General features: G+C 39.5%; 4 protein-coding genes across 10 annotated transcripts; all 4 read right to left on the minus strand.

Moving 5' to 3' along the window:
* Positions 1-7,255: 7,255 nt before the first annotated feature.
* Positions 7,256-35,415, minus strand: AASS (aminoadipate-semialdehyde synthase; the record flags this gene model as incomplete). The annotated part of the gene is made up of 23 exons (XM_084276988.1): positions 7,256-7,497; positions 9,021-9,197; positions 9,525-9,613; positions 9,805-9,920; positions 11,459-11,554; positions 13,715-13,882; positions 15,725-15,865; positions 16,294-16,402; positions 17,742-17,852; positions 18,752-18,881; positions 23,691-23,812; positions 27,646-27,713; positions 27,807-27,866; positions 28,393-28,504; positions 28,643-28,765; positions 30,480-30,628; positions 30,800-30,927; positions 31,020-31,098; positions 32,090-32,236; positions 32,350-32,417; positions 33,130-33,214; positions 33,848-34,024; positions 35,104-35,415. 23 exons carry the CDS (start codon positions 35,413-35,415, stop codon positions 7,379-7,381), a joined length of 2,886 nt encoding a protein of 961 aa, XP_084133114.1. The 3' UTR covers positions 7,256-7,378.
* A 31,824-nt stretch (positions 35,416-67,239) lies between these two features.
* Positions 67,240-69,711, minus strand: FEZF1 (FEZ family zinc finger 1; the record flags this gene model as incomplete). The annotated part of the gene is made up of 4 exons (XM_084271167.1): positions 67,240-67,544; positions 68,150-68,282; positions 68,589-68,723; positions 68,914-69,711. 4 exons carry the CDS (start codon positions 69,709-69,711, stop codon positions 67,240-67,242), a joined length of 1,371 nt encoding a protein of 456 aa, XP_084127293.1.
* A 9,972-nt stretch (positions 69,712-79,683) lies between these two features.
* CADPS2 (calcium dependent secretion activator 2) lies at positions 79,684-387,848 on the minus strand (the record flags this gene model as incomplete). 6 transcript variants are annotated; one of them, XM_084274515.1, is made up of 30 exons in its annotated part: positions 79,684-79,854; positions 83,445-83,549; positions 101,768-101,875; positions 111,395-111,427; positions 111,548-111,631; positions 115,034-115,108; positions 118,325-118,339; positions 119,345-119,492; positions 122,314-122,469; positions 131,173-131,292; positions 131,422-131,563; positions 139,309-139,465; positions 142,962-143,065; positions 154,685-154,705; positions 157,265-157,388; positions 158,122-158,185; positions 165,293-165,394; positions 176,730-176,917; positions 180,487-180,623; positions 189,690-189,893; positions 191,032-191,140; positions 195,938-196,004; positions 226,400-226,539; positions 235,101-235,212; positions 252,594-252,715; positions 256,781-257,017; positions 260,774-260,854; positions 284,148-284,480; positions 321,197-321,310; positions 387,525-387,848. In XM_084274515.1, the coding sequence occupies 30 exons, from the start codon at positions 387,846-387,848 to the stop codon at positions 79,684-79,686; spliced, it is 3,897 nt and encodes a 1,298-aa protein (XP_084130641.1). The 6 variants fall into 6 exon arrangements, with proteins under 6 accessions (XP_084130641.1, XP_084130642.1, XP_084130644.1 ...); XM_084274516.1 differs by lacking the exon at positions 154,685-154,705; XM_084274518.1 differs by lacking the exon at positions 131,173-131,292.
* An 82,259-nt stretch (positions 387,849-470,107) lies between these two features.
* Positions 470,108-495,187, minus strand: SLC13A1 (solute carrier family 13 member 1; the record flags this gene model as incomplete). Of its 2 annotated transcripts, none has more annotated exons than XM_084266932.1 (15): positions 470,108-470,251; positions 470,340-470,477; positions 471,431-471,592; positions 472,552-472,661; positions 473,506-473,609; positions 479,374-479,475; positions 479,565-479,663; positions 481,499-481,618; positions 485,365-485,525; positions 485,947-486,013; positions 486,103-486,160; positions 486,746-486,933; positions 492,250-492,386; positions 493,063-493,191; positions 495,089-495,187. In XM_084266932.1, the coding sequence occupies 15 exons, from the start codon at positions 495,185-495,187 to the stop codon at positions 470,108-470,110; spliced, it is 1,818 nt and encodes a 605-aa protein (XP_084123058.1). The 2 variants fall into 2 exon arrangements, with proteins under 2 accessions (XP_084123058.1, XP_084123059.1); XM_084266933.1 differs by having other exon boundaries at positions 485,365-485,528.
* Positions 495,188-518,345: the final 23,158 nt, after the last annotated feature.

The following is a 518,345-nucleotide window of genomic DNA, read 5'->3' on the forward strand; positions in this document are numbered from 1 at the left end:
TATGTTTTTTCAGTATTAGTTTTTGATTTATCTGGCTTTACTTTTAACTTAAAGATTTATCATGTTTATAGATGTTAGAGGATTCTCAATTACAGACATGTCATGGGTTTAGTATTTGATTTACTTGCTGTATTTATAACAATTTACATTTGCTAGAAATATAACTTTTAATATAGTAGAATGTAAATAAAATACTGTTCTCCATAACATTCAACATTTTAAGACTTCAATTAGATATTTAGAATAGTAATCTGATACTTACTGTAAATACTGCTACTTCTGTAGTGATTCCATGGACCAAATTTATATTTATAATTGTAGATTTTTATATTTTACTACAGAGTCAGTTTTCTAGTTCCGTGTAATTGCCTTGTTAAAATGATGTAGTCCAGTATGTTTTTATTTTAACAAAGTCTTCTGATATATAATTGTGCATCTTTAAGCAATTAACCTTCATATAGCTGCATGTGATTTTAACTTTTTGTGGGAAATAATAGAAATCATTTGTTTTGAAACGAGAAGTTTTTATGAGAATAACACCTGTACTTGGCATTGTTAAATTGTTTTTACCTATGGCGTTGAAAAAATAAATATAAATATTCCAGTCTGTGCTTAGCAGTCAACCACACACACTTAGCAGCCTCCACTGTCACACAGGAGAGCTTTTACTTACAAGAATAAGGGCTGAAGGCACCAAATGATGGAATAGCTGGCAGACTTTTTCTTGTCCTCTTGTCCTCTTAAAAGAAAAAAAATCCCATAGACAAAATAACCAGAACAATGTGATGTACAGTTTCTTTGTCTTTAGATGTTAATGCACTTTAGTTCACTTTTATACTTGCCCACTTCCCTTTATAACCACAGTAATGAAGTCCCAGGCATTACAGAGCGGCTGGGCTCGGGGCCCCAGGGGTCTCCTGGTCCCTGTCCACCAGAGCCAAATACAAGGTAATTAATTCCCCTGTCTCAGCCCAATTCCCATTTGCCCAGCTGGGGATGACACAGGGCATGTATTCCACACAAGGAGATAACACACCACATGTATGCTAGAGAGAGCGTGGTGGAAACAGGACAGAAACAGGACTGGGATTTAAGATGAAGGCAGGACAGAGGGCAGGGTTCAGGCAATGGGCACGGACAGGCAAGGGTACTGCGCAGGTGGCTCAGCCCCAGGCCAGGGGTGCAGCCACGTGCCTGCAGATATGGGCACTTGCTTCTCTGCTTCACAGCCGTAGCTCACTGGCTCAATGCCTGAGGGAACCTGCTCTTCTGAGCCAAGACATCTTTACTTGGGTTTTACACCTTTTCTTTTCCCATGGTCCTTGTCAGACCCGCATATTCCCAGGAAGTCTGGGAAGAACAGGACTGAGATACAGCTTCTAAGTGCAAGAGAACTTACTATGGATCCCTAGCCAAGTCAAAAACCTTTGAAAAACAGGATCTTGATATTATTATATTATTACATTTGTGTTATTTTGGGGGTGAAAAGAGTTACAAAAGTACACAACGGGCGATATATGTATCCCAAGCAATACACAGTTTTATAATGCTGTTGAACAACACATCTGCTCTCTTCACAGCTTTCCAGCAGAAAGTTGGTGCACACAGAGGTGTGTAACAATGAGGAAGGGAGTATCTTTGAGGAAGATGGTCTGGAGGGTGGGAGGGGTGGGGGTTGTGTTACACTTCCTCTAAAGCTCTGGGGTGAATGGACACCCTCCACTTGCACACCCAGGCTAACATGGACAACGATATTATCTAATTCCCCCCCTCTCATTCCAAAAATATAGACACAGTTTTGCCTTTCTTAATCTCTAGGGGTGCCCGTAGGAGAGAGGTTAATTGTGATCTTATGGCCATTTGCAAACCATATTCCATAATCTTCTTAGCTTGCACTCCCGCTCTTCACCACATTTGCACACAACGTTAGACACTGTAACGCTCATGTGCCACCCTTCCAGCCTTTTCTTCAGGAAAACTAGCACGTAGCCTCACATAGCTTCATGCTTTTTGTTTTGACAGCTTCTATTCATGTATTTACAGTTTCATACAGTTATATATACAAAGGTTTTGGGGGGCCAATTAATTCTACTATGCTTTTCAAGATTCTATGGACCAAAAGCAAAAAAGGGAATCCTCCTTTCTAAAAATCCCGTCTTGATATAACAGTTCCCTTCAACCTAAATGTTTTGCAGACATTTTAAAATGATAATCCAAGGAATCAGCTGGCGTCCAAGGTTTCTTCCAGAGTTGTTTGTAATCACATTCATCATCTTAGCATGCTGACAAGTTATTTAAAACATAAGTGCTTAGGATAATCTCTTTACTCACACATATTGGTTCTGATCTAGAAAAAAATAAGAATCATAAAAAAAAATCTTCTATAATCTTCAACTGTGATGGATTACAGATTTTAATAAATGCGTGTCAGTTCCCCTCTCAGACAAAGGCCATATTCTAATTAATTTTTTTCTTGTAATCCAAGCTACAGACTCAAAAGACGTACAGCCTGCCTTTTCAAACTGGGTCAAGTGTGGAAAAGATGTATCTCCTGCAAGGAGTAGGATATTAATAAACAATTTCAGCCCAAGATTTTTATTTTTTGTTAACAAAGCTTCAAGTCACGTGTGCCAAAGAAAACTTAATTAGTGAGCTTCCTCCCAAGAAATCATATGGGAGGAGAGAGTTTAAAAAAAAACAACTTATGTAATTTACTCAAATCCCCAGCTTTTTAGTAATTTTGGTGGTGTGATTTAATACCTGTGGAAAACCTTTACAAAAGTCAGCAATAAATACTAAAGCAATAAAGAAGTCACACAAACTCATAGCTATCAGCACAGCAGCACATTAGTTCGAGACCTTGACATGGACTTTGAAAACCAGTTGACTAAACTGGCCAGCAATGATTTATCTCAATGTCATACCTGGCGTGGTATAAAGGCCTCAGGCATTATTTTGGATGGGCTGACATTCTCTGCGGTAAATCTCACTTCAAGATGAGTTCAGCAAAATTAAACTGATTTCTCTAATTGTTCTGAAGCATAAGAAGAGCAGGGCTGGGAGGGGGTGGGGGGAGAGGAGCTGTGTTGTTTTGTTGGGATTAAAGCAGAAGCCTGACTACCCCCACAAATCTGAGGCACTCTAGATTACAAACTTGGTTTTCACTGCTTCCCTGCAGCAAGGGAAAGGTCTCACCACCCATTTCCCATGCTTTGCTGGATTGGGGGCTATACTTTCAGAGGCGCAAGAGGGAAAAGAAGTTATAGAATCACAGCATGGTTTGGGTTGCAAGATTCTCAAAGATCATCTAGTTCCAGTCCCCTGCCATGGGCAGGCACCCTCCCCTAGACCAGGTTTCACAAAACCCCATCCAACCTGGCCTTGAACACTGCCAGGGTGGGGGCAGCCACAGCTTATCTGGGCAACCTGTGCCAGGGCCTCACCACCCTCATAGTAAAGAATTTCTTCCTAAAGTCTACTCTAAACCTGCCCTTGCGGCTTGTAGCTATTACCTCTTGTCCCATCACTGCACTCCCTGGTGAACTCCAGAGACTTCTCTTCTCCAGGCTGAACAAGCCCAACTCAGCCCCTTGATCGTCTTTGTGTCCCTCCTCTGGACTCGCTCCAACAGTACCAGGTCTTTCCTGTACTGGGGACCCCAGAGCTGGATGCAGCACTCCAGGTGGGGTCTCACGAGAGCAGAGTAGAGGGGCAGCATCACCTCCCTTGACCTGCTGGCCACGCTGTTCTTGATGCAGCCCAGGACACAGTTGGCCTTCTGAGCTGTCCGCGCATGCTGCCGGCTCATGTTGAGCTTGTCATTGATCAGCACCCCTAGATCCTTCTCCTCAGGGCTGCTCCCAATCCATTCTCTGCCCAGCCTGTGGTTGTATCTCAGGTCATTTGGCAGCATTTCCCCCGATTCCCCTCTGATTTAAACTGCATTCTTTTCTTTGTAGAACCATGAAAGTTGGGGGAAAAAATAAGGTGGCTCTAGCTTACTGAACTCATTCCCCTGTTTCAACAGTCACATCCAGTGATCCTGTAATTAGTGTATTCAGGATGGTCTGATTTGGTCTGGATAAATTCTGCTGGACTTTCAAAGCTAAATTTCGTTTTTCTCTCCCTCCTTGTTACGTTTTCCAGCCTAATCAAAACCACTTTACCCCAGATTTTTTTCCCCTTAAACAGCCATTGTGCTATGAGCACGTGCCCTTGTCTGGCAGTCACACTTTTGTGCTCCATTCCTGAAAAGGGATATCGTTCTCACCTACAGTAATATCCAGGGCAAAGTGAGTGTGAAACACTGAGGCAAAGAAAGGAGTCTGAGGGTGATGGGGCTTGGTTACCTCCATCTCAGAAAGAAACTGGGATCTTCTCTGTCATGGAGACCTGGCACTGGAATAAATTGCAAAATGGAAAAAGACACACAGTGGCCAACAACCTGTTCCTTGTGGCCTGTTGTGAACAAACAGTTTAACAGCCTTTCTGCCCAGGCAGTGAGAGCAGACACCAAACCATGTATTCAGGTGAGTGAGACCCTCCAGCTGAGACAGGCAGTGAAACACCAAGCTTTCACTTCTTCCTGGGGCACAGGAAGACATTATACAACTACTCTTCTGTAGCTCTCCCCTTAATTAGTTGTCCTTCTGCCCAAGCAAAAAAAAAACTGCATCTCTTAAGATTGTAGTTGAAATCTAAGATTATATGTGTATATGTGTGTATTATATATATGTATATAAATACATACATGGGTGTTAGATGCCAATGCTTATACAATCCTTGAAGAGCCATCTCTTGTGAGTCTAGCAAAAAAAGCATTCAAAGGTATTTCATGTAGATAGAGCAGTCCATATGTATATGCCCCTTCAATATAATCACCTATGTAAAAATACAAATCCCATTCATATTTCATCTCATCAGACTGTAAAGATGGCACGACAATGAAACACAGGTTTTCAGATTTATTTTTCAATATAGGATACAATTACCTTTCCATTAATATGCAAAAAGAACCGAGATGTCTAATCTTTGTACAAAAGCTGAGCCATAAATTCGCTGAAATCTAAACTTAGAAACCAAAAGCAGCATTGCACTGGGAAACAGAAATATATTCTGATACAAAATGTTTCAAAAATAGCAGAAGTGTTTCTTGATAAAAACCACTCTGTAGTGCTCATTCTTTTTGTGCTTCAAAGAGATTACATACTTTTTAAAAATTCCAATTTTCTTTGCATACTGCGCTTCCTAAGCAGAAAAGCAAGCAAGGTGCATGCATATACACAGAATCACAACCCCACAGCTGTGCATTTGTGGGATAAAGGAGGGAACAGAGCATTCTGGAGTGAAATCCTGGTTTCACCAAGCACCCAACTGGAAGGGACCAGCAGACATAAACCTAATTTTAACCCTTAGTTGCTGGCCTTTAATCTACAGAAGGAGGGCAGCAGAGAGCAGATCATCCATTGCTCTCTCATCCCTTACCCAGCTGCATGCACCAGACCAGCAGCCTGTAAGATCCATAGGAAACAACGCAATTTATTGGAGCCAGGATTTCATCCGATACTCAGAACATGGCACTGTAACAGAATTCAAATTTGACAGTAAAAAAATCATTCAAGTGGTTCAGTATAAAAAGCCCTCCCCCTTTGACAGTAATACATTGCCCTTTATTCTTCCTTCTCCCTTTGTCTCCTTTCACCCTCCTCTTCATTGCAGCTGCTATTTGATTATATATGCACAAAGAAAATCCAAATCCTGAGCAGCAGGACTTAGAGATCAAAACTTCAGCTATCATTGCATCTGTTTTTCCTGCTGGGCAAAGTAACACCTGGAATTCCAGCTCCTCAGGACCATGGTAATAGCACTGTGCTTCTCAAGAGGTAAAAGGCTGTGCGTTTATCAGCAAAGTGCACTTGTGAGCAAAGTCAAGAGCAGAAAGCTTACAGCATCCAGCATTTGAGCTTTACAAAAGGGGAACTCCAGACAGTTGCACAGGTACCAGTGCAAATGCTATCTGCCCACAGCATTGAATCTCACAGGCCTAACTGGTGAAGTCTAAGCCATGCTTGCATTGCAAGGTGGTGTAGAAATCCCTGAGCAAAAGCCACAGAAGTAGCAATGAACTGGAAGGAAACAACTGCTGTTTTGCCAGAGAAAAGCTGCACTCAGGCTAAAGTTCAGTTCTGGGCTGATATGTCTAAAACGCTGCTAGAGCCAGGCTGGTACATCTGTGCAGCACAGCACTGGGCATCAAATGAGCTGGTACCCTGGCAAACTCTCTGCAGTCTAAAGTGGCACTGTACTGAGCAGTATGGATAGGCTACCAAATGAATGCTTCAAAAGCATGACAGCAAAAGGACAGAAGTTGGCTCAAAAAGTAGTGATTTAACCCTCTGGGCCTGCTGCATTTCAAAGCTGCTTATTCCCTTTGTAACAGTACTTAACCTGGATGAGGCACACAGTGTAAGTGGAAAGAGTAAACGACATTTGGAGGGGCTTCTAAGCACATTAGCTCTGTTGTATTTCAGAATGCCCTTCCAAGCTGCAGAGCTAAATGCTGATGTGATCTTTTTGCAGCACAGGGCTACACTATCACCAGGTACTTCAATGTGTCAAAACAGCTTCCACTCTGGAACAAGAAAGGGTACGGTAGGGTAGGGTATAGTACTGTGGGAAGGCTTGCTTTAAACTTCCTCCCTCCTCCAACTAATTTAAGTTTACCTTCATAAGAGAAGGATATTAAAAATATTAAGATACAGATTTCAGGTATTTAACAATTGAACATTTTCAAGATTTAACAGGATCTTGTTTGTTAGTAGTACAGAATTTCTAAACTATCCATTGCATATTTTATCGTGAAAACATTCACAAATACTGTTAAAAGGGACAATGAGACTTAAAATTGAAGTATCATTTTCATCTCTGTTATTCTGATAAATTATTTTACTACATGAATAATCAAGCTTAATCAATGGAATTCTTTAACCAGATTTTTCCAGCATGAAAGGAACCCAGTAATAGATTCTTATTTCAGCTTAAATTTGTCTAATACCCTTATACACGTAGAAGACAAACTCTACTAATCAAAAAAACACAAATGAAATCCCTTCCCAAGATATTTTAGGAAAGATAGAAGCAAAGATCTGATTGATGCTGAAACATGTACATGAAAGCATAACTGTTTTCAGAGGAAAATACCACAATCCATGCATCAGGGTATCTACAGTTTCCACATCAAAGTCAGGCAACTGGTTTTAAGGGAGGCATCATTTCTGTGTGAAAAGGCAGGTTTCTGCTTCAGCTGGTTCCAATTGAGATTCTTGAAGCAGGGGGGCACCAAACAAAGCCAAAACCTGATTCAATCCACTGCTTCCAGTTACTGTTTGATAACGCTGTGAGTACTGTACACAATGCCTTCTGCCCGAACACGCTCAAGTATTGGTCCGTATACATTCCTTGTCAATGGTATAACCATACCTTTGGCATCTATTTCACCTGAAATAAAGGTAAGGGGGAAGAAAAGGGGGGTTACTGAGTTTACCCAGCTTTGGCAGCAAGGCAGCCTCTGTGAGGAGAGGTCAGGGCTGCCCTGTGCCAGACACAGTCGGTTTGAGCCAGCTCCAACCCACCCATCGCAGGGCACAGCTCAGTCCCTCAGCCACCATGGTGGTGCCTTGGGGAAAACAAAGTTAAGAAAGGGAAAAATGCTGCACAGTGGTGAGGAGTGAAGAGAAAAGTGTGAGAAACAGCCCTGGGACACCAAGGTGAAAGAGGAGGAGGAGGAGGGGAGGAGGTGCTCCAGGCTCCAGAGCAGAGATTCCTCTGTAGCCCATGGAGAGACTGTGGTGGAGCAGGGGAAAAGCATAAGGAGGAAGGAGCAGGAGAGAGAAGCTGTTCTGGACTGACCACAGCCCCCATTCCCCATCCGCATGCACTGTTCAGGGCAGAGAGAAAGAAGCTAAGGAGTCAGGAATGGAGCCTGGGAAAAAGAGGTGGGGATGACAGTGTTGTTTTGTATTTGTTTCTTACTGTTCACGCTTATTTTTAATTGGCAATAACAAGTTTCCTCATGCTGAGCCTGTTCTGCCTGTGACAGTAACTGGTGAGTGAGCTCCCTGTCTTTATTTTATCCCCATCAGGCTGACAAGGGGGAGAGAGCAGCCAGCCAAAGTTAACCCACTGCAAGTAAAAATACCAATCTGCAATAATATAAATCTTAAATTGTATATTTGTACATATATATGTACATTTATTAACCTTGGCATTATGTCCTTATACAGCAGCAGTACTGTATCAAAGAGCAGGAGAAAAAGGTTTGAAATAGTATCGTGCACAGCTCGAATTTCATTCATAGAGCTGGGAATCTGGGATTAGGGGAAAAGCATCTGAACTTCAAAAGTTTGGATTTTGTTTTTTTAAATTTAAACAAAAAAAAAAGATAAAAAGCCCCAACAACCCAAACCTAACATTTTCACTCGCTTCAGTTAGCCTGAAGAATGAAGATTAAGAGCAAGCAAGGAGAAAATCACACAATTTCCTTTAACATGGTGATTACTAGGCAAAGTCTGCCTGTTATATACACAATGTGATCAGGTAATATGCCCCAAGCCTCAAATTTGATCAATCTGGAAAGCAGCAGAAGTCACTAGTTTGTACAGCACAGGTATATTTTAGCCTGGTTCACTGTGGCATAATCCACTGTAATTTACCATATCAAAGGTCCCCTCTACACCAGTGAAGATTTATGATTAAATTACTAAAAATCTCTATAGATTAAGAAGTTAAGCAGAGTCTCTGACACATCCATACATGCAGATTAAAAATTCCTGTAAAGATGATACGAAAAGCTTGATTAACTTAAAAACAAAACAAAACACATACACAAACAAAACCACAAAAAAAAAACCCATCAAAATAAAAAAATATATACACTTCAGAAACACTACACATCTGCTTTTCATAAGCAGGAAGGTCCAGAACAATGAAATACTGTTGCTCAAGCCTGAACAGTCACCTACCATCTAGAACCATCTTCGCAGCAATAGCTGTGGGGTATCCTACTGTTTTAGCCATCGCAGAATATCCGTTGTTATCACCATACACAACCAGATCAATAAATTTGTCTTCCAAATGGCCAGAAGGATGCCTGAGGCCTATTTCATTTCTCATAACGATCATATCTCGCTCTCCAGTGCCTAGGAGAAAAGCACCCAAACTGTTCAGTACTTGTGTTTCAATCAGAGCAAGACGAAGCTCCTGACGAGCCAGGCACTATGCACACACAGCACATACATCAGAGAAGTGACCGAAGAGAGGGACTGTTAGGGAGGACAGAATATTAAGATGAAACTGAAAATGTAACAGGGAAAGAACAGGATGAAGTGGGGGAGTAGACAACATCACAGGCTATTGAAAAACTCAGCATGAAGGTTTTTAAATGAAGGTGAAAAAACTAATCTAAACAAGGCTAAGAGATACTGACTTCTTCCACTCAAAGCCAGGCAAAAGAATTTATCACATACCAAAGGGCAACTTCATCTCCATGTGCTTTGCAAGAGCACCCACGATGGAGTCTGCTGCTGGAACTGGCTCATCTCCCAGTAAACCTAGCCTGGCAGAAGAAATGAGAGATTTGTACCAGTGCTTATCAGCAGCTCAGTTGTTCTCTAATGTCCAGCTTGTTCAGCATACCAGTAAAAGTTTAACAGTCACAACATGGACCAAAACACACAGAACTGCAAACCCATTTCTGGGTTTGGTTTGGTTGGTTTTAAACCTTTAAGAATCACTGGAACATTTTACCATTCCACTGCCTCCAGCTGACTTTTGTCCTTTTCCAGTTTGCTGAATACAGCTTCTCTAAGAACATGATACTCAGCAGGCGGTTTAACTCCGACCAGTTTGCACATGAGCTCCTTCTGTATTGAAAGAAAAGAAAAACGGTTCCTGAAGGCCTTATATCTGTTCCCACTCCTTTTCAGTCAAGGTTTTGAGCACCCACTGCTCCATTAAACCAGGTTAATTGCCAGGACTCTGGAGAAGACAGGTTATGTGTACAGGGAATGTAAAATAGTTTGAGATTTTTAATTGCAATAAGATAATACACAGAGTCACAGACAAGATATGAAGTAAGCAAGAAATGCAGAGTGTGTTTAGAAGCTCAGGTCAGCACCCATCTCTTCTGCTTCCCAGGCAGAGTAGATAAAGGGAAAGCACTGAGATGTAACAACATTGCTGAGACAAGTTTTGCAGTGAGACTAATGAGTTTATAGTCATCTTCACAGATTACACAACATTGTATATTTATTCATCGAGGCTAGAAGGACTGGAAATTCTAGCCATAACTGCAAAGAAAACTTGAAGGCATCAACCCTAAAAGAGGACAAAAATCCTCTTGAAAAAATAAAAGTAATTCCCATATGGGAGCCAAAAACCTGCTGGAGTTTAAGATGAGCAGTTCTGTATGTTAGTCAAAGACAAGCAAGACTGGGCCTCTTCACCTTGTGCTCCCTTGGTTTTGAGAACACTCAAGACATTCTTAACTTGAAATAGTGGCATCATCAGAAGAATACTGTGCTCTCCTCAGACCATCACACAGCATAAGCCTGGTGTCTTTTTCCAGACTAATGCTGATAAAAGCACAAGGAAGGAAATGGGAGACAAATCTGAATTTGGTTCCTGTGAGTAATAAACAAAGCTAATATCTCAGGGCGTTGCAAAATGGAAGAATAATTTCTCACAAGACAGACAGATCAGACAAGTAACAAGCTGTTTATCAGTTCAGCTCTCTTTACACCATGCCAAAATATGAAATTTCCTGCTTTGCCTACAGAGCAAGCAAAAGGTTGACTGTCAAATGAAACAGCAGCACATCATATGAGCCATACTTTGGTTGAGATTAAGATGAAGTGAGGCATCAGTAAGCAAGACAGAAAAGCAGCATTAACAGAAGACCAAAAAAATGGTTGTTCAGAGTTTTAACAGGAAAAAAAACCCAATTTTCATACATGATCTCTTACTTTCTGATGGCCTAGAAATACTTTCACACTGAAGATCATGAGCCAGTACCAAGATAGACACTACAAACTCACAGCACTGATGGCCGGATTCTGACTAACAGAAAATTTAAGACAATTCATTAAAATATTCTATGGGACCTCTGAAGGTCATCTAGCCCAACACCTAATTGAAACAGGAGTACCACCAGCACTCAAGCCAGCCATGGCTTTGTCTAGCTAAGTCCTGAAAGTCTCCAGTGTCAGAGACTCCAGAGTCTCTCTGGGGAACCTGTTCCAGAACTGTATTTCATGCTTGCTGAAGAAAACCTGATTTCCAGGAAGAAAAAGCAGAATAGACCAGGATGCAATGTAAGATTCCTATTGCTAAGCACACCCAAGCCAATGAGATGAGAAAAATAAAACAGAGGAAAGAAGGCAAAGTAATCAGAGTAACTCACCCAGGTTAGAGGTGGTGTGGTTGAGCTTAGCAAAGGATAAGGATCTGGGTTAATTAATCCTAGTTTTACAAAGCCTCCCATAGTTTTGGAGTATCCCTGAAATAAAAGAACAAGGTTACAAATAGTAATCACTTGAAACCAAGGTCAGCATTCCTTCTTGGTTTGAATGTAGCGGTGGACACAACCATGGCAGTGTTAACCATTATTCCCTTGGGAAGACAGCCACACTAACACAATGCCAGTGGGGTTACCGCTACAGAGCAGTACCTTCCCCAGCCCCCATCTACCCTTCCCTCTACTTTTTCAATACCCTCTTTAATGATTTATTTTGCCATCAATACTCCCCTTGGTTCATGAGATAAAAGGGCTAAGCTGGCCAGCACTAGTTCAAACTCCACCACGTCATTACGGATGGGGTAAACACACTACTGAAGTCAGAGCGCCCAACACTAAACACATCTCACCCCAGTTTTACACCAGGGTGATTGCATGGACATCAGAGAAACGACTTTAAAGGTAAGAATCCCGTGTGTTTGTACCTTTCCTTCAGAAATATCAGACAGACAGCCAGGACCACAGTGGAACCGTATTTGAAAGGAACTGCAAAGGCTGCAGTAGGCTGCCAAATAAAAGAAGTGTCAACTGGCTTCTGCTCATTTACGTTTGTATCCCATTAACATTCCCAATACAGCTCCTGAGTATCTGAAAAGACTTCCATGAAAGTGACTAGAAACACTAAAAAACCAGTACAGTGGAAATAAAGCCCTCTGAAAGAGGGATGATTATAATCAGGAGCCACCTCCACCAGCACTAAGTTATCAGCTCAGGTGGCCTTGCATTGAGATCCCTCAGTGACACCTCTTTTTAAACCGACTCCATTAGCTACCTGAAGCTGATCTCTGAGGAGACTGCTTTCTGCTCTGCAGCACAACAGCGTGCGTGAAGGGCCAACAGCAGCTTCTGCCCTGCTCGGCACTATGTGCCAGCACGTAGGTACCGCGCAGGCAGAGGTACGGCAAGCTCTTCCATGCAACCCTACTGACCCCACCCCACCCCAAAGGGATGGACCCACTTTGGGAGGTAAGAAAGCAGTACTAACCACCGAAATACCGTTCCTGCAGCACACCAGTAACAGCTCTCCCTGTCACCTGGATGTTTTTGCTTTTCCCTGTGCTAACACTTACACAAAGAAAGTTTTACCAGGCCCCAAAAGGAAGGGTAGGTACTGCCATACAAAGACTTCATGATGAGGTAGATGCCTTCCACCTATTGTTAGCTTCTGAACTAGAGATCGTATCTATGGCAGTTTGAAACTCTTACCCCTCCCCATTGGCCTTCCACTTTCTCTTCCTAAGCAAGCCTCCCTTCCAGCAATACAGAAAAAATCCTGTTGCATTGCCACAGAGGAATTAAGAGGGCAAGGACATGCACGTCCCTCAAGCCATGTACAAAATAACAATAACCTGAACCTTGACATAAACCTTAACTCAATAGACATATCACAGCATCCATAAAAGCTTTTTCAAACTTTCAATATAGTTTTGGGTCTATTCCTTCTTAATGTATATTGACCAACAACATAATAAAAAAGAAATCTGAAAGAAAAAATAAAGTGGTTTGATTCTGCTTTAACTAACAAATGAAAGGAAGTATATATTGGTTAGAAGGAAAACACATTTCTCTTAATATTTTACTTAACTGACCAAAATGTTACCACTGCTCAAATTCAAGATTTCCAGTTAATGAAAAATTTTCTCAGCTTGATGGAAATTCGTAATTTTTGTAAGATTTTTACATTACGTTTTTCACAGGAGTGCAAACAACAAACTCTAAATTCAAGTGTAAGAGAATAGATCAATTCTGAGGAAATATGTAACAGCAACACACATCACACAAACCAGCCAGACTTAATTCCTTTTTTAAATCTTCTATTGATTTGACACCAAATACAGAGCCAGAGGAAAAAAGAAACACAGATCCAGACTACACAAGCCAAGTGACCAGCTGCCTAAAACAAGTAAAACTGTATTTCTGGTTTGCAGAAAACACCTGTTAAACAAACCATTTAAAGCTACATTTAAAAAAAAAAGAAGAAAGAAGTGCTTTCAGTTACCTGTCAACTGGGGTAGTGGAGAGCTCATAAATACATAGCAAGTGTGGAGCTAGAAAAGGCTCTTTTAAGTGCACAGTTTTTCTTGAAATGACAACATTCATCTCTTGAGGAAAACAATAACGATAATAACAATAACAACTTACTTTGTATCTTAAGGTGCCTCTCAGCAAAGTGTGAGCTGTCTGAATACCATAGGGCTCAGCGTATTTGGTACTGTCTCTGTTAGGAAAACCTTCGAGATTTAATCCTGGGAAAAAATCCATCGGAGTAACAGAATCAAGTAACGCTCCTCCAGCTGGAATATTGATAATCTAAATGTTGTGAAAGAACAGCAATATTATTTAATTGCAGTGTTATTTAATTTATTTTACAACAGTAAAGATGAAATATGCTCACAAGAGGAACAAGTTGCTTAGTGTTTCTGGGGGAAAGAAAGGCCTGCTGTAAATAAAGCAGTTGCACAAGCCATTTAAGCACATCCTGTGATGGAGGAGCGTGCACTATGGCAGCCATTACTGATCAAAGGGCTAAGACAAGCCACATCCTTCTTGCACACACTGATAATTCCTGCTGCACTCACATTCAAGTGGCAGGTTCCCATTTCACTCCCAAATTAGTCTAATTTGGAGAGCCTCCCTAAACTACAGCAGTGTGAAGGGAGATTCTGCCTAAAGGGTCCCTGCTTTTGGGTCACATCTTTTATTCTCTTTTATGGGGGAGAAGAAGGTAAATGTAAAGAAATGGATGGGGTTTTGTTGGGGTCTTTTTAAAGATTAAAATAAATCAGGTGGTATCACACTGATAGAAAATTGCTGCCCATGTATACCTTCACTTGCAGCTACAAAGCAGAGAGAACACACCACTGAAGGAAAAGAAAATAAGGTTGACTAGCTCTATTATCATTCCCAACCAAGGCCTTGAACCCTGCTTCAAGCAGCTGATGCACATATCTGCTGTGCAGCATCAATACAAACTCGTTTTGTGACTTCTGAGCAAAGGGGCAAGGTTTCTTTCGAGAAGAAAGACTGAAGCAATGCCAAAAGATCTCACTGTGTTTGTCAGGCAAGACACTAATGTGGAAGAATCCTGCACAACAGTCAAAGACAGGTAAGGATTTAGTGGCAAGGAGGAAAAATGGCACAGTTTACAGACAAGCCCGCATAGCGCTCTCATAATGAATCATTCATATGCATGATCTAATTTTTCCTAGCAATGGGTGAACCAGGTCAAAATTAAATAAGAAGCACTTTCACATTCTCCAAGAGATCCTTTCATCTGAAACTTGATGTCCTCTGATGCTTTTTAAAAAATGATCCAATGTGCAGTCCCTGAATTTCTCCTTTCTTAGTGCAGTAAGAACACTAGAGCACCAAAATGTCACCATGAAACATCTCAAAAGGTTTCTCAGTTTTGCAGATCAAAAAGTTTAGATAATTAGCTAAACTTTACAGTGCTTATACAAGGAAGTCTCCTTGACATTTGAAGAGCCCCTGCTCAGTAACTACTCTGAGCAAGTGGGAATGATCAAACAGACAGGACTGGAAAGCAGAAATGTGATAATGGCTTGCAATAGCTTTCCACAAATCAGTTACCATCTTCCCATAAAACAGATGCAGTGACATTTGCCAGGTTAACTCTAACTCCTGCACATACAACAAAACAGAGCTTATATAAAACACATCAGAAAGCACTGTATACTTTCACAAAGCCCACTCAGGGGGTTATTGGTATCACAGATTGCATCAAAAGAAATCAAGAGTGCCGCTATACACTGTGCAAGTACAGTGGTTTACAAATGACACAAACATGACTGGACAGCAAGGGAAGCAGAAGGATGCACTCTGACCTTTATTTCACAGAGTCCAGGACAGGGCAATTAAGCAACGAAAGCAACACACAATAGGGCTGGAAGCTGAACCCAGCAGACCAGCCTCAATCCAGTGCTCCAGTCAGTACACCATGCTGCTTTTGCCATCAGTTTCCATATGGTAAAAATTAAACTGGCAGCAGCCAGGCACCATCACTCTCCAAATACAGGATTAAGTGATACAGGCTTGAAAGTCAGCACAGCACCACACAGATCCCAAGTCCCTCCTTAGCCCAATACCACCTTCTTCGTCTGTCTTTAAATGGAAACATTAGGATTACTTCACCTCTCCTTTTTTTAAATACGTAGCAGACTGAACAGTATTCAGCAACACTCCTTGTGGGCTCCAGCTGAACTTGTATCTCAGGGGATTGTCAGAGTGCTCTGGAGCTGGCAGACCACCGCAGAAAGAAGTGTAGGAGATGACCTGTCAGATTTATCCACAGAAAAGAACCGATGAAGAGAAGATGGATCAGGGTGCAAACAGTACAGAGCTTCCCTACAGAAACCCCATTAGTTCTTAAACTTTCTGTTGACGCTATCCCCAAATATGCCAAATCAGAAGAACAACAGTGGGCAGGGAAAACCAGAAGAATTTTCACTGAGCAACACTGTCAAGCTCTCACAGGCAGGCACTGCCTGCAAAGGAGAGGAAAACAAACCATATGCTGGGGCAAAGCCATCTTAGCCGATTGCCTTACCAACTGGATCGGTTGGTACCGAATTCCAAGCATCAGAAAAAGGTGTGCTGAGTCTGTTACACATCCGTGACATGCCCAAAAAACTGGGTGGTGTTAAAGGAACAACTTTACTAATAAAATCTCAGCAGACTTGTGCACTCCCTGCCAACCTTACCGTAGCACCGACTTCTTTTGCCTTGTCAATACATTCCATCGCCAACATATGGTCAAGCCCAGGATCCAAACCCATTTCGCTGATAACTGTAATACCAGCAGCTTCTACACTAAAAATAACAGAAATGCAGAGCTGTCAGGATATTTACTGTAACTGCCCTTTTGTTCAGGGAATCTGTCCAGCAAAGGCCCCATGAACTTTGCCCAACATAGTAAATTCTGGGACTTGTCTGCAGCTTGTGGAAAACAACAGAAGCAGATGTTAAAACCTGAACAGTGACAGTTGCCTACGAGTCATTCTAGCCTTGGTTTCTATTACTTTGCTGCAACAACTAGAGGTTGGTGGTAAAAGAAATTCCTATCAGCTACTCCGTATCCCACATTCTCCTTGACAGTGCTATAATGCAGGAAGGTAGCAATGCAGAGGACAGCACAGAGCTAATCATAATTGCCCTAAACAGCTTGTTTTAGATTTGTTTAAAATTGTGAGGGAGTGAGATTGAAAAGCCTAGTTTCCCAAATTACAAGCATTGGGCTTTCTTTTTTTAATAGTTGCATATGCTCCCAAAGCAGCTCACTTGTCACCACAAACTGAGGTGACTGATTTTACTTTCAAAATCATTTTGTGTTTTGATAAATAAGAAGTGACTTCTTTTTTTTTTCTTTTTTGAGAGCGTGATATATCTTGGTATCACAGCAAGAAGGGAAGTAGAAGCCCCTAAACCTCCCCCATTGTCTGCAACACTGGTTCTCTACCTGCCTAGCTTTGTTTTATCTTTTGTAGAGACATGGCATGTACTACTAGTCTCACCTCACTCACTTGAATTCACTCAGCTTCCAGTGCCATGACTGACAGGAGTACCTACATGAAGCTCTAGGCTCAAAACAATTTCCAATCATATAGTAAGTAGGACAACTGCAACATTAGAATAGTTAGAACTGTCACTGATCTGAGACTAATGTAGTGGCCAATCCAAAAGAAGGTGGCATGAAGGAAGGTATCACTGTAGATACAATAAGCCAAGAATGAGGTTTTTTGTAAGAGAATGCAAAGGATGATAAACATGTTTGCTGTCACTGGTAGGACAGGGCAGCCCAGCTGCCAAGGTTGAGAATCAGCCCAGCTCAAACACCCCAACAGGTTTCAGGGAAGAGGGGAAGACACATTAATATGGAATAAGATGAAGCACGCAGAAAGGTATGTTCCAGTGTTCAGAGTGCTAGTCTGCCCAGACTGGGGTACACAATCTTATCTCCACTCTGCCACAGCCTCCACATGCAACTCTGGGGAAAGGTACTTAGTCCTCTGTCATGGAAAGGGAAGGAGAACAAATGGAGAAAAGGGTAATAAATCCACAGTAAGCATTGTGGGTGTAACAGGCTGAAAAATATTCAAAAATTGTACTAAAGAAAGAAGCAACTCCAAAGAGATGCTACTCTCACACCTACCTCTCCTGGAGTTCTTTCATAGCTGGTGTTAAGTAGCTGGCTGTTACCAAGTTCACTTTGTGGTCGATACATTTCTTAGCAACCAAAGGATGTGCTGAATAAGGCAGCAAACTACAAATGAAGGAGATTTATGCAACATCAAAATCCAACTAGTTACTTATGCTGTCACTGGAAAGACACTCACAAATGGTTTTTATATGCCCACAAAAGAGCTCAAGTAAATGCAATAGTCATACGTGCCTTGCCCTGAGCAGTTTCATACCGACATAAGTGAAATGCTACCCTATCAGAAGAGCATTGTTGTACACACTCAGAACAGGGCGCAGGACAATAGGGGAGTCATTCTTTAGACAGCATCTTTTGTCACACTTCTCTTTGTAAAAAACAAACCAGTGACCTCTTTTTCAAGGCCACCTTCTAAACAGGCATGCTGGAGGTTTAGAAGACGCAAAACTGTAAGCCCATGCTTGAGAAAGCTTGCATTACAATGATCTTGCTCAAGTACTTTGTGAAAAGCATGCTTTACTTGGAAAGGAAACAAAATTCATGACATCTGTGGCAAAAGGGCCACAATGGCAAGGACTATGAAGTCATTTCCTCCCCCTGTTTCAATACCTGGAAAGAAATCTTTCTTAATGGGATATTCAGGAGAAACAACCAAGATGTCAGAATTTTGCCTCCCCTTGCAAACATGCAAATTTGATCCCAGGAATATATACACTGGTGGATGCAACTGAACCCTCACACTAAGCAGGCTGTCCACATAATCAGTGAACACTTCGAAAGAGATGCTGCAGTCAAAGCACCTTTGAAAGTCCAGATGCCCCACAATGTGAGAAAGCAGTGGCCAGTTACAACTATTGGCATACACAAATATGACCCCCGTTCTTGGGCATTAAAAAAAAAACCCAAACAAAACCTATCGATATTTTTATATGGGTCAGTAAACTAGGAGAAAGAAGCAGCATGACTTAGGGTTGAGACTATCACGTTTTACCCCGAATTCTGACCTGATCACAAGGTCATGCTTCTTCACCAAAGAGGACAGCTTCTCCTCATGCTTCACGACATCCATATGAACTGAAGTAACGTTGCTGTACTTTTTCGTCAGCTGTTCAAGTTGTTCCTTCATGACAGATGCTGTTTTAAAAGTAAAGCACATCAACTGTTACACAAAGACGAAGGTAAATCCTAAGCACTCACATGTATAATTGTGCTTTGCACACATCTCCTTCTTCCCAAAGAGAAACAGTTGCATGGATGTTTTCCTTCACTAACAGTTGAAGAGAAACTAGGCATAAAGCACCTTACTTCCCCTAAAGTAGTCAATTTTATTATCAATTGCCAGTGCAAAGCCATAGTAGCTATAACTCAAGAACTTACTCTCAGAAGTAAAGCACCGCTAGCTGCTAAACTGTGTAATGACAACAGACTTTTGAAACCAGTTAGCAACTTGGAGGGTGTACATAAAATTAACAAAAGTTGTGCTGTGGTTTTCCTATCACCAGACTAAGTCTACACAAATTATTTATACAAAAATAGAAGTCATCTCCCTTCTTTTCCACTCTATGAAGAAGAAGGTCTAGAACATGAGATAAAGGACTGGTAAAGTTATTTTTGTGCACCCCAGAACCCACTGACCTGCTTGCATCACATGCACATGTCCTGCCAGCATGGTCTTCTACAGCAGCACTGTCTACACATGCCAGGTAACTGAGCACCCATGTGGTGGGAAAACAGATAAACAGAAAAAAGCATATATTCACACCTGAGTGTGTTTTAGAGAGAGTGTAAAAAAAGGTCTGCTGAATGGATGCATCTTTTATGCAGAGATGTGTCACAAAAGTGTCATTAACTAGTTACAAAAACCCAACACTTTTATTATAGGTTAGGTACGGTTGTGCTCTCATGCCTTTAACTATGACCCCTCATAAGAACCTGTGTCAAAGTATAGTCTAGGTTTTAAAAAAACATACATGCTGGACGTTCAGTCTTTTGTATCTTGGATGAACACCTGCCACTCTTTGGTCAGTGTCAAAATGTACTGACAAGGGCATTACAAGTTTTCAAAGAATACATGACCAAACCACTGATGAAAGGATAAAAGCAGACTCTTTTGGAATCCTTAGAAATGTGCTGCTGTCTTGGATCTAGAAGCAGATCAATCAAAGAAGGTGTTTCAGGGTGAAGAATGCAAATAACAGTCACACAACATGGTATGTTTGGACTCAAGAAACATTTCAGAGAAAGATCATAAGAAAGCAGCAAAAGCTGTAGTAAACACTTCTACTGATAGAGGAGAGGGTGGCTTATCTGAACTAGAAGAATAATCCTACCGTATGAGGTCTGGGGATAATAAAATAAAGATGACAAGCAACAAAATATAACAGCAAAAATAACAGCAGCTGCACTATGTCCAGTCAAAAGTACCACTAGCCTGTTGAGGCAGACCAGCTTAGGGTTTCTTTGGAGATAGACTATTAGTGGAAAAACTGTTAGGGGTAGGGAGTCAAATGGATCAAACAAATTAAAAAGTTTTAAAATGAAAGAAAGAGAACCAAAGCTAGAATAACAGGTAGGAACTCAATGACATCCCACATGAAAATCTGAAACCAAGCAGCAATTTTCCTTTTTTATTTGAATCAGAGAATCACAGAATCATGGAATCTTTAAAGTTGGAAAAGATCTCTAAGATCATCAAGTCCAACTGTCAACCCAACATCACCATGTCTACTCAACCATGGCTCCAAAGTGCCATGTCTACGTGGTTTTTTAACACCTCCAGAAATGGTGACTCAACCCCCTCTCTGGGAAGCCTGTTTCAATGCCTGACCAATCTTTTGATGAAGAAATTTGTCCCAATATTCTATCTAAACCTCCCCTGGTGCAACTTGAAGCCATTTCCTCTTGTCCTATCATTTGTTACTTGGGAGAAGAGACCAACACCCACTTGGCTACAACCTCCTTTCAGATAGCTGTAGAGAGCAATAAGGTCTCCCCTCAGCCACCTTTTCTCCAGGCTAAACAACCCCAGTTCTTTCAGCTGCTCCTCATAAGACTTGTGCTCCAGGCCCTTTATTAGCTTTGTTGCCCTTCTCTGGACACACTCCAGCACCTCAATGTCCTTCTTATAGTGAAGGGCCCAAAACTGAACACAGCATTGAGGTGTGGCCTCACCAGAGCCAAGTACAGGGACATGTTCACTCCCCTACTCCTACTGGCCACGGTACTCTTGATACAAACCAGGATGCTATTGGTGGACAATCACGCAATAGACTTGATCATCATGCTTTGATCTGGAGAGGACATCATCCCTTGGGTCTATCATCCCTAACTTAAATGAGTGATCCAGTGGCCTGCATGGCAGAACAAGGTGTAGGAGAAAAATAGAAAGCCCACAACTCACATCATGGTCCTAAATACATTGGCATTCATGAGCTCATCAATTTGCTGGAGAAGTACTGCACAACCAGGGGGAAAAAAAATACTAAGTGCCTATCCCAATAAGGGCCTTTCCTTGCAGGTTTATGACCTCATATGAAGCAGAATAATTCAACAGCACTGAGACAGGCAGAGGTTTTGCTCTTGCTTTGACTTTCACATGAAAAGACAGAAAAGGCATGCCTGGTGCTTCCCTATTCAATGAAATACTGTGTTGCACTGACTCAAGGGAAGAGAGCAATGGAAAAAACGTATGCCTGGTGTGTTTTAAAAGTAAACCAGTTTTGCATATATTTTCTCCTGGTTTAGAAACAGTTACTTCTCCAACCTGGCCAAATAAATACAGAGGCTACATGTTCAATCAGGTTTTAATGGTGGTAGCTGTTTCGGCAAAAGCACAGACTACTTCACTGAAAAGCAAGAAGCTGACTAGAAGTCCAGGAGAGGAAAAAGTCCAAATAGGAAAAATTGGGGTTTTTCTCTTTTTCAGGCTGTGCTTAGTTTAAGTGAGACAGGAAGACTTTAACTATTTTTAAGGCCTTGATGAACATGCATGTTCAATACAGCTAATTAACAGTTTTAGTAGACAAACACATGCCCAGAAACCGGGTAGCCGAAACCAGGACCCTACCACATCCCTCATTCCACACAGGCATACATTAATAGATAAATCTGGTTGAAAATGAGATCTTTCAAAACTCTGTTTCAGTACATTTTAACAGAATTCCTACTTCTAGCCATGAACAGCTTAACGCTTAGAAGAAATCCAATTCACATCCTTCACCATTTTTAACACAATAAAGACAAAAACATTAAGCTTTACTTAGGCCAAATATGACCAGATTCAATCTGACTAGTTTCAATATTTACATATGGCTTAGTCCTACTAGTCCTGCGTATGTTAATATTTCCACTGAAAGGGAGAAATTGAGTCTCTGCCTGCCTCCACTTGTTCCTTCTTAATAGCTTGCTGCTGTCAGCAGCTGCCATTATATTGAAAGCAAAACTGAAAAAGAGATCCAGGTTCAAGCAACCGGTACTTGGCACATCTGACCGAAAGTGAATTGATTTCCTGTCCTGGATCACATTGCTGCCAGCGCAAGGACGGCAATGGGAACACAGCCAGGAGAAAGGAGTGGGCAAAGAAGGCAGCAGGTGGGCACAGGCTTACACAGAATTAAAAGCATCTGTGCCTCTAACTTAGGGCCTTATCTCCTTATGGCCTTTCCCAAGTCAGTGGGACTTGCCAGAGGGTGATTCTCTGTACGCTACTAATCAACTTGTGCTGAGAGAAAAGTGCTAGGCAAAAATCATCAACAAATTCAAACAAACAAAAATAAAGCTGAACCCATGAATGTTTCCAAATTAAGACTGTCATCATTTGGATTTGAAGCCGTGCAGCCTAATAGCAGGGAACCAAATGTGGCACTGTGATGTGCATTTTATGCTTTCTTCACCTACCAGCATGTAGCCAAATATTAGAAAAGTAACACCTTTGTGTCTCTTTCCTTCTGAGTATTTTTTCATATGTGCTGTAGAAGCTGCGTGTTTTTAAGCTACCCAGAGAAGAGGTACCTCCTGCCTCTGCACACGGCTTGGCACAACAGATCTTCCAGTTCACCTGCTTTCCCTTACTGCCACTGTACTGCAGGGACTAGATGCAGCTTCCATACTGATGAGGGGATGGACACTCCTCACTGCATTAGGCATCAACAAGGGTGAAGGCATCAACAGGAGTTCCCCTCTTCCTAGTGAATCTTTTCCCAGGGGTTAAAAGTACTATGGTTATCCCCACAAAGGGTAGCAAAAGCAGCTAAGTATGGAAGTAGCATGAAAGGTAAAAAAAAAAAACCCAACAAAGCAACAACAGCAAATATCAACAGTTCTAAAGGAAACCATCTCCCGGCAAAGTATCTTTCAAGCAATGCAGCCTGGGTCTTAAACATGAGAAAACAGAATCAGGGTAAAAACAGCATCAAAGACATAAAAAGGTGGTTTTCAGATACTCAGCCTGAAACATGTTACAGATAAAACCAAAAGCAGGCATATAGGGCTGATGGAAAGGTCAGGGTCCAAAGGTTTACCACCACAGTAGTGGTTATAACAACAGCTGAGGCTTCTACTCATACAGATGTCTATAAAGACAATTTCATCTTCTTGTTGTGTGAGTCTGCAACATAGCCAAGCACCAACAAAAGCAACTGACAAACTACAAAACCAATCTCAAGCCCAAAGCAAGTTCAGAAGGAAAAACACTTCTAATCTCCCTGTAGGTTACACATGCAAACAGTAAACTTTGCATGTGGCTATGTCGTTTTCAAATCAGTGATATAAACTTAAAATGCTCAGAAAGCTACAAAGGCTTTTCTGCTGTGGATAACAGCAAAGATTTTCTTTATTCATTCTGAGAACCAGATCAGTTTATTACTTGGGAGAAAGGTTCTGCCACACAAACAGGTTTAAATAAAATGTAATTTTTCAGTGAAAAACAAGCAAAATCTTACATACCAACTGTGATGTCAACACTGGAATCTCTAGTGAGATATTCAAGTACAGGGCCAGAAACATAGCCAGATCCGAGCAATAAAACCCTCTTCTTGTTACCCATCTTCAGCGACTGAGCGTATTCCCTAGGAGGTGTTACAGGCAAAATGAAAAATCACACAGGAGAAGGAAACTCTAAACTGCTAAAGCTAACAGAATAAGTATGTTTTAGCAAGCCTACAAACCACGAGCTCTATTCAGACCAAGAGTCAAGTTCCCGGCTATCTAACCCAAGACTGGGCAATCACCACCTAGCACTGCTTCCATTCTTCTGCTCTGTAACTTCTTTCCTCTAATACAAACGTGACCAAACCCACTGACATGCCCACTCCTTCTCCAGTTGCTTCAGGCTGTTCAAGAATTCTTTTCCTCAGTTGTCATCGTATTTTTCCCAATGGCCAAATAACTGTAACCTGATCATTTAAGGACTGCCAAGCTGTCTATGTCACTTTTAGCTGTCAGAAGGGGATTACAGGCTCTGCCTTGCTCCTTCTGCATCACAGGTAACTGTTAAAGTACACAAAACCATGCTGGTGGAAGTGTATTTGTTGTCAGTTACACTAGGTTCAAATTAGTCTATCATAGGAACACGATAGACAACAAAAATCAAATAAAAGTTAATGTCAAATTACAATTCAACCAAGCTTCCACTACTCCCCTAAATGAATTTCAGAAGTAGCTTTCCTGACAGCTTTCATTATAAAATGTATTTGCATCAGGTCTTCCATTTCTTTTTGCCAACCAGAACAAGGTAGTTCAGTAGTTGTTTAAATATGCTCCCATAAACATGTAAATTAGAGTAGGAAAACAAACTTTTATTTTTATAATTATTTTCCCTTTTAGCTTAAATTTTCATTAAGTTGTAAAATTAGGATTGTAAACCATTTGTCTAAACTATCATCACTATGCAGATAAAAAATGTTCAGAAAATGAAAAAAAAAATCTTAAAGCCCTTTTTATTGTTGAAGAAAAGGAAACTGTCCATTGCTGTATTGTTTAACCTGATTAATGGAGACTGAGGTTTGGCTTTTCTTATCCCATATCCTGAAAATAAATTCCAGTAACTATGTTGGGCCTTCAGAGATACTGACTTACAGGAAACTTAGTAAGTGTTCAAGCAAGTTCCTCAATTTCCCCTTATTTACTTTGAGTTTACACGGGTGTATAATACATTGTGGATTATGCCACAGAAAGAATACTGACCTCTAGCTGACAAGCTCACATCCCCTTTGTTTAAAGCTGTTGGCCTTGGAAGAAGACTAACCATAAGCCTACTTAATCATGTTTGGTTCAGACCTCTTTGGGGCATCAAATTTATCCATAAGTCAACTTCCAGTTGTGGTTTTTCAGTTCAAAAACGGCCATAACAATGAAGGATAGTGTTGCAGCCTGCCAGAGCAACACCCAGTAGCACAACACGGGCAGTCTTGTATGACCTGAAGTACCCGACTACATACATTTGGGGGAACAATGTCTCAGACAACTGTGTTGAAAGACTATCTTGAGTGAAAAGAGTTAAATCAATATGAATTACATCTGTATCATCTGTCTGAAGCATATTCCAGCCTACTGTGTCTGAGTATCTCCAAAATTCCAGATGTTCCATCCTCCCTTTCTCCAGTTTCAGGCTTAATTACTTTTTTTAAAAAAAATAATTCTTCTCAATTCATTAAATCTGAATGAGATGTACCAGTGTATCACCTCTCTATCTAAATTATTACTATAGATTATTGTAAATTTTAACCTTCATGTAAGTTTTTGCAGATTTGATTTTTTTTTAAAAAAAGTTAAATCATTATTTAATCTACGCACAGAAAGCCTCCTATACTCATCATATCCCTTCTCAAGACAAATCCAAGGAGCTTCCTCCTACTGCTATCAATTCTAACAGAACATCTTCTAGACCTACACACTCATGGGCAAGGGAAGAAAGAATTCTGCTCCACCCTTCATTTATAGGGAGCAACCCTGGTATGCAGGAGCTTGGAGCAACAGTGTTGGCAAAGGGGAGACTTCCTAGGGGAAAAAGAAGCTGGATGTTGCAATCAAACTTCTTATATAAAACTTTTCCAGTGTCACACTTGGAACACAGCTTGTCTTGCTCTAGGCACAAACATGAGCTGCCAAATGACCTATCAAAAGCAGGGATCAGATCTACAGAGTCCCAGAAAAGAACATTTCAGATTATGCCTGTCTCTACATACAAGTTTAAATAACTCAGTTATGTTAATCTATGAACAAATGACAGCAGTACTTAGGAGTCCACATTGCTAAGGGGAGATGCACTGCAGCTGTGGATGAGGCTGCAAGCTATGAGGGAGCAGTGGATGAGGTATGAAGCAAGTAAAGGTGAAAAGATAGGGGTAAATTCAGTAAATCCAACTGCTCTTGCAATCTGATGGCACCCAAGAGAGTTCAGCTCACGTAGTCTTGTGGGCTCCCATCTCTCAATCGCGGCATAGTCTGGCTTGCCTATAGTTTGAAATGGCCATGTACATCCACAGGGCAGAAACAACTAGTCTAACTAGAGCCCTCAGAAACTAAACTAGACACAGCACAATACTTTCTCATGGTAATAACACAAGCCACATCTTTCCTACATGCTCGAAAGAAGAGCCCACCTCTAGCTAAACCATCATCCTCTGAGCAGTAAAATCCCCACCTTCATTTGCATTATCTCCAAGGTTTGCAAAGTAAAGGAGGGCACTGTTAGCAGGTCTTGCTGTTCTGACAGCTAAGTGAGCAACACAAACCAACAACTGAACATCACAGGCAACACAGGGGTCTGCAGAAATATCACGAATCTACCCACAAATGAAGTCTCCAGATTCTCAGGGTACTTCACACAAGACCATGCAAACAATTACAGAGAAAGCAAAAAACCCCACATGTCATCATGCTATGTGAGGAATATCTGTTATCAAGACAGGCTTTTCAGGTCATCTCCCTAACTGCACACAACAAAAACCCCTGTGAGCTGAAGCCTCTGAGAAGCAAACGGCATGTTACTTTGGGTGGGAAATGCACCTGTAGTTCCTCATGCACAAGTTCATAACCTGAACTCCTAAAGTTCCCAAAGGAAACTGGAGAAGTTTGGCATGCAAAAGTCATCACACTGAGATTTAGTGCACTGCACATGCAATCCTTGTAGTCAGACCAATTTCAAGTTTTATATGATGCACAGTGCAGTTGGCACTGACCATAAACATGAAGCCAGAGGTACCTACTTAATGTCAAATTAACAATTTTTATAGGCATTTGTTAATAATAGGGAGCAAGGGGAAGGGAAAAGATTCCCAGGTTATTCACACTTTTGTTAACTTAATCCACTTCTTTCCTGTTACCACTGGCTGGTAACTACTGAGACGGGGTAGGGATGAAGCGGTAGCTGAAGCTGTAGCTACAGGAGTGTAATGAGAAGTCTGAGAGTGTCACAGAGGCTCCTGAATACATCCAGTCACAGAACAATGCTATACAGCACAGCACTTGAGCCATACTAAAGTAGACTCAAGGTATACTAGAGAGCTTTTTCTTTTCAGCCACTGCTTTCAAAGGACTGCATGTTATACCCATTTTAAAAGGGCAAGGAGTAACAGAATTATACTGGCATGTGACTGTTTCTGCCTCTGGTAAAACAGTCTTTATAACATCTGAAAGAGAAAAATGAGCACTTTCTCAACCTCAGTATAAGTTACCAACAACACACGTTAATGATTTAGGCAAAGTGAGTGAGAGAAGAAGGAAATCATCAAGCAGTAAGACATTAGGACACAGTGCAATATAACAGTATCCCACCAAAACACAAGCATACATAAATGCAAAAGGGGAGATAGAATGCAGGCAGGTCATCTCATTGTTTTGTCTTGGTTTGTTTTTTTTAAATCCTCAATCAAACAAACTTTAAGAACCTATACATTACCTGCTCTCCCTCAGTTTCTGGATATATTCATACTTAGCTGTCAGTGAGCCATTGGATGCAATCACTGCCTAGAAATACATGAAACATATTTTAAGAGGTTTTTGTACCTGTACTTTCTAAAGCAGAGGAAGACAAGCAGACCACCAATTTGCAAAACTTACATCTCGAACAACAGAGGAGTAATTCTGTTTTTCAAGAGGTTCTGAGCCTTCTGACAACAGCTGTGGAGATAAGTTATTTGAAATCAAGTAATTTCGTTTCCCGTAATTGTTTTCAGAGTAAAACATCAAGATTTTAGAACATTAAATGCATGCAACAATATCAGTATCTTGTAGATCTGAAATTCTTCTGACCCTAATGATGCCATTTGAATTCTATGAAAACACAAGAGCTCAAACATCAGTCTGATTTTGAGTGCCCCAAGAAAATCAGATTTAGATACCTACTGCAGGGTCCAGGAGCAGTGAACTACCTGCCAGAGCCAGATTCCTACCTATAGAAAGTGTTCTTCACAAATCCCTAAGACATCCAGGTTACTAATGTCTCACACACATGTTGCTTTTTCAAAGTATTGCCTCAAGACTAAGAAAGCCTTTTTTTTGTTGTTTGTTTTTAATTTTGAAGTACAAAGTCAGTTATGTTCTACAGCAGATTCCTTTTGAATGTATACAGGAGACCAGAAAAGCAACAAACAAGCAGACCAAAATCCCAGCCTTTTACCTTCCTGTTGGACACATAAGACCTTACCATCTCTTCAATATATGGGAAAAGCATATCGCCAAAATACTCTGTTGCTTCTATAGGAAGCTGTGCTGGCAGATTGTCAATGGAACACATCAGAATCCCAGAGCCTTCAACACTGCAAAAGACAATGTAGCTCTTCTAAACTACTTCTCCTTGATACCTGAAAGGTGCCACCTTTCAGAAGTGTTTTAAATGAGAGGTTTTTTCAGTACAAATTGCAAAGGAAGGAAAGAAAAATTAAAGGCTCTCCCACCTGTCATGAATAATATGCTGGTCAGCATCATACATACAGAATGGACTGTCGATTGTTGTACATTCTGTCATAAATTCTATAGATCCTCCAGTGTCTGCTGAAATGTCACATATCGCCAGAAGTCTGAAGTGATTAAATAAAAAAGGAATAGAGCATTACCCAAATTGCTAAGGAACACAGGTATAAGAGATCACAAGTCAAAAGGAAATGAAAGAAACAGTAGAAGATCTACCCGACTTGTAGCTTCGTTCAAGTTAACCAATTTAGAAGTCAACATAAACAATGACCTCCAGAAACATCATGGAAATCTGGCTCTATTGTACTCCTAAGATTTCCACTCATCTCAACAGGATCTATATTTCATGCATAACTTCTCAAAAACCATGAGAATCATAGAATCACAGACTCATGTAATAGTCTGGGTTGGAAAAGGTCTTTAAGATTATCAAGTCCGACCATCAACCTAGCACTGCCAAGTCCAATCACTAAACCACGTCCCTAAGCACCACATCTACACATTCTACATACCTCCAGGGATGGTGACTCAACCACTTCCCTGGGCAGCCTGTTCCAATGATTGACAACCTTTCAGTGAAGAAATTTTTCCTAATACCCAATCTAAACCTCCCGGCACAACTTGAGGCCACTTCCGCATGTCCTGTCACTTGTTACTTGGGAGAAGAGACCAACATCCACCTGGCTACAAGCTCCTTTCAGGTAGTTGTAGAGAGCAATAAGGTCTCCCCTCAGCCTCCTTTACTCCAAGCTAAACAACCCCAGTTCTCTCAGCTGCTGCTCATAAGACTTGTGCTCCAGACCTTTAACCAAGTTTGTTGCCCTATTCTGGACATACTCCAGCACCTCAATGTCCTTCTTGTAGTGAGGGGCCCAAAACTGAACACAGGACTCAAGTTGCAGCCTCACCAGAGCTGAGTACAGGGACATGATCACTTCCCTAGTCCTGCTGGACACACCATTTCTGATACAAGCCAGGATGCTGTGGCCTTCTTGGCCACCTGGGCACACTGCTGGCTCATATTCAGCCAGTTGTTGACAAAAACTACCAGGTGCTTTTCTGTTAGGCAACTTTCCAGCCACTCTTCCCCAAGCCTGTGTCATCATGTGGGGTTGTTGTGACCCAAGTGCAAGATCCAACACTTAAATTCTCTATTTGTCAAGTGAGACAGACAAGGTGTCAAGAGTGGGAAGAGAAGAGATGGAGACCTCCTTCCTCACCAGGATACACTGCCATATCCTTCCCAAATCCATCCCCACACTAGTCTCACAGAGAACTATTATACAGGACTGTTAGAGAAAGGGAAGCTCTTATCCTCACTGAAAGGAGACTAACCCTGTATTTGCAACCCACATTCCACCCTTGAAGCTGTTGAGGGTTGTGGAGCATTCCCACTACCTGCTGCAGAAATCAGAGGAGGTAAGGAACAGTTGCTCCACTTGGACAAGCCAAATGACAGGGTAAGAAGAACTTAACCAACAAATTCTGCTCAGGCATAGAAACTTCTAGCAATAATGGTTCAGTAGGCATATTTCCCAGATGTCACGCTGTTTGTATTGGATTCTGCACAAGGATCAATGACAGAACTACCTTTGCAGAAAGACAGATGATACCTGTCAATCATTTGTACTATAATGTTTTCAAGAACTCCAAACTGTGAAAACAAGACTGCAAAGCATAGAAGAAAAAAAATAAAAGCAGAATCAATGGGGAATTTTGCAACATGCAAGAGGAACAACGTAGATCTGTGGTGAAACTGCCTGACATTATCATTTAATGATGGTGCTGCAGAATTGTCACGAGTGAACTGAGGTGTCTTACTTGTGTGGTAACTCAGGACAGCCCTCCGTTGCACCAGTAGCAGATCTAACTGGCACCAGCAGCTTCTGAGCATCCTGTCGACTTAACAAGCGAGGAGTATGTTGTTCCCAGTATATGCCATTAATTAAACAGGTTGTGTAGGGTGCAATCTGCAAAGAAAGTTACAGACGCCGAATGTTCTCATCTAGCACTTTAAGAAGTTGAAAGGACCCGATCTAGTGTTTTAAATGAATGCCCTCTGAATAGATGGGTATGCAAGGTGCAGTAACTGCCAACACTCTGTGGAGAACCCTTCATAAAAGAAGAGAAGAGATGCTCACATCAGTGTTAAAGCGAGAAGTGTAGAGTTCTGGATGTTTATCATAGTCCACTGGATCATACAGTCCATCACGTTTCCTTATAAGATGATGGTGCCGACTTAACACTGTCCCATAGACTTTTCTGAGGTCTGAGGTTTAAAAAAAAATTAATTATATTTTAAAAGTTATGCTTGGACAAAAGGGTTCTAGTGTTTTTAGTCACTTTCTTGTCACAGCATACCTCCAGATCTTGAAACTTCCTTTAGCTCATGTGGTTCCACAAACTCACATGGAAGAGCATTGAACATTTCTTGGGCACCCTGTAAACCAGGAAGCAGGATTCAGAAAGAGCAGAGAATGAAGGTAGTGTGACACTGCTCATTTGGGGTGTGAAAACAAACACAAAACCACCGTACACAATTTGACAGACCTGCCATAGAGTATCTTCAGAGATGTACAAAGTGTTTCACACACATCCCCACTTGTGCAGAACAGAACTACCTCGTCTCTAAGCACAAAGAAGTTACATCATTCCCCATTACAGCCTTATGCCTGACCCATAATCCAACATCTGGGTTATATTTCTAAAAACAGAGCCAGGAGGCCTCAACTCAGCCACAATAGATGGTTTTGCTGCCATTCTGAGGAGTAGTTTCTTTTTAGGGAAGACCCCTGAAGCCACTCTCACCAACCAAGCTTTTCTAAAGGCAGAGAACTTCAAGAAGACTTCTCAATGAGTTGTGATCACAGAGCAAAAGGCTTTCAGACATAACATCCTTTCATTCAGAAAACACACATTTACATAGGCAGTAATTTCACTTTGTAGTTGGAGACTAGTTAAGTGATCTTTGTTGCCAAAACCAGGGGCTAGTCTTTTCCCTATGTCATAGAAAACAGCTCTGAACTCCAGCACTTGTAAGCCAAGTTTATGCTATAAAAACAGATACAAAATCTCAGCAAGTATTACAAAAATCATTTTATTTCCATACTTTAATGGGTGACTCAACATACCTTGTGAGCTTAGAGTCAACAGAGAAAGGGAGACAAAAAATCATGCAGGTGGAAAGGAGAGAGGAGCAGTAAGACTGAACCTGCTTTTCATGGTAAGCAGTTACCACGGTCAGCCTTGTCAGGCATGATGTCATCCTAAAGGCATTAGTTTAGGGTACTTAAAAATTTTTACTGGCAAAGGAAAACCTGCTAACCAAACAAAATAAATCTATTTTAACCCATTTAACCTGACATGTATCAAATGCCAAGAAGTTCTATTAAAAATAATACAGCAATTGATCTTGAAGACAGAATTCTTACCTTAGAAACATTACCAGTGCCTGTAAACACAAACGTTAAAGGCCCAACTGACTTTGGCATCAATCCCAGTGAAATTTCATACCCGGCATCCCGTACTGCCTGCACAGCCTGACTGCTATTCCTGTAGTTATGGGCCATCCCAATGTGCTGAAATCAAAGGCACAGAACCATCAGGGTATTTTCCATATTCAAACCCAGGCAATTAGCAGATGCTCAAATGTCATTTTGCTGAAGGCAAATCCATACACATATATTCTTACCATGAAGGGAGTGTGATGTCCCAGGGCTAAAAATCGTAATCCCAACCCATGCAGAATGTTGATCATTCCTATTGTTCAAGCAAATAAAATCAGACTATCAGTGTTAATTATGAATAAGCACAGTTGGAAACTGCAGAGACCAACTGAAGTCTAAAAATCACCCTCAATATTTTGGCCTGTGTTTTAATCTTAATATTTTACTTCTCCAGAAAGTCTACATAAAACCTGGGATGGATAAATTCAATAGCAAGCCACGATCTTAGGCCTCCTCTTATGCATTTCAGCACTATCTAATATTTGGATATCCTATCACGAGATGCATCCACATCACCCAATTCCAAAGAAGGAGATAGTAAGAATCTCTTGAAGACAGAGTTGATGTTCAGTAGAAGGGAATGAGAACCATGCCTCACAAAAAATCAGGTAAATGCAGTGACAAACAGATGTTCAAACTTGCAGGACTGACAGCAGCCATTTCTTTCAAAAGCCTTTTCAGTTGAGTACTTGATATTTAGTCTGCCTCAGATTAGTTTGATAGACCAACAGGATTTCAAGACAACATAAAACAGCAGATTTGCCAGGAATCCACAGGATGATTTGACACATAATCTCATCAAAAGTAGGGAGCACAAAACAGAGTGGAAAGAAGCTCTTAAAAGCAAGAGTTAAATATGCAGTTAAAAAATGTATTGCAAGCTTCAGCTTTCAGGAAACGCAGACAACCAGAAGGATTACAAGAAGTTATTTGTTGCAAGCCTGCCTTCACTTCATGAACTATACCTGCTACACCAGCCCACTTTCCAAAGGCCACAACTCGCATTCCTTTATGATCAACCATTTTTTCATAGTCAAACAGTCGAATTTCCTGAAAATACATAGCAAATTGAGTATTAAAATTTTAAGTGAATGCAGCCAGTGGTACACTGCTGTCCTAGGAACTACCTTTTCACATGCCTTTGTCATCCTTTCTGATAGAGGCTGATGGGCATATTAAGAGAAAGGCAACAAATTCCTAACAAGATTTAAGCACAGAACTGAAAACCTAAATGTTGCACTGAATTCCTGCTTAAAGAGCCTCTGCGCTGCCTGTGCACTCTTGGCACAGAGCTCCCCAACAGGCCACTGCAGCTGCCACAGACCCACTGACATCCTCTGCCAAGAGGCTTCTCTTTTCGGAGCAAACTGGCTGCCTCCCTCTAAAGTGACTGCTACACACTCCGCCTTAACTTACCAACGAGCTCACACACTGTGAACCTCTCTTGAGCACACCACGCTCACAACTCATCTCTCTTACATGGTATCACTGATAATAAGATCCTCTAAGCAAGAAATGCTCAGTTCCAGGAAAGGATACTGAAAACTGCCCTCGTTAACGACCTACAAATTAGCATGCTGGAAGTAACCACACTACGCAGCAAGCTTCCGATCACACTTCAGCATCAAGTTCAGTTTCCACACCATGCTAACAGCCAGTTGTCTTCACTATGACACAATTTACCTGTCTCAGAATCTCATCCAAAAGGGGCATGTTTGCCTCTTGGGCTTTAATAGTGTGAGAGAAGAAGGCATAGTTCTTTTTAGGTATTAACTTGTCCTCTGGAGGTCTCTTCACGCCCACTATCAGAGAAGCTTCGGAAATATCTTCTTGAATAATGCCCCCTGCTTTGACGTAATCCTATGAAAGAATAAAATCAAAGTAAATTTTTCTGTTTACTTTCATGTTCTGATCCCAACACATAGGCAGCTAGAAGAGAGGTCAAATGGATAATCCTATTATGAATGCACCACAACTTACTGCATGTGACACATTCATAAACTTCCTTATCAAAAGGGCGAATGACGACCTGAATTTCCAAGCTAATGTTAATATCCTATTATACAAGGCCAAAACATAATTATGCATTAGTAAAATTCTTCATCTTAAATTCACAAAAAAAGATATTTTACTACATGTAAAGTATCTTATAGTATTGCAATAATAAGCAGCCCTTTGTGGTGTGCTGAAATATCTGGAAATAAGATAAATTAACCTGAAGACTGATGACATGTGGGTTTATAAGTTTATGTAAGACTAAATCCAAGCTGAAGAGCAACGAAGATTTATTTTTTGTTTTCCCTTATCTCAAAGAGATACTAAAATTCCGGCTCTCAGTAGTATAATTGTGTACCTAATGCAATATGTGCTTTGATGAAAACCAGCACTGTTCCTTAATTAAAAGGTGATATGTGCAAGCGATCACTAATTCCCTACATTTTCATCTCTTGGCTCAGGTACCTTAGAGCAGTGTGTTACTGCTGCTGCAAGAATTGTAAAAGCTCTCTGTCCTGAAGCTATCAGCATTAAAGAAAAAATAAAAATCTCTCCTCAGGAATGAGATTCATCAGATCGGTTCTTCCTCTTTTTTCTTTAAATATATTTAATTTAGAGTGTTGCCTCCATATAAACAGAAGACATAAAACAAAAAAAAACGTTAAAGGAATTCCCAAGTTTCTACTCCAAGAGCACCTAGAATGTTTTCAGAGACAGACGAAAGGGGGAAAAACAACCAATCTAAACATCTCACCAGTGTGCCAACATTACATTAAAAGGTTGAAGAAAATAATCCTTTTTCTCCCCATTAGGACACAATAACTCCTTATTTAACAACCAAATGAGTAATAATTTTTCTTATGCATGTGCTTTGAATACTATTTTTCCTGTGCTATCGTTACTAACTGAACTATGGCCTTACCTAACTCAAAATGGGCTCCTACCTTTTCATGGATGGCTCTCCGGTTTGACGGCTGCACCAAGACCTTGTATCCCATCTGTGTCAATTCCTTAACATGCTTTGGTGCTAGAGGTGCTCTTCTTTCCCAGGCGTTAACATCTTCTCTCCTGATTGCCAGCACAGACTTACGATGATGCCAACGCTTCGCGTGACGGAACGCACACCTACCATGTGTGTGACTAAAGGCTCGCAGCATGGTAAAGCCTGATGGCAGCAAAGACAGAGGGGTAGAATAATACAGGTATACATGCGCTCCAAACACTGCTTGTGCAAAGGTTCTGGTCTCCTTTAACATCTGCTGTAAAACACAAACCACCCTACTTTTGTGAGACATTGATTTTCTTTCCGTGCACAATTTGTTGCCTCTCAGTTCAGCGGGGGCGTCGTTACGGAAACAAATTGTACTGCTGTACAGGAAGGCTTTCAGTGTACCAAGTTCTTTAACTAAAAAGCTTAAAAAGAATGCTGGAAAAGTTATAGATACCAATTAAATTCATTTTCCAGAATAAATATGCAAAGACCAAGCACTTATTAAAGCTTGCACCAAGAACAGTAAAGAGTAACAAACATACAGAAAGCAAGTAGGACACAGGCTGTAATGCAAGCAGTTGATTAAAAGAGAGAGCACAGTAATGGAACCATAGAATCACAGAATGCTTTGGGCTGGAAAGGACCTCAAAGCCTAGTTCCAACCCCCTGCCACGGGCAGGGACATCCTCCACTAGACCAGGTTGCCCAAAGCCCTGGCCTTGAACACTGTCAGGGAGGGAATAAGACCAGTGCTAAATATTTTTACATAAATAATTCTTACACAAGCTGAATACAGAAGATACAGACAAGACCTTAACTACTGCTCAGTAATGAGCACGTGGCCAGGAGCAACAGGTTTTCTTCTTAACCAAAATTTTAGGCAAAGTGAAAAACCTGCATTTGGGCAGATTCCTACTGCAGAGGATTATCCCTTTGTTTTATCTCTCCTCCTCTTCACTCCCAGTGAAGCCCTGCCATAATGGCAAGGGTTCTGTACAGGTCCAGCACCAAATGCCTAAGAGTCTAAGGACTTTGGCTATTTATGCAATTAAAAGATAAAGATCTCAAAAAAAAGAAGTTTCAAAGATGTGAAATTCCTTTCTGAAACAATTTTAACTGGTAATTACATGAATCTCTGTATGCAAATCACTTGGAAAATCCTGATTGTCCTCATGCTCGATCCTGTAAAACCTCTAAAGCCTTGTTGGAGCCTATTTAGCTCCAAGGGTTGCTTAAACAGAAAAACCAGCACGGTTCTCTCTGTTAGTTCCAAGCGATGTTTTCCTGCCATAGTTAAATCTGCCCACCAGCAGGACTGACGGTAGAGAAGTTGGAGCTATTTTATGACACTGCTCTTCAGCATGCTGGATGGATCCTCAGTGAGCATGTGGGTACCTCTCAAAAGCAGAGAAGTCTTGTCACACAGCGTCACTGTTGCTGAATCTAACATACAGCGGGGAGTGCAGCTCCCACGGAGGAATCAGCATGCTGTACATACACCTCACACCCAAGCCTGCAGGGAAGCAAACTTCCCTCACACAGAGGACTCCCACAAGAAGAAAAATGCCCTTTCCAAGACTAAGCGGGCTGCCTCACTCTCAGGGTGTGCAGGCGAGAGGGAACCGGGGCAGCAAGCAAGCAAACAGTCCCCATGACCTGACCTCTGGCAGGCCAGTTCATCGGCACGCCTCCTTGTGTGCTCAGGCTTAGCCGCAGAGATACCGATACCCCGCTGTAAAGGGGAAAGTAACTGCAGAACACCAAGCCTGCAGAGCCCTCGCTGTCCTCCCCAGCAAGCCGGCCGGGCGAGGGAGCGGAGCGGCACGGGTTCCCCACGCTGAAGGGGGGGGGGGGCTGTTCCACGCAACTTCGCCGAGCCTAAGGCAGCGCTGAGCAGCACAGCAAAGGCAGAGCCGCCTAACAGCACCGCGCCTGGCTGCCTGGACACGACCCAGCTTCGGGAGGGAGCCGCAGACACGCTTCGGGAGACCTGTGCTTCCGCTCGGTACTTGAGACCCTCGCTAAACCAAAGCGCCCGGCACGCTTCGCCCCCACCCCTTTCCGTGCCGCTGCGGCGACGGGTCTCACGGGACCCCGCCGGGCGGGGAGGGGCGGCGCGCAGGAGGCAAAAAGGAAATCCCCGCTGGGAGAGGCAAGGAGGCTGCGGGCAGCCAGCCGGGCAGGGGGAGAAGCGCGCTGGGCGGGCGGGCGGCACCGGCCGCGGCTGGCCGGGCCGGAGCGGCCGCCCCGCCCGCAGCGCTGCCCCCCCCCCCGCCCCCCCGAGGGCATCAGACCGCGCTTGCTGACCAGGGGAACGCCGGGCTCGGCCGCAGGGGACGTCGCATGCCCCAGAGGGGCGGCGGGTAGCGCCGTACCTACCTCAGGGCGAGCGGGGCAGCGGGGGAGGTTCGGCCGCACGGCCCGCTCCCTCCTCCGGCTACCGTCCAGCTCACCGCCGACGCCCAAGACGGCAGCCAACCGCGAGGCGCCCTCCGGGTACACCCTTCGCTGTCCGCCAATGGGGAAGGGCTTTGGCCGTGGCGTCACGGCGGCCTCCAGCACGCCCCTTCAACGCCCCCGGTTCCTGGAAGGCCCAGAGCCCCCCCCAACATCCACCCCGGCGCCGGACGGGCGCTCGGCGGCGGCCAGGGCAGGTGGGGACGGGGAGCGCCGCGGCCTGCGGAGCCCCTTACGCCGCCGCGGGCCCCACACGAGAGCCTGCAGGCTGCCCGCACCGCCACAACGATCACCCCAGCGCCCCCGCGAGCACAAGCGTCCGGGCCTCGCACCGCGGCCTGCCCCCTCCTCCCCCGCCGTGCCCGAGGGGAGGCCGGGCACAGGCCGCACCTGAGCCTCGCAGCCCTGCCCTCCCCACGGCCTTCTGCCCGGACCATTTGCCCGCTACGCGTGGGCTGAGATTATTTATGTGCGTTCGGGCACGTTGTTCCTTTGAAGTGCCCTCAGCACGGTTTGGGAAGTGGTAACGGTGCTTCTGCGTGACATACAGAAGTGGTGCTGGACTTGCCGTGCATGCCCTTGCCGATTTTCCGCTGGAACTTGGTCCTGGAATTGTGTCCTTTATGATGTGCCTCAGGTGCAAAGTTGGCTTATCACAAATTATAATGGGAAGGTGGAGTCACAAATAATGGGAATTATGAGATGGAAGAAACCAAAGCAAAACCAGTGATGTATTGGGGTTGTGGGGTGGAGAAGAGGTTTCTTGTCAGAGAAGAGCAGGTTGCACGCTGTCAAAAACACACCCCAGCAAGTGTCCAAGAAGAAGATGTAGTTGCATTACCCATCTCTGTTAGCAGACATGAGGACATTGCTACAGAGCGTAAGAACATGAGGCATCGTGACTGCACTCAGCAAAAGCCACAAGGACTAAAGGGTCTGAGAATTCGTCCACATCCCACTTTGCCACAGCAACGACTCGCTGTGAGGAGGGACAAGTTGCAGCCATGGCACAGTCTGCTCCACCTGTACTAGCCACTGCTACACTCTTGCTTGGGGTCAGGGGAGAAATCCACACCTCTCAGACAACCTACAGAGATCAGCTTGGACAAGAAGCTAAGGCTCCAAAACCAGCTGCTACATATGGCATTTGAAAACATATTAATCAGTTTCACCAGAATATCAAGGACCCAGCAGAATTGGGATAGATTTTTTTTGTCAAGCAGTAAGAGACATTAAGAGTCTTATGAGAGACAATGAGCCTTTTGCTTGGCCCCAAAGACTAGGAAATATTGCTATTGCACAAGGGCATTGTCTGTATGCCCCTGCTGTCTGCTTTCCATTTTTTGGGCTGTGTGTATAAAACACCAAAAAAAAAAAATCCAGTACTGATGGTCCTTCATAATATTGTGTCATTTTGTCATATCAGTTACTTCATATTGTAAACTAGTAGAAAGTACATGGCCAAACTCATCATTATACTCCAGCATAGACTGATGAAATGAATGGAAGTATTTTAGGAGCTGCTTTGTTTGTTGACTGAATTGGGAACCAAACCATGATGAATTTCTTGCAGAAAGTAGACCTCAGCAAATCTACTTGAAGGTGATTTTTTTATTGTTATTTTTTATGGGGTATTTTTTTGGAAGTTCTTTCTTTAAGAGGTAATTGCAAGACTGTCTAAAATAATTTCTTCCTGTTTTAGTGTCTAGCTGTGTCTCAATCCTCTTCTGACTTCTAGCAGGTAGGAATCTGAACCCAGAGAAGTGAAGGAAGAAGACAGATGCTCTGTCTTGCGCTGGAGCTCCCAGGTCTGAGCTGGAAGGTCAGTCTTTGTGCTACATGGAAATGCTTGGAGAAAGGTATTTACAGAACCTGAACGGGTGCCACTCTAGCAACTCAGCAGAGCTTGCCAGGAGAAAGAAGGCACTGTGCCTGAACCTCACACTTCCCAGAAAGGAGCTGACTTCTTTTTGCCAAGTGCTGTCAGCTGTGAACTCTCCCCAGGCATTTGGCACCTTTGCCATGCCACGTCTGCTTTTCCAATGGGAATGTTTCCCTTGTCCCGCCTGCTCTGGATTGGGCACCAGCCAGACGCTTAGAGCACTCTACCAGAAAGCTGAGGGCTGTTTTCAAAGTTGCAGTTTCACTCAAAACATTGACTGAAAAGCATGTGCCTGTAGCATAAGCACTGGGAAATTGGGGTTTCTAAGGTGAGCTGCTTGCAGCTTTTTACATTGGAAGGTACTATGTGTAAATGACTACTCACAACTGAAGGGTCTTACAGCTGAGTCACCACTGAAGCCCTAACTACTGCAATGGTAATGAAAAACTTATTACAAGTTCCCATGGTACTTTGGGGAGGCCACGGTGTGATCTAGACACCTACTGGATTGCCTCCTGTAGATGAGAAGGGTAGGCTGATTCCTAGCTTGAGTGTTGCTTGGATATACACAGGAATGAAGATCCAGTCAGCTCAACAGACAGAGCTGGATTTTAAAAAAACAGTCGCTAAAACCTTTAACACCAAAAACTTTCACTTTCAAAACATTTCTGTTTGTAAGAACTTTTGAGATTCTTTCATGTGTAAATAAAAGAGACTTCACTTTTAGCTAAAAATCTGTATACGCCACTTCACTTGGGGTCAAAGCATTCTTTGTATAGTTTGACATTGTTAGGGTGTGTACATCTTAGTTTACTGATCCTTTAAGAATGTTCTTCTGGGGAAAAAAAATTCCAGGATGGGCCAAAAGAGTCAGCAAACCAATGATCCACCCATCCATATTCACAGAGATACACTTGGTGACGCTGTCTGTATCCAGCAGTAGAACTTTAAGTACAAGCAGCAGGAGCAGAACAAATAAGGACATGAATGAGATACTCCACCAAAATGCCTATTGGAGGATTGATTTTTGCTACAGATTTGCCATGTCTCTGAAGAGAGATTGAGATTTTCATCAGCACTGTTTAAGTCTCTTCCTGCATCTAAAACAGGCCGGGTGAAATGCACTCCAAAAGTGATATTGTGCTCCACAGAGAAAAAGGCAGCCTTAAGTAGCCAGCATGGCCTCACGCTGTGACAGTGGAAAGCCAGGGAAGACGTATCCCAGCCCCACTGTACTGTGTGCCAGATAGGGAAGGCAGAACTGCTTGAAAAGAATAAAACAAATCTCGGATTCAGGTTTTACAAAATGTGCTAATATGGAACTGGAGCTGTTTTCTGTTATAAATGCCTCCTGGTTTGGGTGGACTGTGATTCCATCTGTCTGACAATCCCTAATTATAAGGTCTAATTCTTACCCAGCTGGAACGCTTTTTACTCAGCACTGTGGGGGGAGTGCAGACTTCCATTACGGTAACAATAAACTCCCAGAGCACCTAGAGAGAGGTGGACTTCATAGATTTTATTTTTAGAATATCAAGGATAAATCTTGAATCTGTTGAAGTCAATGAAAAACTCACACCAACTTCTACTGGGCTAGGATTCCTCCCTAGGTCTGAAATAAACAGGGGAATTGGCGTCCTGAAGAGATTTTTGCAGACTGTGTGTCTACCTGTCAAACTCTCTCTCGTTTTAATTCTGATTTTATACTGCAGAGATCAAGAAGTTCCAAGAAGCTTTCAGGCTTTCAGTCAGAATGAGGCTATTGAAAAACATGACCTTTTATTCAAAAGCCACTACCTGCAGTGGCTGTTGACTGCCACTGTGAATACTGACCTCACAGCAGAGTACTAGACATCACTGAACAGCACAGTGTTGTGTTCTCTACAATCATGTAGAGAATATATTTACATTCCTATTGCCCAGTAGGGGAAATTGCCATCTCGCAGGGCGTACAGCACCCCCAAAGAAAGACCTTCTGCTTTCAGTTACACCTAAGGCATAGGGTATATCCACTCACATTTGTACACACTGGAATTCACAGCAGCATCATATATAACCGTGTTCTCTGTAAAACTCAGCAGTTTTTCATTTGCAGTGTGTATTTAGACTGCTGCATTAAATTGAGATGCCCTATTAAGTCATCCTCATTATTCCTAAGACCCCAGGTAAGTATTTTTAAATTGCTGTGCAAATAAACCTAAGCACAGAAAATTGCAGCCTATGATATCAAATTAGTGAACTGACTCATTAGAAGACAGACAAGCACTAGGTTCATTGCAAGAAACCGCAGCAGCTCAGCTGAAATAATCTGTCTGAAATATACTTCCATAAGAATCTTCGTTGAGGCTATTAATTAAACTTACCGATGCTCACGCTAGTAGGGCTTTCAAGTCAATAACAATCTACCACTAAGTATGGATCCATAGTGTGAATAAAATCAAAACCAGGGCCTTCTTTTGAGAGAATCAGGGTTTAGTGCTTAAAGAGTCCATTAAAGCAATTATGCCATAGCTGCATTAAAAGTGCAACCTTGCTTCTGAGGCTCGTTCAGCAAATAATGGTTGTCCCTGCCTTATCTCCTCCAACAGCAGTTTGTTTCTGTCTGAGAGTGCTGACCTCCTCCTGAAAAAAATCACAAAACCCAACAGCTTTTTGCAATTATTTACAGCTTTCCAGTTTGGCACCACCAATGCCTTCATCAATATGCAGTAGAAGAATGTGTATTATTTGTATTTAAAAGCTGGGAAAACCAGCACAAAAATTATGGTTCAGCCCATGATTCACAATCAGTTTTGTGTTGGAACAGAAGTTCAGGACTTCTTGACTATCTTGATTCTTTGTGGACCTTTGAAATCAGAGATTGATTTCAACAAAGCCATGAAAATAGGAAGAGGTATGTAACATGTAGAGTGGCATGGTCTAGACCAGCACAACTACCTCTCCAGCTGTGGAGTAAAACAGAACTCATCAGGTAAATAAATAAATAAGAAGTTTTTTTAAAAATTCGTGGGTTTTTTTTCTGCTTTTATGAAGTTACTTTTCATTCTTCAGTACTACGCAGCAGACAAACAACTGAAGGTGTGTGCAGGCACAGGAACAAAGTGGGGCAGAGATGGGAGGAGGGAAAGAAGATTTCTGCTTAAGCATGACTGCTGAGGAAAAAAAAAAGTGTATTAGACTATTGCCTCAGTATTCTGGGGTTTGGCGTACGTGTTGTAGCAAGTCCTGAAGCTGTAACCAAAGTTTTACTCATGAATAAAAACCAGCTGTCCCAAACTAGGTCCCAAATGTGCTCCTGCATTTAATCAGGGTGACACCAGATTTTCTTATATTCTGATCAAACTTCTTCTTTGAGACCAGGAGCAGTTAAAATTGAACTTACTGAGATTACCCATTACATATAATTGGCCTACCTTCGTCTCTTCAAGGGAAGAGGCCACTTCCCCTCTGTTTTGGAGTCGCAGCCTCGCAGTAATAGAAGCCCAACTCCATTTTGGCCCATACAAGGACATTTATTTATAGCTGTTTAAAGTCAAAATTGATTCTCTAAATGTAACTTGCAGTTTATTCATGCCAAGGGGAAGCACAGACAGGTTACAAATATCCACATCTAATTTTTTTTCCAAAGTTCTACTAACCTCAGTGCAGGCACCTGCTTACATCTCTAGCAGGGAGACCAAACCTCTGATGATCTTCTTCTGGTCAAAATGTCACCTCTTGTATCTGAAGCCTGGAGAGGTAAACAGTGGGTTTATGTCCTTTTGATCTTCAACTCTGTCAGTGTGAAGGAGGAATGAGAAAAACATACTTGCTAAGCAGGCTGTATCTTATTTGCCATTTCACAATTAATAGTTCTATTATTAGTGCTTCTTTTCGAAGTGAGACCTTTGCTGTCTTTCTTTCCTTAGAGGTCCCTAACAGTTCTGGTAACTCATTACAATCCACTTGAATCAAACTACTATGAGGAAGAAAATCTGACAGGCCTAAAAGTAATGAAGTATCATCCTCATTCCTACTTCTCCCTTCTGATCATGAAAAGAACCAAATGAGTAAAGGAAGAGCAGAGAGTTTTAATCCTTCTGTCATGGGCAGAGCATGATTGCAGTACCTTTACTGGATTCGCCTTTATGATAGAATTATGGAGGACAAAATTCCACTCTAGCATCTTTATAACTACTTCCCTCTTCTCCACCAGCTCAAAAATCATTAAAGCTTTTGAACACATTTCTGGAGTGAGACACATGCTTCTTCTACTACTGGGTGAAAATACATTCATGTATGCCATGGCAAATACCCCTTCTGAGACAGAGGAGCTACTCTGACTCAGATTCAACTTCTCAGATCCAACTTACTTGAATCCACGAGATGAAACCAGGAATTCAGAAAGTCCTTCACATGAATGGAATTCTGCTTGAAGCCTACCTGCAAGTCCGTCTCGGCACCCTTAAAACATCAGGTGTAGAAAGATGCATGTGTTTTGCCCAGCTGCAGTCTGTCAGTGTCTCATCTGTTCTAGCAGTGGCAAAACATTGCAACCCCACCTTTCCTCTGCACCACTGCCCTCACCTTGAAGACACCTGGTGTGGCATTGCCCTTCACAGCAAGGTGTATTGCAGCTGGCTCCTCTTTCTTGAGTGCTGGGAATTGGCCCTGTTTCCATTGTTATACCTATAAAGCTAAAGCCTTACCCAGACAGGTAGATAATGAAAGTGTCTACATCCAGCATGACCAAAATTGCCTTATCTAGAGTTGGTGTTTCTGCTTTTAGAAAAAAGCTAGTGGATGGAGATTTGAGTCATATGTACATCCTGGACTGGAAGGTGATCCTCAAGAAACTATTTCTCTGCCCTTGCCTTGTTTGAGAATCACATTTGCAGATCAGCAGCATGAAGACAATCAAAAGCGTTTGCCTGGTGCTTGTGTCTGATTAAGTAGGGTGCTCTCTCTCTCTCCATCCTTCCCCCATCACATAGTACCAACCATACTGCGTTTTCATTTACCTTCTATCCTTTGGTCTTCGTTTTCATTTTGTTGGTTAGTTCCAGTCATCAAGCTGCTTCTCTCTCAGTTTTAGCCGCTTGGAACTGCAGCTTTTCTGACTGAAGCAAAAGGTGTTTCTGCCAGATTGGGGCAAACTCTCAGAGGTAAGGACAATTAATATTTTCCACCAGCTTTCGACTACATTTTCAAGATTTTCCTCCTTTGATACTTTCGTGCCCACACACTCCCTCTGAAGCTCACAGCTCAGGGAACAGGTTTGGCTTTCCAATTAATAGCTCTTCCATTATTGCCCAAAGATTCTTTGTGTTTTTTCCTGTTGAGATCTTATCCCTGGAATTGTTTTGTTTCCTTCTTGCTCTTCCATACTGTCTGTATACTGCATTTATCAGAGTGGCATTTTTCAAGCTGAGCTAAATACCAACTTAAATTAATAAATAAATCATACAAATCTCATCTTCTTTCTTCACAATTTGAACTTTCCACCCCAAAATTTGTCAGCTGATGAAGCCTGGACTGAAATCTTTTTTCCCTTGTTCTTCTCCAAAATATGAAGTGTTCTTACATGATTGTTAACTATAACTGTGGAACATTAGGATAAGAGCCTGAATAGTCTTGTAAGTGGGACAAAGCCTGCTCTGCCTTCCCATCCATGTAGCTATGGAGAGTCCTTTTGCTCCACCATCTGGAAGAGTGCAGTGCAGATGAAAAAAAGCTCTGCACAGGGGGAATAGGAAGGCCACAAACCTTTCTATTCCTATTTTTTAGTCAGGACCTAGACTAAAAAAATCTAATGCCCTGAAGATTTTCCCATCTTTTCAATTCACCTGTTTTACTATAGGAATTTTATGACCTGGTTCCTTTTCTCTTCCAGCTGATTCCACCTGCCCAGGAATCTGCCCAGGTGCCTGGAACATGAAAAGCTTCTTTTGTGCTGCCCTTTTAAAAATACTTTTGTACCACATAAACACATTATCTTTCTATGTGATTTCCAATATTTAGGTTTTAACTCTCATGTTTAAAAACACTGCAGGAAAAAAAGATAGACACATCACATGAGTCTGTGTGAGCACATTTATATGCACATGCACAAACATATTCGCACTCTGTGTCTTCATCTTCTTCAGGAAAGCATTTAAAATACATCTAGTGCACACATTTGGAGAATGAAAAACGTGCTGAAAACTAGTCTGCCACATAAATTGTTCAGTAAGAGCGAAAGGATTAAAAGCTTCATATTGTGTTTATGAAATCAAATCTTTGTGTCTCTGCTCCATGCATTCCATATTGTAATATAATGAATAGTTCCATAGCAACAAAAGTCTACCACTAAACCATTACCTTGATTTCAGTTCTTGAACAGAAAGAACACACAAAACCAGAAATACCAGCCCTAAACTTGAGATAATAGCGATGATTTAAATAGGCTGGTTCAGAGTATCTCTTTAATCAGAAAATTAAAATATTTATCATTTTAATGATAATTCTCCATTGAGAAGGACATTAGAATAAGTCAAATACGGCTGTCTTTAGGTTGACAAATATTGTTTACACAATTATAAAGTCTTTGAGCCATGTCAGTAATTTTTAGTGATCAGGGTTTTGCTTTAACATTGATGTACAATTCCCATTGCTAACAAATTACTGACACTGTTCAGCAAAATACAAGAAAGGGTCCACCTATTAGGGAGATCAAGATTGAGAACAGCAGCATGTAGCAACTGACTTCAAAGCAAATGTTTCTGCTACTATAAGAAATTCCACTAATCTATCAATATCAAGGCACAGAATGCAACTAGTTTGTTAGTGACCAATAACAAACTAAGAAAAATTCTCATGTTATTCAAAGTGATTACAGAACCATTTTCTCTCTCTCAAATATTAGCAACCAAACCACATTTCCAAAAAATCAAATAAGGAACTCCACGTTCCTTTTAACCAGAGTACTCGATTCTTCTGATCAGAGGTCTTACAGCTGATGTATTATGTTCCATATTAGTTTCCATGTGCGTGAAAACCAGCTACACGCTTTCCTCACAGCAACATCGCTGGAAATTTCAAGAGACAAGACACTGAAAGAAAAGTTGATATGTGATAATTGCATAGTTAAATATATTTCATATGAGATCCTTGAAGCATTTGGCCATGTCCTATCTGCTCTTTTTCCTAAATGCCCACATAGTTTGTCTCTCTTCCATATACAACACTCAAAAATGCCTAAATACATTAGTGTGTCAAGTACAGTTGTACTATTCCCTTGACATCCAAGGGGCCCAATTCTTGGTTATTTTTATATCCTTTTAACAGCTTTGCAATGTAGTGGGCTTCAAAAACCCTTCAAATGCATACAGACAGCCCCTCCAAGAATAACTTTTATTTAAATAGTTTCTTTTTCTGTTTCAGTATGGGCCTCCAGAGCATCTCTCTTCCCAGAGCGCTGTGCCGGGAGACAGAGCAGGAGGTGGTAGGTGGCACAGGAGCGTGCCAGGAGTGTATTTGGTGCTTGGTGATCTAGAACAACATTCTGGGTTCCAGGCTTCATGCAGAGCACTTTATACATTTGCAGCACCTTTAACAGTCCCTGAGGAATCAAAATAAATGCAGCAGACAAACCTCAGGGTGACAAAAGCATCAATGGCACTTTATTCACAGGTTGGACCCTTTCACAATGTACCTGAGAGGATGAAAACATGGTAACGACACGCTAGAGTTTGTCATACCTTCCCAGCTATTTTTCAGAGCAGGGTATAATACAATATTTTGGTCTAAATGCAACTGAATGTTATAATGTTTCAGGGGAGTAGTTTGCCAGAGATGCCAAACCATGGAGACGATTTTTTTTATAGATGCATGCATAAGTGTGTATATAGTGTGTGTGCATGTGTGTGTGTATGTACAGAGAGATGATCTTCTGAATTTAATTACAAAAATGCAGTCTAACAGTTTTGCTTTCCTAGAAGAAAAATGTCATAGTTGATCATAGAATCATTTATGTTGGAAAAGACCCTTAAGGTCATCGAGTCCAACCATTTCAATATGTTATATTTGATATGTAACAACTGATGGCAAGAGTGATCTCCTGAATATAAGAAGCAACATACTTTGGTGTAATACCTAGTTGGGAATTTAAGAAAAAAAAACCAAAAAGTGCCCAAAATGAATTTTTTTTCTCCACGATTTCACTCAACAAGAATTCAGAGGTTTTGATCATTCAGTTCAAACCAAAGAATCCTGGTTCAGCAAAAATGAAACTTCTTGTATTTTGAAAGATTATTAAGATTCCAAAATAAAATTACTTCTGTTTATAAATGAATGGTTTTTAAACAATAAATACTTAAATGTTTGTTTTCGGAACATTTGGGATAGCCATGGACAAACGCGGTAAAAATATCACAAAGTCACAAGTTCTTTAGGTTAATCCAGGTGTCTTGATGTCGAAAAAGAAGCTTCCAAAGGGCAGGAAATGTATTTTTGAAGTGGCACAGGTGTCTGAAACCTACGACCATGCTGTCTGCAGAGCTGAAGTTTATCCCATGCAATTCCTCCCTAGCGTAAAGCCGAGGGATTTGACCGGCATTCAGCGAATGAGCAGCTTAGGAAGCGTCAAGCATTACCCATCTCCAAGTGATGTTCCTCTCTGCCAGTTCCAGTATGAGACCAGGATAAGTCCAACACAGAGGTGTAGCACTGCAAGGCTTCTCATAGGGCTGCAAAGGGACTTGTGAGTTTCCCTCCTGGCAGATGATCCATGGGTTTGTTGGGGTTGGTTTTTTTTTTTTTAAAGTGTTTGCCATGAGAAATTTGGAAATGTGAAGGAATGTGGCTTTTAATCCCTGCACGCTGGAACAAATTCAGCACACAGCATCGGGTGCTCTGCGGAAGAGCTCCCTCAGAGGCACCGCTGTGCTCTGGGACGGGGATCTGGCAGCAGGCAACGCTCCTGCCGGGAGCGCGCTGCCGCGCCGACAGCGGGGGTATCGCAAAACCGGAGTCCTGAGCGACAGCCAGAAATGTGACTTGTCAGAAAACACGGGCTTTTTGCCGTGTGTGAGAGGAGAGGGCGTTAGTTCCTACAGCAGAGGAACAGGTGGGGTTTCTTGCCGAATTGAGACCGGGATATAATGTGTGCGCTGAGGGAAAAAACATTTCCACTGCAAGAGTTTGAAGCGCTGCCATACCTAATGAAACCCAGGCACTGCCACTTCGCCAGCTCTTCTCAGCAATACAGGATATTTCCACTTGATGGCACCAAATTTTTCTTTTTTTAAACCTCAACTCAAAACAATTCTCTAACAAAAGAGGTGCTGAATTCGAGGAGATAATCAGGAAAAAAAAAAAACAACCCTTTCCTTTTTTTTTTTTCCTGAGCACATTTCTTTTCTTAAAATATCTGTAGTTGTTTATAAGGAATATGGTGAATTTGTTGTGGTGGCTTTGTCTCTTCTATTTGACCATGACCACGTAGTCATTCAAACTGCCTATTTTTTTCCCCTGCTTAAAGAGTTTCTCCTTTCAGTGAAGTAAAGGTTGTGCTATCATATTGTTATACCAGCCTGTTCCTGAATGTGGATGAATCATGCAATTTAAGATAGAGTTTAGTTCTAGCCCCATCCTTGAAAATCATCATGCATTTGCTTGTGTTAAAAATGGAAGGAACCCATACAAATCATAGCAAAATAACGGGCAAGTTTTAAGGGCTGAGTATCGATTTTGATTCTTACCCTAAATTACTGAATAGTAATTACCCAGTAGCCTTAACTGCTTCAAAAATAACTTTTAGACCTCCCTTGTCTGATCTGTTTGTGTACTAAAAGTGTAAACAAGCGAAACTGTAGTTTAAGTAGTTGTCCAGTTCTTGGAGATTTCACAAGCTCTAGACAATGGTCAGCATCATGTACAATGTACCAGATAATAATAGATTATGTACTAGATAACATTAGATTACAGTAAATATCCATTTACTGTTTCTCATCTCCTCTTTCAAGAATAAGCCTGATAAGACAGGGCAGTCCTGCATCTGTACAGTACCTGCATGGGGGAGGGAGAGTGATGTACTTCATGACTAAGCCTCACAGGCACCACAGTGACACAAATGATGTGCAGAACCATCTGTTGAGGTTCTACAACTGCAAACTAGCATTTTGGCCACACACAGTGAGATCTGTCACATCTCTGCCTACAAAACAGAAAATGCAGTGCGGCCTTGGGGTTTGGAAGCTTGAAGGGGTAGTCTTGGGCAGGGAGAGGATTGGGAAGCAGGGACAGATTAGTCTTGTGTATATTCTTAGGCAAAATTAGGGTACCAGTTAAGGGTTTTCAAGGTAGAAGGTCTTCTGCCACAGACTGTGTTTTTGTCTGGGCCTTTTAAGAGTAGACTCTGCAACGCATATTCTGTACAGTGCAGCATCTGTGCACTAGACAAGCACTCGGGGTGTGCTGTGTTCCTTGTGCAGGTGCAAAGCAACTGCTCAGTATGTGCAAAGCAGGGCTGACACTGACACTCTACAGACACATCACATTTATTGTGTGTCCACAACTGAGCTTCTCTGTACATGCACATGCACCATCACTTAGATGTTCAGATATGCAGCATGATTTGAGCTACAGTCATGGCCCTGACCAGACTGCTAGGTGTCAAAAAGTCTCACTCAACTTAGAGGAAAGATGTCTTCTTTAGAAAAGTCTAGATATACATTGCTTTCATCCACAAAAAACTCCCTTTATGCCGCCTGCTGTCTTTTCTTGCCTTTGAGATCCAAAATTCACAGTTGAGGGCTGAGTCCACATCTAAAGGACTCCTGTGATCTGTAAATTTTAAAGGATTATCCAATGCAACCTGCTCATTTACCTCCAGTTCACAAATCCATGGTCGGACTGCTTTCCTATCTTCCCTAGAAGTACCTTTCAAGTCTAATTTCTGCAAGATTTTCTCTCTCCTCTATAAGAAAGTGACCAACTTACCAAGTCCTGGTTCCCACCAGGAAGATTTTCATGCAATGTTAGCTCCATATGAGACCTACCCTCGAGTTCACACCTCTGACTTTGTGAACATTTCAAGGAACTGGGCTTCTTGGATCAGGAACTGAACCCACTCACTGAGATCAGTGTCTCTCATAAGCTGGCTTTCGTCCTTTCCTCTTTAGAAGAAAGAGGAAGAAAGTCCAGTCTTACAAATGTGTAAGGACAGTATTCTTCATTGATATCCAGTTATTGTTTTAAACAACTCATCTTTTATCATTTCTGTCTAATAATATCACCCGTTACAACTAACTACCAAAAAGAGAAGCTTTTCATTTGACTTTATGCTCTTCAGTCACTTCTTCCCTGCACGTTGCTGTCATTCAATTACTACATGACATTTATGGTGTTTCATTTTCTGTCAGAAGCTGAGGTGAGGAAATCCAAGAGCCTGTGAAAAGAGCATGAGCCTCCTTTCTGGCTCTGGAAAACACAAAGAGCAATCATTACTAGCCAGAGCTTTATTAGAGATGAAAAAAGCAGCTGAGAGCAATATTTGTCTTTTCCTCACACAGAGGAAGAAAACTCCTGGCATCGTAGCATCTTCCCAAACCACCAGCTAGAGTCCAGCCCAAAGCTGCTTCTGCGGGAGCAGAGACCCTGCCAAGGCACATCACCCCAGCACACACTCCACTGCTGCCATTCTGCTGAACTACGTGGGGTTTAATTAACAGATGTACTTCCCCTAGGACAGAGGTCTGACAGCCAAACTCATTTTTCATGAGTGAGTTAATCTCACTTAAATCCTTAATTTTCCCTGTTTAATACAGGTTGGTCATGTTAGTGTTAACTCACAATAAATCCAGAATTTACTAATGCCACACACCAACCCCCCCCCCCCCCAAAACCCACTTTAAATTGTGCTTTCCCCTCCCATATTCCAACAACTACTTTTGCCTGAATAGTATCCTGACTACATATTCCTGATTTAGTTCTCCTGTTTTCAAAATAATTTACTGCAGTTCTACACAAACTCTGTATCCTCTCATTTTTGTTATTGAAAATAAATTAAAATTAGGAATAGAGTCATGAAACAAAAAGGAAACATGCATAAGATGCAGGCCAATGGCACAGAATTCTGCAGGCATCCTACCCACCTACTTTTGCCTCTGTTCTTTTCTGACACATGGTCTTTGTGTTTATGGTTGATACCATGAAGTATTTAGGAAATTACTGTCTCTGCATTTGAATTCTGTATTATTATGAGTGTAAAATACTGCTTTGCTCACTTTCTGTTGAAGGGTATTTCTGACATCGTTTTTTGCAGCCATGCTTAAGTTTAGGTGCCACATGATAGTCTAAGTTTTCAGAGACATGAGATCTGGGCCATTTTACATCCATTTAAATTATCCTAAAAGACCTCAGGCATGATGACCCGGGGCCCCAACATGTTTTACCTTTCCCAGATGAGAAGCCAGCTGACTCTTTCCAAAGCAGGTGTAGAAGATGCCCAACACGTGGGCAGTAGGGATAAACTAGGACTTGGGGTTCCAGGAGGCATTTAAGCCCTGAGGTAACATGACAGGCATGAGCCAGGGTGCAAGACCAGAATTTCAAAATGCTGTTTATTCACAGGCCTTTCAGTGCATCCATTTACAGTTCACCACTGTCGTAAGCAGTCTCCCCAAGACGGTACAGTATCAGCAGAAAAAAAACTTGACTGACCATGGCTGTTGTGCAGACTAATACCAGAAATGTGTTCTGCAAGGGCTTTAGAAAACAGAAGCCGCTGAAGAGAGCTGAACTAAGTGGAAGGAGTTAATGGTGTTAATCTGTGCAGGATCTGAAGCAGCTAAGTGGTCTGCAATCCAGGAAGCTGCTCATTTCCGAATAGTGTTGGGCAAAAAGACAGAGATATCTGCAGAGCAAGGGTCTCAAGTGGCAGGCTCGCTGAAGCAGAGAGGGAAAAAAAATCAGATAGGTTGTTTATGCCATTTGAATCTTATTGTTTTGTCAAGAAAAAAGACCCTTCATACAAAGAAGTGTTTTCTATGAAAGAAATCAGGAACCCACAGAGGCAGCTGGTGAGTGGGTAACCCAGTTATACCTATTAAGACAAGATAGGTATTTCACTGATAAATGTGACATGCCGATGATAAAGATCACAAGAGGATGACACTCAAAAGAAATACAAAAGAAATAACTACCACAGGACAACTTCATATTAGAAAAATGAATTATTAGAAAGCCAGAACAAGCTATTCAGGAGAGCAGAGAGAAATATTCACTAGCACCAGTGACATCCATATCGTAAACCAGAAAGGTAGTACCAGCAAATAATTACACTCACACACAATGCAGTAGTATGGCACCAGACACTCCAGCTTAGAAACAGAAGCATTAGGAACAGCAAAGACGTTGCAGGTTTTTAGCAGAAGTAGATTATATCGTGCAGGGGGAAAGGAATGACTATCATTAAGGAAGGAATGTACAAAGCAACATAAAGCAAAGCAGTTTTCATTAGTATCCTTTACAGATGAACAGAAGAAACTGGTCATACATGGCACACAACTGAAGAACATCTCTAAAAATGTAGTGCAGCAGCAGTGAATCTACCTTCCTTTTGGCTGCTGTACAAACTGGGGACTTCACTGTGGCAAAGCTTATGCAAATAGGTCAAATAAAAAAAAAAAAAGAAAGGTGGCATTTAAAATGGATGTTGAAATACAAATAAGCTGCATGTCTTGAGAAAGAAGATAGACCAAGTTTAGCCCATACCACTAAACTATTATCTTTTGGGAAGTCTGATTAACAGGATATGCAACACAGAAGGAGCAGAAGAAAAACACCAAGAACACCACCAAAGAAAACGCATCAGTCTGTTTTTTGATGTAGGAAGATATGCCTGCAACTGGCACATGAAGGCTGAAACATTTGCTGAAACTTCTAATGATGAAGGATATCTCACAGCTGAGGAAATGAAAAAAGAGGGTATTGTTATTATGAAGAAGAACTAGTCATGGCATTTTCTGGATGCCATCTATTTTCTGAAGAATGCACAGTATGTAGGTGGAATTAGGTAACTGGTGCACGTGGCCATGTGCGTACCAGGAAGGCACAGGGAGGCATTACTCAGCTGACTCAGCATTGCATGCTTATGCTTATAGGCATACACCTCAAGCTGATTACCATTACCATTACTCCTATGCCCAATGAAAAAGAGAAGAAAATGTACATTGAAAGCACAGTTCATACCACCAGTTTCATAGAAGATGAGTTGTGCTCTAGAAATGCTTGTTTTTCTCCAGTGACTCTAAGGGAAGTCAGGCCAGGTGGATCATTGGTAGATACTTAGGCTGTGAACACCTTCTGTTGGGGGTGGTTAATGTCAAGCAAAGCACAAAAAGGAATGCTTTCCAATGATTCTCTGCATCTGTTGGACAGAACTACTGAAGAAAAAAACCAATGCATGCATCTTGAAGTTGTGCTTGTAACACTTGTTTAGTTCGAGTATTTCTAAGTCATTTTCTTCTGCTGTGAACAGTTTGACCCAGGACAATATGTTAAGTCAGGCTTATAACTTTTTATAGAATCAGTAACACTAAATACTGAAAAGTGGAAACGTTGTGAGCTGAGAAAAATACATGTAACAACCTTCTAGGTGCTGCTTCGGGCCTGTGTCATCACACCAGGCAGCACCAAAAACATGTTCCCGTGTCTGAATGGATGGTATGGTTGAAGAAGCCCTGGCAGCTTCTTAAATCTTCTTAAAGTCCTCCCTTCTGCACTTCCCAGAAAATGAGGGAGCAGACTGCTCGCTTGGACATGCTCTATATGCCCAGCACAGTTGGGTTTTTGGTTGGGTTTTTTTTTCCTGTAGGTGTGCAATCAATACAGACCTTCCATGGAAACACCACCCAAATTGCATAAGCACAAGCATATACAACAGCTGCCTCTGTATTAGTAAATCAAACATGCACTAGGCTGTTTTGCAGGCACTGAATCTAGATGGCACAAAATCAACCTATATCTATATTATTCAAGTTTCTTACCCACCCCCCACCCCCCACCCCCCACCCCCCAAAAAAAAAAATAATAGAGGGGCTGCATCCAACCTGCCCAGTGGGAATGGCCTCTGGCCACTACTAATCCCTTAACCATGCCTAGGAGTTGTTTTGGCTGGCCCACACTAAAGCATGCTAATGACCAAACTGTACTGATTTGATAGTATGGACAACTGAGAGTCAGTGCCCAAGAGAGGTCCCCAGCTCTATTTGTTCAGCTATTTTGGAATTAGCCAACACAACCTGGCACTTGGTTGTATGTCAGGATCTGAACAGAGTTTTCCTTTTGCTAAAGCAGAGTCTAAGTCTCCACAATGACGGTGATTCTGAACGGTTTCCATTCTGACGCTGTGCTGGAAAAGAGGACTTCTTGCATGCCATGTGCTCATGTGCAGGGGTCCCCGACAGGACTGGCAATTTGTGCTGGGATGGTAAGTAAAACACAAATACCTACTCTCTACAGGAATTCATCAAGCCCCAGACACAAAATAGGAATATTGTTACAGGTTTGAATACATATTCATAATGGGGGTTTTCTCCTCTGTGTGTGTGTGAAAAGAAGAAAGCAGGGTGGGGAGAAAGAATTAACTATTTATGCAAAGGGAAATTCTAGGAAAAAAAACAAGTTTCTAACCTTAGGTTTCCACAGAAACCTCCCACTGAATTTACAGTTTGCTTTCAATTACCAGCCACATAAAACAATTGCTTAAATCTCTGCGCTTCACAGCTGAATCATCAAGTAAAGATTTAGTTCAAATGGATTTCACAGAGATGACAGAATCTGTCAGTGACTTTAACAATGAAGATTTTCTCCTATGTCTGGTTTTACATGCCAAGTTTCTTTGTGCTTAGCCACAGTCTTAGACATGATCAGTGTAATTCCAGTGCAGAAGCCTAACTCAGACTGTTTGTTCAGAGCAGGGAGGGATCTGTTACGTATTACAGAGTTTTATAGCCAGAACAGGTGCTCTAGTCACCCACCTCATCATCATGAGGAGCATGGTCCTCTTAATTAAAAGAGTGTATCATTCAAGGATATCTTGTTATGACCCACTTTTGTCTTTAATATGGACAAATGTAAAATGATGGCATTAGTGGTCAGATGGGGATTTAAAAAAAAACCCACAGTGTTGAATTCCATCTGTCTTCCTTGACAACACGTTCCTTCACTCGTGTGGTGAAGGTCCAGAACAGAAGGAGCCAATAACAAAATACATTCTCAGTTCATAGACATTGAACCCTTGCATCTTTCCTCGTGGAAAAGACCATGAAAATCTTCCAGCTTGGGAAAACAAAGAAACAAAACAAATAGATATGACACTCCCTCACAAGGATCCCATGAGAGCTCAGTCTTGACTGTGCCCACCAAAAAGCCTGAATACCGAGGGATTTGTCTTCAAAGAAGACCTGAGTTAGATCCCTAAGCCATTGAGTCACATTTGAGAACTACTCTATTACTGGATATACAATATATCACAAGAAAATTAACAATCTCTTCATGGTGTTAATAGCTAATGAACTATAAAAAGCAACACAAAGTTGTTTTGGTGGGGGTTTTGTTGCAATTCAAACAACTGTTGCACTTTGCAGCAGTGTCCCACTGTGAGTATAAGGCTGATCGCATGGTATACATCTGCAATGGAATGACACCACCCAGATATCTATTGAAGACATCAGACTACTAACTCAAAAAGTGCAGGATTACCTATAAATATTTATTCAGCAGCACATTTTGAAATGGACTACAGCATGGTTAAATTTTGTGGGTGAAAAATATTGTGTGCCTTACTTTACCCACCATTGTTGATGCCCAAACATTTTTACAGATATAAACAGAATCTTTAGATGTATCTCAGGACACACTTCCATCTTCTTCTCTTTCTATCTTCACAATGCTTATATCTGGAATTTAAGATAATGCCTATACAAAGCAATTGCATATCAAAGGGTATGTTTGTATTACCATCTTTCAAATACCTGTATCTCACACTTGTTCTACAGAATTTGGTGGCAAAATCTAAGTTCTAAGAAGCTTCTGTCTAAGCTCTTTATTATATTAAAAAGTAAACAATACTTGAGAAGTGGATTAAAAAAATCTGTCTAAATTGTAAATATTTTCTTCTGCTCATACAGAAAAAATCATTTTTATGAGAAAACAGAATACTATAGCATATCACTGGATTTTTAAGAGCAGTAACAGAGTAAAACTGTCAACATCAAAATACTTGACAACATCAAAATCAATTATGATATGGTGTTCATGACAGTGAGGAAAACCCCATGGAAATGGAAAATTACTATTACAAACTAAGGTACCATGAATCATATTTTTTTTTTTTAGATTTTTGATAACAGGGGAAAATTACCTACCAAAAATTGACTTATCTGACCAGGTGAACAAAGAGAAGAGTGGTTCTTTTCCCATTCACTTAAACAGGATTTGAATTACACACTCAGTAAAAAAAAAAAAAAAAAAAAAAAAAAAAAAAACCAAAAACAAACCAACAAACACAAAAAACCCTTGCCCAAACACCAGAGATCCTCAGTGCATTTTTACATTAGCTTTTCAGTATCACAGCCTTGCAGAAGCCCCAGTGCTCAAGATCAAGGGTCTCCACACTGTAGTTCTTCATTGCCAATGAATCCCACACCCTACAAGTACAGCTGCCACATTGAGGAGATGTCAAATGACTTACCATGAGTTCATGCTGACACTTGGACTGCTGGTTAATTCAGGTCCCCATCAGGGGGAAGAGGCAAGGAAGCAGCAGTGGGTCTGCAGCCATTGCCACTAGCGTGCCTAGGTCTCAACTTCACATCTGATCCGGCCTCAGCAATCTTAAGACCACTGGGAGATTCCTCACAGCACTTCCTCTCCTATTGGCTTCCCAGATATAAGGTATGATGGCTCTCAAACATTTGAAGAGGTTAAGAGGTATCCAAGTGTCAAGAAGGTTGTCTGCACTTGTTGCAAATGTTTTACAGATAAAGCAAGAAGCATTCCCTTTTTATGTGACTTCATACAACCCAAAGTGTTATACGTAAGTGGGAAACAGGGAAGGTTTGTACAGTCAAATTTGCTTATGCCAACCTTTGCTAGGTAAATACACTCATGCTCCAGGAATATAATTTTCAAATGTTGTTTTTGTTGAAAAGGTATGGGTATCCAAAAGAAAGTCCCTCCAACAAAGAGCCTTTCACAAAAGCAAAAGGAAAGGTTTCCTGCATATCCCAAATAGTTGCAAATTTTTAACAATTCAATAAATTAAAAATAATTTTGAGATATTTCTTCAAGAGCCAGAAGATGTCTGCTAGGAGTTTAATTTTTTTTTCACAGAATCACGGAACATTAGGAGTTGGAAGGGACCTTGAGAGATCATCTGGTCCAACCCCCTGCCAAAACAGTATCGCCTAGACTAAATCACACAGGAATGCATCCAGGCAGGTCTTGAATGTCTCCAGAGAAGGAGACTCCACAACTTTTCTGCTTTTTGCTGAAGAATCCAGAACCTTTCTGTCCCCTTAGCAGTACTAGCTACTAGAAATGGGAACTGTTTTGACAATACCTGCACCAGTTACTGCCAGTCTGCCCAAGCACTTCACTAGGCTGTAAACTGATCAGTTGAATACAAACACAACCAGGGGCCCCAGAGTTGTTCCAGCTTGCACTGATACGAGTCTAATGTTTCTTAAAAGTTAATAGGTGTCAGAATTCAGCTCATCCAACAAGAAAAAGTCCTTAATCTGCACAACACAAGATGGACCATACCCAAACCCAAGGGAAAGCTGAAAACAAGCAAGCCACACAATATCATACATGAGAGCATTTTTCATATCTCTTCTTTAAACTGAGATGCTGCGTTGCCAGGCATGCAAGACATAAAGCAGCCAGTGATTGCAGTATGCACTTGAGTGGCAGAAGGGCTGGGATTTCATCCCTGCTTCCAAGACTGCTTGAAAACACCGTGTGTGTTCCAGGGCATCTAGCTAGAACAGCAGATCTGTTCCCTCTGAAAGGCTGCAGTGAAGGCATTACCTGACATGGGAGGGACTGAATCTCTTCTTCATACAGCTAGAGGAACCTATGTCTCTCCATTGATGGCTGTCCTGGTTTCAGCTGTGATAGAGTTAAATTTTCCTCCTAGCAGCTAGAATAGTGCTGTGCTTTACACTTAGGATGAGAATCGTGTTGATAACACATCAATGTTTTAGTTGCTGCCAAGCAGTCAAAGACTTTTCAGCTTCTCATACTGCCCTGCCAATGGTAAGGTGAGGTGGGGATGCAAGAAGCTGTGAGGGGACACAGACAGACATCCAACTTAGACTAGCCAAAGGGAAATTCCATACCATACGGTGTCATGCTCCCTATATAACTAGGGAAGTAAGACAGGAGGAAGTGAGGCCTAGGAACTAGCTGAACATCAGCTTTGGGTGGTGAGCAATAGAGCTGCACATCACTTTTTTTTGTATACTCTAATATTATTACTATTATTATCATTATCCTCGTTTTCTGTCCTATTAAACTGTCTTTACCTCAACCCATAAATTTTACCTTTTTCTTTTCGATTGTCACCCTGACCCCACTCTAGGGGGAGAGAGGAAATGGCAGTGTGGTTGTTTTAGCTGCCTGCCAGGTTAAACCATGACAATGGTGTAGAAAATACATTTGTGTTCATTTGCTTCCTGTTGAGATGCCCAAAATTTTGGTGCAAGCATTGCCCAAGGTAAACAGGCTGGTTTGACTCATGGCTTGAACAAGAATGAACTTTGCTAAAAAGACAAGAAAAATCTGGAAAATGAATGATTCATAACTAATTAATCCATGTGGTGTTAGGCAACCCCCTGATTAAAAACGGGGGGTGGGGGACAACACTGTATCTAAACCTTGGATGAGACTGTGAGACACTTTACAAGTTGGTGCTTCACACTCATTAAGAAATTAAACCAAAAAAAAAAGCCAGGCTAAGATCTCTGTAAGAGAAGCAGATGGCTCATGCAAAGAGCATGACCAACAAAACTGGCTGGGAATGCAAGAATGCCAGTTAGCAAATAATCTCTTCATTCAGAATCTGTCTTCCTTGTGCACTAGGGTGAAACCAAGGTCTTTCAGAAGTATTGCAACCCCACCCTGAGTAACCAACAGTCCTTTTCTGATGCTCACACAATGAAATCTGCAGAAATCTGGAAGGGCAAACAGCCTGGGAACTGGGGAATGCTCCTGAGATGCCTGATGTGCATTTAAATGATTGCTCTCTGCTTAGGAGTTGCTTAAGCATATTAAAGTAATTTTTAATTAATCCACATTTTACAAGGAGTTCTCTTGTAAAATATTGGTACTGAGCACCTGCAGTTGGACCGATCCCATGCTGCACATCTGGGACCCAAGTCCAATCTCCAAGTCTTTCACTGATCCTACCACTGTTTGTCATTTATGCAAAGAGAAGCAGTCCAAGGAGAGCAGGGAAAAAACAAATGATAAGAGATCTGGAGCACCTCACCTATGAAGACAGGCTGAGAGAGTTGGGCTTGTTCAGCCTGGAGAAGGAAAGGCTGCAAGGAGACTTTATAGTGGCCTTCCAGTACCTGAAGGGGACCAACAGGAAAGTGAGGGAAAGACTGTAAGGGCATGTAGAGATAGGATGTAAGGCAATGGTTATAAGCTTGATGAGGGTAGGTTTAGATTAGTCATAAGGAATAAGTTCATCACTATGGGGGTGGTGAGACACTGGAACAGGTTGCCCAGAGACACAGTGGAGGCCCCATCCCTGGAGGTGTTTAAGGTCAGGCTTGACGAAGCTCTGAGCAACCTGATGTAGTTAAGGGTGTCCCTGCTTTCTGCAGAGAAGGTGAACTAGGTGACCTTTAAAGGTCCCTTCCAACCTAATGCATTCTATGATTCTATGAAAATAGACACACTGATTCCTTAGCATGGGACAGACACTACTGAAGTTCTCGGAAGCATACTGAAGCAGAAGAGGCGTTTGAATGTGAGTGTGACCTCCTCAGGCAAGAACCCAAGCCAGCAGTCTCTTCCGTATCCTTAAGCTGGTTGTCTCTGGTTTCAAGTTAATTCCTCCCAATACAACAAGTTTTTATGCTAATCTGCCTGTAGACTTCTACAGAGAGTTATACATGCTGATTTGTCAAGGAAATGTCTACCAAAATTTCCGGAAAAAAATTCTTACAAAGCAGGACCCACTATGTAGTTAATAGTAGAGAGGGATGTAAGTTAAGTGTAGTAAATGCAACTGAGCTGTGATGTACTTCCTTGCTTGTATAAATTAAAGTAGCCCTTTGCCCACTGTAACTTTCACTACAAGTCAGTTTGGTGTGCAATAACATTCATCACCAGGGAGGATTTAGAACAAATTTGGACTCCTTACTCAAGAAATACTTTGTGAATTGTTGAGGACTCAGCTGCCTTTCTTGTGGCAGACGCATTTTGGGGTAACTCAGTCTTTGCTGTTGTTATAATCCTTATGTAATTTAATATTTTCACCAAAAAAAAACAAACCATGTAACTGTACACTGCATTTCTAAAGGTATGTGAGAAGAACATACTTAGAGAACCAGGTACGTTCACAAGAACAGAAGAAACACTGTTTGTAGGTAAGGGTGTCTCTGCCTCTTAGGACTAGCAAATCAGAACAGTCTATGACTTTATTATGTGAAATCATAATAATTACAGGCTGTCCATAAAAGTAATTATGAATTTGTTTTGGTCTTTACCTTACTGTTCTAGCCAGTTATACCGTAACTCTTCAAACTGGATGTTCCCATAAATTGAAAATTGTCATCTGAATTAATTTCTCTCTACCTCTTGCATTTCCCACGTTCACAGGATGCAAAAAGCTTTACTGGACATAAGCAAGTGTTGACCCTTGCTGTCACCTTTTACTTCGGGTGAAGTAGCCCAAAGTGTTTTTCAAAATATATTCATATTTGTGATATGTAGATTAATGTATTTATTGGCAAACATAAAAGATAAAAAGATTATGGGATTCTTGCATTCCTCATAATAATTTTTTATTGTTTAGGAGCTAACACATTGTTCCTTTAAAATTTAATAGGATAAAAAATAAGACAGCTGTTTCTTTTCTTTATTTTCTGACAAACAAAGCATTTCTAGTTAAAGCTAAACAATTAGTTTTCTGAATGTACTGTGATTCAGATTTTGTTTACCTTCATCAGCAGAGATTACTTTTCCAAATTCTTCCTCGTTCAGAAAAAAGAGAATTAATCTGAAAGTATTTATCATCCAAGAGTTCTTCATTATTGTTATTTAGAAAGAAAGTTCTCCTTAAAGATTATTCCTTTTAAATCTGTATTAGGTGAGGACTTTATATGGAGGTATAAATTCTTCAGATGTTTCATGACAATATCAAAAGGTTAACAAGTGGTTTAGAAATATTTTGAAAAGGTTTATTTTGTGTTATCAGTTGGTTTTAATCCCTCTAGACTAAACCAGATTTCTCTTACATGCTGTGTCAGCCTGCTACGGAATCTTAGTCCCATCCCTGACAATAAATGTTTAATCTACCTGTGCATGAGCAGATAAACTGCTCATGTTTATGTTTGCGAAGTAGCACTCTTGTTTTCCACTCAAAATAAACTTTTTCATAAACTTAATCAGAAAAAAAAAGAAAAGAAAAAAAAATCCTAACAGAAAACAAGCTTCCTCTATGTGTTTTATTCGATTGGCAAGTGAAGATGATTTTTTAGAAATCACATAACAATTAATCATGGTGAAAAATCAGCCATCCCAAAGGCAGAAAGGGAGAAGTTTTTATGTTTCCACAGGAATGGTTATTGGATTTAATACAGTGCCTAATGAAATAGGCAAGAATTTGATTACAACAGAGTGACTGAACAGTGGAGCCATTAAATAACTTCCATGAAAGCTTCAAAGGAGGATCAAAGATAGACATAGCTCATGCTTCTTAATACCACCAGAAGTTTTAAACCGAGAAGTTCTGTGTTGTTTCAAGAGTCACAGATTACTGAGGCACAGTGACAACTTTCTGCAAACCCACGGGACCAGCGGTGAGTCCACCCAGCTGTTGCAGGGGGGCACAGTGTGCTGTGCAGCCCCGAAGGGGACATCCAAAAGTTACCCAGCCTGCAACCTCAGACCGGGAGGAGAAGCGGGACCCAGCATGGAACAGAGATGGAGCTACCACTGCTCTTACAGGAGCTAAAACTACCACTGCTTTTATGGGAGAGGTGGAAGTTATTACTGAATTGTTACTATTGCAGTTGCCACAAGACAATTCTCTCTCTGTAAGGACAGTACCTGAGCAAACCAGCAGGCAAACAGACAGTGGGTGGAAAGATTTACACACCTACAGAGTTATAATTGTTTGATATTAGCATGTCAAAATGCCAGGTGCAAATTAGGTCCCTGTTTTCTTTGTCAAGTACCGAAGAACAAAATGGTGACTGTCCCATTCTAAGTATGGCACGAGGTGCAGAGTGGGAGCTTTGTAATTTCTAGTTTTTAAGTGCTGTCTAATTAAACTGTTCTGATTCTAAGCTGTGACTTATGTCTTCATTTGTGTTGGCACCAGATGAATTTGTGACACTTTGTTTAGTCTCATTATTTTCCCCACTGTGGCAATAAAGAAGAAGGGGGAGGAAAAAGAAAAAAAAAGAGAAAAAGAAAAGGGGAAAATAAAAACCAAAATTCTCTTTTGACTGAACATTGTCTAATATCCTTTTTGGGTGTCTTGAGATGTGTTGGATTTCTATTTAACTACCTGTGAAGGGGAACATGGCGTTGGATAGCTATTGGAAAGTTTTGTGCTTAGATTGCATTTTGACATGCATGGAGTTTTCAAAAGAAAAGAAAAAGGAACGGAATAGGAAAGAAAAGAGCCACAGTGGTAGTAAAGCAAGGTCAATACCATTTCAACTTCAGAAGGAACTTTGTATCTGATGCTTTGAGAAGATCCTGCTGTTGCTGTTATTTTATTTCTACAGCAATGTATGCCAGCGTTGGTAATTCTGATGGCTCTTCGAGACACACGGTACTTTCAGCATTGACACATGTCAATGTAACTATAGAATCAGACAAGAGAAATCTGTGGTGGGACTAGAAGTGCCCTCCATTACAAGGGCTCTCTGGTCCCACCGGCACCAGACTTGTCTCCCTTGTATTCAGTACTAAAGTGAAGCTGTTGTGATTGACGGGGGGAGAGCTACAGTGTTGTCAGGATGTTAATGCTCAGCTCTACAACTGTCCTAGCAGATCTGGGCACACCAACACTCTTCTCCTTCCAGAGTCCATGAAGGACTGATCAAATGAGGCTGTCCAGTTGTCATACATGACATACATGAGAATGTGTACATTAGAGCAATGATGCTGAATGGCAAGCAGGAAACAGAACACAGAACCTTTCCTTTACGTACATTACTCCATTTCTCCTATCAATTCCTAATTAAAAAAAAAAAAAAAGAAAAAGAGAGAAAGAAAAAAGATAAAAACTATTAATCTTGTCTGGGGTAAGGAGAGCTATTAACAACTCTAAGCTTAGATGTATATGAAATAATGGCTTTTGTCTCTCATGATGATTTCACCAGCTTTGAATTGCCTCTGACCATTAGCTAGAAATTCACTTAACCTGAGATTAATCTTGAAAGACAGGAAATGAAAGGTAATGCTGCACAGGCCTTCCGAGACATGTATTAATCCCAGCCTTTGACACAAACATGGTTTTATATAGCAAAATAGCAAATGAGCTATGCTTATCTCCCTGTGAAGTCCCACATCTGTAGTGTTTACCTCAAGAAATCTAGGAAGGAGAAACACTTATCCATGCCCATCACTGACTTTCTCTACTTCACCTTGGAATTAAACTAGAGTGCCTCATTTCCACTCCATTTCACAGTGCGGTCACTCGTGCACACGAGTTCCTAGGCAAAACAGCGTTTTTCATCAGGAAGACACAGAAGAACCCAGATTACACAGCAACTGTGCAGATCTTTTACAGGAGGGAAGGCAAAATACAGACTACAGTTTATAAACCCACAAATGGCCTATGGTCAAGCAACGCTGGAAATTCTCTCTCCCTCTCTAACCATGCAGAAGGAGGGGAAGCCTGAGCCCTCATTTTTCCCAGTCTGGAGAAACCAGATGGAGCTAAGAATCACCACGCACCAGAGCCCACTGTCTTCAGGCCTCACGTAGATGCTTGGTTTAAGACTGATGTTACATATTTATGACAAGGTGGCCAGGTTAGATTCTCCTTCCATTTCATCATGTATTTACATTCATACCTTTTTGTCATGATATGAAATACTTCTGTGACAGTTCACAGGATACCTGCAGTGCTTGTGCAAGTTTTAAACTGGTTGAAAGAGTTGCAAAATGAAGATACTCCGCACCTTGCCAAAACAGTTTCAGTGTCTTGTGCCGTCACACTTGCTGAGCAGCAAGAACAGTGAGTTGGACTTCTGCTTTGATTTAATGCACTCAAGCAGAGGCTCACAGAAACAGCACACCCACGTTAAGTTCAGTGGGATCTTTGGGACATCTCATCACCTTTCGTTACATGTTGCAAAAGTTTGCCTTTGACAAGCAAGGAATGAGGAGGAATAGCGATGCACTGCAGCCGCTTGCTTTGGGGGGCACTTAATCACTACTGAAGACCGAATGACCCTCTCCTGCCTTCGGGAGTCGGGCAGAGCTGGAGGACAAGTGACCACAGGGACGGATCCTCAGGGGAAACCTAGCCTCCTCCCTCCGGCCCCCGTCTCCTCTCTGTCCATTCCAGCCCACCTCCCAGTTCACCCGGGGTCAGGGTCACTTCAGCTGGTCGCTCACGTCCCGCATCCAGCCACCTCCGCCACCCACGCCAGCCCCTGCCGCCGCAAATCAGCGTGGAAAAGCGGGGAGCAACTCCCCGTTTCCCCGAGGCGTCTGAAGGGGAGACCCGCTCCGCGGGAGGCCCCCACGTTGCTGCAAATACAGCGTGTGGCAGTGGGGTGCACTGAAGTCCGTCGGCCCAAACCACAAAGCCGCGCTCCGGGATGCTCTAACCCGGGAGGGAAACGGCGCGTCCCCTCGGATCCCCCAGGCTCCTTGAGGGGCTGAGCCCTGCCGGGGGAGGGGGGCTGCGGGGGCCAGGCCGAGCTGTGGATCCGACCTGTTGCTTTGCTTTTTACAAGTACAGCCGTCCGTCCGTTCAGGGGATTACTGAAGTAATCCGAGATGCGTGAAAGGAGAAAGACTCGCTTCCCCTTCCCGGCCACCTTCAGAGGTGCGCGGTGGGACAAGCGCCGCCGGCCTAAACTTTAAGGCTGGACCGGCTGGTTACAAACAACCCTGAGAGGGGCGGCCCGAGGAGGGGGGGTGGGCGAGAACGCCTCCTGCAAAAGGTTACCCCTCTCTCGGACGTAAGGCTTGAGGGAGGATAGTACCAGCCGCGCCTTTTTCCTTCCCGTACAACCAAAACCCAGGGAGAGGGCTCCAGGTGCCCCACAAACTCGGCAAGAGCAGTGATGCCCCGCGGGACCACATCGCCCGTTTGTGAGGGCTCCGCTCCGGACCGGTGCTGCAGACGTGACTGCCAGGTCGCCCGAGAGCGGGACAACCCCCCAACCCCACGCTTCTCCCCGGACCCCCTTTGGCGTAGCCGTCCTCGGGTCTTGCCGCGGAGAAGCACGGCCCGTTCCCCCCGCCCGCCCCCGCCCCCGGAAAAGACCCCCGAGGTTGCTGGAGGTGAGCGGGTACACCCGTTCTTCCCGGGGGAGGGCAGCACCCGTTTTTTTCATGCCTGTTCCCGTTACCCCGGAGGGGTTTACAAACCCAGCCGCCCCCCCACCTCCCACCGCTCCTCAGGCGCCCACCGACGAGCGAACTCCACTTTCAAGGCTCGGCTTGGCAGAGTCTGCTGAGCAGTTAATAACATAACAACCCGGCTTTGATCAATCCGAACTAATTACCCCTCTTAATTAAAGTCTTTAGCGGTCGCTTCAGTGTTTTGGCAAGGAAGCGGGAGAGGTTTGCCGTTAGGCAACGCCAGCGCCGAGCTCCCCGCCCGCCCGGCCGAGCCGCAGCCCCCGCCGCCTCAGTCACTCCTGTTCAAATATTTATTTCCACCAGGCAGGTCAACGTAATTCTTTTTTTTTTTTCTCTTTTTTTTTGGCTTTTTTTTTTGTTTGTTTTCCACGTGCAAGAATCAACCCGAAAACCAAATCCGTACATAGCGAACCAGCTCTGTCCATATAGATACGATATTTAGGGGTGAGGGGGAGAGAGGAAGAAGAGGAAACCAAGAAGGGGAAGGGGGGGTGGGGGGGGTGGGGGAGGATAACCAGCAGGCAGCGGAGGCAGGGCAGGATCAACACAATGGAAATATATATACATTGAAATAATTAAAGTGGTGCAGCGTTCCCGGCTCGGGTAATACAGATCCCAAATAAATACAGCAGAAATTGTCTTGTCGCTTTTTTTTTTCTTTTCTTTTTTAAACCATCTGAGATGCAACGACAACAACAACAACAACAAAAAAATAAAGTCTTTATAAAACAAACGAAAAAAAAATTGGGGATTTAAAAAAAAAAAAAAAGAAAGAAACAGAGATGAGAGGAAACCATCAGTCCCATAAACGTTAGTGGCGATATAGAGCATAATACACAAAACCGCTTTAACAGGTGCATGCAAAGAGGCGGGCGGGCGGCGGCGGGAGCTCTCACCGGCGGAGCGGCGTTCCCCGCTGGAGGCCGCCCCTCACGGCTGGAGCGGCGGCGGGCCCTGCAGCAGCGGCCCGGGCGGGGGCGGCTGGTCGGGCCCCCCCAGCTCGGCTGGGGGCCGGGGTAGTCCCAGGGCGCTGTCGTGCAGCTTGCGGACGTGTTTCTTGAGGTCAAAGTTCCTGCAGAAGCCTTTGCCGCAGGTGGGGCAGGTGAAGGGCTTCTTGTCGTTGTGGGTGTGCATGTGGAAGGTCAGGTTGTACACCTGGTGGAAAGCCTTGTTGCAGATATTGCACTTGAACTGCTTCTCCCCGCTGTGAGTCAGCTTGTGGTTTTTGTAATTGCCTGGGAACGAGACAAGAAAGGCAGAAGGGACCCGGGGCTGAGAATTGGACGCTGCAAAGAGGAGGAGAAGGAAAAAAAAAAAAACACAAAACCAAAACCCAAACCCCTCAAACCTTGTCCCATCCCCAGACCTCGGCTCTAGGCATAAGTGACCACCGATCTCCTAGCAAACACCCTCCTTCCCCCCATCCTCCCCGCGGTTGTTCCTCTGACAGACGTGAAAGGAATTATCGAATAAACCAAAATCACATCGGTTGCAGAAACGAAACCCCCGGGTTTAGCCTTCCTGGAGCCACGGGGAGAAAAGCTACCCGAACTCCTGCACTCAGAGTGGGGGAAAGGCGGCGAGTTCGTTTGCTGAACTGCGCAGTCAGCTGCGCGTTGTGGTGCGCGAAACGCTCCCCCGAAAACGAAAAGCACTGCCCCATGCCATGGGCCGGGGCTAGCGACACTTAAAATCAACCTAAATCCCTAATAACAGTCACTGAAATAAAAAAAAATAACTCTCTCCCCGTCGCAAATTGACCCGACACTTGACCTCGCCTGGGACTTGGGAGCGGAGTGGAGGGGGCGCGGGCAAGGGAGAGGGTGCTGGAGACGGGTACCTTTCTGGTGAAATCCTTTGCCACAAAATTCACAGACAAAAGGTTTGTAGCCGGCGTGTATTCGCGTGTGAGTGTTCAGGGTCGAGCTCCGGTTAAAGGCTTTGCCGCACTGGTTGCACTTGTGTGGCTTTTCCTGGGGGGGAACAAACGCCAAGTCACGGTTTGATGGTCGGTTTGCAGGGTTTCTGTGTGAGCAGCTCCCAGTTTCGGGCACCCCGCCGTGCCCTCACCACACTTAGGGCAAACGAAATCCCCAGCGGCTCTGGCTCAGCCGGCCCCCCCTCTAACTTCCCCCCCCTTCTTTTCCTTTCCCCCCTTCCCGCACCGCGTCGCTGCCTCGGAGCGGCCGGACAACGCCGGGCTCCCTAAAAACCGTGAGCGAAAGGGTCCCGGGACGGGATGGATGGATGGATGGACGGACCGACTGCGGGAAGCTCACCTGGGTGTGGATAATCTTGTGCCGGCAGAGCGTGCTCGCCTGTCTGAAGCCCTTCCCGCAAACTTTGCAAACAAAGGGTCTGGCCCCCGTGTGCACCGGCATATGGCGAGTTAAGTTATAATGTGCATTAAATACCTTGAGAGTGAAATCAGACACAAAAAAAATAAAAATTAAAAAAATTGCGATTAGAAGGCGAGGGGAAGCCGTCGTTAAAAAAAAAAAAAATAACGCAAGCAAGCGACCGACAACCCGGCGGACAGACGGACCCGGGGGGTAGGAGGCTGGGGAAGCAGGGGGAAGGGAGGCGGACTGCGGCTCTACTTGCCTTTCCACAAACTTCACACGTGAAAACTTTGGGCTTGCTGCTCGGGGAGCCGCGGCTGAACTCCGAGGTCTTGTAGGCGATTTTTTCCGAGAGGATCTGAGCGCTTTCTTTCATGTAATGCTGCAGCTGAGCCTGCGATAAGTCCTTGAAGGCTACCCCCGCCGGGTACTTGTCCACGGTCGGCAGCACCAGCTTGTTCCGCTCCGCCAGGTAAGCCTTGGGCTGCGGGTGCAAGGGAGAGCTGAGGAAATAAGAAGCCACCGGGTGGATGTTGACACTGGAGGACGGGTGACAAGGGCTGTCGCCTCGGTTGAAATAGCACAGGGCTCCCATGGCGTGGAAGGAGGAGTGATTGACCACTCGGGGTCTTACCAGTTTGTACTGCTGCAAGGGCAGGGCATCGCGGGGGAAATCTCCTTTCAAGCTCAGGGCACAGTTCAAGAGATCGCCGCAGCTAAAGGAGGGCGAGGAAGAGGAGTCTAAATGAGCCTTCCTGGGTTCCGCTCCGGCCACCGCCGCTTTGGGCAGGGGGTCGTACGCCACCGGGACAAAGGGGATCATGCAGGGAATGGAGGAGTTGAGGTGCAGCGGGTGCTTGGGGTCGCCTTTGGCCACGGAGCCGTGGAGGAGCTGCGGGACGGGGATGGAGCGGGGCTCTGGCGTCCGCGCCATGATGCGCTCAATGGAGAAGGCGAGGGGCTTGGGCGTGCTGATCATGTTGCTCCTGGCAGACAGGCTTTCTCTGGCCGGAGGAGTCGCTAGGATTTTGGTCGCCGTGTGGTGGCCACTATTGTCCATGGCTGGATTGCATTTGTTCGCCCGGTTTGAGCCGCTTTGGTAGACGCCTCTTTTTTTTTTTTTTTTTTTTTTTTCCTCCTCTCCTCTCTTTTTCTCCTCTCCCCTCTCTCTCTTTTTCACTCTCTCTGCCCCTTTTCTTGTCACTGATCTGCAAGGAGGGAGACCAGCATCGCCGCCGCCACCATCACCACAGCCTCCGCCGGCGGAACCAGCCTTCTCAGTCCAGTGGACTCATGCCAGCCCATCACAGTTTACTTTGGCGCACCAATGACTCGGGACAATCGCTACTTATTTCTATCAATAGAAAGTGTTGTGTCAATAACGCAGCCAAGATCTCGCCAATCGTTAACTTCCAAGAGGAGAAGGTAAACTAGATAATTGCTCAATTCGCTTCCAACAGTCAACAGGAAAAGTTTTTTCCCCCCCAGTAAGCGGCTACTTTTCATTGGCGCCGGCGCCTCCCCCGCCCAGGGAAGGAGGCGTCTCTCCCTCCTTTCTTGCTTGTCTCCCCTCTGCCTCCCTCCCTCCCTCTCTCTCTCTTTTTTATTATTATCATTTGCAATCTGCTTAACCAGGCTTTAGAGGCCAAGCAAATCCGAGATCAATTTTCTTGTTTGGCTTTAAGTGACATCATCTAAAATCATTGTCCAAGTGCTAAATAGGGATGTGAAACCCAATTCAAGGGCAAGCGCCAGGGTATTTGTCAAACGAGGTGTTGCAGAAGAAGCGGCTGGAGGGGAAGATGTTTGTTTCCTTGCCACTTTCCAGCCCGAGCTCTCTTTGTGCGTGGGGGGTGTGTGTGTGTGTGTGTGTGTGTCTGAGGGAGGGAGATGGCTGCTCTGCTCCTGGGACTGCTCCTGGTCTGCTCACTGCTTTAAAGAACAAGGTCAGGTGGCGGTGAGCTTTTGGAAAACGCAGTAAACAATTGAGCGGGGAACTTGCGACAAGCAGCCGGCGAGAGCAACTCATGGGGATGCAGGAACCACCCGGGCCAAATTCAACGAGTGCTCGTGAGCAGAAGGATGAATCAGAACCTGGGGCTGGGGAAGAGAAGGAAAAGGAGGTAGGAAGAGGGAGTGCCTTTTAAATCTGAAGATGTATATAAATATATTTATAAAGTAACTTGGATTTGCACTACTTGTAGCATCTCTGTCCAAAATAATACATGCATAACACTCACTGAAAACTCAGGATCGATACAGATACGCAAAGAAATATACAGTGTGTACACGCTGCTTATAGGTATATATGCACCTAAACAAATGGGGTCCCCACATATTTTAAGTGAAGCTCGGCGGCCCTGTTCCGGAGAGGTAGCTCCAACACCCCGGGTGTTTGTACTTATAGTGAAGTGTGGTCTCAGGGAGAGGGGACAGCGGTGAGTAGAGGGCTTTCTGTGTTCACCCTGTCCCACTACACAACAGTTCAGTATCAGAACAAGCTCCTGCTCCTCCCGATGGCCTGTGCTTCGCTTGCTTGGTGTCTGAGAGCCCGTTATGGAAACTCCTAGAAGCAGCCAAGGGTCCCTAATCCAGCCCCCTCCCTCGGCCCCCTCCGGAGCGGGAGGCTCGCGGGGCAGAACCCAGACGCTTCCCTCGGCGGAGGGGCCCACAGGGCGGCCTAGACTCCCGTGGCCCAGCAATGCCCTTCTTCGGGGCCGGGGGAGGGAAGAAGTAAGTCCCGGGTCTTGCTAGTGGAGAGAAGCCTCCGAAGAGGCACGGAGGCCCGGCCCCCGCTGCTAGGGTGCCAACTGGGGAGCCTGCAAAAGGCTGTGTCTCCCCCTCCCCACCCTTCTGGCCCAGGACAACTCGCTTGCTGAGAAGCGGGAGCTGGGAGGAAGGGCTGGGGCCCCGGGGGGCGAAGCATGGAGGGAAACATACTTGCCCTTTGCGTTGCGAGTGGGCCGATGCCGCCCCGGCTCACCGCGGCCCTATTTGAGGGAGAAAGGCAGCGGCTGTTGCACGGCGGTACCTTAGCAGCCGGGAGCTGCCGTGAGAGCGCCGGGAAGCTGCGGGGGACGGAGGAAGAGGTGACCCGCGTCCCCGGGACAGGCCTCCGACGACGGACCGTGGCGCAGGCATCCCTCACTGCGTAAGACTCGCCCCGCACACCCGGCGACCTCCATGTCAGTCCCGTCCCCTCGGCGTCTCGGAGCGCAGGCAAGCGAGGGGAGCTGGGGCTGACCCCGGGGGCGTGCCGGGGTGGGCACAGCCATGCGAACAAGCGTGGGGTGGAGAAGGGCCCGAGCTGCGCCGTGCCGTGCGGGGACCCCGGCTGCGATGCTCCGCTCCAGCCCCAGCCCCAGCCCCGCTCCCGGCTTTCCCTCGGCCGGGGTGGAAAGGCCGCCGGTTTAGGCGCATCTGCCGCCGCCCGCCCTCCCCGGCAGATGGGTCGCGGCGTTGAGACCGTAATTGCTGCCTCGGATCGGGTTGCCGCAGCCGCCCGCCTCTTACCTGCTGCTTCCCGCACCGGCACCGCCAGTCCCGGCTCGGCCGGTGTCACCGACCCAGGGGGACGCGCAGGGTCCCGGAGGAGGGGGGGGAGGGGCGGGAAGCCGTGCCCCCCCCCCCCACCTCCCATCGCCATGCGGGGCAGTCGCCCCGAGCCGCCCGCTTCTCCGGGGTGTCGGTGTCTCTCGCTTATTTTGTGTCTGCCAGAGGAGAGTTTCCTCCTTCAGAGCAATTTACATTTAATTCAATCTAGGCAAATTTCCTCTTGATTGGTGCTGAAGAAGGGAATTATTGTTGAGTGGGTTTTAGAGGCTTCAAATCCCATATACTTAATATGTTAACAGCTTGCTCTTAACTGGTCTTTTTGGGATTGACTTTTTGACATGTGTTTGAAAGTAAAATATGTAGTGTCATTTGAGCAGGGTAAATATCCCAAAGCAGCAATTACAGCCTTGCCACTGCAATTATACTGGCCTCCTCGGTGCCGAGATACACTCCTGGAGAAGCGGGAGCTTTATTATTCGTTACTTCTTTACGGATATGCCCCCCTTTCTTTCCCTACCTCACCCGAAAACTTATGTTCGTGTCTCATTATTAAATAGCGATCTAAAATCCGTATTTTAAATTATATTATAATTTTTTTTGGGGGGGGGGGAGGGGGAGAAAAGTAATTCTGTTCGGTTTCAGAGATGGAGCCTTGCTAGTGCTGGAGCTGCCCGCAATACAGACTGACTAAACATCCATGTTGACATATAATTTTAAAAATATTGTCAGTCTTGTTCCCAGCTTTGTCTTGCGCTCTGATCGCATCTTTTTAACGATGTTACGTATCCGCCGAGCTGCAGGCATCCTGCAGCCGTGCCGGTCGGTGCAGGGAGGTTTGTTTTTTTTTTTCTCCCGAGGCAGAAAGATCTATAGTCACCGAGGGTGGGGAAAAGTAACCTCTTGGCCGGTTTCTTTTTTGCAGGGGAGCACCGCGGGCTGCAGGTTGGATCGCCCTCCCCGGGTCCGGACCGTTCTCCAGGCTGGCGGCACGTACCGAGTCCCGGGAGAAGGGGCCGGCGGGGGAAGGAGCGGGCCAGTCGGCCTCTCAGAGTTACAAACCGTCGGAGGAATTAAGGACAAAAGTTTTGCCTGGAGTTGATTTCGTGTTCTGCCCGGGAAAGCTGCTGTTCTCTTTTTCCCCGTAATCGGTTTTGTGTTTCATTCGCTCCTAAGCTATGTTCTTGATATTGCTCACTTGCATTATTATCATAACGTATCTCCACATGCACTCAAAAATCCGAGTCACCGGCGAATTCATCTCGTCGTCAGGATTACTCCAATCCGATCCCAGGGGCGATTAGCGGGAGGTAAAATACCGCCTAAAGCCTAATCTTTAATTTCTTCCTCCTTAATAAAATGAATAATTCCATTGCGTTTTTAAGTAAAAAATGAATTGAAAAGGATAATAACTCCGCTAACCTTCTGTTGCGGGTATTAATCTGTTCCTGGGAGTGTTTTACCGCGGCCCTCCCGCCCGGGCAGGAGGCAGCCAGCTCCCTCCGTGCGCCCGGAGCATCCCGCTCGGGGCCGGGGAGGTTAGCACACCGGCCGGCCGGGCTCCGGGCGGTCTGTCTGAGCCAGCTCAGCCTGGAGGGACCCGGGAGTTTAGGGAAAATACCGACGGCGCCTGGACGGAGCCTGACTACTGCTGTTGTTACTCTGGTAATAGCCACCATCGATAGTGCCATCATCCAGCGTCGCTGCCAAAAGCTGGGGTTTGCCCCCGCTAACCATGGGCCCCCCGCCGTCCCCTCCCGCGCCGCCCGGCTTTGTGAAGAGGCGATTTGACCCCTCGGACACGGGACGAGAGCTCTCTCGGCGCCGGGGAGCGCCTTTTCTCCCCGCAGCCCGCCGCGTTCACCGCGGCTTGTTAAGACTCGGGATTAGCCCCCGGGTGCCGGGCTCGGTGTGCATTCCCTCTCGGGGATTGCTAGTTTCTCGCCTTTAAAACGGAACTCTAACGGGAGTATTAAAGCAGGGGGGCGGGAAGCGGACCCTGGGATTACCAAGGTGGTGGGGCAAGCCGCGGGGGAGATCCAGCACCGCTGTCCTTTCCGGTGGGGACCCGCCGCTGCCCGCCCGGCCCCGGCCCTGGCGGGGCGAGGCGAAGGCGGCAACCGAGCCCGGGCGCAGCGGGCAGCAGCCTCGGGCTCTGCTGCTTCAGGAGCGCGGGCAGAGGCGCCTGGGCTTTGCGGGGTTGTTTTCGGTGTTTTTAACACTCGGGCGTTTTCTCCACTGGCGTTTTCTCTGGGGGAAAAAATGTACATATATATATGTGTGTGTGTGTATGTACCTTCTGAGATAACGTATAGTCTCCTCATACAGCGAGCGTTAGCATCCCTCTATATCAGTTCCGCCGCAAGCAAAAGAATAAAGTATTGCTATTTTTAACCGAATCCGACACAAAAGAAAACCAGTTGACACTGACCCGCCAAACACAAATGTTCCCGGAGGTAAAACAAAGTTTGACAGTACAGTACGCCTCGTACAGACCCCTCTAAACCGAAAACCAAACGGGTGCAAATTAAGCCTTTTCACGTATAAAGCCTTTAATCACATATAATCGAAATTACAAGTGACCCTCTAAAGCAAGCGCTCCCGGCCCTCCCGTAATTCATGCAAGCGATTTGTCTAAGTGTGCCAGCTACGAACGTGAACTGCAGCAATCACGTCTAATCTAATCAGTCCGCCTGTGAGGGGACCCAGCGGTGTCATCAGCTCCAAAGGGCCCTTGGTGAAAGTGGCTGGGAGGGGCCAGCGGCAGCTGGAGCCATGAATGACACTTTCTCATTTGTTCCTTTCCCAGTTCAACAAATGTTTAGCCCCGTTGCTGCTAAATGAACGCCTTGCGCTCTTTGGCTCGGGGAAGCTATTTATTTTTTAAGATTCCTGAATAGGATCAGGAGCAATTAACTTATTTTTGTTTCTATTTTCTCCCAGTGTACTGGGAGCTAACCTGGAGCAAAGCAAAGAGCTGGTCGGCTGCGTGGGCGCCTGTGTGTGTGTGTGTGCTGCATTCCCGGCACCGGGCTACGCCGTGCTCGCCTTGACGGCGGGGACAAGGTGTCCGCCACCAACAGGCTGCCGGGCGCGGAGCCGGGACAAAACCCCGCTCGCTCTCCGGTGTGCTGCTGCCGAGAGCGGGGGGAGACGCCAAGTATAAACACGAAAATAAGAACAAAAGCAAGGAGCCGTGCCGCTGATAGCCGGCACCCGGAGACGGCGTCCCGCCGCCCCCAGCTGCTCGCCCGACACCCCTATCTACCGGGGCACGGACACGGGGGACGACAGCAGTCCTCGGCGTCGGGGGTGGGGGGGGACGGACGGACGGACGAACGACACACGACAGTATTCCCTCTAAGGCCAAAAACTTAAACTTTGGTCCCTTTTTTGTTTATTTGTTTGGGGAGGAAGTGGGGTTTTTTGGGTTTGTTTTTGTTTTGGGGTTTGTTTTGGTTTGATTCTTTTTTTGGGATTTTTTTTGTTTTTATTTTTTGGTGTTTGGGGTTTTTTTGGTCGCTGTTGGAACAAAACTCTCCTGTGCCGAAGGGAACCCGGCCGGGCCGGGGGCTACGCTGTGCATTCCGGGCCGCCCGAGGTGTCTATGCCGGTCCCACGGGAGTCCCAGGTTCTGCCCCTTCCCAAACCAGCTCCTTCCCTGCGAGAGGATTCTGCTATGACCGCGTCTTTTACGCGCTCGTTTGCTGTTAGTCAAACTTCTGATTAAAAAACCCTTTCGGAAGACACGTAACAGGTAGTCTCCGCGCTGGCAGGTTCACCAGCAGCCCATCTCACAGCCTGACCCCCTTCCTACCGCGTCCCTCGTGGACCCCCACTTGCTACCCACGTGGAGGTGCCACGACCACCCTCCGTGCTGAGGGCTTGCTGTGTCCTAGGAAGAGTTCTGCCGCCCCTGCGCCCTCCCCCGCCTGGAAACACCCTGGGCCTGACCCGAGATTCCTCCGGGACCCCAGGAAGCGTTGAGTGGGTGCCGTGTCCCCCAGGGCCAAGGAGGGAAGCTTCTCCTTTGAGAGCCTTTGGTGACCACTTGGACACTAGGAGCCGCCTCCCCTCTCCCCCATCCCATCCCATCCCCTCGGTATAGCGCTCCCTCCAAAACTGCGCCGGCTCCTCCGACGGAGCCTTTCCGCTCTCTGTTCGGGGCCGGATGTAAAGCGTGGCTCTGCAAACACGAGTGGGACCGGCCGTGGCGTGGCCGTGGCGGGCAGCGGCAGCCGCAGGGCCGTGCAGCGGGGAGCTGCGGGGTCCTGCAGCGGCCGGGACGGAGGCTGAGCTCGGCTGGAGGTAGGGGCCCCCAAACCTGCCCTGCTGCCGTGGCTGTTTCCCCGGCCTCTGCCTCTTGCCTTGCCAAATACCTCCTTGGCCGAGTTGAGGGCGGTGGGGGCGAGGGATGGCCGAGGGGGGCGAGCTCTTGTCCCCAGGGGCTCCCGCCCCGGCCACGAACATCGCCCGCAGCGCGGGGCGCGCACCCGGCCGTGACTTTTCTTGGTTCGGCTCCAACAGCCCCTTTTACGCCAGAGGTGCAGGGGGAGCGAATTAAACGAGACCCCTCCTGCCCCCCTTGCTAAAAGGGCTCCTTGCGCTCCGCGCCCGCTTGGGAAAAGCGGAGGCGGCGGTGTGGACGGGGGGGAGCGGCTGGGGCAGTGCCCCCCGAGCAGCCCTGGGTCAGGGCGGCGGGGGGAGCCGCCGGCCGCCTCTCCCCACCGCGTACAGCGAGAGGTGATGCTCGCCTCTCCCGGGAGGGCACACACCCCCCAGGAGTGTGCTGAGGTTTTAAACACGTAAATTAAAATGTAAAGGCGGACCTTGCTTCCTTGCCAGCGGGGTTTTGCGGCGGCTGCTGTCGGCGGTCGTGCCCGGCTCTGAAGCTGTCGCACAGATACTCACTGGCCTTCTTAAGACCGGCGTTTTGTTCACCGTTTCACAAATTTAGTTGCTAATAAAATATGTGAATTAATAAGAAACGGAATGACCTTTGGAGCACTGTCATTTCTGTACCTGCCTTCCTGTGATGTCTGCTCTGCCGCCTTTCTAATAATAACTTGCCACGTACTTTGTGCCTGAGTTAATTTCTCTGGAATCGCAAACATCTTGTAACTTCTTCATGGCTACATTGTCTTTGCAGCGGGTTTTTATTATTTCCTTAGGCACCCCCATCTTGCTGACAGGCATGTCTTGCAAGGACTGCCTGCAGATGAAATTGTATAGCGAAGTGCTCGACATATGGGGTGTACCTGTATCATGCTTCATGAAACGTGAGTAACTCAGACTCACTTCAAGCCACAAAAATTAATGGGTTTTCTTTTTCTTTTCTTTGAATTATGTCAGGGTATAGGAAGGTTGACTGTTCCCTAAGGGATGGTGCTGGTCCCACCATACCCAGCCAGGGAGCAGGGCAAGCTGGGGCAGGCAGAGAGGTGGTGGCAACCCAGAGTCCAGATCACTGACACACTTGTGATGATCAGAAAGGTCTGAAGTCAATCTGTGGGTCTGGATCAACGGGGCCCATGGACAAGCAAAGGAGCAGGGATGTGTGTGTGTGTGAGAGAGATGGGAAAGGGACACGTGATTCTTTCACTGCTATCAAAACTGAAATGAGCAAAGCCATGTAGGAGCTTGGGAATGATGGAAAATACTGGTGTGGGTCCCTGTGCTCCCTCGAGCCCAGCAGAGCTGGTAACATGAACACAAAATGACGGAGGGGAGCGTGCTGTGCTGTGTGCATCCTGCCCACCCCTCCAGCCACCCTGCCCCACAGCACCTGCCCTCCATCCTGCTATTCCCCCAAACACATCCTGGACTATGGCTTCACGCATCCTGGGGTTAGAGGTGCCCACACTCCTGCCCTCCCAGTCTTCCTGGGCAGTTCTGGGCACACTCTCATTTGGGGCATGAAGAGCTGAGAGGAATGGTTTTCCTCACCAGCTCCTCCCATTTCTTCCTTGTTGCTTAATTCACCAGGAGGCTGGTTTGCCAGAGGAAGAAGTTGCCACTTTGGGTTTCTCCCTAGACAGGTAGGAAGAATCATAACTTGCTCTTCCCTGCTTGTACTGAAAAACCCTGCCCTCAGTTCCTGCAGCCCCACATGCTTGTGACAGATCCCTAAGTCCTACAGTCTCTTCTCGCAGGGAAACTTCATGCCAGTCTTGTAAACCCTCCACAGTCCATCGGTGAAGCCCTTCAGGTATGACACTATGCCTCAATGAGGGCCTCAGCGACCTTCCTTACTTCTTTGGATATCAACTACTGCTTTCTTTCAGATTTTGTCTACACAAACCCAGGAATTAGTCATGTTCCTGGAAATAACAACCAAACAACAAAAAAATCCCCAAACCAACAGCCAAAAAACTGCATTTCTCGTAAGTTGTGGGAGTTTTGGCTAATGAAAATTTGAATTCTTTCCAGCTTATGCTGAAGACATAGAAAAACAGGCAGTGGGCACCGGCTGTTCCTCTGTAAGTGAGGGGATTTTGTTCGCTTTTTGTGTTTATCAAGGCATCGTGTCCTTGGATGTTTGTTTACTATATGTACCTGCTTTATAAAATAAATACTTGTTCTATAAATCACTTCATAAACTCAATATAATAATCTTTCAAAAATTTGTTCTCATGAGGAATCGTACGACAGTTCAAATGGTTTGAAATATTGAAAACATCTTTTAATTGTAGAATTCTATACAAACCTGGGGAGATACAGAAGTGGTCACGACAAAATGTGTTCTTATTGCCTGAAATTTTTCACAGAAATAGAAACATTGATGGCAAGCTTACTGACATCCAACATGATGAAATACCTTTAAACTTGCAAAATGAGTAGACACAACAACAGTCCTAAGCAGTTTGTATGTGTTTGACTGTCCTTGAAGTCCTACTACTTATATACCAACCTCAAAATACAGAGAACCAAGATTAAAATTTTGAATGCACATCACATAATAATGTAAAATTAAAGCACAAAAAAGGGTAAACAAAGTGTAATCCTGAAAATACACTATTTTTTTTTGTTTTTTTACCTAGGGCACTGACTTATTCCAAGAATGATTTCCTGTATAGTTGGGTTGTAAGTGAAACACACACTTTGTTTTCTGCACAGGACATCAATATCTGATGGAGATACAAGAACAAACAGTAATGAACAGAAGGGAAAGAAACATAATCACAAGTGGAACTCAAACTCCATGCCAGTGGTCTCGCAGCCCTAAGCAAAGCTATACATTAAAATATTCTACAACCATTGTTCTCAAAAAGTCCTTGGCACTTTTCCTCAGATAATCTTAACTTTCATTAAAAAAAAAAAAGAAAAGTAATGGAGCAAATAACACTTTTGCACCTATATCATAAGGCAAAACTATGAATGCATCTACAAGGACAAATTACCAAAAAAAACCCCAAGCCAAAGATAACCCCCCCACCTTCTGACCATCACTCCCAAACTCCAAACGCTTAGTGAAACCGATTCATCCTTCCTCCTCATCACTGTCTTTCATGGTAATGCCCTGAAGTCCTCCTGCATCCGTGACGGAGACCGTGGCCTCCTCTACGGTCAGACGGCTGTGAACGGTATCGTAGGTTTTACTGTTCAGCGTTCCCTCCAGCACGCCTTGCAACCTGAAGTCTCGGTAGGTTTTCTGTGGCAAAAATAAAACATCCTGAATTGGACTCGAGCAAGTCTGAGCAGTCTTCCACTATACACTGGCCATTTCTAGCTGGCCAGCAGAACAGATTTGTTCCTCCTGCAGTTAGGGACCTGTCACTTAGAGTTTGCTAAAGATTTTACACTCAGTTTCTGAGCTGCATGAGGTTTCTATAAACTCTGGAGTCTGCAAGCCACACTTTGATGGTCATTCTTTTAAGAGACTGTGTTTTGTATCACGTTTCTCTAACTGTATGCTGATTTCTTCCATTTGTCTCATTTATTCAGTAGGAAACCAATGAAATATTTTTCTAATTGCATATTGAGATGTGAATTTGGCTACAGGTAATTTCCCAGAAAATGTAAATCATAAAATTATGGAGTTGTTAAGGTTGGAAAAAGACCTTTAAGATCATCAAGTCCAACCATTAACCTAGCACTGCCAAGTCCAACCACTAAGCCATGTCCCTAAGGGCCACATCTACATGACTTTTAAATACCTCCAGGGATGGTGACTCAACACACTTCCCTGGGCAGCCTGTTCCACTGCTTGAAATCCCTTTCAGTGAAAATTTTCTTCTAATATCCAAATGTTTGACTCTTTCCCCATAATGTTATTTTACTTGCATTTATCTTTACATTAATGTGCCAAATGTGGAAAAATAGATTTAGATTATGATCTATATTCTATAATGTAAACATTTACCAGGTGAACTACTTCAGTCAGTTACTGCACAATCCACATTCTAAGTCACATACATTTCGACTCACGTTTCCATTTTTATTTCTTTTCCCCACTTCAGAAAGCTTTGTTTCCCTGGTATCCAGTCCTCCTATGAACCAGCAGACATGAGTTTCTTCTTTGACTTTTTTGACAAGTAAGAATTCTGAGAGGAATTGTTTTATTCATTGATGCTATGTTCAAGTAAGCATATCATGTACTCTACCTTCTTTATTTTTAACTTGCAATGTATTTGAGATAATCTTTCCTGAAGTTAGCCTAAAAATCTTAAGAAGGATGAATTGATCTAGTTAGTTTCTAAATTTTGTGTATACTATGGGAAAAAATAAACAAACCCAAACCCGAAAATAATTAAGGTCTATTGGGCCCATTCTTCTATCGGAGGAGACCATGCACAATCCTTAGAGAAAGAAAAAAGAGCTGATCTTGTTTCACTCAATACTTCAGAGAACTGCAAAAGACACCTCTCAAAATGGGTAACATTCAGCTGGGAGAATTTTTCCTGCCACAATCTCTGATTATTATTTAAACCTTGTCTGAATCACTGCAACTGAGATTTATTTGACTTTCATAGGTCAACTTCAGAGTCAATGGATGCAGCTTATGTTTTGCTCACACACTCCTGCAAGTACCCTGCCTGGTCTTTTTCAAGTGTCACCATTGCATTCCCTTTTTATAACACTGTGCATTCAATTTCCTTTTATGCTGTTAACAGGTCCTACAGCAATTTCTTTCAGTTTTGCATTGTATTCCTCCCATTTTCAGACCAGCACTCTGGGGTTCAGTCATTGCTCTTCTCTTGACATACTTTTGCAGGATAATAATGTTCACTTCCAAGCTTAATTTTTCATTTCTTCCTAACTTTCCTCTTGGTCCTTGACCCTTCTTTAGTCGTGTACCTCTGTACATGTCTCAGACATCTAACGGTACCTTTATGCCATCAACCTTCAGTCTTGCCTTTAATGGGAACAAGTAATTTTTCCTTCTTCTGGTCATTCTCAAGAATGCCACTACCTTTGCTGCATCCAAACATGAAAGAATCATGTATTTCTTACTCATCCGATGTTCCTTAAAAATGCCCTCCATCTTCTTTTTAGGAATATTTGCAAGAATGACAGGGACAACACAGCTTCACAGTTTTTCTGAAAGCAAAGAGAGAAGTTCTTCCATTCACTCTAGAGTTTGGAGGACTTGTGCCTCCCCACGTCCTTCTTCCTAGCTGGACTGTGGCAGTGAAAGCTTCTTATGATACTCTACCTGAATTGTTCTTTCTTATTTCCCAGCTGTCTCCGTTGGATGAGTTCCTGTTTTTCCAGTTCTGCCATCTTCACCCATCAAAACACAGCTGGACAAGGTTTTCTGTCTTACAGTACCGTAAGCAGTACCTCTACGATTGGCATTATCATCTTCAGTCTTCTGTGTCCACAGAGGGTGCCATGGAATAACACACTCAGAACTTAGGTGCAAAACAAACTGGGTGCACAGGCACAGAGATGCTGTCGCCATGACCAGCATGTTCCCACCACCACTGGGAACCTACTTCATTTGAACAAGACTAACCAGTGTGCCAGGCCACAAGAGGAAGGCTGCTGCTCATGCACCTGAACCTCAGTTTTATAAGCTCCTCTTCCTTTAATTTCCTGGGTGATATTTAGTTGGTATCATTCAGTCTGCCCATTCTAAGATCTCACTGGGCACAGCTTTTAGATCCTGCAACACTTCCCCCTGATGACAATTACCTTCACTAGAGAAGAGCTTTAAACCTTTCACAAGAGTCATTCATTTCAACCACAAGTAGCAAGCTGCTTCTACCATTTTGGCAGATAATATAAAGATGAGCCAGATTCTGTTTCCAGAGAAATCAGTTAAGGTCAAAAAAATCCAAGTTAAGCTTGGGCGGTTCAGGGAGCCAGGATGACATTGTTATTCTGATTGTTTTCTTGCATCACTCTTTTTTACCTTTTAACTACTGAATTATGAAAGTTGCAGTTGCAATTCTACCATCCATGAGTTAAAATGCCTCCGACTTTACAGGATCGCATGAACTTAATGAGAAAATAATTAGAAGAAATCAAGGTCACCACTGACAACAGGTGCTTCTTGTTCCCCATTTATACAGATAACAACAAGACAGAATTAAAAGGAATAAAATCTGAAATGGCTTTCTGTCTCTTGCCTTAGGGTATTGACTGGGGTCTGAAAGGGAGCTAGGAGGGAATTTTCTGTTATGGTGGGTTAACCCGTAATTGCCTACTGCAAGGTATTTTACACTTCGCTCGGAAGGATTTGACATTAGCCAGTGTAAATGGCTGATGGCTGGACCAGAGGGTTTTCCTATTGATATTTATTCCAGAGTATGAAAGATTAGAAAATGTTATCTAGTATATTGAATATTGTTTTCCAATTGAATCTGATAAGCGTATAGATTTAAGAAAGGCAAAATAGTTACTTTTTAGGAGAAAAATGGGTAAAGAATGCTATTGTAATTATTAAGGTAAAAAAAACAACCGAACAAAAAATCAGTAAAATGACAAATGATAATATATTAGGAATACCGTACAACATTGCTGTATGGGTAGCAGGAATCTGTTAAAATTCCTTAGAACAATTATAATTGTCACTGGGTTCAGGATTGGTGACAACTACCAGTGCACATATAGTTAGCATTAGAGGTTTTATTAAATTGTTTTTCTTCTCAAATTTGCAACTACTGTGGAACAAAGAAACCCCAACCCAGAAGTATATAAGCTGGTAACTTTATTTGACATTTTTTAACTTTGAGGGAATTATCCACCACTTTTCTCTCTTTACTATGCAGTCCAACTCATACACATTTTATTTACCTTCACTATCTTGATGAGAGTCTTCAGCTGGTAGATGTGAAGCTGAAGGTCTAATCTATCAGCCAGCCACAGGCATATGACTTTCATGGAGCTGCTATACCATTGCTGAAAAGAAGGATAAAAAAACCAAAAAAAACCCAAACCAAAGCAAAACAAAACAAAACAAAAAACCCACAACCCACCAGACAACCCTGAAGTATTCGTTTAACAGATTTGGTAATGAGAGGTAATGAAACACTTTGAAATGATCACAGATCAGCACTTGAAGTCAACAATGATATAATTTCCTGTTAAGAGAATTGCATGGGTCAGTAGAAAATCAAATAACTTGACCCAGGCTGTTCTTTACATGAATTAGCAACTTCCATTTTATCTTTCAGTTACAAGATTTTCAAGCAAAACAGCGTTACAATCTCTGCTACCTGTCAGTAAGAATGGGTATTAAATACGCAATTACATGAGAGAATTGACAGCTAAAACAGCAAGGGAAAAAAAACCAGACATAGTTTATCTTGAGAGAGACTTTGCAATACCTATATTTTCCAATCCAAACGGGAAAACAGCATCAAACATAGAATGTCTTGCTTTTTTCTTTTAAATCACTTCTTTATTAAGTAAAAAAAAAATATTGAGAAATCCATGGAGACTGTATTTAAATATGATCAACGCCACTCAGCCCCTCCCAAAATAAACTGGATAAGGCTTTGTTTTATGTTAATTGCTAATTATAATTACAGCCTACCTTATTTCCTTTTTGTGTCTTAGGCATGGGTATGTTTTCATTCAAAGCTGCACAAATGGATGGGGTAAGAATAAGCTCTCTGCTGTTGGTGTCTATGTTACCGTAAAAAAATGCTCAGATCCAAGTAGCTACTATAATGGTTCTTTCACGTTAACTGGATTAAAAGAGATTTTGCTAAACATAGTTGTAGCAGTTTTCCTCCCCCTCCTGTAAAATACCATTCAGATGTCATTTAGTCAAACTGTAAAAAGGAAGGGCGTTGGTTTTTTGGTTTTATTTTTTTTTTCCATTTTAGCAGTGTGAGATTAAAAGAGTTTGTCTCAGAGCTGTGACAAGTCTCTTTCCCCACAGGGAAGAAGCTTAAATTCTTTTCTAATGTAATTTCCTGTGTCTTTACAGAATACACAGCTATGCAGAGAGGAAACATTGCACATATTTGCAAATGCAGCATCTTAGGTAAGGTAAGCTACCCGACGTAAATCAAAGGAAGGATCTAATGTGTCCCCTGACCAATCTCTACTGTAACAAATAAAAAATGCATATATTTTTTAAAAAAATGAAGATAAGTTGCTGGCTGCTGGATGTAACAAAAGAAAAAATAGAATTCTTTAATCAAAATATAAGCTATCTGGCAAAAGCTTTAAATAGGTAATCATAGGTAAAGACTTCTTCCTTACAGGTAAGAGCCTCATTTCATTGTAACTATCAGTTTTAAGGTAAGTTTTAAATAAGGAAAAAGAATTTTCATATAATAATGAGTCGCGTTTATTTTGCTTGATGTATTAAAATGAATTTTAATTAGAAATCATTTGAAATAAATAACTTTTGCATTTTTTTAGAGTTTCTCCTATTAATTTACTGTTTTGCAGAAGTAAACAAATGCACGACTCAAAATGCAGAAAGGTGCAGGTTTCATGTAAGTAGTTTGATTTATACAACAAAATGTGGGACTGACTTAGCATCTATAAAATACTGTTTTCTTAATAACTGTGTGACATTTATATTTACATACTATTTACATTATTTCACCTGATTGATTGATTTCCTTTACAAGTGCCTGTAAAATATTTTTAATGTGACAGAGTTGTTACTAAGTGCCAGCTGAAAACTATATGGCCAGTGTTGTGTGTATACAGATGCTTAGAAAATAAAATACAGTCAGCTTTATTCACTTGGGGAACTCCTTCAATTTAATAAACACAAAAAAATCGTACGCCAAGCATTCTACCCAGAGTATCTATTGTTACTTGCAACACGATGAGCCCAGTTATGTTACCACTCAGACCCTACAGTTGTTAATCCTGAACATAATCATGGTAGAGAGAATGATTTTAGTAGTGGAATTTTCTCCAAACTGTTATTCTTCCATAAAAATATAAAATAAAATCCAATAACACATCCAGGATGTATTTGGTTTGTATCAAGCAGAAAGTAGAAGGGGCTCAAACTTGCTCCCGCAAGCACATTACAGGCAGGATCGGAACTTCTGCCATCGGTTTCCCCGTCTAACATCACTGAATGGTTCAGGATCACTGAGAAGAGACCTAGTCCCAGTTTTCTGGTAAGATATGTATTTTGAACCCCAGACAGACAACATAATTAAGATGGATGCAGTAAAAATTAAGACTCTTCATACATATCTGTGATACACTTGCTTGCACTCTGAAAACAGAGGTAAGATATTGGAGGCAATTAATTTTGCTAGTCAAATTTGTGAATGAAAACAATGTAATATGTTTTCCTGACTAGTTTTAATATGTTAAACTTTCAGTAGAAATGCTAAGTTGGTGATTGTGAAATGCTACCTATGGTAATCACTCCTCTGTCCACAGATTCTGCTCAGAAAAAATACGACTGCTGCCATATTAGAAGAAAGATGTATTCTTACTTTGGATTGTCACGGTATTTTTAATAACAATCACAACCAGTGCATGTTTACAGTCCTCCCAGAGGTACCTGTGGGTAGCATTCCTATCTACTGTTGGCCTTCTACCCACTAGTGTTGAGCACTCAGTGTAGGCTGATGGTGCATAAATACAAATTTTCATATGAAGAAAAGTAAGTATTTCCCTATCCTTTCTTTTGGAGCCTGTTAAAATGCACAGCACTGCAAATGCCTCTCAGAGGTGGGATCTAAGGCCACACATTTTGACAGCCACGAGCATGTTAGAGGCAGGGATGCATCTACTGTGTCTTATGGGAATCTACTGCAAATTCACAAGCTTCATCAATTAGGTAATGGTTTTGAGATCACACAGGTTTATATTATTATTATTATTATTATTATTATTATTATTATTATTATTATTATTATTATTATTATTATTATTATTATTATTACTTCTAACTGGTTTTAAGAAAAAGTCACTTCCCATTACTAACAATAGCACTGAAAGGACAATTCGACTGTCACAGATGTCAATGATACAGTATTAGTGCCATATTCTTTGCTGTTGTTCATGCAAGAATAAAGCAGTAAGTGTTTATTATATATTTTTTTCAGACCAGCGCATAACAGCAGCCAACCACTTTAACAAAAATATGTTTGCCTCCCTGTTTCCCCCCCGCTCTTCTTATTCATAGCTCATCCAGCTCCTGTAAGGGCATGCATTACTCACTTCATTCTCCCGAGATACCTCTTTTAAAGTAAAAAATAAGAGAAAAGGAAAGGCTAGGGTTGACTCTGTGAGACCCCTGTATTTATTCACACTTATTGTGCATGACTGTAGACTGGTAAATCATATTAGCAGCCCGTCTCCCCATCAAGCTGCTACTTGCTTTCCAGCCCTGGGAAGGTTCAACAAATCAACAGGAGCACGGAAAACAGAACATCAGTCTAATCTAGTGTTTAAGGTGAAGTTTTCAAACCCAATCTAAGAAGATCTTTAGAGCAAGCAACAAGCTGAAGGGCTCAGAAGGTGGTATTGACAATGAAAGAGTGTTGAAATATTGAGAAGCGCAGCACTTGTGCATTTTTAATAACAAGAGGGTCAACAAGGACACAGCTCCCTCAGTGCCAATAGTTGCCACACCAGGGCTATAAACGCTCTCAGTTCATCAGATTTCTTAAACAGTTCATCAGCTTTCTTAAACACCCTAAACCCCCTCAGCGGACCTTTAGTCTTAAATTAACAAACCAAAGCAATGAAAGAGGGTGCAGCTTGAATGGCCAGCATTGATCCCCAACGGGGCTCGGCGCGGCTACAGGCACTGAAAAACTCGCTCCATTGTCGGGAGGAATTGACAAACCTCCTCGCCTAAATAGTCCAGCTGAGGCGGGCTGGAGGCACGCAGCTGTAAAGGGCTCCCCTCGCCCCGCTCCCAGCGCTCACAATGCGCCAGGCATGAGCTCTTTGTCAGGCCCAGACTCTGCAATTTTCTAACAAGGATTAAAGTTGTTTCTCGGCAGGGCCAGTGAAAAGCGATTTAGCAACATACCGTGCTTTCTTCAGGCAAGTTAAAGAGAAGTAGTTAAGGAATTTCATTATTCTGTTGACCGGTGGAAATACAAAACAAATATATTAAATATTCACCATCTTTCTGGGTGCCTGAGCTATAGCGTTTGCGGAACGGCTCAATTAAATATAACACTTATTGGCTTAAAGCAAGCACTTCAGGTTTATTTTTGAAGTTTTTATAAAAAGGTGCAGCTGTTTGCCACCTGGAAGGAGGCTCAATACATACTAGCACACAATGCTTTAGTCCTCCTAGGGCTGGTATCCCTAACGCCTGAGACATAAGACCCCGTCGAGTTTCTATATCTTGCCTGCTCTTGATAAATGCTTTTTTCTGCTGAATATGGCAGGGGGATTGGCTTCGAGGAACCGCGTTTTGTCTTCCTACAGAAGCCTTTATCGTGCCACTGATTAGGAACTGAGTTGCTCAGATGACAACGGGATGCTTCTAATTCCTCCAGCTCTACTTTTCCTACCGGGAACAATATCAAAAAAGTATTCGTTGCACTGAAGAGACTGTACATCAAAGGTACCCTAGGCTAAAGTGTGTAAGAAGTGCTATAGGCATGTAAAATGCTGAGTGCCAAAATGCCACGTTTTTATCAAAAGGCAATGCTGTTACTCTGTGCCAGGTTTTTGGTAGCTAGCGTTGGGAGAGGGCCATGGAACTTTTGGGACATTAAAAAAAATAAAGGTTAAATGATGAAAGAATAAATAAGCTATTGCTTAAAAGGCAAACAACAAAGGTTAGAAATAAACTCCCAATTTAAGTTTCCCAATTTGTTTCCCTCTTTGGAACATAATAATAATCATACTGACCTCCTTTCTTGAATGCTAATTAGGGGACCAAGTGTTAATTGTAGCGTCTTTGAAAATACCTTGAGGTCTAGAAGTTGTAGTTGTATTTTTGAGTTTGGGTGTAGACATCATTCACCTAAATGAAGATTTCTACCTGAGCAGAGAAGCGTTCATAGACTCTTCCAAAGGCTGGAAAGCCTTGGTAACTCTTAAAAAAACAAACACCTGGGGAGGGATTTCTCAATCTGTGGGCCACCATGATACATCAGAAGGCCACCTGCGTCTTGTAAATACACATAGGAACAGCAAAATAAGAAATCAAGTCAAAAAAGTAATTAACATTCAAAAATATGTGTTTTTTTTAGGAATTAAAATTTTTTTCAGACTAAAAGCAACAATGAAGTAACTTTGCATAATATGGAGAAACCTCAGAGAAAAAAGTTCTCACACAAGAGCTTTCCCATCTGATGTGGCTTCATGATGTCAAACACTGCCCTTCTGTGACAGGTCATCCAATCCCATAAGAACGTGGTTTCTCATTATGCATAGCCTCACAGTGCCAAAGTATAAAATGTTGAGCTAGGTTTGACTCTTGAGCACTCAAATTTACAGTGCAATTCCTGAAAAAAAAATTTTACCAAAACCCTGAGTTTTGCTTTTGTGGGAAGTCCATGCAAAGATGATTTGTGTGTGTGCGTGTGAACATTATTCTTCTGAATCAACAGAGAAATTTTTGTTCTTGAGATGTGCTTCTACAGTAGAGACAGTACGATTCGTTTGGCAGAAATGGTCAGTTAGCTGGCCTCTGACTGTAGAAACAGAAATTATACCATCTCCAGATACAACAGCATTTTCAAGTACACTTGCAGCCTGTCTAGTCTTACAGCTGCCCTAACGCTTCTGCTGTTTGTTTTCTGGCAATATAGCAATCTTTCTGTTTAGGACATCAAAGAAGTTTGTATTGTTTTGCCGAAACATGAACATTTTTTCTGCCTTTTGACTCAAGTACTGCTATGACTGGAGGAAAAAAAGGGGCATAAATTCAGTGAAATTTCATGAATTTCAATGAAACAGCTGACGTCACGACTATGCCGTGAGTTAGAGTTGTATCTTCAGTTTATGTGCGCTGATGGAGCACTAATTCGTGTCCTGTATATTTGCTCTACCAGGACAGATGACTTTTACTGTTGCTTAAAACACATAAAATACAACCAATACAAATATTCAGACTGAAAGGGCAGTTTAATGCTCTTTAGCTTTCAGCCAGTGACAGTAATAATAATAATCCTTTTAATATGCGGACATCAGACCTGGAAGGCTGAGGGGAGTGGCTTACTTTTGCATTTTCTTAAACATTCATAAAATCCAAGGATAATACTATTGGTTTTGGAGGTCAGTGTGATGCCACTACATTTACTCCTTTCCTTTTTTTTTTTTTTCTTCCTAGGAATTTCCATTTAAAAATAATTGAAAGAAATTAAGATTAAATTAAGCATGAATGGAAAATCCATGGAGTTAGCCTTTTTGGAACCATGGAGTTCGTGGGCAGTACAAATGAATGAAGACTTTTCCCTACAACAAAAATCAGATGTTTAAAAGCCCTTGAGCTGGAAAATGCAAATTATTAAATGTCATATGAAAAACCTGTCTCCACTCCCCATTTCACTGCAGTTCTTTCTCACATTTTCATTCAAAGACCTGTCCAAAAGCCCTCATTGCTCTACCACGCATTTCTGCTGTGATGTTCTCAAGTCCCATGTTCCCTCATGTGATCCTACTTTGCACTGAGCCCCTGGCATGCACCTCTTGCACCCCACCAGTATCTTAGACTTCTAATTCTTAGTTCCACATATCAAGGAATCTTCCTGAAATGTCTCAGGCTTTCTTCCAGCTTCCACGTTTTGCTTCCTCTTCTAGGCTGGGTATGTTAAGCCAAGTTTTCAATTTTGTTTTGGGAATGTGGAAGGATTTTCATAGTCTAAATTACAGCTACATGTACCAGGAAAGGAGAAGTGAGAAAGAAACCACTTACTACTGTCTCCTGCAACACTCAGTTCTTGTGATAAAGGGATCAGGACCAAGATTTCTTTAGCTTGGTCTTTTCAAGTTACAAACTCTGGATACAAAACACATTTTCAAACAAATTTTTTTTTTTGATATGTGTGGTTGTAGGAGATTTATTAACTTCTCTCTTGCACCCCTGCTTGGCCAAGAAAGAAAGGTTTTCTTCCTTGCACTAGGACTTTTTCTTTCCTTCTGCCTTTTTTGTGCCATCACTCCAATGAACCTCTCATGGAGCTCAAAAAACATTTTGGTTTTCTTATGAATGACTAATTGACAAAACAAACACTTTAGTCTCTAGTCAGTCTCTTCCTTATTTGAATGAAGGATTCCCACTGTGGCTCCCAAAGCAATTGGGAGAAAAGGTAAAGAAGCTCAACAGGAAAAGGAACCCAAACCTTGACAGAAAGACCTCATTGAGTGGGATTCACGCTGACAAACAAGTGAACAGTTAGTGGATGAGATATTTTGATGATATAAGGAAACAAATTAGGCAGGCTAGCTTTCAGAAATCAGTAATGAGAACAAAATAAAGCATGGGGCTCATTTAAAAGCATATTAAGCATCTTTGAACCTTCTGGGCAAAAAAGGATATTGTTCTGAAATAAAAAAGAACATCTAACACGAGAAGCTTATCTTATAGGAGGAAAGTAACTTTTTCATATTTTAGGCTTAAATTTAGAAGCTGGCTAGTTGCTACAGAACTGCTGTCAATTCACAAATAAATATACACTTTTAATACAAAATACAGAGCACTCATCTCTCCCTGCATTGTACATTTGTTGCTAAACAGCAATTTACAATATTTATGCTACTTTAGAATGTTTGTGACCTTCATTTTTTTCCCTGGCTTCTTCACACATGGCAGATTCACTGGGAAACGGGAAGTTTGCAAAATTAGACACACATAACTTCCTTCCCTATCTGGACATATGTAACATTGCTGTTCTGATTTAAAACACTAGGTACTAACATAATGCTCATGACCGCAAGAGACTAACAGCACAAACAGCTTCCCTACTCCGCTCTGGATACGCAGTGCTTCTGTGAACAGTACTTCCATAGGTTATTCTGGTGCTACAACTCTCTAGAGCAAACACTGTCAGACTCGCGACACTGCGTGTTGCGTTGCGATTTGGGTATATCTGCAAACATCCTCGGAGGCACAGAGTAGGGAACATCACTTGAGTGACCCTGAAATGAAAGCCAGCTTGGATCTTCAAAATAAACAGATGAACGTAATGTGGAATGACCAAGTTGCTGCTGGTTGCAACACTAGCCTCTTGCTACCGGGCTTGAGTTTTACAAGCCCTGTGAATAAGCTTAGCGGTGCTAATGCTGAGCAGTCTTCCCAAGTGCATGCCTAACATTAGTAAGGTTACAAGTCCGGGTTCACTCTGCCTGTAAGGCATGAAAGTGAGATACCTACTTCTGCTTTTGCCCAATCATCCCGGGGCACTCCCCGGAGTGAGTCATCTGCAAAGGATGGGTGATTTCAGGGAGGTGGCAGAGTCCTCCTGTGAGCTGTATCTCTCCCTTAAAGTGAGTATATTCTTAATCTCTGTACCACCTATCAAAAGTGAGGTGGCCCAAAGTTGGATCAAGGTCTGTGTTGTGACTTTCACACTCATATTAGTAGCTCTTATCCTGGACTCCTCTATTTAGAGTCCTTGCACCGTGCGGAATGAAGTCAAGTATATATTTTAGAGTATTTAAACCATCTTGGGCTCCTCTGGGTGAATGGTTTCAGGCAGTTCACTTCTTTCCACCTCAGCAATCTTGACTTATCATCCGTTTACTCTGTATGTTATTGCAGTGGCATATGATAGGGTTGCATGCAGCTGTGAAGTTGATAGGGAGTTGCACAGCGGTGTAGCCACTCCTCTCCTACGTCGCATTGACTGGGCACCACACTGAGCTGTGCTAATGTGGAGCAGAGGTCCAGCCTCCTGCCTCCCTCTTGCTTCCCTCCTCCCCTCATCTCTTTGGAGAGAGTGTTCTTGGGCTGGGCAGGTGCCTGGTTTGCTCCTGTCCATCTCTGACCCTATCGCCCCAGTGCACCCTTTCAGATTTTACAGCTGCTTTGCCTTTCTTTTTTCTTTTTTTTTTTTTTTTTCGTTTGAGCTGATTTTTCTATTCATTATTTGTAATGTTTTTCTTGCACATTGCAAACACTTTTAGTACAGAATGATACACAGGATAGCCAATACACTGTAAATTAAGAAAATATATGATGAAACACTCAAAAATGATTTAAAGGAAATCATCTCCATGTAGGTGAACAATTTTGGACATTTAAATGAGCACTAAAGCTTCAGTTCTCCGTGATCCAACAGGTTAAGCAGCTGTTTCCACCGGTGAATCACTGACTTTATCAGAGCACTCTGCAGCATCCTCACCTGGTACTATTTTGATTTACAACATAGCAACCTCTTCCTGTTACTCCAGACTCATTATAGTAAAACTAGATTATTCTTATGCTTGCTGGCACGGTTTTTCTTGTAATATGATCAACAATGTGGTTGTGTGTCTATTTGCGAACACGTACGCAGAGGTTCTCTTGATTTTCTTTTCCAAGCTAAGCTTGACTCAAATGAAATACAAGTATAAATATCAAACCTGCAAGTAAGGTTTGAGAAACCACAAGGTTCTCCTGCTGTTTATACGTGTGTGAATTACAGTACATCAAGAAATCAATATTCCCTAGATGGTGCTTGTGCCTGGCACTTCATGGTGAACAAACATTAGATAAGACAATATAAATGGTACAATCCTTATTGATTTCTCTTGACTGCGTAGAATGTGAAAGCTGCAGCCACAGTTAACACTTACTGACAGACTCATCTAAAGTTTCAGTGCTATTTTATATTTTTATAGTTGTCCACGCTCAATTGATTCCATTAAGTTGCTAGACACATTTCAAGCCAACCAGATAAGAAAAAAAATTCAGTGCCTGGAATGAGATGCTGCTACTTTGTGCCTAGCAGGATAAAAAGGTTAAAGGACTAAATTGTGCCTGGATGTTGGAAGGAGTTCTCTTTTATTTGACAGAATTTGTTATTGTTTTTAGTGAATGGATACTGTGAGTGATGGATAGATGCATTTAAGTAAGTTAAATAAATGAACGAACAGTATAGACCAGAAACGTCTATGGGGAAACTGTACTGGAAGCTCCCAGTGTTTTAGCCCCTCCCCAAACAAACAAGCAAAAACCCCTTGTAGTTCCACCTCAGTTGATAAAATTCTCTCAGGGAAAAAAAAAAATAATCAGATTTGCTTTAAAATCTTGAGGGTTTTTTTTTCCCATTTGTTTTCCTCTCTTGACTAACGATGCCCATTTTATATTGTATTTTTATATTGATTTTCACATTGTCTTTTCCTTACCCCCACCCCCAAAAATAAGAGGAAAAAAAAAGTGATCTCACACAAGTCAGGGAAATTAGGAGGTAGGACAGCACAAGATATTCTGAATATCAGGATATGAGATTTAGTGTGCTGAAAAATAGTTCTTTTTTTTCCTTTTATACCCAAAGCACTCTTTTAGCAAGATTATCAGAATATCTATTTCATAGTTTCTTACTCTCCCACTGGGAAGATTTAAATAATATGATTGAATTAGTGTGAAAAAGGTGGCAGACATCCACTCCATGAATATTAAATGCAGACTGGACTGTGAGATACATAATGTCCTGAGAACCCCCTTTTTATATCTTTTGGGGCTGTTTGATACCCAGGAAGATGGAAATTCAGACATTAAAAATGGCATAAAAAATGAAGAGATGGGGAAATGTATCATATCAAAAATATATCAAAAGCAGCCACTGTGTTCTGGTTTCCTCTAGAGAAAACACTCTCAGCTACAGTGTAAAACAGCTTATGCAAGTGCTGAATATTCTGATCCTGAAGCAGAAAACTCTGAAGCACAGGTTTGGCTTTGAGTGTGTTGGGGCCCTATTGATTTCAGCAGTACTGGGCTTTGCTGGATTCATAGCAGCATAACCAGCACCCTCCAAGAGTGGGCACTTCTTTTCTCAGTATATTCCAGGGGAAAAAAAAAAAATCAACTATAAACTTATAGACTGTATGAAATCAGATGTGAGTTACGTTTTTCAACTTTCAAATGAACTGTCGTTCTTTTATAGAAAAAATGAGGTAAATCTACTTGAAAACATCAGGAATTTAGTGAACTTTGAAAAAAACTTTCAACAGTAAATGTGCAGGGTGTTACTTCCATCCTGCAGAAGAGTATCATATATTTGTGTGTGTTAATATAATTCACTTTTTTCAGTCCACATTTGGTGACACTGCCTATAGTTTTCTCTAAAATTCTTTCTTTTTTTATCAGAAAAGAGAGGACAAACTGTTTGAAAATGACAAGAACGTCTTTGGATGAAGAGAAAACTATAGTCTGGGTCTCATATCAAGAGCTTTCTATTTTCCCTATAAAATATTAGACATAATTAAAGGTGAGTTAAGACTTTGGTGAAAATCTAAAGAGCATCGGCAAATCTGAGCACTGCTCAGCTTTTCAATTGCTTTTCTCCTTCTCAGTTCTTTTAAATGGTTTTCTATGGCAGGAACATTTTTCTTAATTAGTCACAGCTAATTAGTGTTCTGGCATAGACAAGTAATCAGAAATGTCAGAGCTGCAAGGCTACATCTCCCTAATCCTTTGATAATAATTTAGCCTCCTGGGAGGGCCTCAAGCTGCGGTAAGTAGTGGCTGACAATAAGGCAAAATTAGGTGGGCAGCAGACCATTAGGATAGAAAAATAAAAAGCACTACCAAATCCTGCTGAGCACCATCAGGCAACTAACTACACTGCCAGATGAGGTGCCTGTTTAAGCCTGTGTTGTTAATTAGCTGATTCTACCAGACCTGCCACATATGTCCAGGTGCATCATGCAAAGATGTGTATTTCTGGGTTTGCGCCAAAGGACAATTTTGCACTGTGATCAAATTTCAAGAATCTGAGAAAGAAGCCCACATATTTCTTGAAGATTATTCTGAGTTATCAAAGAAATAAGAAGATCAACAAGCTACAATCCATTTTTTGTTGAGTCTCTTTCAAGTAATTAGGCACGGTCCTCTCATGTTTCTCAGAGGTTAATACAAACACAGCTTTTGATTCAAATGTGGCCTTTAACCAGTCCTACCTAGTCTCAACTTGCTGAAGTTGCCTTGGCATATAATCTAGATCAAAAAGTAGACCTTTTGTCAAATCACTTGCACACTGGCAAACAATTGCTTAACAATGAAAGCGAAGATTACTTATTAAAAGTAACATGACAGGAAGCAATTTGAGAATGAGAAAAAAAGTCACAATTCAGGGTTTCTAAAAAATGTCACTGAATACTAAACACTATGGCAACGGTGCTTTTGAGGTAGTGATGGACAGCACAAGTTGTTGGTACTATGGAAAACTCCCATTTGAAATATCTGTTCCACTTAGCTGTGTAACATCAGATGAAGATTAACTCACTTGCTAGGGAGAAGCATTTGCACATTTTTAACACTTTTTTTTTGTAAAAGGTCAGAAAACTTACAGAAATGATGCAGCTGATTAAAGAGACCATTACTTGTACATATAACGGTAAACATAAAGGAATCAGGTGAGGACTTCATTCATGCATCCATTTAGGCAGAGAGATGAAGTACATGACATAGCAATCTTTGGAGAACAATTACTACCTCAGATAACCTCAAGTACATCATTGAACTTAAACGGTCCACCCCTGCTACTAATGGAAAAGTAAAGTAATGGTTGAGATACAGGGACACTATTAGCATGTAATTCATGTTCCAGGCAATGTAGAAGCATTTTTTTCTGACAGAAAAAGAATATGACATTACTCTAGGAACTTCTGAAATACAAAAGCCAAGTGCAGCTGTGTAAGTCTGTCACACTTCCACATTTACAACGCTCATAAAGATGTTCGGTCTTTCTGCACTCCAAATAAAGTCCCACGAGTTCCCTGCCATTACATTGCTTGTTGAATCTACCTGTGCGAGGCTACAACCAGAGGATGTTCACTTATGCATGCAGTGAAGTCAAGAGGACTGTACTCAGCCACACCATGCCAGTTTAAGACCCGTAAGACACGGACGATCAGGGCCAAAGTCAACATCTGCTGACAGGTGTAGGAGAAAACAAAGGGACCAGTTTGCCAACGCCTACCATTACAGGATGGACTCTGACTAATATATGTGTATATGGTACACTTGTGCACAGATTCCCTAGAAATTAGTGCCTAAAAAAATATAGGAAGGTCTATCAGTGGTAAAACACTGATTTCTTAGAGCTGTTCTCTTAAACTATTCTTTATTTCTCAAAGCAGCAATCAATTATTGCATAAAAAATTCATTGCAATCATACATCTATTGACATCACAAGATTTTCACACACAGATCCAACACAAATATAACCTATAAGATAATGGTCTTAATGGCAAATAAACTAAGAGAAGTTTTGAAGGGAAAATGTACGGACATGGATATTTTTCTGCATTCAGGCAAGCACATCCACATTTTCTGTGCAATTAACAGGTACAAGAAAGTGAGAATCCACTCAGGTGGCACTCAGGAACTTTATATTACTGTAGAAAGTAAATATTGCCTTGATGCTTTATGCAGTGTTTCATGGAAAATTACCTATCTTTTTAAATGTGGGGTTTGTTAGCAAAATCCAATTTTGTTTTAAAGGAAAAAGGTTTTAATTTCTAAGTCTAATTTAATTTAGAATGCTCAGGTGTAGGAAAACTTATTAGTCCCATCTTAAACATTTAGCTAGACATGTGATTCTAAGTCTAGTCAGTGATGATAACCTGGCACGTTTCTGGATACAATGCTGCTTTTATTGAGGTTAATGGTAAACCTCCCATTGATTTTGACAGCGTAGAACCAGACCCATGGGAATTTCATAGTTGGATATTTTTTACATCTGTTAATTTTGTGATCACAGCACTGATCTTTGATAGGTTGCAGAAATGTTCTCAATCATGCATCAAGCAGATTATAAATAAGAGGGGCCTTAATAATAGTTTGTAATATTTTAGATTTATTCCAGGTTTGTGTAATTATTTTTGAATACTCCATTTTCCCACTGACCAACTGCTATTTTTACAGCTTTTTCTGAAAATGGGTATTTTTCTAACACTGGTTAAAAAAATTAAAGCACAACTTTGCTTCTAAAATACTTTACTAAACATTATTTTGAAAACAGATACTAGTTTAAGTGATTAAAGCTTAAAAAAGTTTCAGTGGGTGATGCTTTTAGTCATAATTAGAAATTGTAATCAGTAAATAAACACTGTAGTGCCTGTTTTCGTGATTGACCTGTTACACATTGAATCTACCTGAGCCACTGCAGCATTAATGGCAGAAAGCTTGCTTTATTTGAGTTCCTTAGATAAACTTGTCCCAGCGTAACTTCATGGTCTTAGTTTACTTCAGTGGAGTATGGGACTGGAAGGAATCACATGGACTGTCCACTGAATTAAGCCTACAGGAATCATGAACACGTTATCACACATTTAGCCATAAGTTACTGCAGACCAGCTGCATGTACAACACATTACAAAACCCTTCTAGTGCTCTGCAGCGTTAAAAACAAACAAATAAGTGAACAGTCAGAGTAGCTGTGGATGCCCCCTACCTGGCAGTGTTCAAGGCCTGGTTGGATTGGGCTTTGGGCAACCTGGTCTAGGGGAGGGTGTCCCTGCCCATGGCAGGGGGTTGGTTCTATAAATTCACTGAGGTCTTGTGACAGGAAGGAATTTGATAGTTAAAATTCCCAGACGGTCTTAAGAAGACAACCATGTCCCACACCACAAAGGCAGACAAAAGACCTAAGTGTCTCTGACAAATTGACCAAGCAAAAGACTCTATGACTCCAAATCTGGTGGTTAAGTTCAAGCGCAAGAACATGGCACACTGACCTTGTAGAGACGAGTGCTACCAGGAGCACCAAGCCATATTGTTCTGCATGCTGTCTATACCCCTTCCAAATCAGGTGAAGAATGAAAGGCACCCAGAAACCAAGTTATTCAGTGAAAATGAAGCTAACCCCCACCCCTTGGTTCTGCTGCACGAACAGCAGACGCACTGAAAAACAGAATGATTTAAACGGCTTAAAGAAGGTGCAGAAAAACTTAGCATCCCAGTCAAAGTCCCCTGGAGATCTGTGCCTCTCTCATATGTAATATCTTAACATTAAATTCCATTCTCCTGACTTTTCGCATTTTGTATAGCACGGTAGTGCTTTTTCAGGCTCACCAAGCAGCATAAAAAAATGCACACTTTTCTTTTTTTGTCTTCTCCCTAGTATAGGACTTGTCACATAGAAAATTTTCGAACTTTGTATTTGTGACTCAATGGCATACATTTCTCCTTGTATCAATACCATTCTAAAATTTAAATTATTCTCTTAGATGTGTAAGTTACTTCATATGATAGACATCCTGTTCTCTTGGTCACTGTAATAGCTGTCAATTTATAGCAGCTCTGAATCGAGTCAGTGAAATCTATGCATTAATAGAATCATGGAACCACAGAATATTCTGAGCTGGAAGGGACCCATAAGGATCATCAAGTCCAACTCCTGGCTCCACACAGGGCCAGCCAAGTCAGATAGTTTGTAGGTTCACATTTTTTGTGTTAAAATAGTATCTAAAAGGCCTGATCCTGTCTATATTTATAACTACCCTTCTAGAATACAGAACAGTCTGGGTTTTCTTGTTATTCTGGATGGGGTGTTTCTGGCTGAAACAGAGACATACAATTTTCTTATTTCATTTGGCTGATGGTTTCATATCTGATCTGTCAAAACCAGTAAAATGGCTTGAAGTATATTAACTTTAAAATTAACATATTTTACTCCTTCTATTGAAATACAACTCAATAGAATTGAATTTAGAAACAGTATCTAGGTTTTTTTTATATCACTAATTAAAAAAAGCCTTCCAAAAATCATGGGCAAAGTCTTGCTCAGTTATACTGGTCTAAACCTGATTTAATCTTGGGAAAGGTGAGTTAGCACAGTGGGATGTTTTTGTTTTAAACTTCTGCAAGCTCTGGTCTTACATACTTGTTAGTGCATTTATCTGATTCTGTCCAATTGGTTATATCTCCTTGTGTGATGCTATGTAGAAACGTGATACCACCATATAGGAAGAAAAATAAAGATAGAAATAGATATTTGATACACAGAATACTTATCATGTATATCATTTCTCTTTCCTTACAGCTACAAGCATTGGCCATGACAGCATGCAATGCACACCACTGAGTTAAAGGGGACAGGAACGGGTTTGCATCATCTCAAAGGCTAGCACTATATCATGGCTTGCATCCACACAGGAGATGTCTTCTCGTGCTGAAAAGCTTGATTGCTGAAATCAAACTTGGAGGAGGTCTGTGACCCACGCTAACCTTATTGCACTGAGGGTCTGTCCTTGGGTTAGTGCTAGTTGGCCTAACCCGAAATCACACCAGGAACCATGCTGATGACTTAACAGTGCGGATGATCACTGCTAGTTCTCAGGCCTGTGCCCTGGCCCTGGCCAGTTTACTGCTATGGGCATAGCCTGAGACTTGGTCCAACCCCACTACATCAACAAAGTCAATGTGGTCTCTCCAGTGAGAGTTAGACTTGGCCTTAGGCATGTAATTTTATTAACAATCAGAAAATTACAACATAAGCAAAAATAACCCCAAAGAAAAACAAAAAATAGAAACTTGAAAATGAAACATATGCTTGCAGATTCAGTGCAAAAGCAAACTGAAGCAGAAGTTGCTAATATGGTTTTAGTACTTTGAGAAGGTGCCAGCTGGATGGATGATAATTTTTCTACCCCTGCAGGGCATCAAAGCTTTTATAAAATCATTCTTTTCACACATATTAGCACTTAGCTTATTAAAACAGATGATACTTTTTTTTGTAAAGCTGCCTGGGAGTGTCTGGAAATATAAAATCTGAGAGATAAGTCTCATTTTGACCACCCAGTCTAACAAACAACAAACACTGACATGACATACCATGGCTGAGAGTCTATGTTATGGGACCTTCTGTGACTACCACAACTGTAGTGTCACAGTAAAGGCTGTGAATTGCTGTTATGAAAACATTTGCTGTAACTTGCATAATTAAATGAAACTGCCAGCAAAGCTTTCTAAAATACTTAGGAGATGACACACAAATAAATACATTTCAAAGTCTGTATTATGTTCCAGAATTTGTTTTGCAATGAATTACATTGCACAGTGCCAGAGATGACTTCTTTCCCCGTTCAAATTCCTACATAATTATAAGTGACTGACATCACTGTCCTGTAAATTGATCCAAGCTTATACCGAAATGTTTTATTTTAGACATATGTTACATGTGTAGTGCTTTGACTTTATACAGGAAGCATAACTTCAGCTGGCTACAGCTTCTCCTTTAGACCACTTGGAAAGGGACATACTAGACATAAATTAATTAATGGTCAGAACTTGAATGAGTAGAAATATGCCCAAGTGGCCTTATTAGAAAGCCTTGTACAAGGAAAATATTGATAGAGTAGGTGATCACTTCTAACAAAAAGAGGAGGAATGAGTGGCAGGAGGCTGCAGAAGCCAGTAGCAAAGCTGAGGGAAATTACTATGAAGATACTGGATGACCAGCAATGAGGGGGCCTTGGGAATGAGGAATGGAATTTCTCTGAACTTGCGGAAACAGATTCAGAATTTTGAAAATGAGCTTGACAATTCAATAAATGTTTGATCTACTTTAAGAAATTCTAAGTCCTAAATTAAAAATCCATAAAATAAAATTCTAAAAGTCATTCCATGAAAGTACCAGTCAAACCCACAGATGTACCTGGCATAACCGTCCTCTTTCTGTATGTGAGCAGGCAGTGATATGTAGAAGTCCTTGATTCGGGGAAATTAGGTCCACAAAACACAGTGATCCAATTCTCTCCATTAACACATTCAAAACCAAAAGATGGAATAAAATTGGCCTACTCACAGTGGAAAAATGACTATTTCAAATAATAATCTTCTACCGATTTTATTTATACCTTCTAGCCCTTAAAATTTTCATGCAGAAAATGTTTAAAGAAAGGCCACTCTTGACAGATGAAGAGGACAAATGAAAAGCAAAAGCAAAAAATGATCAACAAGGAAGAACATCTGAGTGGCTTGCTGAATATATATCATCAAAATACAGCTTATCCCTTCTGATGTAGTAGTGATAGCAGCAAGCTTTGCAAGGGTAGTTACTTACATCAAATAACTTCTCTATGTACATTTCCTCATTGACCTTTTCTCGAAGTATATCCTGGTTTTGTCGAACAAACATAATATAGGTATCTGCTAGATCCATCCCTGGTTTCTGTGGAGACATAAAGTAAGGGGAGAAAAGTAGTGGGAAGGGGAAGAGAGAGACCATTTGACAACTGACACATAAAAAACTATATTTAATTGTAATGAAAACGGAAATCATGTTACAATGCTTCTAGACGCACAAACCGTATTTACTAAATCTGATGTGAATTCTGGCTTATTTACCCAGGAGGGTTCACTATTAACAGAGTTCTAAATGTTACAACTTATGAATGCTTTAAGGCATAAATATATGTTGCTGTATGTAACTGAATGTTCTTGGCTCCAGTAACATAGGTGGCAAAATTGGACATTTTCCTCCCTGTCACTAGTGAGGCTCCCATAGCTACTCTACCCTCAAGGTCCAGATCCTCCTATCACATTCAGAAAACATTTACAAAAATCATCCTTTTCCTTTTGCATTGCCTCGGATTTGTTGTGATTTGCTTCCAATGCACAGGGGAATTTTGTGTTGGAGGTTAGCTTCCGCTGATTCCCATTCAAACTAAGTTGAAGCATTTCCCTGGGAGCAACAGCGTAAGAAGGTCGGTATCTGTAGACCTATAGCTCTGTTTTTCTGAAACTGTTGCACTGGAATAATGAGCTCAGGGAAGAAGCAAGGGTTCAAATGTTTCCCTTCCTGTACCAATGGACGTCCTGTATGAACAGCAGAGTAGGCATCATTTCCACAGCACACTCCCAAACGTGGGATGGGCTAGGATACGTCACGTGTGTGTGTGACGTGGTTTCTGAAACCACTCTCTCCTGCCCAGCTGGGACTTCTGGACCTCTGTATCCACAAAATGTTGTTCTGCACTAAAGCCCCCAAGAGTCATCAGTGTTCCCTTTTCTGGCAGTGTATGCAGAGTAAGTTCACTGCTCTCTAACAGAACCAAGAATGAACACTCTGGAAAGTCTATTGTAAATGCCCTCTGTGTGATCAAGTCTGTAAAAGTATCACTTTCTCCCAAACAATATATTTTTTAAAAAGTTCATAGCATGCAAAAGAGGGCTAAGTTTTAGAAACACTTTACAGTAAGCTTCTGCAGGAGGGTGTTTATGAAGGACCCAGATTTGGCTAAAACTGACTCTGCAGAATAATTAAGAGCTCTGGGGAAGCAGGATAAAAGCAGCTATGCTCATTCCCTGAATTCCCAGGCATAAGTCATCTCTGTTTCTCAGAAGCAGCTATTGTGTGAAAACAGCACACCCACAAAGCTGTAAAATATTTGGCATATTTTGAAGGCCTATATGTGTTGAAATATTTACATATATTTTTATATTAAGGCTTCCCTTCTACTTTACAAGCAGATAACACCTGATTTTTCTCATTCCTTATTACCGTGTATGTAATGTATGATCATGTATATAGGCAGGTCTGAGTGCAAGAGGGAAGGGAAGATGCTACATACCCAAACTAATGGCTCTCCAGAAATTGCCACTGCAGTAATTAGATGAGAGCATTCACCCCTCAAAACTTCAGTGAGTGAAACCTCTGATCATGAATTTCATCCCTTTTTTTCCTGAATCTACCATGGACACACAGGAATATGATCCAAAGTAAGCAGATTTTCCTTTTCGTTTATACACATGCCATCGATAGCAGTTTCATTTCTTAAAAGTAATGGTTAAGTGTGGAATGATGGTCTGGTTTAACACTCCTAGCATCTCAAAACTCACACTGAAAAACTGAAATGTCTCCTGTGTACTCAGACTGGTCATCCCAGAGGCAATGAAATCACATTTCAAAAGCTTATCACATACATAAGTGTCTATATGAAACTCTTAAAAGGAAAGTAGGACCATTTGTCTTTGCATCTGAGTTACACACCTGGATCCTAGGCATAGCAATAAAAATGTAAGACTAAATCAGATAAACCAGTTTTCTATTGGAAAACCTGGTTCATGGAAATCGATACATTTCCTTCATTAAACTGCATCTTTGTTAAAATACGACAGAAATGTTTTTGAATTAAACTAAATCACAAAGTGAAAGGAGATTTCAAATGGAAAGCTCCATATCTTACCTTAGCATAGTAATTTGTGATGGTATAGAAGAATACGTACAATGAGTGTTGCAACCTTATGTATGTTTTAAAACTTGAGAGGCAAATTATAGGAATTGGGTTAGGTTTAACTTGGAGGGATAACGGGAAAATATTTTGAAATCTCCAGGCATGGGTGAAGGAGATAATCAAACAAATGAAAGGCTGATTATAGTTCTTGGAGATATATATTCAAATGTATAAACGAATCTTGCACTGAATGCTAAACCCTAATGATTCTCTGATTCATGCAATTTGTTCTTTTACTAAGTTCAATAAAAAAATGTTCATCTTGCAGACAGTCAAAGCTAGAAAAATAACATTTCCCATCAGCATGAAATCTCCCCTCATCTTTGAGATGTTTACCTAGTCTTGAAGCTGTGACATATGGGAATTTCACACCTAGTGAATATATTTTCATGTAGCTTGTGGCACAGGAGTGTAATCATTAAAAGAATATACACAAGTAAGAGTAACTGCAACAGCTGGTGACATTTACCAATTAGAATTACAGTTCTTTAAAACACTTCATCCTTCTTTAATGTGTGCAGGATAATTATCTTTGAAATTGCTGTGGAAAAAAAAATTAATTTTCCTTTTAAACAGTGTCTGCCTACAGTAGAAATATGTCTAGGTAAGGAAGATTAACAATACTTTGCTATTATGACTCTCTTAGAACCTCACCAAAATCTTTGCGAGTTAACCATCTTTGCTCATGGTGAGCAAAACACACATTAAACATTGAATTTACCAACAGTGTATCATTTTTTTCATTATCTCGCCATATTGCATACACTGAATTTGTTTTCTCTAAACATGTGAAAGAAGAAAAGAAAATTATTATAAGCATCAAAAGAGGCTTAGCACTATATTTCATGATTTAACTTTTTAAAATAGGGAATAGACGTATTAGATGGGAACTTCTGATTCCATGATCCTCTACTGATCTACTATGGACTGTTAAGCTTCAGAAAAGACCCACAGATTAGTGTAGAACAAAAATCCCAAACTATAATCAAGCAATTGGATGTACCTTAAAAGGCAAACACACAGAAACTGAGATATATTTTAAGTAACTGTCTCTTTGTGCATTTCATTTCTAATAGCAGACAAACTTGAGCAACTCTAACCACTTCTGTACCCACAATCAAAATTTCTGCTCCTCTGAATCTCTGACAAAACATCTACTGAAGTTAATGGGAGAGAATTATTTGCACATCTTTGGGAGAAGAATTCAACCTGGTATACTTATCAGGATAAGAGTAAAAATGGTTTTCTGTTTGAAAACTTCCCCAAGAAAAAAAGTGGGTTTTTATGATAGATAAAAAGTTATTGTAGGTTTGTTTTATTCAGAACAGCAGACAAGATGTTTTGCCTATCTGAAAATGAAAGAGAACCAAACAAAGAGATGAATGGAGAAACTGGAAACACAAAGACATCAAATAAAATACCAGGAAATGAAGAGTTGTAAATAGGGTTACTTTGTCGCTGGTTACACAAGTAACTGAATACACTGGCGAGTGAAAGAGTTTAAACAAGGGTGTAGGCTTCAGCACATTCTTTTTTAGGGTTAATCACTAGTTAACCTGGCAAGATGAACATGCTGTTTGGGAGAAAAAAAAAAAAAGAAAAAAAAAGAAAAAAGAAAAAAAAAAAATCCTTGTTAATTATATACTGCAAGTGCTCTTACTTCCTGCTGCTGCAGCTAATCCCACAGGTGCAGGTTGTCTCTTTTACTATTCACTGGTAGGTGGGTCCAGATCGACAGGCACTTTTTCATAGCAACAAATTCAGATAAAGAAGAAACAGCTTAACTTTCCCCCTTTTAAACAGGAAAACTCTACCCTGGTGTCTATTTAACAAATTTTAAAATACGTCATTCCAGTTTCTAAGATGATGCAGAAACCACATTGACATACGTTGCTCCCACTGGCAAAGTTTTCCTGCAGGACTCAGTCAAAAGTCACACCATATTGCCTTGATTTTCAGGCACTCAAATATTTGCTGTGAAAGGTTTACAATAAGGTTAATAGTGCCACTAATGTTGCCCTTTCCCCCGAGGAGAGATACACCTAAGTTTCTGCACAGCTTTTTACATTATTTTTGCACAAATATCAATAAGCTGTGTACATTTGTAAATACATGAGTTATTTTTATACTTACTTTGGGGTTTGTCACAGAACATTTCTTAGCATGAGAAAGTATTAAACTGACACACATTCCTGATATTGCCTTGAAGAAAGTATTTAGATTTACTGAGTTGCTATCCCATCATAGCATTCGTGTTTCAGAGAACAGACATTAGAGACTCACTATATATAATAACAAACTTCAGCCCATTTTGTGTTTGCTCTTCTCTCTACCCTCTTCCCCTCCCCTGCATCCTGGAGGGAGACGTTTTAACTACAGCTTGGATATAACAATGAAATGAAAAGGAGTGATGAGCTGGAGGGGGCTTTTGTGAGAAGCAGGAGCTCCTTATTCAGTGTCCAGCACCAAATGAAAGAGCACATTGGAAAATTTCACTGCCTGAAATGTCTCCTCTAAATACTGCAAGGCTCATCGCTTGGGCTTTGGAACGACAGAATTAAAAGATCATTAAAATATTTTTGGAATAGAAACTGCTAGTGCTCACTACAAGATCCTCACTTCCTTAATTTCATATAAATCAGAAATAAATAAGCCAGACAGAAAGATGCATCATTTGTATAATCAGTTTATTATAATGGTAATCTTTTATTCTACCTGGTTATGGAAAATAGCATTTTGCTTAAATGAAAATCAACAATGCATTTTCCCTGCCTCTGTTTCTTCTTGTAGAAGAAAAAAACAACCCTGGCAAAAGCTCAATGTGTATTTTGCGAATTGTCATGCAGAACTTAAGCTGTCATTCTGCAAGCATTTACACAAACACTTTTTTAATATACGTGTAGTTTCACTGCATTCATGTTTGCAACACATGCGTGCAGGTGTCTGCATCAGGATCTGGATTCTGTAGTGAAAAACGTCCTCAAAATGCTACTGTTCCTATGACAAAGCCAGGTATTGAAATATTATTCCCTCCCCCCCCAAATAACCATGCTCTAGTATGTTAACTTTCCTACTCACTAGCTGCTATCCTTCTGATTTCTATTTAAGAAGTACGTCAAAAATACTGCTGACTTAAAACAGATGATATGGGGCTTTCCCTCCAATTTTGCAATAGCTTGTTTTTATGGACCTGAAACAGAAGGGCTGGTTCCCAGGTTTGGGTATACAAAAGAGAAGGAGAGGGATGGCAGGAGGAACCCTGAGGATGACAACAATGAATGTTCTGTGCTCTTCATTTTAACCAGAGGTCTCCAAGTAAATCTTGCTTGAAAGTGAAGGGCACAGTATCACCACACCTGAAAAAACACTGATTTCACAGAAAAAGGAATTTGTTTCTTAAAAAAAGTTAAACAAGGCCATGCAGTACAAGTGTGATGTTTGGAAATGGAGGTACCTGGAAGGTCTCAACATATATGCGCCCGGTTGGAAGCAGAGCTCCTACTTTGGAATGACGGGACTCCGTAAGTCAAATGCTGGCACATGTGTGAGGCCCCTTTCCATACCTTTGATCCCCACATAAAGACAAGAGTGGAGCAAGAGGCCTGGTATTGTGTGAGCAGCACACTGCTGTCAGCCCTGGGTCCTTCATGTGGCCTCTCTGCGCTTGGTATGACAGGTGGCCTACATGACGTCAGGGAGGATTAGGTTCCTTCTGTGCCCTCTACATGACTGGCATAGATTACTGCCTCCTACAAAGGGATTTCAGCATACCTTTCTGAACAAAAAGCAGTATATAAATATGCATGTAACTGGATGCTCAGTTTGTATGAGTAATTGCTCTGGTTATATTTGCAAATGAGGCAAATGTGTGTAGAAATGACCAGCTAGAGACACAATTATTTGTGTGCAAAACTGACTTACATGATGAGAAACTGAACACAAATTATCTACATGATTGAGGAATAATAATAATTTGAGATTAACAATATAACATTTTTATTGCCCCCAATTCTAATGCATTCTTTCCCCATTGTCACTAATTAACTGGCTTTGTGAAGAGAATGTTGAGAATGTTACAAAAAAGAGGAAAAAAAAAAGTAGACAGGTTGACTTCCACATCTCTTAAGGACTGCTGGGCTTTAAGAGAAACTAATGGAGAGTTCTAGAGAATATGAGAAAGTTTGTGGTTTTTTTTTTTTAAAAAAACCCCCCACATTCTAAATCATGTCCTGCATTCAAAACATCGCATTAACAAGAGACCAGATCGCATCCTTGCTATACTGCCAATATTTGTAACGTTTGTGTTATTTACCTCTGAAAATTTGGTTTCTTTCACTTCAGCACATGGTGCAGTGTGACAATTACCAACAAAAAAAGAGTAATAGCAACTAGATTTTTTCATTATTCTAGGCAATCATAAGCCTTCCTTGTTGTCACTCTTCATAGTCCGGGTTATTTTGTGCTGTTCCTAGTATTTCTGTTGGTGTTTTGATTACCAAAACATACAGTGTCCATATAGACCTACATGTGATTGCTGGGGAAAGCAATGAGAGCTCCTTGTGACTGTGTACGTCCCACTGCCTAAAGGGCATTCTGAAAAACGGAGTTTTATGTGGAATGTTCTATAAACAGGTTTAAACAAAAAAGAAACTTTATTTTGTATTGAGTTTTTCATAACTCTCTGGCAAGATTAAAGAATGGAAGGGTAGACAGCAACATTTTTAGAAACATACCTGCCAGATGAACTGCAAGTCTGTGCCTACATTTCCCACCCTGGCTCTGAGAAGTTGGGGGATGTTTACTGGTGAGCGTGCATCTTCATGCCCAACTATTTAGTATCTACATCCCCTCTCAATATAAAAAGAATTAACCTTTTCCTCAAAATGACCATGAATCATCCAAGAATGTCCCCCTTCTTCTTGAATCCTTCATTATTTTTATTTACCTTTTAACTTTTCTATCCCCTTTACCTCTCACCCTCACACTACAACACGCTGCTCAGTACTACCTTCATTTTCTTCTAACATATCTTTTGTCTAGTTAGTTTGCTTTTACTTCACTATAAACCAGCATATTTGTCTCTCTTTGTCAAATATTGAACCTGGATCAAAAGCTCTGTTGAGTTCACACAATGAAAAAACACCAAATGCCTTTTGCCCCACCACCTTCTCCCATGGATCCACCAAGTGATCAACTCCAAGGACAGTGCTAAGGTGACCCAGTAAGATTCTTGAGTAGAGGTAGGGCATGAGGGCAGACTGTGGTCACTGAACACAGATTAATTTTGAATATATTTGCAACTATATAAAAAGAAAGGTCCTACAGTTGTCACCATTAAGTCATTTCAGTATATACAGCTATATGGTAGGGAGGGACAAGATGAAACTTTAAACAGTACCAGTTCAAAAGACAACTACGAGGCATTTAATTAGCTTCAGTGCAGGCTTGCTAGGTTACCATCACACCATCAAGAACTCAGCGTAAATTCCTCACCCTGTGCCTCCCACCTCTCCACTTCTCACTTCAGTTGTGAGCCCAGGAGATGACCTTGGAACATGATGACTTACAGCCTTCTTTTGCAGTTGGAATTTGTAACTCACACAAGTGGTAATTTTAGACCCTATTCTACTGGACACACTCTCAGTTGTGACAGTAACAACTCTTGGCCTAAACTGTATCTTCACAACAAGGGGAAGAATGTGGAGAAGCAAAACCAAACCCCAGGTGATGAAATTTCTTCAACCCAGGAAAAAAATCCTCTACAATTTGGAAGATGTTTACTTGGTCAGATCCACACTCTCCTTAAAGTACAACTTACACCTGTATTTACAACTGTAGTAGTTACTCTAGCACAGCTCAAATCTTGGGCTGTGGGGGAAGAGATTGCTGAAAAGCACAGAGGGTGTAAAAATGCAAAGATCCTCGTAGCCCATCTGTAATCTGTCTGCCTCTTCAGACCAAACAACACCACTCAGTGAAAGTGAAAAAGGCAAAGGGCTCCAGGAACACCTCTCCTCTCTACCTTCCTTTCTCAGCGGAGCAGTCCATCCCTGGGTGACCTGACTCACAATATTCTCCTGAGCTTGGGGCAAAGGTATTTTTCAGTCTCATCTTTATCACTAACTTCAACATAAACACATCCAGAGTAATGGTAAAAGATTTTGACATCTCCTTCTCATAGATATTCTATGTCATTTGGAGAGCTTGTCATGTTATCTAACAGAAGTCAATGAATTTCTAGTTTGTTCAGTAAGTTTCTCCTTAGGCTTTTGAGCCTTAAGTGCCTTGCCAAGGACCTTTTGGGACAGCTCCACAGCACAATATATTAACAAAAGCTATTCTAAATTAACTGGATTTGATATGAGGTCATACCTTTGAATTCAAGATTGGGCCTACTTCTCTTCTTTTTTTATAAAACACAAGAGCATTTATACAAATCAAGAAAAAGAAGGTCCACACATAACTAAATAAGAAAAAATTCTTAAACATCATCCAAACAAAAATGTTACAATTTGTTCTCTTATGAATAGAGCAAACATAAAGACAGCAAAATAACAATTTCCAAAAGCAGAGATTTTTCTTATTATTAAGCATGCATGGACTTTTAGAAAATATGGAATAATATAAGCTTGAAAGTATTATATTTTAAAGTATAGAACTGCTGAAAGGATTTCTAGAGCCATACAGCCTAACATGTCTGGTATTCTTCTATATTTGCTATTTTATTTCGTGGAAGGTCATCAACGTGGAAATTTTATCAATTTTTTTGCTACACTTAAAAATAAAGTGATCTTACAATCAGAAAAAGGGAAAAAACACATACTTGCTTGACAACAAAGGATTTTTGTAGCCAGTGATAATCATATTATTTGATAATTTCTTCCTTGCTTTTAAAAAGATAGTCTATCATGATACTCTAATAAAAATACTCTAATACCTGAGTATTGATTTTTATGTGTAAAAGAGCTCCAGCAGGCACCCCCTTCAGATTTTATTTATACCACACAAACATTGCACAAGCAATGTTAAATCAAGTAGAGATCTAGCAAGGGATTAAATAAGCAAGATTGGTCCTGAAGTAAGAAATAAAAAAAAAAGATACTAAAGTATGATGCTTTTACTTGTTGCTTACCCTATACTCTTGAACAATTTATCCAAATGATAGAAACACCCCTATGAAAGAGTATCTAAGTTACAATCCTTGCTCTTCCACAACTGAAAAAGTGCATTGAGAATAACCTTTCTAAGCTTTGCTCTGAGACTTACTCATTGCTTGAGGGAAATGAAATGCCCTCTAAGAGTTGTAGTGTCTGTTTAAATACTCTGTGTAAAGCTATAATGAATCTCTGTAGGACAGCAAAATGTCAGCAATAAAAAATTGTGAGCTAACAAACCCCCTATTTTTTGAATGATTATGAACAGTGGAAAAGATAAATTAAAAGGGTTGTACTTACGGGAACATCAACATATTTTGCAGCTGCTTTCACCTTTAGAAAATCAAAAATAAAACAACACATGGTAAGCGCTTATTACTGCAGATTTTGCACCATTTTGGAATTATGCACAGAAAGAGGAAGAACAGAACTATTGTGAATCCAAAAACTTACAGTGAATGACACTAATGATGAGAAGAAAGTGCCTTCATCGTATCTCGACAATTTTGACAGCACACCTTCTAACACAGAAACAACCTGGAGGAAATAGCACAGAGGAAAAACTAAATGCACAATAGGAAAAGGAAATAAAATATTTTGATTGAGAACATGAGTTTTTCTTCCTCAGATTGTTATTTTTCAGTAGGGCAATGCAAACTCTAAATCACTTCCTCCATTTCACAACGTGCTGAAATCAAGGACATCTTTCTTTTCTCAGCTTCACCTAACGACTTAACTGATGGAAATCCAGTCGAACCCTACAGAAACCCAAACCCAACTCCAAAATTCTCCTGATGAGGGCCTGCTACCCAACACAACTTTGCTGTCTCACGTGATTAAATACAGGAGTATGTGTACCCAGCATGTATTTTGGGTAGAAACTGTGTTATTTTCTAGGACCACTGTTTCTAACATCACAAGAGGATGGAGCACAATTGTTAAAGCTGATTATCTTGGTATCATGTTCCTCTTATGTTTACTACTGAATAGAAACCCAGCCTTGATTTCACCCAACAGGTTAAGAGCAGGAGTGTTTTCTGTCAGGTCATCTTCAGGAACCGCATGTGCTGTTGAGCTGCTACTATGTGGCCAAGAAGGGGCAAGAAACTATAGCCCCCGAGTCTCATCCAGCATGCTTCCTCTCCCCCACACTTTCACCTGCAGTTCTCTGAGTAGCGTAACTCAGCAAGTGGCATGAAAAGGTGTTTCTGCCAAAATTTATTTCTCACAACAAAATAATCCTAATAATTACCTTAATTATAGCCTTTATGTTTAAACACCCTCAAATTAGCCTTAAAGCAAACACATCCCCTTCTCATGTCCCTCGGTGATGTTATGTTGCTCCAGTCATTCATGGTATATTACATAAAATATCTGCCAGCAGCTATATTCATGTGCATTTATTTTACACGTATGAATTGCTTTCCAGTTTATATAAAGATTGTTTTAAAAGTCATCCCTTGCTCCCAACACAGTCATTCCCACAACCACGAGTATCATTTTATGAGTGTGAGGACAGAACAAAATTCCATCTGGCATGCTGTTAATGGGCACTGTAACAGTGTCACAACAGTGTCACCTCCAGAGGAACTGAGATCATCACTTTACAATAAGCCCTGCTCTTAACAGTTCAAGGAGCAGGAGCAAGTGCAAACTTACATTTGTCATTTATCAATCTAACCTGTCATATTTACAGTGATTAATTAAGGCACCAGTACGTAGGTGCTGATCAAGGAATAGAACCACATCACAAGCTACTGTAGAGAATAGCAGTTGTGTCTGCACCCTGTGCACAGGATAATTACAGTTCCTTTATTAGACCAAATACCAGCTTTCAGCTTTGCCGTTGTATGCTTGTGAGAAGCTGCTGTTCATACTTTAACTCATTTTATCCGACTGGCAAGGATTCTTTCTGCAGAGGGGTGTTCAATCTTACTGTGCAAAGATCTGCACAGTAAGAAGGGGCTGATCTCACAGACAACATGGTGTCCAGGGTGCCAACAAATGGTTCCAACACAAGTGGGATGTGAAAAGAGCAGAGAAAAAGACACTGCAGTGTCAAGGATGCCCAGCTAAATGAAAGGTTTAGTTATGAAGCTGGAAACTTGTTTCTTGAGATCTCAGTGTGGACATGCAAAGCTCTACCAGCATTTCTGCATGTACCTCACATTCTCTGAACTGGTTACTCTGAGACACACTGTGCTTTGTTTCACTGCTTTCTGCTGTTCCTGTGGTTTGTTAAATGCTTTAGCTTGGTAAGTCTTGCATACAAAATGCACAGTATAGTCTTTACTGAGTCAAGTCTCGCTGAAGTGAAAGTACTCTTTTCGCTTTCACAGACTACTTGCAACTAAAAACAACGACTGAAATACTTATTTCATGGGAACTCAAAGGAAACAATATAGAGGCAAAGGCTGCAAAATAAGGAAAATATTTTAGATGAAGAAAAAAAAAAAGAATTACACACATGGCTATCACACACATTGATGTGCATCTTTCGTGGCCAAAACCAAGAGTGAAACATCAGCCTTCCTCTGTACCCTTAGAGGCTTTCTGCTCTAAAACAGAAGCAATCAGGATGTCACTGGCATTTTCATCTCAGGTGAGGAGACATTGGTTAAGATTTTAATGACCAGTCCGTGACCCAGAATATTTGGTACCTGTTCCAAGATTTCAATCTCTGGTAATAGTATATATGATAACTAATGATGCAAATCTGTCTTTCTTGACTGCAGTTGTCTCTAGAATTTCTTGTACATACACCCAGGAAGAATATGACTATTCTCTTTCTTCTTCTATAATCTCATATATAAGGGAAAAAAAAAAAGAATCATAAGGTTTAACTTGTAATAGCAAGATTTGCTCTAATTAAATTCTTTCTTCCTCTTCAACAGCAGTATTGGTTGTGGTTAGATCAAAACTTTAGAGAAAAAATATTGTCGGTTCTACACATTTTTCAGTAACTGGACACTTCTACAACAATTCAACAAAGCCTTCCTCTTCAGCTCCTGTGGAAGCATGGTGGGTGTCAATCTAAAAGGAGGTTCCTGCTCCCCCCACCCCGTGCCAGTCAGCTGTGACAAGTGAAACCAAAGGCATGATGAAAATATGACCAGACTTTTTTTTTGTTTTTGGTCACTAACTCACAAATTGTAAGAGCATGGCTTATTTCTCCTGCTTTGAAAAACCAGATACTTTTGGGTAGTTTGCATTGCACAGAAATCACAGCTACTTGTAACATCTTTCTTCTGTGTCATTATTTGTTGTGTCTTTCAAACTATTAGTGTCTCAAAGCTTTTCCTTTATATCAAACACTAAGATTTTTACTGGAGCAGAAGTGCTACAGTAAAACAAGACATTGTTTTTTTCTTCACTTATTCTCTAAGTCCCTATATCACATTGAAATCTATTTTTTAAAAGAATACAACCTCCTACAAGTTCAATTTCAGAAAATAACAACTTATAAAATATTTTTAAATTAAATGGTTTGTGCAACAAAATCTCATAAAAAAGTTTTACCAATACTCTGGATGTTGTCTGTCTCTACAAAATTTAAGTACTATTTAATGATAGGAAGAAAGTTTTCATGTGAAAAATTAAACAAAAAATAAAACATGCTATTACTTAAGATAACACAGACATAATCAATTCCTATTGGTTCTACTAGCTGCTAGCAGTTTTTGTATATATAACAGAAATACAAAAGAGAAACATATCGATTAGCAGGTTGCACATAATTTGTTTACACTATGGGTTATAAAATTCAATTTTGTAAATGCAGTATTATTTGTAGGAGCACTATTTACAAATCACGTTGCTGTCCCCTCCACACTCACTGCATATAGAAAAAACTGTGTGGTATTTAAAGACACTTCAGAAGTTCAGTAATTGGAGAAATACTTTCTGCTTTATTATAAATTAAATTGTAGATAGTTTTACCTTTGAAACAAGAAGTGAAATAATTTCTTTAACAGTTTCTTCAATCAAGTCATCTATTTTTGAATGGTATTGTTGCTGTATTTCAAAAGATAAAGAAGCATTAGCATGCATACGAACACACACTTTTGTCATAAGTCATAAACGGTACAAAGCTGATAACCCTGCCAGATCAGATTTACTTAAAATTATCATTTTGAACATCAGAAGAACAAACCCTTGAAAACGATCCACCCAATCAACACTTTCTTACATTCTGTGTTGAAAATTTTCCCATGTACACTGTTGAGTTAAGCAGCTAATGGGGTTATTATTTAGATGAATTGAGTTCTTATTCTTATTCAGGCGAAGGAATGTGAAGGATACTTTTTGTCTTCTCCTATATAATTAAGGTGGCCATGTATTTTTTTTCTAAAGAGTTGGTTTAGCTGGAGAAGCAAAAAGACTAGAATAAGATTTAATTAATACAGCATTTCATGTCTGACAACTCTCATTCATAAGTTATTTTAAATGTCCTCTAGAAATAAAATGGGCTCCAATTGTTCATCCTAAAAGAGCCTTTCTGCTAGCACAGTTAGCTGCAGTTTATACAAATCTTACAATATGCTCAAGCAAGGGCAAAATTAAAATTTCATCAACAAAGCAGAATAGATGGTAACAAATTAATAGGCCATAAAAGGCATAATAAAACAGGCTTATTTCTCCATAGCCTTTCTCTTTTGCTTTTGCATAAAGAAGGTGCCTTTAAGTAAATGCTTTAAAAGTAAATCTGGAAGACTTTTTAGATAATACTACAGAGTATTATCTAAAAATTTCCCTCCAGAAATTAACAGGAACTAGGGATCCCATTCTGTCAAGGAGGCACATCAATTTAAACACTAATTCTTCCTTTAGAAACATTTATCTGACAGCAAAGATTGTCCCCAATAGCCACTTCACTGAAAATGTGACTTGTAAAGACTAACCCTATCTTCATAGTTCAAGGCTACTTGGAACAGCTAACAGCATAATGCTCAGCATAAAAGTACTGAGGTCAGTATAAACATTAGCCTAACTTAGCAGCTGCCTGCTGAATAGTTTTCAGAGTTCTAAGTTTTTAAAGGCTATTTTACATCTGTCTCAGAGTTGCCACACAAACCAAAACATTAAATCTGATCTGCTCGCTATATTTAGGAATGATTTTCTAAACAGTGCAGCTACTGAACCCGTGATTAAATTAAGAGAATAAAGCTATGAGAAGTGTTTTCCCACCCATATGTATGTGCTACAGGTACTGCCTTCAAGTGGGTTAATTTTTGGTTTTAATTTCTTTTCAAGTTTAAAAACACTTTGAAAATTTCAGTACACATCTAAGACAAGCAGCAGCAAACAATTTGGAAGAGTGAATAAAACTATTAGAAATACATCGAAGAACTTTCTGCAATTCTAGATATATTTTAACCACATTGATGTTTTGATCAAGATAATATTCTCTTCATTTCCTAAAGACTTAAATTACCCCAAACTGTCTGTGACATCTGTTGCTTACACAGTCTTCATAAGTCAATGGTTTCTCACTCTCTGAAAACAGTAATTACTCTCCCACAGATGCATGTCAAAACTATCCATAATCCTATGATGCACAAAAAAATCACAGTTGTCCCTCCCTGCAACTTCACCTCCACAGCACATTATATTAACGGCTCTATTTATATTCTAAGATCAGTTTCTGTATTTTTTTTTCTTATGTTGTATCCCCCCCCCAAGGGAAATACAATTTTGTAGGAATGGAGTATAATCAGTAACTTCACTGTGTAACCAAGAAAAACAAGAACTAAATCAAATTATTAAAAAAATAAAACAAGCTTCCAAAATTATGAATCTTACTTTTTTAAGAAAAAAATTTTGAATTTTAAAGCTGATTTTTTCCGAAATTTATTTTGCAAAATACGAGATCACAGTTTTTTTAACCCACTCCCTCCCAACACCAAATTCCACTAAGACAACCAACCCTAAAACCAAAACTTTGTATCCTCATGGATAACAAAAATGTTAACTCAGGCTTTATGGAAAGCTTTTCTTGACTGACAAGAAAAGCAAAGTTTGAGACTGAAAAATGAAGAGGTAGGAGGATGAGGGGAAGAAAGGTAATCTGGAAAAGGATTCAAGGCCAAGTGGCTAAGTAGGAGTAACTGGAAAAGCCAGAGCTGCTGTAGAGGAGCCAGAGATGCAAATGTTGATGTTATGAGATGCCTGCTTTGGCAGATGGGCAGATTCCAGAAGTATCTCACCCAACAAATTTTGAAGCATTTCTAACAACCATGACATCAGCTACAAGTAACTGGAAACCCTGTTTTTTCTTAAACTTCCAAAAAAGCCTTGGGAATGGAAGAAACTGATAGAAAAAGAATTCAAAGTTCATGATAAAGAAGGAAGTTTCCATGTAATCTGATCATTTCTGGTATGTGAAGAATTTGAGATTCCTTTGGTATATTACATGAATTGGGGTGAAGATTAATTTGGGGACTTTGAAAAAAGTATATATTTCATCATAGGTATGCTAAATTGTCAAATTCTTGCATGGAAAAGAAGCACTGGAATAATTTGGGGTCATGGTCAGACCTAGTAGGGAACAAGGATTACATTTCTGTTTTGGTGGTGTGAAGAGTGCCTGATGGAGCTTGAAACTCTAGAAAATAGGAAGATTTCAGAAGATAATCTGATGAGGGTCTGCAGTCCAAAATGTAACTGCAAATGCTGACTTTGGCTCAGAGGGAACTGGTTAACAGTGCTGGATGCAGCATCCAGAGCAGGTGAGAGGAATGATGCGACTGTGGAGAATGAAGCCACACTATCTGTCTGCAGGTCTTCATGGAGGTGCTGGTATTGCCTGTCCCCAGAGAAAGGTGTGCATGTGTGTATTTGCATGTTACCACTTGGACACTAAGTCAAAGTTGAAATGGCAGCGTTGGCCTCGGGCAAAGAGGTATTAGTTGTGTTTTACATCTGATGAACCTGAAACAAATTGTTTTTTGCTCTTTTGCCTCATTGAGAGGTGACAGAATGCAAAACTTTGTGGCTCTGGATCTGAAAAGCAGAAGAGCGAAGAATTCATCTGGGAACACCTTAGAGGATGAACAAGCAAAGAACTAAGAAACTGATGACCAGTCTGTAGCAAGGTCAGGCTGTAAAGGAATTTCCAGGGCTAGGATAACAAATTAACATGAAAAGCAGTCTTATATTTTAAAACAAAAAGTGGCTGTCAATAATCAAAGAAAAAAATGCAGGTTAAAAAAACAACGAAAAGACACTTACCCATTGACTAGCAAACTGGTTCATGTCATGGAAAACCAAAAGGAAAAATAAAGATGACAGGGTAGAACAGGAAAATGATGAATGTCTCATTGGATTGGGAAAAAAAAAAGACAATTACATTGAATATGCTAACTTCACAAGATGAGTCGATAACATGAAAAACACACTGCAGAAATGAAAAAATCAACAGGAACAATATGACCAAATGATACAAGCGTGAAACTGCCCAAAGCAGTTTTACATGCCAAAACAAACAAACAGAAAAAAAACCCAACATTTTTACCCTCTCTCCAAAATCAAATCAAACAAAATTACACTGCTAATGCATCAGCACAGCAAGAAAAGTTTTAATTTTATTCTGGTGGTCTCACCAGTCTACCTAGTATGCCCTTTCACTTCACATTCCTGCTGAGAGCCACAAGATGGGAAGGACAGTAGGCCTTTAGTCCTTTAGAAGTCTAAATATTCTTCAAAAGCACATCAGTGCTCCATTGTAGAGTATCAACACTCCTGGTAGCAGACTCCTGCCAAAACGGTCCCTGTCTTTGGAGACCAAATAAAAAGTGCCATTAAATTACCTGATTTTTTTCTTCCCTCTATTTTCAGCATACATGCAGGCATGAATGCTGGATATATGAGCCATTTAAAAACCAAACAAACCTTACTCATTTAAAACCTGGCTGTGAAGGACAATGTTTTGGTTCTATTTTACTATTACAAAGGAAGTGGGCTGCTTATGTACTGCATCCCACGAGAAATTCCCGGCGGGGCTGTGAGTCAAGACATCCTCTGAATGTTCAACAGACTCACAGGTCAAAACAAATAAATTACAGAAGCACTCTGTATCTTCTCTGGTGGAAGATGAGGGGATGTGTCTTGCATGATGCTTCTAGGGAGCAGTCTATGCACGCTCCTGCACAAATAGAGCTAGTTTGAAATGAATCTACTGAAGACTTTATGCAGTGTGAGAGCTTTCAGACTGACCAAACAGAGCGGTTAAACACGCACATTTCTACTTACCTCTTGTCCCCCATCCAGTATGCAGAGTTTAGCTGTCTGTTTTTTGGCATCAACTAGGACATTAAACATTGTACAGAGAGAAAAAGGTATCCGCAAGTCCGTCGATTTGTTTGTCTTTTGCAGCTTGAGTTCAAACGCAATTCTTGTTCTGTTTATTAAAACACAATTCATACTGTGAGCCTCTGATAAATCTGCACAACCAGGACACACATCCATAAACCTTACTAAAGATCTTGCCAATGCACATGCCCCTGAGAACATCTAAGAAATAAAATTCTGTTGGTGCAAAATATCCATCCATTCAATAAACAATTGCACTGATGGTAATCTCAAGGTTCTGCACTGCTTCAGCTAATTTAGTTGAATAATAAAAGTATTATCTTCTTGCCTACTAGGTAACAATATGCTTCCTTGTAAGATGACTAAGAATAATTCAAAGCAATGAAAATACCCCACATTTTACAGCTGCTCTTCTATGTTAAAATGTAGTTTATCACACCAAATGCTTGTTTCTAAGAAATACAATTTAAAAAATCCTTGTCTATTTTTAATAGAAAAGAGAATTTCATTGAGGCAAATGAGTTTATTATTAAGCAAATATTAATATTTATATTGAAAAGTAAGATGCACCAGGACACACATAATACAAGACACCAATTTTCTTCTCACAGTGGTTTAAATAAGAAGCAATGACACTTAAATAAATTACAATAGATCAGAACATGTAAAGACAAAGTTTTATTTCCACCCTTATTTTTAAATGGGGGTACCACAAACTGACACAGTATGTTAAGAGGATGGGAACAGAAGCATCCTATTGCAATTTTAAAAAGTCTTATAGATCATATAGTTCCATCATAATTTCTGAGTTGCTGCTGTCTAAAACAAGCCACCCCATGGATATAATCTGTTTACTGTCTGGTGTATGGTACCTTTTAAAGCACTAAACCATATTTAGTGTATTAATACTAGTATGTTATGTATTATGTCTAAAATAATAATATATTTTATGTCATGACATTAGAATAATTCTTTATTATTAATTAAATTTTAATTTATGGCCACCAGAATCTTATTCTCTAAAAAGTAGGCAGTGATGGTACTGCAGACCAAAAACCGATCATAGGGAATTATTTTTATAATGTCTCTGTTAAAAATTCTGTTCTCAGCTTCTGGTTTTTAACCTGGCAGTGAGCCATTTTTGACCTATTTTGTATGTGACATTAAAAGCCACAAAGTCAAATTTGTATGGTACAAAGTTTTAGATAATGACAAGATGTGGCATTAGATTTATTGTCTAGGAGAAATCCAAACATTTTTATTAACACAATTGCCATTCTCACATTAATCTGTAATAATACTTTTAAAATACATGATTTTGAAAAAATTAATTTTCTAATAAATTATTTTAACTAGTGCTAATCCTATACATCTTTGAAACTTAGTCCTCTTCATAGAAGTCCCAATGTAAAATTTGTTCATTTTTTCCCAGACTTGTAGTCAATATAAATGCTAAGTAACTCCATCTCAGTGTTACTCCTTCTATGTTTCTTAAGACTAAGATTACACTGATAGTCTTCCAGTCCTCTGAGATGTCACCAATTTTCTAAGATTTGTTAGATATTTGTGACTGAGCTCTGATGCCAAATTTGTTAGAACAGATACATGTAGCCTACATGACTTCGATTTTAATAGATGTCTCCTTTGCTACAGAGATTAAACTTTTATTCCATTCACTGTATCACCCCCTTTCAAAAATAAAATAGAAATGTTTGTGAAATGCTTCTTCTGTACTGTTTTTACCATCACTATAGCTCTAGTAATAAGCTAAGCCTGAGGTTCTCCTTGTTCCTACTATGTTTAAGAGAAAATAATAAAATACCATGTTATCAGCTAAAACAACCACCCAGCTGTTAAACCACTCCCCCACCTCTGTGGGATGGGGGAGACAATTGGAAATACATAAAGGTAAATTCATGGGTTGAGCTCAAGACAGTTTAATAGGCCAGGAAAGGAAAATAAAAATATACAAAGTGATGCACAGCACAATTGCTCCCCACCTGAAATCAATGCTCAGCTAGTTCTTGAGCTTAACTGCCTCACCCTTAATTGTATATGAAACATAACATCATATGGTATAGGATATCCCTTTGGGCAGTTTGTACCACCTGTCTTGGCTGTGTCACAGCCAAGTGTTCCCAGCTTCTAGGGTCATCCATACCTTCTTGTTAGCAGGTCAGTATGAGAAGTTGAAAAGTCTATGACTGCTTGGCAACAACTAAAATATCAATGTGTTATCAACATGATTCTCATTCTAAGTGTAAACAAAAGCACCACAGCAGCTGCTAGGGAGAAATTTTATCTCTATCCCAGATGAAACCAGGACATGAAAAGTTCTGTTTCTTTAGTCTTTCTTATCAATGTTATATAATTTATGATTGATGCTACTAAATTGTCCACAAACTTTATTTATTTTTCCCTATTCTTATATTAAAAAAAATCATTTTATGTTCCCAGACTAAGCTTTCTCTATATGTGGAAACATGGTTTCTGAATCACCTAACAGGAGATCCCTGTAAGTTTTCTAGACATACAGACATTTCTTCTAAACTCAATTATTATATTGAAGGCTATGGCAGAGATCTTTTTAGATCACCCATGCCGAATTTAAAACAAAAAATAAAATCCAAAATTATAATATACACCTCAAGAAAAGAAGTACACTACATTTTCTATCATTTCCAGAAGTTATCAATATAAAATGTCAATATAAATTCTCCTTGGCATTTCCTAGATGTTGCCAAATTGCTGATTGCCAGATGATGGGCAATACACACAAGTCAACTTTTTAGTCACCCTGATTTCTGTGACAGGATTTTGGTACAGATATACCTCTTCAAGCCAGTACAGCTTTTCCTATGCTAATTTGCAAATCTCTCCCAATTTTCAATTGATCATTTCAACTGTACCTTTTAACGCAGGCTTCTATCATGTCAGTGGCCATGAGTTTAAGTCTCTGCTCTAAATGGTGGGCAAATTCAGGTTCTGGCCAGTGAAGATCAAAAACGAACATCTGTAGAGCATCCAGTTTCCAGAAAAGATCTTCTGATGTAGCTGAGCCATTGCTATAAGAAACAAAACAAAACAAAGTCCCCAAGAAATAGGAGATAAATGTATGGGTATCTGTCACAGTTGCCACAGTATTAGCTAAGGTAATAAGACCTCCTTATCACACCATCTTCCTCCTTCACTTCACTGCATCTCACAGCACAGTTGCTCTTATTTCAAGAATGTGAAAATGGTCATGGAAAGTTGACAATTAGCCCCACTAGGGTGAAAAAAGGAAAGTTTCCTCATCTGTTAGCTGAGAAACATGACAGGCCAGGTAGGGTAGATGGGATGATCAGGAACATGGAAAATGAAGTAGCCCAAATTTCAACTCGAAACAGTAAAAATAAAGGGTGCAGGAATTACTAATTAGGAAGGACCTTTTCAAAAAAGTGAAGACTTTGCACATATGTTTTCTTGTATTCATAACTCTGGTAGATAAGCCTGCCAAAGAAATGAGGGTGCTAGTAGTAATATTATAAAAGAGATAGCCAGAGAAATAGCCCACTGATAAATGCTCATTAATTTTAACTGAGGGAATAACATCAGATCCCAGTGGTACAAAAAGAGAACAGAGGCTATTTGAAGAGATTTGTGCACAAACAAAACCAGGGATTAATATGGCTCTATGTCATATCAGGCTGTCCAGGTAGTTTTAAAGTTCTTCCGCCCTGAACTGAGGTAGTGGATTCCCCGTCCCTGGAGGTGTTCAAGGTTGGATGGGGCCCTGGGCAGCCTTGTGTAGATCCAGGCCTGGAGGTTGGTGTCCCTGCCTGTGGCAGGGGGGTTGGAGCTCTGACTCTTGGGGACCCTTCCAACCGAGACCATTCTATGATTCTATGATTCTATGATTGCTAAATTTAAAGACTTGCTTTAAGATTGATTGTGATAAGAGATAACTTAAGGCTAGTCTTAGCAGTAGCTACAGTTACACTTCCACTGTCATAGTGAATAAATTACCTTTTCATGATGCACTATATTGCAATGCCTGGCCTATTGTTTAAGGACAGTTATAGTACGCAGCATGGCATTTCAGACAGTTAGTGACACAAGCAGCCAAAACTCAGTGCCAATTCAGTTTAAATACATCGCTACTGCCATTTTCTTTCTTCTGTCTCATGACAAAAGAACATAATTATCAAAGCGCTAACGGATCCCAGCTCTCATGGGTGGAGTCAGTGAGTGCTGAGTGTGCTCTGAACAGGGTCAGGTTAAGAAACAAATGATAAACAGAAGGGGTCTCTAATATGTGACCACCCAAGGCACCCCTCAGGCCATAGCACCACTATTGGTTCACACCAGTTGAGCTGAGCCAGTGGGTGAAGTAAAGCAAAGTGCAGCTCATGTTCAGGGCTCTGAGAAGGCAGCCCAGATGCAGCAGGAGCAATGCCTTGGTCTCACAGCCCCCTTGCACCTCTGCCTTAACGTTACCACAACTTCAGAGCCATCGCTATCTTCTGCAATGCCATCTCAGTGCCCAAAGGGGCTGCCAGGCCAGGCAAAGGGCTGGGCAAAGGGTGACAAGCTGAGAAACAGGGGCACCTGCCTAAGGAAAAGGCTGAGTGATAGTCCTTGACTTCGGCTTTGGTTTTAAATAGCCCAAGTTTTGGTACCTTCACTATGCAGAGCATCATATTCCACAGTTTTGAACAGGCTTTTTTTGATATCATGCATATTTCCCCCACTTATTTTAAACAGCAATTGTTAGTTTTACATTGTGTTGTGCTCCTGAATGAAAACAGCAGAAACAGAAAAAAGGCCCATGTTAAGGTTACAACTTCCATAGGGACGTTACCTGGTCAGGTCAGACCCCAATAGGGAGCACTTTTGTACATTGCTAAGTTTAATTAAGAAATAGAAATAACAAACTTCTCAGAACGTTTATAATTCTGTTGGACAGTTTCTTAAGTCACGTAATAATCAGATATTGAAGATTTCATTATATCTGCTGTGTGCACTGGCAGTGAGTGAAGTTGCAGATGCTACATTATACACATTATTTGATTCAAAAATAGCTGTTATTTTTGAGACGGCTGGGATAAAAGAAGACAAAATATAGAGGGACAGAAATAGGGACCATCTCAGTATATATTTTACATTTGGTAAGAACACATGTTTTCTAGAAAACAAGCCATATTTTCTCAGGAAACAGAACTACCATTTTTCATCATCAAATCATACAATTAAATCAATTTTTATTCTTCCATAGTTTTTATTTTTTTTTCACCTAATGGAATTCCAAATGAAATTCTTTAGCACTCAGGAGGACTAACGTGCTTTCAATAACATCAATGTATTCTTATGCACGTTCACTCCCTGGTAGCCACTTAATTTGGCTTCATTAGACTACCAAATAAAGTTTCACAATTATGATAAATGTAATAATAGACACAGGTTCATGAAACAATAATTCATGCTCTGAGAAACACTAATTCATTCATTCTCTTTTCATATAATTTTGAGCTTCCATTCTTTGATTTTTTATTCAGCGTTGTCCAATGACATTCAAATTTGACTGACATATTATACTAATAAGATGGGGAAGGAAAGTAAAGCGCTACGACAGAGAACCTATGTGTTCCTGGTTCACACATTCAGACACAAACATCTAATTTGTTTGCCAAATGCTGAAGAAAACTGTGATTTCAACCACCTTGTTATTGCTACTTGTACCAGATATTTGTTTCAAAGCGATTTTAGGATTTTTCCTGTTCCTTGTTCAATAAAAGCATTAGAAATAGTACTAATTGTCAGCAGGTACCCCAATTCCCTGAAATGGTTAGACAGTCTACAGATTTGCTTTCCTACTAGGAGCTGGTTATGTCACTTTGGGGTTTAACACTCTGTAAAGTGTAACATGAAGAAGAGCCAAACTCAGTTTTTACCTCCTCCTGGCAGCAGGAAGGAATTCCTGTATTTGAATCAAACCACCAAAGCTTTTGAATCTACATCTATAATTACAGAACCAAATTTTGGGTCAAGGGACAGGACAGATTCTTGGTGTTTGAAAAGTGGTAAAGGTACTTCAATCTAATGAATGGAATAATATTGCTCTACCAAGAAAATGAACTGGTACTCTTTCTTTAAAAATTCTATTCAATATAGTTATCTATATTTTTTTAAATTAAGCCCAAACTCCTTGTTTTGCTGGGCAAAACTCAAGCTTCCAGCATTATTTCTTTGTGCAAAAGACATTATATAGCTGTTGACTCTTTTTAATAAGTCATGGCAGAAAGAAGTTTCTAAGGGTTAAAAGGTGCAAGTATCATACCCATCCTAATTATTTTTCTAATGGCAATTTCACTTTGTATTTGGACACACTTTGACAGAGATCCATTTTAACATAAATGTCTTTATGCCTCACATCATACAGAAGTCCAAGACATAATCTTTCTCCAAGACCCTGCATAATATTAAACTTAGGAGCTGCATACAGCCTCCTAAGTAATTCACTTATCCACTGACAGCTGAGAGAGGCAGCTTCCCACTAGGTTTGCCAGCTACCTAAGCAGTAACAATTAGTCAAGCCGTCCACTAATAAAGCACACTGGCTGCAAGATCAGCACACACACAACTCCAGATAGATGTAGAATGTTTTATTTCTTGCATTGATGTGAAACTCCATAGGGTAGCTTGGGATATGAAAATATGGGAGAAATGTTACATATCTAAAGACATTATCAACCAACCACATAAGATTCAAAACCAACTGTCTTCCATTCTTGTAGACTTTACCACTGGCAATTATAGCGATTTTATAAATTACTGCAATTATCTTATTATTATTATGGAGTTATCACCCACTACCCTTTCACGAGGACTGTTTAGAAAACAGGGCACTGGCTCTATGCCCTGTGCCAGCCCCAGCTCTATTTCTTTCATGCTGCCTCCAGATGTACATTCAGAACTCAGAAAGTCAACTAAGAATTATTTCTTCAACAGAAAATTATTTTCAATACATTACAGTAAATGGCTCTTAGCTGCATCAATTCTCCACCAGCAGATGAGGGGGAAGGATGGAGCAGAACTTAGACAAGTAGCTCTTAGGGTACTGCTGTTATTTTTACTTAGTTCAAGAGCGAGGCAACCTGAGAATCAAGTAACCACATCATGTTTTTGAGTCTTCTTTCTTCCTGCATGCTAGAATTTTTGGAAGGAAACAAATTTGGTCCACAATAGGCATTTATCTTCCAGAAAGTTCAATAGAAACTAGCTATGCTCAGAACTCCTTACTCCACAGGAAGCGATGGGCTAAATTTCACTATTCCATCAGTCCTATGGCTGCACTTTTAAATGCCCATCCTTAAAAATGCAGACCATGGCCTCCTACCACTTTACTGGAGGCAACCATTATGCCAGGAAGGTATGACATGCACAAACACACAGAGAGGTCCAGCACAAGAACTTGGACATATCTGGACCAGATCCCTTCATATCACAGTCAAAGTACCATCACTGCTCTACACAGTCTCTCTGGTCATTCACTATAACTCAGCCATAGCAGGAAACATATAGCTGACACATATCCTTTGATGTTGCCTGTTCTGCTTGGAAGACAGCACTATTCTATGGCAAGTGCATAGAATATGTTTTCCCAGCCTTAAGTTTTGTTGGAGCTGGTTTTCTGGACCAGCACCAGATAGCAGACAACTTCAGGTCTGTATTTAAAATAATTTTGGTCAGTAAATCTATGTCATGTCTGCACTGAAAATAATATTATACAATTTAAATGTTCAACAATTAACCTATAAATCTCACTTAAAAGCCATATACAGAAGAGGCAGATAAATTAAATTTAAAAAATGCAATTTAAAGTACATTTGAATTAATAAGTAAGGACCCCCTCCCCTCATTCGGGCTGATTAGAAGCTTGTACAGAACACTCAAACTCTTTTGCTCTTTAAGGATGTTGTCTTCAGCCAAATGGAACAGTAATCCACAGTGCTTTGCTAGTCTAGCCAAGGTGTCCTCTGAGTTGTCCTCTCCTGAGACCAATCAAGAAAAACAGACTACTACTCATAACACTTCCCCCTTTTCATATCTCACTCTCCAATGCCCAATACTAAAATGTTAAGCCAAAACAACTGAAAATGAGATGATCTTCCTAAGTGCTGTTATAAGCAGCATACATTTACTGCTGCAAAAACATGTGATCAAGTGAAAAAAAATTTATCTCCGATAAATTAAAAAATACAATTTTTTGTTGCAGTGTTCAAAAGAATTACAGTAACTTTGAAGTGAAAGAGGGGAAAATCTATTTTCATCACTAAGGCACATAAAGAAATGTCTAACTGAATATATTTTTACCTCTTTCTCTTCAGCAAAAGCTTTTATGTGGGTACACAACAGCTCTGTTGAATTGAGCAGACTTAAACATGAACGTAAGAGCATGAACATTAGTAAACTTTGGTGAATACGAAATCTCTTCCATTTGCATAAAAATTAGACACAGGACTTGGCATGCCCAGTAAATATTTAACTATAACTCAGTTGGTTCACATACTGTTTTTTCTTATTCTTTTTGCCTGTAGATTCTTCATTGTGTAATTCAAATTAATAATGGCCAAAACCATCAATCACAAAAAGAGAAAACCAGCACATCTTTGTGATATATGTAGTCATTTTCTTGCCAAAGCATCAGCTGTGCAGCCAGGAGGAAAAACAGTGAACTAGGAGAGAAAGACCTGGGACATTCGGTGGAGTGAAGGAGTCACCTGTGATGACAGCAGGTCCTGGCCTCCTGCATTGAAGTGCCTCTGCTGACTCTATGTACCATACAGTATGCCACACCATAGTCCGTTTAACGTGGGTATTCATCACATTGAAAGGTAAAGCCAATAGAAAACACTGGCTTTTGCTTAATAGGTATCAGACTCTAGGTGTTTGGTTCTCCCCATTGGAGAATGTAACAAGAAAGAGGAAGCTCTACTCTTCCTGAAAAAGATGGGATGGTAAAAGTGGGGGAAATAAAACCCTCCTCCTTTCTTTCATGTAACAGTGTCCAGTTCTGGGCTCCCTGGTATAAAAAAGACAGGGATGACCTGGAAAGAGTCCAGCAGAGGGCTACGAAGATGATTAAGGGCCTGGAGCATCTCCCCTATGAGGAAAGGCTGAGTGAGCTGGGACTTTTCAGCCTAGAGAAAAGAAGACTAAGGGGGGGACCTTATTAATGTTTATAAATACATTTAGTATGGGATGCAGGGGGAAATGGCTCTCCCCTTTTCAGTGGTCTGTGGAGACAGGACAAGGGGCAATGGCTGCAAGTTGGAGCACAGGAAGTTCCGCACCAACAGGTGGAAGAACTTTTACACAGTGAGGGTGACAGAGCCCTGGAATAGGCTGCCCAGGGAGGTGGTGGAGTCTCCATCTCTGGAGATTCAAGACCTGTTTGGGCACCTATCTGTGCCATAGGAGCTAGGGAGCCTGCTTTGGCAGGCTGGTTGGACCCAATGATCTCTCAAGGTCCCTTCCAACCCCTATGATTCTGTGATTCTGTGAACCATCTCTAATGCCGAAAGCAGAGACACTGTAACCTGTAGGAAAGTGGAAACTCATTAGCTTGGGAGATAGAATAACTGGCTTGTGGTGTCTTCAATCTTATTTTTTTTGATTAAAATACAATACCTGACCATTTTGAGAAGTTACTTGACTCCTCAGTCGGATGTAGGTAGGCTGATCCTTAAAACACTAGCTGTATTCCACAGCATTAAAAAGGTAACATAATCCTACCTGTAATCTTGAATGTTAATTTATACACATTTTATAAAATGCAACTTCAAAGGTCTACAGGTGCCTACAATGGAGCCAGTACTTTGCAAGAGCTCTCCTTGAACGCTATGTGGGGCGGCTGAAAGGCAACAATGACCTTACAATGGCTACACTGCAGTGGGGACACTGTTTGTCCCTACTTCTCTTGAGAAGCAGTAGAGCAAAAGCTACTGCTGGTAAGTGCTTAGAGCACAAGTCAACTTCAGTGTTAACTGAACCCCTTGAAAATCTCACTAATTAGTTTAGGAAGTTATGTATACTGGACATACACACCATGAACCTTAATACCAGATGACATGCAAGGGGCATGATCCGATTTCTTAATTTCACTATATTCATATATTTTTTTCACCACACAGTCTAGGAATTCATTTGTACACTAAACCTTTCATTTAGAATAGATCTACCACTGTAATTCTCCAACCAGAATCCATATTTATTATATATTAACTATATATTATATATTCAAAACACATGAATTTCAATACATGCAAGTAATTTTTACTGGATGGGCTGCTAGAATCCAGACTGCAAGAAGACTACACCTGAGATTATAGCAACTCTTAACTCTGAAAGATATTCTTTAAAAAAAAATAAAAAAGGTAACCTTTGAAAGCATGGGAATAACAGAAAGGAATTTGAGACCAATTAGTTTGTATTCAAAGCTGAAATGACTTGCCTAAGCACATTGGGAGAAACCTAGCATTACTATAGTTAATACAAAAGGTACCAAAGTCAAGGATTAAGAAAAAAATTATCAACTTTCAGTGAAACTAGAAGCAGAACCACAGTTATAATACTTAACAGAGACGTGCTATGAGTCTGGCAGAGCACAAACTATCAACTCCTTTTTTACAAGGAGTCACATGGAAAAGATGAAGCTTAATGGTTATTCCTGGGGAGCTTCTGACTGGACCCAAGAGGAAAATGTTTCACAATGAGAATAATTTCCCCAGGGAAGTGGTGGCTTTCCCAATGTTGGACATTTTGAAGTTTCATCTGGACAGGCTGCAGGGCCATCTTGCCTAAACTGTGCTTTTGCCAGGAAAGGTTGGACTAGATGATCCTTGAGGTCCCTTCCAACCTAGTAATTCTATGATTCTATGATACTGTCAACTGTTGCAGTAACGGATCCAAGTGCTTGTTAAGAGTGTTTAACCTTGTCATAAACCTTGAGAAGACAATACTTGGCTTGAAATCATATTATCAAGCTTTGCATCTTGAATGTATGGTTTTTGAAGTCTTTCACATTTATCCTTTCCTAAAAATAAGGTTTTTCTTGAACCTTTCTCTAATATACATAAATGTGTCCTCACACAGAAATCTGGCCTGTAACTATGGGAATATTCCCACAGAAAAGGGTGTGTTTCCTCTTTTTTTTTTTTTTTTAAGGAAAAGAACACTGAAGTGTTGGTGAGAAATAATTAATAAAAACCCCCAAACCCAACATATTTTTTCAAACAAAGCAACAGATGTACTTCTATTAACCTTTTACTGTACCATGGTACTGTACCTGTACCATGGGTATTTAATCTAAAAACATTTACTGTCAATGGATTTCAGAACCAATATACAAGGAGTTAACCAAACCCATACAAAAATATGATGGGCTGCCTCACTTTACAAACCCAAAATCTAAAAGCAATTATCCAGAGGGTTCCTCACTGCTTATTAAACCAGAAGAGTCATTAGGCTATGTAAGGTATTAAACATTCATACTATGACAGACCTTTGCCAAGATGAGTTTGTAAGTTATTAGGTTTAAGACTACTACATTTTAATGCACTAGAAAGCATAATTCACTAACAGTCCATGCTTGGCTTACTCCCAAACCCCAATATTTTCCAGCTAAGGGATCATAAACACCATGCAATCCAAATACAGCTGCACAGAACACTAGCAAGGCCATGCAGAGCTGACATACAGTCAGAAGGTTATTGAAGAATACACACGTGGAGTCATACAAAGAAGTCATCCAGGTTGGTGTAGTAAAGCTAGGTATTTGTGGAAGATTAAGAGGCAAACTTGGAACTTTTGGAAGAGCTACATTAGGAAGACTGTTGGTGATGCTCCTGTGAAGAAATAAACAATGTAGGAATACAATAAAAACCAGAATATTTATAGGACAACAGGGGAGAACACCTGATTAGACAGAAAGCTACAAGCAGGTGCTTCATTCAGATCTTGTAGAAAGCACTTACTTGACAGGTTGCCATGACTCTTGTTCAAGCCCTCTGTGAATGGACTGGGCAATTGATGATTCCATGAGATCGATGTAGCGGATGACCATGGGAACAAAAATTTCTTGCAAGTGCTTGTGAAAATTTCCATTGCACAAAAATGCTTTAAAAACAAACAAAACATAAATAAAAATGTCAGGCCTTTCCCTACTTTATTTTCCTATAGGAAAAAGTATCTCTTAAAACGTTTTGTTATACAGAAGCATTTTAAGAATGAGATACAGCTTGTGTATAAAATAGAGTTCATAAAAGATAAATTTAGTGCTCTGTGAGGACACCACAGTACATTGTAATGAAAACTAGGTGCATACTGAAGTTCTTTGATGAAGCAGAACACTTTGGCATCTTAATAATATCGTTTGCTGAATCTAAGCCTTAGTATTTTTGTTCAATGCTTGGACAGAATGAAAAACCCAAACCAAAGAAATTGTACGTGAATGTTACTCAATTATTTTTATTCTCCTTATGCTAAGAACAAAGGTTATGGTAAAACATTCCAGCCTCACTAGGCTATGTACAAAAATACAGAGGCATACAGCATTTCTTCCAGATTGTTTCATAGAAAAAGGCAATACTCAACATATGAATGTTTGGGAAAATAAAAACAGTTTACCCATCTGCTCTGTGTCCTCTGAAGCTGGCAGAGTCCTGAATCACTGCCTCTTGCATAGCAAACATGTCTTGGTATGCCTGCACATGCCTGTACACAAAACTTTTGAAGGCCAGAGCTCACCACCAGAATCCTGGCTTTTCCCATCCTGACGTGTGCACAAATCTCATCAAGAACTCCACAAACAAAAGCACCTCCCAGCCAGCCTGTGTTCATGTGAAACTCGGCCTCAGTAGCCCAGTTTGCCTCTTTTCCACCCTCTCAGCTGTCTAGCAAGATTTTAAAGAACACTAACTCTGCATTTCCCTTCTGAAGTTTGCTAATTCTCCGGTGTGATTACCTCCAACTTTACAGCAATTTTAAATAGTTTTACAAATATTTAAAGGAAGTTCTGAAAACTAGTTGCCTAAAGCACTTAGGAAAGCTGACATGTAACACACCTAGAGGTGTTCTCTTGCTTTTCAAAAGAAATGGAGTTGACTATAAGCATGAACCATAATACTGTAGAAAAGTAAGGTAGCCATAAGCATTAGAAAATCACCTGCTTCACAGATGCATGAAAAACTGTACTTACGATGCAAATTGAAGATGGATAAAACCTGCAAATTAATTTACCACCACCACTGCTTGTCCCTGTACTCCCTGAAATGTTTCCTTAGCAAATCCTAATTCTTAGTACACTAACGCCCTGTCCCACCAAAGGAGTACATCAATTTCATGTTTTGGATGTGTCCATGTCCAGCACTATTATTAGGACCTATAAGAATATTCCTATGCATGCATGGAAATCATACAGTCAAGCTGAGCCATAGAGAGAATTTTTTATGATTTTGGTGCCCCTCCTTTTCTCCCACTCATATTCTGTTGTTTTAAATTCTCTTGTGGATTTCCCTTCCTATCTATCTCTACATTTTATTTGTATGGGTACCACTAACACATTTTGAAGAGGCCTCCTACACTTCTTAAGAAGAAAAGGCTGAATCACGGGGCTCAAAATCCTAGAAGCCATCTCATAAATTTACAATCTCTCTTGTTCTGCTATTGGTACAAGCCGATATATAACACATATAAAATAATTTATGTAACTTCCAGAAAGTCCTTTGCATTCCATACCTGAATGATGTCTTCCACAAAGTGAACCTGTGAGAGGTGGAGATTATGGGGAAAATGTGTCATCAAGTTTCAGTTCCCTATCGCTACTTTGCAAGGATGTGACTTTGTTCCTGAATGTCTGGACACTAATTTTATTTTTTTTCTTGAATATAATGATCTGAAATCAAGAAATATTTTCTTGAAAACATCCTTGTAGAGTAACAGGAAAATATGTATAAATCGTTTTTACTTAAGGAGACAACATCAGTGCAATCAGCTTTCTCTGCTTTTGTTCACCTGCCTCTCACTAAGAATTTGGAAACCTTTAGCTAATTTCAACCACATTACATAGAGGGGTAGAGGTATCAGATATATGAAGTTTCATAGAAACAGGCAGCTAGGTAGCAGGCAGAGATTATTAGGCTTTCCACTGAGAAAAAGGCAGCGGCAGAGGCTCAACTCTTATTAAACACTTGAGAATCCACCCTTGAGAGCACCTATGAGTCCATTACAAACATGCTCCATTATTTACACTGCTCATAAAGCTACTTGTTAACTAGCTAGTTCTGGCATAATTATTTGTATATCAGACACTCAAAACAGTGCTCTTTTTTCTATATTTATTTATCTTAAAATTACAGCATCTGTGACCAGCAATAATAACAACTGAGAAGGATTTGGATATTGACATAAAGGTTTCACAGTAAACAGCTGATGAATGTTGCCTTTGAGAAACAAACGGTGGTTGGTATCAAGCTACACATTAGGCTGACTTTTCAAGGTAACTTTGAGCTTAAAATCAACAACACGAATACAACTGTGTCAATTAAGTCAATATTGCTGCCTCATGGTCAGTCAGTGCAGGACTGGCATTAATCTGGCAATCACAGTTACTGGAAGGGTTGGGCTTGTAGTTTACTGTTTTCTCAGCACACCGCAGAAATGCTCCTCTACAAACCCTACTCTGGGAATTGCAGTAATAAAGCCTCATGGGGAGGAGGGAGACTCTTGTTATTCTAAAGTCAGAATGAAATTTAAAGAAGTCACAGGCAATAAAAGCTGTTCAACTTAAAAAGCCAAATAATTTTCTTAACATCCTGACATGAGTCTTTGCAGGGAAGCAAAACTTTCCAAAATCATGCCAAGACTCTTAATGTGACTCCACCTCCACAGACATCCCTCTGTATGTGGGCACACACAGGAGAGTGCTGTCTCGGATCCACCACTCCATGAACACTATGCTTTCCCAGTGCTGAGGACATGGCAGCTCTGATTTACCCATCTGGAGATCTCTGTCAAGGATTACTGCAGGGCAGGGAAAGAACTCAGAGCACAGGGGTAAGTGATATAGCTGAGTATCATCAGCAGGCTCATGGCACTCTACCCCAGGATTACGACTGATCTTGCCAAAAGGTACCACCTGTGCATCAAAGCAGATGGGAAACAAGAGATCCTTGAGGAAATGCTACACTTCAAACCCCTCAATTACCACTTGTCTCAAAACTATGTAGCTTAATTCTCTATTGTCTTCTCAATATAAACATGGGGTATACCCTCTTCATATGAGCCATCTCATATTCACACAAACAACAACAAAACAAAAGCCTATAGCAAGGCAAGCTAATGCACACACAATATTAATGGAAAACAGATTACAGGAACAGAAAAGCAACCCCAAATGAAAAATTATTAAAATAGTGAAGTCAAAGCTGAAAGTTATTAAATTTTTACTTATTAGGCAGCTGCAATATATTAAAAGATGACAAGAAAAGGCCAGAGATGAAAAGTACATATAATATTGCAGGACTGGAATGAGGTTTCTCCTCTAATTGTAGGGAAAGAATCTACTCTGCTTGTGTACAACAGAAGCTGTGGGGCTTGTTTAGCTTTTACTTATGAAGGCACAGCTTTGGAGTTACCCTGAAGTCAGCATGTTACACTGTTCTCAAGGGCTTCTGCAGAATTGAAGGAAAGGAAGAATGACAGAGGTTAACACAAGCCTCTTTTCCACTGACAAAACATTGTCAGACATTCTGTTAATTATCCTGGTCTCCATAGAATTCTTAGGAAGGGACTATTTGGGTTTTCCGGCATATTTTTAAACCCTAAATAAACCCAGTAAATTTCAGGAAGGAAATCTCCTTCGGGTTCCATATTCTATTTGTAGCAGTTGAAAATAATCCAATAACCTGTAAAAAGAAAGTTTGTATTTCCATTCATTGTCTGTTTGTCTTACATTCTGCTTGCACAGAGCATTTATTAATCAGTTACTTAAACTGCGGTGAAAATTCCAAGCTTACATATGAACAGTTGTTTATTTTTTACACACAAGACATACTTTAAAAGTGAATTTGAGAGATATGCTATATGGAAACAAGCTAAACATTTATTTAATTTTTGTAAGCCAGAGTGACACAGAAAGCTTATTGCACAATATTTTCTTATGCCTAAATCTCCTGTTCAGTCAAAAAGGTTATTGGATATTCTGGTAAGAAGCAATGCAGCTGGAGTTAGCTCTCAAGTATCAGCATCCAAAACATGTAGCTCTCATCTGATCCCAAAGCAGCTTGTAATAGGACTGAGCAAAAGTCTTAAGTCCCCGATGTAAAATAAGTTTCCCCCTACAATTAATGAAAATTGTCAGGTTTGATGAGAGATATTTGTGTGGTTTTAGTTTTTCCTGATTACCTTAAATGCCAATTGTTTTCTATCTCCACCCCATAGATTAAGATAGAGGCTATGACATCATACATAAATTCTAGTACATAAGCGGTACACAGGCTGAGACAGAGCAGGAAGATGATTTTGTCATTGGTGTGGTTGCTACTTTGCTACTAGAAATAAGCAGTAGTGGAAAAAAAGTATGAGAGATTTCTTGTTTGAAATCAACAGCCATGATATTTGCAATAGCTTTCAAGAGGCTCACTCAACATGCTGGTTTTTCTAAATCACCTTCATCAGACTGCCTACAAGTGTACCCATGGCTGAGTTAGGGCAGGTGTGCAGGCCTCTCACTGAGTGATACTTACTGCAAAATGAAGATTATCAGTTAACTTTACAATACTCCTTGTTTTGACTGATTCATGCCACTGTAGTAATATAATAATGCAGAGCAACAGCACAGTACATAGTGCCAGTAAGTGACACTAGGAAAGAAAACATGACACGGGAAGTAGAAGAATATTGACTATACAATTGAAAAACACCTAAAATAAGCCAAGTATACAGATATATGCTACTAAAAGATATCTCTGAGACCATGTAGAAGAAAGAGGAATGAATACACATCTGTCTTGGGGGACTAAAAACCTGATTAATCTAAATAATTAAACTACTACAGAAAGTAAATTGCCCTCTAGGGCAGTCCCCTTCATAACATAGTCTACAGGTTCTATGAACAAGAAAGTAACATGATCATTACAGAAAACAAGACACAATCCTGGGACAGCCATACCCTTCTTCCCTCTAGGAAGATCTGATTCTGGAAAAAAATAATTTCACCCTCAGAGAAAGACAGAACCCGAGGGAACAGTATGAAGCTGTGACATGGGTGGTTTAGGCTGGATATCAAGAAGAGGTTCTTTACTGACAGAGTGGTCAGACACTGGAACAGGCTCCCCAGGGCGGTGGTGACAGCCCTGAGCTTGGTTGAATTCCAGAAGTGTCTGGACGATGCGCTCAGTCCCACGCTCTGACTTGTCTGGCCCTGTGTGGACCCAGGAGTTGGACTCTACGATCCTTATGGGTCCCTTCCAACCCAGGATATTCTATGATTATATATTGGGTACTGTGATTGCTGTTCAGTCTGTGATGCTTTACACAGTCAGGCATAAGTGTGTATGAACATTAAAAACATTGGAGATTATTAAAATGTATACTGTAGAAGCAGCTACAGTATTTTTTTCAAATCATTACATTTTGAAAAACCACAACAAATTTATCTACAATCCATGACTCATCTCCATGGTGAATTAATTTTTTAAAATAACTTTCTGTGATTTGTTAGGTCTTGTCACAAAAGCTGTAAGGTTTTATAGGAAGATCACACTCCTCCATCCATTTTTAAAGTACTTTTTCAGTTAGACTTAACAAGAAAGCAATCACTGATGAATTCACTGAAGAACTCTTTAATTGTTGTAGAATAAGGTCAGAAACAAAATGGAAAAACCTTAAAGTGACTCAAATTGGAGTAATAGAAAAGTTATAAGCTGCATTGGAAAATGTTTTCTTTTCATTGTTAAATGAATATTGGCTTTGAACTATTTGACTTGAAACTTGTACAATGTTTTGTATACTATGTAAAATAACACAGTTGATATTTGAATAGCAAAGAATATGCATTTGCATTATCTCAGAGTCTTTCTAATACTATATTTTAGTGACATAGTTATAAAAATAGTCTTAGATCTAAGTTTTCTTTAATGCTGTAAATGTTAGATTGTTTCTTTATTGTTAGAAGTTTGCTCATGTCAGGTTTACATGAAAACTGACTCCTGTATTGAAGACTTAGAGCTCATTTAAAGCTCTTGAGATAGAATAACACGCAGGTGTCACTCCTCCAAATTTCACTGAAGATTACCCTAATATGCAATATGGTGACCTAACAGTTCTTCATTTGAAAGAAATCTGAAAAGTAATCTCTGATATAGCCAGAGAGTGAGAATAACCCAGTGGGATTTCCACCTCTTCATTTCCTAATGAGTTTTTTGATAATGAGAGGTGACTTTGCCAGTCACTGTGGGCTCTATTATGGCTAATTTACTCCACTTCACTCTCCTTGTTAATTATTAACACTAGCCTTTTTATCCTCATGAGACCACATTCCAGTTTTTCCCTTTTTAGATTTTTTTTTCTAAATCTATCTTTATGAAGGTGATAGTTTTCAGGAAAAGGTTGTCACTTAGGGTAAAGCCAGAATTATTTATTTCATTTTGGAAGACTGTAAAATTGATTATATAAGCATGGGGAGCTCTTTCTAATGGCTTTAATGCACTTGCAAGGTGAAAAGGCTGTTAATTAAAGAATAAGCACTGTGGTATGTTCCACTTGGGAATCAGTTCTTGGAAGAATGGTCACTTGCCACTTGCTAACATATCCACCGATTACAAGGTGACTAATTTCCACGCTTGCTTTCCAATAGTTCTGGGGGGAAAAAAAAATGTATAATTCTCCAGATGGCTTTCACTTGCCAGAAACTGTCATTTACTATATCTATTACCATTAGGGAATTACTGAAATTGGTATACAGGTGTGACATTTCATACTGCAATCGTTTTGTATCCTGCAGTTAAGGTTTTACAATCATTTTAATAATTGCTTTGAAACGAAAGTTTTCATAAGATGCCTTTCCTAAGGCTGTTTTAATCATTTAGCATTATTATCCATTTAATCTTTTAAGGAAAGAACTAGCAATCTCTTTGCACACAAGGACAACCATTGTTTGTTTCTATTACTTCTCTTGGGTTGGAAGCAAAGTGCAAAGGAGCACAAATCACACAATAACATAGTTAAAACTGGTGCCACAAATTTTTTCTAATAGGATTGCTATAAAATGCCTCCACAGCTTTCAGAAACCAAACAATTGTTTTAAGTGCATGTAACATCACAACTAGTGTTGTGCTTCCTAAACTGAAAATGTGCAATGGTAGGAAAGACACCTGAGTAAAGGCTTCAGATTTTTAATCTGGATTTTAGATCATCAGAACCTTGTTTAAAGTCATGCACAATCCACCTTGCAGGAGCAAAGTGAAAATAACACTCTGACTTGTGTGTATTTTACTCCATTCAAGCCTCCAATACCTTTCTAAACATCACTAGTCTGAAAGTAGTTTATAAGAAGGCTTAGAAGGAAATACTAACTACAATTTCATTTAAGTAGTATAGACTAAATATGAAATATCAAATACATATTATGCTGCTTCTACATCATTGATTTAAACCTGAGCAATGTGTGAATACTGTATGGTTACTGAAATGGTGGAAGGATAGAGAGAAACTGCTAAGCTTCCAAGAAATAGAGCACCAGGATATATATCATAAACATAGGCACTGTAATTTTTATTTTGAGAATTATATTATTTAGAAAGAAATTTCTAAGGTGTGGACACAGTAAATAATCTTATGCACACAAGAAGTAAAAAACTTACTGTCATTTCTGAGGGCGTTATTCAGCAGCTGGAAAAGTGGGAAGCTATCCCAGGAGTCTTGGGGCTGTGCCTCGAGAGCTGAATCCATGTCAACAGAATAGAGAGACAGAAACTTCTCTGCATGCTCAGCCAGTAACTCCGGCCACCAAGCGAACGCCTGCAAACATGGCAAAACAGAATTACTAAACACGAGTCATAAAGCAAAGAGATGTGTTGTATCTCTTGCAAAATACATTTGGGTATGTCACTTGATGTCCTATCTCATTTGGGGAGGATGAACAGGCCAAGTGAAAAATGTGAAAAATATTTAATAAAAACTTGCATCCAAAATGTAGGAAATCAAATAGATTATGCTGGGGAAGGTGATAGAATCAGGGGAAAAAATGTAGCGCACACACACACACACAAAAGGAGCATAAATTCCTGCAACTCTTTTTGCCAGAAGGAAAAAAAAAAAGAGTAAAGGCCTCATCCTTGAAAATTTATTATATACACTTTTAAAAATTTCATCAATTCTGAAGCTATAAGTAATCAGATTAATTTATTTTTCAAAGAAATTCTTGTGAGTACAATTTGCAGGTATTTCTTAATCAGAAGGGATGGTTTTAGTGGGAAATTTTCCTCCTTGAATTCTAAGAGATTTTTAAAAATAGATACAGAACAGTTTTTAATTTCTATTTCTGCTTTAAAGATGTTGCTTCTGAGAAAGGCATCCAGTTTTCCTTCCACAGATGTCCTAAACACATGTTTAAAAATTCATTCTCTATCCAATTCAGTAACTAAACAGCATGTTGGAACACACTGTTTTCTTTGGTAAAAATTAGATCCTTAGGTAATCCTTGCTTAAAAGAAGAGATCTGTGAAAATAGTGTTTCAGCAAGTAAAGCCAGCTCCCCATCAGTGACTACTTCACATATAACTTTTGTACCTTTTTAGTGTCACTTAATTCTAGGTCTGGATTGAAGTATAGGTCTAGTATTGAAGCTAAGTCTTAGATCAGAGGGAGCTATATGATCCTGGAGGTAAGGATGAAGGTGAAGTGTGATGATGAAATAGGATCATTACCACACACTGCTGAGAGTGTTTTGCTCAGAGTTAACAAAAATAACAGACATTGAGAAATTCTTATACATATACATACTAGAGAAGAAAATGCTTTCAAGCTTAAGCCCCTCATTCTGAGTATTTGATTTTGAATATTTTTGAGTTACCCATATGTAGCTTGATCTGTACAAGTGAGGAGTTCCCACAACTTTGAATAAAGTCATAGAAATGTATTTCTGAAATGCATGCCTTCGGTATGTAGAACTATGTACCTGAAAGGCATCAAATAAGACAGCTTCTGAAAGGTTGTGTACAGATATCCTTTTTAGCATTCTGGACTTTTTGATAATGGCCTCTAATTCCTTTTGACATGTGGCAAATGGAGAAAAGATGAATTGGCAAGAGACTTTAAAGAAATCCTGAGTATCCTCTGCAATTACTGGCAAGTACTTTCTGTGTTGCTGTGTCAGAACTGAAGGATGCTGATGGGCACCACAGATATGGTTTCAAAAATTGTGGCAAGAATTTGAAATGGAGTCTTTCCTCAAACTGGAAGAAGTTTCTCATTATCATATCCTATTCAAATGGTAGCTTATTAAAGGAACAGACTCCTTACCATAGAAAACTCAAACCAAGCAAAACCAAGAACGGAAAGCCAGCACATTTTATTTCCATCCTCCTCCCCTTTGCAAATGACACTTTGAACCCAGACAGAAATTCTTCTGACCCTCTCAAGAACTACCCATCATTGCTTAGGCAGCAAGGAAGAAGAACAGAAAAACAAATACTGTAATTATGCTAGTTGTTTGGTCACTATAGATAATATGAAAACCAGCTAAAAGGCATTAGCAATTGGTGACACACATGTTAAGAGACCAAAAACATTGACTGCATTAAAGGAAGATGGAAATTCTTAGAGTCTAGATAAACACAAAAATGTGGCAATACAACACCAAAAGTCATCAGAACAATTTGTGCTTCACATTCAATGCATAGTTCCATGCTATAAATGTTGAAAATGAATGCTTAGTTCATCAGGAATCACATACCTCTCTTCCCTTTGAGAATCCCAGAAATTTGCAAGTGTTATGAATTAAAAAAAAAATAAATCTAGTATTAAAAAATGCAGTGTATTATTTTAGACATTACTGATTCTTTTCATCAACTGCACCATCAAACACTGAACATTTACTTAACATTATGATGTGAAGTCACCATACTTAATCCTCAGTTTTGAATAGGGAATGTATAATTTTGTGAACTTGTCAGACATATTTTAATATTGAAATTCTGCATGCTATAGAAATTACAGTAAAACTGAACGTCACATGAACTAAGGCGAAAATAATCTTAAAATTATCTTTATTCTTTTCAAGCCTTCTTAAATTAGACTGAAAACTTTTGCTGAATGGATTTTTCTGAAGGCACATACAATATATATACCCTTCTGAAAAATAACACATCACTGACTGCAAATAAGTAGTACAGAAAGTACATCTCTGCGCAGAGATGTTTAATCATACACGCATTATTTGATCTGTTCCTTATGTGTTCATTTTCACAGAAGTCTAATATTCTTACAACAGTACAGGTCCTCAAAAGACAAAGACAAGAATATATACGTTTTATTAAGTAATCATTACAGAGTAACACAGTGGCAACAGTAATGTAGAACAGGACCTCCAGGGAATTATTTTCAAATCATCGAAACAGCTGTTTCTTCAGTATAAGATAAAACATCTATAACAAGTTCACACATGACAGATGTAAGCTAAAAACTAGATTCCATAGTGTGATATAAAACCAGATGTTTTGAATGACCATATTTATAGCCATATATACTAAATCATGTTCATCCCTTTGCATATTTTCCCCAAAAATATTTATTGAGTTTTTTAAGAACATTTTAAAAACAATTTCCTGAACTGTAGTAAACTGTATTTATTAATTAAATATTAATAATATATACAATTGTGTGTACCTGGTCAAGTTTATTTTTGTCATTCCTTAATATAAAAAGTGATGTAATTCTAAATATTCTAAATATTATGGTTTCTGTATCATGAAGGAAAAGACTTGAGACTAAGAAACATGAAATTGGTGTATTTTATTTATTCTACCTCATAACACCATTTTAAAAAGCGCAAGTTTAAATGAAGCACTTTTCCAATCAACGGAAGATTAATGTGAATGTGATTATTATGCCCATTGTTATTTTTACATTAAAATCAAAATACAGCATAATGAAAACTATCGTTCAGTCATATTTTCTTTCTCTTTTCAATGAGGTGAAAAGTTGGAAGGAACAACTACATAAGGAATGTTTTCCATACCATTTCACCACCTCCAGCACAAAGATGCTTTCTGTGTTTTATGCTCTTTAATTTTCATTTCTAAACCTACGGTTCATTCAAGCGAATTCAAGTAGAGTTTTATTTCACTTCACTTTTCATAAGCTTCAAGTCTCTTATTCCTCTGTAAATGTGAACTGCCTTAAACATATGTCAGAAAGTAAAGCTGAAATGTTTCTTGACAGAATTGCTTCACATCAGGGGGGGAAAAATCTAGGAACAAACTATTCTCTACAGCAAATGCAGTTATGGCCTCACCTCTGAATGATGTTCTTCGTTTTGCTGCAATACTTCGATACAGAGTTCTGCAAGGTGAAGAACCTCTTCCAGTTTTCTAGCAGGTGTTGCTTGGTTCATGGTCTCTATATGAATATAAAATGCAAACCAAAATTGCTTTAGTTACAAATATGACTCAACAGTAAGGGAAAACAATGTCAGAGAGGAATGGGAGTGGTGTTAAGTTACGATTTTCTGAAGTATAAGCAATTTCACCTGTTAAGGACAATTATTTAATACACATAAATGCAGCTGAATGCCCAGCTCACTAAAAAGGGAAAATATTTAATTCATGAAAGAATCACTGATAATTATAAACATTACCTGATTTAATATGCGGGAACTAACAGGTGCATTAATGTATTAGATGCTCAACTTCTGCAACAAGCAAGTTCTAATTCTCTTCAAGGTCAAACATACAAAGACAGCAGACAGCAGAGACCTTTTTTGTTATTGTACCTCAACACAATGCTGTTCTCGCTCGATGACTCATTACTGTCATCAGCAAGATTCGTGCTTTTTGCAGCATTTAAAAATTTCAAATGTTTCATCCAAATAAGACACCATGATTTAGGCATATTTAAAATAAGAAAAGTAAAAGCCACAATAATTATTCAAATAAATAATTTATAATCACTAGATATTCAAATAACTTTTTTCTACCTGCTGTTCAGCATTAAGAGTGAATCTGTATTCTTTTCAGTATCATAGTGAAAAGTAGCACTATGAAATAAAGATGTAACAGAGCTGACATGAACCTACTAAAAACTCTGCATAAAAGAAAGCATGGACAACTTGAAAAGTTACAAATGACATGAGGATCACTCATTTTGCAGAGCAGGCTTCAAAAAGAATGCAAACAAGGAAGATAAACCAAATGTAACTAAAATACTTACAGGGCAATTAAGCTCTGTATAGTTTTCAATTAAAAAAACCCCAAACATAGGACTAGATCCCAGGGCGAGTCATGGGAGGTAAGGGAAGAGACCAATTGAAATTTTTTACAATCATATTTTAATCAGTGAAAGTAATTTGTCCAACTATATATTTTGTATTGTTAGGATTAAGTTCAGTATAAGCTACCTGAGCTTGTTTACTTAATAAAGCTCTTGTCCCTAAGCTTAAACCATGGGATGGAAATGATGTTGTACAATACAACATATAAAGTATGGTCACATTATCCAGGTTTAATGTGAGGGCCTCAGTAATCTTATTTTCTCATTTTCTGGGCATGTTCATGGATCACATGAATAACAGATCACATGAATACAGACCTCCATATGCAAAAAATTCTGCTGACATTTATTTCCCAATTTAGGCATTTATCGTGCCATAGAACATCAGCAGATTAATTAAAAATCTTAGATAGTCATGGCATCAGTAAGAAAATCAAACTGCATGCACTAAATATTTTTAACACTTAACACTTCTGGCAAGTCAAAACAACTTTTCAGATATCTGTAAGGCAGGTGACCTTGTCCAGTTCTTCAGCACTAATGCACTGCAGCACAGTACCTTGATGAAACATATAGCTTGAAAGCAATTTTTGAAGAAACACAGGATCAGAATCTCTGGCAAACATCTAGTTATAGATGACTACAAAACCTCATTGTTTTCATGCAAAAACCAAAGCAGAGAAATTAGTTCCTGAAACATCTAATTCTAATTTTTTTCCCAAATATTAAAAGAGACCAAATAAACGTGTTGAAATAGTATGATTTCCAAACCCACAATCTAACCCAATAAAGGGTTACTGTATGAACACGGACTAAGCACAAACCACATATTAGGATGCAAAATAACATTCACTATGTCAAGATGATGATTATTAATACTATACTGGATTTGCAATTTTCATACTATAGGACAATTATATGAATACACCCACAACTTTATTAATGTATTATGCCAAATGAGATTAGACCAGACCCTATTATTTAGGTCTAGTATAAAGACTAGTATTGGATTCAGACTTAAACTGTGGTTTCTATGCTTATCCTGGACTGAAACTGTTGTTTCCTCTGGTTGTCAGCATCCTCCCCTCCCTGAAGACACAGCAAGTACTACTCATGCAGCTGATACATCACTATCAGTATCACTGATGTTAATGAGTCTGAGGAAGGAACCAGTGATATTAATGTGGACTATGACTGGCACATCTGATTTCAGCATAAACAACTCATTTTATTCCAAGTTCAGCCTGATCTTCATAGACCTCACCACAGCCAAGTAAACAAAATAATTGCATTCATAATTGCATTCATTCCTAATGAAACTAAATAAGCTGTAAACTATTCAAAAATTATATCCTAAAAGGGCTCCTCTAAATTAGGAAGAAAGCAATTCCAATAATTATATTGAATCTGATGTTGTATTTTTGCATTGGAGTAAGTTCACTTACTCCACACCTGGAATAAGCTCGACATAAAAATGGCTATTGAAGAGACATTGTTATCAGCAGCGAGAGTAGCAGAAAGACCACAGATTTACTAGCTAACTGTGAGATTATCCTGAACCACAACTGTGATGAGATCATGACGAACAGAAACATGGTCTCAGGGCGCCTTAATTCCATTGCGCATGGCACTGAAGAAATGCTGTTCTGGCCATCTGTGTTGAAGTGATGAATTTTGATCAGACATGGCACTGAAAGGATAAGAATTCTGAATTTCAATCAGAAATGGCATTGAATGGAGATTCAGGGGCAGGATTGTGTGTGTTTGCTTGGAAGGCATAATAAGCCAAATAAAATGAGGGATGAAAGAGGGGTTCAGAGGTGTTCCTGCACAGGGAAGGTGGGAACACTTTGGAAGGAGAAGATCTACTCACGATCAGGGGTGATGTTGGGATAAAAATAAATCAGTCATGATCAAACTAAAGAATCATAGAATCAAAGGGGTTGAAAGAGACCTCAAGAGATCATCGTGTCCAACCCCCCTAAATGATAAACTATTTAAGCCAGAACTTGCATGGATTTCTGTAATTATGGGACTAACTCTCAGGATTTTAATTTTTTCTTTAATAGGATTGGTGTATTTAGGAGGAAAAACAGGGTGGAAACTAAATTTCCTTCCGAGGTGACTATGCCAAGTTTCTGAATGACTAAAAATGTGGGACAGATCAAGTTTAATGAATTCCAGTTTCAAGTTTGCATGAAATTCCCCATGCTATTTAACAGTTTACTCCAAAACCTGTTTATTACTTTCTAAAGATTGGCAAATTACTTTTGATGCTTCATACAGTTTTTGACAGTATCTTAACTATATTTCTTTCCTATAAGATTTATTGATAAGAGGTGGTAGAGAATTGCACTCACTCTCCATCCTTGGACAAATCTCTCTAATCTTGTTGTTATTTACTTATTCACAGGATAAAACAATACATGCAATTTCATTTGGTTCATATATGCTTCCCTACACTCACTTAGGCTTTGTCTAAAGCTTCCTTTTTCATCTGAGTTACCACATGAGCAACATTTTTTCCCCTGTAACTTAAGGACCTTCCCAAAAATCTAGTGAATATGTATAAACAAAAGACCATGATGTAATTTGAGATAAAAAGAACTATTACCTTTTTCTTTTTTTTTTTTTTTAATTCAAATAAGCCATATATTTGAAATATGAGTACCAATAAACTGTGATCTGGAAGTTTTAGAGCCTCGAAAACATCTGAAAAAATATTGTCCTTGTCTTTATAAGTGTAAAAAAATTACAGGAATGGAAATCAGTGCTGTCAGTTTTCATTAAATTCATGTCTTTCTCTCCACAATTACTAAGGGTTGTTAAGATGTGTTTACACTGCTCAAACTAACAAGTTGCAGCAGGAGTTGAGTCAGTAAATATGCTTCTTGACATCTTTTAGAAAATAAACAGAAAAAGCCATCAATCATCTGTTTTCAGCTTCACATTCTGCCGAAATGAAAAAGCAAGCCAGGCTTTGCAAATAATGGATGCTTTCTCAAGTACACATTATCAGTGAGTCACTCAGGTACCAAGAAAATATTGTTAAACGAGCTAAGTTAACTGACTAAAATGCCACTGAAATGAAAAGGTGACTGCTTCAGGGACTGATAAAGCCTATGGTCACATGAGACTATCAGATCATCCAGTCTGACTTCCTTCATCACACAGTCTGAGGACTTCTCCCCATTCCTACCTTCTTGAGCTGGCAAGGATGTCTAAAACCTAAACCCAGTATGTCTGAAATCTAACTTAAGCCTGATTGCCAGAAGAGAGTTTGTCCTTGAGGACAAATGTACAATCACCTTTCTTTTTTTCCCCAGCATGTAAGCTGTTAAACATGTGTGTTTCATTTCTTACTGGCATTTGCTGAGCACAGGAATCTGCTGATTAAAGATGTGATTCTCCTCCTTCGGTAAGAGTCCAATGCAGCTAGGAGGTACCTGTCTTTGGCCTGTCAGTCTCCTCCTGTGGCACACCATATAACCCTTAATGGTTTCCCAGTCCTGTATTTCATCCTTCCTCCCTTTCTTCCAACAAGCGTATCCAGACCAAGACACTAAAGAGAGTCCAGGCCAGAGTGTCTCCCACAGACCAATGGAAGGGATACTGGAGATGATTCAATGAAATGAAGGCATCAGAGGCATCAGAGACAAGGCAAGTATCCTGAGACCCCAAGTTGCAGCCTAGGTGGGCTTACAGGTACCTTCACACCCAGAAAGCTAGATAGGACTAGCTGTGGTGATGTTGCAGTTTAGGATTTGGTCCAGTTTATTTTATACCAAACTGCAACAGAACATCCAGTTTGTATTTTGATCCTTTATGTAAGACAACTGGCATTTGCTTTAATTTTCTTTGCCACTGTTGCTCTGGTTTCTGGCAGCACTTGGCTGTTGTGCTACTTAACATGAACGTTACCAGCACTCAAGCCTGGAGAAAGCGCAAGATGGGTACTAATGGAGGTGTCTGACCATCAAGTAATTGATTCTTTGCATGTGCCAGACTGAGACCCATGGGAGGGCTGACTGCTGGCTGACAGGATCCTTCTGGGATGCACTGCACCCACAGCAGTGCACTGCCTGAGCAAGTTTTGGAGTTTCTGAAGGCACAGTGCCTGTTTGGATATTGTGCAGAGGGACACAAACCTTAGGTGCTTCTCTCCAAATTCAACTGTAACGCAGGGTCTAAACCCCTTTATTCTCTATCTGCTCTCTTGCCAAGAAACTCCACTGATTCACTCCAAATACGGGCCTGGTTACAGACCCATATTGGTGCAGAGGGGATGACAAGGAAGCCCTGCAGTATAACAGGCCATAATGTAGTCTGAGAATATAGATATATCATAATACAAGCTGTATAGATCCAACTCTGATCCAGTATGGCCTATTAATTCTTCTTAACACGGGAAACCAGCAAAATTGCTTTGAGTTGTGTATCAAAAGCAGTACAAACATGAATAAACTGGGGCTAATGATGTTACTAGACCTGAACTGACTCTGTAGAGTTAATCCACAACTGGGATAATCCACTCAGAGGTAATTTTGATTTGACTGTGATGGATTTTCTTGCAAATTCTCGAAGTATTAATTCTGCGCAAATAAGTAAGGAACAGACATCTGGGAGGACATCCTCTATTTTTCTGATTAAAAAAATATTATAGACATATAAATAATGGACATTACTTTTAATTAGGAAGTTGAAAACAGTCTTTCCATAATGCAATAGGACTTTATATTCTTGGGAAGAAAAACAAATTAAAATAAGTTATCATTGTCACCTATGTACAGAGGGATTATAAGATTTGTAGAATGTTAAGAGTTCACGTCTCATAGTTTATAGCTTAGTATTTTATAAAGTGGATCACACTACAATGTTTTCAGTTTTTTTTAAATCATAGTTTTCAATAGAATTACCTTCAAGGGACAATCACAGTTTGTGGGGGTGTTTTAATTTTGTTTCTGTTGGGGATTTTTTTCCTTCAAAATCTTGGGTCTTAGAAAAAAATTGAAAACAACAAATTGAAAACAGCAAAAATGGAAACAACAAATCTGAAAAGTTAAAAGAATAAAAAAGGCAGAGATGAAAAAAAAGTTCATTTTTTCATTGCTGATCAAAGGCATTTAATTTATGATTCTTTGTATTCTGGTTTTGGCAACACAGATACAAGAAATTAGTATTTGCTTCCTTTTCCTCACCTCTACTTTCTCTTTAGAAGGGGAAAGAACTAGTGTTCTCAGCACTTACTGTTCCTGTGGAATAACACTCAACAAACATGAGGTAACAAACATGGCAAACTGAAGGGCTCCATGAATGAAGAGGCCTGCAAAACTGACATACTGGACTGACAGAAAACTGGCATTTGAAAGTGCAGGCTTCAGAAAAAAATATGGAGAGATGACTGAGGACATCAAACAAACAAAAAATAACAACACAGATTTGCAAAGGTAGGATGCACTACGTTTGTGCAGTAGCTTTTCTTAATAGGATATTTTCCTATAAAAGAAATTCAGTAGATCTCATCTATTCTGACTTTAATAAAGCATTTGATACTGGGCCTCATGGGAAAACTACCAGTTAAGCTTAAGAAAATAAGGATTAAAAAAGAAACTGCATTGGATAAAGTGCCTCTGAGATATGGTTTAGCATAGGACAGGAATGATTGGACTTGATGATCTTAAAGGTCTTTTCCAACCTTGTGATTCTGAACCTGCCTCAAGAGAAAGGTAATAGGCAGTGTTGAAAAAGAGCAAATAAAGTTTTCTTGAAAAATTCCTTGAAGATCTATGTTTGGGTTAAGCTTCCTTAATATTTTCAACAATGACTTAAGAATAAATATTAGGAGTGCACCGATAACAATGTTGTAAAACACTGGCAATAGACAGCAGGGTCAAAATGCAGTAACAAGAACTGGATAATTCCAAAGAATGGGGACAAGAAACAAAATGTAATATTTTAAGAAGGACAGCAATACATTTTGACACATGAACAACAATAAACATTTGCTATAAATTGTGCAGTTGTCAGCTGGAAATGCTCAAAACTCTGAATACTGTGTTGAGTTACCTTTTCATAACATGGCTGTGTACCACAAGCATGATAAAGACGTCATTTATGTATATAAAGATGTCTTGATTTCCTTGAATATATTAGATTAAATGTTTCAGGTGTAACAGCAGTACCAGTACTGTACATGGCGTCTCATGGGCATGACATTGCACAGTTCTTGTCACTAGTGTTCAGGAAGGTGGAATGAAAACTTTAATAAAGAACATCTCCTAAGATGATGAAGAAGATGAGGAGGCTAAAACTCTGAGACAAGTTGATGAAAGCCTAGGTTGCAGGAGTATAAAACAGTTATCTAAAAATGCATCATAGGGCAAGGAGGAATTGGAGATTCTCCATAATTGGAGATTATGAAATTAGGCACACAGGACAAGATTAGCATGCTAAAAACTAGGAACTAATTTGACTGTAAGGTGATTCCTACACCTACAGAGCAAACAGGACTTGAAACGGCCTTCACATGGGTGAAGCAGGGGTAGAAAAGGGGAAGAGCAGTGACTCAGCCCAGCTATTAAAAGGGGATGTGGGCATGCTTACAAAGGAGTATCAGGATGTGGACCTAACAGTCCAGGGGCTCTTTGTCGGACTTCTGCTCCAAAATTGAAATCAGGGATATTTGTCAATGTTCTCTTATTTCCATTTAGTTGAACAACAGAGACCGAGAAGATGCTATGCTGCTGTGCGACTCATTCGGTTTTGTTTGTTCAGTGAAATGAACATGCATGGAGAGCTTTAATCAAGTCCTCTCCAGGTACAATGACTCTCTCCACTTGCCTTCTCAATTTCAATATGTTTGTAGTGTTCTTCTTTTTAAGTCAGATAGATCCTTCTGAGCCTTGAGGGCATTTACATACTACCAATCCTTTAGAAAATTGCATGTAATGAGTATGTTAACGATCCATGTCCTTTAAAAAACAGCAAACTGTTGAGTTGCTCCTGACCTTCTATTGTATGGAGTTAACAGTTATCCAGCCTTTGGCAGCCAGTCTGATAGAAAGAAATATTGGGATGACTGTGATTTGTCTTTGAGCAATTGCATGCTACACTGTAACTATTTGCTTTGATTTTAATTGAATTTATTCTCATTCCTTTCATTAAAACTGTGTGGCAGATGAAGCCAAACATTCAGTTACTACAGACTTAAAAACAATGAGTTAAAAGGCAACTACCTAATAATTCAAATCTTTACAATTTGTTTATTGCCTCAGAAATGATTATCTACAGACAATGACAGTTACTGCCCTGTTCGCTTCACATCCATTTACCACTTTAATCCCTAACCCAGTCCATTTATTTCTCCACAGTAAGGTAATGCCCTTGTGCTGAAAAATGTATTTACATATAAGTTTCTATCGCTCCTCTGAGGCAATGACAGCAACACTAGCAGAGTCCATTACACCTCAACCATTCAGATTTCAAATAAATTTGAATGGGGAAACCCATGCAATTATCGAGAAGAAATAAAAAACCCTAAAAATTACTCTCTGCATGTATTAATCATAGAATGGATCTCTGTAAATAACAAATATTAATTCCATATGAGGAAGGCCATCTTTTTTGAAGGTCAGAAAACAGGTGAGGGCAGCATGGAAATTTCTGTAAGTTGTTCACTGGAAGCTACACAAAATGCATCTGAAGAATGCTATTTGTCTCTGGTCTCAACATCTAGCAGGTCCAGTTATGTTCAACATTATCTACAGGAAGCGTTAAGTCAAATACTGAGTAAAACAGGAAAATATGCCATACACAAAATGTGGTAAAAAGCACTTTCAGGTAGCAAAGTCTCAAAGGTAACATGTGCTGAAATGAAAAGGGTTTATAGTTAAAAAGAGATTTGCACATATTGATGCTGTGATCATCTCCTTGACAAATTATAAGCCCCTGCTGCAAACTAGAAGGGCATTATATGAGAGTTCTCAGACATAGTTTGAAATTGTAATAGTAGGTTTGCTGCTGTTCTCCTCATAATGGCAATTATACTGACTGAACAGATTAGCCACTCCATGAGAATTTCAGCTGTGCATGTCATAAGGAATGACACGCTGAACCCTGTATAATTGTCATCGCAAATCTAATTTTTATTGAAAAAAGCTGTTCTATATTCATAATAGTATGACGAGGATGACATGGGAGTGCTAAATAAAATGTCATCCTGACTGCAAACAGATCCTGTTGATGCAAGTGCTGCTTATACCACTGCATCTGCCATTAAGAAAGTAACCACCATCTCTTCTGGGAAAGCATTCAGTCTTGTTCAAGTGAGACTGTGAAAATGAGAGCACTTGGGGAATAGACCCGGGAACCTGGCAACCACACTGCTGAAAAAGGATTCTCGCAACAAAAAGAATTTGCATGTTCACCTCTGTATTACCTAACAAGGACACTCCTGCAATTCAAGAATATACAGTATCTAGTGCACAAGTTAAAGGGTAAATAATAGTTACCAAGAAATAGTTTTCCCTTATTTTCCATGACAATGGTGTTAGGGCTAAACATACTGTACATCAAGTTCATGATGAAATCTGTAGGAGTTTAGGTAATGACACCAGTTTGAGCAGGATTTGGCCCTGTTAGCTGGGCTAAAATACCAATTTTATTGGGATTCCTTTCAGCTGCTTCATCTTTCTGCATGGGAGAAATGGGTTCAATGGAACACAAAATTCTGGTGCAACACAGGCAATTTATCCCTTTCAATAAAAGTAATTTTTCTGAGTTGTCTGATTAATTTTCAGCTGCATTCTTAGTAGCAGAATTTAATTAAGCAATTATAAACACAGCCTGTAAACCTTTAGCTTCACCTAAATCACACAGTGAATTTCCATTTACTCACTGTATGCGTTAGGCTTTCCTCTCATCCATCCTCTAACATAGTTATTTGTCGGGTCACTTAAGGGACAGCTTTGCTATCCTATCTTAAGAACATAGCAATAGTTTCTTTCAAAGCGTGGATAAATCTAATCTAAAATGACTGAGATCCAGTACAGACTTCCCTCCCGTGCTTGTAACTGTATGTCATCTGTGCTTAATGGTCTGTATTTCTGACATAACGAGCCTGAGAAAAAACTAAGAATAGCCAAGTGTGTGTGGTACAACGAAGGTTTTCGCTTGAGGTGATGCACGTTATATAAAAGTGCACAGCTGAGGTTTTAGAGTGCAAAGGCCAAAAGACACAGATTCTAAAACTTTCTCATTTCACAGATTAATTTCACCATTTTTCTAAATACCGAACTTGAAGAGATATTTTCTTCATTAACTACAGGAGTAAATATATTAAATGGAATATTTGTGCTATTGAGGCTTTAGGTATCTTACCTAATAGGGGAACTTTCTTAGGGCGCATTTGTATTTGATGGCCTGAGATAGGTCCTTTCGCAGGGAAATTGTTGAAGGAGCCTTCAAGCACTTTGAATCACCTGCTTAATGAACCTCTCCCCATTGATCAGGGGAGGTTGGGAGATTACCTGATCAAAATGAGCTTGTATGAGCTCATTCTAACAGACTGTGGCATGAATGTCCATATGACCACTGCTTCATCTGCTCTCTTTTTTAACATTTCCAAATGGAGCCCTTCTATTTGGAAAGCACTTCTGTTTGGGCACAAAAGCTTTCAAGTGAAAACTGGTGGAAGTTTTGGGAACCAATGGTATTATTTGAATCTTCAGTTATGAACAGCAAAAAAACCAGTTTTTATAATTAGAATTTTTTTTCTTGTTTACTGGTTAAAGAAGCTGCTCCTCCAAAAATGAACTGTCATTCACCCTTGGACTTCATTGGCACCTCATTAACACGTAGCTCTATTTTGAACTACTTTCATGCAACCTTTAAAATCATCATCCCAGTCTATCTTTCCAGATGGAAAATTATTTCATCCTGTGAAAGCTACCAACTCAATTCCCCTTTTTGTAACTTTGGCTGGTATCTGTGGAAACCCCACAGAGCCTCATGATCAGCCTTCTACTGGGTCTGAGTGTACGTCTTCAAAAAGGGTAAGACAAAACAGTGCATGCATCTATTGAAAACTATTTACATGCACAATCCCTCATAATTCCATGCAACTGATACTACTCAGCCACAAATACTACTTCAGCTATGCTCTTTTTATGATCACTCTGTTAAAAATTTGGATCTCACTCAAAAAACCTCTCTGTGCTATTGGAGAACATACAACAAACTTTCATGAAATTAGGAACACAAAAGAACATCCTCTCAGCCTTCAGCTGTGACTAGAAAAATAAACATTGATTAATCAAAGTAATATCAGAGAAATGTAAAACCAGCTTTATGAAATTAGTTCTCTTATCAAGATCTTCATCAAGAAATACAGTCCTGTTAAAAAAATGGATGCCACTTTTGCTTGTGACCATGAAATTATATTTCTCTAAATACACAGATTTTAAATTTAACAGCCAAACTTCTCTGCATCACTCAGCTACACCTCTTTTGTATAAAACACAATTGCATCAAATTAAAAAATATAAATATCTAAATTGCTTATGAATATGCACATCATAGCTAAGTCAATGTAAATTAAAAATACATGTACTATACTACATAAAAATAATTTTAATGTGCACACATGTTCTGGTCAATATCTTGATATTGTTGAAATCAATAAAAATAACAAAACAGACACAACACACTAAATCTATAATACATGCAGACATGCACACAAATAGTAATCACCTGAGTCCTTTTCCGTTGTTGCTAAATATAAAAAAATCAAACAAACAAAAAGACAGAAGAAAACATCATTACAGAAATATAACTATTTTAACTTCATTAGAGTAGAATAAATACAAAATTCAGACATAAAATCTTCATGAAATCTTGAGTATATCAATAAGAGTCCTGACAGTCATCTTACCCAAGTGATGGGTTTTGTCAGCTGAGGAAGAAATGGTGTATGCATTTAGGTATGCATATTTTTATTTACTAGTTCTATATAGTCTCTATTTCAGGCTGATTGTGGCTATATTTGCATCCATATTGTGCCTGGGAATTTAGAAACATAAATAACAGTAAAAGAATATAAGAATTTGAAAACCTAAGAATATTATTATTAGAGCCCTCTTTGTGTCTCTACTTTTTAGGTAATTCCTACTGGTCTATAGCTGATATTATCAAGCAATAATTGCATTTTGACTGACTGATACGATATTGTTCATAAGAAATATTCAAACAATAGGAAAACCCCCCCCAATAATGTATCACAGATACGTACAGCATTTGAGGATATCAGCAATGTTATAAAGATAATGATTATATGCTTTTTATATGCAATTTGAGGTGTAAACAATTAATGCGAACACTGACATGCATTACTTTCAAAAGAAGAATGTAATTTCAGTGCATGGATACAACAATGCTCCCATAAATCTAAAGAAGCAGAATGAAACCTATTGTTGAAAACTTTTATAGTATTACATTTATATTGGAAAAAATGTAGGATACTTTTAATGACCTGAGTATAGAAAGAGACAAATACTGGTCTCATTGCTACTGAAAACCAATGTGTTTTAATCTTCTGATGTAATGATGCTGGAGCCCTTCACTTTCAAATAGTACTCTACTTTATTCTCAGAAAAGTACTCAACCTATTTCTCGTTCAGGTACTAGAGTTTTATATGCAATTATCCATTGTGCTTTGGATTTACAATTACATGAGTGTAAAACTATTTACAGATATGTGGTTGAGTTTCAACCAAAAGACAATAAATACAAAAAGAAATTTGCAAGACAAGATATGCCATGGGATGGAATTTTGCTAACTCACAGTGGTACTGTCACAATTCTCCTGGACATAGCTAAAAATCCTGGGCAAAGATGTATTTTCTTTGCTGTAAAACATTTCCAATCCACTATAGTGTCAGTAAGTTTAGATATCTTTTGCATGATTTTGTCATCTTTTAAAAAGGTTTCTATTTTTGCGGTCATTATTTCAACAGGTTTGCTAAAAAAAAAACAACCCTGAAATGCTGAGCATTAAAAAATCCGCTATATGAATAGAGAAAGATAGAAACTAAGGAAATTTATATTTTCGCTTTTTCATTTTCCAGAGTAGATTTAATATTCATTTCTCTTTCTTTAACACACCGTGATATCATAATTAATTATGATAAACTGGTTACTAAGATGGTTTCATGTTGTTACTCCCATGATATAATACTGGTTGCTATAGTGATGAGATGGGTTTTTTGTTAATCACTTGTGAGATTGGTTAACTCATGTTTTTCAGAGAATTTGAGCAGAAATGGCAAAAGGAAAAAAGTTGGCTTTATAATACTATTAAACATATGAGGCTTCTTCATTTTCCTGCTATGATAGCTATTGTTTCTAGTGCATTGGCAGAAATACCATGTCGTGAAAATAAATAATATGCATAAAAATTGGGTTTTTTAAAAGCAGAATTCATCCTTCATATATTTTCCTGCTAATTGACTCCACTTCCAATGAGACAGTTGTCTAGATACGAACACACACACACACCATTTGTACTCCTAAATACATCTGCACAGGTCTATCTCAAGCTTTCTGCACTTTATGGAGAGTAACAGATGAGTCTTGACAAGACTACTGACTATTATGACTTCCTTTTTGTTCTACACAAGGTTTACAAATACTGACACTGTGTGTGTTAGCCAATTTTATTTTTTTTTTAGCAAAATCTTCATTAATGTCATGGAGTACATTCTAGAACATATGTAAATTCCAGAAAACTGCTGATCACCATTAGATCTAGTATTTTGTCCCATTCAGGAAATCAGGATGTAATTAAGGTTTTAATGATCCGATTATTATTCTACATCTGACAACATGACAGCAAAAATAAATAAGACTTATCTACCTGTCTGCCTTATAACTACATCAGAAAAGCATCTGTAACCAGAGTTTCAAGTTTCAAGGTACTGGTACTGCTGATAAGGAAAGAATTTCCTGTGGGTAGTTTAATTACTAGAAATAGTTAGAAAAATAAAAAATAACCCATAAACAGCCTTTTAGATTCATGGAGAACTCAAAAGTAAGAACAAAGGGCAACTTAAATTAAGAAGTCCTAGTCTTCCATTCAAACAGGGTCCCAGGAGGCATATTAAAGCACTGAATAGGAAAAAGCTCCTTAGTTCACCAGCTGAGATTTTAATGAGACATTTCCCCTTGCTGTGGAAGGGGTTTGCTCGGGAAAGGGAAAAGGCTGTTCACAGAATATTCAGTTAATAGGCATTGTTGGCTTTTACAGCCACTTTGGCAGTTGATTGCTGTACTAACCTTCTATTTTGGCATATTCTGTAAGTCGAGTGTAATTGATCAAGGCAGCCTTCTCCAGACATTTTCTAACCACTTTCTTCACCTCTTCTGCTGGTATGGGAGTGGCAATATCTTTCATTAAAACCTGTGCCGGAGACAATTATACCGCTTGGTTACACTCGTTACCCATAACCCAAGGGAAAAGCATGAAAGTGTCCTAAGGTTACTACAGATCTGATAACGATTAAAGGCAGAAATCAAAAAGGAACAATTTCAGCTGGTGGAACTTGATGTTTGTCTTTGAAGGTTCCTGTTTGTCTCTGATTTGATTGCCTAGATGGTATTTATCAACAATACCGCTACCATTTGGCATCTCAATGGCATGCCAGTCAGTCTTCATTTGGGTGATGCAAAGATCAGTACAAGGAGAGCATTCCATGGATAGGTTGGATCGTTGTGCCCACTAAAGATGTGTTTGTGGAAATCTGCTTGGTTCTCACCCATGGGAAAACATCCACCTTTGCATAACCATTGACTCTTCAACAGCGTAAAGGACCAACTGAACACCAACATCAGAGCTTGCTTAAAACAGACTTCCTTTTCTTCTTTCACAAAGGTTTTCAAACCCAACATGTCCTTGCTGTGACAAAGAGTTATCTATAGTAGGCAGGGGAAACACTGATCTCCTGGCAGGATATTTACTATGAGTAAGTAGAAGAATAGATCATATAAGGCTTTTCTGAAGTCAGCCAGTTTTTAAAGAAAGACCATCAGTAAAATACCTGAGAAGATGTGAGTCTGTTTTCAGCAGCTTGAAGGCAAAAGAAAAATGCAGGGTTAGTACTCTAGCAGAATTTAAAAGATGTTCTCAGACTTACCCTTTCAAGTAATGAAAGCGTAGCCTTTAAAGCTCCTTCAGGACGTCCAAAAGGAAAACAATATCTTAAAAAGTAAAAAAAAAAAAGAAAAAAGGGAAAATTATTAGAACTATAATCCTTAAGGATTTACTTTGAGACATAACTGTACACAGCTAACATTAAATTATGTTAGCAGAAGACTCCCATGCACAAAGTATGAATGGAAGCTGGAGGCCTCTTCAGTAGTCTATCATGGAGCATAAACAGTACAGGAGCATCAGCCCACCAGCAGCTCAGGCCTAAATAAAGAAAAGTATAAAAGTCGAACAGCATCACTTCCACTTTCTGAACTATGAAGGCTATCTAATGATCTCTTATGAGCTTCCTGGGAAGAGATATGATTTCTTCTGTAGCCATGACAGCTACTGGAGCTGTGAAGTAGCACTGCATATTGTACTTTGTTTTAATATTGGATAAATTTTAAGGATAAAATGTCAGATATTTATGTTTCCAGAGATATATATCAGAATAAAAACGTCTGCAGATATTCAGTAATTTTTCCTGTTTTACTACAAATAGCTTGGAAAAGCATTTTGTCTTATCTTAAATTTTATCAGCCACAACTTAAACCATACCCACTTCAATCTTCATATGTCTAAAAGTGTGTAAATTAAAAAGTGATCCCATTCACAGCTTTGTTTTTCATTTTTGCTTACTGAATGATCCAATATATCAACTCAATGAGACAATGCTCAGACAACTGTAACCTCACATAATCCTGCCCGTAAAATCTTGCTGGGATATCCCCAATTGGAAAAAGGATTTTTTACTTTGCTGAGATTATTGTTTCCTTATTATTACTCACTGAGAATGGTAGCCTCATATTCTAATATTTTCCAATAGTAAAATCTTTTCTAATGATAAAAGGATTCAGAATTTTAGATATACATTTTGGTCAGCCAAAACAAAGCTGAGTAAATGAGGTCAAAAAAGGATTTCCTGCAGCGAGAATTCCAGTATTTGCTTTGCCTCATTTTATTTTTCTTACTCTTTTGCTAACAATTTTAGGGGACAGGTAAACAGGTTAGCAAAGCCGATTTAATAACCTTTAGGCATTAGGCCATGTTAGAACAGATCTTGAGGTGGTTTGTTTCCTCCTCCTTTTTCAGTATATTTCCACAATCCTTCATGCTCTCTCTCCCAGTCCTATCAATCTCTAATGGTAATTTTTTAATAAATGTCACACAGTTCTTGATTATACTTAATATTTCAAATAAAAGACATACTTCCAGGTATGCTCTGCATTGTAAATAACAAAGAGCTTCCAAAACCCAACTGGTTTTAAGTTTATGATGGAGACAGAAGTCCCACAGTAGAATTGCTCTGTTTGTTTGGAAGCCAATATGTATGAGGCAACAAGCTTATGTGTGTGAATACCGAAAGGAGGGTCTGACAAAGACTTGTTTTCTTGAGATAAGCAGCTTAAAGAAAAGGAAATGTTCTCAGTAGAGGCCTAAAGAGACACTCCTCAGCCCTGCCTCTGTGCTGCTGAGGAGGCAGGGAAGCAGCATCTTGCTGGTAAGGATAAATTCATTCTCTTGAATAAACCCCCCATAACAACCGATTTCACACCGTCCAGCTGTGCCAAGGATGCTGCCACAGCTGAGGGGATTTTTAAGGACAGGGAGACATAGATGGTGACAGTGGGCAATTAAATTATTAGACATACAGACAACTCTATCTGTGACATCCAGAAGGACCAAGCAGCAAGTTGCCTACTACTGAGTATAAAGGTAGTGCACTTCTGGAGGTGTCTGTGTAATTTACCTAGGGCAGAACAGAGAAGGAGCATCACTCCTGGTCTACATTAGTACCAGCAACACACAGAAATATAGGAGGAACACTCCAGAAGTTAAATTCACACAGCCAGGTAAGAGGTTAAGTCCAGGACTCTCTTGGCAGCTTTCTCTGAAATACTGTCTCTTTCACATTTGATGCCTGAGAGGCAGGTAGGAATCTGGAGTCCCTACGGGTGAGTAAGATGACAAAGGGGAAAGGTTTAAGGACCTTGTGAACCGGGAAATATTTTAGATGAGAGCAACTGGCACAAGTTGGGCAGACTGCATCTTCATCACAGTGGAGCCAGGCTGATAGCAATGAAAACTAAAAATAAAGAGGTTATAGGGGAGTATTGAAACTGGAAGCTGCGGGTTAGCTGACAGGCATGGGAGAGCACCTCTTTCAGATGGGTATGACCTCATGACCTGGGTGGACATAGCAAATGTTCAGTGCAACTCTGAAAAGGCAGGAAGAGAAATACGCTCTTCAGTTAAACTGTTGACAGCTGACCAGTGCATGCAGTGCTAAGCGAGGGCAAAGCTCTGAAAAATTCTGACCTATTACAGAAAAAAAAAAGCCCAGATGATCCTTGGAAGTTTGTACCACTGACCCACTAATTAGGTGGATGACAGTGATTAGGAAATGTTAAATGAGATTAGAAGAGCTGTAAATTGATGACAAATAGTAATAATAAGAGATTTCAACTCTACACATGTACACTTGATTAATGTCTCATTAAGATGAGTATTTTGGGACACAGTATTGGATTGCTTCCTTTGACAGCTAATTTAGGACCCACAAGAAAAGAATCTATTCCAGATTTGGTCTCAAAGTTGAGAGGTGCAGATCAGGAGAGATGCTCTGTAGTAGTGATCATAAAGCAAAAAAAAATAATAATATAACAAAAGAGAACAGGCCAAAAAAATTCTGTACATGTATATTCAGTACATATATATTCAATTTCAAAAAAGGGTGCTATGAAAAAAGTAAGAACTTGAAAAAACAAAGCCAAAACCTTAAAGGACCAACCAAATAAAGCAAGAAACCTACAAAGCAGCCTCAGGGAAAATTAAAAAAATGGGAGCCTAAGTCAAATGCATGCCACAACTGGAAAAAAATCCAAGGTAAAAAATCCAAGCAAATCCCCCTCTATGTAACTCCATAAGAAAGATAAAGAGGCTATTGCAAAGAATTTGGCATTTAAAAACTGTAATCAAACAAGGAGGACATGAAAGCCTCTAAAATATTCTAGTGCACATGTAAACAGCCCAGATGCTCAAACCACCAGTAGAAAGAAGAGTGGAAGCAGGAAACAGCTTGGGAGATGGTGGGACAAGAATACGGGGCACTCAGGAATGGTAAGGCCAAAGCAATGAAACGCAGTGTAAGCTTTGCATCAATCTTTGCTGCTGAATGTATTATTCAAAATATTCAGCGTTTCACAGTTACCACAACAATTTTCATGGTTTGAAATATGGAGGGGGTTTAATACCGTGTTTTCTTAAGCAAGCAATCTCACAGTTAAGATTATTCTGTGTTAACTAATGATACAGGTAATCTTTTTATATTATTTGACTCTAAGGTTTCTTTTAAAGTCTACTGCCAATTCTTTATCAGGATGTTCTATGTTGTGACCCTATCTTCACTTTATAAATTCAGATTCCAGGACACTATTATTGATCCTTCCCTCTACTAGTATGATGCCAATATCCTTGTTTAAAACCAGACATTCCACCTAGGTTTGTGGGTTTTTTTTTCCATTTCTAACATTTGCTCATGGAAAGATGTAATAATTGCTCTTCAATTGGCAGAGCTCTATTTCTCCATCTTGATTAAATAGGATTTTAAGGGAAACCTTAGAGTCCTCTGAAGGATGGAGGCATTCATCTTTGAATGACACATTTAATTGCTCTCAAGGAGGAGTTTCTATTGTTTGAATTCACTCAAAATCCAACCAAGACTAAGGCAGAAAGATTCTTTGGTCACTGATATAGTCCAAGCTCATCAACATACTCCAGCATGTAGGTAAGCAGATATAATGGATTTTTCCTTTATGTGTTCTAAGTCAAGTAATTATTTAAACATAATTATATATCTTGTAATTAGCATCATGCACATGAAGGCCTGAAGGCTAAAAGAAGTATTCTGAAGATGTTCAATCTCTTTTCTTGTTCCCATATTTTCTTCCTCTCTCTGTACATATTTAGAAAACTTCTGCTGATTCAGTATTTTTGGGGCCACAGTGACTCTCATGGATCTCACCATTGCACATTAATAAAAGGAAGGACATTGTGGTGGATGGCCCTGGCTGGAGGTCAGATGCCCACCAAAGCCACTCTATCACTCCCCTTTTCAGCTGAACAGGGGAGAAAATATATATTGAGAGGCTTAGGTGTCAAGATAAGGACAGGGAGAGACCATTCTGCAATCAATGTCATGGGCAAACAGACTCAAAACAGAATAAAGGAAAGAAAACTCTCTAATTTATTACACTGCACTGCACACCCAGTGACACCAGAGTTGGATGAAGAGAACTGTGACCAGATCTTAAAGCAGCACCCCCCACCGCTCCCTTAGCAGACTTCACTTCAGTCATGATTTCGCTCCCTTCTTCCCCCTCATTGCGGCATGGGGAGGGGCAGGGACTGGGGGGAATGGGCAGTTCCTCACAAGTTGTTTTCCATCTTAACCGGGGCAGGGGGGGGCTTTTTTCACACCTTCCCCCTGCTGCCCTGTGGGGTTCTACCCACAGAAGACTTCTTCCAACGTTGAGTCCTTTCCGATGGGGCTTCACCTCTTCACCAGCTGTCCCAGTCATTGAATCAGTGTCTCTCAGTCTCTCAAGCCCAGACTGCCTCAGCCTGGTCCTCCATGGAGTGATAAGCCTCCCCCTTACCCCACCCAGCAAACCTGCTCCGGCATGGATCTCTATCATCTCTGTGTCTCTGTCTCTCTCCATGGCTGCAAATGCTGGCAGAGGCTTGCTCCAACAGGGCCACAGTGTCTTCTGTATGTCTCCACCTGCTCCAGTGTGGGGCCTTTCTACAGGCTGCAGGTGGGGTCTCAGCCTTTTCCATGGGCTGTGGGGGGACACCCGCTCCACCATGGGTTTCTTCATGGGCTGCAGGGGCATCTTTCTCTCCAGCACCTGGGGCACCTCCTCCCCCCCACCTTCACTGACCTTGATGTCATGGTTTCTTAAATCTTCTCACTCCCTTCTCTGGTGGCAAAAAGTGGCTGCTTGTGGGTTTTTTTTTTCTTCTTAAATGATTCCCAGAGGCACTGTGACCATCGTTGATGGGCTCAGCCTTGGTCAGCAATGACTCTGGCCTTGAGCTGACTGGTGTTTGCTCTGTTGGGCCTGCACAGAGCTTCTGGCTGCTTCTTGCAGAAGCCACCCCTGCAGCCCCTCCATGTCTCCACCAGAACCCAGCCATGCAAAACTACGACAGACATTAATTGGAAATTACAGTGATTGTTTTCTAGCATAAACGTGACATGATATGGTCATAAGTGCACCAATCACAGTTCTCCCAGCTCCATCCTTTTTCTTTGGAGCAAGCATGAGAAGACTCACAGAAACAAGTTTTCCTTCCCCCTACAGATGATGTTCCCCGTCAGTACCCTCCTCCTGCCTTTCCAACGCCTGGGTAGGAAGCACTACATCTTATACTGCTCTGTGCTGCCAAAAGCTATTTAATCCCATGGAAGATAAGAAATAGGAAAGGACCTTTAAAGGGAATGGAGGAAGAAAGCATTGTTTTTTTCCAAACAAATAATTGTCCTCAGGGCAATCCTAGATCTCATTAGTTTAATACAGTGATGAAGTCTCAAGTGAAGACTGCTACATCCTCCAAAACTCCCTAACCAACCTAGTTATCAACATGATAGCTACCAGTGATTACTAGACACTTACCTCATCACAGCAGAGTAGCATCCAAGAAACTTATAGCCAACGTTGCCAAACAAAAGAAAGCTGTTTCACACAGCACAATTAAAACTGCGAAACTGGCTGCCATGATAAAGAGACCAAGAAAAAGTATTCTAAGAAAGAATTAGATTTACAGAATGATAGCAGAGAGGTTGGTTTAGTGCGATACACTAACAGATTTCGTGTTCTAGATGACAATTTTGTGCTAAGGTTTGTGAACCGTAAGGGCCAACCATATCCTGAGAAGCATCAAGCACAGCATCACCAGATGGTCCAGGGAGGTGATTGTCCCACTCTACACTGCGCTCATGTGGCCTCACCTCAAGTACTGTGTGCAGTTTTGGGCATCACAGTATAACAGAGACACAAAAATATTGGTGTCCAGAGGAGGGCAACGAGGATGGTGAAGGGTCTGAAGGGGAAGTCTTATGAGGAGAGCCTGAAGTACCTTGGTTTGTACAGCCTGTAGAAAAGGAGACTGAGGAGAGACCTCATCGTGATCTCTTGCTTCCTGATGAGGGGGAGTGAAGGGGCTGGCACTGGTATTCTCTCTTTGGTGACGAGTGACAGAACACGAGGGAATGGTATGAAGCTGTGACAGGGAAGGTTTAGGCTGGATGTTAGGAAGAGGTTCTTCACTGAGAGGGTGGTTGGGCACTGGAACAGGCTCCCCAGAGGTCACAGCACTGAGCCTGACTGAGTTCACGGAGAGTCTGGACAATGGACTCAGTCCCATGCTCTGACTTGACTGCCCCTGTGTGGAGCCAGGAGTTGGACTCAACGATCCTTGTGGGTCCCTTCCAATTCTGGATATTCTGTGATTCTAGGAACCATTAATTGCTACTAAATAGAAGGATACAGGGGAAATATCACCCCAAGTTTGCTCTGATTCTTGTATCTCTTTGCTAAAACTCTTTTACTGCTATAGCAGTCCTTACATTGACAGTACTTACATATGACAAACCTTTTATTGAGGACGACAGACCTTTTGTTGATTTAGGAAAAAATAAGTGTGATGAAACCAATAAATTACATTAGGTATCCAGAAAAAGATTTTAGCTGTATATACCAAAGATGTTGTCTACGTGTTACTTATTTTTCTTGTCAGTCCTAATCCAGAAACTGGTATGGCTCAGTGATTTTCAGACAGAAAATTTTTTTAGTTAGAAATAGAGAACTTAAAGTTTAAAGAGACAAGCAAAAATCAGGGCTATATAGGCTTGCAAAATCTTTTCTAGCATCAATAGAACACAGCTCATATGATAGACAAATTCTAAACACAATCATGTGGGTAAATAACTTATTTTATATTTAATATATTAAAAAATAATTTACAGGTTGTTCAAGATGAAAATTGAGCACTATAATGCAAAAATTGTCCCAGAAAAAAATCAGTATTAATGGAATAAATTATACACTCACCTGAAATGGCTTATTTGGTTTTCTAAAAGAGAGGAAAGTCTGTCCTTAATTTCCTCAAACCTTTCTTTCTCTTCAACAGATACTGTTCCAATTCCATCTGGTCTGCAAAATTAAATATTTAATAATAGTTGGTATCTCTCCATGCTCTTTTCTCTTTGAACAACAATCTTTATTTTTAAAGCTCTCAGTTAACGTGCGCTACTCTTGTATTCCCTTTCCAATGGCCCTGAAGGATAAGCAGGATCTTGTGAATATAATAAAGACCAAACTGCAACCAGGCATACAACTTTTGAGCTGAACTTTTAAAGTCCTAAGTTTCTACCTGGTCCCAATTTCAACACGAGGTAGCGTGTATTTCTCCCAAATCATTCCGAAATATATAATATCCTTTCTCCAGAAAATTAGTACTATTAGCACAAGGGGCCTACTCTGACCTTGTTGAATTTCAACTGCTTGAATCTCCCAGACATTTTCCCAGAAGCACAATATGGCTGAAAATGAGTTTAAAATAAAGGTGGGAGGCAAAGCACAGTGAGAAAACCCTGAGCAGGCAACACCTAGAAATCCACCTGTTTAGAGTGAGTATAGATCATTGATGCCTATCCCATATTGACAAGTTACAGCATATAAGCAAGACTTCCATACAGTATACAGCATAAACGGTGCAACAAACAGTCTTTAAAAACCCAAATGCATTGGCATTTTTAAAAATATCAAATTAAAGTCCTAATGATTAAAAGTAACCTTTGTAGTATGTGAAGCACACAAGTAGATTCTTATCCTAAAGGTATTATTATCTTTATATTAAAACAATGACAAAAGTAAAGACATTTAAACGCTTATTTCCAAAATGATACCTTTGCTACACAGTCACAACTTCCACACATACAGCATACTTTAAAAAGAAATATATGAAAACTTCCCATTATTTTCTTAACTTCAGGGCAATCGAACAGCTACTGCTTCCCACCTGAGTTTAGTACTCTGGCACTAAATGAGAATCTGTCCTGTACCTCTTCTAGAGCCTCTGAAACTGTTTCCAGAATTGAAAAACTGAAGTAAAAGTACCTGGAGAAAGACAACATTCTATGAATGTTCTAAGAATTCCTATGATTCTATAAACATTATTTTTTTTTTTTTTGCTAAAATGTTACTTTAGCTTTCTGCACTACACAGAAATCTAGAAGGGATAAGTTGTTACCTGGCCATGACACAAACAATTCTCTCACCCTTTAAATCACTTACATTTGTGATCTGTCAAGTCAAGGTGGAAAGAATGCCTAAACTCCTTAAACTATTGTGAAGACAACAATAAAAATCAGATATGGTGGAGATATGAGTAACCAGGCACATCAATATGCTATTGTATAAATTTGAAGTGAAAGAGCAAATAACTTATCTTCCCTCTTTTGATGGGTGCCAGGATACTTTACCTCAGCCTTCTGACAGATGGAATGGGTTCAAATTTAAGTAAATTGCACTGTCTGATTTCATTGTCAGGAGCGATCGTGCTGTGGAGTGATAAAGCCAATAGTTCTGTCATATTAAACCTTGCTGAGGCATGTCATATATATGACAGAAAAGACCTAGGGGTCCAGATAACAGTAAGTGAAAAAGGTGAGCCAGTAGGATGTCACATCTGTCAACCTGCACTAAGGCGAGGATCACTACGCACCGCGGGCCTGTCACTTCACGGAGTCTGTTGTCATAAAGAACATCGCTGACAACACCTAAAATTTTCAGAACTGTTAAATACATTGTCAGTGAATCTTTGCACAGAAGCAAACATCCCAGAAGAAAGAGTAGACAAAAAGGTGTTAGCAAAATGTGTGGTCTAGAGCACCAAGAAAAGACTGCCTCTTTTGGAAACATGCTTTTAGAAACACAGGACAAACTCTGAACCATTATTTTGTTTCTTCCCATTAGCCTTACTGCCACAAGCAGAATAAAGAAATGCATTTTCACAGCACAGTTCTGAGACGCATATTGGCCCGGTGATCATTTTAGGATTGTGTACCTACTACTGAGAAAAAAGAATCCATGGAAAAAAGAATCTGACTCTCCCATAAGCAGAATCATAACAGTTTTTTTTCTTTCTATTGAGAAAAATAGGTGTCGTGCTTTTTTTTTTCATATTGAAAAATGGGGAAATAGTTTCTAAATCCCCACTAATTTTGTCTTCTACATCTCTTTCTTTAATTGATTTTAAACCAGAACAAAATAAAATAACAGTCTCTTGGTTTTCAAAGGTTTAGGTCATCCATAAACTATGCTCAAAATATTCTGAAACTAAACCGCAAACAAATGTGCCTTTCCTACTATTCCGAATGTTATGGATAGTGGTTTGTACTTGATTGCTTTTAATTCAAAACCAATATTCACCTTTCTTATTGCAGCCTGGGACTCCTGTATCAAGAACTCAGCCAAGAAAAGTGATGTACTGCCTTAAGAAGAGTTTTCATTTTAACGTTATCTTCTCAAGAAGTTAAAGGGAGAATGAATTTTCCTTTTCTCCACATTCTTTTCCTCATTATTCTTCACAACTGCTTTTGGGATTAGAGAATTTGGTGAAACTGAACACTCAAAACCTGAGTAGCCTTCTCTCTCTCACTTATATTAGTTTTCTATTTTTTGAGAACTCTGTCAATTGGATTTGGATTGGCCTGGCTTGTCTGCTTAAATCACAATCTAACTGGCACAGATGTAATGTTGTCTCTTGTCACATCTCAAATTGTTTAATTCACTCAGACTTAAATATCAAAAGAGATTTGAAATAAATACCTCATGAACTCGAGCTAGTAAATTCGAGTGGGAAGTAGCTGTTTGACCATGCAACATTTAAATAATGACACCTGAAACAGAGGTTGACTAGAATTTTAAAAGAAACTTTTACTGAGACAATCCTGCAAGATTGCTGTCCTGATGGCAGTTACTCTAGGGAAGTTGACTGATCAGCTGGTGGATTTCAGTTTTCCTCTGGGAATGGACTGTTTTTCTTCACTTGATATAATCCTTTAAGGCTTGGAGTACCCTCTAGAAATATTCTGATGTCTAGAGGTCTTTAAACCCGCAATAATCTGTAGAGATCACTTGGTGCATTGTAGGATTAAGATTCTTGTGAATGGCTATGGCACGCGAGATAAAAATGGTATTCCACTTCTAATGGGAATTAGATATGATGGACATTGGGTTGACTGAGGATTGTTTCCAGCCCTCAACTTTGGAAACAGCTTCTCCTAGTGGCCTCTCAGAGTGTGAGTTGTTATCTTAAGCAAGACTGCTTTGTGCAGACAGACTTGCAAAATTCTATCTGAACATGACTGGCTTTTCTTTTTGCCTCTGGAACACTGCTGATACCAGTGCTTTTCTTTGCATATTTGCCTATTATTAACATTTTTAAAGCCATTTCAATACGTTAGCATAATTAAAAGCATAGGCCATCACTTTGATCTTTCATGACAAAAGAGATTATGAGGAGAGGAATGAACAGATTGTTATTCTAACATCTACAAACACACACACACATGCACACACATAAATGGATGAGAACTGTAAGGCTGACCAAAAGACTCTGTCAGAGAAAGATCAGAAAATATGATAAAAAACAAAACCAGAAAAATACTTCAGTTAAGGTATTAGTCAAAGAAATTTATATAACAAACTACATTTCAAGAATGTAGGAAAAATAAACCCAAAACTTACATGTCATCTTGGCTTCTAGAAACAAATTGTTTTAGAATTCTTCAGTGCTTTCTAAGAGCACTTGTTCTTAAATTTGGTGGTATGCACAACAAAATGAAAGAACAGGGACAATTTTCAAATTAGCAAGATGAAAGATTAACTTCTGGTTTTGCAGTAAACAGAAGATTAAATTGTTTAGAATTTCGATGTAGTGATTTTATCACCTATTTATAGGATTTTAATAACCCAAGACCTGAACACCTAAACTTTCCTTCAAAACACAATTGCTCTAATTAAGGCCTTTGCAGCATCTATGGTTTATGTTAGACAAATCTAAGAAAAACAATGATTTATATTATCAGCTTAGAAGCAGGCTGAGCAGACCTTTTTTTATGAAGAAAATGAAGAGAGCAAATTATCACGTGGCATTTAAACATAGTTTTAACCAGCAGGCACTTGAAGACCAAGCATTTTGTTGTTTATATTAACTATTCTTTAAACATTCTGACCAAAAAAAAAAAAAAAAAAAAAAAAGCAAGCACAATAGAGCCTTCTGCTGTATGCATTTCTCAGGCTGATCCTACATCTGCTTACAGGTCATACCCTCTTTTTCACAAGTGAACAAAAAAGACCAATTCTGAAGGCCACTAAAAAGATTAAGATGACAAATCAGGTTAATTTTAATGATTTTAATGTAGTTATATTTTAGGTAGGATTCTTTAATGCCCTTCTACTCAAAACCTAAGCATACTAATATATCATTTTACCTAAAGTACAAGTGTATATATAGGCATTAGTCAGTTTAAATTAATGACATAAAAATGTATAATGTTTAGGAAAGGTGAGAGTATGTAATCTGTTCATTGCCTAAGATGCCAAGTATCACCTTAAATATGCAGAGCTTTTTTCTAATATTTCTTAACAATGTGCGAATTGTGATAAATTATTTTTATTGACAACTTCTCTGAGGCTTTTCAGAAGCAGATTAGTTTCAATATGTTGAAAAATGTGCCTCTTAATATTCTAATGAGGACACATTATTATAGTTATTAACACCTTCCAACAAAAGACGGTATCCTTCTTTAAACCAAAGGTGAGTTCAACATGGCTTCACGTGATACCTGCGACAGGGTGAAGAACTTTGCTTCTAGCTTTGGACAACTCTAATGATAATTTTCTTGTGGCTATATACAACAGTAATATATAGAAAGCTCTGCCACTAATCGAACAGCATTAATTAAAATACCCCCAAACATAACTATTTAGAGAGCCCTTACATGAGAGGCTTGTGGGCATGATGCACATTAAGTGAATCACTTAAAAAGGAGAATACAGATTAAAGAAGGCTTACTTTCCTCTGTGCTCCAGATACCTATGAGATGATCAGCTTCCAAAAACAAAGCATGAACTGGATGATGCAAGATGCTTGTCACGGGGCAGTACATAAAACTGAAAGACCCAGGGAAGAACTACTATTCTCAGCATTGCCCAACGAGCCTCAGAAAAGGTGTAGATTATGTTCACTTGAAGAAAAGGACTATGAGTATCCAAGGAGCAACTGGATTTTCCAGTTTTGAGAGAATTCTGCTTCTCACCTAGAAGCATAGATTCACATAGCATATAACTCCTAAAAGGTATATTTTCTCATTCCATTACTATGAGGACATCGTGACTGCTAACAAATGACTTCTGAATAAAACCATACTTTCAGGTACAGGAAATACATTCTTATTGTGACTGATAGAAAAATGAGCCAAACTACAAAATGAAAAGACTCTTGTTAAGTTTCTAGATACTGTATAGAACACTAGAGAATTTATATAAGATGCCGGTAGACTGATTGAATATGACTTTGGATGTAACACACTTCCTTAAAGATCCACACTGTAAGGGATCTCGGGCTCTTTCCTGAAGCTGCTGGACAGGCTTGGAACAGATCTAAGACTAAAGCAGAATGCCCAGTTGACAACAAAAAACAGTGAAGGAAGACCTTGCACCTGGTATCACTACAACACAGACAGAACACGCAGGGTTGAGTGTGAATAAACATAGTAGAAGGAGGAAGCATTTTGAATTGCTTAAAACTGAATGGTTCCACAAAAACCTGCTAGCAATGCTTTCTTGGGAAAACCATCTCGGGGGAAGTCTACACGCTATTCAGATTTTTTTATACACAAAATTACATGTATAAAAACTTCTGGGAAGAGATCAACTAGACAAAAGTTTTCATGTCAGATGGTGACCATGAGCACATAAATGGTAAAAATACTGACTTACTTTCTGGAATTTTAGATCAAATCTTATTAGATGTTGCTTATGAAAGATATAAAATGATGGATAGCAGATACAGACCACCTTACTTTACAGTTAATTTAGTCAGAAGAGAAGGAAAAATCTATTCAGAAGTTCCACCAAAAATGATTAGTTGAGACAGAGTAACATAATGATATTATTTTCCTTATTTTTACAAAGTTCCTTGTTCCAGATTTGAAATGGATGATTTCTCTGAACATTCTTTTATCACTCGACACAAAGTGTAAAATTGCAATAAATGGTTCTTATCACAAAACACTGAAAAATGAAAAGAAATATATGAATGCATAGCAGTCTCCAAAGTTTCCATAGTTTCATTTCTCTTATGTGTTCATTTACTTCACTTTAAGCTATTTCCTCCAAGTATAGCAGGAACAAGAAACCTATCACAGAGTCTACAGTGCCAAATGACAGGAAGGCTCTAAAAGGAACTCTCAGAGTGGGCAAGGCTGTTGCACAGATACAAAAATAATTCTTTGCACTGGTGTTTATTCTGCAGAAAATTAAGAAGGCTGCTTAGCTGGAACCATTTGTTCAACGCACTTTGATCTTTATTTTCAGCACAGAATCTGTCCAAAATTAAAACTACTAAGAAAAAGCATATGGAACATATTAGAAAAATTAGAAGAAGTTAAGTTGCCAGGGCCATAACCAAATTATCTACAGTTGCATGGAAGTTCTCACCAAGAACTGCCTTCTTCATGAGGAATGGGAGGTGAAGAATGTGAGAAATCATGTAGCAATAAAACAGCAAACAATGATCAAGGTAGGTAAGTGTAAAAAAAATATAAATCAATCAGTTGCTATTCAGAAGTGAGATCTTGGTCTCATGATGAATAATTCCATGATACCATCCCTGTTCCACAGCAGTCAAAGCAGCAGATCAATATTGGGAATTACCAAAAGAAGGATAAAGAATTAGCATAAAACATCCATCCAGTGTAATCAATACTTCTTGAATCTTAAATAGCAAAGAGTTGACAGTTAAAGTTGGGTTTTTTTTTGGTCTCTCTTCCATCTCTTCCAGTATGAAAGAGGATGTAATGAAACATGTAGCAGTCGAGTTCAAAGGAAGAGTTCTTCAAGCAAGAGGAGGCTGAGTTGTGGAACTTGCTGCTAAAGGTGCTGAGGGTGCAAAGATCTTATTCAGATTCAGGGGTGCAATGGACAAGTATCTGAAACAGAGATTCACTCCAGGTTACCGAACAGGCACATAGGCATATTCTGAGCTGCAAAGAGTTGGATACTCAGAGAGCAATAAGAGGAGATACTGCATATGCTTGCCCTTCTCTTACTCCAGGCAGGTCAATGTTGGAGAGAATGACTTGGCTTAGAAGAACCCTGACTCTATAGTACTGTTCTATGCAAACACACATGTGCTGAAGATTTCAAAATGAAGGCAAAAATAAACTATTTAGCTTTGGTTATAAACTGCTTTTTGTAGCATTACTGTCACCTTCACTTGTCATATATGATCTCCCAATAAATTAGCTTGCTTTCTGAATAGAAAAAGGTATAACCAGGGAATATGTTTGAATTTCGAATTTTTCAATTCAGTCTGTAACTCAGCAGGTGGAAAGAAGTCACTTTGCACTTCATGTGATACCCACCAGCATCCATTTCAGACAAGAGGGACTGAATAGAAGTCACAGCATGAAAAGTAGACAAAAGTGAATGTGATGGGGAAGAAAACAATAGCTCCTACCTGGACTGTTTAGACTGAAATGTCAGCATTCAGGAATATCCTATAGTTCCTTGTTCTGCCCGTTTCACTTTCACCAGAGATACACAAGTGTATGCATAACTGCAGTGCAAAAAGTTCACTTGTGAAGTAATGACTCTGATGAGGACCATATAATGGAACATTTCCAAAGAAAAACATTGCAAAGAGGAGCCAAAGGAGATGCTACTGTAAAGTTACATAGCACCAGAAGCACAGCTGACAAAAAGCTGAGTATTCACTGGAGGCAAGGGAATCAATTGGTTCAGAAACAAGGCTATGTTTCTGTTCCAACACTCAGAAAGGCTATTCTTTTATTAAAATATTTCGATTTTTGACTTTTTAGGAAGAGAATCTCTTAAGAACGTCATCCAAAAAAGCAGAAACACCTTTTCTACATAAGCAGCTTGTTAGTCTAGTTGTAATGCTCTTCCCAGCAGGTTAGGAAAGGCATAAATGATGCTTGAATTCCTCAGTCTGGGACTCAGCACATTGTGTTTGACCTGCATAAACATTTCTGTTCCCAAATCATCAACACTGGTACAAGAAACACACTATGTACACTTCTATGCTTGAATAACTCTGTCAGAACTTGTTACCTATATCTTTGTCTATGGAAGGAACACCTTTGAGGACTTTTGTCTGGTCTTGAGACCAGGTGGCAAGGTCTGCTCCATACAGCCAACTCCAGAGCTCAGTTTAGGTCTCTTCTGTGCTCCGCAATGTCCCTGAAGCTCTAGGACAACAACAGACTTTTATGTGTTTATTCCAGGTGTTTTGAAGTAAAGGCATGGCTGTTGTGTTAGAGCCTGCAAGAGTAATACAGTCAGGCAGCATGAAACAGAGTTTGTATCTCAAGTCCTAGGATCCAGCAAGAGAACAGGGGATACCAGACTTTTCAAAATCTGCTGGCAGAGTTCTGGAGACATATGAAGGGTGGAAAGAGCCAAAGCTGATTCAACCTTGTTCACAGTGTTTACTGGTAGCATTACTTGGCACATACAACCCACAGCCATGCCTGGGATCTTGAAGAGTGCCTATGACTAAAGGACAGTTGGGGTCCATTGAATAAGATTACTTCCTAACCAGCTTTTTTTAACAAATCAGATCACTGGTGTGCTTGGCATATGTCCTGGTATGGCCCTGGTATATTCTGTAGATTTGCTCTGATTTGTGCTTGATTTTCTCCTCATCAGACTACCAGAACTGGAGTGACACCTTTATCTGATCATTTGACTGATGTCACTAGATTGCCTGCTACTTTAAAATTCATGCCTAAAAGAAATTGATAATTTGAACAACAGATATGGCTGCATTTCTAATGCTTCTCCATCGCCTGACTTCAAGATCATTTTTGATGATCTTTCTCAGGCTAGTGGAAGGTCTAAGATGCCTCTGCGAAGCAAAGGTGAAATATAAATTGAATACATCATGCCCTGAGTATAAAGCTCTTTGTCTTTGTTCTGTGGTCTTTCTAATTCTCAGCCTGACTTATAAAACTAAGATGTATAACGCCAGGGATCAGCCTAGAACTTTGGCCTGTCGTGCATTGTCTGTGAATTTCTTTTTTCCCTTTTACTATTTCTTAGTGCTGTGGCAGATGAATGAGTGGATGTATTATGTGTGTATATGTGTGTCTGTCATCCTCAGTGAGTGTGTCTGCTTGTGTCCTTGACTTACTTTTCTTCTTTCTTCATGTTTCTTTTTTCTTCCTTTTTACAATATCTCAGTTCTAGTCAGACCCTCTCTGTTCAACACTTCTTTTATTCCTAAAACACTCATAATGCTATTCAGAGAATATCTGTACAGAAGGAATAGACAGAATACAAACAGAGTGCTTACCACTGTGTAAATGATGTGCTCCCTGAGATATTTTCATGCACTGCACGCACTGTTGTCCTTCACTTAAATTATGAAATAAAAAGAAATGTATCTACCTTTCTTTTGAATTCTTGAAATAAGTTTGAGCAATTATCACTGTATATTTGTCTTGTTAGGTTGAAACCAGTAATAAAAAGGCTAGAAACAACAAAGACTTAGACTCAATAGGAAATACGAATGTGTCTGGTTCTTCAGGAACTGACAAAGGAAGCATGCTTTTACGGAGAATAGCTTACCAAGTAAATGCCAGAAAATCTCCCAACTTACCAGTATGAACATTAAGATTCTTGAGAGCATTTCAGGCACATTCAAAACCATTCCATTTTGGATATTATTATCAATGAATACATAATGTTAATCTCCCACTACCGTATCACCCAGGTCACAAATGCCCAGCTCCTGTTCTCACTGGTTAGGCTTTATCTGAGTCAATGAAGGAAACAATATCCTTTTTAAGGGCTGTCCCTTCTTCACAGGCTTGAAGACAAGCAAAATGGCCTGGCTGACCGGATTCAAGGCAACATAAGCATAAATGTTGGGAATAAAATCTCTCTTTCTCCTTATCCCTACCAGGATTCAGTTTTGGGGATTTACTGACAGCATCACAGTAATTGCTTTTTGGGACTGTGAGTACCTTTCCCCCTGTGCCAGGATCAGATCAGTTGAGAGGGTGAGATCTGTTGGGTTTTCCCCTGTTATTTTTTAATTTTCAAATTGTATTTCCTATAGCAGTCTACAAATCTAGCATGCACAGGAAGGTATAAATGCATGTTGTCCTGTAATTTGATAGACTGCCTGACCGACTGCCCACTCCAGGACAAGGAAGACATGGATATACTGAAGCAAATTCGGTGGATGACAACAGTGACAGTCAGAGGCCAGAGTACTTGCTCTAAGGAGAGGCTGAGGGCGCTGGGATGCTTCAGCCTGCAGAATAATTGGTGTCTACTGGGAGCTGCTACTGGGAGGCTGACAAGAGACAATGGATATAACTACACTGAAATAAAACAGGTTCAAACTGAGTAAAGACCTGACTGAGCAACCTGTTCTGACCTCACAACTGACCCTGTTTTGAACAGGGGGGTGGTCTACAGAGCTTCTGAGGTCTTTTCCAACCTGAGATATCCAATGATTCGATCTCCTACACCTGCTGTTCAACAGCACAATTTGTACTGTATCCTGGCAATTTGGAGTAAGAAATAAATGAAACAAAAGCTTCAAGAATGTGCTTAGCACAGCAAAGCAACAACTTAATTTTTCCAAGTCTTTAACTTGCAAGTCAAAGGAAAACATTATACCAAGAGCATCACTGTGACCAACAGTTCCTGAAGCAGCCTACTCCTTTGCTGGAAAAAATTCAAAAAGTGCCCTAGCTCTTCCTGGCTGGAGGTCAAACCACATTCCCAATACTTGTTACTTCTTGTGATAACACAGGCAGAAGAACTCAGTATAGTGTGATTAGCTGGCAAGCTACAGACTGTAGAAAAAGAGACAAAGCTTCCCTTAAACTACAAAATTGGTCAAAATATTCACTGGGAGCACCATTCACTAACACAACAAAAATGCAAAATGCAGAAGACTACCTTTGTAATAGCATGATAGCCTTTAGCTTTGAATCAGCCCATCTACACAATGCCCAAGAAAATACACCCCAATAAGACATAAAAACTCAGATTTTTTTTTTTTAATAGTAATCTGTATAGAGCTTCCAATACCCCTGAAGAAACTTTCATGAACTGATAATCTGTTGCATGCAGATTTCTCATCTGGGGAAGGAAAGAGCCTATAAATACTTTTGCTTCATCCTAAGGCTACGGATATAAAAATATAACATTAAATTACCTGTTACCATGAACATGAGAAGCACAAAACGCAAAACTGTAGTGGAGCAAGGTTGGGTCAATGACAGAACCATTTTCTGAATGTTCAATCAATTCGTTGAGATAGCAAAGATGGCGGTGACAGCCTCTTACTCCGTAGCGTGCACAGTACTCATCTAATACAAAGACTTGACCTGGGCTAAACCAACCCTGAAAGAGAAAGGCAAAAAATCCCACATTTTGAGATTTCTTTTCCCACTCACAGTTTTAAAATAAACATACACTTTTTATACTGGAATGATTTATACCTGCCTAATGCTGGTGGCACTGGAAGCTAGATGCAACAATAGCCCTCCTGCTGAAAGGAGTAAATGTCAGGAAACTATTTCCAGTTCTGAGTTACCGCTACCAAAAAGTATATGGTTTATAAAAAACATCCTAATACTTCCAAAGTCTGGCACAGACTCAATTATATCAAAACATAGTATGAAATAAACTAACACTTCAAAATAATGGATTTTCTTAAAGTAACAAATTGTAATCTATGAGAGAACATTTGGGTAACGGTGGAGGACATTAATGTGGACAGCTACAACATGGTTTCTGGACGGTCAGTTCCCATGGCTGCAACTTTAATGTGAGACAACCACCATTTATCCTATTTCTTATGTAACACAGTGCACTTCTAGCAATTTTGAAGAAACTTATTTACACAAATAAAGAGATAAAAAGCTGGTCGGCTTGTTAAAACAACCTGAACGAGTATGATTTGACCCGAGACAGTAATTAGATATTCTGGGGCATACTGAGGGCTTATTTCATCAGTCCTGATAAGGCCAGAACGGTGTAACCCAGACACAGATATGAATAAAGTAGAGACTCCATCCCACCACAAAAACAGTTCTTGAGTGAATCCACAGTGAAAAAAAAATATTCTTGATATAGAAATGTAAAACAGGAGAGTCTTGAGTGTTTTGTTTCCTAATATGGAAAAAAGAGCACAGTGAGCTTCCAAAAAGCAGCAGGGAGAAAAACATCAACCTTGGAAAACCACAGCTACTGCATAGCTGTTCTAAATAACATTGTGTCTTTGTTCTTTTCTTAATTGTGCTGGTATTTCCCTCTCACTGTTCCAGCCAAATGGTTAAGAGAGATCCAGGAACACCTGGACCCAAATGCACAAAGTATTTGGATAGGCAAGATGATTTTGCAAGTCATGAATCTGTAACATCAGTTTAGCAGCTGAAGACCAATAGTTGCCTATTGCTTGTGAATACTTCTGCAAGCTCAGATGTTTAATATTTGTATAAAATATGAGCCAAAATGCTATTAAATAATACTGAAAAACATATTCACATAAGGTTTAAATAATCCAAGTTTTAACTTTACAAAAGACTTGCATGAGATGGGAATTTAAATTTTTATACTCTCCTTCAATGCTTGAATTTAACATCTTGTTTGCAAACAAGAACACCTCAAAGTTATTCATAAATTTATTTGCTCCTGACTACTTTCTTTGAAGTCAGTGGTTCGACTGCTTTTAAAGAGCTTCCAGGGATTTCTAGAGAACACCTGGCTTTATTACAGCACCCAGAACAGTACTCAGTGTTTTAAACTAACATCCAGTCATGTTGCAATAGCTCATGTAGTTTACACAGTGTGTGCTAAAAATATGGTATTCCACTGAAGGAAGAAAGAAAAGGGAATTTTAACTGAAAATCTGCAATTCTATGCATTTTATGTCTAGTTGTAATAAACAGTGGCTATTGAGATTGATATTCTGCCAATACATTGTCACTGTCACTGATCTCTCCCTACATTTTTATGGAAAACATGAAAAAATACTGCATGTCACTGCCTAACAGTGCAAAAGGAAATCGTAATTAAAATGTCAGTATATTTCCATAAGAAAAAACTGGGACAAGAATACAAATTTTTAAGGAACCTATTACTTTAGGTTAGTCTCCATAAAAGAGCTGTTTTAGTGTCATCATTTCCATATACGTGCCTTCTTTGCCCTTGTTCAACCCCACACCATCCATAAGTATCACAAACACATTAACAACTGTATGCTACTGTGTATTAGATAACTGCATATTTTTAATGCAAAAAACCCAACAAAAACCAAGCTTCTCGATACCAAGAAAAATGTAAAATTAAAGAAGTTTAAGTCTTACAGTAATTTAATACAGAACTGGGCATAATACTAATTCTTACACTTGTGTGAGTTTATTTTCACAACTCGCTTGTGTGGTTACTCTATTGAAATAAAGGGATGCACAGTTTCTAGAAATGATAGGAAATGAGCTTCTCAGAAAAAATAATAATCACACTTATATGTTCATGTATTCAACTGCTACCTTGACATTTCCAGGGTTTTTTAATTAAAAAATATAGTTAAATATGCAATTTAAGAGAAAAAAAAAAGATCACCCATTCTAGGTATTAAAAGCTGAATTTTAAAAAGAACAATAAGAAATGCATCTGCTTTATGGTTGCTATAGCACTGTGTATTTCACCTAACCTCTTCTAAAAGTTCCTGATTTCAAGGTTATATTAAGTGTCTTACTATATTATTATTACAAAAAAAAAGATTTTGACCCCAATGCACTGTTAGAAAGCTAACCATTTTCTCTTTGAGTGCCAATTACTTTGTACAGATGTACCTTCGGGCCTCTTCTTTGATTCAGTGTGCAACCCACAGACTGAAAATTAGTCCTTTAACTTTTTCTATACATACTTATGTGGTAGTATTTTAAAAAGGAAGCAACTATCATCAAATGATTTATTTTTTTTCTTTTCTCCTCTTGCAAACAAACCTAAAACCCCATCATTATCTTTGCATTACATGACTGTCAGATCAATGGAAAAAAGAAGTAAAAAAAAGTTATTCTTTTTTTGTTGCTGTTGGGATAGTAAAGTGGAAAAAAATATGTGTCATGAGGCATTCAGGTCATTAGTGAGAGATGGCTATTTCAGACACGGTATCAGGTGAAAAATAAAGCCTCAGAAAGCTACGAGGTCTGACCCACACAAACCAGTATAACAAGTGTGTATCATCGGACACACTTCCTCAAGACTGTTGCTGATTTTCCTTACTGAAAACAAATGCAAAAGCAGCCCCCTCCTCAACTCCTGGCCTCACAAACACAGAATAGAAAGTGTCTGTAGGAAAGGGAAACTGCAGTTACAAGCATGGAAGCATGTGATGCCAATATCTTACCTTTAAAGATGTCTTTGAATGTGAAAAACATTCATTTTGGTAAAGTGATCACACTTGGCTTTAATAATTCTACTCCCATTTGTTTTCTGCAATTCAGGTAATATAAGTATGCCCATATATCTGTACTGGCTGTGGTTCTCCTTCCCTTCTTTTGGCATTTTTCCCTCTTCGCACCACAGTGGAATGAAGAATTATGAGACAGGTGAAAATGTCTAGCATCAGGCAACTGTATTTGTACCTTAAAATGCCTGTACAGGTGTCAGTAAATCCTACCACAGGAGCCCTTACTATTATCAAAGCCTTCTGTTTTTATTCAAACCTCCATAGAGGACATGATAAATTTCAGCTGATAAAATCAGAGACAGTTTGGGTCTCTTTGCTCTCTATTGAGTGGCACAGCAGCAGCTTGCAAGTGTATAATTTTCAAATTTGAAACCAATCGATTGGACCCTTTATTCCAACTACAACTGCGGCTATTGAATGAACTAGGAAGAAAGGACTACTTTGTAACAACTATTTCTCACTTCTTTATATCTATCTTCCAGCCAGTACTCACCAAACAAGAATAGGAGTCATTCAATCTGTGATCCAAGGTCTGCCTCTGAAGCAGTCTAAAGAGGGAAGCATGGTCAAATTTGCAGGGATTAGCAGAAATAAACTCTTCCATGCCATGTTTCTGACCACGGTCTGTATCTGTTCACACAAAAGGAAAAAATGTACAGAACACCACACGTGAATGTGTGTGCAGATTTGACAAACATGAGTGTGCGTGTGACACCCAAGTCTCTGATATGTAAACTTTCTTGAAAATACCTCAAAGAACTCAGTCACATAAATAGATGCTTGCTTTTTAAACTCAGAATAACATTACTGAATTCCTGTGTCATACCAGTCTATGGAGTGTAACAGTGAACAAAAGAAATAAAGGTCCTACCCACTGACAGATGAAGCAAAATTTAGAAAGGCTACTGGGAAATGCAACATAGTATATTAAAATAATTCTTAACGCGCGGTTCTCTGGTGGAGCTCTTCAAATGTTACCATTTACAAAATGATGCCATGAGGATGAAAAAAAAAAGTATTCTATCATCTCTTGGGACTGTGTGGGGCTCTTTCTAATTTTAGCAAAATAACTGAATAAATATCCTTCCCTCCATTGCAAAAAAAGAAAAGGTTTATGCATTTATTACTTCAGATAAGAAAGAGCATCTTTACTGCAGATCAAAGTACCACTCATAGAAATATTCATCATGGCTCGAAGCCTCCTTCTCAAATGGCAAACTGGAGCAGAAATGAACACACTGGCTTGAGCTAGGTCATTTCCAGCCTTCTTTTTGTACTCAGCTTTTAATGAGACAAACCTTAATGTAGTAATGGCAAAGAGCTCCTTCAACCTTCCAGCAAAGAGTAGTGAAAAAGGGAGCAGCATTTTTGTGTAAATACATCGAGAAAACATACTATCCCAAATGGCACTTCAATCAAAGGCCCAAATTTATTGTTCTTCACAGATTGCATCTTTCAACGCCTTTAAACCCCGCGGGTTTATCAAAAGAGAAGCTCTAGTGATTGCTTTCATTAATGCTATGTTTTGTCAAAGTCCTCAATGTGAATTATCTATCAAGTATGGACAGAAAAAGCCTTACAGTGCCCAAAAGGACTAGTTATGTATTAGCACATTAGCTGTCTTGGATTCTATAGACTGTACTGGGGTGAACAGTCCTATCAACTTAAAAATTGACTTCGCCTTTCAATAGGGTCTTAGCTCTTTGTTCCTTTAAATTCAAACCTAGGTCTTTTTATATTCGTTACTAGAAAAGTATAGATCTAAGTGTATCCTAAATGCAATTTTGAAAACCTGCATAGTACAAACCTAAAATTTCTAAAGAAAAGGAGACAAAAGTTTATTGATTAAACCCAATTATAGAGTCAGGTTCATAATAAAACTCAATATTGATCTGTGGGCATGATGCTAACATAATCAGTCACATTTAGAAATTTAGCCCCAGATCATATTGATCCATGTCAAGTCCAACTTTCAGCTGTATTTGTGGATGGGAGAATTATTTAATTCAAGCTGAAGGATCTGCAGCATCACGTCCTGGAAAGATGCAGAAACTAATTCATATCACTTGGCTTTGCATTGTCAAAGCAAGAGTCACATCCATGTGACAGATTTCACCAAGGTGGACGTAGCAAATAAACAGTATGACAATACATTGGCGGTGTAAGGTATGAGACCATCATTCCAGAGAAACAGTAGCGTGTATTTTTAATGGTAGCATGTGTGATTACATAGCTTAACGATATTTCCAAGAGCATTAGCCTAGCCTATCAGTAATGACAAGCTCAGCTCGTATTTTTGACATGGGGATGTGGACTGCTCTCCCCTAATTAGTGCATTTTAAATGTATTTAAACACAGGGATTCAAAGATAAACAACTGATATCAGCACATTACTGAAAGTACTAAACTACAATGTAAAGTTATCTCTAGTTTCCAAAATGATCCCCACAGATAAAAGTTTTCCACCCCCAGTATGTTTAATGTGGAAGTAACCGGTTTCTACATTTCTTGTAAGTTTTCCTTCTTATGCAGATATCTGATTTATCGAGCAGGTATATAATAATACAGTTGACCTAAGAAAAAAGATTAATAGTTCTTTTTGCCATTGGTCTTGTGTAGAAATTATACACTGATGAATCTTTCTTAACTGACTTGATTTTTTTTTCTCTGGCTAACCATGCAAATATAAAATATATCTCTTTTTAAAAAGAAAATCTGAGTAAATGCCAACAAATAATTAAGTATTTTGAATTCAGGAGGCTGGATGCTGCAAATGAAACAGATTCAACATTCTGATACAGTTATCCAGACCGATCAGAATGTGTAAGGTGACCTATTGAATATTTGTGAAAGCAGAATTTGCTATTGCATAATTTGGGCAAAATAAGCAACAAATATTTAATTAAAAATATAAATACTTGCTAAATGTAATGCTATAGAAAGTTCCATAACTGATGACCATCTTTTTAAGTGAATGAAACAGTACAAAAAAAGTTGTTAAATTGTAACAGAAGACCTATTACCAAATATATTCCAGCAACAGAAGAACAATTAAAAACTTACCTTTACCAGCTGTAGGCAAGCAGGAAATAATAGAAAAATAGAACTAGTGGAATACATTGCATTTTATTTTATTGTTATGACATAAATACAGGATAACTGGTAATTTTTTTGGAAACAAAATGGATTTTAAAAAAAAGAACTTGATCAAAGATTATGAGGAATTATTTCATACATGTTACATGACTATGATTTAAAATTAAATATCGTACTTCTAAAAATTGTGACTGTATTTTTCAAATTCCTACACAAAGGAACTTTAGATGTCCTGTCCAAGCTACATACAAATGCAAAAGGCAGAAGTAGTGCTATGTTGGGACATATGGTTAGGAAAAAATGCTCTTCCATTTTATTCCCTCCACATTCTTAATCTTGGGAAATCTTGGGAAGATATTTGTGGAGGAGTCTGAAGCAGTAGTATTTCTGCTTTTTCACAATTCATTTTCTTCCATTCCTAATGATGTTTTCTCTCCTGCTTTCAACTTGACTCAAAGTCAAACTCATTCTTTTGGCTGCTATTTCCATGGGCTTCAGGTTGTGTATTTATTTCATCTTTTGAAAACTGTTAGCCAACAAAATTTCCTTTTTTTTTTTTTGTTTTTGGATCAAGGTAGAACAAATAAATTTTAAAACTGCTAAGAACTTACAAAAGCTATTGCAGGAGTTTTAGCAAATTCTTTGTGTGTTCTTTTAGACAAGGATATTCATTTGGGCAGAATAGCATCCTGAATATGCCTTTTGCCATCTTTGTGAGAAACTTCCAATTTTAGTCCAGCTGCAAAGGCTATAGAGGTCATCACATCCTCAGTGACTTTGTAGAGTTGAGTGATTTAAGACTACCAAGAATTTGAGGCTTCAGGCACATGCTGGAGTAGTTCCTCGTGATAACCACAGCACTAGGCATCATCTCTGCCCCGTTCCACCCCAGAAGCAAATACAAGTTTTCTGTCGCATTTACTCAGTGCTAGGGTGAACTACAGGAACTGGCCTTGCACAGTGGTGACCTCCTCCCTATTATGGCTCTCAGTGACATTCCTGCTTGAGTTTAAGCATCAAGGAAGCAATTTGAACTGACTGAGGCAGGAAAGAAGTGCAGGTAGAGACAAGAAATCTAGTATTGTAGGGATTAAAAAGATTTAGAGACTGAGAGTAGTAGGGTAAGAACTATGACTCTGATACAGAAGAGGCTGAAACTGGTTGGATGAAGATGAAGGTGTGCATGCTCTTTGCAAAAGACAGTGGCAAGACACGCATTACATTCCTTCAAGTGCCACTCCATACACATAGTGACAGCTTACACTAGGAACATTTCAACTCCTGATCGTTGACCAGGACTCCAAAGTGCTACATACTTAGAAACACAGGCCAAAGACACAATCTGTGCCCCCAGAACCTTACCATTTAAATATCAGACAGTGAAATAACTTATGGAGAGGATATGGCAGAAGATGAGAAAGCAGCTGGCCCACATGGCCCGACTGCCAGGCTGGGGACAGCACACTGATGGACTGACAGTATTTTGCTGAAAGACGGCTCTGAAGAGGATACTAATTACGTTTTGCATGTTGCCAAGTAGCATGGGAGAGAGCATAAAGGTGACTTAAAGACTGTCTGAGGTGTACAATCGTTAACCCTTTCTTTCTAAAAGGGAGATGGGAAGAAAGTAGGAATGGGAAGTGAAGGGGAATGGGGGAACTTGTGGGGAGGGTGGAGTTACTACATTCTTCCAGGTGGCAAAGTGTATGATGGATATAAAGATCCCACCAAACCTGTCGATACACATACATCAGATAAAAAAAAAATCTTTTGTTTCTGTTTGCTTCTAGAATATTTAATTAGTGGAACTTATAGATACAAACATCTCAGAACTACTTAAAAGAACTGTCTTACAGGAACATTACCAATTACTTAAAAATTGAGCAATGGTTAATGGTTAGCCATAAGGTTAAGCAGTGGTATCACTTGTGTGTATGTATTATGACAGCAGTACATACATTAACTATATCCTAGTTTTCCCACAGACTTTCTGATGTAGCCAGTTCAAAGACTGAGAGTGATACAAGTAACATTTAAAAGAAACATGAAATTAATAATTTATTCTCTTACCATTAAACCATGATAGGGAGAGAAATTTTATAGTCCTTATACCATTAGTATACCCAAATAGATTGAAAAAGTTAACATAATATATTCATGATTAATCCCTAAGCATTTCTTCATTTGGCAAGTAGCCTGCACTTCTCAATTGCACAACACTGACTGCTCCACTCAGATGATTTGAATGTCCACACAAGTTTCCTCCATGATGCTCTTTTGGTTGGATGGATGTTTCATTTGGAAACACCTTCAACTTTTCTGTCATTGGATTGATGCCTTGTAGTAACAATGCATGGCCTATGCATTCAAATCCCTTTGCTACTCCCTTGCTACTTAATAAATGGGATTTGATGTTTTGTACATGGGCTTAACCCAGCATTTTTATGACAACTGTGATAAATGGTGTCTGCAAAATCTCAAATTATTTTCCTTTTGTGAACTGTTTTGATAAACGATATCATCCCAAAAGAGACATGAGGGAAACTATATGTTTCAAATCAAGTGATTCCTAACCTCACTTGGCTTTCTAGTATCTGTCTCCCTCCTTTCTTATCTGCAGGTATTTTCTGAAAAGAGACCATCTCTGAACTTATGGTGTTGTAGATCCAGAGCGATGTTTGGCTTTGTGTTGCTTCATTAAGACATGACGATCCTCTCATGTCCTGCTGTTACTCCTTTATCATGACCAAGTTATTAACAGAGGTCATCATCTCAGCAGCCTTTTCAACTGTATGAATAGGTGTCCTAATACATTGCTCATTAAGAAAGGGATCGCCCCCTGCATCTTTCTGTGACTCAGGTGAATTTATTTTTAATTGGCACTGTCTCTGAAACATTCCCAATCTTGGGAAACTCCTGGCTTTTCTGCAGTCGTGCATCCTTAAATACTATTTTTTTGCATTACAGCATGCTTATGCAGAATAGTGGAACTTAAAAGCAGTCTCTATCTTGATAATTGCTGAAATTAGCCTGTCTTCACTTTTAGTTTGGAGCCACCTAACAATATAAAACTGAAGTAAGAAGTTGCTTTACTCAGAAATGAAGAAACTGGCTAGCATTTTATTTAGAATTTGGACGGGTACAATAGCAGTTTGATTCCAGTGCCACATTTGTATTGTGCATTTGCCTTACTGCTAGTACAGAATATCAAGTTCCTTATAAATTACATGAGTGATCCTGAAGTGCCACACAGCATCAACAAGAAAAGACTGTGCATTCAGATCAGTCAGAGATTTGTAGGTTGGCCTTCTGCAGGGCTGCTGCTGTGCACACGCAGGAGCAACATTTCCATTTATGCATTTGTGATAATTGCTGTAAAGATCAGTCAGAAGCTGGGTGTCTTATTATAATCACATGTCTAGTTTCTTCTCAGGAGCTCCTGATGTGTTTGTTTTGATCCGGCTCAGAGGTGGTTGGATCTTGTTCATGTCATTTTAAGCACTCTTTTGTACAAGGAATTTGTGTGGAACAAGGCACCAATAATAGCAAAAAAATATGGACTTTTATACATGAAAGGAGTCTCTTACTCCTTCCTTTCCACTACTTTCCTTTCTACAAAAGGAGTCGTGCTATAGATCACAGGAATAAATCTAACACTTCTTACAAAAACTCTTGGAGAGTTTTGAACTTGAGACTTTAGAAAACAGTAGAGACAGAGAAAACAAAGTATCCTTTATTGTCATTTACACGTATCGCTTGATTAAAAATGTTAAATGTTTTATGAAATGCTTGCATGTTGACAAGTCATTTTCAGCTAATAATGTAACATCAACTTTGGAAGCTGGAATTTGGTCTACAAGGCAATAGAAATGTTAGTATTTATTACTATCAAAAATGACTTTAATACAGTAAGGTATGTGTCATATTCATAATCACCTGTTGTTTTAATTTCTTTAATGACAACTTTTAGTTGCTTTTCTTATCTATCAAGAGAATTTCAGGATTACAGAATATATTTTGTAAACACAATATAGAAAAACATTGAATCACATCTCTTTAGGTTGATTTTTCTCTACATCCGGGAGTTTAAAGATAATTAAAATTTTTCAAGCTATTGAAAAATCTTTTTGTACATTTTCCCAGGCTGAGTGAATTGCATTTCTTATCTTCCTAGAGGGTAAGGTAGGGAAAGATTTTCAAAGTTTGGAAGTTATTTAATTACATGAGTTTTGTCAAGGTCTAATTGTTTTTCTGCTTTCTGTATGTGGAGAGGGTGTTGTATGACACACTTAAAAAAACTAAACCAAAGTATTGGTTGGAAATGCTTACATCATGTATTAATTGAAAAATAAGACACATGAAAATTCTCTGGTCATAAATGTGTTTCCTAATATTAAACATGTATTATAGTAAAGAAGAAAAAAATGGAAATGTGTTTCACTTAATATATGCACTAGGTCCCAAGTGTTCAATGTTACATCTTGATTAAAAATAAAATACTTTTAACTTCATGCAAATATTTTTCTAGAGGGAGAAAAAATGAACTGAGGAAGCCGAACATATTTGTATCTGACAAAAGTTCAGGTACAGATTCTTCTTAACTGTGCCTGAAGAAAATCAGCACAGTATGTGTAAATGAAGTGGGAGTCTTAGCAAATTATGTAAGGCTATACCTACAAGCCCTAGGTCTTGCAGTTTCTTAAAAAATGATTAATTTGATTATGCTCATTTCTACCGCAAGTTTAAAAGACAGAATAATAAAACTCTCCTCATGTAGGCAGAGCTGGAGCTTTTACAGAAATCAGACAGTGATTCTTTTAAAAGAAAAGGTCACATTAATTTAAATTTCACGTTACTCTATTGAAAAGTATTCTATGAATTACTTACAAAATACCAACATTGAAGTGTATGAAAAACAAAGTCAAATAATAATTTAACTACAGATTTTTGATTGATACACAGTTCAGTCATATCAGTTTGTGCCAGTTGATAAATAGGCATGACAGAAAATTACATGGTACTTTGAGCCTTTCAACTTTCCTTTAAATTGTCTTTAAAATAAATGTTATTTTTCCTATGGTTTCCACCGAAGAACTGTAGTCACCCTAACAATCTAAGATGGTATCAAAATGTGTCAATCTTGTTTTTTTAATACTTTACGACTATCAGTAATTTTCTCTCTGAAAATGTAATTTCAGTACAATTGTTTTTTGCACCTTTTCTTTCTATAACTTTCCCTGCCCTATGGTCATAATTTTCTAGCTGCTTTCACTTCCATGTAAATGCCATGTCCAAGAAGAGCAATTCCTTGGCTACTACTGACTATGGTCACTTCTTTTGTACTTTCTAATGCACACTAAGTAGAAACATTAGGAAGGGAACACTGAACTAGTACTCAGCCCAGATCCTGTTCACCGAGGAGGTGAGCAGAAGCAGTTCCAGCTGTTGCCCAGTCTTTGCTTTTACAGTGTTACTTTCGTCCTACAAAATACTTCACATTAACACCTCCCATGATGAACACTTACTTCATCCTTACAAACTGCTTCAGATGTATGTGACAGATGTCAGTGCTTCTGTGAGATTAAACTATCATTTCTACAATGTTCTTGACAGCCTAGTCAGGATTTTAGATAACTATTGCTGAGTATAATGAGCATGTTTTATTGTCTTCTAATAGGAAAATGATAGAAGATTACAGGATGAGTGGAAATCCATGAGACTGAGGGAAAACAGCTCTGAGAGAGGAGAACGACTTTGGATCAACCTCCTGTAGACTGCAGACATTAAACCATGTTGAGTTTAAAACACGTATTTCCTTCCTATCACTCTACATATACATGTATATCATAATGAAGAAGGATTACTGTATTCAGGCATATGGCGTTGTAAAAACTGGATGGCTATTACAAAAATCCTTGGATAGCACTCAGCCTCCAGAACAACAAAAAACCCATAAATGCTTCCTATGTGCAGACATATATGTGACAGAATACATTCAAAGAGATTATATGAAAATTTCATTATATGGTTAATATTTGGTATCTACCTTGATTTTGTCTGACACAATATTTTCCTCAAAGAAATATCAGAAAAAACTGATTTTCTTTTGGAAAAAATATAAATATATGTGGTTTAATATTACACTGAGGGGTGCAAAACTCCAGCAGCTCATCTAGTGCCTTGCAGTTCACAATGCACTGTCTGCCTAATATATACAACATGTGATAAAGCTGACCTAAACCTACAAAATTCTGAGAATAGATTGATGCTTTTCTATTCAACACTACACTGGCTGCCTACCGAACAATAAAATGTAAACCAAACACCATCTCCATGGTAATATGTGGGTCAACTGTAATGAATATGAAGCTAATTGCCATATTTTCATGGATTATAATAAAAATAATGACCTGCAAGTCAGGATTTCCCTTGCTGGTAATAATAATCTCAGTTAAAGAGCTTCTGGTTAACAACAAACTGCCAGGCACATTTCCCCAGTGAATGACTTCTGCTTAATTAAACTTCATTGATAGAGCGGCTACGTATTTTACCAACTAAAAGCAACACCAAAGCCAGAAAAGAAAAAGCAATCCAACTTACAAAGTGGGGATACATCTGTGTCGACATTTCCTCCTTTAGGATTAATCTTCTGAGCTTGACTTGCAGGAACAGGTTTATACGATTGACCTGTGGCTCTGTACATGGCTTGAACCCAGAGTATTCTATCCTGCTCATCATCACTGGCAAATATCACAGTATCACCTTCTTTAACAGCATTGAAAAACATTCGACCACCCTGAAGACCTGGAACAGGAAATAGGAAGGTAATCTTAAATTCAAGCTACTTCTAAATCACCATCAATGTTTATCACATTATTCTTTTTCCTTTGAGTGTGTGTGTAAAAACATTTTATAGGTATTTATGCCCTAGAGATATGATAAAATCTAGAGCTGTAAGGATCAAATGCTAATACATGGAAGTAACATAAGCAGAATAAATATAGAAGTCATAGGAGAAAATATTTCCATAATTCCATTTCCAATTCAATTCCCATTTATTTCTTATTCATCTTCTCTGTGTCATACGCTATTTTGCATTTCTCTAACATACCCTCCTTCTAGGCATAATTTTCTTAGCTCTCAACTTTATCTCTTCTTGAACAGAGGCAGCTCCATACCTCTTGTCAGTGTCACTGCTCCTTCCCTGGCACCTTTCTCTCATTCCAGTGTTTTTTTTTGACAGCGCATAACCAGTACAGCACACGCCAGTCAACGTGGCTGCTCCAGAGACTTTTTTTATGACAACAGTGTTTCCAAACCCTTTCTAAGCATTAGTTTGCCATCTCAATTATTCTAAACATTGAGCCAATGTTCCCAAAGATCAGTTTTCAGTATCTTAGAAGTTTCAGATTCAGAACCTTTCACCGCATCGGTAAAGTAGAATCTCCTTTTTTCTACATGTATAACTTTAATTTCCCTTTGCTATTTTAATACTAACTTGTGTAGATTTTCTAGCATCTTCATTTTTTTTTTATTAATCTGAGTGATTTGTCTTTGGCAAGCACTGTCAACATTCACCTTCTTTTCTAAGACATTTAAGAATATACTTCATAGCATACTGCCACATGACTCCACCATAGAGAGAAAAGGGAAAGACTGACTAGAATTCATCTTTTTTTTCATTGTATCATATCTAGTCTTACAATGTTTTAGGCAACCTTAGTCTAAATTCATTGTTGAAGGTTCTTAAATCAAACTTCTTTCTAAAAGAACGTTTTTTCACACTAGAAAATCCTAGTGGAATGATTGTAAAGCCTTCAGGTGCTGCAAAAAAAGAACCTTAGTGGTTTTTTTTTTTTTTTTTTTGCTGCTAGAGCAAAATGAATAAATTGAATGAGCTGTTTTACACAAATATATTGTACTTCAAAATAATGAAAAGTACCTGTGTGAGGAGCTGTATAATCCACGGTGTATCCTTCGAGCTGCATCAGTTCCTGAGGCTCAGATTTCTTTTCTCTGTAACTGCACATTGCAAATGTGTACTGGCTAACCTGAATAAGAAAGGACTTCTTAATTCCCGAATCCCATTCTACAATTGTGGAACACATGGTACCGCTGCTTAATTTAGCCTTCAGCTTTGCTGAAGAACTAAACCCCATTTTTCTCCACAGAAATATTTACAGTGTAAATCTTTGCATTCTTTCCCCTTCCTGCCAAAAGAAGGTGGGAAAATAAGCCCTAAACACATCTCTCTGCAGTTTCCTGAAATACCACGTAGTTTGAGCTGTTGCTTTATGAAAAATTGAAAAGAATCACAGTAGGTTCTGCTAGGGAAAATACTTGGTATAGTGGAGGAGAAAGTGACAGGGAAGATGATGAAAGGAATGTAATGGCTGGGAGAGGAAATGAAGTCACTGCAACAAAACTGAGATGGTCCCAGTCTTAAATAAAGAGCTGGAAAAACTATCGACAGTTTCCCAATCTGTGAACACTTGAAACTTAAGGGATCTGAACTGACATGGGCCTCACAAACTTCGGTCACCAAGGACTGTAGGATACCTGGCCAACTCACTTGCTTTGGACTATAATATTTAAGGATAGATCAGGAGTTTGCCTGACAGGGAAATGACTGTCTTTATCTCAGTTGCTGAGTGCTCAGCTAACTATTACTTAGATTTCTTGCTTTGTCTGTAACTTCAGGAACGATCCTTTTTGAAGTAAAATGCTGACAGCTGATTGGAGCTTCATTGATATACTCCCTGGTGCAGTACCTTCACACCACTCCACCTCAAACTCCAGTAACTAGTATTGACAAAAGAGTTTTGACTCTGTAAAAGATCGATATTTTTGGAAAATAAGGATAGAAGGTGTGATTATTATCTGCATAATGCTCTAAAAATATGTCATTGTTTTAAGTATTTGGGCTTTTTTGAAACAGGATATGCTATGCAAGGCAGGGTATGGTGACTGAACATCCTCTACCACAGCGTGTACAGGCAAAAAGAACAAGGGTGACAGCTCTCTCCACAAGACTGCCATCAGGACTCAAGTTCTGAACTGATGGCTCCAGAACCACAGCAGAAGTCTACAACTGAGAGAAATTAAACATAGGAATTCTTGCAAAGGCAAGAACTGTACTTGCCTCGATGCACAAGCATGGAGGGAGCTGTTGGTTAGTCTTAAGTCACACACACCTCTAAATCATTTGCAATTAGAGTCGTATTTCACGACAACTGCCCCCTCTCCTTTTGCTTGTAAAATGAACCTACAGATTTAATCTTTCATACCTGGCACCACAGTAAAAACATTTGAAAAATTATTCCATTTTATTGAATGAAATGACCAGGCACACACCCACATCACTTGCATTTTCACATCCACTGTACAAACAAGCTGAGCCATCAAAAAGGAAGCTAGCAGGCTCTGATTGTGGAAATGCATAGGATGCCAATTTTTTTTCAGATTTCTTCAGCCACTATATGTTTTTGAAGGAAAGCTTGTGGAAGAGCTGGGCTACATGTCTTGGTTCAATTTTAATCTCACCTCTATAAGAAGACAGAGATTATAATGCTGTTGGTTTTACTTTTTCAAACATATTTCAAATGCATTTTTGTATTTTAAAGGATTGTTAAAAGACATGTCACAATTCATGTCACAATTTGTCTTACACTTTCCCCCTGCCCCCCCCAAATGAGATGTTTTAAAATCTCCTCACCAGAGAAACAAATGGAAAAACTCCAGACAACTTTGCTGGGGAAAAAAAAAGTCTCAACAATATAAATAAATAGAGAACTTGCCTCAATTGCTTACACTCACAATCTCTTAAACACGTTTCATTTTGGTAATCAGTGGCTGCTCTCAGCTATTATGGAGAGAATTACCACCATTGTCTGAAATTACACTTTTTAATATAGATCTATGACTGGGTTTAAGTATATTGTTAGTAGTTCATGGAGCCATAGGTAAGTTTTCCTTAGAGTTCAGCAAATCAGCATCAATACTTCATGCAATAATGGGTACTCAAAAGTCATGACTCTGTACAACACATTCTCAGGCAAAACCAGAATCAAGCCACCTTCTTAAATAGTAATTCTTGAGAGAGTTAGAGGCAATCCTCTGTCTACAACTACATTTACCTCAATTTCATAGTCTTACAGAGATCCAAAGACCTGACTGCCAGCTGTTCTACCTACTCTGTAACAAACTGGAAAACCATCAACCTGGGCATGGATGACAGCCGTATAGTCACAGAGATGTAGACATGACCTTATGAGGAGTGTCACTAAGGGATGTTGGTTGAACTCGATGTTCTTAAAGTCCTCTATGTGCCCATGGGGCAGAAAGACTCTGTTTCTTGTGCTGGAAGGAACTGTTAAAACCTGGCTGTGGTCCCTGCTACAGGGTGTCACTGGGCAGCCTGCTTCAGGAGTTCAGCAGCAAGAATCAGCCTCCGTGGTCGGCGTGTTTAGGAAAAAAATATACATGAAACAATGACTGTTTTTTTTGAACACTATAGCAGATGAAGCTAAAGTGACAGAGGTGAATCTGCACTCAGATTACTGGAGGAAGATATTACCAGACAGTAAAATGCAGCATGGCCAGCTGAGGTTTTATGTTATGTCCCCGTCTTTTTCCAGTTTGACACAAAAAACCTTTTAGAAAAGTGACTGGATTGTGTAAGGTGGAAAAGCATATATAAGGAAGAGGTTAAAATTTCCAGACTATAACCTTCTCATAACATTGAGCTGTTCTTTCAGAAACCACTAACAACTTCTAATATGTGTAGCAATAACGAGGGTGCATATTACTCACATCACGCTCCTGAAAAATCAACATTATTCATCTAATTTCACACCTGAGTTAAATTTCAAAAGCAAGTGTAAATCATACTGATAGCCTCTGTCTTGCAACTGATTTTCATGGCCTTAATATTTTTTCTGATGTAAGGTAAAAGCTAATCTATAGAGGAAGACTCATCAATATGTCAATAATATATCAATAAAACAGACTGATATTCATTACTGAATGCTTATTTCACACATATTGACTTCAGCTTATGTATCTCAGCTGGACTATATAAATGAGCCAGAGGTGTCTGGGCAGTAAATATTGATTTAACACAGTATTTTCTATATAGCCTTATTGAGTTGATAGCTGCTGTAAAATGAAATAGATGTCTAAATCCCATCACAGTTGGAAAATTCCTGTAATATTCTCCTACAGTATTTCAATTTCAGCATAGAAAGCAGAAGATAGTTAAAATTAACTTGGCTGGAATAAACTGATCTCCCAGGTGTCTCCGTATCACATGCACAGAAAGACTATGTGTCTCTCAGGTGCACTTTAAACTCAGATGATGCCTGTGGCTTAAAGGGAAAGAACAAGGCCTTTCTTTTAGTGAAAGGGGGGATGTAAAATAGGAAGAGTGTGAAAGAAAATCAGAAAGGACAAGGGACCATTCTAGCCTTTCTTTTTTCCTGTAACTTTTAAGTTATTTTCCCTTCACCTCCAGGCCTTACCAGCTATCCCATACAGAGATCTTTCTAACCTTTACAACTTAAGTCACAAAAATTCCTCATCTCTTATGGAGGACCTTGTAAAATCAGAAACCAAATAAATTCAGTAGACTTTCCACAAGATCCTGTTCAGCCTTATAACCATCACTCACTGATTATCAACATGGAAGCCAATTCCCACCGAAGCAAGGGAGAACACCATATTGACATCAAGCTGAGCAAGAATAAGATGCAAATATTCTCAGCTTTTAATTTTGCTTAAATAAGAACCTTGTTGAGAAGGTTGCTTTGTTTTGGTTTTTGTTTACATCCTTAAAATTTTCATCATTTAAGAGAAAGAAAGAGACCAGGTTTGTGCAACTGATAGAATGGCAGAGAAAGGAAACAGGCTTTTTATAAAGCATTCTTAGAAATCTTCGTTCTTAACCAAGCCTCATAAACAGGCTTTATCCTTTCCATGATGTTTATGGAGACTCACACTTTAACTGTTTTCTTTCAATAATACAAAGGACACAGAAGAACACTGTTCTCTGAAAGGACTCAGAAGAACATCAAATTTGTAATTGCAATCTTAAGCACAAACAGAAAATAATGATTTTTTCCAAAGACTCAAAAAAAAAAGATTATTTCTTAGTTTTGACCACTCAAAATCTACTTTTCTATTCCTATTCTATTAATCTCATGTTAACATCACCATTCACTAGCACGTGAAAATACAGTTACAGGCTTGGACAACAAGTTATGAAATAATGTATTGGGCCAGAACATTTTTGTGGCCAAGAACAATTGCTACACTACAATTTCTGTTACAACTGCAAAATTTTACCCTTTTTAATGTTGCAAGAAAAAACAACAAAAGCATGATTTAAAAAAAAATTATGAAAAAGGTATTAATAATAACTAATGTTGTTTTTATTAAATTCTAAAGTCAGGATTTTTTTTTATAGAATGAATGTAACAGTAAGTACAAGCCATTATGTGAAATATATATTTATTTTAAATTGAGTTCTGCTAGAAAGCTGTTAGTGGAATGTTTCAAGGTTTTTCTGAATTTCATTCAGAAATGTCTAGGTTTCAGTCAAAGCATTGTTCAGTGTAGGGACTCAAATATATATATATATATATGCAAAACTCAGTGATTCTTCTGTTTTCAACATATGTAAATAATAACAAAAAATAAATACCCTGGATACCTCTATGCTGTAAGAAGCTCGGAGCAGTTCCGCATATGTTGCCTGAAAATACTGATTTACTACTGGCTTCAGAAACCATGGAAAGAAAACTGATAGTCCAAGACTACTTTTAAATGAACTTTCATGGCAGGCTACTAACCTGAACAAGAACAAAGTAGCGTTTTTTCCATCGCTTCCAAACCTTTTGTCCTAGAGCGTACAAATACCTGAAAGAAAATAATAAAGGGAATGTTTTTGCATTAATAAGCAGCATGATACTAAGAACACCCAGTACCAGTGATTGTATCAATTTGCTCTACATACAGAGCTGATCAGTGTTGTCACATCTAAGAAGTGATTTTTTTTTTCCTTCTACTTACCCAGACCATAAAAATGCAGAGATATTTCTTTCCACTAAAAATCACATAAAAAGCAGAAACAAAAGACCTCATGTTTGAGAAGACTAATCTGTTTATCGCTTGTATTTCAGCAATTGCCTCTGAAAATAGAAAAACTAGCTTGAAGCAGAACACTGACTACGGAGAAATACCGAAAGTTAGAAAAGTTAAACTTCCCAACACTTTTTTTTTTCCATTTGGTTTCCTCAGATTTTTGTCAGTGTTGTTCTTGTCTGTGAGAAGTCAGTCACAGTGTCAGTTTGGGAAAGTGCTCAAGCAACAAGATGCCGGCAGACACACACAATTATTATTATTATTTTTCCCCAGAGTAAACTAGAATCTAATTTTCCAAATAGAAGCACTTCACTGTAAAGACTCTTAGATTACAAAGAGCTCCTTGTCACCTTGGCAATTTCCAGGCTTTGAATCAGAGGACCAGCCAGCGAGATGACAAAACCATAGATGTTGATACTGTTTGGTGGCAGAGGAAGAACCCTCATTACTCAAGAAGTTGGAACAGGTTTTATGGCATTACAGTGCCACTTTTTCCTGTCCCTGTGGTTATTTTGAAACTGTTGCTAGCAAAGACAGCAAGAGTAAAAGGATGAGCTGGGGAGTTGTAAGCTAGAGCTTATGAGTGGTAAAGATCTGCTGCTTAAAACCTGACAGCAGAGCAAAATATTACCTATGAGATGTCCCTTCTAGCCGGCCAGCTTCTAGCAAGAGCAACTAGTACAAATAGGAGGGTCAAGGGCAGAATAATGATCAAAATTATTTGGATGACTGAATACTGGCTTCACAGGGCACTCTCCAGATGACGCTGACATGTATGGTATGGAGAGGTTATAACTAGGATCAGAGATGGTTGGTTGGATCGTTGGTAGATGGACAGGTGCCTTTTGGCTAGAAGATATGATCTGCTACCCTCTACTTTCTGATCACCACTGGGGCTTTGATACCTGGTGGTTTTTAACTCAGTCAAAGAACAGAGCAATGAACCAACACCTCATGTGAAACAGGCCAGTAAGATACATTCAAAATCTTTTTTTCCACCTGTCTTGAGCATACACACAAGCACATCCTTTCACGTTTGAGGTATCCCAAAGGGTGCATTTTTGTGTAACACAAATGTTCAGCATACTGCTTATTAACCACAGTGGTTTGTCAGATGACGTAGTGGCTCCCTCATTACTATGACGCTGATATCTCGCCCTTCTTAAACTCAGCTACACCCATGTTGGAGCTTTGCCTTGCTTGGTTACTCTACTTTTTATTCCTATGAGAGGACAATTGGTTTCATGCACAGGATTACCACGTGATGCAGCTTCCTTTGAATAGTTCAGATCCTGACACACTCCTTTTATTGTAAAATTACAGAATCACAGAATGGTTTGGGTTGGAAGGCACCTCAAAGATCATCTAGTTTCAACCCCCTGCCATGGGCAGGGATGCCCTCCACTAGATGAGGTTTCGCAAAGCCCCATCCAACCCGGCCTTAAACACTGCCAGGGAGGGGGCAGCCACAGCTACTCTGGGAAACCTGCTCCAGTGCCTCACCACTCCCACAGGAAAGAATTTCTTCATCGCATCTAACTAAACCTATCCTCCTGCAGCCAATACCCATTATCCTATCCCTACCTGCCCTCTCCAGCTTTCCTGTAGGTCCCCATCAGGCACTAGAAGTCTCCTCTGAGCCTTCTCTTCTCCAGGCTGAACAAGCCCAACTCTCTCATCCTGTCTTCATAGAAGAGGTGCTCCAGCCCTCTGATCATCTTTGTGGCCCTCCTCCAGACTTGCTCTAACAGCCCTATGTCCTTCTTGTACTGGGGACCCCAGGCTGGCTTTAGTACTCCAGGTAGAGATCTCACAGGAGTGAGCAGAGGGGAATAATTAACTTCCCTCAACCTGCAGGTCACGCTTCTTTTGATGCAGCCCAGGATACAGGTGGCTTTCTGAGCTGCAAGCACACATTACTGGCTCATGTTGAGCTTCTCATTCACCAACACCCCCAAGTTCTTCTCAGGGCTGCTCTTAACCCATTCTTTGCTCAGCCTATAGTTGTACTTGGGATTGCCCCAACCTTTGTGCAGGACTTAGCATTTGGCCTTGTTGAACTTCACATGGTTCATCTGTCAAGGTCCTTCTGGATGGCACCCCTTCCTTCCAGCATGTTGACTGCTTATTATAAATTCAATAAAAACAAAGGAGTAAGAGTTATGCCAAAAAACCTACCAAAAAAGGGCCAACTAAGGCTTATTTGAGAGATAATAATGCTTTGCAACTAAGAAGTATTTACCTTACAGAGTGATAGGTGCATGTTCCTCCATAAATTAACAACTGTTTTGCATTTCATATACGAAGAATCAAAAGAGCCAGGCATGTTCCCCTCAATCAGAGCATTTACATTCCCCGAAGCCTACCACATTGATATTACCCCATTAATCTCTTAACTATTGCCGTAGTGAGGAAGGGAAATGACTGATGAATTTCATTCAGTCTTGAAGATTAATGATTGAGGAAGGTGTGGGGAGAAAAGTAAAAGGGTCCATATGTGGCTTTTGGCCTCTCTCAATCCTAAACCTGCCCTGGTCTTCATGATGACTCTGCTGCAACATCCCTCACAATATCCTGTAAGTTCCTCTGACATATATTGGGAGGACAGTTGCTCCATGGACTGTGACAACCAAATGAAAAGACACGGTCCACAAATGCTACAGTACAAATATCTTGACCATTTTCCCACCCTCTTGGCAGGTCTTAAATGACGTTTTAAAAGGTGCTTTTAAACTAATAGATCTTAAAAGAACATATGCCATCAGAGGAAAAAGTTGGTTGCTTTTTAAATTACTTTTCAGGTAAGATATATCACGTATGGTCCTGCAGTACAGGCAGAATTATCACAAGTTTCACAAGTAAATTCAAAACTATAAAATAAGAAAGCACATAAAAAAGAAATTAAATAACAATGTGCACTTTTTTTTGCCTCCTATAGATCACTTCCAAACTAAGGTGTTGAATGAGACCTTCCTTTAGAAACAAGTGAGTAGAACATTAACTAGCCATCTTTAAAACCCACTGGTCTTAGATAAGATTATGTAAGAAAGAAAATAACATTCATGGCACAAAGCTGGGATTTAGTGTAGTATTTAGTGTAGGTTACTTGGTTTTACAAATCACTGCAAGAACACAGTTATTATCTTATGTTAGTAATCATTCTTCTGGTGCCATGTCTAATGGTGACAGGTTTTTTTTAATGTAGAGAGTCTCAGCCATTACAAGGCATATATCCTGTGCTCATCTTAAGTGTGCATGCTCCTGAAAGACTCTAACATTAGACATCCTAGACACTGGGAACCCTGTTTAAATTTCTCTTTCCCATTTATTTCTCATTTTTGTAAAATGGGAAGCAAAGGACCTAAGAACCCTGGCAAATTTGGACAGTAATATCTAGGTTTTGTAGAAACTGCAGTTGATGTCTAGAACACAAAAAGTCCACAAAAGTCAGTCTCCAGAATTAAATAACACGGGTTTCACAACTACATCAGAAAATGAAGAGGTTAGCAGGTTGTAAAGTGAATAAAGTTCCAGAGCTTAGCTGAAGAATGTTTTATTAATATAGGGAACTGCATAATTTTTCATGGGTCTCTGAGAAATGTCAGCACCATAAACTGGAGCAGACCCTTGTGGTCACCAATTCAACAGAGCTGCAGCATGTAATTTCTCTCCCCATATGTGTTACGCCTTGTAGTCACCAATAAGCACTGCTCACTCCATCCAAAAAACCCTCAACCATACACAAGATGCATAACATTAATTCTTCAAGCTGTTTTAAAAAACTCTCACCAGCAACAAGAAACACACAGTAGCCACTCCTTCAAACAGTGTACCTTTCTTTAGGTAAAATAGTTTGTGCAGTGCAACGAAGAAACTGATGCTCAGAAGTAGCCAGTTCCGTATTTCTAAAAACTAACCATGCCATGTGCTACAATTTTTTCTCATTCTAATACAGGTTCAAGAGTTGGGATAATCTAAAATAATTCTTGAATTATTACAGTTCAGCCATACACTGGGAAAGAAGATACCTAAATAGTTTCTGAGCACTTAAATAGTAATTGCTTATTACTAAAGAGAGTTATTTTGACATCTCTTTACTGAGAATTTAATAAGTGGACTGACAAGAAGGTAGTAAAGATTGGTTTTCTGATATATGTAGAAACAGATATAGATGGCAGACTTCTATTCTGTAAAAATATTTTAATATAACGAATAAGTTATACATGACAACTGTATCTGTACATGTGCAGATTAGAAGGCATACCTATAGCTAGCATGCATATGCTTGGTTGTCTTTTTCAGTCTTTTTATAATGCTCTTAGGAATTTAAGACTAATATAGCTACTTTTATACAGCACATTGAAAGCAGAACCCTGATCAAACATGTTGACTCATTAGATGCTACCCCAATGTAAAGATTGTGTTTGTAGCAACACAAAAATGCAACCCAACATATGAACCAGGCAGGCTCAGGAATGACTTTCCTGAGACTTTTGCTCTTAAAAACAGTTTTACAATTTTCTCTTCTTCCACATTATTCAATACCCCTTTCTTTCTTTTCACTCAATCCCAAATTAAAAGTAAAACTTGGATTTATATAACGTCACAGATTTACTTGATGATACCTCACAATCCTTACAATAAGGTAGAACTCCCCTCCCCAACATTTCTGGAATACAGATGAAAAGACAAGAAATTACTTTTCCACTACAAAACAGAGAAACACCAGGATAAAAATGTTTTAAGTATCATTGTGTTTCAGTCTGCATAATTTTTTCCTCCAGAAACAGGAGAAACTGAACAAGCATTTTCTTTAAAAAGTCTGAGCATCAATATATTTCAAATATATGAAGGCTGGATATTCCTCCAAGCGCATTTCCTTGCATTACAAAGATGCAAAACCACATTGCTAAATATTATAGTTCAGTTTCAATTATGTGATGGCATACACAGGAGAGAAGATGGCAGCTTATTTGCTCTAAGTCCATGCTGAGAGAGTGCAGGGTTCTACTTTTTGTGGAAAAAAATCAGCACTAATGAATAGCTGAAAAACATAATTGAGTGTGGAATACCGGAGCTATTCACTGCTGGAGAAATGAGAAAGGATTTACTACTTCTACAGAGATCATTTTTAGACAGGCCTTTTTATTCTAAGGAATGAAGCAATCTATCTACATCTTGAATGATAAATTCTCTACTTGTAAAAGGCTTCATTTATCACAAACAATGACAAAAAATATAGAAAGAAAAATCAATACGTGTAGCAGTTTAGTCCAGCAAAGGCCTTTCTTAAAGAGAAACCTCAGTCAAGGTTGAAAGAGCAATTAATGCAGTCTCAAAAATCTGGGCCACTCTGATAGAGTTCGGTTAACATGTGGCAGAAGTAATCATCCACTTGTGAAAATGATTTTCAGTTCATTCTCAAACACCTTTCAGACACTCATGATCCCATTTAACTGACAACAATACAGGCTATCTGTGGGCATCATTGCATTCGCTGTGAGAGCCAATGGGGACCAAATGCCCACAGGCACTTTCAGTCATCCCTGCACGCTTGCATAAAAGGAATCTTCCTCGAACCACATTCCTTCTTTTATTTAACCCTGCAAGATTAAGACGTTTTTTATATTTCTTTATTTATTTTTTTTTTGTCTTCAGTTGAGGACGAGAGAGAAAACCGATTCAAGACAACAATATGACCCGGGTCATAAGAAACCTAGCTGTAAACATTCTCGGATTCATTTTAGTACTTTCTGCGCTCTCGAGAAAGAGAACTAAATAAGGCTTCAACAGATGGAATGAAAAATACCAGCCTAAACTTCTACTGTAATTATGCCTGCTAAGGATAAAGAAATGCTGAAGAATGTCAAGTAATACAAACACCACAGCCACAGCAAACAGTTCCATTTATTCCAATGAGCAAGACGCTCCCAGTACGCACAGGAAAATGTGTGGGCTTTTCTTGCCCCCGCCCCCTCCCCCCGCCCCTGCCCCCAACAACTTTTCACTTACAGCATAAATGGTTATTGGTACCCTGAGAGATCAGATATCCCTGGATTCTTTAACAGTGATATCTTACTGCACTCCAGAGCGCTTCAACATTTGTGAATATGCATGTCAGTACTTAAGGAACCTGTGAAGTAACTGCGATGGCAACTTGAGCATTATTAATCCAATTTATTTCATATCATGAAACCTATTTGGTATGTAAAGAGGGAGTGTTTGTGAAGACAGAAAAACATCCTGTAGCCTTGAGAGAATTCCGAGCAACAAAAGAATGAAATCCTTCAGATGTAGCAGAAAAGTAGAAAGTGTAGAAGGATGCTAATGTAATCTAATTGTCTCGTAAACAGCCAAAAGCAGCACAACTGGGAAACAGCTGGTGCTGAGGGGTGCACATCCACTCCTGGTGCTTTTTGATGCAGCTTACTTTGGATTAGCTCTAGTCTGAACCCATGGCTAAAATAGCTATGAGCAGTTGCAGCATATTTGGGAGCACCCCTGGGGCTCATCTCTTGGTTTAATTTTGTCTATAAGGGGAACAGTCTGTGAACACAAACCCCTCTGTGAAACAAAGCACAGCAAGCAGGTACAACCAAGAGTTCGGTTTTAAAACTGAAAATCTTAATTTAAACGGTAATGTTGATGCAGTAGAAAAAGTTTCAAAGACACCTCTCTCCCCTGAGCACCCGGTTTGGCTGTGGAAACAATTCTTTACATTGCCAGACCTTAAATCATCTCAGAATGATCCTCAGCACCCAGAGGCATCAGGGCATCCGGCCCAGGCATTGCTCCATGTCACTTGGAAGCATATGACACCACAATGTGATAGAAAAACTGGTGACCCTTTTACCAGCCAGGCAGTGATATTATTTGTGATCTAGAAAGCCTAAATGGCCGAGGACCTGTTAATATGAAAAATCTACTTTTGTTTCTAGGTCATACACAGCCACTGACGGCATCAGTCAAAACACCCTGCTCAGTGTCACACTGGTATACAACAAATCAATGAACGGAGCTGCCAGCTGAAGCAACTCCAATTCTGGAGTCCCAGAGTTGAAAATAGCCCACTTTCGGGAAGAGTGGCAGAGGCTAGTAAGAGCAGTGAGCTCTTTTAGTAATGATACTTGGCTTTGGTTTTCTCTGGCTGGTTATGTATTTCTTTTCACTGCCTGGAAAGATACTTTTTAATTGATACAGCTTTAATTTAACTAGTTCAGCAGAGCTAGTTTTGTTTTGTTGTTTGTTTGGTTGTTTTTTTTCTTTAGTAAAGCACATAAGCAGAACAAAATACACACAATTCCATCCTAAAAACGGTCAATTTAAAGTATTTTCATAACATTTGTTGTCATCATCACTAGCAAGTATTTTAAAGTCCTTCTGAATTAGTATAAAGAGGTACATCTGACATAGCAAAGAAACAACAAAATATGTTACACCTGGCAGAACATATTTGTGATTTGAAAAAAAGCACAGAAATGATGTTAATTAGTCTAGCAATTTCTTTCAATTTGTGCCCACAGAAGATTATTCAGAATGCTATGATATTTCAAAACTGTTTTTTTTTAAATCTTGACAGCTACTTTTTTTTTTAAAGATCCCTAAAATAACCCAGTTAAAATTACAATTTTAAAACATCACCAAAATTTCAAAACAAATGAGTTTAACAAGTCCTAACACACATTATTTTCTTAATAGGAACACTGCCTGACACTTGAGTAGTGCTTTATAAACTTTGGGTAATTACTCCTTGCAACATGCCCAGTGCGGGAGGTTAACACTATTACATTAGCTTCAGTGGGAGAGAAACCACAGTGGAGAAAAGCGGGAACTGTTCAGGACCTGAGGTCCTAGAGCAGCAGAAGAAACATTCAGGACAGCTTCACCCTAGCCCTCATCTTCCAGACAGTGGAAAATACGTTTCAGAAGCCTATAAAGCTGTTTAGCCTTTTTGGCCCATTTGTTGAAACACATAAATCATTGATGAATTAAAAAAAAAATAAAATAAAATGGTCTGAAGGGAAACAGAAAATTAAACAGGTTTTGACCTTGTGACTCCACTATGCCACTTTCAGTGACCATGTTTCCCTCGTATTTTATACGGATCCAGTATAAACTACTCAGGGTGTATTTTATCATCAGGGCTTTGCAAATTACCCTTTGGAAGTGTCCTCCCATCTCCACTGGCTATACCTCATCCCTATAGTGCCAAGACTCCAAACACAGGTGCTAGAGCTAGTTGCCTGAAAATAGATAAAAGGAAGGAGGTTTCTGTGCCCAGGCATCATGAAAAGTAGATAACGCGACATTCACAGGAAATGTTTGCTGTTTGCAGTCTGACAAAAATACTCATTCTAAAGCCCAGTTGAGAATAATATACGTTGGGGTGCTCTTTTCAGTCAGTACTATGACATAAAGCTTGTGTGGACGCAGTGACTGAACTTAGCTGGTGACGAACAGAGACTACACTGACTGTAAAGATTCCAAAATGTTTGGCACACTTGAAAGGAAAAACCAACAAAAAAACCTTTTTATTTGTGGTACCACAGAGCAGCCCAGAATGGAAAGTGCTAGAGAACAATTTAAGCAACAGTGGGGAAAATGCAGTTACCTTCTTGGAATTGAGATACAATCTTTGAAATACCTGTCGCTCCCCACACTGCAGAAATAAAAAGCTTTTTTTCTGGGAACTACATGATTTTCTTCTGGAGTAAAAGTTTGACACTTTGGCTCCCGTACATGGACACAGACATAGTAACCAATGAATACCACTTCTGTCTCCATCCAACACACAACAGCAGAAAGCCGCATGATGCTGCCTGTATCAGCGGTGCCGACTGTCTCCGCTGCATGTGTAGCACCTCTAAGGAATGCAGGAACAGTGCCAGACATTAATTTCCATTCTCGCACAGCAATGCAACTGTTGTGGCCTGTTTCCATGAACTCAAATTAGTTACATTTCATTGTGCACTTCAGGCATTCCTGGGCAGGTTTGTGAAGGAGAAATTCAATTGCATGGAATGTTAATGCACGCAAAGAACTGTATCTGGCTCGGAAAGCCCTTGCTCTGCAGGTGGGTGGACTCTGAAAGAGTACTGACATGACTCTGAGAAACTTTCCCAGTCATCTGTTGCTGGCCACAGTGGGAGCTATGTCACCATGAATGTTTGGTCCAGGACAATAAGGGTAATCTAACGTTCTGAAAGAGACATTCTGCCTAGGAAAACTTAGTAGTGCTGAATGACAACAACTGTAGGTGACCCTTTCATCAAAAGTTTGAGTCAAAAAAGTACTTTTATACTTCTGTCAACGTTTTGATGATAATACAGAAGTAAGAACATGGCAGAAAGCTTTCATATTGTGATGCAGACAATCAGGTCTCTTAAAATATCCATTTTAAGACACTTTCCTATGCATACTATATGTAGAATTTTAAAGATGCCAAAGAAACAAAAAGAATTCTGACTCCAAACCACTTCGGCTCTTTTGAAAAAACTTTCTCTATGAAAGAACATAAAGGGGACACCCAAAAGCACACTCAGGCCTTTACCTTGTTCCCAACAGGATGTGGTGGGAAGTAGTGACTGGATGGAAGCATGCAGTTATACGTGCCCAGAATTTTCTCCTACAGTCATGCTATTAGGGGCTCTTGAAGTCTCTCTATCTAGAAAGGATGTCTCTGTATTTATCATTGCTTAATGCATTTTTGTTTTGAAGGATTTCCATAATGGTCTTATCGACCCTTCTAAACTTCTGAAATCTACACCTTGTAGCACAATCCCACACCTCAACTACCTGTGCCCTGAAGCATCCTTTTCGGTTCACTCTGAAACTGCCACCTTCTAGTATTATTTATTGATTCTCTTGTGGCACTGGAAAAGACAGCTTCCACTACACAATAATTTGCAATAGAGCTGTTAACGTGATCGGATGTTTATCCCCGGAAATGCCACAGAGAAGCAAGCAAGATAAAAACGAGTTTTGAAGTAGTTATTCTATGAATCAATAGATATACATCACTGAAAATATGGATCTCCTTTGAGAAACTTGCTTTAGTATCCCTTCCCATAACTCAGGATTGTCAAAATGGATTAACATAATTAGGGTAAAGAATAATCCTAAAGAAATGTTAATATCTTCAGAATGTTTTTGCTTTGGGTGGTGGTTAGAGAAAACCCAAAAACTGGTATATAAGAAAGACATAAACCTGTAACAACAGTGTGGATTTGCTCTTTGTCAAAGGTTCTTTAGTGTAACAAGTGGAAAAGAAAGCCCATTCAAATGCACCATCCCTTCACTGGAGTTATTAAACTGGAGATGGTTCGTGTTTAGAGCTATCGAAATAGGACTTCAGGAAGACAGACGTGGCCGCCTGTGAGGGAGCATCAGAGCCATCTACTGGGGTCAGCTCATTCCTGCTGCACAGGATTGCTCTGACAAACAACTGTCTCCCCAAAACAGCAGCACTAAAGGGATATTCAGCTGTAAAACTGGTGTTACATAAAAATACAAAGCCCATAAAATCTAAGAGAAAATGTAAGTCACAACACTGCTGAACTGGATGTGAGGGGAGGTTTGAGTAGTTTCTCCTTACTTGAATTTTTAGAAATACTTTTGTAAAATTTATTTGCATTTAACACAAAGGGTAAAATGCCTTCTCTGAGTGTTGTGGTAATCAATTTAAATGAAAACAAAAATAAGATAATGAATCTTTTTTGTATCATTCATTATTATTCAAATCTAAGATTGAGATTTTTTAAAATCTCTTTCCCCAAACAGAGCTTTATGTGTAGGACACACCTATATAGAAAGAGACCAATTTTCTAACTCAGACCAGGGTTACAGAGCAGGGTATTTAGAGTCTCCCAGAAACCTACTGGATTAGCTACCTCCACTCTCTAACTATTTGATTTACCGCAGTACTGTAACAGATTTTATTGAAATTTGCAGCGCTAAATATGCAATCAGGATTTAACAACTCCCACATTAAATATTTTAAGAGCTTTTTCTAAAACAGACTGTATAAACACAGAGAAATTCTTCATTTTTATAGCTACTAAGAAGCTACATTTGGAAACTTCTAAAATTAACATGCAATTGCTCAATTTCTTTATTTCTATTGGCTAGAATCTCAATTATAAAAGCTTTCAGGAAACAATATAAACAATCAGAAGTGAGAATCATTTAGCTGCGTTATAATCTTTCCTGTCTTCTCCCTTAATTTAACCATGCTGCCCTCCTGTGGATGTCAGAATATGTATAATGCAACTGCCCAGCTGAAGACACTCTAGTTCAAATTGATCCCTGCTACCTGTTTGTGATTTGAAGAGGAAAGAAAATACCACAAAAAGTGGCTAAATTAAACTTCAGGGCAAGTACGGTAAAACTTGTGTTTGAAATAGTTTCAAAATTAATATTTTGAAGATGGGTAATGTGTTATTATTCCACAAATCATGTATGTATGTATGGGAGCAGAGAATCATCATACATACTAATAATCTATTTATTCTCAATTTAGGGGGAGAAAATTTATTGCATAATGATGAGTTACTCCATCCACTGAAGTGCCAATGCAGTTGAACACATGTATTATAAAGATTATCCAAGAACTCAAAAAGCATGGTAATTATTTGGAAAAGCATCAGCATTTGGTAAACTGAAAAAGTGCCAATTGGTGAAATTATAATTTTTTTTTCCTGGTACAGAGATACAAAATACATCTTGAGGAATTATTGAGTCAAAAATACATTACATCTTTCAAGAAAACTGTCAAAAATGGTTTGGTGTAGAAGCATCTAAAACTAAGGGGAGATATAATCAACTATTGAAAGCAATTACGCAGAAAAATATCCCCTTTTTGATCGATTCCATTCCCATAAAGACTGCTCTAACAAGCTCTGCTACTATTTAACTGAAAATTAATATTATGAATGAAACCAGTTATGTAATTTGAACTCACCTATACTCTGGTAAAAGTTGTCAGATTTGTTAACTCACAGGTTTAAAACAGATCAGGGCTGAACAGATCCCAAAACCACTAACACACAATATCTGACATGGCACAACGCTGCTGTTTTTCCTCTTCTACACTAAAATGGAAAGGCTGACGAGTTATGCTTCAAGTCTTAATGATAATGAACGCTTAAAAAAACCCCACATTTGTTTCCAAAGAAAGACTAACACTTCCAAAAGCTACAAAAGGTAGAGCGATGCTTTCTGACTGTAAAATATTATATGTTATACTATATATTACATATAATACATATACATGTTAGAAAGTAAACACTTTTTCTTCAGAATTGTTTTTGTCTTTAACTTGGAAATAAAAAAGGAAACGTGAAATTTTAAATCAAGCCACTCCCTGCCAAAATATTTTATATATTATTGAAAAGACTGTGAAGCAAATTAAAAGTCTTGGGAAAGCAAAAAGAAAAAAAAACCTGTAAGAAATTATTTTGGACAAGACATTTACCGTAGTCACATGTTATTTTGTGCCAATTAGCAAAGCTGCTAACGTGCCCTATCAATAAAAAACAATTGACCTAAGTAGTGGGGCTAATTAAATGAAGTAAGGTAATTAAATGCTTCTCAATATATAATAAAAAATTATGGCTGAAAGTGTTCCATAATGTTGTCTTTTTGTTTTCCTATTATCTGCTTTTCTGCCGAGTTTTAATCAGTAGATATGCATAAAAGATAGATAGTGTCCAGATGCTAATGAGTTAGTGGCAGGAATCAGGTGTTCAATTAAAACCTATTCAGTGTGCAAGGAAAAAACCCGAGCCTTCCATTAGGTAGCATACATACAGCTCAATTAAACATGAATGTAGCATTTGTGATTAAATGGAACAGACACATTTTATAATGGCAATAAAATTTTACATGACATGATTATTTTATTAACTTAAACTTAATCACGCAATGCTAATCAAGGGACTAGAGTTACCTTCTCTTTGAGAATGGATTCATTGCTTCTCAATATACAAAATAATGGTAAAGCTGCATGTACCCAAGTTCTTGGTTCCACTCCTCCGATGCATATTTTTTTGACATAAGTAGTGAATGAATGAAAAGCAACTCTAACATTTTTTGGAGATCTCAGTCTAGCATATGTTCTCAGCTACATTTTTTATATTTAATACCAGCCCTGGTTGTGGTGCTTGCATAACAACTCCGATTTTTTTTGAAGGCATTTATTACTCAGATTGTGTTTCTAAACAACTTGACTGGAAGATCCTTAAAATGACATCTAATGCCCGTGTAACATGGCACTGCTTTTCAGCCTACAGTCCTTAACTTAAAAAGAACCATTCTGAATTCAGATTTCAGTTTGTCCTTCAAAGCTAAAGACTTACAGCCAGATGAAAAAGGGCTAGTGCCATAAACATTCAGTTTTAGAAAAGAAACTGGTGATCAGGAGCCCAGCTGTGAGAGGAACACATCCTCAGGTAGACCAGCACCACTATGAACTAAAACAAGTTTTTTATTCTCATCTACTCAGTCAATGGCATGGTGCAGTCCACTTAAAACTTTGAACTTAAAATGGTTTCAAAATTTAAGTAAGCTTAAAAAGTCAGTGGTCAAAGTCAGAAATAGAGGAACACACAATAAAACCAGCAAATTCTAAGCCACTGATTTACTGAACCAGAGCTACTCGGTTTGTATTTAGGAATCTCTTCTCTAACCAGAACCATGTAGCTTTCCATCCTTGGAATAAACTTCGAAGAAAAGCAGGTGACAGTTTTGGGCTGGTAATCTAAGGTTATCAGAGGAGCTCTCCATCTGGCAAAGCAAGGCAATTGGTCTGACCCTGATGGAGACTTAGCAGTGGAACTCAAACCTACACCTACCACAACACTTTTGCTGCCAATTTGCCCCTGGTTTACTCCATAAAAGCAGCATGGATGATAATCAAACAGACTTTTTCTGCCTCCTGCTTCCAGAACAAACCACGTCCAGGACTTTACATACCATTTCATATGCATCTTTCACCTACCTGATCTCTTTTAGCATTTATGCACAAAGTGGAAAAAAAGTAATCCCACCTATTCCAAAAAGACAAAGGAATACTACATCGTTAAACAGACACAAAGTTTTAAGATGAGATTAAATTAAGACAGGTTTGTGACAACAAGCACGCAAAAAGATTATGGTAGTGCAGGGTGAACTCCTCAGTATGTTTTTTACTTAAATAAAGACTGCCTCAATGACATCACGAAAGCTACCAGCCTACCTGTCGCATTGCTTATCTGGGACTTAAGATGTACTTGAGGACTCTGACAAAATGGTACAGTACAGAACTTTCAACACAACTGTGTTGGCATTTAAGAGACTGTGGGGTATTTAAAGGGGGCTGACAGTGATGAATATGCTATTTGGGCAAAACAACCTTAGTACAGGGCCAAGGGGACTCTGTTACTATGTGAAGATTGAACCCAATACTGTAATCATTGTAATTGAAATACTGTGGAGGGAAAAGAAACACATTACATTTAATTTATAAAAAGTTAGTTCTGCCTTTGCATCTGGAATTGTGTTGAAATTATTTTTTCCATGCAGAATTGTGTATTTTGAGTTGAAATTCACCCTCAGGCACAATATAGCCTACCTAACTGAACAGTACTGAACTAAGCCACCATTCTGGCATATACAGAGGATTGGATTGTTTATGTACAATTAGCATTTAAAATTAATGTTGCTGTCATAAGTGTCTTTGATTGTGTAAGGGTTTATTTTCCAAAAGACAAAAATTAGGTGAATTTTACCTTCCTACAAGTAACAGATGGACAGCTCAAGGCACAGAAGGACACAACCAGCAGGTGGCATGCCCCATCCTTGTAGGTAGCAGTACTGCCATTCTACATAAAAATGATGCCAAACTGTGCCAGATCATATGGAATGTCAATGTATGCCATGTGGAAAACCAAGCTTTTCTGAATTTCTATGTCACAGTTTAGTGTATGGTACCAAGAAACAAGTCAGACCACCTGAAAAGAAAGGATAATAAATATACCCCATCTTTCGCCTTCATGAGACGCGTGCTACACTGGTTTGTGGTAGCAGAGCAAAGCAGCATCAACACAATCTAAACCACTTATTTCAATGATGTTTGGTCCTGCAGTCTGAGAAAATAAGAATATTGCTTAGGTGACTATGTAAAATAACAATGTCATGAAAATAATTCAGTAACATCTTCATTACTACAGACTCAGACATGTAAGAGAAATTTCCATGCAACATCCAAAAGGAAATTAGATGGTAAAAAAGTTAAAAATTATAATAGTAAATAAAAATATAAATAAAGATATATTTTCCTTTATACAATTCTGAAATAGGTTATGAAGCGGGGATACTTGTATGCAATTTCATTTTAAAGACAGTTGGCAATATTTGGGGTGTTATTTAGAGAGTAGTAATTTTTTTCCTCAAGTTTTAAGCAACACTACAAGTAAAAGTGAGATGCTGTTATCACAGATGCTTTCCCAAAGCTATGGGAACTGTGTAACACCAGCATGAAGAAGTTTAAGCTAAAGAAGCCAACCTGAACAGTCCAACCAGGCCAGAGTCTCCTCAATTAGAGTATAGAGTTACTGGGAAATTCCCACTAGTCTGAACTTATTACTGCAAATTTTACAACACCTCTGATGCAATACATTTTCCTAACTGCTCATAATTTACTGTAGTAAGAGCAAGCAGCCTACCCTATACTTTCATTTTAATCACAAACAGGAAAAAAATGACCTGTCTATATTTCACTTCATACACATGCAATGAGTAAACTGCTCAGATCATGATCTTCCATATGAGGACCTAGTAAGATACACATTTTGCTACAAAATAACAAGATTTTTTTTTTAATACTACCTTTAATCTATGTAACACTGAATGGTCAACCCATCTCCCTATCTTGTAAATAAATACACCTACATGTAAATTAAACTTAAATAGAAGGTATTACTTTGTGGTTTAGAACAAAACCCAGTTACAAATCACACTAAACTTCAGATTTTCTTAATTTCTTACCCACAATTTCACTACTGTAAGACATATTTTCAGTTAAATATTAGTCCATTGTTCAACCTTTTAAGTTACCACCAGCTGTGTTAGTTTAAATGAAAATTTACAAGAATTCCTTTATGCACATAAACAGCTTTCTGAAGTTTTGATTTGAGCACTTCCAATAACAGGCTAGTCTCTATTTGGATTTTATTTTTATATTTTAAAAATAGCCAGTAAAGCAAATATTTACAAGCATGGATGTAAGGTCTTAAAGAAGTCCGTATTTCAGGTATTTTCAGGATTGAAGCTTTGCTTTTATATGATATAACAATAATAGTTCTGCAAGGAAATGGTTAAAATGTTGAGTCGCTTCCATTTCTGAGGAGATGAAACATGTGAGGATGGACTTTGACTGGACAAGCACCTCTGCAGACACCTCCTTGGCAGGGGCACTGATAGAAGCTTTTGCCCAGTTTTGCCTACCTGCTCTTCAGTACTGAAATGAAGTACCTAAACAAAAAAAAGGCTGCAGCTATGTTGGTAACTTAGTTTGAATAACGGGTGTGTTTTTGAAGAGAATCTCTCCACTGCTCCCAGTTGCAGCATTTGGTTGACGCTTCGGAATGGATTCAGTGCATGTGAATTAGACTCCTCTTGCCTGAAATGAAACCAGATTCAGCGCCCAACTAGTGTATCTCAAATACTCAAGCCACTAAAGGGCTGTCAGCCCAGGACAAGACCAGGCAGAGACTGAACTGAATCCTCAGAAATGCATATAGGGTAATTATCAGCTCCTTAGCAACCACTGAGTCACTTGACAGATACCTTCAGGCACACTTCACTCTTGGCTTCCTTTTGTAGTCGAGGAGGAGACACATGCCAAGTGCAGCTCAGGTCTTCCAGATTTCCACCTTTTTGCATTGGGTAGCATAATCTTGGTAGCCATCGGTGCCTAAAAATCCTTCACAGGTGCCTTGGACAAGTCTAGGTTACTGTCTTTTGCACCAAACATTTTCATCAATTGCAATCTTCCAGCTGGGTAGAGGGCTCCTCCCACAGCTACAACCCCACCTGGAGTACTGTGTTGAGCTCCTGGGTCCCCGTACAAGAAAGACATTGAGTTGCTGGCGTGAGTGCAGAGGAAGGCCACAAAGATGGCTGGATGGGGCTTTGGGAAACCTGGTCTAGTGGACAGTGTCCCAGCCCATGGCAAGGGGTTGGAACAAGATGACCTTTGAGGTCCCTTCCAACCCAAACCATGTTGAAATTCTGACAAGTGGCTGCTGCTATAAGGTACTCAGTCAACAAGTCTCTCTCATATAGTCATGCTGCATTAAAATTTGCTCAAGTGGAGTAGCCATGAATTAGGCTTCAGCCACATAAACTATGATGACAAGTCTTCAGTGATGCTCATCATCTTTATGCTCTGAAAGTGACCTCATTTCTAACATGATAAAATGAAAATTACTGCCAAGGTTTTTATAACTTCTGTTTTTCTCACACATGCACAAATACCAGGAAGTTTAGATGGAGAGAGATTTACAGTTGAGAACTGCAGACAGAAATTTGATAGTATGGACTAGAAAAGTCTACCTAGCTGTTTCTATGGGTCACTGAGATGCTTGGTTATAGATTCTGAGATCTCACATGGTAAGAAAAAAAATATTGGCCTTTACCTCTCAATGCAAGGCAACATCAAGGCAAACCATAAGAGACAATCCGTGCCAAAAGAATGAGAGTTTAGCTGCAGTGAGACTGCAACATGCATTAAAGGAAGCTGAGGAGAGAACAAAGTACACAAACCAGTGTGGATGGAATGTACTGGTACCAACAGGGCCATTTCTCTCCAATTGAAGGCCTGGACCATCTCTCCTATGAGGAAAGGCTGAGTGAACTAGGGCTGTTCAGCCTTGAGAAAAGAAGATTGAGAGGGGATCTGATCAGTGTTTCTAAGTGTCTGAAGTATGGGAGACAAAGGGAAATGGGCAACCTCTTTTCAGCGGTCTGTGGAAACAGGACAAGGGGCAATGGCCACAAGTTGGAGCACAAGAAGTTCCTCACCAAAAAACTTCTTCATGGTGAGGGTGACAGAGCACTGGGACAGGCTGCCCAGGAGGGTTGTGGAGTCTTCTCTGGAGATATTCAAGACCTGTTTTAAGGAACCTGCTTTGGCAGGGGGGTTGGACTTGAATTCTGTGATTATTCTGTGAGGCTGATTAAAAATTTTACTAAAGCTAAAACAAAGAAGGATTTAACACACATGCAGTACTGATTGTGGGAATTCTTTTTAATCAATTATCAATCCTAATAAAGGTAGGAAGATATCGAACAATTGTTAAAGTTACAACCTAAAGGCAATAGATATACCACTGAACTTTCCTTATTTTGCCCATCAAAGAGCTGAAGAAAACCCACCTTAATGTTTTCAGAAGTGTGTAGCTTTGCAGTGAAATACAAGAAAAAAGAAACACCCTACATAAACAGTTTAAACGATCTTTTTAACATGAGAATGGAATCATGACAAATATAAATTACCTAAAGTTCTCAAATCTGTTCTCAAAACTTTTACTTCATGTTTTTAAAAATTGTGAGTAAAAACAAGGCAATATTTTAAAAGAAAAAATATTTTAAGTTTTCTCACTATTAACCTTGCTTAACCCGTAGATCTTTTTCACATAAAGACTGTTGTGGTTAAGCTAAGTGAGTTTGGATCTAAATTTATATCTCAGCTTTTACAAATATTTCAGATTAATTACTATGGAATGAATGAAGAATGACACCTTAATTAGCAATGCTTCTCTTGGCAATTAGGATTCTCTTGGCTTCTCTTAGCAATTAAAGTGGCAGTGGCATATCATTAAGGTCTTCAAGATTCCCCATGCCTCCTCAGAAGCAATTACTGTGGGAAGCACTGAAAATCAGGCTCATAGCTCTAATCTGTTCTCTAAGGATCTAGCAGCAGGATAAACACTTTTGCTTCTTCCTTCCATAGTAATTTTGCATTAACCCATCATCATTATCCAATCAATCATTAATGTAATTTTAATGTGTCATTTTTCATGAAGTTCAATTTTCATTTTTAAAAGGTAACTGATTACAGCCAATTGATTTTGTGAAAGTGTATACTATTAAAATAATTTAAATGAAGACAGTTAACACATTAGCACTTTTCTCCATGGGAAAACGCTGGCATTCATTTATCACAATGAAATACCAGCATTTAGCACAATTTAAACTAGCATAACAGAAAATACTGCTATGAGATACATTGGAATTGTAGTAGTAAGGCATCACTAAAAGTGAATAAAATCAAGCCATTCTATCATGGTGCTTATAATGTACATAGGAAATTTTTACCTTAGTATATACAAACTCATGCTGCTTTATGAATGTAAAAACGAGGACAATTTGTCAAAATTCAGCAAGAAATATAACTACATGAATGACATACCTGACCCCCTGCCTAAACAAAAAAAAAATACACCTTTGCTATTTAGACCCAAAAGCAAAAATACTTATTAAGTATGGGCCAAAATTTGACAAATAATTATGTCACTGTTTCAGTTTTCAGATTTTGTTAGTTTCCCAGTAGTCTCATTCCATTGTGTCAGAGGTTCTTGAAACACTTGAGCTTACTCTGTGTGGAGATTTATGAGTCTTGTCTTCCAGAAAGGGACACTCACACACTTGTCTTCAGCTTCTAGGACCTTTGGAGTCAGCAGCTCTTAGAGTTGGAAAGAATGATAATCTCCTCTTTCTAAGTTTGAGTTATAGGCTTTTATGGTTTGAAAAGAATCAGATAACTTCACGCAGAAGGAAGAGTAGCTAAGTTACAGATCAACAACACCAGTTCTTTTCAGTTCAGAGTATTCACAAATGACTAAATTTTATGAAGCACTCTGAAATCTGCAGCAAGGATACTATTCACACTATCTTCTCACCTCTGTTTTTGCAGGATCATTCACTAAGTAAATTCGCTCTACATATATAAATGTGTGGTGCTGGATGTTAGATGATGTTTTGGCATGCCTTGATGCAGAGAGGAGCAAACATTCCTGTATATGCAATGGTATTTGCTGTGTTCTATACTCCTGTTGCTGCTTACATTTTGTACTGAACCCCATTTTATTTAGAGCAGTCAAATGTATTTGAAGTTCAGTTGCAGCCTATTTCATCAGCTACATAACACATCTTCTGGAAGTGGTCTTAAGTAAAGCACTGGCATTAATACAGTTTTATTGAGCACTGTAGAACTACCTACAGCCACTGCACTTGTCTTGCTCAGTCCTAAGAGTTTGGATTGCCTTGCTAGTTCTAGATTGAATACGAATTGGAAAATCAAGTCTTGCAGTTTACACCCCTTTTCTGTCCTGAGCCAACGAAACTTAAATAACTCCGACACTTCTTTATGCCTTCCTGTCAGAGACTACAATTAAATCTTTCATCAAAGGTCTCAAAGGTGTTTTGTATATGGAAAGTAAATTGTCCATGCTTTAAGTCTGAGATGTGAGCCAACTCTAATTAAAAAATGTTGTGACCATGGTGGTGACTCCAACAGTTCTGCACTGGAGGTGCTGGCACCATACTGACAAATTGGTCAGGCTGGAGAGCTGGCCAAGTACAATTTTCTATGCATCTGCCCTCTTAGATACACACACATACATCACCTTAAAGGCGTGCACCGTGACACACAATACCAAGTGCCTTATATATATTATCTTAGTATAGAAGATAATGCCACCAAGTCTCATGCTGACCTCCTCAAATGGTCATACTTGAAATACTTTGTTAGAGTAGAAAGAAATCTCTAGCTCACTTCTGCTTGATAAATAAAGTTTCTTTACTAGAGAATTTCTTTTAGATATGTCTACTTTTGTTTCTCTTCCATACTACTAGCATGTCTACTAGCTTACAATGAACCCTTTGTAAAGTAGATGAGAATGAGGTTCTTAACAATTTTGGCACTAATTCTGAGGCCAACAAAACACTCAGCAAACCTTGTCCCATTTATCAGTTGAAGGAGAGACAAGAATACCTTGTGCACACTATAAAATCATAGTTAGAGGGAGTGACTAAGTTTTACCTAGACCCAGCTGACTTGGATACACACTCGATTCCTGTGGTGGGATCCTTTTGCAGCAAACTGCTATCAATATTGTACATCCCACTGTGTTTCAACATGTTATTACAAGTTTTCACAAGAGACAACCTCAGGTAATTGGACATTTTTTTGTTATATGGTTAGTGAATCAAGACTCAGGTGAAGACTCTGAATTTCCTTCACAGCAGGCGCCTTTTTACCTACACATGAAGAATGAGCATCAGAGGATTATCTTTTCATCAATGGCACAAAGGTATTTTAATAACCTCCCATTTGTACATGGATTACAGCTCAACCCGAAACCCTGGAAGGCCTGATGTTGGAAGTGACAGAGGGCAATCTCTGTCAGACATTTGTCGAAAGATTTAACTCCTAAATGTATTTAAGGTTAATCACAATTAATTGTAAAAGAAATTTTAAAAGGAATTATAAAGAGCACTGATTGACTCCATCCACATTTCTTAGAACTCTGCTGTTCTTATGATAGGATAAGAGGCTTTGAAAAAAACCTTGTGGATGTTAAAAATACAAATCAAGTATGTCTGCTGCCAGATAGAACAAGCTGTGTGTGTCAGAGGACATCACAAACCCTAAACTACCACCAGTACAAACAAAAAATCCTCACAGGAATTAACTGAAGTGACATTTATTTCAAATATTGATTTAATTTCATTCATGTTCATAAGACTATACACACTCACTATTTTCTCAATAGGCTCTATCAATAAAGATCAATAGTTACAGCTAGTAAGAACAAGAATAAATATCATTAGAAATGAAGATATATCCCTGAATTTCATGGTTATCTGTAGCAAAATTGTCTAAGTATCCTTAGTTTCATTTAAAAAAGGGAGGCTTAACAGCTATGCGTATTTTACCTCTGACCTGAATTTTGATTTGAGAAACTGAATTAGGCAGAAGAAAAAAGGTAACATGACTGGAGCTCACCTGTTAACTCTTGTAATTCATCTTTCCAAAGCTTTTCTTGTCTGCAGATTAGGCATTTATTTTAATTTAATCAAGAATCTGTACTTCTGAATATAATGTATGTACAGAAAGGTTTACCTTACCAACTCCAGTGTATCTTTCCTGGGTTGGTTTTTTTTTTTCCTATAGTCAATGTCTTTAATTGTATAATTATATAATTGATTACAGCATTGATAAAGAACCCTGTCAAGGTATTCCTACCTAACGACTTTAGAGACAACTTAGACAATTATGACATAGGCTAAATTTCTATATTTTGGGCTGCTATAGCAAGGTCATATGACTTAATAATCTGAATAAGGATTCCAATATATTTGATGTTACGTAAAGTTTGTAAAATTCAAACTCAACAGTTCCTTTCATTTGACTTTGCTAACACTTCCCAGTCTTGACCTTCAGAAACAAAAAAAAAATTATTGTGGTAGAACTGTCCTTCTACCAAAGGACAGTGAGAACCTTGCCCTTTGAAGCAGCAGCTGAAGTGGGTGCTCTTCCAGCTTTTTTAAGCTGGAAGAAAAAATGCAATAGCAACAAACAGAAAGCTAGATGGTGCTAAGATACTGACTTTACGGTTTCAACTAAATGTTCTGCACACAAACCTGGAAAGGCAGGTTGCTAGATACGTAAGATTTTACATATACAGATGAAGTAATGTATGGTTAGATAAATAGCTCCTTATTTTAACATTTGGTTCGGGTGGTTATGCTATGCCGATAACAAATGAGAAAGAGCAACTGGAATCTCTTAGATAGCCCTCTCTCCCTTTCATAAGAGAAAAATGTGTCTTCCCTGATGAGAAAAGTGTTTTCAGTAACTTGAAAAGTAATGTAGAAAGTTCTTGGTTTTTTCTAGTGGAAAATAATGCTAATTAAAGAAGCTTATGGTGCATATTGCCATATCATAAAAAATATTAGGAAGGATTTTCTAACATGATGGATGCATACAGTTTTCTACCACTTTCACTTTTTCACCGACTGCTTCTGAGAGAAATCCAATTTGGCATTTCAGTTTAACTGAAATCTGGTTTCTATTTAATTATTTTAGCATTTGTATAAAAATTATTTAGAATTATTCTGACATAACTACATGGTTTGGCTCAGAGAAAGGTCTGAAAATGATTTTAAATTCTTTATATACATCACAAAGGCTTATTTGTGACAGGGATCCTATCCTGCAGCACTTGCTAAGATACATGTGATTGGATTCCTGATATCTTTCTTATCCGTAAAAGTAACCCAGAATTGAAATAGTCATTTCAATGTGGCGACTTTGCACAGTTCTATGAAGTAAGGATACTAGAAGCAGTTCTCATCTTCAGATCAGCCTTCAGGCTATACACCTTGAAGTTAGAAAGCTAAATCCATTCCTCCTCCTGCCCTTCTGTCCCAAGTATGATGTAAGAGCTTGGCACCACCATTGTTCGGGCTATCTTCAGTGTCCCCAGGGACCTTACTCAGTTGACTTATGAGCTCCCTAGTAGCTGTGACAATGGTTTATCCAGGTGACAGTCACCCACTACGACCTTACCCGCTGAGAAGCCAGCAGACCCCAGTGCTATCCTCAGCTCCATCACTGAATTGATGAGTGATCTCTGGGTGATCTCTGTTCATTCCTGTGCTTCATTTCACTCATTTGTAAAACAGAGATAATTATAGTTGCCTTCCTTTCCAGTGAACTCTTCAATGGTGGGTGAAAAGTGTCATAAAAATGAGAGGGGAAAATTACTTATCCTCTAATTATCCATCCTGGATAGCTGCTAACCAGGGCATTCATCTCACTGATCTCCTTTAGCTTTAAAACTGTGGCGGCGGGAGGAGAAATGTGATACTTCAGTCACATACAGGGACCAGTAGCTATACTTATTGTTTATAAATGCTCTCCTATGAACATTTCAGTCAATTCCAAGTGCACAAGAGAATTTTTTTTAAGATTTGCAAATGCATGTGATATTTACATTCTGAAAATACACCCATAAAATAACAACAAGAAGTTGGGAGAGAAAAAATATGTTGCACAGATTCCTTATAATTTCAGAGAGTACAAGATTGAAAAAGTCACCAAAATAATTGCTTTACAGATGAGTGACAGGGATAAAATCGGAGCATGTAGAAACTCAAGTACTTGTTGAATGTATATTCTAAACACAAGCATTTAAGAAAATAAAGGCATTGCATTTCTATATGCAACAATCACAGAACAGAATTTACAAGAATGAACTTTGCCTTTCAAAACTTGGAAAAACTTCTGCCCATCATCTATGCTCAACTGTTTTACTTCTGAAGTCAAACCCAAATAATACTACCTTGTAACACTGTCTTTCTTGGACCATTCGATTTGTAAGATTTTCATTTTAATGTTATTGTTTATTTTACTTTCTTAGGTGTGACCCTTAAGCATTACTAATCCTTCTAAAGCAAGCTACTGAATAAAAATCTCAGCCTTTTTTTTTTATTTATTCAGACTGGAAGCAACAGAATAATACCCCTTAGTAACCACTAGGCTATGCTAACAGACAACTCAACTGACACAAAATCTACTTTCAAAAATAATGCAGGCTTTAAATGCACACGGATATGCAAAGGCACTTAAAAAACCCAAACCCAAACACATAGAGAAGGTGTTTACTGGAACTCAAGTATCCTGAGTGGATTAACCTGTCCTCCTTCGGTTTTTAACCCTAATTTAATTATGAATTAAGGGGAGCCAAGTGAGCCTTCTTGAAGCAAACAGTACCTCCCTAACACTGCTATTCTAATCTGACTGAAATAAACAGGCTTTTCGTGCTTTATATGACATTTTTTTAGGGCAAATATTGCTTATCGTCTCTGCTGAGCTGTTTTACATTCAAGACTGCAACAGAGGAAATGAATAGAAATGTTACAAAACCTCCTTTTATATGGATGGTGGCTGTACTACCTTAAAAAGAAAAATAAATCTTGCATGTGCTCTGTACGTGTTAGACCAGGAAAAGGTTACTGCATTTGCAGAGAAGGCAGCAAATACATTACAAACTGTGAGAAAGGAATCTGAAGCAACATGAATTGCCAATACTCAGAACTTTTCTACAAGTCCCCATTAATGAGTGACATTTACCTTTACTCAGAATGTCTAGCTGTGCTTGCTTCCCCTTGTAATCTATTGACAGGGTGTAAACAGAAAAGGATTGTTACATATCCTTTGGGTTGTTTCATTCTTTCATGCAAGAATAAAAAAAAAAATCTCTACAATAAATAATAAGATTATCTTACTGTATGACATATACGAGTATTCCTTACTCGTATATGCACATAACAGAGTGCATAGAAAAATCATGGAATGTTTTCCTGATGCAAGGTTTTTAAAAAATCACATTAGTGAAGTACTACTAGAAATAACTGTATGAAGATGTCACCATAAACACCAGTGTAGAAGTAACGTGGTTAGCAAAACTACCTCTTTCTTGCAGAGGTACCACTGAACTGCAATGGAGATTCACAGTAGTGTTGTCTCATAAGGATTTTTATTTCTTGCACTTCGAAAGGTTACAAATTATATTGAAATCCCAAGTTTATAATTCTATTTGGGATATAATTATTGGTTATGACTGTGGCAACCCAAAGAAGGAACATGATCTGAAGGTCCTGCAGCCCAGAACACTATTTGGGAATTAAAAACCTCAGTTGCTAAGTGCAATTTGTAAAAGTGCATCTACTCGAAGCATAAATGTGGGACAGCTTTTGAAGCCTTTCAACACCCCCTCTGTGTAAATAAGCTATGTCAGTCTTAAACAGGAGAAACTTTTCTGAAGGAGTAAAACTGTAAACCTACAATTAGCTTTGGCTGACAGGTTTTGCTGACTCTGCAAAATCTGAAACATTTGAGTGTAGCTCCTGTATCGTAAAGAACAGATTCTTGGTATCATTATTATTTTTAATCATTACAAAGCATTAATCTAATTAAACCCCCTCTTTTTGCAGTTGGCTGTGGGGTAAAATTTTAATTCAACTTATTGAATTAATAAGCTTTGAGATTCTCAACTGAAAGGTGTTACCTAATGCCAACAGACTGCCTTTCTCTGAGACATACATGAATCTTGTATGTTTGCTTGTTAACTCAGACTAACACAGAAAACATGTTTTTTTCAAAGATTGGGCAAAAATAAAATATGAGATGTTTCTGAAAGATAAACTGAAGAATTAGAACTGGGATAACCACACTGTAAGGTACTAGAGGTATGCCTTAACAATTGCTGACAGAACCATACCCCCCTCTCTTTCTTCTCTCTAACCCTACCTCCCTCTTTCCTCTCTCTCTCTCTCTCTTTTTCAGTCTTTTCTTCTCCTCTCCCACCCTGCCTCCACCACCCCCAACCCCCCCACCCCCCCCCCCACTTCTCTTGCATGTCTGTTGTGGGCCAAATAAAGTGACTTGAACCTTGACTCCGTTTTGAGTCTTAATTCTGTTCCTGAGCATTGCGAAGATCTGGTCATGACAAAACCCCTAATTGGACATCACTCAGGAGTTAAGCCCAGCTGCCCCCAGTCACCCAGAGTGTTCTGAGGTCGGTCGGAACGCAAGGGGGTTTAACCTCTGCCAAATTGTTCCTGTCTGGTTGTGGATCGTGACATTTATTAAATTAGTGTCACTGGCAGGATTCTTGGAGAACAGAAAGGTATGACCTCCTGAGAGGGAATAGGGGAAATAAGGTCTGGCCCTCTCAGGACGATATTGCCCTTTTGAGCTGTGTAGCATGGCCACCCCTAAGGCAGTCAATATCCACGATAATGTGACTACACCAAAAGTCTATTACTAAGGTTGTAAAATTCAAGTTGTTAATATGAAAAAGTTCAAGCAGTGGGGATGATCGTGTCTTTTCATCCTTTCATATCCCCGTTTTGCATCTTCCATGCCACTTTGGTTAAATATCTGACTAGATACTAAAAATAAATAAAATAAAATTAAAAACCTCCCACACTTTTTCACCATTCAGGAAAGTAGCAGCTGTCTTCTAGCTCTTCACCACTTAATTTTCTCCTATGGCCTGTTCCACTGCATGGTAACACAAACACTTTATATGCTTTATAGTGAGAATTCAGTTATTTGCTTTTCTACCTCACATGGATTCACCAGGGAGACGCAGAGCCTGGCACCACAATAACACTGTCCAGCAAAGCATAAGCCTCTGGCCATGTGTTAGAGACCATGTCCCACTTTCTCCAGCTCCTGAGGTGTGCAGGAACCTTTTCTACCAGTTGCTTCCCAAGATTTACCTTCAAACGTCTACGATACTGGGTGTTATTATTCTCACTTGATAACAGAAGAACTGAAGTACTAAAGATTTTAGGCTTCAGATATTAAGATGAACATCTAACTTTTAGGATATCTGGATTCTAAGACTGTAATGTATATTTACAGCTAGTGTCTGGGAGTGTTGGGCAACTCTATGAAACCAGATTCCAGTTTATCACACTAGGCACAGGAAACAAAATATCAACAGAAGTTTGTTTTCAGGCTTTTATAGACAGGTCCTTCTATGTAGCACAATCAGGAGGAAAAAAGCCAATTTTTCCAGACACCCCTCAACTACCTTAACCATAAAATATTCCTTTGCTTTCTTGTCATACTGCCCATCATCCACCATGTGTTTGCCAGCCTCTTCACAAATGAGGATTTCTCTAATAATGTAGCATCAGTTCAGAACCAGAAGAGCTTTAATATGTGCACTGAAGCAGGTGGGAATCTCCCTTGAAGAAGTAGCAAATGACCACTCAGTACTTTCACTCATCCAGAAAGTGAAGGGAAGGCTCCAGTGAGCGACTGGATGATATAGCTTTAGAAAACATCAATGGCTCCTGACTGTACACATTAATAATTTGTCCAGCTGGTGTTTTTTTCTCCTCCAAACACCCTCTTCCTTCCTCTCACAGCAACTCCAGTGCCATCATACAGTATTTCATCAGCTTTTTCTATAGTTATTAGAGGAATTATTAATCTTTTGTTTAATTTCACTTATATTTATGGTGGAGGACTCTATACATCCCTCCCTTGGTGCTCTTTTCTAGACAAACATGGAGGTAATAATCTGTATAGCTGATGGCTATAAAGGAGTGAAACCATGACTGACCTTGAACATTGTTGGTAGGAAGAACACTATTTGCCTGGAGAGTAGTGACAGCAGTGACTCTGAAGTACAATGAAGAAGTAAACAACTGTGCCAGCAGATTAGGATTCAAAATCAATGTGAGGAAGTAACCAGCAACAGCAGATAAAAAGGACAATGATTTAATTAAATTACTGAAAATAATATTTGGTTGGGCAATCCATTTAATGCTCAGACAAGAAGACAAGAGACACAAACCAGAATGGAAAAGCAAACGGGGCTTAGGAAACCCTCTGAAGGCCTCAGAAGAACAGCTTTCAGCCAAGAAAGCTTCTGGGAAAAGCTAGGACAACAATGGGAAGAAGCACTGGAACCTTGTCCTTGTTCCTGAACCAAGGTCAAAATAAGTTGCACGCTGTATCCTGACTTGGGCTGCACGATCCCAACGTTATTAATAACCCAATTAAAAAGTGGGGACTTCTCTCAGTCACCCATTAGAGTAAGTGTGCAGCAGCACAATGTCCCCGATGTCGCTGTAGCGTGGAGTATGCAACTGAACTAGGCCATGCACAAGTCAGACACATCGGTTATGTGTCATGCATTACTGATGTTGCTCAAGTCATTCCACCTGCATGGCTGCTTCCTGCCCAGCTGCTGAAGAATGTGGGCAGCACCACACCACCCCTGCAGCATTCACTGCTTCAACTGGCTGAATAGCTTCCAGCAGCAGGAGGCTGACACCATACTAGCGAGCTGATTCTTGACAAGAATGTGTCACAGTTACCAAACCATTTCATAGGCACTTGGTCAGGGCAAATGAACGGGGCAGGAGTGAGCATGGATAGGAGAGCAACAGGCTTTAGTACAAACACTTTTGTCTCCTCCCTTCGTCCTCTCCACTCCAACTCACTCATGTCAGCCCCGTTTTCCTACTCTCTCCTGCTGCATTATCCCATTTCCCTTATTCATGAGTTTGCAGGCCTAAGTCTCCAAGCACAGTAGCTCCAGTTACTCCCTGGCTCCAAAACTGGTTTTCCCTCTCTTTCCTCCCATCTCTGATCATCAGCCATAGACTTTGAGCCAGCAAGTCTCACTTATCATCCTGATCATTTGTGGCTAAGTTTCCCAAAACCAAAATGAAGGCTGAGAGGGTGATACCTGGGAAGTTTCAGCCCAACCAATTACAGCTTTGCCAAAAGTATTGAATATAGGAAATTTTGTGAATTGCTGTCTGTATACCACAAGCAGAATGTTAACTAGAGGAAATTAAAAAGAAATTGAAAAGTTTCACCGCTACCTTAACATGTTGAATATTACTCTCTTCTTTTGAACTGTACTTCTACTTAATTCAGAAGAAGTCAGAAGGATGGAAAACAGCCCTGGCGATTGCTCTATAACAACAGATACAGCCCTGCTCGCTGTTGGCAACGCTACCTGTTTTTGCAGTTGGGCTGAGGACTGGTGGTGGCAGTTGGCTAAGGGATCTGTCGCTGTGAATAATCTATGCCATATAGTTTCAGTGCTACATAGAAAAACATCTTTAAAGTGGTATTTGTACACAAATTCCTTTCATGGGAAACACCATACAGCCAGGAGGGAAAAAAAAAAGAAAGGAGACTGTGTTGCAAGTACCATCACATTCAGATATATAATTAGTTATATTTTAATGGAAAAATATGTTTCTCTTAAATACCAACTTTTTCTTCCAAAGCACTATAAACTGTAACATTTGAGACCAGTTTCTAAATGACACTGTACTCTTAGTTCTACATTTCGGAGTTAGCTCATCATCTGTCTTTACACATCACTGAACATCTGAAATGAATGTTATTCCTGACTATTCCAAACTTCATGTACGAAACCGAGGATATAACACAATGCCATGCTAAAGGAACTGTTGTACACATTAATTTGTATACAAGCTACATGTTTTTAGCTACGTATGGTTAACCACAGGCACAGCGAGGCAATGTAATAAAATATAGCCAGAAAATGAACACTTACCCACAGTGCTTCATGTGAGGTGGCTTATCCATTCTCACTGCCAGTTTAATTTTCAAGTCACTGTCTTGGCTGTTTTTAGGGACTATCATTTTATGCAGATCAGGTGACTTCGGGCTATTGGATGTTGGATACAACACCACCTGCAAATCATAAAACAAGAATTTCAATAGGTTGATCCAAACCCCAAAAATCTGCTACTCTTTAACGGAAACTTCTATGCAGTGAGCGTCTTACTTCATCTACTCCAATCTGAAAGATAACTAAAAAAGGCTTCATAAATCTAATAAACCAGTTGACTCAATCTTATTTTAATAGATGAATTTCCAAAATGAACTTATTAATTTTCTTACAAATGGGGATTTTCCTATTATGAGCTAATAAAATTTCCTCCTCTGCTAATTCATTCTGAATTAAAGACTTTAAACAAAAAGGAACAGTTGACACTTGAAAATGGTCATGTACAGTTAAACAAGAACCTAAACTTTTACCTTATTCGATATTTTGCTGGAAACATTCTAATGAAACAGTCTGCTGTAGCATTATGCAACAGATCACCCCTCCAGCAGTGACATTGCTTGAAAGGAAACCAAAATATGCTCTTTGTTACCAACTCCATCCATTTTTTGTTCAAGAGCACTAATAAAAAGCCAGTTCTAGTACAAATAACAGAAATTGGAAATTAATTCCCAAGCATCTTAGCTGCAAATGGAGTATAATAAATGAAAGGTACTATGCCCATTTCACATGTGATAGGACACAAATTTTTTGTTTAATTTACAGTGGTAGACATATACAGAAATAAAAAAATACATGGAATTGTAAATATTTAATTTTTAAAACTTTTATATGAATTTCTTACTAGTTTTACTAGCTAACGATTAATTTTAGATTAATATTAGTCACAAGCTGTTAAATATTTATTTACCATCCAGAAAGTTTATCCATTTATAGCCAGTAAAATTAAATATTACTACTTAGTGATGTCCTTACCCACAGTCACATGTTTAGCAGTTAAATACTGCTGAAACATAATTTCCTTTCATTCTTAATATAAGCTCTACTTTTGAATCAATTTAGACTCTAAAATATTCTAAACATGGTATTTGGGAGACTTTTATAACATTCAGTGAGTTCTGAATTACCATTATCATGAAGTAGCATTTCAAAACTAACACCACTCTAAAAAGTAGCATTCTTCTCCTCTTTTATTTCTTGAAAACTAAAATTAATCATAACGCTAACCACCACGTTCATTTCTTACACATAGTCCTCATGCCCTGTGTCACGTATATAAAACACACTCTGTTCTCCTCTGTGTTATTAGAAAAGTTAAGTCAAGGGTTTGAGTATGGATCTCCAAGCAAGCATAAGTCTAACATGTTATTAAGACAGAAATATTACAATAGTGTCATTCAAAGCTAATAATCTGAAAGATGACGTAAACTGAAGGTCTTCAGTTTCTCATCTCAGTATTTTGCAGAAACATGTTCCTGTATCCCGCTAACACCAGGACCTCGAGAGAAGCAGAGAAATAGGATACATCACCCCTAATTAAGTGTGTAACCTTTATAACACCAGTGGAAGAAGTAACGTGTCACAACTATTGAGTACATGCAATACCTTTTAAGGAAGAATGCAAAGAAAAAGTATATTCTGGTTTTAATAAATCAGAAGGGTACTTTTCTTTTTTTTCTCCTTTCTGCAGATGGACAGCAAACACTACTCATAACAGAGTTTATTCCTTCTCCTTTTCATTTTGAGAAAAAGCCAAACCCTTAAAAAAAATTTAAAAGCATTATGAGTCTGGCACCCTTTGAGTTCTGAAGCATCAAACAGAAAATGATTTTTAGTTTCTGTATCTTTTTAAATGCAAGATTATATAAACAGAATTATTACTCATTCCTTGCATTTGATCACTTGGCATTCACATAGGACAGTAGGTGATGTTATAAATTTTTCCATTTCTACAGGCTGCAGTTCCTGTTGTCCTGTAACATCTTATTACAGCTCATGAATCTCAAATGACATCTTTCTCCTGTCAACTTCTTGGGTTTTCAGAATGCTGATGAAAATATCAGCAGACAAGTATATAATTAATTCATAACTTCAGTACTGACAACTCAATTTCTGAATTTTTAAAGAAGTATTTTGGAGTTTCGTTTTCAAACCTCTCACAGTGAATAAGTATCTGGCAGAATATTTAAGTATGCACTGTGTGGTGTTTGTACTACACTGTGTCATGCCTTCCAGCTTTAAACAATGAGAGCTACAAGAACTTTGTCATCAAACTTCTCATCATTACACACAAACACGCCTACACACACATGCACATGTGTGCATTTGACAGGCGATAATTAGCTTCACTATAACCTTCATGCTAATATTGTCCTTGAGGGTGACACCAACCACTGAGTACCATATCATCAGGTGGCACAAACTGTATGCCCCTGTGGAACCCAAAACACTGGGCAATCGTTCCTTGATAGGAAAAGCAAGAAAAAAAATAATTGCTTAAGTTTGTATTAAAAGCATTCTTTGCACTATGGCACACCGCAATGTGATGTCATCGCCACTGCCCATGGAGAAACTTTCTAAGCTATTCTGCCTCAGATTTTCTTTAAAGCACTGCTTAAGGGTTTTTAATCTCCTAGCTGTCATTTTGAAATGTACTCTGAAAAATATAATAGTATCAACTCACCCACCTTACCTAGGGAGTATAAAACTCACTTACAGGATATACTTCGTGTCTAAAACTTTGAAAAGTTTAAAAAAATTCCTACTTCATCACACATTTCTGAATTAATTTTTATTTTATTCATCTTATTTTTTATGAATATCATCACAGTAGATTAATTCAGCAGTAGCGAGAACTATGCTTAAGGGTTGTTAGTCAAGGACCATATTTACCTAACAGGCAATTGGCATTAAAACGTATAACATACTACTTCTAATGACCAGAATGCTACACATCAAACACAGCTCCCATGCACTAAATTGCTTCAGCCGATTTAAGGCAAATTAATGGTATCAGAACAGTGTGGGTTGAGATAATTCAGTAAATTCAAGCATCTCGTGATCATTAAAAACACTAGACCATGCGGTCCGATTACATCTAGCACTGCATTTCAGAGACATCTTAGATATTATGAAGTTGCACATTTATGGATCTCAGGAATATCTCATAGTTAAATACACTCTTGTTTCACTGATTTGAAAATAAGAATTATAGACCAAAAATTATTGAAGCTGATTTGGGTTAGATGACTAGTAGCAGTATACACACCCTTTAATGTCACCCTGTTTGTGTAACCCTGACCCCTGCAGTGCTAGAGGACAGTTACCTGGTTTTGATAGAAATTCCTATTGACACAAGTCACCTTCTCCCCCCCAACTTGAAAATTTGGAGCTGTTCTGAGTTCTGTCATCCCCTTACCCAAAGACAGATTAATGTCAGAAAGCCAGCAGCTGCCATCAGCGCATGAAGAAGTGAAGCTCTCTTGGACATCCCAGCAGCAGCCTGCTAAGCACAAGCATTGAACTTACATCTCCTGAGCGTCAAGTCATGAAGCACTACTGCCAGGAGGATGAAGCAAAAGAAGCTCAAGGAAAGGGACAAGGTTGGAAACAGAAAAGGAGGTGAATCTCTTGAAAGTAACTCCTCTAGAGAAGTTCTCATCTAGGGAAAACCTGGAGAAAGGATTACTAAGAGCCGCATTACCAAGAGAGTTTATGAGTGTTTTACGCAAGCTCCATCATCTCACCTGCTGAGTAATTTCTCCTTTTTCAGCTATGATTGTGTTACAGCTGAAAACACTGAGACAAGGCACTGGGTAACAGGTGGTTAAAAAGAAACAAAAGTCAAACAGGCAAACCAAGGAGGCATGTGGTGGAAGAGCTATCTAAAATACCATTGTTCACAAAGAACCAGGAAGACTTTGCAATTTTTGCAATCAATGCATCTCTGCTGCTGCTGCCAGCTCAGCGCTTACCTTAATAGATCTTAGCAACAGATAAAAGTTGTCTTTCAGTCCTTCCCATACAGCTTGTCCCCCAAATCTAAGCAAGTGTGTGCCTGAGTGAAAAATATCTGAAGGATTTTCTGCCAAGAGAGGCGTTCTCAGAGAAGCTACAGAGAAAACCTCTGTTAGCGTGGAAACAATAACACTCAGCCAGACATAGCAGGGTGCTGACAGGCAGACTGCTCGGGAAGCAAGAGAAAAGCAGGAGTGGAAACAATTTTGTATCATTTTCCAAACTTAAAAAAAGAAAAAAAGGCAGAAAAACTCAGACCTGTGAAACCTCAGTCATCTCAAAATGTGATGGAGAAACACAATCTCCAGGACGGCAGGCTTTAAATTAGCATATTCACAGTATGAAATTGTCTCTGCTCAGAGGCTCTTTGAACACAGCACAGAAGGTAATCAGTCTGCCCAGTGCAGGCGGCATTCAGAAACTAGGCAATTGTGCAAGTATGGGTACCTAGCCAGAAGAGCTATTTTTTTAATATCTTTAAATCAAACCCAGAGTAACATCACCAATGAAAAACCCTGTAACTGCACAGCTAATTACTGTTGGCTGCATCTGACTGTGAGAAGCAGGTTGTGAGACAACAGTTCCCTTTTAACTGAATAGTCAGCGCGACAAGGCTGAAATATTCTTATATTCAAAAAGTATCAGCCATCAAACACCACCTGCTGTTCTCACATTGTATTCGCATGTGTGCTAAGCAAGCACAATGGCTGTCACTTTGAATTACTGGGTTTGAACATCTTCATACACAAAGTACCGAACAAGGAAAAGTGGTGTCAGATCCCTGAGCTTCAGAACCCACCAGGCTGATTTTTCAGAAGTGTTTACTCCAAACTCTGAAGGCTTCTTCACGCTTCCTTCACTTGTTGCACATACAGATGCAGACATCCGTTCTGCCTTCTGTACGCACGTGTGGCCTGATCAGCATCAGTCACGGGAAAACTGCGCTGCACATTTCAAATATAGGTGAATAAAGGAAGTTCTTAGCACTTCCTTCTTAGAAGAAATTTAGCAGCAAAGATGCAGCCTGCCTCACTAGCATCAGTGGCTCATTGTGCACAGAGGTCTGCATCACCACAGACCACAGGTCCAGAAGCTCACGTTCAGCAGAACCCAAATACAAATAACATCCTTTCCCCTCCTGTGCAGCATGCATCTCCATTCTTGTTTCCACTGGAAAACTGAGCTCATTCAACTGTCCTCCAGCTTATGTAGAAGAGAGAACAAAGGTTAAGATTGTGTTTTTGTTGGAAGACTTAGGTAAATCTTTTCTTGGTGTTCACATTTGGATTTGATTTCTTTTAGAGGGAGAGAGCAATGTTAGACAAGCAACATAGTACTACTTCCTGTTGATTAATCACATCTTAAATGCCTTGAAGGGAGATTATGTTAAGTACAGACAGCAACCCTTCTGTCATTTGGTGCTCACCTGGTGACTTCTGCAGCAGAGGCTAAGCAGGTCGCAGCCTCTGCTTCCCAACAGGGAGCACACAAAGCTGTAAGTATATGGACTGCCCTCTCAACTGAGAGCACAAGCCTGCATCCCTTCTGCTCTGACATGAGCTAGCTACTTCTGGAGACTGGCAGTCTTGTCCTTAAACAGTGATGTCATGCTGAGATCAGGGCCTGCATCTTAAGTTCACAAGTGTGAGAGACTGTCATGGGGGGCAGATGGGGGTAAAAGGAAATGCTTTCTTCTCTTCAGCTCTGAGGAACCTTTTCTGGCTCCACATTTCACACCTCAGATCTGTTTTCATGAAAAAACCTGATCCCTTGGTGGCAGAAGAAACCCTTTGGTTTGTGATGGAAGTTGAAAATTCAGATCACATAGCTTGATGCCGCCTTCTACTTCTAATTATACATTAAACAGAACAAAACCTTCACAATAACTGCAGGGTATGGGAAATGCAAACTTCAATAATGTAGAAAAGCAGTATCAGGTCAAGACATATGCTTTGAAGAAAGTACTTGACAGATGAGAATTAATGTCCACAGCAAGCCTACCTCAGAAGAGGCAGGTTTGAGTTGAATTTTTAAGTACAGAAAAAATACCAGCAGAAGTATCCTCAGGCTTTTTCAGAGCATAACAAACCTACCTGAATCAGCTGCAGTCCTGCAAGTCACCACAGCATACTGACCAGACATCAAGTTGCCAAACTTCATTAGAATAAAACTTATCCAGTGGGATCCTGCATATTTTCAAAGGCTACCTGAATTTAAGTCTCTCAAACTTGAAGACAAAGACATCACCAACAAAACAAGTCTTTGCAAAGTAAAATATATACCATGAACATCCACAACACCTTAAAATTATTTGGTAAAAATTCTGCCAAATGTTTTCCCAGTCTCCCCTGAAGCTAGCAACTACCACTCTCAAATAGTCCTGTTAAACTGGAGAGGCAATCTGGCAGATTACCCCTTCTCACCACCAGCTGGAAGGGGTCTGACAGCAATCCGGGGGACTGCCAGACCTGAAAGGTGCAGGAGGACAGAGCAGATGCCCAACAGGCTGATTATTGAAGCCAATGTGTCCTTTTTCTCATTCTTTTCCACTGCTAAGGAGTGACCACTGTACCTGATGTCATTTGTAGGAGTTGTATCTCTACTGGCTTACCTTTTGCAGAAGGTATATTTGGGCAAGGAAGGGTCCTACACATCTTTGATAAATCAGGAGTGGACTATAAATTGTAAAACCAGCATCCAAGCATCCCTCAGGTATTTCTGTTTGCTACGCCCAACCTCGGTACAAGCTTTAATGTAGGGAGAAAAATAGATGATGGCCTTTGTCCTTTGTGACAAGGGGGGGGAAATGGCAGCAACAAGTGGTGATTTTAATAGCCTAATTCTGGTACAAACTGTGAAAACCTCAGAGCATCAGATAAAAGGAGGCAGACTCTGTGCCAAAGAACAACGGGAGAATAATAATCAGCAACAGATACGAAGATTACTCTTCCCTCCCTCGCCTTTTATATATCCTGCTCTGTCTCTGGGAAAGCTGGGTTAGACTCCAACGATATGGCAGCAAGCTTGGCCCTAGCCCCTCTCAACTGCCTGTTTTATTCTGTCTCTCTCCCCACCCCTCACCAAGAAAGGAAGGTTATTACCTTATTTAAACTGGTTTGAGCAGCTGACAAATACAGATGTGTTAGAAAAGCACCAGAAATGGCAAGGGAGCAGAGATCGGGGAAAAAACACAAGACTTACCATCTGGAACTACAGGCATCTGGAACTACTAAGGCAAACACTATGTTCAATATTCTACATTTGAAATGTTTCAAATCTCCAAAATAAAGTCTTTTCAACCTCCTTTCCTAAAAACTCAGGCAGGCTGCAGTGTAAGAAAGCAGACCAAGGCTGGTATGTGAATTTTGACTATTTAAGGTTGCAGAGCAAGAGGATCCACAGTAAACATTTGTGATTCTTAGCCCCTTTATTCTGATAATGTTTCTTCTCTGACTCCTTGCAATGACGACCACTTACCACGGCCACGCACTCTCTTCTCCACTGCCCTGCACCTTTGCATTGGCTTTCCTTTTGCTTCTTTGGAAGGACTGAGCTAGCAGGGACAGAGAAGAAACTTCTCTGAGTTTTACAGCACTATGCAGTTCCTGTAAGTCTGCCCTTTCAGTGTCTCTTTTTGTTGGTTTGAATCTGGACAGTGCTGACTGGTATGCTCAGCTGTAGCCCCATTCTTCCTCTGACGTATCTGTCACGATGCCTGTGCAGCTCCTGCCAGTGTGTTATCACTACTGGCAGGGAACCTTCCCCACACAGATCCCACCTTCAGCTTGGCTGTCCTTCACCAAGCAACCTTGGAGGCCTCTGACAAGGACATGAGAGGAGGCAGGAAGAAATACTGGGGATACAGTCCTGATCTTAATAAGTGACCCAGTGAGTGGGAGAATCTGTCTGTGCGGAGCCACCTGCACTTGGAGGACACAAAGTGGGAAAGAGCCCTGCTCTTCCCAACAGCCTTGAATGAGAAACAGCTATGACTCTGAAGGCAGAATTGACTGTTAAAATGTGAGCTGTACATGTCAGAGAGGAAAATTTCAATAGGAGATGGGACACACTCACAAGACTTGAAGACCCTCTCTGCCTTGTTCACACTATCCTCCTCTTTCTATGATACACTGCACACTCTAGCTCCTGAGTTTGGCCTAAGAAGGATAAATGAACCTGTCAGGACAGGGAAAATGTCAAAAGGGAAGGGAAGCTCATACAGTGCAAGAGTGCAAACTCCTTTTTTTAATATGCAATATTATCTCCATCACTCCTTTCCCTCCCCCACCTTTCCACCGGCTAAGCCCTTCCTTCCCTTTCTGCAATCATTTGCTATAACACACCCAAGTCTCTTCTCTTGCTCCTAATTTGAATAGCTACAGGTATTTGTAGGTCATCTAGCAACTAAAGTTTTAAAGAGGGCAAGGAGAACCATCATGGATCCCAGCTGCAAGTTTCTGAAAGGCAATCCAAGTAACCGCATCGTGTTTTGAACACCGGGAAAAGTCACCCTCAAAAGGAAAAGCACAGGCACTGTACTGAATACCTTAATAACATAATAATACCATAATATGTAATACCTTACATGATTTTATGTCATGTTTTATCAATACTTGCATTTCTATGCATCATTTCTCACATATTTCTTGTTTCTCCACATAATACTCACTCTTCCCAGTTCTTTATCTTCCAGTGCCAGGACCCCGGTGCTTTCTGTAAAGAGTTTTACTTTGACAACAGGCCGAGGGTGAGTAGTGGTGAAATCTCCTTGAGTTCCCCATCTGCAATAAATAACAGAATTTAACTGGGTCAGAGGACGGGTCTGAGAGTGATAGGACTGTAATATTTTGTACAGAATATTTATTAATGGGCTTCAGGAACTTAATTTCCAAACTTTTGATGGGAGAGGGCATGGAACTATATTTTTGGGCATCCAAGGTTAAATATCTTTATGGGAAAATAGGCTTTTCTCTGTGATAAGAGAAATCAGTGGTTTTTCCATATAACTTCTGTAATCAAAAATCAGTAATTGACTTTTTAATGGAAAAATCCAACGGACTGAAATTATATCCTCACAGAGGAAAACAGAAAGAAAGCAAAGGAGAGGAAGGAAGCGGAAAGGTTGAAAGGCAAGAGAAATCTTTTTTTCTGTTAAATACATTATTAGGTTCACTATCCTGTGCACACAAGTCATATTAATTCAGCAAAGAATCACACCTCAATTACACGTTTCACTTTAGATGAATGAGCTATGCAGAAAGGAAGACAAAGACCAGAGAAAACTTTATGTTTCATGAGTTGTTACAACTCAGTATATGCATGTAGGAGAAAGTAAACACAAATGCAAAAGCTAGGGAAAAAAAAGTTATTTATCAGAGTGACTGTAGCTCTGCAAGACAATTACTGCCACAAGGCTTCATGCTTTTAGAGAAGCTAAATTAGGCAGACAAGCTTCTAGCCATTAATCTCTTATCTCAGTTAAGACACTTGTTTGTCAGCCTTTTCCCCCCACCATGTGCCAGGGGTACAAAAAAAAAAAAAAAAAAGAAAATTATACAAATTAGATTGAAACTTCTTCTAACAAGCTGTTCTATTTGCCTAAACAATTGCATGGTAGTTATTGCACTGACGATACTGATTCTGATTATGCTGCCAGGCACAAACAAAATGTAAAAAGTAAGCACAGCTCCAGTTTCACTTCAAGTTTTCCACTATGATCAGCAGAAACTAAAGAAATAAAGAAAAGAGCTGACCTTAAGAGTATGCTCTATATAAAAGGATGCATTTCACCAGCCAAAATCTTAGAGGGCTTCAATTACACAAAGCAATTATTTTCATTTTACTTTCAAGAATAATTTCCTACGTTCTTGGGAAATGAACACAAAGTAGTAATCCTCCAGGAAAGGGATCTTATAAGTAAAATAAACTCTTTCAACAAGAGTTATGGTCTTCAAGATGAAGTCTAAAAAGTAATATGTAACTAAACCAAGAGAAATTTTAAGATGGTTCTGTATAAACCAGTCCTACAGGTGGTTGAATGCATGCCAGGCTAGAAAAGTGAGGTTCACTGAAAATGAACCACATCTTATGCCACATTCTGTCTTATTTGCTTTGTCTGGATTAGATCGCTCATTCTGTCTGTGGTGGCCACAGCCTTAGTTTCAGCCAACATGGTAATTGAAACAGGGACTCTCAGAAGAAATTACCTTCCTGAAAGGGAGAAAACCTGTGTTGTGATCTGATGATCGATGCTGCAGTCGCAGGGCAAGGCAATGCCTAAGCGCTGCTGCTCTTCCCAGAGGCAATCCCAAGGGCAGGGTTTGTCACAATACAGAAATGAGATTTCCAAGGAGAAAGCATCTTCATAAAAGATGAAACAGTCGCAGATTCAGCCTTCCCCTCCAGATCCCACTATTAAAGGACAGTGCTGCCTTGCAATCACAAACAAAATCTAAACACTTTGCTAGATGTACTCTCTCTTGGGCATCAGGATGTATTTGTCCCTGAGCTTACAGAAGCCTTGAACTGTGCACAGCACAATTGATAGGATCATTCAAATAATCAAGAGAAACTTCTATTAAAAATAATTAAACCCAAACAAAACAAAAAAACCTACCCAAAAAAGAAAAGCTCCTCTACAAAAACCTAGTGCCAGCATTAATTCACAGACAGGAGAAATCAAAAGTTGTCATGCTGACTAAAAGGAAGGGCCACAGCCTGCTCAAGGAAGAGAGCATCACCAAGGGCAGTTCAGCTTCTGCAAGTTCAGCAGCAGGTACGTGCTGTGGCATGTGCTGGAATCTGGGCACCCCAGCATCTAGCTCCAGGACCTCCACAGAAAGTGGTGTGGCTTCCTCTGGAGATACAAACACAGGCTCCACTTTTGCAGGACACAGGGAGGGATGGGGCACATTGAAACTTTGCCGAGGGAGCCTGGCAGAATTTGCTGCTTCTTGAATTTAGAGGCACAATGAGATACTGATGTGGATGGGACTAACACTTGGTCATCCACCTGTTGTTGGCACTCAGGTAGGTGGTACTAGAAATCATCTTTAACAGCGGATTCAATCACTAGTCTTTCTCCCATCCCTGGTTCCATTTCCAGCAGTAAATGAAAATCCTGGACTGAGAAGTAATGGTCTGAATCAGTTCTTAAAGCTTAATGTTCACGGTGGAAACATTCAACGCATTGATCTTCATGCCCCTTGCCGATCAGGACTTCAGCTAACTCTGATAGTCTGTTGAGACTATGTCTTTGGAAGTGAATTATCTGGTGGAGCAGAAGGTCACAGATGTTACTACCTAGACTCCAACAGCATTCCTCATCAAAAAGCATGTAAGGAATCATGTTCTGTTAGAAAAGACAAATCCAAGATTGAATTCTTAGTATCAAGTGTACTTGCTCAGCTGCCAAGATCACAACAAACTACCCAAGGCTCAGATTTCATCTTACATTGTATTCCTTATGGATTGCTGGAACACAAGCCCTGTTTCTTTGGAGCTTTGTGTTATTGCAGAAGTATCCTCTTCATGCCATTTGAAATCAGAGGTAAGCAGAGAGCACCCAAAATAGAAGTGGTATCATGTTCATTTTAGTTTGCTTCTTCCAAGAATGAGCATGGGTACAAAACACTCAATAATCCAGACAGAAATTGAGTTTATCTATACGCTGTACATTTTAATGCACAAAATTATTATGCTTATTATTATTATGCATTAACTGAAGCAGAAATCAGAAATTACAGTGTTAACCAAAATGTTTGATACTGAACTCCCAGCTGCAGGCTAACCCACATGAACAGCGCTGCTAGTAACAATTCCCAATATGCATTTTTCTGTGTTGTCAGTACAAAATGAAGTGCAGTTATAAGAATGGCCTTATCAGTACCCACTAGTAAACCTTTGTCTTGTTAAAAAAAATAAAATAAATTCTAAGCTGTAAAGATTGTGCTTTGAATATAAGAAGATACCAGTCATGCAACATTTATTAAGAGTGATCGGAAACAAGGGATGGGCTGGATAAAGCATGCATGCATACTTAACTAGCCTATTCTGTTCTAAAATCGAATAATATTGGAGTTGAAGTCTGAGAGGTTTCATCTTTCCCCTTCCCCTGGCTATTTCTTTATGACACCTGGTCATATTCCATTCCACAAATGAACTATTTCTTACTTAAACACTTCATTTTAGCACAAATCCATTTTTGACTATCACACTTTAAGCTTCTATATCTGAAAGGATAAAAAGAGATATCAGATTTTCAGCGTACAGATCATCTTAAAATTACCCTATAGTGTACCAACAATACTGGAGAAATGATTGTCCCATCATCATGTCTGACTAAGAACTGTGCAAATAAATTGCGTCAATCCTACGTAACGCCAAGACCATAAATATAGCCCTCCTAGCCAGTAAATATGAATTTACTTGTTCACTCATTATTTCCACTGTAATATTCTGTCAATTTTCTCCAGGCTTTTGGCTGTTTTTTCCTATAACTATATGTCTGTTCAAGGAGCTGTTAAGTGATGAAAAATAGGTCAGGAGGTTACCCAATAATTCATGAAATCAATACCCAAACAGTAATTATTCACGATGCAAGTCTTGTTCACCATTAAAATTCTTATTTCAATTTATAGACATTATGTGCTAATATAATTATATCCATTTGGTTTATCAAAAATTTAACATTTTTCTTCCACAAAACATTTGTTTTCTGTCAAATGCATTTATTAATACCTATCAAAATGCTAATATTGCCTGTTAATCTCATTGGAGGGGCCATAGTGGAACATTTCCTTTAAATTTAAAGCGGTTTGGGCCAGCCGCATCTGTATTTTTCTCTTAAGGCTGGGGATGCACTTGCTGCCACAGAAAACATGGCACTTCTCAGGAATGCTTTTCTGATCTGCAGATTAAAAAGTAGTCAATGGCCATACAAAGGATTGCTTGAGTTACTCGTAAAATGGAATAACAACAATGACAATGACATATTTTCTGGAAGAAAATAAATCCTGCCTACAGCTGACTTTTAGTTTCCATACAGAGGGCAGGTGAACCTGTAGGTTATAACTGGGGGTTTCTGTGAAAATGGAAGGAGGAAATTGCACGTGGTATTCTGATCTCATTTGAGTCATAGTATGATGCAGGCCATTTCTTTCATGCTTGCTCTACTAGAGAGATACTAAACTGTGGAAATGAGAGTAAGAAGGAAGAAAAGCAAATTAATTAATTTGATTTCTAAACCCGCTATTTACAAAATATATATATTTACAAAAGTCATATCTTTAATAATGTGTATCATATCTGAAAAATGTGGAAACAGCAAATCAGCCACTTCCACCCACTTTTGCATTTGGAAGAGTTGTCAGTTTATGAATATCTGCCCAATGTTTTTTGCTAATCTGAACAATTTTAGTGCTGAATGTATCTAGATGGAAGCACTAATTTTTTCTCAAAACATGTGTGGATCTCACACAGTATTCAAATTAACTTAAACATTTCCCATTATTGTCTGGTGATTTTTTAAAATCTTGCCAAAAAAGTACTCAAAAGTAACAATAATTTCAGTGCTAAATGCTGCAGTGTCAATAGTGTACTTGAGACCTCTAAACCTATCAACATTTAAGTCTAAAAAAGACGTAAATAAATCCCGCCTATTTAGGCTCTTGTTCTGCCACATTATTTACCTTTCTGTACATTATGTTTCTGTTTTCACTTACTCCTCTTTACTATAGAAAGAAGAATGGTTTGATGTTTAATCATGTTCAACTGTAAGCTGTGGTCCTCACACCACATTAACACATCTGTCAGCAGTACATGGGCTGATAGCATAATTAGTGACTGAGTCCTTTGCCAAAGTTGATTTCCCTTCACTGCAAAAGCACCCACTAACAGCAAGGAGGTAGATGTTTATTTCAGGTGAAGATATATCACTGTGTCAGAGCCCTCTCTAAGCTAATTTATTTTTCTACTTCACTTTGGAACACATTCAGTGTACTGGAAACAGCAACAAATTTCTCTCTTGGGTTTTCCACTCCAATCAGAGTCTCAGTTAATCAAAACTTTACGAGATCCTAAATCTCCCGTCTTACTTGGGACTGAATGTTGTAAGATTTATTATTCTAAGCAAACATCTAGAAATTTTATTTTAGTGCTGTTATTGGAACATTTTCTTTTTGACAAAACATTATATCTACAGAATTCTGCACCACCAGGAATTAATTTTCCTCAGCAATTATGAGTTGTCCTTTTTTGGCCTTTATGAAACCAATATCAGAGTGTATTTGTCTTCTCTGTGCTTCCTTTTGAATATTTCCAGGTTTGCTTTTTGCTTTAAGTCTACTGCATAAAACTACCTTAACAGATTTCTTAATTCTTCACTAAATCACCTTAAGAGGTCTTCTGTAAGAGTTTTCTTACTTTCTACCCATACACGGATGTGTTACAGAGCTGGAATGAGCAGCATGACCCACCAAATCCAGTTAGGCTCTAACTAAGATGAATTTTGTTCATCTTAGAGGTGGACTGGAAACTCAATGTTCAGGTCTCCGTAACATCTCAATGTCTCAACTTCTTCAAGAATTGATACCCATTTCATAGTTTCTACATTTTTTTTTAAAACATACCATAACTGTAGAACACCAGGTATCTGTAATCTTCAGGTTTGGAATCATATTCACAGTGCAAGCTGTGAGATGAAAGGCCACGAAAGAAAAAGACAGAAGAGACTCACAGCACCTCCCTGACACATCTGACTATGCTGACACTTCAGTTCAAAACACCTTAAATCCAGATCATACAACTGTTCTGTTGTTACTGAAGTACTGTGGAATTTATGAAGTGTTGTATATTACTGACTATAAGTGCATATATACAGAGAGAGAGAAAAAAAGTAAATGAGCAAGCAAGATGCTGCACCAACAGTGCACGCACGTTACCCCCACAGCCGTCTGACAATGAATTTCCAATTTGACGAGGTGGCTCCACTCAGCCAAACCAAAATAGAGTTAAATCCACACTTACCTGATTCTGGCTTTTTTTACTGAGACTCCAAAAGTGGCTATTAGTTGGTACTAATTGCTGCTGGTTCTCGTCCACTAACCGGACAATTACCATAAGCATTTCCTTTCCTCTTATGATCACAGAAATACCCATCCATGGGCAATGACTGACACCAGGATGCTACACCAGAAATCAATGGCCTTAATGCTAACAGCTGCCTCGTGCAACCCAAAGGCATGTTTATTTTCTGTCTTTGGCATGCCTTAGAAAATAATATGAACATTCCAGCTTTGCTTGTTACTAGAAGTTTTTGAAAAAGGATCCTGAAATATTACTGCACAACTGAAAAGTTTATTATGCAGAATCAAGGACTCCACCACCTGCCTGGGCAGCCTGTCCCAGGGCTCTGTCACCCTCACTGTGAAAAAGTTCTTCCGCATGTTGGTGCGGAACTTCCTATGTTCCAACTTGAAGCCACTGCCCCTTGTCCTGTCTCCACAGACCATAGAAAAGAGGCTGGCCATTTCCCCTGTGTCCCACACTTCAGATACTTATAAACGTTAATAAGATCCCCACTCAGTCTTCTTTTCTCAAAGCTGAAGGGCCCTAGTTCATTCAGCCTTTCCTCGTACGGGAGATGCTCCAGTCCCTTAATCACATTATATTGCAGCTGAAAGGCAATGCATAAAGGTTCTGAACAAATCATAATGTCCTTCTACAGAAGAGGCACAGGCAAGCCCCACGCTCAGGTAAACTAAACTGTGAGCTTGGCCAGGTATCTTGGCTTTTCATTGCTAACCTCATATCATCTCATGTGTCTTGACTCTGTTCTTCCCTGCATTACTACGACTCTGCTGTTTAATGCAAAATACTGCTGAGAACTATGGATTAATTGTTTTAAAATCCCCACTACAGAAACACAGATACTTTGCATAAATACTTCCAGTGCTGTCAGCTAGTGAAGGATCATAACAACAGTAATGGTTTTAACCCTGAGATTCTCATTAAAATCTTCCTAAAACTAGAAAATATAGGTATTGGAAAGACCAATAGTTCTACAGAGATGAATGACAGTAGGAAGAAGTACAGAAAAAAGGGAAATGTTGGGGTAAGGATGGACAGTCCTACAGTTGCCTTTAAGTGTCAACCCTGATTCCACTCAAGCAGGACCTAAACTACTGTCCCTTACTTTGTATTTATTTATTTATTTAATTTTACCATTTCTCCTTTATTTCAATCTGTATGGGAACTTTTGACTTGGCGCAGCAGTGGTTTGAAATGCAGACTAACAAGCTATCTCTTTAGCATTTCCCTTACAGGCGAGCTGTGTTCAGCACATGTAGCTTCACACACTCAGTAGCCCGGAATTCAATTTCTGGAGGTATTGTCAAGTCACTATCCAGTACTGTCACTCAAAAAGAATGAATGCTGTTTGGGTTTTTTTTTTCTTTTGTGGATTCAGCAGCAAAGTTAAGGACTTTCAGGCTGGTTGTTGCCAAACACTGGCAATTCCTTCTTGTAACTGCTCTGAAGAACTGAAAGCTCAGAATCAGATCCTTACCTTCAGCAACAGCAAGGACACAGCATTTTGATGGGTATGCTATACTGTAGAGCCCCTTTAATTTATAAGATTGATATGAAAGGGGAAAAAAGAATAATTGGATCATACAGTGTTATTTTCAGTTTATTTTTTTTAAAAATGATCACTGTTTTAAATAAAGGAATTAACAGAACTCAGAATTACTAGCCATTTATCAGAGTGATAATAATAAGCTAGACACAGTCTAAACATAAGACATTATTAATATCTGGAAACAAAATTCTTCTAAAAAAAGGACAAAACTGTGATTTAAAGCAAACAAATGTCTATTACAAACCAGAAAGGAAAACCAGAAGAGGGGTTCAATGCATAATAAGCAGCTAAGTAAAAGTACTGATTTAGGTTTTCTACACTGAATTTGAGAGAAGTGCCCTCTAACACTACAGAATGCTCTTATGACAGATATTGTCATCACAAACATAAATGAGTGGGAATAAATTATTCCTTATTCTTGCTTTCCCACCTCACTTCCAGTACAGGCAACCAAGATAAGTCATGGTGAACATTTTCAAGGATATGTAATGACTCACTGCCAGGCACTGGGAACCACTGCTACATATTGAGTGAAGAGTTAATGACAGGCATTAACTCCTGTTTCCCAGGGAGTTCCAAACCCAGCTAAGGGATACTGACAGCCACAATGGCAAGACATGGTAATTTATGCTCCTGAAGTTTCTATATGTGTCTTTACTTCACTTTTGCCTTCAAAGATAAAATTATGACTCCATCATGACACTCTTAAAATTGCAAATCCTACTTTTTTATGTTATTTAGTGTTTGTGTGACACCTTAAACGTTCAAAATGTTGTACAAATGTTGATAAACTGACAATACTTTGATGAAGCAGATAAATGTCCTTATGTCAGTCTAAAGATATGGGAACCCAAATCACAAAATAGACTGACCTATACAAACCTGCACAGTCTATCAGGGAAGTCCCAGGAATCAACTCGGAAGATTTCAGTATTCCATCTGGCATCGCACCACTTTTCTTTTGTTCTGAAACCCCCTTTACTCCTCCTTCTGACTCCTACTGTTCTTATCAGCTGTCCACATTATTCTGCCTTTGTTTCTGTTGTCCTCCTACTCTCAATCTGCTCGTGTTGCTTTCAAGTAGGCAAATTAACCTGTAGACTCATACCTTAGATGCTAAGTAGTTAGCAAGAAATTTCAAGATCTAATTTTTTTTTCTTTGTCTGCTCAGTGGACTGCTCTGTATTCTAAAAGCATTGGATCTCTTGACAGCTCCGAGGATCAATGCACTTGCTAACACAGTGACAGCAAAGAGTCTGCCCATGGTGGAGTGAAAAAGAGTTTTCTTAGTGTCATGAGTACTTGAGATGCATTCTTAGCCTGAATAGGGTTAAAAAGTTTTTTACTTTTACCCTTTTCAACTGTTTTCCTCAACCTGTCCCAAAACAACAAACCAAAACTAAATAAAACCATAGAATTTGTTCCAATTCAAGCACTGGATCTAGTCAAATGTTTAGAAGAGTATACCCAGAGTATATTGCTTACAACAAGTACAAGCAAAGTTTTGGAAGGCCACTTCAAGATACAAGAATAGTCTATTCAGAAAATGTAAAATGGAACATGCTGATCACATGAAAATTTAAGAGAAATCCACAGAAATGTTTTCACAACTATAACCCACAAACAATTGAAGTTTCAGTTTTCCAAAGATAAGGCAGGTGCAGATCACTTGGAATGAAAAACTTTAAATCCACTCTACCAAAGCATTCCAGAAGGAGACTGGAAGTAAAATTTGAGGTAATGCTTCCCAAATTCACCCTGGTTTTGACAGATTTCCATCCCTCTACATGGTACTTTACAGGCTGCTCTTGCCTTCACTTTGACCCAGCCAGAGATCATGTAGCTGTATTAGTATGAAGCTTAGACTGATCCAAAACATTTTCCTTCTTGGCAGGAAATAATTGGCTTTGGCTCAACACCATGCTATTCATAGCCAAATACCTTCCAGTTTGAAGCTGGATCACACATCTCTAGATGCTTTAATGCAATGTTAGAGAATGCTTATATCTGCCTGCTGTGGATCATGTGAGAATGAGAATGGAAAGAGATATATGTCATGTACATTAAGCAGCATGTACAAGGTCTTTCTCCAAGCCCTGATTATTGTAGTGAAAGGGATAAGAGTGGGATGTACATCTTCAAGCATTTGCAAAATGTACTACCTAATAAAACTGGTATCAGTCTTGCAAGAGATATGCAATGTTTTTATACATTTTGAAAGAAGAAAGTCACCCCAAAACAGCTATTCTTTCTAGCAATCGCACTAGATCAGGAGGGCTAATATCCCGGCTCTGAACAGAGAACCTATTAATCATAAAGCCCTCATCCCACCAGCTTTCTGCCTGGGGCTTAAGCACTGCAGCTGAAGGTGGTGCACCAAAGCAGCATCCTTCAGAAGTGCAAACATCACACCAGGGCAGAAATCCTGGTTGCTTTCAGTCAATTATTAGCATGCTGAGCACACAGGAGCGAGGAGAACAACCAGGATTAAGCCAGAACAATCAAAAAGATTAGGGTGAAGAAAATTAAAAAAAGATATGCCCTGGTGACAGAAGGATTATGTTTATTGCTAACTATCCAAATAGAGTAGAGATTACAACCAGCTGTAATTATCTCTTTCCTCCTCTCACCAATTTATTCCATGCCATACTTGCCTTGATCTGACAAGCGAGTAGTTCTCTTCTAACAACTGTGGTTTTCACAAGTCCCTTAGGTAGACAGAGTTATGAGAGCACATTTTAGAAGTTAATCATAGAATCACAGCAAAATTTAGGATGGAAGGAACCTCTGGAGGCCATCTGGTTCAAACCCTGCTGAGAGCAAGGCCAGTTAGAATTGAGAGGCTCAGGCTTTTATGCATCTGCGTTTCAAATTTCTTATAATATTAAAAGCCTGTATATTATAATTCACATTTCTCTGCAAAGAGAGAGGTGAAAAATCTCTTAGACAATATAAAATAGTAATCAATGACAGATTACATCATTGAAACTTACTTGTTTTGGAAATCTATCTATTTCTTGTGGATATTGTATTGCTCTTTATAGTTGAGCTGATTAGGTATGATTTCTTTTCTTTAAAGAAGCAAGTGATTGATCAGGCATCAAAAATAACTGAATAAAATTGTAATGTAAATTTTCAGCTGGATCCATATGCCTTTTGTCAAACTCCTCTGTTGCTAATCGAGAACACAGGCTGGGATGCATGTGTATTTTTTTTTCCTTCTCCGTCATTTTCTTTGCAGAACCAAGAAAACATCTGATAATTTCGTACTGGCGATTTTGTTTTTCTCTTCACAGCTGGATACTAGACAGGCATATATGGAATTTGCTCATAGCAACCAATTTTTTGAAAGGTAATTTCTTCCACCCTATTTTGTGAATTGCTCCAATCATGACAATCCAAAAAAGAGAGACCTACTGGCAAGATGAAAGCAATGATAGAATTTATCCTTTAAAGATATAACATTGAATCTTGGAGCAAATAATAGCGATCATTATGCAACCCAATCCAATCTAGTTAGGATACACTTTGATTCCTGTCAGGATCCTTACCCCACTGGCTTCCCTAAAATTCTAAAATACTTATTGGAGGATCATGCTCACCTTTACCAAGTTTTCTACATTGCCCACATTGAGATAATTAAGTTTCTCAGACTTTAGGCTTTGAAACGATCTTGCTAATACTACAAAGAGGTTTGTCTCACATAAAGCCTTATTTTTGTAAATGTTGCCTAAAATGTATTTATGTTTTAAAGAAAAGAAGTCCAGATGCCAAAAGCTGGCTGAATAATTCTACTTTATTCTCTGGAAGATCAACATTGGATTTCACTGAAATTTCGGCACTGAAGAAAGGTAAAAATCCATCAAGTAAAAACCACTATTCAAGAAGCTAAATCCTAAAGAGAATTTATCCTCACAAGATGTAAGAGGAAGCATGAAACTGCGTGGTAAGAGGAACTATGAAACTGCAATCTTCTATCTCTCCATAAAAATCCCATGTGCAAATATACTCATTTTAACAAAAAGCACCCAGACAAACAACCGAAAAAAACCCAGACGCCCTAAGGAGAGTTGGCTGGCTTGCCAGCCACAGACCAGTTTGATTACTGCTTATCGGCTCAGTAAACACTTGTGCTTCTGTCCCTCGTTTCTCTCTGTATTTAGCCTCTAGTTTCATATTTAAGACTCGAAGCAATGAAGCAGGAACAATTTTTTTTCATTCTGTTTTTCCTCCTGTACAAGAACAATAACATGGATTCTTCCACATGTAAACAATATAAGGAATGTTAGTGGTACTAAACACTAAAAGTAAAGTATCACTGACCAAAATTAATCTAATGTATCCAGCTGTATTAGACACAGACCAGTAACAGGTGGGAAGAAAAAAAAAAAAAGATTTTTCTTCCCCTTTCCTCACATATTGTACAGCTGGGTCATGACACTGCAAGTTAGGTGACAGTTGTTGGTGTAATCGTTTCTTCCTCTACCTTAATCAGACTAAAAATTTGAAAGTTGCAAGGACTACGATAAAGAAATAAAACTATCTGATGCTTGGAACATGGCTGTCACAGGTTATAAATGTCATCTGTCCTTTGCTCCTTCAGAAATTTCATCCCCTGTCATATCCTCAAAAAAAAATTTTAAAGTAGTATTATTTGTTTCATGACTGACCATGACATTTCAGGAAGTTCTAATTTTAGAAGCCCTATTATTATTTTTACACTGTTCTAGAATTTTTTTACTAAGTAATCTTTAACTATGTGCACACAAATACTTCCATACTTCAAATCCCTTGTGGAATCAGCAGTGGCAGAATACTGCACAAAGATAACACAAGCAGCATTTACTTGATTTGTGCAGTCTTGACTGAAGCTCCCCGCCTCCTCTGGCCAGATATTTAATCTTGAATTCTTCACATACTTCTAATACATAATAGCCCTTTTTATAAGGTTATGCAATCACTGGCAGCAAAATATGATAATCTTATTTGTCTTGTTTACATGAAGAATGTCCCAGCTCCGTTAAAATTTTCTCATCATGCAAAACATGGTCTTTTTTCTATTTCATAAATATCTGACAAGGGAATATCACTTGTAATGATAAAAGATAGCATATTCACATCTTTTATCTTGAAGCATGATTATGCATATCCAAAATATAACGCTTTCTAGAAACAACATTATTTAATATTCAGAATGAATAAAAACCAACGATAAGAAAACACGTGGACACCAGACTCCACAAGCTTAAAAAGCAAGCTACATCAGTAACATTTGAGAAATGGAATTAGCTCTGGATTTTGCAAGAGGACCCCCTGCGGCGTCACAGCAACAAAGTTATGCAAAGCTTGGTACAACTGAAGTGGTCCTCTAAAGGATCTGCTTACTGATCTCTGGCAGAAAAGGTCACAGGCTATGTTGGAGGGATTTTCAGCAGGGCTAAAAGGCAGGAAACAGTTGGAAGGAATGAAGAAATATTTCACAGGCAGTAATAAAAAATTTATAGGGTTTGCATGTGAAGCTGCATAACTGATCTGTTTGTAAAATTGCCCAAGAATTAAGCTCAGTCAAAATATATTGACCTACAGCATTTGCATTTTAGAATGACCATTAGTTACGCCGTAACATACGTATAAACGGTGCTTCATTTAGCTTGTTAAAGAAGAAAATGAAGTGCTTCAGTGTGATCTCACAAAATTATTATTCAAAGAAAAAGAAAGCAGATGGGTTAAAAGGAATAAGAAAACATAAAATATTTCTTACTGGTACACTGTAAGATATGTAAGGATGTAGCATGTAGATATAAGGATAAAACCGTGCTCTCCTCTCTGAGACTCAAATTTGGCCTTTCCCCTTTAAGAAAGAACATTGTTTCTCATTTCCTTATTACTCTTATGGAAGCATTCAGGGATTCAGAGGGATACTTAAATAAATATTCATTACAGCAGCTGGGAAAATATTAAGCGTTTTGGAATAGTGGATAAATCCTGAATTAAGCCTCCACTTGACTCATGTTCCCATTAATCTCCGCTCTAAGGACACACAGGCTCATGCTCCATCTTGAAGCATTTGTCTGAGTATCTAATTTTCTCCTTTTTACTGTCAAAGCTTTTGAAACTGAGTAGCAGCATTGCACTTCATACACTGATGTTTCTGAAGAAAAAAAAAAAAAAGAGGCATAAATAATTCTTTATACTGCTTCTTTTCACAAATGTAGCTACCAGTTCAAAACGATAAACCAACTACAGAAAATGTGTGTGACAAGGACATGATTTGGAGCTCTTGCCAGCAGTCTCCCACAGCAGGCTGGTGGTAATCATTCACTTTTCATCACTGTCTCATTCTACGCTTAGTATGAGAGCTTTGCTACCCTTTTCTAGCTGCACGTCCTATATAAAATCTGAAGTTATGTTCTCATTTATCTGGGATTTGTCAGTGCAAATATGTTACTGCTAGTGATTTGAAGAGTCGAGCTGAACTACAGTTCTTCTCGATTTTCTTTCTTTTTTTTTCTTGCCATGAGTTTTGTGTTTTCTCCTCTAGTGATTACTTTCCTTCATATCAGATTGACAGTACTGAAAATTATCCCAGTAAGGAGCCAGCTCTAGCAGAGGACAAAGCAGGCAGTAGCTTAGGGCAGCTGACAGCTTGTTTTTTCTGTATCAGAAAAGAGATGGAGTGGCTGTGCTTGCCCAGCTGGTCACTGGCTCCTACTTACATGACTTTGCCCACTGCTGCCAAAGGACTGAGGGGGAACAGAGGCATCTCTCTTCCCAGTAGTGGTACCATTACTACCATCAACAGGAACAGCCAGTCACTTCTGTTTCATGTCTCCCCATACCTCCTCTTTGCAGGACAACATCCAATCATTCACCCAGTGACTGACCCTCCCCATCACCCTGGCAGGTCCCTATCAGAGAATGGTGATGACTGCTGGAAGAAATAGAGCAGGCAAGAGCAGACAGGTGACTGTATGGGGCAAGAGATGTGTTGCTCATAAATGTAAGAGAGATCTTTGAAGGACTGGACACCGACTGGGATAAGAGAGAGATTAAAGAAGAGAGTCACCTTAAGTCTTCTGAAACTTGGGGACTCCTTGCTGCCTTTAACAGTATTTCCTAGGCTCTTTTCCACCAGTGCAATTTTCTGATTAAACTCTGCCAAGCCCTCTTAGTTCCCTCTGCCACCAACCAAAACCAACCCCAAACAATATTTCTACTGTCAAGAAAATCTGATTTGGCTCTAACAGAAAAATTAAACTGTAGAATAAAGGATCTCCCATTCCACAGGCAGCTTCCTCCATCTTCTCTACTGTTTGCCCATAACTTGCTAATTTCATGCTTGTCTAATTTAATATCCTCCTCCGTTGCCTCAAACTATGTCTGTATATATGCCTATAAACTGTATGTCTCTATATGCTCATAATCATATTGTATGCCAATGTCTCATAATTACTCTTGCCAGAAATGGGAAGCAGTACAACGCAGAGGAGAAGAACTAGACAGATTTTAGAGCTTTATCAGCTGTGCCCCTTCAAGTTACACTGCTTTGCAGGATAGCAGGCGAACAATAGCACCAGTAACTCCCATTCCTGTCATTCTAGTGCATGGTTCATAGCATCTCTCAATCATCCACTTTCCATACAAATCTATATGAATTTGTTTCATACAACATCACCTATATGGAAAATCAACTCATGTCTATTCAGCCTGAAATGCGTTAAATCCGTTTACAAGCTCAGAACGGGTCCTAACATTACCCTTTTTTCCCAGAAACACTCCAGTTCTGGTACTGAAACCATCTGTTCTGGAACTTCCTTTTCACAAAGTTTCTACTTTGACAGAAGGGAAAATGAACTATTCTGTTATTAACTTAGTTAATGTTATCTATACACAATGTATACCTTTTGATTGCCTTTACAAACTTTACGTTAACGTGCAATCCTCAGCAAATAATAAGTAAACCATGAACTGACCATGAACCATCAACTACCATGTTTTGTTTTCCCTATCTGGAAATAGCTGGAGGGAATTTTTCTGGAAGGGGAGTAACTGTGCCCAAGATTCAATCATTTTTGTATTCTATATTATTTAGGAAGATTTGAAGACCCGTACCAATGACATCAGAGGTTAATTGAGCATTTAAAACAGGAGCTAGTAAGTTCAAGAGTGAGGAAAAGGAGACACACCAACCTGGACTGACAGGTGAAGGTTGGAAGCACTTGTTGCAGGTAACAGTACAAGAGCTACTCTTGAATCTGAAGACAAAGCACAGCTTGGCGATGTGCCCTCCATGTCTTGAGGTTCTCATGGGATCCCAAGCCACCAGTGAACACCCCAACAGGTCCACAAATGAGCAGGGGATGCTGCATACACACTTATCACCTTTGTTCAATGTGTGTATCTGTATGTCTTTTGGGCTACTGTTGCTTTTAGAAGAACCTCACGTACTACAGGCAAATGATAAGACACAACATTCCTATGCCCTGAAGAAGGAACACAGCCAGGGACTGCGACAAGTGAATTTTAGATCTTGTCCCACATATTTAAGAGTTCTGCAAAGCTGTTTGAGCAAGTTCCTGGAGTAGGATGCTGGCTTACTTGCCAAGGAAATTTTCTGCAACTAGGAGAAAGTCCACCAAATTAGATCTCCTCCTCCTACCAACCCCAGAAGAGGCATATAAAACTATGTGATTATGATTTTGCCTAACAGAAGTCTGTATTTGTGGTCTGAATGGAACAGAAGCCATTATACCAACTCTGTTGAAGATGTTTTCTCAGATACTCTAAAAAACTGCAATTTTAAAATTGTCTTTCACAAGGCACACCATGGTGCCAGGAAAACCCCAACACACTGTCTGGAAAGTTATCTACAAAAGATTCCAAATGACATTTTAACGTAGAGAAAAGTGTCTGAAGTCAATGCCAAGGTCAAAAAAAATCAACCAAAAACACACTTCATTTTCTTCCCCTCTGCCACTCTGACTGGTTCAACTACAGATGTCATGATGTTATCCCCTCCAAGTCAGTTGCTGACTGCCTTCCTCAAAAATTAATTGAAAGAAGTGGATCCTATAATTTAAAATGAAATAGACTCAGCAGGTGAGTAAGCTTTGTCAAGACTGATTACTGAGTATTGATTTTCTACCAATTGTACAAGTTACACTTCAGAAGGCCACCTGCACATTAACCTAGAATACATAAAATCACCTCGGGCTAACATCTATCAAGAGGTTTGTATTTTCAGAGGATGCAGGTAAGAACACAACCCTGCAGTCTTTAGCTCTTCTCACACATACATTCACTGGCATTTATCTGGACAGCATTCACATGCTTTCCTTAATTCACCATAAATAACTATTATTTATAGTTTCATTTTTTCAGGAAGGATTTAAGATAATCAACCTTGGAAAAATTTCATACAACCTAGCATTAACTTAATTTGAAAACCTGCAAAGATACTCAGTCAGGTTCTCTTTTGATATAAAGGAAAGAGATGCTGGATACAGCAATAGCAGAGCAGCTTACTGTGGCCTGGAAGCTTCTGCTTGGTCTGTCTGCAGCTTCTCACCCCCTTCCACTTCCATGGTGCAGTAGACAATTCGATTGGGAGCGACTGACTTTAAACCTTGCACCTCCATTATAACAATCTGAGGAAAAGAAAGCAAATAGTTTATCCTTTAGAAAACATTACCTAGCACAGCTACTGCAGTGTAAAACTCCACGCTGGTTAAAAAACAAAAAAAACCAAATCCAAATCTTCACAGAGAATAGTGTTAATTTAGCCTTCTTTTTCCACTTTCAACAACGAGCAGTAGGAGCTCATTTTTTTTTTCTCTGTTGCTAGTTGAACAATGACCAAAAACTTAAATGCTGGTAGCTGAATTTGAGACAAATGTCAAAATAGAATTCTAAATGTTTGTACATAAGGAAACATATCTTTTAAGCTGTCATCACAATAAGTATTTATAGAATAAATAGGTTACAAAGTCAGACTGTAAACACGACAAGCAAGTTCACTGATCACATCTCGAAAGGTTATTTGTGCTACTGTAACACTGGAGGTTGAAACCCTTGAATCTCAGAAGCAATTCTGTGTTGTGCTGAGCAGGAGGCAGGTCAGAGCATTGCTATCTGCTGCTGTAACTCTTTCCCTCCCCTTTTCTGTCTCCCAGCTCAGTACCTGCAGTCAGGCTTGGTGTGCATATGGGGACGGGGCAGGAAGAGAAGGGGGAGCCACCTCTACCAGCTGCGTCCCAAGAAATGTCCTCTCCAGGGCCATTCTGAGTTTTGCAGATCCCATAGTTTTTTCAGCTGCCCTTGAACTACACTGTCACAGCTCAGAAGAGCCCACTGCAGTCCTATTTCAAATGCTCTCCGCCTTACGGTCTGCTTACAGTTTGCCACAGTGTGAAATTATTGGTAATTTTACACTACAGACATTTCTAATTCCGAGAAGAAATTCTTGAGAGGAAAATTAGGTGGGTTTCCACACTTGCTTTCGAAAAGCAGCTTGCTTTTTTCTTTTTTAATTTTTATTTTTTCCAGCCCCATTTGGGCATATGAGAGAAAAAACTGGGAAAAAACGTAGTCAATCTAATCAGCAGAAAAACTGTCCTCAACTGAACTATACACTGAAACCAGTACTTGTTTGATTGTTTTAAGATAACAAAAGTAACAACTACTTCTGGCATTAGAGGCAATCAGTTTCTTAGATCAGCAAGCAACCATTAAAACATTTTGCTATTAAACTGTTTGTGTATTCTCCAATTTGTTTCCATTCGGGCGTGTTAAGCCAGACTTCACCCTTCTCTGTATAATCCTTTGGAATTTAAAATTTCCAGAACCTCAGCAGCGGTTAAGATGTCTTGTAAAATTGCTAGTTTGGTAATATTACAGGGAGATGACAGTCATTGACCATTTAGAACATTTTTGCATTAGTCATTAATTATCAAAACCGTCAATTATGCTCTATAAATAGAAACAGAAATTTTCAGAGACAACGACATAATCATCTCTCTTTTCCATCTTTTGTATTCCAGGAATTCAAGTAGTTATCAAAGTGACCAATGATGACTGAGAGACTGCACTAGAGATCCTTTTGTCTAATCCTGCCTGTATGGCCTTTCCACATGCCAAATGTACACTCCTGTTGAAGGCAGACTTCATGTTTATTCATGCTGATACTTCTTTTCCTTGAGTTTCCAATTTAATTGCACAGTACATTTGTCTTTGGTAGCAATTCTGCATTCCAGTAATGGAAAAAAGTTGCATTTCATTAGGGAGGAAACTGTCACTAGCTGATTGACTCATTAGCTGATAAACAGCTTCCTAACTATTGCTTGTCTATTCCTGAAACTGTCCAAATGCTGAACAACATAAGCGATTAAGTCTTCTCCTACTATTTTTTTGTGTTTTATTTATTTTATAAATTTCCACAAATAGGCTATCTGAGGAAGCATTTGACTTGCAAAACCAGTCACTGTTGCTTGCAGTGATGCACAGGGGTGTCTCTTATCTTAGCCAGCAAGGTCCATTCCGAACAGAACATTATACATATCTTTTGCTGCTCTGTCTTAATAACAACATGCAGTGGTAGTGTGAACCCCAGCTTCTTCAGGCCCCCTAAGGAATTTTCATCGAGTCTTGACACTCTGTCTTAATGTTTAGACATGTTACAGACTCCCTGTTCATTCATGAGCCTGTGCAGCAGTCCTCAGCGGGGATTTTGCTGGTTACCCTACAATTAAGTCATACCACAAAAGATACGACATGGACATGTTTGTGTTATTCAAGAAATGTGAAATTGTGCACATATGGCCTCACATTTTCCAAAAATAAAGTATTCTGTCTCCAAGGAAATACAATCAGCTTTTCTTATTTGCTGATTTGCATAGAAAAGTGTAAATGAATCAATTCGACTGTTTCTTTTTGCCCTTACATCCTCTGAGATGCAGCTTCCTGAGAGTAAGATATGCACATACTTGTCCAGCAAGAAGCTCAACTTATGGAATTAACCCCACGTTTAAAATTAAAACCTGCCCTACTAAAAACTGCTACATGTAGAGTAACACTTCGATTTTTTGCCTTGAATCAGATGAGCTGTAGATTACTAATTTGGCAGGACATCTGTGTGTTTTCTGTATCAGGGATGGTGAAGGAAGAAAAAATAGCCCTCCCCCCCCAAGTTCACCAGACCTAACAGTCTACGTTTCTGGTGTGAGAGGGAAAAGGCTGTAAACAAAACATAACTGTTCCATATTTACCAGGAATTTTATCTCCTGCCATTTTTCATTTAATGATTGTTTGAACCTTTTATTGTGCTTTCCCCCAAAATATCACATCATTTTTAGTACCTACTTAATATTTCTCTCTAGAGGCACAGAGAAAGCTTTTCTTCTCACAACCCTCACCAAGCAAACTGTCTTGAAGATAGAAAACATGATAGAAAACATTTCTAGTCGCTTCAGAATTTTTCTTTGCTATTTACGGACCATTCCAGGCTTGGTATTCCACTTGAGGCAGACACACTTGATGGAGACACACAGGATTTAGCACAGGAGTTATGAAACAATTTCATTTCACATATTTAAGTACTGAGGCCTCCACTCTAGTTTTACATTCTTGATGAACTAATACTTTTTGGCATACAGTATGATGGATCTCACCAGCCTTTGAAAGTTGATGTTGGGCTTTTGCATTATTAGCTAGTAATATTAAAATTGCATGCAGTGGGATAAGTCATTTCTCTGTTATACAAAGGATTTAAAGTTTTTCATCTATTTTTTACATTTTTTTTAATTTTGTGTATATATTGATGACATTGGAAAGAAAAAGTGATCTGAATTTTCAACATTACATGAATAAAGCAGATGCTCATTTCCCTTAAGAAAAGAAAAAATCCTTAAAAGATAAAAAAAAATTGTTTTAAACCATTTAACAGTTGAAATATTTGTTCTGCAATATCATCAGTTGTCTTAAACTAAAGCCACTTCAAAGCGCATAGCACAAGCGTGGCACCTTCTCACCAGCAAAAACACAATACACACTCTAGGAATGTTTTTTATTCTATTATTGAGAGTGAGATCAACATTTCCTGATAAGCACATTTGTGGAATTGTACCTGAGCTATGATGCTGTCATCAGATATGTTCAAGTAACTATTTGTGGTTTCCTTTCAAAGTCAGTTGGGCTCCATATGGATTAGGGCTGCATCCCTATAGGCCAAATTTTCTGCATAATGTCAGTAAACATGAGTTAGATTCTTGAGATAAAATGCAGAAATTTATAAAAATCTATTATGACTACCAGTGATTTTTTTTTTTTTACTTTGTTTGTTCTCTAAATGATTTCATTGAGAAAACACAACTAGTTCATAAAATTATATGAATTAGTTCCTGTTAAAAACAGTGTTTCATTATTTTATGTTCAAAAGTGTACTTAGGTATCTGATGTAGAGGAATTCATTTCAAGTTACATTTATGTGGGACATTCAACTCCCCGCACTGCTGTGTCAGTCCTAATGCAACTAACAGCTGCAAGAAGAGAATGCCTCATACAGCTCTATGCTAATTTCTAGCTATTATAGAGAAAATTTACTTAACATAGTTTTGTATTATCAAGGAATTAATAGCACACACACACAAAAAGTACCAAGACAGAGATATTATAGTAATTTAAACTGTCATCAAGTTTTCTGTGAAATATGCGATTACCTCTAATGTGAAGGAGAGGACCACATCAGACTTTGACAGCTGAACCTCATTTTCATCTCCTATGTCCAAGAATGCAGAATTCTGTGATCGCTTTAACTTCTGCAGTTTAAATTCTGGCCCACCTTTAGACACTGGAAGACTTTCCAAATTTGCCATCAGCAAATTCACTGAAGACCGCAACTCTTCTATGTACATGTTCTCCATTTCTCTTGTTACAAATTTGGGGAATTTTCTTTCCTTGGAAGATATATTTTAAAAAGTAATAGAGAAAAAAGGAAAACAACCACACATTATATTTCATGTTAATTCACTGATTTGCTCTCAGTTAGGAAGACACATATTAAAAATAAAAGTCTTAATTCCAGTGTTTATCTATTTTTATATCTTTAAAGAATAATGGGAAAGCTAATTCCATCCCATAAAACCAGTTCATTTTCACTAGAAGAAATGTAATTTGAATTGAGAATTCGGTCTTATTCCTCAAATACAGTGCACAAGACATCTCTTTAAATGCACAAACAGAATAAAGGGCATTTGTAAGAATGCAACTTCTAGCTCCCTCCCCACCCTGTTCCCCTCCCCGTCCATTCATTTAGTTGTAAACCCAGGTTGAATATGTAATGATTAGATATTTCTTAGAAACATATTTTAACCATATGAACTGACAACATACCTTTAATGTCATCTTCAAATTTTAAAAAAACTAAATGAACTGTCCACTAAAAATTTTATTACTTCATCCATTTCCCACGCTACAAGAAAAAAGTCAACCACATTCCTGCTTCTATGATAAAGCTGTTAAACTCCAACCATGACATGAAGTTCCTATGCTTGTTTATTTCTACTTTTAATAATAGGTCATCCATGCTGAAAGTAATGCTGAATTATTACACACGTCACTATTTTAAACATAAGCGTTAGAGAGAACTTAAAAATTACTTTTCTCCTCTGTGGAACTTAGATGGTAGTGTTTAACTATTGGGTTTGTAATGAAGAGGGAACATAAAAATATATATAATGCATATATGAACTCATACAGAGCCAATTTTATGCACAGTTTCTCCCAACACTGAATACATGGCAGCTTGGGAGAATATGACACTCAAGATAAAATAAAAATGTAAATTATAGTCAAATACACGTTTTATGTATAAATGACACACACTGCAAAGTATTGTCTGGCACTTCATAGGCACTTTGCTTGTAAATTAGACTATTTTTATCATTAGCTATTATGACGACTATCATAAATTGCTGTACATCAAAACCTTTATGGTTGATTTTGTTTCAATAACTAAGACCAAACAGGTTGACTGTGATGCAAAACACCTGCAGCAAGTCCTGTGGTCTGACTCATTACAGCCTTACAGAGCCAGCATATTGCAGGGTGAAAAAGGAAAAAAAAAGAAAAAAAAAAAAGAAAAAAAGTTATTTTTCATTAGAAACTAAAAACACGGGGTGAGGTTCAGGATGCTCTAGGCAAAAAAGCCACTTTAGAGTGTTTTTCAAACTGTACCTTACCCTTTGATGATCATTTAAATAATAATAATATGCCAACGCAGAAGACACAAGACAGACTGTTATTATGTTGTTAAAAGAACTTTCCCCTTGTTCAGATGCTTTTTTTCCACCCCAATGTGAAAATGGAGGAAACTTTTTACAGCACCTTTTGTCATATATTTTTTAAGACTATAATCTTACATGATTTAAGACAGCATTTTTACAATATAAAGAGGCCTTTATTTCTGTAAAACCTGAATCTTTCTAGCCACTTCACAAAACATGGATTAGGACCCACTATAAAGACTCTGAGATCTACATATTTCACCCCTCCCACCTCTCCTCACCTTTTATTCACTTTTTTAAGATGATGAGTATGTAACAAATTGCTATACTACGTAATGTTTAAAGTAATTTAGAGATAAAACAAAAATAGTGTGCTTTTCCCACTATTTTTAGTGCATGTACACAGGAACATAATTAAATTGATAGGAAAGTCATGGATTGTCTGAAGAACACATCCCCCAGCACAGCACTGGACTATATCCTGACCCTGGGGGCCGATGCGAGGCACTGATCAGGCTGATGCACACGCTAGCCTTTACCTCTGGATTCTGAATGTACTAAAATGTATTTTCAGGATGTATTTCTTAAGGAGAAAAGACACTGGGTAGTCTCTCCATAGGATCACATAAAAGTTTATCTCAGAAAAGCATAGGACCGGTTACAACACGTAAAAATTCCATTAGGTCATATATACTTTGATTTCAACTACTTTGAATTTAGTCATATGAACAAACAGATGGGCAAATAGATGCAAAAATTCCTCATTGATTTCATTATGGCATAGATGAACATATTTCTAAAGTTCTTGCCTCCATTAGATAGGCTGAATTATATTTTCTGCTAAAGTAAACTTGTCATATATTAAAAACTTGTAAAATCAGCAAGAAATGTATTATAGGAACCAGGAATAAAACCTCCAAAACAACAAAAAAGCTATATGCAGAGATTTCTTTTTAAGCTGTGGTGACTGCTTGAGACTGCAGTTTAATAATTTTCTTACAGCCAGGTAACCACTAAAAACCTTTTTCTTTATGAACAAAGATGGGAGATGCAAAAACGTTCTTACTCTGGTTTTGACCTCTGAGAAAAAAGTCCCTATTTTGCAGCATTTCATTGGTTAGGTTTACATGACCTTAATAATTCTCACAGATGCTAGAATTAGGACTAGCTCTCAAAGTCCACTAAAAAAAAATAATCTGCATTTTAAGTAGTGTGAAAGAGATGTGTGGAAACTTGGATGCACCATGTAGGACACAGAGCTCCTTACTCTGTGCAAAATTTTGCAGTTGATTCTGTGGCAACCATGAGAATTTTCAAGTAATGGTTTGGGTAAATAACTCAGAATTAATATTTCTTTAAGAAAATCTACATATGTGCAGTGTATGCACATTAGTGACAGAATTAACAAGCATTGTTTAAATTGTGTTCATAATTTTGACTTTAAAAATAAGTTTGAAGCTTCTATGTATGGATACTATATTTTGTTTTCTAGGAAGATTACACCCCCAAGTTGTTATTTATGAACTTCATAGACCTAAATGCCATTTTCCTTTCCAAGATACAGGTAAATCTTAATTGCTTCACAATTTTGTTTTTTTTTCCCTGCATGAACACACATATATATCACATGTACACTTCCAATATTTTATAACTTTTGGAGTTAAAGGCAAAAAGACAATGGTACAAACATAGGATTATTGGACAACTTTGATTGTAAAGCCAGGATTCACAGAAGATTGAAGAGATTTAAGACTGCCTATCTGTGAAAAAGGAGCCTTTCCCCAAAATTTAGTAAGGTACAGCCAGGGACAGAACCAATCCCAGCTATGATGCTCCATGTAGAAGAGCATAATTGTCTATACTCCAATAAAATAGAAGCTGTAGGAGAGAAAAATTGGTTTAGCTGTTTATATTTTACAAAAAGAATTTATAATGTGCTCATTCACCACTAGTTTTACCATAAGGCTTAATCAGGGTTTTGTTTCTCGGAATACTAACATAAATAATTATCTACTTAATCTATAAACTACATTATACATATTTAAAAAGTATATCACAGCGAGCAGTAAGACATAAACATTATGGTCACACCCTTAGCCCAGTAAAATACACTTCTACATATAAAAGGTGATTTATTTTAGTTCCAAAATATATAATCCCAAATGTGCAAATAATATACTCTTGGGTTTGGACTTGCTGATGAAGGAAAGGTAGGATCACACAGAATATGACTTACCAAAACCATTTTGCTTTCCACCTACCCCTATTGACACATATATTCCAGAGCAGAAAGAAATGTATCTGCCAGACTGTCATGTTTTCAAATGATCTTCAGCTTAATTTTAGAATCAAAACCAGAAACACACACTGTTTAGGTGTCCCAGCCAACATCTCCCATGGTTTTGGTACATGAAAGCAATCACTTACCCTTGCCATTTGTTCTGCCAATTGTAGTCGTCCATCTAGTTCACGCCTGATCTGGGCCGCTTGCTCATCTCCGTTATCCAACTTGGATAGAAAATGAAAATAAAGTCTGACAAACATGCAGTATATTTTAACTTCATAACAAGTAATTAGTTAAAAACAAAAAGAAGTTACTTGCATCCTTTTTGTGTTAAAACCAACGAAACACTAAACAAATACATGGATTTGACTCTTACCAAAATAAAATAAATGTAATGGCCACCAGTTCCCCATGGCAGTTGGTAGCCAGCATCCCCTTGAGTTTTTAACATCCAGGCTAAAGAGAAAAAGCATTATTTCCTTATGAAAATAGCAGCTGAAATAATTTTTTCATGAAGGAGAAAATTGGACTTACAGAGACTGGCTCAGAAAATATTTGCATGGAAATGTGCTCTTTGGTGCCATGAGTTCCTGCATGGGAATATATTGGTGCAGGGAAAGAAAACTCTGTGGCTGTGCCCTCTAGGTATGGTATTTTTTCACTCACCTAGCTCTTTTCCACCAAAACTAGCCAACTGCTCAGATCAGGGCAGTTGGTGGCAATTTTTGATCCTCCAATATTTTCATAGATAGAGAACAGTTGTGACTAAATGTCTGGGAGGTAAAAGGGAAGGACACATTTCTTCACCTCAACAGAGCAAATGGGTCTCAACAGAAAAGAGAATACCCAACTCTACCCAACTCATTTTTCATCTGTTGTTTTGTTTGTTAAGGGTGGTGCAGGGGAGTGTAGGTGAAGCAGGGCTTCACCTCAACACCTGAGCTGCATCGCTGGTTAAGAAGAAGAGTGAGGCCTATCTGGAAAAGATCAGACACAACTTGCCTTCTTACCTGAATAAATGCCAAACAAGGAAAAAAGACAGAGTCACACTATAGGGCACTCTGCTGATACGACCTTAGTGCATGGCTATGGTTTCAGGATAGCTGAATCACTCTTCACTAACACCACCCTCCCACTTCCCCCCCACCCCCCCGAACTTAAAATTGCTTAGGGATGTAAACTGGCAAAAAATTGGTTCTCTAATTAAATGAGACCTTCAGCTAAAGAACACACAATTAGGTTTGTAAAAGATTCATTACATTAATGTTATTAATAAGACTGCTATTCAGTGCATCAGGCCAAATATGTAAGACCATCTTCTTTGCAATGGTCCTTAGCTAAACTGTTAGATCTTATTGATCCAAGGTGCTCATTAAAATTTGGTACTTTCAAAATCCAATTTTTAAGAAAGGAATAATTAAAAACACACTATCCAGCGCTTTCAGGTCAATTACAGCATTATGCTTAATGCAAATCTGATCACATTTAGCAACATGATGGAAAACTTTCCACAGATAGTACAGAAGCGATGACAGAACATACAATCTGTCACCTGTGTAATCTGGTGTCTCATAAGATCCTGACTACCAGAAAGCAAGAGAACCAAACTTGATGGTGCCCCAAAAGAGGCTCAAGTTTAAATTAGAGAGTAGAAGATGGATCATATTCTTGACTGGAAGGGTCCTCTATGTCTCTATATCTGCTCCCAGCTTGACTATGATCACAAATGACAAAAGCATTCTTGATGAAAGCAAGTATTTTAGATTTTGAAGGACAGAGTTATAGTATTTCAAATAAATCCCCAAATTTGCATTCTTCCATTTCTTAACATAGTAAGAGACTGCTTATTGAACTTGTCACCAAGGATATTTCTATTTTTCTTTATATTATCACCAAGAATTTTTGCAATAAGTTTTGTTTAATCAGTATAAAAGGCAGTCTAATATGAAAATAAATTTTGTTTTCCTTTTTGCGCTAAGAGAAGGTCAAGATTATTTTAATATTGTATCCCAGGACTGGCAATTGCTTGAAAAATATCTGCTTGAAGGTAATTCTTATGACTGAATTTTTATTTCTGAAAAAAGGAGAGTGTGGGTGAGGAAAACAATGCTAAAACTTTTTCCCTGACTCAAGGCACAAGTTAAAGGATTGCCTCTATTCCCAACTTAATTGAAGAGGCAAAAGGTTTAGTTTAAAGACTGATATTAAGTTATTTTTCCATTTTAAAAACCCACAAAATAACCATTTATGCTAATAAAAGTTAAGATGGTTTTGTAAATCTTAGCTTCTTTTCCTTAATTATGCATTGCTTCACATTATTTGTTTATGCTTGAGTACTTTAAGATATGAGTTTGCTTCTTACTTACTTCGTATCTTCTTCCTGAAAAAGTTCTGGTTTTTAATGTTTTTTTTAATGTCTGAGTGTAATCCTGTTTTGTAAGGTATGGAAAGAAGCTGAAGAGGTTAAACACTGAAGAACTCTGCTCTGCCTATAGAAAAGAGCCAAGGTAAGAATGACTAGTATGTCATTCATAGCTGTCCTCATGACAAGTAATGTTGCTGATAACAGTGTTTTTGGCAATATGCAAAATGAAGACACAGTAAGAAAAACTGTATCTTTGATATCAAGGTTATTCTACTTGCTTTTATTCTAAATTCAAGAAAATGTATGAAAAACACCTTTGTAAGCAAAGCAGCCAGCAATTATGAATGTGTAATCAATCATACTTTATATATCTGCTGAATCCAAAGTGACAACAGTAAGACTGAGTAGGTCCTGAAAAAGCAGGTGACATTTGGAATTTGAGAGTTGTGTCCGCTTTTTTTCCATAGGGAATACACTTGGTACAACCCATTGTATGGTTGGGAAGTGGTGACAAGGGTTAATGTTAAGTGCACTCTTTTCCTTAATTCCTTACTTCTGGATCAAACCCAAGACATCTGTGGAATATACAGTTATCACAACCATTGTAGTAATTTTCAAACTGTAAATAAAGTCTAGAAAAGCATATGACACTCTGCACAGAAATGAATATGAATGCAACACTGAAAAATAGCAACTCAGATTCTTAGTACTGCAACTGAAATCTGGTTAAAAAAATTACTAACTGGTAATCACTTAAAATTCAATTAAAGGTGGCTTGGGTTTTTTTTTTTGTTTTGCTTTTTGTTTTACTTTTTAAAATAATAATTGGCATTTACATAGCATCGCAGAATGTGTCCCACCCTTAATTAGGAAGGCATGTTCTTTAGAAGAAGTTATAGCTTTAGAGATTATTTAAAAAGAGGGTACACAGGAATTCCATTTAATAAAAACATTTCAGCTTTTTACAATGTTAGTTAATTACACAGCATAGCTATTTATCGACTACACTAACAATAGAGATGCTGCTCATGTTGTTTAAACCCCACGTAACCAATTAGTATTTTAGCAGCAGGGAACCTCGCTACAGAAGACTCTGCACACACCAGAGACCCATTTTCAGTGTAAAATACATTAGAAAGCCTGACCAAACAAACCAACGTTGCCCCCAAAACTTGCAATGCTTAGGCAAAGAGACTGACTCCCCTTTGGAGGGGGAGTTACTTCAGTAGGAAAATTTCCAGCTGAGCAGGCAGGAGTATGAAAAAAAACACCCGTGTCACTTGTGCCCTTTTTTTTTGTAAGGTGATTACTTGGATTTTAAAAGCTTCTTCAGAAAAATCAGTAGTTATGAATGACTACGCTTGGCTGAATAAGAAGCTACTTTTTATTTAAAAAAATAGAAAAAGTAGTTGCTCATCATTTTTCCCAGTGGTGTTATATAAAAACAGCTTTCTAAAATAAACCTGCCACCGTTAGACATCAAGCTATTCATCCGAAAATGTTTTTGTTCACTAATGCTTGAAGTTCCCTTTATATTTTCTCACTCTGAAAAGGGCAACCATTTTTATTACAGACTTTTTAATAGTAGAGATGGAGTAGAAGAAGTTCTCAATATACAAGTTGCCCAACAATACTTCTTAGAGGACGTTTCCAGTTGCTAACATAAGTGTCAACTTCTAAAAGACAGACTGAGGTTTTCTACTCCAAATTTATGCTTCAACAATTTAAACCAAAACACTCCTTTGCCTCTGAAGAATCACAGAATCATAGAAGAAGCCAGGGAAGACAATACACTGGTTTATCCATAAGAAGAAAAATAGTGACCCTGTTGTCAAAGAGCTCTAGCACCATCTTTCTTTGAAGTAAGGATCTGAAATTGAGCTGGGCCCTGTCTCTCAGCATCAGCTCAACTCTGGCCAAGTTACAAACCTTCCTGAAATTAAGTTTGCAGCAGTCAGGCTGTAGCCAGCCACTACCAGAGGCTAAAATGGACTCAGCATTCAGTTTGTGCTGTTCTCTGTCTTGAATACGCATGAAGGAATATGTTCCTCAGATTATTTGCTCATGTAAGACAGGTGTAAATTTATCAGATTTAAAAATCAATATTCAGATCAACAACACGATATCTCACTCGAAAAACTTGTTTTATTTGTATGCCTAAACGACACAGAAGAGAAATACATTATGGAATGAATTAACGTTTATGTATTTGAAAAGGCTGGCAAAGACTACATGCTTTTTTTTTTAATTCCTATTTAAATGATAACTTTAAAAACACTTCAAAGGCTGTAAAATAATTGTCTGTTTTGGTGCAAAGGAAAAACAGTACACTGGCAAAAAAATCTAGTTAATATGCAAGAGCCCTTACTTAAGGCAAAAAGGTACTAGTGCTGCCAAGAGGTGCAGCACTAAAGCCCACGGTGCTCATCTGCACTTCTCTACACACAAAGTCAGTCAGATGGCCTTTGCCTGAGAAACAAGGCCAATCTGAGTACGGATGAGTACCGACCGGCTGCAAGTTCTTGTTCTTTGCACTCACAAGTGCTCAAGCCAATAGTTCCTCCAAGTGACTGTTTCGTTAATGTTCAGTTAGCTTCCCTGCAACTTTGTAATTCACAGCAACATCAACATGAAATTACATTTACCTGCCCACAGCAATATAAATTTCTCGACATTTAATGACTAAATTGACAGTTCATGTATCTTAGGACTTGCTCTTATTTCTGCAACAGAAAAATCCGAAGCCTTTTCACTCTGTGTGAAAGTAATGGTCATTTTTTTCTTTATACCCACTTTTTGCCACACATAACTAAGTCTGGACCCTGCTGAGCTGACAGGTTATTTGTGGATACCCATGTGAGGTCACCTGCAGGGTCCATCCCTGACTGCTGTCTGAAAGCCAAGGCAAAAAACTGTCAGCAGACACCAAATGGAGTACAGAGCCTGGATTAAAAGTGTTGTGATTATACAATGCCAAAAAGAAATGTGTAAGTAACTAATAGCACCCAGCAGCAAGGCTGGAAGAGAACGTGAAGGCCAGAGAAGTCCTAGTGCTCAATTTTGGTTGTCAATCAAGTAAACAGCAAGAAGGCAGCAGGTGGAAGCAGATGCAAATACGCGTGCTTTTCACTCTGTTGTCCTTGCTACTCTTATCTCCCACTCTTAAAAAAAAAAGAAGAAGAAAAAATAGAAGGAGTTTTACTTCAAACAGACCTGCTGCCTCTAATACCCGCAGGATTTGTTCCCGTTCTTATCTTCACACGGGTGGAATTGCTCTAAAGGAACAGACTGGGAAGAGATTAAAGGTGTCTGCAGCCTTAAGGAGCTGCTGTGCATTGAACGCCAACAGTCTGAGGAGATTCCAGAAGTTTCCCAAGCTTGTGAACCAAGATTAAGAGCTACATTTGTAAAAGTAGAAGGATCAACAACTTCAAAGTCAGGCTGAAAACACTGCCTAACTCCAGTCTACGACAGCAGACACGTCTGGACATGAATTCAAGAGGACTTTACTACTGACGAACAGAATTATGACAGAAGTAAATTGCTTTCCCTTCCTATAAGTGGGGAAAAAACCCACAGATATGATTAAAGGATGGGACATGTGAAGCTTTCTGAATGGCTTCTATTGGACCTTTTCAGAAACCCTCTGCCTCCTGTTTCCCAGCCAGAAAGACAGCTGTAGAAGGAAAGAAAACAGCTGAGCTGTTTAGTTTTAATTAAAACCAAAATCCAACTTTTCCTTTTGAATAGATTACATAGCACACAAATTCATATTCATTAAATTGATAAATAAAATGTCATTTTAAAGCTCTTTCATCTTTTCTGCACCCTGCAAAATCCTTGTCCTGTACCAGGCAAATGATTGAGGTGATGGCTGATGCCACCAGTGTGATGGCAAAATCCTGGGGATTTCCCACAGAACTCTGCAAGAGAAAAACTTTAAAAACTCAGTTCCTAAACCTTCCTCTTTCTAACTCACTCCCTTCCCCAGTCAGCATACACTTCCAACAAAAAATTGCTAGATTTGGCAAATAAATTCAGGGATGTGTTTCAGAGTATGTCTAATACAGAATCAAAGTGAAACATAAGAAGGAGGATGTAAGAGGGAGAAAATCTGTTAGTGGTTAAAATAAAGGGGAGGAGAGGGGGAGGAAAGCACCGATTTTTGAAATCACTTCTCTCCTGGAATACCAGTGTACATATTTTCACCTAATTAACTCAGGAACCAGTGAAAGAATTTCTACTTTCAATCTGTCTGCAGCAAGTAGACTTGTAAAAAGCTTGCGAGGCCAAAGCCCGTCTGAGGTGTTCTAATAACTTTTCACACAGCACTATTAGGCCTCACAGCCTTTTCTCATCAGTTTTGCGTTAGTAGATCACAAGAAGATTGCCTGTCAGACAACTGGCCAAGCTGATCACTCAGTTTTAGGGCAACACAGAACCAGCAAAAAGCCGTTCGTTTGAATTAATTTAATACAAATTCTTACTGAATGCTATTTTGGGTTCTTCTTTTTTCTTTTTTTAAGCAACGGTTTTACACAAGTACAAACACTGAAATTAGGATGGAGACGGTATAGATGAACAACGCAAGCAATTAGCACATCACTTTCTCTGTAGCCAATATGGTTAACAACAAATAATAAGCAGATAAAGAGCAAGACCAGTCAACAGTAAAATCATCCAGCTAAAGCCACCATAGATGAAGAAAGTTAAATCAAATCAGTGTACCTGAGCACCTTCAATAACTCCCCAAGATATAATACCTCACTCAAGATTTTATTATAAGCCCTATATAACCTCAGAAGCTCAAAATAAGTCGTGCACAATCTCAGATGGTGAGAGGTTTTGATTACTGAAATATTTTTATGAAGTTCTGGATCTGCTTATATGATTTCAAATGTTGATTTGTATATGTATGACTAGTTAAAGTGGCAGAAATCACAGAATCACAGAATGTTAGTAATTGTAAGGGACCTCAAAAGATCATCTAGTTCAAACCCCCCACCAAGACAGGATCACCTAGGCTAAATCACACAGGAATGCATCCAGACAGGTTCTGAATTTCTCCAGAGAAGGAGAGTCCACAACCTCTCTGGGCAGCCTGTTCCAGTGCTCCGTCACCCTCACAGTGAAAAAGTTTCTCCTTATATTCACATGGAACTTCCTATGCTCCAGTTTGCACCCATTGCCCCTTATCCTTTCACTGGCCATCACTAAGGAGAGCCTGTCTCCATTCTCTTGATTCTCACCCTTCACATATTTATAAACATTAATAAGGTCACCCCTCAGTCTCCTTCAAGCTAAACAGGCCCAGCTCCCTAATTGATGCTAATTACTTGTACTCATTAATTATACTGATTACATATCGATTTATAAAAATAGTTATAAAAATATTGAAGCCAAAACAAAAATCTATAGTCAAGATGACATTAATTCAGTGATATAAGAACAAGAATAATAAATGTTCTCAAAAAAACCCTGAAAGCTACACAGTTTTAAAATCTTGGAGCATTTTTTTTTTAAAATCATCCATTGGATGCACAATTTGGCAGTTTCCAAAATCATCTAAACTGAGATTATGATATGGCATTTTCTTGAAAACATATGAAAAGCAATTTTGTGAGTTTTAGAATGAGCTGAAAAGTCTCTCATAATCACACTACCAATACCAAAAACCCCAGGGAAACCTTCAGTGAGGCTTAAACAGGAAAGGAAGCATATACAGTATTCAAGCTGATCACATATGTAACACGAATAGCTAAAAATTTGTATGAAGTCCACTCAAAACTTAACATGAAGTACATTTACACAGGTCAAACTTTCACTGTACTTAGCCAGAACTGTGAGTGAAGACATTTAGAGAATTAAATACACACCATTTACTAATGAGAAAATCTCTAGGAAGAAAGTTTCTTTTACACCAAGATATGCAGACATACTATGTAACTTTATTCAACGACCAAGTCCCCAACAATTATCTTTCCTATTTGACTGCTATTAACCTTTCAGAGAAACTGTAACAAGTCAAAGGCCTTTTATTAACAGCTAACTTTGTTAAACTCACCAGACAACCTCAGCCAAAATGATATGTCCCAAATGGCAAAGAATAATCAAATTTTTAGAAGGAGCTTCAAAGGAGTCTTCAAATGCAAGATATATCTTCTATTTACATTATCTTTACTGAAGAAAATTGAAAAAGCAATTGACAGTTCAAAATTTGTCCTAACCCAAATTAAAATCTAGTCTTCAATATTTAATTGCATATTTTCATCTACTAACTCAAACTGATATCTTCTGAAGAGGACACTTGGGAAAGTAGCACAAGTGGCTTTGCACAACAAAGAAAGAGTTTTCTGTTTGTGTATTTGGACTTGAACAGACTCAGCACTCTATTTATCTACATGGGCTGAGAAAAGAGTAGAGCTTCCCGACCAGGATTTTCACTAATTCATATTCATGGTCCTTCCCCCAGCACACTGTCATATCATTGCCCTGCGACTGCCCTAATGAAACATTTTTTTTCTACTTTATATCAACTGAACCAAAATTAGAAATTGGTGTTCAGCAAGCCTAAATTCCAAGATCTGAGAGATCTGTTTCTCTTCTTGACCAAATCTTGACAAGTGGGTTATAATATAAATAAAATTCAAGAATGCCCACAGATCACCTTTTTGCCAAGGTAATTTGATCACATTTGAAGAAAGTCTGCTAACCCCTCATATTTACAGAGGACAGTACTCTGTCTCATTACTCAGCCTGCTACTAGTTCTTCCCCTCCGATTTAATGCAAAGATGAAAATCGAAACTTTCTTTGGTTCACCGAGGCTGTTATATATGCGATGTGGGATTTTAGTGAACAAGGTACACCGACACAAATATTTAAAGTATTTCTTTATGGACAGCAATCTCTTTAGGCACCAAGGACAGAAAAAGATGAAAGTAAACATTTAGACAGTTAATGGTTTGTTTTTAGCTAGTGTTTCATGGACTGTATTTTGATGACAGCGTTTCGCTGTAAGTATTAGAGATTCTTTGCACGGCCTTAGAATTATTATATTACTTGGACATTAATACCATCAGATTCTGAGAAGGAAAGCTCATTAAAAATAAAATTTTAAAAGTTCAACATTAGAAAAACCTTGAATTTTATATATAAATGTTTTTCTCATTTCATGACAGTGTTGATACACTGTCACAGCCTTCTCCATAGATGCCTTGATTCTGGTGCTCTTCTGACTTTCTCTGCAGTGAAGAGAATCAAATAAAGACATACGAATCTCATGAATTGTATCAACACAAATGCTTGTGCACATGGATTACAACACTGACCAAGAACAGTTTCAGTACATTGATGCCCCTTTCTGCAACCATAGGCTCTTCAATTTCGCTTATTTAAGAAATTTGCCCCAGGATCGCAAACTATGCCTATTCCTCCAGTAATGCTTTGGTCTTGGCTGTAGCTCCACTTGTTTTTACAATTCAACTATAACCCACATGCTATACAAATGGCTACCCCTACTCAAAGAGACTAGATAAAAAAAGCAGGAAATTTAAGTATCCCTCTAGTTGCGACCACCACAGACAGTAAAAACAGTACATGAGAAACCCTTTGCATGATTCTTGCTTCTTTGTTGCCTGAGTGGTTCATATCCCATAGCACTCATTCTGACACATGCTTAAAAGTAATACGGCTCTTGATTTAATAAGCACTATCATCAAGATTAAAATAACAGAACTAGAAGCAATTCAATTAGTTTAGCTCTAACAGTACGGTAGATCCTATTTTTAACTAGATTGCATTTATAAATTGTTTTAAAAAAAGTTCAGGAAGAATTTATTTACTTTACATTCAGTGCAAGACAAGAGCTTTGGATTTCACAAGTAACCTGTGGACAGAGGCAATAAAGCCTATGTAAAACCAGGCAGATAGTTTGCTTTACAACTTAAAAGCATATGCAGACAATTGAAAGAACTGAGGTTAGGAAACTGATAGAACATCTAGTTTACAGAAGCCATTCAACTTCTTCCATCTATGAGAAGAGTTTAAGAAAAAAAAAAAGATAAATCATGCTTGATTCTAAATTGCTTACTTTACAAACTACTGGTTTACATTTTTTTTTGCTTTTTGACTGATTGCATAAAATGATGTGGGTTTTTATCAAACTCTGAAATAGGTAATTACACATATGTACAATTCCTGTTTCATCCCCCAAATTTTAAAGGAAATGCCTTCCTATTTTCTCTCTGGATCATACAGTCATTTTGTGTACAACAGACATAACAAGCACCCTGTTAGATCAGACAAACAGTCCACATAGCCCAGAACTGTGGGTGGGACAGTGACAGCAGAGAAAATTATTTAGGTAAAAAGCTGGAGCCTGCTTGTTCCCTGAAGTTTATTACTCTAGTGATCAATGTGGAGCCCAAGGACCAGCGATGTTAGAAAGTATATCTATGCCTCATCCTGTTAGTATCAATTTATGGTCCTCTTCTCTGGGAACTCAACTCCCCATCAACCTTCTCACCTCCAGACTGAAGAACTTCAGTCCTTTCAAACTCTCCATAAAAGGCAGTTGTTCCATGATTTTCAATGCCACTCTAGTACTCAATGACCTTCCCTACATCCCTGAGATGGAGAGACCAAAGCTGTACACAATACTCAGCATATGGACACAAGAAGGTTATATACAGCAGGAGAACGATGTACTGCTCCACACAGAACTAATGATTCCACAAGTGGTAACTGCTCATGCTAAGTTCAGTATTCCACAGGCATCTAGTAATTTATTTCTCCTCTCAATTATTAACTTATGTTTAGCTACATTAGAGCTTATCTGTCATGCTTCTCTACCCATGTCATTTTGTGTAAGTCCTTCTGGAGCTCCTTGCAACTAGAACATTACATTTTAGAGTCATCTGTAAACTCAGAGATTTCCCTTATGCTGCCTTCTCCAGGATATTTGTGAAGATGTTGAATAAAGATGCAACACTTCTTAATAGATTGAATCAGACAGAAACCACACTATAACTATCCATGAACTGATCAAAAGGAAAACAAAAGAAATCTTCCCTCTAAATCTCCTTCTAAAATATCAAGACTGTACCATAAAAGCACTACCATCAGGACTTGGACATGTAGTACAGAAGTGGCAGTTCAGAAAAAAACTGTCATGGGCTGATGTCAAGAACAGCACTATTTTTAAATCAAGTATTAACATTTAACTCCAGAAGCCACATTAGGGTGATTAGAATCACATTAGGATTCACATTACAGGCTCAGTAATGGACTCTAGAAGACAAAAAGGTGTTAGCACAGCCTAAAAGCATCACTACAAGCAATGGAAATGTCTTGATCTCTTGGTGCTTGCGACAATTGCACAGATCAATAGCCAAAACCCAGGCTGTCCTTCTTGAGGTTGAGACTACAGTATTCAATTACCTCTGTTGGAACTGGACAGGAATAAAAACAAAGGAAAGGATACTGTGTTGAGAGAGAAGGAAGGAGAATAATGGCAGATTCTTACATTTACAGATCTAATAACTCTAAATATTAGGAAGATAAATCAAGGATGTGGATGCAACACAGCAATCTTTTATCAGGAATGGAGAAATTAAAATACTGTAAGCATAATCCATCCAACTATCTTTTCACATCCAGATCATGGAGTTCAGGGATGCTGTCAAGACAAACTCTTCACACTCATCCCAGCACTGTGTGTAAAGTCAAGCTTCAGTTGTTGCTAACTATGCAAAATGCCTTCCATTCCAACTTTGCAAACACAAAATTATAAATATCCACACACAAAAGAGTTTAACTTTTATTTATATTCAACTCCAGTCTTTGCCTTGTTATTTGTATGGGAGTTCTTCCTACAGCTAAGTAGAGGAAAAAAAGCTTCAGAGCCTATTGTACCATCCAAATAAAGTATCTTTTAAGTCAGAAACCCAGGGTCCCTAGGCGATCAATGCAGAGACAGAAAAGCCTCCAGAGAGTTATTAAAAGCACTTAAGCAGTTATCTACACGCCTACCAGAAATACTGTGGAGGTCCCAACTGCAGTGGTGAATAAGATGATCAAAGAAATGGGTGTTCTTATTCTCCCTCTCACCTTCCCCCAGATCCTGCTGAAATAGGTATTGGCTGTCGCCTTCAATACAAGTTGCTTTCAGGTTCTAGCTAGGGAATACCCTCCCACATCCACCCTAACCAAGAAGTGATGGGCCTTAAAAGAGCTATGACTCATGTCCTGATCTTCCTCAGAAAAACCCTTCCGCCCTCCTCCTCTCCACCACCCGCACAGAGATTACCATATCCAAGACAACCCAAAGATTAGCATGCAAACCTTGTTGGTGTATGCATATTTATGCCCTATAATACTAAATGGCTCACAGTGGTTTATGTTTTCCTAAAATTATCCTTGCTTCAGAAGGAAATCCCCTCTCCTTTTGCTTACCCTCCTCGCTCTCCAAAAATAGCAGGCAGAATGTTTTCTTGACTTATTAATCACTGATTAGATTTTCATTGGAGTGTTGAAACCAAAGGGAATATATGCAATTAGGGCAATAAACGTTAATGAGCACTACATTAAGCAAGAAAAAATACCTTGAATATCATGCCAATATTTTTCCCCAAATAATTATATGTGGCTGACTTAACTAGATAGAAAACTTAAAATGCAGGCTGACAACTCACAACTGAAGCACTGATTTATCATGGATTCTCAAAAAAACTATCTATGATGATGCTTTCAAAATGCACTACCAAAAAAACCCCCACCCCAGACCGAAACACTCAGTTGCATATGAAAAGTTCTGCTTTCAAATAGGCTCAATGTTTCTATTCAGCTGAAAATCTGCACTTGTATTTAAATGTATATGAATATCTGAGAATTATAAGATTTTTTTTAAAAAAACAGCTAATAATTTCCTCAAGAAAAACTACTGAAAAGATCACTGTATAGAAAATTATACTACTGAAGCTGCTTGTAAACATGATGGAGAAAAGCTAGAAGATGACAAAAATGGAAACCCATTTTCTCCCTTTCTCTTCAATCCTATAGCATCAGCTGGACATCATTCTATACTGCTACCTTTTTCTACAAGTCCATGGCATAATGAGGCATCACTCTCCAGTTTAGCACTGTCCACAAATTTGCTGAAAACAGATTTTGTCTCATGATCCAAACTGTCAATAAAATACTGAGCAATACTAAACTCAGTGTTAAGTTCCCAGCTACAAAACTGAGCTTTTAAACCACTGCCTACCATCCTTTCAGTATATGAATTAGCCAATTTCCAAGCCCACTATTAGAAAACTTGTTCAGATCACAGAATCACAGAATCAGTAAGGTTGGAAAGGACCTCCAAGATCATCTAGTCCAACCGCCCCCTTACCACCTATATTACTTACTAAACCATGTCCCTAAGTACCTCATCCAACCTTTCCTTAAACACCCTCAGGGATGGTGACTCCACCGCCTCCCTGGGCAACCCATTCCAAAGCCTAACCACTCTTCCTAAGAAGAAATTTCTCCTAACTTCTAACCTGAACCTCCCCTGGTGCAACTTGCAGCCATTCCCTCTCATCCTATTGCTAGTTATCTGCAAGGGTGACCCCCAGCTCACCACAATTTCCTCCACTTACAAACGTGAATGGGGTGGATAATATGAAATTCCAACTGAAGTCAAGGCACATTACCATCCACTGGTCTCATTCACACAGTCATTTCATGAAAGAAAGCAGTCAGGTTGGTCAGGCATAATTAGCTCTTGGTATCCATGTAAACAAACAATGATTACCTTATGCATATGAAAATAGCTTGCAAGAGGTTGAGCTCTACAGTCTTCGCAGAGACTACAAAAATGCCTGTAATTCTAAAAATTTCTGTACTACAGGACTGTTTGTTCCTGAGCTCTTAACATGTTTTGCTTCAGTCCCAATCCCATTACCTGAACGGTTCCACATCCATTCTTAACACAACAGAACTCACTTCTCTGCTGTCTTTTTTCTAGATGGTTGGACTTGATGATCTTAGAGGTCATTTCCAACCTTAAAGAGTCTATGATCCTAGTCTATTTTTCCTTTGAAAAATTGTAGAGAGACAGCTGGAATTCCTTTGCTGCTAAAAGTTACAAACTTCCAGCTTCAACCCTCCTGGAAACATGGGAAGGGGAGGAAATGACTAATATTAAACAGATGGTTAAACACCCGTTACAGAAAGTTTTCTATCCATCTGTAAAATGTAATAGTTGCTGCAGGATGACAAACTTGGCATACTGGTAGGTCAAATTTCCCTACGGAAGGTGTTTCAGGCAAGATGCTTCTGTCTCCAGTCTCCTGAGGAAAGACACAGTATAGGGACAAGGCTGTGCCAGATTCATTGAACCGTCAGTTTACAGTGCTCCAAGGGATAAAACAAAGCTACTTCAGAAATCGCGTGTACCTTTGGAGGCTCTCTAAGACCTGACTCTGTATATTCCCTCATTTATGGGCAGTGCTAGTGTTCCCACATTAGAAAAGCCTGGTACTGCATGACCAGTTAGGAAAACAGTTTATTCAGAGGGGAAGGAAGGATTGTTTCTTCCCTTACTTCATTTGCAATGGGTTATTTCTTCTGTCATAGCCCCTAAGTGCTTACCACATAACTGCCCCTTGGAGTAGCAGCTATAAGTCAATGTTTCTACTAAGTAAGTAGCCTGAGTTTTATTTCAGATTTTTCCTGTTTATAGCTGAAGTGCCTGGAAGTCAAATTTATGTATTTCTTATCTCAAGAAACAGATTACCATAGAGGACACAAAGTACAGATGAATCCTACATTTCTCTTCTCTTACTCTTCCCCTTCCCAGTAGGATTTAAGCTTTTAGACTGAGTGTTGCAATTATTTTTTTCTTCTCTCTACTCATGTTACTGACAAAAAAAGGGGTTATTTCAGTTGGCCTAAGAATCTTTCATGCCTGCAGCAGAAAATAAAAACGTAGATAATCTACCTACCTACAGAAGACCTAGAGAGAGAAAAACAGGTACTTTCTTGTAAACATGTCTGAAGTTTGGAATGATGAACATCTAATCACAAAGCAGACAGCCTCAGTGCTGACACAAGACTGAGTCTGGATGATATGAGCAACTATCTTTGAGTCTTGTAATACAAAATACAGGAATAAATGACAGGCCAAGGAGCATCTCCCTGCATGACGGCTCTAATGTTGAGAATCAATCCTCTTTTAGGGTGAAAGGGTGTCTGAGTTTGACAGCCTGGAAGGACAACAGCTCAGAGATATAGGACAGCCTCAGCAGAGGAGATAGCTGGAAAGGTGACCTGAGAGTTCTTTCATTTGTAGTACAGCCCCAAACCCACCTTCCTAACAGATAAAAAAAGAGACACACAAACTATAACTTATTCAAAGAGAACTGCAGATCTCTCAGACATTTAATCTACACAATTACTCTTATACAGGACAGTCTATCCTCTGTTATGGCTGCGTTTTGATACTTCTGTTCAAAACATGTTTAGCATGTATAGTATCTGTCTCATTTCCAAATTTACCTGCATCTTTCTCTTTGGAGTGGCTGGGGAGTGGGAACCTATATAAACCTTGTTGAGGCAGCCAGTTGCAAAGAGACTTCCTCTCCACAAGGAAGAGCTAGAAGAGTTCTCCCTTTAAAGTATCAACAATGCGGGGGGGAAAAGCAGCTAAGCTTCAGAGCAAGACATTCAGTACCAGTGAGCAAGAGGAATACAGAAACAAACGCTCATTCTTTCCCTGTGGCTTTTTTCATATGCTTCTGCTGGCTTCAACCTGGCTGAGGAAGAAACCTCATAGGATGAAAAATCCCACAGAAGAGCAAACCTAAAGAATCACATTAATCCTCCAGATGGAATTGACTGTTATAAGCAAAACTGTTTTGCTTTGAAGTGATAAAGAGGGAATACAGACTGCTACCATGTCTTAAGGTGACAAATTCATGCTATGGGTCATTAACTTATTCATCTTACTTCACAAGCATTCATTCAAATACACATATAAGTTAGGAATCAAACATATTAATAAAATCACCAGGCTGGAAATGTGGCTGCAAAATTATTTGTTTTGCATTTGTTTACTTGAAGACACAGAATCTCTCCTTAAAAACAATTTAAAAAAAAAAAAAAAGAATCCCAAAGGCTTTGGAAGAAAAGGTTTATTTTTATTGTTTAACACCAAGCTAGAACTTTATCCTCAACTGGTAATATTAAATATGAGTCAAATGCACTGGTGATGTTAATATAAGTGCAAGTTAAATGCTGGGTATATTTGTGGAGGTAATTTAACTCCCTTGGATCTAGAACTCAAGAGAATGTCAAAATAGTATTAATTACTTCATGAAGGCTCCAAAAGAATATTTTAGGGAAAGAAACATGGGAAAAGGTAAAAACCAGAAGAAGCTTAAAAGAATCTGCTTTAACAAACCCAAATCCAATTTCCTTATTTTTTTATGCTATGATGCTCATTCTCCTGCTGTTTTCCTGCACTCATGGAATGCCAAAGATAGATGCTTTCAGGAAAAAAAAATACAAAAAAAGCAAACAAAACAAACCAAAGCCCCTCAAAAACCAAACACAAAACAACCTGGAAGAAAAGATCTGCAGCCAAAATCCCAGTGCTGATGATTTCAGTCCTCAAAGGATTGACAAGACAGATCTGGGGAGATGGATAATTCTCAGCTTCTCTCTGCTGATTCTCAGTCCTAGTCTGTCATACCTCTTGTGACAAGAAACGTGATACACAGGAGAACAGACCTAGAAAGATGCAAACTTAGAAAACACCACTAAATCCAGTAGTGTATGAGTGCCAGTAGTCTCTCAGGCTACTTGAGACTATACATATCCAAATTGATGCAGGTGGAAAGCAAACACAGGAACCAAAGCCACATATGTATAGTGTTCTATTATAGAAAAATCCACAAGTAAATTTTGTCTTAATAGTAATTAAAAATTAAAATCAATCCCTCAATGCTTTCTTTTTCTTAACACTTAGAGTGAACAAGTAAACCTCTGAATATTTTCATGTTTTTTCAGCTCTCTCGCTCAAGCTTTCCATTTACATGTAGATATCAAAGCCAAATTTTCTTACCCAATAGCTGACTATAAGAAGGATACTGGAATAACCAAGTGCTGAATATGCATTACTGTTGCCAACACACCATTTCTCTCTGGCATTTTCTCAGTATCTCTTCAACTACCAAAAAAATAATTCAAAGTACTTCTCCATTATGTAACTTGCAAGGCTTTTAAATGCTGTTCAGAGTCAGATATTTACACATGCTAAAAAAGTAACTTGCTTCTCTGAGGATGCTTTAATATTCTTTCCATCATGCTTCTATCATTATAGCAAATGAGAAGAAATCAACACCCTTTAGGGCAATCTTTTTTCAAAACTAAACTCTGCTATTATAGAAAAAAAAACATGTTTACAGGAGTTTTTTTTTTTTTTTTTAAATTAAGTATCTTCAGTGTGTGTTAACAGAAATAAACCACTCAGGAGCTCCAAGACTTCCTTTTTCACCAGAACTCATGTTATTAAGCTGAAACTCCAAACTGGCCTGACATACACTGTTAAGCTTAGCTCTGGATTTCTCACATTCCCATTAAAGAAGTAATCTTAGGAGGTATATATGACATTGCAGTATTATTTTCCAAAGCCTTGAACCGTCTGTCTTGAGCAAGACCTCTCTAGATTTCTCAGAGGTGAAAAGACAAATGAAGCAGCTCAGCCAAAAAAAATTTAAAAAAGATAACTGTTGAAATAAGTTCATATGAAACTCCTATGTGTATGTAATCAAGAATGACATCTCATGAAGAAGACACAACATCTAAAAACCTTAGAGAAATTACAATTTCTTTCTGCCTTGAAGTATTTGGTTTGAATTATTCTGCTCTCACTAAAGAACAGACAGTGGCAGATCTTTTTTTCCCATGAAGAATAGGGTAAAAACCAATGAGAAAGCAGATTTTTCTGGGTTTTTGTTTGTTTGGGTTTTTTTTTTTTTTGTGAGGAAGAAAGAATAGGAGAAGATTTAGTCTTATATTTACAGGTACTAAAAACAATAGAGTTGATGCGTGAACAAGCCTGAAGTGTGAACAAACATTTGAACATTTCTGTTATCAAAGGCATGAAACACTTTTCAGGTTGACAGACACATATAACAATTTTAAAGCCCTGACCTGTTCTGTAAGGAACCACATCACTATGGCACCATGACAGCATGCAGAAATTTTGCTGACTCTTATTTACCATATAAAAATGCAATCAACACCTGAATACTAACTGTAACACTATAGCGTCCCACAGACCCAAGAAATTATGGCTTTTCCACTCCAGTACAAGGGGTTGCGTTGCATTTTTTGGGTGACTATGTGGACTTTTTGTTTTTCTTAATAGGGGAGCAGGAATATCTTAGACTGGGTAAAAGGACATTTTCAGTCCAGAGGGATGTTTAAGACATCAGTGGATGTCTTCTCTAACACTTGATGCTATCACAAAAATATAGCAATGTACCTTTCTGACATTTTTCAGTGGTTACTTTGTTGTATCAGGTATATTTTATCATGAACTAAGTAATGACTGAAGCCCTGGTCTGTATACTTAAGTACTTCAACAATGGTTTAAATAATTCAAGAAGAAGATTACAAAATCTGCGCTGAAAATTCTGTACAAAGAAACTTATTCTCTGTGTTTTATAAAGTTGTAATTTGTCCCTATAATTTACACAGGATATGAAAGTTTCTAGGAAAACATCCACAAGAAATCCTTTGATCTGTGACATAACTGCACTTTTTGTTTCATTATTTTACTGAGGAAAGGATCAGAACCAGAGATAGTAAAAATTTATGAAGGTCGTATTGCAAATTAAAATACTCTTAATTTGACTTATTTCCAAAACAGAATAATGAACTGGACTTCAGTGAAGTGCTAGGTGAACAATCCAATTCTGTTAAGCACCGTAAGCAGACTTTTGTTCCAGAGACATAAAATATTCTCATAATTAATAAAAACACTAAAAAAAAGACAGATACATAATAGTTCATCATTCTCAATATTACACATTTATACAGAGAGTTACATTGTGAAAAGGCTAAAGATAATAAAGGATGTGAACCAGACACAATAGAAGGCTGTTAAACAGAAAATTATATCTTGCAGCAAAGTGCCATCTAAAGCTATTTCCAGAAGAATTAGTTTGTGGTTGATTCTCAAAAAATTGACATTAGAAGACGTTGAAATAATTCTTCTTAAAATTGTTCCACTAATCTCAAAATTACTTTTTACCTGTCAGAAAAGAGAATGTGACTTGCACGAATTCTTTCATTATTGAAATCAGTGTTGTTCTCTCCTTCCTGCACCCAAGACAAAGGGTATAGATCATCCAAATAAAGTCAACCTTATAAAGGTACTTTCAAAATAAACTCTGTGTGGAGTGATGATTTACATAATACTGAAATTCGGGTACTGGTGGTGTAATAATAGTCCATGACCACATATCAGTTTGACTTTGACTTTCAGTTTGACTTTCTGCATTAAAGTTATCTGCTACATCAGCGAATAATTAAAAAAAAAAAAGAAGAAAAAACCACCAAGAAGACTGTATCATGTCTGATCTCTATAATTCAAACACATCATAACAACACACTTTGGCCAGGAATCTCAAATGCAAGTCAAGGAGTTTATTAAGTCCCAGCTAACTGGCAATCACTTCTTTATCATAAAACAGAGCTCAAGGAAACACAATGTAAATAAAAGCCAAGTGAAAGTGTTAGCACTTACAAACTGAATCTTTTAATCACAAAAAGATATAGGTGGCAGTTAGTGGCCTTGCTCTAGTTGAAAACAAGGTCACAGAAGTCTTCAGCATCCTAATATGAAGGTCTTGTTAATGTTCACTACCCAAGGATAAGCTTAGGTATTTAGTATGTGTTAAAAGATTGACACAAAAAGTTGTTCTTTGAAGAAAAACATGCAATTCTCATGGCTATGTGGACTGTGTTCGACAATGTCATAGTACTGGTCTGCTAATATTCACTTTATGTTTCTCCCTGCTATCACACAAAGGATGGAACTGGTAACCTGTGGGGCCCTGCAGTAACCCTCACGCTAGCAGAAATGCCTGAGGAACTGCTGCAAGATACCCAAGTGTTTAAGAGTTGAAGGGAGCACTCCGTTTTGACCAGGTCGGGGAGGAAGAGCTGCTGAAAAATCAATAAAAAGTTTCTAAATGCAGTGAAAGTCACAAGGAGGAGGCTGGCAGACAATACCTCCTACTGTTAGAAATAGTATCCTCGTCTGCTTAGCAGCCCCGTAGGTGCAGGATAATTTGCTCTTATCATCAAAATTTTAAGACATTTGTCTGTTTCCTATTTCCAAAGGGCTGGAAGGAACAAAAAAAAAGGGGGGAAAGAAAAAGTCTGAGTTTTCTGCACAAATTATAACTGTTCAGATTTGCTGTTAAGGGCAGCTGTTTCTCAGAGCTGCAAAATATACAGAATTTCATGTATCTGATTCTCTGCTACAAGCACAGGCTAGAAGCCAACTCATCAAACCTCTATCAAAAATACAATTTTAACATCTGTTTGGACTTTCGCTTATCTCACTGCTCCCAGACACTATTGATTATCATTATCTGCAAGTCTCTAGTATTCTAAACAGCTGTGGCAAAGGGAAATGAAAGTGAGCATTTTCATACAAAGACAGATAGAGGCTTCTAGGGCAGAATTAAAACTGCTAGTACTGACTGAAATCTGAGTCTAACTTCATCTCATCTTCTATAAATACACTGTCAACAGAAAGGAGTAAGATACAGCCTAAACTAAAATATTTATTAAAACTGTAATGAGAAATAAGGGATTTTGCTGAAGGAGAAAAAGCATCACATTATCAGAGACTGGTTGCTGTCTGTAATACACTTCCTGGGAAGGCTATGAATGCTGTGTTTTTCTTTGCAACAGACTTCTTCTCATACTTTTGGTGTATTATGTGCTTGACTGGACCACAGGAACAGGATATAAAATGTATGAACGGTAGCAACTCTGTTGGAATACATAACGAAAGTTTTTTGCTTTAGCAAAGTAATCTGATTTTTGCCTTGGAAAAGCAGAAACTTCAGAAAGTTAGAACCCCAAACAAGAAGGGTATTGTCTTGAAGACTTTCACTCTCCATTCTTCCCAGTTTGAAATACATAGGTGCCACTCTATCTGCTCCAAAAGAGGGAAGTCTGCCTTTCTTCCTGTCCGCCAATATATATATGGATCCAGGGTAAAAAATGTGTACTTTGGAGACCCGCACAAGAGATTTTACAACCTCCAGTTCTTAACACCAGGAAGAGCAAGCCCGTTGTGTCATCTTTACATGCATCAGGATGATCAATCAGTCTTTCTCCCTTCCTACATACCACAATATTTTTTTCTCTTGAATTTGCAATTCAAGAAAACAGAAAAGAAAATCATCCCATACTCAAAATTCTACCATGGGAGAAGACAAAAATGAGTCACTGCAATGTTTCAGTCTCTCCATAGGTTATGCACTAAGAACAGACAGAAAATTATTGACATTTGAAAACCAGTTTTGTTCCATGAACATTCCTAAAATGAAGAGCCAAAGTAAGTCTTCAAACATGTAAGAATGTAGTGGATTGTATCATCAGGAACTCTTCTAGACTAAGGGAACAATTTTTCTGTTTGTGTAATTGTTCAAAGCTCTACAGTCACATTTGTTTGTGCTCTTCTAGCACAAAGCACACTCACAGCTGATCCTGCTTTGAGCTGAAGATTGGACTGAATGACCTTCTGCAGTCTTTTCCAAACTGAATTACCCTACACCTCTATGCTCTAGTGTATAAAAAAACCCCACCAACAAAAAAGGAGAAATATCTCTCAAGATTTCAGTGCTGCTTCATTATATTACAAACCTGTATGTCACAGTGGTTAGCTTCACGATATACACATGTATGAATTAATAGGCAAAAGGAAAAAGATGGGGCAAAGAGGAAAAAAACACTGCTTATTGAGACGTCTCCTTCCACCCTGTTGGTAAACAACACAAAGGGAAAAAAAGCCCTCATAATTTGATGCAGAACAAAATATTACACTTTCTCATTTGAAAGTTGGATTTGTGACCCCGAAAAACACTAAACACCACAGATGTTTCAGTCATAGAATAGTTACATGATTTTCTGTCACACTACTCCATAAATGAAGTAGGCAGCAAAGTCCAAGGTTCCTCATTTGTTCCCATATTAAGATGGCCCATAACTACAAGCCAGCCTTCAGCACAATATATGAAAACCAGCTTAGCTGTAGCCTTGTGTACTATTTTATAGGCAGTGTAGAAAGCTGTGTGATCTCACTTTAAATGCTATATCCATCCTAGTGGGTTGTGAGACTTTCAAAAATACTTTGTTTTTTTCAGGTTTTTCCCTCCCTAAGTAATTGCTCATTTAGAGTTGCATCCCTATGAAGACTGGCAAGATAAAATATTTTTACATATCATTTACATTTCTGATTAGGAATAGATTATGCATATAAATCCACATACAATTGCTGAGTAGACGGTTTGTCTTGGCGGCAGTAATTTATGGAGACATCTCTTCTCTCCAAACAAAGCAAGGTAAAAGTATGCAAATTAACTTTTTAGACAGTGTTTGAAATTAAGCACATTGAGTTCTTACTTAGCAAACTTCTAGCCACTTTATGGCCAAGAGCATCCTGAATTCACTTACACATCATCTGTCTGTCTATGGCAGCAAATGTCTTTTAAAGGCGTACTCACATACACAGAAATGTATGAACAAACATACCTATGTAACTGATATGAGGTATGAAAGTATATAGACCATAGAGTATCCTGCAGAACCACCAAAATCCCTGGAGCTGTTACACTGCAAAAGGTTTCAGGATATCCCTGTAACATAAATACCATACATTCTGGAATACCCTTTCTCCAGGTGCTCTCCAGTGACCAAAAGATGCAATGATTCCTTCCTGAGGGTTCTCAACTCCTCGGACTATGGGGATATACTAAAAAACTGAAGGCTTCTGCACACAGATAGGAAGCACTTGACCTGTTGGAGGGTGTGGGGGCATAGTTTTAACATAACACAACTAAGTGACAACAATACTTACTTGGCAGGCATTATAAATCAACTGGTGTTCCAATTTTTTGATCCCGAGAATCTGCTGAAACATTTCATAAAGTTGCTCCTTGCTCAGAATCAGCTCTGATACAGCACTTAAGGCCATTCTATTCGGCTGTTTGCAAAAGTCCTCTTCTCCCCTGTATATGGCATCGTATTTGGCTAGCCAAGAACTTAACACTGTCTCTTTGCTTAACCCATCGATTTCTGGCAAACTTCGGACCCTCTTTTCTATGTTTTTCTTAAAAACATCTCTAAAGTCATTTGCAGAACATCCTCCACTGTGGACCATTCTTGCAACCCGGTCACTCTTGAGAAATACCTTTGAAAAGAAAAGAAAAAAAAAAGAACAGAAGAAGTTAGGCATGAGCACAAACATGAAACAATCCTTTACAAACTGATTACAAGCTAGTACTTTGTTCCTGTGTAAGGTGGCTTTATAAGGAAGAGTTATACAGCTCAAGTTTGATATGTTTTTCATAAAGAAACAAGTGACCTTGTTGAAAATGTAAGTTTCTGCATTGAACAAGTACTTAAACTAAGTGGCTTTTAAAGTATTTATGTGTAAATTTACAATAGCTAAGGTAGAATAAAGCTTGACCCTGCAGCAACTAATTTAAAGCTTTCCTTCAAGATGTAATTCATCATTCCACCTTTAAAGCCACAGAAGTCAAAAGTCACTTGCAAGTAACTCATACATAAACTATATTCTCTCCAGACTCATCAGTAACAGTTAAAACATGATGTTTAAGACAGCCAAGAATCTCACAGAGGGTCAGAGAGAAATCCAGGAGAAAAAATGTACCATAGAAATGCTACAATCAGGAGCAACCATAGAGAGAAGAAAGACTCGGAGCTCCAGAACTGGTTCTTCTACTAGAGATACAATACTGGAGACACAACATGGGATTCTCTGTTTAAAAAACCTAACCAAAAGCCAACACAAAAAACTCCTCCAAAGTACACATTCTCTAAGATATGACCAGACAAATTACAACAACAACAACAAAATCCCCAGTTAAATCAAGGACAGGGTTCTGTAAGAGCTTTTCAGTGTTCAAGGACAGCTGCATTCATCACTTCTAATACAGGCTTTGGCAAATTTGAACTTTCAGGCCCCTGCGTACAGCCAGCTCATGCCTAGCAGGAAGTTTCATGAAACTTTTCATTTCAAAAAGCAACCAACAAAATCATGACCTCTGCAACACGATCAGTCATGTAAATAACGTATTTATGTCTTAGAGAAGGGATAAACTGTGTCATGCCACTGAATGGATAAACTGGGGAGAACAACCCAGCTTCCTGCAGCAGAGGGACTTGAGGCCCTCCAACCTGCAAGGCTTGGCTGCTGGGAGGCTGCTTGGGCACCATACCAACATCCCAGGCACAGCTGAAATGCAAAGAACAGATGTGATACCATGTAATCTAAACAGATTTCCTATCCATCACCTTTCTGACTGTTTGCTTACTTCAGTAAGATGCTATGAAGTGGGAGACGAGTTAATTATATATTTTCAATGGTCATTTTAGTCACCAAGAGCTATGAAAATGGACTGAATGGAGATAACAGCACAGTAAAGCTCTTTCATACCATATGCTCTTACATGTTGGAAGATAGTGCACCTTACAGCCAACCTAAAATATTGCTGTGTTTCATTTGGAAGATACAAACCAGAACAGTAGGAGAGAAGTTAAAAAAATGAGCAGAGTGCACAGGTGGAAACCATTCAAGAAAAACACATTCTAAAAGTTCCAGTGCTTGTTGATGCATGTTCCCCTGTAGCATATTTTAAAATGCAGTTACACTTACAAAGCTTCATAATTGATATTGTACAGAAGGCTGTGGATTAAACCTAAAAGTACTTGCCCAAACAGATTATTAAAAAAAAAAACAAAAATAAAAATTTCTGCTAATCACATTTTATTCTCAAAGTGTACCATGACAGATTTCCTTCCTTGGAAACGTTAAGTATCTAAGGTTAAATTTCTATTCATAAGGGGACCTGACATGGTTACTGTCAATTAATACTGATATTAATTTCCTCAAAATGTTACACAAATATTGAATCTCATGTCAAAACAAACAATAGTCAGAAATTCTACTCAGCAATAAAACTTATCAAAACAAACAGGTACAAGGATATTAAGCCTTTCCTTGTTCTAACAGTCTGCAATTACAATTGAGTCATTCTTCCAACAGCTTCATAGAAAAGCAAACAGAAAAGAAAAGTAAAAATGACTTCAATATGATTTCAGACTAAGTTTGGCTACTTTGTTTTGCTCAAAACCAGCATTAAATCTTCCATCACATTAGTTTGCATACCCAATGGCAAAAAGCAGATGCAGAATAAAAAATGAAATTAAGAATATTTATTTGCTCTTCCCCCCACAAAATCCCATGTTTATCCAAGATTACAAAACCCTATGTTTTTTCTAATATAACTGGATCAGAATAATAAAAATTAAATCCGCAGAATATACACTGTAAATCATTGGAATGTCATTCACCTTTCATCTTCTCCTTTCAGTCATATCATTCCAAACTGTTAATCCAGAACTGAGAGGGTGAGAAGTTGCTAGCACTTCCCTTGACTTATGAACCAGACTAATTCAAAACTTATTTCTGATTTTTGAAGTGGATTTTCTACAAGACTGAAGGGAAAAAATCAATTTTTTTTTTCAACACTTACCCACAGAAGTACTGTTATAACACTTGGTGCCCATAACATTGACAAAATGATGGTGTGTTTATGTTGGGCAAAACAACAGATACTTGCAAACACAAAATACAATTTGTCTGCATTCCTGACCTTAAAATGTTCCCTTCTGAAGTGTTGAGGGTCACAAACTGTATTTTTATTCAAAAATTATTCCAAGACTATTATTTCACAAAAGGAAATAACTGAAAATATAAACCCAAGGTTTGAATAACAGACTATAAAGAGTAAATGGTTGGTTCTGAAAAGTAATCCACTGGACCTAAATCTTTTATTATAATTTTTTATCCTTTTTGAATGGAAAATCACCGTATTTTTTTCCTGAAAGAAGAAAAATGTAACACCATCTTTAAAATGAACCACTTGTATTTGAGATAATTAGGAAATAGTAACAATATTTGAATAGAAAGACTCCTTTTTTAAGATGTTGTTTGCAACAGAAAACAGTAAGAGAATGGAAATTCAGTTAGGAGTCTACCATATGTGCCTCAAATTTGACACAGTAAGACGCATTAAAAAGCTATTAAATGTCTCGTTATTCCTGTTCCTGAAAGACATATGGTACAATTCATGTTAAATGCAAAATCCTTCGCGTCAAGTCATATTTCTTGAGATTTGTCTCCTCAGTGTCAAAGCATTTCTGAACTGCTTTATGTCTTTTTTTATTTTTTTAATTCTAAATAGAAATTTATGGGCATTGCTATTATACAGAGAATAATATGCCATTAGCTTCATGTCAGCGGAGTTATTGTTTTCACCATTGTTCCAGAAAGTCAGTTTAGCTGAGGGAGTATCTGTGGGTCCAGTATCTTGGCTAGGACTGCAAACTGGGATTTATACATGCTTTACAACACCGGTGCTACTTGCCTGGCAGCATTCATTTTTACAATGAAATACATAAGCTTTTATAGTAGTCTTGATGTAATTCACCACTTTTCAACAGGGGTTGTATGTGCAGCCAAATCATCCCTGTTAGGAAAAATATTTGTGTTGATATCTATCTTTAAAGCAAAATACTAATTAGGTACATTCACTAAGTTGTAATCTCGTCTTCTCTTTATTCCTTTATTTCGATTGTATTATCATTAGATTTGGTTCTAATTAAATAATAATTCAGAAACCTCCAGTGTTAAAATGTTATCACAAGTCTGTCAACACTAGGAGGGAACTGGAGAAAAAAAAATTAGAAGATTGAATATAAAATATGATATACCAGACAAAGATATTGTGGGGACAAATAAAGCTATTTCTACAGAGAAACAGATTTGGCAGACTAGCCATGATCATTTGGAAATCCTTGGTTTATTTAGAAATAATTTGACAAGAGTAAAAGTTTTTAATGAAGTAATTCACATTTCTACCAATGTTTTTTGGACTTCCTCAAAGAAACTCTGGATGATGTTCTTTGTCAGGCAGAATTTGAACTTGTAGTATCATTACTGGTTCCATGAATCTAAATCCACATTGACTCTTTATGTGACATACTGCTATCAAACACCAAAAAAAAAAAGCTCTATTAACACATACAATGCATTCAGAAAGAAAACCTCAGATAGTTAAAAGACAGGTTTTGATGGACCAAATATATCCACCTTGAAGAACTGTTTCAATTCAAATTATTTAGAGCCCTACTAAATACTCTTGGACTGAACCACACTTGCAGCCTTTGATGGATAAAATCCTTCTTATATTGTAAACATTCGAAGATGATCAGGTAAGAATTAAAGAAAATAACCCCTCCATTTCTTCTTCCCTTTTAATCACAGTAACAATTATCATTTGCATCTATCTACTGGAGTATGGTTTAAATTAACTTTTTTTTTTCCAATCTTTATACACACGCAATTTCATTTGTTGTAAATGCTAGGAAAAACCTTAATTGAAAATAGTCTTTAGCACTAGATAGTTATATTAAAAGTTTATTTATGTTTAGAGATGAAAAATCATCATTTAGCAGTGCCTACAACTTCAGAAAATATTGTAAATATTAAAGAACTGCTTTTACATCTTTTAGCACACAGCACTTGAATAATATTTCTATTTATTGAACACCATACCAAATTTAACTAATCATATATGCAGGCAAAAGAAACATGAAAATCTTACACTCCACTGTAAAATAGAAAAAAGGATAAGCAATAGGCAAAAGAGTTGGCATAAACTCAACTGCAGAGAACCTTTGCATTTTCTTTGTAAATTAATTAAATACAAGGTCTTTCACAGTCTCAAATGAAAGAAAATGCATATGAAAGACATGTACTGATGGACTTTTCTATTAAGGTCACCTTTTTAGCCAGGTTGGAAGAAAATACCCACCACAATAAGTTACGAATACCTACAGTGTTTCTACCAGTTTGTGTAAGTGGTGTTATTAATAAAAAAACATCTTATACTTCCACTACACATACCAGTAAAACATGACCTTTCAGCTACTTATATATCAGTTCTAACAAATCCCGACTCAACACCAGACACAGCGCCAACTGGCAATACATTGGTCAGCTTGCACTCACCACATTATTTTACAGGCTCTTTCATTACCTAGCAGAAAACTTTGCAAAAGGGTTTGATAAAGTGAAGGTTTATGATCTAGGGCCCACCCTCAAAGCAAACAAAAACCAAGCAAACAAAAAATTGTGCTCTAAACAGTATGTTACCTTAAGAGGGAAATATATATATGCACACACATCAGGATTTTTAACCAAAATCTCACTTCCTATTATCACTTTCTACTAACATTCTCATCAAGAGTAAAGTGCAGAGTGTACACACACACACACACACACACACACACACACACACACACACACACATATTTTTAATTGCAAATATATTGTGTTTACAATACAAATCTCTTTTGGAACACCATTCACATCTGTGGTGTATCCAGTGCAACAAAATGCAATAAAATCCCTTGATTTTGTACATAATTAATTATAATGGAATGCTTCTTTCAACATAAAATTGCCTTCTTATGAACCATGTGAAAACAAAAATTTTATTTGCACAGGATATATATGTGTGCATATATACACACACCCCCCACAAACACACATACACATATATATACTACTTCTTATTTCTGGAGTACAAGTTTTTTGTGGTAACAGGATTTTGCTTAAGCAAAACTTTGCTTTTTTAAAATTCAAAAGGGTACTGAGAAGGGCAGAAGGACCCCTGGAATGATTTCTCAGTCTCTGAAGAGGAAAATCTTTAGTCATCTGGCCCCTGTACTCCTAGAAGTACAACTGCACTGAATTCTTATCTTCATTAAGGAAAGCCTCAACTGGGAACTTAATTTGCCACAAGAGCAGCTACAGATTTTTCTTCATTTTTGACAGTCTCTGCTGTTGCTCCAGCTTTGAGGCAATGACATTTACACTCTAGACACATTTATTGTCTTAACAGCCAGGTCTCAACACATGTGCACAGTATGTCTCTGGGACAGTAAACTTCTAGACATACTAGACAGCATCTGAACCAGCTTCCTTATGACCGTTCTTTACAGCACATAGTTCAAGTTGCCTAATAGCTTTTTTTCCCCCACTTCTGTTAAATTCTGGCATTACTGGATCCAATCTCTTGGCATCCTAGTTGTTCCAGCCCAGAAAAAGGTGGAATAATACACCACACCCTTTATACACAGACAGGGCCTCTAAATAATGGTTCACCCAGGAGTTATGGTACCTTCCTACTTCTGTTGCTATGATTATAGCATGCCATTCTGAATTAAGCATGTGTCCTTGTTTTTCACACTAGCAACCACAGCAGTAAAGAGTATCCTCTTCAATGGGGTAGACCATGGGAAACACATCATTATCTGCACTTGGAAATTTATGAGCTATTACAACAATTGCTGTAATTGCTTGACTTTGCTTATGAAAGACCAGCACCTCCTCCTAGTGATGATGATCCAGGTCTCTATTTCTGTTGGCATCCTGAAGCTTTCTAAGGAGCTGCAAGCACTGCAGTGTGGTTCACATGGGTAGCACCACCAATGCAGAGACATTAATGGTGAAGTTCCTCCAAAGATTCCACTGTGTGCTGGCTCCTACAGAGTCCTTTACTTAGGAGCCAATTCAGGCAAGCAACTCCCAGTTGGTTGGCTTGTAAAAAGAGACTCACTAGATTTTGGTGAAGGAGAGGATAGACCCACTGTCCCCAAGATAACAGCCACCTCAATTTCATTTGCTTGTTATTGTTACTTATTATACAACACTTTAATCCTACATTCCTTAAATATCAATGCTCCCACAATTGGCCTTTAAAGTTTAGTTTAATTTCTCTTTCTCTCAGGGGAAGGGAAAAAAAAAAAAAAGAAAGAAAATTCCATGGTGAGGCATGCAAGGGAAGTTCAGCCTCTGACAACATCACACATACCACCTTTCAAGTGTTTCCAGAGCTTTCAAACCACATTACACACATAAATTGCAAGTGTATTGCTATATGAGGGCCAAACACTCTCCTACACCAGCTCACAAAGACTGACGAGCCAGCTAGCTGTCTAGATCTCCAATGTACTCACCCATGTAAAGATACTGCAACTGATGTTTGGGGCATCCTTAAAACACACTAATGGTAAAACTGAACTTTTTTGTGTAACTAGGAAAAAATGTTGTCAGATAAGGCCTACAGATAGCTCTCTGTGGAGATTTTTTTCAGGAGGACTTTATCAACCAGACACAGATGTACAACTACAGAGCGAAGCATTCTGTCCTTAAGGAATCATTCTTGTAGTAAAGGGGGTTTTATTTGGGTGGGGTTTTTGGTGGAGGGTTTGCTTTTTTTTTGGTGGGTTTCTTTTGTTTTGTTTGTTTGTTTGTTTACTTGAAGCTTGCTTGAAACAAAGCTAGAACAATATTAAGATTAATAGCAACCATTTCATGTTAGGAACTGTCATTTAAAATTAAAATCCAGAAAAGTCCGAACAAGGCCATAAAGGACTTTGATGGAAGCCTGAGGAATATTCAAGTTTGTGAAACATTTTTTTTCATGTTTCTGATGTGCTTTTCTGATGTGTTCTCCACTCAAGCTCCAAATTTATTTTAGTTACCTGAACTCTTTAAGTATATGACACACAATAAATGATTTTTAAAACAGCCAATTTCAGCAAAATACAATAATTCTCTTTCTAGTAACTAAAAGGAATCGTAATAAATTTCTTACTTAAAAATTTGATGTGACATGCATCATCATGCTGTGCTAGAAGCATTACTTGATGCAAAACAAAGCACAGGGCATTTACTGTGTGATGTTAAACAGCACCTTTGGTGCTACTGCAGCAGCTCCTCAAAACTCCTCATACAAAAGCTCATTAGCAATTCTCATCACAGTCAACAGCTCTCACCCACTTAAAAGTCCTTCCTGTTTCACAGGAATAGAAATATTCCCCATTTCAGTCACTAGCACTGAGTAATGTTCCCTGGGACCAGTTCACACAGCCCACAGTAGCTCTGTGGTAGTCTAAAACCACACAGTGCTTCACATCAAGAATTAGGGCTAGTTTGGGGAACAGTTTCCACAGCTATGTATTTTAGGAAGACAGACTTGCACCCAGTAGAAATCAGCATACATTACAGCCAGCACTGTTTGCCACTATACCCATGAGTTGCAGAGATAAATGTTTCAGATACAATGTTCTTATTGAACTTAGGAGAAAGTCTGGAAAGAAAGAAAGAAAAAAAAACACTCCAAAAATTAGGAATTTGATGTTTAGATTTAGTCTGATAAAATCAGACTACAAGAAAAAGATCCTTTTGGGTCAAAAATAAATGGCTTTTGCAGTAGCTTTGACAATCTAATAGAGCATACTATTTGTTTTTATGCTAGTTGAATAAAATTACTGCATTAACCATGGAAACAGCATTTATATTCTATGAAGAGACTAATATTTACTAATGCATTTTAATAACTACCTTTAATAACTACTGGCTTCTAAACATGAGTGGAAATTGAACTACTGAGATTGGTATTTTGAAATCAGGATTTTTTTTGTTTTTATAGAAAAAAAATTATACCACTGGTTTGCAGGTTGACATCCTTTTTCCCTTTCACCCCCTAGAAACAGGAACTACTTTGATATTTTTCTCAATATCAAAGTTAAAAGCGCATTTTGCTTTTTCTCTCTGTCTTCAGAACAGAGTCCTTACCCTCAGGTAAAAGCAAAAGATGCTTAAAGTTTAAGAGATCACACCAATAAACTCCTATTTCTGTCTTCAAGTATTTCTATCATGATTTTGTTAATCACAGGTTTATTCTCCTAAAAGTATACTTCACAGTTTTCCCTAATTTGGGGGGGGGGAAATACTAAAAAAAGAAAAAAAAAATAACTTTTGGTTAACAGCAAGTTAAACATCATATTACATGAAAGTGAGAAAAAGAAATAAAATTTAAAACAATTATCCATCATCATCTTAGGATGCATAATCTTTGGGGTTTTTTTAATATATATAGTATCTTTGTATACCACCCTTCTGCAGGGCATTAAAATATGATGAAACCATCACAAGTTGAAATCTTTAGGAGGTTTACTTTGTTTTCTTCAACTCTTTTGGGCAATATGAAGCTACACATTGGACATTTCCCACAGCTTAGCAACCAGCTATCTGTAAAAAAAAAAACAACACCTCTAAAACCAAACTCTTGCAAATTAAAATGAGAACTCCAGGCTTACATGCTTGTAAGCATACTACAGAATTCTGTGCACAGGGATTTGTTTCTTTGCCTCCTTTTTGAAACTGGCACAAGCAATTGCCCAAAGTCTTCCCAAATCTCTGTACCCGATGGCTACACATTTCACAGACCCATGTACTGCAATGTTCATGCCTCGGGGACAAGAACAAACAGAGCTATAGTGACAATCACCATAAAAAATCCACAAAACTATTTCACCCAGAAGCAATGTTTTCTCCTGGATTCATTTATTAAAGTTATCCAGACGCCCTCTTGGAACAAGCCTATTTATCCTCCTTCCAAGGCTGACAACAGCAACAATAGTTTTTGTGCCCTGGTGAGGCATAGCAAGTTATATACTGCTGCCTGTATGAGCACGGTTGGGGATTACTTTAGCAATAGCTCTACTTGCTACAGCTACTGCTACCTTCTCTTTAAAAGTACAGTCTCCCCTTCCACCAAGCCCCAAAGTTCACCAGTTTGCTGAAGCGTGTTGAGGGGTTTTGGCTCTCAGGTAGTACCAAGATCCTGGAGAAGTTATTCGCCAACTATCACCTGGCTGTGTGACTCCAAAGTGGCCCAACTTCCCTCCTGAGTTTAGACAGGCAATGAACGTTCAGGCTGAGATCTGTACAGACCCTTTTTGTGAAAGTACATTTAGAAAAGTGAAATTTAGCATGTATTAGGAACTCATCAACACACTGATTCCGGAGTATCCTGCCTCTTTACAAAAGAGCTGAATACTTGCTCCCTAATATGATGATCTTGCCTGACCTGAACTCCTCCCTTTGGGGACCAATGGAAAGCTGGTGGCAAGAACTTCCAAGGGTCTATTTTAGCTACCCAAAGCAGACTGTTAACTTGGATGTGTAACAGTGTGCCTTGGAGGTATCACTGAAGGGCTTCCTCTCACTGCATTGTTGGTCCCATCCATTCTCCAGCAAACAAATTCCAGAAGGAAGCTGTCCGTCCCTGACAATGAAGGAAAAAACAAGTGAAGGACAACAGAAGCAGGCAGAAATAATAAAGCAGAAAGAAGAAAGCGGAAACTGAAGATTGAAGGAAACAGACTTCAAAAAGGAAACATACACACACACAAAATAATGAGTAGCAAACACAGCCATGCTGAAAGGATTAGAAAAAATTTTTACCTGGCATACTTATTTCAAAATCATTATTTCACAATTTGTGCATAACTACCTTCTTTGGTACCTGTAAACTTCAGAAAAACACCCAGCTGTTCAAAATCGATAGCCCACATTTACATTTACCTTGCTAAGGAACTCCTCAATTTGCTGACTTGTGGGTGTTTGTTTAGTGCTGGACAAAATACAACCAAATCCAGCATCACCTCTTATGATAGTGTTTATCTCAGGATACAATCTTTCTGCATATAAGATGCAATTTCTCGCATTAGCTTTGATATGAAGTGAACAGCCACATACAGTAAGTAAGGAATGGAAAAAAGTCCTTCACTGAATTTTCCTCGAGAGTCACTTGTCGTTCTAATTTTTATTCCACTTGACTGAAAAGTAGAAGCTTTTTAAGTGGCAGTTTTCATCACTGGCATTGCACTGAACTTATTTTTTCAATAATTAAAAGAATTGCCTATTTCATTTCCTTATTTCCAGTAAAGTTCTCCTGCATTAACTACTCTCACCTAAGTATGAATTAATAGCTTTTAGTTTGAATGAACATATAACTATATCTTTATTTTTAAATGTAATACCAGACAGCCTGTAGTTAGACTAGTTCTGCTGTGATCCTTTTAGTTCCTATTACCCACCACCACCTCAAATACTTTCATTTAAAATGAAAAGGATGCCCTTTCAGAATCTATTTTTTTTACTTAAGATAATTTTTTCATTTCCAATTTATGTATTCTTCCAGTGCAGATGAATGCTCAATAAGCACATGAGCAAATAGAAATTGGGCTGAAGTCACCTGAAACGTCATAATGTAGACTTTTTTTTCCCCGTCTTTGTTTTAGCAACTAAAAAAGCATCACCAAACTGATAACTGAAGCAATTAACCTCTAATTCCCCTGTATCATGTAGTTTTGGTGCTTTATTGTTTGGTGTAGTGCAATGGGTGCTGTTGGGAGGGGAGAAAGGTTAAAGCATTGAGTTAACTCTGTGGTCTAAGAAAAACAGAAAAGAACTGACACACCATGAATACTGCAAAACTTGGTTAGTCACTGGGAAACAAAGACAAGAGTGACCCATCTAGAGCCTTGCAAGGCTGAGTGTGACACCTCATCTTTTCATAGAGCATCTTTCTTCCACTATGATCCCCCAGAAGACTAAAGGAGTAAAACCCCATCAAGTTCATAACTCAGTGATGTCCATGCTCTTAGCAAAGAGAAAAGTGAAAAGTATTGTGTCTCCATCTCTATTTTCGCACTAAGAGAAAGGAACCATTCAGACAAGAATAAGGACCAACAGTCTTACAAACCCTGTTCAGCTATTCAACTCATCCAGTTCAGACCCGTTTCCACATGCTGAAAAAAGGGCAGACTCATCCTGAAGAAAACTCAGAGCATCTAATCTCTGCTCTGAAGCACTCCCTGGAGGGACCTCTCTTTCCACAATAAGGACAAAGAAGATCACATATATTTGGTGTACACATTGTTTTACAAAGTATCTCATAGGAAGTGGTGAGAATACTTTCAAAAAGTTTCTTAACTGGCAAGACAGAAGACTGAATAATTTTGGGAGAAAAAGGATGAAACAATATAGTCAAGTTTAAATGCAAGCTGATGTGACAGATAATACTTGCTTCATGACAACAAATTTGATACCACAGAAATTGCCTCTTTGCCCCCCAGTCCTCAAAAGACAATCTGTACTTCAAAGTGTTTCTGTTTTGAGAGGGAGACATGAATAACGGAATATGAGTGAAAATACAGGCAGGGACAATGCATCATGAAAATGGGACTGTCTGGGGAATTGTTTGTTTTGGCTTTATGCTTAAAATGCATTATTATTTGTCTGCCTGGACATTTCTGTTACAGCAATACGATCTCATCACTCATTACAATGCATTTCTGCTCTAGAAGGTAGGACAAAGGTTTTACAGAGCTGTTCGACACCAAGCCATTGGCATGTAGGATTCAGCTGTTACCTGTAGCCTTATGAATGCTCTTATTCCAATGCAACTTTCTTTAAAAGTCACTCTTTATCGTAAATACATTTCCTTCTCTCCCCCATTATAAAGGGTAATTTTTGCGTGTCAAAAAACAACAATACGTTTCCCTTGATTAATTCTTCACAAGGGCGATCAATTCGTGTTGTTGGTAGAAAAGTTATAATACACATAAAAGCTTCAAAATGCATGCTGAATTTTAAATCCTTCTTTAGATTTAATAATCACCCAGCTGGCTACACTTCAGACAGCAATGCTTCAATGGAAAGATTAATGAACATTTGGTCTGTGGTTTAATCCCGCTAGATTTTAGTATGCAAAGTGCAAACTTTTATAAATTAGACTGGTTTTATGCATTCCAATTATATGTCAAGGTCCAAATAGCTTTAATGGTAACTTTGAGGCTTCGCAGGCATAGTTTGCTCTCTCTTTAGAGTACTTCAATTCTTGAAAATATTCATTCACTCTGCTACAGTATTCTCCAGACCATTTTAACAACCACTTTTCAATACATCATCTCAAGTCATAAACACCTTCAAGTTCTTACTTATTTTATACAATCATCAGTTCTTTTGCCCAGCTAGCAGCATATTCAATGGCAAGGATTTAGCTGAGCAATTTAAGATGCAAAAGTGAACAGCAGCTTCCCTACAGCCACACTGGGCAGTTACCCCCTCTACTTCTTACAGTGGCAACTGCAACCTGTCAAGCTCCTGATGTCCCTGAGCTCCGTGGTGCCCAGGTTGTTCAGATATTGCATTAAGTCCAAAAGTATGCTACAGTGGAGGTAAGAAAATCTGCACCCAGGTTAGGGTAATGGGGGAAATACTGATACAGTTCCCAGGAGAGAACTGAGGCACAAAAAGAAAACCACCACCACTGTGACGTTTAAAAGTTTTCCTTCCCCAGACTGTTCCTAGTCTGGTTTCAAATTCACAGTCACAAAGATATCATTTTTTTCCCTCTTTTCTCCAGTTACAGACACGGGTTTCAAGAAACTAGAAAGATATAGGAAGGTATGCTTATTTTTTAATTTTTTCTTTTAAATTCTAGTAGTAACTACACAGATACTCCAAAGTATTTTCAAGGTAAGCCAGTCAAGAGCTTCAGCAAGAAATGCAAATAGTATACAAATCAAATGTAATAAGCAAACAAACATAACCCTCCTGCTGTAAAAACATCGCTACTTACGCTAAGATAAGGCTTAAGTTATTTGGTTATTGTGACTAGCCTATTAGTCAACATCTTAATGCATTTTTAATGTGCAGAAAGAACAGCCTGCATCTCTTGTCACCTCTAAGGCTAAATCCTTAATGCTGCATAAAAGCAAAGTCTGATCACAAATTCTTCTCATTTTAGTTTTCATTTTGTTATTCCACTCACTTTCTAGTCATAATTCCACTAATGCACCAGATTTTTCATTTTTACTACAGCTTCTTCTAGACTATTCTGAAAGCATATTTCCCGCTTACTTATGTAAGAAATGGACTCATACTGTAGTTTTTTATAAAAAAGGTAACTCAATTTGGTGTCAGGCTATTTGGAAACATTTGCACTATTCATCTGCCAACTTCTGAAACACATTACTCATACCAAAGCCTTCTGCCATCTTCAAACACACGTTTTCTAATTTGGTGCTCTGAAAAGACCAGAATAATCCCTCAAGGTTTCTTACTTTAATCACAAATTTTATGATAGCCAGAAACAGCCTCTTTATCATGGCCACTCATACAAATGATTGTACCTTTCAAGACACTTGTATTGCAAACAGATTAATTGACTGTGCCATTTGCATACATAACTTAATCACTATTTATGTAATAAAAAAAAAGAAGATAGTAAAAAAGCAATAAGCTGTGTATTTAGAATTTATATTGTTGATGCTGTTGCTGAATTAATGCTTCCACTCAGTGAATAATTTCAGATTACCTCACCCTTACACTAAGAACTAAGCCCATAAATCATGAAACAAGGAAAAGACTAGTGAATTTGAACAGGTAAGGAACAGAGATTAAGAGACTAACTGAAACTGTAACAGGTTTAGAGAGTAATACTTGCTGCAGCCACAAAGTCAGTATGTAGCTGCCCAATAAGAGGAAAAAAGCAAACTCTATTACCACGTCAAAGAGGAAAGAGTCTTTACAAGATTGTTAGATAGACACAACAAAGCCCAGCATGCTGGAATACAGCTGTGTAGCTGCACTGCCACATCTTGCAGCACATGCTAGTGAAGCCACGGATAGGAAAATGCATGAACCTATGATGCACACAAGCTAGAGCAAATAGAGGAAAGCTGCCTTGGCATTACCTGGAGCTGCCCTTGCTCTCCTCGCTCAGCGCATCCAATCGGTTTTGGCAGGATCTTCACACATTGACAGAGCCAAGTTCAGCATCTTTAACTTCCAAGATAATATATATTTTGGCAGGTTGCATTTGGAATCTGTCTGCATTAAACAATACCAAAAATCTTGGCGCTTCCGGGTGCAGAGCAAGGTGCAGCATCACTCTTGTAATCAGGAAGCAATTAAAGCTGCAATGTCATCAAGTAAGAGACTGGCAGTGAAATGATCATACAGGCAGCTCATGAACACATTGTAAAAAGGGATGAAAACTTCACTGTCACTCTCAGCCTTTGATCTTTTGAGATGCAAAGAACAACTGATGCCAAAATAAACCAACATCCAGCTGAGCAGCCATGGTGAGGTTTGAACAAACCCTAAATTAAAACTTTAGCAAATGCAGCTATGCTTTAATGTCAGCACCAGAAACCGACTTATATTGAAGTTTGAGCAGATTTTGTCTTTAGTTTGAATAAAAAATCATTATTGTTTTCCAGCAATTCTTCCCTGTACTTTATTAAAAGCAAGATACTAGTTTTATAAGAGCTGCCTTTATCGATGTAATTTGAGGTATGACTCTGTATCACCTTCAGTTTAAATTGAGCACATCAGAAAATATCAAAGCTTCCAAATTCTAAAGCTGTGTTTTTTAAAAACAACTGAAATAGTGATCTACAAGAAGGAAACTTTGAATACCAAGAACTCAGATCCACTGAGTAACCCAGATAAAACAGTCCTTGAGCTCAAAACGAGTATCAACTGTCCAGCAGCCCTTCAAGGCAGACCTCTTTTTCCCCATGGTTTTATAGTCTAGAAACCATGAATGATTTCCTGATCCCCAGGAAAGTAGTTTTCATCTTTTCCTCCTGTTAGGCTGGGCCTGCTCCCTGCTAGAAGATATTTCACCCATGCAGATGGAGCCTCCCCTCATCAGAGGTCTCCCTGACCTGGTGTGCAGCAGCCACTGAAATGCAGATGAGTCCCTTTCTCTTGCCTGCCCAGATGCACTCTGAAGTAACCACTGAACTGAACAAGGGCATTAAACCAGATGCATCCTCCAATCCACTGCTTCCTTCGTCAAAACCACTGTTTATAAACAGTGCCCATTTATGAACATTCTGCCCATCAAGTTACCTGGTAAGCAACTCATAATATGAGGAAAAAAATCAGCTTTGTTGTATGTTGTCAAATACTGCATGATTCCAGTCTAGATGTATCTTAGCTAACCCTAATTTGCTAGAACTTTCTAGATGGTATGGTCATGTTCACTATGCTTCATCTGGTGGGTATTTTGTTTGTTTTTCATTTTAGAGTAAACCTGAGGCTGGGCTTCCATTCTGCAGCGTTATTCAGAGAAGAAACAACTGAAGGACTGGAGAGTGCTTCAAAATAACCCATTATACTGAACAGACTTTAGTCGAAATGATACATAAGCAATATGAATTTCTGATTCCAACACAGCCGTAGAGAAGAAATCAATGTCATCAATCTAAAACCCAATGGAACTGAGTTATTGATTTTCTCATCTTTTTAGATGACATCTTCTGGTATTTCAATTAGGATCAGAGAACAGTAATTCCATTTTCCTCATTTTATCTGGTTGGGACTCTAGGAACATTGCAGAAAAAAGTTTTATTTCTTAGTCTGTGCAAATAGAAGTTGGAAAGAAATGTACTATAGGTATGTACCCCAAGTACACGGATGTGGCTTCTCTCTTTCTTCACAACTTTTCATTCCTACAGGTGTTGAAGTGGGTTCACTTCACTTGTTTCTCTAAGAATCGTGAGCTACAAAGTACATGGAACACATAGTATTAAGGCTCTTTCACATGTCAGAAGTCACAGTTATCCATACCTCAAAGTGAAAGAGCACGTGCAGAAGGGGGGTTTGCCTTTTATTAAAAAAAAGAAATTAACTATCTCTGAGTTGAGAAAGTTTTAGGACCTCTCTTATAGAATAGAGCTCCTTTCCAACCAGCCTTCCCCACACCTGTAGCACTGCATGGATTTGTTGTGACTCAGATGCAGGACCCAGAACTGAGCCTTGTTGATCCTCCTATAACAGGTCTTGGCCTATCAATCTATCCTGTTTAGATCCCTCTGTAGAGCCTTCCTACCCTCAAACACATTAACACTCCCACCCAACCTGATGTCATCTGCAAACTTACCCAGGGTGCACTCCATCCCCTCATCCAGATCACTGATCAACTCCAGGGTGATGAATGTTGGGGGAACAAAAACTACATCTCCTATTTAGTTCTCCATCAAGGAAGAGACTGACTGCCCTCTGGGTCAAAGAAGCTACTCCACTTCGTACTACAGCCCATAAATGGGAAGATGGCTCTTCAGATTAGTTATATTACAACATCCACCCAGGAGGAAGCAGTCTGTATTCTTATTCCTCCACCAAGTTATGCTAATCTGTTTTAACCAGCGATCAATTAATGTAGAATATATAAACAAGAGCATGAAAAAAATCAAAGAGATAAGCCTTAAAGAAGATGAAATGCCGACAGAGCAGGCAGAAATATAGATAAAAACTCTGGAGCTACTGCTATTATAGTTCCTAAAGTCAGAAACTGCTTGCAAGCTTGACAGCGTTTTTTTCATCATTAAAAACAAATATTTGACCTTCTGAGCAAGGAATCTTACTCAGGTACTGTGTGTTATGTCTGATAACAAAAGGGGAAACTAGCATGTATTTAATTAATAAATCAAAGGAGGTACCTATTCTGATCTTAAAGGCTCCAATCAACCAGCTCTTATGGAAGTCTACCCACAAAGCCGAAGAGTTAATTGCTTTTATAATAATTAGTATCTTACTATTTTTTTTCTTTTGTTAACAAGAAAAATAGCTACAAGCCATGCTTCTCATTAGACTTAAATGTTTTCATAGTAGCTATAAGAATATATTTATAAGAAGATGCCAAGGAACACCATTGGCATTTAAATTTATAGCACTGATTTTTTTTAAATTTTTTTTTTTTTGGTCTTTTATGAACTACTTAAAGTGCTAAATCAAAGGCAGAGGAAATGCCTCTTTGTCTTGGTAACTATGGCTTTTCCTTTCTTTTTCCCCCCACCTTCAACAAATACTTCTCTTACCACATTCCTACACTTCATACATTCTCAGTTGCACTGACTGGAACCAGTTCCAGCTGTTTTCTACACATTCTTAATTTAATTCCTCTTGGATCTGGTTGTTTTCACCTACCGTATTTGCAATCATGGTTTGTGTGTAAATCAACTTTTATTAAACAGCTCCTAAATTTCCATATCCATTTTTTCCCCTTCCAACCAGCAAATATTAGCAGTTTCTTCAGCTTCAGGAATCTAGCAATTGTGCTGCACTTCGGGAACCAAAAGAATAGCTGCATTTACTCCAGTCATCCTGCTGAAGAGCCCTTCTCATCTGTAAAATGTTTTATAGATGTATATATAAAGTGTATATATGCACATAAGTATATATAGCCGTATATAAAAACAAATATATGTGTTTATATATATGTATACACACACACATATGACGTCCCTTCTCATAGCTCTTAGTTCTTCTGTATCCTTTTCTGGAGATAGAACAAATGTAGCCGTAGACAGCAATTAAAATGATACAGAATAATTAAGGTTTTGTTTTGTTCCTTGAGTAGTCTTCTCTCTGTATATAGATTGTTTGCTCTCTACAGATCATAGTTTGGTTCCTGCCACCTGAAAATGTGCTGCAGCCTCCTGAAGATGTCTGTCCCCTTCAGATGACTACAGGGAGCATCTGCATGACTACTCACTTGGATTTTATGGCCCAATTTACTGGAAATTATTTTCAGCCTTTAATTTACATGCTCTGCTTAACTGGCATTTGATTGGATTGCTCTTTACTATTTCATAACTGATTTTGACAGATATTTTTCCTGTTTTATAAGGTAAGTTATGATTCCATTTATAAATGTTGTATTATCCTGAAGAGACTGCTTTCTCCTATGGCTTATTTTTTAAGATCTGGTACAATATTTTTCTAATTTTAAGTACCAGCAACCTAGTTCTTTTCTGGCTTAGGCGATGCCCATCTTTCTCATACAGCCCTCTGCCAAAACTTTTGCTCGTTCTTAGCAAACCTCCTCCTCCTTGCAACATTTTCTTCAAGAACATACCAAAATGCTCCCAGCACAAGGCATGGGGCCAGCTAAACAGGCAGGATGAGCTTCAGAATGCTGCTATGGAAATTCTACTCTTTAAATCCTATTTTTACATGACCCAAAAGAGTGCCTTCACTTTAGAAGTCTATCCTATATGAAAAAAAAACACTCAAAGAAGCTGGTGGTATTTTACAATCAGCTGCATAAAATCTGCAACCAAAGACATCTAAATATAATTTTTCCATGATAACTTTTCCCCTCTTTGAAACAGAAATTAAGAAACAAGTTTCTCCCACTCTCAAACTTACATCAGTAGGCTGCATAAGATGCCTTCTCTTCTATCTGTGAAGTTAATTTTGCTGAATTTCTTTTCTTTCAGACTGTTTCTTCCATTATTGCTCTCATAAAAAAAACTCAAAAAAACCCAAACAAAACAGGCATAGCCACAAGACATATAGGATTAGAGTTATTATTTAACATAATTACTTCCATATTTCTTATGGAGCACTTGAGGTGGATTTGTTGCAGGTGGGGCCACTTGCTTTTACATCTTTTCCTTGGGGCTGGATACATCCTTTCACTTCCTACCTTCGGCTGCCCTGCTTATTAATCAGTATGATACAGCAGATAGTGCCCTGGCCATAGCTGCTTTCCCAGAAGCGTGTCTCAGGGTGCTGCTGGCTGACAGAGCAGAACCTGCTGCCTTGCATGACAGGAGTCTCATACCAGCCAAGAAACTCACAGCACACCCAGCAGCATCCCTTGGGATCAGTGGTCTGCCCACTGGCGCTGGAACAGGTGAACTGTGCAGATATCCAGCAAGGTTTGGAGATCCAGGAGAAGGACAACAGGATCACTTGGAGAAGGAAGCCAGAATGAGCAACAAGATTTATTGTCTCTCTGGTTGTGGTGAGAGCAGCTAAATGGCATGCTGGGGCACAAGGCCACTGTTTGAAATGGTGGCAACACCGAAGTCAGATGAAAATTATTCCCAACAGAAACTGATAGACCACTCCACCTATCCTTTGGAAGGGTAATTGTTTAACATGGCAGGTTTCCCTGTTACCCAAATGCTGCAACGATACTTTCCTACTGCTGCATGGAGTTTATTTTCCCACACCTAGCTTCAAGCTTTCCTAATGAGCTGTCGATTAGTTATGCAAATTCAAAGAAACAAACATTCAGCTCTGCTTATGGCAACCTCCTGCTTCTTGCCACTGAAGTTTACTAGTCCTCTGTTGCAGAGTGTGCATTTGATTATTAATCCCATCCCTCACAGAAGGGAAAGCAGCACCAGCAATTTCTGTGTAAAACATGGACTTTATGCTGGAACGGTAAATAACTGCACATAAAATTCCCATGGAGTTTTGGCCCATTATTGCCTCTTAAACTGAACAACCAACCACTGGAAAACCCTGTTTGAAATCCTGCCTTTTAAAACACCATGTTTAGTTATTATTCAGGAGCTCAGAAAGAAAATTTAAACCAACTCCCATGTAAGGGAGATTGTGGATTTTGGGGCCCTGCACAGGACACGTTGAAACTTGGCACAGATCTAACAAACTAAGGGGGATTTATAGTTTAAACAGCCTTTTCAATCCAGATGTGTGCACCAGAACCTTAGCGTTTCTCCAAAGTGTCGCCCGTTATGCTGCTGTAGTCCAGAATGAACGTATTTCTATAAGCTGTAATGTGATGGGTCCCTTGCTGGAGGTTTATTAATTAGCTAGATGTATGCTGAATTTCTAATTTAAATGGCCTTTGCTGTAGTTGCTCTTCACAAATGCATTTTATTTCACTACCGAGCCTAGCTCAGGGCATCTGCCTGACCGATGATCCAGATGACAGGTCACAGCTGGATCACACTGGGTCATACAGCTACGTGTGAATTACCTACAAGAAGATTTTATAGAAATCTTAAAAATTGTCACTGTGGCTTTTTCAGACCTCCATTTTAAAACTTCTATATATACCCCAGACCCACTTTATCTTCTTTTAGTAATGCTTACCCAGTTATTGAACAAAGAAAGAGAGCAAAAAGAAAGCAAACCATAAAAACAAACAAACAAAAAAACCCAAGCCAAACAAAACAAAGACAAAACCAAACACAAAAATCCCAGAGTAATTCAGGTATTTTGCACTGCTCTCCCCAATTGAGTTCAACTAGAATGCCTAGGATCACTGATATGCATATTTTAGAAATATGTTTTAAAGGTAAATAAATGTTTTAAAAAACCATTAGTTCAGCTATTCTTAGCATAAGTATTATTCCATTGTTGCACTGGGATCCGGACAGAAGAACACAGGATGCTGAAGTCCTGAGCATTTCCTCAAACAAAACAACAGCATTTGAGCTTGCAGCAGGTGGATGAGATCTTTTTGCTACCTGGTCTATGAAGGGAATAAGGTGATAAAAAAGGAGCAACATTGCTTGAGTGTGTCAAAAGTCATGCTATTGGTGCTGAAGGTAAAAAATTCCACCTTACAGGCTGTCTTCAGTCTGGCTATAACATTATTTTGACAGGAAAAAATGACTCTTTTTCTTCAAATCATCAAGTCCTTTATCATAGTCTGTTGTGTTGAAACAAAAAGCTGCCTTTGTTGAAAGCTGTTATGTCCACAGTACTGTTTAACCATACCCTTTTCTGCCTAACAGCATCAACTTAATATTCATTAACATTTATTCTAACTTCGGTTAACAGGCAAGACTATCTCAAGACATTACATTTACAGAGTGTTTTATAAGTTATGCTTTCTATATTCTTAACCTCAGCACATTTTAAGAGGTTTTCTTGGTTGGTGGTTGGTTTTTTTGGTTCTTTTTTTTTTTTCTCCCCCTCTAACAGTAATAAGAACTTCTCATTAACGCTGACACCAAATACAACTTTCAGTCTACTCAAGGTCCTGTTTTGCAGAATCCCCTGCCACCAGTATTCAGTGTCGTTACTAGTTTTTCAAAGGGTCAGGCCTGGGCTCATACACAAAGACAGGGCTCAAGTGCTTGTAAAAGAAATGTCTCATTCCTTGACACATGGAGTTATTCCAGTCCCTGTAGCACATGTTATCTACCTAGGCATTTGTCAGACCTTCAGGACCACTTCATGAACTTCTAAACTGTTGAATATGAACTTGTTATGGAAGCAGCATTTGCCTCCCATCTCAGAAGAGGAAGGACAGGCATACTTTCCCTTCCAGGAGTAAATTACTGTGAACCCTACAGCCTTTGTGAGTCTTCATATTTAAAAAAAAACAAACCCGGAGATGATGATTATGTATATTCAGATCAAGAGCCATAAAAAGCCTGAAGACATCTACAGCAATTGACCTGATTCTGAAGTGATATACACAATTTATTATTCTCAGAGTAAATAGGAGAACCAAAACATGTATTTTGTAACCATACAGGAGTTAAAACATCTTTCCCTCAACTGATTGGAAATTTCTCTGTGACTCCTATTGTAAAGGGTCTTATCTTTTTTCCACAGGCTGTCCTAAAATAAGTTACGACAACTCACAGATGAGTTTTTCTTCTCTTGTTGCCATTTTTTGGTTACAGATGTTTGACCCCTGCATTATCAGCCTGTCTTGTAATTCTGGCAGACAATTTAGTCTCCTCTTCACAGACTTTCAGAATGCAGTTAGATACAAGCAGCATACATGTTGGGTCATAATGATCAGGCTGGCACGTCAGAAGGACAGCAGCCTTCTTGCATTTCTCAGACCCATCTTTGTGATATTACTAGGGAAACAAAAACTACCTACTCATTCTAGGTTCATCCTCAAATTTTAGGAGAGTCATCCTTGCTTAATACCATTTATTTAAGGTTAACTACTCATCTTGAACTTATATTCATCTTCTCTTTAAGGAAATGCAATTAGTACAGCATTGGTTCTGTCCTTCAGTCTGAGCCATGAAATTCAACACCAGTGTCAAACTATACTACACTCAGAGTAGTATAATGGTGGCATGAGGATCACTTCTGTAGTTGGAAGAATCCTTTAGATTCAGGTGAGAAGGAGTTCACAAAAATGGCATCACATTGAGGAGACAGCTGATTAGAATGGGATTTGCAGCAGATTTTGGTATTCACTCATATGGTACATACAAGTGATCAGCTTTCCTGTACCTTATTTGAGGCATCACATGCCAACAGAACGTGTTGTCAGCAAATGACAAAGGTGACGTTTTAGCCATGCAGCTCTGAGCATTTGAAAATATTTCAGACAAAAAAATGTGATGGTGTAGCCCTCCCATGGAGGAGGGGGGAAAAAAAAGCACCACAGTGCCATCTGAGTTGCAGAGTAAACTGAACATGACTAATACGAAGAAGTTGTAGAGCTGCTGACATAGTTAATACTGCGAGTCACACCCAGAGTACAAAAGGAGTGTATTTCTGTTTAGGTACAGATACTTGTCTCAAGTTCATCTTTAATTTCAACATTACGTTCATGGAAATGTAAACTCAAAACTAGGAAAGCAGTCCATCCTTTTTGACTCTTCTCTGAAGTGAAGGGAAAATGCAGTTAAAAGTGATTCACATGCTGAAAGAAGAACTGAAGTAGGGAGGAAGGATACTCTATCTTTTCCTTCTTCATCAACTCAGCAGCAGCAGAGATCAACTTTCTGAAGCAGTATTCACTGCTAGTTGGATTACAAAAGTGATAAATCTCTTTCATGCTGAAAGATGAAAGCTTTATGTTACTTCCCAGTGAACCTGTATGGATGTGCTCAGTAGTCCAAGAGGGAAACAGAGCTAAAAGAACCTTAAGCACAACCACGGTAGATCTGTGGGTTCCCAACAAACTTTTGAGACATGCACTCCCTCTTTTTCTCTTCTCGGTCCCTTGGCAGGAGCAAGGCACAGAAGACCCATCAACTCAAAGCATATAGAGAAAAAGAGGGAGCTAAATGGGATTCATCACTTCTTTTTGTTCCCTTGTTTAATTTTCTCAACTGTATTTGCTGCATGTCTGAAGCACATTCAGAAGGCTGAGAGTTGGAATAAGGCAAACAGGATCATTTACAATCAATCATCAATTACTACTGTGAGCTTCAGATCAGAACTTGTATTTCAAAAGAACCTCCTCCTCCAATTACACAAATTACATCAGTTACTAGGGCCTCAAGGACTAGAGTACTCTTTATATTGTTTTTAGGACAGAATGCCACTGTCCAGAAGAAAAAGTCTATGTTAAAAACACTTCTGTATGTCCATCATTCCCTGCCAACATGAGAGAAGGACAGCAAATAAAATCAGCTTCGCTCCTATAAAAACAAGGAAGTTAATCAGACTACAAGGCTTCTAAAACTTCACCATATCCTATCCTATACCAAAACCAAAATTTCTGAGTAAAGAGAAAATGAAACATTTTAACAATTGTTGCAAGCCTCATTTTCCAGACACAGAAGACTGCCTGCACAGAACACAGCAATAACAGGCTCTTCCTGTTGTTGAAAGATAAAACTGAAGAACTGGTTAATTGCCTTATGCTGTTAACTGTGATGGAAAGGTGGCCAAGTAGAGTCCTGATGACTGAAATCACATAGAACACTCAAAAATCATTGCATGTGCCTCCTTTGCCCAGGTATTTTTCATCACACATCTCCTTTGATCTGGTAATATCTAAGAAAGGACACAATTCCTTGGACTTTGATCTGACACAATATTGCTGCTTGGGTGTTCTTATGTTTGCGAGACAAGTAATTGTCCACTGCCTGTTTTTAAATTCAAATATTGCAGAAGATTCGGCTGTGTGTTTTTTTTCATAGTTTTCTGCTAAGTTTTATTGGGCTACAAAAAGCTCAAAAGGCAAGTAAAAAGGTAAATTCCTTTCTATCAAAAAAGGTTAGATTTTAAATTGCAAAATCACTTCTTAATTAATGCCAAAAATAAAAGATATTTTATAATTTGTAGATTCATTGCAAATACGAAACTGCTGCACTATTGCCCTGGAGGAAGGTGTAGAGAGATCGCACGAGAGAGTAAAGCCAAAGGGATTTGACATGGGCATTTCAATACTACTGATCCCATTGTATGTGCCACAGCTCATTACAACAGTGTAAGAAAAACAGTACAGAACTAGACAGTTTGCTTTGCTTTGTTTCATTTTGCTTCCATCTAATTTAACTACCTACAGAGGAAACACTCTTCCAGGCATTAAAAGCTGAATTACATTTGGAGGCAACCAGTAAAACTGACAAGGAACAGTACTAGGATACTGATTCTTGTAATTTGTCCACAGATTTCTAGTGCATCATTCCAGACCCTCTGGACATAAACAGACCACTGACAGGAAGCAAGCAAGACCAAATAAACAAGCTGTAATTCCATATATAAACTGACAAAGGTATACTGCTTTTAATGTTCAAAGGAAGACTTGCAAGTGAATAGATTCAAAGCAGGATATAATAGTGGCTAATTTTATGCTGGTCAGGAAGAAAAGTCTGAGAAAATATTGGACATCATTGAAAATAAAATCTGATCTGATTAAAGTACTTCTTAAGTCTTAGACATAGAAGGCTCTGCTGTGGCAGTATCTGCATACGATGAGCAGAGCAGTGTATTATTCCTGGTGCATATTTATGACAGTGAAACCTCAGAGATAGAAACACATACAAACAAAGGATGCCTGCTGCTCTCAAAGGAAAACCCTTCCTAGTTTTAGGAAAGCCACACCAAGAACAGAAAACTTAAGATGTGAAGAAAACTTCACAGTCTCACCCTCAGGAGATTATTTCTTTTCTCATGCTGGGCTGTGAACCAGCACGTCGATACTCCAAACTGAGGGGAAACACCAAAAGGTAAGCACTGATCACAAGTCCCAAGCACCCAGCTGCAGCTTTCTAGCTGGGAAGTTCTAGCCTCATAGCATGCCACAGAAGAGCACCTTAAGGTTTATTTTACCAGCACTGCTGAAAAGATGAAGGAGCAGAAAGACTGTGTCCAGAGAAATCATGTGCACATCTAGGACCATATGAATCTATAAATGCAGACACAGAACTGCATCTTTTGACTACTTCATTTAAAAAAAAAAATAGCAGCACTGCCTTTAATCATCTTGCCAGTCACTGGCAACTGTGCAAGCAGGCATGCTGTGTGGGACTCAGCTCTGAACGCTGGAGAACACCTCCATGACAACGTGCTGGCAAGCAGACAGAAGCTAGCTCGGCACTAGCTAACGGAGGTACTACAGACCGGGTAGCTCTGTGTACAGCTGCCCCAGGCACCTGGTCAGAACACCTGCAGACGCAGCTCCAAGGCTCATGGTATTTCCGATCCTGGTACAGTTGCTTGAGATTCCTCCTTACTCTATACCAGTCTTAAAATTCATATCCCTGCTGATCACCCACTTGCGTACGGCCTGCACCTAGCTGGGTGATAGGAATTACAGGAGTAAATAGTGAAGTAGTACAAACTACCAGAACCGCACCAGGATTTTCAGTTATATCTAGAACTGTAAATTAGAAATAGGTGAAAGGTCCAGAGTGGGAACTATAATAAATGCCTGATTTCAAGTTATTTACTAGAGATTAAGAGTATATAATTTGCTCAGCATTTTTGTTTTGCTAAGGAGGCACAAGTCAGACCCATTTACACAAAGGGTAATACAATAAAAGAAGAAATTGTACAGTTTACATAAAAAACCTGAGCAATCTAAGCAATAAGCTTCAGTTAATAAGAAAAACCGAAATAGGTAATTAGGGGAAACGGCTTTATGGCAAGGCCAAGTGGAAAGAAGAACGGTTTCCTTAATGACGTAGTTACTGTTCACTAGCAGTACTTCAAAGCAGGAATTTACTAAACTGGAACAGACTGGGTAATCTATTTCTCTTAGTATGGCCCGTTTAAGATAACGATGTTTCTTGTTGAGAATGTTGGGTGGAGAGCAACTTTATGCCTAGATTTAACTTTCACGAAACCGCTTTCTTGCTCTTTGAGGAGTAAAACCTTTCTAAGACAAAATGAAATAGAAAAAGCCATTTCTACAGCACCATAAAGCTAACTTCAGAAAATAAAAGCTGGAGAAGAATCTCGTTTTTCAATTTGGCTTTTCAGCAATAGATCAATCTAAACCTGAAAATAATCACTGAGAAAATATTTACATTGTCATTGTCTTTTGCCTTCCCAGTTCTCAAGATATAAGAATTTTTTGTCGTCTTTTGAAATTAGTAATAGAACAGAAATGAAATGGGGTTGAGAGAGATCAGTGAGAATTTAAAAACCTCACTTCTCATTTACTGACTTCTGGATTTCAGCCATGCACTTGCTGACCTTTTTTATCCCTTACTGCCATGTTCTCTCTAGCTTGGTTTATTCAGATATTATCAATTCACCATTAAGAACAAAATGCCACTTTTCAAAGACATTAGAGTTTAAAAGATTTTGACAGGTCACACATCTCGAAGTATGTGATTGTTAAGACTTTCCATCACAAACTAAAATAGTAACAGACACATTCAATCACAATATGCCAAAAACCCCTGACAATTAACACCCAGAGTAAATACCAGCCCTAGAAATTCTAATGGTAGATGAAAAAAGTTTTTCTCCTTCACTGTTTGTTTTCTTGGTGGAGTGGGTTTGGGGTATTTGTTAGCTTTGGTTTTAAATCAAGTAAACCTTTAGGTATTAGCTGCAATTCAGTGGAATGATTAATTAGAAAAAAATGCAGACACTTTATACAGTAGATCAAAACTTAAAGCCTAAAGAGAAAAAAAAAAAAAAAAAAGAAAAGAGTAATGTGAGAAAATTCCAGCACCCACAGAACTGGAAGAGAGAGAGAGACCATGGTTGGACTAACTTCCTCTGAGAGTCCACAAGGATGATTAGAGGGCTGGAGCACCTGCCCTACAAAGAGAGGCTGAGGGAACTGGGCTTGTTCAGCCTGGAGAAGAGAAGGCTGCGGGGGGACCTCATTGCAGCCTTCCAGTACCTGAAGGGAGCTTATAGGCAGGAGGGGATTCGACTTTTTAAAAGAGCAGATAATGGCAGGACAAGGGGGAATGGACTAAAGCTAAAGGAGGGAAGGTTTAGATTAGATATTAGGGGGAAGTTTTTTACAGAAAGAGTGGTGAGGTGCTGGAACAGGCTGCCCAGAGAAGTAGTGGATGCCCCGTCCCTGGAGGTGTTCAAGGCCAGGTTGGATGGGGCCCTGGGCAGCCTTGTGTAGATCCAGGCCTGGAGGTTGGTGTCCCTGCCTGTGGCAGGGGGGTTGGAGCTCTATGATCCTTGGGGTCCCTTCCAACCCAGACCATTCTATGATTCTATGATTCTATGATTCCATTGGCATCTTGTGGAAATGTACACTTCTTCTCAGATACTTCAAGTATATTATTAATGTGAAATGTATAATTATTAATGTGAAACTCCCTCTGGTCATGGAGAAAGACAGCAAGTCAGAGATTGGGCTGAGTATCTGTTTGACTGCTGAAGTGAAAAAACAAAGCGTCCTGTTGCTCCCCATTATTCTGGAGAGTCCCTGAGACACTGCTGACTGGAACACACAGACATCAAGACATAAAGGCACAAAGAAAAATTCATTGGCATTAAAGTAACTCTTTAATGAAATATTTTGCAGTATTATTTCCACTTCCAAAGGGCCCACTCTGTGCCAAAACCTGGAAAAGGCAATGAGAAGGATAATTTAAAGAGATCAAGAGTTGTCATCCTTTCATCATCTAGTGAAAGAAAAATCCCTCCAAATAATGATATCCAAATTAAAAAAAGAGGATAAAATTATAGTATCTCCTGCAAGAGTTTTGCAGCACTGATATTAAACTGTCACATTTCTTATTAGTATCCGGATAGCTGAAAAAAACTCCACTGTTTTCAGCTGTCCAGAAGACAGCATCAATAAAAATGTGTATAGTTCTTGTCTCAGTGCAACATACTGTTAACTGTGCAAAACTAACATCTAGGTAAACTTTGTTTTCCTTTGAGACATAGTAAAACAGCACTGGGATTAGGAGGAAAATAATTAAGCAGTGCAGACTGAATTCACTGTTGTGTAACAATCTAAGCAGTCCTGGTTTTCTAATTGGTTTGTTCAGATTAACAGACATTCAGAATTCACCTAATAGACAAGTCAATAACGTCACATAGTGCTTACTACAGTAGAGACATACCTCACTACCCAACACTAATTACTTCTGCAGCGTAGGGTTGTATCTACAAGGCATTCCTTATTTGCTTGGAACAACAGGGGTCACAAAATTAATGAAAAGGATACCATTGCTGTGATTTTTTTGTGTTTTTTTTTCATCTAAATTCAATGAGCCACTCTCTCCTCTCTTCCTATCAGCACACACCACTTGCAAACCTAAGGACTGGTGCAATTACCACACTAAACTGCAACCATTAACTACCTACCTCATTTAGAAGCTTGAAATACAGGTTTGTTGTAATTACACCTGTAACACTAATATAGAAACTGTATGACATACTCAGCCAAATTAACGATGATCATCTACAAATAACAGTGTCGGGAGAGACTGGATAGGCACAGTTTTAACAGCCAGTAATGATGTTCCGTGCAGATGTGTGACAAAATACTTTACTTCTCTGATGTGGAAGAGGTAGAAGTGGAAAGGGGATTTCCAGTCTTTGAAAAGGCAAAGAGTATAGTTGCATATAGCTATTTGCAAACCAAGAGACTAGAAGATTTCAGCATTGACAGGAATTCCATGCAGGAGCAATACAGTAGTCTTTTACAAGGAACCTGTGCACGGCAAAGCCTGCAATGTGACTTGATCAGATCTCATCTTAGCACGCAGGAGGTCTAGATCATGTAAAGCATGTTTTAATTTGTTGTCTCTTACCTCCCCTTCACTTCTCTGAGGAAAAGAATTAGACTGCTAAGACTGAGACAATCTCTATTACACGCCAAATTGTAGTTGCTGATCCAAAACACTGGAGCTTCAATGAAATGGATGACCTAGATAAAACTTTGTTATGTCTTTTTCTTGGAGGTGGCCTAAAAATATTTTTATGAAGCTTTTCAAAGAACTGTCTTAAACCTGACCTCTAGATTAACACCCCCATGCCAACATTATATTGACCTTACGTTTGCTGACATTTTAAAGCAACTGGAAAGAAACTGACTAAGTACTGGTAAGTGCAACTGTAAACATATTTGCTGCTGAAAGGCTCCCCCACAAGGGAAAACACAAGATTATCCTAAATTTAAAGAAAGAAAACATCCTGTTTAAACACCTTCTTCAAGTGAGAATGTATCAACACTGAATCCCAAGTTAGCCAGGTATTCATGTTTTTGAAGAGTATCTGAACAGAACAAAAAGCCCGTATCTATACAAACCGATGCCAGTTCTGACTTTTGAGAGAAATAAAAGCAGAAATCAGTGAATTTAGGCCTTGAAACCCAGTTAGCTTCTACAATTATTATCCTAATGTATTTAAATAAATGTTTAATCTACTGATTCCATTATTTTCCCTTGATAATATCAAAACAGAACGTACCAAAATTTAATTACTATTTATTTTGTGCATACTGTGTTTTGATTCTAACAAATGCTTTTTAGTACCATAAGGGGTCATTTTCATCTCTGAAATATTAATCAGAATCAACTATGTCTTTTGTTGCCTTGAATAAAACCTCTACACCTAAAATAGCTGATATTAAAAATCAAGCTGTAAAAGCAACCAAAAAAACAGCTAGTTCCTTTCTGTGATTTCATCAGCAAGATCCTTTTAACCCTCACTTCTGTGCAAAAAAAACCTGGAGACCGAGTTTTCTGTAATTATGGACAGAAATAGCATCTTTGCTTCACTCCCTCCTTTGCAGAAATATCTCAACATTTTTCAGACTGACCTAACGTCTAAATGTCTTAATATAAAAAAACCCCAAACCTCCAACAAACATAATTCATCCTTCTCTAAGGGTAAGCACAAGAAATAATCAATGTTTTTGTCAAACAAGTGCCTGCTTTCACTATGGGCCAAACACCTGCTCTGTGTTAAGGGGAGGAAAACATTTTCAGGATGCCTGTAAATGCTCACACAGACTTGATCAAAACACAGAAACAGTGGTATTATCACAAGTACATATATACTGCCAGATGTTCACGGGATTATGTTATATATAACTTTCCTCCATTCTCAATCTCTTTAGAACTTTCAAACCCCTTAATAGACCAATATCAAACACTCTGAATATGCCAAAAGTCAGGGTTGGCCGCTTTTGTCTTGCACCATGACCGATTCAGCCAGCTGCCAAACCCCACCTCAGTCATCCTTTCTGCACACAGCCCATGAGATGGGGAAGGAAGGTGTCCACAGGCTCAGGAGGAGAGAGAAAGCAGGCTACACAAGCAAAGGCTGAACCAAGCAGCCTGGTCAGGTTTAGGAGAGGTGTACCTACAGAGTTTGGTGCATGTCTAACTACTATTTGTAAGACCTTGCATTTACTGTAGAAGCTGAAAAATGCCACTGTGAATGCAAAGTGCTTCTCTTGCCATTTATAAAGCATAGAGGGTAGATTTGGATTGGGAATGAGGAAGTTTTTATGATAAGGGTGGTGAGGCACTGGAACAGGTTGCCCAGAGAAACTGTGGCTGCCCCCTCCCTGGAAGCGTTCAAGGCCAGGTTGAACGGGGCAACCTAGTCTAGTAGAGGGTGTCCCTGCCCATGGCTGGTGGCTTGGACTAGATTGATCTTTAAGGCTCCTTCCAACCCAAGGCATTCTGTGATTCTACGACATGGGACTCCTACGGCCTCTGCTATTTCTTATTGTTGATTTTGATTGTTCTCTACTTTTAAGTGTTCAGTTTTTTAAAAAACCCTACTAAAACCCTCCCTTCAGACAGGCTATGCCAATCCATTCCCTAGATTTGTACATCAATCTTCTGCCTTATTAATTTTTGCTATTGGCCATAACCTCAGCTATTTCCTCTTGCTTGACTGTGGCAGACAACAGTTTGATTTGCCAAGGGCTACAACACCTGAATTTAAATAGAAATTGAGTTAATATGATGTCTGTATCAGGCAAACTGGTACAGTCAAACTAGGTCTGATGCTAAATTCTGAAAACCCCTCATAGTGCTAACTGCTACAGATCCTGCATTTAGTATTCAGATTTAAGCAGCGTGCAGTAATTATGGCTTAGAATCACATATTTAAAATGAAGCAGTAAGAAAAACAGGAAGAAAAACCAGTACACAAAATTTCTTGCAGCTTCACAAAGCTTTAAGCAGAGACTTAAAAACCTGAGAATTTGCAAACATTAAAATATAAAAAGGTTTTCACAGTTATTTCAAACATTCATTACAGCTCTTAGCACCCATTTTGACTCCAATCTAAGACTGCATAAATTCAAGACTGAAGGATCATCACTGTGAGTTTAGCCCAAGGTACAGACTTACCTATCAAAGCTATGTGTATAAACAGTGGTGAATGAACCTCCTAGGGCACTGCACAAGAGCCTTTTCCAACCGCCGGGAAAAAGCACGCAAGAACTGATGAATGAAAGATTATCTGCTATTTCACTGATTATTTTTTTTAAAAAAATCTGGGTTGAAACAGGCAAACAATGACTTTATTTCATAAGTTACTTTCTCAATTTTACACTTAGCACTGTGTCCAATATAATTACTCACAATAAATTGCCATATGATTGAATTTTTCTCTTTATCCAAAAAGCATCACCAGCATCTGATGTTCTACTGATTAGAATCTGGCTCAATCTCTGTAATGGAATTTTCCACAAACACACCCCCCCCCCCCCCAAAATAATAAAATGCTGTGTTAACTCTAAGAGAATGATTACAGAAGGAGAATTGTAAACATTTCCATACCTTCTCTGAAACTGGGATGGAACAGGAATTTCCTCAAGAAAATCCTAATTATATACAAAAATGAATCATGCTAAATTTCAATGAGACTTTCAAGAAGTGTGGTGGGATGCAGGGGAGAGATTACATAGAACAGAAAAATAACAATTTCTGAAGAATTAAAGAGCAGCTTCTGCAGCTTTTCCTATGAACTGTTTTCCTATTAGATTTCTCAGATAAATGAAAAACAATGCTAGAATATTAATATGCAGTCCTAAAAACCACAGCAGCTGGAGGATAAGGCAACAAAATTGACCAGTGCAAACCTTTCCAAGCAGCCCTGACACAGGAGCATGACTCCCCTAAAATAGAGTGAAATTAATTGCGAAATTCATGTTTATTTATTTAGTAAATAGATTACTTTTTCAGCAAATACTTCTAAAAAAGTAAATCAAAGAATGAGCTGTAAGTTGTTCCTAAACCCTTTGAACTTACTCTTAGATTCTTGAGAGGACAAATTCTGAGCAAACCTAGTAATTATGGAAAGATTTAGTGACTCGAAACACCTTCAACTACTGATACAAAATTTATGTCACATGCCCAAAACAAACCTTCCCTTTCACATTCAAAGTTAAAGGAGTTGAGTGTGGAAAATCAACTACACCAATGAGAACATCCTGGCTTTGGAAGCAATATTGCAGTAAGCCTCAAACCGTGATTACTGCATAGGATTAAAGGCAAATTAATAATTTTCAGAGTAAAATAATTACTGTGCACACCACGTATTTGTTTCCTTCCATGTCAGATAAAATTGAACTGTAGGCACAGCAACTGAAGTACAAGGAAATTAACAGGGAAGCTTATGAGATGCTGCATGACAGAAACAAGCAAGATGTCCATAATTCAAACTACTAACAAACATCAGTAAACAGGAGATGTGACGGACCACATGTGGAAGACAGAGATGAGAAAGCATCAGAGCACAGCATCAACAGAACACACAAAGGAGTAACAGAGATTAATATTTTCAACAAATGGCTAACGAAGCAAACGAAAAAGGCACAGGAGACACATATATGCAATGATATGAGAATACGTGCTAAGATGCATAAAATTTTATTAAAATGCATTGAAGAGGAGCAGTAGCTTGAACTAAGTCTCCAGCTGGATTCCACCACTGCTATGTTCATTAAATCTAGTATCGTATACTGGGGATTATCTAGTACACCCTGAAAAGAAATTAAAAATGGATAGAAAATACTGAGGCAAACTGCACAACTGGAAAAGGTCACACAAGTCTGGAAGGAAATAGCTGCAAAGAATGGAAAATGGCACTGGGGGAATGGGATAAACAAATGAAGACTGAAGAACCAAGTTACAGGTGGTAGATGAGCTCACAGTGTGTTAACACAGGATGAAGACCCCTCTAGCCAACCCACAGTGTCATTATAGCCTTGATAGTGGCGACTAGATCTTTGGAATCTGCTGTTTGAAACTGGACAGCTAGAAAATTTTTATACTTAATTCAAAGTGGTGAATGGCTGAAAATAGCTGAAGAATTTGTCTTCCATTTTATAGGGCTAATTTAAATTATTAAGCATAGCCTTTCATTGCAAACAGCAGATATGCTGGAAAACATAGCTCTCAATGTGTCCAAATAATCTCATTAACAACAGACACAAAGTAAATGTTAACAGGACAGTTACTGTTTAGGCATTTATTTTTAAATATTTTTTATTCATAACCACATCCTTTTCAAAGGGCAGGCTACTTCTTTTAACACATCAAGGTCCACAAATTTGGTGGCCTCCTATGACAGGGTTACAGCATTGGTGGATAAAGAAAGAGAAACTGATGTCATCTACCTGGACTTGTGCAAAGAATTTGATACTGTCATGTGCAACATCTTCTCTTTAAATTGGAGAGGCATGGATTTGATGGATGGACCACTTGGTGGGTAAGGAAATGGCTGGATGGTCATGCTCAAAGTATTGCAGTCAACGGCTCCATGTCCAAATGCAGATGAGTGGAGTTCCTCAGGGGTTTGTACTGGGATCAGCATTAACTTCTTTTTTGCTAACACAAACAGTGGGATCAGGTGCACCCTCAGCAAATTTGCCAACACCACCAAGCTGTGTGGTATGGTCAACACGCTGGATGGAAGGGATGCCATCCAGAGGGACACTGATAGGCTTGAGAAGTGGGCCCATACAAAACACATGAAGATAAATAAGATGATGCAAGGTCCTTCACACAGGTTGGGGCAATCCCAAGCACAACTACAGGCCAGGCAGACAAAGGATTGAGCACAGCTTCAAGGACAACTTGGGGGTGTTGGTGGATGAAAAGCTCAACATGAGCCCAGAAAGACATCTGTATCCTGGGCTGTATCAAAAGAAGTGTGAGCAGCAGGTCAAGGGAAGGGATTCTGCTCCCTGCTCCACAGTACTGTATACAGCTCTGAGGTCCCCAACATAAGGACACAGAGGTGATGAAGGAGGGCCATAGAGATGATCAGAGGGCTGAAGCACCTCTCCCATGAAGACAGGTTGAAAGAGTTGGGCTTGTTCAGCCTGGAGAAGAGACAGATCAGGGAGACTTTACTGTAGCCTTCCAGTACCTAAAGGGGGCCTACAGAAAAGCTGGAGAAGGACTTTTTACAAGGGCAGGCAATGGCAGGACAATGGGTGATTATAAGAGGGTAGGTTTTGGTTAGATATAGTAAGAAATTCTCTCCTGTGATGGCAGTGAGGTTCTGGAACAGGTTGCCCAGAGCAGCTGTGGCTGCCCCCTCCCTGGCAGTGTTCAAGGCCAGGTTGGATGGGGCTTCAGGCAACCTAGTCTAGTGAAGGGTGTCTCTGCCCATAGCAGGAAGTAAGGACTAGATGATCTTTGAAGGTTCCTTTCAACTCAAACAATATTATGAATCTTATACAGGTTGCTGAAAAAAACATAAATATTATGTCCTTTTCAATTCTACCCCATGTTAGCACCTTAAGACATGCCACTCCTGAGAAACCAACAGTTGAGCATTTACTTAGCTCAGCCTTGCCCTGCACTATCTTCCAAACTGTTCTTACTCAACTTCTTCATTAGTTACACAGAACAAAGCATTATTTCCTAACAGCTTCTGTACTGTTATCGCACCCCTATGTAGTGCCTCATGAATGCTCATCTTCTCCTGTTTCACCTGCAGACTCATTCCAGCCTTTCACAAGGATGTTTTTATGACATTTCCTTCATTTCAACTGCTGCAGAAGTGACCAGATTGTGATTTAGAGAGACTTGCACCAAGTTTTCAAATTTCTGACCACCCCATCCCTTTTGTTGCTCTTGCTGTTGTTGTTTTCTTCAACATAATATAGATAAAAATCAAGCTATGACATAAGTCACATCTTTTTCTCCATGAAGAAAAATGTCATTCACTAGCAAAGAATAGCCTCGCAGAGCAAAACAACAATTAACATATAAAAATAAACCAAAAAACTTGAAAAAAAGATGTGGTAGAATGATATATGAAGACCCTTCAAAAAAGTACAAGTTTAACATAGAGCCCTTGTGATTCATTGATCAAATCTGAAGTTTGAGGAGACAAAATTAAACCCCTTGCTGAGAGTAAGAAGTAAATTCTTCAGCCACATGCTACTGATGTTACACAAATGGCACTGAACTGTCATCTTAGTTCGGGATGAGTCCTGTCCCTTATGCAATTAAAACCACATCTGAAGATCTGCACTGGTGGAGATAAGCACTGAACATGCTTGTGAGGTCACAGCAGAATTTAAGATCTGACCCAGCTGCATGGAAAGTTTCTTTTCTTTTGGAAGGGAACAGTCAGATCCTCTCCCAAAAAGCTCTGCATAGTAACTAAAAATCAGAAGACGTAGATCTCAAGATGGTAACTTACAACTGAAGTGCTGATTAGAAGAGGTAACTCAGACATATGGAGATAAAGATAGCAGTGCCTACTAGTTGTATCAAATGCTGCCAGAAAGATTTTTAGCAACAGGGGTTTTTCATTTTGTCTTCCCCCCCCCCCATCTTCTTCAAAAAGGGTGGATATTTTCTAGTTCAGTTTATCTCTTGTGCCCAGGCAGTGGAATTCAATTTTTAAAAACAGCAAAGCTGGAGTAGGAAGAAGCTGTTTCTAGAAGGTTTAGAAGGTTCACAGCTTTTGAAATTTACAATTGCTTGCCTTGTATCTGCATTAAAAGAGATCCTCCAACTTTTAAAACAATTCAGAAGACTTACCTCATAGTAACTTCTCACAGCATTGCAAAATGCTTCATCTGCTACGATTTGCGTCTCCCCGTTCAAGAAGGCCTGGAAACGTTCCTTCAGTATCTGTAGCTGCTGCTTATTGAGCTGTGCGAGAAGGAAAGGAGAGGGGAGAAAAGTTAGTCTCAAAGTAAAAACACACAGCCCCCTACACACTTGGAAGCTGTGAACAGGGAAGAAAAGGCAGAGGCTACCTGGCCCTTGCTCACTAGTGGCAGCTCTTCAGAGCTCCCTGTGTGCAAGCCAGGCTGCTGCACCGCATCATCCATGCGTCCAGCGTGCAACTGAACTAAAACTCGTTCCCTTGCGTCCTTGGGATGCTACAGGTAATTCTGCACGGATACTTCTTCTGAGGAATATTTTATATGCCCGTGCTGAATAAAATCACCAAGTTTCCCCACAGCAGCAGCACCAGCTAAGAAATCTTAGCTCTTAGCTTCTGTCTTCAAATATTTATTTTTTTTCCAGCCATCAAACAAGTGAAAAACAACTGAGATGCCTCCATTTTTTTTGAGTAATCTAGGCACCCCCATTGGAGTGTTTGAACAAGCGTGCTCACTGTGAAGAAAATGGATGAAACCTCCTCACTATGAAGAAAATGGACTTTTGGCCACTGATGTTACAGCACTATGAACGACATGAAACAACTAATCTTGGGAAACAGCAGCCACAAGGCCCCAAGACTGATACCAAATTACATTTGGTGGATTTCATATCAAAGTTGAGTGCATTTTGAAAACAGACTCCAAGTAGAGAACATTACATGATTAAACCTTTCAATCAACCCATTTTTATCAAAGTTTAATGTTGTGGTAAAAAGCAAAATCTGACAGCTCTCCATGGATCCCAGACATAGGCCTTTTGCTTATCAACTCTTGAAATATTTAGTAAGATATTTCTCCTTATCAAATCTGTGAGAAGTTAGAATGTCACATCAAAGGGGAGTGCCACTAGCATACTAATATAACAAAGCAACAGTTAAAAATAGTTGGTTTGCTTTCCCAGAACTTAAAACCTCATTATTGCAGTGAGTATTCCTGAACTTTAACATTAAAAAAAATTAAGCACAATTGATGGAAAAGGATTTTCATCCTTTCAGGATTTTGCTTTGTTAAAAATAAGCAAATAAATAAACATATCACCAGAAATTGAAAATATTTTCCGGGGGCAGCAAGTTCTATTTGTAATGGTTAACCTGCACAAATAACAGCACCCAGATCACACCACCACTTCTTACAAAAGAACTACAGTAAGTATGGTGACCTTAGACTTTCAGGTCTCTAGTGTCACCACTTTGAATCCATTTAAGCTATCATACTGATACAAGATTAGCAAAGTTACTGCTACCTTGTTTTAAGATCTGGTTGTACTTCTCATTATCCTACTCTAGTTTCTGTGGGTGCACAGTGTAATAAATTAGATGTTTTTCTATCTTTTTAGTCCATGTTGAATCTGTTTTGCCCATGATTCTCATTGTGGAATGATCTCTCCCTGCCCTTATCTCAACTCCTAAGCCTCTCAATATATTTTTCTCCCCTGTTCACCTGAAAAGGGAAGTGACAGAGTGACTTTGGTGGGTGCCTGGCCTCCAGACAGTGTCAAACCACCACATGTGCCTACCTTGGATAATCTCTATTTCTCTCATATCAAGAGAGGATTTTCATCCTAAATAATGCTTGATAGGTTTGTCAAGTCACGTATGAAGCATGTAATGATTTTCTGCAAAACTCTCCAAATTGAATGCAAACCTGAAAGCCATTCTGTTTTCACAGGAAACAATAGTATAGATGCCATCTAAATACTCAGTATTAGAAAATTCCTGAAAAATGGTGACATGAAGGTGACAGCAATGCAAAGCCAAAGAACTATGCCTTTGAAGAAAAAAACAACCCTGAGGCTAGTTAAAATTACATATTTCTGTTCCTCATCTTAACAAAACAAACAGCAACACAGAAGAAGCCCCAAGGAACCCCTACAGAAGAAAAGGTCTCTCTAGTTGAGGCAAGAAAACTTTAGAGGTTGATTGCGAATTGGAAAAACTTCATGCATAAGCTCTTGAGAGCAGCAGTCCCACACTGGCACACTGCCAGCCTGTACCACTAGTTAAAAATCAATGGGAAAGAAGTATTTGTATTATGTCTGCATATACACCAAGACTGGCATCTATCCACCTCTCTGCCAGACATCCATTCCTTGCACAGAATCCATACCACAAAGGTTTAGCTGTTTCTAACAGAAATCAAATGTCATTTCCAGATACGCCGGACAGGTCTTTCCCTTCATTTGATTCCCCTTATTCTTATTTCAGTTTCTAAAGATATTGGACAAGTTGAGATATTGGAAAATGCAAATCATTAAGGAAGGTTTGATGTTTCTTTCAGTACATGCTTGTTCTCATAGGGGACTTAACCAAAGAGCCGAGCACTCCCACAGATGGCACACCTCTGCTGAGCAAGTAGCTCCTCCATCCCATGGAATATTCACAGCTCTGCCACGAGAACATGCGGGCTTCCTGCCAAGGCAATTATGGAAATGTGTTTTCATGCTTGCAGACTTCATTCTTTAGGTGATTTGCTTGTCTATTACCCACACATCAAACAAAAACATTATGAATAAGGCAATGAAATATAAATTTAATTCTGACTTCCTCATTTCGAACCATCGTAGTTCAGCAAACTGAAATGCCTTTAAAATATTTATATATGACTTTCATATTCACTACCTCAGGTAGTAAGTCATTCTAAAGGTTGAATGGCATTTTAGGATTACTGTACATTTCTTAAATTACTTATGTTTTAGTCTGAAAACTGGATGAGTACTAAAAAAGTAATAATTCCAATGGAAAATATGAAAATCTACACCTTGCACTAAGGATGATCTGAAGTCTACTGTGCAGGTCTTCACACTGTTACATATAGAGATGCAGTTGTGCTAACCGTCAAGATACAGCATAATTTATAGTGGTGTGCTGTAGCATACATTTCCTCTGTTTTTTTATTTCTCAAAATACTGAGTATACAGGGGATTCTCTTTTTTTTAACATTTGCCATTTTTAACAGATTCATTAACAAACTTCAATTTACAGCCAAGTGCCTTTAAAAATGAAACAAAACAAAATTAACAGTAAAAGTTGTATCGTAGAAACATGGAGATAAAAAGAGAAGTCTAATTGTATTGGAATGTCATAACAGCAAATAGAGGCAAAATTGTGTGTACAGGACGTACATTCTTGGCCACTGTCAAACAGCTCAACCTGTCCAAGTCTGGGGTACCTCTGAAGTTGTCCATCATGACAATCATGTCCATCATGTCCATCACTCTGGTATGAGTACATCATACCAGAATCCCAAGTGAAATGCTAAAACTTAAGGGTGATAAGCTTAGCCATATCATTTCTGGTACGAGTTTGCATGAAGGAGCTCAAAATCCTCCTGCAGTGGGATTACCTTTCCACTGCACGTACCCTTTCCTCTATGCTAGGTCCACACGTGTCAGACCTGTGCTTTCAGTCCCTCACTACGTACTTCTTTCCATCTTTACTGTCAGTGCCTCAGTGTCCACACTTTAATTCTAATGGACAGAACCACAAACAGCAAAGTTAAAATAAACATTTACTACACGCAGCCCCAAATGTTAACTGAACTTCGAATATCACCTGAAGCACACAGCAAGGCCTCACTGGTTCTGCGGCTTTCCATCAACCTGTTTCCATTTTGTGCTGCTTATCTGGATTTTGTATTCTCAGCGGTGTGAAACCTGTTGTCATAACTCTGTGTGATACTTCATAAACAGCTGCTGCTGCTGCTTCATGGGAGAATGTATAACTAAATTCCAGCGACTCCGACTATCAGGTTTGACTGCATTCAGCCATTCTGAAGAAGACAAGCAATGACAATTTTAAGGGAAAACAAGATTAACAGCCCTCAAATTTGCTTTTTCTTTATTGCAGGCATGCAACAGGTAAGTTTTTCTTCTCCTGTAACCCTGTGCCTTTCACAAAAGGTAACGTTTATTTAACTTTACACTTGCTAACCTTAGTAGACTATCAAAGACAGAAAACACATCTCTAGGATGAACTTCTCAAAGGGCTATTTTATTTTTTTCAAGCTGCAGTCACAATTATTCAGTGTAATACAAAGGTATCAAAAGAGCCTCACACACTTAACTATTGAAAAATTTCTCACCTTGCATTTAATATTTCAAAGAAGTTTTGCGTATCCCGATATATTCCTCTTTGAGCACTAATTTAAAGGTTTGCTTTTTCCCCTTCTAAAGTGAAGCTTGGGTATGAAAACCTAGAGGCGTTTCTGGTTTAGCTTCACTCACACCTTTAAACCACTTCAATAAACGGATTTTACACAGAGTTTAAATTCTTATTTCTAGACGAAGCTACATTTCCGACAGAGCTGGCAGTTTAGGACACTGTACCAATGCCACAGGTTTCACTTCATTAAGTTACAAGCGATGATTTTTAAAGGAAAAATGAAGCACCTATATATTTGTAATAGCAATACTGCTTGTCTTCTCTTTGAAAGAAGAAGAAGAAAAAAAGCCACCCTAGCTTCACAGAGTCTGATGCTAGAATGTGACGCTAGTTTGATGCTTTTTCATGTGCTTCTCACTGCAGATCGCTCCTGCCCTGAACAGACGCTGTCAACAGCAGCCAGTGGAGATGTAACCCAGGCACAGCAGTTCCCTGCAAAACTTTGACCTTTGAGATGGAAAAGCTTGAAGCGGGCTCCCTCTCTGGCCACCTCCAGCCTCTCCCCCCATGCCCTGGGTACCGCGGGCGCTGGCTTGGTACCAGAGCCTGCGGCTGACCCGATCCCGGCCCGCGCAGGGAGCCGGCTCTGGAGGAGGAGGAGGAGGAGGAGGAGGAGGAGGGGGAGGGAGGATCGTTCCGAGCCATTGCCACCTCGTGGCGATCCGAGGGATACAGCAGAGACGTACGCGCAGGTTGCACGTCTTCACACTCGGAGCTGGTGCGAGTACCACTGAGCCCCGGACCTTAACACACGCCACAGCACTGCCTCTTCTCTACTCCCACACCGCAGCGTGAAATTAGCCTTTCTCAGACCAGATGGGTGGGTTAGGAAAATAGCGGGAGGTGGTGGCGGCAGTTACCGAAGTAGAGAAAACATTTCTTATGCAGACTACAAAAAGAAAGGGATAGGGAGGAGCCACACAAAGCCCCACTCCCCCAACCCTCAGCTCCAGCGATACGATCTGTAGCACCAAACGTGCCGTAAGACTCTCCACAGTTCCTAAAACCAAGCGCTTTATTGTTTTAAAACTATGCTGTTTTGCCCAATGCTTTGCACACCAGCAGCTGCTTTTGGACAGGGTTAGCCAAAACTCTGCTTTTTTAGAGGAGAGCAGAAAAAAAGAAATAACCTGATGAGTGTTCCTTCCAAAAGCTGTTTCCCCCATCTCAGTCAGGAGATAAATTTGCATCTCCTGAATAAACAGAAATGAAGCTATCATAGAATCACAGAACACTCTGGGTTAGAAGCGACCTCAAAGATCATCTGTAGTTCCACCAAGCCCCCTGCCCCTCATCCAACCTGGCCTTGAACACTGCAAAGGATGGGGCTTCCACAGCCTCTCTGGGCAACATGTTCCCATGCCTCACCACCCTCTTACTAACATGAAATCTAAACCTACGCTGTTTCAATTTGTAGCCATTACCCCTTGTCTTATCACTGCACTCCCTGGTGAACAGTCCCTCTCCCACTTTCCTGTAGGACCCCTTTAAGTATTGATAGGCTGTAATGAGGTCTCCCCAGAGCCTTCTCTTCTCCGGGTACAAATACATCTTTTTCCATCCAACTGCTCAAACATTTTCTGAACATAATTTTAGAAATGACACCAAGGACTAATTTTCTGATGTCACAGACTGAGTTTTACAATAGAGTAATTCATCCCACTTGGCCATACCCTCAGCCAGAACCAAACCTGGATGATACAACAGGTCAGTGCACTTACAGTGACGCTCAATTTAACACACACACTTCCAAGACAATAAAAATTGGCCAATAAAAATTTAACTACCAATGATTTCTTAGCAATTCAAACAGACCATGTATTCAAAGCCCTACATATTTAATGGGTCCACTTGCAGATCAAACTAAGTTTTCAACCTGAGCTCTGCATACCTACATAAGGAGCACATTTGTGCTTTACATGTTGGGTCTTTTCAGATTTTGTTTCATATGATTTCATGCTGCCTGGAAAAGTAGCTTGTTAAGGGCCCATCTAACTGTCATCTCCTATGTCTCCCCACCCTCCCAAATCCTTCAGCCATAGTAGCGTGCTCAAGGATGTCAAGCTCAGCAACTCCCTGTCCATGCCTCCTCTGCAGGGTCTCCCAGCTCGGTTGTGCAGGGGTACTGCTCAACCCATCACAGCAGGTTTTCTTCATCCCAAACAAGCCTTAGAAATGGCAGGACCACATCTAACAACGCAGGGAACAACTATCATTCTACTGCTGAGTGAGACTCAAAAGCCACCCAAGTCTTCATCCCAGACATACCTTGCTGTGACCCCAGCTTCCCAACACCACCCATGGTGGTGGAGTGGGCTTCATCCACAGGGCCAGACTCCAGAAAGCTACGCATACTTCCTCTGTGAGAGCCAAGTGCAGGGCACAGAGTGTTAGACTGAACCCAGCATTATCCTCTCCTTTCAGAAAAGGATATTAAAAGGGGATGTGGCATACCACTGGCTGCTGATGGGAATAAACCTGCAAAGCCAGTTATAGACAACAATTCTCACTCCATTTCCCCTCCTTCTCCCCCACCTTACCTCCTCTTACAGTATCTGCCTACACAAAAATATTACTTGTGTTTTGGAGTGGAGACCGACTGTTCATTTATAGTGAATTACTTGAGAGATCTTCAACTGAGCAAGAAGACTAAACAGTATAAGAGAATCTCAGTACTAAGGCAGGGGTTATAGCTGTGCTGAATTATGCAAGTCTTCATCACGTATAAAAACGGTCCTGCTATACAGCATGTGGGTGGCACACAATATATGCTGTCCTTTACTATTCATTGCATAAACCAGTTTGATTTTCTAAATAACAGATAAATATTTTGCTGTCACTTAGCAACCTTAGCTGTTCTTTGATTTTCTTAAAGCTGATGTTATTCCAAGTAAAACAGTGTCTGTAAGGATTCTGCTTGCTGTCACTCAGTGTAGACTACACCCTGTAGATCCTCGTTGTGCAACAATTCAGTGCCTCATAGAATCAGATACTAGATTTTCAAAATCAGCCAATACATTTACCAAACAAATTTATCACTCTTAATAATCAAACTCACACAACACACTATTTACCTTTTGTTGGTCTGCCACTTGTTTAAAAACCAGAAATGCTACCAATAATGTACCGGTCATTCAGTTCCACCTACGGAGTATTTCACTGACAGCTAGAAATATTTTCTGTATCATTAAGTGTGAAGCTTTAAATATTTTCACTGTCCACAGCAGCATATTCAAGATTCTTTGACAGGGCTGTAAAACATTTCATAAGGAACAGAGGGTTTTGGGGATGGTTTCTTCAGAATGTAGAGGGGATGGGACAAATATCACAGACAGTGAGCAAAGGCAAAGCCTGACTTATGTGAAGTATACTACAAATACGCCCCCCCCCCATATAAATAAATAAATAAATCAGACTTTCCTAATTTTTCAACAGAACAAAAAGACAAAAAGAAATGCAGAAAAAATTAACTACATAAAAGTTCCTCATAGCAATGGTAGATTTCCTTATTGCTGAAAAAAAAATTGTCAACCTTTTACAGAGTACTAGGAAAGAAAGCATCTGCTACATGTTTGTCCTAAATGCAGTAAATATCACACCCCAATAAAAGCCATCTCCTCTGAGATGAGGTTGTCAGTGCAGATGCAGTCATTTTCTCTGTACCTAACTCCTACTCCCTGAGATTTGCTGTAGAATTTAGCTGACAATCATCAGCTAGATTTATATTATTGTATTATTGTTTGATGCAGCAGACTTCGCCGAGGGTGGTCTCAAGCAGCAGTATGGACATGCTACAGCTAGGCCAGTTATGCTTTGCTGTTCCTTGTGCCACCACTGTTTGGGGCCATCTCCCATGCAAAGGACACAGTGGCACTGTGGCTTTACTTCCTAGAGGCTGTCAGAGCCACAAGACCAGTCATGCCTGAAAGCTACACAAGCAAAGCTTCCATCCCAGAGCAGAGAGCTGGTGGCTCAGTGCAGGTGGTTATGAAAATGATGCCTAGCAGAGATGAGCAGTGTTCCCTGACTATTGTCTGGGATGACACAGAACTCCTCGAAAGAGTCCAGCACAGGACCACCAAGATGATGGAGTGGAACACCTTCCTTACGAGGAGGGGCTGAGGGAGCTGGGCCTCTTTAGCTTGGAGAAGAGGAAACTGAGGGGTGGCCTTATTAATGTTTATAAATGTGTAAAGGGTGAGATTCAGGAGGATGGAGACAGGCTCTTCTCAGTGATGGCCAGCAATAGGACAAGGGGCAACAGGCGCAAGGTGCAGCATAGGAAGTTCCATGTGAATATGAGGAACTTTTTCACTGCGAGTGTGACAGAGCACTGGCACAGGCTGCCCAGAGAGGCTGTGGAGTCTCCTTCTCTGGAGACATTCAGACTCTGCCTGGATGCGTTTCTGTGTGATTTAGCCTAGGTGATCCTGTTCTGGCAGGGGGGTTGGACTAGATGATCTTTTGAGGTCCCTTCCAACTCCTAATGTTCTGTGATTCTGTGTGTCATATGGTGGGAACCACAGCTACCAGTGACTTCCTAGAAACTAAGAGAAGTTTTAGAGGTAACTGCTGCTAACATGTAGAGAGATGCACAGCTCTGACTCACAGTGTATCTCAGCAGTTCAAACTGTTCTGGACTTAATAGATTTGCATCACTTCCTACAGCACAGCTCTTGTCTTCCTCCTCTGCATCTACATCGTCTTTTCCACCCCATGTCAACTATGTACTATTTGTCTGAAGAACTATTTACTCCAAGAAACCAGTTTTTTAACTCTGCAAAACTTCTCCTCATATAAAATTAAGCTTCCATAAATAGCTTTTTTGTACCTCAAAAGCATTGCACTGAAGAGTTTTGTTTGCCAACATCCTTGCAGCATGACATTTGCCAGCAACAATCGTGGTAAGTGTATCTCAAAAGGCTACAGAAGAGTTGCCTGAATTAAAGGAAGCATCAGCAAAATACATGTTTCTCCAACCTACTCTCATCTTTTGAAGGCTGACATTCATGTTCTGTTGTAGCCCACTTTCTAAGGAGACACTGTGATCATACCACCTTTCATTGTACAAATGTCAGCTTCTTCCACACATGTACCTTCTAGACGCACTTCTTGGTTTCTATCAGTTCTGATTTAAAAAAGAAAGGTGTGGAGGTTTCATAGATAACAAGATTTTACCTTTTCTGAAAAAAAAATCCAAATCATTCTTCTCAATCATGGAAATGTAAGCAAAACTAAGAGACTATAATTTCTGTTTGGCACCTGACAAATACAGGTTATATGCCCATCACACTCTGTGGCAATGCGTTTCAGAACTAGTTAGGTTTAAATTCAAGGAACAGAAAGGATAACAACAAAAAGTTAGACTAAATTCCAAACCAGAGTATCCATTTTATTCAGGATTCTGAAAACACGTAAAAAATTATTCCCCCAAATTAGGCAATTTTACAAAGTATTTTCAAAATTATTATCTGGTTTCATTAATAAGCAAATTGTGTCCATACTTCATCTACCTTCACTTTGAGGTCTGTGACACAGTGAAATTTAGGGTGGATGTGATCTTTAGAATTCATGTAGTCAATCCTTCTCAAAGCAAGGCCAGCTCAGAATATATATCATGCTCTTCAGGACCTTGTCCAGACATGCTCACGTATCTCCAAGGATGAAGACACTGCAGATTCTCTGTGTAACCTGCTCCGATGTTTTTTTCTGAAGGTCCCCCCTCATCCCCTAATATCTAGTCAGAAGCTCTGTCTTGTGGCTTGTAACTATTCCTTTCTGCTCTTTTTTATTTTTTTGTTCACCTTTAAAAAGAATTTTGCTCCATTTTCTCAAAAAAATTCAGCTAGGTCAGTGGATAACGGACATGTATCAACACCTTGCCAAAGTCCGTTGTAGGTACCAAAATCTACTTGGGAGATTAGAAATGCTTATGGAAGAGAAACCTATAGTAGATAATATGCACAGAAATACTACACACTAAGTACAACCCCTACTCCCCTCCCTCCCCCCCTTCCTTCTGGTATAGGAGATTCCTAAGATTAATATAACTATAGGAATTACCATATACACTTGCTCCATTTTTAATCTCAGCCTAGGCATCTGATTACAGCTACTGTTAGAAATACTGGAGTTGGTTAGATGTACTGTTTTTCTGATACACATAACACGCAGAAGAACCTAAAGAAACAGAGGCAAAGCCTGGCCTGTAAGGTCATGAACAGTTATGTCTTCACATCTTAGAGACATGCACTTTTCACAGGACCACACACAACCTATGGTAGGGTATGGTAGCTATGGTAGAAAAAGGATGCTCAAAGAGCCATCATATTAAGGACAGGAGAAAAAGAAAAAAAAATTTCAAAAACATTGAGCTAATCCAAGTGACCTTCCTCTTACTTGGCAAGGACACCACTGTTGCCAAAGAGACTGCAGCTTTGAATGAGATATCCAGGTATCACCTTATCTTGTACATGTACATTTGTTGCATACTGTCCTACCTTGGAAACCTGTAGTGGGAGAAATTTCTGCTTCAAAATTCTTCCTCAGCCTTTCAAGACGAGCCTTCAGACATTTCCATCTCCTACCTTTCAAGGAGCCTCAGGAATCCGTTTATCACAAACAACATCTAAACACTATCTGAACAATAAATACAAACATCTGCATAGCCATCACTATAAACATCCTCTGTGACAGACACAACCAAATCCCTGAACACATTTATTTCTCAGCACATAATATGATTTTGAACTAGCACAGCAGATGATCTCATGAAAACTACAGGGATGAAACTAAGCAACTACACATGGCAACCAACTCGCACAAACATTTCCTTAACAGCAAAGAGAGCACTTCTCATGAAAGTGCTCCATCTCTGACCTCCCAGCCCTATCTCTCAGAGCTACCTCTGGGAATTGATTTTCATAAACCTAGAGGATTCCAGTACTCCTAAACCCAAGAAAGTTTAGTCTTGTTTTGCATTCTAAAATTGTACCAGAGAATTTTCAGATAAGTAGGTAAGAGCTTTATCTTGTCACCCTCAATACCCATGTACATTTTTCACACTATCTAGCCTTTAATAGTCTGACTACTGTAACATAGTTCAACAAAGACTAGCTAGCAGTTAACTCTGAAATTTTATGTTTCTATCTCATACTTGACTATCTTATTTGCCGAAAACCCCCTCCTCCCTTCTCTGCCTCCCCCAGTCACAGAGACCGGTCTAAAAGAAGGTGTTAATTTTCCCCCATAAATCTTGTTCTCCTTGCATCCAAGAGATGTGATGGCCACAGCATTATTCAACATCAGCAGTCTAATACACTCAAATGAAAATTATTAAAGAAAAAAAAAAAAAAAACAAACCAACCACCACTAGGTTTTGCTCACCAAGATATGTGGGAGACTCCACCATTTGAAGGCTTAAGTACAAGGGAACATCTTCCTGAACAAAATGTTCCCTTCCTCAAATCCTTTCTTTCTGCTAGAACAACAGGATGCATTTTTAAATCCACATAATTAGGAAGGCAGACTACTTCATCACAGCCTTTCTGGTCAGTTTGCAGAAAGTTCTCTCCCCCAGCTGAAACTACTGGGTAAGCAATACGGATTTTATAAGGACATCTGATTGCAGCTTTAAGCAGCACACTACATAGCTTCAAATTCTCAAAACAACAACAACAAAAAGCCTTCCAAAAGGGAAGATGTCTGTTGACATCTTTTTCCTGAAGCATCTTCTTTAACAGGTAAATTCATTAATTAGTGGAGATTCACTCACCTTTCTGAAAAGAAATGAGCCTGTCTCCGAACTCTAAAGTATAACATTAAAATGTAGAAGGAAAACACAGCATATAAATCTAAATGTACACTTATCACATTCTAAATAAATCTGTCAGACTTCACACATTTCTTGAGAGGCCCAAGAGATTGGTATACTAATTCTATCCAAAGTTATATTTCCCTTGGCAATCTTTATATAACTAAGAGCCACAAGAAAACACTTGATTAAAATTTCCCTAAAAGGAGAAGTACTCACACACACAGCCCCCTCCCAGAATATCACAAATAAATGGCTGTTCCATTCTGGTTTAGAGGTTCCAAGCAATGGGATCCTCAATCGTTAAACCAGCAAAACGTCACAGCAGCTAACAGGTTTTATCATCAGGTTTTTCCTGACAGAGACTCAGAACTTTCTCCTTTTTGACTGCATTTCCAGTGCTTCTTTTTGCTATGCTAAATGATTTCCTCTGCTTGGTATGCATTCACATTACCTAAGCTTTTTAGAATTTACTTCTGTTTATGAGCATCTTTTTCCAATCTCACCCTCATTCCTGTGCTTTTTTTGAAGGCAAGAAGCAGTTTCATACATTAAAAAGAAAGCATTTGTTGTGGGTTTTTTTCCTTTCATAATCAAGATTCTGGATTCTTTTTCCTTTTTTACTTAATTAAACATTTCCTTCTTCTTAACCGTTTGAAATGAAGTTGCAGTATTGCTATCACACCACCTACTAATTATCTACAAGTTTCATTCCTGTTAATTCAGTCTTCCCTTGTGAAAGTGAGATATAAAGCAACGCAAGATGGATGCTCCTTGGTTCTCACCAAGTCCTTCTGTGACCTGATGTGCACAATTCAGGCCATCACAATTCCTGCATTAAGATGTTAACATTTCTGGTTAAGATACCTGGTTTTGACACCTCAGCTGCACAATGTGCCACACAATGTCCCTTACAATGCAACCCCAAAACACCAGGTCAGAGATCACCCACTTTGTGGCCAAAAGCTGTAATGGAAAAGGGCATCAGGCATGTCCTGACCCTCCTGCCTTGAGAGCTGCTTGCCCCGGCCCCTGTGGTGGCTGTGTGTCACTTGTCAGTGCCTCATCTCCTGCCTCCCTGATACTCAGCCTGATCCTCATCCACTGAAATGATTCCTTGCCTTGGCCACGGACCTGCCTCATCACTATGGCCTTCCCAGGGAACCACCAGAGGCTGACCCTGAGCATTGCCTCCAAAACTGATCCTGACTCTGGCCCTCTGCCATAACTCAAGCTGTATCTTTGTCTTCTCCAATCATGTTCTGTTTTCAAAATTTTACAATCTTTCAGCTTTCAAAACTAAATTTTATTGTAGTATATCTTCTTCCTCACAGATACTTCAGAGAGGATACAGAAGATTTCACTTTTGGATTCACCCCAGCTCACAGGCACAAATCAGTGTCATTCAACAAGCTCATCTAAGCAGATGACACACAGTTCTCTTTTCTTCTTCCCTCACAGCAGGTATCACTTAGAAAAAGGGACTGGTGTTATGCTGTCATTCTGGTATGTCTCCCATGGTGCTCAGGTGTCAACCTGGGTACAGTACAGCCCTCCTCAGAGGCTCACAATGTTGTCCATGCTTAAGTTCGCCTTTCCTTCCTTCCTTTGCCACTCATGGATGGACACTGCACATCTCAACCAGGACTAGAGTCTAAATAGCTTCAACTCAGTCCTCTTTCTATGGAGACCTTTTGCTTCCCCCAAGAAAATCTCTATGATCCATTTTTTCCTGCACTCAACACAAGCTACTTACTTTTGAGTTACTATTTCAAATTCTACCTAATAAGCACAGAACCATTTTCTTCCAAAGATATGATTATTCACCACTACCAATGCCTGCTCCTTCCTTTTGCTGTGAAAACTGGTAGACAGTTGAGATATAATTCAGTCATATCACTGGTTTTACACTGATGCATTTTTCTAAATAATTAACAGAGAAAATTTGTGTTTAAAGTACACAATATTCTTGCATCAGGATATTTTATTAGGTTTTCAAAACAAAGTTTAACTAAAAATTTCATGTTCTTTACAGTTGTATCCCAGTAACCCATATCCCATACAGCCCTTTTCAAACAAGAGGAACCATTAGACACATTGCAATGCACAATACAAAGAGTCAAGAGAAATTTCTGTGAGAATACAGCATAAAAGTCTGGCAGAAGTCTGGCCTTAACCTTATCACTTACCCCATTTAAAAATAAAGAGGAATAAAGTCATGGCAAAATTCTACCTTCCCACAAGAAGTATTCCTGGGATAAATCACCTTTCAATTGAAGTTTCAATATAAGAAAAAAAATCTCCTCTCCAAATATAAATCAGGTTAGACTTGCATAAGATTTCAGTATCAGGAATACAGACTCAGAGGAAACAAAAAAAACAAACGACAAGTTTAATTAAGGTGTTCTCCACTGTGCAATAATGTTAGCACTAATTTAAAAAGTTATTAAGCTGCACTTATTTCCATAGAAAGTTATTGGCAAAATATATTTCCTTTACTGCAGTCTTTGATGCCTTGAGGGAACAGAGTTAAATGGCTGAGTCAGTCAGTAAAACAGCAAACCAATTCCCTTACATCACGTTCTCCTCCATGCTCTGAATTCTAAACAGGACAGAATAGTGAAAACAAAAGCTGACTGTCTGCCAGTTGAAACATGACTCTGTACCATGTTGGATGTATTGATAACTTGCTCTCTCTTCAATGAGTAAACCAAATGAATCACAACAAACAATGAGGTTGTATGGTGTAATACTACAGATTTGTTTACTCTATACATGCATATTCAACTCAACAATAAATACAAGCAGTTCCTAAAACTCATTATCCAGGAAAGATTTTTTTTTTTCATTTGCAACACAACAAAGAGGATCCATCAGTAATGTTACTTCTAAGACCGTCATTTTTACTTTGTACAGCATACAGCAAGGATGTTTTATGTCCCTCCTCTGTTTGTACAGCCTACATATATCAAATCATGAAGAACAAAGTCCCCAAAACATCCTGCATTGTAACAATCCAAATGATCAGCTCGGCAAACAGTGACTTTAAACATTACAAAAACACATGCATCTGAAGATTTATGTATGAATAATGTTTTAAAAAGACATTATTTTCTGTACTTATGGTACAGTTCCAAGTCTTGGCCAAAACAGCCCATGTTTGTGAAACCTCAGTACTCCTTTCTTGTATCAGCAGTTGGCACTTCCCTGCTAGGAAGTAAAAGAATTGTACACCTGCATGAATCAAGTCAGAAAGAGAAAAGTTATAGAAAACTTGAGAGTTCCCAGGTCACACTGTGGAATCAGGTTTGATAAAACCCAACAACAGACTGGCAGGAAAAGGCAACAGCTTGCGATGGAAGCTTGGTGGAGCAGGGACAGACAGTATGAAATCCAAGTAAGGGAGGTCAAGTTTGAACCAAGCTCAATAGACTGTCATTGGCCAAAGCATTTGAATAGAAGAAATAGCTGTTCTTTGACTTGATAAAGGAACTCAAATGTGGTAAGTGTCATATAGCAACAACGTTCCACTGACACTCATCTCAAACCAGGAATCATCCAACAAGTAATAACGTTCATTTCCTCTTCTCTAATGTTTGCTAGAGATTAAACCACTGAAACCAGTGCTATGGTTTCTTCTGGAACAACAGGACACAGCAACAGATAAATTCCATTTTCACCACCTCCAAATTTTAACTCATTGTATTGCTCCAAATACCATTTTGCAGGAACTGGAATTAGTGGTTTGTCTCAAAAAATCTGTCTTGCAAAATAACAGAACCTTCAGAGGCAGGGTAACGTTTTATGGACTGTCTCTTTCCTCACAGGGGGCTTGATCCTGCAAACATCTGTGGGGCATTGGACTAGGGCCTCTGTCCTCCCAAGGTTGGAAGGGCCTGTAGAGTCTTGATCTCAAAGAAGCTCCTCTGACAAACTGGACATTACACTTAGGTGGAGCATTCACCTAATAAACCATCTGTCCCTTCAAGGGCAGTCCCTCAGTTGGTAGCTACCCTGATAAACAAGATACTGTCCTTATCTGCTAAGGAACAGTGACAGAGAAGCAGGGACCCTGCAAGAGGTCCTACTGAAATCATGTGTGAGGCCACTCAATGGTCATTGCTCCATCAACCCAGTTGGGGGGGGTGAAATGACCATTTGGGATCCCCATTCCCCACCGACTCATTTCCAGAACACATTATATCTGCAAGTCAGCACTGAGTCTGCACAAGATATGCCAGCCCTCCATGAAGGGTGGGGCTAGAAAGCATAAAAAAATGCAGATCTGAGACATCTGGCATGCACCCACCATCCAAAGATTACAACTTTATGGTACACTGGATCCTTGCGTGGTGATATCTTCTCATTTCTCTGTCTTTCTCAATCTCTGTCTCTCTGAATTTCTAACCTTACTCTGGGTACATAACAGTAACAGTGTTTCTACTGATTGTAATGTGTTGCTCAGAATACATAGCATGATGTGGCTTTGTTTGCAAGCTTTATAATTGTATTCACTTCTGAGTAAAGTCGTGCTTTGCTTGAACCTCCTGGGTAATTGGTGTTACTCCTGAGTACCCCACAGAGCATTACAGGAGCTAATCTTGCCAGCATTGTTAAAAGCTACTAGCTAAGAGAGGGTTAACATGGCCCCTGGGATAGGTATCTAAGGTTAACTTTACATGTACCCATCTGCTGGGATGGGAAAGACAGGTCTGAATCTCTCTGGTTTGCCTTCCTGGTAGGACGTGACACATCACTCATACATGATCGTTTCTTTGTGCAAGGGACAGTAAAGCATCTAGTAACTTTTTCAGAAAAATATATTACTAAATCTAGAACTGTTATAAATATCCCTAATTAGCTTGTCACAGATTGTTCATTAAGGTTTGAAAGGGAACTGGATTGATACAGTATTTTGGGATACATGCATTTGTTAAACTCAATGCAGAGAATTAAAAAAAATCAGATCAAGATTAAGTACATATTGTAGAAGTCTTACATTTCTGATTAGGAGCTAGCTAAAGAAAATAGACAAGGAAAAGCACCCACAGTCATAGGAAATCTAGTTTTAAGAAGTCTTACTAGAATTCATTGACAATTTTTTTAGAAAACAGCAATTGAGGGAACAGAGTCTAGAAAAAGAATATTATAAATATAGTTTGGTAACTCCTTGGTTACTAAGCTGCTTGGGTTCCATGCACACAGCAAACAACTTTGAAACAGCTGGTTTTAAAAGTTGGTCTGAGAATAGGAAAGAAAGGATGGAGTCTATCAATCAGCATTTACACTTGATGAAACCTCTCCACTACGGACATCATAACAGAAGATGATAAAACTTTCAGTCACACATTATACTTAGCTTGTGCTTACTCTAGCAAAAAACATTATAATGTTAAGATACAGAGGGGGAAAGAGACCTACACAAATGAAATCAGTTAGTTGCGAATGACTAGCAGAAGCCTGAAGTATCGGATTCACTAGGGATTCTGGCATTGAAACTGGTCAGCTGCAAGGTAAAGACAAAGCTTGATGTAATCCAAGCACCAAGTGGCAATGTTCTGTTTTTCATAGGCAAGTACTAGAAGAAAGAGAAGAAGGAACAGAGAGCTTTAAGGAAGACCCAACAGGAATGAGAGACTAGCTCTCAGAGCGGTGTGGGCTGCAGATAACAGAGTGGATGTGCAATCTTCCACTTACATGAGTTATTCCTGAATGTTCATTAAAAATCTACTGGGAACACCTTCATTTTGGCCTGCTGAAATTCATTCCCAAATTTATGAAGTTTAGAAATGGAGCCAGCAAGCTCTTCTCAATTTACCTTTACTTCTACACTGACAAGTATTCACAGTATGATATGTTTGATTAACATATTACAGGTTAGGGTTCTGAGAGTAATTTCATTCCCTTAAATTGCTCCCATCCTAACACACATAAAAATCAGGTACTCAGGTAATCTAGGAAGAGAAGCAAGAAGCAACAAACACATCATTACAGCTCTTGGAAGATAAAAAGGCACTACTGCTGATAGCAGAACAAATGTTTCAGTTTAAACCAAAAATTGCATTTTTGCATTTCAACTAGGTAAAAAGAAAAACACCAAACCACAAAACCTCAAACCCTGGAGAACAGAAAAACAGTGAGGTTTAGGATTATGTGTAGCAGTTTTTTGCCTTTTTTTTCCTTTCTTTCTATTAGCCAGCAGAGCTGTTGCAGGTGATGTGGGAAACACATCGCCTAACAGGCATTACATCATCTATTTCTAGGATGCCCCTATTCAAACTCAGTTCTACGAATATATCCTAGACACCACAAAGGATAAAATTAAAAAAAGCTATCATCACTTTCTCCCCAAAATCCAAATGCTTGATCACAAATTTAGCAATATTCATATCATAATCTGAAGAGGGTTTTCCATATGTGTTTTACTGCCTTAATCTTCTACATCTCCACCTATTTTTTTCACCTTCAGGAGGAGCAAAGTTTTCCCTAAACTAAGGAAGGAAAAAGAAATGAAATAACAATGTGTAGTTACACGAATAGACAGATGATGAAAACAAGTAAACACTGACATACCACAATTACCTAGTTGACTATCAACAGCTAAAGCTGCTGGTTAAGCTAAACACTGGAACAAGTTTTACCTTTACATACTAGGCCATTAAGCAAAACCTATATGCCTTCAACGACTTACTATGGTTACAGTTACTTGAAATCAAGCAAATAGACTGTATTTCAAGGAAAAATATAGTACTTAGGCTAAATTGTAACAACTGCATTTAACTGATTAGTACACTAGAAAGCAGGCAGAGATTAACCAAGGAGGGTATTCTGACATCATCTAAAGTCAACTCTGTCACCGTTGAGTACTTCTCATGGCACAGGATTATTTCCAACATCATTACAATATCAGCAGCACTTCTGCAACTTCAGCTGTGACAAGATCCCATATGTTCCGGTGCACAGGCATGTGGCATAGCTACAGCCCAGCATCTTCACAATCACATTCAGCTCACGGTTCTAAACCTTGTCCCAAAACAAGCTTGCCCCATCCCTCCCCTAAGCATACTTCTTTCTAGGATTTTCTGAACAGTTGCTTATTTTTGGGCCAAGACGCCAAAGCTCAGTATGTCCCACGCTTTTGAGACACATCTGTTTTCCTGTCCATGTCTGAATCCACCGTACAGTTGGTACACATATGCCCAAATAAATCAATCCAAAATTTCTTGGAAGCATCAAGCACACTGCGCAAATACACACCATTTGTAGACTCATCATGCACAAAAATATCACAGAAAAATTTAGGATAGGTGAGATACGTAGAGGTCATCTGGTTCAAGCGCCTACTCAAAGCCAGGTCAGCAAAGTTGCTGTATTACCAGTATTACAGTACTCAAGGCCCTGGCCAGTCCAGGTCTGAACACCTCAAGGGATACAGATTCTGTAAAATCTGAGCAACATGTTCCAGTGCTTTACCACATTCACTACCAGAAGGGTTTTTTTTTCCTGATACCCAGCTGCAATTTCCTTTGCCACAACTTGCAACTTTTGCATCTCATCCTTTAGCTGTCCATCTTTCAGAAGAATCTGGTTCCATTTTCTCCCCTTTTTGGCTGAAAAGGGGAGTGAGCGAGCGCCTTCGGTGGGCATATGGCCTCTAGCCAGGGCCAAACCACCACACTTCTACACCACTGACCCCACCTCTGCAAAAGCTGACAGACAACTGCTTTTGAGACTGCTGTCCATGATTTCTCTACATATCAATAGATATGACATCAATATTCATTAACAAAAGGATAAACCGTGGAAGATACCCAGGCAGGAAAGCGGAAGACACATCAGGAAAAAGCTAAATGTGTCTTCTGCACATGTGATTGGTAGATACAAGAACACTTGCACAGTTGAAAAAAAAAAAAGGTAGCACACACAGGGCTTGGCTGCCAGAGATATGGCACACAGTCAAGTTTCTCTGGGGAACATTACCTTGTAAACTTCTTTGCATTCTCTACAGGTTCTTCATGTCCAAGCCACACTGATAACAGCAGAAAACATGGATGTCTCATTCAAAATACTCCAGATCCTGCACTAAGTCTCTTAAAAGTACATACACAGATTCTCCAATGCCATCTCTCTTGCCAGAAAATTAATTTCTGATACAGTGTTTCTCAATGCAAAGTAGTTTAACAGGATTTTCAAAATTAGGAAGAGTCACAGTATGTCAGAATTATGGGCGCCAATACAATACAGAAAAAAACCCCTATGCCTTATAAATAACTGAAATTCAGTTAATTGTGCTGAAATCTGAATTTAAGACTAAAACCAAAAAATACTATTGAGGAACTCAGCTTCCTCCCACATCACCAAGAGAAGAAAAAAAGCCCCACAAAACACGATGACTCTCCCACATCTGCTAGAGTCAGAACAAACTCCCTTGGGAGCAATTGTCAAAGCATGTCTGAAAGCACCGGTTATTGCCTGGTCCTCAACAGAACAAGACAACCACTCTGCAGATGTCTTAATCATGTTTCTAAGAGTTACTAATCCAATTCTACTATACAGCAGTGATTTTCCTTTTTTTTTTTTCCCCCTAAAGGAAAACAGCAATACTTCATGAATATTTTGAAGTAACAACCTGACTGTCAAGTCATAGCCTTTACGGTATGCATGGGAAAAGTAGCTGTAGAGGACTCAGTACTGTTTCTTGTGGAAGTGGTTGTGTTTGGTGATGGTGGTGGGAAGGAATGCCATCTCAGAACTGTTGCCTGCTTAACCTAGTTATTCATAAGTATGACTTCCCTGGACTGCTAAATAGTGAGTCTTCAGGTTTCAGTGATCTGACTAGAATATTACTCTTAAACTGTAGAGAAATTTATGGAATAACTCCCTAATGACTTAGGTCTGAAGACTCAACCTTACATAAAGCTTCTCTATCACTAGACATGATGACAAAAAGCATAAAACTCTTACTTATTTTTGAAGAACTTAAGTTTCATGTTCTGCCACTGTGTGCCACATAAATAGTATATTTTCTTCTAGTAGTTTTGAGGATCAGTTTGCCTAAAAATCTTGATGTGGACTTTTTTGTTAACAACATAGCATGGCTTAGCTGATATTGTATATATACATCTGAAATTCATCATCCTGACCAGAGAAACAGTATATGTTCACAACTACAAGCTACATTTAGTCATACATCTGCAGCACAGTTAGCTTATGTCAACTATGGTAAGAAACGTCTGCCAAGATTCTCCATATATCAATTCAGATTCTTTTTTTTTTTATTTTTAGTTCATCAAAACATAATTCCTTATCACCCTCTCCACTTACTCTGCAAGAAAATGTGGGAGAGAGGACAGCAAGTTCTTGACTAGTACAGTCCAAGAGAGTTTTAACTCAGATGCTGAGCAAAACAGGAAAGCAGACAAGCTTCTCATGGAGCAATTGGATCTTTTGTCTGGGTTGAAAAAAGGTATTAAAAGAATACAGATCAAAATTTTCTACTTCCCTTAAACAACTTCTTGCCCTAAAATGATCCTTCCCACCTCTTCTGGTCCCTATCTGACTTCAGCCTTATGTTTTTTTCTTTAGTCAGTTCACCACACTCCCACTGATTTTCTCTCTGACTTCAAAGGCCAAGTGGTCATCCATCTTGAACAAGGCTTTCCAGCATCCACGACTAGAGAGGAGTAGATGCCAACTATTTCAACACTGGCAGAAGCTACCCTTGAAAGAGGAGAAAGAAGAAAGGGTTTCTTCACACAAGACCAGCCAGGTCTCTGCCAGCACACAGGACAGCAATTTCTATGGAAGAACAGAGGTAAGCAAGCAATAAGAAGAGGATTGCAGTGTGGGGAGAGCAGGAAAAGCCCTCACACAAAATGGTATGTTTTTGTGATTTAAAACACAGCCTTGGATATTTATGCCTCATCAGTGGAATGGCACTGTGTCCAGAAGACGACCAGCTGGCAGTACTGGCTCCTGCTACCTTGCCAGAGAGAAAACAAGCGGCAGAGGCATGAATCCTTGCTTCTGAAAGGCCCTCTGATCTCAGCAATGCAGGGAGTAAAAAAATCTGCAATTCATCACACTTACAGAAAGGAGAAAAAGGTAAAAAGCCAAAGCATTAACAAGGCACTGCAGACACTCCCCAACTGAGAGCTGCCTATTGGTTATCGCCCACTTCCACACTAAGATACACCCAAAAGACACAATTTGAATACGAATGAGGAAAATTAATCTCAAAGTTCAAGGACTTGCAAAACATTGGCTTGAAGAGAGAAGATAAAGAAAGAGGCATGATGATTTGAAAGCTGCATACACAGGGTATCATTTTGGTGTGTTGTTTTTGTTACAAGTTATTGTTTGGGTTTTTTTCCCCTGCTCTCCTGGTTTTCTCTAAAGCATCTGGTATTTTTCACTGGAAAAAAAAGAAAAACACAAAACCCCACCTCACTAGGTCAAGTGATTTAAACTTAATCATTTTTGGCCCATACTCTCTCCAATAAAGCCACATTTCCTCACATGACATTCATCTTAATACATGCACCTGTGTGTATGCTACATATGTTTGCCTTCCCTGCATGTCAGGTATCTGTCTAGAAGATAGAATATTGTTGTGGTTCAGCCTCAAACAGCAGCTGAGCAGCCCACTCCATCCCCAGTGGTACTGGGAGGAGAATGGGCAGACAAGTACAAGGAGGGGAAACAGCAACAGCAGGATATAGGTTAAAGCATACACAGCAGCAATAACACATGGTGCTTTACCCACCCAACAATCAACTGGATGCTCAGCCCACACTCAGACCATCCAAGAGCCACTTGGAACCAGCCATCCCCGACCAGCCCCTTTTAGGGGGAAATATGACATCACATGGTGTGGAAAACACCTTGAGCTCTGCTCACCTATGCTTGCTCCTTGGGGAAGTTTACTCTCTCCTAGCCAGGACAACACCATTTCCAATTCTGAGTACCCCAGTGACAAATTCAGCTGTGCACACAATTAAACTGTTTAATCAAAAGCTCAGTGAAGTTTTATAAAAGTAGCAGGTATTTAAGTCTGGAAAACTGCAGTCAACTGACACAACTCTAGTTCCACAAACAGAGCATTTGCCAGGACAGAAGCAATGAGTTGTTCAGTCCCAAAATCTGATTACCTCAGTGAGGATGAAGTTAAGAATGTGTTTTGTCCAACATTAGTTGCTGTAAAAATAGGCAGTTAAATAACTAATGGAAATCCAAACTACTCAATTTTCTTCTGCAATAGGGTGAACTCATTTACACAGAAAAAGCTGAATCTCAAGAGAAAGTTTAAATAAATAAGCAGTCGTGGAAAAGAACTGAACCAAGCAGTTGAACCAAGTATTTTCAGATCTGTCTTATTAACCAAACCACTTCTATTAAATCTGTTGTGCAAGATTGCTTCACAAATGTCTTAGCAGGAAATCAGGAGGGAAATAAGAACATTAGTATTCTAATTAATGAAAGGACAGGATGATGGTTGACAAGTTTTGTTGAGCACACTGAATACACACTAGCATTGACAGAAGCAGAACAACTAGTTAATGAACTTCTTACATCCTACCAGTCCAAATAGGACCAAAAAAAAAATCAATCCAAGTGACAAATTTGGAATTTGAGAAATTTAGTTTGTAGGTCGTATTAAAGATTCCAAGACATTAGTAGGTATTATTAACAAATCTGCCTTTATTTCAAAGTAGTCAAATTGTTCTTTCCAAACCTACATGAAATGTGAGTTCCAAATGGAATTTAAGAACCTTATTGTCTGATCTGCAATCACACAGATCAATCAAGTTTGCAGTCCTGGAACTTTTAATTTGAAATATCAATTGAATCTAATCATGTAACCATCCGCTGTTCCAATATAATCATAGAGAAATTTAGGTTGGCAGGAATGCCTGGAAAGCAATCAGTGTAACCCCAGGACTAGAACAAAGCTAACTTCAAAGATAATTTAAGTCATCTAGGGCATTAACAGGGAGATAGTTATCCAGGATAATTTAGAAAGCCTTCATTTTTAAGTCTCACATTGATGAATTATTATAAGAAGGGTTTAGAGAAAAAAAACACCCTCATAAAATTACTTCCAAGTTATCAGAAGAAAGAAAAAATAAATGTCTTCATAGTCAGTAATGTTCCTGTATAATATGGTAAACAAACACAGAATTGCCTGTTTTTACAGACTGTCATAAACTGGTCACCCTCCCCATCCAATTCTTTCTTGCACACTGAAAAAAAAGTGATAAATCAGCTAATATTGCCTGATTCATTAAATCTGGGAAATACATAAGAAAATACATTTTTTTCTCTACTTCCACTCCTGCCCCCCTGAAAAAGAAACAACATCCTACAAAAACAGTGGAAAAATGTTTGATCTCACACACAAAACCTATGAAATGGTTAGATTTGGAAGTTCATCAGCTATTGAAACTCATTAAAGAACTTTCAAAAATCCCCCCAAATCCACATATAACAGCAGTCATAATAAAAATGTAAATCCTCTAATATTACATTTCTAGCATTTCCTGCAGTACTTACTCTCCCTGTCTCTTTGGTACATCTCAGTTTACACCTTCCTTCTAAGATCTCAATAGAAGCATTTAGGGCAGAGATATGGAAAGGGTGGCAAGAAAATACAGAAAAGGTAAAGAATGTAAATTCAGGTGAAAAAGGCAAAACAACTAGCTGTGCCTTAGAAGAAGTTGAAATTGAGGGCTAAAACCAGAAGATGCACCTACAGAATCCTAAAGTTAACAAACATGAATGACAAAATACAGGCCACTTCTCCCTGTTCCATATGGGATTCAATTTATTTATTTTTTTTAGTTGATTGGTTTGGGCTTTTGCTTTTTCTATTTTCCTGGAGAGAAAAAAAGATTTTAAATAAACCGAGGAGCTAAAAAAAAAAATAGCAGGTTTCAAGCCTTAGTGTTTACACAGGAAATTCCCAGTTTTCTTTACATTTGTATAGGAAAGCCCCGCTGAAACCAAAATTTAAGAACTGCCACCTTTTCCTATCTTCCTAAGACACTGCTCAGCTTCTACTTCTCATTTATCCCTACAGCAGCACAGTATTATAATGCAAGATAGTAAAATACCGCTCAGCGGAGAGAGACATCCTCCAGCAATTTAGGCTGCCGATCAAGATATCACAGCTCCTGAGAAGAATTCAGACTCCTTAATTAGTGAAGAGACATTTCTAAAAATGGAGACATCAGTCTTAATAGAGGCTTATTGCTCTCTTGTCCTGGACAGGGCTTCTTTCCAAAAGCATCCTTCTTCTAGAAGGTAGCTTAAAGGTGAGAGGGTGCTTATTTTCCCAGGCAAGATACATACACAACACAGAAGAAAAGGTGATTTGCTCTTCCTTCACTACAAGAGACTGAACTGATCATCTGACTCCAGGATACAGTGGGAACAGGTCACAGTTAAAAAACAGTGAAAACCCAGACTCCACTTGGCAAGTGACAAAAACCTCAGCTTTATTCCTTGTTATACTACAAAGGCCAGCAAGCAACAGTGCAACCACTACCAGAATAAAAGGCTTCTGTATTAAGTTGACTCAAGATTAATTATAAAAGCCTGTCAGTATGACAAAACCATTGAAACTTTATGAGGACAGCAAAGCTGAGGTAATGCACACAGTGAGCAATGGTATTAGAGCTTCAGAAGGGAGTCAGGAAGAATGATGCATAAGTTGTAGCAGTTAAGTCAAAGAGGTCCAGTTCCAAGAGATCATAGAATCACAGGATGGTTTGGATTGGAAGGGACCTTTAAGATCATGTAGTTCCAGCCCCCCCACACCATGGGCAGGGAAAACCTCCAATATACCAGGTTGTCCAAAGCCTCATCCAACCTGGTCTAGTTGATAAATGATCAAGGTCATCTGTTTTCATCTATAAGTGCTTTTTATCTGTGATAAAAAGATACAGAGTGAGCTCTCAGAGAAGGGCTTTCCCACACATACATGGCCAACATGGATTAAAAGTTAGCACATCACTGAATACATCCATATTACCATACTGAATACGGTAATAGCAGAGACTGCTATATAGCTATATGCTATATAAAGTCCTTTATATTGACTATTTCCACCTCTTGGAAAGAGGACTGAATTCTCTCACTTGAAAATATCCCACACAATCATGAATACATACATCAAGAAGGGGAATTGCAAAATATTATTAGAAAAATCGTATTTTAAGAGCTTTTTCACTAGATACGGATAGTATTAGTCCTTTTTCTTCATAAACGCTTGTACAACCCCATTTTATACATATGCACACATGCTAAGGGTAACATGATGGGTTTTAATATAGTGCCTCATGTTAGCAGATGGCCCTTCGGAGCGGTGCTTTATTAGTTTGTTTTGCCCAAGAAATATTTGGCTACAGGAACTGCAGCATGTCATTGATTTTATTATATTGGTGAATTATCTCAGAGCCTGGTAATACAAACTGCTTAGGCAGTTATTCATTTAATTTATGTTTTGTTGTTGCCGAAGAAACCTCTTTGTCATTCCCCCAGCTATCAGTCCTCTGCTATCACTTCCTTCTCATCAATCCCAACTGATGGTTTTCCCATGTAACAACCTCGCCATCAACTCATTTTCCCTGTTTCCTGTCCTATTGCTGTTCAGAGTGAATTCAGCACCCAGCTCAGCTCACATACCAGTCCGTGTCCTGGCTCATCTCCCTTCCTCCGGCCAGCACTGGTGACAGACTCCCTGCCAGCCACCAGGCTCTGGGACAGTTGCCAGTCTGGCTTTTCCTATGCTTATATGCTCCAGCACCTCTCCATCTCGCTGTGCAGCATGAAGCTCATAAGCAAGCCGAGTTCAGAAAGGGAGTGGTGGTATAAGAGCATTCTTCATCCCTCACAGAGGCACCTGGCTCAGCGGTGGCTCTTCCACATCCTTTGTAGCTGCCAAGATCTCTCCCTGTTCTGAACAAACACACCATTAACTAAAAGTCACACAATGTGTATGTTTTTGCACAGAACAAGTGAAACACATTTACTTTTAAATACAACTTCTCCAAACACTTTCACCAGTTGCTCTAAAATAAATAAGTATAGTAGCTTAAAAAAAAAAAGAGTCTACTTTTCAGCCTTATGTAGGTCATGCAGTGTTGGAACTTAAAACTCTCAGATTCACAACACAGTTGATAGGAATGACTGGAGGGGAAGCAGCATGTAGAGAAGCCCATATGGGCAACATATGCTCCACCAGGAAACCACTAACTTTGTGACAGTAGCAGAATTTTCAGGGTAAGAGATGTTTATACGTTGCTCCAAGTACAGAGTGTGGTCTAAAGATGGCAGGCAGCATATCCAATTATAAAATAGCCCATTAGAGTCATCTGCGGGAAGACAACAGGCATGATCCCCTGCTAGAATGCTAAACAGCTAGATGTGCTGAAACATAGAGGGACACTAATACAGCCAAGGGTTCCTTGCACAAATTCTGTTTCAAGGCAACACAGCCCAGTATTTTCTGACTAAGAAAATATATATTAAGATAAAAAGGTACATTTTAAAGTCATGCCCATTAGCAAAAATTTGTGTATTACCAAATACAACGTTAAGGTTTGCTCAAGCCTTTTCCAAGACAGTCAAAAAGCAGAGAGTTCCAAATAGTCCTTGGCACAGGAAGAACTCAAAACAACCATCTGAGAAACGATCCAGTGATCTTAGGAAAACCGACTGCTTTGGACAGAAAAATGACAATAATCTACTGCTCTTCACTTACAAAGTGTTAAATCAATCCTGTGTCACATTTATATGTAAAACCTAAAACAAACAAAAAAATAATTAAAATCCACTTCTCAACAATTCCTCAAGATCTTATAAAATCCCTACAAAAACAGGCAAGCAGGGTAGTACCATTAGGACTGTCCTAAGTTAGGTAGGCGTTAATTAATTAAAACAAATTAAAAATAAAGTGAGAAGTACTCCAGAGAATCATTAGCTGGTAGAAAAGCATGTAAGTAAACTACTGCAATACCCAAAGCTGTTTGTCATAACTAGGTGACTGGTGACTATGAAATCCCAGTGTGAATCCTAAATGCTGAACTTGCCACCGTTATTCATTTATTTATTTATTTTTACGTACATAAAGGTGTAGAGAAACCTCCACGCTTCCTGTGTTGGATGATCACTCCAAGTGATAGAGCTAAACTGTATTCACAACTCAGAATACAGCCACATATAAGCCTACAGCTTTCAGCTCTAAAACGGACTACTAAGAACTGCATCCCCCAAGATGTACAAAATCTTGAACAGTTCTGAAAGTGTCAAAACCCCCAATAATACAGCTACAGTCTTCGAGGTGTTTTGAGCAGAGAGCATTAAGAAAAATAGTACTTGTTCTGCAGGCTGCTTTGACTAGACATTCAAAGATTCTTTAAGCAAGCCTGTGATTTTCTATAAGCACAAATTAAAAAGTGAAGTTACGAATCTTTAGGTGGGGGGGGAAGGGGGAGAAATGGAAGATATTCTATGGCAGCGATTTATTGTCTCTTTCATATTTCTCAACTTCTTGGATTAAAAGACTGTGATCAAAGAGCTATCGGTGTGAAGAAAATTCCACCACAACATTTCCTCTTTTATAACTTCCATTTAGAGTACCTCTTCATTTACTTATATACTTCCATGCAGTATTAGGGAACTAAACTCTACAAGCTGAAACTTCAATGTCTTAGCATCTATATCACTTTCAACCACCTTGTAGCACAAATGATTTTATAAGTGTTTCATGAAGATATAAATATGGGCTGTTCAAACAAGAAGAAAAGGCTCATTATTCAATACTTTCATTGCCCTTTAAATATATATTACCTGTAAATGCATACTACTATGATATCAAGACATTTCAAGGTACTGTTGTCTTTAAAAAAAAACTAAACCAAAATCTAATCAAACCCTCCCCAACCCTCTTCCCGCCATATCATACCACCTACTTCAAAAACAGTAATGTGGTTTTCACCACCAGTGCAACTTTCAGCAGTCAGGGTCTCTACGATTCAAGACTACTTCTACTCACACTAATGAAAGTACCGAAAGCAATCATACATGCAACAGAGAATGTCACAATCTCCTGGCATACAGAAGATTCCCTGGAGATAGAGAACAGTGTGTGGCTATCTTCTTACACTTCTACTGTTTCTTTTGCCTCTTCTTTTTCCCTCCTTACACCTCTCCCCAGAACACACACTTCATAGCAGGGTTCCATGAGTGCATATCAGAAGCATATTTTACAGATAGTGCAGTATATCAATTATTCAGAGCTACACCTTCGCCATTTCATTTATACACATACAGATGTGCTTCTAATGAACATATCAAAACCATTTATACTGCTGGAGTGACTCCACAAGTAATATAAGGGAAAACAATAGTCATTTACCCCTTGCTTTGCTTATTCATACAACATGCACTTGAGGACGTGACCATTAAGTTCTAATCTAAGTGTTAAAATAATCAAAAAGCTAAACATTACCATTTTTAAACAATACATTCTATAAGCATGTGGATTCACAGCCTCACAGACTGCACTCTCTTTTATAGACTGGGAAGTAAGAAGGTCAATTATCCTTTAAAACTCTCATGTGCCAGTAGAGAGATTTCTGGTTTGAACTTCAGGGTACGCAATGGATGCATTATGAAAGAATAGTGTATGGAAGGAACAGCACCGCACTATCAATTTTCTTTCCTTTCCTCTCCTGTATCTTAGTAGTAAGCAGTTATAAAGCCTCAAACCATTATCTTAAAGGAAAGTGCTAGCTAATTATGTCTTTATCAGCGTTTCTTTATATTCTACTTGCACAAAAGTCGAAAGTCTTAGTTTGCATTTAAATGCAAATTAGTGAAGATAAGCCAAATATTCAGAATTTAAGAAAATCCATCTCCTAAAGAAAGAGAACCACAAAAAACAAAAAGTGGGAAAAAAACCCCAGTATAAGTATAAAGAAGCAGAGGGCAATTTACTTTGTTTTTAAACAAATGGTTCTCACTTAATTCTGAATGATGTAGTAGTTCTTTTCCTGACAAGAACTTGTGATCCCAACTCATCAGTTAATTACAGAGCAACTTGTCTGGCAATAAAATCCCTGTGCCAGAAGTACATAGCCTTTTAGCTCAAAGCCTTCCCAGTGACAATTTCCACAGATTCAGGAGCATATGTTATATCAAGACACAGATTTCTAAGTTTATAAAGTTTTGTGAGAGCTTTCAGTGATTCAAATTGACAACCTACATCCTAGGAATATTCTAGGCTCTGTATTTTAATCTGAAGGTAGAAAGGTAGAAGGAAAATTACAAAATCTTGAGGCTAGACTGGACAAGTGAAGGAACTTGCTTAAATTCTCAAGTAGAAATTCATTAGAAGGAAAAAGGAAACAGTAACAAGTGTTTTAAACTAGTGACTTTAAATATGTTATTAGGGTTTCCTCAGATTGCAGAAGGATTTTAAATACTTCTACAATCATTGTAGGGAAAAAGTGACAACTGAAAAAACATTTGCAAAAAGACTGTATGATAAATTTGAAACGTGGAAATCATTATTAACAAGATACTGCTTTTTCCTCAGTAAACATGGACTAAGCTTCTACCACGGGAAGTCCAAATGACTTGGAAAACCCAAGCCTTCTCACACAGTATGACTGCTGTTTAGAAAGCTGGTTACATAAAATTTAACACAACAGTGACAGCACATGCTGTAATGCTCCCCTTCTCTCCTTCAAAAGCACAACCCAAAGTACACAGACAATATCAAAGACATAATTCATCTAATCTGAGATGTCTTTCAATATATATTTATGTCCACAGCTGAACCAGTAGATTTGGCCTCTTCAAGTCAGTGGAGACAAACAGGCATAGTGCAATCTGCTCATCCTAATGCAGACATCTACAGATGAGACAAACCACAGTCCAGAAATGCCTGTTTTTCCTCAGCAGACGATGGAAAGTGACCTGCAGCACACGCTCAGCCAGACACCTCCACTTGGTCGGATGAATTCCACTTGTTCTGCCACATAAGGCCCAATTCCCTCACTCCTGCCATAACTACTAAAGTTTAAAGCAGAAAAAAAAAAAAACACAAGATGAAGCCATTATTTTTAAAGCAAATATTTCTACATAGCAATCATCCCCCAGCTCACAAACTCTAAGAAACGTATTTAAATATATTTGAACTAAAGAAGTAATTTTAAATGACCATACTGTGACTATCAAATAAAACCTTACCCAAATCCTAGAAAATCACATTCTTCTCTTATGCTTATGGAAAGGTCCAGCTGAAATCACTGCATTTAAAAGGAATCTGTGGTACCATGTGCATCAGTAAGCAATGGGAATATGATTCAGCTCCCCATTTAGAAAGGTAAAATGTTTTTGGTTAAAATTAATAAACAATTTCAACTTGATATGAAATTGTACTACTGCATGTATTTGGATGCTGATCAGTTTTTAGCTGTAGGTTAGTTGTGCATTCCTAACTGCATTTTAGTTTCCTGATACTTCCTAAAGAAGTTTTTTCTTGTTTTACAGATGTAGTTATCTCATGGATAACTTCCCCCTCCCCCTAATTTGTATTTCAAGTGATCATCAACACTAGAAAAATCAAGGTGACTTCTCCAGCAAGAGGAACAATATAGACTCACACCATGCATCTGTGCATTACACTATCACAATTAAAGCTGGAGAACATTTGACTACTAAACATTCTCCATGCATGGTTATTGCTGGAAAGCATTACATCCTGTGCTTCTACATCATATGAAATTTTGAAGTCCCCTCCATTAGACGCCTACGTATAGGAACTATGGTTACTTGATAAAAGATTTTGACATTAGTAAGACTCAGGAGTTTATTATGCTTATTTGTTTTTTGTATGCAAACTCAAATCTTATAGACTCAATAAGAGCATGAAGAAAGTTACAATAATTCTTAGGATTTCTCTGGTTTCAGAATAAGATCTCTCAGTACTAAAAAATGAGCTATTAAGAAACAATAAAACTGAGTTTACAACAAAATTACTTGTACTTCATTATAGCTTTTCCTTCAAGCACACCAGACTATTTGGATAACACTGTAAAAAGACTGATTCCATTCTTCATCCATGCTTCAGCATGATTTTAATCAAAGGAATTTAATTCCTCCTTTCTGAAGGAAACTACAAGTAGACATGTAAATGTGAACAGTATCAGGCTCACATGCAAACCATTCTGTGTTCTTGATACACCTAGTTGGTGCTCTCTGCTATTCTGAACAATAAAAGCATCTTGAAATCCTGAAATACAATGTACCCCATGACAGACATAGGCTATAGGACTTCACGTTGCCTCTGTCCTTGTACATATAACAGAGGTTAGCTCTCCACGCACTAGCAGGAGCTCCATCCTTCCCTGATTCCACCATACCTCAAGCATTGACCTCTCCCCTTCCTGCAACAGGTCCCCAGTAGCTAGCTTTCTCTACTGTAGCTTTGTTTGTCTATTAGCTCTCAATGCCAGCCCAAGACTAAGTATTCCCTCAATTTTATCTGGTGGGAGACGAAATAAGAGAAAAAGCAGGAACTTCTGCTATGCAATAAAGCTTTTGCAATCAGATTTAGTCCTCCGTTCTTCCTTCCCTGACACATTAAAAGCCAGAAGGGATGAAAGTCAATCTCTGATCTCCAATAGCAGTACTGGGTCGCCTTTAGAGACAGAGTACTGCAACGAAGCTCTCATTTCCCCTCCTGGAACCAATCTAAGCCACAATGGACAGAAACCTTTATATTCATGTTTTCTTTGTCTCCTTCAAGTAATAGATAAAAACTAAGAGACAGAAAAAGAAAATAAGTAGTCTCCCAAGACACCTCCAACTAAAACAGCTCTTTCATGTTCCAGCCTCAAAATTACATCCAGTTTGGGTGTGAATACTTGTGGCACCAATGCTGCAAAATAAAAAAAACCACCAACCCACCAATGCAACCAGCATGCAAAGGGAGCAGTGCCTGCTTTGCATCTCTTCGGGTCTAGCATCACATATGGGGAGGTCAAGTTCAACTCACATTCCTTCTCTCTTGTTAATATTAAAGATGAATTATAAAACCAGCAATAACCACCATGAAGCAATAACATTTAATACAAAGAGTTTAAGTGACTATATTTATTAGAAAAGCTTGCCCCCAACCCCCAGCCCCCGTTTTTTATTGGAAGACTAGAAAAAATGAAGTCTCTCTAAAGGCTACTATTTTTTCTTCATGCATTATTTATACCCATTGTTTTGTTTTAAATTAAAAAAGAAAAGAAAGAAAACAATGAGAAATATGCCAAAGGAGTATGCAGTTATTGATTGAACCCTAGCCCTTTGCTGGCTGCCGCAGTAGATAAGAAAAAAAAAGCATAATATCCAGTCAACCTAAACCTAAAAACAACCAAGATGTTAATTACATCTTTTCAAATAAGAAAAGGGGAAGTAGGATGGATTTAACTGTTATCAGAAGAAAGTAATCAAGATTATTATTCTACCAGAAAATATCCCGAATGCATAAAGAACAAAATCCTGAAATAAATAAGCAATCGCTGTGTTGTGGTAAATGGACAAGTCCGCTTCCTAATAAAACTGGCTGTTCTTATGCATGATTAAACATACTTATCTAGATGTTTTGCTGTGGTAAACGAGACTGACAGCACTATACTGGAATCCCCCTTAATTGTATCGCACAGCAGAAATTTAAAACAAATGTTTAGGCTAAAAGTTTGCATATATCTGCCTGCAGCGATCCCCCCCCTCTCAAGCAAGGCCATGGGGGGCGGCTCAGGCAATGCCCACTGCTACTGGCACAGGTGTGTTTCTTGGAGAAGCCACAATGCCTCTGTATGCTGAGAGAGGCCTTTAGAGCGTGATGAAGTAATGTTCCCCATGTCCAGAACAGGTATTTTGCCTTCTACATAAAAACAGCCTCTGGTTTTAGACAAGTTATTGTGCTGGGTGTCTGCGGTGAGGCGCTGGCAGTGGGGCGGCCTCTGTGAGGAGAGCCTGGGGCTGCCCTGCGCCAGGCACGGCTGGCTCCAACCCAACCCACTGCAGAGCACGGGTCAGCCCCTCAGCCACCATGGTGGTGCCTCTTGGAAAATGTATTTAAGAAAGTGCAAAACACTGCACAGCAATGAGGACCTAAGGGGAAAAAACAGTGTAAGAAACAGCCCTGGGACAACAAGGTGAAAGGAGGAAAGGGGATGAGGTGCTCCAGGCACCAGAGCTGAGGTTCCCCTGTAGCCCATGGAGAGGCTGTCATGGAGCAGGCTGTCCCACTGCAGCCCATGGACACCAAACCAGAGCATATTTCCTGAAGGACTGTAGCCTCTGGGAATGGCCGATGCCAGAGCAGGGGAAAAGCATGAGAAGGAAGGAGCAGCAGAAAAGAGCTACTGTGGACTAACCAGAGCTCCCCATTTCCCTTCTCAGTGTGCTACTCAGGGTGGGGGGGGGAAGAGCTAGCTGAGCTGACAATGAAGTGACAACAAGCCTGAGAAAAAGATCAGGTGGGATGGGGGGTAGAAGGCATTTTAATTTTCATCTTTGCTTCTTACCATCAATTTCTATTCTGATTGACAATAAACTAAATTAATTCTCCCCAAGTCAAGTCTGTTTTGCCTGTGACAGTAACTGATGATCTCCCTGTCTTTCTGAACACACAAGCTGTTCCATCTTATTTTCTTTCCCTGTCCTATTAAGGAAGAGGAGTAATGGAACATCTGGGTGAGTGTTTGACAGCTTACTGAGGTCAAACTGACACATCTATAAACCCCTCCTTTCTACTTAGTCAAGCCTGCAGCAGCTGTGTACCCTGAAGAACCTTCAGAAGCTCCCTCTGCAGCCAAAACCCCAAGTGCTGGCCTGCCCTCTGACACTCCCAACAGGCTATCACAAGTTATAAAGGAAAGCTCCAAACAGCAATGCTGCCACTGGCAAGCTTTTTTGTGCCACTCCCCCCAAATCTCAAATCAGTGAGACCACCCTCCTCAATTCAGGGTATCTTTGACATTACATACTCAAAGATGGTGAAATAGAGGGTGACCTGATGAATGAAGAAAGGAAAGAGAGTAAGAGGATGGTGAAAGACAGGAAGATGATAACTGCGGCAAACAGTCCCCTATGAGAACAAACACGTGTCGAAAAATCCCTCAAACCATCCACTGATGGTTTTTGAGATAGCCATTTTTGGATATCTCAATTTGTCTAATATCTTTAGTGAATGAAGTGATTAAGACAAGGGGTAATGGCTTTAAATTAAAAGACAGTAGGTTTAGATTAGATACAAGGAAGAAATTCTTCACTATGAGGTTGGTGAGGCACTGGAGCCAGAAAACGAGTGTCTGCACCCTCCCAGGCAGTGTTCAAGGCCAGGTTGGATGGGGCTTTGGGCAGCTTGGTCTAGTGGAAGTTGACCCGGCCCATGGCAGGGGGGTTGGAACCAGATATCTTTGAGGTCCCTTCTAACCCAAATCATTCTGTGATTCTATGTCCAGGAAGAGCAGAAAGCACTAGCAGAAAGACTGATCACAATGGCTAAACCAAAGCCAAAGGCCAGCCCATGCTCACTGGCAGCAAACTGCTCATCCTCAGCCACATGGGCAGTCACGATGTTTGCACAGTGCTCTTTTTGCTGCTACATGTCCCCTCTGATGGGTAGAGAGGGGCAGAAATAATGGCCTGGCACATGCCAGGGCAGCCTCATGTCGCTGCAGCTGGACTACTGCATGAGGTTTCTTCCCCACCAGGGACTTCTGTTGTTGGATGGCTGCAGCCCAAACCACATCACACTCCTAGTTTGATGTGGCATGGAGGGCTCCAGCAGCATGGGTGTACCCGGGTGGTGAGGAGAACTGTGGAGTTTGATGGGCAGTTAGCCCCTAGGTCTAACCTGGAAAGAGTGATCTAGTTTAAAACAAAACCAAAAACCCCATACATTAAAAATGTGGCCAAAGGGTGAATTTCCCTGGCAGGAGACTGGGGACACCTCCCTACACCCAAATCCACACCTACATATCTTGAGTCCTTTACCGTTTCCCAGCATTAAAAAAAAAACAATCCTACAAACAAATTATGAAGATAACAGGTTGTCATTTGGAAATGGTCACTGAGGCTGTGCTGAACCAGAAGACAGGGAAATACCAACAGTCTGAAGGAAAGAAACTCAGGATCATTTATAGCAAATGCGAACTTGCAGCGTGTTGGAAATGTCTCCTTTTGCCAGCTGTAGTTCCACACTGATTAATTTTAAATCTTTTCCTAGTAAACTGTGCAATACCATAAACACAACAGGAAGTGCAACTGAATAGGATATTTGTTGTTTTTAAAAAAATCCTTGGTAGTCTCTAATAATTCAAATAAGTTTTACGATCAATACAAAGATACAAATCCAGCTCAATCTATGAATTAGTAGGATTTTTTGACAGTTTTTTTCTTCAGTTTTCCCTTTCTTCCATCTCTCACCTAATGATTTCAGGCTCCAGGGGAATGTAGTGACAAAGGACATTTGGTAGGCGACCTTCAAGTTTTCAAGTAACTTGAGTATGCATTACTCTGAGTGACATTATAAACCAACCACTATTTACATTTGGCCTTTGAGCAGCTATGCTCACCTAAGTATTTTTGAACAACAATTTATTTCTCATCCTCTTGGAGTTTTTTTCTTTTTTCTAAATGGAGCCCTCCACAGATAAAGAACTACTTAGGAAAAAAAAAATCCACCACACAGTAAATTAAGTGATTGCAAAAAAATAAATGCCTTTCTGACAACATAATCGCTGTACTATCCATGTGAAAAGACTGCAACACCAAAAAGGTTCAGCTTCTTAATATCTTTCTTTTAAAGGAGCTTACAGTGGTTTTAAAGTAATTTATTTTGCCCTGTACTCATTCAAAGGAAAGAGAGAGGTCAAGATGATAGGAAAAAGAGGAAAGCTCACAGAACAAAGAGATTCACCAAGTCTCTGCCAGACTCTTGCAACAAGGTTTTTGCCCTTTGAACAGCTACCTAAATAAACCTTTTTCCCCGTCCCGTGACCCATGAAAAGTCTTCTGTACCCAATTTTTTCCCTTTTGAGCTCCACACTGTTCCAGACAAAGTGAAGATTCCAGAAATTGCACACCAGGTTTCCCAAGACTGAAGTTCAGACACATATAGAATGTTTTGAGTTGGAAGTGACCCTAAAGATCATAGAATGGTCTGGGTTGGAACGGGCCTCAAGGATCATACATTTCCAACCTCCCTGCCACAGGCAGGGCCACCAACCTCCAGGGTTGTATCTAAACAAGGTTGCCCAGGGCCCCATCCAACCTGGCCTTGAACACCTCCAGGGATGGGGCATCCACCACCTCTCTGGGCAGTCTGTTACAGCATCTTACCACTATCTCTGGAAAGAACTCCCCCCCTAATATCTAATCTAAACCTTCCCTCCTTTAGCTTTAATCCATTTCCCCTTGTCCTGCCATTTTCTACCCTTTTAAAAAGTTGATTCCCCTCCTGTTTGTATGCTCCCTTCAGGTACTAGAAGGCTGCAATTAGGTTCCCCCATAGCCTTCTTTTCTCTAGGCTGAACAAGGCCAGCTCCCTCAGCCCCTCTGTATGGGAGGTCTAGATCATCTAATTCCAACCCCCATTTGGTCTCTAGTACAGTTAGACCAATACAGGAGACCAATTTTAGGACTATATTGCCAGCAATGTCATCTTCTTGGCTACAAGCTTTCACAAAGCTTCTCAGCTGATTTTTCACTGTCATTCAGGTCTGACATGAGCCTGGGCTCCAATAAATATTCATTTATTTATTACGGTGCAAATTTGTTCTTGTCCTTTAAGTCACATGTAAGCTTTCTACACTATTTGAAGTGCTGACCATGGTATTACAAGTAGTAATTACTTGAAACTCTACATCTCCACGATACTTTTGTTTATTCCTCTGAACAGTGCGTTCTTTTCCCCTTACCTAAGTGAACTCTTCCATAGGAGTTTGCAAAGCAGACTACTAGGCAGCTCATCGAAAGTATCTCTACCCTTGAGAGACAAGTAGCAACACTGATGGAAGAGCTCTTATGAATTCTTGAGTGCCAAATCTTAGAAGGATGTTACACTCGAATACAAGATTTGCAGCAAACAAAGAGAGAAATCAATAGAAAAGATACATTATGCCTATGGAGTGCTTGTTCCCACTGTAAGAGTCTCCTCTAAGTAATTACATCCCTGTGCTGAAGACAGACTGTTGTTACCAGCTGGAGTTCAAGCAAACAGAGCTATAATTCAGTCCTCTTGTAGGTGAAGTCTGATTTCACATCCGTAAGAACCAGGAGGCAGGTCTGCTCCCAGAGCGCCAGGCAAGCTCTGGCAGGGTCACCGCTTCAACTTCTGCCGTCCCTAATCCAGTTAAACAGAAGTCAACAAAAGGCTCCCCCCCAAAAAAAAAATTCCAAGGGAAAGATATTAAACCTAGTGCCAAAATTATTTTTCCTCATTGCCCAAGCAATTTAGAAGACATTACTAAACAAAACTATTTTTTTCCACGAAAGATCTGTGAGTACTGTTAGGGTTCTGCTTCAGTTTTAAACAAAGAGTCGTATGAAGACCTATAAACATAGCTTAAGACTTCAAAAATGTGAAACTTTTAAGTTCTGACTTTCCTGTCCTTTTTTAAAGCAAAAGATCCTATACTGTGTCTCCAAAATAAGCTCATCAAGCTGACCAACTTGCATAGTGGCAGGTAGGAAACAGAGAAGCATACAATAATTGTAAAAAAGGAAAACAACAACAAAAGTGCTACATGACCTCAGCCTCATTTAGATTCTGCAATAGAAGACAGCCTTGTATGAGAACAAGAATAAGTGAGTCAAGAACTCTATGCAAAAACTTTCCAAAGCTTTTCTGACCAGAAATTCCAGCAGAAAGGTGCATACCTACTACAGAGTCCCATGGGTGATACAAGTGAACGTGGTTCCCAGAGAAGAGATAAAAAGGGATCGCGAGCTCCATGGCAGCACAAAGATAATAGACTAGAATTGGTCACAGAAGGAATAATCTACAGCAAGCCAAGATGGCTTTCATGCAGTACTGACAAGTAAAATACTAGAGCTATACTCCATTTTTGGGGTCTTGCTCATTCTGCTCCTATTCTCTAAAGGCAGTATGTTACGTGACTCTGTATTTTAGACTTCATCTTTAGTTACTTCATGCCCAGCTTCAGCCACATTAATTAAATAATTCACTTTTACAGATCTCTCTCATAACATTTCAAAACTCCTTGGTAATTCAACCTGTCTTTACAAACTAGCCATCTTGAAAACAAAACTAACCAAAAACTAATAGAAACAAGTATATTTTAATTCCGCTCTAGCATTACTGAAATACAGAAATCCCACCTCATGATCTTTCCTGATATTAGAGTTCATAATAATCTGCATGTCTCTTTCTTTGAAGGAAACTCATTCCCTCAGGAATCACCTCAGATGTGTAAGAAGTCAAAGCTTGCAGGGAAGCAAAGCATTCTCATAAAGGCATTATGTCTTCCTTTGAAATAAAACTTGAAACTTGCAAGTTTAATTTTCAAAAGCCCATATCCCAAGAAAGTTTGCTTTTAAAAACTGCAAAAAAGAGGTATAGCTTCTGTTCTCATTTTAAAGGCAAACATACAAGAGCATGTTGTGAAGCAACAGGAGCTGTAGCATGAAGTTATTATAAAAGGTTTGAGAGGCAGCAAGCTACCTTGAAAAGACTTTCTCTCAAGAGAATGACTGAAAATAAGATTAATACTCTTGAGAAAGCAGAAAGCAAACAAATAAAGAATGAGATTCTGTTTTTCAAGACAATAAAGTAGCACAGGTATACCAAGCAGTATTGTCTCCTAAAAATCTGACTTAAAGGCTGGAGAGATCTACTGCCAAAGCTAAAACAGCAACAATGCGGTAGCCACTTCTCTACAGGGAAATTTTAGATTTTGTGTTTTCTAAAGACCCCTGGATCCAGCAGGAAAAAGAAAAAGGCAAGGCAACTCATAATGAGAGATCACTTCTTCCTTCAAAACAGTGTTTCTGAAGCCCTAAAAAGAGAGAGGCAGGCAGCTAACATCAAATAAGCAAACAATTTAAAAAAGACATTGCATCAGAAAACCCCAAACCAATAAGCTAGTTGCATTGGTATAACACCTTTTTTCACAGGAAAATAATAATCAAATAATTGATTATTAAAAATATAAATGTATTTTGCTAAGTTTACTATCATTTGATATCATATAAAAAAAATTGCTCTTTTCTTCAAATACAACAGAGCAAGTTGCCAAATATATGAGAGATATAGGGAAAAAACTAATAAGGGGACAGATCATTAGCAATATTAAACACAAAATAAGGTAAAAAAATGTAATACTTCTTAAATAAATGTACTTCATAACTATTCTATTATATCTATGATAGAAAAGGGTGTGTGACTGATAGAACACTTGTCTTTAGTGACGTGTACTGGAATAAAATTGACTTGACTTCAGAGAGCATGGTATGCCTCCAAACTTCAGGCTTAACTGCATTTCATGACCTGGGAGCATCCCAGCCCACCACCAGCTAAGTGCTTGTCCACAGCAGTACTGATGTACACATGGAAATTAAGATCCAAGTTGAGAGATTCACTTTCACAGAGAAGTTCTTGAACTCTCATTATATCAGAAACTTTTAAAATCTCATCACCTGGTGTCATTGTTTAGACCCAGCCAGTAGCTAAGCACCATGCAGCTGCTCACTCACTCCGTGCTGGGCATGATGGAGGAAAGAACTGGAACAGCAAAAGCTGTTTGCACAAGCAAAGTGAGAAAAGGAATTCATTCCCCCCTTCTCATGAGCAGGCAGGTCTTCAGCCATCTCCAGGAAAGAAGGGCTCCATCGCATGTAACAGTAACTTGGGAAGATAAACACCATCGCTTCAAATGCCACTGCTTCCTTCTGCCACACCCTGTCCTTCCTCTTCCCTAAGCCCCTTATACGCTAAGCATGATGCCATAGGGTGTGGAATTGATTTGGTCAGGGCAGGTCAGCTGTCCTGGGTGTGTTCCCTCCCAGCCATCCTGCTCACAGGGTGGTGTGAGGAGCCGAAAAGGCCTTGGCTCTGAGTAAGCACTGCTCAACATCTCTGCATTATCAACACTGTTTCCAGCACAAATCCACAGCACAGCCCCATACTAGCTACTGTGAAGAACATTAGCTGCATCTCAGCTGAAACCAGGACACCTGGCCAAAATTAAAATGGGGCAGCTTAATTTTGAAGCTTGTCCCAATAATTATGGGGACATCATTTGGGGAACTAATGTTGGTTTTCTTGAGAGACAGAAGAGGTTTCTCAGGGCCTCCCCATCTCATCGCCTCTCCCACCACCCCCACCCTCCTTACTTGCAAGCAAAACAACATTATGTGAGTCCTAATCACTTTGGATTTGATGAATTCTGGTCTCGAAAGAAGAGATTCCATGGAAAAATACCATATTGTAGGAACGCAGCAGACCAACAAAATCAATGCAATACCCAAATTAAACTCTAGATACAATTTATACTGTGAACAGTTTGGCAACACTTCAGGTTGCAGGATATATTTCCTTATGACAGTCACACATATATTCCTTACCACAATTTGAGTTGCAGCCATCACACTCCAGCTCAGCACTTCCCACAAGCCAGACACTCACACACTTGCATCCCACCTACACTGCCAACAGCTGGAGAATTCAGCATGGGAAATTCTTCTCTATATGTATACAGTTTCCCCACACCACTTGTGAGAGTGGTCAAACCTGAGAAGAGATGTCCAGTGAGGTCATAGTCTTCTTCCTTGGAGGTGTTCAAATTTCTCTGGATGCTCAGTGGAGATCTTGCCCATCCAGTCAGTGTATCCAAGCAAGCAAGTCACCTCACTCTACAGCAGATGTCTTACAAATGGCCCACGTGTGCAGATGACTTCATGAACAAAATGACACACACTAGCCTTTGCTGACCAGATCACCACAAACTAAATGGGAGTCCAGACAAGCATACCCAAATTGAAGGATCTCATTGAACCTCCTCCCTTCCCAAACTTTTTTTCTTGCTTGACAGATCAATCTCTCCACTTAAATAAGAACACTACAACTAGTGAATTCATTTCTGAAACACTGGTTACATCCACGACACTATCTGCTGCTTCAAGATTACAACACATAAGAAGTAATAAAGCCTCTTTGCATATCAAGTGAGAGAAGTAATCCTACCATATGAACAATCTTGTAATTAACAATAATTAGGTATATTCCTTCCAAGTTTTCCTTTATTTAATTTGTAAGATACATGAAGGGTAGTTGCAGTGCATGGTAGCACAAGGAACGCAATTTCATTCATAGCATGAAGGACAACTATGGTACAGTCACTAGAAAGGTCGATATAAAACTTTTAATCTCTGTTTGCATCTTGATGCAGCATCACAGGTTACAAGATACTCTGAAAGTGGAGCATGGTATTACCCAAAATACCTGATGTTTCATGACAAGACACCAGCATACTCACTGTATCCACAACAGCCTACCATTTGTAGAAAAGCAGCACTTGGGCGGAGTAACACTTCAGGACCAATGCCTCTCTTACTTTAGTATATTCTGCGTAAACAAAAACTTTGAGGTTTTCATAACAATATTTCATTCATTACTTAATCATTAATGGTATCAAACAACAGAAAAATAAGGAAAAGAGACCAGGATTCTATGAACGTTCCATGAACATCTCCAACTTTTGACAAGGAGATTTCCCCCCAGTATTTCTGCTAATTTTCAGAGCTACAGAAATGCATATGCATCCTAAATTCCTGATCTCTAACAACAAGATACAGGATTTTGAGACATATTTAGACACTATGTTGCTCCTATGAGAAACTGCTACAAAAGAATCTAAAAAAAAAAAAAAAATAAATCAATGAGTACATTGCTTATATACAGTGAAGTTCCTGAGTCACATGTTAAAGAATAAATTCACGCTCTCCATGAGGTATGTGGCTTAAAGCCAAGTATTTTTCTCCTCCACCCAGAAATCTTGTATAAACATAAGAATAGTACATTGCTGTTCTTTCAGGAGGAACACACCTAGCAAAAATCAACAATTCCTTCTAAGCTACCTTCACGAGCACATTTTATGAGGATAAATTTGCAGCCTGTCCATTTCTGACAGCAGTCTGTAAGAAAATCTATTTCTGGACAGAAGGCTGAAATAAATTTTGGGAAAAAAGATATTTTAGAATCTGTTCATGGGCTGCTATAACCACACACCTAATTTTCAGTGCAGTATTTCCCATTCACAGTGGTATGGGCTCGTGCAAACAACACCAAAGTCCTTTAATTACTTCCAGTTTACCCCACTGCTATTACGTCTCATTATGATAATATGTGTTATTAGCTCAACAGGCATTTTACAGTCAAATAATGACAGATTTGTCTTGGATAATCTAAACACTGATACGTGACATTTGTGTCTAAGTCTTTTAGATGTTTGTCCCTTCTCTAATACTGCTTTTTATCTTCACAGTCACATACAGTAGGCTCTCATCCATCAACAGGTTTGTAACTCCTATTAATTTGACTAAATATCATCAAAGCAGAAGATAAAAATAATAAAAAAAGACAGGCTTTGGTGTTGGGTTTTTTAAATCACGTCTGACCTTCAGAGGCACTGTTGTCAAAACAGGTAAAACCAATTAAAATCATTTTTGAAAAAAATATTCATTTCTAGGAAACACTACACCATCCAAACTAAAAGTATACTGAGTCATGAACACTTAGGCCAAAAAAATTATCTGACAATTTTCCTGCTAGCCCTCCTGTAGTTTTCTCTTAAGTCAAAACATTCAAGCAAGGCTGCTCATCACTAGCAGCAAGAGAAAATCCAGATTGCCTCCCTGAACAAATTATTCATACTCTTATCTGCCTGTATTGACTCCTCTGCTAATACCTGGCCTGCTCCTCATTCAGCCACCCCAAATAGGAGATCTGCAGACCCTGCTTCCACTCCTGAGGCTTTTCCCCAAGCTGCCCACTGGAGCAAGACATAAGAGCTGTAACCTTCAAGTCTCAAGAAGTCTTGTTGCCTGCCGAGCAATCAGAGCAGCAGTTCCAGCAACTTTCTAACAAAGGATACTGAACCAATAGACAAAACTCTCCCCCTCCCTCATGACATTAGACCTCTTTTGCATCGACAGTTAAAGTGTATTCTATACATCTTCTCAAAAATACAGACAACTAATGTATGATAAATTACACATGCCTTCAAAAGTTCTAATTCTGATTGCTACCGGGGACTTTGCAGAAACCCACATGCCAGCCAGAGTGACTGTGCCCCTCTACTCTGCTCTGGTGAGACTTCGCCTGGAATACTGCGTCCAGCTTTAGAGCCCTCAACACAAGAAGGACATGGAGCTGTTGGACCATGTCCAAAGGAAAGACACAAAAATGATCAAAGGGCTGGAACACCTCTGCTATGAAGACAGGCTGAGAGAGTTGAGTTTGTTCAGCTTGGGGAGGAGATGGCTCTGGGGGGGACATTATAGCCGCCTTCCAATACCTGAAAGGTACCTATAAGAAAGCTGGGGAATAACAGTTTAAAACTCAAAAAGGGGACATTTAGGTTGAATATTAGGAAAAAAATTCTTCAATATGAGGGTGGTGGATCACTGGAACAGGTTGCCCAAAGACATATTGGAGGCCCCATCCCTGGAGATACTCAAGGTCAGGCTTGATGGGGCTCTGAGCAACCTGATCTAGTGAAGATGCCCCTGCTTGCTGCAGAGCGGGGTGGGCTAGATGATCTCTACAGATCCCTTCCAACTTTACACATTCTATGGTTTTACAGTTTCTGTTTAGTTTCCTGTGCATGCTTTTTTCATGGGTACTTTTCACAGGATCTCACAGTACTGCTTGAAAACTTCAAGATTTGCTCATTTCCTTCAACCACGACAAGGGGTCAACAGGATTTCCGCACGGTTTCAGACTAAGCCAGTCTAGCCCATTACTCTGCCAATGACAAAGGCTAGCACCAGGTTCTCTACAGGAAGATGCAAGACCCTTATGACAGACTGGAGGCAATTCACCTTAAATAAAAATTTCATCCTGTAATAAACAAAGATAAGCTTAGACCTTGAGCTATAAAGGTCAAGGGCTTTAAAACATACTTTGATAGTATTTTAAAGTGAGGATAGCATAGTCGTGAATCCTAGCAGTTTTTTTGAAGGTAGGGAGAAGTTCAGAAAAAAGATGAATTTTAGTCTTAAATTTAACTTTCAAATTCCTTTTCTAAAGTCCTGCTCAAAGTGAGCAGATTATCATATTATAATATTATATAATAATATGTTTCACACCAAGGTGCATTGCAGAGAACAGACTACACGGGTAAAAAGCCTTCAAAATAAATCAACCAAAGGAACAAAGCTCAGAAAAATATTAATGAATAAATGAAAACACCATGAGATAAGAGTGATAAGAGACAGTTTTCTCCTCTTGCAGGTTTTCTATAGTTAGGGATTTTTTTTTGTTGTTCTTGTTTTGAAGACAAGTCACCTAAAGTTTTAGTCAGCAACTCCAGTAAGTTACTGGCTGAGGGATTTGCTATTCATCAATGACAGCAAGCACAGCTGAGAAGACTTCCCTCCTGGAAACTAATTATCAAAATTATAATATTCAGATTAAATTATCTCAATTAATTCATTAAAAAACAGGAGTGAGGATGGGAGTTGCACTGCTGCAAAGCATAGCATGAAACATGGGCAGCCACAGCTGCATCCCATCATCTCATTGAGATTCAAGACAGCTGTTATAAGGAAAAGGAAGACAAGGGCAGCAGTAATTTTTACCAGAAGTGCTTCCCACTTCCACTGATAGGTCTTCACAGTACCACGTCCAGGGAGAAGCAAACCAGTGGAACAAATGGGAGTGAGGAAATCTCCCAGTCTAGAAACAAACTCAGAAATGCAAACCCAACAGCTGATGACAGACAGTGAAAAATGAGCAAGTTTTGAACATCCTAATAGCCCATGCTCTTCCTTATCTTTTTCAGTGCCTCAGCTGGTTCCATAGCTATACCATGTTATGGTCCTCTGGAGAACCAGGAGGAGCTGACATTTGATGTTTAAACACTGATAAAGGCAGGAAGCCAGGGCGGGGACACGACACCATTTAGTCATTTTTCAGATCTGTATAGGTTAGGAAAAAGCATACAATCATACTGTATTTTTAATGCTGCCCTGGCTATAATTACTTAGTTTCTGCCTAAAGGAAATAGCCAAGAATTTTTTCTCTCTGCCTGATGTTGGAAAAGGTATTCAAGAATGAGGCATTTAAAATAAATTGTTAAAGCCCCCCCTCCTTCTTTCTGCTTTATCATTGCAGAGTGGTGTGATTTTTCCCACAGTCGACCACTTAAAATGCTTAAGGAACAATCTCAGGAATGTTTATTTCAAAGCATTGCATAACGTCATTATTAGCATTTTATTTTGAATCATGACTCATGGATATTCATTCTGAAAAGCTATAAAATAAAAGCACTAGGAAACCTGCAGTGAGAGACCAGGGCAATAATGAAAACGAGAATGGAAATCAATAAAGAGAAAAAGAACTAGAGCAATGGGACCTGGACCATATCACAGACCATAATTCACTGGTGACTAACTGAGACTGAATGCTAACGACTGAATGCTGGCAGGAACACATTTGATCAAAACCTACCTGACACAGCGCAGAGCTCAAAAGGCAAATCACGCAGGTCTCTCTGAAGCTACTGTAATTAGAGCTTAGCGGTGTGACCATTTTTTGTTCCCTTCTTAAAGGGAAAAAGAAAAAAAAAAAAAAGGAAGAAAAATAGTCTTAAAGCTATTACTCACTGTAAACGCTTAGTTACAACTTCACAGTGTATTCATGGAGTGTCTACTTGTCAAAAACTCACTGATAGAGAAAAAGTTTGCTTGCTTGCATTCCCTAAAGGTCAGGATCCAAGCAGGGCATTGCAGGCACCTGAATGGGAAGAGGTTAAGTGATTCCAGGACAGCACACATACTTAATAGCATGAAAGCAGATGAGATAACATCAGATGTTTGAAAGAAACAATGAAAGGAAGTCGGCTGAAAGCTTCCCAGCTTTCCCTGCTGACAACCACGGCGCTCAAAGCCAAGCCTAACAAAACCAGGCAGACCGGGGAATTACAGGAGTAGAATGAAAGCTGTAAAATCTAGACCCAAGGGAGAATAAAGCCACTTTCACACACAGGCCTCTTCAAGTCTGCATCTATAGAGCAGTCCTTCCAGGTGATGGGGAGTACTACCGGGGAGTCCAGGGGAAGAGACAGGCATGTCACCTTGGCACCACAACAAAGCAGGAACACACAGGTACAAGGCAGCAAGGACAAATATGCCAAAATTGGCATGTTAATATGCTCTGCTGCATGTCCTTTTCATCTCCATTGTACGGACAAGTAACCAACTACCGCTGCTCTCAGATGTGTAAGTGTCAGTATCTCTTTCCACAGCTCAGGACCCATTTTAAAACAATGACAACCCACTGATGAGCCACAGATTATGTTCAGGGTTTATTTTCTGTGCTCAGGTCTTTTATTTAAGCTCACACAGAAGAAGAAATCCTACCTCACCTTGAAATAAACTCACCACGAAGTTCTTTACAGCTGGTTTTACAATAAGTTTAGGAGGCAGCTGAACTGCAGATTATGAATGAGCGATAAGCTGCAGGAAGAAAGCTCAGTGTCTCCAGATGTATTTTTAAACCTCTGAGGAGTTAATTCAAGTGAGGTACCCAGTGAACCCATCAGTGTCTGAAGTGACACCAAAGGATTACTCCACTAGTAGGAATTGGAAATGTGCATTTTTTTCCCCTCCCCAGATCACTGCATGATCCAGAGGTCAGGGAATTTTTCTAACAGTAACAACTCAGTTTTGGAAAAAAAGAAATTGGACTGGACTAGCCTTCTCACATACAATTATCAAGCACCCTTCCCTCTTGGATCAGCAGGAGGAGTTGAGCCATGGATCTTTAGCTGCTCAGCACACGCCTTCCTTAAGTGGGTAGTAAATTCTTTTATCCTGCAAAAACTGCTTAAGAAAATTTCAGTACACACTGTGCTGGTAATTTATGCATCTAACCAAAAGCAACAGAACAGGATTCCTGATTTCTCTCTCTCTCACTGTCACAGAAAAAAAAAAGCGGTATGGTGATTAGGAACATGCCAGAGGAACACAGCTGACACTCTTGCATAGCTATTGCTTAGTGAAGGGGTGGGAAAGCATTCTAGAGATGCAATTTCCTTTCCAAACTTCAAATAAAACCCAACTTTCAATAGCTTTATTATTTGGAAATCACTGGTAGAAGACCTGTACTTAGCAGAGGGCACAACAACAAAGGACTGAAGCATAGAGAAATAGAGCATTCAGAGGGAGAGATGAAGCTTATTCCTTCCCCCAGCTCCTAGTTCTGCACTCTTCCAGTACTGAGTATGTTGGTTCAGCCCCAAGCAGTGGCCGAGCACCACACGCGCTCGCTCACTCCTGGAGGAGAAACAGACAGAGCCTCAGTGGGTTGGGATAAGGACAGTTTACTGACAAGATGACCATGAAAGGGGAACAGTAACAGCCCATGGTAAATTTCATTTACACCCAGTGATAACAGAGTACCTTACCACAATAACACAGAGTACTACACTGACCCAACACCCCAGCCACATTCAGACTGCCCTGGAGGCACCCCAGAGCACCCCTCCCTTTTATGGGGGAGTAATGTCAGGTGGTGTGGAAAACAGCCTGGGCTGACTCAGCTCACCTGGGCTGGCTGCTTGGGGAGGTTAACTCTGACCTGGCCAGAAACAGAGCACTAAGTCAACTTGACAAGGTGCTTCTTCCCCCTTTCCCTTCCTCTGGCACAAAGGGACAGAATACAAAATCCTGAACCAAAAGAAGACATACATGTACGGTTCTGTAAAATCCAGTGTAGTGGAGGAGCGTGAGAAGTAGAAGAGAGCTGTGGTGAATGAGGTTCGCTTAACTTTGTGCACAGGAACAAGAGCTGGAGCTTCCAAGGGATTTATTTATCCCTAGTAGAAGCTCAAGCATTGCTCCCAGGAAGCACAGAAATACTGACTGACCCTCAAAACAATTCACAGAATGTTATTTGTACCAGCTTTTAAAAAAAAATATAATTTAGAAGTGCTGAAGTAAGGCAGATAGGCCAAGGCTCCTTGCAACTTTCCAGTGTTGGGAAATGTCTGAATTGCTGCTGTACAGGTAAGATAAAAGATGAGGTAGAGCCAGAAGTCTCACATTGTTGTGCTCTATTCAACCACAAAATGGCAAAATGGTCTTGTCAAAGGAAGATTTATGTTTACTTTCTAACTATGTCCTGTTTTGCACAGAAACCCAATGTATATGAACATCAATGTCTTTGAAAACAAAAACACTGGCTCAAGTATGCTGGGTAATATTTTGGAGGAGAGAATTAGCTCCAAATGCTGTGGCATGTTTGCACTGTTACACATGCTGTCTGCTGTGAACATTCAAACTGTATGTAAAAGTAAGGTAAAAATTCCTAAGTCTAGGTGCTTTCTGTAGAGAAATCAGCACGTCCTGACCACTCCACCTCCTGCAGTCAAGGAAAAGCTTGACTCAACAGATGTTTGTTAAACTCTGCTCTGCAGCATGCCAAACGTGGCCAGGGCAGAATGCCAAAACCAGCCTTTTTAGAAGCTGATTGGATGACCTGGAACTCAGGACTTTTGATAGAAGTTGGGCTAAAAAACAAATTAAAAGGAAAGCACACAGCAATGCTGCGGCTGAATCCATATGAATTGCGCCACTGCACTGTCTTTGTTCTTTATCACTGCAGCACTTAATTACTTTGAGAGCTTGCTGGTATGCATGGTTATTGAACATGAATCCAGTCTCAGCAGTTTGCATTTTGTCAGAATGATCTTTTTAGCCTGGAAACTGAGAAGTGATAATTTATTCTCTACACCAAGGAATTAAGAAGAGTTGGTGACTTCAGCCATCTAAACTGAAGAGTTGGGAGACCTGAATGAAGCAGCATGGAAGGTCTTTAGAACGAGAGTCTGAAAGTTGTCCAGCACCACCCAAAGAAACCTCCTTCCCAAAGGAAGGCAGCAGGTCTCTATACTTAGAGGGGCATAGACTCCTCAGGATAAAAATATAAAATTAAAGGTACAATCTGGGTAACAGGGCAATATCTGACCCAGAATGGGAAGGACTCATCATACAAAGTCACAGATTTGCCAGCATTGCTTAAAAGATGGCAGAAGCCAGTCATCTGATGGCTTTTTATTCTTGCTTTCTGGCTAAAAGAATGCTGTAGATCTTATTCGGACAACAGTTAAGCAGCTGAGATACTGCCACAAAGAAAAAAAAAAAAAGAAAAAGAAATAATCCATAAAACTGTGAGGGAGAAATAGCAGGCCTCTGGAAATGCAGCTGCAAAGATCTGGAGGGCTGTACCTGCAAATTAAACACCAATGCAATATTCCCCTACTTGTCGTGACAGACAGAACAGGAACATGCCATTGTCATCTTTTAAATTCAAGGCTGGGATACATAATTGCACAAGGCGGATAAGGAAACTGTACTGGGAAACACAGACAGTATGGGAGCTGCAGTAACAGAAACTGGGTGCAATACTGAGTCCCACACAGCACACCAGGACTCACAAGAACTTCTGCAACATTCTCACTCTTCGTGGCTGCTCCGAGCTGAAGGCTCAGATCTGCTGCCTCAGCATACCCCAGGCACCGTCCTGAGGTGAGAGGCAACATGAGGAGGAGGAAGCATTATTCCCAGCTGCAAAACGTACAGAGAAAGGCTGTTAAAATACTCAGAGGAGAAAGATTACTACCTGAGGGATGGTTCAGAGCTTGGGCTGTTTCACACAGCAGAAGGAGACACCATCCTCTACTAAATCCTTCAGAAAGAAAAAGCTGCTATTTTAAATGAAGGGCAGAGCTGACCTAACAGCAAGCAGATATAAAACAAACTGCAAATGCCTTCAGTCAGGAACCAGAAATCACACAACTATTAGAGTAATGAAAGACAGTGGGGATACCTACTAACCAAACTTTTACCTGGTTATGAAATAAACAACAGGTCTTTTTATTTTTTTTTCCAGACTTAACCCAGGAGGTCCTGTCCCATTTGGTGTAAAACTGTGGTACTCAGCCACTGGTTTCTGCGTTGAAGACATTCATCAGCTTTGCAGTAATTTTGCAAGATAACCTTACACCCTACAGCAATGTGGTGATTTCGTTCCGCCACGAGCTCTGCCAGGTTGTTTACTAGGTGTACCCGAGGCACAATAGCTTTGTTAGCCTGGCATACTACACGCTCTGTCAAAAGCAAAGCATTTAATTAAACAGGCATCACTAAAGGCATAAATATGGTAGCAGAGCTGTTTGGCAGCAGTGGTGCTATTCCCTGATAAGTACTTTATGATTCAGAAAGAATCTTCTGAACTGACAGGTGGCTAAAATAGCTGCTTTAACACAAAAACTATTGAGAGTAAACCTACAGGTATCCCATTTGTGCCACCTTTCAGAAAAAGCCCTTACTTTGACTCCTGAAGTTGTATGCACACAGGTTGCAAACACACAAATAAAACTGCTTCAAAGTTACTGCATCAGAAACGGTGTCCCTAACGCAGCCTATCTCAAGGCACCCACAAATTTGACTCCTCTTAGAAAAAAAATTAAAATCTCCTGCATTAAATGCCATCCCCTCTTTAAAAATGTATTTGTTTAGTCCATTCTGATCTACCTCACTATTTTGCACTGATTGCTGAAATTTATTTACTTGCTATAGGAAAATCACAAATTATTTCAATTTTTTATTTCTCAGAATCACAGAACTTTAGGAGTTGGTTGGAAGGGACTTCAAAAGATCATCTAGTCCAACGGCCCTGCCAGAGCAGGATCACCTACACTAAATCGCATAGGAAATAATTTGGCTTAAAACTATCAGGCTTAAAATTAACAAGCCATTTACAAGCATTTTGATATAGTCTTGCAAATTGGATAGTGCCCCAAAATATGTTTTTCTACTTACTCATATGAAAGGCTGTAGTGAATAAATACTCCCTGACAACTGCCTTAAACACACAAATGCACATACTGTCCAAGGATGGGTCCATTTCATTGACAAAACAATCTAGTTTCTCATTCTAAATCCTTCACCCTTATTGAAAGAAAAGGTTAGAGGCTACCCACCGTCTTCTGATGTTATTATGCAATTCTGTCCATTTTCCAGGCTCTCCAGCATTATAGATTGAAATGGATTTGCTTCAGTGACCATCTGTATTGCTCAGAGCTTCAACATCTCACACCTCTTTACTCAGTCTCTCAGTCTACATACCACTCCAGCTATTACAATCAGTAAGCATTACCCCATTTATGTTATTAGCACTGAGATTCTGGTCACTGATAGGAAGAAGCTGTTCCACTCTAACCACATCACTATTAAAAATAAAACAGGCCAACTCCTTTCTTTCCCTGAAGAGTGACTTATGGCAGCGGTGCCAGTTGCTCAGTAGCCTCAACAAAATCAGATTGAGAAAAATGTAAGAGTTATCTGCAGAGTTGAGCAGTGCAGGGGGGTAATTTTTTATTTACTTTTTTTTTTAACCACATGATCAAGATAGCTGCTTTCCTGTTGGAACTAATTATTTTTCCACTTTAAGAAAAACAATACAAATTGAATCAAATTAGGAAAATAAATTATCCCCTCACACTGAGAACACATATGCTATGTTTCAATCCAGAGCAAGTTTCTGCAGCCAAGGTATAAATTCATCCTCAAATACAAAAACAAATCAGATGTTTCAGTCTTATGCCTGTAAGACTTAAAGAGCACAAATAGAAAAGTAAATTTTCAGCCTACTATATTCACAGGGCACACTCAAAGCCTAGTCGTACAGAATCAGATCAATTCTGAAAACTCAATATTAATAAAAAAATAAAACCTCTACTGTTAATAGAAGCCATAGAAACATCTGTGCTTCTTTATCACCAGGTTTAGGAATTTCATTTTACATGAAGTAGCTGCCAAACTGAGCCCAGGCAGAAATATAGATCTGCAAGGTCTGGGGTGTTGGGCTTGCTGTTTCAGCTTAGTTTAGAGGGGTGGGGAGTGGGTGTTGTTTGTTTTTACAGAAAGTAAATGGCAATTTACAATTTTTACAACAGTGAACAGAAAAAATATGCTCCTGAAACGCAGCAGTGTTAAGTGACTTGTACTCAGTATTTTACTCTCAATGTGTACCATCTTTAGAACAGATTACATCACAACACGCTATGGAACACTCATCCTGCTCCCCTCCTATCAGCACATACTGCTTTCTTCTGTGCCCTCCCATGCATACACATACACATCCCCCCCCCCTCCATGCTCTCCCACCTTTTGCATGTAAACATATGTATGCACGTTTTTCACATCCCATAGGGAATCTGGCAGAACCACAGCGTGCAGGGACTCAGTGGGGCACCCCCACTCCCCAGTGTCCGCCACACCGTGCGGTCATGGTCTCACTTCAGGCATCCACAAGTCGATAGTTCCCCCTTTTCTGGTATATGAACACATTCAGAGTTACAACACACAACCTTACGGGACCAGAGAGATATTGATCAATTTATTGAATCCCAGAACAAGTAAAAGACACTACGAAGGATATGGATATTTCTGTTCTAGGACTGCTCCCTCTGTGAACACGAATCTCACACAAAGAGCTCATGACAATGATCACAGATCAATCAGAATTCAATGTTATGCCTGTCTGGAGGGACATCATGCAGCAGCAGGTTGGCCTTACAGCCTGATTACTTAAAGGCAGCCATGTCCATCCTGGCTGTCTCCGTGCTCATCCCTCAGCATTTTGGGGCATCTCAGCCTCCCACCTTGGCCTATGGCAGAAGTTTAGAAGCAGCATAGGAAATTACATGTTGGGTTCAATACTTCCAAGTATTTATAGCTTTGTACTTCCTAATCTAAGTTTCTATAGTCATGACAGAGTAATTGAAGACTGGGGCTATTAAAAACATTGCAAGTTTACAAATTAGGGAGTGCCCAATCAGGCAGGAACACCCAAACAGGTGCCTGAATCAAATTTAACCCCCTATTAGCCTCTTAAAAAATGCCTAGGATAAAAAAAAATCCTCATGAACAGGTTAGATGATTTATTTTTTTTAACAAGGAAAATAAATATTTAAAATTTCCATTTTTGTTCCATCAAATGTAATTTTCAGATAGATAGTTTTTCAAAAATCTAGAAAAGAGCAATCACAGCCCATTTGGTGGCCTGTACACTTGACAGCAAACAGTTGCCACAGATACACACGCTACTAATCAACAGAGAGGATGCTACACAAAGGCCCTCTCCAAGCATTAAAGGCCTCACTGGACTGCATGAGCAGCAGACTATTGCAGAGTCAACTATGAAAACGAAGTATTGTATGTCAGCATATTTCATAACCAAGTTCTATTGAAGTCATATATTAAAAGAAAAAAGTAAAAAGAGTATTTGATATTAAAATGGAAATGCTATTCCTATTCTACCTGTCATTCTGCCCCATTAATCCCTACCTCAGCACTAGAAAGTATAAGAACAGCGACCTCTTGCAAATCAGCTCGGGTCGATCTGCAGAATTAGATGCAGCGGATGGCTCATGGTGTCACAATATTTTCCAAGGGCACTTTATTTGCTGTCTGAAGATACTCTTGAAAATGATTTCTCAGTCATTAATTATGCATTCTATTTCTTATAATAAGTTCTTTTAATTAGTATCCCAGGCAGCTTTGCTGAGGATCCCACACTTACAGTAATTAGGGGCAGTTTGTTGCCCTTAATTAACTTCAGACATAGCAAGACTCTATTACTTTGTTACTTCAGCTGTTTCCATGTTTGCATTGTGTATTCCGTCCTGCGTTACTGGCTCAGAAGAGAGACTGCCCTGTTGTGCTATTTATCTCATTTAGGTTCCATTTCTCTTTCTTGACTGTGTGTTAGCTTCTGTATTTTAAACCTCTCTCACTCTCTCTGAAGTCATGTCTGCACTGGCGAGCAGTGTGACACCAGAAAGTGCATCTCTACAGTGAAGCGGTTCACACTGAGGACCTAACGCTCACCCTAAATGAATTTCAGGAGGCTCTACCTCAGTCTGATTTCACAGATCTAACATGCTCCTGGAATGTAATTTCTGATTTTGCCTTGCCCATGCTGTCATATTCACACAGTCCAAAAACAGAACTCTGCAAGTGGGACAAGGAGGGTGACTTTAAAGTGCACTCTTGATCCAAGCTACAACAGTGATACAGATGAGGATGATGATATTGTCTCTGATTAAGTGTCCTACCTTTGGGGATGGTCTTACCTTTTAAAAAAAACCTCAATTATCTCAGCAGACCATACTTGTGCAGCTGCTGGACAGTAGCCATGATCACTGCACATCGGCCCAAAAACCGTCAGGCAAGGATTAGCAAAATGCAGCATTGCACTTTGTACAGCCTGTACAGCCTCCTTCCCCTGTGTGCTGCTCTGAGTAGTGTACTTGTAGCAAATACGGCTTGCCACATAGTAAGAGGGTTGTCCAAGGAGGCTTTAGCCAATTTTCCCAATTTTATCAGGTCTCTGTGACCTCTTGAAGCCCACTCCAGACTGAGTTCTAACAGTTAGTTAATAAATTAACATGTTAATAATCTATTAAGAGTTTAAATATTGGCAACACATAAAACAGCTGGTGGTTTACTGAAAATGTGAATTTTATTGACATTTTAACTAAATAATACTTCTGATTCTTGCACAAAGCTTTTCACCTACAGATGGCAAGTTGTATTAAAGTAGCAGGAAGACTGTTGTAACCCAGTTGTTCCAATGCAATTTGAGGAAGGGCCATGCAAGGACCACTGATAATGCCCATCGCCGTTCAGAATGTACTACCGTCCTTCCTTGCTATTTAGAAAGTAAAGGGGTCTTATAAAGTGAGTTCTACTCCTAAAATTCCCCATCCTGTCCTGTGGGAGGTGGGAGGCAAGGAAGGGACAAATGAACCTTCACCTCCAATAAGGTATTAACCATCCTATCAACAGGGTGTCTGAGTGAGAACAAAAAATGCTCACATGCATGGCTAATAGTGGGTGACCGATCTGCAGATTGAGCAGATCACCTTTAAACTTATTTCCTTTTCAGCAAAACATGAGCAAAATATAACCATATATCCACAGGCTGACAATCTCATAATTTTCAGATTATCTTTATAGCATGTTTATGGTTTTTTATCTTCCAAGGGGTAAAATAGGGGGCTTACATACATAAAACATAGCTAGTCATTTTCCAATATTTATTATGGAAAAAGGCCTGGCAGCACTGAGTAAGGATACCTAAAATCTTGGATGGCAGGGAAAGACAACTTTAACAGTTGGCCTTAAAAATCTTAAAAATTTTAAAGTAATTTAACTTCAGAGCCAAAACATTTCGAAAAGAACCCAAAACCATACAAATGAGACCAGCAGAATTTTCATCAAAGAATATTTAAGCTAAAAAGCTTCTAATTACTTCATAACCACATACTAACATGCTCAGAATCTCTACCATTTGTAGCATATATGTGGTTGAGAATTACCATTGCACTTGACGTTAAGTCACCACAAGCTGGATTTAAGTGACTGTTCAGGAACATACTCCAACTATGCAAGTTGAAGATCACTAGAAACAAAAATTTCTAATGGAGATTGTTAGCTTCTATCTCCAAATAATAATGCTCTTTGTTACTCTTCAATCCCCACTGGTAAGGGACTGAAAAATCCTCTGCCTTTTAATCACATTGTAGGAAGACAGCCAAAGTTAGTGGGGAAACGATAGCTAAGATGATTTAACATCAGATCTACACCAACCAACCACTTCTTTCTTTTTACTTCTTTCTTTATGATCCATCCATAAAGAGATCAAAATTAAAAAAATCAATAAAACTGGTCAATATTAATATTTTAACACCAATGCATATTTGATGTATTAAACAGTTAAAGTGGTGAACCATTGGTAGATCGCTTCTGAACAACAAACAGACACCAGTACCTTGCTACAAGGTCTCAGTATACATAATTTAGAAATAAACCAGGGAAGGTATGAGCAATAGACACAAACTGGGGATGCTCCCCAGCAAAAGCCAGCAAGATAAATATTTGGCTCAGACTGCCTGGAGGTGGATTTTTTTTTTTTAAAGGCAACTCATAAATTCACCATAAGAAGAAACTAAATACACAAAGCAACTGCAGCCTTCTGGAGAAGAAAAAGAAATAATCTAGGACCGTGAAAACATTGTTTTCCCCAACGTACTATATCCTACCACTCTGATTTCCATGGACTCCAACTAAGTTTCTTACTAACTCTTGGTCCTTTCTATTCTGTATGATGCAGACATGGATACTGAGACTATTTGTTTTTTCCAGCTTAATCCTTGTCTCTTTTTCCTAGCCCAATATCTTTCCTGCAAACTCTTATGCCTAAGGTATTTCTCCTTCATTTCTTTTTCATATGGAAAAGCATAACTCTCCATACCAGTGGATTTCTCCACTACTAGTTAGTTTCTCTTAACTTTCAGTCCCTATTAACTTTCTCATTTTCCTTGCTGAACAGTTCCTCTACTCCAAAAGTAATTCAGTTCCATGTATCTTCTCAATACCTTCAGCTCAGTCCATGAAACTCTCCACCGCCGTTTTTCCATTTCTCCCTTAATCTCTGTAGATGTACATTATCTCTTTGGACATCTCAGTTATAACGTATTCCGAGTTCCGTCCTTCGTTCCACGTCCCTGTCTGTGGCCCAAACCAGTCTATTCTAAGCACCATCCTAAGGAGGTTTTTTTGTGTGTCTACACTATCACTCAGAGTATCCCTCCAGCACTTTCATTAAACAGACACTGCCGGCCTTTATTTCCAAAATCCCACAGCCAAGACAACTGAATATCAATGAATAATTAACGTGTGAGAGAGAAATGGAAACAGAGTTGGAGGAAAAAAAGTCTTTAATTTTTCTTTGCCAGGTCATGTTGGTAAAGTAGTACTCACTATAGCTCTGTTCATTCTTCACAATGCTGTTAATTAATGCTTTTCCCCTTCCTGACAGGAAAAACACTCAAGAACATTCTTAAACTTATGCATACAAGTAATCGTGCTTGAAGAGAAGCATATGCTTTATCTTCTCACTGCAAAATAAATAAGAACCAGAAATAAATTCTTTTGGGCAAGTACCACCAACTTCTAGAGAATTTTAAATTTAAAAAAAAAAAAAAAGAAAAAGAAAAGCCTTCAACGCTTATGGCTGTGAAAATAACCTTCAAAACGCAAGCCTCAGCTGATGCAGCCTGGTACCCACATACAAACACTCTGCCTTTCCTGCTGCTCCGAGTTTCCCCCACACAGCAACAAACTGAAAACTGCCTTTTCACAGCTGCTATTCTGAAACCTGCGGGAATCAGTTGCAACGCGCAAGAACTGGGCTGTTTGCGATCTGGTGCCAGCACTTCTAGGCAGAAGCAGGCACTGGAGATAGGCATTAGGCAGAGAGAACAGGAGTTCAGCAGATGCTGTTCGTCTCCCCGCCTCCCCTCCTGAATAGTAATAGCTAGAAACCAAGAAGTTTGTGTACCAGGCCTGAGCATGCCACAGCCACCAGCAGGCAGCAAGAAGAGTAAGCTGGAAAGAAATATAGGGGGCATCTTTGCAGACACTGAAAAGAGACTTGATCAAAAAGCTTAAAACCTCAGAGGCTGGCACCAGAGTAATACAGTAATCGAGGCTCAGTAGAGTTAAATATCGGACTAGTGTCAAAGCACAGAGACCAGCACCCCAACACACATCCCTCAATCAGCAGAGGAGAGGCAAGCACTTTCCCAGAAGATACGTCATCCCATCATTCCCCACAGGCACTGCTTGGGTTGATATATGGGAAGCAAGTTTTGTCCCTGAGCTGTTAGCTTCCCAGTTCTAGCAAGCAGACGAATAGAAGAGAAGCGGCAGGAGGGATGTGTGAAGCCAGCAAAGTGGGAGACATCTACACAGAAAGAAGAAACAAGCATAACAGGAGAGTACACCACAAATACAGGGGTACACTAAAAAAACAAAACAATGTGTATCGAAAGCAACTTCATGATACTATTCAGCAATAATAAAAAGAAATGGTACAAAGCCAGAAAGAGAAGAACCAAGTCTAATACGCAGCCCATGAATGGGGAGGTGACTGGTTAGTAGCGTCCCCAAACACGAACTGGTGACAAAAAGTGTGCATAGGGGTAAAAGGAGGGAAATGCTAAATTCACTTTTATAGAAATACACCGTTCATTGGTTGGTCAATTAGCAGCCAACAAGTGTTCCCTGCTATGGCAATGTTCTACAGTTAAAGACAGTACATGGTAATGAACATTTGGATCTACTGCCCCTCTCCAGATACAGAGAAAGGAATATGGTTTAGAGGGCAAAAGAGTATTTTCACCAGCTTTGTTCTTCCACGGCAGCAATGAGTATGTTTCTCAGAGACAGTTATGAGGAGAAGATTAATTGATTTGGTATTTCTGCTTCTGTTACCAGTTACCAATGGTTCCAATAAATACACAAGATTTAATGCAAGATAAACAACTGCCTGCAAAGGGCGAGAAACGTGAGGCAGCCTGGCCAGCCAATTCCCCAGTACTGCTCCCGCAGAGACGGCGACAGCCAGCTGATTCTTCAAACTCCCTTCCTGTCACCTCCCCTGTAGCAAAAACTAATAAGTAGTTTTCCTCAAGCACTCTAAATGGGATATTTGCGAACACAGTTAACACACTTGTCAGACGACATGGGTAGCAGAAAGAAATAAACAACCTGAGGTCACTCATTCACGAGTTAAAAATTGTCTCCTCAAATAACAACAAGAGTTTAAAAAGAATCACATTTCAAAGGCAAGGATGGGTAGAAGAGACAGGGAAAACAAAACAAGCTACAGCAGAGACTGGTGAATTTTTCGGCCTAGCAAAACTAGCTTTGCATACTGTCCCTACATGTCCACACAGCTGTTTGCCAAAGCCTGGTTCTCCCAACCCAGTCACCTGGCTTTTGGCCAAGCCATACCAATTCCTGCTGAGCTGGCAGGGCAGCAGAACACTGAGATTTAAACAAAACTCTGATGGACTGTCATTTCTGAAGTGACATCAGTAATTAGAAGTCTCCCTTCTTTCACCACCATTCAGTTTTTCTTCAGCCATGGTTGACAATTGCCCATCGTGAGCAACTCTTCTACTGCAGAGAACAACTTCTTCCCCAAAAAGCGAGTTCTGACTGCAGTAAAAGTATCTGTCAATAACCTTGAGCTGTGGCGGTCACCACCTTAATGGGCTTTGACAGGATTTACCAAAATACTCGATCCTAACTTGACTGAAACAAAATATACATATCTTAGTGCATCATGACAAGGTGTTATCAAGGTGTTTCTGGTGGCAAATAAACCAAAAAGGCAAATAAAGATGATTTAAAAGTATTTTCTGAAGCACTTGAAAAAAAATTAAGATTTGTAAAGGAAATGCTGAAGAGAGAAATTAAAGTTTTCCTAGAAAGTTCTTTGGCAGAGTTTTAACCAGATGGCCAAGTTTTATAGCTAAGCTCTTCTAAAATGTGTCTAGAGTTTCTGGCAACAATGGCTTTGGATGTACTCTCCTTGCTACCTTCGCAGTGGGGAAACAGCATCCTACTAAGGAGGCTCAGAAGCCGAGATAAGTTTTCTTTCCCAAAACATGCCCAGTCTGCCAATAAGTAGATAACCATCACCAGCCCAAAACACAGGAAAAGCAGGGCTTGGAGAAGGAGAAATAAAGACATTGAGACCAAAACTGTGATCCAGGGAATTAAGTCCATCCTTGCAACCAACATCTTCCTGATTTAGTTATTTATTATTATATTTATTATATAGTGGACACTTTATCATTATGAACCTCTGCTTTAGAGGCAAAGGTTCAAGAAACAGGAAAGCAAAAACTCCTGGAGTTCAGAGGAAAACAGATTACAGGTTATTACCATTCCTACTTGTGCGGATTGTCTAGAAGTCATCAACCCTTTTTTTAAACACATCCAGGGAAGGTGACTCAACCACCTCCCTGGGCAGCCTGTTCCAGGCCCTGACAGCTCCTTCAGTAAATTTTTTTTTTCTAGTATCCAATCTAAACCTGCCCTGGCACAGCTTCATGCCATTTCCCCTTGTTCTATCTTCTGTCACCTGGCTGAAGAGACCATCACCCACCTCTCCACAACCTCCCTTCAGGTAGTTGTAGGTGGTGATAAGGTCTCCCCTCAGCCTCCTCTTCTCCAGGCTAAACATCCCCAGCTCCCTCAGCTGCTCCTCATATGATTTGCCCTCCAGCCCCTTCACCAGCCTGGTTGCCTTTCTCTGCACTTGCTCAAGGACCTCAATGTCCTTCTTATGGTGAGGAGCCCAGAACTGCACACAGTACTCGAGGTGTGGCCTCACCAATGCTGAGTACAGGGGCATAATTACCTCCCCAGACCTACTGGCCACACTGTTTTTGATACAAGCCAAGATGCCATTGGCCTTCTTGGCCGCCTGGGCACACTGCTGGCTCATGTTCAGCCCGCTGTCAACCAACACCCCCAGGTCCTTCTCCTCCTGACATCTCTCCAGCCAGTCTCCCCCAAGCCTGTAGCGCTGCATGGGGTTGTTATGTCCCCTGTGCAGCACTCTACACTTGGCCATGTTAAACTTCATCCCATTGGTTTCAGCCCATCGGTCCAGTCTGTTCAGACCCCTCTGAAGAGCCTCCCTACCCTCAGGCAGATCAACACTTCTTCCCAGTTTAGTGTCATCTGCAAACTTACTGAGGAAGCATTCAATCTCTTCATCGAGGTCATTGATAAAGATGTTGAACAATTCCGGACCCAGGACTGAGCCCTGGGGGACGCCACTCGTGACCGGCCTCCAGCTGGATTTTGTTCCATTCACCACACTTTGGGCCCGTCCATACAGCCAGATCACCATTTTGTTAGTTAACTGTAGCATTTCACTCTCACTTTCCTCCCTGGGATCTTTAACTCCAATTCACCTCAGAGACAGAACCCACCTTTGGCACACACTCCTGAGTAAGACTGAGTACATACATACATACATACAAGTGTACAACTGATTAGTATAAACTACAGTTACCAGGGTCACCATCTAGTCACCAGCTCTGTGTACATTCACATACACCACTTTCCCTTGATGGAAAGCAGTCACACAGCAAAGGAATTCCTTTTCAATACCTACATCCCATCCTATGGTCAAATTCAGCCTGATGGCTTGAGATTCAGTTTGGCTGGGGTGAAAGAGAAGGAGGAAGAAGAATGGGATTAGTTTATTATTCTTCTCTTTGGCTGTAATGGAAAGGAAGAGGAGTGGAGAGGCAGAAAAAAAAGATGATGAAATATATTTTAGAGGACTCATTCATAAAAGTGTAAACTACAAAAGAGTGAGGCGGGAAAGACATACTTTGCTTGATAAAAGCACTGATACTTCTCTGCAAGTTTGGAAAATCATGGCCAAACATCCATAAACAGCTACTGAAAATACATTATAAAGTACATATACAGAGTGTGACTAAGTCCATCTCTGTCATGATCTGCTACTCCACCTTGAAAAATCACATCATGGCTTCAGTTCTGTACCTCCAATATTAGCTTATGCTTCCTTCTCTACCACAAATCTATCAAGAACCAAAATAAGACAGGATGTAATAATAGATCACCAACTAACTCTGATCTATTAAAAAGTTAACAGTATTTCTACCACATATCCTACAGATTATAAAAATACCCAAAAAAACCCCACAACCAGACTATTAAAGCTGGTGTCTCAGCAAACCTGGGAAAATTTACATTGAATTTGGCATTAAAAACAAGTTAGCACTATTCTTGGGCTTGGATGAATGACGATAGGTCTCTCTTTTCTTACAAGTTTGATTATTTTTAATTAATTTTAACTATCACAATAAACCTGAGCTAATTTTACTTAGTGAGAGGAAAGAAGGATGAGAAAGGACAGCAGAGGAGTGAGACGCTGCCTACATTACAAGTTCTTCATGTTAATCAGTCCAGTATGATGCTTTCAAGATTGCCGCCTCCCTGGCAGTGTTCAAGGCCAAGTTGGATGGGGCTTTGGGCAACCCAGTCTAGTAGAGAGTGTCCCAGCATGGCAGGGGGTTGGAACTAGATGCAATTTGAGGTCCCTTCCAACCCAAACCAGTCTGTGATTCTAAGATACCACATAGTACATTTTAATCTGATACTGAAGTGGGAACGTAAGAAGCCAGCCATACTGTAAACCATTTCCTTACTATTATTATAATGCAACTGAGAATATTTGATATGTGAATTCCATCTCATTCCCTTACTGGATAATATGTTCCACATTAAAAAAGAAGCAAACTGCATTCTGCAATATTTGCTCAGCAATATGCCAAATGAACTGGCAGAAAGAACAAATTACTTCTGCTCTCAAGCAGGGTGGATACTATTCTTAGGTTATCAGAAAGACTGCTGGTGCAAAAATATTACGAAGAGTGCACAACCAGAGACAGGCAGACTGGGCTGGGAGCTGGAACCACAGAGCACCACAGGTTCTCATTCAATACTATACCTCAGATCACTTATCCACTGATGACGGACAGGACATGCAGTAGTTAATGGCTTCAGTTAAGTGATGCAGGTAAGGAATCCCAGTCCAGCTCACAATGGACAGCCAGCCACACAACAGAAGCCAGATGTGAAGCAAAAGCACAAGAAATTGCGGGACAGTCCACATCTGTATTGTGTTTCCCGAATTATTTTTCTCACTGCTAAGGCAAGACAGCACTTTTACCCTATGGAATAGGAGTCCAGCTATCAGACCCAAAACCACCTTCCCACAGGACACAGCAGAAGAGAGGTTGTTGCACTCTCATTCCTAAGGCTGACGTAAGGCCAACCTGCACCACAGAGTGCAAAAATTAAGAGAACGAGAGAGTGCTTCTTCATCCAGCTCTTGGCCATCCTGAACCCCGATAATTACTGAATGAATATAGGGTAGCAGACCTGGTCCTAAATTTTGAGAGTTCAGAAAACCTACTGGTTCTGCTACCCTGTATTCAGTAATTCTCTGGCTAATCCACCAAATTGTCAAATGAGAGGAAGGATGTTTATACATATTCCATTACTTCTAGAAAGGCATGCAACTCCTAGAAAAAGTTATTCTTGTGTTATGTCTCATTTAAAAAACACTAGTTCCTGGCCAGCAAAACCAAATCATTCTTGTTCTGCAGCTAATTTCCTAAACATGATAAAAATATCTATCCAAATATAGCATTTAAACCGAAAGTCAGAGTTTACTTAAAAACACTAATTAGCAAGAATAACATTTAATTTTAGGTGTCAAGTAAATTCTGTCAATCAATCTGTTTGTTGCTCATGTTTTAATTCACATCTGGTGTATTTCAGTATTTGCCACACATCAGTAATCTTTCCTCGTACATCTGATTATTAAAAAGAATTAACACTGCAGTTATTTTAAAAGCCCAGTTCCTATACTTAGTGAGTGAGATTAGTGAGACCTCCTTAATGCTCAGTATCTTCTCCTGCTGGTGGCCACAAGCTGTAATTTGGAAGCTGATGAGGGAAATTTCATCAAGAGGAGGGCACTGCAGCATTGGAGTAGGTCACACAGATGGCTTGGGGGATCTCATCTTTGGTAACTTCTGTGTCTCCTGCTTGAGCCTAGACTGGCTTTGTTGAGTGAGAAGTTACACTTAGAAGACCTGCAGATGTCCCTTCAGAACATCATTTCTATGACGACTCTGTTTTGGGGCGGGGAATCCTCCGTGGAGTGGAGGAAATTCTAATTTTGCCAGATTTTCTTTGGCTTCCTGCTTACAAGATGTCTTTATGCAGCCTTCACAGTTTAAGTACCTAGCACTTAATAAAAACAAAATGTTCTTCCGGAAATAATCTTATTATTACCACCACGTTAACTTGTCAGAGAAGTCGGTAAACACAAATTACCTACAGCAGGAGTAATTCAGACACCTTGAAACATTAAGTACTGGATTTTACAAGCCCTTAGAGATATGGAAGCACCGAGATCATAAAAAGCCAAGTGGTACTGAGGGTTTGGGGTTTTTTTGTGCCCTATTGCTATCCCCCTTAAAAGTGATGGAGAAAGGGTTTTTTTAATTGTTTCTTTTCTGATTTGATTTACAGAACTGAAAGTAAAAATAAAACAAAACCAACCCAACAAACCAACAACAAACAAGTACAAGGTTTCTTAGACCAAATATTCCAAGAATTGGGCTTTTGGGTGGTTATGGGGGAATGTAGCACCTTGTTTCAAAAGTTTTAAGTATTCTACTCATTCAGTAACTCAAAAGTAACAGAGAATAAGCACTGTTACAGCGTAAATACCTACCACATACCTGCCAAGTCTCAAGAGCTTGCCTCTGATGTACAAGATGCAGAGAGCGATTTCGGCCAGCCCTCACTAGCAGGCTGGCACCACAAAACACGCCTATTAATTGCTTTTCTGTACAGAGACACTGCACTTCACGAAACAAAAGAGTCCGCTCGTTCACCTCTGTATTTACGGCCGAATTTGCTCGAGTCGGGCACAGATGGTCAGAACGCGATTTGCGGGAGGCACCTCTGGGAGGTCTGACTCCATCCATCACGTAGCGCCGAGAAGCAGAAACATCTCTTCCACCACAAAACGGCCCCAGCGCCCTTACGCCCGCGCTCCGCGCTCCCATTTCCTCCTCACGGCGACTTTAAGCGCGGCTCTAAAAAACTTAGAAAGACTTTACCCCGTCTGACTGATGTATTTCTAGGTAAGCGGGCTGCTCTGGAGAAGCCGCGCTGAAATCTAGCCGAGCGATACCCTGCTCTAAACACCGCCGGGTGCCTCCGGTGCTTGCAGCTTCCCCCGCCGTGCCCCAGCCGCTGCCCAGCGCCCGGCTCAACCTGTTGCGGGCCGGAGAGCGGCGGCGACGGCGCGGCACTTGCCGGCGGACGGACGCGGGACGGCCCGGCGCGGGGCGAGCGCAGGCGGCGGGGCCGGGGGGCGGCGGGGCAGGGCGGGAGGGCGGAGGCGGGGGGCTCACCTTCTGCTGCCGGCGGGCCATGTCCGTGGGCTGTTTGGCGTTGAAGGGGTGCGCGATGCACCTCGCGATGAACACGTAGAGCTGCAGCCGGAGCCGCTTCTCTCGCTCCTCTCGCTGCAGGCGCTCCTGCTCCTCCCGGCCCTCGCTCAGCACCGAGGGGCTGGGGCTGGCCGCCCGCGCCGCCCCGGCCTCCCTGCCCCGCGCGTCCCGGGGCGGCGGCGGCAGCGAGCGCGGAGAGCCGCCGCCCGCCGCCACCAGCACGTCCCGCCGCTCTTCTTCCAGCAGCTCATCGGACTCTTCCTCGCTGGAGGACGGGTCCAGCATCGCGCTCGGCGGGCGCGCCCCGCGGCCGGGCGCGGAGCAAGGCGGAGAGCGGAGCGCACCTTTCCGGACACGTCGAGTTTACACACAGACTATTTCCGACCGGCGGCGGCCGCCGGGCGGGAGCGGAGGGGCGGGGAGGGGAGGCGGGGTTTGGGAAGGGGGTCGAGCCTGGGTTGCCGTGGGAATTGCTCCGAGCGGCTCCCGGCGGAGGCGGGGCCGGGGCCGGGCTAACACCTCCGCCCGCCCCGGCTGGGGGCTGCGGCCCGCAGGTGCTCGGTGCGGGCGGGGCCGCGCCGCACCTGCCACGGCACGGCACGGCACGGCGCGGCACCGCACGCCTGCCCTGCTCCCTGGGACGAGGGCAGCCGGTGGCTGGGAAAGCGCCTGGTCCCCGCTCAGCAGCGTTTCCCCGCTCGCACCCTGCTGGTCCCGGTGGCGGCTGGCCCGGCTGCGCCCTGCCCCGCGTCCCGGGGCCAGCGTGGGGCAGGTGCCCCCCTCTCGTTGGCCCTCACAGACACACGGGGGGACGCCAGGCTGGGAGGCGTGGACCGTGCCCTCCGCGCGGCACGGCTCTCGGCTCGGCTCGCTGCTGATCCCCAGCTCTCCGCTGTCGTCTGCCATGCAGTGTATAGGAAAAACAAGGGACATTTCAGTTGCCCCCAGAGAAAAGAAGCCCCTGGAATGTCTTTCTGAGATGGGGAGTGAGCTGATGCTGAAGCGTGCATTGCTCTCGCAGGATACATCTGTCAGGAGCCTGCTGCCACAAATAGGTAGTTCATGTCTCTCTGAAAACGTTGTTCCCAGCTGTTTGTGGATCCAGCTACGTTGATATTCACAATAGTTACCTTCACAGTGAACGCTGTGAGAAACATATGAAAGCCTACCACTATCACTCTCTACACTGAAATAAAAAAGGCTCTGCCATGTGAAAGCTAAATTTCTGGAGTCTGATTAGGGCCTCATTGGTAGCCCTGGGGAGAGAAGGCAAGTCAGATTTCACATGGATCAAGTTCTCCATGCATGGTGCTGCCGGTACCAGGGAAGAGATGGGAACTATTGAACAGGGCAGGATCAGGGGTCAGGAGGAACAAAGGCTGGAGGGGTGGACTGGCTCTATGCTGCTTTAAAACGACGACAACCGAGGCTCTTCCCATGCAGCTCATGGCCTCTGCTCATTCAACAGAAGTGGCAAGTTTTCAAAGCCCTGAATGGAAACTCAATAAGCTCAGAAGTCTAACCCAGTCCTCAGTGTATGAGCTGGGCTGGGTTTACAGTGGTGAAAGGCTCTGGTCCATTACCAATATTTCAAAGTGCCTGGTCCTTCAGCAGGGAGGAAAGATTCCTGGTAAAGAGTCTTTGAACCTGACAGTTACGTCCTGAGTGAAGCAGCTTTCAGGAGGTGAAATTGCTCCTGCTGTGGGCAACAGCTATTAGCTAGATGGCAGCATTCAGCGTTAGGAGTCCGGGTTCTGCCTCTAGATCTCTACCGGGGAAGCGAGGTGGAGGGAAAGCCATGCTGACAAGCACACTGGCTTTCTTGGAACTGTGGGTGCTAGCAGTCATATAAAAGTGTAGCAATCATATAAAAATAGCTGGGGTTTTCTTTATATGGGTGGCTCGTGTCCTTAACATTAACTGATAATAGCAAGCAAAATCTGTGAAATACAGAAAGGCAGTCAGGGAAAAGTATGATTTTCAACCTATTGTACATCTTCTGGACACATTTCCTTAGTAACATTAACAAAAAGCCTTGTGACTGAGGATATACCAACTGGGATATGAGCTCTCTGAAACTGCAAAACATATTTAAGTGTAATGGCTCAGTCCAGCAGTGTCACTGCTGCGTTAGGGCCAGTATGACCGGTGTTATCATACATGAGATTACACGACTCTTCTTACAGAAAAGATCGTGTTTGCTTCACTAGCTGCCTGCACCCTTTTGGAGGGGAGATATCTCTAATTTCCTTCATGCTTTGCAACAGATTGTTATGGTCCAGCCCCAGAGGGAAGCTGAGCACCCCAGTGGGACTGGGATGAGAATGGGCAGACAAAGGCAAACCACAGGGTGGGGGAAGTGCAGTTTGCTGGGGCAGCGCGGGGAGGGGAAACAGCTGCAAAGGGGCTTAGGGCAGAACATACACAGTGGTGGCAACATAGCACATTTTTACTGACCTGACAACTGACCAGATGCTCATCCCGCACTCAGGCTGTCCTGGAGCCTCCCATCCCCAACTGACCCTTTTTGTGGGGGGCATGATGTCATGTGGTATGCAGACACCCTTGGCCAGCTCTGCTCACCTGTCCTGGCTCCTTGTGGAAATGAGCTCTGTCCTAGCTGGAACCAGGACACAGAATCACAAAGTTGTTGAGATAGGAAGGGACCTCCTGAGACCCTCTCATCCAAACCGCAGAGCAGGGTCACCTCGAGCAGGCTGCCCAAGGCTGAATCCAGCCATGTTTTAAATATCTGCAGGGATAGAGACTCCACAGCCTCTCTGGGTAATGTATGACAGTGTTGGACCACTCTCACAGTAAAAAGCTTTTTATTATGTTTAAGTTGAATTAATTTCCTGTATTTAATTTTGTGCCCATTACTTTTTGTCCTTCCACAGAGAAGAGTCTGCCTCCGTGTTCTTTATTCCTCTCCTTCAGGTACTTACACAGATGGATAAGATTCTGCTAAGCCTTTTCTTCTCCATGTTGAAAAACTCCAGCTCTGTCAGCCTCTCCATGTAGCTCACATGCTCCAAGTCATTAATCACCCCCCTTACCTTTAACTTGCACCAGTGTGTCAATGTCCCTCTTATTCCATGGAGCCAGGACTGGATCCAGCACTCCAGATGTGGCCTCAACAGTAGGAGGAGAGGGGAAGGATCACCCACCCTTGATCTGTTGGACATACTCACCCTAATGCACCCCAGAAGGCTGTTGGCCTTCATTGCTGCAAAAATGCATTGCTGGCTCATGTTCAGTGTGGTGTACACCAGGACCTAAATCCTTCCTGCAAATCTGCTTTCCAGACAGTCAGCTCCCAGCCTGTATCCCCAGCATGGGATTTTTCATCGTCAGGTGAAGGGCTTTGCAATTCCCTTTTTTGAACTTCCTGAAATTCCGGTTTGCTGTTTCCTGCAGCTTGTCAAGGTCCCTTTGAACAGTGACACAACTGCCTGGTGTATCAACCACTCCTCCCAAGTTCATATTGTGTGCAAATTGACAGAGGGTGTGTTGTGTAGCATTTTCCAGGCCATGGGAAATGTTAAATGGAGACGTTAAATGGTATTGGTCCCAGTATCAATCCCTGGGTAAACCACTAGTATCTGGCTTCCAGGTGATCTTTGTGCTGTTGTTTACAACACCCTGGCCCAGACAGTTTGGTTACTTTTTACTATACTTCACTGCCCACTTATCTAGCCTGTACTTCATCAATTTGTCTATGAGGATGTTATGGGAGACAGTATTGAAAGCCTGGCTAAGGTCAAGATGAATGGCATCCACTTCTCTCCCCTCATCCACTCAGACAGTTATTTGGTCACAGAAACCTATCAGGTTGGTCAGGAGTGACTTCTCCTCCACAGATCTATACTCCCAGTCACTGTTTTGTTTGGAATACGTTTTGAAACAGTTTTCAGGATTATTCACCCTATCACCTTTCCAGGGATCAAAGTGAGGCTGACTGACCTTGTAATTCATTTAGTGAAGATAGAAGTGCTATTTGCTTCCTTCCTCTATTTAAAACATCCATTTAAATTATCTTCCCTAAAGTTGCATGCAAAGGACCTCTAGCAAGGCAGCAAAAGTCTTCTACTTTCCTTTCAAGCCTCGTCTTTCCCACTGTATCTCAAAGATAAAAACAAGATAAAAACAAGAACAATTTAGATTTTGTTTTCTATCAGAGCAGACTCAAAATAGAATGTTCTCAATTTGGAATTCACTGCATCGATAAAATGAATTGACAATATCTATCAGCATATCTAACAGCTTAGGACAAACACTCTTACCTTCTGCAGCTACTTTTAACACAGCCCTTTATTTGGTGTTGTGTGCTTCCATTCTGTAAAACTACTCTCTTCTAACATCTGAGGTTTCAGTTCCGATCTCTTGTTGGTTCTTCGTGCTATTTTTTCACCTGGTGCATTGAAATACAGAGTATCTTCTTTTATATTTTAAACATTTCTGCAGAGCACAAAAGCTACCCATCCTGAATGCCCTTTGTCTATTTCTCAGATAATGCTATGGTCAAACATTGGAGGTATCAGTCTTGTAAGAATCAGCCAGAACTTGTCCCTGAATTCCCCAGATGCTTGTGTTCAAGTGCTGCTCAACCGGTTAAGTACACAAACCTCAAAGCTGACTGTTTATATTCAAATACCTATCTGCTTAAAATATCCAGCCATAACAATGAAAAGGCATTCATTAGTCCTCATTAAGATAATCTAACCAAACCCATTTTATTTATACTTTCTCTTTGCTTTGTCCAACCTTAGCACAGGTTTGTTTACAAACGCCCTCATTCAGGTGCATTCATTCTTTTTTCTGCCTAGATGTTATGTTTTGCCTAATATAGTATGTAAGGCACATTTATTTTAAGGAAACGGCGTTAAGAAATGAACTGTGCTCTTTTATAAGACATTGAAGTTAGAGTTTTGTCAATAAAGATTTCTATTTAAGGGATAAAGCAAGAAGTAAAAATAGTTTTAAATTTTTTATCTGAGTCTTGAAATAAAGATTGGTTTTCAACTGATCCAAGACTTGTATTCCAAGATGCAGATAAAAAATTTTAGCTATTTTCAAATTCTTTGTGAAAATACGTGACTAAAAATAGGTGTATATGGGATATATTTATGCTCAGTAAAAGATTTCCTATTATAGAATGAGTGCATTGTAATTCACTTATAAACAGTCTTTTGGTCATAAAATTCATTATTATTTTGAGGCTCGATGGTTCACAGTAATGAGATTTAGCTTCATGCAGTGCCTTTTCAGTTTAGACTCTTCTTGTACTATTTTTCCCCAATGCTTTGGATTACCAAATCATGTGATTAAGCAAGAATCTCACCTTGTATTATTTGTACGCAGGTTGTAGCCAAAGCCAGACATGATGGTGATGATTCTAGGGTGCTTTGTAATTGCTGTATCATGGGAATATACTACCCCAGACAGTACTGAGTGCTGGGTGAACTCCTGCCTCCCCTTGTCTTACCCACTGTGACTATCCATTGTAGTTTTGCATGGCTGGGTTCTGGTGGAGAAGGGGGCTGCAAGGGTGGCTTCTGCAAGATGCAGCCAGAAGTGCAGGCCCAACACAGCAAACACCAGCTGGCTCAAGGCCAGTCATTGCTGACCAAGGCCGAGCCCACCAACGATGGCCATAGCGCCTCTGGGAATCACATTTAAGAGAAACAAAACTACATGCAGACACTTTTTGCCACCAGAGAAGGGAGTTTGAAGATGTAAGAAACTGTGCAGACACCAAGGTCAGGGAAGGTGGGGTGGAGGAAGTGCCCCAGGTGCAGGAGAGAAAGGTTTTCCTGCAGCCTGTGGAGAAACCCATGGTGGAGCGGGTGTCCCCCGGGAGCCCATGGAAAAGGCCAAGGCCCCACCTGCAGCCTGTGGAGAGGCCCCACACTGGAGTAGGTGGAGACATACAGAAGATGCTGTGACCCCATTGGAGCAAGCCTCTGTAGCCCATGGAGAAAGACAAATACACAGAGATGAGCGAGAGAGATATCCATGCTGGAGCAGATTTGCTGGGGGGAGGAGGCTGGTGACTCCATGGAAGACCAGGCTGGAGCAGTTTGGGCCTGTGAGACTGAGAGACATTCTATGATTCTATGACTGCACCCCATAGCTGTGGCCCACGCTGGGGCAGCTGGTGAAAAGCTGAAGCCCCATGCGAAAGGACTCACCCTGGAGAAGTCTGTGGAGGACTATCTCCCGTGGGTGGGTTCAGCAAGGGAGGGGTGCAAGGAATGCCCCCCCTCTGGCTAAGAAGAAGAACATCTGTTGAGGAACTGGCTGAAAAAACCCATTCCCCCAATCCCTGCCCCTCCCATGCCACAGTGGGGAGAGGAAGGCATCGAAATCATAACTAAAGTGAAGTCTGATAAGCAGGGAGGGATCTGGTCGCACTTCTCATTATCTGACTCTGGTTTCACTGTGTGTGTGGTGTAGTGTAATAAATTAGAGAGTTTTCTTTCCTTTCTTCTGTGTTGAGTCTGTTTTGCCCATGACGTTGATTGCAGAATGATCTCTCCTTGTCCTTATCTCAACTCCTAAGCTTCTCAATATATATTTTCTCCCCTGTCCAGCTGAAAAGGGGAGTGATAGAGTGACTTTGGTGGGCATCTTGCCTCTAGCCAGGGTCAAACCACTACACCACCTTTGTTTGGATACCACTGAGAAAAACTTGAAACCATGAAAGATTACTGCCACAGAAGTACAAAACCTGAAATTAAAGTAGAAGTAACCATATTTTTTATTATTTTAGTTTTAAGTAATACGATGGTGAAACTGAGCATACATCACTTTTGTGACCTGGCTTACAGTTTCTGAAGGCCTCTGTTGCCACTGTTGTCCATTGATATGTATGAGTTTTTGCTGAGGCAAGAACACATAAAGGAGATGGTATACAGGCATGTGGATTAAGTTATGTGGATTTACATCCACCTAGAAGCATATAAATTTGAAAGTGCAACAGAGCTTACATTCTGCTTCATGATAAGCAATGTCCAATAGGTTTTCATAATGACAAATTTACCAGTGTTCATGTGCCACCAGTGTGCAGTGCTCAGCTCTGTGGTGTAAGAAGTTTGTGCATAGTTGACATATTTCCTTGTCCAGCTTTCCCATGCAGGATGTTATTTTATTCCTTTGTGAAGAGTTTGAAGGAGGTAGCTAAAATTTCTGCAGGTTTCATTTCTGGAATGTAAGTTCACTTCATTGCAGGAATGCATTTCTCCCAGAGCCATGCCATTAACTTCCATTAACTTCAGGTGTTCTACGCAGATTCAAGTATCTGCAAAGACATTTGTGGAAAGAAATCACTAAGTAATTGTTTGATGTTGGCTGAACTGTTGACCTAGAGTGGGTTTGGTCCCTGAAAACCAGGCTTGCCATCTATGTGCTTCACAGTCATCTCACTATAGCACTATATAGGTAGTGGATCTGTCTGCATAGTTATTCACACAGGTCCTTTCTGATACCTGAAAACATGGTCTTCTTAACCATGCAAGCTAGTGGCAGAGCATATACAGGCTTAGAAGGTGGAGAGGACATTGCATCACATTTTTGCTGCACTCTTGTAGCCATCATCACACCATTACTCTGCTGCAAAGTCATTTTTTGTCCACCACAACCTCCTGCATTTGCAGGCAGTTTTCTTCTCTTACTTAATTCCAACACCTTTGCTCCACCGACCTCGGTCAGACTTGCAGAGCTTATGAAAAGAATTCTCCCCATCTATTTCCTTTGATTTGACTTCCTAAGAGTAATCATTAAACAAAATGACCTTTATGTCCTGATATTTCATTTTCATGTGCCAGAACTGGGTACTAGTATAAATGAACCATTTAGGTCTTAGGCAAGAATATAAGGAGGAAGAAAGAGCATCTACATGCTTGATTCCTAACTAGCTTTTCTAACTCTTAAGAGAAATTCCCATCCTCTCCTCTGGTAAATCCCAAGGGGTAATTGATGTCAATAGCTGATATCTATTAAGAATAAAACTTAAGTTGGATCCAAGTATTTCCACATGTAGATTCCAGTTATGTAGCTCAGGTTTTGTTCATGCATATGCATGTAAATGTACAGAAATATGTGAGAAAATGGTAATCACATGTCCTGCTCTGACATTTTGGAAGTACTGCATTACTCACAAGCTGTGCAGCATCAATGTAATAAGCAGGTTATTGCTAAGAGGCCAGATTAAAATTTATGTCACATCATCACTTTGTACTAAAGGCTATTCTAAAAAATGGAGATTTTTGAATTAATTCAATTCAGGGTAGCCTTCTGTCTGAAATGCAGTGCTGTTCTCCACACCTTAAGTTCAAGTAGTTGAGGCAATCTGATTTTTCAATGTGGGGTTGAAAAAGTGACATTAATAACTCCTCTAAGATTCTGAAGAAATACCCTTAAAGGAATGTTTCTACCCACAAGAAACATCTCTACCCTGCACCCTGTCTTTATTGGCAAAGGATGTTAGGACCATATATACCACCAAGTCTTTTGTCCTATTAGCTTAAAAATGCCAGTGGAAATCTTAGTGTTAGTCTTAGTATAGGTTAATGAATTCCTGATTTAGCAGCATCAAGAAATGTACAGAGCCATAAAGTAGTTGTAGTTTAGACATAATACATGAACACTTCCATGTGGTGGTTATCATTAACACAGAGAGCTATTTTTACTAGGGATTGCTACTGCTTTCTAAAATGTTTGGTTTCTCAGCAAGGCCAGATGACACAAAGCTTGCTGAACTGAGTGGTGTGGAATGTGGTGAGTAATAGAGTGGAATGTAGTATCTCTTACAAGATGATAAAGATGCTGCATGTGTGACATTGCCAGACTGCTTGTAAGTTCCAGTGAATCCTGTCACATCTGCAGAGGAATATGCTCATGTAAATCCTGTTCATACCTATAAATAATAATAGAAAGTAAGCTTGGAAAGGATCTTAAAATGTTATTGTGATTGTGCTTCTGCTCCCAAGTGAGATCCATTGCACCCAACTCATTCATGGCTGTTGCTCATCTAACTTTATGCTTAATACCTTCTAGTGCTTTATCCCCCTAGGGAAACAGTTCCAACACTGAAGTCCCAATTCAGAAAGTTTGTTTTCATGTTATCCTAAGTGTCCCATTCTGGAAACTTGTGCCATGCACAGGAGCATGCAGCCCAGGGTCTGATATTGCTGCTCAGAAGGTACCAAATCCTGTCCCTGCTCACCCTGCCCTGTGTTTTCTCAATGTCTGAGTATGCAGGAGGACAAAGCACTTTGCCTCCACTCCCTTTCCCATGGGATATGTTCTGCTCAATGTAGGTAAGTGCAGACCTCGAGAGTTTTCCCTGTCTTGGAGGGAAAAAATCTGAAGGGAGTCTCCCTGGGTGCAAGAGGGGGTCATCTGAAAAAATCCCCAAGACCATGATGTCCATCTTTTTATGTTGAAGGGGCACTTCCAAAGGGGATCTGAACTGGTTCTCCACTAGATGCCAAGGTGGGCATGCAGGGCAGCATGCAGTGTTGTGATTTAACCACAGCTGGTGACTAAGCCCCATGGTGAGATGAGGGAGACAAATGGAAGGTCAAAGGGAGAAAACTTGTTGGTTCAGGTAAAGACAGTTTAAAAAGTAAAATAAGAGGCAAGAATGCACACACAAGCAAAGCAAAACCAGGAATTCTTTCCCCAATTCCCATGGGCAGGCAGACGTTCAGCCATCTCCAGGAAAGCAGGGCTCCATCACATGTACACTTCTTACTTGGAAAGACATAAATGCCACCATTCCAAATGTTTCCCATTCCTTCTCCCCCCAGCTTTACATGTCGAAGATGATGTAATATGGTGTGGGATATCCCTGTGGTCAGTTGGGGTCAGCTGTCCTGGCTGTGTCCCCTCCCAACTCCTTGTCCACCCCCAGCCTCCCCGCTGGTGGGGTGGCATGAGGAGCAGAAGAGGCTTTGGCTCTGTGCAATCACTGCTCAGCAGTAATGAAAACACCCCTGTGTTACCAACACTGTTTGCAGCACAAATCCCAAACACGTCCCCGTACTAGCTGCAGACAAGAAAATTATTGCAGACAAGCCCAGTAGACAGAGGTTAGACATGCACTGAGCCAGGCCCTGTCCCTTGTCCAGCAGCTGTTGCCAAGTGTGCTCCGGCCAGAAACTTGGGGTGCCTTTTGGGCTGAAGCAGGGGAGACCAAGCGGCTCACTCTTCTGCTCCCTTCAGTATTGCCTTGGAGTTTGAGTTCAGGCCCACAGAGGACAAGAGAGGAATGAGAGGGGACAGTGAGTGGGAGATGCCAGGCGGAAGAACAGGGGGAGTTTTCAGCCTCTTGCCAGCAATAAGCCTGGAGCTGCTAAAATCTACACCGTGTTCCTGAACAATTTAGACCTATTAGTCTCATCTGCCTGCAGTGAACATGGAAAACAGGTCTCTCTGCATAGGCAATGGATGCAAACTCTGATTATTCCCAGCTGAAGTATGCTTTTCCCTGAAGTGGTACTCTCAAAGGTACGGCAGCTTACAGCATCATGTTGAACGTAAAGAATATTCTGTGCATTTACGTATGACTGTCCTTGTAATCCTTCCAATAGCAGAGCTGCCTTTATTCCCAAACGCTATGAGCTGAGCAGCCACCTCTGTCATTCTCCTTGTGCAGTCACAGCAGGGATTTTTTGAGGTGTCGGTGAGAACTGCTCTGTGATCACAAGAGGAGTAGGGGTGCAGCAGAGAGGGTGCTAGCCGGGATGCCTTTCCAATTCTTTCTACCCTCACCACACAAGCCTGCAGTTTTGCATACCAGCCACTTAAAAATATTTTAAGGTCATTATGATCCTGCTAATTTCATTGCATGTGTGAGCTCGTATTCCTGACTATGTACACAAGTGTTTAATTAACTAAAAATGCAGCTTTTCTGGACTCTTTCCAGGACCCAGACCTCTAATGGATTAGTGTGAAGGGTGGCTACTTCCTTGTTTGTTCTAATCTCTGAACTTCAGCTTCAGTCTGGTCACCTACAATTAATTTGTCTTCCTTTAAGGTGTGTTTTGGAGTTCAGGCAGATTGACAATGTCCTTTTCATATCTTCCATTCCATTTGTTATGGAAATGAACTGTCATTTAACACGGCCCTGCTCTCACAGCACTGACCGATGAGTAGGAAAATCAACCTCCTGGAAATGAAAACAGATTAACTTTAAGCATTGGTGCCCTGATGTTTAGAAAACCAGCCAGAATCAATGTTTGTTTTGTCAAAATCTGGATAATGAAATAAGCGGTACAGAGACCCATTAACTCATATCCTAAACGGTTCATATAAAGGAAATATTCCTAGATGGCAAAACAAGATTAGCTGTTTAATCAAACCATTCCACAAGGACAGTAAGAATGTGTGGAAATTTCTTCAAGACATTGAAATGGCAGCAAGAGAACCTTCTGGTTATGACCGGGTCCTCCCACTTCATGCAAGGAAAGCAGCTTGACTTAAACCCTTATGGAGTGATATGTGAAAATTTTCTGTTTCATGATGGAGTGTTTGAACACATTGGCAGACCTTTTACAGCATATGGTCAAAGCAAAAAAAAAAATCTCTGCTGTCATGGTTGAAATCTGCATTTTGAGTATTTGGACAGTCAAAATCTGCTTGGATGCCTTTGTATAAGCTTGGATAAAAAACTTGATAAGTTTTCTCCTAGAAGGATTCTTTACAAGCAACTGATGCTCTTTATTGCAGAGAAAATTGTTGCAGAGAATACAGATAGAGGCAGCTGTGCTGAGCATACCCAAAGCCTGCACTCTGGGAAGGGCAGAAAGCTCATCACTGTGATTATGCTTCTTTGAAAAGCTTTCTAATCATACTCACTCATTCATATTTTGAATGTAAATCCTGATAAGTTAGGTCGTGATTCAAAGTGCACTGATGACAGAAATAGCCCCTTTTTTCTCTTCAGTGGGCTTTTCTCCATTCATTTTCCACAGGCCCCTAAACTCTGCCCTGCATTTGAACTTGAATGAAGTTGCTAGCTGGATATGCCAGAATATCATGATTTTTAAACCAGGGATAAGGGAAGTACTGTTAGTGTTTGGATTTATCATTGAGAAGACCTTCTTATAGTCTTTCTGAAGAGGGATTTTTTTAGATCTAGCAAGCTGGAACCATTTTTTTAATTACTATTCCGTAGCTAGACCTGAATCCAATATTTATGTTTTATTTTGAACCAGCCCAGTAATTTAAACCATATAAGTGGAAGTGACATTACACTCTTCTCTGCATCACCAAGTGAAAATTTTCTGCTTCCTTGTGTTCATGACCTCATACTCTTCTAACATGTCTTGGGATAGCTGAAAGTTTGATTTCAATAGAGCTGTTTTACTACAGTGTTAGTGCAGTCCTAATACAATTCAGTTCTTTCCTCACAGGTGACCTGACGATTCCTTTTTCCTACAAATTTTTGGTTACAACATGAAGTTGGATTATTCATGCAATTTGCTATAATCTTAATTGTATGTGGGTATGTTATCCTTCATCAACTGCATCAACTGCAGTTAGTATACTGAGTGAGAATTCAGCTTTCATGTTCCCTCACCCTCATGTAAAAAGTCCTGCCCTTCTGCTTGTGGAGGGATGTGGAATAGTCCCTACTTTGATGGCTTGTCAAAAAGGAGGTGGTGTAAGCCTGTTTTTTTCCCAGATGTAATGATTTTAAAGGCAATGTTATGATTTGGGATCCTGCATTCCTGAGAACTTGTGCTTGGTACTGCTGCTGTTTGCACCTTTTCCTAGTGTCACAGCGGTTCTTCAGCATTTTGTCATCTTCCCACTGTCATTACCTAGAACTGTGTATTGGTGACTGTCAGGGAGCATGTCATAGATTTACTCTTCTTATCATTCAAGACAGGTAAGATTTTGATTTATATCTTGAATGAAGCTCTGACATGATTTTTCTGAAGTTACTAACTTTCTGTCAGTAAGCTGAAAGGAGAGCTGGAAACATGTATCAGATAAATAATTCTTGCATTTGCTTCTAAAGTAGGGACATATGCACAAGCAGAGATAATATTTTATTTCTTCTTTTTTCATTTCACCTTTTCATACATGTAATAGGTACTTTAACTGAGCATCGACCAAGTACTTTTTTCAATAATTCAGCTATTTTAATTTAATTCTATGTTTTCACAAAAAATAATTTGAAAGGACTTGAGTCCTAGATTAAAACATGCACTTCAATAAAAGTTTACTGAAATATATTTGACTTAACAATAGATAGCGCAAGCAGAAGGTGACAGCCTTTCTTCATATTGAATGTGTTTAAATATTTACATTAAAGTAATTCCAAAGGCAAACAACAAATACAAATATAATTTCCTTTTGCTGTCCTGCATCTTGTGATCAGTGCTTTGGATTATAGCCTTTAGGGATGGTTGCTAAATCATGTCATGAGATTAGTGCTAGGTGGAAAGTTAGCAAAGTGAAATGGATGGAATTATGCCAAATTCACCTGCCATTTGTTGCTACTACGTTTTGCAACCGGGTTTCTATCTCCAGCACCACACGCCATCACCTGGAAAAGGTGTGATCCTACTGTTTCTATGTGAAGTCTCACTACTGTTGTGCAGGGTACTGCAGAGTCTGGCCAGTAGTTGAGTTTAAGATGTTTATTGGAAATCACAAAGGTGTAAGGGGACTCGATTAGGCCAGTGTGGGACAAGATACCAACATCCTTTTAACGGCCTGAGAAAGAAAACCTTTCTCCTTATATACTCCTCTGTGGTGACATTTCAGGAAGGCTACAAGCATAAGGTCTAATGGGATTTTTGGAGCCTGTGCCTCCTAAAGAAACAAAATTCTGGACATACATTATTCTAGAAATCAATTAATGTTTCAAAACTCCTAGGATTTCATTGTAGGTACTGTATTGTTACAGAACCACCAGGGTGACTGGAATTTTAGATTGTATTTTAGCTGTAATTTTCGATGTACCTTTAATAAAACATAACAGATAACTGTAATATAATCTGAAATATTTGTATATGACACACAGAGAGACATACATCCTACACACGCTTTTCCTACTATCGAGGAAGGTACTTCATTTTACATGTAAACTTAACCCAAATCAAGAGAGTCCCTACAAAACTTTGTTGAATTTATAGAGAATAAAACCTAGATTTACAGTTAAACACATATTGAGGTGGGTTCACAGAGAGGGATCTTCTGGGTTCCTTTTTAAAGGGTTAATATGTCCTTTCCCTATAATCAGATCAGCATCAGTAGATGGAGTCTGCATTTGTGTGTAAAGTCACTGGCCGTGTGTTGGGGCATTCAGAGGCTTCCCATGCTTTACATGTTACTTTAATACATAAAACACATATAAAACATTAGAAAGCTAAAGCTTTGCTTGCTAGGTGGAAAATGGGAAAATATTTGGAATTAGTTTGGTTTTTTGTAATAAAAACAAAGGATGAAAGGAAAAAATATTAGGATCTGGCTCTTACACAAAAGATCCTTTATGACATTTATGACTGAAAATGCATGAAATGAGGGTGAATATTTATACCTCCTTTAATTACAGGATCCCTTAAATAGTTGGGAGTTAAGCTGTAAAAGAGGATTGCCAATCCTTGATATTTGAATTCAGGCTTTTTTCTGGAGCTTCTGGAACCACTGAAATAGGAATGAACTTCAACTGTCATGGAAAAAAGATATGAAAAAGATATTATTATTTAAAATTGCAGAGAAAATCTTGACAATATGACCATACTTCATCTTAATGACCCAGAAACCAAGAGACAAATTACATTATACTTAAATGTATTATTTAATGCAATGATAAAGAAATGAATCTCGAGTGTTTTGAGATCTCTGGCCTGAGATTTTAGTGCTTGCTGGAAGCTGTGTTACAAGAATACTGGGAATACTCAGCATCCTGATCATAGACTTGGTAGTTAAATGGAAAATTCTCCAATGTGAGTGTGTCAGAACAATCTCCTTTCTCATTCCCAGAGCTCATTCTGACTTTTTGCATATATAGAAAGCGCACAGTGGTGGGTAATTCTGCCTTGCTACATTTTATTGGCAAAGAAACAATTTTTTTTGTCCAGCAGAGAAACAGTTGCATTCATTAATCTATACAGAAATATCCATAAGATGGTGCTGTATCTTAAATCTGACCAGTCATTTATGTTGAAAAATAAAAAGTATGTTGAAATTGTAGCTTGGAGCTCTTGTTATAAGCTGAGTGTTGGTAACAATTTCTTTGGCAGGCATATTGCAAATGTTAGTTTCCAGTCACTCCAATATGTTAATTTACATGTATTAAAATATTAGTCACAGCATCTTTGTTCAAGCCTGAAAAATGTAAAACCAGCTTAAAGGTAGTTCCAGGGGCGCTTGGAATATAAACTGCCAGTAGCTTGTTTTCACAACCGAGTTTCACTTCCATCCTTTTATGCTGAAGGTAGGTGATGGCTGAGGACTCCTCCAGACATGACTTTAATGGAAAAAGAGACAAAAGGATGCACGGGAGACTCTATTTAAAGGGGTAAGATGAGTGATAATGGCCAAATCTGGCCAGCAAATAAAAAGACTGTGGAAGAAATGAATCTGAAACATTATAACCACCCACGCAGGCAGCGAGAGCAGAAATTTCATGTGCAGCCAACACATAGTATTGTAGGTTTTTTGGTGATAACAATGGTGTCGAGTGGAGGACTGGCTGGAGAGCAACCAATTACAGCATTATCCTGTTGGAGCCTGGGCAGTAGATTATAGCTCAGTAATCGCCTTCCCCCACATCTCATGGCTGGAGTAATGCGCAGCTAGGGCTGAGCTGCCAGTGGTACCGTGGCTCCCAGCACAAGGCAGCCAAATTGCTGACAGGAGGAGGGAAAAGAAACTACCAGAGAGGCGAAAGGCTGTCACATCTGCCAAGGTCCCTGGAATTCCATGTGTTTCAGCTAGAAGGGTACAATGCTCCTAAGATTTTGTTGCACTGGGAATTTTGCCCGCGTGAAGCATTCAGGTTTGCCCATACATTTTTCTCCTTACTTGTTTCTCTGAAGGGTTGAGATGAGAGGAGAAAGTGATCAACCGATAAATCTCTCCCTCTCAACATAATTTATTTCAGTTATGTGCTTACTTCTGGAGCTATTTGTACATAGCCTGAGTCAGTTTCTCTCCTTGAAAACAAGAGTCAGGGAAGGCACAATACGCGAAATGGCTAATGCGGGAGGACAGAAAGAGGGAAAGGTGGGTTCTGTGCAGCATCGTGCTCTAGGCAGTAAAGAAAAAAAGGAAAAGGTGAATGAGTTCTCCATGGTCAAGGGAGAGGGAGAGCATTTGGTGTCAGCAGTGCACTTGAGCTCTTCAGGTTAGGCCAGGAGATGGACCAGTGGGACACTGGTAAAATCTTCTCCCTGTTTTGGGAGGATTGGGATGATTTACTCAGCAGATATCATCCTCATCAGCCTTTTTGGATAAGTGTGTGACTGTGTTGATTCCACAACTGGTGAAACTCCAATTACCTCATTAGAAGGATAGAAACTCTTTTCCAGCTGGCTAATGAATTTGATTCATCTGTAAATGTTATGTAGAAAAAGCTGTGTGCTTGTACTCGTAACTTTGGTCCCTAGATTGAAAATTATAATAACAGTAACAATAACAATAGTAAGAATGACAACAACAACAATAACATCATCACTACTTTTGGTGAAAGATAAAGCCCAAATCTGAAAGATATTTTCCTTTTTCTCCTTGCTATTTAGCTGTTAAAGAAAAGCTGAAATACCATATTTTACATGGTTATAAGATAACACCGCTTTTCTGGAAAATTGGTTCTTGAACCCGTTTGGATCAAGGAGGATAAGAGAGAAGCATAAGTTACATTATGGAGCTAATATAATTTGGAGGCTGAAATTATGCATATTTAAAGCAAAAGTAGCATATGCCAGATTATTCATGAGAAGCTATAGGATTCATTTCCAGAGGCTACGTGCTAATGTAAAGCTAGAACTTCTACTGTGTATCACGTAACAGATGCTGTCAATATATTTTGGTTTACTTTAATCCTGTGAATCCTCATTAAACACTCTTCAGGAGTTTTTCTTTCTTCCTCTAGAGCCATCTTTCAAGCAGCCTTCTGATTGCTTTCTGGTGTAATGATGCAAGACCTGATTATAGAGACAGCTAACTCTGCTGATGTGCTGTGCTATAATGCCACCTGATACCTCATTCATTTGAAACATTAGGTAGTGTAATACATCAACAAAGTGCTTACATCGTTTCTACAAAGATGGGATGTTTCAGTGGCAACCACAAATTCAGGGCAAAAGCTGTATATACACAGCAGTGCCTAAATGCCCCTTGGCTTTGTCTTTTTCCCTTCATGAAACTGGTTAGATAATTCAAAACCAAGAAGACCTATTAAAAAAAGATGAACTCATGAACTTACCCGTTATGATCTTAACATGGCAGAATTCTCAGTTTGCTTTGTATAGATATACCATCATCAAAATAAGAACAGGGAAAAAAGCAGAGTGTTTCTGGAATGTATTTATTTTATTGTTTAATAAAGCAGCTACCTCCAGGAGACCTGATGACTAAATGCTGTGTTTTCAGTAGGTGTATAAATGACATACAAACAGAAGTAACTTCTAAAATGAATGCTATAAACGTCATAGATGCTTGCAGTTAACAGTCTTTCTGACAAGCAAAGACATCAGAGTGTCACATAAGGAATAGGTTTTCTGAGCAAAGGTCCCCTCTGGAGAGATGTACACTATCAAATCTCATGCAACTGCAACAGCAGAAGCAAATCACTCCTCTGAACTCAGGTTCTGTGACAATACATAAAAGTGAGGTAATGAATAACGCAATTTGGTCCCATAAGAATATTTAGATATTATCCTCTCTTCCTGGTATAGGGATCCTTGAGGACATGCCAGGCTGGGGTGGATACAGCCTACATCTATTTTACACACTCTTGCAGTGCCTCAGTAACTCCTTAAGTACCCACTGTGACCACAGTGTGCAAATATCCCATGGCATTTCCATGACACTGCATCACTTGCATCATTCCTGTCCCAGACTGCAGTCTGTGAGTTCTCTGCTTGGTCCTTCCTTGAAGAGTGACTGCATCTATCTGCATATGGTACAGGGATGGATCAGGACCCATTCCTGTGGGTTCAGCACTACAGCCCTGCTCTCCTTGAGCCAGACCACAGCTCTGATAGGTTCCCTGAGGACAAAGAGGACAGGTGTTCAGAAGACACAGTGTACTTGCATCTGACAGGTATGTAACACGCCTTTCACACACTGCCACTTCTTTTACCTGGCCAGGTTCCTTGTACAAGTTTGTTACTCATCATACTTGTTCAAGCTCCTCCAACTTAGCCCTTTCTTCTGTAGGTACCAGTGGTTTGGTGCTGGTGGGGGTCAACTTGATGCCTGTTGCTGCTTGTTTGACATCTTCAGAGAGTTGCATGCAGAAAGCAAAGACTTGTAGATGTGTTAAGGTGTATGACGTTGGAGTCCTGTCTTATTTGGAATTGGGCTGGCGGCTGAAGTTTGGACATCCTTCACAGCATTTTATTCCATGCACTTATATGACCTCTCTGTCATAGTCTTCCTGGGAAAGGTAATTTCTGAGGTACATTTGTGTTCTCTGCAAGTAGGAGAATTGCTGTGTTCTGAACATGGGCCTTCTCCAGAATTTTTTTCACCTTTACCTGCCACCACACTCAATTGCAGTGTTTTTCCTCCAAGGCATCCTATGTAACAGTTGCAGTTGAGTTTCCTGAAAGTGCCCAGAGGCACTCCTTCCAGATTGATGGAAAGTCATTGTCAACTCCAAGGGCTCCTGGGTGCTGTGAGAGGCTGAGCAATCCTGATCCTTCTCTCCTTTTCCTCATGATTTCATGCCTTCAAGTGTTTGTCAGTCACTCCTCTGGCTAGACAGTGAGGATGGTGAGGTAATTTAGGTTTCAGATAACTGAGGGGCAGCTGCAAATATGGATGCAGCTTTGAGCTAAAATCCTTCCACTCTGAGTTAAGACAATCCCACAGAGATGTCCATTGTCGTGTGAGGTCTCTGGGCTACGTATAGAGGACAATGTTATGAAGGGTGATACTATTCCAAAGCCACTGGATCTATGGTTACGGTTTCATATTATTGTTCTTTCCAGATGGTTCAGAAGAGGGACTTTAGTTTCTGACAATCTGTAGGTTCTTGTGCCGGTGGAAAATTTTCCTGTCTCTATGTGGACAGAAGACTTGCCAAGAGCAAAGATTGTGATGAATTCGTAAAGAAGAACAGACAACCATCCGGCTACCCAATACTATGAGAGAGTGGAAGAGATACAGGTGCTGAATGGGTTGTGAAAAAAACCACGTAATATTATAAATATTACAGCGGTGATTTTCAAAACCTGTATGGACTTTGTAGGAAGAAAAGTAGCTTGATTCCTATGCCATATTATCTGCAATAAAGCTTGTTCCTGAGCCAAAATCTGCCAGCAGGAGACTTGCAGAGCACTTGGTGGACAGACTTTGCACTATGACTGGGGTAGAGAATCTCAAAATGTCTTTAGCAGATTTACTGTAGTATAAATTTCATCAGGTGCCGTGTAGGCCTGGAAGACCACAGCAGGACTCTTCTGAGACAAAGGCTACAAGAGGCCAAGGGGGCCACACCTCAGAGGAACAAAGCCTTTTTTGTGCTGTGGTCAAAGTGTCCTTGTTCTGCCTCTTCGACCTCCTCCAGTATCATAGCCTCTGAGTATTAAATCATGGCTGGTGCTGAGAGGCTTGGAGATTTTCAGTGTATGGAAAGGAAGTGCTGAGCATAACTCAGAGCTGGAAGGGGGGCTGGAAGCTGCTTTTTTGTATGTTTTCAGTACATTTCACCTGACACACCAGCTGAGAACTAATTTACATGGACTTTAACCTTACAAGGGAAAAATACAGCAAGAAGCAGATTTGCTGAATTGCCGCTTAGAGAGCACACTTGAGCAGAACTTATTGTGCTCATTTGTCAGCTAATTCATTAGGGTTCATGTCATGCTGTCAGGGTGCTTGGCTGTGTTCTGTAATGGCATTTTTTTCCTCTACTGAACAGCAATTTTGCAATCGCTGCATCAATTATTACAATGTAAAATATTTGATATGCTATTAGATGAAAAGTAAACTTCTCTTGCACTAGGAGTTGCATCAGAATGTAATAAATGCACTTGATGCTCATTGGGCTTTACCAGGAGAGGCACTCCAGAGAGCAGATTGGCTAGAATGAAACTACCATCTGGAAATTTTTTCTGAAGCCTGATTACAATTGAAGTTTAAAGGGACACCTTTCCTTTTTTTTTTTTTCCCTTAAAAAAATAAAATGAAGCTTATTTGAAGGAAATATAACTGTATGGGTAATCTGAAAGCCTAACTGAATTTCAATAAAGTGGAGGTGTAAACCAGTATCTCATCAGTATTCTTCACATATCTATTATTCAACAGGATCTACGTAAGTTTAAAAAATGTTCCACAGTATGCCAGATAACTCTATTTGCACAGAAAGAACAGTGATCTAGGTTACTTTTTGTTGTGATAGCAAAAGATATACTTTGTTTATTTCAGGGTTATTTTTTTTCTTGAAAAGCCTCATGCATATTCAGACAAATAGGCATAATCCTCCCTATAAGCTATGAGCTTGAAGAAATTTGATTTAGAAATAAGAAAGGCACAAAATTTCAGGCAATTTTCTGATGTGCTATTATTGAGGAGCCAAGGTCTGTCACAAATATGTGGTTTTACATGATGAGATTTTAATAGAAAAATGTGAGTCACAGCCAATCCCTCGCAGTTTTTTTGGCAGTAGCTCTTGAAATGACCCAAGTGGCCAAAATGGCACGTGGTTTGTTCTCTTCTTCATCTGTTCTCCAAGAAGAGAAACGTGTGAAACACAGTGCTTTGCTTTGATGGGATTTTTGTCTAAGGGTATGTATTTATTTATTTATTTCACTTTTATTATATAATCTGCTGTTTACTTTAAAAGAAGGCAATTTTGAAGATATTTGCTTTGCAGCTGAAGCAACAGGGTGAAGTTTGTGGCTGACCTTACTGCCTATGGGAATGCATTTTCATACGCATGAAAAGTCTGAGTTCTCCTTAATCATTTAGGAATCAAATTATTTTGTCCCTGAGGTATAAACCATGATACTCATCCTGGATTTTCCAGCTGGTTTGGGCCTGTACCATGGTCCCCTGTTAAGAAAAGTATGGCTCCCATGAACCTCAATGATAACCTGTGGGAAATCAGTGCTGCAAGTGCATGCAATGGTGATGTTCCCCAGTTACCCAGGTTGCTGGAGGGATGGACAGGTGTACTTTGTATGGCTTGGGGTGTTCTGCAAGCTGACTGCTTTGTAGCCCAGGTGAGGCTCCAGGAAGGTGTGCATAAGGGAGGCTGGTTGCCGCTTGCCTGGACAGAGTGGAGTCTCCCAGGCAACTGAAGCCAGTTGGAGATGCTGGCTGTGAGTTTAGTCACACCGAGAAATGAGAGAGCGTGCCATAGCAACCGGCTCAATTGGCGGTAAATGAGTACCTACCTCTAACCGCAGACGGCTGCACAGGAAATTCTCCAAAGTGATTTCATCTACCTGCTGACATTGTACTGCCTCCCTTGGACTCACAGTTGGCCTGCTGGTCCTCCTGCAGGAGAGAATATGCCCAAGGACCAGGCAATTTACTGACACTGATCAAACATTTTGAAGGATAGCTAGAGCTGTGTGTCCTCTGCAATAGCACTAGCATCTGTGTCACTGGGTCACCTACCGCTAGCATGCCTGTGCTGATCTGGCTTCCCAAATGGCATTATTTTCAATAACATCAATAGGCCTCATTAGGAATAGGAGACAGGACACAGGCAAATGTAGAAGGCAGATTAAATACCTAGGAGCCCACAGGGCTGGTTTAAAGAAAATCTTTATTATAGATTTCTTGGTGCTAGTATTATCACCTAGGAAGTAGATAAGACTAATCTGAACTACGTATAGTACCTACACCATCAAGACTGCTTGTACCATAATATAGATGCTGCAGAAAGAGGGACAACATGCAATTATTATTTTTTAAAGAGATTTTTCATTCAGTATTGTGCATATCTGTAGCAATTTTCTGAAAATAGTACCATTCTCTCGCATCTTCCTTTGCTATATCTAATTATTCTCATCATCTGCCTCTGAGCTCTTTACTTTTGTACAGAGCCTTTTGGGGGGATAGGGAGTCTAGAGCCAGATTCATAACTCTGTCAATTCAGAGAACTGCATTATTATTCTTTTGCTATTACTTTCCCTCCCTCTCCTTTTAAATTCTAGCAATTTGTTTGCTTCTTAACTGCTCTTACAGACAGATCAGAGATTTGTATTGCACTGTCCACAGTGATTCCTAGGTCCATTTCCTGAATGGTTACAGTTAATTTAGAACCACCTTGTGTGGCTGCATGGTTCAGATTGCTCCATCCACTGCTCATTAGCCTCACATTTATCAACTTTTTTATCAGCTTAATCCTTTTACCATTAATTAAATTGCACAAATATAAGAATGAAGAATGTACATACCTGTATCATTTTAAGAAAGAAGACATTGAAAACAAATCCCTTATCAAATCAGAATAAAACCCTGCTACTTACTGTGTGAAAGCCAATTACTTTTGTTCAACAGCCTTTAGAAGGTCTTTGATTGCCAAAGAAAAAAAAAAAAGAAAAAAGTAAAAGGGAATTTTCAGGTTAACTTCAAGAGACTATTTGTGTAGCTCTTCTAATATAACAGAAAGGGCTGATGAAAAAAATGATACATTTAATATGTAATGTCTAAGTTAAGTACAAATATTCCTAAGGTAATATATGTAACTGTGGTCACATTCCCTAATGACTGCCTCTATTTTCCCAACCTGCTTTCAAAATTTCAATTGCTTTTTCCTGATTAACATTCCAAATTCTGTTCTCCCTCACCATTAAAATTACTGCCCAAGGCAACTTAGTCTCTCACCCTAATAGTCTCTCTGTTCACATCAGCATGACCAAAAGGGTGCTCCAAAGTTCATCTCTATCTCCAGGCTCTCTAGTCACATAATTCGTAAATTACTATCTTTCCTCTTACTATATGAAACCAAACCTTCCCTTTGAAGCCCTACATAAATTTGGCCAGTTATCTCTTGTGCCTTTTCTGCTCCCAACACTCTTCCAGAAAACCACAGCCACACAGGCAAGAAGCAAAGCCGGCTCTGACCTGCAGAAACGTTGCCACGAAGCAGCACAGCTAGAAGAAATCAAAAGGATCATGGTGTGGTTCCCAGTTAACAGGCTGCCTTTCCAGGGGTGGCCATTTGAAAATTTGCTTCATTGGAAAGGAACATTTGATGCAGAAGTTGCTGAGATGCTGTCATTTTGCAAAATTATTTTTGCCAGGATAAAATGATGTATAAAGAAGTGGTTAGCTGTGTGAGCTTTCTGTGCTTAATTTTTACCCGTTTGATCAGGGGACTGCATTCGTGCAGACTGCATTAGGTTTCTTTCATTTCCTGGAAATAAAAAGGCACTCATACTGCAGGAGAACTATGTCATTATTATTTCAGTAGACTTTGCTTTTAAAGTAATCGTATAAAAAATAAATAGTGAAAATTCTGTGCTGCCAGGGATAACAACTGGCTTGTCATCCATGGAAAAAAAAAAAAAGCTAGCCTAGTATTTCATGTAAGAGTGGTAGGAGATGGTGAATATTTTTATTTTGTAAAGTCTCTTTCTATTTGTAAATGTAAAGATCTCTTTCTTTGACCCACACGGTATTCTTGATATACCCTCTGTCAGACTCTCAACTTGTAGAAATTAATTTAGCTCATTGGGTGCAGCAGGTCTGCTTTTTTCCACCTTGGTTGTATAACTTACCCCAAGCCTGAATGTGGATGTAGAAGGAAGGCAAAATTTCATTGTTATTACCATTGTTCTGATAGATCTGTTGAAATGATGAGATAAACACTAGATTTAAGCCATGGAGAGAATTCTAGAGCCTCATAGTCGCTGTTCTGGAACACCTCTTGGAGTATGTGCAAACAGTCAAGCTCCTTCATATGAGTTTTCAACTTCCCTGAGTATGATTGTGGAAAATAAGAGTGGTTTGATCAGACAAATGGTTGATGCCTGGCAAATACTTTTATAAAGGGTAAGCAATAAACTCTTCTAGGTCTATTTTTATTTCTACAATCAATTAGACAAACTATCAGCTGAGTTGCTGACTGTGCCTTGGATTAGTTGCTTTGACAAGTTAAGACTTCACAAGCTAAAATACCCCAAGAAAAAGACTGGAAAGCTTTGAAGAGGTGAACCTAGAAACATATATAAGTATTGTTTTAAGTAAATACAGTGTTTCCATTGTACCAGCTGCAGCACTGATGTTAACCCACTGCCTGTGTGATGCAGGATTCCCATGTGGGGTGCTGAGCTGGCATCTAGGGATGCCCATGTTTCCCCTAGGAATTTTTTGGAAGTCACTGTAGCTTTGGAGGTGAGCCCTCTGAAGCATTTTCATGCTCAAAAGGGCTTTGAAGGCTGTCAAGAAGGCAGGTGAGCTCAAGTCTGGAGTGAGAACACTGCTACAGGCACGTACTCGCTGTCCTGCAGGGAAGGCTCAGATGTCCATATCATGTGAGGGCCGGAGCAGTTTGGCAATTGAGTGCTTTTGCACTGAGTAAGCCACTCAGCTCATTATTCTCCTGGAAGGATTAGGAGAAAGCTGTCCCCAGGAAATATCCCGGGTTTTGTTTTCCTAACCTCTTCTTTGCTCACATAAGCTTTCCCTTAAGTGGGGATGATAGAGACCGTAAACCTCCCTGTAGACCTATTCCTAAAGTAAACAAATAAAGAAGAACAATATTGTCAAACAGGCATCTAGGAATTGGACAGTTGGTACTGGAATTAGCTCACAGCCATATGGCTTTTAAAGGAAGAATTGGCTGGCAGTTCAGCTCTGAAAGAAACAATTCTGGGTATTTCCCCCCACCTTTTATTTTTTATTTGTAGGCATAGAAGAAAAAAATAAATCCGCTTATTTTGACTGTATTGAAGAAACCTGTGTCTCACAGGGTCTGCAAGGAAGTAGAAGTCCTCAAAGGACTAGATTCAGACTGAGATGCCTCTTGGATTACTTGTAATTTTTTGCAATGAGCATGTATTAGAAGCCTTTTTAAATTATATATCAGTGACACACTCTCAGGCCTTTGCTATCCCCTTGTTTCAGGGAAAGTGGATTAAAATCTCTATAAAACTCTCCTCCTTTAGAGGAAAATGCCCAACTGCTCTGTGTGGAGTGAACAGCTGTGCAGCAGGAATTGTTTATGGGCAACACAGCATTAATCCTGCGCACCCCAGTCACTGGAGTCTCTTGATCAGTGATCAATGGTACTCATTCCTCAGGTATTGCCAGCATGGCTAGCTCCAGCCTTTATTGTCCTCATGCCTCCTGAAGGAAGGAGGCAGTATGGTATGGAAAACATCATGGCTGTTGTGTGATTGTTGTCCTACACTCAGCTCATGGCCTGTGAAGTCCATGAGAGGTGGCTGGCTCTGAGGTGCACCTCCTGAGATCTTGCTCCTCAGTTTGTCTCTTGACGGTCCTTGACAGAATATCTGATGTTTGATAAAAAATTCAAACTCACGACTCCCTATCTACCTTTTCAGGTCATACTCTAACTTCCCACAACATTCCTCAGAACATTGTGTCTTATCCGGGGATTAAAGGAATCAAAATCTTTATTTACTGACTTCACTGTTTTAAAGCTGGGCTCTTTGCTTTGTTTGGAACCTCCTCAGATGGACTGGGGAAGCGATAAGGTCTTCAGTGTAGTTTGTGATAATTTCTCTTTGTTTGTATGTGGCATTTTTTTAAGTGACATTGCTTATTTTTTTCATTCAACCTGCACATCACTTAGATTGCTTGAAGCCGTTAGACTTGATGATTTCTTTGCAAAATGAAGTGGAAAAACATATTCCGTCAAGGCCAACCTCTGAAGAAACCCATTGTTTGCAGTGGTTCAATTTAATTTGAAACATATCACATCAGTTTCTATTGTTAAGTTTAGTATTTCAGCACTATGGAACCTGATGAGATGAAATTGCATTTTCACTGTAAAATCAGATTTAGCTCTTTGAGTGATGAACTGGTGAGGGATTGTATTTCATTATGTATATTGCAAAGAAAAGAGCATGCTTTGCCACACAATAGCAGCTTGCACACAGCCAGTGTTGATAGTTTTTTCTTTTTCTTTTAATATACATTTGTGTGTGAATGATCTTTGGGTCACAAAGTGCCAGCGCCTCAAAGTTTTAAACTCCCTAACTTTGCCAGTGAGCTTGATTCTGCAAAATGGTTACTACACTCCTTCAGAGTGTTATGTTGTTTTCACAACCTTGGATTTTTCAGCACTCTGTAGCTGAATATTGTTGCTCGTTTAAGTGCAGTGTGATTAGCTGTCCTTGAAAATATCATCCGTGACAGTATGATTGTGTAGCAAAACGCCGGGAGTTGAAGGACGCAGGAACATCCTCTACGCCCACGAGATATACTTACACATTCTGCAGCAGGTATATAATTTCAGGCTTTGACTTGGGAAAGTATTCCTAAGTAAGAAAAATCAGATGTGTATATTTTCCCAAATGATTGTAGCCTGAGATTTATTCCCACTAAAGCCCAGCAACTGAACCCATAGTAGACACCTAGACTTGGGAGACCTAGTAATCCCTTTAGTAATTTGAGTCTACCTATGAATTAGGCTTAGAAACTCCTTGAAATATTGCATGACTTAGATTTTTTTTTTAACTGCTGGAACCTCCATTTCCAGCATGAGCAAACTTTCAGTTACAAAATAGGAATTAATTTGTTTACACACAATTTGATGTCAAGGTTTTGCAGGTTTGAATGCAGAAGATACTTTTCTGTAGGTAAAACTTCTGAAAGGTTGATAAACTGCTCATGTTACACGGGAACCCAGATTTTAAAAAAACTTTAAAAAATGTAATCACATGAACCATCAGATATATTCAGATTTTAACAACACGGTTCTTCAGTGATACTACTGCCTTACTATTTCTAAGAAATTTAAGAAGTTCAATGCAGCCTGGAAGAATTCAGTCTTTTCATCAGTCTTTTATCAATGGGTAAAAATTAAGTATAGAAAGAACATGCAGGAAAAGGTTGATCAAAATGGCAATTCCTTCTTTGTTCCTGCTTGAAATTTGCAGGAGGAATTTATTGTTTTAGTGTTACCATTGCCAAAAAGCCTTTAAAAGTTTGCACTTGAGGATTATAAACCTTCCTCAGAGAATGAAATCAGCTGCTACAGATTTAGGGCTGTTTGCCTTAGATGGCAGCGCTGTTAAGCAGACGGAGAATCTGTTTGAGAACACCACGAAGTCTGACAGCTATGCACACCCTCAAGCCAGCTAGTTTTGTTTGACTTATTCCTCCTTTCTTTCCTGTCGCTGCAGCTCTGCGTCTCCGCACTCTTACAACGCACACCTCGCACAGTTATTTACCTCCATAGAAACATACCATGGGCAAAAGTATAAATTAATAGACCACTCTGATTTAAGTACGTAATCATCATTTTGCAGAGCTTGTATAAACACTGAGGCAGAAAAGTACTCAGAGAATCCGATGCCAGGTATATAACCGGCTTTCTGCGCAGTCCGGTCCTTTGCTATAGCGTCTGCTCTATCTGCCCCTAGGTCCTGTGCCTCCAGCCACCATTCCCATCATCACCAGAGCTGAGGAGTTGTTTCATTCCACATTAATTTCACCCTCTCTATGCATAACTATTTTGATTTACATGTGGAAACCCATAATCTTCTAACTCTGCTACCAGGAATCAACTTCACTTGGTTTTGAAGCAAATACCCGTGAGCTATTTTTCTCTCAAGTACCTGTGAGCAATCAGCTGACTAAGTGATGGGCTGTCAGGACATTTGATGAATTCTTATCAATATCTAAAGGGTGGACGTCTAGAGGATGGGGCTCTTTTCAGTGGTGCCCAGTGACAGGACAAGGGGCAGTGGGCACAAACTGGAACACAGGAAGTTTCATCTCCTCATGAGGAAAAATTTCTTCACTATGAGGGTGGTGGAGCACTGGAACAGGCTGCCCAGAGAGGTTGTGGAGTCTCCTTCTCTGGAGATATTCAAAACCTGCCTAGATGCAATCCTGTGCAACTTACTGTAGGTGATCCTGATTTAGCAGGGGGGGGTGGACCAGGTGATCTCCAAAGGTCCCTTCCAATACCTACTATTCTGTGATTCCGTCTGCCACCTTTATAAATTTTAAGTAGTTAATAAACCTATAAACCTATGCCATGTCTTTTAACTCATTTGTTTGTCCTCTAGCAGTATTCTTGCCCTTGTAGTGACTGCTACTGTTCCCCTTTTTATTCCTCTTAGTTTCTCCTCAGTAGCATTCTCCACATTTTAATGATACTCCTCAGTGTTGAGAAAAGCATATAAGGAGAAACTCATCATTAAAATACTAAGTAAAACATCTAGACTGCATTTTTATTCATATAATTGCCATGCTTATTGTCTTGGAATGTAATTCAAGATTGTAAAATTTCATCAGAAAAGGCAGATTGGTAACTTATCTATGTCTGTATAACCTTCTGGCTGACTTTCACATCTGGACTGTCATTTTGTTCTACACAGCTGTCCAACTCATGTATCACAGACACACAAAGTAATGGTGACAGATACAACTACAGCTTGACAGCCTGTCCCAAACATTAATTTCCTTCTGCATTAAAAAAAGTGTCACCTGAATATCCTCAGGACATGCTCTTGCTAAAATTAATGTGAAGAGTGGTTGGTCCACAAAAAATATATGCCAATCAATCACAGTCCTTAAAATAGCTCAGTATAGAAGGCATTTCACAAAAGTCTTTTCTCCAAGACTGTCTGTTTCTAATCCTGACCCCAGATAGCATTCGTTAATGAATAGTATGGAGAGAATAACAGAATCATGTTCAGGAATGGCGAGTCACCATCAGATCACTCTGAAGGAAAACAATGAAGAAAAATTAAACAGCATTTACAAACAAACAACAGCCATATGCTTTTCTCTGAAATCTTTCTGGCGGGATGTTGTATAGAACCATAGTTTGAAATACAGAACTATAGTTTCTAAGAAGTGCAAGTACTGTGTTATTTCAGGAAACCAAGGGCTTCTTAAGCCTTGTTTTTCTTGCACAGCAGAAAAATTTCTGCTGCCTGTCTCTTATCCCTGAGTTGAAGTATTTTACGTATCTGATGGTTTCTGTGTTTGCCTCACCATTTGCATGCAGCTCTACTTTGTGCACCACAGTTTTTAGTTAGCTAAGCAGTCAGAGACAACTTTAACACAGGATTGCTGTGCAAAAGAAAAAAAAAAAAAGACCAGATATGGTTATTATTAAGCAATTACAGGCCTGGATGTCTCAGCCAATTACCATGATCACAACCCTGTTCTGCCGATTGTATGCAGCCACCCTACCTCAAGCTGTGATCTTGTCAGAGCTCATAAGCAAAGCAGAATGGGGCTGGTGAGGCAGCAAGATGGATTTATTGTGGAAATAAGGCAGGAAAAAAAATCACACAAAACGAATTGGCACTTCAGAAGGCAGCATCTCATACACTCAGCATTCCCTGTTTACAGAATTTTGTCATAAGCTTGCAATAGTGCCATTTCTTGTGACTCCTCATTTTCTAGGCTAATAAGGAAACATAGGTTTTAATCGATCTCAGACGTTTCTAGAAAGAGAAAGAAGATTTGAAAGATACCCCAGCTGTAGGTGTTAGTAGCAACACCTTCCTACCTTACTCTTTCAAATACTCTCACAGCCTTAGTTAACTCATGAGCTTTAAATACGTGGGCAAAAATGGAGTGCTTTGCAGCATTACCCTTCTGGCAATACACAGAGTGCTCACTGCTGCTGTGCTATTTGCATTTTTGACCTCAGGACCCCCACCTCTGCCAGGACTGAAACACCTGACTATCCTGTGCTTCAGGAGGACCTTGGTCAGCAGAGTTTCCCAGACAGAGTAAGTCAAAGACTCTATTTTTCTACAACATCAATCCAGAATAACCCTTCGCTGCCATGGGAAGAGCTATCCCTGCTGCTGATTGCCATGCCTGCTTCTTTTTCTCCTCACATCGTTAGTTCCCTTGAACTAAGTCAACCTCCTGTCAGCTGCACAACAAAGGACTTAGGATCTGAAGTGGGTTAAAACACACCACACCAAAAAATAAAAAACCAACAAACCAACACAGGCTTGTTTTAACACAGTTTAATGGTCCCAGGAAGCTTATTTTTTTACAAACCATCCACACAGCCTTTTTAAACAATTATAATGATAACGTCTTATCTTAACAGCAAAAGCTATATATAACAGAATTGGGAGGGGGAAAAAGAAAAGCAGCAACAACTGGATGTTCCTCTGAACACCCAGAAATTACCCATCATCTAACTGAGTCTGGGATCAGAAACTGGAAAAGAAGCTGCTCTGCATAAATGTATGTGCTCCAGCCCCAGCTGGGAAGCAGTGTGAATGGGACGTATGGTTTCCCTGTGCCAGACCTGATGGGCCTGCTGAGAAATGCTTTGCTCCCAGGCAAAGTGCTGGAAGCGTTCTATCAATTTTATTGAATTGATTTTAAAGGCCTTTGAGTCATAATTTCTTTCTTTCTCCGTGCTGCAAGGCAATTCATTCTGCGGTTAATTGTGGGCATAGCTGAATAGTTTACATTAGGACTATAGTAATAGTAGGGCAAAGGTTTGTTAAAGAATAATGTAGCTACTAGAAATTGAAGGTGCCTCATTGTAAATACCAGAGGCACAAAAGTCCCCAGGCAAAAGGTTTGATGAACCAGACAAATCCTTTGTCACATAACAGTCTGCAGCCTTCTTTCATGTAGTCGAGAAAGATACTTCAGAAGTCTGAATAAATACAAGATAAGAAGTCCTCACCCACTGTTTCAGCTTTTCTATTCCAGATTAAAAGAGTGAAGTGCTAGAATGAGGTCCTGAAAGTTTTGTATTTGGCATGTAGCAGCTTCTCCGTTTGCCAAAAGTGAACACATCAAGCTCTCTGGAAGGACTTCCTCACAGCTTTGGAAGAAAAGAAAAGCTGACTCTGAGTCGGAGGTGAGGGACGTAGGAGATTATTGCATATAGAGACAGAAGCATATCAGGGAAGGCTGTGTTAATTATACAGGTTTTCTTGCTTCCCTCTATGCAATCTGAATTACATTAGGTCTTCTCCAAGACAAACCCTGTAAAGGAAAAAAGACAAGCACAAACACTAGCTTTGCAAAAAGTTGCAGTGATTTAAGAAGTTATTAACCCATAAGTATTTCTCACAGCCTCTCTTCTGCAGATACCTGCTACCCAAGCTCTTCTGCTGAACAGATGGGATCGCACAAGCATCTCTTTGGAGCAGCTAAGGAGGTGATCTGAGTTAATTTGGCTGATTCTGCCTGGATTGCATGATGAACAATTCACCTCTCGTTCCACCAGAGCTGGAAAACCGTGAGCTCCAGCTGGTGCATCCGTGCAGGTCTGTGGCTCCAGCTGGCTCTGCACAGGCAGGTCAGCTCTGGGCTTTAAAGCACAGTCCACAGATCACCCCAGGTTATTAACAAAGCAGAGTTAAACCCTGGTTTTGTTAATTGGAGATTGCCATCTTGTTCAAACACTGCACTGAGAAAGGTCATCATTTAGCTGTAAACATTTTTGTCTGTCCTGTGAGTTCCTGTTTCATATGTAGTTTTCATATGCACCACTGGTTTTGAATATCCCTCTGAATGACAGAGAATATAGCCTTCCTCTTACACCATCAGTCATATTAAAACTAGCTCATCTGAAAACCATTGACACTTAGATGAAAAATTGATTTTTAATATACCTGTCAATGCCTACTGCTCCTTGATTTTCAACTCAGGCTCTGTAATTAATTAAAGCATTTAGCTAATGAGAGCATATCCAAGACTACCAGACTAGTAAATATGGAGTTGAATTACTTTAACCATTTAAAGCTTCACGTTGTTGCAAAGCACTGTTCTGCTTGGATTTTATACCAGTCTGCATTTGAGCGTACTGACCTGTAGGTAGTACCTCTTCATACCTAAAGTCTCTATATATGTAGTGCATAAAGACTATATATATTTAGTGCAAAGTTTCCTTTACACAGCTTTACAATAAATAAGGACTTCAAAATTCCTCAAGAAAAGAATGAAACATATTTTATTCATATAGAAAGATACTGAACTTGGCTTTTCTTTCTTTTGTGTTCATGCTGATGACAAAAGTGACTTCAGCCGGGACTCAGGGCGTTTGTTGCACCAGACAAGCAAAGGTAGTTCTAGATGCAGCAATGCCCAGCAGAACAGTGCCATCTAGTCGCCTGAGAGGCAGCCGTTCCTGGTCTGGTTGTGTGACCTAAGTGTGGTCTGGAGTTCTTTCCCCACGAGGTCAGTTCGCTGCTGTTATGACTTGGTTTTATGGAGGACTCCCCTTATCCTGCTTTTACGTCAGCAGTGATGAGGTTGTTTCAGACTAACTTTTCTTCTAACACCCCGACCACAAAGGAAATACAGCTGCAAAACTCTTCACGGAGTTTTAAGTGGGTGATTGTGGTTACAATAAAGCCTCATCACGCACCTGGCACCCTGATAACACAAAATAAATTTGCTCCTATGAGTTTATAAAAAAAATATCTTTTTTTTTCTTCACCTTGTTGGATAAACTGTTCCTTTAGTTGGCAGAGGGCAGTCCCACACAAAACAATGTGGTATCCCAATGCACAAACGAAGAATCTGTTACTTAGGAAACCCTTAGGACTAAAGCAGTTCTGCTGCATGACGTAACTGCTTTTGAGTTTCATTTACTTACTCTATCTTATTTCTTTATCACAGAGATTTCATTAAGTCATCCAATATTGAATTTGATGAATATTTTAATGGACATTTTCTGGCTAAGATTTTTAGAGTACTAAGCGAACTCTAAAAGGTGGGAGTAGAGGCATCTGTGAAAACCCCTAAAATCTGTAATTACTCAACTTCACAAGTGCATGCAGATATTTATTTTTATTTTTAGATGGTGTAATACATCATAATAAAACTTTACATATAGTTTGTGATAAAGAAGGGATCCTGTAGCTAAGTGATAACACTTCATTTTTCCTCAGCTACAGATGTACATGGTAGGAAATAAATGGTCCTTGCATACTGTATAACCATGTGCAGACTGGAAACGTGTTCTGCAAAATAAAACGAGACCTACGATGTACAGACTGATTTCTGCGCTCCTTTGATCTGCTTTAAGTTCAAAGAGTTTACTGGGACCATTAAATTCAGCAACAAAGGAATTAGGACTCAGATCTTGAAACATTTGTATTACTTCCATCACCTCAGTGCCCTGGTTCAGGCCTGTTTCTCCAAACAAACAGGGCTCATCAAAGGTGGCTTCTCAAGTATGGCATAAGAAATATCAGATTTGATACAAGGCAGGACAGTGGCAACAGCCAGTGCTGACCACTGTTGCTGGAGATGTCTATTGGGAGCTTCACGCAAGTCTCAGGGGGGATGCAACTCAAAGGTACATCCTTGAAAATTTAGCAAGTGCATGGCAGAAGCTGGTTTTAGAGGAAATCAAAGCTGCAAGTTAACACCTGGCACTGAATAAGAAGTTCAGGTGGTATAGACAGAGTCTGGGAGGAGTTTAAGACACATGCTGTGTAGCTGGAGAGTCCATGGAGAGGCAGAGAGGAAAGCGATGCTGCTCTAGCCAGAAGCCAGGAAGTTGTTCCTTAAATAAGAATTTTGATAGGTACAATTGGCCAAGAGGCCACATGATAAAACTAGCCAAAAATGTCACAGCAATCACATACTGAGCTTCCAAGAATATGGCCAAACCTTTAGCTGCAGGGTAGAAAGAAAGACCATAATTTAAAAATATTATTTAGAAATCTGTTGGCATTTCAGAGTTCTCACCAAAGGTTCCGGTTGTGCTAGGGGCTTGACTGACAGGCAAGATGGAGGTGGTTTCCATGGTGATGACCAAAGGTGGAGGAGACATAAACATAGACAGGACCAACTATCATATTAACGAACTAAAGGGCAGACAAAGCAGGAGAGGATTGAGAGTTGATGAGAAGTCATTAAGGCTCACAGATTTAAAGTCATAGAGAGGTTGAGCAGAAAGAGCTGACGAGCCCAGGACCAGCACCCACACCAAGAAGATGTGTGAGATAGAGAAGAATCTGGTAATGAGGAGGTCAGAGCAGAGCAGCACTTCCTGGGGATGGAGGCAGCTGTGTGACCTCCACAGCAGATGCAAAAATTGTAATCAAAGCTGTGGTCTGATTGCGGTCTGAGGGTAAAGCAATGAGCATGGAGGAGTCAAGTAAGTGTCAGAAATCCCTGTAAACACCCAGGGTGAATTTGTTAGATTTTAAAGGGAGTGAAAACTACTATCTAGACTGTGGTAAACTCTTGAACTTCAGTGTGGTGTGTAGACTAGTTTTTGATTGAAACAGGAAGAACCTTACTGTGGTATCACAGCTGACGATCTGCGGTATTCGTCCTAACGGACTGGAAGATGTGATGGTGATATCCCCAGTATCAGCTAATAGCTGGCAAGCAGGTAAGGCAGAACACTTAACCTTGGGATGCAGGAGGCCCTGGAAGTGCAGCATCTAGGTAGGTGGGACTGCTCTGACATTTCTGCTTGAGTAGAGATACAACAGCAGAAACAACAGAATGGATTTTAAAAGGAAGCTTCCTCTTAGACTCCAGAGAGACTGAAACACCCTCCATATGTGCATGAAGCACCTCTCTGAACATCTCAGGTACAGAAGCAAACAGAATTCTAGTGCTGCATCCTGTGGAGGACTGATGGGTGGATACGTTTTTGGCTGTAAAAATACAATTTTCCTAGAAGTTGGGTTGGTTTGTTTTTTATTTTCCCATGTGTCTCCATAAGGTGAGAGCTTCTCTAAGATTAAGTGGTAAGGATAAAAAGAAATAAAATCTGCCTTAATCTCTGTAAAGACCATATGAGAACTGCAGACCTATGTCTTTCCTATGCATGACTGGCAAACAGACAATTATAATAGTAACAGTGATAAAGTACAGGTAGACTAGGTGTATGCATTCAGCTAAATGAATCTTGAGATTATGCAGCCCTATGCTTATAAAAGACCAGCTCATCAGCTAGTGCAATTCTATTAACATCATCAAGCAACATGTAATTACATGCAGGGCATGTGACTCTTGTGCTTAGTTTTTTAATTGCTCATTTTGAGGTGAGGTATCTATTCTTCTTAGCAGGGAAACAAGTAAAGGGCGGCACTGGTAAGTCACTAATATTAATGGGAATTGCCTGTGTGGATTCTCTGTTCATAAGACACTTCTGTAGCACCAATTCTTTAACTCAGCAATATTTACTCTGTAATTTGTTATATTGTGTGATCTCGAAGTATGTTTTGTTGGCAGTAGTAGTTCATGCAGTTATTCTAAGCCATAATAACACAGATATGTTACATTCATTGTTTTGTTTTGCATTCAGACAGAAGTTCATTTATTTTACTTTAGGTGTCATACATTGGGGAAAAAAACTATTAAAAATAGTATTTTTAGCTGTGTAGTTATTTTTCATGGTGTGTTCTCATTGCAGATGGTGAAAATGTTTCTCACAAAGATTTAGTAGCAGCTAAAGGTTAAAGAAATTCTTAGTGCTGAGATGGTCAAGTATAATCAAAAGTCAGGAGGCTTGGGGAATATCTGAGCCTTAACATCTCTGTGTGTATTGTAAGGCTGTTGTGTGGCAGCTACGCCTAGTCTGGCCATCTGCAGACTTTACATCAGGGCAAACCTGATCTGTATCACTCTTCTGGTTTTCATGATAAGGAAAGAGAGTGGCCAGGCAGGGCATTCCAGTAGGTACTTTAGTCTTGGTATCTACATACCTTGTGTAACAGAGGCCTATGTGGGTGGACAGTTCACAGTGGAGACATGTCCTGCAAGATTCTACATTGCCAAATAACCTGTCATTTTACAGTCACTTCATTTTACAAATCTGTGGCTTAGGTACCTCTTGCTCTGCTCTCAAAAAGCTAGTGGTCTCTTGGTCAGACTATGTCTGCAATACCCTTTATTGCGTCATTTTCTTGCTGCCCTATTATTTATGGTCATGGTCTTACTACATATGGTGAGTTCAAATGGAAAACTTCAAGGACCACAGAGGCAATACAAGAAAAGGTACTAAAAATTTCATGAATGGCCATGTTCTGTACTAAACCAGTGTCCTGGCTTGGACTTGCCTCCTGGAAATGCTGCCTCTTCAATTATAGATTAAGTTAAAGGTTTACTACTTGCAGGACCAGAGCTGTAAGAACCTTCCCTGATTTAGTCTGAAAGAATGTGCAGCCTTTGATTTCAGATATGCAGACTTGAAAGTGAGGGGTGATTTCGTGCTAGAAAATGGGGGTGAAGCAGGTAGACCAGCTTTCATTTCCTGCCTGTGCCACAGACTTCCTGTGTAACCCAAGATAAGCTACTAAGCTCTTTGTTCGTTATTTCATGCTCTGTAAACCTGGGATAATAATGCTTCCTTTCCTCTTGAATGCTCTTATTCTTGCCTAATAAAATATTATGCTTTCTTGCTTAATGTAGCTGGTGTTGCATTTGTGTATTAAATAAACAAGTGTATAAATACCAAGCTCCCTTTCCCAGACTTCCTATCTATGCATTTTAGGGCTTCCTAATAAATGTAAATTGGCCTTGACTGTGAGTGCTTGCACAATCTGTCTGCCTGTTCAACTGGTTGCACATATATTCGTGTCTGAATGCTGATATCAAGTTGTCTCCAACTGGACTTGATAAATAGCGTATCAGTTTTCAGGACCTAATAGTTCAATCAGAATTGTTGGGTTTTTTTTAATTAAATGTTCATTATCAAGTAATGTGGTAGGTTCATTTCACCCTGTACTACTATGACTCGGGTTATTTGCCTGTAACATTATATTTGGTTAGAATCCTTAGAATCTAGTTCTTCCAGATTTCTAGTGCTTTATATGGGGGGAGTCAGTAACTTTGGAAATCTAGAAGCTATTTCTCTCTCTCTCATTTGTACATAAAGCAAGGCTGTATTCTGTTTCAGACTTGGCTGGAGGTAGAGGGATTGATCTGTGACGTGGAAGTGTTGCCAGTAGGGTAAATGACATCTATCAGCTGTATCATTGCCTTCTGCCAAATAGCATGGAAGAAGCAGGGCTGTGTAACCCCACTACTTTGTTAATACTGTACTGTTCTATTGTAGAGTGAAAAGTTCTAGTTGGATTGGATCATTGGAGCAATGAATTTTTTTCATATGGTTAGTACTGGAGAAATATCAGTCCTTTAAAAAGTAGTATTTCATTATTCTATTGTTCATGGACCTGATCTGTTGGTGGCATATCCTAAAAAAAATAATGCCCACGTGTCTCAGGATTTTACTTTAAGAAATGAAATCCATTGCTGTTGGTCTTCTGCATATCTGCCTTTAAGATTTATGTATTCTATCTTTATAATTTTATTTGCTAACATGTTTTAAAGCTTTGTTCATGTCTACCTGCTTTGTGTGTCACATGGCAAGTAGCACCTAGCATTATGGAGGACGCTAGTATAACTTAGTTCAAAATGCTTGCTGGGCATTGTAAAAATTTTTGCATGTTCCCTAAATCCAAAGTGAAGCCTGCATTTTGTGGTTTCACATGCAGCAGAACTGCAACTCCATTTGCTTCAGATCGACATAACTTTTTATTGTATTTGTGTATTGTGAAAACCAAAACCTCTGTCCTATTCTTCAGCTCATTTAGAAACTTAGCCAGTCCCTGAAAATTGCCACTATAGGTTTATATAGTATCATTTTCAGCTTCCTGTAGTGCAAGTAACCCCCCCTGAACTGCGGCTGCCCCCAACAGCACAGCTGTGGTGGGGAGGAGGCAATGAGTGCAAGGTCATCTCTCAAACACTGTGAGAAGCTCACATCCCTTTTGATGCAAAAAGGTACAGACCAAGGAAGGTAGCAAGGTTGTGCCATGGCAGCTTTTGGATCAGTCTGACTCTGTGCAATTCTTTATGAGGGGGACCAAGTTAAGAAATTGTCTTGTCAAAAATGATGATTATCAGAGGCATTAAAAGAACCAGTGCTGGGAAGACACCTCCAGGCACTGATCAGGCAGCTGATAAATCAAAACAACAAAGAAGTCCTTCTCCTCTCAAGTCACAGCCTTGTCTTGCCAAGCCATCTTGAAGAGAACAATTCTGATTTTTTTTTTTTTTAGTATTATAAATCAATATATACAAAACACAGCAATGAAATAATAAAGGAAATAGTGTTTCTGTTACCAAAATCAAAACCTTTCTTTATGACAGCAGTTTTTCTGGTAAGGTTTTTTTTTGTGTGTGACTGGTAAGCATTCCTTCCTGCATAAAAACCAAAAGCCTATCTTTCTGTAGAAAATGTGAGACTTCCTGGGTTATGCCTCCTCATTCGGTATCATCTTCACTACTCCATGTCAATCCACTTCAGCATTTGGAGCCTGCCCGTTTTGAAGTTACTGGTGATGTCTGTACGCTGAATGAGGAGTCGGCATTATATTATCAGAAGTGCTATCTAGCTTTGCTTTGATGTCCTTTCTGGTAGCCTTACCATCTGCAGATGTATAAAAGTAACACCTGTTCAATGAATTCAGAATAAGGACAGTTTACAGAGGCATTCACTCAGAACATTATAGAAACTATCTGGTAGCCTGGAATATTCGCAAGAACACCGGGAGATAAAATACTGATCTTATTTAAAAGTCCTACAGCACTGAAAACCAGACAATAGTACTCAGGGTTTAGGGAAAAGATTGATCTTTCTGACAAATGGAGAATTCAAGGACAGACTTACCATTAAAAACACTAAAAGTCTAGACCAACTCCACTGAAATCAGGGGAGTTTCTTTGCCTTCAGACTGGTGAAAGTGAAATTAGAAAATAGTCTTCAGTCTCTAAATTTTCTAAGTAGTCCAGTAAATGGATACCTGTACCCTTCTTCTTTACCAGAGGGCTTTCTATTTAAATCACATTTAATTTCTTCATGAATTGGATTCTTCTTGGAGAGACAGAGCTTTGTCTCCCACTACCTGTTGATTCACTTTGGTGGAAATACGAATGTTTAGCCTTTGCTTGCCCATTAATTTAGTATTCTAGGACACGTCTATGTTATATATTTGAATTCCTTACGGTGTGTGTGCTCAGATATCAAAACTCGATCCTCTGGTGTGAATCTGTAAGCAATCACAACAGAGTCTTCTAAGACTGGTTGTGTTGGGTTTTTTTCTCGTGTAGTTTTTAACGCTATTTAATGTAATGACATCCACTGTTAGGAGGTTTCATTGTACGAAGGCCTTTGCTGCAGAGATTCAGTACAGATGAACCGGCACAGGTCTCTATTTGTCATGGTGAAGCAGGTTAAGTGAATTGGTGTGTAGTTAAGTGTTTCCTAATAGAATCTGCTGTTCAGCAGGACGAACTGGGTTGACTGAGTTTTGTTATGCAAAAGCCTTGTAAACATTATTACATAAATAAAGCCTTTGATCCCTTAACTGGCTAATATTATTATTTTGATTTTACGGAGTAGTTCAATTAAATAGAGTAAAACTGCAGTCTAAGGAAGGCTGTAATTACTCTTCCAACAATTTTTATCACTCCTTTCCACAACAGGAAGCAGTATCACAACTGTCTGTTGCAGGACTTGAAAAGACCCAGAGCCCAGACAACATGGATTCTCCCCTTCTCTGAGAAATAGCGATTCTCACTAATCCTGGTTTTATTCGTCTCAGCCCTGAGTTATTCCGTTTCCAGCTTAGGAGCAGGGCATGGATGTTACGTATCAGTTTGTTTTTTAAGACGCCATCCCTCTTTGTTTTGCCTGATCTGTATCACTTGATTTTGGCTATAGGAATGGCAATAAAAAATAGAGAACATCATTCATTTCACACTCATGCCACGGCAAAAGGCAGCCAAAGTAAACAGAGTTAGACTGATGCAAGGCTCAGGCCTGCTCTGGTTATAATGCTGTGATTAGGCCATGGGTTTTCATTTCCTTACAGGGGAGAGTGGAAATTTAAAATACTGGCCATTAGGGCTTTTCCTCCAACAGAGAGTATATTTAACTGCTGTGGGAATACTGTCAGGACAGGTCTGGTGGTTATAGTTAGCCACAGGGTCACTCTTGGTAAGCCATCACAGAGCCATTGAATAACTCAGGTTGGTGAGGACTCGGGGAGTGATCTAGTCCTCTCATGCGGTTGCAGAAAAGCAGAACTCATTTTGGTTGTACCAATCTGGTAACTGCTGCTGTCCTGAGTTAATAAAATTAAAAACAAACAAAAATTATTCCAAAGAATTATTACTTAACAGGAAATGTTGATTTTCATTCTGTCACTTTAATCCAAAATATTAATCATTTGTAAGTAGGTTTTCTCTGAAAGCTCTGTACATGTAGAAAATTAAGTACTAACAAACCATGGTGACATGGTTAGTGGAAAAAGTTAATAACATGAGCAAATTTAAACATTTAATTCTTTAAATTTTTAGATAACAGTAGATTATTGTGGTAATACTACAGTCTGTAGAGGGAAGATATCCCCAAAGATTTCTCCTTTTTAAAGTTATGCACATATAATTACTGTATTATGAAACATAGTGTCCTCAGGATTTTTCCGTAGTCTTTACAAGCAACTTGACAAGGAATTGATAAAGTGCAAGAAATACTCCGATAAACCAGTTTGTATTAGTTTTATCTCACAATATCAATTTAAATAAAAGCTATTCAAGTGTGATCATAATACTTTTACAAAAATATTTTTAAAAGTGCTCCTTAAGACTACATATAATAACTAATACATTTATTCCTCTCTGGGGAAATGGTCCTCTAAAGACTGGGAAATCTTAATTTTCATAAAGCTATCTAGTATAACACCAAATTTTGTTGCTTGGAAATAGTTGTTTCAAAGCTCATGCCTTTCACAGATAGTTAGGAGTGTTTATTTTCATGCACCTTTCTTAGGTTATCTACACTGAATTTCCTCTGCCATTTTTTTTCATTCTGTCACCTGGGACCATAAGGTGTTTCTGCTCCTATTCACAGCAGCAGCTGTCCGTGCTGCCTTAGTGTCATCAACAGGCTGGGTAACCTTGTTATTTATCTTGATGAATAGGCCATTATTGTTGAGTCACATAGGGATCCTATTGCAAAAAGATGTGTATGGGTTGGCACAACATGCTCATATTCAAGGACCTGTACAGGAGACAAAACCAGCTATGACTGACATCTGCAAAAGTGGTCTTCATGCTAGGTATCAGAAAGCTTCTCTCTCTTGTTCATTTCCTCTGTCCTAGTGTGAAGCTACACTGGTCCATGAGCTTCTGCAATAAGTGTTGAGCATCCACAAAGAGATGCTGTGGCCTAAAAGCCAGCTCTTCCTCTTGAGTTCCTCAGTGATTAAGACCACAGTGGATGTATGGAAGTGACTTTATTACCTGCAGTAACCCCAAGGATTGGTGAGAAGTGCATATCTCTTGTGCAATGCAGGAACAAGGATTTGGAATGGCTTGATGTGGGTAATGATATTGGAGATGAAGAGAGGAAGAGGAGATATTGGGGTGCACAGGCTGCACTAGGGGCATCAGCTGATGCAGTGGACTGACCTTGGCAGCTAAAAGACATGCATGTATAATACTGAGAGAACCATCTAGCACCATCTTATTTCTCGCTGCCTCAGACAACCCCTATGGATGGGAGGTTATGGTTTATTCATAAGAGGACTCCTCACCACATTTTTTTAAAAATCACTTCTGCTGCAAAGACTGATGATGGCTGGTCAAAATACATACCTTAGTTTTAGTTTGTGATCCTTTGTCTATGCCAGCTTTTTTCTTCTTAATTGTTGATTAATTTCCCCAGATAGAATGATATCAATTACTGTGTGGTTAAAGGAGAACATTCTCTTTGTTCAATAGTTCAAGCTGAAGCATAAGATGACCTGCAAGTGGGTTCCCTGTGTGAGAAGTGTTTTATTTTGGCAGGCTGGTGTGCCTCCTTTGAAGAATGACACCTCTCACCTTCAAAATATGGAAGGGTGGCCAAATCACCAACTGAGCAAAGATCAGAGCTGAGGCACCCTACTTGTCCTGCTGAAAAGATTACTTCATCTCCTAAGTGTGTCATGCAAGCTGCTTTAACTATGAGCTAATTTAAATTTCTTATGCTTTGGCTAAGATTAGTTCATATAGTGACATTTAAATTTCATTTGCTCGCAGTAATTTTTGTTGTGTAGAATGTTGCAGATAACAGAAATGGCAGATTATGTAAATAGCCATTTATAAACAGCAGCTTTTTTGAATCTGTTGTTCTGAACATCCTACCCAAATTGCCTTGTACATGTTCCTCATTCTAAATGTGTGTCTGTGACCAGACACTTTACTTCAACAACCGTTTTTAAGTTTCACTCATCTCCCCAAAAGTACGTCAGTTAAATGAAAAGCGCCGTTGAAAGCCAGTTATTTCATCAAACAACTATAACAACAAAAATTCCCGCGAAAGGGCAAAAGATATAAACTAACCATCTGCTACAAGCAGCAACAACAACACTGAAAAGTGTAAGAAAGAAATGATAATACTTGAAGTGAAATTGCTAGACATTTCCCAGAAAGCCATATACATGTCTTTTTCATGATGATATTTGGAAGCCTTTTCTAATTATGGCAGTGAAAGTCCTAGTGCTAAACTCTGCATCTTTCCATATGGCCCTGGTTCCTGTAAGGACAGTGCCATCACACAGGGAAGCAGTGCTGTTCAGTACAGGCTTTGTTTGAGTTAGGGAAAGGTCAGGGCTTTGCAAATCCTATTTGAAATACCCCATGAATGAATTGCTAAGAGTGGTTCCTACTGCTAAAATTCAAAAAGGAAAATTAGTTAAAAAAAAAAAAAAGGTGAGAAAGGAAAGAAAAGGATGGGTTTGCTGAAAAGAGATGGTACAAGCTGAAGGCCAAAGAGAAATCCTTAGTGCTAAATGTCAGAAAACGAGCACTTCCAGTTGTTGTCTGTGAGGGCTTGTAAGAGACTGAATTAAGCCTTGCTTCTCCTTTAGTGCTGAGGATGCCTTAAGCTGATGTGACTTGTAGCAATGCTTGATGGATGCCTCCCAGCAGCCTCATGCTAGCCCTGCCAGGCATGAAACCAAATTTCCTCCAAGAACTGCACCTGTATTTGTACCAGTGGGTTACCTGTTGCCCTGGTCTTTTGCAAAACTCTCTGTTCTCTTTACTGCTCATCATCTGTGAGGCTACTGGCCTTCTTGGGGGTCAACTGATTATATTCACCTTGATTCCAGTTTCTCTGGAATCTTGACCTAGAGGAAAACAAATGAAAAAGATTTGAATGGTCCCACGAATTAGTTGAAAAGTGTAGGGGAAATAGCTTTTCATAAATTATATAAAGTATATGTTGCATAATTTATGGTATGAAAAAAGAAAGACAAGATTGCGTGAAAGGTGAACATACAATTGCAGTGAAGTCATATAAACCCATCAATCATTGATGAATGTATAAATATATGCACAGACAACAAAATCTTTTAAATATGTGATTACTTTTAGTAACTATCATATACTTCTAAAGTATTTATTATAAGCAGATTTCAATACTATTTATTAATAACAATTATCTCAAAATTTAGTATAATATAAATGTTTGTTTTTTCTCAGTATCTTCTGCTATGTCCTTTCATTATGGTTCAGATCTTAGTCATCAGTTTCTAGCATATTTTTAACTACTCTTTTTACTATTTTTGTTTGAGGTAACAGAATTGTACAAACACTGTTTAATAGCAGGTACAGGACAGCAAAGTTCAACTACGCATAAGACTGTGAAGCTGTATTGCACAGCTGTATGTGTAAGACAGGCCAACTGGGGTGTCATTGTATGCTGAGGGAAAAAAGAGAAAAAAAGAGAAAAAAAGGCTAGGATGTAATCTATAAACCGTGACTATCCACTTTACATGGATCTGACAAGCATGACTAAACAAGAAAGCATGGGTATGAAGGGAGAGGGATGGAAAGAGCAAGTTTGAGTGGCATTCAATTTTATCTGCGCTCCATTAAGATAAGGATGTGGATGGAGCACACTTCATAGAGTAGAGCATTTCAACAGCGGCACTAGAAGCTTCTCCCATATTGCATTTATCAGAGTGATAACTGGCTTTCTACCATCACGACTGTGAGTCATGCTTGTTTCTGAAGCTATGACAGCCCTGCAGAATATATCAGTCAAATTTCGGTGAGGCATACACCCTTAGCCTCAATCTTGGGATATGTTTGGGCTCTGTGGTTATTGCAGACAAAGCATTGAGGGGAGGCTGCCAGCCCCATAGCCTGCCCCTCGCATGCAGGATAAGCACATGGGAGGGAGACTGCCACACACAGTTTTGGGTTTTCACCTCCCCAGCCAGGGAGAAGATGGTCTTCCAGTCAGAGTGGTTAGAAGACTTACTGGGACTGATACAAGGAAGAGGAGAGGGATTTTTTTCAAGAGAATCTTGACAATCAGATCACAAAGTGTATCAATGAGGACTAGTAAAAAGGCACAGTCCAGTAAGTAGCATCTTCTCTCTCTCTTCCATCAAAAAGGCGAAGATAGAAGCATGTTTTAGACTCTGTCTAGTTCTCAGCCACAGAAATATGCTTGAGATACTGAGGATGGGGATGAACTCCCTGAAGATAGAGCTTTCAGGAGTGGTAGCTGGTGACAAAGAAAACAAACACATTTCTTTGTCTTGCTATTCCATTTGGATGGAATAGCTAGGCTTTCTCATCATGCCTGCAGCTTCTGTCCTGCCCACTATCTGGTCTGCTCCATGTCACTGAGAGGACAATGTCCATCCTGCTTTGAAGAGGCATATGTTAGTAGCTGCAGGTACTTGCTTTGGACTTTTTTTACAGTGACCAAAAGACTTAAACCAGTGACAGATGTGACTGGGAGGCAAGTTTTCATGACTGTGTTGAAATTATTAACTAATATCCAATAAATCAAAAGATGGCTTTGAATCTGAGCTATTTTTAGGGTAATAAATAGCTCCTAGTTTTGATCTCATAGGCCCACACTTTCCTAATATCACTTCCAATCATTCACATTCCAATTCAGAAATTGAGTTCATGATGAATTATATTAATTTACTGTAGACATTTAAATATTTTTTCTCTGTATTGTTATTTCCTATTGCCTTTTTCAGAACATTGGAAAACAATGTTAGAAAAATGTTAAACAGAAATACTTTATGATAGTCTCTTTTCAAAAGGTTTCAAAACTTGACTAGTCTGGGATGAGCTATTAGGTGTGAATTGCATAATATTTTCTCCCTTTTGATAGAATTTGGAAGAAGGTCTGAAGTTGAAAGCTGTATTCAATACTAGAAGCATATAGAAATGTTATAGTCAATATTAACTTTGGAGAGGCTATCAGCATTCTACATTCAGTCCTGAGATTTTGTTAGACTGCTAAATAATTAATTGCATACATATACCTTTAAAAGTACTTTTGAAACCAAAACCTCTATAGCTCCATTCAAACACACCTATTGTCTCTTTAAAATTTGTTTGGTTTTACTCCTGGAGAGCACAGAATTGGATCCTCCTTTTCTGAAACACTGCAGAAAATCTCTTTCCCAGTTTACCTCAAAACTTTTAAAATCTTCCTCTCCCTCCTTTCCTTCCCAAGTCTCTTTCAGAGGGTCTGTCTTTTTCTTTTTTTTTAATCTTCTCAATATGATGGGGATACAAAAGTTTAATTTGGGGATGTACATTAAAAGTTGATAGCCTACATGTCTCACTTATGAGAACTCCAGAGTGCAATGCAAATCTCTAAATAAGGCTATAAATTAATCAGTTAACCTAATTAGTTAACCTAAATATAAGTTTGGTTCTTTGAGTCCTCTACCCTGATGATTTCCAGACTTGAATGCAAAATTCTATGAAGACTTACAGAGCAGACTTTCAACTACAGTATTAATTTTGATGCTTGTACAATTTGCAGGCAGGTTTTTATTCATGTCATGGGCACAACAGGAGTTGTGTGAAAAAACCCACCATTGCAGCATAATGCAATTGAGGATTTAAAAACTTATGTTCAGAACTAAAATGAGTAAAATCTTTAAATATTACCAGTAATTCCTTTACTGCTGTCTGCATCACTTAATCCATTTGCTTTCACCAAAACAAATAGCTCTCTATTTCCTAAGTCTATTGCTGTATTATTTAATGAAAAGATGAGATCTGCGCCAAACCATAAGAGTGCTTATAAAGTAGAATTCAACTTTAGTGAAATAATTGTCCTGATCACAGAATCACAGAATCATTAGGTTGGAAAAGACCTTTAAGATCATCGAGTCCAACCTTTCCTGTCCTATGCTAAACCATATCCCTAAGTACCTAACCTACCCCTTTTTTAAACACATCTAGGGATGGTGACTCAACCACCTCCCTGGGCAGCCTGTTCCAGGACGTCATAACTCTTTCAGTAATTTTTTTTCCTAACATCTAATCTGAACCTGCCCTGGTGCAGCTTAATGTCATTTCCCCTCATCCTATCACCTGTCACCTGGCTGAAAAGACCATGTCCCACCTCTCTACGACCTCCTTTCAGGTAATTGTAGGCAGTGATAAGGTCTCCCCTCAGCTTCCTCTTCTCCAGGCTAAACATCCACAGCTCCCTCAGCAGCTCCTCATATCACAGAATCACATAATCATAGGGGTTGGAAGGGACCTCAAGAGATCATCGGGTACAACCCCCCTGCCAAAGCAGCTCCCTAGAACTTATTGCACAGAGAGGCGTCCAGACGGGTCTTGAATATCTCCAGAGAAGGAAACTCCACCACCTCCCTGGGCAGCCTGTCCCAGGGCTCTGTCACCCTCACTGTGACACTTCTGCATGTTGGTGCGGAACTTCCTGTGCTCCAACTTGCAGCCATTGCCCCTTGTCCTGTGTCCACAGACCCCCTGCATCTCATACTTAAGATATTTAAAAACATTAATAAGGTCCCCCCTTAGTCTTCTTTTCTCTAAGCTGAACAGTCCCAGCTCACTCAGCCTTTCCTCATAGGGGAGATGCTCCAGGCCCTTAACCATCTTTGTAGCCCTTCTCTGGACTCTCTCTAGGAGATCCTTGTCCTTTTTACACCAGGGAGCCCAGAACTGCACACAATACTCCAGGTGGGGCCTGACCAGGGCAGAGTAGAGGGAGAGGATTACCTCCTTTGACCTCCTGGCCACACTCGTCCTAATGGATGCACCCCAGGATCCCATTGGCTCTCTTAGCCACCAGTGCACACTGCTGGCTCATGGCCAACCTGTCATCAGCCAGGATCCCCTGGTCCTTCTCCATGGAGCTCCTCTCCAGCAGGTCATCCCCCAGCAAATTTGCTCTCCAGCCCCTTCACCAGCCCGGTTGCCCTTCTCTGGACACGCTCAAGGACCTTGATGTCCTCCTTGTAGTGAGGAGCCCAGAACTGGACACAGTATTCAAGGTACTTGCAACACCTTTGTCTGTAGTCTATGTACCACTAGCTCCACTAAGCTAGTCAATAAAGTCAACTTTGTTCAGCAACGTACATATTTTCAATCCTAGACACGTGATCAAGTAATCTAACCCCGTGGCTTAGTAAAGCACGTAAACATTTGTAAGTTAAGCCAGTAATTCTTGCACTGAATAAATTATTTCCCATTTAAGCTACAGTGTGTCTTTTGGAAAGATGATTCTGATGTAAAAATTTGGACAACAATGTGTTCGTGTGCTCCGTCATTGGTTAACACACAGAAAGTCTTAGCACAGTAATTTTTTTTCTAAAATGGAGTGTGGCTTGTCACTCAAAAAGTGTAATTTAATGATTGCTGGGGAAAATGTGTATTTCCTTTCAGTTGACTGCATATACTTTATTTCTAAAACTAGATCTACACTAAAAAACCCACATACATAAATATAAATATAAAAAAAATATTTATATACATAAATATAAAATACCAACCAATTGCTGACCATTGCTAGTCTATTTAATTCTGATACTATTTAAGTGAACCTGTCCTTCCTATGCTGTATTATTGGCTGGCAGACATGTCAGTTGCCAAGACAGACTAGTGGCATAAGTTTTAGTAAAATGAAAAAGGAAGTTAATCAAGACTTTGGGCCAATATTATTTATCTGTATAGACCTAGAACAGTTCTCTCAAAATTAAAAACTCTTTCAAAGCGGTAAATGTTTCCCAGAGCAGCCTGCTCTCCCATTCTGCACTGATGCTGGAGAGCATCCCACCACCGCTGTTGGGATGAGGAAGGGTGTCATGTCCACCTATACCTGGTGAACTGGTGATCTTCAGTCAGGTATGAAACTATGAGGTAAGCACCACCACGGCTCCTGGTTACCCACTAAGCATGTAGTTCAAGACCAGTCACTGGGGTGAGGATGTCACCTGCACAACCTCATTATCTGCTGTGGAAACTGGAAGTCACAATGTGCCAGTTATGAAAAAAAGCAGCTGTCTTCCATGATGACTATTAGGAATAGATCCCAAGTTTTCTCATTCTGCCTATGCAGAGGGTGCTAAGCTCCCTATTCCTTCAGGTACCCACAGAAGCAATGACATGGTGGCCACATCATGCCTCTGTGAACCAAACCAAGAGTTTCTATGCCCAGTACATCTTAGTTCTGGAACTCAAGCTCGATTCTTTCCAGCATAGGTTTCAACAAAAATATGTTTTCTGCTCATTGAATTCAGAGACAAATTTTAGTGATGCACGAGACAATGTGAACTTCTATGTCTCTAGTTTATCTATGTGGTATATCAGACTGTCTCTATTTGCTTGTATGGCTCCAGTCAGGGAGGCTCCACCACAGGGCTGTCAGCAGAAAAAATTGAGGGCAGAATTTCTTTTGCTATTGGGAACTTAGCTAACATAGGGTAATGCAGAAGTCACAATAAAACCCAACCAATGTTTTTCAAAATGTGCTGGTGTTTTATTGCTGACTAAAGGAATGACAATTTTCTCCTGTCCCCTGAGTAAGCAAATGAGATTCTGGATACTTAAAGGAATGTATAACTCCTATTTAGAGAGACTTTAGTGAATAAAAAGGTATTACAGCACAGCTTGACGGAGCTCCAAGCTGAAAGGAGAGGGAGAATGTGGTTGTCACATGAGTATTCCTGAGTTATACAACCCCTTAGGCAGTGCTAATGGGGAGGAAAATGGGTAGAGCTCCCTTTTGTGCACCCCTTTCAGAATAAGAAATGCAAAGGCAGTGCAGCATCTCTCTTGCAGAAAAGCAGTTTGCAGTACTGAGTTATCTCATTTAACCCTGTGGTATCTGCTGGTGTGAATGCTTTATTGTAGCTGTTAAGACTACAATAACTTCCTTTCTCCCCAGTCTCATTATTGTTTGAGAGAGATGCAGCGTGACGAAATATGAACTGAAACAATCTTGGTTTTATGCTTCTCACTTGACATGAGTGCTGTTGCACAAGATCACTGGCTGGTGGGAAGATTGCCAACATTTTTAAACAACTGTCACTTGTCTTCCGTATCAGAGGGTAGGGGGGGTTTCTCTCTCACAGCATTAATTTCTGAATTAGCTTGCCACAGAAGGTAGCAATCCAGGAAGCCTCCCTACTTTCTGATAGTGTCTTCAGTATCAGTCCTCAGATGCCTCTTTTGTTATGATAATCTGCCCAGAAGGGCAGCTGGCTGCTTTTGCTGCAGTTTAATGGCAGAAGGAAAAAGCAGCATCTGAGCTTTTCTGCTGGGGGTGTGCTGTGATGAGTCCTGACACACAGGTCCCATCAGCAACCCCACAAGGCTGTCCAGCAGGTGCTCACCCAACAACAAAGCTGGGGTGCGGTTAGTGTCCTTAGGGACTGCATTCTTCCTGGATGTGTTTCAAGCAGGAGTACGCTGGATCTGGAGCTGGGACATGGCTGCTGTGTGCCAGGGGCTTCTGTGTTCCCTGCTCTTTGTGTAGTCAAGAAACCTGTGATCAAATGACAAACATATTTGTCCTTTGGAAGACAATAAAAACTAAAAGGATTTTGTGTGTCTATTTCTCTACCCTATTTTTTTTAAAAAACCCTTTTCCTTTAAATGATTAATTTATCTTGTATAACATGACTCATTCACTTTTTTAGTGCAAGGTTGGACCATCTGATTATCAAGTCAACTGCTATGTGGGACTTTAGTTCCCTGAGGGCCTTCATCTGCCAATAATCTTAATTGCAGTTTGCTGTAATTGACATCTTATCTATTTCTCCTTCTTTCCACTTAGAAAATACAAAACGCTGACAAGCTAGCTCTAGTTTTTGGCGAATGTGATAATTAAGAACGAATTGGCAACCACTTAATCATCAAACTATTTTTTCTTTTTAATTAGAAGTGCATTTAAGCTTTTGGTGACACATAAAACTAATCCTTAACCATAACCAAACCTAAAGTTATAGCTGCCAACTTATGGCTGGTGTAAACAGATGTCAACAGAGGGTGGGTGGCCTTTCTTTTTTACATCAATCAGTTGAAAATGTGATTCATTGATCTTCCTCAGAACTTTCCAGAAAATTGTATCCTTCCTCCAAGACTCTGAAGAAGTAAAAATTGACCCTTTAAGTAAGTTTTGGCATTGGTGTGGCAGTTCACTCTATAATCTGGAGACTGCTTAACAAAATGCCTGTTAGATGGGAGAACAATCCAGAATAAAATAATTCATTATTAACGGTGGTGATTATAGTTATAACAATGAAGTTGAGTGTTAAAACAGTTTTGAGAAATACTAATTTCTATAGTTTTATATAATACTATAAATATTGTAAGTATTTTGTGGCTGCTTTTTTGTTGAAAAAAAAAAATGCAAGTGGTTGGTTGTACTCCTTCACAAACATGTAAAAGGGAGTAGTAAATATTCTAATGGCACTCTGGAGCACCATGGAATAGAGCTTTCCCCATCTTGGAAAGTTCATAGAAAAGTCTTTTTCTCTCCCGCCCAAAAAGTCCCCATCCAGCATGTTCTGTCCTGGCTTCTTTCTGAGCTGGGCTGAGCAGTTGTCTGACCCTGATAGTATTTCTAAGGATTAGAGCGCACAAAGTAAAACTGTAGCAGAAAATTTGGGCTTAGTTATCATGCTGAACCAGCGGCTTTTGAGACACAGCCTGTGACATGTGTCTCTCTAAGGAGCCCCTTACTCTCATCCTCCTACACCTTTGGTGGCAAATGTCACCCATGGTAAACCTCTCATAGTTAAATATTTATGCTATTTCTAAACTCTGTAGTCCAGAAGAAAAAGTGAACAACAGCTTATTCTTCTGTGAGTTTTAGTTGATCTATCTCTTAAATTAATGACATCTTGGTTGTGCCAGTCTCTGCTCAGTTGAACCTTTGTGCCAATCATTTGGAACAGCATGCCAGCTATTGATTTATTACTTCTCTTTGCTTCACTGTGAATTCACACAAACTAGCATGGAAGATGTAGTCCAAAGAAAGACACTTTGGAATTGCATGGTAGAGAGTTATACAAAGTCAATCCGAAGGCTGGATACCTAGTTAGAGTTCCTTCCTCTGGGATATTGTGGAATCTTGTCACAGGTTCAAGATGAGCCTGTGTTGGTTAATGGAAGAGAAGTACAGTAAGAGTTATTAAACATAGAAAAGTTGCCTTCAGTGAACTAGAGGAAACCTCCATTTCCTCTAATGAAGCTTGGGAGGATATTTGCTTAATCTGGTTTATACGTTTTCCTAGGCTTCTGCTTTCAGACACCTTTGTGGGTTCCTTAAGCCCTGGTCATTCTCTGTGGAGTTAACAGTAGTCCAGCAAAAAATAAGGAATAAAACTAGGAATGATCAGCAAAGCTCTATTTTGTTAAGAGTTTTTTTCATAAGGAGGATGGAAGCTCCTAAAGAATTAGGGGGTGGGGAACCAAAAAACACTTGGAAAAAACCCTAAACCAGAAAAATCGTAGACAAAGCACCTGCAGTGGTTTCTGTTAGAGGGATGCAGTCACAGAGGCAAAGATTACATTCAGACAACTCCAGATGAACAAAATTACAGCAAAGCTTGCAAGCTGGGTCTTGGTCATCATGATTGGCCTAAGGGGACCTTATGTGTTTTCCCCTCAAATGGGAGAGTGTAGGATACGTCATCCAGCATCAGTATCAGTCTTTCAAGAGCATGCTGAACATCTTGCACAGTACTGGTTCAGGCTATTCTGCCTGCCATCACAAAATTAAGCACGCTGTGAAGACGTCATGGTAGATCACTGCACCAAACTAACTTTGAGTTTTTATGTGGCAATTTGCACTAACGTTACAGCAACAAATAAAATCCAGCAGATGTCTGAAAGAGACAAATGCAAATGAGGAATATACTGGTCAGGAGGGGGAATAAAGAGAGAGCTTTCTCAGAAGCAGCCAAATTATGGTGGTAGTCTGAGAGGGGATGGGCTTTGCTTCTTTTCTGAGAAAAAAACGTTGTTTTTCTTCATTGAGGGGTAGAGAAGACAAAAGAAGTAGCATTTTAGGAGGACGTTGAGGGAATTGTGAGCTTACGCTTAAGGGAAGCTTAAGTATAATCCATAAGCATTCCTTTTTATCATAGAATCCTAGGATCTGTTAGGTTGGAAGGGACCTTTAAAGGTCATCTAGTCCACTCCTCTGTAGCAAACAGGGACATCTTTAATAGATCAGAGTCCGATCAAGCCTGACCTTGAATATCTCCAGGGATGGGGCCTCCAGTGCCTCTCTGGGCAGCCTGTTCCAGTGATCTACCACCCTCATACTAAAGAACTCTTTCCTAATATCCAACCTAAATTTGCCCTTTTATAGTTTAAAGCCATCACACCTCATCCTCTTGCTACATGCCCTCGTGGACAGTTCTTCCCCAGCTTTCCTCTAGACACCTTTCAGGTATTGGAAGGCTGCTGTAAGTTCCCCCCAAGAGCCTTCTCTTCTCCAAGCTGAACAAGCCCAACTATCTCAGCCTATCTTCACAGGAGAGATGCTGCAGCCCTTTGATTATTTTTGTTGCCTTCCTCTGGACATGCTCCAACAGGCTCCAAAGCTGGATGCAGTATTCCAGGTGAGGTGTCACCAGAGCAAAGGAGCAGAATCACCTCAATCTGTTGGCCACACTTCTTTTGATGCAGCCCAGGATGCGGTTGGCCTTATGGGCTGCAGAGACACATTGGTGACTCATGCTTATTAACGAAAGGAGTGGTTGGGGGTAAGAAAAGGTTCTCACAGTGGTTCATGTAGTAGAGAATCTTGTCTATGTTTGTATATTTATATATATTGTTTATCTACTGTGACTGGATGGATAGATAGATAGATAGATAGATAGATAGATAGATAGATAGATAGACTGACAGATGGATGGATGGATGGATGGATGGATGGATGGATGGATGGATGGATGGATGGATGGATGGATGGATGGATGTTTGTACATCCATTGCATTGCACTTCATATAGAAAATCAAATGGCATGAGAAAATATCCAAGATGGGCTGGATTAGAGGTGAAGCTTGGTGACTTGTCTCTGACAAGGAGCTATGCAACAGGCTTGTGAGAAAGGCCAAGGCACTCAGCTGTTGGCAGGAAGAGGATAATGTTCCCTTCATCATGAAAAGGCTTGCCCAATCTGCTGAAAAATAGAGACTGGATAAGCCTTCAGGGATAAAGTTTAACATCTCTTCCTACATGTCTATTTTTTTTTTGTGATGACATTTCTGGGTATTACTGCAAATAATGCTTACTTTGTAGTGAAATGCTTTGTCCTGCATTCTGATGCGGAGATGCTTTCAGTACAGGGCTTGATGAGGCTGGCAAAATGAGAATAACCAGTTCTTGATAAGGGAGGGTCAGGGAGACAGGGCACAGCAGTCTTTTAAAATGGGAAAATTCTTGCTAGTTTCTACAGATGAAAAACACGGGCTCTGTAACCATAGAAACCTGATGGGCCAAGGATAATGCTGAACTTCTGATGAATTTCTTTTGTTTAGAATAAAATGCTGTTTGGAGGAAGAGATATAGTGTAGATCAGGTGAAGTAATAACAGCGCTTTGCTTTCTGTACTTCCTTCCCCTCTTAGGTCTTGGAATACTTTACATAGCTCTCATTATTCCATTTTGCAGGAAGAGAAAGAGAGACCCAGGGATGCAAAGCTGATTTCCCCAAAGTCACACCGCAGAAACAGGAATAAAATCTAACTCTTCTCAGGTTAATCAGGGCTGAATTAACAGAAAGAACTCAAGTGCTTGCAAGTGGCTTTTGGAGGTGGTACTGGGTTTTTTGGGGTTTTTTTTTGGAAGCAGCAAAAGTTACAGGAGATGTGACACGGTTTTCTGTCAGAAAGCTGCTGCACTCAGTCTTGCTCTTTGCCTACTGCCCTACAATGGGAGATACGTCACACACGTCTGAACTAGCAGCTCTGATACATCCAAACTGGGCAACTGCTTTTATTTCTTGCCTAAGCTCTAGTCTTAATTTTCTCCCTCTATGACTCCTTTGCTTTTGGTGTCCAACATGTTTAGATATACCTGGGCTCATTTCATGTCCCTACCCTGATGCAGTCATACCATTAACAGCATGGAGATGGAGCTTGAATCTTTCACTCTGTCCATGATGCCAAAGGACGTGCTGTAAAATCCAAACACGCAAACTTCCAATAGTGTTTTGGGTAGTAACTCCCTAAACACTCACTGAGGTTTTAGGAAAATACTACAGTCTCCCATACAAGTAATAAACTCCATTGACTTATTTTGATATGAACGAGGACAAAATTTGTCAATAGAAAATTGACAAGATAACAGGAACACAGTGAGCTAATCTGAGCAAGAAGGGAAGATTTGTAGAAAGCTGGCCAGTCTTGTTAACTGTCAGTTGTCTTACATGTTGATGTGAAGAAAAAGCCTCATCAACACAACACAAAAAAAATAGATGTCAGCCTTAGTGAGCATGGGAGATCATATACTGCAGTGGCAGAAAATAAATGGAACACAAATGTGTTGCCTGGAATTACTTGGCAGGAATTTGATCTGTATCCAGGTTCTGAAAATACCAGCAGTGCAGAAGCACTTGGTTTCTAAACCCGTAATAATTGCACTTAATCTGTGTAAGAAATTCTGTGGAAAAAAATGTTGGTCAGTGTCAGAATGTAAACAGACCCCCTTCCAGGATGAAAGAATCTGTACATATGCATAAGTATTAAGGGTACCAACCAAGCATCCACAGATATGACATAGGGTAAGATAATTAGTAATTAATGATATGGCAATTACAGAAGTAAACAGCAATCTTATATTCCACAGTAAGAGCCTTTCAGTCAATGAAGGAACTAATTTTTCATGCATTCAGGTTAGAAAAGAGCAATTTTTCTTTTGATTCTGATGTAGGGTAGTTCATACAAAATCCTGGCCTGTAGAAACATTCATGAAGCCAAAGGACATATTTGCAGGAAAAAAAAATAAATCTAAACTCCCATGTAGCCACAGGGAATACATTTTTATCTCCATTCTACAGGAATCCCTTGAGGGCCTTGTGAGGTCAGGTTGAGATGAAAAGAAGCCATTTAAACCCTGACAAATCTAATATTGCATCACCATAAAATTTGGCACTAACCCTATTAGGATAACTTGGAGGGTCAAACTAAGGCTACTATATTCCTTGTAATGTAGTGAGGGATAAGAGTAAAGTTGCCTTATAAAGATGATTCATTGATTAGTGACTTGAGGCATACACCTGTCTCAGAATGGTCTACAGAATCTTGCTTCGGAAGGGAGCTGCTCAGAGATAATCGATGGAGGAATGAGCACAGACAGTACCTGAATCCCTCTTTCTCCTTAGCAAAAGCATGAATTGGGTCTGCTCAGAGGATCACAGAATCACTAGGTTGGAAAAGACCTCTAAGATCATTGAGTCCAACCGTTCCCATCCTATGCTAAACCATATCCCTAAGTACCTCATCTACCCTTTTTTTTAAACACATCCAGGGATGGTGACTCAACCACCTCCCTGGGCAGCCTGTTCCAGGCCCTGACAACTCTTTCAGTGAAGAACTTTTTCCTGAAGTCTAATCTGAACCTGCCCTGGCACAGCTTAATGCCGTTTCCCCTTGACCTATCACCTGTCACTTGGGTGAAGGGATCATCTCCCACGTCTCTGCAACCTCCTTTCAGATAATTGTAGGCAGTGGCCTATATTTATACTTCCATCCACTTGATAGTATTTTGTAGTCTAATGGTTGCACCATTCTTGTGGGGGGATATGGCTTTGAATGCCATCAAATTAGGGAGGTAATTAAACCCTGATCTTGCTTTCCTGGACTGGTAGCACTTGGCAGGATCCAACTGCACCTCTCCGTTTGCTGTGAGTCTGAGAGATAACAGCTGTGCCTTTTGTAGGACTTGGTGCTGTCAATGGTGAGGATGTCTCATGAGATTAAAGTCTGGTGCCAAAGGAAAGGGAACTTTCAGAGCCAAAACAGAAGCACCTGCTGAATTTTAGATTCAGTAGCAGCTCAGGATTACATGTTATGGACATTTGAACACTTCCCTACAGACAGGGGTGGGGCTTGGTATCTCACATTTAACCTTTGTGGTTTTGTTACTGCTTTGTCAGATTTTCTTGAAGTGTTCCTGTTCCTGAAATAATTAATAGCTCAAAAAATAAAATAGAATTTCAAACATTTTTGTCATATCCGGCCTTTAAGTGGAGATCAGCAGTGTCATCCCATTTGGATTATGTGCGATGCACTCTGCTTTTCTTTTGGTGCTAGTTTCAAACAGCTGGATTCTGCATCTGGGAAGAAACAGAATTATTATTTTTTAAAAACTACATATGCCTGTCACACTCTCTTTGAAATGCTAATGCCAATAGAACTGAGAACTCATTTTCTATTCTGACAGACAAACGATTAAATCAGCCTGTCTATCCCTCTTCAGGCTCTGTTTGAGCTGTCCGGTGGCCATAATGCTCTGGCACTGAAATCAGGTTTCAGAGGTGACAACTGATTGCGGGGGAGCTTTCCTTTGTGGAGACACACATGTGAATCTTTATACAGAATAAGGAATTGTCTCTGGAGCACTACATGTACAGAGTAGAAGGCTGATTATGTTTTCTGCCATAAAATAGTTAAAATTCTGTTAATAAAATGGTGTTTATTTTCTGTCAGGCATGAAAATATCACTCTGCCTTGTCTTTCTCAGGCCTGTGAATAGATATTTCCTAGTCTACATCACATATGCAGTCCAGCCTGCCTGATCCAGGATTTTGGCTTGAAGGCCGTATTTCTTCAGGGTAGTAAATCTTTTCTACTGCTTTCTGTGAGGCTTTTCTTGCTTTTGTTTAATGCACGGAGTTCTGGAAACAGTCCTTGAAAATAAATTCATCTTTTAATGAGGAACATGGGTAGCTGATACAAAATTTCAAGCAGAATATTGAAAATTAAACTGCTCATAAGAATACAAATGAGTTTTACCTATGGAGTGTTGTATGAGACCATTTAAATTCTGACAGTAACCGCAGAACTAGAATCTGAATTTTGACGGAGCAGGGAATTCCCCGTCCTGTGAAGATGCTGCCAGAAGAGAGAAGGATCTTGTTTGAAAAACTAAGTCTCTAGTCCCTTTCATTATCATAATTATCTTCCCCCCTTGGAAATATAAATTAATTAGGGCAGTTGTTATAAGTTTAGAAATTATCAACAAAGAAACATGTATGCGTGAGTGTATATGTGTAGGAGTCAGCCAGAAAGGGGGCAACAAGGTATAACTCTTACTCAGAAATGTGGGTCTAGAGGAGACCAATTAGATTAATGAGTCTGACTTTTCCCCCATCATTTTCCCTTCTTCTTACTCACTTCAAGCTCAGAAAAAATTCTCAAGTTTTATGACAAATTTATGACTACTAGTACAAAAGACATAAAATCTCAAAAATTTTAAGTGTGCCAGGGAAAGTGTGCAGGGGAGGTCAAGTACACTTCCAGTGTCATGTTAGCCTCCCATCATCTCAGTTGGCATATATCACACTTGGCATGTATCTGTTGGAAATATAAGTAACTATACTTTAAATGAAGGGGTGTTTGTGTTGTTTAAAAGTATAGGTCAGGTGATATTTCTATGCTTTTTTAGATGCTTATATCATTAATCTTTCGATAGCGCAAAGCTAGATATCTCGGCCATGGAACTTCTAACTTTCTACAGAAAATTTTTTCAGGAAGCCTTTCAGCCTGGTGACTTATATTGCATGAATTTTTAGCTGCCTGGAATTTCTTTTCAGTTTTGTCTCCTTATGGCTTACAAATGTACAAAGTATTACGTCTGGAGAATATAGTGGCTGATGCACCAAGTTTCCTCCAGCCCATCAATGTTTTCTTTTGCCAGTAGTAGGTTGGCTAGCTTCATGTAACTTCCACAGTAAAAGAAACATCCATTAAAACTGTTTTTATTGTTTGTAGCAGAGTCTGTTTACCTAATTTCATCAGCCTTGATAACTCTAATTTATTAACCCAATCAGGATTTGGCCAATTTTTTCTCCTGTTTCATATGAGCTCCTAACTGTAAACATCAGTGAGGAGGGTGTGTTTAGCTCACTCAGTTTTACCCAGAAATTCTAAAAGTCAAAAAATATTTATGTAAACTGAACCTATATTTTAAATCTCCCCTTGATTTCAGATCTTGGCATTTAAAATTAATTTGATGCCTAATGCTTTGAAAAGATCATTATTATGAAACAAGCCATTAAGATGGCATCCATAATCCTGGGGCAATTTCAGTTTGCTTATATTGGAAGCATTTTAGTACACTGGAAGTTCTAATAGAAGTCTTGTGTTTGTGACTAATCTTACCTACAGCAACACAAAGATCTAATAATCATCTCCAGAGATGAGTAAGTATATACACAGCTGTGTTTAACCAGCACCATGGGTAAAGCATGTACATGAAGGAGAAACATTTTGAACCATCATGACAATCTGAATAAGACATCATTATTTTGGTCTTAGATGTTCTCAAAATAACACAAATAATCTTGAGAAATCGTCTTTTTTTTATTTAGGTACCCAAACCTTAGACCTTTAAGTTAAACCTAGGTATCCTAGGCTGCCATAACCATCAACATGGGCAAATATGCAAGCAGAGAAATTCAGCTTCATCTCTAGGATAAGCCCGATAAACCGCCAACAGAATGTCCCACTTTTAATCTCTTGATTACAAACTGAGTATATCAGTTGAGGCTTAGGTGTCTAACTGTAGAGATGTCACAAATAAACTTTGAATGAAATTTTTTTTTAAAGTTATCTTTATTATTAAAAATATTTATGAAAACTGTTTTTTATATCTGGGTTTCTGATACATCCTCCAAATCTAGTTCTTCAAAGGATCTTCTGAAGATCAGAGGGTGAATTCATCTGTAGTAGCTTGCTACATGAGTGGTTTAAATTGACATCTACTGAAGTATAAACTTTTAAATTAAGAACTGATAAAGACATAAATTGTGAAGTTATTACTGATCTGTCTGGCATTCTTATCCTTAGTCTGTTTGTCCTTCAGATTTGAGAAAAAGATAATTACTTTTCCAGAAAGTAAGCTTTTTTCATCCCCACAATGTTTTTTGTGATATCAAAAGGATTTCCTTTACAAGCTCAAGATAAACAGTTGATAACTTCAAAGTTTTTGGCATAATGATGATCATATTTATGTTTGTTAGTTTGTTTGTGTCAATCAAAGCATAGTGTTCCAATTGACTCTGAATTATTTTTAGATATTGGTTCATTTTTAACATCTCTCTTGTTAACGTAAATTATGAAGCTAAGTGTAATTTCAAACTTGGAAACTGGAAATTGTATTTTTATAAAAGAAATTGGATGGAAAGATGTCAATGTTGCTCCTTTTCAATGTTTCAATAAAATGTTATTTTTCTGAGAACAAAGCGTATCATCCCCCAAAATACCCAAGATTTTTTCCTGGCTTTTTTGTTTTCCAGTACACAGGTGTGTGACATCCTATTCTGAGTGGTAATAATGAGAAAACTCTGTCCTACTCCCTGGTCTTTGACGGTTCAGACAAAGCCTGTGTGATAGTAACAGACACTGACTCTTTACGTGATACCAGTGTACCCTGTGAGGATGTACTGCCTGCTAATGAAAGGCAGAAAGGGAAACTAAAATAGAAAATAACAATAACAGATCTCACTAGGTGCAGAAATGGAATCACACGGCAGAGAGGAGCAAAGATCAAGGATCTTACAATCATCCAGACACAAAAATCTTCACTTTCATAACTGCAGATTGTCACTTCTCCCATTCTCAAACAGGCAGATACACACAGCAGACTTAGAGGACCTGTAAAGAAAGGATAAATCTAACCTAATCTAGCTGGACTTCATTAGATAGGCAGGGAGACAGTTTGTCTTCTAAATTCTTTGATTTTCTGAGATATTTATAGGCAAAAAACTAGTTGGGAAGTAACATGATTTTTAGGCACTGATAGCCTTGGATTGAATCATGGTCTCATGGATATCTGAATACATTTTTCATGACCTGATGCTTGTACCTCACTGTACATCCTTAAGCTGACCTTAAAGAGAAATGGGTGTGATCCCCTATATACCACCTCTTTGGGAAGTTTGCAAGAAATTTAACAAAACACAGTGATAGGGGATTTATAAATCAAGTTAAAGATATGTAGATGAGCTAGACTGGATTTAACTTTAGCAGGCGCAGTAAGACATTCCCAAGGGCAGAAACAATAGTGTTTAAGCAATATCTGTGATTACCTATGCTAAGAGAAAATGGATAAAGACCTGACAAGGAATATATTCTGTGAAGACTCTTATCATCAATTGACGCTTAACAGTCAAAGTGAAGGTTATGCACAGTGTCTTTGCGGTGATGAGTAGGTGACATAAACCTTGCAAAAACAGGCCCCTGCCCTACCTTGGTATATTCAGGCTCATATCTCATCTCAGGGTGAGTGTCGCTCAGGGAAAAAAAAAATCTTCAGAAAACAAACATCATGCGTCAGATTATTCACAAGGGAACAATGCCTTCTTTAGTTCAGTAATCTGGGTAATTCCCTCTCTCTCTTCTCTCCTTGCAAATTTAGAGAAGCAAAAAGCTGTTAAGCAACCTGGAAAACTCCAAAAACAAAAGGATGTCTGCAAAACTCCTTTTGCTACTTGTTTCCTGGTTTATGTGAATTTTGAGGTTTGTTAATCATTAGCAAAGGTTAAGTATGTTTTTGTTACTTAGCAACCATGATTAGTTTAAAAAAAGTTTTGTTTCAAATTTTATCATGTATTTACCCATGTTTTTCTCTGCTCCTTTTCTTGTCATTAGACTTCAAAGTCAAGAAAGTTTGAATGCAGCCAGACATCTGAACTCATAATCTTCACTCCTATCTGCTTGCAATAAAGAGAAAATCAAAACTAAAATACAAACCAGGGCAAGAGAGCCATTGCTATCTCATCTAGAATCACAGAATCATAAAACCATAGAATCATAGAATGGTTTGGGTTGTAAAGGACTTTAAAGATCCAACACCCCCACCCCATCCATCTACTTGAGGATTTATTCTTAGCTGTTTTTCAGTTTGCACTGTGACAGCTTAGACAGAGAAAATAACCCAGAGCAAATCAGAAGGTTATTTTTAGTCTTTGTTTTATTTGTTTTCCTTTTCAGTATTTTGGGTGTGGTGAAACTTGGTACTTTATCAATTTGAACCTAAAAATGGAAGCCTGAAATGAGTGTTACTTTCAAAATTAATTCTGAAAAGTGTGATTAATTTGGGGATCAGTTAATAAATTAGCCCTGCTGTGTTTAGTTTATTTGTGTTCATATATATTTCATCTTTAGACGAATATTTAACCTAGTGCAATGCAAGCTATAAAGCCTGTGTGCCCAAAGGCTTACCTGTTTTATTCCAAGTATGTCAGTTACTGTAATAAAAGATGTTACTTGTCTCTAAAACCTTTGCTTTGCTTCCCATTTTACGATATTAGGTTGGCATTCTAGCTTAGATAAAATCAATGGGAACTTTCCTATCGTGTCTCCCGGGGTGAAAATTTTACTCTGTAAGTGAAAAAAAACCAAAGGTGATTGTAAAAATAAAATAAAAAAAAAATATATATATATAAATAAATCATACCCCAAAGGTATGAAATGCTAAAGTAGCCAGCTATCACAGCTGCTAAGCTCTTGTTCCTCCCTGGAAGCTGTGGAGCACAACACGTACGTGAACTGCAAACTGCCAAGGCCTTCGGCGGCTCTGGAGCTCCATTCTTGGGACCTGGTAGAGCAGGAGGTGCCTGGAAGTCAGCAGTTCTCATTGTTTGTACTTTTAAACATGAATGCCATTCAGCAGCCAATGTGAATACAGTACAATGCACGGCACTGCAAACGTACTGATGTAGAGACATGGGTGCTTATTTCGGATTTAATGCTGTGCTTCTAGAGCATCTTTTTCTGCTCGTCGCAGTGAAGGGAGCCTGAAGAAATACTGGAAGCACAATTGCTTGAGCGCTTTGCTATAAGCAGACAAGAGCAGGTGTCTTGGCCTCTACCTGAGGCATTCTGGAGCCTAATTTGGGCCCTAATTATTGTGTCTTCACCCTTCTTACTCGAGAAATGGCTGTTAATTCTCCACTGCACCTTGGTTCAGAGTAAAGGTGGTGTTATTTTTATTTTTCTTTGCCAAAGGCAAAAATCCTAGGTGATGCTCAGTGCACATGCACAAAGAAGAAGCAGCAGCCTCCAGAAGGGCACTAGCATGGGGCATCCAACCTTCTGCTGCCTCCCAGACACAGCCCTCTTGGCGATAGTCCGCAGAGGCACTGCTAGCATGCAAGCCTGCTTGCTCTGCAGAGGTGCACACACCTCGCCTGCGTGTTGTTGAAGGCCAGCTGCTGCCCTGCATCTCTTACCAAAGCCTGAGAAGCTTCAGGCAGGCATCCACACTTCTCATTCCTCTTTGAACAGGACTGTACCTCTGAGAGAATAGAGAAATATTTAGGGGGTGGGACATGTACATGGGAGGTTCTTGCTTAATTCCACAGATAGGTCTCCAGATGGCTAACAACCTGTAGCATAAGCCACTCTGGTTTGTCGATCACTGTTTTTATCCCAGTATTCATTTGCATGGTTGTTGGGTTATTCAGACCCAGAAAACTGACTTAATACTTCTAATGTGTTTTTCTTCTACAGAAAAAAAAACCCATGACATTTTCTAGATTTAATCACCAGATTAAGTGCATTTTTCAGAGTTTCCCAAATTTACTTTCAGAAACAGCAACTGACATTTCCTTAAAAAAAATAATAAAAAATAAGGGGGGAGGAGAAAGAAAACCATCCCTGAGCTGACAGAATGCAACAGTAGGAGGCAAGCATTCAGCTGGCAGTTACTTACTTCCTGGCATGCAATTTTAATTAAGGAGTCAGCATGTCTGCTACAGAAGCCCACAGGAGGCAGTAACTAAAAATGACTGGGAAAATGTCCATGGATAAAAAGGTAGGAGAAAGAAACAATGACACTGTATTTCAGGAAGCTAATTGAATATGTTCATCCCAACTTTTCTCTAGATGAGACCTATTACCAAAGGAAAAGCAAGGACAAATTGCCGTATCACAGAATACACAGGAATACCTATTTCTGCATTGTATAGCCAGAGATTCACTATTGATCTGAGATAATTCAAAGACAGCCTTTTGGGGTTTTGGAGTTATTAAGGTAGGTCTGCATTTGTACCAGTTTTCAGATCTGCTCAGTAAGGTTTTGTCTTTCCTTTTTATGCCAGGGACATTGTATTCACAGTATTATGCCTTTCACCAAGTGGTTATGCTGCCCAGTGCAGAAGAAGCAGAAATGACCTTTTCAGGGGTCATGGTCTGAGTTATCAAGTCATATTTTTAAACTGAAGCCACACCAGAAATCTTCCTTTCCTTATACCACAGCCATAGTGATTACCTAGATAAGTAAGTCAGCAAGTAGTTTTCTTTAAATTACTTACAGTAATTTTTCATAACTACATTTTTTCCCCTGGTATGATGATTTTTTTCTTCTCCCAGAGCCAATCACTAGGACATAGAGGCTGATTCATATCCTGTGCTCTCAACAACCATTATTAATCGTACAAATATCTTTCCAAAGAGGTACTGTGCAATCCTGTGTTGAAACCTCGTTGTTGGCTCTTACTTTCACCACTGATAAATATTAAAATGTAACACTGAGGAATAAAAAGGAGGGAGCTCATGCGCCTGCCTTGTTTTATATCTATACACATCAATCTGAAAGGGCTGGAACTAAAAATAATTTGTGCAGGAAAAGCAAATTAATGTGATAGGATTTAAAATTAGAGCTACAGGTTCTGTGGAAAAAAGAACTGGTCATCTAATCTCAGTCTTTCAGTCTTTCTGTCACATTCATTTATCAAGAGCTCTTTGGGTAGCAGGTAGATAATTTATGCTTATGGTTAAATAAATTGCTGGGTGAATGCCTGAAAAAAGCAATGAAGTCAGATGACAGAATCAAAAAAAGTCTTTCAAACTTTTTTCTTGTTTTTTGTAAGTGCCATTTAATTGGCTCATTATGGGCCGAAAAATAATTTCTGAGAGAATGTAACTTGGGATGAAATACTGAAAAATCAGTAATGACTTTCTCTCTCCTTCTTCTGAAATGACTTTATGAATTGGGATAGATGGGATAATGTTTGGAGCAAGCTGGGACCATGGTATGAGTTGTGTGAGGCAGTACACATCTCTCTCTGTTCTGTTCCTCTGCGACCCCAGAGACCATATCAAAAAGATTCTAATGTCATTACTTAAAATTTTGATGTCTTGTTCATATGAACAGAATCAATGAAAAAGGTTTTGGGTTTCTTTTTACCTTTTGTTTTTCTCTTTAAGCTAACCTACAGGGAGAAATTTTCTTGTCCCTTTACTGAGCAGAGGAGAAAATATCCTTGACTTTTTTTTTTTTCTCATAACCCTGAGAAATCCAGACACTGACAGAATAGCCTGAAGATTTCTGTAATTTAAACCAACTGACAGTGATCACTTCAGGAGCCATAGGCTTCCTGGAAATTGCCATAGTTTACTGACTGTCAGTTGCTTCTCCTGCCAGTCTTAAACTACAAAATGCCCTAAAGGCATTGCAAGAAGGGACAAATAAAGAAAGACCTGGTAATAGGCTCTGTGTCACTGTGGTACTCCCATGAGGGTATTTCTAGCCAAAAAATGAAGGCAGCAATAGCCAGTATCTCTAGGGCTACTAAGTTTTGGTCACAGACTGCAGCCATGCCTGTCAGTATGACCAGTCAGGGTCTGCACAGCTCAGCCATCCTTTGCAACCTGCCAGCTAACTGCGGGGAGCTTTGGGTTGATGACATTGGCCACCAGGTTTAACGAGCTGATGTTTCTTGGCTCTTTGTAGTAAATAGCACTACATTGAAGAAGGCTAAACTTCAAGCCATTGTTAAACATGTTGACTGTAGCATCCCCTTGCCAGTCTCTCTCCCTTGCCTCTGGAAGAAGCCATTTCAGAGTGACAAAGCTGTACTGTGTAGGATAGCTGCTGAGTCAAACAAATTTCCTTCTAAGGACATGTCTCCCTCTCAACTGGAAAAGGACTCTAGGCAAGTGAATTAATTGAAACACCTGTACTGGAGATGGCTAAAATGTGGTGAGAAGAATTTCATGCAGAGAAAAATATCAATGTTTCAATCAGCTCCTACTTCAGCCCATATTTTTGCTTGAAAAACCTCACATTTTGATTTTTTTTGACCAATAGCCATGGCTTTAAAGGTGAATTATTTATCTTGTTCATGTAAGGAAGAGGACAATGACCAAAAGAGGCTACAAAACTGCTTTTAATAAACTCCATTAAAAGGCTAGAATCTCTCTTTCTCATTTTATATGAAGACATGAAAAAGTTCTTTAGATGAAATAAAGCTGCCTTCAGGCAGTTTTAATTTGCAACAGAATAACCAATTCAAATGATCATGATATTGCAGACAGTGTGTTTCCTGGCTGCACGGCAGGGATAGTATTTTTATACGTATGAGCTGTTCTTGATTAATTTATTCATGATAGAAAGCACAGGTAGGCCTCTGTAGGCAAAAAAACATGGTTATGCTGTGATTGTCTAAACACATGCTTATACACATGCTTGTTTATTGCATTTAATTGAGCAGCTCATCAACAATGCTTCCTCCTGTCAAGGGCTGCAGGAAGAAATCAGGCCTTCTTGGACCATGATGGGGGCAGAGCAGAGGTCCTGTCCCCTCTCAGCTACCGAGTGCTTCTCCCTGCTTTGCACACACCATGTGCATAGATGAGAAAAGCTGGTAAAGGGAAAACAGACCAGACCTTGTGATAACAGGAATGGGGAGAGGAGGATGGGGAAGAAATGAAAATTTGGAGGATTGGAAAAGCATGAAACAAAAGCCAAGTGCTCACCTTTGAGGCAACATTAGGAGTTTGTGGGAGCCTGGGAGCAGGAAAAGCACCCAATTAAATGCATCAGTGGTGACAGACATCCAGCAAGGCTTGAAGAGTTCCCAATAGTCTGTGTATATTGATTTTTTCTCTAAGGCATATCCACGATATTAATGAAATTTAAGGAAAATACTCCTTGGCAAACACTAACATCCTCTTGGACTTCTCTAATGGAAAAGCAATTTGCACTTTTAAGTGTACAAAATATAAGGTGAGTGTGCAAGAGCTATTTGTTCCTACTCCAAATCTGGTGTCACCCTTATGTCTAATTTGTTTTTACTAGAATACCATTTTCAAGGATATTCAATGATATTCCAAAACCCTTCTACCTATTTCATATTGCTTTCCTAAGCATTCTACCATGAAACATACTATTTTTGGGGTATATAGCAGCAACTCAGGTCTGCCTCTGGACCTAAACCATTAAATATTTATATATTAATCCAGGTTATTTTTGGTTTGATGTATTGTTCGTACCAAGTCCATAAGCAGCCTAGAGGCTGGCTGCGAACAGTAACAAACTCAAAACACACGTGAGGGACAGGGAGTCAAAGAAATAGGAAAACAGGAGAATTGCCTCTGACCATTGTCCTACAGTTTTTAGATGAGTTTTGGGAAAAAAAATAAAATAACTAATTTCCCACCTTATTCAAGTACCTACAGTCCCTGTGACTATGAGGAAAGCAAAAACAACTGAGATGGTCTTGGAGCTTAAAAATGTCATCACTGCTACTGAAAGAAAATATGTGTTATTACAGGTACTTAGGCTTTTTTTTTTTTTTAAAGCATTCATCCTGTCAGGCAGCTGGCTCCCCTCCAGGACAGGTGGAATTTAAAGGAAAAAATATGGTCTTCTGTGTAAATCTATTCACAATAAACAGAAAGAAAAACACTTGGGTAGGTTCCCAAATATGATGAACAGATTAAGATACTCTTGTGTATATCCAGTTTATCTTATCTGTAATTTTTAACTATACAACTGCAGCATTAAAAGCTCAATGGGCTTTATCTTGCCTGGCACCATTGGCTGCTCTCCAGTAAAGCACTTACACATTGCTTAGTTTTAAGGACATGATGCCCTGGTTTCAAGCCAGACTCCCCAGTAGCATATTGGAACAAACCAGCGATAAGCAGTTTGACAAGCCCTGCACCAAATACTATCCTGCTGCTTCTTAAAGACACCTATATGTAGTTGATTCAAAAATACTATTTAACCAAAATGTGTTGAAAAATCACATCAATTATTCTTTTTTCCCCCTTTTTTTTTTTCAGTGCAAAACTCAGTTAGCAGAACTGTTGCTCTCTCTGCAGTCTAAATTCCAGATAAGTAATAATTCACTTCTTTTGAATCTGTATTTAATAAAGAGAACAAAATAAAAGGGAATGCTAATGACCATTTCTGTGATGACAGTATTTTGTTGCTACTGTTGCTGAAATATAGTCATATCTTGTCAGAATAGGATACCTGGAGATTCTCTCTCTGAATATATGCTTAGTACTTCCACCTTGTAAAGAATATGTTATTAGATTTTTCACATCTGTCATTTGCTTACCATAAATGCCAGCAGTTGGTTTTTCTCCCACTTGCACACTTTTTTCTGAAGTAAAAAGGCTACTTTTCTCATCCAACAGCCACAACATTTTATTTTGTTTCCATAAAAATTAACAGTTTACAATATCTTCCCTTGGGTGAACACTGAACATTGAAACAGCCATGTTCTTTCTGACCAGCATCAAAACCATGGATGACAAGTGTTATAAGTGTTACATGTATTAAAGTATAAAGTATTATCTCCAGAACCTTTAAAAGCAAGTGAGACAGATTGTTTGATCAGAAACCACCTTTTGGCTTTAAGTTCTGTAACTCACATTAATAGTATTTCCATTGAGCGTCTGACCTCGCAGCACGATCTTTAATTCTTGGAGAGCAGTAATTCTTCCTATACTACAAAGACACTAATTTGTTACAAATGGGACTATTAATTTAAATTCTACTCTGGGAATAAACGGCATTTATTCACAAAACTCTTAGTTAGCCACCTGTGAGACCCTTTCAGATGGTTATTTTTCCAATATCCAAATTATCTTGGTACGATGTCCTGAAGGGATGTTTCAGGAAGACAATGTCTTCAATAAGTCATAACTCTTTCTTTTGATCTCCACATGCTAGCACTCCTCTCTGTGTGGGGGATTTACCCTGATACCAGCTGGCATGATTGTGGGTCACATCAAAGGAAAAGCAATAATGACCAAACCAATAGTTAGTAGAACTGTTGGGAATATGGGATTTATTGACTGTGTGGCATTTTTGTAAAACAAAACATTCCTACTGTTTTGTGGGCATTTGAACAAGACCAACCAAACCCTAATCCAGTCTTCTGAAGTTTCTGTGGACAATTGACTTTTGCGCATGTGCTTGAACGTTTCTTTCAGGATAAAAAGAGTGAAACAATTCAGAGAAGATTTAGTTTTATTTTTTTTTAATAAAAAGTAGTTCGAAACTGAACTAGCTAGGAGAGCCAACCACTTTAGAACATTCCTTGCTAAAAAGGGAGTGGAGATTTTCTTCACCTGTTAGCTTCAAAACACACTGGGCTCTAACATCTCAAGAGGAGACTGTCTCACCTATGGATAGTTCTCAGTATGGGAAACCATTAACCCAAATGATTTTGTTATTGCTAGACCTGAATAATATACAATATTACCATATTATCCTCAACATAAGTCTCATCTGAGCACCACTTTTTTGTTTGGTTTTGTGTGTGTGTGTGTGTGGCGGGGGGTGGGGGGTGGGGGGGGGCTTCTTTGTTTTATGGTTTTTTGAACAGAATGATAATTGGTACACAACTCAGTTATCTGCAGATGCCATACTATATGGCTTTACAGCCACATTCATGTCACAGTGTACCCAGGGGGTTGGTAAGTAGCTTCACTACTAAGCTTCTACTAAATAGAAGCTATTGAGTCCTTCTGACCAGGTTAAGAAGTAAGTGTTGCCCCCTTTACTACTGAAGACCTTCTGCATTTCATCATTTTGCTAAAGCTGGAAAGTGCTTTGTGTACTGAATTGCACTATCTCAGCTGGGGAGAATTTTTATTTTATGATGTGTCAAATTAACAGCGTAATATAGTGAACGTTTCAACACACTAGGCACCTTCATAAATATCAATTTTTTCTGGCTTTTCTCCTTGTACCAATGAAAATATTAATTCTAACTCTAATAATATTGAACAATTTCTTGTAGAAGAAAATGAGAGAGAGGGATTTTTTTCCCATCATCTTTGATAGTGTTGATACAGGAAAAAGTCACAAGAAGGTTGAAATATTGATTAGCAAAACACTGAAGAGAAGCCCATGTCTCCTAACTCAGGGTTCTCTCTTAGTCACCCCACTGAACTTCTGTACATTTTTGCAATGGGAGTTGAGTGTTGAGTACCATGTTGCTACATGAATACAATTTATTATTTGGTCACAAAGCCATTAAATAGTTTCTGACACGAATATATTTATATCTGAGTATGTAATGTTGCATATTCACTTAACTGTTTAGCTGAGGCAATCTTAATTAAAACTGAATCTAAAAGCATGTTGATGATCATTTAATTTCATCTTCCTTGTGTTTTACTAACTGCTACCTGCACTCCAGTTAGTGGCATAGACCATTAACAAATTCAAGGTCAAGTTATATTACCTTTCTTAAAAATAAGAAGGAATGAACTAGAGGATTTGGAAATATCAGCAAGGCAAAGCTCAAGGACCCTAATAGATTTACTGACCTTTATTCTTGAGATGGGTTAGTAGTCATTACAGTGCTGTGAATGTTCCCTTAAATAATTTAGATGTCATTGCTTGCTTCTTGGAGGCACTTCATCAAGGTTCTGTGGAACCAGCAAAGCATGGATAAATATGGACACTCCTCAGAAACAAAATAGACAAAATTGCCACTAAGTTGCATCCTAGGTAGACACCTTTGAGTTTCTGCACCGCTGTTTAAAGAACTTCCTACATGCTCCTGAATAATTAGTTCAATAATGATATGTGTCCTGAAGCAGAAAAAATGTGATGTGAAAATAGCCCATTTATGTGTCTCTTCACACTGAGAATGTTTCTTCTATTTTCATTTTACTGAAATTCCTTTGGCATGAGTGGACCATAGAGAAAGAAATCAGGTAAAGAAAAGCCATGGCTAAACCACATAGTTGCCATATGTGAGGTAAAACCAAAACTGTAGAACTTAATGTAAAATATTTAACTTCTAATTAAACTGAATATAAGTACCTCCTGTCTCCCTTATAAACAGCTGTTCAGCCTTGAGAAAAGAAGACTGAGAGGGGATCTGATTAATGTCTGTAAATATTGTAAGTGTGGGACACAGGGGGAAATAGCCAGCTCCTTTTCAGTGGTCTGTGGAGACAGGACAAGGGGCAATGGCCTCAAGTTGGAGCATAGGAAGTTCCCACCAACATGCAGAATTTTTCACAGTGAGGGTGACAGAGCCCTGGGACAGGTTGCCCCGGGAGGTTGTAGAATCTCCATCTCTGGAGATATTCAAGACCCCTCTGGATGCCTCTCTGTGTGACCTGTCCTAAGGAACCTGCTTTGGCAGAGGAGTTGGACTTGATCTCTGGAGGTCCCTTCCAACCCCTACAATTCTGTGATTCTGTGAATCTCATCCACTCCACTTTTGCGTACATTTGAGGAACAGACTCATACCTTTCAGTACAACGTCGGGTTTTCCATGGCCTTTACAGTGACAGGGTCCTGAAGTCTAGATATCTGACAGCACCCACACTCCTGCTGCCTAATGTGCACAAAGACACCATGCTGAGCAAAAGCCATGAACTAGCACTCCTTACTAGTAGCTACTTATTGGTTCCTGCCTTTTCAGAATCCTCCCTAGCCAATATTCAAAATGCATTACAAGTAGTAAAGGACGTAAAAGATTAGACAAAAAAATGCTTAACAAATTAATTAGAAGGAATATAAAATGTAGGCAATAATTTAAGAGGGACAATGGGACAATTAATAATGTCACTGAGAAGACAAAATCTTTTACTTTTGTTTTCATGCAAAAGGTCAGTTGTGACCAGATGCTCAATACATGGAAATTATTAGGGCTATAGGAAGGAAGCCAGAGTAGGAAAAGACCAGGTGAAAGAATACTTGGATAGATACAATGTATTCAGCCCAGGGTTAACGGATCAAATTTGCCCTCTTGAGTACTTAAGGAATTTACATGAAACAATTCCTGAATAATTAGCACTTGTTTGTGAGACCTCACAGCAGATGGTGAGGTCTGCCAGGAGTAGAGAAAGATCAACTAAATGTGTCAAGCTCACTCTGATATTCAGAAAGCTACTGAAACAAGTAATTAAATAATCAATGTTAAATATTTAGAGGATAATAACTCAATAAGAAACAGCCAACACTAATTTGTCAAGAGCAAGTCATGTCAAAGAAAGCAATTCCTTCTCTGACTACCCAGTGACTTTGGCCTAACAGATAAAGAAGCAATAAAAAGCAATGTAGCTTGGTTTTGGAAAGGTTTTTGTTCCATTATATTCTCCTAAGCAAATCAGGGTGATATGACCTACAAGAAAAGTTTACAATGTGGGCTTGCATCTTTGTTCAGAATTCGAATACAAATACCAGTGGTCACGTCTAGATTTATTAGGTCTATCTGCCTGTATTAATGGAATCACAGGGATCCTCTGTTTCTGTGGGCACTTCTGTATTCAGGATGGATGTCACTATACTGAAAATAGCCCAGAAGCAGATTAAAACCAAACCAAACCAAACCAAACAAAACAAGAACAGATGACAAATTTAGAAAACATTATAGTAAAGTAGAAAAGAACTGAGGTGATTGGATGATTTAGCAATGCAAAATGGTATGACGTTGAATACCCCACTAGACATCCTACTAAAACTTTTCCTCTGTCAGTTAAATACTTACAGCCTACTTAAAACATATATGGCTTTTCCCACACTTTTGTGTATGTTTTTCTGTGTACCCAGGACCTCAGGCTACTGAATTTCAAAAAGGACCTACTGCTGCTATACATAGATAATGACATGAACAGTACAGCTAAGCAGATTCCCACAGTGAGTTAAGGCATAGATTGTCTCTTTGCAGGTACCTGTTTTCTCTACTCATGACTGGCCGTTGGCATCATGCCCAGGAACAGGCACGTTAGTTGTTTAGGCTAGAAAGCAGAGTAAGAGACAGAATGGCAACTGCAGGCATTAAAAACAGACAAAAGGGGGAAAAAAAAGAAAAGAATCCTTTATGAGGAACAATGATCAGTCGGTCACCATGTCCTCTGGTGCTAGTTGAGATGTGACTAATTTACATGAGGAAAAAATTAGGTTCTATATCAGGGATTAGAATCTGTATTATACAACTTTCTGCAATGTGCTACCTGAAGTCTACTTTGTTGAATGATTCAGTAGATGAACTTGGCATTTATCTGAATGCAGATCTCTTTTCTCATTAGCTATTAATTTCTAGCTGGAGTAGTACCTCCTGAAGTTAATAGCAGCATTATCACTCACAAATGCTAATATGTTAACCAAATTCAAACCATTTAATCATTTTACCACATTTTTTGCATTTACAGGTATTATAATACAATTTCATTCCTGTCTTGGCTATAATCAAAATTACAAAGCAATATTTCTCCTCTGAATTTGTAATAATAAGCAGCTACAAAAATATTTTGCTATTTCTATGCCTTAAGGTCTTAGTAGCCACAGGAAAAAAGCATGAAAAAAGCCCAAGCAAATTCCTCATTCCAATCAATCCTTAGCAATTTTCATAATTAAGAAAGAAGCCAATATAATGCTGGCAATGAATTGCTTTGTCCTGCTGAGATGCATCATTTTATCCCAGGGGAGCACATATTTTGGGCAACAGTTCCATTTAATTTGCAACCATAATCAAGTGATGAGATTTTATTTATGTAGGAAAAGTGTATGAATTTTATTTACAAATGAATTTCAGCAGGTTGTGGCTCACAACCTTGGGTAATCATGCTGAAAGGGCTTGCAACTATTCTTACCACTAAAATGAGCGGGATTTTTCTGTAACCCTGATCCACTGTTAAATAGCTCCAAACTTGCATAACATTGTCTGTTGCCAGTAGCTCTAAAGTTTTCTGTTACTTTCATTTTCATTGCTAACCCAAAAGACCTTCACAATTCTGCTAAGGCCCTACACAATAAAGTAGCCAGCAGTAATCAGTGCTATTGTTTTCTTAGTATTTTCTACTTTTTTGCTAACATTAGCTACTTTTCAGAGTAAGACCGCAGTGCCTTCAAAGCAGATATAGCCTGACGTTTCTCAGACGCGGACAAGGATGAAGACCCAAGATGTGCTCAGGAGAGGCTCATTCTAGAACTTGCTGCAGAAGCTGAATCAGGTTGAGGATGCCTTCTTGGACTGCAAGCTGCTTGTAGTGGTATCCACCGTCAGAAGGCCATTTCCAGAGATCTCTTGAGAGCTGTGCTCCAAGGAAGGTAAAGCCCCATGATGAGAGATCAGGCTAGGGTCCAGCGAACATTTAGTTAGTTGTAATGCAGTTAGAGGGGACATTAGAGACAAAGGACCTGTTTGGCTGAACCAAGATCTTCTCCCCACTCCTGTGCTTTGCTAGCTTTGACGGGGAACCAAATCAGGTGGGAGTTTTCATCTCCCATTACCTAGGAGGAAGTTTAGATTTCCTGTGATTTAGCCCCACCATGGCTGTGTAGCAGCAGTAGAAAATAATGCTTCTGGCAACTTCATGTAACAGCCTTCTTTGACCTTGTCAGCACTGTATGTAAGATAATCTGTTTTATCTGTGTGATCTGTAAAAAACATCCTGGAAGTGCAACACAGCTTGAGAGTGAGGGGGTAAGTGGCTGCAGAAGGACACTGGAATCTTGGGTCTGATTATAAGGCTTTAATTATAATCTGCTATTATCTGAAGGGTGCTCCACACCTAAGAATTTCAAGAGTGGTGATCAAAAATACCACTCTTGGGATATCTCTTAAGCCAGGAATTCTAGATTTGCTACACTGAAAACATACAGCACAGCCAGGAAAGGGTTAATGGCTTATTGGAACTAAAGAATTGTTCTTAATGGGTGCAAAACTCCATCTGCTTTCACACTGTGAACAAGGAAAATTATGGTACTATCTATGCCATCCATTTCCTTCTCCGCTGATGCATAATAAAGCATCTAAAGAACGAGGCAACACATGGGTTTCTGTGTTATGCAAACTGAACTTTTCAAATCCATGAAGGATGTCAGCAAAGGCTGTCAGTCTTTTATATGGATCATTACCAGGTTTGAAAGGTGAGACTCAGAACTGCAGATTGTAGGTTAGCTTCTTTCTCTCTCCCTCCCTCCATTCCTTCCTTTCCCTCTTCCCTGCTCTCTTGTCCTTTTCTTTTTCTTTTTTTTCTCCCTTCCTTTTATTTCTTTACAATAAGAACCAGAGTTTTTCAAGAGAACATAAAAGTCTGGTAAAGAACAATTGTTCAGAGAAATCATCTAGGAGAGCAGAAAATGCTTTTGTCATTTGTTATGCTCCCAAGCAAGTGCTACGATAAACAATGGAACTTTTATTCTGTTCATTTCTGCTAAGACAAGTAGTAAAACTTACCAAATGTGGTGACTTAGTTACACATGCCTGCAATGCTTACGTTGTTTAGCCTCGGTGCATATGCTTGCCACTTTATTTTTGCTTTGCAAGCTGCACTGTGACGTGCACAGAGGAAGATGGACATCATATAGCAGGAATCACAATGTTCAAGGTGAAAACCATCTTATCTCAGCGATACTCTGTGTACTGTAAAAGCTGAGCTTCTTAGCCTGTTAAATCCTAGTAAATCCTGTGTTAAAAACCACTTCTAATAAAAAAGGTTTTATTTTTAGTTAAAGAAAACCTCCTGACCTGAAGGTCCAGCTTTTGCCTTCTACATAGGCTTGAAAATATTTTTTTCCCATGCTTACTTACCCAGAGGCCTATACCCAAAGAAAAATCCACAGATCTTGACTACCTGCTTAGTTCTGGAAATATTAAATTACTCTTATAAACTGTTCTGATTGATTCCTACTTTAGGCATCTCCAGATGTCACTGTGCCTGTGTCTCTCTCTGTGGGGTATGGGACCATGATCCAACTACAGCAAGACTTTCTGACCCTTCGCTGCCCAGGGTGAAGCTCATGCCTTGAAGGGCTACCAGTGGGAGAGGGCAAAAGTGTGATGATTGTGGTACCAGCTGCCAGAACCAGACCTTTCCCTCACAGCTCATTGCCCATGCTATGAGCTTCTAGTCATCCTTTAGGGGCTCATGAATTTTTCTGTGTTGGCTGTACAGAACTGGTCTGGAGGACAATGCATCTTGTAGGCTGGTAATATGGAGGTCTCTTTTGGGAAGTAAAAACAGTGGGTTCAAATCACTCAGTGTTTTAGGAGAGCTCACAAAAGAAGTTTTGACTCTTCCTGTGTTGCTAGAGGATGTTGGAGGATGGAAATGGGTCTCTAAGGGAAGGAAGCAGGCTGCACAAAAGTGCACTGCAGCATTCTTGGATCGATGTCTGAAAACAGTTTCAGGCACACACTTTACATTAGCATTTTGGGTGGTTTGGGTGTACCAATTTGCTGGTTCTTCAACCCCCATGTGGTAAACTACTTTTCCCCCCATATCTTGTACAGGAGTTTTGAGAATGTAGGACAGCAATCTGAAGCTCACTCTTGGAGCGTGACACCCAAATTTCCACATTTGCCTAAAGTGAATTTGGCAGAACGTGAGACCTCTCTTCAGAGGACAGCCAAATGTAACTCATGGAAGTGAGTCTTCCAGCTATCCTTGTGGGTCTGCTTTAGCACCCTCACATAAAATGACTCTTCCTGCCTTCAAGGCACACTGAATCAAGTACCAGGCATGCAGGGACTATTTTTCACATATATATGTATTGGGTTTTGATTTTTTAATGAAGAACCAAGAAGTTAGAAACTCTGATGTATTTATTCTATTTGTAGATGAACTTACGGAGAACAGATTTTTTACTTTGATTGTTTTAGAAAGCATTTAAAGGACTCTCTCTTTTTTGAATCATTTAAAAAGTGGAATTATTTTGTATTCCATAAGTTTAAATTATTCTCAGCATGTACTCTGCCATGTATATCAGGAGTTGATACTATTATAACAATATAGAAGATTTAAGAAATCTCCGGCACTTTAACTAACAGATAACCTTTCTTCACAGATGCACTGGGTATGAATGGCAAAATTTCTGTGAGAAGCCTCCGGAAGCTTCCCCATGTCCAATAAAGTCAATGACAGCTGGCTGCAAGGTGGACCCATTGCTGGCCAAGGCCTAGAACCTCTGGAGTAACATAGACAAAAAAAGTAGTAAATACTGCTGTGAAACAGCAAGAGCAATTGTAGCCAGAGAGAGGAGTGAAAATTTGTGAGAGGAGCAACCCTGAAGACACCAATGGGGTCAGAGAAGAAAGAGAGGGAGAAGGTACTCCAGGCACTAGAGCAGAGATTCCCTTGCAACCCATGAAGGTTAATGGTAGAGCAGATATCCACCTGCAGCCCATGGAAGACCTCATGCCTGAGCAGCCCAAAGAAGGCTCTGACCTGGTGGGAAGCCTGCACTGGAGCAGGGTTCTGGCCGGACCTGTGGCCCTGTGGAAATAGGAGCCCATACTGGAGCAGGTTTGCTGGCAGGATTTGTGACCCTGTGGGGAACCATGCTGGATCACTCTATTCCTGAAGATCTGCACCCTATGGAAGAGACCCATGCTGGGGCAATTCATGGGATGGACTCACATTGGAGAGGTTGATGGAGGACTGTCTCCTGTGGAGGTACCCCATGCTGTAGCAAGGGAAGAGTGTGAGGAGTCATGCCCGTGAGGAGGAAGAGTGGCAGAGACAACAGGAGATGAACTGACCTCAACCTCCATTCCCATCTCTTCGCACTGCTTCGGGGGAGAAAGGAGAGACTTTGGGAGTAAAGTTCAGCCTGGCAAGAAGGGAAGGGAGGGGAGACGATGACACTTGTTTTAAGATTTGCTTTTATTTCTCATTGCTCTACTTTGATTTTTATTTGGTATACATTTCCCCAAGTTGAGTTTTGCCTGTGACAGTAACTGATGAGTGATCTCTACCTGTCCTTATCTTGACCTGTGACCCTTTTGTTTTATCTTCTCTCCCCTGTCCTGCTGAGGGGAATGATAGAGTGGCTTTGGGGGAAATCTAGCCTTCAGCCAGGGTCAACCCACCACAGCTGATCACAATTTTACCTCTTGCTAATTCATCACTAAATACATGTTGAACTGTACAGCATTTGGGAAATGTTTATTTTAAATAGAGTAGATCAGTATTGTAAAGGAAAGTTGTACAGAAATTGAATATTGTGCAGGTAAAGTAACATACAGTAGCTTCCAAAAACACAAGGCAAAAGTATTGAGACATAACACTGAGTTCAGTAATTGTTAAAAAACAGAAATCACCAACTCAACTTTGCAGAGACAAATAACCAAGCTGGTAACTGATGTTATCATTAGTCACTAATAGGTGCAACGCAATGTGAAATCTGTGCAGACCTGGCCCCTGGGGGATATCCTCAGCCTTGGGAGCTCTGGGGCAGCAAGGTGGCACTGTCCTAGCATGGGCTGCCCATAGCGGGGCAGGAAAGGGGACACAGGAATAGGCTTCTGTGCATCGAAGGGGTCACTAGAAGAATTCCAATCCTGCCAGTAATTTTACATAACATGCAACAGTCTTTTGATGGTTGTAATTAATACACAAACTGGCTTAGCATCTCACCTAGTCAGAAAGTTGTAAAAAGTTTGTTTTCACTGCTTTTTTTTCTGAGCTGCTGTGCTGCATTGCTCCTCAGTGAGCCCTCAGGCTACAGGCTGGTTGACTGTAAGCAAGCAAGACTCTTGCAGTAAACAAACACAGGTATTTCATTTTAAAAGTACACAAGGGGATTTGCACTGCAAGATTGATCTGATGATCTGATTATAGCAATAGAACAGCCAAGAAGCTTTTTCCAGGGTTCACTTGTTATGTTGGTTTTTTGATAACCTAAAAACACGTCTTCTGAAAACCAAGTGAAAGTATATTGAATATAGCAGAGCCATAGAAAAGGAGAACAAAGACCCAGCATATCTCCCCTAATGCAGAACATGGCAAAGGCTCCACTTAATTCAGCAGGAATCGGACCGCAAATAAATAGTAAGTCACAGAATTTCAGGAGTTGGAAAGGACCTCCAGAGATCATCAAGTCCAACCCCCCCAAGTCATAAATATTACTTACACACTAGGCTAATTAGACTCAGCTGAGACAAAGAAAAAACACACCGTTTAATATGAAAATTATGCACAAAGCAATTTACAAATAGTTAATGTATTAATCAACTCAAAATAATTACAGATGCATTTCCACCATTTGTCACAACACTGTCATACTGTGGACAAAGCAATGAATACAAAAGTGACTTACAAAGAGCATGTTTTCAGCACAGTGCTCTGTGCCCGCCCCCAGAGCCAAACCCATTTGTTGGGTACACAGAGAGACAACAGCTTGAAATTCACTTTTTCCTCCATTTCAACACTCTCAGGTGAGGAAGTTGTAGCAGTATTAATCTCTGCACTGCAGAGTTGTTCATTTTGACACAAAAGGTTCTTAATAGCTTTAAAAATAAGTTAGCAATAATAACAACTCAGCTTAAAGTTTGTGTCTGACCCATTCCTTAAACTTACAGCAAAACAAGGGAAAAATGTCCTGGTGAAACCTTACATTCCTACTACCACACACTCATTTATTCATGAATGTTTTATTTACAGGATATAATCTTTCAAAAATCTCATTGTTGATCATTTAATTTTTGTCAATAATTGGTCACATTGTGAGAATTAAGATGCTGTTCACTGAAATCGTTTGTTTATAATCTCCATTTCATTGATAACTTAGAAATACACATGGCCCAACAAATGAGAAACTTTATTTACAAATCCCTCTCTTCTCTTTTTTTGAGTACATATATTGTGGTGAAAATTCAATACAATTTAAATCTTTCTTGTTTACTAAGGTACTTTATCGTGCTGTCTGTCTTGAAAAATAAGTTTAGGGAAAATCTGCATTATGTGAGGGTTTATATACAATGGGCTGTTTTATATCATAATGTCTATGAATAAACCAAAAAGCAAAGCAAATGAACAGCTGAAAATCATCCAGCACAAACTGAGCTGCACCTTACACTGAAAGCTCTATCACTTCCTACAGGTGAGAACTTCTGAAAAGTTCTCTTAAATGGTACAAAATTATTATTTTCTTCCATGAATATATATAACTGGAAGAGAGAATACAGGACTTGAAGCTTGATTTCATAAATCAGTGCATTCATGGACTTCTGTAGACCTCAATGTCATGTTCAAGGCTGAGGTTACAACAGCCAATTCTGTATTGTGAACATTAATAAAACTGGGGGACAGCTCGTAAATGGTTAAAAAAATTTCCTCCGGCTGAAAAATAGTTGCCACATAGTTATAATACTGGTGATTCATACCATGTCTGCTGGGAGTGGGGAATGTAAGGCTACCAAGAGGACTGTCCCTCTTTTTCATGTTTCTTTGAGAAATTAAAAAACCTCCACAGTTTTACACATTAAAAAAAAATCTACCACAAATAAAAGGAAGAACATGAATGTATTTTTGTCCATTTTTTCATTTTTTTAAAGACAAACCATTTCACTGACAGTAAAGCACTCAAGAACATTGCACAAAGAAGTTATTCAGTCTACATCTTGGACATTTTTTAAGATGTGACTAGAAAAATCCCTCAGCAACCTGGTCTGAATTCAGTACTAACCCTGCTTTGAGCAAGAGGCTGGATGAGATGATCAAGATGGTGGATGAGGTCCCTTCCACTTGAATTGTATGACTCATTGATTCTACTGCTCTTGAATAATCTGGAAATTGCTGACTGAAATAGAAATGTGATACCTGGGAATCTTAAACTAAGGGCAATCTCTTAGCTGGCTCTCAACTCTATGCCTGCAGGACCAAAAGCCTACATAAACCATGAGTGCACTGGTTCTGTGTTGCACATCCTTCTGGGAAGATACTGCATAATATAATCTAAGACATATGTCTTGCATTAGCTACTTGCATAAACATTTCCCTCTAGCACCTGACGGGTCAGAGGCTTCCTTTAGCCAGGTATTGTATCTCTACAGTCATAATCGTTATTTCAGGGGATCCATTAATATTACTTGCATAGTGGCAGCTCCTGATTGGCCAAGTCATTGCAGGCGTAGCCCTGTTTTGCCAAGGACTGTATAAAAAATAAAAAATTAAAAAAGAAAAGAAAACAAAAGGAGGTAGCCACCCTACAGAAACAGCAGCCTCACTCAGGCTGGAAAGTGTGAATGGCTTGTACAGACAGCAGTTACTCACACGAAAACATCGTCCTTAAGAAAAAAGTGCTTCTTCAATAATGGATTGTAGCTGGATCCATAACCAGTAGCTAATGGAATCAAGCTACATATACAATAACCCTATACACTGTATTTTGTCATTATAGAAGTCATGACTGACATCTCTACTCTAAATACAAACTATCAAAAATAGATATAAACCATCTAATCAAAAAACAAAAGCGCTTTTCTTGTTGTTGTTAGGAAAAATGGATAATTTATGGTATCTGTAAAAGACAGATTAAGGTTTACAACCGTCATAGAGGCACCCCAGGGGATGACCCAAAGTAACTACATGCAGCTTTGATTGAGACTACTAACTAAACTCTCTTTACAAATTGTCACGGGTCTTCCCAACAGGCAAAAAGAACAATGCTGTAGCCCTTACAGTGAAAGACATGTAACAACAATGTAAACCATCATTATTTAGATATCTTTGAACTCCAAGCTCACATTCTGACTACATTGCACAGTTTTGTGTTTACAACACTAACACAGTCTAGAAACCTTAAACTGCCACCTGTCCTGTGGAGATCGTGAGCCTCCTGGTGAAGATGCACTGTAGTCTTGATTGATGGATTGCGCGTCACGTCTTCAGCACACTACCTTGTGCTTTCATTCATCGAGGGGATATATCTCTATTTTTGGCAAAGCGGTATGATGGTAATTTAACCTCTGTTCATATAGATCAACTCAGACCTATCAATACCTGTCTATCTAAAAAAAGACTAAATGACAACAACAACATCATGTTTCAGTGAGGTCCTGGAAGGAGGTAGACTAAACATAAGCTTAAGTATTTGTTCTCCTTCCAAATTACAAGGTGCTTAACATATAAAGTGCTGCGTAAATGGCCATGCTGCTCTCCTTTTTCTGCGCATTTTTGACAGCTCTGTAAACTGTGTGTTCAAGACAATCCACCTGTCCAATCTTGTGTTTGTGATCAACACCATTTCAAACAGTGTTTGAATCCAGAAAACAGATACGCTCTTCAAGAAGCCCCAAATATCACCAAAGTAATAGTAAGAAAAGTTATGTGAACTAATAAATCCTAAATCTCATTATTCCACTACCCTGAGAAAGCGAGCAAACTGCCAGTGATAATGGCTATGCACATTTACTTGTTCCTTCATAACATGAAGATATAAAAATTCAGACTAGCTGAACTAGATTAGAAACTTCATCTAACTTCATGACATTTAGAAAGTCTAGTGTTCTTGATTAGACTCTCAGACTGGACCATCAGTCTCTGGGACTGTGAAATACGGTATTTATAGTAATGCGGATCCCTATTGCTGTGGTGACAAAAAGCATTTTAAGTGACTCACCACAAGTCAACGGAAAAGAAAAGAAACAAAACTAATCCAAAACAATGCCCAGGACTTTTTTTTGTTTGGTTGTTTTTTTACAGCCCAGTGCTATTTGCAGCAGGAATGATTGGTGCCCAACTCGGGTAAGTGTAGAGATTGAATATTGGCACTATCCATGTCATAATTGCAAGCATAACTACAGCAACTCCGATGATGTTAATGCCCAAGCCAGCTTTCACCTAAAGGAGAGGGAAAAGAAAGCAGAAACACTGAAGAAATTATTTTAAATGTTAAAAATCCCCTTAAGGAGTTCTGCTTAAAACTTACCATGTCCATAACAGTTAAATGACCGTATGAAAATACAATGGCATTGGCTGGGTTTGCTACGGGAAGGAGGAATGCAAAGGAAGTACACAAAGTAGCAGGTATCAAAATGAAAAGTGGGTTCACATGAATGGCTTCAGCCTGTCGTAAAATAAAAGAGAGAGAACAGCTGTCAAGGGACACGTTTGCCAAATGAAACACAGAAATACAAACTTATTATATTAACACAAGTAAACTGTGGACAGAACTGCCAGTTTAAATAATGAGAAATAACCTCTTTCGATAACTCATTTTTAAGATTATATCTGGGAATGCTTCAGAGGAGAAAAAGGTGATTTTTTTACAGAACAGCTACTGAACTTGAAATTCATGCCTGATGTTTTCTAGCTGTAGTTCATTCCATAAAATAAGACTATTGCAAAGCGTGCACGCACTGCACAAGCACAGAAAGCAAGAACACCGCAAAGAGATATGATGAAGTTGAATTTGTATATAATACATAGGAGGGATTCAATAAGACCAGGACTAAGGTTTCTCTGTAGGAGGGGGAAAGGGCATTAGTGTGTGTCTAGGCTGGCTGAGAGGAAGATCTACTGACTAGAAGATGATCAGTAAGTTTTTAAGAAGAAGAAAGAACTGGGTGTTTTTATAAAGATGATGAGAAGAAAGGACACAATTGAGTTAAGGAGGGAAGAAATGAGGGGTTTCATGTATAAAGCACATCTATTAGCCCTCTCTTCTCTTTGGTAACAAATTGAAAGTTACAGTGTTAGCCATGTTCACTGAAGAAGTGGTCCTGAGGAAACACTGAGAGACCTTTACTTTGATTTGACTATTTGCAAAAAAATGGTAACAGTGTTGATTTTTGGGTGTTGAGGTTTTACCCAATTTTACTGAATTTTCAGTATCTTTTGTAAGAAAGCCTCAAAACAACCAAGTACCTAATGCACAACACTGCACAGAAAAAAAAGAAAAGAAAAACCAAAGCATGATGCATTTTATGCAAACTTAAAAAACCTGCATCTTTGAGTGTCTGTATTATTACTTGGATGACAGAGCAGATTCTGATTAAGAACAGCCTGTGCCATACTCACCAAAGGAGCTAGTATGGGTAAAAATATTGTAATGGTAGCTGGGTTGCTGGCCACCTCTGTTACTGAAGTGACAATAAGGCATGATATCAGGATAACGAGCCACAAAGGTAATGATCCTAGAGGTGTCAATTTACTCGCTACCCATTCTGAAAGTTTTGAAACCTGTATAACGAATACAAGAACACAATTATGTTTTGCAAATCACTGAAAAGAAGTTATAATAAATGGTATAGAATGGAAATTTATTAATCTCATAATTGTGAACTACATTTTCTATTCCTATCATGGTTTTTTAAGCAATTTTTCCTAGTGAAGTGGTGTCCTATAGAAACCAACGCAAACTACATTCCCAATATTTCTATTTGCACCTCTGAGACATTCAGAGGAGCTGAAAACTGTGATCTATGTATATCAGGCTTCATAACCAGAGTTCTGGCCCAAACATTAATATACCGGAGTAGCCATCAGAGCTCCTCAGTGATCCAGGACATTAACCCTAATGCTTTGGAAACTGTCTGTCTGCTCAACAACTACCACCATCAGGTTTAAACTAAATAAAAAATAGTAGTCATCATTGTGCACACTCTCTGAAGACAAAGTAAACTTTTTTTTGTAAACTTGCTTTCTGAACATCCTGGATAGGTGTCACATTTATTGTGTTCAATATTCCTACAAAATCAAAGAATCATGGAATCACAGAATGATCTAGGCTGGAAGGGACCCCAAGGATCACAGAGTTCCAACCTCCCCGCCCCAGGCAGGGCCACCAACCTCTGGGCATGATCTAGACAATGTTGCCCAGGACCCCATCCAACCTGGTCTTGAACACCTCCAGGGATGGGGCATCCATCACCTCGCTGGGCAGCCTGTTCCAGTGCCTCACCACTCCCTCTAGAAAGAACTTCCCCCTAATATCCAATATAAACCAGCCCTCCTTTAGCTTCAATCCATTCCCTCTTGTCCTGCCACTGTCTACCCTTTTAAAAAGTTGATTCCCCTCCTGTTTATGTGTTCCCTTCATAGTCTGTTAAAACAAAAGAATAACTGAATTCACTACATGTTTGAATTGTTCCTGTTGTGGGTCATGCTAATTGTTCAGTATCTTCTATAAATTGCCTTACCTCACAGCCGTCTGCCAGTGCAAACCCACCACCAACAAGAATAGCTATTTCCCAGGGCATGCATGACTGAAATTCCTTCCAAGTAATCAGTGGAGTGTAACCAAAAGCAGCTAGGGGAAAAAAAAAGAAGGAAAAAACCCAACATTTAAAAATGTATTGAAACACAGTTTTAAATTATGTGTCTGAGGAAGTACTTGGGAAATATTCAAAGGCAAAAATTCGTCATTGTAACACAAAGAAAGTCTGACTTGAACAACTTGCACTTCCCAGGACAGATTCTTATCTAGTGAAAACTGCCATAGCCTGTAGACAGTAGAGCTATAGTGGTTTCCAACAGATGAGCATTGGTCCCTCTCCCCTCCTTCCCTATGTGGAAGATAGCTATGGGATATCAATGAGTTTAATTTCCTCAATAAAACTGCACTATTCAGATTGCTGAATGAATGCTGTTTCACTTAGACCCATCTACCTTCTGCTCTTGCATTCTCTGTAAACCCCTGGATCTCATTGATTTCAGCATCAGGATTGAATGCATGAAGAGGACAAGCTGGAAGTATACTTTAATCAGGGTAAATTCCATTTTAGAGCAGAAAAATTAAATGAGAATGGACTCATTTACCGTGTCAAATTTTATGGAGTACCTTAAATAAACCCATTCCTGCCCCTTGCAGTCCCATTCAAAGCCCATTGCAGTCAATGGAAAGGTGGCTTCCATTGGCGGCGGTGGGATGCAGGTACCAGATGTCCTGCACAGCATTAGCTCCTGGGGCTCACATTGCTTAATTGGTGGCACTGACTTCCAGGACAGGGACGTTTTGTATCCCAGTAAGATATTGCCCTGTTTTAAGATTGTAACTTCAGTAAACATTTCTCTAACAAGTGCAGTAAGTTTTATTTATAGTTGCTTCTTAGATACCTTTTCTGTAGTAAAATCTACATCAAAATATACTCAACTGTTTTCTCCATTTGAAGTCCTGGACAATGTTTTTGCCGGAATAATAAAGAACAGGAGTCCTATCACTAAGGCAGTTGTTGAATCCGTAGCATAGCCTTTGTACCTAAGGAGAAGTGAACAAGGAAAAAAAAAATCCATATAAATATAAAGGGAGGAGGATCAGGGGAAAGGAGTGAGGAGGAGGAGGATGGAGAGGCAGAAAGGAGCTCTTATGGACTGACCACAACCCCTCTTTCTCCAGCCCCTGTACCACCTGGTAGAGTGGAAAGAAGAAGAATCAGGAATGAAGGACTGAAATTGAACCTACAGAGAAAGGGGAAGGTGGAAAGTGTTTTAGATTTGGTCTTTGTTTCTTGCCATCCAGCTCTATTATTAATTGACCTTTAAATTAAATCAGTATTCCCCAAATCAAGTCTGCTTTGCTCATGATGGTGACTGGTGAGGGATCTCCGTATCTTTATTGTAACCCACAAGTTTTTGACCTTATTTTCTCCCCTGTCCGGTTAGTGGGGGGACAGGGGGGATGTGAGAGTGGGGGGATGCTGCCAGGCATCTGGCAGCCAGCCAAGGTCAGCTCACCACAGCTATAGAAATATTAGATGGAAAACCTCTGAATTAATAAATCTGCATCTTGAGTAAGCATAGGTTATTTTGTCACACAGGGGAGGGGAAATGTTTGGGAATAGCTGATGTTTAAACAACTAATTTTCACAGTTCAATGATAAATTTAATAACTTTATTATGATCTGAAATAGATTCAATCCAACAGGCCTTAAGAGCACTGTGCACACCCACAAAGGATGACTCTTTTATAGCTATGAGAAGGCAGCAAAGATTTATTATCATCCTCCTATGTCTGTTATTACTAGGGTCACAAACATGAGGGCCATGTTTATTTTGGTCATCCAGTGCATGAGAACTGCTTGCAGTAGTGCTTCCTAAACTGATGTCCTTCTAACTTGTAGCCCTAAGATCAGGTAAAGTGCAAAGCTGAGCTCTAGGGCCATTTTAACACAAACATGTGACTCTGCTACATACTGTCAGTGGTGACATATCCCAGCCTGTCTTACTTCAGTCAGGAATATTCAAAGAAATAAGAATTTTGTCAAAGAAAGTAAAAACCCAGCACTGGGTGTCGAGCAGAAAATCTCTTCCTCTAGGATGCTATCCTGCGCTGTCTTAAGACTTGCTAGGAGTTTTGAAGGAAGACAAGATTTAGATACAGAAACAATTCATGCTGCCACTTTCTTATAGGCAGTTGCTTCTTCACAGAATGATTGAGGTTGAAAAGGACCTCTGGAGGTTACCTGGCCCAACCCCCCCTGCTCAAGCAGGGTCACCCAGAGCCAGTTGGATCATGTCCTTATGACTTTTGTACATCTTAAGGAGTGATACACTGAAACTCTGGACAACTTGTGCTAGTGCTTGGTCACCCTCCCAGGTAAAAGACATTTCCTGACGTTCAGGAGAAACCCCCTAGGTTTCACTTTTGGCCCATTGCCTCTTATACTGTCACTGGGCATCACTGAAAAGAACCTGGCCTCATCCTCTCTGCATCCTCCCAGGTATTTTTAAACATTGACAAAATGCCTCTGTAGCCTTCCCTTCTCTGGGCTAAACAATCCCACCTCTATCATCCCCTTCTCATAGGGGAGATCCTCCAGCCTCTTAATCATCTTTGTGGCCCTTTGTTGGACTCTCTCCTGTAGAGGCATGTCTTGTGGTAGAGACCCCAGAACTGGATGCAGACTCGAGGCATGGCCTCAGCAGTGATACACAGAGAGGCAGTATCTGTCCAGGATAACATCTGATGCCTTTGCAGCAAAAGCATGTTGCTGGTTCATCATCTTGGTATCTATCAGGACTCCCAGGTCCTTTTTCACCAAGCTGCATTCCAGCTCGGTGGCCCCTAGTGTGTACTGGTGCCTGGGGTTGTTCCTCCCCAAGTACAGCACTTTGCATCTCCTCTTGCTGAGCTAGGGAGGTGCAACGTTTTTCTCCTAAAACCTTAGTATTCCTGATGCAAAACATTATTCTCAGAAAACCTGCTTGGGGGACACACACCAGCCTACAGTTAGTCAGACTACTATGAAGACACAGATGGCACCATTCCAAACATAAGCTTTTCAGTAATTATCAAATTTTAAGATAAACATTTTTCAAAGCCCATTTATCCAGGCTGTAATACAGTTGCATATACAGCATGTACCTGCTTATAATGCTGCAAATCTGATTGATTGTACTATATGGAAACAAAAAAGGCATTGATCAAGGAGGTTTCACAATCACTTCGAGATCATCATAGGCAAAAGGGCTGTGTTCAAGAGTACACAGTGGTCTTGTATTGTCTGCAGAGAAAGGAATAAATCATGCAGAAAAAAGAATACACTCAGGCAGTAATCTGAGGAAGCGCGAGGGAAGCCCACCGTGCATACATCAGCTGTCGTCAGTTGCAGCCCAGCATTGAGCTTTCTATGACTTATGAGGATCATAAAGTCCTGGCCAAAGGCCAACTTGAAACTACTCTAATTTAAGCTAATACCCTACAGCCTGGAATCAGGCCAGGACATGGAAGGAAACTGGTGTAGCAGAAATGATGTGTGATCCTGTGCTGTCAACAGATGGGGAAGAAACAGGCGTTTTTACCCTGTGCTGCTCTCTGTAGTGTTATACAACATTTATTAAAACATCCTGCTGTCTGCCTTCAGAGGGAGGTAACAAGGACTCAGGGCAGGACAGTAAAGGATTAGTCTTTTTGTAAGAAAAATGATGTGGTAAAGGCAATGTATTTTTGAAAGGCATCTGACAACACTGCTAAAAAATGAGCTCTACTCAATACTGATGCAGCATAAATGTGGATTAAAATTGTCTGACATTTCAAGAAGTAGCCCTTAATAAGTTGGGAGGTATCATTAAATATCAATGTTTCTGTTGTGATTTAAAACAAAAATAATCACTGTTTGTATTTTAAAGGGGCATTCAGTAAGTTGCACACAAGGGGTTGAAAACATGAACATGGGTGGTGAGAATGATGAGAATTTATTTTTTAAGCAAAACTTTGATTATTCCATTTAGTTTGTCAAAACAAAGCTGATAATGTGATATAATTAAACAGATATTTATATCTTTAAAGCACCTATCGCAGAAGAGGTTTTAATCTGTCAGTGAAAGACAAAAACAGATGGCTGAAAGCTATATTCAGACAGAAAACTAGGTGTGAGTGTATCTTATTTAGTTTTGCAACAGAGGTGATTATCCACTAAAACAGACTATCAAGGACAAAGGTAAATTCCAAAAATCTGAGGAACCTGTGCTTTACTACCTTGAAATCAAGCCTGGTTGCTTTCTGGGAATTCATGGTCTAATAAAACAAATCTGTACTGGGCTTAACACACAGAACAATGTGAAACAGCAGAATTACAGAATATCCTGACTTGGAAGGGTCATCCAAGGATCAAGTCCAACTCCTGGCTCCACACAGGGCCAGCCACGTCAGAGCTCTTCTGATCTTATGCTAGAATAAATGAACTGGCAGTCCTATCTAGCTTAAGACCCTGGGAATGATGTGATTCCCACCTAATAGGACCTACTCATTGATTCAGAAGGGTCTCAAGGTTACTTATAGCTCTGATGTTGTGGCTTTTCATAAGGACAAAGCTCATCTGTGCACGTGACAGTATTTCCTTGACTCTGGCTTGAGACTGTGGGATAATATCCTTCAGAAAGTAAGTAGTATCATATCTCTGAGAAGAAATGAGGTTTCTAAGGGCAGAGAATGCTTCCTTACAGTTGTTTCCTGTAACATAAACCTCAGGCAGTCATGCACATGCCTATTGATACACGTAAATACAAAACACTGAACAATTTTGCATGTGGGGGAATTAGGGTACAAGCAATGAGAGGTGCAAGCCACAGCTCATGCACTACTAGAAGCCTCTTGGACGTCAAGGTGGTGAGTGCAATGTAACCATTGATAGAACCACTGTTCCTGGGGTTTGAGTTATTTTTCCTCTTTCCTTTTCTTGTTCAAAGAAGATGGATTATTACTGCTACCAGCTGTACCTGTGTTGGCTCTTTGCCCCACCCCTGTATCTCATCTGAGAAGTTCTCTTTGTTCAGAAAAGTAAAAACCTAATTGCCTGATTTTATGCCTGTGAATGCAATTGATTGATAAATGAAAGCTATCTAGAAATAGGTATGACTTGAATAGTAATAAATGCTTTCTTTCCTCTTAAACTTATTTTTTACAGAGTAGCACTGGCTTTGTTTCTCTTCAGGTTACCTCACCCAAATTATAACATGATTCAGCCTAATGTGACATGACACATGCTTTCACTCCCTTCCAAGGAAAACATTGGAGGGTATCCACAAAGTAACATCGCGTGCAGAACCTTTAACCACACTTACTATGAGAACATTCCGCTTTTCCTTGTCAGTGAACAAAATCCACAGACAACAGTAACCAGAAGACTTCAAATAGGACCATGTGGATCTCTGAACTGAAATCACTCATTTGAGCCATAATTCCTATATTTAAAAGGTTGTTTACAATGCCTGTTTTTCTATATCAGATGTATCTCTTTAAATGGTGCTTGATGAGCACTGAATGTTATTATGAAGCAGAAAGAAAAGCAAAGGCAGTCTGATTACTTAGCTAGCTGATTGCTTGATTAGTTCAACACTCCAAAACCCCTTCAAGAGTGCAGTGTTTCATATGAGACAATGATCATCATCTCTTCTGCTGTTATAAGGGAAAATACATGCTTTTGCATTTTTTTAATAATCAAAAAATAAAGAATTTAAAAGAAATTAAATACACTTCTAAATGATATTTTTACACAAAATTATTTTTCTTTGCTCTTTAAATGTTCAAAGGGGTACAATTATGTGGTAACACCCTTACCACACTTTCTGGCAGAGCACTGGAGTGGATGTATAAGTGTATGGGTAGTGGGAATATATTTAAAGACAGGAGGTGTGATGGAACATATTTATATACCATCTATCAAAGACACACAGGAAAACAGAATGGAAAATTACCATACAAGTCCAGCACTGTCCTTTGACCCACCTAGTAATAAATGTTAAATCAAGAAGGATTTAAAGAGCACAAAGTCCTGCTCCTCCCAAACCTGCAACTACTTCCCAGTACTCCAGAGCAAAACTCAGACCTTTATCACAGAACAACAGAGCTGAAATTACTGTAATTACAGCAAAAGAACAGGAAATGTCACAGTATTGTAAGTTCTTGCAAGAACAACCTATTTCTTGGAGAAAAAAAGCCTAGGTGATCCTGGGGAAGGGGCTGTGTAACCAAGCCATAGCAGAAGGTAAAAGAATGCAATAGTTCCTGAATTGTTCCTAGTGTTTTGGTGGTTAGTTGAACTGTGATGTTGAAAGAGTTATGTATGATAGTAATTATATTGTTAATTAGAGCTGTCAAAGTAGAGGTTGTTGACCTGTATGCAGACAAGTGTGGCTGTCACTAAGGACAATAGAACAAAAAGTTCTAACCAAAGATTTATTCTTGGAATTACAGATTTGATGAGGAAGTCAGATACATCAATCATTATGCATACCCCCACACTGGATCAAGTCTAAAAACTAGGCATAATCCCTCTTAGGGGACACTTTATGTTATCCTGTAATGGGTTTAGCACATTTCAGCTATTGCACACACACATCTATGAAACTGCTGGTGTTTACCCATCCTGTATATGCTACAAAGATTTTCAACAACTTCACCCTGGAATATTTCTGAACTATTGAAAACATTTTTTAATTTTTATTTTTAAATTGAGAGGAAAAGAAGGTATGTAGTTAAGATACCAATACTTTCTTGTTGGCACATCAAAAAGATTACTTACTTTGGGAAAAGTGAAGACCATCCTGGGATGAAGCCAGGTTCTCTGGTGAACCACAGCAGGGTCATTAGAATGAACAGGACAAGTGTAACAATTTCTGGGTAGCTATAGCAGAAACAGAAGAGATTATACATTTTAGTGAATTCATAATTGGATTTACTGACACTTGTTTGCAGATTTATAGTTTGACATACCTCATTGGTCCAAGCTTCTTGTACTCCACCCGAATCACCTGTGCTGAGGCCTCTTCTCTAGCTGTTTTTGTCTTGCCACATTTGAACATGTTTTTAAAACTGGAATGAAAATCAGCAATATTGAATGATGAATTAACAGTGCATACAGCATAATCCAAAGCACAACTACAGTCTAGTCTGAGAATGGGTTGAGAGCAGCCTTGATGAGAAGGACTTGGGAGGGCTGGTGGATGTTAAAGCTCAACATGAGCTGGAAATGTGCACTTGCATCTCAGAAAGTCACTTGTATCCTGGGCTACATCAAAAGAAGCATGACCAACAGGTCAAGGGATGTGATTCTGTCCCTCTACTCCACTCTCATGAGACCCCACCTGGAGTGCTGCATCCATCTCTGGGACTCTCAACATAAAATGGACACTGAGCTACTAGAGGAGGACCAGAAAGATGATCTGAGCACCTCTCCTATGAAGACAGGCTGAGAGACTTGAGGTTATTTAGCACTGAGAAGAGAAGGCTCTGAGGAGACCTTATTGAAGTCTTCCAGTACCTAAAGGGGTCCCATAGAAAAGCTGGAGAAAGACTGTTTACAACGGAAAATAGTGATAGGAGAAGGGTTAATGGTTGTAAACTAAAAGATGGTAGATGTAGATTCTACATTTGGAAGAAATTCTTCCCTATGAGAGTGACAAGGCACTGGAACAGGTTTCTCAGAGAAGCTGTGGCTGTCCCCCTCCTTTGCAGTGTTCAAGGCCAGGTTGGATGAGGCTTTGGACAACCTGAGCTAGTGAAGGTTTCTCTGCCCATGCAAGGGGGTTGAAACTAGATGATCTTTGAGATCCCTTCCAAGCCCAAGCATTCTGTGATTCTATGATTCTACAAAAAAAAACCCAAGACAAACAAACAAAACCCCCTCCAAACTTTCCAGTTAGCAACTGCACATTATATAAGCAAAATTTTAACTTTACAATGCAGTATCTCCCATAGTCACCAAACTGAGCATATTGGAATTAATTGACAAAGCCCAGTGGGAGATGGACAAAGGCAGCAACAAAATGTGTCCTGTTATTGACTAGCTTATTTGCCCAGGAAGGATGAAACTTTAATCATAGGAACTAATTGAAGCAATCAAATACATAACCTGGATACTTAATGAAAGCCATCTATGACTTTGCTTTAGGGTTTTTTTCGTAATGAAAAAGTTTGTATTGTGTGAGTAGCCTGCATACAGATCAGCAGGCTATTTGCCCTGATCTACATATAAAGTGATAAGTGTGGGATGATTCTAAGCTTCTTTAAGAGTAGACAGTCTCACACTTCATCTCTTGCATCAGAAGTAGACACATAACTGTGGAAGGCAGGTGTCCCCATTGTTATCTCTGCATATGTTAGTGAACTCATGGAGAGCAAGTGTTTGAAGAATCAGACTCAAAGAAGTATTTTCCACTACAAAACCTTAAAAGCACAAGCTTTGAGGCAGAAAAAAACCTCACCATACCATTACATAGATATTTTGGAAAAGTGGAAGGTTTTTGCCTTACACTTACAAATACAGTTACCTAACACAGATATTGCTCAAGATGCCTGACTCCAATTAAGGGCAACATTCTGACTATAAATCTTCCAGTCTTAGACCAACATGTGTAAAATTTCAGTGTTCTTCTGTCCTGAACGCATGCGCTGTTTAATGATGATGCCTGTATATTCTAAAGGAAGGGGAATCATCAGTTCTGGACTTTTCACATTTGGATGAGTAGTCAAGGATCCTTATTTTAGGAAATTCTTGTCCCATCCACACACTCAACCATACTAATCACGGATATGAAATCACATTGCTGCATTATCTTCCTATTAAGCCTGTTAAACGTAGATGCAATATTTGCTCTTGAATAAAGTATTTTTATGTCTTCAATCTTTAGTTTTATTGATGTACTTACTCAAACCCAAGGAAAAGCCACTGGAGCCAGACCCAGGAAAGCACCAGAATAATAACTGTGATGGGGATGGAAAGGATAAACCAGGATCCAAAATTGATGCACTGGCAAGTTGGGTAACGTCTGCATGAAAGAAAAAAAAAAACAACCAATTGAGCTTTGCAAAGGCTTGAAGACTTGTGAGAAGTGTCAGTAATCCCTGCTACAAGAGAATGCTTCTGGACAGCAGCTGACTTAAACGTGAGGTGGCCTCTGGTGTCCTCTTGCCTCACCCTCCCATCCTGTTCCTGATTATCATGATCACTGTAGAAACTACCTTTGCCAGTTATTTGAGCACTGGATCAACAAAAGATCTGGGGAGATATCTGACAATGAACTACAATGTGTCTAATCCAGGTTCAGGAGGCAAGGAAGGGCCACTCATAGTGACATGGACCATTAGGACTATGAAGAAACAGAACCTGAAGAGAAGCAGTTCTTTGAGAGGAGACTTTACCACAAGAAAATATATTCCAATGAACAAACTCCAATGAACTTAGAAGACAATAGTGGAGACAACATTGAGTATTGTTCAATGTTCCATAAGGGATTTGAACTGATTAAAACCAGCTTATTATTATTATTACTAATTCGTAGGAAAGGCAGGAATGTTAATTTGTTAGGTAGATTCTCTTTCCTGTCACCTTGTCTCTTTCAGACTATCTTAACCTAGTGTTTAAAGATGTGGGCCAGTCAACCACAGCTCTCCTTGCTATGGGTATTTAAGAAACTGAGAAATGGGCTTTAGTTTTCTGAAAGAAATTATTTACTGTTGAATGAGAAACTACTGAGAGAGCTTTTAATGCTAAAAGTAAGACAGCTCTAGTCTTCTTGAACAGCCTTCCTCCTTGACAAAAAAATAACATGGAAGGAAAATAAGTGACTATTTCCAATTATTAGTCAGTCTTTTGTGTTTCAGGACTTGCTAGAAGAAAAGGAATTCTGATGGCTGCATAGGTCTTTGAGACAGTGAATGTGCAATATAAATGCTTTATCAAGAAACATGTAGATTTTAAGATTAAATTATATTTATTGGGATGCTCACATATACTGCAATTAAAGTGCCAGCAGTTACTGAACCCAAAAGCCCTACCCACTTTTTTGAGTTTATGCTATAAATTGTAACTGTACATAGTGGTGAGACAGCGAAACTGGAACAAGAAAAGGCACATAATGAATTATGTGGCTATTTAGCTTTTATTACTTGATTAGCCACATCAGTTTTTGAACGTACGAATTCCAAGACTGGAAAAAGCTGACATCAGCATAGCAATGACTTAGCATTTCATCACTTGTTGAAGTGTTTATAATATTTTCTGAATTATTTGTGATAATTCCTTACTGAGCAACAAAACAAGCTCTTGAAAACTTTATACTAAGGAGTCAACTCTTTTATAAAATATTAGTTTATTTTGTCCAGTTTTCATAGTAAGTTTGTGTGGGATGAATGTCTATGTAAGTATTTCTAGTAATCCAGTAATTTCTAGAAATTCTATTTAGGTATTCTTCCTCTCCAGAGAAAATATGTCTCAGGTAGACTGGATGATCGATTCAAATGATTAAGAAAATTATCTACTATAAAGTGTTGGTTGCATTATCTGATATTGTTCAAATATCTACTACAAATCTTGCCTGAGGCAAGGATGGACAGGACACACCAAACTATTTATTTTCTAGACCTATTTCCTTTGGAAAAAGAAAAAGTGTGGTTTGTTTTAATCATCCTCATTTTGCAGTGATGCAGTGCCAATAACAATAAACTCTTTTCAGACAAACGCTACGAATGCCAACAAGTTTGGTTCATAGAACAAATCCAGATAATATTATTCCTTTTATGACTTTTATAAAATTGCTTAAGTTGAAAATAGTGTATTGTTGGCAAAGCTTGATTCTTCATGTTGGAAGGTCAAAGTCAATAACCAGAGAAGGATTCAGGAAATTGAGTTACCTATCAGTGAGCCTGACTGGAGAGCCAAAGGTTTCGCCGTAAGATTTACTCTTCCCCAAGCACAGAACTCAGTTTTCTACCCGACACAGTATTGTCTGGTAACCCTTCCTCCCTCTGGGAAACTCAGGAATATGCTATATGTATAGGTCTTTTGCTGTTTTATTCTACTTCAGATGCTTAGGATACATGAAGGTGTACTGCAAGTGAGTCCAAATCACGCTAACAGGTCAATTCCCACTTCGGAGAGGGCATAAAAACAAACGGGGCCTCTAAGGAGAAGGGGAGTAAGACAGTTAAAGATAAAAATATTTGCACAGTTAGGTGGTAGATTCATCTTAAATTAAGGATTAGGCTCAGTGGTTGTGTAAAGATTAAACAAAATCCTGGGGGTTATAAAACCGGATTACATGTGCAGTACTCCGTGTTCCTAGCAGAGGGCGAAGACTCAAGGAGAGAGCAACAATCTGATTATGCATTCTTGAAGAGATTGTTAACAGCTAAGGCAAACTGAAAAACCAGCTGCAAGCCAGTTTTCTTCAAGTTTTCTACAACTTCAAGGAAATTAATAAGAACAGTTGTTACCTCTAGTAATCATTCTCTGATTCTTCTAGTCTTCTGAATGCGAAGCCTGCTTGAACCAGAAATGCTTAGATGTCTGAAAGTTTAAGTCTGAAGGACTTAGAATTCCATAGTTTGCCTTGTGCAGTTCTTTAGCCCCAATAATAGACACTCATAACGTCTCCATTGCTGATATTCTCCAGACTGTACTACTTCAGTTCTCTTCAGCAGCGCGCTGAAGTCAAATTTCATCCATTTGGGAACAGAGTTTGGAAGAAAGTCTATCAATAATTGGTCTGTCACCATTTTGCCACATGCTATGCAGAATAGTGGGAAGATGGTATTAAAAGGATTGTGCTTTATTTTGTTCTATTGTAAAATGAGAGCAGGAATGCTTCTGGCAATGAGTATTTTGCTGAAGAAAAAACATTCAGAAAAAACTATTGGGTTTTTTTCAAAAGCTTTGGCATGAAATATGCCAATTTTCTTTTCAAAGTAGTTCTGCTTAGAAAACAAATTAAAAAGCCATTTTTAACAACCATTGCTCTGAATGTAAAGTTTCAGACTGGTTTGAAAGTATTTACTTTGTCTTTGATTAAAGGACCTAGGTTCCTTATGTCAACAATGCACTAAGCATGGTGTTGTGAAAGTCTCATGATTCTTTTTGCTAAGCAGACCCAAACGTAGCTCCTGATGTACGTAGAAATGAATAGCAGTCCTGTAAGGCCAGATAGTGTCTGCCATATTCATGCTAAGTAGTGTTTCCCTCTCCAGATAGGCTTCAAGTTGCACCAGGTTTAGATTGGATATTAGGAAAAATTTCTTCACTGAAAGGGTTGCAAATCACTGGAACAGGCTGCCCAGGGAAGTGATTGAGTCACCATCCACCATCCCTGGAGGTATTTAAAAGATGTGTAGCTGTGACACTTAGGGAGGTGGTTTAGTGGTGGACTTGGGAATGCTAGGTTAATGGTTGCACTTGATGACGTTAAAAGTCTTTTCCATCCAAAATGATTTTATGATTCTATTTTTCCACACAGCTGTTCAAAGAGTGAAATACTACTAAATGATATAATGGTCATCTTGTTCTGGATCATTGCTTACGGCCTTTCCCAGTGTAAGGCAAATATATTGGTGCAATATAATTTTATCTCTTTAACAAAAACAAACAAACAAACAGACAACGGAAATAATAGAATCAAACAACATCAGATCAAAGGGTAAAGTTTCTAATGCATTTTAGGCGAGCTGTGTGAGAGTTCAAAAAAGAACAGGTTAAAATCTGGATTAAGAAGAATGCAAATGATTTAATACAGTCTCTTACGTATTGAAGTGCTCAGCAAAAATCAGATTAGTCGATGTTCCTGTGATTGTAGTCAGCCCTCCAATGGTAGCAGAATAAGCAACACACAAGCACATCACTTTGAAAATCCCACTGTGTTTTTCCTCTCTGCTTTTTGTCCCTGTTTCATCAGGTGGTACATTCTGCTTAGAAAGAATATACACCAATTAATATATAAGAAGGGCTCATCATCAAGCCCAAAACTAGGAATCAAGGATGTCCCAGAAAAGCCAGACAATTTACTGGCAATACAGCAGTACGCTGCAGGTTTGGTTTGCAGTTACAGTGGTACTGCCACAGTTCATGCCAAGGAAAAAGAGGCAGAGTCAAAAGTCCTGAAATCCTTTTCCTGAGCTGTCTCACTCTTTACACAATAACTTCCTTTATATATACTGATATATATATACACACTTGATATATAGAGCTCATACTCCAGTAAGATTGGTTTAACTTGTGGAAAAAGCCAGTACTAGCTGTGCCATGTTAGGTATTACATAGAAGCAAGGTTTAGGTTAGAGCCAAGTTACACACATTAGCTGCATAATAAAAAGACACGTTAAGTACCTGTTGCTTTTCTTTTTCATTTTCCTTTTCAATTGTGCACACAGTACTACCCACGTCATTGTCATATCTGGAAAAACAAAGGTATGCATTGTAGTCAACAGATACTCTATTTAGATGAATTCTTAGAACAGAATTTAGTAAATGAATAACTATTACCCATGAACTTCTTTTTCTTTTTCTTTCCAGTCACCGCTTTCACATTCTCCTATGTTTTCTGTAAGACATATATGCAAAGACAAGTAAGTATTTAAGGGAGCAAAACTGGAAAAGCTTCATCACCATGTCCCATTACATACAATCACTTCAAATCGTCCCATGAATTTACAGGTGCCCATCTTAAAAACAGCTGACTTCTGCCCTACTCCTTTTTCCCAGAGTCTGAATCTTCTAATGAAGAAAAATCTTTCCAATTTATAGTTCAACTACATGTGTAACCAGTTTAGATTAATTTTTTTCTTCCAACATTACCCTAGAGCTTAGAGCTCTTTTCTCTTGCTAACTTTTAACCCCCAGTGAAATTACAGCCTGTAGTCATATTTCTTTTCAGTCCTTTTACTAGGCTCAACAGCACAGCCTCTTCTCCCCTCCTCTCATGAAACAGCCATATCCTGCACTTGTTCTGTTTTAATTAATCTTTATGAACATGACAGACCTCACACATGGTAATCCACAAGAAGTCCCACAATGAAGCACTCAATGATGCTAGTACTTCCCTAGCCACATATCTTTATGTTAATGTGGTGCTTGCTCCACTGAAGGGTGAGGATGGGCAAAGACAAAAACTGCACTGCTTGCCTACCGTCCAGCTCTAGTGCAGGGTTGATGGAGCCGTTAGAATAAGACACCTCCAGCGCCTCAGCTTCTCCTTCAGCTCTGATGATCTGCTGAGCTACAGCCTCTACAATTGGCATCACCATGGCAGCAGCAGAGGTGTTGCTGAGCCACATTGACAAGAAAGCACAGCTAACCATGAAACCCAGCGTAAGCCTGGAACGGAAGAGAAGAGTCTGTGGCTGCTTCAGCAACACCTCCTATCACCACTCTATTTAATACAAATGGAAAGCTTTTTCAACAGAAATCTTGACCGTAGAAAACACTGAAAATTTAAAGCATGTAATTGACCTCTGAGGAATTTTATTAATTAAAATTCTCTTATCAAAAAGACACTGAAATTATTGTAGTTTAAGGGATTATAAACTGAAATAGAAGCAATACTGCTTATTTGCAGAATGATTCTGCATTTGTATAATCTCTAAAGAAAGTTCAAATGAAAGTTCACAACTTCCAATGAGAGTTAAAATGGCTATTCTGCTAATGATATTAATATCATATAATACAAACTAGTTCAAACTAGACTGGACTTCTCAATTAGGATTTAAGTCCTCTAGAGACGAGTCCAGGAAGAAATATTTACAATTCAATAAGTGGTACTTAGTTCTTAATCAGAGCCCCAAGACAGATGTAGGGGTTATTTGTGCTTCAATAAATACCATATTTGATAGTAAATAGGAAAGTGAAGGTCTTTGTCTGTCTTAGTCTGTCTTTGGCACAGCTTTTGCTAAGTTTACTACAAACAGGAATTGCATCTGTGCAATCCCTTATTTGCATCAGTGACTGGAGCCGCTCTAATCTTAAACTAAAAAAAATAATCAACTATTCTATGTCATATGTGATGAATTTGGACAGTAAACTTAGTATACAGGCCATATTTTCATGTTTAAGACATCTCTTGGAGTTTTAAATGAGAGTAGCCCTCCTGACTCCTGGGGAGTTGGGACTTCCTGTCCCAATGTCTTGGCAGTGTCATTAAACATCTGCCGTGCATCACCTCAGGAACAGAAAAATTGAGTGTAGGGAACTGTGATGTAGCATTGTGAGAAGTCACCTGTGAAATTTGTAAAGCTCTTTGCCTAGACTTGATCAAAAGTTTCACAAAAACTGTCAGGATCACTTAGCACACAAAGAAGATTTTAGACAAAAATAATGTAAGCAGTATTTTGTAACATAAAAATGCCATACAAAGTGCATCTTGTAGCCTTTCATTTCAGCTAATAGCAACAATATTTCACACTTGATTTTGTCTCAATATGGGCCCCTTGCATTGTCTCTGGACTTCTAATTGCATAATAATGACTTAATCTGCAGACCTGCAAGTAGTGGACATGGTTCAACACCAACTGTCATTGATAGTGTAAAACCCCATTAAATTTACGCAGTTTTTGATTGCCTCCTCAGATGAAAGTTGGGGACCAACCCCCTCACAGTAAAGAATTTCTTCCTAATACGTGATATAAATCTACTCTCTTTCACCTTAAGGCCATTACCAATTGTTCTTTCACAACGTGCCCTTGTAAACTGTTCCTTCCTAGCTTTACTATAGGCCTCCTTCATATACTGGAAGGCTGCAATAACGTCTTGCTGGAGCCTAAGTATCTCAGCCTGTCTTTGTGGCACATCTCTGGACTGGCTTCAACAGGTCCATGTCTTGAACTGGGAACCTCAGAGCTGGTTGCAGTACTCCAGGGGATTTCACAAGAGCGGAGAAGAGGGTGAGAGTCACCTCCTTTCACCTGTTATTCATGCTTCTTTTGATGCAGTCCATGATGTTCTCATAGGCCCACCTTTCAAATCTGTCAAGGTCCCTCTGAATAGCATCCCTTCCCTCCATCATGTTGACTTCAACACACAGCTCAGTAGTTTTTGACAAATGGAGTGTGCACTCAATCCTACTCTCTGTGTCGCTGATAAAGATGTTGAACAGTGCCAGTCCCAATACCAACCATCACTGCTCTCCACTTGGACATCTACCTTTAACCATAACTCTTTGAGTGTGACCATCCAGCCAATTCCTTATCCACTGAGTGGATAAATCCATCAATCAAATCCATGTCTTCCCAATTGAGATACAAGAATGTAATTTGGGAAAGTGACAAATGCTTGCACAAGTCCAGGTAGATGACATCTGTCACTCTTCCCTTATGCTGTAACCCCTTTGTAGAAGGCCACTAAATTTGTTAGGAATGATTTGCCCTTAGTGAAACCATGTTGGCTGTCACTGATCATCTCCTTATTTTCCATGTGCCTGAGCATAATTTCCAGGAGGAATTGCTTCATGATCTTGCTGGACACATATGTAAACTTGTAGTTCTCCAAGTCTTTATTCTTTTCCTTTTTAAAAATTGGGATCATTCTAGTCAGTGGGAACTTCACCGGACTTCCAGAACTTCTCAAATACGCCTGACTCTTTATTGGGATGCATCACTCCAGAGCTTGGAGGAGGGGATCCTTGTATACTAACCAACTTCCTTGGATCCCTCTATCTTCAAGGGCCATGGAACTCTACCAAACAGGTCCCTGAAAAAGCCAAAGCCTGCTCTCCTGAGGTCCAGGGTAGTTAGCTTGCTGTGTACCCTCCTTACTTTCCTAAGGATCTTGAACTCAGTATTTCATGGTCACTGCAGCCAAGGCTGCCCTTGAGCTTCACAGTTCCCACATGCCCCTCCTTCATGAGAACAAGGTTCAGCATACACATCACCTTGTTAGTTCCTCTATCACTTGGAGAAGGAAGTTATCACCAATGCACTCCAGGAACGTCCTGGACTGCTTGTGCCCACTTGCGTTGTGTCTAACAGATACTGGGGTGGTTGAAGTCCCTCGTGAGGAACAGGGCTTGTGAGCATGAGACTTCTTCTGTCTGTCTAGATGGCCTCATCCACTTGGTCTTCCTGGTCAGGTGGCCTGTAACAGACTTCCACTATAGTGTCACCAGTCCCTACCATCCCTTTAATACTGACCCATAAACTGTGAATGTTCATGTAGTGGAGAAATAAAATTTTACTACAACTTGCAAGAGTATTTAAAGCTAAAGCAAATTAAGACATTCACAAACATGTTCCTAAACTCTTAATCATAATTTTCCAGCATTTTACAGACTGATGGTCAGGGGACAATTTAGTCTGGTATATGTACTCTAAAAACTTACTCTAAAATTGATTAAAAAATAATAAAGTATATCCTAACCTGTTCAGCACAAGTTTTTCTTTATTATTCTCCATGTGGTGGTGTTAAAAATATTCTGAATGGAATCTGGGATCGTAACTTGGTCAACTATAAAGTCACTCTTTGGTATATAATGCACAATCAATGTTTTATTACTTGTTCTAGTCCTTGCAGGCTCCTTATATGTGAACCCCTCCCTGTTAGCCTGCAGACCAGACCACATAGCTCAAATGATGGGAGGCCTTTAGGGACTCATAGACTCATTTAGGTTGGAAAAGACTGTTAAGATCATCAAGTCCAACTATTAACCTAGCACTGCCAAGTCTACCACTAAATCATGTCTCTAAGTGCCACATCTGCACATCTTTTAAATACCTTCAGGAATGGTGAATCAACTACTTCCCTGGGCAGTCTGTTGAAGTGATTGACAACCCTTTCAGTGAAGAATTTTTTCCTAATATCCTGACACAACTTGAGGCTATTTCTTCTCCTTGTCTGTTAATTAGGAGGAAAGACCAACACCCAACTGGCTACAACCTAATTTCAGCTGTACAGAGTGATAAGATCTCTTCTGAGCTTCTGTTTCTCTGGGCTAAACATACCCAGTTACTTCAGCTCCTCCTCATAAGATTTGTACTTCACATAGACCCTTCACCAGCTTCATTGCTCTTCTTTGGACATGCTTCAGCACCTCAATGTCTTTCTTGTACTGAGGGACCCAAAACTAAACACAGTACTAACAGGGTAGCCTCACAAGTGCCGAGTCCTGCTGGCCACGCTGTTTCTGATATAAGCCTGAATTTCCTCAAGACAGCAGGATCCAAAATCCATAAGGTTCTTGCTATTCTACTTCCAATACTGCATGTCCTCTAGTGCAGATACCTCCTACAATGGTATGTCTTCCTTTGGCTGCACGAGGCTCCAATGTTCACAGGCTGGCTAGGGACTCCTGCTAGTGAAGGAGGGCTATGCAAAGAGAACAGCATCATCGCTTTGCAGTGGGCAGCAGATGATGAGAGGTGGGAGATTCTTCTCCTTCACAGATCATCTTATCATCATTTTATCAACCTTTTGTCATGATCAGGGAACATGATAGAGCTGAGATAGTTATGGAATACTAAGTATCCTCAGGAGCTGTCTGTGGGTTCCTGTGTCCCCAGCAGTGTTCATCTTAGCACAGCACATGTCCAGTTTTGTTCTTCCTTTCAAAATTTCAGCCAAAAGTGGAGGATTTAGAATTGATCCAAAAAAAGAGAGAAGTTGAAATAACCAAAACCACATAGCTCATGGATATAGCTAAAGGTAATGGGAAGTAGTTGAGCAAGAAGGAGCATTTTGTCAAAAAAAGAAAGCTACCAGCTATCAAAAAATGCAGGGAAAATCAAAATACATATGATATAAGTCAGGACAGATGAATCACTGAGGAATAAAAATAATTCAGAATTCCGGGAGGTGTTTTTTGATAGATGACTTAGGAGGCATCTCATCTTTTAGACCTGGAGTTTCTATTTTCTTTTCACTTCCTGTCACTGTCTGCTTCCTGACAAGGAGTCATAAGCATCATGTATTCTCAGAAGTCAGACTCACTCTATAGGTCTTATCTGCAGCCTTGCCAGTGTGCTGGCAAATGAACCTGTGGCCTGAAAGCTTTTCTGCAAGCTTGTAGAACAAGCAAAGAAAAGAGTTTTCACTTCATAAGATATATGTTGGTAGTGAGTAAGTAGAGAGTGTGTGATTTCATTTCCCTTATCACCTTATCCACCTGGGGAAGTTCCTATTCCTTTGTTATTGTCTTCATAGGTAGACAAAGAGAAAACCACAAATAAAGAAATTGCATTTGATGTGTTTTCCCTTCCCTAACACATCTTTAGTTTTATCACTTTTGTTCCTCACTATGTATTTGAACTCTTCTTATATCTTTGGTAAGCATCCAGAATTTTGCAAACCGCATTAACTGAAATACCAATTAATAATAAGCACAGCAATTTTCAGTTGTAGGCATCTGATACATAATGGATTAACCACCATTAGGAAACAGGACCCCTGTATTATTCTTAAATTAATCACATTTTTTGTTCAGAAGGATCCTTATTAAGAACAGAATCACTGCAGGAAACTTTCAATTAGGTTTTCAGCAAAATAATAAAGTGTCACCTACAAATCAATCATATCATTTCAAATATCTACTTTGTCTTGCTAGAAAAGAAAGGCTGGATTTCTACTACAGAAAAAGCTGCAGGCAATTGTATCTGGAATACAGTGTTCCACAAGTATTATTGCCCTTCAAGACACTTTAGCACATACCATGCAGGGTTGACACCCACCAGCATCACCATTCTTAAAGCCACTCTTTTATGGAAATTCCACTTTTCTATTGACGTTGCCAAACAAATTACACCAATTAGCAACAGATGAAAATCTTTAAAATAAGCAGATGCTACCTGAAATAAAAACAAAAATATTTTATTAACTGAACAGTAACTTTCTAAGAGTATTTTGGTATTTCTAATAGTATCAGTAAGGGTACATATTGAAGTAAATAATGAGAAATATTTCTGGCTTAAGTTTAAACCTGTTTATTTTATTGAAACTGTTGATTTCATTTTACCAAGTATGTAAGAGTAACTGCACTAAAGTGCACAGGGTTAAAACAAAATGAAAAATAAGATTTATGATGCAAGCAACCTAAAATCATTGATCACATCTCATATACTAACCACCAATGAATTGCTGCTTTTGTTAATTTAGTCATCTATGCAGCAGATAAAAGAACAACTTAAACACAGAGTATGATCATCTGTGGTGTCCTCTCTTTGACACGGACATGAACGTTTTCAGTGTGTCATCATGGTTCTGTACAATTAGGGATATTTTGTATCAGTCTAGTATTTTCCCAGTGACTGGTATCTAAGCACTGAATCACAATCTTGAAAAAGTATATAAAGAAGGATGAAAAAGTCCTGAGGACAAAGCATGTAAGCAAGTCCTGACGTAGACCTACTGTGATTGGCACTCAACAAATCCATGGGTTAGGTTATTAGGTTTCAACATTACGTGTCTCTTAGGAGTTTTTATCTTTGAAATCCATAATATGACAGAGAGGAAGAAAAGGGTTACCTCCTTGGACTCCATTATACCAAACAATGGGAACATAAAGGCAGGGAGCAAAGCTGAAACAGCCAGTGGCAAAGCTTCTGTGAGCCAAAAGATGGCAACTACAAATAACGTGTACGCACATTCTGCTTCCTGGAATACAAAAGGAACCAACAAAAATATGAGTGGATCATTCAGGAAAATAATCAAAATTGCAAAATCTCCAGCTATGTCAGTAGAGAGATTCCCCCCTGATGGATCAAGTAGGAGTCAGGGGACCTGAGTGTGGGGTACTTATTGTCTGCTATTTATAATCCTGCTAAGATATGAAACATAACCTGTGAAATAGCTGTTTGATTGTTTGTTTGTTTTCCAAGGGATAATAAAATTGCTTAAATTCTACCACTTACGAAAGGTGGAAAAAAAAGGTACCTTTTCTTTCATGCACAATTAATCATATAGGTCATTTTGGAGCATACTCAGACCATGAATTAACATAAATCACAAACATTCTGCAGCTGCAAGCAAACCTTTAAACCTCTAGGAGTACTCACAGTCAATAACAGGTGAAATTTTGTCTCTCTTGTAATCAATGAATTTTTGTCATCAGCATCAATAAGCCGAGGATATAATATAATATAATATAATATAATATAATATAATATAATATAATATAATATAATATAATATAATATAATATAATATAATATAATATAATATAATATAAAAGCCATTGTGCAGGACTGACAAGAATCACAGTTCTCTTTAAGGCTTTTAATTTTAGTGAGTGTCTTTATTTAAACTCCCAGTAAACAGTTTTTTGTCAAATTCATTGTGTTTTCTGATAGCAAATTACTTGAATCAAAAGGAGAGTTTACTTGAGTGCTGCCCATAAAATGCAGTCACAGCCAAATATAATGAGATCAAGTGAATCCAGTTTTTCCCAGAATCCTAGAAACGCCTTTTGTGTAGTTTTGATTTATGTTTACGCTCTTGAAGAAAATGGTTTAGATCTTCAATGCCACCAGTTAGGGTGTGAAATTACACAACAGCAGCAGAGATGGTCTGTGTGTCTCTGGAAACCTCTGACCAGAAAACAGCAATGTCAAATCAGTCAGTTCTAGCTAGTGTGTATTTTTATGGGAAGCTCGTGTTATGTATAATAATTCAGTAGTGTCATTTCATTTATTGCCTAGCAAATATCCATCTTCCTTAAGTCCTACCATATTAAAAATTTCTCAAGAATTTCCTCTCAGAGAGGGAAGTGAAATAATGAATCTGTGATGTGAGACAGCATGAAGCATGCTGCTCTGTCACCACTATCTATCTGTGATGCAAGGACTTCTGAACTGGACTTTCATGTATTGTTACATGTTATGAATATAATGTATGTGTGATAGTCACAGCTGAATTCCATTTCATTCTGCTGACATCAGAACAGAATCACTAATAAAATTCATCAGCTTGAAGTTGTCACAAGAGGTACTGAATGCCAGAAGAATTTATTTCAAGTAAACTATAGCTATGGTGTCCTGCCACAAACTTTGCTCTATTTAGGAACCAGAGGGAATTTCTCAGTCTTTGATTCAAGTCATTTGCTATCAGAAAACACAATGAATTTGACAAAATTTATCATCAAATAAAAAGCTAATTGCAGCTGTTTTCCTGACAATTCATCTCCACTGTCAATCATACAGAGCTGTTTAAAAGTGCCCAAAATGTAATAGTAAGGACAGGATTTTCAGGGTAGTCTAGATGATATTAAATGGGAACAACATTTCCTGAACAAGAAACTAAAAATATAATTCAGAACTTCATGCAAACAGCACAGAATCTTACATTAAAGCTGGGGTTTTCTCTACATTTCTACACAAATAATCTATTAAAAAAACCAAAAAGAGAAAAAGAAAAGAAACTCCACACCATAATATCATTCAAGTGTCCTTGCAACCCAAACCATTCTATGGTTCAATGATTATGAAAAAAATCTGGGAATCTCAGCTTTAAAATACGGGTGCAGAATAATTACCTCTCAAAGAAGGTCACTTACTTTGGTTTTGATGATAAGTGGAAGTGGAAGTAAAAGCAGTGGGGTGAGAACAATGAGCAGAAACCTTCGGTAAACCAGAAGGTAGCTTAGAATCTTCATGGTTGATGCCCAGTAGATGAACTTTCCTGAAGAAACTGCCAAAAAAATAGGTCTGACTTTAAATAGCTGACTCTGATTAATATTTTTCCAAGCTATCACCTTTAGCCATTGCTAAAGCAGGCCAGTAAACCAAGTTAAAATTAAATCTTGCTCTTTATTGTTTTAGTGAGTTTATTAACAGTAGGTTGATAAGATAAGTGTTCATCATAAACCAAGGCTAGATGTCAGCCTCCTCATGCCTTTCTCTCCCTGCTCTTCCTCATAACAATTTTATGTAATTAAAGCAAGTTTTAGACAACTAGACAACAACAAATTTCAGGTGCTCTTCCAGTCACTGTTGGCTTCAGTAGGAAATCAAAGCATCTAATATATGTAGAATACACGTTCAAAACCAATTATGATATTATATGAAAATATATCCAAGATCATTTTACTGAAAAAATTCTTTACCTTCATCTCCATCTGTGGAGATATATTCAAAACTTGATAGAACAAGGTCCTGAGCAACCTGATCTAGCTCTGAACTTTACTTGGCTTTGAGCAAAATGTTGAAGTACATGATCCACAGAAGTCCCTTCCAATCTTAGTCTTTCTATTGATTATGTCTAAAATTTGAAATATAGGAGAAAAACAGATTTTTTTCCTGTCTTGCCTGGCAGGGATTGTATGATTGTTTTCTTTTTCATGCAGGAACAAGATAAGGTGTTTTATATACATCATATAAAGCTCTGAGGAAGACTAAGACTAGGAGAGTTTTTGAGACAAAGGTGAAAAATAAATAAATCCTTTTGCTTGAATTTTTCTGTTTTCAATGAATGAAAACTTGCTACAGCCTTTGTAATATAACAGAAGAGCATCAAATAAAGAAGAGGAAAAGGTAGGAAAGAGGCTTGTACACTATCTGTAGGCAAAGATCAAAAATAGAAAGAACACACTCCTCAGAATCTTACATGAAGCAAAAAAATGGAAGAGGAGACAGATGAAGGAGTCTTTGAGCTATCATCAGAACCATCCAAAGGCCAGATAATAAGGTAGATTTCTACTATACATACAATTTTTTTGATTATAAAGATCCCATGTGTCAGGGTACAGACACACCAAGTGATCAGATTGCCAGCATTGCAGACAAACTTTTGGTTTTAGGGAGGTAGGATTTTGGTTTTACTAGGAAAGCGGTATTTCAGATCTGATAGGAAGGAAATGATAAAAACCCAAAGGGGGGAAATAATTTGGGGATGAAAGTAATAATGAAACATCTTTCATACTGCACAGGAAGAATTGGAAAAATAGATTTAACACAACCTAGGCAGGTGAGACTGAGTCCTCTTGAGAAGGTAATGTAAAAGATAAAGAAGTTCAAGTGAACTAGTGGCTTTTGAAAAGGTGCTATTCTAAATATATGACAAACTTGGTTTAAAGAATTCAGAGACAGTGAGCAGAGAGGGACATTATGGTGCCTGCATCAGGAAAGCTTCAAATATCCAAAAGGAATAAGGAATTACATGAGATCTGGAAAAAATTGGCAAGTGCCTGAGGAGTGCTATAAAGGAATAAGAAAAATATAGATGAATAAATTCAGGAAGATTGTCATGTGAAATATACTTCAGTTGGAGATGTCAAAGAAAATTTCTGTTGAAATCTAAGAAGAAGAAAATGGAGATTAGTAAACAGAAGAGAAGACAAACTGCAGATGGTGCTGGAGTGTTCAACACATTCTTTGCTTGTGTCTTCACAAAGGTAAATGACAGTCAATTCTCTAATTAAATGAATGCTAACATGGAAAAGGGAATGCACTGTGGGCATCGTGCTGGTGGGAGTACTGAATATTTAGATTTAATATATGTATTCAAGTCAACAGTTCCAGATGAAATTCACCCAGAATTCATGGGTGGGAATTTATGCAGTAATCTGAGAACTGTTTTAGAATATATTTGAATATATTCTGATATGCCATATATTTGAAAAGCTGTAGGATTACAAGCTCCTAGAAAATTGGTCAGACACCCATGGAAATGGAATATGGTTAATATGTCACATGAACATAATCTCATTTTCTTCTTTTATGGGGCAACTAGCTTAGTGGACAAAGATATAAAATATATGCATTTTATTTTGTGTTAATACACTTTTTAGCTGGACTAAGGGCAATTGAGAAGTAAGCATAGAAGAAATGCTCTAGGGGAAATTATGTTTGGGTGCACAACTGAAAAAAATGTTCTTGATGAAGAGCAGTTACAAATGTTTCACATTCATACTTAGATGACGTTTCAAATGGGGTCTCTAAAGTGGTCTATTCTGATTAATTTTATCACCTGTATTTTCATTAATATTTTGAATCATAAGCTAGAAATGGGCAAGACAAAGATAATAATACATTCTGGGTGATATTAGACTATAAAGGCTGGCATTTTTTCAGCATTCTCAAACCATTATTGTTGTAGGAAAATGTTTTGTGGAGATTTTGCAGAGATACACATTTCAGAACAGAAGAGAAAAGGGAAAGAAACTTCCAGTGCTAATACAAGCCAATATTTCTGATGAGGCAGTAGAAACTGGTCTGCAGAATTAGCACTGAAATTCTCAAGCCTGATTGCAAGGTCCTGGTCTGAAACCTACAGAGATGGCCAGGCGAAACCAGTAGGTTAAAAGGAAGAGGTTTTCTTCCTGGTCAAACAGGTAACTTGATCAACAGGTAGATGCTCAGCTAAATAATGAATCATAGACTCATGGAATCATAACATTGTTTTGGTTGGAAAAGAACTTTAAAATTATCAAGTCCAAACATAATTTGTAGTGGAATAAGGTTAGTGGAGGACAGATTTCTGAGAGACCACTGATTTTGGCACAACACTCTCCTTACAGGCAGGTACCAGGAGCAAGCACAGGTATGGAAAGCTGCTTACAAGGACCTTAAACATACAGCTTTGTGTATGAAGCAGAAAGGGGTTCTAATGTGATTTGATGTTTTACCGAGTTATTAGGGGGAAAAAAAATCAGTTTGAAAAATATAGATGTGTTTGTAACAATGAAAATTATAGAAGACAAGTGATGTTTGTTGGGAGAAAGAATATTTTTTGTTATACCAGGAACTTAGCTGATCTGGGTCAGTATTGATATCTGACTCCATAGTCTACTTGGAATGCTTTACTTATTTTTATGTTTTGAGTTAACAGGATAACTCTTGTGTATTTTCTCAGTAGCTGAACTGAGTTTTGTGGTTCATTCTTCCAGATAATCAGGAAAGTCTGTGGGGATGATCCTTTTATTCTGAAGCTTTATCCAGATAGCTGTATTCGCAACTTGGTTGAGGACTACTATTTCTCTTTCATACCCGAAGAAGGGCTTGTGTGGTCAGAAACTCATCATTGCGTGGGGCAACATGAGGAAGGGATGTGCTTAAGAAAGAGGAAAGTAAAATTACGATTCTTCCAAAACCAATTTTGCCATAAAACAATGCAAGAACAAAGGACTTGCATGAGTCATCCAATTACGGGGAATAAAATGGCAAGATGGTCATTCTCTCATCCCAATAGATATGACCAATAAGGTAACAGTCATGCCCTCACCAGTTAGTGAAAAAGGAATCCAAACTCTCCTAGGGATTATAGAGAATGAGTATTCTAGGTCACATTCAGCGTATGAGTCATCGCTGTCGAGTTCTCTGTTGAGAACTATTTGGACTGACGCCCTGAGCAGTTCATGCAGTAGCCCATGGGTCAGTTCAGATAGGACCATATGTGAGAAACATTCTCTGTGCTGCTGTCAGGGAGCATGACCTCAACTGGGGCCTCTGGAAGAAAGCACCTGGAGAGACCGAAAGTCAGCTTCTAGGGTTCTGAACTACAATGTAGGGCATTTTGCTCAAAGACCTGGGTTGATGGCTAATGCAGAAGAAAGAAGTAACCTAGCATGTACCCCAAGGAGATTAAACATTGGGGGAAAATAATGTGCAATTTCACTTGTGTATAATAGGAAGCACTGCATCAAGAATCACCTGAGCCTCACAAGAAACTAGGCATAGACAACAATGATCCAACCTGAGCCAATAACTTAACACAATATGCCATGTCTGCTATGCAACCACCATAACACGTGAACCCCAAGTCATGGCCTTAATGGACACTTTATGAACATTTTACATGGGTTTCCCATAGACTAAGGGAGTATATATCTATCTGTATTTATACATCTATATAAGACATGACAGGAAGGAGGGTGAAGCTTAGTGGGAATGTATGGGATATTGTAATACCTGAGCATAACATAAACGACAATGAATAAAGGGTGGAGATTACACTGGGCCTGGATGGGATGAATAGATGGATTTTGTTCATAGCAGCCCATATGGTGGTGTTTTGGATCTTGTGATGTTTTGGATTTGTGACTAAAGTGTAGAAAATACACCAGAGTTAGTTGGTGCTGAGCAGTCCTTTCATAGCATCAAGACATTCCTACTCTGCTCTCCCAGTGAGTAGGCTGGCATTATGCAACAAGTTGGGAAAAGACACAACAAAGGCAGCTGACCCCAACTGACCAAAGGAATATTTCATGCCATACAAAATCATGCTCAGCAGTAAAAAGAGGTGTTTTGGGAAGGAGGCATTGCTCAGATGCTGTGTGGACATTGGTCTACTTGTGGGAAGTGGTAAGTGATTTTCTTTGTGTCAATTGTTTTATTTTGGGTTTTTTTTTCTTCTGATTTCCTTCACTTATTAAACTATCTCAACCCATAAGTTTTCTCACATTTATTCTTCCTATTCTCTCCCCTGTCCCACTGAGGACAGAACACATAAGTAGCAGGGTAGTGCTTACCTGCTGAACTAGGTTAACCCACCACACCTTAGCAATGGCCTTGTAAATTTCATTACCATTCAACTTTCGATCATCACAGATATGATAGTGATATTGCTGTACACAAATTAGAGGAATACCTTAGTTAAGGGAATTTCAAAATCATGCAAAATGTTTCTACACTGTTCAGCACAGCAGGATCCTTGGAAATGTGGAGAAAAAAAAATCAGTATTTCCATGTTGATCATATAGGATTAGCAGGATACCTTTATAGAAAGAGATAAGCAACATTTCTGAGCAGCAAAGTATTTGTTATACCAATATATGACTAATTACTGTAACAGAAAAGCAATATATATATATATATTGCTGTATATATACAGCACACACACGGGAGCTGTAAGATGAGTAAGATACTGCCCAACGGGAAGACATCAGTGGAAAAACAATCAGGGCAAAGTAATTTTATAGAAGCAGCTTCTCAAAAATATTTCAGGGATTTATACTTTTTAAAAATGTTATTAATGATTCTCAAAATTACTTATATACCTATTGATAACAAAATTGAGAGGCATTATCAAAAGAAGTTAACTTTTCTATATAAGAGAGTGCTGGATTCTGAAGTTACCATGTTCTAAAACATTTAGTGGGTTACATGCAAGGATAGCTTCTGGAGCAAGAAAGCTCCAGAAATAGCCTAAGTAAGGACTGCATGGGATTAATTTATGATTTTACATATCCATATCTAAACTGGTCACCATAAACTTTTTTCACACTCTACAGAGAGATGTAAGTACTTCCACCCTGCTTAAATGAGGTACTTATACCAGGCTGTGGTGAATTGCACTCTAAAAAAGAATATTTCTCTTCACTGACTGCAAAAAGCCCTATGCAAATGAGTTGGAGCAAGATGTCTAACTTGTAGATGCTAGGACAGATGTGTTCTATCCTCTGCCTGTTTGGGAAAAAAAAATCTTAAGAAGCTATCTGAAGCCAAGTATGGCTGCTAAAGACCTGGATCACTGAGCAAAGAAATAACTCTTTCAATTGGGTCTTAAAGTTTAAGTCAACAGGCTATAGCATGTACCCATCAATAAACAAGATTGCATCAGAATTATAAACTTCATTATTATTATTGAATAATTAGCTTTCACTCCCTTCTCATCACTGCAAAAGTGGAAAACATCTCTAATTTTGTGTATTAATTTACCAGTGGTTGGCATGAAAGGATTTCTTTATTACTAGAAAAAACTTAAATATCTTGAGTATGAACCCAACATTAATTGCCACCCTTTGGAAGATGCCATTGAGAATAAATGTTTACTATAAATAATAAATGTTGAAAACGTGGAAAATAAATCACAAGCACTAATTCCCCAAGAGCTTGCATAATCTGCAAGGTTTTTAACCAGCTCAGGAAATTTTCCCTGGCTGTTTCCCATTGCTACCATTCATTATTTTTCCTCAAAAGCATATCTACTTTTGGCACTGAAAATTCCATTTATATCCCTAGAAAATGCATCTGAAGAGAATGAAAGTCTCCTCCCTCCTTTTCTCCCTGTTAGAGATGTGAAAGCAGGGAAGTCAAAGCAGTCAGAATTACATGAGGATCAGCGGCAGAATTGAGCATGGAGCCACAGGTGTCTCCCACCAGAAACAGTGTGTCCCGCTGAAGCAGTAGCAAAGAGAAATGATACGAAAGTGCTGGGCCTTAATCAAGATTTGCTTCTCCAAAAACTACAAGGGAGTCAAAGCAACAGATGTTAGAAAAATGTAATAACATGTCTAAAATTTAGCACCTAGGGGTGTTGGATGAAATCCCATCCTGAAGTGCTCCCATTTCTAAGTACATATCCAACACGATGACAGAGAACTGCTCCAACAACTCTAAAAACTCTCTAAGTTAGTAAATCTTTATGGAAATGTGATTTGATGCATTTTAAACTGTGGGCTTTTTATTTTTCCATCGCTCTTCTTTTTTTAATCTGTCTCTTACATAACAGTCTCTTCTAAGCTTAGCAGAACACTATGAGGGACAATGAGATTTATATGGAAGAAGAGGTAAACTGACATGCAGACCAGTCAGAAAACAAAAAGTACCTTTCTGGATTTTAATAACATGGGACTCAAGACTGGACAATATATGAGCTTTATCTCCACACTGAGGATGGGAGCTTCTGAAATAATTTGAATGTTGTATTCCTGTGATCCTGGGTTGATGTGGTAGCTAAAAAAGCCCTACAAATCACTATTCCTTTCCAATTTACCTTGCATCTCTGTTTCTAAACTACGGAACTGCTGGGAAAGTGCTGTTTGGAAGAGATTATTGACAATTTTTGGAGAAGTAGTTCACTACAGATTAGATCTATTTTCAGCATGTGATGAGAGAGAATTTCATACCTGCATTCAGGCTGTATTTCTGAATGGACAGAGCCTGACATGTTCAATACATTTCCAGACACCTGACTGAATGAAGCCAAACACACTGAAGAGAAACAAAACTTAATGACTTGACTTTGAAAATTTTAAAGACTAAAAGGCTCACTATTCATCGTAAGCACATTATGTCATTTCTTCTAGTTTTGAATAGAAACCCACTGGGACCAAAGGACAGTAATGCTGTGATTTGTCAAGAAGACCTGTACTTACAGGCTTTTTCTTTGAATCAGTTCAAGTGCTTCAGCAATTACTATATAATCTTCTATCTTTCTGAAGCAGAATCCTCTCTTCTAATGACACAAGATAGCACAAAGCTCCTCCAATATACTCTTTTTTCATCCCGGATGCTCTAATCCTGTGAGTCTTCCCATCAGTATCACTGGCCAGTGACATAAAGTAGCATTACCCAGATATAAACTACATATAAACTTCCTGTGGAGATGTAAAATGCAAATGAATAATGGGATTTTAAAACAATAAGGAGCCCTGATATTGTTCTCTCATACATGAAGCATACCCTGCAATCTTAAAAAGGCCCAGTTACCTGAGACTCATTATACTAAGTCTGTCTCTACATCAATCTGCTTCTCCCAAACAAGTCCTTGACAACATTTCTTTTCCACCTCTGAACAAGCTGTAAGCAGGTAAACTTCAGAACTGGAAGAAATTTAGTTTCATCAATGCATGCAAGTAAGTCCTGCTGAGCGTGTTTCCTGCATAGACCATGGCATCAACTAGATGAGTCCAATTCCACATACTGGAACCAATCCTGGAAACCTGCCCAAGGAACCTGACACTTAGCTTCCACAGCCTAAATTAGTTACTTGGCCAGGACCAGTCTGTCGAGCTCAGTATGGTCCTCTTGATGAAGGAACTACCATGATTCACCTTGTCCAATGTTTTGCTCCCTCCTCATTCAGAGGCTTCACTGAATGCCTCAGCCTCCTGCACAGGGTTATCCACGTCCTTTTAAAGGCAACATTCATTTTGCCTTTGAGCAACTAATTCCTCTGCTCCTAAATTCTGGCAAACTTCCTTTCTCAATTAGCAGTATGTGATGAAAAAACACCCAAGTCTTCAAAACCTTTCTGTCTTCCTGCATGTCCTGCTCACTGACTGAACAGGCAATAATATCATTAAGAGACACATCCTCCAGGCTGCTGTCACACAGCTCTGGCACAAAAGCAGAACACCAACCTTGAATCTTTTATAGCCCTAATTCACCATTTAACAACTTTTGGCTCCTGAAAATATGGCTTCCATATTTATTTTTGTTACATGATAGCTGTGTAGTCAGTGCTGTGTGAATCCAAGACTCCTGTGTACACTAAAACATTTAACCTGTAGTAGATTTGCATGGACCTGTCTTCTTAACAGAGAAGACACCCCCAAGGCTATAGAGGCAGATCTGTCTGCCATGTACCATGGACTAATGCTTTCCTGGGATGTTTGCCATATATCATATTCTAATGCTCTCCTGAAGATTTTAGCACAGACTTTTCAGACTTCTTCCCACAGGAATGTGTACATTCCTCATATAACAAGGTGATAGAGACTGCGCTAGAGTAAACATAGATTTGTAAGCCTCTTCATTTCATGAAGTGCTAATAATATTCTTCAAACATACAAAACACAAGCTTGGCAGTGAATTTAAAAACATATTTCTGAAAACAGTGCAAAATTTTCAGCAGACAATCTGAGCTACAAAAGAGCAGATGCTACCTGATTAAACACCATACTATGCTCTAGATTTTTATCATTTTGGAGGAGGAATTTTACTTTTAAATTAATTGCACAATATGGCTCCCAGATCAGGGTTTTCATGTCTGGGAAACTCCATGTTCACGGTCAGGTTGGCCAGGGTTTTGGGCAACCTGATCTAGTGAAAAGTCTCCCTGCCCACAGCAAGGTGATGGACTAGGTGATCTTTAAAGGCACCTTCCAACAGAAACCATTGTATGTTTAAACTCATACAGAATGCAAAAGCAACAGGAAAAAAGTCTGCCTAGAACGGCACTAAGTGTTACTTGGCAGGGGGCTTTCCTGAATGACAGAAAAAAATCTATTTTATGTGGTATTTTATCAGCTAAAACTTGAGTCAATAGTGCCATAATGATGTCTTTTGAAAAGCAACATTAGAAGGGAAAATATTTAAATCATTTCATCAATTGTTTGCTAGCTTAAGAGCTTTTTGTTGTTTAATTACTTCAGGTGATGACAGCTAATTGGAAATGGTATAATTGTACTTTTTGCAATTGATGTTGTCTGTGTGTTGATGACATTAGCATGTCATCAACCATGCTGGCTTTTGTCTAAGATGTTTGATCAGTTGTGTTGTTGTTGAGGAGAAAGGCTAATCAGCCAAACCCATTAACTGTTATATTTGATTTATATTCAGAACAAAGTTCAACTTCTGCTTCCTTGGAAGCCACAGAGGATAAATTATTACAAAAGAGAGCAATAAATTTATTCTGATGACACAGAAAATGGAATAGTTTGTCAAAAATATGTAGGAAGTTTTAACTGATCAATGTCACTATGTGAAATTTCTCAGCAGTGCTCTAAACTGATCATTCCTAGACTTAACCTTATTTTTTATCATTTCATAGTTAATAACTTTAACAGTTTCTTTCCTTCCTTTCAGTAACAGATATTTTAGTTTCCATTTTATTAATACACTTTAAAAGCCCTTACATTCATTTAATATTCCTCCATCATGTTTAACTTTGCGGGAAAAGAAATGTTTGTGGATTATTTTTTTCCCCAGCTGGCATTTTACAGATCAAATTTCTTTTATATTAACTACTTACTCTCTACATTCAAACGATAAGAGTATAATTCCAATTTTTGTTCTTGGTAGAGATTTTTAAAATTTATGGTCTTTATACAAACTGCTAGATGAGCTCATACAGAGCCTTCTCATTGACAGGCATATATTTTAGCTAATCTTCAGTCCCATTTTTCTTGTCCCTTCCTCCAATTTTCAGCCATTTTTTGTATCTCTTTCAGAGGCAGGGTTATCATCAATAATAAAATTGTGGTCGTCATTTGCGTTTTTAAAGTCCTGAGGATATTTCATAGCTAGATCAAAGCTAGATTTATCTTAGTTGAGACTTTACTTCCTAATCTTTCATTCATTTTAGACAATAAACACTCAGGTATATTTTCTCAGGGATTCTTTGTAATCTAGATTGTCTCAGAAAAAAACTCCTGTGAAACGCACCAGCAAAACAAACCACATAAATACTCCCATCTCCTCATGCTGGAGCAAACAAACTCAACTTGCAATAAAATTGGCTTGTGAAGTCTTGGAGCTAGCTGAACACATTCCTCTTTTTACTCACTCTGTGGGAACTCTGTCAACACCTCGTAAACACTTCAGAAGTTTGGCTTGGCATAGTGTCTCCTGCGCTGCCAGGAGGATGAGCACCTTGCTGGTAGTAGGTGTGGGCTTGTAGCAAGCCCCAAGTCAATCAGTCCCAGCAAAATGTACCAGGCTCATGGAGCAAGTCGCTGCTTGAACAAGAGAGTAAGGTGCTAGTACACATGTCATGTCAGCAGCCCCATTCAGCACGGTCCAGGAATTTTCCTGTTAATGAACTTCAAATTTCAGGCTGAAACTGCAGAGGTGAGTGGAGGTTGGAGCCACACAACTTCCACCAGGGTGGGGTGAAAGTGGGTGGAGACAGTCCACTCCCATCTTCACAACCATGTCTATGTGTACTAATTTCACTACTGACTGAAATTAATCACAGAAAATTAAGGTAGCCATGTCATTAATAGCATGTCTTACAAAACAGTCCAGAATACAGATACAGTGACAGGACATCTGCATCTACATCCGCATTGGCCCAGCATTGTCACAGGGATTCACTGAAAGGGTAATAGAGTGGCAGGGGAAAAAAAGTCACCTGAGAAGTTATTTTTGAAAATATTAATGCTTCTGAGATGAAAACTGACCAAATGCAAATTCTTTTATAGCCATGGAATTAATCTGCATGAATTAGCAAGTGTCTGCCTTAGATAGATAGATGGAGTGTTTGCAACTAACTATCTTGCAGGGAGTTTCACTGAAGTTGGCAGTAATCCCCTTATTGTGCCATGAGATAGGTAACATGAGACTTCATATGCCACGCTGCAAAAGGGTGTTTTTTTTTTCCTTTCAAGTAAACTGTTTTTCATGGGGTATAAGTGCAGTTTCATAACAGGAGAACATATTTGTGTCAATGCTATTTAATCAACAGTGAAGGAAAACATATTCCAATGAGCACATATATTTCAAGGAAAATATATTTCAATGATTAAAGACTAAAATTCAGATGTGAAGTTGTGTTATAAATCTCACTTTGAATCCTGTAACCTGTTTATTAATATTACTCTAATAAATAAAAAATACAGAACAGAAAGATATTAATCTCTAATTGCTTAATCATTAATATTTTCTTTTAAATTAGAGCAAGGTCAGAGATCAGGTCCAGAGTTGCACTGAACCAGATTTTAAGCATCTTTCAATTTGCCTCATCTGAATTTGAATCAGTTCTGACTTCTAACAGTCTGAAAGATCAGAGGGCACTAATAGTGAGGCTTGGCTAGAACCCATCCTTTTCTCCCTCATTCTTAAATAATTACTTATTTCAGGTTCAAAGCAAGCTATAAATTAATATTTTAGGCCCATGCCATTTTTGTGGGAAGATTCAGAATTCTTAATTGTACCTAAGAGGATGTATGAAATCCCCAGAAAGATGCTATTACTTTGTTATTAGAAGTAATTCTGAGCCTGTACTTAGGATCTTCAGATATTTTTATGAGGGTTTTTTTTTCCCCATGTGTGGATTCCAGGTCTTCAGCAATTGTTCACTTAAAGCCTATTTGTGTCATCCTTTGATGCCAACAGGAGTTCTCAGTACACAGTGGGCACCTAATAAATAACAAATCTGTTCAGTTATGCTGCAGTCTGGGGGAATATTCACATTCCTTCAGGAGCTGACCATGATGGAAGAAAGAATAGAAGCCATGGTGATTCCCCACAGAAATGGCGAAGTGTAAGAAAAGGAGCAGGGCTGGCACTTCTAAATTGTGCTGTTTTATCGGACACATCCCACCCAATGCCTGGAAATGCTCTGCAGAAGCCTCCCAGTCCCTAGGATGTATTTTTGTTGAGACTCCAGAAGAATTCTGCAGAAATTAGTCCCTCAACAGAGTCTTGGAAGTCCCTAGGTCCTTGCCAGTTCAGTCACGTGAGGCTGAGCCTCCAGTCTCTGGGGTCAATGGGCTTTCACAAGTTTACTCAGTGGTGCACAAGGCTTCTCCAACAAGAGATTTCAACAGAACTTAGGAGATGGATTTACAGCATGCTGGCTATTAACTTGGTACAGTAGATATGAACCAGAAATAAATGACTCAGTGCTCTAGATCTTGCCATATCAGTAACAGTGATGCATAGGCACTTGTTCAGGTAGCCAGGTTACATTTCCAGCAGCAGATGTCAATGCCAATGCCAGCTAGAAAATTTATTTTGGAAACTCTTCATGTCTTAGAAAGATTTGTTCCACCTGTCTTAAACGTCTAATCTGAAAGATTTTAATATTTTTTTGCTTTTAATTTAGTTTCAATCTGATTCAAAACAAAGGCAAGTATTTTATATTAACTGACCCATTGCAAGCTGTTTGCCTGAAGGATCTGCTTAGGTCAAACTACCAGAACCAGTGGGTGTCAGTCAGGAAAAAAATGACCCAAACCCCACTGTAACAGGTCTGAAAACAGAAGTGTCTTTCATTTCTTACAAAACAACAGTATTTCTTTAGATTTATAGGAAAGGCTTCATCAGCCTTCTGTTTCCAATTCCCAATAAAATATGAAGGAGAAATAGAAGGGATATACAACTCCAAATCATGCGAAGTATGGCAGTCTGGAATTCCTTACTGAAATTAGTTATGGAGAGACATTAATGACTGTACCTTCTAACTTGGCTTCAGGTCACTACCTTTACTCTTAATCTTTGCAAAGATTAACAAGCAGCCAATTTACATATATAGCTCCGTAAAAGATTTACAGATTCTGATTGTAGGAATGAGCTCCAGATATCCCTGCAAGCTTCCTGTCTTTCTGGTTCTTCCAAGTTAAATCCTGGATTCTGTTCTTCACCCCACCTCCTTCAAAACAAAAAACCAAACATAACCAAAACAAATACATTAATTAGTGGAATAATAATTTTAAAAACCCCTCAAAAATCTTGAATTCTGTTCTGACTTTTTCAGAACAGCATCTTTTTTTTTTCTGACACATCCTGAGTAATTACAACTTTACTCATGGAGAAGGCAGAAGGCAATAGTTCAGGGGAAAAGACTGCGGTTTTGTGTGCTGCTGGGTAGCAAGTCACAGCGGCTCTGAACTTTCAAGGGCCGGATTCTTACAAAGCAAACTAAACAAGAGTAGCTTAAATGAACTCCTGGGCCAATTGTTGAATACACTTTAAACAAATTCCCAGCATTTCATTGAAATTAACCTTTTCTTTCCCTTCCTGTTGTGTGACCCAGTAACTTTCATGGAAAAAAACCACCCTGCAGTCCCTGGTCAACTTCCCTGATGTTATGAAAAATGTTATTACCTGATTGAACAGTTTAAAATTCACTGTAACACACCCATTTTTCAATACAAAGAAAATACTTCCTGAAAACAAGAATTACATTCCCAGGTCTAGTACTCAAGGCCAGACTGACAGTGTATGACTTAGTTTGTCTACATTTAACCCCCCAACAGGGGCAATGCATCTCCATTTATTCTTCTACTGCACTGAGGTTGGCACAGCTCAGCGCTGGCTCATCCCACACCTCAGCTTTTCCTATGGGACATCTCCACTTTCTGCATCTCCCTGGGAAAGGGTGACTGCTGGTAAACAGCAATCACTGCCTAAACAGTCAAATTCCTCCTGCCTGCACACAGCTGCCAGCCAGAAGCAGAGGCAGCCCCTGGTCCAGGGGAAGGACAGTAGCCTGACCTCTGATTTCCCAAAACCAGATCTGTCTCTTTGGACTGCTGAGGTGGACACAGTTTGCAATAGAGATTTCTATTTCTGTGTGTTAACAGCATCCACCAAATGATCTTCCATTTCATTCAGGGTCCTTATGCTCTAACTGCATACAGACAACAAGCACTGTTATCCCACTATAGCCAAATATGCTAAGAGTAGTCAGGGCAGCTCTCCTTTACAGGGTAAGTTGTATGTTTATGTGGACACACACCCCTTTCCCTAAGCATTCTGAAAAATGACAGTAGGGGGTTAATGAGAGTTTCCGTCAGGTTCTGGAAACTCTCTCCTGGCTAATCAGGCAGTCTGCAAATTCCTCTGTCACAAGGTTCAATGCCTCCACATTCCTTCGCAAGTGTCAGGGTGATCTAAGCACAGGAAACCTGCTGCTGCTAGTTGCAGAGCAACCAAGAAGAGAAATTCTCTGTATTATTGCAATTTGGTCCCCAGCCAGGCTCAAGTTCGTGTTGCTGGGGCTGGGGAATAGCTGACCACAGACCTGGGTGGTGAGACTGAAAGCTGGGCACAGCACTGAGGTTCTCCTATAGGCCATTTCTCCATAGCTCCTTAAGGGCAAGTGACCGAGTGGCTTTAAACAAAGAAGCAAAAAAACCCACCCAAACAAGCTTTATTATAATATAAAGTGAGTCACCTGACATTTTAAATAGGAAAAATTTGGCTAGTTAAGAGGCTAATAAAATTAAATATATAAATAACATTTATTTATACATAGCTCTCCCTCTCCAACATAGTCCTTTATTCTGAGCTGGCTTTAGCTAGTTTTGTGGCTTCCTGACCATAGCAAATTCTGTGCAGCCTCTCCTGATCTGGAAAGGCTTCCTTCTGGCCCTGGCAGGGGCTGGCTGGCTGCTCCCTGGTCCTCACAACACTTCCAATCTCCATGCTGCAGGTTCCCAGCTCCATGCCCTGCTCCCTCGTTACCTTTCCTTGATGGCTCTTGAACGTGCCTGGTCCCTCAGCATGCTCTGTGCCTGAAGCCATTTCCCCCATCTTGCCTTCTTTCCTGTTGGCTGCAGATGACCTACTTCCTATTTAAAGGATCAGCATGAAAACATCCATATCCACAAACCAAATGTTAAATGTGCCTGGCTCAAGGCTTCCCAACTGTGTGGTCCAAATGGCTTTTTGGTGGCCAACACTCAGGATAAGATTAGTTAGATCCTGCTGCTCACCCTTAGAGGCAAAGGGAACTGTGCTGTCAGCAGCCTTGTTAAAAGCCATTAACTCTGTTAATATCTTTCTCGCCCGTCTGCCCTGTTGACAGGCCACGCAGCAAACTCAGCTCTGGGAGATGCTTGCACAGAGAGACCAGGCAACATCACCAGAGCTGTGCTGTCACTGCCATATTTCGGGGCAAAGGGCTGATATTTTATTCGGGGTTTGAACTGCACCACCAGACTTCGAAATAGGTGGCTGCAGACCTAAAGAAGAGGTCAGGGATATTGTGGACCAGGCCACTGCTATTCAGGACCATCCATTAGTTTAAAAAAGTGAATTAAATATCATAATCAGAATAGGCCAAGCTGCAAAACAGCATTCTTCTTAAGTCCATACCCTGTGTTACCGATACTGCAAACAATGGAACTATACATACAGTAATTAAGAATTAACCTCCTTACATAATGCAAATTTACCTTGATTAATCTCTATGGTGCAAGATATTTGGATTACAGGTAGTGACCAATGTGTTGCAAACAGTGGCTGTGTCAAATTCAGGCAGTGTGGTAAGTTATAGATAAGTGTAACTGTGAGTATAACACAGCACGCGCTGTGTTTTTAGCTGAGTTTCAAAAATCTGTATGCAGGGTTCCAAATTTTCTACTAATTCACCTTATTTTAACTCTTTTTGCATTTACATTATTTTTCCAAGGTTGCTCTTTGCAGTGGTTCTCCATTTTTTGCTGTAGCTTGATTCGACAAACCTTTCTTACAGAAAACAGGAGATCAACAGGCTGCCAATACATTGCAGTAAAAACATATTTTATAGCAAGCACATGCTATATTTGTGACATAGGTGTGTATAAAGTTCAAAGTCACCACACAGCAACATGAAAAACTATTGTCAATGCTCGAAGTTTCTCGTAAGCTCTGTTTTGTGAGTCAGTAAAATGAATTTGAAGGGTGGTAAGCTTTCAAATGTTTGTAATATAAAACATTTACCACTTAAGGCTGGGTTTGGTGAGATTATTTATGGGCTACACAGTGTACCGTTAGTACACAACGTGAAAGATCTCTTTGTTAAAACTTTCCAGTAATCTTTGCTACTATACATTTTCTGTGTGTCTTATCACACCCTAAAGGAAAGAAAAGAGGAATTATTTGGGGGGGAGGGGGAAGGATCTTATGTTTGTTTACATCTGTTTTGCTAAAGATTCTGAATTTTTAGTACTTTGTTATTGAAGCTCATACGTATATCTAAGGCGTTTAGATTACAACAAGCTTGCTAGAATATCCACAAAAAATAAACTAAAAAGATGTCATCAATCAAAGCAAATCCGTTCATAGCATTTATTCAGTTCTAGTTGTGACATTTATTCAACTTCCCTTCTGCTGACTGTCAGAGTTGTGCTTTTCCTATCAACAGTGCCTTGCTCACAGTATCCGAAGCGGATTTTTAGGACGAAAAAAAAAAAGAGAATTTCCAGTGGTTTTTTTGATTGTTCTTCCTTTTTTTTTAATCTCACTTTTGGTACATCTTATAGTTTCTGTCTCTCTGCTCTGTCTTTCCTTTCTATCTGCTCCTCAGTGGAGTGGCAAGCTCACGGGCAGAAAAATCGGCATTAAAAATGGTTCCTTTCTCTGCTTAAGTCAGGCACATTCCTCCCAGTTCAATTTGTTTCACCACAGACAGATTTCTGTCAAAAGCTTGATTTCTGTTACAAACAGTATTACTTCAGGAGGAAGTAATCAAATGGAAGTTTTCAAAACTGGCTTTTCAAAGCACTCGGCTTCACTGACTTGTTGAAAGTCTCCAGGCTTTGCAAGAAGAAACCAAACTCTGGGTCATTTGTCTCTAACCTAGGTATCCTATCAGTTTTCATTCATTCCCTAGCTAATAAAATATAAAAATTAACATCACGTTCCTGAAGTTCTAATGTTTATTTACCATGTTTGAAGGATTACTTGCTCAAAGGGTTGTTGAAGGAGAACAATTCTCCTGCAGGAAGAGAAGGGATTAAATGTCTCACTTCTTCCCCTTGGAACTTTTAAAAATCTTTCAGAAAAAGTACTGTTTACAGAGCTTTTCCTCATTTTTCTCATACACAAGAAATCAGAATGCTTTTTTTCTTGCAGCAAGTTGTAAGGAAACAATGTGAGTTAGATGCCTGAGGACCTGACTCTGTTACAGGTACTTACTGAACGTCAGGAAAAGAAAACCACAGTGAGAGAACTGAACAAATTAAAATGTACTGAACATTTGACATTATGAAAATTGCTTCTAACACCAAAACCAATTAGATAGTAGAGCAGATATTCAGGGAAGTTCATGGGAGTGCTGGGTGGAAACAGTAAAAACAATTATGCAAGGTCTGAGGTCAGACTAAATGATGATAAGATTCATTTTAAGTGATGGTGACACAACGAGCTCTTGTTCTGGTTCCCTATGTGGCTGGGTGTAGCAATGGCAAAGTAGAGGAGGTGTCTCTGATTCCCGCCAAGCGATGGCAAAGTACGTGCCTTCTGTAGCAGCATTGCTGATCCCAAAATTTCTGTGAAGTACCTCACATTTTTAACTGAATAAATAATGAATGAGGGTTTATCTGTCAAAAACACATTGTTTTAAGTCCAAGCTCCATGTTTTTATGTGGTTAGCTTAAAGACCTAGGTTCCCTATTAAGACTATTTTGTGTTTTCTGCTCTAAAAAGGCATGAACTGAAAACATGAACAACAGGAGAATATTAATTTGGTATTTGGTTCTTATTTGGTTTTTTAATTAGGCAAAATCATTGGGCAAAATATGATAAAATGGTAAATGATAAATGAAGAGGATAAAATGTCAGTATTTGCCACTGATTTGAAGGTCAAGGCACTGGTCCTTCCTAGATACTTCCTAAGAGCAGCTGGATGCAAATATTCATGAACAAAAGCAGACAGAATTATAATTTTATAAAGAACTACCATAGCTTGCTTTGCTTCTCAAAAGCAGGTTACAAAAGCTGGGGGAGACGACAACAAAAAAAGTCCCAACAACCAGGATTCATCACTTCCAGGAATTTTCATATTACTTCATATTGAAACACAAACAAGGATGCAATTTGCTAAAGATTCCTTTGAATTCTGTGAATCCTGTGAATCCTGTCTTCCAGCTGCTTAATTTTCACCATCAAAACAAGCTAGAAAACCTCTTCCCTCCAGAGAAATGTTCAACTTAGATACAGCTCCAGAACAGGATATAAGTTATTAAATCCATCAGAGTAACTTAACTAAATAACTTATGATCAAGGTTTATGTTCTTTTGGGCCTTTTTTTTTCCAATCATCCTCATCTGTGTTCTAAATTATTTATATTTCAGCCTGTCCTGCAGGACACAAACTGAAGCTGGTAATACATTGCACTGAGGGTTTAATGTTTAGTTCCCTTCTAACTTGAAAACTTGTCATTACCTTGAAAAGGAAAAAATAGAATAAAATCAAAACTTGAAAAAAAAACCCAAAACAACGAAATAACATCAAAAGTTTCTTTTAATTTACTTCAGTGAAACAAATCTTGCTTTACCACTGCAATAAGTGAGAGGAAAATTAGAACAGCTGTCAAGAGTCTAAGTACCATTTAATCTAAAATAAAAAAAAAACTTTTCCAGTTTATTTTAAACTAATGCTGTTTTGCTGGCACAAAAGAAATACGGGTTCAGATCCTTTGCCTGAAAAAGTGGATGTTCAGCTATCAAAAGAAGCATAAAGGACTTTGCAGTTGCATGGCATCATGTACTGGAGCATCTCATGGCACATCTCAGTGGTTTACCGTTTTACTGAAGCAGATATTGAGGCACATGGAGAGGGAGGTCTGAATTTTTGAAAGCAGCCTGTACTTGGGAGTCTTTCCATGATAAAGGGGTTTAACTCTCAACAGAGTTAATTTCCAGTCTCTAAAAGTGTAGCCTTCATCTGTCATAACACTTGCTGCATGGGAAAACATCTATTTTCTTAACCAGCCAGGTGTGTGAGGACCTTTACTTCAGGTCTTTCTCTAAATTCCAACTACAGGTATCATAAAATTGTGTCCATAATTTGAGACTGATGATTTACTGCTAAATGACATATTGTAGATTTTTCAGTAGACTAAATAACAACGAACAAAAATGGATTTTCCCCACTTCTGACCTCTAGGCAATTTTGCCTCCACATTCCAAGTCTTCCTGATGTACTCGCAAACCAGAATTATATTCAGGACCTTATTATTTTAAGACCAAAGAAAACTTAGGATGAAGCATTTTAGCTCAAACGTCTGCTTCATACAGAGTAAATCAGAAAAGCAATGTGAAATATCAGTGCAGAGGGATGAACATCAAACCACACTGACATGAACATCTGTCAGTCGCACGTACCACCATGCCGGACCAGTACAGATTTCTGCAACATGAATAAAATCACAGCTTCTTATCATGTGTCTCCTAGTATATAAACTGAGGCTGTTCAAAGCAGAGTATAAAATTACATGCTTATAAAGAGAGCAGCTTTTGAGGAGCAGCAACTTCTTTATTTTATTCCTAAAGCTGCCTGAGCAAAGGGTTGTGACAGGCTGGTGGGGCAAATACCAGGCTGTGCAAGGGGTAGGTAGGAGCAAGTGCAGAGTGGTAAGTCCTAAAGCTGAAAGGTCTGACTGTTACCCTTCTCTGTTAGTTCACCATCACTAAACGAGACAAAACCTGAAAAATTATTGGTCTAACACGGCTGGTGAGCACTTTGTTCCTTTTAGAAGTCAAAAGTCACACTGCAATCTGAGTCCCTTATTTTGTCTGCTAAAAGCCAGCCAGATCTCACTGACTTGTTCTGGTCATGGTGAAGGCTATGTTGTCAAAGACACGACAGAAATGCTAATCAAGAAGAAATGGTTCACTTCTAGCAACAAACTTAAAGTTTTAAGAGTTTGAAATTCACTTATGGATCTACTTAACCGGTTATTTAGATCATAATTTATGTATCTGCTGCCAATTGCATGAAGTTGCCTTTGGCGTTGAGGCTTTTCTTGCCCATCATACTTCATCAGCAATTTCTGATTTCTTTACTAGAGGTGTATGAGAGAATACTTTGTTAGCAAAACAGCATGTATTGGTTTTCTCTATCAGCACTTTGTTTAACAACCCTCCCTTTTCCTGCAGTACGTGTAAGCCTGACAATAAACCCTCTGACACATGGGCACTGTAGCCCTCTCTGGCAGGACCTGCCTGAGCCAGCCAAAGGGAATGGAGCAAGTGATGCCCATAACACAAGGACCCCAGGAGTAAAGTAGTGTCTCCCTCTCTCTGCCTGCAGCAGGGGATAAAAATCCCAGCGACCAGATCTAATTCAGACTGGGAACATAACAGATTTGCCTTCAAAACACAGGAGGCTCATCATACCATCACTCAGCACATGCTTTGCAACCTCTTACTCACCAGATCATGCAGTCAGCTGTGCCACATTTCTAAAAAGTGGCCAAATCTGAAGCTCACATAAGATGGGAAAATGCCAATGCCTTTGAACCAGGCCATCATTTCTGACTGATGCTGCCCCTTAAATACAGTTATCATCACAAGGCATATGCCAGCTATGGTGTATTATAGAATCATAGAATCATTTGGGTGGGTCATTGAGTCCAAGTCCACTGCCAAGTCTACCCTAAACCATGTCCCTGGGTGGCACATCTACACATCTTTTAAATACCTCCAGGGATGGTGACTCAACCAAAAGTCACCATAGCCAAAACCTATCCTTGGGCAGAGGGGGAGAGGGACACCACACTGTGCTGGCACATCCCCTTTCATTACAGAAACAAGGGATGCCTGACAACCAAAAGAAATCACTGTCAATATGCTCATAACTGCTTGGCAGAACAGCAATTATTTCACTGATTAAATCATCAATTAACTAGCAAAGGTAAAAATCAAAAGTTAAAGGAAACTTCACAGTGTTGCTATGTTAAATTTTCTCTATTCTGTTTTCAAGCTGTTATGTGATCTGGTGAAGTCCTGCTTTGTTCTCTCAGAGTCTGTTGCCATGGAAGTGACTGAAATATCACAAGTTAAGCACGATAGCCTCTATTTCCTAAACAAATAAGCAGCTTTTCCCTGTGCAAAGGACCACAAATGGTACTTATGCCGCTCTCAGATATGCATTGCATTTGCCAAATGCTTTTAAGCACTAAGCTCAGCTCTAAGCAATTGGGTCACCTCACAGGAAGGACCAGCTAGAAGGTGCTGCCTTGTGTGTGAACAGACAGGGAATGTTCTGGACCTCATGGTATTTCCAAATCAAATCGGGTCAGCCCCTCACTTCTGCTGTTTACTAGCAAATGGGCCCACGGAATACATGACAAAAAGGGGAAACAGGAGAGCTTCAGCTCAGGCAAAGCTTAAAGTCGGATGTCCAGTTGGACAGCACAATCCTACCAATAAAAAGGATGAAACAACAGAAGGCTCAATATTCAGCTGCCAAAACACTTCTGGGGTTTTTTGTAGAAGAGGGCTAACATCACTTTATGTGCTTTTCAGAAACGCTCTTCGTTTTCAGGAGAACATAGATAACTGCTGCTGTGCCTGTTGCTTGCAAGGACAAAGAAGGAGAGAGGACACCTCGCTTCCCCACTCCATAAAATGTAAGACAACGTGAGGCATGCCAGCCCACAGTCTGCAAGGGATGGACCAGAACAGCACAGCGGGGTGTTGCTTTTCCCAGCCTGATGTGTTCAGAGCAGGCACACAGTACTGGGAGCAGCCTGACACCACAGAGTCTCCCTTGGAGTCTGTTTTCAAAGAGCAAATATAGTGGTGCTCCCCTTTTCAGTAGAGGCAGATCCTTTCTCAGAATACAAGCTTAATTTGGAGAAAAATCTGTTTGCATGTTGTTTTTCACAACATATGCATTGCTACTGAACAAAGTGTATGGTGACAGAAACATTCCTGACATTTTAAAGCAGTTGCTATATTTTCCCATTTATTTATTTATGGATTATTCCCCACAGGAAGAAAACTGTGAAGAGAGGAATTTCATCATCTTCTTTACAGGTTTCTTATTAAAATTTCTGCAGCATTTCATAGATTTATATAGAAGTCCTGCATATATTCTAGAGATGTTGCATATATGAAGGATGATATTTTTTTCCTCATGCCTCCATTTTCTAATTTCTAATTGGAATTATTCAGATGTAAGCAAGTACAGCTCTTTTCATCAGAAGGAGACTTAAGGTTTGCCACTTGACTGTTGATCCTTCCAGCTTTGTGGCTAAATTTTTTTTTAATAGACGTAAGTTCTGTCTTACTTGTGCTTTTGGTGAGCTTACAAAAATTGAACTTCAGAAAAACTAGGCAATGACTCATGATCTTCTGTCTCCTAACCACCAGGACCTCCTAACCTAGGACCAGACAGGCAAAGCAATCAGTCAGATCAACAGACCCGGTGGCTGTTGCTGGAAGCTGCACTGGTGAGTGGCACTGGTGCAGCAGTGTTTCTGAAAGGTCCTGGGTTCAATACACTGCAGAGGAGGGAAACATAAATCTGTATATTCTTCACATTAACCCTTCAGATTTTGGGTGAAAATGTCTAGTTTTATTGTCTTGGCCAAACCACATGGCCTATACAGTGTCACCTCAGATATAAACTGTGTTCTTCACTTACTAGACAATTTCATACCGTGCTGTAGCACACTGGTAAGTAGAGGCTGTATTCTGTCAGACAGTGGCA

The sequence above is a fragment of the Gallinula chloropus genome, assembly GCF_964237585.1.
Source record: "Gallinula chloropus genome assembly, chromosome: 1".
Lineage (NCBI taxonomy): Eukaryota > Metazoa > Chordata > Aves > Gruiformes > Rallidae > Gallinula > Gallinula chloropus.